The sequence below is a fragment of the Lissotriton vulgaris genome, chromosome 7 (genome assembly GCF_964263255.1).
Source record: "Lissotriton vulgaris chromosome 7, aLisVul1.2, whole genome shotgun sequence".
NCBI lineage: Eukaryota > Metazoa > Chordata > Amphibia > Caudata > Salamandridae > Lissotriton > Lissotriton vulgaris.
This window is the reverse complement of record NC_141695.1, coordinates 1766660130-1767236845: the sequence shown is the minus strand read 5'-3', so window position 1 is coordinate 1767236845 and position 576716 is coordinate 1766660130. Positions and strand designations below refer to the sequence as shown.

General features: G+C 47.0%; 1 protein-coding gene across 1 annotated transcript; it reads left to right on the top strand.

The window, feature by feature from the left end:
* The first annotated feature begins 93054 nt into the window (after positions 1–93054).
* LOC147706625 (cell adhesion molecule CEACAM1-like) lies at positions 93055–557482 on the top strand. The gene is made up of 6 exons (XM_086933115.1): positions 93055–93220; positions 141259–141612; positions 366969–367080; positions 459123–459166; positions 513617–513648; positions 556991–557482. Exons 1-6 carry the CDS (start codon positions 93148–93150, stop codon positions 556994–556996), a joined length of 621 nt encoding a protein of 206 aa, XP_086789241.1. The 5' UTR covers positions 93055–93147; the 3' UTR covers positions 556997–557482.
* The last annotated feature ends 19234 nt before the right edge of the window (positions 557483–576716 follow it).

Sequence of the window (576716 nt, the reverse complement as noted above, 5' to 3'; positions counted from 1 at the left end):
AATGTGCCGCTCAGAGGAAAAAAACAAAGTTAGAGAAACATCTCTACATGCCTGCCTATGTGAAGTGCACTACACATATAGATTCAAAGTTCACAAATTCACAAACGTTAGCTAACTCAAATCAAATCATATATCGTAGGACTTCGGCAAGCGTCCGAGGACTACCTTACCGATCACAAATCATAGGACTTCAGTAATCGTCCGAAGACTACCTTACCGAACACAAATCTTACCCAAATTCTCAAATGTCCAGATTCCAACTGCCAAGGTCTCGTGATCAAATCAGCCAAACGGCACTTTCCCAGCAACGCAGACGATCGAAAACTCAGTCGGCGACCGGCGCCACCTGGAAGGTCAGATCAGAAGGAAAGGAAGAAACACCGTGGGTGCCAAGACTCGGGTCACTCAGTGGCAGCGCGCGTCCATGGCGAGTTTCCAAGCCTTCGTCACGACCTCTCCTTCGGGCATCCGAGTCGCCGATGAGTCCCTTCATGGCGCCAATTTGAAGTAATCAGGGTTCCCAAGGCCTACATGCTCCGTAGATAACCCACTTACACTCAAGAACTGTTGGCACGGAAACTGTAAAAGTCACAGAACAAGTTTATTAAGACCCCATGGGGTGGTGGTACACTCATACAGCACCCTTCGGTAATGCAAGAGGTATCACACCGAACACCGGTGTGACCCCGATTTATATACAGTTTTGGGGCAATAAAAGATAGGCGGCACAAGTTAGAACACATTCATGTACATATATGGTCATGTTTTGGAACACAGCCAGCTCATTGGAGGGGGCACAACTCCGCTGGTCAGTTTGGTGCACATTCCTGAGGGGTAACTGGTCAGTGGGGACTGCGCATGTGCAAGCTTGACCAGTACTAAAAATAGCCTGTTGCTGGGCAGACTGAAGTGGTCAGTGGTACGGACAACGGACTAAAGGGCACGCCGGCCACGAGGCCGCTTATGATCTAAGATGGCCGTTGTAACATTCAAAATGGCGTTTTTCATATATAGCCAAATTTAAGGAGGAAAAACGTGTAGTTTCAGCTAATCGCTAACACGGCCATGCCAATTACGACACATGTACAAAGTCTAAAAGCATCAAGAGGCCTTCTGGCATGGAGTTCTTTGGCGCTTTTGGGTGCACCACACCCTCACCATATATTATTCCTCCTAAATAGAGTGAACACGCGAAAGTGCAAAAGTAAAAGTGCAGTAAGTGCAAGAAGTGCGAGTTTACAGCTTATGGTGGGCAGACGCTGCTCCACACCTGAGCTGACAGCAGCCTGTTTGCCTTTAGTAAACATTTGATGAAAGATGCCCTCCCTTGGGGGGTCTCCTTTCATGCAGGACAGTAGTGCGTGTTGGTTGACCATGTTCCGCAGCAGCATCTTACGTTCTATAAGTGGAACAGAACATATGGATAGGATATGAGTCGGGGGTCCTTCACGTTGATGCAAACTCGACACTTCTGTTGCAGGGATTCTGCTCACACAGAACTATGCGCAGGGTTATGGAACCGTAGTGTATAGGGACCGAGTCAAACTACCTCCTTGGTAACTATGAGGCCAGGACCGACTAGCTATAGTGTCTCTCCCTCTCCTACTCACTCACAGAGAAACAAGCGATTAGACACCCCAGAACACAACACTCCCGACTCTCTCAGGAATCGCGGTTGCAAGATACACCCTTTCACTCACACTCTCGTACTCGTCCACAATAAGATCTGACAGAGACATAAAAATAGTTTAAAATACCTACTTTAACTAATGTGCTGTAATATGCGGTATACATGCCACAATAGGCAGAAAATGCATAACACAAATACGGTCAGCATAGCAAGTAGTCCCTAAATCATAAAATGAGCTGTCATTGTAAAAGTCCGAATAGCCTAACCACCCTCCCCTTGTATAAAATCAGAATGATTATATATTAGAAGACCCCTGGGCGTTGTCTGCAGACCCTGTACCTCAGTCTATGGATGGTAGATCTACATCGTAGGTGCTGTCTCGCTCTTTTCCCTGAAATGGTCCCTCTCCAAATGTGTGCTACCTATCCATGTATTCCCAAAAGACCAAAGTACGTATTCCCAAACACCAGCTGCATTTGTATGTTTTGTCTGGTGCTAGGGCCTGACCAGAACAGAATAACAAGGTTCCTTCTTGTTCAACCTCGCTCACAATGTTCAGACTAAATCCCAGGAACCTGCAGAGAGTGAAAACATCAGTAGATTCTTGTGTGAAATTTTCAAAAGAGGCATTTGCTAAATAAACTTGTGTAGTAACATGAACAAAGCAGCGGACAGTCTGCAGCGTACTCATGCTAACTTAGAGAAGAGAACAATGTCCTCAAGGGCCATGTGACATTTGAAGGCCTCAGACGCCATATAGGGAGGTAGCCAATCATTGAGAACAGCTGAAATTGAAATGTAGCACCTAAGAGAAGCATTTAATTAGGGCTGTTAAACGGATGTTTACAGGTGTTAATGGATATCTATGCGCAACTTCTTTTGTTAAAAATGTGTTTGTCCCTACTCCATTAAAACCTCTTTCTTTGTTTATTGAAAGCTGTTTTGAAGGAGTTATGAGGCTCCCACATCTGTATTGTATTTAGGTCCTTTGGGGCCGGTTTAAAGGGCAGAGCCCACCTGTTTTATTGGGTCGAGCCTGCTCCATGGGGGATGCGGGTCCGGGTCCGGGTCCTGGGGGTGGTGGCAGTCTGGTTCGGTGGGTGTTGTGGCCCTGGTGGGGCTCCGAGCTGCATGATGAGTAGCTCCATGGCGTCGTTTGTTCTTCGGGCGTGGCTGTGTGTGGGACTCAGTTGCCTACTGCAGGTAGTCGTCCGTCTTTACACCTGCTTGAGGGAGGTGTTAAATACCTGCGGCTACCGCGGCTTATTGCCTCTTTTCGGTTCGCGGATCTGTCAGTTCATTGTGAAAGTGGTGTTGTTGTTTTTTCGTGTGTTTCTGCATGGGAACGCCTACTCTGCATCTCCTTATCGTTAGTTGGTGGTGTCCGCCGTGGTGTTAGGTTTTGGGACAGTTATCGCGGGAATTCTGACGATGTCTGCTGATAGCACCAGCTGGTGAATGGTGGGGTAAATTTATCACAACTTTGGCTGCGGTAAAGGGACATTAATTCGGTGTTAACTCCTTGTGAATATGCCCCTAAGTGTACAAAGACATTTGTGGTGTCTATTCTCAGGTCTGAGCAGACCCACTTGACCTGGATGCCAATGTCTTCTGAGGCCAGATTTACAGTTTGTTAAGCACAGAACTCTACCATGTTTATGGAGGAGCACCTTATCCTTCTAATCCATATCCCTCCAATCTATTCTGAGGGTTATTAGTATTTTGTTTTTCAAAAAACAAAGTCCTGCTTTGGAAGTTTGTTTCGAAAAACAAAAACATGTTGGGAGCGTCAGCCTAAAGCATTGCAGTTGCTTCCCAGACTTTCAGTTTCTTCATGGGAGCTGCCATGAGGCATCTCCTGTAAATGCACAGAGCTCACTGCAGGTCCAGCAGTGATGTCTAGACATGGTGGGTCGTAGACCATCAAGGAGGACGAACGCATTGTCCTCCGCCACCCTGACGGCAGCAGTGATCTCTAGAAATGACAGGTGGTAGACCATCAAGGAGGACGGACGCATTGTCCTCCGCCATCCTGCCGACAGCGGTGATGTCTAGAAATGGCAGGTTGTAGACCATCAAGGGCAGCCATTATGTCTAGACATTGTGGATGGTAAAACATCAAGGGTGATGGATGGAATGTCCTCAGTCATTCTGATGGGCAGCAGTGATGTCTAGACATAGCGGGTTGTTTTGTATCGATTTAGATTCTCTATGCATTTCCCGATTCATGCCCTTATATAGGTACAATTCACATTGCCCTTATATATGCATAGAAATCCAGTTCTTATTTAGGCATAGTCCATGCTACCCAAATACAGGCATGGCTACTTACATCTGTTCATCCTCGTCAAAATGAGTTCCTGGAAAACCAGACTCTTGAGCCTTTAGGACTTCCCCTTGCTTGAATATTGATTTCTCCAATAACTCATTTATTATGCATGAACATCTATTCCCTAGAGGTTCATTCATGACGTTCTTATGCCCGACTTTTACGTCTATACCAGCATTACTAAACACCTTCAAGGTATAAATATACCTTCACTTGCTATGGCAAGACACGGTGCGGTCCGACTACCTACTTGCACGGCGCGGCTCGCCATAGCAAGTCCCGAAAGAAGTCATCTCCCCAACTGACGCACTGACCAAACGTTGCCAACCTCCTCACAGAGAATCCAGCTCCATTGTTTCGGACTCCCCTTGCGGGGTGTTAGAGAATCGAGCCCTGGGAAAGAGATCCCAACCTCTCTCATTCTAAGGTATGGAGCAGCGTAGAACCTAGAGAAACCTTTGGCAATTCTTGGCACAACTAAACTAAACTAAACTTATTCTAAAACAGCACCTACTTCTTCACTCGTTCTAGACTTAGGTAAGGTACACTGGGGTAGGATTATTTTAGAAGCACCCGTTGAGTATTTTAGCCTGTGTTATTTATGTATGTATTTTTATATATGTCATAGCTACAGACCATGCTATTGCAGTATTATTTTATATTACTGTTTGCACTGTACGCATTATACTTCACATTCTGTCTTACGATTGTAGCACTTCATATCTCTTGCATGAGAAATAAGACTGTTCAATAAACCCCTTTTATTGAAACGCCCTGTCTATCTATTCCTCTGCAACTCTGTAGAAACGAAGCATGCACGATTGACTGAGTGAAATAGTTATCTATTTTTTCCACGACTCTGAAGATATTGTTCCGACTCTAAGGGCAACAAAGTTGTCATGTTTATGCGGTTGTCAGAGACTGCTCCCTTCTTGTTCCTTCGACAAAGTTTCTAGTGACCTCTGAGTTAGCTGGCACACACAAGTAATTAAGTTTAATGTACTTGATAGAGACATACTGAACTCAGTCCTATGTCAAAACAAAAGTGTATAATATTCCAATGCGCAGAGTCTATTAGGGATATAGGAACTACACTACAGGGCGGTAAACCATCAAGGGGGACGGATGTAATATCCTCCATCACCCTGACGACAGCGGTGACGCAATGTTCTCCGTCACCCTGACGGTGATGTCTAGACATGGCGGGTGGTAGACCATCAAGGGGGACAGATGTAATGTCCTTCGCCACCCTGACTGCCACCTGTGATGTCTAGAAATGGCGGATGGCAGCATAGATGTCTAGACATGGTGGGTATAAAACCATCAAGGGGGGGCGAACGTAATGTCCTCCGCTTCCGTGACAGGCAGCGGATCACCCACTCAACCATAACTCAGGACCAAAGTTCGAGTAGTAGTTTCTGCGAATGCACGGATAGGTGCCTAGTCTCCCTCTGGTGTGGAGAAGAAAAAAAATATAGCACAGTATGGGCCGGTGTGTGTAGGAGAAGGGAACCTTCTTTGTAATTGTTTAGGGTATAGTATATATGATGGTTCACAATGATGTGAGTGCTGGTGAAGAATATTTAGTTAACAGTAAACCTGGAGACCAGACATCATTTCTAACCCTAAAATGTTCAGTTTTCCATCTCTCTGGTCTGTCCTCTGCAGCCTGTCCCAGCTGGATCTTTTTCTCATAAAACTGAGCTACTACTCTAGGATTATAGTCACAAGCAGAGATCAGCTTAATACATGGATCAACTGATTGCTAAAGCCAGTTCTCATGATTGTGATGATAAAATGCATGACTTGGTGGTGCCTGCCTTCCAACTCCAAATATTTTACCTCCATGTTTGTTAAGAAACTTCATAATCAGGCAACTATTTACCTTATTCGAAGTGAGACTGCTACATGGATTGGCAGTCAACAGCAATTTGGGAAGGATATGCATAAAGTGTACTTTTTGTCCATGCAATACTGATATATTTTCTGTTGCGTGGGCTCCCGCTTGCATTAATGTGTGATTGGTAGACCTGACAGCCTGTATGGTCTACCTCCAGACGTTTTACCTCCACCCTTCCTGTTTTCTATATTAGTTTTTGTAGGTATCAGAACGCTATGCAGGTTACCAGTGATAATCAGTGCGAAAGTGCTTGTGCTCACTCCCCTAAATATGATAAACTTGGCGTACTCCTAATTAGCACATTTAATTTATCAATAAGTCCCTACTATATGGAACTACATATAAAAAGTAGCACATTTTATATATTTTTTATATATCCTGGTAGTGAAAAACTATTACGTTTATTTTTTACCACTGCAAGGCCTATTTAACCCAATGGGGCCTTTACTGTTGTGTGCGGGAGATGCTGTCTATCACCTTTTGTGTCTCAAGGGGAGAGAGCACCAGAAAAGCTCACCGGATGCAGTGATACCAGCGTGTCTATCCAATGCAAGAGTCTTGAATACCACAAGGGGTGAGCCGCCACGATGTGCAGCTGCTGGGGCCCTACAATGCCCACAATCCCCTGCTGGAACCACAGGTGTCAGCTATTCCTACTTAAGGGCTTCAGAATTCCCGCTACTCAGGACGCGCCCGTTTGCTCCCGATTGACGCGGCCCCCCACCTTTTGGCCTGGCTTTCTAGTGCTTGTTTAGTGTTTACTGTCCGGGTCCCGGCACTCTTGGGTCATGGGGAAAAGAAACAACACAGCAAGTTCTACGGCGGGGTCACCATACCTACTCTGGAATCCATTCTGGTATGTGCAGGAGCAGGGCACAAGTTGTAAACAAGCATTGGAAATGCAATAGGTCTCGCATTAGGAAAGTTTGAGCAATTGGTATTGTAAATGACACTTTTTTTATTTATGTGTAGGTTTTGAAAATAGCAAAAGTAATAGCTTTGTCAGTTACAATGTCAATAGTTTGAACTTTCGCAAATGTGACACCTATAGCATTTGTAATGTTATGTTATGTTATGTTAATTTTGATTTATATAGCGCCAAATCACCGACAGGTCTCTTAGCGCTTGCTTTGGGAACCCGCCCTGGCTTTCCCTGCGAGATAACCCCTAATGGGCATCCCCAAGGTGAAGACCAGGCATCCCATCGCGGTGGGCCGTAGTGGAGATTAAGCAAGCTATTGCCCAGAGTTGCAGAGTGTGAACCCATGATTCGAGTAGGCACCGAGGCGAGGGTGAGTGAGGGTGAGTAAGGGTGAGTGAGGGTGAGTGAGGGTGAGTGAGGGTGAGTGAGGGTGAGGGGTTGAGGGTGAGTGAGGGTGAGGGTGGGTGAGGGTGAGTGAGGGTGAGGGGTTGAGGGTAAGTGAGGGTGAGGGGTTGAGGGTGAGTGAGGGTGAGGGTGAGTGAGGGTGAGGGATTGAGGGTGAGGGGTTGAGGGTGAGTGAGGGTGAGGGTGAGTGAGGGTGAGGGTGAGTGAGGGTGAGGGGTTGAGGGTGAGTGAGGGAAATATTTTTCTCTCCTCCCCCCTTCTTCCCTTTTTTCCTACCCTTTCCTTGTTCTCTTTTCCCAACACATTTACATGCATTGTATTGCTTACTCACTTTTGAATTTAATCTATGTGTAATACATTTTGTGATTTCAATAAAATCCTCTTTAAACTAAAAAAAAAAATAGTTTGTGCACAATGGGGACAGAAACTTTCCAAACCCTCGTCTTCTGATCTGCCCCATACTGTGAAAGATCTTAGCTTCATGGTCCATGAACTAATCTCAGTATTAGTCGAGGGGCCATAAGAAGATGCGCTCGAGCTGCAATTCATTCATGGGAGTCAGAGCTGTATCTGCAGTCCTGGTGCTAGCAAGTTTTACAGGTGCAGTTTAGCTACATTACGAGTCGCTAAAATAATTCAAGCTAAAGTGCCAAAGAACGGCTTTTAGCAGCAGCGTCTTGCCTAGCGCCACCAACGTAAGTCATCATTATTTAAAGCATTAGGACCATACAGTGTGAGATGCATTAAAAAGATAAAGCTGTGTGCGCAATGATGACGGTATTAACAGCGTTGTGGTGGACCGGGCGTCACCTCGCTATTAGTCTCAGTGCCACGAAAAACATGCTTTTTTTATAACGAACTTTATTGAAGATTTCTGCGGCAAATCATATAGAGTCACATTTCAAGAATGTTCGGTGCACATGGGCAATATTACAGCAAGCCCAGTCATTCACATTGCAAAACATCACTGGGTCAAATCGGCAAACCATAGTAGCCACCATGTCCCCCATATTCGGCTACGCTTCTGGGGGCAGCCAAGATGCGCTCAAGCGAAAGTGCAGTCAGAAAGGTGCAAGCTGCACTCGCCATCCTGGCACTGGCAGATATTACCAATTCAGTTTGCCAAAACTATGTCTCATTGAATCATTCAAACTAAAGTGCAAAGGAAATATAGATAAAAGCTGTGCACTCATCAGGTTGCTTTGCACAGAAGTGCTCCAACATCATCATTCTGTCTCAGGGCTATAAATAGGAGTAAGTGCACGAAGAGAACCTGCTAGGGTGGAGGGGGGTTAGGGGGGAGCAGGGTATGCATTTATCTTTGTGATTTTCCATTGCGCGAACAGGGCGCCAGAGAGCTTTACAAAACAATCAGCGAACTCAAACCAATGCAATGACAAGAGAAACACCGAGCACGGCGTCAGTGTTGGCATTGCTGGGGGGTAGGGGGTAAGTGGTGATTTTAAAAAAAATGCGACACGGCGGGCAGGGGAGGGGGCGGAGCGGGGAGAGGGAACAGACGGAGGGAAGGCCAGATAAGGGAAGGGGGGAGGAGAAATGCGACACGGCGGGCAGGGGAGGGGGCGGAGCGGGGAGAGGGAACAGACGAAGGGAAGACAGATAAGGGGAGGGGGAGGAGAAATGCGACACGGCGGGCAGGGGAGGGGGCGAGGGGGGAGGAGAAATGCGACGTGCGGATGAGGGAACTGATGTGCACGCGCTTTTAAGCTCAATGCGCATGCGCATTGAGCTTAAAAGTCACGGGCACTGCAAGGAATCGCCACGATTCCTTGCAAGTTGGATAAAGAGTGGATAAGCCCCCATAGTCTCGCTTGCTCGATGCGCATGCGCATCGACAGGCGAGACCTAAAAAATAAGTGGGGGGACGCTGTCACCGGAAGTGACGTCACGACCGGAAGTGACGTCATGAAAGGTGGCTTGCACCATCAGGCTTGGATTTTTTATTCAGGAAAAAGTGCCCATTAGTGCCACAAATACAGGTTACATCAAACAGCCCGTAATCCAAATGGTACGTCAAGGAGGAGTTCAAAGCAAACACACAATGTTGATTGACACTTCCGGATATGTTACTTCCACCACACACGTAGGATGTACTCTGTATCTCCTGCAACAGTGGCGTCACTAGGGTTGGTGTCACCCAGTGCGGGTAACTCATGGTGTCACCCCCTTACGACTTACCCCATGAATCCATGATGCCCCCAGATACCCTTACACGGCCCCCCACATCTCCCTCAACAGAGCCGAGCGCTCAAGTTTACCAGTTCAACGTGTGTGCAGGTCATTCAGTCCAGGTGCATTCTGGTACTTGTAGTCACACGTTTATAACAGAATGAAGACTGCAAAAACAAGAGTGCCAAACAAAGCCCCGATTTGGGGGAATTCTCAGGTTTGCGTCAGATCGTACACACCCTAAGTAACCTGGGGAGAAGTGAACTTGCAGTTACAGAGACTAACGGCAGGGCCACTGGAATTATCTAATTTCTGTGTAAATATGGGTTTACCGCACTTGCCACATAATGCACTGCCGGATGCATTGAATGCATATTTCACCCAAAAATGTGCTTCTAGTTCACATGGATCAAACGTCACTACAGGAGAGTAACACACATACTGCTACACAGTGGGGGCTACATACAAAGGCGCACTGGTCTCCTTTTAGTTGCAAATTGCTCTGTTCATGTGCTAAACTGGTAATTTGGAGGTGAGACGCCTACGTGGCCGCACAGTGTGCGTCTCTCTAGGCCACTATTAGGCAAAATGTCCCTTTTCTTGCTACATAATTCAGTCGGCGTTCCTTTGGGGACAGAGGAGATTTCACGACAGGCAGCTGGGGCAGTGCCAGCCATGTCAGGCGTGACATGCGACCTCTTCTGCCCAGTCTCTGGCGGGCTGCCGGGGGGAACCATTCTGCTGGGAAGCCTCGCCGTTCCCCTGGCGTCACCAGGCCAGCCCCTGGTTCCATCTTCCAAGGCCCTGACGCGTCTCCCTACTTCTGAGGGGGTGCGTTAGGAGGTGCTGGTCGCTCCAGGGACCTCCGACGGGCCCATGGAGCCCTTCTAGCGCCCACTCGCAGGGGCTGTCTTGCCAAAGCTCTAGCACCAAACACTCTTTCCTTCCCCTCCCGTCTGCATCTTTCATTACCAATTGCTTCACTCTACTCTCCTCCTTTCTACTCCACTAAATCTTTCTCCCTTCGCTCTCCCTACTTCTCCATTTCATTTATTTTGCCTTTTCACTCCAGGTCTCTTTTACTTGCTTTGCCATCTACCCTCTCCTATGTTCAGTTTCTTTCTAACCCTTCTCTTCCGGTCTTCCTCATTGCTGGCTCTTCCTTTCCTTTCCATTTTCCCTTCCTCTTTCTTTTCTCCTTTCCCCTTTCTTTTCGTTCTCATCGCTGGATCTTCCTTTTCCTTTCTCCTTTCCTTTCCTTTCCTTCTCTCCCTCGTCGATCTTCTCCCCTTCCCCTCACCTCTATAGACTACTGTTGACATCAACTCTTTTTAAATACATTTTTGACCCCCACCCCCCCTGCCTGTTGCGCGCAGATGAAGGCTCTGCGCCAAGAAGTGACTTCTCATTACGAAATGCATAATTCAATTTAACTCTTTGTCGTCTCCTCCTGTGAGCTGATATTTCTAGGTATCTTGTCTTCCACGGGGACTCCAGGGTGTAGGGCCAGCAGTGCCTTCACACGCTCTCCTTCTCCAGGGAGGGGGGCAGAGACAGCAGGAGGGTCAGTCACCTATCTCGGAGCGGGGGGGGGGGGCACAGACATAAATAAACCCCTGCGTGGGCATGACGTGTGCCCGCAGACACCCATGCCCGTGGCCTGCAGCTCGCTCATCGCACTTCCGTTGTGGCTTCTGCCAGGGCCCGGGGGCACCGTCTGCATTATCAGCGCTCCCATCTATCAGCTGGGATCTGGACCCGCTCGCCTTCCCGGCAGGGTATAACACAAAACTAGCCCCCCCCCAAGTCAAACATCACATATCAAGATCAAAAGGGTAAATGCGGGGGACTGGCACAGGGCCCCCTGCGCAGCAGAGGCTCGAATATGTAAACATACAGAGACCATGTCTCTGGGAGGGCTACTGTGGTATGGGGGAAATGTAATTGGGCACTTCGGGTGGTTGAAGTTTTCGGGGTGCCCGGAAGGAGTAACACAGCTCGCATTTACAAGCTGCAGGCTGCAGAGAAAGACAAACGCCAAGATTATTTTCAACTCGGACCACGGTGTCACCCCATTTAATGGTGTCACCCGGTGCGGTCCGCACCCCCCGCACCCCCCTAGTGACGCCACTGTCCTGCAAATCGAGCAGCGTGTTGAAATTCAATGAAAGCTTTAAACAATGTGCTCACAATACAAACATCAAAAATAATTAGACTGTCCTTTATTCCCAGGGCCGGGGTTTGTTGTTGAACAACCACCGCCTGGAGTAAGGTACATTGATTTACAGGAAATTGCCCGCTCATACCCATATTAGTCATTATAAATACTACTGTTGCAGCCAATGAACCCTGACAAGCAGCGGTTATCCGAGCCGAGTGTGTCATCAGCGCGTCAGTGTCTGTTTACAAACAGCTCCCTTCCCTCTAACACTCTCTTTTCCCCCTCAGAATTCAGAAAAATATTTGCTTCGGATGGTCTCGTTTGAACCGCACGCAGCCTCCCTCGCGGCGCTTCTGCAACCTGCCTATGTCCTGTTAAAAAGGTTCAAAGAGGGCATCCGAACAGTCAAGTGGAGCGAGTAGATGAGTAAAGTGGTTTTCCTGGGAAAATCGTCTTCTTTAATTAAGAACAAAGAAGCATTTCTTTCTCTCTCCAGCTGTTTGGCAGGGGGGACGGCGTCCCCCTTACCAGCCCGGTAAAATAAGGGGGGATGCCGTCCACCCGCGTGGTACCCCGACTCGAGCCCTGTGCAGGAGGCGTATTAACAAAAAAAAATAGAGCTTACAGAGAGACGTTTAACACTGGAGGAGGTGAAGGATATTTTAACTCTAAATGTAAGTGGGGATGATCAACGGGAAGAGTGAAGCTGGGGGACTCTGTACAGCATCTTACCACCTCAGTGCTGGCTCATGACAAGCTGATATCCCCTCGCCTAGCGAACCCCCAGGAAAAAAGAACAAGCATTGCAAATGCAATAGGTCTCGCCTTTAATTAAGTTTGCTTTGCTAACGGTATTGTATAGCAAAGCAAATGGCTTTAACCTAATGAAAGGCGAGACCCATTGAATTTTTAATGCTTGTCTCAGGGTTCTGTAGCGTGTTGTTGTGCTACCTATTAGGCACTGCTGTGTTCCTACAAGCAATATAAAAGGAAACTGCGGTGTCCCGGAGGTATTTTATTTTTTATGAAACACTTAAAGCCTCAAAGTCAGAAGCGCAGGTGGTAGACCGGCATAGGATACCTTTTTGTGTTGTTTTGTAAACAATATACAAAACGGCATAAGTATGGCCATTGAAAAACAACAGCAAAAGATCTAGGTGACTGACAGCTGATGGCAAGCGTAGATTGATCAAAATATGCAAACATGTAAGGGTACGGTTCCATCAGTAACTAGCAGCCAGAAAGGAAATGCATAGGCACTATACACACCAAGTTACAAACATGCACGCAGACTAGGCATGGATAGAGGTATGGCCATGAAAGGATGTCCATACGGAAGTAGCCACAGCTCCAAACTCAAGTAATCAGTTCAACTGCAACCATGAGCCCCGCAACGAGAGGCCACCCTCATGAAATCAGTCCTGTGTGTTTGTAAACATACGGCCGAGACCAGAATCTGGACAGAAGAACCGGAGGCAAGAGGCAGGGAACACACTGAGAACCAGAGGAGAACCAGCGACAAGAGTCTGGGCAGGAGAACCAGGCAGAAGAACCAGACAGGAGAACCAGGCTGAAGAACCATACAGGAGAACCAGGCTGAAGAACCAGGCAGGAGGCCCAGATAGAAGAACCAGGCAGGAGGCCCGGACAGAAGAATCAGGCAGGAGAATCAGGCAGGAGAACCAGACAGAAGAATCAGGCAGGAGGCCCAGACAGAAGAACCAGACAGGAGAACCAGGCTGAAGAACCAGACAGGAGAACCAGGCTGAAGAACCAGGCAGGAGGCCCAGACAGAAGAACCATACAGGAGAACCAGGCTGAAGAACCAGGCAGGAGGCCCAGACAGAAGAACCAGGCAGGAGAACCAGGCTGAAGAACCAGGCAGGAGGCCCAGACAGAAGAACCAGACAGGAGAACCAGGCTGAAGAACCAGGCAGGAGGCCCAGACAGAAGAATCAGGCAGGAGAACCAGACAGAAGAATCAGGCAGGAGGCCCAGACAGAAGAATCAGGCAGGAGAACCAGGCTGAAGAACCAGGCAGGAGGCCCAGACAGAAGAATCAGGCAGGAGAACCAGGCTGAAGAACCAGGCAGGAGGCCCAGACAGAAGAATCAGGCAGGAGGCCTGGAGGGAGCGAAGAGTCTGAGCAGAGACCCACAGTGGATGACCCCGAAGGAGGATTGACCCAGAGATCCAGACACAAGAACTGTGTGTGAAGCTACCAGGAGAACACAAGAACCAGGCAAGAGAACCAGACGAGGGAGATGCACAGCTAGGAGGTGACAGGCACTCATGAGAGCTGGGCTGGAGAAATGGTGGCTCACACAAGAGAACCAGGCCTCTGACACCGGGAGCTGAGACTTTGAGGAGCTGTGACTTTGAGGGGCTTTGACACCGGGGAGCTGTGACACCGGGGAGCTGTGACCCCGAAGAGCTGTGACTTTGGGGAGCTGTGACACCGGGGAGCTGTGACATCGGGGAGCTGTGACACCGGGAGCTGTGACACCAGGGAGCTGTGACTCTGGGGAGCTGTGACATCGGGGAGCTGTGACATCGGGGAGCTGTGACACCGGGAGCTGTGACACCGGGGAGCTGTGACTCTGGGGAGCTGTGACATCGGGGAGCTGTGACATCGGGGAGCTGTGACATCGGGGAGCTGTGACCCCGAAGAGCTGTGACTTTGAGGAGCTGTGACTTTGAGGAGCTGTGACACCGGGGAGCTGTGACACCGGGGAGCTGTGACACCGGGGAGCTGTGACACAGGGAGCTGTGACACCGGGGAGCTGTGACACCGGGGAGCTGTGACACAGGGAGCTGTGACACAGGGAGCTGTGACACCGGGGAGCTGTGATATCGGGGAGCTGTGACATCGGGGAGCTGTGACATCGGGGAGCTGTGACATCGGGGAGCTGTGACCCTGAAGAGCTGTGACTTTGAGGAGCTGTGACTTTGAGGAGCTGTGACACCGGGGAGCTGTGACACCGGGGAGCTGTGACACCGGGGAGCTGTGACACAGGGAGCTGTGACACCGGGGAGCTGTGACACCGGGGAGCTGTGACACAGGGAGCTGTGACACAGGGAGCTGTGACACCGGGGAGCTGTGATATCGGGGAGCTGTGACATCGGGGAGCTGTGACATCGGGGAGCTGTGACATCGGGGAGCTGTGACCCCGAAGAGCTGTGACTTTGAGGAGCTGTGACTTTGAGGTGCTGTGACATCGGGGAGCTGTGACTCTGGGGAGCTGTGGCTCAGAGGAGCTGTGACTCTGAATAGCTCTGCATCTGAGGAGCTGTGGCACCGGGAGCCGGCCTCTGACACAGGTACAACTGCCCCCCTTTTGCTGTGTAAGCCCTCGGGCAGCAGGTGGCTGATACAGGGGGGGGTTATTTTTGGTTGCCCCTGGAGCCCCTGTGCGTCGGAGTGACCCCATCTCCACTCTGTGTATTGAGTATGGATCCTCTCTTCGAGGTGTGACTGAGACATCGAGGTGCTAGGCCAGGCGCCAAGTTTAACAGATTGGAGCAGACAGCGCTACAACCTGCGTGGGTCCGCTGTGGGGGTCCTCTGGGAGCGCACAACCTGCTCTGGTCCCTTCTGGGCCCGCACCGCATTCTTCAGGAGCCATGGGCCCCCCATCTCACCAAGGGCTTCGCCACAGACCCCACATGAGCCAGGAGGTGACCTGCCGAGACCTCGCCCTGGACTGACCTCTGACCCCAGGTCTAGGCACCCCCAGACCTCACCAGGAGCCGGCGTGACCTCTGACCCGGCCCCCATCACCACTCTGTGTCCATGGAGCTCTCGACCCCCAGACTGCTGGGGTGCCAGCTGGGTCCCTACAGCCTGGACACTGGGGGGGGTTTCTGCAGCCGCGGGGGCTGCCCCAGGCACCTTGAGATGCTCAGATTCTGGTGATCTTTGTGCCCCCTTCGCCCACCCCAAGGATGCAGCTGAACAGCCCACGGAGGATGGCACCGGCGAGCTGCCCCCCTGGTAGCCCCCCCAAGCACCAGGCCAGGCGCTTCCCCCACCCCGCCGCCGCACAGACACGGTAAGGCTGCCACGCTGCTTTATATTTAAATATTTATAATTAAGTGCTCAGCCCTATAAAGTGTAAGGGTCAATGTTCCCAGCCTCCTATTTCATGAAGGTATTCGCTTTATATTTTTAGACTAGCAGCCCGTCCCGTCGTTGTCCGGGTATGAAGTAGAATGTGTGTAATGTGTGTATTTGGCAAGGGCAATTTATTTTAAATTCTCGCGGTAGACAAAATTTTTTGTTTCATTAGAATAGGGACGGAGAAGGCCCAGCTGCAGCCCTGCTTGATGTTAGGAGGCGCGTGTAATTGGTGTAGTGATCCGCCGCATGAGCCCGGCTACAGAGTTATCAGCCGCGGGTAAATCCGTTTAATGAGAGAGTTGAGTGACAGTGAGTAGGAGAGGCTGCAATAATTGTCCCCGCAGACACGCTCATTTGCGTGTTCCCCCACTTGAGGCCCAGCTGCAGCCCTGGTTGATGTTATCAGGTGCGTGTAATTAGTGTACTGATCCGCCGCCTGAGCCCGGCTAGAGCCCTGGTTGATGGTAGCAGGCGCGTGTATTTTCGTTGAATGAGAGAGTTCAGTAACAACGCGCAGGAGAGGCTGCAGTAACGTTACTTACTAGGCCTCCAGGAGAGTTTGTCATGCCCCAGCACACAGCCACAGCAGACGATCTTCTGAGTAATGTACGACCCACATGGCATGAAGGGCGGAACGTAGCACACGCCCCCAGCATTTCTCACGCCTCCAGCGTGCCCCTTGATGCGGCGCAATTGCGATCACATGGCATGAAGGTCGTACACACGCCCCCAGCGTTTCTCACGCCCTCAGCGTGCCCCTTGATGCTGCGCAGCAACACAATTGGCGCTTGTATGTATGACTCACATGGCATGAAGGGCGGACACACGCCCCCAGCGTTTGTCACGCCCCCAGCGTTTGTCATGCCCCCAGCACACGCCCACAGCCCACGATGTGATGGCCTTACCACACGCCCCCAGCGTTAGCCATGCCCCCAGCCCACACCCACAGCACAACGCAGACATGCCCACAAGGGACTACTTTGCTGGCACGGTTCTTTTACCTTTTAAATGTATAGAGGAGTTAGCCTAACGTCTAAGGCGCTCGACCTCGGACCTGGGGATCTGGGCATGAGTCTTGGTAACGACGCCAAACATCCTGTGATTCTGGGCAAATCACTTAATCTCCCCGTGCCTAACAAAATGAATGTGTGTCCTCATGTAACGTAACTGGTGCTATGTAAAGCGCTCTGATACCTGATTCAGTTCGGGTCAAGTTCGCGCTATATAAAACTCTGCAAAAAAAATACAAAAAAAAAATATGCTGGCCGTCTGCATAGCCTATGTCCTTCTGCTGCAACTGCCCTTTCCAACACTGTATTGGGTGTTGTGATTGGTGCTGTGGTTACTGAGATTACCCGCCTCAAAGGTTTGGGCTCTCTCTTTATAATATTAGTATGGATAAGCTGAATTTTCCCGCTCTCTGCACGCGCTGCACAAACATTCATTTCTGATATTTAGGGAATTTGAATATTAAACAATCTCAGAGCAGTCACTGGCCTGTTTGTGGGTAATTAAGTGCAGGCTCAATATGATAACCGGTTCACGGGGTATTGAGCACAGATGGTTTTGGGAAGCAGCCAAGTTGTGGAAACTCGCAGAACTTTCTGTTCCAGGGACTTGGGGGAAGTTCAGTGGAGCGGCCTAGCGCCTCGCACTGCACGCGGCTCGCGGTTTAACTGCCCCGCCGAGGCCCGGATTGTCTTTAATTCTTCGCACTGTTTAGCAAGAGACTGGCACGCTCGCAAATCGTATAAGCTAAAGCCTTGCACAGTGGGGGCGATTGTCTGACACAGATTACAGGTGCAGAGACGTTAAACAAAGAAACAAGCTGTCGCCACGCCAATGCGCGCTGTGTTATAAGATGCCGAGAGTTCAACAATGTCCACAGTGTCCAGGGTGTAGGGAGGGAGGCGGAGACTGTCCGCATAGCGAGCCAGCGAGGATTACACGAAAAAGAGGGGGGAGAGAGCGAGAGGAAGAGGCAAAGAAGGGGAGGGAGAGATCGTGCTGGAGATTTCTTTATGGGGCCATATGTTTGAAACACATGGCCCCATAAAGATAAGTGACCTTTTGCGATGGGAGGAAGCCAGACGAACCCATCCAAGTGGGCCGTCTGACAAAGAAAAAAGTCAACGTCAGACAAACCTCTTTCCCAATGGCTGGCCACTGTTTAACATTAACGGTGACGCCAGCCAATGGGAAAGAGGGGCGGGGCTTAAAGCCCGTTAGTGAAAGCTCCTAAAAAGCATAAAATCTCGCCAGCGAGACTGCGCATGTGCGCAGCCCACGCAGGCGAGACCTAAAAAAGAGGGACCTCTGCCCAATAAACACGTTCTAGAACATAAGGAGGTCAAGGCAAGGCAGGACCGCCATGGATACTAAGGCTAAAATGTCTATGTATGTTACCCAGTGTACCACTAGCCATACCACAAATGTTTAGTTAGATTCTTCACGCTCTGCTAGCAATCCGTGTGGGCAGGATAAAGGGATTAGTGGGGTTCACTGCCCGCAATTAATCAGTCCTCATGACCCTGAGTTGAAGGGGGGTGAGGAATTAATGGGGGAGGACTTTGCCCCCATAGGTTTGTGTTTCTAGTGCTCTCATGGTTCCTAAACCCTGCACTCCTCACATCCCCAAATGTGAAATCAAGCAAGTAATCCCCCCCACTCTTGACCAAGGAAACTATCCTAAGTTGATAAATCAGCCAAACAAGCAGGACCCTAGGCGTGTTATCACACCTTAAGGGATTATCACAGGAGACTACAAACCCTACATCTACCCCCGGCTACATACTTCTATGTATTAATGCTAACCAATGTCCCAGAGCAGATGTTTACCCCAACAAGATTAAGTAAACAAAACAGCCACGTTTTATGCTGTTCCAAAAATCATTTCAGAAGATTCCACTCTCAAGTGGATCAGTAAGGAGTTCCAGATAGGAGAAAGATCAAGCTTTTTGGAGGGTGTTGAATTACTTTTATTTTAGGGAATCGGCAGACCCCTCAATTGATGGGCATATTCAGGACATGCTATTGGTTTAGGACCTTTCCATCATCTATTCAAGCCACTCGGGAACTACAGTGGGTGGCGCTCACTCAGAGAGAGGTGCTTTCCCAAACCTCTGGTATTTGACCTGGAGGAGGTGATGACAGGCCTAAGGGAATGTTGTAGAGGCAAGGACCCTGGACCAGATGGGTTCCTGTGGATATATATTTGGAATGTCAGGATTTGTGGAGGCCATTGATTACAAATATAACCAATTACAAATATTTTAAAAATATCAATATTGCAAGAAGGACCCATATAGAATCAGCTTTGCAAGTAATTCTTCAAAAGAGCTTTGTAAAATTGTAAAAGAATTTACCAACCCGACAATGTGTATGTTCACCATCCCTGTATCTCAGGCGATGATCTTGCAGCACAGTATGAGCAAAAGATTAATAATACTTATTAATCTCTATCAAATAATGTGGTATCGATAAGGCCAGCCCCACTAGAAATTGTGGCTACCCTCAGGCTACTACTCTGGAGTTTTTCAATCCTGCTCGTTGTGAACAAGTACTGGGCCTGCTTTAAAAGATCAAATCTAGATCTCCTGAAGATCACTTCCCCCCTCTCATTATCCTCACATTGGCTCCAATACTTCTTGCTCCCATTATGGACCTATGTAGCCTCTCTTTCAATTTGAAAGCCCTTCCTATTAAATGGAAAGCTGCTCGGATAAACCCCATTCTAAAAGAAATCTACTGCCGATCCTACAAACCTGGGAAGCTACAGACCAATATAATTGCTCCCTTTGTTCGGGAAGTCAAGATGGGGTGACTTGACTGCCTCTCACCAGGTTCTGTTCCCCAAAATCCTTGCAAACCTAAAAAAAATTCCAAAAAAACACATTTTCCTCATATTTCTGTGGTGCAAAGTACTTGAATCTGCGTGAATCCACAAAATTCCCCGCATTACCCAAAGTCTTCCAAGAAAAATGGTACCTCACTTGTGTGGGTAGGCCTCGTGCCCGCCACAGGAAACGGCCCAAAACACGTGTTCACACCACATTTTCACAGTGAAAACTGACCCTTTTTTTGCAAAGTGCCTAGCTGTAGATTTTGAACACTAGCTCTGCTGGTACCTAGGACAACCTAGCAAATCTATACTTATTTTAAAACTAGACACCCATGGGAATCCAGGATGTTGTGATTCGTCTGGCTCTCATCAGGTTCTGTTACCCAGAATCCCTTGCAAACCTCAAACTTTGTAAAAAAAAAACACATTTTCCTCACATTTCTGTGGTGGAAAGTTCTTGAATCTGAGTGGATCCACAAAAGTCCACACACACCGCATTCCCCTAAGTCTTTCGAGAAAAATTGTACTTCACTTGTGTGGGTAGGCCTAGTGCCCACGACAGGAAACAGCCCAAAACGCAACGTGGACACACCACATTTTCACAGTGAAAACTGACCTTTTTCCAAAGTGTGTAGCTGTAGATTTTGAACCCTAGCTCTGCCAGCACCAACGAAAACATGTACATTTTTGGAAACTAGACACCCAGGGGAATCCAGGATGGGGTGACTTGTCCAGCTCTCATCAGCTTCTGTTACCCAGATTCCCTTGCAAACCTCAAACGTTGGCTAAAAAAACACATTTCCCTCACATTTCTGTGGTGGAAAGTACTGGAATCTGCGTGGATCCACAAAATTTCCCACACCCCTCATTTCCCAAAGTCTTCCGAGAAAAATGGTACCTTATTTGTATAGGTAGGCCTAGTGCCAGGGACAGGAAACAACCCAAAAATCAATGTGGACACACCACATTTTCACTGTGAAAACTGACCCTTTTCTTGCAAAGTGCTGAGCTGTACATTTTGAACCCTAGCTCTGCCGGCACCTAGGGAAACCTAGCAAACCTATACATTTTTTAAAACAAGACACCCAGGGGAATCCAGGATAGGGTGACTTGTCTGGCTCTCACCAGGTTCTGCTACCTATAATCCCTTGCAAACATCCAACTTTGTAAAAAAAACAACACATTTTCCTCATATTTCTGTGGTGCAAAGTACTTGAATCTGCGTGAATCCACAAAATTCCCCGCATTACCCAAAGTCTTCCAAGAAAAATGGTACCTCACTTGTGTGGGTAGGCCTCGTGCCCGCCACAGGAAACGGCCCAAAACACGTGTTCACACCACATTTTCACAGTGAAAACTGACCCTTTTTTTGCAAAGTGCCTAGCTGTAGATTTTGAACACTAGCTCTGCTGGTACCTAGGACAACCTAGCAAATCTATACTTATTTTAAAACTAGACACCCATGGGAATCCAGGATGTTGTGATTCGTCTGGCTCTCATCAGGTTCTGTTACCCAGAATCCCTTGCAAACCTCAAACTTTGTAAAAAAAAAACACATTTTCCTCACATTTCTGTGGTGGAAAGTTCTTGAATCTGAGTGGATCCACAAAAGTCCACACACACCGCATTCCCCAAAGTCTTTCGAGAAAAATTGTACTTCACTTGTGTGGGTAGGCCTAGTGCCCACGACAGGAAACAGCCCAAAACGCAACGTGGACACACCACATTTTCACAGTGAAAACTGACCTTTTTTCCAAAGTGTGTAGCTGTAGATTTTGAACCCTAGCTCTGCCAGCACCAACGAAAACATGTACATTTTTGGAAACTAGACACCCAGGGGAATCCAGGATGGGGTGACTTGTCCAGCTCTCATCAGCTTCTGTTACCCAGATTCCCTTGCAAACCTCAAACGTTGGCTAAAAAAACACATTTCCCTCACATTTCTGTGGTGGAAAGTACTGGAATCTGCGTGGATACACAAAATTTCCCACACCCCTCATTTCCCAAAGTCTTCCGAGAAAAATGGTACCTTATTTGTATAGGTAGGCCTAGTGCCAGGGACAGGAAACAACCCAAAAATCAATGTGGACACACCACATTTTCACTGTGAAAACTGACCCTTTTCTTGCAAAGTGCTGAGCTGTACATTTTGAACCCTAGCTCTGCCGGCACCTAGGGAAACCTAGCAAACCTATACATTTTTTAAAACAAGACACCCAGGGGAATCCAGGATAGGGTGACTTGTCTGGCTCTCACCAGGTTCTGCTACCTATAATCCCTTGCAAACATCCAACTTTGTAAAAAAAACAACACATTTCCTCACATTTCTGTGGTGGAAAGTTCTGGAATCTGCGTGAATCCCAAAAATTCCACACACCCCACATTCCACAAAGTCTTCTGAGAACAATGGTACCTCACTTGTGTGGGTAGGCCCAGTGTCCGTCACAGGAAACGGCCCAAAACGCTACATGGACACACCACATTTTCACAGTGAAAATGTACAGTTTTTTTGTAAAGTGCTAGCTGTAGATTTTGAACCTTAGCTCTGCTGGCACCTAGGGAAACCTAGTAAACCTATACATTTTTTAAAACTAGACACCCAGAGGAATCAAGGATGGGGTGACTTGTCTGGCTCTCACCAGTTTCTGTTACCCAGAATTCCTTGCAAACCACACATTTGTTAAAACAATAACACATTTTCCTCACATTTCGGTGGTAGAAAGTTCTGTAATCTACGTGGGTCTACAAATTTACTATTTTATTATTATTATTATTTTTTATTTATGCGTTTTTATATAGCGCGGACTTTACCCGAAGACGTCAGAGCGCTTCACAATAGAAACAGTAATCTATACTACTATTATAAAGCGAAAACTGGGAACCTTTGAGGCGGGTAAACTCCAGAAGTACACCATCAATCACAACACCCAATACAGCGTTGGAAAGGGGAGGTTCAGGAGATGGACATAGGCTATACATTTCTACAACATATACATTACGAAGGGCAAACAACATTCGGGAGAAAGTATTTCCTTGTGGGCGTTGTTCTCATAGGCGTGTGAAACTAATGTGGGCGGTAACATTGGCAGAGGGGCATGTCCCAAAATATATCACATTCACTCCGTTACAGCAAACACAGCCCCTTCAAGCACTCAAGCACACACAAAACACAGCTTCTACAAGCACACACAAAGCACAGTGACTTCAGCAAGCAAGGTCTAAGTGGACACATAAACACCGTTTAATACACGTCGACTTCAGGAGCATTACGGTTCACAGTGGTGAAATAAACAGCGTTTTTCGTATCTGTGCAAATAAAGAAGTCGCTAACTTCGACCTGTGCAATGGGCAAAGTACTCACTGAATACGCGATACATTCATCACGGATCGGAGCCAACATAAACAAAGGGGCGCGGCAGGGGCGCGGCTTCGGGAGGAAAAGGACACTCTGGGCCGTGCCTTCCACAAACAACCAATGGCGAGACACGCATTAACCAAACAACCAATCACGCAACATTACATTCAACTAACACATTAAATCAAAAGAAACGTATGCAAAACCTTCTGCCATTCTTCAAACACGCACGTGATACATTAAAATAAACACTCCTACAATTATTGCTGTCGGAGCTACAAACGCGGTGAAAGAAGTGAGCAGTACAGGGAGAAACACATTGTCAGAGGGCAGGGGAAAAAATAACACGCTGAATTCCACAAGCCTCTTTAGCATTCCAGAACGAGGCATGATGTACGGATTTTGACGCCAATTTCCACATTAACAAACACACTTCAAAAGACACTTCTAACATGGTTGCAAGGGGCTGCACAGGGGGCGGCCAGGAAAGAAAAATACGGACAATTCAACAAGCCTCTTTTACATTACAGAAGGAGGCATTACACACACTAATTGACGGTGCTTTTCAGACATCCAACGTTGTTGCAGGGGCCAGGAAAAAGATATGCTAGGACCACATGCTGTCATTGGAAAAAGTACGGCCACATAGCGCTTTACACACGTGTAACATTGTTGCAGAGGAAAAGAAAAAGACGTGCTCGGAGCCCTCACTCTAATTAATAACATAACGCTGACACATATCAACTATCTCCAAAACATCACAGGTTCAACTAAGGCGACAGGCACTCAAAGGAAAACATCCACATTTCAGTAACACTCCTTAGATTTCAAGGAAGAGACACATTACATTACACATTACCACAGGGCCCGGACAGGACAACAAAAACAGGAGGAATTCAATAAGCCTCATTTACATTGAGAAAAGAGCCATGAAGTATATTAATTGACAAACATTTATTCAACATAATGGTTGGGGGCTGCCACTAACATGAAAAAAGGAACATTTTAAATAAGTCTACTTACACTTCAAATAACACACACACTACATTACACATTAGCACAGGGGCCGGGCAGGAAAACAAAAACAGGAGGAATTCAATAAGCCTCATTACATTGAGAAAAAAGGCATGATGTATACTAATTGACGCACATTTCACCAACTGGTGAGGACCGGCGGACAGGCGGGAGGAGCGGTAAGCAGCGAGGAGCGGCGGAGCGGTGAAATGAGGAGTGCAGGGGAGGAGCGGCGGGCTGAAGTAAGGCTCCGGGCAGGCGGGGGTCGGGGCAGGCGGGGGACCGGGCGGGCATGGGCCCGAGCTGCTTGACAATATCAGGGCGGGCGGGGGGCCGGGCTGCTGCACAACTTTGGGGAAGGCGGGGGTCCGGGAAGCCTGATTGCTCCCGGACAAGGTCGGGACGGGCTGCTAAGTGATACATGAGGAGAAAATTACAAGTGAGCAAATTACAGAAACAAACATTAAATTACTTGAGGTAAAAGTGACAATTGTGAGCAAACAAAATACATGAGGTAGCAAACGGTGCAATACAAGAGGAGAAAGTGACATGTGTGCAGGTTACAAGAGAAAACAAAGTACAGGTAGAGGTATAATACTGCAATATATGGCAGACACTCACGCGTAGGCAATGGTGGCACTTGTGCAAGTATCTAAAGCAAACAAAATGTGAGAGGTAGCAAACAGAGTATTACAAGAGAAAAGTGGCATGTGCATGTTACAAAAGAGTACCAAACACAGGTACAAGGATAATACTGCAATAAACGGCAAACACTCCAAACACAAGAACACTTCCATAGTCATGGAAGGCACTTCCATAGTCATGGAGAATAGAATTTCCTATAGTGCAGGGTCTTCCTTCAGATAATAGAGAGGGCGTGAATTAAATTTGGAAGTGTCTTTGGAGGAGGAGATCATTGAGGTCCGTTTTGAAGGCCTGGGAGTAGGAGGTGGTCCGGAGCTGAGGCGGAAGTGAGTTCCAGATTCTCTCTGCGTTGCCTGAAAAGGATTGAGCCATCGATCTTTCCTTCTTGAAAGTGGGAGGTTCAAGCAGTAGATTTTCCGCATTACGTGACGGTCTAGAGCCTCCAGAGAGTTTCAGTTTATTCCCCAGGTAGCGTGGAGAGGAGGAGTGCAAGGCTTTGTGGGTGATACAGGCAGTCTTGTAGATAGCTCTAGCCTCGATGGGAAGCCAGCGGAGGGAGGATAACATCGGTGTGATATGGTTGCTTCTTTTGGCCCCATAAATGAAACGAGCTGCTGCATGGAGAACAGATTTAAGGGGAGACATGTGTGATCTGGGGAGGCCAGTAAGAAGAGAATTGCAGTAGTCCAGTCTGGAGAGGACCGGCGATTGCACCAGCGTTTTAAGGGCTTGCTCCGGGAAAAGCGACGAATTCCTCAAAGAAGGCGCAGTTGGTATTGAGCAGACTTTGCAATGGAATTGATGTGGGAGATTAGATTGAGTTTTTTGTTGAGTATGACACCAAGGGATTTTGCGCTGTCGACAATGATGGGTTTATTGTTAAGTAGATTCATCTGATCCATCCATGATTGAACCGGGGGAGGAGAGAGTGATGAGGAGAGGAGGAGGAATTCAGTTTTGGAGGGATTCAGAATCAGTTGATGAGTTGGCATCCAGTTTTGAATGGAGTCGAGAGTGGAGCTTAGGATGGCGAGATCGTGAGTGGAGGCAACCTTGAGGTAGATTTGAGTGTCATCTGCATAGAGATGATAGTGGATCCCGGATTTACTTAGGAGATTTCCCAGTGGTTCTAAATAGAGATTGAACAATGTGGGTGCAAGTATAGAGCCTTGAGGAACACCTTGACCTACCGCCAAAGGCGATGAAAGACTGTTCGCTATTTTGATCATTTGGGATCTATCAGAGAGGAAGGAAGCAAACCATTTAAGCACGGTGCACTCCATGCCCATTCTCTGTTGCAGAGTGTTGAGGAGAGTATTGTGATTGACAGTGTCAAAGGCTGCAGAAAGGTCAAGCAGAATTAGAAGACAGAACCCCCCAAATCAAGTATCCTCAGCGCATCATCAACCACTTCCAGTAGGGCTGTTTCAGTGCTGCAGTTTTGGATGAAGCTGGACTGACAATTGTCAAAAAGATCATTGTCCTTGATATGGCGAGAGAGTTGTTTCACTACACATCTTTCTGTGATCTTCGCAAGAAAGGGTAGGTTAGCGATTTAAGCTTCTGAGCCACGCACATAAGGCCTTACACCAACGCGGTCCCAGAATACTTCGAAACAAAGTCCAATTCTACACCCCTACAAGGTGTCTGAGGTCATGCTATCTGGCACTGGCCAAGACAAAACGTATCAAGAAAGCTAGGGCGGGAGGCTGAACTTTTCACACCTGGCTGCAACCGATGGATTTATGTCTCACGGATGACTACATGGCATTCAGAAGGAAACTGAAAGCCCATCTGTTCCCTAAAGCCTAAGTGCTGGATAAAGTGGCAGCAACCATTATCTCATCTCAAACCTACCATGGGATCTCGCTTCTCTAGCGCTGTGATATCCTTTTGTGGATGAATGTTGCGCTTTATAAATAAATAAATAAGGGTCATATCTGTAAAATGGGGAGAATATGCAGGATGGTGCAAATGTGCAGGAATCAGCAAGGTTGATTTACAACACTGGCATATTGTTATATCCATAAGACTTTTCCAGCTAAAGGGACAGATAGAGTGTGTTGGTTGTCCAAAAACAAGCAATACCTAGAGCTAACACCAAAGCTCGGTTTACATTTTTTTTGTACTATGCCCTAGAATTTGAGTTTAGGAAGAGCAGTTATTTATACACTTCTTAATTTGGGGTTGCCCTTATATCATGGGATTCATTGCGTGGTTTGCAAAATGTGTTCTTTTGTCCACAATGACTTATATTTGAATGGAAAAAAATTATTACAATTAAACTATTACAAAAACCACCCAAACATCAGACAACTTACAAACACACCTCAAGCAAGTCAATACACATACTGGTTACCAGCCATCACCACACCACCAGCCCACACACACGACAAGCCAGATGTCAGTTCCGGCACAACATTCACTGTGCCTGGAAGTTGGTAGAATGTGTGGACTGGTGTTTCAGTGCTGGTGTGTGTGTGTAATGACTTGCTGCTGGCCACAACACACACACTGGCAGCCAAATGCCAGTCCACACACAAAGCCAGCTAAACTCAAATCCACACACACTGTCAGCCAAATGCCAGTCCACGCCACCAGCCAAGTACCAGTCTACACACAACAGCAGCCAAGCGCCAGTCTACACACTCCGCCAGTCAAGCACCAGCCCACACACATCGCCAGCCAAGCACCAATCCACACTCAGATTTATTTTTAACAAACAAGAAAATACAAACCAAGGTGAGGAAAAACCCACTATGACTACAAACACAACCGATCTAACTAAATACATCAAACAACCACCTACTGTGAAACTGAACTAAAAATATAAAATGATATAGACCAGTCAGTCCTCATTTACTCTCACAGTTGCTCCCAAAGCAAAAGTTACTTACCTTCAGTAAGAATATATCTGTAAGAAACATTATTTAGTTATAGATTCCTTACCTTAGAATTACCCCAGGCGTCAGACTGGATGCGGAAAGTTTTTTGTCAGCAGTACCTCTGCGCGTCAGAAGGTAGCATCGGTTGGCTCTGCGTCCGTCGTTGTGATCGACAAGATGACGTCGCGGCAGCAACTTAGACTCTGCCCTAGTGCGGTGACGTCAGTTTTGTACATGACTTTCTGCGCCAGAAACACAGAGCCATGCAAGACACTGACCTTTGGTGCACAAAACTAGGTCCTGAAAGGATGTCCTTAATCCTAGAAATCAGTTCACAGAAAGGGGAGGATGGGTGGGGCGGTAAGGAATCTATAACTAACTAATGTTTCTTACAGATATATCGTTACAGAAGGTAAGTAACTTGTGCATCTGAAAGAAACATGTTAGTTATAGATTCCTTACCCTAGAATAGATACCCCAGCAATACCAACCCCGGTAGAGGGTCTGCAAACCAAGATCACACCAGAAAATCCTGGAGAACAGACTGGCCAAAGAAGCCGTCTCTCCAGACTTGGCTGTCCAGCCAGTAGTGAGTGGTGAACGTGTGCAGTGATGCCCACATGGCTGACTGACAGAGATTATTCAGAGGCACTCCCCTTCCCAAGGCAGTAGTGGCTGCCTTTGCCCCAGTGAAATGAGCGCATAGCCCGACTCGAGGCTCCTTTTTAGCTAGAGAGTAACAAGCCTTAATACACAACACAACCCATCGTGAAATGGTGCGTTTGAGTACGGCCGACCTTTCTTTGCACCCACATAACCAACAAAAAGTTGATCATCCAGCCGGAACTGCTTTGTGCGATCCAGGTAGAAGGAGCGCACACATTTTGGGTCCAGACGGTGGAGCCTCTCTTCTTCCTTTGAAGGATGCGGAGGCGGAAAGAAGGTTGGCAAAGTAATGTTCTGCCCAATGTGGAAGGCAGCGACCACCTTAGGAAGAAAGGATGAACGGGTCCTGAGAACCACCTTGTCCGGATGAACAGACAGGAAAGGAGGTTTTGAAGAAAGAGCCTGGAGCTCACTCAACCTTCTAGCAGAAATGATGGCTACCAGGGAAGCAGTCTTAAGAGTCAAGAGACGTAATGGACAGTTGTGTAGCGGCTCAAAGGGAGCGCACATTAAATAAGTTAGCACAAGATTCAAGTCCCACTGAGGCACAACGAAAGGGATTGGAGGAAAAAGATGTGTTAAGCCTTTTAAGAAATGGTAACTACCGGGGACTTGAAAAGAGAAGGCTGATCGGGCAGCCGAAGGGAGGCAGATATGGCCGAAAGGTAGCGCTTGATAGTGCCCAGAGCAGAGCCTTACTGAGCTAAAGAGAGAAGGAACAAAAGTACTTCAGAGTGAGGGGCAGAAAGGGGATCCACAGCCTTTGCCTTTCACCATGCCACAAATTTGTTCCACCTGCAGGCGTATATCGTCTTTGTGGAGGGACGCCTGGCTGCCAAGATTACGTCACAGACTTCGGGAGGCAGGTCGAAAGATGTCAACTGCCACCGCTCAATGTCCACGCAAGGAGGTGGAAACTGGATAGGTTCGGGTGGAGGACCATCCCCTGCTGCCGCGACAGAAGATCCTCCTGAAGAGGCAGTCTGATCGGAGGATCGATGGCCATGTTGAGCAGCTCAGGATACCAGACTCTTCGTGCCCAATCCGGACCCTCAAGAATGACTTGGACCCGGTCGCACCTGATCTTCTTCAGTACTCTGGGCAGACGTGGTAAAGGCCGAAAGCCCACCTGTCCGAAGTGATGGTGCTTTCTTGAGTCCCCTCTCTCACCAGGGTTTCCCACTGGTGACATGCTTCATCATTGGGATCCTCTCAATCCGCTGCGGATTGAGGCGTGCTTCAACTTGCGAAATTATGTAGGAGCACTAATAGACAACTATGTGTAGTGCAATGTTAGTGGAGTCGGTGGAAATTCTAAAAATACCTGGCTAGTGGGCGAAACATTTTATTCTAGCTCCTAGTCGGTATATTAAAAACGGGGGTACTAGAGAACGATCTAACTATGAGTTAAAAGCCTCTAGTGTTGGTCAACATGTTTTTAGCCTCCCCACGGCTCTTCCTCAGGACCACACAGGACACAGGAGCCAACCCTGTGCGTTCCACTCCTACGTGACCTAAAAAGTAAATAATTAGTTATAGGTGATTTGTACACACCTACTGTGTGTGCACTATAATACATACGATTTTTAATTCAATGGATCGTAGTATTTGTAGGAGATAAAACAGAGCAATGTTAGCAATACATCTGCCTGCCAGGGCACTGGCAGGTGTTAAACTGCACGCAGTTCACAAAGCGTCTAGAACACCCTTAACATTGTCCGTTTTGCATGAAATAACATTGTTGTCTTCTACTCCATCGTGCCTTATCAGTGGAATTAAACGTGCGTATGTTGTCTCCTAAGGAGATCCTAAAATAATTATATGTGTTTAAAAGCACAGACATAGACACCACATGACAAAACACATATATAACCACAAAAAATCTTTGCATGTTGCGCAATTACATACTCCACATGAGGTTCAGATTTGCCCCCATGGTCTGGAGGGGTTGAGGGGCTCGTAGTCACACTCTGAAAGGATGGTTATGTATGGTCAGAGATTAGGACAGCAGAGACTCTCAGAAATTGTGAGAAAGCAAGCGCCGCGGTTGCCAGTTGTTGCCAAAAACGATCTGTGCCGGCTGTGCTGTTAGGGAGGAAAAACGGGACCCATACTTGAGTTGAGCACGCCTCAGCAGTGATTCACCTACTCATACCCCTGGAGACCGCATATTAACACGTCTCTCCACGGGTACCGGGTTAAATAGTGATACTTCCGCCTAGTCATCGGGTGGATACTAGAGTAGTGACTGTACCAAAAATGTCCGCCCAAGTGTGGAAAAAAGGCGGCCATGTTGGGGGAATTAAGTAGAAATTTTCTTTGTAATGTACAGAATTATCTAGGAAATGATTCTTTTGATTGGTGTGTACCCCTAGGGTCACAGTTACTTCCGTAAGTAGATGTTGCAGTACGTGATAATAGTGATACTTCCGCCTAGTCGTCGGGTTGATGCTAGAGCGGTGACTGTACCAAAAATGGCCACCCAGGAGCGGCAAAATGGCAGCCATGTTGGGGGATTGAAGTAGAAAATGTCCTCGCTATTTACAGAATTATCTTGGAAATTATTATTTTGAGTGGTGTGTACCCCTTAGGGTCACAGTTTCTTCCGTTAGTATGGTGTGGTTCATGTATTAAAGAGCCGCCCGAGGTTTGGCAGGGTTCGCAGCCATGTTGGGTGAATGAGGTTAGGCACTTTTGGTATTTACAGAGTTTAATCAGGAAAAAGGTTTCTTTTTGGTCATGTTAACCCCCTGAGGCGGCAGTGACTTCGGTAGGGGGCCTATTGTAATTGTAATTGTAATTGTAACGGTATTTGTAGAGCGCGATTGCTGCCCGTGGGCGTCCAAGCGCTGAGCTGACCAGAAAGTGACGGAGGAGGTGCTATGGTACAGTGGGTTTGTCAAACAGCCATGTTTTTAAGATTTTGCGGAATGAAAGAAGATTTGAGTTGGACCGGAGTGAAAGGGGAAGGTCGTTCCAGAGCCTGGCGGTATTCAGCGAGAACATTCTTCCCCCTGCTCTGGCTCGCTTTACTCTTGGAATGACGGCAAGGAAGGCCTCCTTTGATCGTAGGTTCCTGTTGGGATGGTAGGGGGTGACAAGGTTTCTGTTGATCGCTGGGCTTGTGTTCCAGAAGGTGCGGTGCGCCAGGCACAGTGCCTTGAAGGCTATCCTCTGCCTCACTGGCAACCAGTGGAGAGTTTTTAGAGCAGGTTTAGCAGACTGAGTGCGCGGAATTTCTAGCAAGGAACGAGCTGCACAGTTTTGAACAACCTGTAGTTTTCGAAGTGTAAACTCAGGTGCCCCCATGTATAGGGCATTGTTCGAGTCGAGGCGAGACTGGATTAGCCCTTGGACCGCAACCTTTTTGGCTTCTAGCGGCAGCAGCGGAAGAACCTTCCTCAAGGTTCTTAGAAGGCCGAAGCATGTGGCAGATAGTTTTGTGGCCTGGGTGGAGAAGGAGAGTTTGTTATCCAACCACACTCCCAGGCTCTTCACGCTTTCCTTTGGGGTGGGGGGGGGACCCAGTGCATTGGGCCACAGGGAGGTGAATGGTACTGGAGAGGGTGGGCCTAGGAGCATGAGCTCCGTCTTGTCTCCATTTAATTTAAGGGAGGAGTTGGTCATCCATCCCTTTATGTCCTCTAGGCAGTGTAGCAGATCGGCTGGGGAGCACTTGCTGTTCTCGGTGGCCAGCGAGACCACCAGCTGAGTGTCGTCGGCGTATGACACGATTTTAATGCCATGCGGTTCGACGACACTCGCCAGCGGCCTCATGTAGACGTTAAACAGCACAGGGCTCAGGGAGGAGCCCTGTGGTACTCCGCAGCTCAGGGGTTTGCTGGAGGATACTGTTACACCGTCGAAGATCTGGAACGACCTCCCAGACAGAAAGGATCCAAACCACCTTAAAGCGTCACCTGAAACTCCGATGTTATGGAGACGGTCTAGCACGGTCTATGGCACAGACTAAAAAACGTGTAATTAGGTACAACTAGAGATGGTCACGAAGGTGGCGCCATCTATGTGTATTCACATAATTCACGTTACTGTAATACTTATTTTGTGAATTGTTCCCAGGGAATATAGTCATTCAAACCCTGTGTGTCTTGACGTAGTTTAAACACCCAGCATTGTTCCTTTTCTATGAGTTTATGTTCCAGATTTTCAGTCGGTTTCATGTGTTCTAACACTACCCATTTGAGATCATTGGGGGTGTGTTGTCTTTCAATGAAATGTGTGGTTATTTTCGTGGTTGCCCGCCTGCACCTGATATTACTACGATGTTCAACTATCCTTGTGCTAACCTTCCTCGTGGTCATGCCTATGTAGTGGAGGTTGCATGTGCAGGTTATTAGATAGAACATCCCTGTGGTGTTACAATTAGTGAATTTACGCAGTTTACAGACCATGTTGTTGTTCAATGTCACACTCTAGTGGGTGATGTCAGGTGACATACACTGCAGTTGTTGCACGGGTAAGTCCTTTGGGTAATGGCTGTAAGACTCTTTGATTACCCCAGTTGTGAGTTGTAGTTTTAGGGCGTGTGTGCACAAGGATGTCTCTCAGATTTTCCCTTTCCTGTGGGAAAACATTGGTCTCGAAATGTCCAAACTTCCACTGTTCAAGATGCGCCAATGTTTCTTCACAATTTTGGCCACCTTGTCTGATGCTACATTAAACGTTGTAATGCAGATCGGTCTCTTGTCTGTCACAGGTTTTTCTTCTTGATGAGTTTCGAGAAGCGTTTCTCTGTGGTTGTTACCCGCTCTTGTCTTAGCTTGATTCACTAGATATGGGGGGCATTTCCTTGTGATCAGTTTTTTGGACAGTTCTCTATCTTGTAATCCTCTTTCTCTGTGCAGTTTCTCTGCAGGCGCAGGAACTGTCCAAATGGGAGGCTGTCCTTAAGTTGTCTGGGGTGAAAACTGTCGTACAACAGGAGACAGTTCTTCGCTGTTGGTTTAAAGCATGTGGTGGTTCTTAGTGAGTCTCCTGTTGCAAAAATGTTCAGATCCAGGAAGACTAGTTGTGACCTGCTCATAGTGTGGGTAAACTTGAGAAAAGGGTCCTGTAGGTTCAGCCAGGCCATGAAATCGGTGGCTTCAGACTCATTCCCTTCCCAAATGAGCAACCCATCGTTGATGTATCTCTTCCATAACAATATATGGTTGGTGAAAGGGTTCGTGTTGTTGGGTATCTTATGTTTTTCCAGGTGGTAGACATAGAGCCCTGCCACACTAGGGGTGAAAGTGCTCCCCATGCTGGTACCATGCTGTTGGCGGAATAGGGTCTCTTCAAAACGAAAGAAATTCTCTGTAAGAGCCATCCTGCAACATTCCGAGACAACATGTTCAGGGGTAGTGGTATCGCCATTCTTGTTCAAAAAGCATTTCCTCTATGATGTTAAGGATCTCTCTATGAGGTAAACTAGTATAGAGACTTTCTACATCCAGCCCAATGAGTATGCATGTCATGGGGTTGAAGTCGAGGTCCTGGAGAAGGCATAGTACCACCTTGGTATCTTGTAAGTAAGTTGCTGTACCTTGTATGAGTGGGCAAAGGAATGTGTCTGCAAACTTTGTAAGAGGTTCCAGGATGGACCCAATACCGGAAACTATTGGTCTTCCTGGTGGCTTTTCAAGGCTTATGTATTTTCGGTATCGTATAAAAATAGGGTGTTGTCAGGTTGGTGTTCTTCAGAAAGTCGCCTTCTTTCTTGGAAATCCAATCATTAGCCGTAGATTCTTCAACCAGGCTGGCGATTTCGATACGTCATCGTTCTGTTGGGTCTTCCCTTATTCGTATGTAATTCCTCTCATCTGTTAGGAGTCTTAGTCACTCTTGGCGGTATGCAGTGGTGTTCTGGAGGACAATTGCCCCTCCTTTGTCCGCTGGTTTTATTTTGATCAGGGTATCGTTAGCTAGCAGTTCGATCGCTTCTTGTTCCACCTTGCTTATGTTGTGGAAAATCTTGATAGTTCTGGGGTTAATCTCGCTCACTTCCTTGAGAACTGCCTTTTTGAAAGACAGTAGTTCCACTGGTAAATTGGCTGATGGAGGGGTGAACTGGGATTTCCGATTAAGTCCTGTTACGCCATCCTGGGTAGAAATAGGTTGTTTGTCCTTGAAAAAGACTTGCAGTTTGATCCTGCGAATACATTTTTTTATTTCGCAGCAGAGTCTGAATTTGTCCATTTTGGGAGTGGGAACCAATCTTAGACACTTTACCAACACAATTTGTTTAGTTGGTGTTAAGGTACCGTTAAGGTACCGTCTGATAGGTTCCCCACTAGACTGGTTGGTGGCTGGTTGAGGGGTTGCCTGGAGGGCTCATGCTCCTCGTGTTCATCCTAGTAGACTCCAGCGGTTGAGCCCACTGGACTTGTTGTCCTCTTCTGTTTTTGCTTCTTTGCAGTCCTTTCCTCTTACTAAAAAAGACTGTCCTTGATGTTCAGGTTGCAGTCCTTGTTGGAAGGGTTGTTGATGGGAATGTTGTGGATAGAAGAAAGGTGAAGGCATGTTTTATGGAGATGGCCCTTGAAGGGGTGGCCAGCCAGTTGCGGCGATTCCTGTTCATGTTGTTCCGGCTGTAGTTAGATTCCGAATTGTCAGAACCTGTATCAGAGCCGTCAGTGTCTGTGTTGTAGCCTGGGTTGCTGCCAGACTCGATATAGTCTTCCTTTATATAGGGGTAGACCTTTTCATGTGAAGAGGATTTCTGATCTTTCTTAAATTTTTGGTACTTCGTGTCCTTGAGGGTCACCTCAAAGTCTGTACTTGTTTTATTCAACTCTTCTAATCGCTTTTCCAGTTCTGTTACTGTCTGGTATGATTTCAGTTGTATTTCCAAAGTGTGTATTTCCTCTTTCATTTTATCGGACAGGCGTGCTGCAGCTTTTATGATTAGCACTAACCAGTCCCTGGTACAGTGCCACAAAATGAGTTACCAGTCCTTCTTGAAGGTTTTGTCCTGCAGGAAGATGAAAGGTTTGTTTCGTACTATCAACTCTCATGGGGCAGTGTTTACCCTTAGGTATTCAGTCATCATAATACCATGAGTCATAGTTTTTATTTGATTCCTTCTTAATTCTGTGTGTTTATCCAAACATTGTCCAGCTTCACTGGAGGTACTTTTTGATATTTCTGGTAGTGGTAGCATGGATGATATGATTCTTTCTACTTCTTCCTCGGAGAAGGTGAGACCCGTTACTTCAGTCATGTTTTTAGATGTATGTGGTTATCAGGTATGTGAAGTAACTGCCGCCCCAGAGGGTTAGTTAACATGACCAAAAAGAAACCTTTTTCCTGATTAAACTCTGTAAATAACAAAAGTGCCCAACCACATTCACCCAACATGGCCGCAAACCTTGCCAAAACTCGGGTGGCTCTTAAATACATGAACCACACTGTACTGTAACATCTACTTACGGAAGTAACTGTTACCCTAGGGGGTATACACCACTCAAAAGAATAATTTCCCCGATAATTCTGTAAATAACTAAGAAAATGTCTACTACATTCCCCCAACATGGCCTCTATTTTTCCACACTTGGGTGGTCATTTTTGGTACAGTCAACGCTCTATCATCAACCCGATGACTAGGAGGAAGTATCACTATTTAACCCAGTACCTGTAGAGAGACGTGTTAATATGCGGTCTCCAGGTGTACGAGTAGGTGAATCAGGCGTGCTCAACTCAAGTAAGTGTCCCTATTTTCCTCCCCAACAGCGCAGCCAGCACAGATCGTTTTTGGTGGTAAAAACGACAACAAAGGACAACCGCAGCTCTTGCTTTCTCACGATTGCAGAGAGTCTCTGCTGCCCTAATATCTAACCATACATTACCATCCTTTCAGAGTGTGAGTACGAGCCCCTCAACCCCTCCAGACCATGGGGCAAATCGGAACCTCATTTGAAGTATGTAATGGTGCAACGTGCAAAGACTTTTTTGTGGTTATATATGTGTTTTGTCATGTGGTGTCTATGTCTGTGTTTTTAAACACTTATAATTCATTTAGGTTCTCCCTAGGAGACAACATACGCACGTTTAATTCCACCGATAAGGCACAATGGAGTAGAAGACAATAATGTTATTTCATGCAAAACGGACGATGTTAAGTGTGTTCTAGACGCTTTGTGTTGCATGCAGTTTAACACCTGCCAGTGCCCTGGCAGACAGATGTATTGCTAGCATTGCTCTGTTTTATCTCCTACAGATACTACGATCCATTGAATTAAAAATTGCATGTATTATAGTGCACACACAGTATGTGTGTACACATAACTTATCTCTAATTATTGATTTACCTCACTGTTTAGGTCACATAGGAGTGGAACGCACAGGGTTGGCCCCTGTATGGCCCTGAGGAAGAGCCATGGGTAGGCTCAAAACATTTTGACCAACACTAGAGGCTTTTAACTCATTATAGCTACATTGTTCTCTAGTACCCCCATTTTTAATATACCGACTAGGAGCTAGAATAAAATGTTTCGCCCACTAGCCAGGTCTTTTTAGAATTTCCATCCACTCCACTGACACTGCACTACACATAGTCGTCTATTAGTGCTCCTACGTAATTTCGCAAGTTGAAACACACCTCAATCTGCAGCGGATTGAGAGGAACTCAATGATGATGCATGTCACCAGTGGGAAACCCTGGTGAGAGAGGGGACTCAAGAAAGCAATTGTTCTTTCTTGTCTAAAAACCGGACCTTCCAATTCAATTTAACTTGGGGTCTAATATCACCCTAGCTAGGTACTTTATCCGGTATTCCGTTTTTTCTGTGTATATGACTGATAGGAGGGTGGACCTAGCCTAACACCCTCTACCTCCCCCTGTTTTTTAAGTGTGCGAAGTGATGGTGTGCCAGTGGGGGAGGTGATGGTGAATCCTGCTGCTCAATGGCATTTGATGGGCCTGAAAGGACGGACTCGGAGGGTTTGGAGGCTGCTACAAGGGAGGTTGGTGGACTGGCCCGCCTGCTGGCCCCCAGAATCTCACCGGTTGTTTCGACATCCCTGGCCATGCGAAGACTGGGTAACTTGCTGCGGCCTGTGGCCCTGGTTTGGACATGGCGGGGCACCCCTTCCGTTGCCATGAAAGGGGCAAAAACCAGACTCCGCCAGACGGGAGGAGATGCCCAAGGTCTTGGCCGTAGCCCATGAGTCCTTGAAGCGCTCTAGGGCATTGTCTGCTCTGTCAGCAAAAAGGCAATGGCCATCAAACGGCATGTCCATCAGAGTGTTCTGGACATCCCCTGAAAAGCCAGTGGACCTCATCCAGGCTTAGCGGCAAAGCGCTACCAACATTGAAATGGTCCTGCGCAGATAGTCAGCGGTGTCCAGCCCACAATGGATCGTAAGCCTTGCTGCACCTCTGCCAGCGGCAACAGCCTGGGAGGGCCTCCTCCGGACACTGAGGCAACAATTGCTCCACCGTATCCCACCCAGAGTGCGAATAATGGCCCAAGAGACAAGCGGTGTTTACGGACCGCAGTCCTTAGCTGGTGGAAGAGAACATTTTCTTGCCTAGTTTGTCCAGCTTCTTGGATTCCCTTTCCGGCACTTTTGGAGGTGGAGGCTTGGACCACCAAGCTCTTCGGGATGGTGTGTTGGGAGAGGAAAGTAAGGTCGCCCGGAGCCGGGCAGTGGCGTCGGGCAATCATCCTGTCCGCAGGAACCCCTGTGTTGGGCCTGGAGATTAGTGAGGGCCTCATTAAACGGCAGCAGGGGCTCTGAAGAGCTTGCTGCCAGTTGAAGCACCTCATTTAAGAGGTTAGCCCTGACCGCCACCGTAGGAAGCTCGAGGTTGAGAGCCCCTGCCACCCTCCGCAACACCACAGCATATGATGCTCCCTCCTCCATAGCCACAGTAGGAGGAGACAACATGCCAAGGTTGGGTGTCAAGACCACTGGCATCCCCCAGTTCCTCTCTCTAGGCCTTCTCAGTCTCTAGCTGGTCAGTTAAAGGGTCACCTGACACCTCCCAGTCCTCCCCACCTTTCGCTGTATGCCAAACAAGCAAAAAGTACCCATCGGCATCGGATCCGGCATCGATCGACGCCTATCTGGCTTCATGTTCACGGTGGGATGAGGCCGGGGGCGCCGAACACGGTAGTAGTGCCGCTCCGTATCCAGGCCTGGATCCAAGGAGGGCCTGCGGTGAAGGGGCCGGAGCTTGCAGTGGCAAAGACCTAGGCCCCCCAGCCGAGTCAACGGGCCTGAAGGTGCGCCAGCGGGGTCAGTACGCCCAAAGATGGCATGTATCGCTTCGTAGAACATACAAAGATGGGTAGGAGTCGTTCCGGGCCCCAAAATGGAGGGAAGCTCAGAGTCGACCCATCGGGCTCCGCATGCGGAGCCACGGGAGGGGCACCACCTGTGTGCCTCGTCGGGTCAGCCGACTGACGAGGAGAAGTCAAAGAGCGGCAATGCTTCTTCGACTTCTTCCTATGCTTCGACTTACCCGACCCCGAGTGCGAAGACTTCAATAACTTGTCAGAATGGCGATGGCTCCATGACCGGTTCCTCGACCTCCGTCTTGACCAGGGCCTTGAATGGCGCGGAGCCAACTGTTGTCATTCAAGCAGCTTTTGGGACCGCTCCCGCAAAGCCTTGTGCGTCAACAACTGACAGTCGGAGCACAACTTGGGGCCGTGGTCGTGCTCCAGGCAAAAGAGGCATATGAGGTGCGGATCCGTCTCCGACATCAGTCAGTTACAGGAACTCCAGGCCTTAAAACCGGACATCCCTTGTGCACCTGTCCGGAGTCGAACACTTGAAACCCGAAGTCGACAAAAGTAGAGAAAAACGTAGTAAAAAAATGACAGAGGTACCGCTATTCCAGGATCTGCTCTGGCTGGAGCGAAAAAAGAAAGAACTGACGTCAGCGTGCGAGGGCCGCGTCTAAGTAGCTGCCACAACGTCATCCCGATGACCACGACACCAACGAAGGATGCTGAGCCAACCAACGCCACCTTCCGACACGCAGAGGTTCTGCTGATGAAAAAACTTTCTGGATCCAGTCTGACGCCTGGGGGTAATTCTAAGGTAAGGAATCTATAACTAGCGTGTTTCTTTCAGGTACTTGAGTTGCATGTGGTACGATTTAAAACATGCAGGCACACATAACCCAGGATTAGAAGGACACTCAGGACAGTACATGTGACTCTCTTTTTGCCCACCTCTTTGAACACAGACTCTACATCTCCTACAGAGAAAGTTTTTGGGGAATGTGAAATAAATATAATCAGGAAAGTGGCAATCTTTCAATCTAGCCACATCCTCCAACACTCTAACTCTAGGAACAATTGCAAGCATAGGCGTCCGCAGACATTTTTCCAGGGGGGGCAAAATGTTAACGTCATCACCATCCTCCGACATGATGTGTGCCAGGTGGGGCACAAGAAACACTGGGGTGCAGAACTGGGATAGACTCAATTAAATGCCAGGAATCCAGGACATGTGACTGACTCTGCCAGAGGCCAACAAACACCGCCTGTAGGGAAAACGCTAAACTTTCTGACAAGCTGCTTTCTCTCTGTCTCCTAGGTGTGCACACTTCTGGGTCCTCGTACCAACACCAATCAAGGCTGTCTTCAGCACCGAATACTTTAAAACAGCCTATGATTAAAGCACCAGATTAAATATACTGTATGCACAGTGTATGTTAGGGGTTATTTGTAGCACACATATTTACCAATATTGACTTCTTGGTGCTAGAATTCATGATAACTTTTACCCAAAGTTAAAGCACAACTTCAGTCAGTAATAAATAATGCAGCAATCACACACGCTAGTGATTCTCCAAGGGGTGCTCCCTTTACTAGAATTCCCCGGGCATTGCTGAATTTTATAAACATTCAATTAATTTATACAAAATAAAATGTATAGGTCCAAATGTTAGCAATATTTTTTAAAAGAAACCTAGAGTCCCTCTACTTGTAGTCAATGTCAAACTGACAACGTGTGCACGTTTAGGGATACAATAATGGCCAGCTCCCTTATACGGAAGCCCTGCACCGTAAATGTGTGGCACTGCGGAGCCCGCAGCAGCGGCACATCACAAGTCCAGGGATGCTGAGTCTTACACAGTGGTCGAAGTGGGGTAAAAAAAGTAGGAGAACAGTGGGTGGAGAAATAGAGGGCTGGAATAACCCAAGGATTGGATCTGTGGGAGGAGCCCCATTTTTTGTATTTGTTTGGTATTTCACTGCCCAGTTTAATCAACCAATGGATACACATGATTATTTAAGGTTATAATGAGTTATTGACATTAAAATATATTCACAAAGTATGTTTCTAATCACAGAATGTACCAAATACGATAAATTGTGGAAACAGAAGCCATTTGTCTCTGAGCCATGGAGTTTCTGTCATCAGCACTTCTCCCTTTTTCCACAACAGCAGTTCAAACAAGAAAGCAAAATATGAGGGGCGTGGCTAGCAGCCAAGCATGGCGGCCGCATAGTGTGAGAGCTCCCGAGGGCACTGCAGCCTTTCAACAAATCCGTCACATCCATCCGCCACCAAGCGCGCCTGAAGCGGCGGCGTTCGAGTCCGGGACCCAAGCGGTGTCACCGGTCCAAGTTTCGAGGAAATCGATACACCGGAGCCTGAGCTACATCGTGTGGCGAGTTGGGGCCTACAACTAAGGGTGAAGCACCGACCTTGCGTGAAATCCGGACCCCAGCGGAAGTGCAGCGGAGCCGGCCGGGGACAGTGATCGCACCCCGGTGCCTGACGGGAGATTCGGACCAAGCCTACAACTCCTGGCAGCGTCCTCCGGTGGCACACGGGCTGCCGCGAACACCGAGCAGGACCTGAACGGTGCAGAGGTCAGTGCAACCCCCGCCTGGGCCGCGCGGAACGGGGACAACACCCTGCAACAACCCCCCCCCCGCGAGAACCTAACTGGCGCCGCAACATTGCGGGGGGCAATATCAGTCACCGCATGGGAGCGGGGAAGCAGTGGGCCCGCACAGCAAGCCAGAACAGAAGCCAGTTCGACGGTGCCCCAGGGGGACGGCGCACCGCTGGACATAAACGCGGGAGCGCAGGGGGACCCCCAGGCCCGCCACCAGCAGCGTCGACATAACAGCAGTGACCCACCACGCGGCGGCCGGCCCAGTGCACGAGAGACGGTGCAGGGCAGAGGAGTGAGGGGGGGGATCGCAGTGACAGCTCCATCCCGGAGAGAGGCTACCGGGGGCAACGATACGAAACGCATCAGCGGCTCCTAGACTCCCACGCTAACGACCAGTGAGACCTAATACTATCTGGCTGATACCGCCTATCAGAGACTTCGATCGGCTCACAGGCCACGGTCACCTGGGGCATATCTCTGGCACTCACAGGCCCCAGCACCATGGCGGGAAAAGGCCTCAGGAGCGGATCCACGCAAGCCAAACTGGATAAATTCGCCTATGGACACCAGGGACAACAGCACACTACAGGGCGACCCTCCACAGGCCATGCCCAAGAAGCAGAAAAGACGACGAAAATAACGCTAGAGGACATCATGAAAACACTCTCAGAAGTGAAAACCACAGTGGGCGCCATCTCCTCAGAAGTATCTCTGCTGCGAGCGGACTTCCACAAAATGGCGGAGAGGGTGTCGCAGGTGGAAGTGGTCACGAAATCACTCGTGGAAGACACCTCAGAGCTCCAATTGGCCATGGAAAGGATGCAAAAAGTCACCAAACTCCTGCACGACAAGCTGGACGACCAGGAAGGGCGTTCACGCCGTAACAACGTCCGTATCCTTGAACTTCCAGAGTCGGAGGGGAAGGGGGCCATGGACCTCTATGTAGAAGACCTCATCAAGAACAAGCTCCAGCCCAAGGGCCTGTCGCACTTCTTTTCGGTGGAGAGAGCGCACAGAGTCCCGGGGGGCCCACCCAAGACGGGGGCGGCTCCAAGACCGGTGCTAGCCCGGCTCTTCAACTTCAGGGACAGGGACGCAATATTGCAGGCGGCGAGGACCTCACCACCAGTACGGATTCAAAATGCAACCTTAGCGTTCTTCCCAGACTACACGGCAGAGGTGGCCAGGCGGCGTAAGTCCTTCACGGAGGTTAAGAAAGCACTGCGCGACAGAGAACTGCCGTACTCCATGATGTTCCCTGCTAAGCTACGGATAGTGGCCGAGGGGAAGACCTGGTTTTTTGACACGCCGGAGGTGGCTCAAGAATGGCTGGAGGGCTGGCGACCAGCGGGAAGACGACACCGCTCACAGCGAGACCAGCCGCGACACCGTAATGACCAGACACCGCCCAGTCAGTCCTCCCACCGACCACACCAGGGAGGCGAGATAGAAATAGAATCCGACCTTGAGAAAGATCCGCTAGACTCGGGACAATTGGCTCCAGAGTAACATTTCACTGTATTGTTTTTCGAGACTGTGTGGGCCGCGGGACCGTGGCTCGGACGTAGCTGAGTAGGGTGGGCACAGGCAGTGCCCAGAGGGGACTCACCAACCCTACGAGCAAGTAAGATGTATAGGGGAGGGCTGAAGCACTCTGCACAGTTGGGGATGCGGGCGGGAGTTTGTCCGTGGAGCAGGGTAGCAGGGAGGGGGGATGGGATTGAAGTTTATTTGTTGAAATGTTTACTCTCGTTTGTAGTCATCGTTCACCACCTACATAGTAGTAGCACCCTGACATCAGCACGTCTCCTACACAGCACGACACTAGTCGACGCATGGGTTAAGCCGCAGCACACGCTGTGTGCAAGACTCCTTCATCAGCCTAATGGCCAGGCCACTTAATCACACGCCCGCCGAGGACCCCTCCACGGCCGGGAGGATTCCCCCACTGCGCATAGTGACATGGAATGTCCGGGGCCTGGGTGACAAAATCAAGAGAGGCTTGGTCCTCCAGGCCATAAAGCGGCAAAACCCAGATGTGGTCCTCCTACAGGAAACCCACCTCACGGGATCCACCTGCAAAGCCCTAGACAGACGGGGGTACACAATGGCGGTCCACGCCGACTTCACTACTGGCTCCAGGGGAACAGGCATACTGGTGAGAAGATCTTCCCCCCTTATGGTATCCCGCCGTGTGGCAGACGACCAGGGTCGCTTTGCCGCAATCCATGGCCAGTGGGAGGGCAGGGCCCTAAATGTGATTTCAGTATATATTCCCCCAGCCCTACACTCGGTGGCCCTACCAGCACTGGGCAAATTCCTTCTTGATCTCCCTGATGGCGACATGATTGTTGGGGGAGACTTTAACGCAGTCATGGATCCACTTAAGGACACTTTTCCCTCCAGAACCCGACCACGAGGTACTGCACCACTGTCAGACTTTGCGGAAGCCCTAGGCCTTGTAGACCTCGGGCGGCAACTACACGCAGAGACCACCCACTACACTTACTACTCAGCGGTACATAACAGCTTATCTCGCATAGACTACTTCATGACACTGGGTTTGGGACTTGACATGGTAGACAAAGTGGACACACTACCCAGGGGGGTCTCGGATCACTCTCCAATCGTCCTATCGCTAACCACCGGAGGGAAACGAAATGCTCGACTATATCCAATCTACCCCAATTTCCTGAAAGTCCCCAAGATTCGAAAGAAACTCAAACTGGCGACGTCGCTGTATTTTGCTGAAAACACGGGCACAGTAGAGTCGCCCTCCATCCTATGGGAGGCGTACAAAACTGTCCTCAGAGGGGCGGCCATTGCGGCGATTACGGGACACAAACGGGACTCACGAAAGGAACTCACAGACCTGGAACTTGCACTGGATACGGCCAATAACGCTCATTTTTTTTTTTTTTTTTTTTTTAAATATATTTTTATTGCAGGAATCAGTACAACAATACAGTAACGACCAGCATCATATTATAGCCAACTTTTACCAGATATAGCCCACCGACCCCCTTCCATAGCATTGCTATACAGCCAAGCAGCCCATATCCCAGGGGTTGGGCGGCGAATGTAGCTGGGGTCAGTAGGATGCGGGAGCTGGTCCGGATAATGCACTGTCCGTCCTCTGCTTTTCTAAACAAACCCCAACCCCCAAAAAGTACCCCCCCCTCAAACTTCCAGTCATTGTGAAACTCCCCCCTCCCCCCCCCCACCATCAGCGCCAGGGAGCTTATCACTTTAGGATCCACTGCTTGACCCACGGGGAAGGTAATAGTGCTGTTAATGCTAGTGTCTAACGGGACTCAGGTCTAGTTGCTTCTTCGCTTTCGGAGTCGCTGGGGGCACAATAATCCCTGAGGGCCTGCACCAGCGTTTCCCATTCTAACGCGGCCTCCTGCGCCTTCTCATTGCTTCGCCTCCAAGCCAGCTGATATCGCAGCGCGCTCTCCCCCGCCGCCCATTTCAAAAGTTCACCGTGCCATCTGCCGCCCGCAGGACCAGCACGTGCCTTCCAGTTCCTGGTCACCTCTCGTTTAGCAAGTAGGAGCCCCAGGTCGATAAATTTACTGGTGATTTTATTCCGGGGGGTATGGGGGAACCAGTGCAATAGCCCCACCGCCGCATCGAACGATAAGTGCCTCCCCGTCACCTCTTCCAAAGTGGCCGCCACCTCCTGCCAGTAGGACGTCAATCCTGGACAGGCCCATAACATGTGTAGGAGGTCCGCCTCCTGAGCCGGGCACCTAGGGCATTCCGCCGAAGCCGTGGCAAAATAACGCCTGATCTTAACCGGGGTCAGGTACGCCCTATGGAGAACATAATAGTGGACCAGTTGGAAACGGGCGCTACGTGTACCCTTCCATGCTCGCCTCACCAGCTGGGACCAGGTCGTCTCCGGGATCTCCCTACCGATGTCCTCTTCCCAGCGAGACTTCAGTGTGGCGAGAGGGACCAACCCCTCGGTAATCAGCCTGCCGTAAAGGCAAGTGACCGCCTTCACTGTGCCCGCCGACATCATTACATACTGGCACACCTGGGACAATTGAGGTTCCTCTAGTCCGTTTTGCCAGTGCGCCTGGATCACCCGCACAATGGCCGAGTGCAGCAAAAAGTCGCCCCGGGAGATCCCAAAGCGGTCAATGAGATCCTGAAAAGACAGGAGCACTCCGTCCTCATACAGGTCCCCGACGAGCTGTAAACCCGAATCCTCCCAGTCCGCCAGTCGTGACCAGTCTCCTCCATGGGGGAGGGCCGTCAGCATCCCCAATGGAATTTCAGGTGCATATGGGGTCCGCAGGTGACCTCTGTTATGAGCCCGATTCCAACAGAGTCGGATAGTCCGCTCCTCCATCGACAGGTCCCGAAGGACCAAACGCTGTCGCAGCGCGATAAAGGAGAGGACGTGCCTGGCCATACCCGTCCCTCTACCGTATTCCGGGCCTCTGAACTCCCTGGCTATCTCCTGGGTGTATGTCTGGAGCTGCGCCGCTAGGTAGTACTTCTCGAAGTCCGGCACAGCGAGCCCCCCCTCGTCCTTCGGCCTCATCAGGGTATTGAGGGCCACCCGCCGCCGGCCCGTGCCCCAAAGGAACCCGACCACCATGGAACGCAAGCGGCGAAACGTAGCCGGCGGGACCCAGATCGGCAAAGTCCGAAAGTAATACAATAATCGGGGGAGCGCCACCATTTTGAGCAGGGCGACGCGTCCTGCCACGGAGAGCGGCAACGTGGCCCAAAAGTCCATGCTGCCTCGGAGTGCTCGTATGCAACGGGCAATGTTTCCGTCTAGGAGGTCGGGCTGGTCGTGGTACACAAATACCCCAAGGTATTTAAAGCAGTCGGGCTCCCATCTGACCTCCTTACTTAGCGCCGGAGTGGGGACACCCCTACGCATCGGGAAGAGGCAGGTCTTAGACCAGTTCACACGTAGGCCTGAGACGTCTCCGAACTCCGTAAGCGCTAATTCCGCTCCCCGTAATGCGTCGACCGGATCCTCCAGAAAGAGCAACAGGTCGTCCGCATAGAGCGAGACGTAATGCGGGCCCGCCGCTGTCCGTAAGCCCGTATAGTGGGCTCCCGAGCGAAGATGCATTGCTAGTGGCTCCACCGCTAGTGCAAAGAGAAGCGGGGATAAGGAGCACCCTTGCCGCGTGCCACGCTCCACCGGATATCGCGATGAAATCAAAGGGCCCGATCTAACCCTGGCTGAAGCGGAAGCGTAGAGAACTGCTGTCCATTTGATAAATCCTTCCCCGAGGCCGAATTTCCGCAATACCGCGCTTAAGTAGTCCCACTCCAGGCTATCAAAAGCCTTCTCCAGGTCCACCGACAAAACTACCGGGGACGGGGCATCCACAAATGGTTCCCCAAGCAAGCGAAACAACCTTCGGATGTTCATGGTCGTGTTTCGCCGTGGGATGAAACCGGCCTGGTCCTCGTGTACTAGGGAGCTCATATGTCCTAACAGCCTCGAGGCCAAGATGCTGCTCAATATTTTGTAGTCCACCGTCAGCATTGAGAGGGGACGGTAGGACCCCGGGTCAGACGAGTCTCGGCCTGGCTTGAGGAGAGGAACCACCAACGCCTCACACATCGAGCCGGGGAGGCGACCCAGCCTCTTCGCCTCCCTGTAGACCACCAGTAAACGAGGGGCCAGGAGGTCAGCATAAGCTGCGTAGAACTCCACCGGCAGGCCATCTAGGCCCGGGGTCTTGTTCCTCGCCATCCGTTTGATGGCCCCGCGGATCTCCCCCAAGCCGATGTCAGATCCCAGGGCGTCTGCCACTTCTTGTTCCACTGTGCGGAGTTCCAGCGGGCTAAGATAGTTATCAAGCCGGTCTGGGTCACGCGCGGAGCGACTGCGGTATAAGCATTCGTAATAATGCCGGAAGCAATCAAGAATCTCCGGTTGGGTGCACACCTCAGTCCCATCCGCCCTACGCATCCCAGTCGTCGTGTGGGACTGGCGCGCAGGGTTGGCCAACCACGCCAGTAACGCGCTCGATCTGTCGCCCTCCGCTATAGATCGGACCGTGTAGGCCTTATAATCGAAACAGCGGAGCCGTTCGACCTCCACCGCCACCTTCTCCCTTGCCTCTACCGTTTGTGTTTGCAATTCCGGGTGTCCGGGTCGGCTAATTTCGAGCTCGCGGAGCGTTCGGTCCGCTGCGTCTAGATCAGCCAGGATAACTCGCCGCATGCCCACCTTCTTAGAAATACAGTACCCCCTCACCACCACCTTGAAAGCGTCCCATTCGAACGCCCTAGTACTCGCGGAGCCGCCGTTGGATGCAAAATAATCCGTGATTCTCTCCCCTAGGTCTGCCTTGAAGACACTGTCCTCGAGGATCTCGGGGCGCATCTTCCAGGTGGGTACCGCCGGCGTCCCAGGGAACCAGCGAATGTCCAGCAGGAGGGGGTTATGGTCCGAGATGGTCCTCGATAAATACTCCGATCGGGCCGCTGCCGAGACTAATTCGGACGAACCAAGAAAGCCATCCAGTCTGACATGCAGCTCATGAAGGCTCGAAAAGTACGAATAATCTCTAGACGCGGGGTGATGTGCCCTCCAGATGTCCGTCAAACCCCAGCGGGTCTGCCAATCTTGACGGCCCTTAGCCGTCCGCCGGACCGGGGAATCGGGGAGCGGGGGATGCGAGCGGTCCAAGTCTACATCTACCACGGAGTTAAAGTCTCCCCCCAGCAGGAGGGGACCGGCGAAAAAGTGAGCCAACGAGCCCGATAACCTGGAAAGGAAGGCAGTCTGGTCCACATTAGGGGCATACACACAACAAACATTCAAGTCCCTCCCTCCCAGCGTGCCTGATATGGCCACGAAACGCCCCTCTGGGTCCAACACTGTCCTCGTGACCTGGAAGGGGACTCCTGCCCTGATCCATATTAGCGCCCCCCTGGCATAAGCAGAGTACGCCGTGGAAAAGACCTGCCCTCGCCACCTACGCTGAAGCGCCGCCCCTTCCGCCTTGTTCAGATGCGTCTCCTGCAGCAGCGCCATTTGCACTCCCCTACGCACTAAATAAGCGTGGACCCTGTGACGCCTGGACATAGTGTGAAGCCCCCTCACGTTCCAAGTAATACATTTCAAGTTAGCAACATCAGCCATTGTCCCAGAGTGTTCGTGCACAGTCTCCCCGTCCGGGTCCCCACAAAAAAAGGACATCAATTCTCCCAGCGCTGACGGCGGCCATTTTCCCCAACCAGATCCAAACCCCCCAAAACCCAACGAAACCCCCTCCCAACCACCCCAGAACAGGACCCAAACTGCGCCATCTAGATCCCATCCAAACTTCTATGAAGAACAACCCCAAAAACCCCACTAGTCCCACGGTCGCCACCGTAGGAAGGCCTTATGGGCCAGGTGCGGGCTGAGCGGAGGCAGTGGGCCCTCGTCGCCCAGGCCACCAGGACTATAATAAGCCCCCCCCTGTGTCAAAATCTTTCGAGGCAAGAGCAGAAGCCTCCCAGCCCTCCCTCTCCCATTGTCAGCAATAAAGAACGGCAGCCGCCTCCCCCCTGCCGGGCCCCCACCCAAAACAAGGCAACCTATCCCATTACCCTTGTCCGTCCAAAAGGTCCTCCACCGATTTCGGTGTGATCACCGGTGTGTGGGTACTGTCTGCCACTGAGTCTTCCGAGTCCGATGGTGCCCCCTGAGCACCCGGGTTGTCTTCCTCCTCTTCGGTGTCTTCGCCCCTCACTCCCGACAGTTCCGACAGAACTTCCAACACTCCCCTCCGCTCAGAAGATGTCTCCGCTGTCGAGGGCCCTCCCGTGCGGCCGCGGCGGTTTCTGACCCTTTTAGAGCGCCTCCTTTGTTCCGGCTCCTCCGCCTGATGGGTCGAGGCATTATAACCATCCTTCCCCGTTCGGTACAGTTCGAGCCAGTCACAGACCTCCTCCGGGGTGTCGAAGAACTGGGTTTTGTCGTCGACAATGACTCGGAGCCTCGCGGGAAATAGGAGTGAATATTGGATGCCCTCACTCCTGAGTTCACGCTTAACCGCCAGGAAGGAGAACCGCTTGCGCTGCGTCTCGTAGGTATAGTCAGGGAAGATATTCACCTGACTGTTTGCAACCTGGAACGGGCCATTGTGTCTGGCGGCATTTAGGATCAGATCTCTGTCCCGGAAATGGAGCAACCGCGCCACCACCGGCCTCGGGGCTCGTCCTAGCTGTGGGGGCCGCGCTGGAACTCTGTGGGCCCGTTCTAGAGTGTAAAAGGAGGACAGGCCCTCCGGGACCACCGTGTCTCGGAGCCAGGTCTCCAAGTAGCGCACCATATCGCCTTCCTCGATCTTTTCCGGCAGGCCCACTACCCGAATGTTATTCCTCCTGTTTCGGCCTTCCGCATCCTCCGCCCTCCGTTCGAGGGTCTCGATTCGGGACATGGCGTCCTTGATCGTCGCAGCCAGGGTCCTCTGCGCCGGTTCGATAGTCTTCACCGTGCTCTCCACCTCCTTGACCCGGTCTGAGAGTTTACCATGGTCAGCCCTAAGGAGGCCCAGGCCAGTCGCCACCTGGGCAATGTCCTGTTGTAGAGCCGACCGAGTTGCCTCTATGGCTTCCAGTACACGGTCGAATTGTTGCTGGAGTGGTGCGCCACCAGGTCGTTTAGGATCTCCATGCTCTTCCTTGTCCTGGGCCTCAGAGTCCGAGGTGGCCTGGCTGGATCCCTTAGCTCCTTTGGGTTTCCCCATGCTGCCAGGGGCTCTCCGCAAAGGACCCGGAGTAGGCGTCTCCATGTGCAAGTGTCCAGCGCGACTTTCCCGGGATTTCGCCCTCCAGTCCGGAATGGGCGACCTCCTTCTCCAGAGCCTGTGGAGACTCCGCCGTTTCGGCTCACGCCACCGCCACGGCGTCCGAGGGCACCGATAAGGGGGCGGAGACACCCGTCTCCGAGTCGGGCAGGCCCGTTCCCCCACTACAGCTCTGGGGCAAGGGCTACCAACTCCCCCGGTTGTCCTGAGGCGCCCGAGTGTCGCGCCATCCATGTAGTCGGGGTGGCCAGGAACTCGCAGCTAGTTGCGGAGTCGCGGTGCGGACCACCGCCTGGACCTGAGGGCACCCGTGCCCGGCGCCCTCTAACGCGTGGGCACCCGCCCGGTCGTCCAATCGAGTATGGTCCCGCTGTGGAGGGTCCGAACCAACCAATGTCCAATGCCTAAAGCCACTGAGGCTGGTGAAGCCGGGTGCCGGGCGACATCCGCGAGACCTCCTCAACTCCGTTGGTCCGTTCAAGGGGACAAAGGGGTCCGGGCGCCATATTGGGTCGTCCTCCGCCACTCCGCAAACTTCGGCATTTCTTGAAAGCCACCCCCGTCCAAACTCCACCAGGGCCCTCGGCAGGGTGTCGTCGCCTCGCTCAACCGAATTCGGGGTCTGGGGTGCCCCTCAGCCACCGATGTTCAGGATAATTTCGGGCTTAGTCCCGGAGCCGAGCTCTCAGGCGACCATCGCCATCGGCGCCCAAGCCACGCCCCCCCACGGCCAATAACGCTCATATGACAGACCTCTCCCCGTCCACGACACACACACTCATGCTCCGGCAGCAACACTACCTAGCCCACCTCAAAACGACAGAGAAGGGATACATCGCAAACACTAGACATAAAATCTATGATGTGGGCGACAAAGCGGGACGTATGCTAGCGTGGCTGGACAGGAGAGGGAATGGAGTGAGAGGTATCCATAGACTCAACACGGAGGATGGGCGGACACTGGTACACCCGGAAGACATTGTAGGCGAATTAGCACGACACTATCAGGAAATCTATACACCGGAACGGAGGGTCACACGACAAATGGCGACGGCAACACTTGCAGACATTACCATCCCCAGCATTACACAAGAGGATAGTGACGCCCTAGAACTAGATCCGACGGGGGAGGAAATCCAGCTGGCGATCCAGGCGTTACAGTCGTGTAAAGCACTGGGCCCTAATGGGATACCGGTAGAGTGGTACAAGACCGTGGCTGCAGACCTCAGTGCCCCATTGCTGGCCATGTATTTAGAGAGTAGGGACAGACTAGAGCTGCCGCTGGATCAACGCACGGCAACGATTGTAGCAATACCCAAGCCCGGAAAACCACCAGCAGAATGCACCTCGTACCGCCCAATATCATTACTGAACATCGAGGCCAAAATACTAGCTAAACTTCTAGCTACCCGCTTGCTGCCCCATCTCAGTACCCTAATCCACCCTGACCAGTCGGGCTTTATGCCTCACCGGAGCACGGCGTTGAATCTCAGAAGAGTCCACGGAGTGTTGGCCTGTGCACACCTCCTCACGGAACAGGCGGTAATCCTCTCTCTCGACGCCAAAATGGCGTTCGACTTAGTAGAATGGGAATACCTCTTCGTGGTGCTGGAACGCATGGGATTTGGGCCAAAATACATAAGGTGGATACGGCTGCTATACACGAAACCCGTTGCACAAGTGGTGGCCAATGGCCACACGTCGCCAAGATTCCCACTGGGCAGGGGGACCAGGCAGGGCTGCCCCCTGTCCCCCCTGCTCTTCGCGCTGGTACTTGAACCCTTGGCCATCCAAATCAGATCAACACCACTGTTCGCGGGCATCAAATGGGAGGAGGGATGGGAGGACAAGGTCTCGCTATACGCAGACGATATGCTCATATACATGACCGCACCCGAGACCGGCATCCCAGCCCTATTAGACCTCTGTGACACGTATGGCCGCACATCGGGTTACACTCTCAACTGGTCGAAATCCACCATATACACATTAAAGGGCCCGGAGCCGAGACTGCAGGGGACCTGTCCTATGCTTAAGACATCGACCTCTTTCAAGTACCTAGGTATTGTCATTGCGAGCGGGGAAGCAGACTTTTTTGTGAACAACCTAAAACCACCCATAGATCGCCTGCGAGCGGATGTTAAGCACTGGGCGGCCCTCCCCCTGACCCTACTGGGCAGGGCGGCACTGTACAAGATGATGGCCCTCCCAAGACTCCTTTACGTACTGGAAAATACTCCACACCTGGTACCACAGCGTTATTTCCAACAGATTGTGGCACTGGTCACTGTCCTGCTCTGGCACACGGGCCCGGCGCGCATAGCATATGACAAGCTGGTAAAGAGCTGGTACGAGGGTGGCATAGCGCTCCCCAACATTCAGCTATATTACTGGGCGGCCCAACTCAAGATTATAAACTACTGGATCCACGCCCCGAAGGACGACCCGGCCTATCGGGCAGACTGGTCGCAACTTGGGACGGACTGTATGCTATCCGTGCTTTACAACAAGTCACAACTGAAGGCCCTGATCGGCCCGACCAAACACACGGCGGCGCTATGGCACGTGGCACAGGCCCGTCTGGGGTGGGCAGGCCGACTCACTAAAATGACGCCCTTGTGGGACACGAAAGCGTTGGGGAACCTGAGAGGCTGTAAGGGGTTTGAACGGTGGGACTCAATAGGCATCTCTACGATAGGAGACCTCTGGGACAATGATTCCATATTACCATTTCCACAGTTGCAACAGCAATACAACCTCGGACCCACAGAAACGTTTCGGTATGTCCAGATTAGGCATGCATTACTACAGGCAATCCCTGCCGGCACCACACTACCAGACTCCTCTCCTTTGGAAGATAGATTACTAACAGATTTCATGCTCCAAAGCGCCACCTCCCTTACATACAAAAAGCTGATCAACAATCTCAAAGACCCGACGCTAAAACTTAAGGGGAAATGGGAGGGGGAACTAGGTGAGACAGATGAATTTGAATGGAATGAGGCCCTGGCCTCCCCGAAAGAGGTGGGAATCTCTAGTAAGCTCAGACTGGTACAGCTTAAAATCTTACACCGCATCTATTACACCAGGACACTGCTGCACAAAATACAAAGAGCAACACACCCCTTCTGTTTGCGAGGCTGCGGGGAGGAAGGGACACTGCTCCACACGCTATGGGAATGCCCGCAAATACGCGAATTCTGGAGACAGGTGCTCCGTTCCATCTCCCAGGCCCTCAAACTCTCCATTTTACCCGAACCGCGTAAATGCCTTCTAAACATCTGGGACCCAAACGACCTGGGCAGATATGAACTGATTTGGGCGTCACTGGCATTGACAGTAGCTAAACGGGATATAGCACAGAAATGGGGGGCGCCGGAAGTGCCCACCGCCAGTAGGTGGGCTAAAAACATGGACATCCTAATGGTAACAGAGAGAGCGGTTTATGTGCTTCGAGCAGCGCCCCGGAAATGGAACAAAGTCTGGGCGGCATGGAACATGTACAGAGGGGAACTTTGTGAGCCCTTACCAGAGGAGTAACTGAACGGCTGCGGGGAGATGGCCTCCGAAATATGACAAGGGTACATGGGGGGCAATGACCTGGCCTTTTATTGCAATACGAATAGCGGCGCAGGCTGTTGCGAGCTGTGGGAGGCGTCAAAGTGCTACGATGACACATGGTTGGGGGGGCATGTTGGGAAATTTGTTCTTAATGGTTATATGGAAAGAGACGTGATCATCACTGAAGTTGGGGGGGGGTTATCAAGGGAATGCACTTTACGAAAAATATCTTACATTGGATGCATAGACGAAACCCTTGAAGCAGCAGACACTATGTCTTAATCACGAGAATGTAGCCCGTAATTTATTGCACAGATAAATTGTACGAAATGTAAGGATTACCGATTGGATGTATGTAATTGATTAACCACTATTCCTTCCTAACAATAAAGTTTAAAAAAAAAAAAAAAAAAAAAGAAAGCAAAATATCCTAGTTTGCAAATGTTTTCTCTAAAATTATGGCTCTGCCATATTTGCCTCATAATATAAGATCTGCTGCATGATCTGACCTTTAAACTAATAAATTGTTTGTAGCTCAAACATATCAAAAGTTAATAAAAAAGGTGACTTGTGTTGCTGCGGAGTGGATGACCTATTGCAAAGGTTGACTGGTCACCTTTCTCACTGCTGCGTTTGTATGTTACACTGGTACTAATAAGGCAACATCTTTCCAGAGACTGTTAGCATGTGCACACACGCCAAAATAATAAAATATCTGAAATATACTGCATTACGCTGCAGCCTTTTTTTAAAAGCATAATTTAGTCAACACTACAGCATACTTTTGTCATCCATTGCTGCATAATTAATTCCAGTAGCCCCACAGCAGGCAGCACATGTTAAAAGTGCTTATAAATGAAGCAGGGAGACTGTGAAGTTTGCTAACTTAGTTTGGTGTGCGTGGAAATCCTGCATTGCCAATCCCTGGTGAGTTGCAGCTACTACTGCTGAAACAAGGCCAATGGAGGTACCTATGGGTGAGGCAGACTGGCCTCAAGGGCAGGGTCGGCTTTATCGCTGGTGGTGTCCTGTGCATTAATGTTTGTTAGTGCCCCCCCAATGACCACCTCTGCCATGGATTCCTTCACTACCACCCTTTAACTGTGCCCCCCAAGTCTCCATAACCACTCTCTCTCAGATGCATTTAATTTGATTTACAGCATCACTCATACCATTGTAGGGTGTCAGAGCACTTTACATCACACATATTACACAGAGACAATCAATGTATACATGTGTAAATCACGGTATAAGAAATGTTACATAAGACTAAGGACTACCAGGTGTAGGAGTCACATGACAACCATACTAGTAGCCTGTATAGTTTTATAGTGATTGGTCTGGAGAAACACAATACCCGGAATTTAAAACGTAATACCATGGTTGGGGGTTCTACTTAATAATCAGAATTGATTTCTGTCCAAAAGAACACTTTTTGGGACAGTAGGATGATCAAAGACTGGGAGGGGGGGATATAACGCTCTAATTTATACCTTGCAGTTTGTATGCAGGTGTTAGATGACAGGTAATAGCTCACTGTTCTAAGTTAGGATTTTAACTTATAAACTGCAAGTAACAAAAGGATCTCTCTGACAAAATCAGTAGCCCACTGACCTATTTACATTATGTGCACTTTGTGATCTGCATGGCACATGTTTAGGCTGTTCGGAATTCGGTTAAAACCGAGTCTGCACGATAATACACTACCGACTGCAAATCAGCTGACCCGGTTGAAACCGAGTACCGCTGAATTTTTGACATTTGATTAACCACTTGGCCATTTGCACCTTTTGGCCACTTGAGGGAGCCGAAACAGTACAAACCCAGCATCCAAGCTAGGCATCGGTAATTCCATGAAACATTTCACCCCCCTCCCACTGTTCATGGCTCGCCGCCAGTGTCTGTGCCCTGAGGAGGAACTGGCTACATACAACACAGGAGGTGCCGAGGTGTGCGTTACACCCCTGTTGAGACACTTAACGAGGCTTTGTTATTCTTTCACCAGAGATTCGAAGGAGATTCAATAATAACACCTCGTCCGATTTTATTGCAGGGGTCACATATGCAGGAGGCCCGTCATATGTGTTAGTATTGGCAATTGCTATCGTTGCAGTGTATTGTTTGTGTTTGCAGCGCGCCCACCACATTTAGTAAAGAGCCCACAGCACTCCTGGCACTATGGCAAAGCTTTTTTTTAAATATAACTTTTTAGAAGAATGCGGCGTCCGCTTCAGGGGCACTGCGCATTCTTTCACCATTTTTTATTTTGTTTAAACTTGCATACTAAGTGCGGCGCACTACGCAGCCCTGCAACTCTGGGTTCGAGGCTGTGCAAATGAGGGATAAAGTTTCTTATTGTAGCACTAAGTCTGATGTGATTGTGGCAGATGGTGTAATGAAGGTGTTGCGCTGCCACTCACCACACTGACCGGGTCCTGGTGCTGCAGCTCTGGGTTCGGAGGCAGTGCAAATGAGGGGGAAGTTTCTTTTTGTAGATCTAATTCTGATGTGATTATGACGGCCACACCCAAGTACTTCACAGGTCTTTAAAAAGACCATTTACTTAACTAGACATTAATAAAGGAGTGGGCGCCGGGGGACAGGCACTGGAGAAAGAGGCAGCACACACGTTTCTTGCTTATTTTTTAAACGTGCCATGTGTTTGCTGTTATCTCCAAATTTCGATCTTCCATGACATATTCTGCCTATAAATAATGGAGACTAAAGAATTAGTGTAGGAGTTGTAAAACATCACAGTAGCCTCATTACCATGGAGTTAAAGTACTATTTAAAGAGACACCGAATATACAATGCTCGGATTCAGACTTAAACCCCCCTATTTGTGAGAGGAACCTTACCTGGACGCCGCCACTAGCAGACGAAGCATATTGGGAAATCGCCATCCAATCTTGCAGCCTCCCCGTGTCCCAGGAGGGATTGACCGCCATATCGCCGCTTAACAACTTGCAGCACCCGCTTTGCGGGTGCCGCTGTGTGGCGTTTGGTGTGGGGTCGAGGCAGCAGGAGCGCCGGAGAGCAACCGGGAGGAAGAGCGAACTGCGTGCGGTAACTGTGGGCGCGTGCTGCAGGGACTCCATAGACCAGGAGTCCCCGCGTTGCACAGGTGTGCACGGCCGCACCCCCAGCAAGACACGCCCCCGGCCGGCCAAGTCCTTCTTAAGAGCGAAGACGCCCTGAGAGCAGTGGGACCTATTTGTGAGAGAAACCTTACCTGGACGCCGCCACTAGCAGACGAAGCATATTGGGAAATCGCCATCCAATCTTGCAGCCTCCCCGTGTCCCAGGAGGGATTGACCGCCATATCGCCGCTTAACAACTTGCAGCACCCGCTTCGCGGGTGCCGCTGCGCGGCGTTTGGTGTGGGGTCGAGGCAGCAGGAGCGCCGGAGAGCAACCGGGAGGAAGAGCGAACTGCGTGAGGTAACTGTGGGCGCGTGCTGCAGGGACTCCATAGACCAGGAGTCCCCGCGTTGCACAGGTGTGCACGGCCGCGCCCCCAGCAAGACACGTCCCTGGCTGCAACGTCCCCTTTAAGAACAGCGCAACACCGCTTAGCGGGACGCCGAGCGAAGCCCGGGCAAAGGGCGGGCCCTCTGTGGCCCTCAGAGGCCAGAAGAGGCCGGGCTGGGCCACCCCCCTAAAGTCGCATACCGCATCTTGTATATCAGGCTATCATCTGGACTTACTCGTACTAGTCAAACCCATTCTCGCACTTGGTGTTGCAGACTATGAGGAAGACCGCCAAGAAGCCCAAGATGCCTACTCTAAGATCAAGCACAAAAACCAAAACGGACCCGCCCCTGCCTTTACCAACTCTAACCGCCATCGACAAAATGCTTAAACAAACCATAGGGGCGGTATCTAACGCCATCGCAAATACAGAAAGAAGAATGTCCCTACCACCCGTGACAATCATCCAGGAAACCCAGGAATCCCTTATAAACTTATCTGTGGCCTCCCGAGAGCTGGCAGAGGAACTTGATACTAGCCTGCCCCTCTCCCCCTCCTCTTTCGTTGACCTACCTTGTGCCCAGGCGTCTGCCGAAATTAGTAGCGAGAGATCTGGCGCACAAACAAATAATCATAATAATAACCCTTATAGTACAGAGAAAATCTTGCACAAGGATGGCCCCAAACGCGGGGGCAAAAAAGGATCATTAAAAACTAGAAACCACAACCTGGTAACGCCCATAAACCCATCTACACCGGGAATACCCTATTGGATCACCAATATGGTGGCTGACCTCAAAACGGACCTTGAGCATTCCATTACTGTGCTGCTAAAACCCCTTATAGCTAAAATAGACAGATTAACATCACTCGTAAATAACAGGGGGAACGGCCTAAAAACCCATCTAGCGCAAGAAGGTGGCCCAACAAAACAGAATGATGCCATATCCAAAAGCCTAACCAAAGATAAGGCCCCTACAATTCCTGACACGGCTGCAAAGACCTCCAACAGAGTCAACCAAAAAAGTATCAAAGATACGCAAAAGGCTGCTTCCACACCGAACACAGGTAAAAGCAATAAACAAACAACCACTGAAAATAATAAATTACCCCCGGGACCCTCCCAAACATTGGAAGGAAACAATGTTCAAACCCCCAAAGTGAATCCAAAGATCAACCCGACTCCCTCCACAACAACTACCAAAGAAAACAAAACAGCTACTCGCTTCAGGACAATTAACCTTCCGCCTGAAGCATTGCCCTTTGTAGTTGTTTTAACAGGAGTCCCACCTTTAAGGGAGGGCCAACGGGAATCACAAGTAGAACTGAAAAACAAATGTGTACAGTGGTTACAAATACATAGACCCCTGCCCCCTAATATTTATGGGGAAATCCTGTCTGTAAGAAGGGGGGAGTGGATTGGCAAAGGCACCAAGACCATAGCAGGGGACATAATCACGATAAACTTTAGAGATATGGCAGCAGTCAATTTTATCTGTAATGCCCCCCGAGCTATACCCGCTCACAAATTCATCCGGTTCATCTATCTTACTTTTACCCTTTCGCATTTCAAAGACCTAGGCAGAGCAATAGACCTCCATCGACCAATATACCCCACATGGGCCCTCAATATGGACCACCCCAATGGCAAAGACCAAACTTTGTCATGCCTAATTATGACTCCTCCCTAATGCAGTATGCACACTAGAACAGGTTCAGCACACTTGAAGAGGTTGACTGACAGGGACGGGATAATCAATCCCCTAAGATCGCAAGGTGGAAGGAGGCAAGCCCACCATCAACAGGAAGGAGAAAGGGGGTAGACAACGAACCAGAACTTGTGCCCGGTAAAGGAGGCAGTATCAAACCGCCAAACACAAGTCGGGGAAAAGGACAAATCCCCCAAAACATAGGACAATTAACAAACAGAGCAGACCAGTTGCCCTCAGCAGATTAGCTGCTCCCAGTAGTATACATCCCAGCCTTGTCACCTTAACGGAAGCGGGAAAACACGCAATGCTTCCATTAGGAGACCCAAAAGGAACCCCTAAGGAAATGACCCAAGTAAACTTACTAGTTGTATCCTGGAATATCGTAGGACTAGCGGCCAAATTCGAATCACAGGAATGGCTTAGCTACATAAAAAAAATTCCATATTATATGCCTGCAAGAAACCTGGGCTACCGAACTAAATGATTACAGCTTGGAAGGCTACAAAAGTTTCTTTGTTCCAGCTAAAAAAGTAACTTCCGGGAGAGCTAGTGGGGGACTCGCTATATACGTCAACTTAGACATTAAGGGCACCTGGTCCAACATCAAATGGGCCTCACACAATCTTCAAGTACTAAGGTTCACCTCACCAAGATTAACCTTTTTCCTAGTTAACTGGTATAATGCTCCTGCAACGACAGAGAAGGGAATAGCTGTAAATGAATTAGAAGAATGCCTAAGAAATTTGAACCTTTTATACAAGACACCAAACCTCCCAAGCTTAATATTAATGGGAGATTTTAACTGCCATTTATGTGACAAATTAAAACCCTTTAACAAAGACTGGTCAGGATGCACTTTAATGAAAGGCCCACATTTTGCACATTCAAAAGAGGGATGGGATTTAGAGAGACTAACGAAAAGGCATAACCTAACCCAAACGTTAGACCTTGTGGTACTGGGTGAAAAAGGAGAACTGACCCCAACATACAAAGGAAGAGGTTGCCATTCCTACATTGACTTTATTCTAGTCTCCCCCATTCTAAAAAGAAACATCAGCAACACTATAATCGAGGCCAGCAGCCTTAGTGATCACAACCCGGTCATTATCACAATCGAAGGTTTTGATTTTAACTCGTGCCCAAAGAGTTCTGACATCATGGAAAAAGCAGTGGACCAGGGAAGAAGAATTAAATGGGCCAAAATCGATGGGGACAGATTCTACAAAAAATTATTAACAGAGGCCTCAGTCGCAATAGACAAATGTCTAGACCCAAGTGTGTGTGGTGCTCGGGTGGTCAGGGCATTCGAAGAAATTGCGCACCACGTAAATAACTCCCTAAAGACCACTGGGTCTAACAAAACGTCCTCAAATCCCCGCTGGTTTGATTCGAACTGCACCAAGGCGCTCAAAAAATTGAAGGACAGCCTCCACTCTAAACCAAGGGACAAGATCATGGTGGCACAGAACAGAGCTGAATATAAAAAAGCTCTAAAGAAATGTAAGCAAAGCCTACAAAACCAGGCCTGGGAGGACCTAAGGGACGCTGCCGAAAGGAAAGACTCTGCAAGTTTCTGGAAAGTGATTAACTCCCCATGTTTCCAGGACCAAGGGGCACCAAAAATTATGAACATCATCTTGCCGGAACAATGGCAGACCCACTTCCAGAGTCTATACAACCACTCAAGTCACCTAACCCTGGGGGATGTACCGAGGGATCATCAGCCGGCCAAGTTGGACTTCTCCCTGAAAGAAGTCGAAATGGGAATAACTGGGCTCAGTAAAAACAAGGCTCCGGGTCCGGACGGAATTCCACCAGACCTATACCTAAGTAGACCCGATCTGTGGGCACCGTTGCTCACCAGGGTACTAAACGAGGCAGTGGTGGCAGGACTGCCTCAGTCCTGGTCAACGGCGACCATAGTTCCAATCTACAAGAAAGGGAACCGTGACGACCCCCAATGCTACCGACCCATTTCGCTCATAGATGTGACAGCAAAGGTACTAGGGCGAGTCATCCTACAGCGACTGCAAGACTGGGCCGAGGAGCATCAAGTCCTCTCGGAAATGCAATACGGCTTCAGGAAAGGTAGATCTACCACCGTTCAATGCCTAAACTTATACCTCCTGATAGCCAAATACACCATCGCCGGGAAGGGGTCCATTCATATGAAGTTTATGGACCTTTCAGCGACTTTCGACCGTGTAAACAGGAGAAAGCTCTGGTCCATGCTATTAGAATTAGGAGTGGATCAACCGTTAGTTGACACCCTGCAAAATCTCCACCGGAACACCACCGCAAGTGTGAGGTACAACCAAGAGGGTAAAAAGACCGACCCCTTCACTTGCACGAGTTGAGTAAGGCAGGGATGTATCCTCGCACCCTTTCTTTTTTCCATCTATATCAACTCGCTGGAAAAAGACCTCCTTAAACTCAAGGTGGATTCACCCCAAATCGGTCATCGTGCTGTACCTGTACTACTCTACGCCGATGACGCGGTTTTGCTTGCCAGAACCCCCCTAGGATTGCAAAAACTGATTGATGGGTTCGTCATGTTCATGGCCAAACTGGACCTGGCAACCAACTTTGAAAAAACTTACATCATGTCATCAGGGCAACCAACAAAAGGGTCTTTTACCTATCATATCGGGTCACACAAAATAGACCAGGTTAAGACCTTTTCATACCTGGGGGTACTATTTGACCAGCATCTCACTTTTAAACCTCTGGTAGAAAAGCATTCTATGAAACTGGCAGCCTCAGTAGGAGCCATCATGGGGTACGGGCAAAGACTAGGAAAATGGTCTCCGGAACAAATATTGAACTTGTATAGGTCAATCTGCTGTGCGAAAGTATCCTATGGTGCAGAAGTGTGGGGTTTCCTGGATAATAAAGTACAGCAGATCCAGACAGAAGAAAATAAATTCTTGAGGAGAATTCTGAAAGTCCCCCAGAGTGTATCGGCCCACATTATCCATGAAGAAGTAGGAGAAACCTTCATAGAAGACAGGATCAAAATTAAACCTCTCCTGGCATGGGTTAAAGTATGGACCAACCCAGAGGCGGCCCTAACAAGAAAAATCATAGGGGACTGCCTCAAAAGAGACAAAGGTGAAACCATCCACTGGCTGAAATATGTTAAGAAATCTCTAGTTGAAATCGATTGCACTAACTTCTTTACATCCCCAGACTCCATAACACCCGAGAGCAAGACCCTGGTGAAAAAACTCTTCTCAGCACAGCTTAAGTTGTCAAGGGCAGAAAAAGAAAACCATAAACCCACTAATCTTTCTTATAACGAACTTACAGTGAAGCATGGCATGGAACCTTATTTAAGGGTCATGTTCAACGCCCAGGATCGTTTCGTCATGACACGCTTCAGACTCAACATGCTTCATCACCTCCTCGCGGTCCCGGCTGGGTTTACTCACACAGTGGAGGAGAAGGGTACCTGCGGCTGCGACTACAGGTCTCCGCAGGATACCCTTCACTTTGTTTTACTGTGCCCCCCATTTTATACTATGCCAAGGCGCAAGTTCCTGGTGGGGATTTTGAAAGACCTAAAGTTTAAACATGCAAGATTGGCCTTGAGGTTTTTACAGGAAGCGGAGGATGCTTACACCCTTTTTTGCACCATAAACTTTATTCGAATGGCAATAAGACTGAGAAATACTAGAGAAACTGGCCCCTAACATCACTCGTCCCCTTGAACATTTAAATTTATGATCCCCTGGTCTCTTTAGAGTGTCAGATAATTTTAACATTTATACCTTTTTATGGAAAATTTATTGAAGTTTTTTAAATATTTTGTGTGTACTTTGTATTTGTGCTTTTATGGTGTCTTTTTAAGAACCGAATAAAGATTACAAATTGAAAATTGACTTAAACCCCCCATTCCCCCGCCCCCACACACACACAACAAGATTGACTGCTTTATTTCCAGCCTCGCTGAGAACTACCACGTTAAATGTCTAAAAAAATACCTTGTCTATCTGAAATGTTGTCAAGTGCAAACTGGCTTTTAATGCATCCGTTTTTCAAGCAACACATTCCCCGCAGTTATGTTATTACAGCATTTTTTCCCTCAGTGCAATTAATTTCTCTTCTCCCATTGACAGACTGACCTCGAGTCATAAAACCGCTTGCTTGCGCGCTCTTGGCCGTGTTTGTGTGAACACTATAAATGTTCACGTTCCGAGCTCGTTGGTTGAAACAATACCTGGGCTTTCAGCTTGGTGAGTATAAACAGCTATCTGACATCGCCCACGGTGAACACGAATTTGTTTGGACAATTAAATAACGCATTTTCATGATGGAAGTACGTTTATCATAATTGCATCATCATTTTAAATAACTGGGAAAAATATCTCTATATTTTGAGGGCGCGGCTGTGCAATCATGTTTTTCAGTAGGCCTGCTAATAATCCACAAAGAACACCTTGTATTGGATAGAGACATTTTATGGAGTTCAAATACGAAAACCCAAAAATTCATTTAAATATACAATTTCGCATTAAGAAGACCCCGGAAACTGTTTTCACATGCTACATCAAAGATGTGTACGTGAGTAAAGGGACTTCATGTGATTGTGTTAGACTTATTAATCATAAAAAGATGGTATTTAAAAAAATTAATACTTACCAAAAACGTTGTGATGAGCGAGGCAGCGTCCATCAGAGTACTGGATGGAAAGGGACTGTTTCTCAGATCGTCTCCCAATCACTTGTGGTGTCCCACAGGGTCCATCTCTTAGCCCTACTCTATTTAATATTTTTGTACGACAGCTTGCCAACATTGTCCAGGAATTTGGAATTTCAGCGGTGTCACATGTTGATGACACCCAGTTGGTAGTGTCTCTGGCAAATGGCCCGAACCAAGTAACCATCAGCTCATTCACTGTCTTCTTGGGAGGGTGGTAAATGAATGTCAAACATTTTTTGCAAGCCAAATGGTGAAAAGACGGATTTTATGATATTGGGAAACCTTGCCATTCACGCCCCCCTGATACAGTGGTGCTATAGCTTGGCCGACCCACCTATCCCTAACCCGGCCATACAAAACCTGGGAATATGGCTGGAGGACACACTCACAATGGACTGTCAATCTAAGAAACTATCAGAAATGTGCTTCTCGCTACTCAAAATTATCAGGAAGATTATTGAATTGATCCCTATTTTTTATTTAAAACGGTCAATCAGTCCCTTACAATTTCACGCCTGGATTTCAGCAACTCACTTTATGTGGGCTCGCCAAAATATGTAACAGAGACTCCGGGTGGTGCAAAATGCAGCAGCCCGACTTTTACCAAAAATTCCCAATCGCGGATCTATTAAAGAATCATTTAAACAGCTTCACTAGTTAATTTTTTTATTTATGCTTTATTTGATGAGTTTTATATAGCGCTGGCTAGACCCGGAGGTATCAGAGCGCTTTACACGAGGAACATTGAGTTACAAGATACAAATTACATCCGTTACAAGAGCATGTCTAACAGGCAAAAAACAATGTTACAGAAGTTCGTTGGAGGGAGGTGGAGGAAGGACACACAGCAGAGAGACAAGGAGAACTGTGCCCAATGTCCGGCTGGGTTAGTGACGACCACGGGGGAAAACCAGGGCTGATCTCTATAGCTGTATTGCAGCTCCAACGGGCATCAGCCAAGTTTCTCAGGTCTCCGAGGTCAGAGATGACAAGAATAACAGATTTGCATAGTTACATTTAGTTACAGTTGCACAGACAAACATATAAGGACAAGTCCCCAATGGAGGATGGATGGAAATGGGGAGGGAAGTAGAAATAGGGGGATGGGAGGGAAGCAGATCAGTTCTGGCAGACCGGCAGGGGAAGACAAGTAGCTTATTGGAGCCCAAAAAGATTAGAGTAAGGGGCCCAAACCCAGGTGGGGTCACATAGTCACTAAGTCCAGTGCCAAATGCAATCACCGCGTTGGGTCATCTCGGTAATTTGGGGGACCCCAAGGCGGGGTGAAAATAAGGGAGCCTCATTAGTGGCCATTAATGACTGGTTGCCTGTCGAAGCCAGAATCAAGTTCAGATCCCTCTGTATGCATACAGGGCCATTAACAAAAAAGGTCCACTAAAGCTCAGACAACTGATGTCCAGGTACACCGTGACGAGACATTTAAGATCTTCCCAGCAACATCTCCTCAAGACAACCGGAGCCAAAAGGGTAAGATGGGGACCTAGGTCATTTGCTCATCTGGTACCAAGGCTGAGGAATGCCCTTCCATTCGACATCAATGCCCTACCAAATGAAACCTCCTTAAAAAAAACGTAAAGACTCTGTTGTTTACTCGTTAAGTACATTTAGGATTATTGCTTTGCAAACAGCACTCACCAGCCCTGGGAGTCCTTTGAGCAGCCATTCGCTTTTCAAATTATAAACATAAAACATAAACTGCTTTGAAGAATTATTTTCATGTACCTGCCTTTCGACTGTACTCTGGGCAAACTATTCATCTTTTGACTGCACCACTTAAAAGAGCGAGAGGAGAATTTGCAGATTTCAACATAAGGAGGTTTTTGAATTGAAACTTGCACACAGTACCAAATGATGTGAATTTTGGGCCACGCACCTTTTTCCTTGTGTCTCATTCCTACTGTAATCTTGGGAGTCTCAAGGCAATTTAGGTCATAGAGTATACTAATTTAAATGAATTGCGTAAACAGTTTATGTGAGCAGCAGGCGCAAGAAACAAGCATTGGCATAGCCAATAGGTCTCGCCTTTGGGACCTTATAAGTGTTTAGCCGTGCAACAGTTGATGTTGTTGCACCAAGGATATTGTGCTGGATAACTAAACACTTATAAGGTCCCAAAGGCAAGACCTATTGGCTATGCCAGTGCTTGTTGATATATTGATGTTATGAGTGGAGAGCGACCTGTTTTGAAATTCCCTCTTATGCTCCTTATTGTGGATGACACAGTCTGTGATAACTGGAGCATGGTCTGTTACAACTGCTGGCACAGGCGCCCAGACACCGCTCTCTCAACAGATGGGCATTTTTTAGCAAAAGGGCTGGTAACCACGCTTCCACATTTATGTGGTAAGAGGATCAATGAGGTTGGAGTCTGTCAATAACACTAGGTGTCATTCCTTACTCTCCTAAAGCACCCTCATCTGCAGTTCGGATCCACGGACGGAAAGACCGTCCGCTGCTTTCCCACCGGTCGACAAGTCGACCGGCGGAAAACAAGGTTAATATGGCGGCGGTGTCTGCAAGATACCGCCATCCATATTACAATGTTTGTGGAGATGTGGTCTTTGCCTGCGTGGGCCCGTAGCAGGCCCCCAGGATGTTGGAGGGTACCCCCCTGCATTTGCATGCACAAGGTGGCAGGCACAGTGCGGTGCCTGTCACATTGTGCATGCAAATGCACAACGTGCATTCCTAGCATTGTGACGGGCGGTGCTGTGAGCACCACCCGCCACAATGCTGGGAATAGGGTTTGCCACTGCCACGGTGGCGGTGGCATCCTACTGTCAGGTGTGGGACCGCATCACTCCTTGAGGATGGTCCCGCATTCCATTACAGTCCACCCGCCATCGTAATAGGCCCCTAAGTGAGGGCTAGTAACAGTGTTGGATTGGGATCAAAAATAGGCCTGGGCACCTCCCAAAAAGTGGATCCTATTCTCGAATCTCATCCTTTCGCAAAACATTTGTTAGGCAGAGTCATGTGGTTAATTTTGAGAGATATTTAGGGCATATGATCAGTGTGATCAAGTGCCAAACGGTCAACTCACTGACCTATCTCTTCAGCATGCTGACAGACATTTTTATCACCAATAAGTGGGACACAGAATACAGTTTTAAAAAGTATTATTTTTAAAGAGCATTGCATGGGAGCTACTGATTTAAGTTGGATGGAAAAGGTAGGTAGGTTCTCTAAAATAAACGTGGCCAATGAAGTGTAGCTAAGAAACCTTTATAAGAGTTGCATCAATGTAAATATGGGTGTGGCATAAAATGTTAGCTCCAATCCTGTGATCTCAAAGTATGCTGCTTGACCAGTATTCGAAAGCCTATGCATGTGTTTTCTGTTATGGATTCCAAAAACATCATAGAAGGAACACAAGCACATAAAACACATCACACCATTTGACTCTACAAGTGGTTGTTACTATTCAACATCATATAAATAAGCATACAAAAACAGGGTGCGTGTTCTTTTCCTTCAACACCATTCATATTTTGACATCAGTAGTTGTGTACCAACTTCACGCCTTTTCACCTAAAATGGTAATTACGATTGACAACTATGTAACCACTGCTCAATGTGCTCAGCAGAGAGGCCGAGAATTGGATGAGCAACAATTGTATGACCTACTGACAGACACTATGAGAAACTCCTGTGATCTGTGAATTGTGCCCGTCATAGGAACTCACCCAGACATAGCTCAGTTCACAAGATGCGCTAGAGAAAGGGTCATAGGTTGCTTGAAAAACGAAACTGCAGATGTGCACCAGGAAAAACGAAGGAACTGAATGAACAAAACGTGGGAAATGTAACAAAGTCTGCCTCACTGACCTGGCAAACTAAGGGTTTTCGCGTTATGGAGGAAAAGATCCGTTTTTTGCAGTGTAAAGTTTAAGGCGTATAAATAGGGCACTGTACAGGCAGCTTTCAATGTTTTCAGTGCTGCTGCTTAGGACTGTCAGTGGCAGGACCCTCTTCCCATCCATAGAGATGCAATCAAGCAAGCATTAAAATAACCTCCGTCTTTGGGAAGCATTCAGGAATGTCCCGCCGAAACTGAGGGACTCCCCTGCCAAGAAAAGTGTGGTTACTCTCCTCTTCCCGGGGGCTCGTCTATCAGTCTTGTCCACCAGGGACAAAGAAGGAAACAAAACACCCGGGGCCTTGCATCACTTTTACGCCGCTGGTGCGTCACTTTTTGTGACGCACCAGCAGCATAAAAAATGTTCCTTGTTGCACCATATTTACAAAGTGACGCATCTAGGTAGATGCGTCACTTTCTAAACCCCTGCGCTACATTATACCTACACCAGGTATAATGTATGCAGGGTGGGGCGTTCTGACGCAAGAAAGGGTTGTAGAAGTGACGCAGTGAAATCCACCAGATTTCACTGCGCGACTTCCAGCACACAAATGAGTCAAAATCTGGCGCCTGCCTCACAGCAGGCGTAAGACTGACGCAGGCCCTTTCACATGGGGCTTGCCCCATGTGAAAAGACACATTGCTAGAATTGCGTCACTTTTGTGACACACTCCAGCAATGCGTTACTTTTGTGCTTACAGATGCGTCAGAAATACTGACGTACCTGTAACTCCTTGCGCAATGATGCGTCATACTGTAAATATGACTCATCATTGGTGTCGCAGGGAGGGCGCAATGAAAAGTGACGCATCGCTGTTTTCACGCAGCGATGCATCACTTTCATAAATGAGGCCCCCAGTCTGGTCACATGGGAGGGTGTGGTGACAAATACTCATGTGGTCGATGATTTTGGTCTTTGGCGTGGCTGCTCAACCTTCCCCACCCCCACATATGCTCATTGTGCCCACCCAGCAGGGGATGGAGAGGACACAAACCACGAGCAGTTCAATGCCACAGGAGGACTTGACCCGCACCCCCCCCTTTCCCTTAAGTGCAAGTCAGCCCTATATTGAGGGCCACTGGAATTATGCACTTGTGCGGTGCTGCGTTTTCTGAATAATTGTTGATTTGCTGCACTTGCCACATAATCCATCATCTGCTGCATAAACTGCAGTTCTTAACCACAAAAATATAGTTCTTGCTCGAACAGTTCAAATGTTCAAAAACATGGAAACACCTGTTGCCACACAGAGGAAGAGCCTTTGAAAACCTAACTGATCACTTTCTACTGCGTATTGCTATGTGAAGGTGTTCAACTGGTACTATTGATGTGCAACCAATGCCCAGTCACTATTGACAATATTAAAAAAAACATAATGAAGTAATACTGTCACAAAATATGTTGGGTTACACCGTATACATAGCTTTTTGTCCTGCACAATTTACTCAACCCTGCCACATAATTTGGCCCTCAACTGCTGTATAATTCCAGTGGCTGGTCTATACTACAATGGCCCGAGTCCACCAGATGGGCCTTTGGTTAAACCGCACACTGCAAAAGTGCACAGACATAGCTCAGCACACCATAGAAAACAAGCATTTGCAATGCAATAGGTCTCGCATTATTAAAGTTTGAGCTTTTGGCATTGCTAAATAACAATGCCTTTTATTTTGTTTTCTTTTTAAAAAACATTAATAAAAGGCATTGTAATTTACAATGTCAATTGCATAAACTTGCGTCACTGTGAAACCTATTGCATTGAAGGGCTGTGGTGAAAAGTGTAGGAAGGTGGGGTCTATATTCAACAGAGCCATTTTATGTTTAAATAAATGTGCAAAAGACTTAGCTGCAGCTTCCTCTTTGGTCTACAAAAATATTTGTGGATGAATATAAATAAAATAGATACCATGAGCAGACTGGATTATTTAATGCACTACTATTGGAATCTCCAAAATATTTAATTGGGAGATAACAAAGAATCCAGAATGTGGCAGCTAAGCTGGACTTGATGAGACCTCGCCAGTCTTCTGCCTCCAAGGCCCTAACGGAGCACCACTGGCTCCCTGTTTTGCAGAGGATTCATTTTAAGTCCCTCTGTGTCGTGTTTAAGGCATTGCATGGATTGGGGCCCTTACCGTTGCAGAAAAAATTCAGCTGGTATGCTCCTACCTGTTGTGTCCGGTCATCTTTGGCCAACTGGTTGAAGGTACCCCCGATTAAAAGAGCTAAACTGGGGGGACAAGTCTTCAGTGTTGCTGCAGCAAGGCTTTGGAACAACATACCCTCGGAGTTGCAGCGAATTAATGATCTGTTGCAGTTTAGAAGGAAAATAAAGACCTGGCTCTATCCCAGATTATCAGGCTAACTTACTTCCTTGTCAAAGGCCTCCCGTCTCACACCGCCAGTATACCTGCTATGTCGCAGTGCGCTATACAGGAAGTGCTTACATTACACAACGATAATAAAGAAAAAAAGATAATATATATCAATCAAAATGCAGCGTGCATAGTGTAAATATGATAAACCCCTCAACTTGCATAGTGTAACATCGGACCCCCACGATATATCTATAATGTGCACAGTACACATTTATATCTATATTGTGTCTTTCATAATCTATCAGAACCCCTGCCAAAATAATCCCATATGAATATGAAATGGCGCAAACATGTATAACAAAACACTTCAAAATCTTGGGTATACTGCGTGAGAGTGATAAATGAAAGATATGTGTCTTTAAGCAGCTACCTCATGGATTGAACATAGAGACCAAAAGAGGCCATGCCGGTAATTATCACTTATGATGGAGAGGGATAGCGTGATTATTAAATGCTGTGTTAATTACCTCTCAGCACTGGGCAACAAAGAGCTCACACCCAGTCAAGCGTATGCCTGACTGTGAAACTCTGCCTCATAGTGTGTATTTCAAAGAGCTCTAAGGCTGCCCCTTCATGCAGCAACCAACAGGACTACATATCCCATAAGCCCCCTCTCCCTCACATCCAAACTCCTGAACTGGCCCAAACGGCAGTCAATAGGCTTTGAAAATGTACATTGTAAGTTCAAATAGACATCTAAACCATAGCATGCACGATGAAACCGGCAGTCGGAAAGTTCAATGCATTACGAGAAAATAGTCAAACAAACAAGGTTTTACCATTGTACTTTAGGCCCCCGAGATTGATTTTCATTGTATAAACAAATGTGAGCTGAAACACATCCTTATGCTGCAGGTATCACATAGTCTCCATTATGAATGCACCATGAAGTCTATGAAAGTTAATCACTGTGCAGGGTCAGGAAGAACATTGCCTAAAAAATCCACATGCGAAGCAGACCTCACCATATCAGCGTTGGCTATGATGGTGTCCAGTCACCAGGTATCCACCGGATAAAAGCACAAGGCATTACGGGTTAGGGGAAAGCAAAGACCATGCGCTGAATGCCACAGAGACCTCCTTGCGTCGAGATCTCCACCTCCCACTCCGCAGTCATCCATTGTTCCTCTTACCTGCGGAATCCCTGGGGGCTAATCAGAAATGCACTACCATGCCACATACTCCAAGCTGCGGTCAGCTGAGAAGCCCAAGAACGACTGGTGGTGCGTGAACAGTGCCAACCGCCGGCCTTGATGAAATATCCAAACACATCCCTGCTCCATACGAAGAGGGCACGCACACAGAGTTGAAATAGCATGATATGAATCCTGCGCCATTGTGGTTCGTTTGAAAATGTAATCTGAGAGCCATGGGATCCTTGTTCTTATCGCACAACCATGCGAATATTGATGCGCAATATTGTAATGCACTCACCTCTATATACAGTTAATTTCTTTGGATTTTCGAGTGCTCATAGAACTATTAACCAGGTCCAAAATTCCCATACCATTTCGAATTCACTAATCGCACCATCTGTATATAGTAAAATAAATACAATAAAAAAATATCCTTGTTAGACAATTATTGCCTATTCAGCCAGACCGCTATAGTCTATCTTCTGTACGTTGCACCCCATTCTCACCTGTTTATGGGTAAAAAAACATATATAACAAACTGTTTCCTATCCTGGTTCAACCAACCACCGTCTTATTAGCCAAAGATACCCGTTCCATAAGCGTTATGCCCGCCAAAAACTGGAAATTACAGCAAGCATTTCCGGTTGGCTACACTATAACCAATCATCTCTCCCTTTCAGTATTGCGTGCACCCTGCTCCCTCTCCAGTCTACTATCCATGTAGAATAATCCTGCAATTTAGCACGGGGAACTCTGTCTTCACGCAATTATAGTGTCAACCGTATTGAAAAAACAGACGCCCTAAATGTATGAGCCACACGAAATCCGAGTGTGCTATCCATATCACTGACTCTTGCATACTAATTTTTACGATACACACATTTCATAAATACTATGCCCGCCCGAAACCGAAAGTTACAGCAAGTATGTCCAGTTGCTATATTTCGACCAATCATCTTTCCCTTTCATTGATGAATGTACCGGGCTTCCTGTTCTGTCCGCTACCCATCAGAATGATCTTTCAACTTGAACTCGGAAGCCCTTCATTACGACAATACAATACCAACCCCATGGAATATACCAAAGCCTCCATTGTACGAAACACTCGAAATCCGAGTGCGCTATCCTTTTACTGGCAAATTTACCTTCTACAACTTTTGTTTTGCGAGGCACTCTGCTCGTATAAAATAAAAAAATGCAAATTCATTACCCAGCAACTGTTCACACTTCAACCTCTCTAAGATCCTGTGTCCTTAAAGCTATCCCAACATCTCTCGAACTATATTAAAGTAAATCATTATTCTGCTAAACTGACGACCAGAAGTCTATAAAGGCACTTTCTTTAAGCCACCTACATGTTTGAACAAGAATGCCACCTTGAATATATCCATGTTAGTATTATTAATTCAAATGAATCCCATTCTCATGGAGACTTTTGCTATCTGCTTCGGATAAAAACCCTCCGACCATTCGTATTTGAGCAGAGTACTGTATGTTAACTAAAGTGGCTGATAGAAAGATCCCTATCCAAACTCAACGCTCCATGTAAAAATAACAATGTCCTACTACCAGCCGTTATATAGTAGTATTCAACATTCGTATATTCCTTCATTCCTGCGAATAATATTCCCGCGGCGACCCGGAAGCTCTTGGCCGGCCGGCGAATCAGGTCGCGGCCGACCGGATGTCCCGCCTCCCGAGGTCCGCGAGCCCGATTGAGAAGAGGAGACGAGCCGCGCCGCGCCGTGAGGAGCCCGCCGGAAGAGCGCAGTCGGTGAGTGGGGCCCAGGGCTGAAGTGAAGTGCGTGCGTGCCTGTGTGTATGCCTGGGAGGGGAGGGGGGGGAGTGTGTGTGTGCGCGCGTGCGTGACTGTGTGTGCGCATAGGTGACTGTGTGTGATTGAGCCTGTATGTGTGTCGTATGCCTGCGTGTGCATGCGCGCGCCTGTGTGTGTGTGTGTGTGCGCGCACGCGCGCCTGTGTATGCGTGCATGCAGAGGGGTGGGGGCTGGCTGTGTGCGAGCAGGGGCTGTGAGTTGATCTGCGCAAGCGCGGGTCAGACGCGCGCTCCCGCGGGGAAAACTGCAAGCTCGTAACAGATTGGTGTCCTCATTCCCCAGCATTCTCACTAACGGGCCACAATAGGTCTGAAGCAGACACCTTCAATGCTCACGCATTGAGGGTAGGTCTGCTCGACCTAAAAAGGGCCAGAAATGACCCTCATGCACTCACTGGCCCTTATCTCCCCGCGCGACTGCCTGCCTTTCGAACCCGAGCCTGCCTAGTAACTAGAATTATTCAACAGGCTCAAAGTCAAAAGTGGAACTTTAGGGCAATAATGAGAGAATATTGACCGCTGGTTTTGCAATCATTGATCAAGAAAGAATGTTTGTATGTTTAAAAATCACCCCTATTGGATAATATATACCTACTAGGTGTATGTGGATAATTGAGTCAATAATACAATTATATTTTAACTTTATTGATATAGTGTTAACTTTGGACCCTGATTAAAGGTTTGGAAGACGTTGCATGAGTCCTTCAGTAGTGGGCATTTAGCATATATATCCTACTTAACAACTGCGTGCCTATGTAGTTTGGTAAATTATCATTCAGTTGTTTCCCCTCCGAGACTGGAACAGATGCAGTTACCTTGAAAACCTTGGTCCCCAGACTCTCCCCTGTCTCTGTGTTCGCCAAAAGGACCCTAGAAACAAGGGTACAAAGAAACCAGTTCGTTTTCAAACTTTCAATCAATCAATCAATCAATCAGGGATTGTTAAAGCACGCTACTCACCCGTGAGGGTCTCAAGGCGCTGGGGGGAGGGAACAAAGAGTAGGCTACTCTGGTCAGTTGAAAAGCCAGGTCTTGAGAGCCCGTCTGAAGGTGTGCAGGGTTGGTGATTGTCTTATTTCTACTGGTAGAGTGTTCCATGCTGTGGCCGCGGTGTAGGAGAAGGCTCTCCCACCAGCCAAATGTTATCAAACATTGCCACAGCAGTACAAAATGATCAGGCTGTCGATATTTCCAAGATAAAAAATGTGCAGCAACCAAAACAGAGTTAATGTGTTTTGCAATTGGATGTCGGCGCTAAATGTTTGAACAAAAAAGACTGCAAAGAACGCGCCCTTGTTCAAGTGTCAGATGTAACACACTCAGCGAAGCCCCCAAATACCGTGGCATTGCTGAAATGCTTCTGGACAAAAACCACGAAAATATTATCCAACCATAAAAACAATGATCCCTTTGAACAATTCCCCCGAGCTATGAACGAATGAAACAAGACGCTACACATTTCTGCCTCGGGCTCGGCTAAATCGCTCAATCCGTCATGAGCGTAATTAAAAAGGGGCTGTGGCTTTAATTTTTCATTCACAGCCTGTGAAATGTTATATCTATCAAGTAGTAACTTTGAAATATAAAAGGTGTTACTCTATGAGTTGTGTGATGCACCAGTGCACGCTTGTCACCCCAGGCATAACGACTTAGTCGTGCTTTCAAATATCAACGCACGTGACTGACTTCTGAGGGTTTTTTTTTTTTTGGTTAGCAGGTATGGAAGCCCTCGAAACAAGTGTAATATATTTTAAATGCTTGCAGTGACTGGTGCTTTTCACTAGAGGGGTTCTTGGAACACAATTGAGGGTGTAGGTTCACTACTTTACTATCCACAGCCTAGGTCTCGTCACAAGAAAGGGGGCGGGGTGGGGAGGCAGGCACCCTACACTACATGCTACTGCTGATGCAATGTGTCATTCTGTTACTGTGCACAAGCGCTACGACAGATGAATGAGATACACATTGTAGGGCACTGAGTGGACGCTTTTCTCCGCCCTTTGACTCCTCCACAAACTATAACCAATTATATAAGTACATTTTTTCAGCCTGTAAATATTTTCGTCTGCGTCACAAATCATGGTTGCTTCGGTTTTGCTCTTCTGTGTGATTACTCATATCATCACTATTACATCACCTCTTAACTCAACCTAGAGTGTTGGGCTTTCTGGGTACGTTTACGTTTAAACCATGTAATTCCTAATGAGGTATCGCCTCGTCTCAGATTTCCCAGATTACAGCGCGTGCCCAGCAGGGGATTTCGGATTACAGTGCGAGTTCCTGGGTTCTCTTATCAGCACCTGCGGTGCAGACCTAATCTTCCCTAGGACAAGAAGATTGTACTCCCACACGTCAGTTTCATAATTTGCATACATCTCTGATTTACATTAGAACCTAGAAAAACATAATTTGACTCAAATGCTTAAATTAGTTTAGCCTTCTTATCCATTTCCTGATTTGTGTGTAATCCCAAATCTACCTTTGGTCTAAAGAAACATTGATTCTGGCGGTTCTAAAACTTTAAGCCTTGCAGCGTGGTCGCCCTGTGACTGCCTCAGCTGTGCATATTATATTCAGTTTTTTTCTCAGAGCCACTGTCTTTCCGCAGATGCAGTCGAGAGAAGTGTAATATATTGTCCCGACCGAGAGCCCGGTGATAATGTACCTAAGGGCTCACCACAAAACGTAGCGTTTTATTATTTCTTTTTGGTGCACCCCGTTTTTCCACTAGCGAGGTCTAGCATTCTCAGCAGTATTGGACGTCTTCCGGAGATGCCATTTTAGTTATGGCCACATGGGGGCAGGAGAGAACTTTTCTATGGGTAGTACGCAGCATACCATTCATATTATTCTAGTAGGATGCTGGCAGAAATTAGAGACGAGGCTGTGGGAGTCAGAAAGGAAGTGGCTTGGAAAGTTACAACTACTCTATGACTGAGACTTGGGGCACGTAACTCATTCGAATTCATAAAACTATGGGTAGCTAAGTAGAGTTTGGAGCTATTTTCACTTAAAAACAAGTGCGCGCTCCTCACGCGGCAGAAGGGGGAGGCGCGCGCGGCAGCAGGGGGGAAGAGGGGGCTGTGCGATTTACTTGCGGGAGCGATAATTGCTACCATATGGTGGCGCGCGCTCCTGCAAGTGAATCGCCCAAGTGCACGCTCTGCCATTGCAGGCAATGGAACACGTGCATGTGTTTGGCTGAAAAGCCGAAGCAATAGAAATAGGTCATTTTGCCTATGCAGCGCATGCGCGCTGCTAGGCGAGACCTAAAAACTAAACTCTCTGCTGCACAAGAAACAAACACTAGAGATTGGAACAATATTTAATGTGTATTAGCCAAGGTAAGTGCACATTCAGAGTGCTGATAAAGCACTCTCCTCGTTCTTGTTTAAACAGATACTCTGAGGCCTAGAAGAAACCACTGCAAATAACAGGGAGACCCCTTCTGTCCCAGCCTCTCCCGTCCTCCGGCTGGGCCTTTCGCAAGTTAATCACCTGGGACCTCTGGGATGGAGGGGTTAGAGCTGGTCACTGCACCGCGCTGCATTTATTTATGCTTTGATGCCAGCCTCTTCCTTCCTTTGGATTGGCCTCTTGGGGTTAAACGCCCGTGCCTATGGGATAGATTATAAAAGTAATTGCATTTATATAGATCTTTCTACCCCGGACGAAGCGTTAAATCGCTTTTTCGGCGAGTAGCACGCTACTCAGGAATCTAAAAAGGAATAGTGGTGAATTAGCATAGGGAGATATTAATTTAATTTGAGCAATGGACATGTAAGTTTGTTATTTGTATTGAAAAGGATAGTGGAGGGAGAGAAGAGGGAGGGATTTGCATTTATATAGCACTTGCTACCCCTGATGAGGTGTTGAAGCACATATCACTGGATAGCAGACTACTCCAGAACCCTCACAGGATTAGAGGGGAATTAGTATAGGGAAATTTGAACTATTCAGTTGCTAATTTCCTAACCCTTGGAGCAATGGGTCACTTAAAGGAAGCTGCAAACTGCAGCCTTTACAGCAGAAGTGACAAATATGTGCTCCCCCCCCCATCTCTGGCATTCTCTAGAAAAGCATCTTTCACTGCGGCCCCTGGTGTTGGAGCTCATTGATTGATAAATAAGTCATCCACTGAGGTGTTCTGTCTCCCCAGGCAGCATGGCAAGGCAGCAGGGGTCATACTCTCCAGGCTGGCTCAATGACATTCCTGCACAGGAAACAGCTCATAATAAAGCATCCAGGGTATTAATGATCCCTCTGAGCTGCATCCGGGGTATTAATGATCCCTCTGAGCTGCATCCGGGGTATTAATAATCCCTCTGAGCTGCATCCGGGGTATTACTAATCCCTCTGAGCTGCATCTGAGGTATTAATAATCTCTCTGAGCTGCATCCGAGGTATTAATGATTCCTCTGAGCTGCATCCGGGGTATTAATGATCCCTCTGAGCTGCATCCGGGGTATTAATGATCCCTATTAATAATCCCTCCGAGCTGCATACAGGGTATTAATAATCCCTCAGAGCTGGGGTATTGATAATCCCTCAGAGCTGCATCTGAGGTATTAATGATCCCTATTAATAATCCCTCTGAGCTGCATATGGGGTATTAATAATCCCTCAGAGCTGGGGTATTAATAATCCCTCAGAGGTGCATCCGAGGTATTAAGGATCCCTAATATTAATCCCTCTAAACTGTATACGGGGTATTAATAATCCCTCAAAGCTGGCGTATTAATAATCCCTCAGAGCTGCATCCAAGGTATTAATAATCCCTCAGAGCTGCATCCGAGGTATTAATGATCCCTATTAATAATCCCTCTGAGCTGCATACGGGGTATCAATGATCCCTCTGAGCTGCATCCGAGGTATTAATGATCCCTCCGAGCTGCATCTGAGGTATTAATGATCCCTCTGAGCTGCATCCGGGGTATTAATAATCCCTCTGAGCTGCATCCGGGGTATTAATAATCCCTCTGAGCTGCATCTGAGGTATTAATAATCTCTCTGAGCTGCATCCGAGGTATTAATGATTCCTCTGAGCTGCATCCGGGGTATTAATGATCCCTCTGAGCTGCATCCGGGGTATTAATGATCCCTATTAATAATCCCTCCGAGCTGCATACAGGGTATTAATAATCCCTCAGAGCTAGGGTATTGATAATCCCTCAGAGCTGCATCTGAGGTATTAATGATCCCTATTAATAATCCCTCTGAGCTGCATATGGGGTATTAATAATCCCTCAGAGCTGGGGTATTAATAATCCCTCAGAGGTGCATCCGAGGTATTAAGGATCCCTAATATTAATCCCTCTAAACTGTATACGGGGTATTAATAATCCCTCAAAGCTGGCGTATTAATAATCCCTCAGAGCTGCATCCAAGGTATTAATAATCCCTCAGAGCTGCATCCGAGGTATTAATGATCCCTATTAATAATCCCTCTGAGCTGCATACGGGGTATCAATGATCCCTCTGAGCTGCATCCGAGGTATTAATGATCCCTCCGAGCTGCATCTGAGGTATTAATGATCCCTCTGAGCTGCATCCGGGGTATTAATAATCCCTCTGAGCTGTATCCGGGGTATTAATAATCCCTCTGAGCTGCACCCGAGGTATTAATGATCCCTCTGAGCTGCATCCGAGGTATTAATGATCCCTCTGAGCTGCAATGCATCCGGGGTATTAATAAACCCCTCTGAGCTGCATCCGAGGTATTAATGATCCCTCTGAGCTGCATCCGGGGTATTAATAATCCCTCTGAGCTGCATCCAGTGTATTAATAAACCCCTCTGAGCTGCATCGAAGTATTAATGATCTCTCTGAGCTGCATCCGGGGTATTAATAATCCCTCTGAGCTTTACTATCGCGGGCTCCAGTGCAGTGCCCGCCTGCTGGGGACCACGGCCTGCCGCAGATGCCGATCACGGCCTCCATAAAAAGGGTCTCCGATGTCGGCCCCGCCTAATCAGCTGAGCCGAGTCACTCACCACACCATCTGCTGCTATTTATGCTGTCTTCCCTCAAGGGCTTCTGCCAGGTGGGTGTCCGGATTGCTGTTTGCTTTTCGTGATGGCCGCTTGTGTTCCTGTGCCCTCGGGGCCACGGGCAATTGGGCATGTGCCACCTCCGGAGCAGACCTCCTGAAGTTCTCTGCGCCGGGATCTGCTGGGTCCCTACTTTTGCTATCAGGGTGCCTTGCAGGATCACTTCTTTTTAGCGGATAATAACAGGATTACGGGGTCCTGCCTGACTCCAAAATGGCGCCTGCGGGGGACATAATGCCTCCTGATAACTTCAGACCATCTCAACAGCCAGTTAAGCATGAGCGAATTTTGCGGATTGGCAATCCGCGAATTTTGCGGATTTGCGGATTCGCAATCCGCAAAATCCGCGAATTCCCGCGAATTTGCGGATTTTTTTTTTTTTTGTGTTCGCCCGTGTTTCTGCCAGTTCGCGAGGGTTTTTACAATTTCGCAATTTGCGAACTTACCTGTCGGGTCGCAAGTTTTGCGAACTTGTTGTTTCTACGTGTCCAGCCTGTTTGGGACACTCTTCTTCATCACTGCCACTCTCTGTCACCACTGCCACTCTCTGACTACTCATGCCACCCTCTGGCCCACCCATGCCACCCTCTGTTTCATCACCACACCCTCTGGTTGTCCAGTGTACATTATTTTCGGCAAAGCAAAGCACACCTTCCCTGCCTCAAGTGACCTGAATTAATTTGGGGCTGATTAATGTGTCACAGAATATTTTTTTAGCTGGCACCTGCTTCCTTAGTGCGCCCTGATTAGTGATCTTTTGCACTTGCTAAGTGCTTTCATTGTTGCAAAATTAGTTACAACACCTGCCCTGCCCCAACTGACAATAATGAATTAGGGGCTGAATAATGGATTTTAACTTCCAGCCTGGCTCCTGCTTGTCTCCCTTAGCTGTAATTCAGGACCTTTGTGGCATATGTGTAACTATTCTGAGGTTCAGAGCAGGGTCACATAATAGTTTCAACTGGCAACTGAACTCTGGAGGGGCCCCTCAGGAAGCACTACAGGAAATGGCTACTAATGATGAGCCTGAACTTTTGAACCTGGTAAGTAGTTACTTTCAGTTTTGCTAAAATCGTATTTCTGCAATTTTGCACTTATTCGCGGGGCGCGAACTCACGCGAACAGTGCGAGCAGTGCGAGCAAAATCCGCTGCTTGCGGATTTGCGGATTTTGCGGGAGATTCGCGAATCTCGCGGATTGCGAATTTCCCGAAAATCCGCAAAATCCGCGAGCGGAACGGATTTTCCGCCCATGCTTACAGCCAGTCCCTCGCCAAGGAATCCTGTCCTATGCTGCGTCCCCCCTCTGACTCTACTCCATGGAATCCTGCTCTCTGTGTTCTTCTTCAGGATTCTTGACTTTCCTGACTTTTGTGCTTCCTGCCTGAGATGGTCTCCATCTATACCCACGATCCGGACCCGCCATTTTGTTTGACCTTTGTTCCGTTCCTTCTTCCCTCACGACTCCTCCTGATGACCCTTCATCATTTTTCTCTTTTTGCTGGGGGGCTTTAAATATATATGTAAATATGTATTATATAATTATCCATGCCTAATTGCTGTTAAAATGTAATCCTGTGTTAATTTTCTATTTGTATATATAGAACTCTAACCACTAGTATATGTAGTAGACTTTTGTACTTACTACTATTCCTGTGTGATTTTAGAGTTTATCTGTTGTATCTCTTCCTTGGTTGACGTTCAACTTGTACATGTGCAATTTTTTCATGTTTTTATCTCTTCCTTGAGTGACTTCACACCTAGTACATTTGCAATTTTTTTTCTGTTTGTGGCCTAGATGTATCATCGTTCCTATTTGCGATTTCTTAATAGCGATTTTTACCGAATCGCTATTAAGAAATCGCAAAATGGGATGTATGTTTTAAATCGGTATTTTTTTGTGATTCCTTATTATTCCTAATTTGCGAATTCGCAAGTTGAGAATTCGCAAATAAGGAATAATTTCCCATTCATTCCTATGGGCCAAGAGGCCCATAGGAATGATTGCGAAATAATTCTCAAATTGCGAATTCGCAATTTGCTAATCGCAATTTGAGAATTATTGCAAGGGTGCAGGGGTGTCTCATGGACACCCTGCTGCACCCCTGAAACTTACATGTGTGTGCATACGGCGGACATACATGCATATGGGCATGTATGTGAGCCACATGCCACCCTTAAAATTGCCAAATTTTGGTTTTTGAAAGGATTTCGCAAATTAACACGAACCTCAAGTTGGTGTTAATTTGCGATTCCTTAACCTGAATTCGCAAATTAAGAAAGCTTCATACATGGCATTTAAGGAATCGCAAAATTGCGATTCCTTAAATGCTTAAGTGAAATAAGGAATCGCAATTTTTTGCGATTCCTTATTTTGCTAATTTCACATGCATCCCAAAACATGCAAAATGTCAGTTTGCGATTCGTTAAGGCCGAACTTAACGAATCGCAAAATGCTTGATACATCTAGGCCTGTATCTCTTATGTAAGTCATGTAGTCCAAAGTCATTATGTAACGCAACTGGTTCTTTTGTAAAGAGCTCTGACACCTTCTGGTAATGTTCGCAAGGGCAGGTTTGGATGACAAAATGCAGAGTGCGCATGCGTGGAATAAGACACATGCGGACACAAGAGAAGGGCACTCAAACGGACGAGGAGCTTCGATCGACGGAACAGGGGCGCTCCGATACCGCACATGCGCACACAAGAGAAGAGCGCTCAAACTGACGGAGAGCTTCAGATACCGCGCATGCGCATTCTTTAGGCAGGCGCGGGCGCCCAAGGACGCTTGTTTCTGTCAGGGTGTCGAGGCGCGGGAGAGGCAGCAGAGCAGGGCGCACTCGGCCCGCACCCGCTCCGAGCCGCTCTCAGGCCCGCTCCGAGCCGCTCTCAAGCTTCTCTCCATGTGGTTCCCGTGCGCAGCTCGCGGGCCCCGCCCGCCGTGGGCTCACACCCCGAAGGCGCTGATCCTGACAGGTGAGGGGGCTCCAGAGGGAGATCTTTCCTGTCCGAGGGCGCAGAGTGTCAGAAGCGAGCCCGGGCCTCACGATATTCAAAGCACAGAGGCCTCATTTGTCCTCCCTGTCCGAGCTGACCTCAGGCCTCTCTCCCCCCCCGCCCCGCCCAAACACCACCTGTCCCCTTGTACTCCTGCCATTCAATGGAAAGAAAGCGAGGGGCCCTCCCTGGGCCTCTCAGGGATGGGAGGGGGCCCGTCCTGGACTGGGCCGCAGGGATGGGAGGGGGCTCTCCCTGGGACTCTCAGGGATGGAAGGGGGCCCTCCCTGGCCCTCTGGGATAGAAGGGGGCCCTTCCTGGACTGGGCCTCTCAGGGATGGAAGGGGGCCCTCCCTTGGCCTCTCAGGAATGGGAGGGGGCCCTTCCTGGACTGGGCCTCTTAGGGATAGAAGGGGGCCTCCCTGGGCCCCTCAGGGATGAGGCCCTCCCTGGGCCTCTCTTGAATGGGGCCCACGCTGGGCCTCTCAGGGATGGGGCCCTCCCATGGCCTCTCAGGGATGGTGTTCCAGTTGCAGGTTTGTCCTGCAGTGAGGCCTCCTTCCCGACTGCCATACAGAGACACTCCCTGCACCCCACAGGTTTAAGACTCAGCCCCTAAGCAATTCTCACACCTTCAGCGCAGAAAGGGCTGTTAAGAGGTGCTTGTAAGGTGGCAGAGTGGAGGAGCTGGCTGAGTGGAGGAGCTGTGGCCAGGAGAAGTCTGAACAAAGCAGCTTGTGGAGCCCTGTATATGTCACGTAAGTGAATTAAAAGAGCCTCGCACAATCCCTTTTGGCCCTGGACCCAAAAAATCCTTGAATCGTCCCTGGCAGACAGTATAGAAATGTGTCCTCACCAGAGGTGTTTACCTGAGGCGATGTCAGTGGTCTCACCTGAGTCTTTTACCTGAGGCACCATCAGTGGTCTCACCTGAGGCGTTTACCTGAGCCTGGCGGTGTCAGTGGTCTCACCTGAGGCAGCGTCAGTCGTCTCACCTGAGGCGGCGTCAGTGGTCTCACCTTAGGCTGCGTCAAGGCTCTCACCTGAGGCTGCGTCAGGGCTTTCACCTGAGGCTGCGCTAGGGCTCTCACCTTAGGTGGTGTCAGGGCTCTCACCTTAGGTGGTGTCAGTGGTCTCACCCGAGGCGGAGTCAGTGGTCTCACCCGAGGCGGCGTCAGTGGTCTCACCTGAGGCGGCGTCAGTGGTCTCACCTGAGGGGGTGTCAGTGCTCTCACCTGAGAGGGAGTCAGTGGTCTCACCTGAGGTGGTGTCAGTGGTCTCTCCTGAGGTGGTGTCAGTGGACTTACCTGAGGCGGCATCTGTGGTCTCACTGAGGCATTTACATGAGGTGGCGTCAGGGGTCTCACCTGAAGCAGTGTCCGGGGTTTCACGTGAGGCGTTTACCTGAGGTGGCGGCAGTGCTCTCACCTGAGGCGAAGTCAGTGCTCTCACCTGAGGCGGTGTCAGTGGGGAACAGCCTTTACAACGCGGGTATTACCACGCGCTACCATTACAACGCTGCTATTACAACGCAAGTCATTACAACGACTTGCGCTGGAGGGCGCTGTTGGATTGGGAGTAGTTTAATTTTCTATTCCAACACCTTCCTTACTGTAACGTGGGCTGGAGTAGGAAAAGAAAATTAAACTATTCCACTATCCATCGCTTACAGCGCAAGTCGTTGTAACGACTTGCGTTAAAAAAACAGCGTTGTAATGGCACGCGTGGTAAAAGCCCGCGTTGTAATGCCATACAACCGCGTCAGTGGTCTCACCTGAGGCATTTACCTAAGGTGGTGTCAGTGGTCTCATCTGAGGCAGTGTCAGTAGTCTCACCTGAGGCGTTCACCTGAGGCGGTGCCTGTGATCTCACCTGAGTCGGTGTCAGTGGTCTCACCTGAGGCGGCATCAGTGGTCTCACCTGGGGCATTTACCTGTGGCGGTGTCAGTGGTCTCACCTGAGGCAGTGTCAATAGTCTCACCTGAGGCGGTGCCTGTGATCTCACCTGAGTCGGTGTCAGTGGTCTCACCTGAGGCGGCATCAGTGGTCTCACCTGGGGCATTTACCTGAGACTGCGTTTGTGATCACACCTGAGGCGGCGTCAGAGGTCTTACCTGGGGCGTTTAACTGAGGCAGTGTTAGTGGTCTCACCTGATACTTTTACCTGAGGCAGTGTCAGTGGTCTCACCTGAGGCATTTACCCAAGGTGGTGTCAGTGGTCTCATCTGAGGCAGTCTCAGTAGTCTCATTTGAGGCGGTGTCAGTGCTCTCACCTGAGACGGCATCAGTGGTCTCCCCTGGGGTATTTACCTGGGGCGGTGTCAGTGGTCTCACCTGAGGCAGTGTCAATAGTCTCACCTGAGGCGTTTACCTGAGGCGGCGTCTGATCTCACCTGAGGCAGTCAGTGGTCTCACCTGAGGCGGCATCAGTGGTCTCACCTGGGGCGTTTACCTGAGGCTGCGTTTGTGATCACACCTGAGGCGGCGTCAGTGGTCTCACCTGGGGCGTTTAACTGAGGCAGTGTTAGTGGTCTCACCTGATACTTTTACCTGAGGCAGTGTCAGTGGTCTCACCTGACACGTTTACCTGAGCCAGTGTCATTGGTCTCAGCTGACACGTTTACCTGAGGCATTGTCAGTGGTCTCACCTGAGGCGGCATCAGTGGTCTCACCTGGGGCGTTTACCTGAGGTGTCGTTTGTGATCTCACTTGAGGCGGCGTCAGTGGTCTCACCTGGTGCGTTTAACTGAGGCAGTGTTAGTGGTCTCACCTGACGCTTTTACCTGAAGCAGTGTCAGTGGTCTCAGCTGACACGTTTACCTGAGGCATTGTCGGTGGTCTCACCTAAGGCGGCATCAGTGGTCTCACCTGGGGCGTTTACCTGAGGTGGCGTTTGTGATCTCACTTGAGGCGGTGTCAGTGGTCTCACCTGGTGCGTTTAACTGAGGCAGTGTTAGTGGTCTCACCTGACGCTTTTACCTGAAGCAGTGTCATTGGTCTCAGCTGACACGTTTACCTGAGGCATTGTCAGTGGTCTCACCTGAGGCGGCATCAGTGGTCTCACCTGGGGCGTTTACCTGAGGTGTCGTTTGTGATCTCACTTGAGGCGGCGTCAGTGGTCTCACCTGGTGCGTTTAACTGAGGCAGTGTTAGTGGTCTCACCTGACGCTTTTACCTGAAGCAGTGTCAGTGGTCTCAGCTGACACGTTTACCTGAGGCATTGTCAGTGGTCTCACCTAAGGCGGCATCAGTGGTCTCACCTGGGGCGTTTACCTGAGGTGGCGTTTGTGATCTCACTTGAGGCGGCGTCAGTGGTCTCACCTGGTGCGTTTAACTGAGGCAGTGTTAGTGGTCTCACCTGACGCTTTTACCTGAAGCAGTGTCAGTGGTCTCAGCTGACACGTTTACCTGAGGCAGTGTCAGTGGTCTCACCTGACGCGTTTACCTGAAGCGATGTCAGTGGTCTCACTGAGGCGTTTACCTGAGACGGCTTCAGTGGTCTCACCTGAGGCGGTGTTTGTAGTGTCACCTGAGTTGTTTACCTAAGGGGATGTCAGTTATCTCACCTTAAAGTGTTTACCTGAGGTGGTGTCAGTGGTCTCACTCAGGGCGTTTACCTGAGGTGGTGTCAGTGGTCTCACCTGAGGCAGTGTCAGTGGTCTCACCTGATGCGTTTACCTGAGGCGGTGTCAGTGGTCTCACTGAGGCGTTTACCTGAAGTGCTGTCAGGGGTCTCACCTGAAGCAGTGTCAGGGGTTTCACCTGAGGCATTTACCTGAGGCGTTCACCTGAGGCAGTGTCAGTGGTCTCACCTGACGCGTTTACCTGAGGCGGTGTCAGTGGTCTCACTGAGGCGTTTACCTGAAGTGCTGTCAGGGGTCTCACCTGAAGCAGTGTCAGCGGTTTCCCCTGAGGCTGTGTCAGTGGTCTCACCTGACGCTTTTACCTGAGGCGGCATCTGTGGTCTCAACTGTCACGTTTACCTGAGGCAGTGTCAGTGGACTCACCTGACACGTTTACTTGAGGCGGTGTCAGTGTTCTCACCTGACGCATTTACCTGAGATGGCGTTAGTGGTCTCACCTGACGCGTTTACCTGCGGCGGTGTCAGTGGTCTCACCTGACGCGTTTACCTGCGGCGGTGTCAGTGGTCTCACCTGACGCGTTTACTTGAGGCGGTGTCAGTGTTCTCACCTGACGCATTTACCAGAGATGTGGTTAGTGGTCTCACCTGATGCGTTTTCCTGCGGCGGTGTCAGTGGTCTCACCCGACGCATTTACCTGAGGCAGTAACAGTGGTCTCACTGAGGCGTTTACCTGAGGTGCTGTCAGGGGTCTCACCTGAAGCAGTGTCAGGGGTTTCACCTGAGGCGTTTACCTGAGGCAGTGTCAGTGGTCTCACCTGACGCGTTTACCTGAGGCGGTATCAGTGGTCTCACTGAGGCGTTTACCTGAGGCGGCATCAGTGGTCTCACCTGACGCGGTGTCAGTGGTCTCACCTGACTCATTTACCGGAAGCAGTGTCAGTGGGCTGTACTGAGGGCTGCACTGATGAATGTACTGAGTGCTGCACATGAGGGATGCAGTGAGGGCTGCGCCTGGGAGCTGCACTGATTGGTATATATGAGGGCAGCACTGAGGGCTGCACATGAGGACTGCACATAAGACCTGCACTGAGGGCTGCACATAAGACCTGCACCGAGGGATGCATATGAGGGCTGCATATGAGGGCTGCACATGAGGACTCCACTGCGTTCTGCACATAAGGGATGCAATGAGGACTGCACATGAGGGATGCACTGAGGGATGAAATGAGGTCTCCACGTAAGGACTCCACTAAAGGATGCATATGAGGGCTGCATATGAGGTATGCACATGAGGGCTGCATATGGGGGATGCACATGAGGGCGGCATTGAGGGCAGCATAGGAGGGCTGCACATGAGGGCTGTGAATGAGGGATGCAATGAGGACTGCATGTGAGGGCTACAGTGAGAGTGCATTGAGGGCTGCAATGAGTGATGCACTAAGGTTTCACATGAGGGCTGCACATGAGGGCTGCACTTGGGGCTGCGATGAGAGATGCAATGAGGCTGCACTGGGGCTGCGTTGAGGGATGCAATGAGTTCTGCACTGAGGGCTACAATGAAGGCTGTACATGAGGGCTCCACCTGAAGGCTGCATGTGAGTGCTGTACTGAGGGCTGCATATGAGGGCAGCACATGAGGGCTGCATATGACCGCTGCACTTAAGGCTGTAGTGAGGGATGCCATGAGGGCTGCATATGAGGGCCGCACATGAGAGCTGGAATTTGGGCTGCACTGAGGGCTGCAAAGAGTGATGCACTAAGGCTTCACATGAGAGCTGCACATGAGGGCTGCGATGAGGGATGTAATGAGGCTGCATATGAGGGCTGCATATGAGGACTGCACATGAGGACTGCATATGAGGGCTGCATATGAGTACTGCACTGAAGGCTGCATATGAGGGCTGCACTGAGGGCTGCAATGAAGGCTGTACATGAGGGCTCCACCTGAGGGCTGCACGTGAGTGCTGCACATGAGGGCTGCACATCAGGGTTGTACTGAGGGCTGCATAGGAGGGCAGCACATGAGGGCTGCACATGAGGGCTGCATATGACCGCTGCACTTAAGGCTGTACTGTGGACTGTAGTGAGGGTTGCATATGAGGGCCGCACATGAGAGCTGGAATTTGGGCTGCACTGAGGGCTGCTTATGAGGGTTGCTTATGAGGGCTGCAATGAGGTCTCCACAAGAGGGCTGCAATGAGGTCTCCACATGAGGTCTCCACATGAGGGCTGCATATGAGGGCTACAGGGAGGGCTGCAATGGGAGGGTTGCACTGAGGGCTGCCATGGGGGCTGCACATGAGGGCCAGTGTTCTAGAGATAAAAGAAAGAAAGTAAAGGTCATAGGGCACAAGAACAGACATTCACACACCTGGTAAAGCTGTCAATATAAATGTGCAAAACATGCAAGAGACTTTGAATATTTGTTGACAACAGTGATTTAAAATAAAACAAGAATGTAGTTAGTTCTGTTTTTTTATAGTGATTCACAGAAAATTAACAAGAATCATATATAAAAAGCAGACGTTCCTGAAGTTTGTAACTTTATTAAAAGTCACACTGTTACACATTGTGTGTCTACAACTTGTTTGGTATGAACAGTGGCGGTGACATCAACCTTTAAACACACCTGCTAGCTTTAACATTGCCACTATAATCACTCGCCTCACTGGTCACAATCCTGTTTGATCATTTTTGACTTTTCCGCAAACATTTCTGCTTGGAGTTCTAATGAAAGGTATTTGTTTAAAGTATCACAAGTCCAGTGTGATGGATTTTCCTGGATGTTGCACAGTTACCATGTGCCCTTTCATTTCACAACCCTCAGAGGATCGACAGCAAATCGAGTCTGTTTTTCGCTTTCACCTCTGCTTGACTTAGACAATGTCACCTTCATCAAAGACTGTTTCCTCAGCTCCCTGAAGCTGATAGGCATAGTTCTTTATTTTTTGTTTCCGAACATTGTCCATGACACAAAGTTGATCAGCATTCCGGGATCAGTTTGCTATCCACTGTCGTAGTATGGCTTTTATGGCTCTCCCAAACAGCAAGGTGGCAGGACTCTCATCAGTTGTGGAGTGAGGAGTTAAACGATAAGCTAGGCGAGCTTGACATAGGACCTGGTTCAACTCGATTCCCTCCCTCAATGCTCACTGAAGTACCTTTTGAGGGTAGCCATGAATCATTCCACATCACCATTGACTTTGGGCCACAGAGCTGTACTCTTTTGATGCTTGACATTTAGTATGACTTGTAACTCCCTGAATTCTTTGCTATTAAAAGGCAGACCACCTTCAGATTTGAGAATGATGGGGATACCCCACCCAGCAAAGATGCCGTTCATCCACTTGATGACCTTGTCATAGGTTGTTGAAGATAATTCCTGTATTTAAGGAAAGCGTGGATACTCATTAATGACTACCATGAGATGATGTCCATTTGCTAAGGGCCCAAAGAAATCAACTGCAATTCTCTCCCAGTCACATGCAGTAAGGCCTACATGGTTAGTGGATGTTGCACTATTGTTGTTTTATATCACATAGTTGCTATGAATGACCCTTGATTCTACAACCATTTGGAAGTAGCCCACGTGCTTACCTTTGTGTTTTTGTGGTTTAAGGTGTGACACAGGAGATAGGCTGTTACATTTTTTGACTGGCTTGATGTTAATCGACAACCACTGAAGGTTATGGAGCAACCGTTGACCTTTATTATAATCTTGGGGCAGTGTCCAAATGAATTTTGTTGTTTTGTTTTATTGTGTTCTATCTAGGACCCCGATCAATATTGTGACCTTATGCCCCTATACGGCTATAATCAATACATATCCCTATAATGGCATAAACGATCAGAGCCATATTTCAGTAACTCGTCTCTGCAGCTCATTACAGTACATGACACAGCAGAAGCCACTTCCTTAGATTCCTAGATAACACACCGAGTTCTTTCGACAGCTGGTGGCGCGCGCTCCCGCAAGTGAATCGCCCAAGTGCACGCTCTGCCATTGCAGGCAATGGAACACGTGCATGTGTTTGGCTGAAAAGCCGAAGCAATAGAAATAGGTCATTTTGCCTAAGAAGCGCATGCGCGCTGCTAGGCGAGACCTAAAAACTAAACTCTCTGCTGCACAAGAAACAAACACTAGAGATTGGAACAATATTTAATGTGTATTAGCCAAGGTAAGTGCACATTCAGAGTGCTGATAAAGCACTCTCCTCGTTCTTGTTTAAACAGATACTCTGAGGCCTAGAAGAAACCACTGCAAATAACAGGGAGACCCCTTCTGTCCCAGCCTCTCCCGTCCTCCGGCTGGGCCTTTCGCAAGTCAATCACCTGGGACCTCTGGGATGGAGGGGTTAGAGCTGGTCACTGCACCGCGCTGCATTTATTTATGCTTTGATGCCAGCCTCTTCCTTCCTTTGGATTGGCCTCTTGGGGTTAAACGCCCGTGCCTATGGGATAGATTATAAAAGTAATTGCATTTATATAGATCTTTCTACCCCGGACGAAGCGTTAAATCGCTTTTTCGGCGAGTAGCACGCTACTCAGGAATCTAGAAAAAGGAATAGTGGTGAATTAGCATAGGGAGATATTAATTTAATTTGAGCAATGGACATGTAAGTTTGTTATTTGTATTGAAAAGGATAGTGGAGGGAGAGAAGAGGGAGGGATTTGCATTTATATAGCACTTGCTACCCCTGATGAGGTGTTGAAGCACATATCACTGGATAGCAGACTACTCCAGAACCCTCACAGGATTAGAGGGGAATTAGTATAGGGAAATTTGAACTATTCAGTTGCTAATTTCCTAACCCTTGGAGCAATGGGTCACTTAAAGGAAGCTGCAAACTGCAGCCTTTACAGCAGAAGTGACAAATATGTGCTCCCCCCCCCCCATCTCTGGCATTCTCTAGAAAAGCATCTTTCACTGCGGCCCCTGGTGTTGGAGCTCATTGATTGATAAATAAGTCATCCACTGAGGTGTTCTGTGTCCCCAGGCAGCAGGGCAAGGCAGCAGGGGTCATACTCTCCAGGCTGGCTCAATGACATTCCTGCACAGGAAACAGCTCATAATAAAGCATCCAGGGTATTAATGATCCCTCTGAGCTGCATCCGGGGTATTAATAATCCCTCTGAGCTGCATCCGGGGTATTAATAATCCCTCTGAGCTGCATCTGAGGTATTAATAATCTCTCTGAGCTGCATCCGAGGTATTAATGATTCCTCTGAGCTGCATCCGGGGTATTAATGATCCCTATTAATAATCCCTCCGAGCTGCATACAGGGTATTAATAATCCCTCAGAGCTGGGGTATTGATAATCCCTCAGAGCTGCATCTGAGGTATTAATGATCCCTATTAATAATCCCTCTGAGCTGCATATGGGGTATTAATAATCCCTCAGAGCTGGGGTATTAATAATCCCTCAGAGGTGCATCCGAGGTATTAAGGATCCCTAATATTAATCCCTCTAAACTGTATACGGGGTATTAATAATCCCTCAAAGCTGGCGTATTAATAATCCCTCAGAGCTGCATCCAAGGTATTAATAATCCCTCAGAGCTGCATCCGAGGTATTAATGATCCCTATTAATAATCCCTCTGAGCTGCATACGGGGTATCAATGATCCCTCTGAGCTGCATCCGAGGTATTAATGATCCCTCCGAGCTGCATCTGAGGTATTAATGATCCCTCTGAGCTGCATCCGGGGTATTAATAATCCCTCTGAGCTGCATCCAGGGTATTAATAATCCCTCTGAGCTGCACCCGAGGTATTAATGATCCCTCTGAGCTGCATCCGAGGTATTATTAATCCCTCTGAGCTGCATCCGGGGTATTAATGATCCCTCTGAGCTGCAATGCATCCGGGGTATTAATAAACCCCTCTGAGCTGCATCCGAGGTATTAATGATCCCTCTGAGCTGCATCCGGGGTATTAATAATCCCTCTGAGCTGCATCCAGTGTATTAATAAACCCCTCTGAGCTGCATCGAAGTATTAATGATCTCTCTGAGCTGCATCCGGGGTATTAATAATCCCTCTGAGCTTTACTATCGCGGGCTCCAGTGCAGTGCCCGCCTGCTGGGGACCACGGCCTGCCGCAGATGCCGATCACGGCCTCCATAAAAAGGGTCTCCGATGTCGGCCCCGCCTAATCAGCCGAGCCGAGTCACTCACCACACCATCTGCTGCTATTTATGCTGTCTTCCCTCAAGGGCTTCTGCCAGGTGGGTGTCTGGATTGCTGTTTGCTTTTCGTGATGGCCGCTTGTGTTCCTGTGCCCTCTGGGCCACGGGCAATTGGGCATGTGCCACCTCCGGAGCAGACCTCCTGAAGTTCTCTGCGCCGGGATCTGCTGGGTCCCTACTTTTGCTATCAGGGTGCCTTGCAGGATCACTTCTTTTTAGCGGATAATAACAGGATTACGGGGTCCTGCCTGACTCCAAAATGGCGCCTGCGTGGGACATAATGCCTCCTGATAACTTCAGACCATCTCAACAGCCAGTCCCTCGCCAAGGAATCCTGTCCTATGCTGCATCCCCCCTCTGACTCTACTCCATGGAATCCTGCTCTCTGTGTTCTTCTTCAGGATTCTTGACTTTCCTGACTTTTGTGCTTCCTGCCTGAGATGGTCTCCATCTATACCCACGATCCCGACCCGCCATTTTGTTTGACCTTTGTTCCGTTCCTTCTTCCCTCACGACTCCTCCTGATGACCCTTCATCATTTTTCTCTTTTTGCTGGGGGGCTTTAAATATATATGTAAATATGTATTATATAATTATCCAAGCCTAATTGCTGTTAAAATGTAATCCTGTTTTAGCTTTCTATTTGTATATATAGAACTCTAACCACTAGTATATGTAGTAGACTTTTGTACTTACTACTATTCCTGTGTGATTTTAGAGTTTATCTGTTGTATCTCTTCCTTGGTTGACGTTCAACTTGTACATGTGCAATTTTTTCATGTTTTTATCTCTTCCTTGAGTGACTTCACACCTAGTACATTTGCAATTTTTTTTCTGTTTGTGGCCTAGATGTATCATCGTTCCTATTTGCGATTTCTTAATAGCGATTTTTACCGAATCGCTATTAAGAAATCGCAAAATGGGATGTATGTTTTAAATCGGTATTTTTTTGTGATTCCTTATTATTCCTAATTTGCGAATTCGCAAGTTGAGAATTCGCAAATAAGGAATAATTTCCCATTCATTCCTATGGGCCAAGAGGCCCATAGGAATGATTGCGAAATAATTCTCAAATTGCGAATTCGCAATTTGCTAATCACAATTTGAGAATTATTGCAAGGGTGCAGGGGTGTCTCATGGACACCCTGCTGCACCCCTGAAACTTACATGTGTGTGCATATGGCGTACATACATGCCCTATGGGCATGTATGTGAGCCACATGCCACCCTTAAAATGGCCAAATTTTGGTTTTTGAAAGGATTTCGCAAATTAACACGAACCTCAAGTTGGTGTTAATTTGCGATTCCTTAACCTGAATTCGCAAATTAAGAAAGCTTCATACATGGCATTTAAGGAATCGCAAAATTGCGATTCCTTAAATGCTTAAGTGAAATAAGGAATCGCAATTTTTTGCGATTCCTTATTTTGCTAATTTCACATGCATCCCAAAACATGCAAAATGTCAGTTTGCGATTCGTTAAGGCCGAACTTAACGAATCGCAAAATGCTTGATACATCTAGGCCTGTATCTCTTATGTAAGTCATGTAGTCCAAAGTCATTATGTAACGCAACTGGTTCTTTTGTAAAGAGCTCTGACACCTTCTGGTAATGTTCGCAAGGGCAGGTTTGGATGACAAAATGCAGAGTGCGCATGCGTGGAATAAGACACATGCGGACACAAGAGAAGGGCACTCAAACGGACGAGGAGCTTCGATCGACGGAACAGGGGCGCTCCGATACCGCACATGCGCACACAAGAGAAGAGCGCTCAAACTGACGGAGAGCTTCAGATACCGCGCATGCGCATTCTTTAGGCAGGCGCGGGCGCCCAAGGACGCTTGTTTCTGTCAGGGTGTCGAGGCGCGGGAGAGGCAGCAGAGCAGGGCGCACTCGGCCCGCACCCGCTCCGAGCCGCTCTCAAGCTTCTCTCCATGTGGTTCCCGTGCGCAGCTCGCGGGCCCCGCCCGCCGTGGGCTCACACCCCGAAGGCGCTGATCCTGACAGGTGAGGGGGCTCCAGAGGGAGATCTTTCCTGTCCGAGGGCGCAGAGTGTCAGAAGCGAGACCAGGCCTCACGATATTCAAAGCACAGAGGCCTCATTTGTCCTCCCTGTCCGAGCTGACCTCAGGCCTCTCTCCCCCGCCCCGCCCAAACACCACCTGTCCCCTTGTACTCCTGCCATTCAATGGAAAGAAAGCGAGGGGCCCTCCCTGGGCCTCTCAGGGATGGGAGGGGGCCCGTCCTGGACTGGGCCGCAGGGATGGGAGGGGGCTCTCCCTGGGACTCTCAGGGATGGAAGGGGGCCCTCCCTGGCCTTCTGGGATAGAAGGGGGCCCTTCCTGGACTGGGCCTCTCAGGGATGGAAGGGGGCCCTCCCTTGGCCTCTCAGGAATGGGAGGGGGCCCTTTCTGGACTGGGCCTCTTAGGGATAGAAGGGGGCCTCCCTGGGCCCCTCAGGGATGAGGCCCTCCCTGGGCCTCTCTTGAATGGGGCCCACGCTGGGCCTCTCAGGGATGGGGCCCTCCCATGGCCTCTCAGGGATGGTGTTCCAGTTGCAGGTTTGTCCTGCAGTGAGGCCTCCTTCCCGACTGCCATACAGAGACACTCCCTGCACCCCACAGGTTTAAGACTCAGCCCCTAAGCAATTCTCACACCTTCAGCGCAGAAAGGGCTGTTAAGAGGTGCTTGTAAGGTGGCCGAGTGGAGGAGCTGGCTGAGTGGAGGAGCTGTGGCCAGGAGAAGTCTGAACAAAGCAGCTTGTGGAGCCCTGTATATGTCACGTAAGTGAATTAAAAGAGCCTCGCACAATCCCTTTTGGCCCTGGACCCAAAAAATCCTTGAATCGTCCCTGGCAGACAGTATAGAAATGTGTCCTCACCAGAGGTGTTTACCTGAGGCGATGTCAGTGGTCTCACCTGAGGCTTTTACCTGAGGCACCATCAGTGGTCTCACCTGAGGCGTTTACCTGAGCCTGGCGGTGTCAGTGGTCTCACCTGAGGCAGCGTCAGTCGTCTCACCTGAGGCGGCGTCAGTGGTCTCACCTTAGGCTGCGTCAAGGCTCTCACCTGAGGCTGCGTCAGGGCTTTCACCTGAGGCTGCGCTAGGGCTCTCACCTTAGGTGGTGTCAGGGCTCTCACCTTAGGTGGTGTCAGTGGTCTCACCCGAGGCGGCGTCAGTGGTCTCACCTGAGGCGGCGTCAGTGGTCTCACCTGAGGGGGTGTCAGTGCTCTCACCTGAGAGGGAGTCAGTGGTCTCACCTGAGGTGGTGTCAGTGGTCTCTCCTGAGGTGGTGTCAGTGGACTTACCTGAGGCGGCATCTGTGGTCTCGCTGAGGCATTTACATGAGGTGGCGTCAGGGGTCTCACCTGAGGCAGTGTCCGGGGTTTCACGTGAGGCGTTTACCTGAGGTGGCGGCAGTGCTCTCACCTGAGGCGAAGTCAGTGCTCTCACCTGAGGCGATGTCAGTGGGGAACAGCCTTTACAACGCGGGTATTACCACGCGCTACCATTACAACGCTGCTATTACAACGCAAGTCGTTACAACGACTTGCGCTGGAGGGCGCTGTTGGATTGGGAGTAGTTTAATTTTCTATTCCAACACCTTCCTTACTGTAACGTGGGCTGGAGTAGGAAAAGAAAATTAAACTATTCCACTATCCATCGCTTACAGCGCAAGTCGTTGTAACGACTTGCGTTATAAAAACAGCGTTGTAATGGCACGCGTGGTAAAAGCCCGCGTTGTAATGCCATACAACCGCGTCATTGGTCTCACCTGAGGCATTTACCTAAGGTGGTGTCAGTGGTCTCATCTGAGGCAGTGTCAGTAGTCTCACCTGAGGCGTTCACCTGAGGCGGTGCCTGTGATCTCACCTGAGTCGGTGTCAGTGGTCTCACCTGAGGCGGCATCAGTGGTCTCACCTGGGGCATTTACCTGTGGCGGTGTCAGTGGTCTCACCTGAGGCAGTGTCAATAGTCTCACCTGAGGCGTTTACCTGAGGCGGTGCCTGTGATCTCACCTGAGTCGGTGTCAGTGGTCTCACCTGAGGCGGCATCAGTGGTCTCACCTGGGGCGTTTACCTGAGACTGCGTTTGTGATCACACCTGAGGCGGCGTCAGAGGTCTTACCTGGGGCGTTTAACTGAGGCAGTGTTAGTGGTCTCACCTGATACTTTTACCTGAGGCAGTGTCAGTGGTCTCACCTGAGGCATTTACCCAAGGTGGTGTCAGTGGTCTCATCTGAGGTAGTCTCAGTAGTCTCATTTGAGGCGGTGTCAGTGCTCTCACCTGAGACGGCATCAGTGGTCTCCCCTGGGGTATTTACCTGGGGCGGTGTCAGTGGTCTCACCTGAGGCAGTGTCAATAGTCTCACCTGAGGCGTTTACCTGAGGCGGCGTCTGATCTCACCTGAGGCAGTCAGTGGTCTCACCTGAGGCGGCATCAGTGGTCTCACCTGGGGCGTTTACCTGAGGCTGCGTTTGTGATCACACCTGAGGCGGCGTCAGTGGTCTCACCTGGGGCGTTTAACTGAGGCAGTGTTATTGGTCTCACCTGATACTTTTACCTGAGGCAGTGTCAGTGGTCTCACCTGACACGTTTACCTGAGGCAGTGTCATTGGTCTCAGCTGACACGTTTACCTGAGGCATTGTCAGTGGTCTCACCTGAGGCGGCATCAGTGGTCTCACCTGGGGCGTTTACCTGAGGTGTCGTTTGTGATCTCACTTGAGGCGGCGTCAGTGGTCTCACCTGGTGCGTTTAACTGAGGCAGTGTTAGTGGTCTCACCTGACGCTTTTACCTGAAGCAGTGTCAGTGGTCTCAGCTGACACGTTTACCTGAGGCATTGTCGGTGGTCTCACCTAAGGCGGCATCAGTGGTCTCACCTGGGGCGTTTATCTGAGGTGGCGTTTGTGATCTCACTTGAGGCGGTGTCAGTGGTCTCACCTGGTGCGTTTAACTGAGGCAGTGTTAGTGGTCTCACCTGACGCTTTTACCTGAAGCAGTGTCATTGGTCTCAGCTGACACGTTTACCTGAGGCATTGTCAGTGGTCTCACCTGTGGCGGCATCAGTGGTCTCACCTGGGGCGTTTACCTGAGGTGTCGTTTGTGATCTCACTTGAGGCGGCGTCAGTGGTCTCACCTGGTGCGTTTAACTGAGGCAGTGTTAGTGGTCTCACCTGACGCTTTTACCTGAAGCAGTGTCAGTGGTCTCAGCTGACACGTTTACCTGAGGCATTGTCAGTGGTCTCACCTAAGGCGGCATCAGTGGTCTCACCTGGGGCGTTTACCTGAGGTGGCGTTTGTGATCTCACTTGAGGCGGCGTCAGTGGTCTCACCTGGTGCGTTTAACTGAGGCAGTGTTAGTGGTCTCACCTGACGCTTTTACCTGAAGCAGTGTCAGTGGTCTCAGCTGACACGTTTACCTGAGGCTGTGTCAGTGGTCTCACCTGACGCGTTTACCTGAAGCGATGTCAGTGGTCTCACTGAGGCGTTTACCTGAGACGGCTTCAGTGGTCTCACCTGAGGCGGTGTTTGTAGTGTCACCTGAGTTGTTTACCTAAGGGGATGTCAGTTATCTCACCTTAAAGTGTTTACCTGAGGTGGTGTCAGTGGTCTCACCTAGGGCGTTTACCTGAGGTGGTGTCAGTGGTCTCACCTGAGGCAGTGTCAGTGGTCTCACCTGATGCGTTTAACTGAGGCAGTGTTAGTGGTCTCACCTGACGCTTTTACCTGAAGCAGTGTCAGTGGTCTCAGCTGACACGTTTACCTGAGGCTGTGTCAGTGGTCTCACCTGACGCGTTTACCTGAAGCGATGTCAGTGGTCTCACTGAGGCGTTTACCTGAGACGGCTTCAGTGGTCTCACCTGAGGCGGTGTTTGTAGTGTCACCTGAGTTGTTTACCTAAGGGGATGTCAGTTATCTCACCTTAAAGTGTTTACCTGAGGTGGTGTCAGTGGTCTCACCTAGGGCGTTTACCTGAGGTGGTGTCAGTGGTCTCACCTGAGGCAGTGTCAGTGGTCTCACCTGATGCGTTTACCTGAGGCGGTGTCAGTGGTCTTACCTGAAGCAGTGTCAGGGGTTTCACCTGAGGCATTTACCTGAGGCGTTTACCTGAGGCAGTGTCAGTGGTCTCACCTGACGCGTTTACCTGAGGCGGTGTCAGTGGTCTCACTGAGGCGTTTACCTGAAGTGCTGTCAGGGGTCTCACCTGAAGCAGCGTCAGCGGTTTCCCCTGAGGCTGTGTCAGTGGTCTCACCTGACGCTTTTACCTGAGGCGGCATCTGTGGTCTCACCTGTCACGTTTACCTGAGGCAGTGTCAGTGGACTCACCTGACACGTTTACTTGAGGCGGTGTCAGTGTTCTCACCTGACGCATTTACCTGAGATGGCGTTAGTGGTCTCACCTGACGCGTTTACCTGCGGCGGTGTCAGTGGTCTCACCTGACGCGTTTACTTGAGGCGGTGTCAGTGTTCTCACCTGACGCATTTACCAGAGATGTGGTTAGTGGTCTCACCTGATGCGTTTTCCTGCGGCGGTGTCAGTGGTCTCACCCGACGCATTTACCTGAGGCAGTAACAGTGGTCTCACTGAGGCGTTTACCTGAGGTGCTGTCAGGGGTCTCACCTGAAGCAGTGTCAGGGGTTTCACCTGAGGCGTTTACCTGAGGCAGTGTCAGTGGTCTCACCTGACGCGTTTACCTGAGGCGGTATCAGTGGTCTCACTGAGGCGTTTACCTGAGGCGGCATCAGTGGTCTCACCTGACGCGGTGTCAGTGGTCTCACCTGACTCATTTACCGGAAGCAGTGTCAGTGGGCTGTACTGAGGGCTGCACTGATGAATGTACTGAGTGCTGCACATGAGGGATGCAGTGAGGGCTGCGCCTGGGAGCTGCACTGATTGGTATATATGAGGGCAGCACTGAGGGCTGCACATGAGGACTGCACATAAGACCTGCACTGAGGGCTGCACATAAGACCTGCACCGAGGGATGCATATGAGGGCTGCATATGAGGGCTGCACATGAGGACTCCACTGCGTTCTGCACATAAGGGATGCAATGAGGACTGCACATGAGGGATGCACTGAGGGATGAAATGAGGTCTCCACGTAAGGACTCCACTAAAGGATGCATATGAGGGCTGCATATGAGGTATGCACATGAGGGCTGCATATGGGGGATGCACATGAGGGCGGCATTGAGGGCAGCATAGGAGGGCTGCACATGAGGGCTGCGAATGAGGGATGCAATGAGGACTGCATGTGAGGGCTACAGTGAGAGTGCATTGAGGGCTGCAATGAGTGATGCACTAAGGTTTCACATGAGGGCTGCACATGAGGGCTGCACTTGGGGCTGCGATGAGAGATGCAATGAGGCTGCGTTGAGGGATGCAATGAGTTCTGCACTGAGGGCTGCAATGAAGGCTGTACATGAGGGCTCCACCTGAAGGCTGCATGTGAGTGCTGTACTGAGGGCTGCATATGAGGGCAGCACATGAGGGCTGCATATGACCGCTGCACTTAAGGCTGTACTGTGGACTGTAGTGAGGGATGCCATGAGGGCTGCATATGAGGGCCGCACATGAGAGCTGGAATTTGGGCTGCACTGAGGGCTGCAAAGAGTGATGCACTAAGGCTTCACATGAGGGCTGCACATGAGGGCTGCGATGAGGGATGTAATGAGGCTGCATATGAGGGCTGCATATGAGGACTGCACATGAGGACTGCATATGAGGGCTGCACTGAGGGCTGCACTGAAGGCTGCATATGAGGGCTGCACTGAGGGCTGCAATGAAGGCTGTACATGAGGGCTCCACCTGAGGGCTGCACGTGAGTGCTGCACATGAGGGCTGCACATCAGGGTTGTACTGAGGGCTGCATAGGAGGGCAGCACATGAGGGCTGCACATGAGGGCTGCATATGACCGCTGCACTTAAGGCTGTACTGTGGACTGTAGTGAGGGTTGCATATGAGGGCCGCACATGAGAGCTGGAATTTGGGCTGCACTGAGGGCTGCTTATGAGGGTTGCTTATGAGGGCTGCAATGAGGTCTCCACAAGAGGGCTGCAATGAGGTCTCCACATGAGGTCTCCACATGAGGGCTGCATATGAGGGCTACAGGGAGGGCTGCAATGGGAGGGTTGCACTGAGGGCTGCCATGGGGGCTGCACATGAGGGCCAGTGTTCTAGAGATAAAAGAAAGAAAGTAAAGGTCATAGGGCACAAGAACAGACATTCACACACCTGGTAAAGCTGTCAATATAAATGTGCAAAACATGCAAGAGACTTTGAATATTTGTTGACAACAGTGATTTAAAATAAAACAAGAATGTAGTTAGTTCTGTTTTTTTATAGTGATTCACAGAAAATTAACAAGAATCATATATAAAAAGCAGACGTTCCTGAAGTTTGTAACTTTATTAAAAGTCACACTGTTACACATTGTGTGTCTACAACTTGTTTGGTATGAACAGTGGCGGTGACATCAACCTTTAAACACACCTGCTAGCTTTAACATTGCCACTATAATCACTCGCCTCACTGGTCACAATCCTGTTTGATCATTTTTGACTTTTCCGCAAACATTTCTGCTTGGAGTTCTAATGAAAGGTATTTGTTTAAAGTATCACAAGTCCAGTGTGATGGATTTTCCTGGATGTTGCACAGTTACCATGTGCCCTTTCATTTCACAACCCTCAGAGGATCGACAGCAAATCGAGTCTGTTTTTCGCTTTCACCTCTGCTTGACTAAGACAATGTCACCTTCATCAAAGACTGTTTCCTCAGCTCCCTATACCTGAGGCATAGTTCTTTATTTTTTGTTTCCGAACATTGTCCATGACACAAAGTTGATCAGCATTCCGGGATCAGTTTGCTATCCACTGTCGTAGTATGGCTTTTATGGCTCTCCCAAACAGCAAGGTGGCAGGACTCTCATCAGTTGTGGAGTGAGGAGTTAAACGATAAGCTAGGCGAGCTTGACATAGGACCTGGTTCAACTCGATTCCCTCCCTCAATGCTCACTGAAGTACCTTTTGAGGGTAGCCATGAATCATTCCACATCACCATTGACTTTGGGCCACAGAGCTGTACTCTTTTGATGCTTGACATTTAGTATGACTTGTAACTCCCTGAATTCTTTGCAATTAAAAGGCAGACCACCTTCAGATTTGAGAATGATGGGGATACCCCACCCAGCAAAGATGCCGTTCATCCACTTGATGACCTTGTCATAGGTTGTTGAAGATAATTCCTGTATTTAAGGAAAGCATGGATACTCATTAATGACTACCATGAGATGATGTCCATTTGCTAAGGGCCCAAAGAAATCAACTGCAATTCTCTCCCAGTCACATGCAGTAAGGCCTACATGGTTAGTGGATGTTGCACTATTGTTGTTTTATATCACATAGTTGCTATGAATGACCCTTGATTCTACAACCATTTGGAAGTAGCCCACGTGCTTACCTTTGTGTTTTTGTGGTTTAAGGTGTGACACAGGAGATAGGCTGTTACATTTTTTGACTGGCTTGATGTTAATCTACAACCACTGAAGGTTATGGAGCAACCGTTGACCTTTATTATAATCTTGGGGCAGTGTCCAAATGAATTTTGTTGTTTTGTTTTATTGTGTTCTATCTAGGACCCCGATCAATATTGTGACCTTATGCCCCTATACGGCTATAATCAATACATATCCCTATAATGGCATAAACGATCAGAGCCATATTTCAGTAACTCGTCTCTGCAGCTCATTACAGTACATGACACAGCAGAAGCCACTTCCTTAGATTCCTAGATAACACACCGAGTTCTTTCGACAGCTCAAACCCCCAGCAACCTGGGAAAGCCCCGCTTGCTTTGTTTTGATTCGTAATAGAACTCTTGCGAGCACTGTAAGAACGCCCAGTTCTTAGTGACATCTTTATTGACGTCTTATATCCAAAAACTTACGTCAAACTCGGCACCTTTCAGGTATAAATAATACCGACGTTGCCTTAAGCAAACACGACAGTGGTGGTGAATACTGGAGCAGAACAGCTGTCCTTTGCAGAGCCCAGCAGATGCGAGAAGCCCACGGACGCTGCCCCTCCTCCTCCTTGACGCGCTGAGAAAGACGCTGTCTTTTCTCCTGCTGAGAAAATCCAGCTCCGGCGTTTCCAGCCTACCCTTGCGGGTAACTGGAATATCGAGTCCTGAGAGGAGATACCAGACCTCCAACATTCTATTCCAGAGGTACGGTGCTGACTAAACCCTTAGAGAGAATTCTTGAAGCAAACCCTTGGCAAAACCAACTTAACTTAAACTGCTACTTACTTACTCTCTCCCATGTATTCGGCTTAGGTCAGGTACACCGGGGTAGGCGTAGTTAGAAGCACCAGTTGAGGACGTTAGCCAAATGTATATATGAATGTATATATTTTATTCATTTTAACTATCGTATGGCTAAGAAACCATATCAATGCTTTTACAGTATTATTTCGTAATACTTTTACTGTACGCACTTTTTATAATAACAAGTCTTGCAATTGTGGCAATTCATTTCTCTTGCATGAGAAGGAAGACTGCTCAATAAATAATATCTTTTATTGAAAACGCCCGTCTCTCTATTCTCTGCATACCGGTGAAAGTAATTCTGCACAACTGACTGAGTGAAATAGCTGTCTATTGTTTCACACGACTCTAGAGATTGACTCTTATTCTGAGGAGCAAAGTTGTCATGTTAATGCGGTTGTCGGAAGCTGAATCCCTTCTTGTCTGAGCCAGGGAAGGTGATCACTTCCTATTCAGTCAAGAAAGTTTCCAGTGACCTCTGAGCTAGCTGGCGCAAACCTAAATTAAGTCAGTAGAGACCTAAAAGACCGCAGTCCTACGTCTACACTGCTGTTTATGTTATTCCAATGCGCAGGGCCTATAGGGAAAATAGGAACTACTCTACAGTTTGATGCTTCATTTTTGTCTCTTGTCCCTTCTTGCAAGCAGCCAAACCTACATGTGAATGACGTTCTGTGGTTGATAACATCATTACACATCCATCTTCTTCACTTGTGCTTGATAGTGACATTGAAGAGCCTTTGTAGGATGAACTTGATGAAAATCAACTTTGTCTGGTTTCTACTTGTATTTGATGTTACTTTTTGGTCTTGTGGACGTGGAGATAATACTTCTGAATCTTCTGCCGTCCATCGTCTCCTCTTGCTGTGACGTAATTGGTTTCTCTCTTGTGTTGCACAACTGTTATGATGTGGTTTTCTTTTACGCAACCTTTGCATATGGCATATGTCTTATGGCTGGACATTTACTATCATGGAGAAATTAAAACCAACATCAGAAACAACTTTTTCTTTAGTGACATCGATTTGCGTGCATCTACCTTGTGTTTGCTTTTCATGACCAACACCGATTCACTCTTAGCTGTTCCAACTTACATATCGGCAGCTTATTGATTCATTGTTTCATTGGCTCTTGCAGCTATTAGTATTTTCTCTAAACAGAGCATTTCTCTCAACGTGCATCATCTGAACGAGTCTGAACGACAGCCATTGATAACTCAGAGGCATATGGCTTCCTCGTCTCTTTCAACAAACTCATCCATCATTTTACCAGCTTGCTCTCTTACTTTATTGAAAAGGTACCTTACATAGTTGATATTGGGGACTGGATTGAGCTTGATTCATAATGCTTCTTTGGTCTGATGGTGCGATATCAGTCTGAGATTTTCTGTATCACTTCTTACATTCTGTCACCAGCAAGGTTCTTTAAGTATTTAATGATTTTCTTATCTTCTAGTTCTAGGGCATCTGTGAAGTAATCGAATGTCTTGACCATGCCATCCACCTGGCCCCAGTGTTCCGCTTTGTGGCAGTAGTGGTTTAGACACGCGCTTGTAGTGCATTTTGCGCTACCTTTTGCCGCTATTGAGAGCATGTGATGTTTCGGCAGCTTTTACCCTACTTGGTAAAAACCTGCAAGTTCTGCAATGGGAGGCCTTGCCTTTGATTCACCACACACGATCTGAGGTCAAAACACACTGGATACCACTTGCTACTTTGCACTCATCGGCCAGGTCCGGGTCATAACATCCGATTCGACTTCATGTGGCACTTCCTTCGCTCGTGCCGGTAGGTGTGTTTATGCTTTCCCACCTGGTTATCGCTGCCTCTAGCTTTTAGTTTGCATGGAAGATGGCTCTGTGTTATACTACAACTCAGTGTCTCTTCTTTTAGCCTTACCCGTGGGTTCTGGTGGGCTTTCTGACTGTGCTCCTCCGGAAAGCCTTCAACTTCTTCTAAGACTGTGTAAGGGCTGGAGCAGGACTTCTAACTACATGCGCCAATTGCAGACTGCTTTGCATCAGTTCGGGGCGCAAGCTGTATTAACAAGCAGTTTGCTGTTTCATCACAAACTCTTAGGGAAAGCAGTCTTATTTCTTCAGTGAACTTATCCCCTGCTCATCGCCAGTTGTAACGTCCTCCCTAGCCCGGGAGCATGTAAATTAACACACCACGCACAGAGCTCTCTAACAGACATCTTTATTAATCAGCTAACAAACGCACACTACTTTCTCATTACATCATAAACGGTAATAACCACACATTAACACCTCCCAGCAAGTTACATAATTTCTCTATTGAGCTCGCTCAGGACCGCAAGGGTCTCAGCGCACATCGTCTTAAGACTATGTGCGCTTAGCAGTACCCCTGCGCGTCGGTAGGTGGCGTCGGTCAACAATGTGTCCGTCGTCGGTGTCGTGGTCACCGGGATGACGTGGTATCTACTTGGACGCCACCCCTGCGTGCGGATGTCAGTTCTTTCTTTTTCCGCGCCATCCAGCGCAGATCCGGAGAGAAGCTTGCCCCTTTTGTCACTTTTTTACAAAACTTTTTCGACTTTTGTTGACCTCTTTTAAGTCTACATCGACTCCTAGTGCGCGAGGGATGTCCCATTGCCCGGACATCAAGCAATGTCCCGCCTGTCATAAGTTGATGTCCGTTACCAATCTGTACCTCGTGTGCCTCTGGTGCCTGGAGCGTGACCATGACCTGAAGTTGTGCTTTGACTGCCGGGCCATGGCCCGAAGGCTTTGCTGTAGCCGGAGCGACCCCTGCCCAGCTCCGTCAGTTTTACGAAGCAATGCATGCCATCTGTGCTCAGCCCGACTCCGCCGGAGCGCCTTCGGACCCTGCAGACTCGGTTGGGGGACCTAGGCCTTTGACACCGGCAGCTCTGGACCCGATGACACAGGTTCCCCTTGGATCCATGCCTGTATCCGAATCAGCGTCGGTCGACCTCACTGGTCCTTCCCTGACGCCGATTTGACGACTCTGATGCCGGTTGTGTCCCCAGCTGGCTTCAACCCCAGACTCCCTCTCAACTCGAACGCAGTGCTGGACCGACACCGCTCGACGCCGGTTTCTGAGCCGGAGGGTAACTTTGTGCCCATGTTCTTTCCTGGTGTTCCCTTTTGCCGTGACTGGCTGCCTGTGGATGATGATTAGGAGGACGGAGAGGGGTCTGGTGACCCTCTAACAGACCAGCTGGAGGAGCCGGACTGGAGAGAGAAACTGGGTGATGCCAGTGGGCTGGTTACTTGCCCAGACCTTGGCATGCTTTCTCCCCTACCGTGGCTACGGAGGAGGGTGCGTCATATGCAGTGGTGTTGCATTGGGAGGCTGACGCCTTGGGCCTTGAGCATCCTACTGTGGCGGTCAGGACTAATCTCCTGACTGAGGTGTTTCAGCCAGCGGCATCCTCTTTGGAGCCCCCTTTGAAATTTAACAAAGCCATCACTAATGTCCTTTTGGGCTCCTGGTCCAAGCCCACCACAGGGGCTCCGGTGGCCAGAAAAATCGCCCGATCCACTTTTCCTCACCCAACACCCTACCCCCGAGAGCTTGGTGGTTCAAGCCTCGTCTTCCAAGGTTAGCACGTTCTCTACTGCTCCACAAGATAGGGTATCCAAGAATCTGGAGCTTCTTGGAAAGAAAATGTTTTCGTCCGCCAGCTTAGGACTGTGGTCAGTGAACACTGCATGTCTTTTGGGCCGGTACCAGCACTCTGTGTGGAACACGGTTGTGCAAGTGCTGCCACAATATCCGGAGGAGGTCCGGGCTCTCCTTACCCTTGCTGTTGCAGAGGGTTGAGATGCAGCAAAGTTCACCATCAGGTGTGGACTGGACACCGCTGACTCACTAGGCAGGATGGTTTCAACGTTGGTAGCACTCAGACGCTACACCTGGCTAAGAAAATCTGTTTTTTCCGGAGATGTCCAATCGAATCTTTTGGACATGTCCTCCATGGCCGTCGCCTGGTTGGTGTGGTGACAAAGCAAACAACGCACTTGAGCTTTTTAAGGACTCTAAAGCTATGGCCAGGACCTTAGGCCTTGCAGTGTCCTCTCATCCTTTGTAGTCTGCTATTCGCTTTTTTTGTGGCTTACGTAGGGGTGACCCTCCACATTCCAACCAAAGCCACAGGCAGGTGCAAACTAACCAGCCTCTGCACAGCCGGGGACGTGGGGCTCAGCGATGTAGGTCGGAGGCCAGAGGGCGGGCCAGTCCACCTCCGCCCCCTCTGCTGCAGCCTCCAAACATTCCTAGTCGGACCCTTCAGGGCCACCAAAGACCAGTGGGCGTCAGGATTCGCCATCACCTCCCCCATGGCCGGACTGGCCAGGGGGGCAAGCGGGCAATCCCCCGGAAGGCTGCAATCCCAGCGGCAACTTGAAAAAGTTGCTCTGGGTCTAGCGCGCATTAGCACATCTCCCCAAAATAATTTTTGCCAGGGCTGTTCTAAGTTCCCAGTCTGGCCCTGACCTCCCCCACTGGTCCACCATCCCTTCGGACAGGTGGGTTTTGCAAATAGTGCAAAGGGGCTACTCCCTCCCCTTCGAAACTTCCCCTCCATCCATGCCACTAACATTGAGACGCATGTCGGAGGATCACTTGGCCCTTCTCCATCAGAAAGTTACGGCTCTCTTGGCCACGGGAGCCATCAAACGTGTCTCTCTGCCAGAAGTAGGTCATGGCTGTTACTCCCACTACTTTCTGGAAGGAGAAGTTCAAAATGTTGAGTCTGGCTCAGATCTTGTCTGCCCTCGACCCTGGAGACTGGATGGTAGCGTTGGACTTGCAGGACGTCTAGTCCCACATCCTCGTCCTGCCTGCCCACTGTCGCTCGCTATGGTTCACAGTAGTCCATGAGCACTTTCAGTTCACTGTGCTCCCCTTTGGCCTTACCAGTGCCCCTCGGGTGTTCACAAAAGTCATGGCAGTTGTTGCAGCTAATCTGCCTAGATCAGGGGTTTCAGTCATCCCCTATCAGGACGACTGGTTGTTGGAGGCGAGCTCGCCCCAGGCTGTGATCTCCCACCTTCAGACTACAGCAGACCTCCTGCATTCTCTGGGATTCACTATCAACGTTCCGAAGTCCCAACGGATTCCCTCTCAGAAGCTCCTTTTCATCGGAGCGGTTCGGACACAGCTCAGTTTCGGACCTATCCTCCCAAGCAGCGAGTCCGGGATATTCGGGCTACGATACCGATGTTTCAGCCTTTATCAATCTTCTGGAGCTTTCGGCGATCCATCTTGCACTGAAGGCATTCCTTACTTCTGTCCGAGGAAAAGTAGTGCAGGTGTTCACGTACAACACCACCGCCATGTGGTACTGCAATAAACAGGGCGGGGTAGGGTTGTGGACCCTATGTCAAGAGACTCTCTGTCTCTGGACATGGCTGGAACATCAGGGCATGTCTCTGGTTGTTCAACACCTGGCAGCTTCTTTGAACATCAGGGCAGACAAACTCAGCCGCCGATGCATGATGGATCACGAATGGCGTATTCACTCAGAGGTGATACCAGGTCTCTTTCATCAGTGGGGAGAGCCTTAGTTAGATCTATTTGCCATCCTAAGAGAACACGCAATGTCAGCAGTTTTGCACGTTGGAATTTCCAAAGCGGCACTCGCTCGGCGACGCTTTTCATCCAGAGTGGAGTTGCAATCTTCTGTACGCTTTTCTGCCTATACCACTTCTTAAAAAGATCAAGCGTGACCGGGCCTTTGTCATTCTTGTGGCACCAGACTGGCCTCGGAGAGTCTAGTAGCGAGAGCTCTTACACATAGCCATCGATCCTCCGATCAGACTGCCTCTACGCGAGGATCTTCTGTCGCAGCAGCAGGAGAGGGTCCTTCACCTGAACTTGTCCAACCTCCACCTCCTTGCGTGGAGATTGAGCATGCGACAGTTGACAGCTTTCGACCATCCTCCCGAAGTCTGTAATGTAATCTTAGCAGCCAGGCGTCCCGCCACTAAAACGGTATACGCTTGTAGGGGGAACAAATTTGTGGCATGGTGTGCAGCAAAGTCTGTAGATCCCCTTTTCTGAGGTTCTCCTCTTCTTTCTTTGGCCCAGCAGGGCTCTGCTCTGGGCACTCTTAAAGGTTATATTTCGTCCATTTGTGCCTTTCTTCAGCTGCCTGATCAGCCTTCCCTTTTCAAGTCCCCTATTGTAAATCATTTTCTTAAAGGCATCACTCACCTCTTTCCTCCTGTTCCTTTCGTGATGCCCCACTGGGACTTGAATCTGGTCTGAACCTACCTTATGTGCGCTCCTTTCAATCGCTACATAACTGTCCTCTCAGGCTTTTAACTCTTAAAACAGTTTTTCTGGTTGCCGTCACCTCTGCTCGCAGGGTGAGTGAGCTCCAAGCTCTTTCATCTAAGCCTGCTTTCCTTTTTGGTCCATCCAGACAAGGTTGTGCTCCCCACAAGACCTTTGTTCCTCCCCAAAGTAGTTGCACCTTTCCACATAGGTCAGACCATCACTCTGCCCACCTTCTTTCCACCCCAGCATCCGTCCAAACAGAAGGAGAGACTCCACCATCTGGATCCAAAACATGTGTTATCGTTTTAGCTTGATCACACACGATAATTCCGGGTGGACGATCAACTCTTCATGGGCTATGAGAGTGCAAAGAAATGTTGGGTCGTGCAAAAACAAACCATCTTCTGCTGGGTTGTTCTTTGCATATTCCTTGGCAAAAAAGGAACCTCTGGTAGGCCTGCGCGCCCATTCCACCAGAGCAATGGCAGCCACTATCGCTTTTGGAAGGGAGTACCCCCTCAGTGACAACTGCCAGGCAGCCATGTGGGCATCACTGCACACGTTCACCAAGCATTACTGCCTAGATAGTCAAGTCAGGAGGGACGGCTTCTTTGGCCGTTTAGTACTCCAGGACTTTCTGGTGTGAACTTGGTATCTATTCTAAGGTAAGGAATCTATAACTAATTGTCTCTTTCAAATGAACAAGTTACTTACCTTCAGTAACAATATATCTGTAAAAGACATATATTAGTTTTAGATTCTTTCCCGTCCCACCCACCCACCTGTGAACTGACTTCTAGGGTAAGGGACTCACCTTCAAGGCCCTAGGTTTGTGCACCTGTTGTCAGTGTCTTGCATGGCTCTGCGCTTCTGGAGTGGAAAGTTGTGTACAAAGAACTAATGTCAGCGCGCTGGGGCAGCGTCTAAGTAGATACCACAACGTCATCCTGGCGACTATGACGACGGACTTGGAGGCGACCGACGCCACCTACAGACACACAGGGGTACTGCTAAAAAAAGAAAACATTCTCCAAATCCAGTCTGACGTCTGGGGGTAATTCTAAGGTAAGGAATCTATAACTAATATATGTTTCTTACAGATATATTGTTAGCGAAGGTAAGTTATATGAAATTCCTGGGCATCTTCTTGTGAATTTAAAAGTGACTTTTGCCACTTCAGTACACACATCTACTATGCTACGTCTACCTGTTGTGGTATGACACACTCAGTGACGTTGAGAGTGTCCTGCACAATTATTCCTCTTTGTTTTCTTCAATGTTTTGAGTGACTGAAGGTAACTGGAACTGAACATTGACAACCACATTACAATAACATTTAACACCAGATTTATTTGAAAATTGATAAACTAACATTGCATCTTCTACTTTTAGCTTTTTCTCTGCCTGCTGCTTTTTTGCAAATGTTTTACTCTGATTTTCTGCATAACTTTTGTCAAATTGATGCTTCCTATACATTCCACATTTTTTGCATCATAAGGTATAAATCCAGATGAAGAGTATACAGATCTCATAGTCGATTGTGCTCAATAACACAAGTTATCTGCATTTACTTTGCTCTCATCAAACTCACAAAGATACAACCCTGGAAGTGTCTTAACACACAACAATGGAACATACGGCACCTTATCTGAATCCTGTATGATGTATATTGACCATAGAAGCATCCAGTCTTACTCCTTGTGATTTATGAATTGCGGCATAGGCCAGAAATAGAGTAAAATGTTCTTTACACACAAAGTTTTAAGCAAGAGAAACCTAGCACTTCCTCTATCTATTTGATTAAGCTCCTGTACATGGTTAAATCTGACTTAATAGATACTCAATTTCAGTTTTAATGGGATATGTGATGAAGTCTACCACATTTCCCATCGCCCCATTCTCTAACTCTTCCTCAACATTCAAGTTACATCTTAACATTATGCTGCAGTTATTCCTGAGGCTTAGACTCTTCTCTGAAACCAGTTGTATGTGAAGCTGATTGTTCAAGTCCTTGAAGCTTCTTTACTTTCAAATCTTTTTAATTGAAAATCTATACTACTATAATAACGGAAGAACTTTCAGCCTTTGAGGCGGGTAAACTCGGGAACCACAGCGCCAATCCACACACCCGATACACCGTTGGAATCGTCAGGGTGTGTAGATAGTTATAGGCTATATAAATGTAAAAAAAAACGTTATTTAAAACATTTACAGTAAAAAAAAAGTAGTCCCTCCGAAGTAGCGCCAGCCGCGACGTGCGTGCTCACGTCAGAAGCGCGGGGAGGAGCGGCGTCCAGGAGCGCGACGAGGAGCGGCGGACATGGCGCGGGGGAGGAGCGGTGACGTGAGGAGCAGCGGACAGGCCAGCGGCGGTGCGAGCAGCAGACAGGCTGGAGGAGCGGCGGCTGAGGTAAGGGAGCGGCGGACATGGCGCTCGGGAGGAGCGGTGACGTGAGGAGCAGCGGACAGGCGGGAGGAGCGGCGGCTGAGGTAAGGGGACCCATGTCTGGGCAGGCGGGGGACGGGCTGGGCGGGGGCCCGGGCTGCAGGAGAAAAGAGAATGATCCTGTGTTTTTATGGTGAAACAGCAATCATTAACACACCTCTAGGCCAAAAAGATTAGCTATGATGTAAGCTTTCCCAGCCAATGTACACTCTGTAGAACGGTTTGGTCAGCTGTACACCTCTGCAAAGAAGAACAGACCTATTTAAAGCAGTATATCAGCAGCGGACAGGTGGGAGGAGCGGCGGCTGAAGTAAGGGGACCCATGTCGGGGCAGGCGGGGGTCGGGGCAGGCGAGGGACGGGCCGGGTGGGGGCCCAGGCTGCTGGACAATGTTGGCGCGGGCGGAGGTCGGGGAAGCCTGTTGCTCCCGGACAAGGTCGGGACGGGCTGCTAGTTGTAATATAAAAAGAAAAAAAGGAAAAAGAAAAAAAAGAAAATCAAAAGTTCATTCGGTCACAGCATTAATATCCAATATTAGCATTTGCTCTATGTCCACATTTCTCACTGTAGATAATTAGTAGGTACACTGTGTGTGGTCTGAATCTTTTAACCATGTGACTAGGCTGATCTATTGAATATATAAACAATACATTGTCTAAGTGGAAAGAAAGCCCGGAGAGCAGGGGGAAGAAGGGAAAAGGGATGGGAGACCACCTTGGTGTGGGTGTTGGGCGCAATGTACCAAGTCAGCTATGTGTGTCTTCTGCTCTAACCCCAAAGTTCCTCCGCGTAGGAGGTTATCCACAAAGAGGTGCAAGGTCCGGAGTTTTAGTGACTGGAAGCAGGCGTATTCTAATTTGGAGAAATAATCTACCAGTTGCTGCCACGTGTATGTAAATGTATTCTTACGGAGGGTTATCCGTGCTGGGAGAAGTTCCATCAATATGGTATGCCACAGATGGGTGAACCATAGGGCAACCAGGGGAGTGTCTGCCCTTTTCCAGTTCACCGCTAAGATCTGTTTGGCTGCTCTGAGCATATGTGATATTATGCTTTTAAGACCCAGAATAGTTACTGTTGGAGTCTCAGGTTTAGGGTAGCATGTTAACTTTTTAATATGACCATTAAGAAAATGGGGTAGCCCATAAGACATGGACCTGGGTATACATTAATATAAACAAACAGTGGTCCAGAGCCTATCGATTACAGCTGGTGATTCAATCAACACTGACTTATTTTCTTCTAGTGAGCAACAACGTCCAGTTTGCTCTATAGCACATCAATACTTATACAGTGAAAAAACCTAACACCACGGTTAAAGAAAAATATATGTATTTATTTTTTCATTCTTAGATTTGCATTTCTTATCATCATACCAATATATAGTATATTCTGAAGTGAGTAAAAACAGATAGGTTGCCCCAAATAGAGCGTGCAAGAGAAGAAAAGATGTGCTCAAAGGTTGAGATGAAATGAAAAGAAAAAACACAGTGGTGAACAAAAAAGAAGTATTCACATTATTTTTCAACCAATGTTGGACATATAATTTGCCACATTGAAAACCTGGCCAAGATAATACTTTCAAATTATAACATTGTGCTACATAAACCTATATGTCCTATATTTTGCACTAGCAACAATGTTATTAAACAACTGGTCCAAGGTTATGCGAGAAGGTGTCGACGTTTCGACTCGTCTTAGCCCAACGGTGATTTAGACCTGGGGATTGCGAGTCTTCATTAGGACTGTGGAAACAACTGGGACAACCAAGGTATTTTTATTTTACCCCTTGAGGTCAGAGTAAGCGCAGGAAGGAGATCCGAATCAACACTTCCCGCAAGACAAATTCTTATTCGAGTAGAAAAAGACGATACTTCATTTGGATAGGCAAGAGATCATACCTTGATGTGAGGTATGTGCCCAGATAAAACATCCATATTGATGATTTCCGTTTGCTTTTAATCCAAACTACCCCACAAGGGGGTTCTAATGTGCTTCTTAACAGGTATGCAGTCACCCAACAATGGTATCCTAATCGTTACCCGATCGCCGCCTGGTCTTAGTCGTGTATTCAAACCCAAATCTCTCAGTGCCTCCGGAAAAGGCCGTCTTTTCCGGAGGCACTGAGAGATTTGGGTTTGAATACACGACTAAGACCAGGCGGCGATCGGGTAACGATTAGGATACCATTGTTGGGTGACTGCATACCTGTTAAGAAGCACATTAGAACCCCCTTGTGGGGTAGTTTGGATTAAAAGCAAACGGAAATCATCAATATGGATGTTTTATCTGGGCACATACCTCACATCAAGGTATGATCTCTTGCCTATCCAAATGAAGTATCGTCTTTTTCTACTCGAATAAGAATTTGTCTTGCGGGAAGTGTTGATTCGGATCTCCTTCCTGCGCTTACTCTGACCTCAAGGGGTAAAATAAAAATACCTTGGTTGTCCCAGTTGTTTCCACAGTCCTGATGAAGACTCGCAATCCCCAGGTCTAAATCACCGTTGGGCTAAGACGAGTCGAAACGTCGACACCTTCTCGCGTAACCTTGGACCAGTTGTTTAATAACATTGTTGCTAGTGCAAAATATAGGACATATAGGTTTATGTAGCACAATGTTATAATTTGAAAGTATTATCTTGGCCAGGTTTTCAATGTGGCAAATTATATGTCCAACATTGGTTGAAAAATAATGTGAATACTTCTTTTTTGTTCACCACTGTGTTTTTTCTTCTCATTTCGTGTCAACCTTTGAGCACATCTTTTCTTCTCTTGCACTCTCTATTTGGGGCAACCTATCTGTTTTTACTCACTTCAGAATATACTATATATTGGTATGATGATAAGAAATGCAAATCTAAGAATGAAAAAATAAATACATATATTTTTCTTTAACCGTGGTGTTAGGTTTTTTCACTGTATAAGTATTGATGTACTATAGAGCAAACTGGACATTGTTGCTCACTAGAAGAAAATAAGTCAGTGTTGATTGAATCACCAGCTGTAATCGATAGGCTCTTGACCACTGTTTGTTTATATTAACTTTTTAATATGGCTAAGGATCTCTTTCCAATAGGTGGCCAACAACGGACAATGTCACCAAATGTGGAGGAAATCTCCACCTGCGCTCTTGCATCGCCAGCAAATGGGCGAGGTGTTAGAAAACATTTTGTGGAGCATTTGGGAGGTGTAATACCACTGTGTAATGACTTTATATGCGGTCTCCCTCTAGGGCATTCTTTTAAAGATCCTCAGTATGTCCCGCCAAAGTTGTTCCCATTGTTTAGGGTTGAGTTCATCTGTGCTAGTTGATTGCCAATGCAACTGATATGCATGGGGTGTGATCTGGAATGAGTGTTGGAGTACTTGGTATGTGCGGGATATCAATCCGCTGGATCTGTCATATGAGCAGACTAGGGCCTCAAATGGGGTTAAGGGTCGAGTTGCCCCCTGGATAGTGGATGGTGTCTGCAGCCAGTGTCTGAGTTGAAGATATTGCAATCGTGCTTTCTCTGGGATGTGAAATTCCCGTTTACACTGCTCAAAAGTCTTGAAGGATCCACCTTCAAAGAGATCCTGGATTGTCCGGCATTCACCTTCCGCCCATGCTAGGAAAGAGTGGGGCTGCATTGGTGGTGGGAAGTTCGGGCTATGTACTATAGGAATATTATGAGATGGAAAAGAGGTGAAGCCTTTGGATGTAGCAATTGTATCCCAAATTTCCAATACTGTTTTGGTGGGTTTGGCTATATATACACAACGCGGTCAGGCCCCTCTTGGAAGGCTTGCAAGGTCCCACAAGGGTCTACATGCCACTGCTCTGCCCATGTGGAACCAGGTTTTCTTGCTTTCTCGCACTACCCATTCTAAGATATAGCGTAAGTGTGATGCCCAATAGTACTCCAATAGGTTGGGACATGCCACCCTCCCCTATCACGTGGTAGCATGAGTGATTTATTGGAGAAGCGTGGTCTTTTCCCTCCCCATATAAAGGTATTTAGTTCATGTTGTAAGTGCGTAATTTGGCCTTGTGGTATTGATGTGGGTAGTGCTTGGAATATGTGTAGTATTATCGGCAACACTGACATCTTAACTGCGTTAAGACGTCCCAACCACAATATTGGCAGGGACTTCCATGTTTCTCAAATCTTCCATGGTTGCTTTTTTATATTCCTGCCAATTTGCCTGCGCCCATGTGTGTACCATAGAGGTTAAGTTGAGCTTGAGATATCTGATTGAGTGTTTAGACCATTGATATGGGACCAGGGATTGGATTGCCGGGATCTCTGTTGCGGGAATTGTAAGGTTTAGGGCCCAAGATTTAGTAGGGTTAATTTTAAGGCCCTATGCTACTTCCGATGTTTGTAATGGTGTGTGATGGGCTGCCAGTGAGGTGTTCGGTTTCGAAAAGGTGAGTAGGAGGTCATCCGCAAATAGAGCTATTTTGCGCTCCACTCCTCCAAGAGTGATGCCACTGATGTAATTTGACTGCCATATTGTTATGGTGAGTGGCTCCACTACAACCATGCCTATTGCCTCTATGTATGTTTATGGGGCTCGTGAGTTGACCATTTACCCTAACCTGGGTTTGAGGGAGGTGTATGATGCCATTATCCTAGAGGTCATCTTAGGCCCCAGCCCTATTTTCTGTAATACGGCCCTTAAGAATTCCCAGTCTACTCAATCAAATGCCCTTTCCAGGTCAAGTGACAGCAGACAGGCAGGAATGTCCCAGTGGTGTGCCTTTTCTGCCAGGTGTGCTATCCGTCGCACATTGTTGGCTCCCTGGCGGTGCCGGATGAAGCCAACTTGATCAAGGTCTATGAGCACTGGCATATGTAGCTCAGATGTTAAGCTAGGATTTTGGGGTATATCTTTAAACCTGTGTTGAGAAGTGCATATGGACAATATGATGAGCATAATGTGGGGTCTTTGCCTTTTTTTGGGGAAGGAGTGCTATTTCTGCAATAGCCATGGAGGCTGACAGACCAGTGGTACCAGTGAATGAATTGAAGAGGCGCAGCGAGCGGTCTTGTATTTGTGGGAGGAAGGTGCAGTAAATATAAACCAGTAGGCCATCTGGGCCCGAGGTTTTGCCTAGTGGCAGGTCTTTCAATGATCGTGTAAGTTCTTCTAGTGTGAGTGGCTCCTCGAGAAGCAGTGCATGTTACCCACCTATTGAAGTCTGTTTGCAGTCAACCAGCGCTGCCTGTATCTGGTGCGTGTGGGGATTCTCCTGCGCATAAAGGGTAGCGTAATAGTTATGGAAAGCTGCTGGTTTAGCTTTTTCAGTTGTGGCCCCGGTGTCATCAGTCGTTTTAATTTTCGCAATGTGGGCCTTCGCTGCCCTCCTCCGTAATCGGCGCTCTAGGATTGTTCCCACTTTATCCCTCCCATCATAGTACTTCTGCTGTAGTGCCAATAACGCTTGCTCTGCTTTGTTCGTTCTGTTTGCCCTTAGCTGGCCCAAGAGCATAGCCAAGTGTTGTTTTTTAACATCTGAGGGCATCTCTTGATCTTGCTTCTCCAGTATTTTTATGTCCTTAGTCAACTTGTCCTCGGCCAGATGGGCTTCCCGATTGCCCGCTATCGCTATGGATGTTATTAGACCCCTGATGGCAAGTTTAAAAGCGGCCCATACGACTGGGAATGGAGTTTCTGGGAGGTCATTAGATGCAAAATATGTTGTGATCACTTCTCTGATTTCGGTTACATGTACTGGGTTGCGCATAATATGTGGGCGGAGGCACCAGCGGGTGTACATTGTGAAGAATGCATATGGTTTTGCTACAGCAGCTCTAGGTGTGCATGGTCGAAGATTGAAATATCAGGCATGGCTGCCGAAAGTACATCTCCATTAGTGAATGAGAGATGAATAGATAGTCTATGCAAGAGTAAGAGTAGTGCACATGTGAATAGTATGATTAGTGTATCGGGGCAATGGGAGCAGCAGGCATCTATAAGCTCCAGATCACTGAGTGCTCTTTTAAAGGAGGCAGACATGGCCACAGTCCCCTGGAACGTATTGGAACTCCGATCTAGCGCTGCATCCCATGCTAAGTTGAGGTTACCTCCTAAGACAAGCTGGTGTTCAATTTGCGAAATCTGCTCTTTTAAAACGTCCCAGATGAAGATGTCTTGAGCTTGGTTAGGTGCATAGATGTTAAAAAGAGTAAGTGTTTGTGCCCCAAGTGTACTACAAGTTTTATGTATCTACCCTCTCTACTTTTTACAGATTGCGCGGCACCTTGAGTGATTCCTGCCCTACAGAGTATTGCCACCCCAGCCGTTTTTGTAGGCATGGATGCTCAGCATTGGAGTGGGTATTTAGGATGGGTCATGTGGTGGGTATCTTCCCTTAGATGGGGTGTCTCCTGTAAAAAGATAATGTCCGGGTCCTGTTGCAACAGGTAGCTCCAAATCTGACGGTGTTTGTTAGGGGCGTTAAGACCCTTCACATTAAGTGAGAGGATCTTCAAGCAGGGAACAGTGGTCATCGTGAATATCTTATGTATCCGTCTGCTTTATAGCGTTGGATTGTAGGAAATAGACAGCTGGCTCCATGCACAACCACAGGAAGCCACCTGTCAGGGATGATGATAAAAGATGGCGTCCCAACTCCCAACAGATAAATTGGAGTTGTCTTGCGCCCCAGTAGCCAGGACTAAGGAGCCAGCGCAGACTCAGTGTAATAACTCTCCCTTCCTCCAGCTGTGCAAAAGGAATGAGAATAAGAAGCAAGCATTTGCGATGGAATCAGTCTCGCCTTTTGGGCCATGAAAGTAATTAGCCATGCAGCAAATTGTCTGCAGCTGAAGGCCAGTAGCGGTTCCACCGGGATGCGGGTAAGAAAACAGTGTGTCTCCAATTGAGAAACAGTCGGAAAAATTGTAAATATTGAAGGATTGGTTAAATTAATAAGGTAACTAATTAATAAGAGGGCGTAGTTTAGTCACCCCGTGCCCCAGGAGGGCACAGTTCAGCCATCCTGTGCCCATGAGGGGAAGCAATTATTGGCAACATAGGATCTCGGAGTGAGTTGCAGCTAGGTGGCTGAGGAGAGTTTCTGTAAAGCCCCCCCTGTCCATTCTCCATACACAAGTAGATTGGAGTCAACATTTTAAATTAAATACATTGTTTTGTGGAGTCTACTTTCGATTATAGGAAATATGGATTTACCCATTAAAAGTTCAAATATAGTCTGCATGTACTATAATGGTCAAACTACAAATAGTTCAGTTTTCTTTACAGTCTTAGAGTGTTCTTCACAGGCAAATGTCAAGATCCTTTTTGCGGTAACGCTTTCCATTATGAATAATAAAAAGTGATATAGCCATATGTTTCATCAGATATAAAATGGAAATAATGTATTTTAAATAACTCTGTGTATTTGAGGTTCCATATGTTATCCAGACTCTCATGGTCAACAGGATAGTGAGCAATAAACGTTATGTAGTGTTTACAAAGTTATACAAACAAAATGCACGGCTAACAATTTGTGAAGCAGAAATCCCCATACGTATTCAGCAGCAAGGTTAAAAGGAGTTGCATAGCGTAGAGACAAAAGGAGGAGTAGAAGAGTGTGTCGGACCTGCGAAAAGTTAAAAGGAGTACACATTCACACATGAGATACATTGTCCAAACTCAAACAAAAAGCAAGTTAATCACAGCACCAGAGGTTGGACAAGGAAGACTGGCTAATTTACCCTCAAGCTTGTTATGCCTGTCCATGTGGATTATAACTTTACGTTTATTTTATGGCTTTAGCTTCTGAGGACTAAGGTCGGGAGAATAGGCACAAGCCGAGCAACCGTGCCAGAAAAATAAGCTTCTAGGAGCCAACATCTAAAATTGGCATTGTATTATAATATCAGCGAAAACAAACCAGTGCAAATAATGAAATAACACTATAATCAATGCAGCGACACATTAACAGGTGAAAGAGCCGACTAGTTATTTGAACAACTAATGTTCTGTGTAAACCATAAAGTGCCTGTTACCCTGTGTGTGTTGCTCTTGGATCTGCGCCAGCCATGGTGAGGTGTAATTTTCCGTATGTCGGTGCGTTGGCTTGTTCATTTTGTATCAGGGATGTCGCTTGGCACGTGCAGTGTTGACAGATGCCCAGGGCCCGCACTCACCATATCAAAATTGCTTCTCGGGTGTATATCTCTATTCATGCAGCTTGCTGCTCGTGCCCCCTCCCTCATCCGTTTGCTACTTGAAAGTAAGGTGTGTATCGGCCTTGCACCTCAAACTTTCAAGGGCATGGTAACTTTTCGTGGGGGGTGGGGTGGGGGTTAATCCATCAACAGCTCTGGAGGTGAGAGTTGGAGCAGTGCTTCAGTTGAAAATCGCTTGTAAGACTTAAGCACCTTTTTAGGTCTCGCACCTGTGAACGCATCGCGAAGCGATCGTCGCTGCGAGGCCTATTGTGATCAGTTCTGTTTACAAGGAGCCAAGGGAGACAAGAGATGTGCACGCGCCGCCTGCCGTAATCGGATCAGGTCACGCTCGCGTTCACCATCTCCTGTCTCCCTTAGCTCGTACAGCACACAGAGACACACGCACGTGCGCGCACGCACACACACAGACACTCGCGCACACATCCCCTCCCCCCCAGTCATCGGGCTCTTTTTACACACGCACGCATGCATACACACACACACGCACACACACAGACAGAGACACATACACACAGACACACTCGCACACACACGAGCGCACACATCCCCCCTCACACCCCACTCACCGGGTTCTTTTCACATGACCCTCTCTCCCTCGGCAGCCAGCGGGTCATTCTCGGCAGCAGGCCGGGCTCTCCACGAGCACGGGAGCCCTGCTAGCTGACACGCAAATCTTCCGGATGGCTTCACGCCGGGCACAGGAGCGCGGGGTAGGCTCCCGTCAGCTTCCTGTATTTGTGCGGCCCCGCCCCCGTCCCAACACAGGTTGCCTGGCTTCCTGTTCGAGCCGGGCTGCGGCGGGGAGTTTTTTTCAATACCTAACTTGTTTTTTGTCTTGCCTCGTCACAAGGATTTTAAAGCCAGTGTTGTGAGGCAGAATTCGGATGCATGGTTTGATAGGTGCCTCTGCCCTGTACACGTTAGAGAAAAAAGTTTCATACCATTACTGCAGTCACTCAGGGAGTAATTGACTTAGTGCTCCACGGTTAAACCGGCAGGAAATTGATTTCTGTCGCCTGAAAAGACGGGCCAGGGAGAGTGGTGAGTGAAAACAGAAGGTGGCCCTCTGCTCCTCCGGGGTGCCTCACATGCTGTGAGCACTGTGGGAGTCAGTGTGTGTGAAGGAGCCGGAGAGACTGAGCTCCCTGAAATGCCACAGGCAGGAAACAAGCATCAGAGAGATGAAAAGCGACACTAGACTGGCCGCCATAACACTGCTGGGAACACGCGTGAGACTGTTCTACCAGGAATGTTCAGTGTATGTTATGCTTATTTTAACATAGTATCTGGTGGGTATGTTAGACTGGTGGGGGGCCGTGGGTGAGTTACCAGCCTGGGGCGAATTCAGAATCTGTAGTGTGTACTTTGTGCTGCAAATACAAATCAGATGGCACAGTGGACTACTCCGCCGGGACCCGGGTAGCCCTGCTTAGGCCCTGGCAGCGAGCTTTACTGATCTATGGTCAGTGAGCTCCTGTCACTCATCCTAGTTCGGAGAGCCATCAGGCTCGATTGAGCAGCACCGAGCACGGATGCGGGACAGGGCCGAGGGCGAAGACACTTCTGGTCGGAGGAGGCTGAGCCCTCCCGCTTTCATCCTGGGAATGTACAAGATAAATAAATGAGCATTGCAGTACTATGGATATGTTTTATAGTGTATTCATTTTAGACGGGTTGGAACATTAAAACCTTTACCAGAGGCCCCATGGCATCAGTTATCAATCACTGTATAAGATAAATGTACATAACTAAACTTAATTGGAAGTTATTTACACAGTTAGCAGCTATGCAGACAGTCTAGCATCAGTGGAGAGGAGTTGGCCTAATGGCTAGGGCGGTGGACCTCGAATCTGGGGAACTGGGTTTGAGTCTCGGCAACAACGCTGAACATCCTGTGATTCTGGGCAAATCCCTTAATCTCCCTGTGCCTCACAAAAAATGAATGTGTCCTCATGTAATGCAACTGGTGCTATGTAAAGCGCTCTGATACCCAAATAAATAGATAAAAGAAAGGGTCACATATGGAAAAGAGAAAGGGTCATGGGAAACATTCTAAGGAAGCAAGCATGACTAGCGATCTTCCATTTGACACTGTGGCATTTCTAAAGAACAAAGGTTTTAACTCCAAATAAAAGCGTAAATGAGGCCCGAAAGAACTTCACTGCCATCAAAAGAAGAAGAATTATTTGGCAGCAGTTCCAAATCGCAAATTATTAAACTCAAAAGCTAACTAGAAACAAAGAAAGGAAACGTTGCACCAGAAGTCAGAACACAGTTGTTCTTACCAGAAGCTTTTCATAAGGCAGGTCCACGTGTATGGACAGGGGACGTGAAAATTGGAATTCTTCAGATTCGAACCCCCCTGTTTGTTTATAATTGGCATAAATCAGATTGTAGCATAGCTACAAGATGGTTTAAATGGCACGCCAAGCAGAGTGGGAATATGTTCACACACTCAGATTTCCCGGGTGAGCGAACACCATTTTTTCAGCAAGGGGGGTGGGACATCACGCTCCACCACCCTGGTACCCTTCCCTTCCCATACCCAACCCTATCAGCCGCACGCTTGGATTCCATCTCATCACCCCTCCAAGCACCCAACACCCGCCAAACCCCACCCCAGCTCACAGAGGTAGGTAGTAAACACGTGAGTTAATCCCCTCCAGAAAAGGGAATTCCGCCCGCTATAACTGGGTTCACTCGGATCCATTCCTGGGGGAGATTAACTCATATTTGTACAGTACTAGTGGGGTTTATTAAATCGTTTTTCAGACTTCTGTAGAGAGAACATGCGCATCCACAAATAAAGCAGGGACCAAATTCATGGCATTAAACCTACGTAGATCTTTCAAGTGCAGTGTGCGTTTGCAAAGGTTACTGCTCTCAACTATCCAGGGACCAGGGTGGGATCAGACACAAAAAGGTGTAAACAGATCTCCAGAATACTGTATTTATCTCATCTGCAGGTGCTACCTTATGATTTGCAGTAAGATGTAGAGGTTATTTGTCAAAATAGCAAGTACAACAAGCATTTGCAATGCAATAGGTCTCGCATTTACACGAGTTTAAGCTATTGGCATTGCAAATGACAATGCATTTTATTTATGTTTTAAAAACGAAAACAAAAATAAAAGGCATTGTCATTTGCAATGTCAATAGCTCAAACTCGCGTAAATGCGAGACCTATTGCATTGCAAATGCTTGTTTATGAGCTGTGTTTGTGCGTTCTAGGACTATTCTGAGGCCCGGAACACAAGCTGGAGGGTTAGACCCCAATACCCGTGCAGGCGGGAGATTTTGAAAGGACCAGAATTACGAGCCCCTCCCACCCCCAGGGTTTGGGAAGACCGGAACATCTGTGAAAGCTTATCGAGACACTACCTACCTGTGCAGGCTCAGTGAGTGCTCGAGCACTTCATTTTTGTTTGCACAGTAACACTGATCCACACGTGTAACATGACTAATTGCCTTGGTTCCTACAGGAAAAAAAAACAATTGCAATGCAATAGGACTCGCATTTGCTCTAAATAACACTTCCGTACAGTGTATAGCTCGAAGTAAAGGGGCCAATAGCCACTGAATGATACAAATGACGACATGGCATACAAAGGCCGGGCAAACAAGCCTCAATATGCAATGCCCATGCTGTACAGCATGAACAAAAGGCAGTGGCAGAGCCGTTCAGAAAACAGTTAAAAACCTTTTTATTCCAAAACTAGTGTAAATTTTATATACCCACTGTTTATGTGCTGGAAGGTTGCCAAAGGCGCGGAGATACTCCTTAGGGAGGTGATCCTAGCGCGTTATAAACCAACAAATAAATAATCTCAAAGGCGAGACCTAATGGCTTTGCCAATGCTTGTTTTCCCAGCCCCTTCTTCACTGATCAGCCTGAACTTTTCAGGAAGAAGCAGAGGTGGCTGAAAATCTTTTGGGGGAAAGTTTTGTAACGATCCATCAAATGGCACAAAAGTTATTAGTAAACCAAAAAAAATATTTTAAGGGAACACAGGCCTAACTATACCTACCCACTGGCAAACCACCAGTGGTTGGTGTGTATATTTGTGTATGTGTATATTTGTGTGTGTGTGTGTATATATATATATATATATATATATATAATATATATATAATTACCTACTGGCGATAGACCGTAGGTATATATAGTTAGGACCTAGCTACCATAGGAAATCCGCAACATTCTATTGGGAATAACTTTGGCGCCGGTTGAGGAATTTGCGTGTAATTTTCCAAAGGTTTGGCCAGCTCCGCTCCGCTCCTTCCCTGAAAGTTTCGGGGGGATTCGTGAAGTGGAGGCTGAGAAAAAAAGAGGGGTCCCAAAATGTGTTTTCCCCATGTTAATTTCCATAGGCCGTTCTGACACAGCTACAGCCCGAACCGCTGAACGGAATTACGCCAAACTTTGCAAAATTGTAGGGACTGGTACGCAGATGTGCCTTTGCTATATTTGGTGAAAATTGCTCCAGTGGTTTTTTCGAAAATTAACTTCAAAAACACATATATATCTGGGCGGAGCCTAACCACACATCTCATCGTGAGATCTGGTTGGCTGTCAGCACTTCATCCAAGAAGTGTTGGCAGCCATCTTGGGACCAATATACATGATAGCACCTCATTAAAAAACATTGTAGTTAATAGAGGGTTTTAGGACTTTAGTTACATTATAAATCATTTGTTGATGGTACCATACTCATTTTAGGAATTGTGGTGTGTTCTAAGGTGATTTTACCATGTGAAAAAGCCTTCTGCTGGGATATCATGAATCATGTTTGAAAGAAAACTATTATCTCATGCTTTTCCCACAGTGGTTTGGAAGGGGATCTATAAGCTAAACTGAAAGCATATTTTCTGTAAATTCACATTATCTTTTTCAGTCATGTGAGAATGAAGTCTGACATTCTCAGTAAAACATGTACATCCAACAATGACAGAGACTGTCAGTTGATTCCTTTGTGTTCTACTGCAGCCTCCTAGAGTGTTCTAAAGAACAACTAGAGCGCTAACAGTCCTACTTATTACAAAGGTATGGCACACCTGAAGCCATCTTGATTGGAATAAAGTGGTAACTCTTAAAACATTTAATTTAAAAAGGAACAAAATGAGGGGGTATATTTTGCCATAAAAAGTATGATTAGTGCTGCAGAAAGAAAAATTAGGGCACATCTTGAGTGACTTCTAGAAATCCTCTTCTATTTAATTAAAAACTTCTGACATGCAGTCTCCCAAGATGGCCACCAGAGACAAAAGAGCCCAAATGTAGCCCAAATATCACCCAGATGTAGCCCAAGTATAGCCCAATGACAGAATGTCCCAGAGTGTTCTAAAGAACAACTAGAGCGCTAACAGTCTTACTTATGACAAACGTATGGCACACCAGAAGCCATCTTGATTGGAATGAAGTGGTAAGTCTGAAAACATTTCATTTAAAAAGGAACAAAATGGGGGGGTTTATTTTGCCACAGAAAGTATGATTAGTGCTTCAGAAAGAAGAATTAGGGCACATTTTGAGTGACTTCTCAAATCCTCTTCTATTTCATTAAAAAATTCTGACATGCAATCTCCCAAGATGGCCACCAGAGACAAAAGAGCCCAAATGTAGCCCAAATATCACCCAGGTGTAGCCCAAGTATAGCCCAATGACAGAATGTCCCAGAGTGTTCTAAAGAACAACTAGAGCGCTAACAGTCTTACTTATGACAAACGTATGGCGCACCAGAAGCCATCTTGATTGGAATGAAGTGGTAAGTCTGAAAACATTTAATTAAAAAAGGAAAATGAGGGGGTTCTTTTGCCATAGAAAGTATGATTAGTGCTTCAGAAAGAAAAATTAGGGCACATTTTGAGTGACTTCTCAAATCCTCTTCTATTTCATTAACAAATTCTGACATGCAGTCTCCCAAGATGGCCACCAGAGACAAAAGAGCCCAAATGTAGCCCAAATATCACCCAGATGTAGCCCAAGTATAGCCCAATGACAGAATGTCCTAGAGTGTTCTAAAGAACCACTAGAGCTCTAACAGTCCTACTTATTAAAAAGGTATGGCACACCTGAAGCCATCTTGATTGGAAAAAGGTGGTAACTCTTAAAACATTTAATTTAAAAAGGAACAAAATGAGGGGGTATATTTTGCCATAGAAAGTATGATTAGTGCTGCAGAAAGAAAAATTAGGGCACATTTTGAGTGACTTCTCAAATCCTCTTCAATTTCATTAAAAACTTCTGACATGCAGTCTCCCAAGATGGCCACCAGAGACAAAAGAGCCCAAATGTAGCCCAAATATCACCCAGACGTAGCCCAAGTATAGCCCAATGACAGAATGTCCCAGAGTGTTCTAAAGAACAACTAGAACGCTAACAGTCGTACGTATGACAAAAGTATGGCACACCAGAAGCCATCTTGATTGGAATGAAGTGGTAAGTCTGAAAACATTTAATTTAAAAAGGAACAAAATGAGGGGGTTCATTTTGCCATAGAAAGTATGATTAGTGCTTCAGAAAGAAAAATTAGGGCACATTTTGAGTGACTTCTCAAATCCTCTTCTATTTCATTAAAAAATTCTGACATGCAGACTGAAACATGCACTTTGAATACCAGCAGCAGACTTCCCTGGTGAGCAGTAGCTTTACTACAGTGATCTAATGAGCAACTAGAGTGCTAACATTCAGAATTTATGGCAAATGTATGACACATCTGAATGCCTTCTTGATGGAACCAAAGTAAACAAGCATTGAAAATGCAATAGATCTCGCCCTCGTTTCAGTTAAAGCCATTCTGTTTGTAATGAGGTGGCTTTTTAGCTTTGCTTTTATTAGTTTTTTTAAAACTTTCATGTAAATAACATGCATATGTATGCATATATGTATATGTATGCATGCATTTATATTTGTATTTATGTAGATATGCAGATTATATATGTTTATATATTTATGTATATATATACACATACATATATATATAAATGCATATGCATACATATGCATATATATATGTGTATATGTGTGCGTGTAGAGAGAGAGAGAGAGGTAGAGGTAGAGAGGTAGAGACTAGTAGAGAGAGAAGTAGAGAGAGGTAGAGAGTGAGTAATAGAGTTGAGAGTGAGTAGTAGAGAGCAGTAGAGAGAGTAGCAGAGAGTGAGTAGTAGAGAGTAGTAGAGAGTGAGTAGTAGAGAGTAGTAGAAAGTAAGTAGTAGAGAGCAGTAGAGAGTGAGTAGTAGAGAGTAGTAAAGAGTGAGTAGTAGAGAGTAGTAGAGAGTGAGTAGCAGAGAGAGAATAGTAGAGAGTAGTAGAGAGTGAGTAGTAAAGAGTAGTAGAGTAGAGAGTAGTAGAGAGTGAGTGGTAGAGAGTGAGTAGTAGAGTGAGTAGTAGAGAGAGTAGTAGAGAGTGAGTAGCAGAGAGAGAGTAGTAGAGAGTGAGTAGTAGAGAGTGAGTAGTAGAGAGTAGTAGATAGTGAGTAGTAGGGAGTGAGTAGTAGAGAATGAGTAGTAGAGAGTGAGTATTAGAGAGTAGTGGAGTAGTAGAGAGTAAGTAGTAGAGAGTAGTGGAGAATATTCCAAAGTTTAGCACAGCACCACTTGCACAATACGTCCAATCAAATCATATCACTTAAGAGTCCTTATTGAAGCGCTGAATCTTGGTGTATATTCAAATGCTTTTATTTTCCTTAAGTTTATGTACCACAGCCAGCCGACGCGTTTCGTTCTGTACAACAGAACTTCTTCAGGGCGTTCTTATTTCCTTCAAGTTATGTTGGCATCCTGTTGTCATATAACTAGATATTTCTTTCAAATGTTAGACAAGACCTAAGTACATTCTTATTCAAAGTGACTAGGTATCAATTTTACCCACACAATTCGGGCAAACTTGAGTAATTTATAGCATCCTCAAAGTCAGTCTTTCAAAAATTCCAAAGCATAGGACATGATAATCCAAATCCAAATGTTTCTCAAGAAAAGTCATTTTCAATCGTTCAAAATATCGGCGTATGCAAGGGGAATTAGTCCCCCCTCTGCAAACGCGCCAGTGGCCTGCGTTGCAGAGAGGTGTAAAAAGGGGCATAGCCTCATTACACCTCTGTGAAATGCAGCCCCCTGGCTCATACTGGAGGTTCCAGGTGGGCTAGTTGGCCCCCAGGGACCCCTATTATGCAAGGGGAATTAGTTCCCCCTCTTCAAACATGCACGGGGGCTGCGTTGCAGAGAGGTGTAAAAAGGGTGTGGCCTCATTACACCTCTCTGCAATTCAGCCCCCTGGCGCATACTGGAGACTCTTGGTGGGCTAGTTGGCCCCCAGGGACCCCCAGTATGCAACGGGAATTAGTTCCCCCTCTGCAGACGCGCCAGGGGACTGCATTGCAGAGAGGTGTAACGAGGGGCATAGCCTCATTACACCTCTGCAATGCAGCCCCTGGTGCATACTGGAGGTTCCAGGTGGGCTAGTTGGCCCCCAGGAGCCCCCAGTATGCAAGGGGAATTAGTTTCCCCTCTTCAAACATGCACGGGGGCTGCGTTGCAGAGAGGTGTAAAAAGGGGCGTGGCTTCATTACACCTCTCTGCTATGCAGTCCCCTGGCGCATACTGGAGATTCCTGGTGACTTTCAGGTCTTATATAGTTAGGAATTAGCATTAAAAAAACCTTGCAAATTCTCTGAAAAAACCATAGGTTTCAGGCCTTATATAGTTAGGAATTAGCATTTAAAAAACCTTTAAAATTCACTCAAAGCACTATAAGTTTTAGGGGTGTTAGAGTTAGCTGGACATTTCACTCATACAAAACCATTGAAATTGCTCCTATATAGTTAGTTGTACTAACTATATTTCACGCACCCGCAATCCACTGCTGATGATGTCACATATTACATCATTCATGACATGGTCAGTGACATCACTGATGACATCTCAAATGGCATCACTGATGACATCACTGATGACATCATCCATGTGACAATCACATACACCTTTTCGTACACTAGTAAAATCTTTCATCACTCTTTGTAAAATACAGAGTATCATATTTGAATCCATTGTTACAGCAATACAAGTATCTAAAAACCCACTCAGTGATTCATAGATGTATACACACATCTAATCACTTACCTGTAGATTCACTCATACATGCTGTCAATGAACAATAGAACACTATCAAAAATACTTATACACCTAAATCGACATTACACACCAGCACACATCCTATTCACATATGAAGTCATCCTACTCACTTATGCAAACAATGGATCATACTTACATATTTACTTAGCTACACTTATACAAACACAACGTCATCTATTCATTTAGATAGTAAGTCATACTAAGTGAATTATAAAATCATTATTACAAGTATAACGTTATCCATACAGTCTCTCACACAATCATTGAGTCTTATGTATACTTATTTATATACAACTGACACATACACTGCCTTTTATTTTTCTAGTTTGTTGGACATGTAATTGAGAAATATATTTGCTCATCACCACACGCATAAAGATATTCACTCACTCAAACAACTGTTAGAAGATGTAGTTTTAACTTAATATATCTAGTGAATCAACTATTCACACATCTTTGGGCAGTCACACACCCCCCACCGAACCACACACACATTCACTCTCCCATACAAATACTCAGTTAATACTCACGACTGGCGGAGATAGGCATCCAGGACCAGGCACTGGGTTGGCTACAGTCGTATCTGACCCAGAGAACACAGAAGGGACCGTTTCTTCAACACCGAAGGCCCTCAGCTGCGGTGTCCCTCAGGGTTCGGCTCTTAGCCCACTTTTATTCAATATTTACCTGGCTCCACTCTTCACGCTGATTGCCAACTGGGGGGTCAAGGCAATTTCTTATGCCGACGACACCCAACTGGTGTTTCCATATTCAGAAGTATCGGAGGCGTCCTTTCTGAGCTTCAAGGGCTGTCTCCAAGATGTGGCTTGCTGGATGAACACACATAAACTAAAACTTAACGCTAACAAGACGGAAGTGATCTTCTTCGGCAAAAGCCCCCCTCCTCCATCTGAACTCTGGTGGCCGGCAGAGATGGGACAAGCCCCCTTGCCTAGCCATTCAGCGAAAAATCTGGGGGTGAGGTGGGATGACAGTCTGTCCTTTGCATCACATATCCAGCAAATAGCTGTCTGCTGTCTGTGTAAGCTGAGGAATCTCCGTAAGATTCTACGACTCTTACCAGCAAGTTGCCGAAAAACAGTAATCCATGCCACAGTGACATCTAGGCTGGATTACGCTAACGGCCTGTATCTGTGCCTACCAAAGTACCTTATACAGCGACTGCAACTGGTCCAAAACGCGGCTGCGAGACTATTAATGCGGATCCCCTTCAAGCATTCAGTCTCTCCGCATCTTCTCTGCCTTCATTGGCTACCAGTAGCAAGCAGAATAAAATTTAAGGCACTTACACTGGCCTTCAGATCTTTGTATGGCAACAGTCCAAACTATCTGAAAGCCCGACTACCAAGATACACCCAAGCTCGCTCCCTCCGATACAATAAACGTGTTCAGATTGCAGTTCCTAGAGCAAAAAGAGCTCGGCTGGGAGGACGAACTTTTTCGGCCAATGTGGCGACACTTTGGAACTTCTTGCCCCCTGCTCTTCAACAGGCCCCCTCCGAGTTATGCTTCAAGCGTTTGCTGAAGACCTGGCTTTTTGCCCAACCGTGCTAGACACCAACACCCCTAGCCCTCATGGTCAATAAACATCTTGTTCATATAGCTCCAGGACACCTCCTCGCGAGGTAGCTGTTCACGCTTTATAAAATTCCGTATTATTATTATTAACTAATCAATAACTACTATAGACTTTCACATAGCTAGTAACTAACTGGAGAACCAGTTTACACAGCAACTGACAAAGTGATACAGATATTCAAACAGTTTAGTCACTATCCACTATATTTAGTGAGACACTATAAATTGGTCAAGTAAACAGTCAATTACACTGCTACTAAATCCTCCATCCAAATATTTATTTTTATATATCCACTCATTCTTCAATGCAAATTGCTATATATATAATGCATATTTAAATAACGAGGCAAACCACATTCACTGGATGATGTCATCAGTGATGTCATTTGAGATGTCATCAGTGATGTCACTGACCATGTCATGAATGATGTTATATGTGACATCAACAGCAGTGGATTGCGGGTGCGCAAAATATAGTTAGTACAACGAACTATATAGGAGCAATTTCAATGGTTTTGTATGAGTGAAATGTCCAGCTAACTCTAACACCCCTAAAACTTGTAGTTTTTTGAGTGAATTTTAAAGGTTTTTTAAATGCTAAATCCTAACTATATAAGGCCTGAAACCTATGGTTTTTTCAGTGAATATATATATATTCCCTGAAAAAATAGGTTACAGGGACGTTAGGTTCAGTTTCACACCCACAACACCATAAAAATTCAGCAGTTTAATGAATTCCTTTACCATCTAAGGCCGAGAGAGCGAGTGGAGGTCAAGCAGTATTATTATCGGTGTCCTCTCCCTTGACCTTAAAGAAAACCCTTACAAACTCTCAGTATTACCAGTTCCTATTCTTCTATGTCAAAGGAAAGCAGAATATCGTAGGGATCAATAGCCATGTGGAGGTGGGCTGTGTGTGCCGCCTTCCCCAAAATACATTTTAATTTACCCCCCCGGATAATGGCCCACTCGGGCTCTCAACTAGAAACAAGGAAGGGAGACTGCGCTTTTTTCCCCAATATTCTGAAAATTTGCTGATCCACTGCGAAATTGCTGCAAAATGTAAAAAATAACAGCCTTTTTGTCCCTCACGGAGTCCCTAGGAGACCCCACCACCAGGGTTAGGGGGTCAGGGTATTCCTACCCTGCCCCCTTCTTGTTTGTTTTACCTTTTTGTTTGGGACTCTGCTGAGTCCAAGTCCCAAAACGCCTGCCAACACTTCCTGGTTGAACTGCTTATGGCCAAGCAGATCGCAGAATGAGATCTGTTGGATTCACAAAGGCTCCATGCCTCTAAATATGCAAATCCGTTTTTTTTCTCGAATATCTTGAAAAAACTGAATGGATTTACACAAAATCACAAACATCACTCTTTCTGTGCCAAGATCTAGCTTTCTGCCAAATATGGTGTTATCCATTCCGAGACATTTGGGCTGTAGTCATGTCTAAAATCCATATGGGAAATTGTGTGGGTGAAATGCATTTTGAGACCCCCCTTTTTTTCGACCTGCTTGAGGAATCACCCTTAAATTTTCCAGACAGCAGCTTAAGTGTCAATCAGTCAATTTCTTTATTCTCGATAAATTAATATCATATAAAGACAAAAACACAGTCATATAAACATACAAACAATTGCAACGAAATTAGATTAAAAAAATGTAGTCAATTACAATAAATTTCAATAGAATTAAAAATTCCATAAAAATAGAGCAATGTTTTTCTTAAAACTCATTTCATATCATATATATATAAAAAGGAAGTATACATAATCATGAGGTCTATTTATCACAAATATTCAAGAGCAATGGAAGTGTGACATTATGGCTGAGATACCCGCCACCCCCTCTCAACACAATCCCCAAGGATGGGAAACCGGAAACAGTTCTGAACTTTTGGAAGACGGGAGGGAGTGACCCTCCCGGCCGTATTTATTAAAATATGAAACAAAATGAAAACATTAAAATAACAGTTTCATATTATGTACAATTTCATTACCACATTGCGATGTTTGGCTAACCTTAACATATTCTCTAATACAAAGGTTCTCCTAGCCGAACTAACATCCTACAAAACATTTTACTTGAAATTTTGAAATTGTACATCCTAACGTTTAAGGGCCAACGGCAAGGTCGTAACCGGTGTCAAGATCCCTAAACCAGAAATATCCCCCTCACTTGTGAGGGGCGACCGCACAGAGGTGTACCTCGAGTGCAACTACCAATTTCCCTTGACTTGACGGGGGCCCCAATAAACTCGACGCCACTTAAAGGTCGTCCGAGGACTCGTGTAAGTTATCTAGAAGGTAGCGTAGACCCCCCCCCCAAACCCCACACAACTTACCGCATCTGCCGTCGCAGATGACCTGGCCCCGGGAAATTCTCCAGGAGGGGGCTGTAGCCCCTCCTACCCAGGAAGGGGCCTTGACCGCCTTTCCTTTCCTTTCGGCGGCCCATCCTTAGAAGGGACCGCCTACCCCGTTGAGGGGCCAATGGCCACCTCCCTCGAGCGCTCCCATCCGTAATGGGTGACGCCCACTCATAGGGATCTTCCAATTAGTGCTCACCGATCATGACCTTACCGCCCGACCAAAATAAATACGACAGTTCTAAACTAAATGACTAAATTACTTAAAAGACAGTTAAAAGCAACCACTTTATTAAAAGCATGCTACTGATCAACACTAGAGCAGGATTACTTTATTTGCAAAACATACCACAATTGACCATTTCTTTATTGCATATTCAAAGTTATCACGATAATAATCCGGTACCTGCAAAACAAAAGAGTTATCACATCAAACTTTATTCAAAACCACTTGCTGTCCTCAGGGGCTGGTGGGTGGGTCAAAATTGGCTCTTCGTTCCGTCTCGAGCTCACGTGCAGCGAGGTGGTGCAGCTTCAGAGCACAGGAACAAGAGGATGCTTCCTTGGCTTGTTGCTCCTTTTATCCGTCTTCAGGGCGGGCGTAAACCCGCCCCGGCCTGCCCCGAGGGCGTGGCCCGGCCTCGTCAGTGTCTAGGCCAGCCCACTCCAGGGCGGGAAAAGGCGCGCCCCGGCTACGCCGCTTCGGGCATACCAGCCGAGACTCGCCTCCCGCCCAAGATGGCTTCCCGGGGGGATCGTGGTACTCTGCCATACGTTCGGGGGGACCGAATGGTCGCCCCTTTCCATATGGCTGAGATACCCGCCACCCCCTCTCAACACAATCCCCAAGGATGGGAAACCGGAAACAGTTCTGAACTTTTGGAAGACGGGAGGGAGTGACCCTCCCGGCCGTATTTATTAAAATATGAAACAAAATGAAAACATTAAAATAACAGTTTCATATTATGTACAATTTCATTACCACATTGCGATGTTTGGCTAACCTTAACATATTCTCTAATACAAAGGTTCTCCTAGCCGAACTAACATCCTACAAAACATTTTACTTGAAATTTTGAAATTGTACATCCTAACGTTTAAGGGCCAACGGCAAGGTCGTAACCGGTGTCAAGATCCCTAAACCAGAAATATCCCCCTCACTTGTGAGGGGCGACCGCACAGAGGTGTACCTCGAGTGCAACTACCAATTTCCCTTGACTTGACGGGGGCCCCAATAAACTCGACGCCACTTAAAGGTCGTCCGAGGACTCGTGTGAGGTATCTAGAAGGTAGCGTAGACCCCCCCAAACCCCACACAACTTACCGCATCTGCCGTCGCAGATGACCTGGCCCCGGGAAATTCTCCAGGAGGGGGCTGTAGCCCCTCCTACCCAGGAAGGGGCCTTGACCGCCTTTCCTTTCCTTTCGGCGGCCCATCCTTAGAAGGGACCGCCTACCCCGTTGAGGGGCCAATGGCCACCTCCCTCGAGCGCTCCCATCCGTAATGGGTGACGCCCACTCATAGGGATCTTCCAATTAGTGCTCACCGATCATGACCTTACCGCCACAGGCCGGATAGTTGACCGGCTATCCGGACCCCCCACAACACTCCTACCTAAAGGTCATGTCTTAAAGTCTTTAGCCAAGCTATACAGTCCCCTATGAGTAACTCGTTCCCCACCCGGGACAAATGAACACCATCCCCCAAATACATACTGTCACCAGTAATACAACCATGCGAAATAGAATGCAGTGTATTGGAACGGAACAATCTACTCACTTTGTTATTAATTTTCCTTACTGAATGATTCAGAGCAGAAACAGAAATAGCCCCCCGCCATACTTTTCGCAGGATCATATGTGACCATGCAATCGTGCACCCTGGAACTCTCCTCGCCAACCAACTTACAGTGGAAAGCATCGCCTCAAGGAGAAGTCGTCTACCAGTGGTGACCAAATCATTGCCCCCAAGATGTACTATGATTATAGACGGCGGTGACCTCGTCCGCCCTAGCAAACCCTCAAAAAATGATTGAAACTGGTCAATACAGAGTCCGCCCTTTCCGTAGAAGGACACACTGTACCCGTATTCCCCAGCCACGTGAATCATGTCACCTGCTTTGAATACGTCCGCGGCACGCCTCACGTATGAGTGGCCCACGACCCACACCTCCTTTTTCACAGCCGGTGAAGTCTGACCGCTGGCCCGGTGTTGGGTCGACTGCATAGTCCGCCCCGCCTCGTAGGCTTGCGCAACTGAAACCAAACAAAAACAAGAAGCGTGAGTACATCATTACAGCTTCACAACATGTGCAACCGCACATACCTCTTATAACAATTGGAGGACCAACGCCCCACACGTTTAACTTGTTCGACATTCAGACCCCTGGCTGTAGCCTCTGTAGCAGCCCCTATCCGAAAGGAATGGGTCCCAAACTCGCCCGGGTTCAAGCCCGCAGCAGTAATCGACATCGCAAGCACCCGCTGAAACTGAAACCTCGTCAGTGGGGTGGTGTCAGCGTGTCTCAACAAGGTCCCCCCCCATGATGCCACCCTTTGTGCCAAATATTCCTCTACACAACTCACCGGGCACATGGAGGACCCGGGGATCCTTTGTATGATTATGCAATCACCCATCGCACCCTGATCGGTCTTGGACCTGACGAACGAGAGAGTCATCGTCTCCCCTCTGATCTGAACGTGCTCTCGGCACAGTCCCCCCATCACGTCCTGCTTGTTCCTCGCCACTAGTTCGCTTACTCGCATAGCCCCATGGAATGCCAGCGTAAAAGCGGCTCGGAATAACACCGTTTCATACTGGGATGAACATGTTGCAGGGAGTCTAGATAATAACAGGGCCAACCTATCCAAACCTATCGGGCGCCTTTCATCTACTCTGCGACCCTCAAGGCGTTGCCACCCACGTAGCGCTTTTTGCACAACGAAAGACGCTGTCGGGTCCTGGATCCCATGAGCCCTAGCCACAAAGGAAATGGCGGCCCGATGCCTCTGGGCCGTAGCCACTGATTTGCCTGCCTGACGTAAAGACAGCAGGAATTTCACTACCAACTCCTCCTGGCCCCAAAGCTCCCCTCTAGCCGCCCCCAAAAAGGCCCAATAGGAACGGAACGCCCCTTCATATGCCTTCCTCGTCCTGGGTGCTAAACTCTCTCCCACGAGGTTCTGTAGTTCTGGGCACCGAGAGACCAGAGAGCTTCGGGAAAGGGTGCTGCCACCGGGTCCGCTGTGGGCAGAAAACCCCAGAAGGCCTGCATATGAAAACGAGAAAGCGCATCAGCCGCCTGGTTCATCACCCCCGGGACATGTCTTGCCCTAAATAGTACATTCAATTGCATACACAATAACACAATTTCCTTGAGCAATCTCAGAATCCATTTGCATCGTGCTGCCTGGCTATTGATACACTCAACAACGGTCATGTTATCAGACCAGAATACCACAGAGTGATCTCTGAACCCCTCGGGCCAAGTTCTCAGGGCCACCAGTATGGGAAAAAGTTCTAGGAAAGCAATGTTGCTTGTCAGACCACTATCATGCCACCATGACGGCCATTTTTGTGCCGACCACTGAGTGCCGAATATGGCACCAAAACCAATGCTCCCTGCCGAATCTGTCCACAGCCCTAGCTCCTCAGAGGACACGGCCGGTTTGTTCCAGACAATTCGACCATTGAAATCCGCCAGAAATGCCAACCAAATGCGCATGTCCTGGCTAACCTCTGCCGAGAGCCTTGTGCGATGATGACCCTCCCTCAGGCCGACCATGGCTTGAGCGATCGAGCGAGAAAAGGGGCGAGCCATCGGTATAACTCTTAGGGCAAAATTCAACTGTCCCACCAATTGCTGTAATTGATGTAGCTTCACCTTAGACTCACTTATACACATTTGCAAGGATGCCCTGAATCTTAACACTTTGTCATTTGGTAAACGAAAACAACCTTCTTCGGAATCGAGCTCGATCCCCAGAAACTCAAGGCAAGTCGAGGGACCCACAGTCTTACCTGGTGCCAATGGCACGCCAAACTGATTCATCAAGACACAAAATGCAGTCAAAGTTTGTCCACATTCTGGATCCCCGGCTGCCCCCAGAAACAAAAAGTCATCGAGATAATGCATAACATGTTTAAACCCCGTCTTCCTTGTGAAGACCCATTGCAGGAAGCAACTGAACTGTTCGAAATAGGCACACGATATAGAGCACCCCATCGGCATACACCTATCCATGTAGTAGTAACCCTGAAACATGAAACCAAGGAGACGCTGATCGTCTGGATGTACCGGGAGCAACCGGAACGCTGACTCGATATCAGATTTTGCCATCAGCGCTCCGGGCCCCAGGCGATTCAATATGGCTACGGCCTCATCGAAGGATGCGTACCGCACCGAACACACTTCCGGGTCTATTGCCTCGTTTACGGAAAGACCACGTGGGGCTGATAAATTATGTATCAGCCGAAACTCACCCGGGTCCTTCTTGGGGACCACCCCTAAAGGGGAACAAACAAAGTTAGCAACTGGTGGCACATTAAATGGACCGGCGACTCGACCTCGAGCCACCTCTTTCCCGATCTTTTCCTGTACCACGGTCGTATGCTGTAAGACCGATATCTGGTTTTTACATTTTGCTATACCCTGAAACTCCCTCACTGGGATGCGGAAACCATACGAAAATCCGTCCCGTAACACCCCAGCGGAAGCGTGATCCGGGTATTCACTGAGCCAGGGAATCATTGCCATGGTATCAATCGGAGTAGGTAAAGGCGCCCCTCGGACTATGTCAGACCTGTTTGGCGCCTCCTCTACCCCCGTTATCACCCGTTTTGGCTCTGCACATGGACTCAGGATGGGATGATTGCCCGCACCCCCCACATTCGTGCCTAAATTTGCATGACCCCTGGGGCCTAGTACATTTCCCCCTGTTAAAGTTCCAACAAACCCCCCTTTTACCTGCGTTGCCGATTGGCCTCGAGTGATTGTCGTTACTCGTACCTGATCGAAAGGGCGTCCCCGCATATTGGCGGGAGGATTCACCCACGTTACTCCCTACCAATGGCACTTTCAACATACCAGAATCCTCCATTTTGGACCAGGACACAGAATCATAACAATCCCAAGTTAAGTTTTTATCATGCTCTTTTGCTTTTCTGAAAATATTGTCGTAACAAAACCAATGGTTGCCCTCGTGAGATACTGAATACCCCATGATCCGCGATTGATAAGTCGGCAATTCGGGCAGCAATTCGGGCCTACGTTCACCCAAGATGGATGTAAAAACCCCCCATGCTTTGCCCCAATTACCAATGTTTTCATTTACCTTAAAGGCGGCCATCTTTGCGCGCCAAACACTCGGATGCATGAGCTCCTTTTGACTCTTAACATGCTCCATCTCATAATGATCGGTAAGCAACGAGAAGATGTTTATATACTCCCCTGCCCATACCTTCTCCTTGATAGCCAGAGGGACATGTTGACCCAACTTTTCCCTTCGAGAGGGTGCCGACTCATCCCTCGCAATCGGCAATGGCCGCTTACCTGAACCGGAAGCTGTATCTGCGACTGGGCCTGACCCAGGGGGTTTCTCTACTGCCGCAGCCGGCGATGGTGCCTTCGTCGCTTCCCTTGTATCCCGCAGCTGTTTCATCAACACCTGCGCGTCGTCAGCCGTGGCGCCCTTGCTACCTTTACCCAACCACGCTGCTAATTGTGCTGCCAGCTCGGGCGGCATATCCTCCCCGGACACGGGGGTGACCACTACGGGAATCGGATTTCCTTCCTCCGGGACCGGAGTGGGTGCTTCGAGCGGGGTACAGGGAACTGGGACGTCTCCCCCAGCTGTTCCCCTCCTGGGCCTCTTGCCTTTTCCTCCTGGAGCTGTTCCCGCCAGAGGACGTTTCGGCCCCCCTTCCTCGTCTTTCTCCGCCATTCGCTTCTTTAGGTCGGTCACCTCTTTCATGAGAACACGCAGCATCTGCTCGGTAGTCATTCGCTTTCCCGCCTTCTTAGGCATTCTCCGACAGAGTATCTGCAAAACAAACAAGAAGATTATAACGCTCAAAATTGGCTCTTCGTTCCGTCTCGAGCTCACATGCAGCGAGGTGGTGCAGCTTCAGAGCACAGGAACAAGAGGATGCTTCCTTGGCTTGTTGCTCCTTTTATCCGTCTTCAGGGCGGGCGTAAACCCGCCCCGGCCTGCCCCGAGGGCGTGGCCCGGCCTCGTCAGTGTCTAGGCCAGCCCACTCCAGGGCGGGAAAAGGCGCGCCCCGGCTACGCCGCTTCGGGCATACCAGCCGAGACTCGCCTCCCGCCCAAGATGGCTTCCCGGGGGGATCGTGGTACTCTGCCATACGTTCGGGGGGACCGAATGGTCGCCCCTTTCCATTCTCCTCCTTATTCGATTTGCCGCAATTAAAAAACTGGCAACATGAAACATTATTTTTGGTGAACCAAGTTGTTTTAGGTACACTAATGCCGGTCTAGCTAAAGTGACTGGTAAACTAGTTTTGAAGATTTCATGAAGATTCGTCCAGGAGCACCAAACTGGAGACCGTTAGCTGGTAATATATCCACTGGAAAAAACAAATGTTACAGTGACGTTATAGTTAGAAAATAAATGTTAATAAACCTTAGAAATTCACTTAAACAACAAAGGTTACAAGGAAGTTATATTTAGGTTGAAAATTTACACAGACAAAGCCATAGAAATTGAGCAGTTATATTTATCTCAAGTAACAATAACTTGCACCCCCACGGTATTCTAATTGATAATTTCACTGCAAATGTTGCTGTGATATTATTAAAGATGTCATAGAAGATGTAAGGAGTGGTGTAATATGTTGGGTAATTAGCAGTTCAATTACACAACAGTAACATTCAGTGGGCAGTGTACCTAGATGAAATTGCTCTATCCTGATTAGATGATGACCACAGAGAATTCTAGGTGCAGCCAATTTTCCAGACAGAAAAAATGTCAGTGTTTAAATGTCTACCAGGTGGCAAAGCGCAGGGGCTTGATGGCCTACCAGGGGAGTTCCATAATGAATATGATGCAATCCTGGCTACACACATGCTGACAATATTTGAGGACACATACAAAAAGTGCGTCCGCTGCATCTTTGCCACTTAAAATTCCTCTTCTTATACTGGGCAATGACTTAGCACTGTGAATCATGCTATTCACGCTTGTACATTTATTAGGTGCTTATATTACTGGTGCAGCTGTCCTACCAGATGTGATAAAAGTGTTTGACTTCTTAGAATGGGAATTCGTACATACAATATTCAAAAGGAAGTTGATGCGCAATTATTCATTGATTGGATCATGTTATATGCTAACTCTACAGTGTGTGTGTGTGTTAGCAAAATAGTGTTCAACCCAATGAATATAATGGGAAATGTATTTTACCCCACATTTGAAATCACGCATGCCATTACAACACAGAAATTATAAAGACTGCGTTGTTACATCGCATGCCATTACAACGCAAGCCGTTACAACGACTTGCAGTAGGGGGCAGAAGTGTTGGATTTTAAATTTAACACCTTCCCTTCTGTTGCACGGACTGGAGTTGGCATAGTAAATAACACTATTCCAGCATCTAGCGCCCCCCTACAGCAAGTCGTTGTAATGACTTGCTTTGTAATGCTATCCGTAGTAACAACGTTGTTGTTGTACTGACCGCGTTGTAATGGCATGTGTTCTAAATGCATACGTTATAAAGTGGTCTGTTCGAATATAATGTGTGGCACCACACAATAGTGTACATTGCCACCTCTTCTATTTGGCATAGCGGTGGAGTCCCTAGCATGTCACCTTCGATAGCACCACTCACACTGTGCACTAAACTACACGCACTTCAAGATAATTACATTGCTGTCCGAGGATGATATGGTAGTTTGGTTTGAAGACTCACAGAATATCAACTTCGGTGATCTTTCATGCTTCTATCCATTGGAGTTAATAGGTAGATTTCTCTATCATGTCTGTAACGGATGAGTGCACACCCGCTTACCCACTAAAATGGTGTGTAGATTCAGTGACATATTAAATGGTTTATGTTGCTCGGAATATAGATACCATATTAAAATAAAATAATTGCGTACTCACATCCAGACTAGAGCCCCAGGTGGAAAGATGTTCTTCTTTTCCACTCTCCCATCCAAGCAGGAGTGGGTTGCTAAAAATGCCTATGCTACTGAATATTGCACGACCATTACCTAAGCATTTGTTTATTTCTCCCAGATCTTTAATGATAAAACTAGCCTGGGTGGGTAGGAATCGCAGAAGTAAGTGGGAAGATATTCCACTACCATAGGAGCGGGGTGTTTGCAGCACCTGATTTTGGGTTGTATGTTCTCTCAGGCTCAGCACATCCACCTCATATAGCTATGTAAAAAGACTATGATGCGCTAATGCTATTCCAGACCATGCAATGACATGATGCTACAGCTTCAAAAAGAAATCACTTTCTCTGCTTAGAAACTTGAGGCATTAATTATAATGGGGTATCTCAGTGACCCTGAGAACCTGGGTCCTAAAAATAAACAAAAATAGTGGTTCTGTCGGGTAAGGAGCAGAACCACTATTTTTGTTTATCATATAGAAACTTGAGGCTGCAGTGACAAGTGTACATCCAGGGACCAATGGACATTGAACTGAAGTAGGCTGGGTTTACTGCTGCAGGCACACAAGCTCCTTGTCCCCTAATAATAGAACATACATTATACCCTTTACATTCCTCCACAGGTGTGCTCAGCCTAAAGAATAGGTGTCTATGAGAGGATTGTCTTCGGTTCTAGATGTGGAAATACAGAGGGGACTTTTTTATCCTGGTTTGGTCATGTCTATCAAATTAACAACTTATGGCGGTGGGTAACAGCTACTTTATTTAGAATAAACTGGAACCCACCGGGCTTAGTCAGAAATGTACCTTCTAGTCAGCCAATAGTCATGGCGCTCGGCACTGGTGTACTGGAACGAGCTATACTATTGTTGCTTTCCTACTCCTCCCATCCTAAGGATATCGGGGGCCCTCTGAGAACGTATTTATTACATAACTTGGTTACCTAAGTTTTAAGTAAAGTGTAAATGCTATTTTGCTGGCAGTACACAAAGGGCATTGCTCGTTGCTGCACAACTTTATTCACTTGTTTTCCCTATGCTGTGATTGCACTGTGCAATGCTTTAGTTGTCAATGACTGTAGATATAACTTTGTGTATACTCAGTATACTCCGATTCCGCATCGAAATACCACATCCCTTTACATATGTTCTAACGGATCACTGTACTATTGTATGATCGATTACTGCATGTATATTTCGTCAATAAAAGCAAGTTAGTATTGTTGTTGCATTTTGCTTGCACCTTAAATCTCACACCTTAATTTCAGAACCTTGTCCCTACTGTGTGTTTCCTTCGTATTTCTTTCTTCTCTGCTTCTGTCTGGGCATGGGACTGTGCCAGGAGCACAGCTATCCTTTCTGGGAGGTTGTGAGTAGAGGTTCCTTAGTTACCTTGTACACTTTGTAGAGCTGTGGTACCTTGGGCTGCACTGATGTCTCTTGTGCTCCTCGACTGAAAGTGGGATAATATGGTTAGTATAGGGTTATCCCTGCGTTTGGTGGTACAGCTTGAAGAAGGAAAAACTATGTGTGACTAGTGATTTGTGCATCAAAGATCTGATTTCTCTCCTTCCCTTCCAGCCTGGCTTGGTATCTGGGTGCAGCAGACGGTGGGGAAGGAGCCCAAGTTGCAAAACGTCACTGCCATTGTGGGAGAGACGGCCACTCTCATTACCACGGAACCTAAAGATATATTCTCAGTTAACTGGTTCAAAGGGACAGAACCTAATAACATGCAACAGATTATCGTGTACCTCGCCTCAACTGGAAAACAGACCCGTGGTCCCAAGCACTCTGGCCGGGAGTCGGTACTACCGGATGGTTCATTACGGATCACAGACCTGCGAACAAGTGACACCGGTAACTACGTGGTGATTACAGTACTGATAAATGGGGTACAGATGACAGATCCCCCCTCGCTGTTGACGGTCTACGGTAAGTGGCAGAGATCTGTCTTACAGCAGACTGTGTACTTCTTCTGGGCTGGGTTCAGGAAAACTTGGACAGCATCCACATTTCCTGTACGTACATGTACTTTTTCTTAAGACCCACTGTCAGGTGTAACAATTACAATGTCACATGTTCAGAGTATCTTGAGTAGCCTTTAGAATTGATAGAAAACTTTTACTATTACAGGTTTTCAATACTTTTTCTAAAAGTTTCAAACTGCAGTCTGTCCATTGGGTCAATATTAATTTATATGTTATGTTTCAAAACTAATACAACTAGCACAAATGTCTCCTACTTGCACGTTCTGTAGAGAGAAGGACCTAATTGCAGAAGATGCACTCAATGCGTTAATGTAGGGGAGTGCTACCACATTAACAAAGTGGCGTGAAGGCGGGGCGTTAGAGTGCCCGAAGCAAGATGGCCGCACATTAGTGCAGCTTTGCTGGTCGGGCCATAATCCTGCAAATATTCTGCCTCTCTACGTGACATCCATTGAAAATTTGCTGCGGGTGTGACTACCTGTGAGCTGCTTGTTGATGTCCGGGCGGCGAAGATCGGTGGAAGATGAGCGCTCCAGGCGCCTGCCGGTGCTAGCTCGCGCTGCCTTCATGAAATGGTGGCCCGGGCTCCATGAGAACTGAGGCGGCTGTGTTGCTGAGCTCTAGCCGTGGCTGATATTGGGCGAAGAGCCTGTGATGAATATTGGCGCTGCGGAGCGGCACGGACGGTGAGGCGGACCCGCTTAGTGTAATTGCAGCTGAGGTGTGAGGGTCGGCGTTGGCCTCGCTGCCCGTGTACCTGCTGTCTGGAGCTGATGCTTTGTGATCAGAGGCCGCAGGAGGGAGAGCGGTAGGTGTGGAGTGCCTGGGTGGACTGTCGGAGCTGGCGCAGCGGGTGAGCGCCGGCTCACTGAAATCATCACTGTGGGCCGCCGCACATAGGTAGAGTTGCCCTGGGGATGATCTCAGCCTGCCATGTTATATAACGGACGGCGGATAATGGCGGAAGGCGCGCGAGTGCTGATGTGGACATAGAGGTGGGGAGCTCAGTAAGCGGCTGCACAGCACATCACCGCCTGACGCTTGAAGCCTCAGATATACCCAGTGAGTGTTGGCTTTGATTGTTAATGTGGATGATACTGAAGCGTGCTGGACTTGAACATTTTCTCAGGGAGACCCATATATGCGTGCCATTTTCACAGAGACTCTAAAAGTGGCACTGGAAGATAGTGGAGGGGGTTGCTGTTTGAAGCACGGAAGGGCGCACACTGACTGGGGGCTCGCCTGAACAGGACTAAAGTATACGCTGCCTGCAGCTTCCTGAATACCATTGGTGGAGTCAAGAGGAGTATGTGACTAGCGGGGAGCGTACCCATTATTCGCAGGTTCGGCAATAGTGTATTTGTCTGCCCCCTTGCTTAAAAGTAGTGACTGCTGGGCCTTGTCTGACTGTCTGCCGCTGGTATAAGCTTCTGCTCAATGTTGAATTCAGCATTCCTTCACCTTCTGTGCCTACTGGACTACATTGTGGGAAGGTTGAGTCCAGATTCAGCACAACGTGCGTTGCGAAGATGCTACTATGGGACTGACTGCAGCCGGAGGTGCTGAGCTCTGTGATGCCTGATCTAGATCGCCAGACATATGGCTGCGACTCACTGGTCTAGGGGCATAAGCGGAGTGTACTGGACGGTTAGCCTTGTGAACGGAGGTCTGCGTTTGCATTTGCTGGTGCTTTGGACCCCCATGCAGTCGAGATGGGCAAACCGGATAAACAAGTGCAACCCAAGTTAACTTTTGAATCATAGCGCCTCAAGAAAGTAGTGCCACAAGTAGCATCAGATACGGAAACGGACATGGAGGCTGGCGGCTCTAGTAAGCTGGATCGCATGTTAGTGTCTATGCAGCAGAGTTTACAGACCATTGATGGTAAAATAGACACTCTCAAACTTCGCATAAATAGCATGTCGTCCAAACTGGACAAGCAAGGAGTGTGCTTGGCAGAGGCAGAACAGCGGATTTCGAATGCTGAGGACAAAGTGGAGAGTACTGCTAAATCATGTGCACAAATGGAGAGGCTGCTGTCTGTGATAAACGCAAAGAATGAGGTCTTAGAAGCTAGGTCCAGGCGTAACAATCTACGCATTCTCGGCGTCCCGGAATCTACCAATGTTGGGAAGAGGGAGCTCTACATCGAGGACATGCTCAAAACACTCTTTGGTGCTGAGAGCTTCTCTGGAATGTTGGTGGTTGAGCGGGCGCACAGGTCTTTGGCGCCTCGACCCATTCCGGGGGTGACCCCTCACCCAATAATCGCAAGGTTGCTTAACTATTGCGACCGCGATGGGGCACTTCATCTGGCGAGGGAGATGGGCACTACCACATACCAGGGCGTGTAGGTGCAGCTGTTCCCGGATTTCACGGCGGCGGTGCAACATATGAGGCGGGAGTTCCAGACGGTTAAAAAATGGCTGCAAACCTTGGAGATAAAATACGCTATGTTATACCCAGCGCGATTTCGGATCCAACATGGTGGTAAGACCCGAATGTTCATGACCCCAAAAGACGCTATGCAATTCATCAAACAAATTGAGCGCAAAAGGACACGCAGAGCTGATGGGGATTTTCCAGGTACGCGCGGTCCAAATTGTATATTGTAATTCTTATGGCTGTTGACATGAGCGCAGGTGCGATTGTTATCTAGGATGTCTAAGGGAGGGAGATGGTACTGCTGCCCCGACCTCCCCTCATTACATTGAGGGGATCACTTGGCTTCTGGTGTCCTTCATGTGAGTGCAACCCAAGTTGATTTTTTTTTGGGGTATGGCTGCGTTGGGGCTTTTGTTACTCACGATGGATGGGACTGTATTTTGCTAAATGTTGTTTGTTCTTTATTGGGGATGTCCTCGGCATAGTTGGGCTGCTGGGGTGGGTGGGGGGTGTTTTCCAAAGGGTTGTTTACATGTGCAGCTGTGTAAACGGCGTTACTTCTCTATTGCTTCGGAAGTATGGTGTTGCAATGTATGATATTCTGTTTAATGTAATGCCTCAGCAATGCGGGTAATGGAAGAATCCGGGAAATTTACTAGGATTAAGTGGAATATCAGGGGATTAAACAATCCAAAAAAAACTAGGCAGGTACTGGCGTACTTAGACTGTCACAATGTTCAAGTTGCGCTACTACAAGAGACTCATCTCAGTAGGCATTCTGCTGTGGCCAAAAAATGAGCGGGTGCACGTTTCGCCTCTTCATACTCCTCGTATGCGCGGTGGTGATGGTGTTAGTTAAAAAAAAAATATCCCCTTTGAGAGTAGCTATGAAGAGGTTGGCGATAATGGTCGATATGTCATAGTGCAAGGTAGGCTGTGTGGCACTTTGATCACGATGGTGAATGTCTATAGACGATCCAGAGTTTTTTAAAATGCTGTGGAACAAAATATATATGTTTCCACCATCTGTCATCATATGTGGGGGGGGTTTTAATGTGGTGCTGAACCAAGAGATGGACCGTCACTCGCAAGTAAATTCCACTATTAAAATAGGCGGATCAGGATGGTATGTGCGACCTGGGACTTACTGATGTTTGGAGGCTGAGGCATCCTGGGTTGCGGAAGGGAATGTGCTATTTGTATACACATAACACATGGTCACGACTAGATTTGTGGCTTGCAACGCACAACATCAACACATGGGTTACCAGGGTGGTGCATCTGCCCCGCACCTTATCAGATCATGCACCTGTATTGCTCATCATACAGATGCCCGCATATGCTCCGGCCCCGTATCAATGGACACTGCAGTCCTCGGCACTGCTAGACCCAGTCTTTAATGAAGGGATACGAATGGCTATAGAAAATTATTTTAATGATAATCTCGGATCAGTGCAAAGTATGGGCATTGTATGGGAAGCATTTAAAGTGACTGTCCGCGGGGCATGTATAGGCTTGCAAGCTGGGGTGCTCAAATCTCTATGGGATTACATGAAAAGGGTAGAGAAAGACCTGCTGACAATGAAGCGACATTATCAGGAGGCACCAGCGAATGCTAACTTGGCTGCCTTACGCGCAAAGGTGACAGAATATAATGAGTTGGCGGACCAGGAAGTAAGGCATTTGTCGCAGCGTTGTAAAGCTAGATATTATGGTGAGGGTGACAGACCGGGGTGTGCATTAGCTGCTAGGATTGTGGAGCCATGGGCAAGACATTACACTGTGCAGGTGATCTCTGAGGGGGATACTTCCTATTCTGACACAGATCAGACGCCCCACAGAAGGTGGAGCCAGCATTGTGGAGGGAAGGCACAGCCTTTCCTCCACAAGGAGTCATGTCCACAACTCTGTAGACATGACTCCTTCTCTCCTTTCACAGTGCAGGGCAGAGACATCAGACGCACCACAGGAGGTGGAACCAGCATTGTGGAGGGAAGGCACAGCCCTATTCAGGTCCCAGGTGTAACTCCTTTCTCCCATCTAGATGCAGATCTCTTTATTCACCACTGGGCTGACTCGCGCTGTCTCCTGGAATCCCCCAGCCCCTGTCACTCAAACTCCAGACAAGGAATACACAACCTAGCACAGGCATGCTTGGATAGTTAGGCAAGAAAATACCCATTTTCCAAAAGTGGTATTTTCAAACACAGAATGTTAAAACCCACTTTACTAAAAGATGTATTTTATCATTCTGAGTTCAGGCATACCAAATTCGAATTTCCACCTAGTTCCTTGAGTCAGTTAGGATTATAAAATGTAATAATCTAACTGCCCATTCTGGCCTATGGGAAATAGGTAGCCTTGTAATAGTGAAAAACGAACATGGATGTAATTCACTATTAGGTCATGCCACACACACCAGGGCATGTCCTACCTAATACTTACAATGCACGCTGCCCTTGGACCTACCATAGGGGTGTCTGATATGAAGAAAAGGGAAGGTTTAGGGACTGGCAAGTGGGTGCACTTGCCAAGTGGACATGGCAGTCATAGACTGCACACAGGCCTTGCAATGGCAGGCCTGAGACACACTTTATAAGCTGCTTCTGTGGGTAGCACAATCAGTGCTGCAAGCCCACCACCAGCATCTGATTTACAAGCCCTGGGCACACATGGTGCACTGTACTAGGGTCTGACAAGTAAATCAAAAACCAAATCATGGAGTCACTAATCAGTACAATAATTTAACGTAGGGAGCACTTGCACTTTAGCACTGAATAGCAATGGCACAGTGCCCAAAGCATATAACCAGCAAAACATATCAAAAGCAGTGGAGACCATCAGTAAAAAATGGAAGGGAGACTCACGCCAATGATGCCAGGTCTAACACGTGTCCCCTCCAGCTGAAATGTGGGGACAACTACCCTTCCCATTGGGAGTTCTCTTCGCTCAGGCGGAAAAATCTGGACAGACCATCAGCGTTGGCGTGTTCTGTACCAGGGCGGTGTTCCACCGTAAAGTCCAGACCCTGTAAGGAAATGGACCACCTCAGCAAATATGGTCTCACCTTCTTCAGTGCCCAGACCACAGCAAATGCTTCACGCTCCATTGCACTCCACCTCTGTTCCCGTGGAAGTAACATCCTACTGATAAAGGCTACAGGTTGGTCTAGGCCCTCTTCATTAATCTGTGATAGAACAGCCCCCACACCATGCTCTGAAACGTCTGTTGGAACAATGAATTACTTGGAGAAGTTGGGCGCCTGACACATGGGTGTTGTGCACATGGCAGTCTTCAGGGTGTCAAAAGCCTTCTGACAGGTGTTAGTCCAGTAATTTCTTGGGCTGCTTCCTGGAAGTCAGCTCAGTCAAGGGTGCAACAATGTTGCCATACCCTTGACAAATCTCCTGTAGTACCCCATGAGTCCTAAAAAGGCTCTCACCTGTGTCTGAGTCTTTGGGGGTTCCCATGCCAGGATGGTATCAATCTTGGGTTGAAGGGGCAAAACCTGGCCGCTCCCTACCTGGTGCCACAAGTACACCACGGAACCCTGCCCGATCTGGCACTTACTCGCCTTGATTGTGAGGCCTGCCTTTCGCAGTGCCATCAGCACTTCCCAGAGGTGGCGCAGATGTTCTTCCCAACTGGCGCTGAACACTGCAATATCATTCAGGTAGGCAGCACTGAAATCTTCCAGTCCAGCCAACACCTGGTTGACCAACCTCTGAAAGGTAGCAGGGGCATTCTTCAATTCAAAAGGCATGACCCGGAATCAGTGGTGCCCATCTGGTGTGGAGAATGCTGACCACTCTGTAACCCCATCAGTCAAGGCGATCTGCCAGTAACCAGACATCAAATCAAACGTGCTGAGGTACTGTGCAGCCCCTAACCGATCAATGAGCTCATCAGCTCTGGGGATGGGGTGCGCGTCAGTCCTGGTGACTGAATTGAGTCCTCGGTAGTCCACACAGAACCGCAAGCCTGGTGTGGCACCAGGCGCAGCAGACTTTGGGACCAAAACCACTGGGCTCGCCCAAGGACTGCTAGAGGACTCAATCACCCCTAAGGCAAACATCGTGGAGATTTCCTCCTTAATGTAAGCTCTGACATTGTCAGTCACTCTCTAAGCCTTGTGCTTCACAGGAGGACTGTCCCCAGTGTCCAAGTCATGGGCCCACCACTCTGTGACACTAGGAATCAAGGAAAATAAATCAGAGAATTGCCCCAACAGTTGGCGACAATCTTGCTGCTGATCAAGGGTCAGTGTGCTAGAGAGGCTGACACCATCCATTGACCCATCTTGCTCTGTTGCAGAAAGGAGGTCAGGAAGAGGCTCGGTCTCCTCCTCCATTCCATCATCTGTCACTAGGAGCATGCCCACTTTGGACCTTTCTAAGTGGGGCTTCAGGCGGTTAACATGCAAGACCCGCAAAAGGTTTCTAGGAGACCGCAAGTTCACCAAATAGGTGACATCACTCTTGCGCACGGTCCACCTGTCCTGGAGCGCACAATGCTCTACAGGGGCCATGACCCAAACTTTCTATCCAGGTTGAAGCTCAATCAGAGTGGCATTCTGATCGTACCACTGCTTCATGTCCTCCTGGCTGGCTTCCAGATTCGCTTGAGCAAGTTGTGTGGATCGCTGAGTTTGGTTCCTGAAGGCCAGCATGTAACTGTATAAATCCTGGGGAGGTTTTCTATGAGATTGCTCCCTGCCTTCCTTGACCAGACTCAAAGGTTCTCTTACCGGGTGTCCATACAACAGTTGAAAGGGGCTGAACCCTAGTAACTTTTGTGGCACCTCATGGTAAGCAAAAAGAAGGCATGGCAAAAGGACGTCCCACTTACGCCTCATAGGTTCCTCTTGCCCTATAATCATGCCCTTGAGGGTCCAGTTGAATCTCTCACCCAGCCCATTACCTTGTGGGTGTTAAGGAGTGGTGAACATATAAGTAACACCACACTCCTCCCACAGAGACTTCATATAACTGGAAATGAAGTTTGTACCTAGGTCAGACACCACCTCTCTGGGGAACCCCACACGGCAGAAGATCCCCGTCAGTGCACATCCCACCACGGGGGCCGTCACTGTCCTGAGCGGAATGGCTTCTGGGTACCAGGTAGCAGAGTCCACCAAGACCAGGATAAACCTGTTGCCCATGGCTGTCTTGGGGTCCAGTGGCCCCACAATGTCAATGCCCACCCGATCAAAGGGGGTACTGACTACAGGGAAAGGTTGGATAGGAGCCCTGTGCTTCCTTCCACTTTTCCCTCTTGCCTGACAAGTTTGACTAGTCCTACAATGAGTATCTGAACTCTTCCGCATCTGGGGCCAATAAAAGTGGGTGACAAGCCTTTCAAAGGAATTGTCCTGCCCCAGATGTCCAGCTAAAGGTACATCATGAGCCAAACCCAAGGGGAAGGCTCTGAAGCGCTGGGTACCACCAGCACATGGGCTGACCCAGGCTCAGCAACCTTAGGCTTGCTATACAGGAGGTTGTTCTCCCAGTAGATCCAATGTGATCCAGACTGATCACCCGCTTCCTGGTTTGTGGCCTGTTGCCACAAACCCTCAAGAGAAGGGCACTTCCTCTGCTCTGCACAAAATTCCTCCTTGGAGGGGCCTCCTTGTTGCTGCCAATGGGTCAGATCAGGCAGGTCCCCCAGTTCAGCAATTTGCTCCCCTGTAGGTCCCGGGGCATCCCCCTCAAGGTCTGCCTCCCCCTGGACTCTGGGAACAATGGGGGCTGGTTTCCGGCGCCCCTTACCTCTTCTCTTTAATGCAGGCTCCTGGGCCATACTTTCAGGCTCCAGGATCTCTTGAACACCCTTGGCTGCCATAGACCGAGTGGTCACACACACCCACTCAGGCAGACCCACCATCTCCAAACGAGCATTCTTCTCCACCTTAACCCAAGGGGAGCGTTCCAAATCATTGCCCAACAGACAGTCAACAGGCATGGCAGTCACAGACTGCACACAGTCCTTGCAATGGCAGGCCTGAGACACACTTTACAAGCTGCTTCTGTGGGAGGCGCAACCAGTGCTGCAAGCCCACCAGCAGCATTTGATCTACAAGCTCTGGGCACACATGGTGCACTGTACTAGGGTCTGACAAGTAAATCAAATAACCAAATCATGGAGTCATTAATCAGTACAATAATTTAACATAGGGAGCACTTGTACTGTGGCACTCAATAGCAGTGGCACAGTGCCCAAAAGCATATAACCAGCAAAACATATCAAAAACACAGATCATCAGTAAAAATGCAAGGGAGGCTCACACCAATGATGCCAGGTCTAACACGCTCCCTCTTACCCTGTCCCCCCTGCTGCTGCAGAATTCCTCTCCCTCTCACCCAGTCCCCCCTGCTACTGCAGAATTCTTAATGCAAGGGTCTGAAACTGCCCAGTACCGCCAATCCTCTGTAAAGGGTTCCCACCCTAGTGATCTCAACCTAGGGTGGGAAGGTGGTGATCCACCCCTTCCTATCCACCGTACCCCCCCATCATCCACTATGCCGAATTTGGTGCTTACAACGTTTACGTTGTATGTGCAACAGTCTCTGTATGTAAAGACAAGTACCCACATACTGGTCCGATTGTAAACATGTTCATTGGAAACAGTCAATGTCTCAAATTGAGATTGTGATAAAGTCCCATATTTGCCACATTTTCCTCTGTTCTGTGGACGTTATGTACAGTACTAGATACCTTCTAAATACTGTACAATCCTAGAACAAGTGTATATTACAGTTGGCTTGACAAAGATCCCAGGGAATGTTGTAACAATTACAGATGTTAAATCTTAGACTTGTACAGCACCCTTTTTGCCTTAAAGCTCGCAGTTTTTAGCCAACAATTGGGTATTGTAACACCTATGAAAGTTCTGACTCCATATCCCAAGCATCAGCACTCTTCCTCAGTGAATTGGTATGTGGATAATTGGATACTGAGTCAGAATGTATGAACACACCAACGTGTCACATGCTGCACCCTTTCAAAGAACTAGCTGGCAGTGGTACCATGGTTCAACACACTGATGGGTTACATGAAATGTAATGTATGAATTTATCTGTGGCAGAACAAGCTTTGCTCCCCCTATTAACAAGCTGTACTCCCTTTGTCTCTATGTCGGAAAAGTCTTGTACGGTGTACATTGATACAGCTGGGCTCCTCCTGACACTCAGGCCAGTGAGTACTGACATGCCTGAGGTGGTAGCTTTCCCAATCCAAATCTCTCTGTTTGAACAAACTCTGCTCTTACACATGGGAAATAATAATAATAAAATCTTTATTCGGCTTATTCACAATGGAAAAACCATAAAAGAGACAAGTAATATCGTACGTTACAAAAATACACACATTGCATAGTATTTCGTATAACATTCATTTCATAGTTAAAAAGGAGTTAGTCAAAAATATGCAAGAAACCGCTCAAAGTGGGCTTGATGAGGATTTTTAGAGATTCTTTCTATGTTTCATGATGCATTTTAAAAAACTACTAACAAAATAACAGACATTTTCCGTTTCCAGCATTTGGAGTCTTAAGAGGGCGGGTCTGCATTGTCTCAACCCCCAAGTTCTTAATATCGGTAGTAGCCAGATCTTTCTGTGGGCTTGATGGAATTTACAAAGCAGGATCACATGCAGGTTGGACTGTGTTGATGAGCCATCACATGGGCAAGGCGGAAGTGTGGCATTCCAACAGTTTTGTAACGGAAAGGTGACATGGGTACCTCTGTGCCATGGTACCAGCGCACACAGTCTCTGTGGTATATTCTCCGAGAACTCCGTGATTACAGACCGACCCTGATCATTCATGTGCTTTCAGTAGTGGTTTTCGTATGAAGATAATTGCAACGGACAAGATCATGTCATAACCTTGTACATTGCTGTACAATTGCCATCGACAGTAACTGTAGTTACCAAAGTCTTATGGTCAGAAATGCCTCCATAAGAATTTCCATGTTGGAATATCAGTCAGCAATGAACAAATGTGTTGTCACACAATAGTAGTCATCCATGAGTACATACCTGAGTCAGATGTTGAGCCAGGATCTGACCCATGCCCATTTCATGAAAATTTCCTGCTCAATTTTTCAAAAGATTACACATCACATTGCCTGGATTGCAAGCCTTAGTTTTGTATTTTAACTTTGAAAAATGACAGCTAACCAAATGGCCACTGCCTGGTGTCTGTTCACAGACACTCGAAAAACAACAAACTCCGCCGGATATTGGCCACACGAGGAGGGCAGTCTCACATGCGGAAGCTGTACACTTTATATCACATTGGCGATTTTTGTCCCAATACAACACAGTTACCAATGCACTCCACTTGCCTCCTGACACTGTCGCAATCTACACCTCCTCAACTACAGCTGCTGTTTGCCATTTCTATGTGCCATCATGAGTCGTGCGGAAGGTGTGAGAGTCCCAGCCTTCTACCCAGATTAGCTGGAGAGATGGTGGAAAAGGTCCTCTCCCACTATCATGAACTGTACAGCTCATCAGACGAGCAGGTGAGTACCTCACATTCCTTCAACACTCTGATGCTCTGCACATCTTTGTGTATATCTGTTTTGAATGGTATTTTTGTGGCCATTATAAATCATGTGAAATATTAAGGGGGCCATGGAGGCATGCACTAGTACAGATATGTGATATATGGAATAGTTATGTTTACAAATGACCTTCATTATTCAGTTAAATCTCATTGAAACTACACGCCTTGTGGCATAGGTTGCACAGTACAATTATTGTGTACATGTATTTACACTCAAGTGATGTATATGTGTTCTGTATTCATTGTTGCAATCACATGAAACAGACATTTATTCGGAAGACAATGGCTGTAAAATGAATGTGCACGCACATACACCTACATACCTTTGTATGTACAGACTAATAGTGATTCATACACAAGGTTTGATCGTCCTGCTGCCTGGACCAAGTGTGTACTATTGAACACTGAACTGGGATTTGCTATATGCGTAGGTGACAAACATTTAAAGAAAACTGGAATGTTTCCATGCAAACATGAAACGACTGAGTTTCACTTTAATTCTAGGATGACTTGGAAGTTCTGTCTCACGATCAAGGCTGTCTGTGGTTAGTGGTTTCCCTTTACTTATGTTCTTTGAGTTCCATAAATGTAGCCTTGGTGTGCAAAAGTTAATTTCTGCACCTGAAAAACATGTTAGGGAGTTGCAGTAACAGTATAAGGGATTACATCAATTAAGCTTTGACACTCTGAACGCACTGAAGTCCATGCTGTTCAAAACAGTTATTGCCTCAACTTACACCAGAGAGCTGTTTGATTTTCAATTTTGAAGGTCTGCATGATCATAGATTGTGCATGTTGACAACCATGTCAAATGACATTGTCTGAGAGGCTGAGTATTCTGAAAATCTTCATATGTGTCTACATTTATACTGACTGTATTCAACATGTTCAGTTAGTGTAATCCTGCCATCACACATCTTGCAATATGCCTTTCTATGGAATTGAATGTAGTTTTCCACACAATAATTCTCTGCTATGACCTAACTTTGTTAACATGGTTCATACCCAGTCAACGATGTGGGTATTGGTGACATAGTCAATTACATTGTAAACTGAAAATGTGTGTACTGCAAGTGTCACAAGTTGATTCCTTTGTATTTTTATTCACTCTAGAACTGGTTGGGGTTAAGCAGGTACCAACTATTTTTGGATTTCTCTAGGGTCCCTTCATTTGTGAGTGCTATGATGGCAGTGGGTATGTGCCATGACGTGATTCACCACCTGTATTGATATATGTTTGCTTCTGTTGGTATGTGATATGTATGATTGGCCAACATCTGATTGCCACGTCTGAGTAGTGTCTGTAAGTGTGGCGCATATAAATGCACGCATTGTGCTTTCTCATGGTAGTGGTCAGTATGCACACCATTGTTAGGCTGTTGGAGGCATGTGTAAGTTGTCAGGTGAGTACAGGGTGTATGCTAACGTGTTCCACTGTCCTCCACTGCATGAAAAGCTATTATTGTGTGTTTTTCACATGTTAACCACAGCATGGTACAAAACTAAAGGACATGCATTCCATGTATTGGATAGGCTGTGTTAGCCAGTGCGTTACACCACAAGGGTGAAGTGTAAAGCAACTAGATTGTCTCTAGTTGGAGATGTATTTTACATTGTGTTGAGTACCTATGTTGTGTGGTGAGATTCCACATACATGTTCATACAGTTTCTCCCTTTTAACAATTATGAAGTTTGTAGATTGGACTTGTTGTTACAATCTCTTGCTTCATGTCTTCTGTGTGTACAGGTCAAGCCCATCAGAAGAAGGCTTTATGGAAAGCCATTGCCGTTAAAGTGCGGTCCCTGGAGATCTATCGCCTTTTCCCACTGCAAGAAACAATGGTAGGACATAAGACCCTGGACCCATAAGATCGCTCAAGTCCAGGTGGGGCAGTACTCCCCAGGTCCTGTAGGTGTGCGTCCGAAACATGGGCCGTATCCTGGCGGTGGCCTACCCAGAGGTCGTTGGGTTGTTGAAGGCCCAACAGCAGCTACAGGGGGGTAGGTTTTGTACAGTGTTTGACTGTGTGATTATACTATTGCCTCCTGTCACAGGCATTATTTTCCTTACTGCAGATGTAGGTGCATATACGTGTAGGGATGACTTGTATTTAAGCATGTATGGGTAGTGAAGCTTCAACCACACTGTTCTTACTAAACTTATGTCCAGGTTCCAGAAATGAGTGAAGTTAATTTACTTATTTTGAACCTGTAGTAATTCCTGGAAAAATGATGTTTTATGTCACAGACAGTAGGCAGACAAAATATCGATTTTTAAATATCAACATACAATAATGTCGATGTTTAAATATCGAAGGGACAGAATATAGAAGGTAAATAATATCGATATTTTTAATATCGATGGGACAGAATTTCGAAGGTAAGTTATATCGATTTTGTTAATATTGATTTTGTTAATATCGATGTTAGTAATATCGATGTTACTAATATCGATGTTACTAATATCGATGTTAGTAATATCGATGTTACTAATATCGATTTTTATATGAATTTTATGTAGATTATTATGTATTTAATATGTATTTTTTTTTTTAAAGTAATTTAAGTAAATCTTTTATTTTAGTACCAAAGCGGGTTGTGGGTTTATAGGGGAATAGGGTGGGAAGTAATTTAATTATACTAAATTAATTATTATTTTTAGGAATTATAAATGAATTTTAATGAATTGATAATTAATTTTTATTAATTGGTAATTAATTGAAATTAATTGATCATTATGTTCTGTAGCGGGTTATGGGTTTATAGGGGAATAGGGTGGGAAGTAATTTAAATGTAATTAAGTATTTTATTTTAATTAATTGTTTTTGTTAATTATATTATTGTTCATTATTAATTGGTAATTAATTTTTATTAATTGATTAATTGATAATTATGTTCTGTAGCGGGTTATGGGTTTATAGGGAAATAGGGTGGTAAGCAATTTAAATGTAATTAAGTAATAATTTATTTACATTTTTTTTGTAATTTATATTGTTAATTGATTATTAATTGGTAATTTTTATTAATTGATTAATTGATAATTATGTTCTGTACCGGGTTATGAGTTTATAGGGGAGTAGGGTGGAAAGTAATTTAAATGTAATTAAGTAATAATTTATTTTAATTAATTGTTTTGTTAATTATATTATTGGTGAGTAATTATTAATTGGTGATTAATTATTATTAATTGGTATTCATTTATTTTTACTTAATTATTCATTGGTAATTATGTTTCTAATAATTATGTATTGGTATTTGTAAATAGTTTAGATTTATTTAATAATTTCTTTAAAAAATATTTTAAAATATTAATTTATTTATAAGTATGTTATTATTAACTTCTAGGCTATCCATCACTTTCCCTACTGTTGCACTCTCTGGAGTGGGAATAGTCATTTTTACCATATGCTCTCCAACACTTTCCCTACTGTTGCACTCTCTGGAATTGGAATAGTAATTTTTACCCCTACGCTATCCAACACTTTCCCTACTGTTACACTCTCTGGAGTTGGAATAGTAATTTTTACCCCTACGTTATCCAACACTTTCCCTACTGTTGCACTCTCTGGAGTGGGAATAGTAATTTTTATCCCTACGCTATCCAACACTTTCCCTACTGTTGCAGTCTCTGGAGTGGAAATAGTAATTTTTACCCCTACGCTCTCCAACACTTTCCCTACTGTTGCACTCTCTGGAGTGGAAATAGTAATTTTTACCCTACGCTTTCCAACACTTTCCCTACTGTTGCATTCTCTGGAGTGGGAATAGTAATTTTGACCCCTACAATATCAAACACTTTCCCTAATGTTGCATTCTCTGGAGTTGGAATAGTAATTTTTACCCCTACGCTAGCCAACACTTTCCCTACTGTTGCACTCTTTGGAGTGGGAATAGTTATTTTTACCTCTACGCTATCCAACATTTTATTTTTGGAGTTATAATAGTATTTTATTCAGTCTGTTATTTAATATATTTTGTATAGTTTTAGCTAATGTAGTATATAATTCATTTTAAAAATATTAAAAGTAAATTTATGTTTTTTAATTTGTTTTTGCATAATTATTAAATTTTTTATTTGTTAATATTTTATGTGTATATATTAATTCGTAATTTATATTTGCAATGATTTATAACATATTAAAATAATGATTAAAACTGAATATTAAGTAAGTATATATTATATGTATATGTTTAATGAATTTTTTATTACATTATGTATATTACTTATTGATTTTAAATATTATAAAATATTTTTAGCTGTTTATTATATTTGTAAGTATTATCTAATTTAACATATTTTTTAATTTAAAAAACGATTTTTTTTAAACAATATTTTTGACATTGATATTTTTTTTCTGATATTTTTGTACTTACCTTGTTGTAGATAGGATGTCGATATTGTTGACATCCATATTAATGCTCCGATATTTTTGTACCTCGATATTATGTATTTCGATATTTTGTCAGACATTCGTCACAGACACATGTACGATGTGATGTCTGTATGATGTCCCACACACACCACGTATATTCTGATGTTTTACAATGTTGCTCACACAATACTGTGTATGTTTTTGGAGTAAATTTCTCACATGTGAGATTGCCTACATTGCACAATGGAATAAAGGTAGGACATGTAATTGGACAGCGGCTCTAATGTGAAGCTGCATACATGTGACCATGAGTATATAGTCGATTTGTACAAGAAACTGAGAGGATAGTGAACACATGCTTAAGTTATTCACGATGGATGATCTTATTTCTGCAAATCATGTTTTCTTGTACTTTGTGTAATGTGCAACTTACGTACCAGATGGATGACATGTTGATTTTCACACAAAGCAAAGTGAGTGGATATATCTTCGTTATTTGTGGATACATAGTCATAGAGATCTCCCTTCATGACAATGTCATGACTGTGTTGTTGAATGATGACGTTGTGGACTTTGTGTCTCAGACACTGGACCAGAATGTCCTTTGGTTTTAATGTGTGAAATATTTGTGGAGTTCATAGCTCCACTGTTGGTTGTGCTCTCATTGACTGATTACATGTGTGAGCGAAGTCTATGTATAATTTGGGCCTTTTTGTGGGCTCAGATCTTGAGTTATTCTCAATGGTCTAGCATTTTTAGTGGTGACCAAATTCATTATGTTTTGTGTGCTATGCACAGTGTTATGACCACATCTTGTATACATGGGACTCTGATGACCAAGCAAGGCATCCACGGTCAACTTAGGTTTGATACATACACTGCAGTGTTGGTGTGGACTGCCAGACCATTATAAATTGTGTATGTCCTTAGCTGTAGGTGGCATGTGTAGCCCTGTCAATATGTCCTGCTACTGGCCAGTTATGGTTTGACATTTTGTAAATGTAGAAGTTATTAACTTAGTTCACTGTGTCCTTTGGAGGATTTTGCAACTATGTAATGTTAGTGGATGAAATGTCTTCAGCGTCCTTACACCTATTTTAACTGTCTTTTCAGCATCAACAGAGGCAGGCAGAGGAGATATTGCTGGAGACGTAGAGGATACAGCTGGCCAGAGTGGCACTGCTCAGGGTACTGACAGTGACAGAGCCACTAGTACAGAGGGCGAGGAGCGTGCACAGGAGGAGCAAGTTTCAACCTCTTCATCAGATTCTCCCTCCAGTGTCCGCTCTGTGGAGGTGGTGGACAGCCCAGGACTTGAGACCACATCAACCTTGCCCTCCACCTCCACTCTCTTATCCACCCTCCCTGCTGGTCCCCACAAATTAGTCTGGCTCCGAAACCATAAGGTGCAGAATGTCTCCTTTGGCCAAGGCAACTAATCCCCTGCCCCGTGGCCCCAGCTGCCTTGAGTGAGAAGGCTATTGACGTCCTGAGACTCCTCTCTGATGGGCAGGATGTACTGCTGAAGGCCCTACAATGCCACTCCACTGTATTGGCCCAGATGCTGGAGTTCCTGGAGGGAATTCACAGAAGTATGTCTATACTATAGAGGTTGTTTCAGGCTGTGGCCTTCTTACTGATGCCATCCTTCCCCTCAGCCAAGTCTTCCTACTCACCTCCTGCCTCTTCCCAAAGCCAAAACCCTGTTCCTATACATTTTCATCCACACGCAAACATAAGCAGACATGCAGTCCAACATCCACATGCCCCACAACACCCTGCAAGTGCAAAACAACTGGCATACATGCATCCACTGACCAGGTCCAGCCCACACATACAGACTGAGCATGCACCAACAGACACAAGCCAGACACAAACAACATCAGACCCCCAGCCACTTGCACCAACCGCAGGCACACCCACAACAGTGATATTCAGTCCCTCAACCTCCCTGAGCCCACCAATTGCCACTCCACCTGCCCAGGATTATCTGTTTCAAGTAGCCTGGGTACATTCGTGGGAAGGTATTTTCCCTGAATTGTTTTACTAGGTTCGGTACGTTTTAGAGCATCCTCTTCTGTATTAGTTGTAGTGGTATTACTTGGGATGTGGTTGAGTTATGAATGTCGGTCATTATAGTGATGCTAATGGCTGTGTGCCCCCGGGTTATGTATAATATACATCAACTTTGAGAGTATAAGGATTGACATACTAGCTAATTTTGGTTAGTACGACTATGTAACATTGAGGTAATATAGGTGCCATTTTTGTCTATTTGGCTGAAACATTTGCACAGATTGATACTTATTGTTAAACTGCATTTTATGGCGTCTTGCTATTATCAGTAAAACATATTTCTCAATTTTACTTATTTTTCGTGTAAACTCGCTGCCATTAGTAAATAAGAATTTTTTAAGTTTTTAGACTTTCTGTGGTAAAACATATATATAAGGGAAATGTAATTAGAGGGTCATTGTGAGCTGTTTACATTATTGTGAGTAAATAGTTCTCATACATTAGGTGTTGGCCGTAAAATCGAATTCGCAATCTAAAAAATATATTTCGGCCATATTGGAATAGGTTAGGAATCTTACACCACATAGGTCATAGCTTTCCAAACTTTCCATGTTGGTGACACACCTTTTTGTGAAAAAAAATTTCCGGGACACGGTAACGCGAGCGAGCGCAGCTCGCGAGCACGAACCATCCAAGGGGGGTTTGGGGGGGTTCTCCCCCCAAGAAATTTTTGAAAAAGTAGTGGGCAAATGGTGCATTTCCAAGCAAATTTGAGAAAGCATGAAGGTTAATAAAGGAATTGTTAATCTGGTCTAACAAAGCCAGTGACTGACAAAACTGAGTGTAAGAAAGGTTAGGTTTGTGCATGAAGCAAGAATATAATAATGCACTTGTTGACTTATGCCCCAGTGGTATAAGGCAAAAAAAGGGCAGGTGCATGCCCTGCCAACCCTTTCAACCACGCACAAAGTCCACCTGTTGCCTTGCTGAATATGAGTTATACAAAAATCCATTCTGGAAGGGGGAATTGTGAGTGATAAAAGAATCATGCAACTTATCAACCGGACTCTGCGCATTGAACTCAGGTGGAACAGCTTTCCTCTGCGCAACCTACCAAATAAGACTACACGCATGTTTTCCATTCAGCACTTTGAGCTAAAATTAGCTGCATATGAGAGAGAAGGACAAATACATGTCATAGAAATTGTAAATATCAAAATGTATGGGGACACAACATATCGCACGAAAACTGTTCGTTGATTTTTAAAAACAATTTATGATTTGTAATATAACACATACATTTCCAAAACATGATGTCCTTTATGACTAACAATATGTAAATATGTGAAAGAATGAAAAACTTTGAATAAAAACAACAGCATTTACTATTTTATTGAGATTAATGAGGTGGATAAGATTAACACAGCTGGTCAATATTTGGTGGAATATTAGATAAAGACACTGATGCAATCATAGTCTTGGATTTCAGCATTTGGAAAGTGTCTCATAGCACAAGAATTACAACATGTGCATAAAAACAACAGCACTTGTCTTACTTTTTCAATGAGATAAATGAGGCTGAAATGATGAACACAGTTGGTCAATATGTGGTTGAATATTTGATAAAGACACTCGCATTTCATCATCAAGCATTTTTAAGCATCCACGTTTCAGTGTCTTTAAGTTTGTCATTGTTGAAAAGGATACTTCACAAATGTACGTAGTAGAAAACTGCAAGAGAATTTTTAACGCTTTTTTACCTAGGTTTGGATGCATTTTTTTAACACGAACCCAAAAGCTGTCTAAATCACCCTCTGAATGCATCAAGAGCATACTTCGATCATTTTTTATTTCAGCTAATTCTTCTTCAATAAGAGAGAAGTTCCCAGGTGCAGCTGAAAGGAATGGATTTCTGATCCAATCATAGTCTTTGATTGCAATATTTGGAAAGTAATGAGAAACCTTCTCTCCGAGCAATGTTAAATGGTCAACAATCAGTGGGCTGATATCGCATTTCATCTGGCACTCATCTGTTTTGGAAAACATTTCAAAACTACCTTCTTTCACTTTCCTTTCCTAAATTTTTATCTACTGCTGTTAAGATATTTTCTCCTTTTCCTTGCATACTGGTGTTAATTTTATTCAAATGTTCAAATACATCAGCAAGATTTGCCAATTTTGTGCACCAAAGTTTGTTTTGTATCAGACCACAGAATTTGTGCTGCTTATGGTCCTCAAAAAGTTTAAGCATCATGTCACGCAATTCGTATACATGACAAAGCACTCGACCTCTTGAGAGCCAACGAACGTCTGTATGCAGTAGGAGCTTTTGAAACCTTGCCCCCATTTGTTCGCAAATATGAGCAAATATTCTTGATTTAAGAGGCCGACTTTTAATGTAGTTCACCATTTGAATCACTTTGTCCATAACTTCCCTTAATTCATTCCCAATGGTTTGCGCGACTAGTGCCGCTCACAACTCGGATCTTGACATACCAGAGGATTAGCTCCTGAACTTTTGCTTGCAGCGCACTCCCTGAGGCAGAGTCGGCTGGTGGGAGCGCTACCGCATTCGGCGGCTAGATCATCCGCTCTCAGCGCGACCGCGCCCAGGTAGTAGTGTTTTGGAAAGGGTGTCTCCCTGAAGAGCCTACCGGGGGACTGCGAGGCCCAGAAACCACCACACCTTGCAGCTGGCGCCTCTTCCCCCGGCGGCCACGCCCACCTAATTGGCCTCACCTTATTACCTTTCGCGACACCCGCTGCGCGGGTGCCGCTCACAACTCGGATCTTGACATACCAGAGGATTAGCTCCTGAACTTTTGCTTGCAGCGCACTCCCTGAGGCAGAGTCGGCTGGTGGGAGCGCTACCGCATTCGGCGGCTAGATCATCCGCTCTCAGCGCGACCGCGCCCAGGTAGTAGCGTTTTGGAAAGGGTGTCTCCCTGAAGAGCCTACCGGGGGACTGCGAGGCACAGAAACCACCACACCTTGCAGCTGGCGCCTCTTCCCCCGGCGGCCACGCCCACCTAATTGGCCTCACCTTATTACCTTTCGGGACACCCGCAGCGCGGGTGCCGCTCACAACTCGGATCTTGACATACCAGAGGATTAGCTCCTGAACTTTTGCTTGCAGCGCACTCCCTGAGGCAGAGTCGGCTGGTGGGAGCGCTACCGCTTTCGGCGGCTAGATCATCTGCTCTCAGCGCGACCGCGCCCAGGTAGTAGTGTTGTGGAAAGGGTGTCTCCCTGAAGAGCCTACCGGGGGACTGCGAGGCCCAGAAACCACCACACCTTGTAGCTGGCGCCTCTTCCCCCGGCGGCCACGCCCACCTAATTGGCCTCACCCTATTACCTTTCGCGACACCCGCTGCGCGGGTGCCGCTCACAACTCGGATCTTGACATACCGGAGGATTAGCTCCTGAACTTTTGCTTGCAGCGCACTCCCTGAGGCAGAGTCGGCTGGTGGGAGCGCTACCGCATTCGGCGGCTAGATCATCCGCTCTCAGCGCGACCGCGCCCAGGTAGTAGTGTTTTGGAAAGGGTGTCTCCCTGAAGAGCCTACCGGGGGACTGCGAGGCCCAGAAACCACCACACCTTGCAGCTGGCGCCTCTTCCCCCGGCGGCCACGCCCACCTAATTGGCCTCACCTTATTACCTTTCGCGACACCCGCTGCGCGGGTGCCGCTCACAACTCGGATCTTGACATACCAGAGGATTAGCTCCTGAACTTTTGCTTGCAGCGCACTCCCTGAGGCAGAGTCGGCTGGTGGGAGCGCTACCGCATTCGGCGGCTAGATCATCCGCTCTCAGCGCGACCGCGCCCAGGTAGCAGCGTTTTGGAAAGGGTGTCTCCCTGAAGAGCCTACCGGGGGACTGCGAGGCACAGAAACCACCACACCTTGCAGCTGGCGCCTCTTCCCCCGGCGGCCACTCCCACCTAATTGGCCTCACCTTATTACCTTTCGCGACACCCGCAGCGCGGGTGCCGCTCACAACTCGGATCTTGACATACCAGAGGATTAGCTCCTGAACTTTTGCTTGCAGCGCACTCCCTGAGGCAGAGTCGGCTGGTGGGAGCGCTACCGCATTCGGCGGCTAGATCATCCGCTCTCAGCGCGACCGCGCCCAGGTAGTAGTGTTGTGGAAAGGGTGTCTCCCTGAAGAGCCTACCGGGGGACTGCGAGGCCCAGAAACCACCACACCTTGCAGCTGGCGCCTCTTCCCCCGGCGGCCACGCCCACCTAATTGGCCTCACCTTATTACCTTTCGCGACACCCGCTGCGCGGGTGCCGCTCACAACTCGGATCTTGACATACCGGAGGATTAGCTCCTGAACTTTTGCTTGCAGCGCACTCCCTGAGGCAGAGTCGGCTGGTGGGAGCGCTACCGCATTCGGCGGCTAGATCATCCGCTCTCAGCGCGACCGCGCCCAGGTAGTAGTGTTTTGGAAAGGGTGTCTCCCTGAAGAGCCTACCGGGGGACTGCGAGGCCCAGAAACCACCACACCTTGCAGCTGGGGCCTCTTCCCCCGGCGGCCACGCCCCCAGAACTATCCCATTTAAACAATACATACTCCTCCGGGACGCGCGCGGGTCGGAGCCCGGGGCGAAGACCGGGCAAAGAGCGGGCCGTTTGAGGCCGTTCGAGGACGTAAGAGACTGGACTGGGCCACTATTCTGTCATCCCCATCTGGCTACACCCCCTTCCTTAGCATTAACACTAGAATCATACCCTAACAAAAATGGTTCTTACCAGAGGATCCAAAACCAAAGCCCCGAGCTCTGTGGGTAAATTGCTTGGTCCTATGGACGACTTTCTCACGAAGGCTAACACGTTCATAGACCAAAGCATTTCACTGATGGAAGAAAGGGTCTCCCTGGACCTGGCATTTGCCAAAAGATCCTCACTAGGGATCCTGGCGAACGCTAGATCCCCAGCCACAGGAGTTCCAAACGCTGAGGTAATTCCAACACGAGAGAGATGCAGTTTACCTAATATAGTGGATTTATCAGTGTCCCAACTCGCTGACTCACAGCTTAGTTTCGATTTAGAAAAAACACAGGATCTAGTCCCGCAAACCTCCCCACAAATCTCTTCCATAGATAAAATGATAGAAAGGGGTAGGAGGGAGGGAGCGATAAGTAAGAAAAGGGTGGCCCCTAATCCTCCAACACTAAACAACCCGACTCAGCCACCTAGCGCTCCACAAGACCGACAGGATAGAGTAGAACAAATAGAAGTCTCAGTGTTAGTCAATCATCTAGAGAAGGAAACACTCATCCCGAGAATTCTGGACCCCCCTACTATCACACATGAGGGCTCGAGCGATATGGAGGTTCCCGAATTAACATTGACCAAGATAGCCAATATATTTAAACAAGCACTACAACCTTTAGAACAGCGATTAACGCACTTGGAGATACAAATCTCAAAACTTGTAAAAACTCAACAACCCAACCACCTGTTAGGACCACAAAAAGCAGGGGGAAATAACATTAAAAAATCACTTATTACAAAAACTGCAAATGCAAATTCAACCTCGCTTAACCTCCAACAGAAGCCACTTCAGATAACAACGCCCAGTGCCCCCATCACCAACAATACACCAATCTTAGCTAGGACATCACAAATAACAACTACCCCGAGTATCCCTAACAATCCAAAACACACTATCTCATTGACTTCTCCCGGAGCGCCAATTACACCAGCCCCAAACCTCGAGGCATCTAATAAAACCGCGAACAAAACTCTCGGTAAAAATACAAATAAACCACCTATTAAAACGCCGGTCCCTCAGGTCCCAGCTTCAAAAAACCCCTCGGACAGGCCCAAGAGAAATACTGCCAAGAATTTAGGCCATCCAAGACTTCCAGCAGATTTTCCTCCTGAGGCTTCACCGTATGTGGTGGTTATGGCCGGCGTTCCTAAGTTAACTGACCTTAGCTCGGAACCTGGCTGGTCCTTAAAAAATAAGGCACAGCATTGGCTGCAGACCAACCGCCCGATTCCATCTACCTGGCGTGGAAGGATTAGATCTGTTGCCAGGGTTCCATGGGTGGGTAATACCAGAAAAACGATCCCCGGGGACTGTATAGTGATCACTTTTGAGGACCCACGCATAGCAGATTACATCTGCGCTTGGGAAGATATTGCCTCAAACGGAGGTATTAAGATCAAGTCACTTTCCTTTTTCTACCCTTTTAGGCAACTAGACGGATTCATCCAGGAACAAGAGCCTCCCTGGACCGTTCCATTTCCCAGACAGGAGGACTTACCGAACCCCAGATATCATGGTCCCCCTAGCTCACATGATCCAGATTATTCCTGGCACACAGTGAGACCACGCCATCAGGGGGGACGCTGGGAAGATAGAAGACCCTACACACAATGGCCGATAATTAGAGACCAATCCCGGTGGGACCCATGGCATAACATCCCGTTGTACAACAGGTATAGTGGCCTTGAAATGGTCGACTGACCACTAAAAGAAAGTCTACCCAATAACCTGCATGTACCCTTTTCCCCGCAGACCTCGAATATTCCCTCAGGACCCATGAATGTTGAAGCTGTAGCTTTAACAGAACAACTAAAAGACGAGCCCTCGCCGATTTCCATACTTTATTGGAACATTGCAGGCCTTCGCTCTAAAATCGAGGACGGGACTGCGCAAAACTTTTTAAAACCTTACCAAATAATCAGTCTCCAAGAGACCTGGTCAACAGAAGAACTACACTTTCAAGGCTATAAAACCTATCTTGTACCAGCATTAAGCAGTATAATGGGAAGACCCAAAGGTGCGCTAGTAACTTATATAGCGAACACCCTAACCCTCATAAAAGTGGTCACAGTTTCCCAGGATTCTAATCATCAAATTCTTTCACTAACCTTTCCTAACAAAGAGACTATTTTTCTGACCAACTTATATAATAACCTCCCGGAAGAAAACTTTATAAATCTTCTCATGAGTATACATGAGAAATTAAAACAATCTTATCAATGGAGAACTGGTAAAGGGGCAACCCATTTAATCTGGGGAGGAGATTTCAACCTCCATCCATGTCCATTGACTAATCCACTTTGTTGTGGGATGGCGGATGAATTCGGTGCCCTGTTAGCGCACTTAGCACATAATAAAGTGGGGAATATTCTAAATGCTGTCCTTTCGGACTTGGACCTGCATATTGTTAACCATCAAGATGCAGACCCTAACCTATTCAGCCCGACTTACGTGGGTAGAGGCCATCAAACAACAGTCAATTTCATATTTCTTTCCCCTGGCCTGACAAATACAGCTAAGGATTTCGGGGTCATTGATAACCCGCTTAGCGATAATTCAGCCTTAAGGATTAAGCTATATATGTCTGTACCCATTACCCATAACTCGGACATAGCAACCACCCTCGCACAGAATAAACTAGAGGTTGGTAAACACAATGGATTCACAATCAAATGGGCAAAAATCAATCCCACTGAAACCACAAAAAAACTGATAATCCAGGCATATCCACATATCCTAAAATGTCTGGACCTCTCATCAAGCCATAAGGAAGTCCTAATGAACTTAAAACAAATTCTGGACCTCATTAAGGACTTACTTACGTCAAACCCCAAAGCAAATCATACTGTAAAACAGAAATGGTTCAATCATAACTGCACAGCTGCACTAACAAAACTAAAATCAGCACTTCATAATAAACCGCGAGACGCAGCCCAAATCCAACTCCTAAGGCGCCAATACATAGGGGAACGAAAATTGAGAACTGCTCAACTAAAGCAGAAACTTTGGGACGACCTCCATAAGGGTGCCGTCTCAAAAAACAGTGAGCTTTTCTGGCGCACAGTCAGAACTCCATACCTCTCGGAAACTGGCATCCCTAAAATAGAAGTTGCCATTGATGAGAACACTTGGGTTACACATTTCTCGGAGATTTTTAAAAATAGCTCATCCACAGACCCATTGCCTTTAAAAGTCCAGTACCCCATCCCGCTTCTTTTTGATATTCCTGACCTCTTGGAGGCATTGCAGCAAAGCAAACCAGGTAAAGCTCCAGGCCCCGACGGGGTCCCAGTGGACTTTTTAAAAAATAACCTAGATCTCTGGGCACCCATTCTAACGAGAGTCTGCACAGCGGCTGCGAATGAGGGAGTCCTAAGTTCTTGGACTAAATCAATAACGGTCCCCATTTTTAAAAAAGGGGATCGCCAAGACGTGAAGTGTTATCGGCCAATCTCACTGCTGGACTCGCTAGGGAAAGTAGTGGGGAGAGTTATCCTGGAGCGTCTCCAGCAGTGGAGTGAGGACCGAGGCATTATTTCTGATATTCAATTTGGTTTCCGTGAGGGCTTCGGTACAGTAGAGCAGGTCCTCAATCTTACCCTAATAATGGGAAAATATATACAGGCCTACTCAACTAAGATCTATATGGTCTTTGTCGACCTATCCGCAGCGTTTGACTGCGTCTCGCACGCAAAGCTGTGGACAGTCCTAGCCCAAATGGGAGTAGAGCTCCCTCTTCTGGACTTTCTAAGAGAGCTCTATACCGGTGCATCGGCCAGAGTGCGTTTTGGCCTAAACGGAGAGCTGACGTCCCCGTTTAGCGTAGGGCGTGGAGTCAGGCAGGGATGTGTCCTGGCCCCCTTCCTCTTCTCACTCTACACAAATGGTCTGGAGGGGGAGATGTTGAGGGGGGCTCAGGACCTCCCACGCATAAATCGGCGCCTGATTCCCGCCCTGCTCTATGCGGATGACGCCGTTATCCTTGCACGAACTCCCCGTGAGCTCCAGCAATCATTGAACAGGTACACGACCTTTATGGGCAACCTTGATTTGAGAGTGAACGTGAAGAAAACGTTCGTTATGACGGCAGGCAGGGGGCAAAAAAGAATAAAACCCATTCACCTCGATAATCAAAAGCTTGAGGTCACCTCTCAATACCCATATCTGGGTGTCATGATAGATGATCAACTGACCTGGAAGCCAGCAGTTAACACAAGGGCTCATCTATTCAAGAGATCAATAGCCGCTCTAACGAGCTTTTCTCAGAGACTAGGAAAAAGGCCCCCAGTGGAGTTACTAAAAATTTACAATGCCAAATGCCAGGCTATCGCCTTATACGGTGCGGGAGTCTGGGGTTACACTGATACTAGCTCCATTCAGAAGGCGGAAAACGTCCTTCTGAGATTTTTATTAGCTACTCCGAAAGGCACTTCAACATATGCAATGCATCTTGAATTAGGAACACCCTACATAGAGGATCTAATCAAAATAGAACCAGTGATGTTGTGGCGCCGTATCTGGTCATCCGACAAAAACACGCTGACTCAGTCCATTATTGCTGATTCAATGAATCTTGACAAATCATCGAAAATAAAGTGGCTTCTTTATGTAAGAAATTTTCTTAAAGATCTAGGGCTTGAGAACTATTATTTGGAACCAGAATCTATAACAGACATTTCAAAAAGAGATCTTAAACAATCAGCACTAAGACATTTGGAATCTCTAAGACTTGCATCTAATTCAACAAAAATGGCAGTAGTACATGCTAACATGATCCAAATAGCCTATGGCATTCATCTGTACCTGACACTACAAATACCAAGTTACGAGAAAATGTTAATAACAAGATTTAGGCTAAATACTTTTTTTAGATTGGTCACGTTTCCATTGAAAAACTGTTGGAAAGCTACCCTTCCGCCTTGCCCGTGTGATGGCTCATCAACACAATCCAACTTGCATGTGATCATGCTCTGCAAATTCCATCAAGCCCACAGAAAGATTTGGTTACTACCAATATTAAGGACTTGGGGGTTGAGACAATGCAGACCCGCTCTCTTAAGACTCCAAATGCTGGAAACTGAAAATGTCTGTTATTTTGTCAGCAATTTTTTAAAATGCATTATGAAACACAGGAAAAACCTGTAAAACGCCCTCATTAAGGTCACTTCGAGCGGATTCCTATATTTTAACTAATTCTTTTTTAACCTATCAGTTATTCCCATATGAAATGTCATGAAATGCGTGTTCTTTTTAATTATGCAAAAATGCAATGTATGGTATTAACTGTCTCTTTTATGGTTTTTCCATTGTGAATAAGCCGAATAAAGATCTTTATTATTATTATTAGTGCCTCGCGATGTAAAAAGCAATGAGTAAACATGATACTTTCATTTTCTTTCTTTGCTAAAGCTATAAAACCTTTTGTTGAGCCAACCATTGATGGTGCGCCATCCGTGCATATCCCAACACAATTTAACCAGCGCAAATTATTTTCCTTCATGAAGTAATCTAAAGTTTGAAATATATCCTCACCTCTAGTTCTCAATGGAAGTTCTAGGCAACACAGGAATTGCTCAATAATTGTGTCAATATGAATGAAACGTATAAAAAACAGTAATTGAGCTAACCCACTGACATCTGTTGATTCATCTAGTTGCAATGCAAAGATCATATTGTCATCTTGAAAAATATCCTTCATTTGCAGCTTAACATTAGCAGACATATCTTGAATCCGTCTTCCAATTGTGTTATCTGCCAAAGGGATTTTATTAACCTCAGTCTCAAATTCTGGCCCAAACATTGTCCGAACAATAGCACAGCAAGATTGCCTAATGGTGGTTTCGGCAACAGTGTGCGGTTCCTTGTTTTTGGCAATTATTTGAGCAACCAAGTAACTTGCCTTTTGAGCTTTCTCTGATGTCTTCATTCTCTTTGTGAAGGATGCAGACTGCTTCCTTATAGATTTTGCAAGCTCAATAAAGTATTCCACTGGTTTTTTTGACAAATGGCTGTGTTTTGTGGTCAAATGGCGTTTTAATTTATTTGGCACCATACTTTCATTTGCCAGTATTTCCCCACAAACTAAACATTGGGGACAAGGATGGTTTTCATTACCAGAAAATGTGAACCCCAGTTCCATATAAGCTTTCTTATATAAACGGGGATTGGCGATTTTCCCTTTACACTTCTTATGCACCGAGAAAGATTGTTCAGTTGATTCTTGGGTGCTCTGCTCAATAGCTGCTACATTTTGTTCTTCGCAAACGTCATCGTCACCAGCTTTTCGCTTCCGAATTAGAAACGTATCCATTTTGAGTTCCTGTTTGCCTTCCGGGAAAATGAAATGTGGTAATCTAGAGATAGGAAGAACATGAGATACGAAGTTTAAAAATCTTACGCCTCGCCTACAGTCTGGATTCTCTCCAGTAACATTTCAGGATTTGAGTAGTAGATAATCATGTGAAATCAGAGCTCAAATGGTATTCAATATGCTCACTAAAAACAAGCACAACAAAGGTTCAAGCTGGGGCCAGTGCAACTAAGCGCAAAAGGTCTTTGGCATGGGGTGGACATGAAAACTGACCATGGGCAGAACACAGAAAAACATGGTTGTTAATGCTCTGCTGTGCAAGCCAAGCAGGGCATGAGTGGAGGGGTACATTAACGCTATTGGCATACAATTAATTTGCCGCCAATCTCAGAGGTGTAGTTTGTATCCCATGGTGCTAAGTTAGTTAACTAGTATGGCGCCAATCTCGGAGATGTGGTTACAACTAGGTGCTCCTTGTGTCAATTAGAATGCCAATCAGAGTGGGGTCTCATTTAGTATAATATGCCTCTTTTAACTAGGGATGAACCTGTCTTGTGGAATCTCATTACAAAGTTACCAAGTTATTCTAGTTTTGCTGTACAGACAGTTCAGTCTTGGTCCATAATTTATATATTCGTCCTGCGCCAGTGCTGTGTCACACATTTTTCTATAATAGATCAAGGAGTGCAGAGATATCATGCTACCACTGATCCATGAGTTCATGCTTTGCACTGGCAAGAGAAGTGTTTAGGCATGCTATCTGAACTAAGGTGTCATAGGATATAATTCAATTACAGCCCTGTCAAGTTTCCCGGGTTATTGCATGATGTGCGCCTCCAGTCCAAGTTTCTTCTTTGAATTCCAAGTCTTGTAGTTTTGTTTATTCCATTGCAAAACTGGACTACAAGTCCCAGGTTTCAAGAAAAAAAAACCTGGCCTGAAGCAGCACATCAGACAAAGATCTTGGAAGTTATGCATGCACTTGTAATGAGGCAGATGAGATGTTGGCCATGTTTGTGACCTACGACTTGTTCCTGTTCTAAGGGTCTTACTGCACTGAACAGGGCGTTTTAGGTCTCCTTTTTTGCAGTTTGTACCCAAAAGTTGACGTTCAGTGAGTGACATAATTTTCTGGCTAGCAAGCATTACTTTTATGTTCCTTCCCGGTGTGTCAAACTCTTTCTTGGACCCAAATGCACAAGCTTCAAGCATCCACAAGCATCAGACATCCACAAGCATCAGACATCCACAAGCATCAGGCATCCACAAGCATCAGGCATCCACAAGCATCAGACATCCACAAGCATCAGGCATCCACAAGCATCAGACATCCACAAGCATCAGACATCCACAAGCATCAGACATCCACAAGCATCAGGCATCCACAAGCATCAGGCATCCACAAGCATCAGGCATCCACAAGCAACAGGCATCCACAAGCAACAGACATCCACAAGCAACAGACTCCACAAGCATCAGACATCCACAAGCATCAGGCATCAGACATCCACAAGCATCAGACGTCCACAAGCAACAGACTCCACAAGCATCAGGCATCAGACATCCACAAGCATCAGGCATCAGACATCCACAAGCATCAGGCATCCACAAGCATCAGGCATCCACAAGCAACAGACTTCACAAGCATCAGACATCCACAAGCATCAGGCATCCACAAGCATCAGGCATCCACAAGCATCAGACATCCACAAGCATCAGACATTCACAAGCATCAGACATCCACAAGCGTCAGACATCCACAAGCGTCAGACATCCACAAGCGTCAGACATCCACAAGCGTCAGACACCCACAAGCGTCAGACATCCACAAGCGTCAGACATCCACAAGCATCAGGCATCAGACATCCACAAGCGTCAGACATCCACAAGCAACAGACATCCACAAGCAACAGACATCCACAAGCAACAGACATCCACAAGCAACAGACATCCACAAGCATCAGGCATCCACAAGCAACAGACTCCACAAGCATCAGGCATCAGACATCCACAAGCATCAGGCATCAGACATCCACAAGCATCAGGCATCAGACATCCACAAGCATCAGGCATCCATAAGCAACAGACTCCACAAGCATCAGGCATCAGACATCCACAAGCATCAGGCATCCACAAACATCAGACATCCACAAACATCAGACATCCACAAGCATCAGACATCCACAAGCATCAGGCATCAGACATTCACAAGCATCAGACATCCACAAGCATCAGACATCCACAAGCATCCGGCATCAGACATTCACAAGCATCAGACATCCACAAGCGTCAGACATCCACAAGCGTCAGACATCCACAAGCGTCAGGTTCAAATAGGTTATCTCAATGTTTCAAGCTTTATTACAAATGTCACAAAAATATGTTAATATTTCACTTCTGTTCTTGGATTTTCGTCACAATAAAATACACTGAACATAATCTTTACAAAAGTTATTTACAAAAGTTTAAGCTATTGCCATTATAAATAACAATAACTTTTAAGTATTAATTATTTTAAAAAATTAAAAGCCATTGTTATTTGTAATATCAATACATCTAAGTCACGTTCAAGTGCATGTTGATCCAGTCCTAACTCCGCATGTATGCACTTGTTTTGTGAGTTGGGATACAGAAGGAGTTTTTGACTGAAACGCAGTGCTGAGCCTCGGAGCATCACTGGATAGAACACCAGTGGGAAGTACTGATGTGGGTGGCCCCACACAATTTACCTTGATCGAAGTGAGAGGGAGTGCTTGGCCTGCGTCAGAGGACTGACAAATTAATCTGCTATGGGGGCGATCCTAGAGGCAAAGGCTCAGCTGGAGAGAGGCAGAGCAGATTACGGGGACTGAAAGCCTGGGAGGCAGGACTGGTGATGCCTCTGCAGTACAACACAGCCAAAAAGGTACTAGCATTGCTCGAGCTGGCAGAAGTCAATGACAGACAACAGAATGGGAAAACCCAGGACAACAAAGAGCCCTACTGGATAACAAAAATGCACCTGCAGCAGAGGATAGGGTGGGGGTGAATGACTGACAGGCTCGACCTTATCCTGGTGGCCATCTAGGACAATGGAACTATGATAGGCCATCCTTAAAGTGTTTCGTTATGAGGGCCGAGAATTGACAGTAACTGTTTCTAAACATGAATTATGACATTTCTGTGAGTCAACAAAGACAAAGGTTTTTCACGTGGCCTACACATAGCCAAAGTAGCAATATTTGTAACGAAAGTATTACCCGATAAACCATATATAAATGGATCTGTTAGTTTGTATAGCGCACATCCTGAACTGAGTTACTCCAAGGGGCTTTCAGATTGGTCGCTCAAAGAAAATAAAATAAAGAAAGTTAACTAGGATCACACAATTTATTCAAGTGAGGAAGCTGGAATTTGAGACCATGTTTCTTTGTTATACATTGTGCAATTTAGCCTATGGGTTTATTTGTCTTCAATTTCCCATTTACAAGCAAATGGCATTGTTTGTCTTAATTTCCTTAATGAGCACGTTGTTCAGTAAATACATATCTCATGGTAAATCAGTTTAATGCTAGACATGAAATTATTAATTCCGATAAATACATCATGTGGGGGCATATTAACAAGGGCATTAGGGCAAATGGATGCAATGGCAATCTAATTCACTGAGGACAGACTAAAAGAAAACGATGGACATAGTAGCAGAGGCTAAACTGAAGCTCATCAATGTAGAACTGAATTCTTGATACTTGACCAGTAACAAAATAAACACACACGAGAGAATCCGTTTCACAGAGTTCTCTGCCGAAGAGTAAGAAGGGATTGTCAGGTGGGACTTCTGAAGAGCACAGAGGGGCTAAATTTGAGATGTTCCAACAGCACAGCCTGAGGAACATAGAGGCGCAATGATAATTACAAACATTTCTGAGTAAGTCCACAGAAATCCTGCTGACATGGCAAAGGAAACGAACATGAAGACAAACAGATTGTATTTCAGCTGTCCTGGGTGAGCTGCCAGAGCACTGCAGAGGCCTTCACAGTAATTCACCCCACTTCCAGATGAACTATTAGTGTCACGGCGAAAATAGCTTCTCGATTACCCTCCTGAACAAAGCTAGTGAAAATGCTTTTTGTACGAGGCCCTTTGCACAGGATTATTGAACTGGAAATAAAAACAGATGGCCTTGCATAATATAAACAATTTCCGGAATGAACGTCCACTGGTTGTATATAATTATTTCCCGTACCGTTATTTTACCTTTTTTATTTTGTGTGCGTGTGTGCATGGAGGCAAGCTTACCTGCTGTATAATCCGAGAGTCAAGATCACGAGGCTCCGCTCCACAGCTGCTCTGCCCTTTGCCCTTCGCCTTCCGCCTTGTTGCGTGCACGTCGAAATCCTTTGTGAGAGGGCTCAAGTCGCATTCCCCGGCCTAATATCGGCCGGCCTGTCTACGTCATCGAGGCGCATCACGCGACACACCTACGTGTGGGGCGCGACACAGTAACGTGTCGCGCCACACAGTTTGGAAGGCACTGACATAGGTCATAGAACGTAGATAGTCCTACTTTTACTCTGATGACTCCTTGGTTTGACACAGGAAGTCTGAGTTTTTGAACCGGACATCCGTCGGGCTACCGGGTTCCCGCGTTTCAAACATGTATTTAAATGAGACTTGGTTTGTTTGGCGGGTTTCAGGCCGATAGGCTGCCGGAGGCTGACATACGGGATGCGTGTATCCTGATTATTCAGGTAAATATAAGTGCGGGCTCTGATTTGGGGCTAGATGTAGTGTTAATCTCACTCTGATGCTAATGGAAGTTCGCCTTCTGACGTTTTTTAGGTGGTATCCGACCATAATATATGAAGTAACCATCCTACTGTTGCAATATATCGCTGTTTATGAGTGTGACTGACGAAGAGCTAGCTCTGTGGAGAGCTTTTTTACGCTACCGTGTGTCATTGACGGACATTATGAAAATGCATAGATGCGAGTATATGACTGTACTCCCTAAAATTACTATTGCGTTCTAGGAGGTCTTACCCCTTACGCATGGGATTCTTTACTTATATTATTTTATTATATATATTTTTTTCAGTTTAACTGCATACACGCATGAGTCCACTGCGGGAGTACCTGAGAGATTGTCCAGGTTTATATTACACTGCTGATACAAGCACTGAGCAAGGTGGGTCTGCTCCGCAGTTAGGCGTTTGTAAAGTTTGGTTAAAATGGACATAACGGACTTATGGTGAATACGTACTTCATGTTTTTATGTACTTACTTTCTAAATATATAGATTGCCGGTGACAAGGAGCCTTTATCTCGCAGGACGAGAGTTGCTTTTATATAGGAGGTATTTACCCCGAGAAGTTATGTCTAGAAAGTAGTTCTTAAGGTATGTGTGCACTAACACGTTGACTCTAAATAGTTTTAGATATGGTGTTCATGTTGCTCCCCTTAGCGGACTTTCTACCAGGATGAAGGTTCTATATCTCATCTCTACTTCTTGTGTTGTTGTGCAGGCGGTTATTTTGCCTCCACGATGAATTATTTCTTTTAGCTTATTTCTAGGCATTTATGTTCAACTTTAAATGGTATATTATACAAATAAGCTTATGTGTGTAATGAAAGCACTACAAAATATGCCTTTTTTAACTAGGAACATTGTTGTATTCATGCTGTCATTATGTTGTGTCTTATATTTATTACTTGGACAATGTTTTTAGGTCTGTTAAATGTCATAAAATTTGTAGTTTGTGGTATATTCCTATGTTGTCTTTTTAATACTGTCCAACAATACTGGTGGCAATGTGATAATGTAATTATGAGATGTGCTGTGCAGGGTTTTCACTGTATACATATTGAAGAGCTTTTTTTTTTTAATATTTTTTTAAAATTTCAGAAATCTTCTGGGAAGACATTACATTGTATTCCTGATGAAGGTGGTGTAACTAGGTGATCCACCGAAACGTGTCGCATAAGAGAAAGGAGGATTGTTTCATAAATATACTGGAGAATAATTCTGACGTTTTGCTGAATTAATTCTTTCTGTCTATACATCCTTTTTACAAATAGGAACCTATTGTTTCCTTATTTTTAATGTCTATTTCCTTTTTTTAAATTAATTTTAATGGAAATATCTTTTTTGTATTGTATTGTGTGATGAATAAACTGTTCAGTATTTTTCATAATTTTGTATGTGTTTACATTTTGCCTCACTAGTACAGTATTTTGTTTAGTGTCTATTTTTGTTATTGTGTCTTTGAGAATATCTGTTTCAATAATAAGGTGTCCCAAAGGGAATATTTGCTTGACTAAAAGTCCCATGGATGACCCTCCTGTACCTGGTGACGTTCTTTCTGGGCCAACCACTGCCCCACCTATCTTTGACAAACCAACCTCACCCAATTACAACCTCATTTCTCCCTAGTTTGTTGTTTTGAGGTGCCTGGCCTGCCTGCTAGATGCCCCTTCTTGAGGAGATTCCTCAAGCAGTGTCATGTTTGGCAAGTACTTTGATGCAGCAATGTGCTCATGCACTTTGGAACATTGGATTGTCTATTGGCCTTAAAACATGGTTAACGTCAATAAAAGAGTGTTTTTTCTCTCGCATCCTGTCTTTTACGGAGTTGTAGGTGTATCTAGTACCTGTATTATATAATTGAACTCTGATGTAATTTTGATGAGTTTTGAGATGCCCCCGGGTGAGTCCTGTGCTATAGCAAATTATATTAAAATAACATAACATTTGAGGTTCCTTGGTAAGTGGTATTTGTAATGTGACCTTTGTACATGTTGTGTAGTTCCACTAAATCGTAGAACATGTTCATGGTATGGTCTAGTGTCCTGTAGACCAACTGATTGTGTCCTAGCAGTGTGTGTATTTGCTTTTGTTTGTTTGTTTATTTTTTTTGATGGTCAGCAAGAATTATCTTGCCCTGCTCCCATTGATATAAGTTGCGTATGTTTAAGTATTTTGTGTACTCACAGGGCTCGAAAAATCCGCTTGCATGCTCGCATTAGCGAGCGGGATTTAATAAGGCCAAGTAATTTTTTGGTCCTACTTGCCAAGTGGGAAGACAAACTGACTTTGGACCACCGTCTCTGAAAGCAGAGCAAATGTGACAAGATAGCAAGATTTAAAGACATCTTTATTGCTCACAAAGTGAATGAGGAATAAAATTGCCTTTAAATCTTGTTAACTTGTCACATTTGCAGGTCTAGCACCAATTTTATGATTTTTCGAGCCCTGACTGAATGGGGCAGATTCTGATTCGGTAAAATCCCCTACAATTCGCCGTACGGAGCGTTTTTCCCCTACGATTCGTACACCTACAACGTCCCCGTACGTACGATGAAGTGCGATCCTAACCCAAAGCATATCTACGTACGAATCGTACCAAATACCATACGACCAAAAAATACATACGATTCATAGCCGGGTCACGCAGTACGAGCCGTCAGTACGTAAACAGGCAGCAGTTTCCTGCCCAGCAAGTACGATCCTTGTCGATGATACTCCGTACGACCCTATTGCTACGGGAGCAGAAAAAGTCCGTAAAAGCAGAGTCCGGCCCGACGAGCACCCCGGTACGCGACAGACACGCCATGAACCCCATCGGCCGAGTCATCCCAGTCCTGTACACCTACAACCTGGTGCACAGAAACCGACGACTGTGAATACGGTGAGAACAACATACCGCAACAAAGGAAGTGTACTTGTTCAGTACGTCACACTCTCGCGTATGGCACCATTGCAATAGTGCTACGAGCCGCACACACGCCATTAATGTTGGGGTACGGTGCTTCACACACTCGCGTATATCACCATTGCAATAGTGCTACGAGCCGCACACACGCCATTAATGTTGGGGTACGGTGCGTCACACGCTCGTGTATATCACCATTGCAATAGTGCTACGAGCCGCACACACGCCATTAATTTTGGGGTACGGTGCGTGACATCTGAGAGGTGGGTGCACAGGACATCTAGCAGTGCCCAGACATAAGAGGAGTGGGTGCAGAGGACTCCCAGCAGTGCCCAGACATAAGAGTGGTGGGTGCAGAGGACTCCCAGCAGTGCCCAGACATAAGAGTGGTGGGTGCAGAGGACTTCCAGCAGTGCCCAGACATAAGAGGGGTGTGTGGATTTGACTCCCAGCAGTGCCCAGACATATGAGGGGTGGGTGGATATGACTCCCAGCAGTGCCCAGGCATATGAGAGGTGGGTGGATATGACTCCCAGCAGTGCCCAGACATAAGAGTGGTGGGTGCAGAGGACACCCAGCAGTGCCCAGACATATGAGGGGTGGGTGCAGAGGACACCCAGCAGTGCCCAGACATAAGAGGGGTGGGTGCAGAAGACTCCCAGCAGTGCCCAGACATAGGCGGGGTGGGTGCACAGGACTCCCAGCAGTGCCCAGACATAAGAGGGGTGGGTGCAGAGGACTCCCAGTAGTGCCCAGACATAAGAGGGGTGGGTGCAGAGGACTCCCAGCAGTGCCCAGACATAAGAGTGGTGGGTGCAGAGGACTCCCAGCAGTGCCCAGACATATGAGCGGTGGGTGGATATGACTCCCAGCAGTGCTCAGTTATGGGGGGGGACATTATCATCAGCATACCACAACTACATGGGGGTATGTTTACATCCCTAACCTGTGAGAGTCCTGATAGTGCAATAGCAACACATCACTTACGGAGGATAGATTTCTGTCACACACTGCGTGACCCACCACATCTGGGTGTGATGTCGGATCCCACATGCATACCCACCCATGGAGGTTGCAGGAAACCTGAACAAAAAAGAAGTGAGAGGAGCACTCTAAAATCAACACTATTTTGAACTAGATTAACTTATATATTAAGGGTGCACACTGCTAACTGTGTTGGCTACACAGCGTGTGAAAAGCTCTAGGGAAATGTAAGCAGGGCCTACATGCAGGATGCACTGTTCCTAGAGAAAATAATTCTCAACAGCTTCGTACAGTCACTTATCCTAAATAATATGTAATCAGTAAGTTCTTCTTTGAAAAAACAAATTTATTAGCATTAGAATATTTTCAAAAGTAATACCATTATATTCAATTGATGTAATTGAATGAAAAAAGTATGAATGCCTATATCTCACTGTACATTAAATTTCTTAAGTGGATACAAAAACTAATAGTATTCATATACGTATCATTATGGGTACATTGTACATGGTTTCATTTCTCAATAACTAAACTTGCGAAGAAGCATCGCCCTATGCATTTCGGGAAGCCTTGTTACCTTCTTCAGGGGCGAGTATCTGTAAAGAAACATAACATGAATGCATCATATAACTGTGTCGAATACATCTGATGTCATTGTTATATATACATAGGAGGGATACTGATTTTATGGGTTAACAATAAGAAACACAGCCAGCTCTTCCTTGCAGTTTTGAGGTACCTGATTATAGACAACAATGGAAACTAACTCAACTGAGGAATAACACAACAGGCTTACTAAAGATAATGCCATTAGGGGGAAAAAAGCATGTTAACTAATGAGAAGCCTGAAAAAAAACATAAACAGTATTCTTCTTACTCATGGAATTATCATTCTCTTCCAGGGGATCCTCATCAAAGTCATAAGCATTAGAATATTCCCGCCCATGCGCGGGACCCCGGAAACATATTATATGTGCCCCACATATATATAGACATGTATATATATATATATATATAAAAATAAGCAATTGCAGCCAAATAAAACAGTAGAGCTGGAATATGCTGTGAAGAATTTCCACCATACATGTGTATTCGCATTAGAAACATGAGAAACAACACCAATGCTTGTTTAGAAACTGTTTTAATGCTTAGAAAGCAGTAGAAATTCTTATAACACACTGTAAGCATATACAGCTCCCAGGTTGCATTGCAAATACCCAGTCTAAAAAGACTGAAAAGCTAACCTGTAGCTGAATGTACTAAAACTGACGCTGTGCCTTTAAGGCTCCTCTGCCCCTAGCCTCCCATCATGCCTCAGGGGTTACAGTTAGGTCAGTTGTTCTTTCCGGCTCCTTCAGGAAGGACCCTGGATTCACAGCTCCACACTTTTCTGCCTTTTTCAGTCAGAAAATCTTCTAAAGAACAATTTTTTGATTTACTTTGACTTTTAACAACAGTGTCAAGTAAATACCTGCTTAGCAGTCGATTTTTTGTGAGGTTTTCCTGTCAGGATGCCCACACTATTTGATAATTGCCCTTCTTGTGGCCACAAGAAGGCAAAAACAGACTCTCATGAGGTCTGTATTTTATGCTTGCCAGAGGATCATGATCCTAAAGACTGTTCACATTGTAGAAATCTGTCTGACAGGACTCTTAAAGACAGAGAGAGGAACAGGCTCTATGGTCTGGCCCAGAGATCTACAGAGAGGAAGAGTTCAAAGAGACCCAGAACTCCCTCCAAAGGCAAGTCAGAGCGTCCATCAACCTCAGCGCCGGGCTCGGCGCTGAAAAAACAACATCTGATGGACAGTTCTAGAGAAAAAACTCCGTCGACGTCGGGACCGGCTTCGATGAAGAAATCGTCGTCGAAAAGAAGTTCACCAACGACGAAGAAAGCTCCGCCGTCGTCAACTAGGCGACGATCGGCGTCGAGGGAAGCCACGAGATCACCGTCGACGAGAAGATCGGCGTCAAGACATAAGTCAACTCCGCCGTCGTCAACCAGGCGACGAACGGCGTCGAGAGACAGATCACACTCGCCGTCGTCTCAACGTCGACAGGCTTCGAAGAGTGTGACACCTCCGCCGACGTTTCCACAGAGGCGCTCGGCGTCGAGGAGCAGGAGCCCCCTCGGTCGCTCGCCGTCGAGGAAGGGATCATCGTCGTCGGCGCTCGACGTCGAGGATGTCTAATCCTCCGCCGTCGCCACGTGTCCGGTCGACGTCGAGGGCATCGTCGATGACAGGACAACGTCGATTGCCATCTCCGTCGCCGGCAGACCAACGTCGGTCGACGTCGAGACCTCCGTCGACGGCAGGACAACGCTGTTCGACGTCGAGACCTCCGTCGACGGCAGGGCAACGCTGTTCGACGTCGAGACCTCCGTCGAAGGCAGGGCAACGCCGTTCGACGTCGAGGGAGAAGACTCCGTCGTCGGCTCAACATCGCCGGTCGACGCCGAGGTACCACGGGTCATCGTCGAGGCGTTCGACGTCGAAGGTTATCACTCCGTCGACGCCGCAGAGGCGTTGGACGTCGAGGGAAAGACTTTTGAAACGTCCTCCAACACCGGTGAGACGAAGATCTCCTTCAGTGCCTTCAACTGTTCTGGTGACACAATCGGCTTCTCACCATTCCTCCTTAAGTACCTCTGGCTCATCGAGGTCCTCTTCTAGGAGTAGGAGTACGTTGCCCCAGCAAAGGTATGTCACACAGACAAGACTCTCGCCAAGATGGAATGCTCCGTTGAGCCAGTGGAAGGATTCTGGAGCAACGGAGAGGCTACGAAGATATGTAAGCCCACTCCACAGGTCACCTCTTCAGAGACTGATAGAAGAGGCAGACAGACAGAGTCCTATCAGGCATCGATCACGCTCTCTGGAGAGGAGAGCGGAAAGGTCGCATACCCCCAGAGTCTCCTGATCACCACGGAGGGAGCAGCCCAGATCTCGAACACCGAGAATGGAGGAAAGGGTGGAGAGGTCGAGATCTCCCCGAAGGGAGCATCAGAGAGAATCACGTTCTCCTCGAAGGGAAGAACGACCGAGAAGATCACCTGTGAGGAAGGAGAAATCTCACCACAGGAGAAGGAGAACTCCATCATCCTCTTCTTCATCTTCATCTAGATCTTCTAAAGGGGATTACTCTCCAACGCTGGCAGACAGCCCTCGCTCCAGAGCCTCCCCGCTTGACGACGTCAACACGTATCTGGACGTCTTGCAAAGGGGGGCTCACAAACTTAATATAGAGATGGCTGTTCCAGAAGTGTCCACTACTGTGATTTTTGAGACCCTTCGCCACAAATCATATACCCGGCCTTTACTCCCATTGGTTCCAGGGATAATGGACCCAATAAAAGAGGTTTTCCTCACGCCAGCTACGATCAGGGCGGTACCGGCACGTATCCAGAAGAAATATAGGCCGGCCGACTCAGATCCTATCTTTGTTAAGGGAGAGCCTGCGGCGGACTCAGTCATAGTAGCCTCAGCTAAAAAGAATCACACAGTCGCTCCTTCTTCTTCGGTCCCTCCGGACAAAGACAGCAAGACACAAGATTCATGGGGACGCAGGGTATGCAGCACAGCACCTTCATCCCTGAAGGTCTCTAGTGCATCAGCCCTTCTGGGAAGGTACAATAGAGCACTATGGGACTCCATGGAACGATTCAAGGAGAAATTGCCCAAGGAGGACCAGAAGGACTTTGAGGAGACAGTGACGGAGGGCTGTTTGGTGGCGAACCAAATGATTAGTTCATCAGCAGATAACGCCCTTCTAGCAGGACATGCCTACTCACATGGGGTATGTGCGAGGAGATCATCTTGGCTGCGTTTAACTGGTCTCAAACCAGATGCCCAGCAGCGCATCCTCAATCTACCTTTTTCCGGATCTTCACTCTTCGGGGAGCATGCCGATCAGGAAATGACCCGCATGAAGACAGAGTTGGACACAGTGAAGGCGGTTGGTCTGGAGAAAAAGAAAGAGCCGTTCAAACGACGCTTCAAGACCAACAAGAACCGGGGAGGCCAACAGAGGGTTCAAACCCCTCAATGGTCTCAAAACAACCACAAGGGAAGGCGCAATACAGAGGAGGAAAATCGGGCAGAGGCAGAGGCGGACATCATCAGTCCTCTACCACGCCTAGAGGAGGCAAGGCCTGAGCAGTGGCTTCCTCTGGCGCCGTTACCCACTCCAGTGGGAGGAAGTGCTTCGCAACACCTGGCAGAGTGGGTCAGCATCACAAAAGATCGGTGGGTGCTGAATATACTGCGCAATGGATATGCGCTACGTTTCCGGAAGAGACCACAACCGATTCCTCCAAAAAAGACTCGCTCGTACCATCTAAAACTCCTCAAAAGGGAGGTGGACGTCCTCTTAAAGAAAAACGCAATCGAAGAGGTACCCCCATCCCAAAGGGGGAGAGGAGTGTATTCAAGATATTTTCTAGTCCCCAAAAGAGACCAAGAGGACAAGTTCAGACCGATTTTGGATCTTCGAACCCTCAACAAGGTAGTGGTCAAAGAGAAGTTTCGCATGCTGGCACTTCATCAGATATGTCCTCATCTACAAATGGGAGATTGGATGTGTTCGGTGGATTTACAAGACGCGTACTTCCACATTCCTATAACACCAGGTCATCGGAAGTACTTGAGATTCCTGGTAGGGAACAAGCATTACCAGTACAAAGTGCTTCCCTTCAGACTCAAATCCGCTCCAAGGGTATTCACCAAATGCATGGCAGTGGTAGCGGCATGTCTACACAAAAAATGTCTCTTTGTGTACCCATATCTAGACGACTGGCTCTTGAAGAGTCCGTCCCCTCGTCAAGCCACCAAAGACTGTCACCTGTGTCTCCAACAACTACACAGGCTCGGCCTCCACGTGAACACAGAAAAGTCGGTCCTGCAGCCCACACAAACTATCCACTATCTGGGAGCAGTTCTAGACACAAAGTTAGGAAGAGCGTTTCCTTCGCAGGAGAGACTATCTTCCATGGGGCAGAAATGCAAAAAGTTACTTCAGTTTCCTCGTCCAAAGGTGCGATAAGCAGCATCTCTACTGGGCTCCATGGCGTCCTGCATCTTCCTAATACCGAACGCCAGGTTGAGAATGCGGCCTCTCCAAGAGTCTGTGGAAGATCAGTGGGACCAAGCGACAGGAGATTGGGAGGATCGAATCATTCTGTCTCAAGCAGCATTGACCTCCATACAGTGGTGGACTCGCCCTCGGAATGTCCTGCAGGGAGTCCCTTTTCAGCAACCTCTTCCTTCGCTGTCTGTGGTAACGGACGCATCTCTAGAAGGCTGGGGTGCTCACATGGGTCATCTTCAGATTCAAGGTCGTTGGTCGACCAACCTCCAGACATACCACATCAATATGCTGGAGCTTCGAGCAGTTCATCTGGCGCTCAAAGCGTTCCTTCCAGCAATAACAACGGACAAGATCCTGGTTCAGACGGACAACACTACAACTATGTTCTATCTGAACAAGCAGGGAGGAACTCGATCTCGCCCTCTGTCTCTGGAGGCCCAGACAATCTGGCACTGGCTTCTGGCTCGGGGACTGTCGGGGGTGGCAGTGCACCTCCCAGGCGAGCTAAACACAAAAGCGGACGCACTCAGCAGGCACTTCGAAGATCAACCAGACTGGGTGCTAAACGACGAAGTAGTCGAAGAACTCTTCCGTTGCTGGGGTCGTCCAGACATAGACTTATTTGCGGACGACGAAAACGCCAAATGCCACGCCTTCGCGTCCAGGTTCCACCGGCCAGGGACGCAAGGGAACGCTCTCCTGCTGGAGTGGACAGGAATGTTCGCCTATGCGTTTCCTCCTCTGGCACTGATTCCGAAGGTGGTGGCCAAGCTCATCAGATCGAGCATGGACATGATCCTCATTGCTCCGGATTGGCCGCGACAATGGTGGTATCCAGACCTGTTACATCTGTCGCTGTGTCCACACAGACGCCTGCCGTGCAGGCCAGACCTGTTGAGCAAAATGAACGGGAGGATCCTGCATCCCAACCTCCCGTCGCTGAACCTGACTGCATGGCTCCTGAGGTCTTGCAATATGGACACTTAAATCTGCCTTCGGAATGTATGCATATTTTAAGAGAGGCAAAGAGACCTTCCACAAGGGCGTCTTATGCGTTCAAGTGGAAAATATTTTTTCATTTGGTGTAAGGACCATGGCTTTGATCCCACCAAAGGACAAGAAGAGGTAGTCCTTCCATACCTCCTTTACCTGGCTACATCAGGGTTGAAATACGCTTCTATTAGGGTTCATCTATCCGCCATAGTAGCGTACAGGAAATCACCTACACAAACATCGTTTTTTCAAGTCCCAGTGGTTAAGGATTTCCTTCAGGGGTTAAAGAAGGTCTCTCCCCCTGTGAGAAATCCTTCTCCTCCCTGGGAGTTGAACTTGGTTCTCTCCAGGCTGATGTCTACACCGTTTGAGCCTATACACAAGGCCTCCTTGCAGCATCTCACTTGGAAGGCGGCCTTCTTGGTTGCAATAACCTCTGCTCGCAGGGTTAGCGAGATACAAGCACTCTGCACCAAGGAACCTTACACTGTGTTTCACCACAACAGAGTGGTAATGAGAGCTCATCCATCTTTCCTTCCAAAGGTGGTCTCGGATTTTCATATAAATTAAACGATTACCCTTCCTTCGTTCTTTCCTAACCCATCGACCCCAGCTGAGAGGTCGTTGCACTCGTTAGATCTTAAACGGGTACTAAAGTTTTACCTAGAAAAGACGAAGGACACCAGAAAGACAGACCAACTCTTTGTCAATTATGGTTCAATGAGGACGGGGTTTGCAGCAAACAAAAGATCCATCTCCAGATGGATTGTCTCCTGTATCAAACTAGCATACCAACTGGCTGGCAAACCTTTGTTACAATCACCCAAAGCTCATTCCACTAGAGGAAAAGCAGCCACAATAGCGTTTTTACATGACATTCCTATGTCAGAAATATGCAAGGCTGCAACATGGAAATCAGTCCATACCTTTACAAGGCATTATTGCCTAGAGTCTGATTCCAGAGCGGAGTCTCAAGTAGGGCAAGCCTCCTTGAGAAACCTATTTGGGTAGAATAAGGCCTACTGTTTGGGCCTACGAATATGAATGTTATCTGTTGATTCCTTTGCCCGCAGGGATGAGGTGAGGCTCGCTACTCTATTCTAATGCTTATGACTATTGATGAGGATCCCCTGGAAGAGAAGGATTAGTTACTTACCTGTAATCCTAGTTCTCTTCCAGGGGTATCCTCATCAAAGTCATAAGCAACCCTCCCGCCTCCTCGGGCAAAGGACTTTGATTATTAAGTAGGAGATGTTTTAACCTGTTATTACCATGGTTTGGTTTTCAGTCTCCGAAAAGAACAACTGACCTAACTGTAACCCCGAGGCATGATGGGAGGCTAGGGGCAGAGGTGCCTTAAAGGCACAGCGTCAGTTTTAGTACATTCAGCTACAGGTTAGCTTTTCAGTCTTTTTAGACTGGGTATTTGCAATGCAACCTGGGAGCTGTATATGCTTACAGTGTGTTATAAGAATTTCTACTGCTTTCTAAGCATTAAAACAGTTACTAAACAAGCATTGGTGTTGTTTCTCATGTTTCTAATGCGAATATCATGTATGGTGGAAATTCTTCACAGCATATTCCAGCTCTACTGTTTTATTTGGCTGCAATTGCTTATTTTTATATATATATATACTTATATATATATGTCTATATATATGTGGGGCACATATAATATATTGTTTCCGGGGTCCCGCGCATGGGCGGGAATATTCTAATGCTTATGACTTTGATGAGGATACCCCTGGAAGAGAACTAGGATTACAGGTAAGTAACTAATCCATACTCACACATATTGAACTTTTGTGGGATCCTAATGATACCCATATAGTGGGAAATGTGACAAAATTAATGAAAATAAACACGAAAAACGTTCTCAAGAATAACGCTTAACAAACCAGCTTACCTGTCGAACGAGTGTCAGACCTTATCAATGGATACACTAACGAAATTCTATGAATAAAACAAACAACTCTTAAGTGTGTAGAATATCATCTGAACTTGACAACATTTTGTATAGTGTTATTGCATACCTTTGAACTCAGTACTAAAAGCTGTATATACGCAATGTTCATCAAGTCCGTTATAGAGACTAAATGCTCGGGATGGTGAGACAGGAGTAATTCTGCGAATAAAAAACGCTCATAAACTGGCTGTCCAAAAAATGAATCTACCAACCTAGAAAGTATCACGACGTACTGAACTTTAAGGTAGATTAATAACCTGCTGTATATGCGTACACTGTTTATACACAATCTGTATATATTGTCAATTCGACGGCGACTTCTACAAAATAACTACTGTAGGAAACAATGTCCTCACTTCAATATTAAAAGAAACAACATGTGAGTCTGTTGCCTATATACTCGGCACTGGTGATATAAGTGCACAGTAATCAAAAAAAGGCCTTGTATTTATTAGATGTATGTGAGAAAAAAAATTTTTGTGGATAATACGCTAAATACAGAAGCTCTGAAAAACACATTTCAACACTTGAGACAATTGCTGATAGAGAATATTTACCTAGCGACTCAACACTGGAGCCAAAATATACCTGAATCCAGCATTTGCAGCAACAGTACGTGGGGAAATTCTAAAGTGAACAAAAACATACTAAGCCACTATTCGTGCACTATGTAAATAACTGTGGTACGACATAAATAGCCGTACATGCGTACCTTAGTACTTGTGGTGTTAAACGGGATTAGCTCTGTAATTATAGTGCTGTTCTAAGCCTCTCTTCGACGGCGGATATCTGCAGACACAGTAAGTAAATAATGTGTTAACTCTAGAATCAAGACCAAAATACTTGACTTATAAACACTAAGAAACTTGCATACCGGCTTCTAGTCTGTGACTACACCAACGCTCAGTTCGAAGAACCGCGGAAGGATACCATACCAGCTTTAAATGGTGCCTGTGTGAAAGCGATACACTTGACATAAATTTGGAATTCTGGGGCGTGTAGTGCGTTTACGCAATTATCCTTTATATACGTGACCCAAAGCTCTCCTTTAGACCGTAATGGATGAATAAAACGCGGACGTAAAGATAGGTAACTAAATAAAGATTTTCACGAAGGAACGGTGACCCAACGTGGAAGAATAGAGTAACTAACTAATCACCCGTCCGTATGTGCTAGTGTACCAATATTGATAGCAAGACGTGGGACCTTAATCCTATATACAAACGAAACAGGTCTCATAAATTTGTATGTAACGGAACGGATGACAATGTCCATTATGCCTACGGCCGTATGTGCTAGTGTACCAATATTGATAGCAAGATGTGGGACCTTAATCCTATATACAAACCAAACAGGTCTCAAAAATTTGTATGTAACGGTACGGATGACAATGTCCATTATGCCTCAATGTGTAATATTCATGTTACAATATATCGTTAGCTCAACCTCTTATTACATGTGTGTAACATCATAATTTCAACATAACCCTCTGCATAAAGTAGTCACAATCTTCAAAACGGTTGATAACCATTGGAGTAAGTTATGAGATCAAATGTAATCTAGAGTTATCTGTAGGATCGTACTGACATCCAAAGTCATGTTCATAAATGTACATGATGTTACACCTTGTGATGTAACTCAAAAATTCTATAACTACCAAAATCAGTGAGAAAATACAAAGTTATCTGCATAAATCTAGTCACTGCCACAGCAGATTCCCTATATGATAACAGATTCTGTCCCAACTAATCTGCATTCATTTGCCTAGTAAACCACATAATATAATTTATAGACTGATGTGCACGTGACATAGTTGAATAAAAGTTCTCAGCTTACTACTATACAATGAAATATAACCTCTACCTGTGGTAGTCACAATCTAATGGACCTAGTATATAAAAATATTGGTATATGTTTCCGTATCTGTCATGCCTGTTTCCATCACCTTTAGACTATAGGTTGATCCTCACCCCACATGTGAAGAATAATAAATCTACCTAAGTTAATAAGTCACATTGTCTCTTATGCGTCCCCAGGAAAATAACAATATTAATGAAAATACAAACCTACACACCCTACCATCATGACACAATAGTGTATAGTCATGTAAAAGCCCATCAAACAAATAGAGCAAAAGGGAACACACACACTGTCATGTACATCCCTGGCCTGATATGAATTTCCAGGTGGTGGTCAGACCACCAACATGTACTCTCTCATGGAAGGAATAGGGTTGAAACCCCTTAGAAACAAAGCACAAAATTGTGAGTCTTGTGCACAAATACCCTGCATAGCAAATCCAAACATAAGGGTAAGGCTGTGAATATACATCTGCATAGTGGGGGAAAAAGGTGAATGTGTCCAAGTAGGCATTTCTACATACTAAAAACACAAGTACAGTGAGTAGCATGGATGGCACAGACTAATGAGCAGTACACATCTGTGAGCAGGCATGGCCATTGCTGAAGGGAACGTTCAACAAAATAGGAAATCTGCAGTCTTGTCAGCACAACAATTGTGCAACTGTCTGTAGTGAAGATCTCATGTGTCACTGAGGAAGGGGCACTCTTTGGGACAATGTCTGTATGGAAACTGAACACACACAAACAATTAGAGTAATTGCTGCAACATTGTGATGGCACATAGGTACCATGGTCCACCTCATCACCATCATAAAATAGACATCTTTCACAATCCCAAAACATTACCATGACACCAACTCCTAGGCACACAGCACCTAAAGCAAGTACCTGAAATGCAATAGTTCTGAATGAAAAATAAAATGCTTTGTTCAGCTCCAATGGAAAATGATTTACAAAATGAGTCCGGGCTCAAACAAGGCCAATGGCCAGTCCACATAAAAGTCTGGTTGGGGGACGTTGGAGAGGTTGTCGACCCTAAACTTGCCTGCACATGATGGAGCTAAAGGGTTGTTGACCCGTAGTGGGCATCATCTGGGTCAGGGACCAGCACCACAGGGACAGTAGAGGGAAGGGTAGGTGTTGTGGGTGTAGGGGGGGGGAATCCTCCTCAGTGGCTTGTGCAGAGCCAAAGGTGGAAATATATTCAGCGCCGCACACTGCTGCATGTTCAGCCAGACCACCACCTGCACCCGGGGACACAATGGGAGTGGAGGTAGAGGGCTGTGAGTCTTGTGGACTTTGTCTGTGTCTGCGTGCTTGCCGTCTGACCCCAGTCCCTGTGGGTGTGCCTGCATCCCCCTCCGATTGCGTGCCAGGAGATCTGCGCTTACACCTTTGTGGTGGTGTGCTGGTTGTGTCTGATGGTGTGCCTGATCTTGTGTGTCTGCGTGTGCTCTGGACAGGTATGGGAGAGGGGGGTGTGGATGGGCCCGAAGGAGGGGGGGGGGAGGGACCGCTGCAGGAGGGCAACTGTGGACGATAGACTCTGACGTTGATCAGACATGTTAGCTGACATGCCCTCCATGAATGACAACAACTGTGTCAGTATTGTAGTGTGGCCATGGAGGACAGTCAGCATTGATGTCTGACCAACATAAATCTGCCGGAGTAGGTCCACAGACTCGGCACTGAGGGCAGCAGGGGAGACAGGGGCAGGGGCTGCGGTGCCGGGGACGAAGGAGACAAGAGGGGCAGCACGGACAGAAGGGACTCTAGCACCTGGGAGGGTGGAGATGGGTCTGGAGGAGGTAGGGACAGACACAGTGATGGAAGATGGTGTTGCCGCATATTCCTCCTCCTCCTGGGAGTCAGAAGCCGAGCCGTCCGCATGGTAAGAAGTGTCGCCTTCCAAAGGTCCGACTGCCCGACTCCCCTCACCCTCCGTGCCACTGGCTCTCTCCGACTCCTCAACGCTGGTGGCACTGCGGCTGGGTCCCTCCTCCTGGTCCGTGCTCATGTCTCCTCCTGTGTTGGTTGATGATGCTGTGGGCAAGGAGAAGAAACAAAAATGCATCAGTCACCTGTACACATCTGACACATGAGCACAAAATCAGTTGGTCACACTGCAAATCATGGCATGCATCATGAGTAACAGCCAGATAGTTCAGCACATATGTGAGACTATTACTGCCCAGTTCGTATAGACACAATGCTACTTGGACACAAGGATCCAAAGAACCGACCAGGCCATAACTTGAATGAGAGTCACACTGAGGAGCTTCTGTTTGTTTACAGGAGAGCCGATCTATACAATGAAGTGAAGCCACCTCAAGTTCACAAAGAAATAAACAGTTGTGTTGCCCATCAGGGCAAACTAACACACCACACTCCCCAAGGTGACACCACACTCCGAGCCCTGTAAGTACATTTTGGTGAAAACTAATGTCATGAATTGTTGGCATCTTGGGACTCACCATACTTCACATCTTCAACATGTATTGAATGTGTAAACTAGCCATCTTGTGAAGATAACACTTATGTGCCTGCATGAAAGATCTCTCACAAGGAAATGCACACCAAAAACATAGACACATTCATTGAAACAGCTGGTACACTTTAAGATGGAACACTGTTAGAAACAAATGGGTGGGCCTTATACCATATACATGGTCCAACGGAGGTCTTGATGACTTGAGACACATTCGTTTGTACAATTGACAACAAAGGAGTCTCAAGCACTCAACACCGCTGTGGGGACATGTATATGGAGATCCAGGCACTACATTATTCACTAACACTGGCCTCCTTCAAAAGCTGATTGCTTTTCCAAAAAATTGCAAATGTTGTTTTGTGTGCACTACCTTGTGAGAAAACTATAATGCAGGCACATAAGTGTAACCTACACATTTTGGCATATGAACACATTCAAAACATAAACAACTCTTAACAAGTGTTGGGAGTGCCAAGGTACATTCATCAATGTGAGACAACTTCAAATGTGTCAGTCCGCACAGGGTCATCTATTACCTGACCATACAGTTGCTAGCACATAAGACCCACTGGCTGTCATGTGAAGTGGCCCACATGTCCCAAATCAGGACAATGCTCAAGCCAATGGACCTGCAATTGTGAATAGCAAAATATTTGCTGCATTGTGAACACACCATGATCCTCATGCAAAATGTCAACACAGAAGTGTGCACAATAAGACAAAACAGCGTTGCACCAGAACTACATATATGTGGCAAAAATGAATTAGGCACAATCATGTCTGGAAACAAATGACATAGGCTGTCAAGCCCAAAATGAAAGCAGTGTCCACCATCACAGGGGAAGTGCATGGTGAAACATGGACCAGCCAATTCTCACACACAGATCACAACTGCCAAGGCCAAATCAGGCAGACCCATTGGACCTCTCCTGGTGTGAGAGAGTCCACCCACGGATACAATTTGTATGTTCTGTCTTACTTGGGGAGACCAAGCTTTAGTGAAATTGCCCCCCATTTCTTCTTGTCCTGATGAAGACTCGCACGGCCGAGGTTTAACTTACCCGTCAGGCCACTAGACGAGTCGAACCGTCGACGCCCACTCCTTGACCTCACCTAGACCTTTGCTGATCTTTGATTGACGTGCCCAACTAGGCATTTATGTCCTATTTTTGTATTTGAATGACTACATACTCAATTATTACTGTGGCCAGGTGGATGTTTTGGACGGTGATTTTAATACCGATCCTAACTTTTGCTTAAAGATTGTAATTATCTCTTTGACACCTTTTCCAGATTTCTTTTTCTGTTTTTTTGAAGCACCAATCACACTTCTGATCACTTCTACCTTTGCACTTCCCTCTTTGGGGCAAATTCACCTACGAATGTAATACGTGTACTAACGTGAATCATTGATAATTTTTCTATTTGAAATCATGAATTGATATGGTGAATAACGAACAAGAACTCCTTGATAGGCAATGAAATAAATTGCTTGGTAAGAATTAAATTCGGTCTGTTGCTGCTTCTCTTTCTATGAATGAGCTGGCGAATTATAGTTACATGCTCTAAATATTTCTGGATCTATTGACTACGTACTGACTATTGCAGCATACAAATTGAGGTCTAGGACCACTGTTTTCCCTAATGACTTACACCCAGGTCCATGACCATTTGGGTTACCCCATTTTTTTTTTTTTTTTTTTTTAAATTTTTAAAACCTTTATTGTAAGAAAGCACACAGCTATTCAGCCTAACATCCCGGAGGCAAGGCAGCATGGTATCAGAATGGGTAGTGTGCAAAGCGATTCATATCAGAACAGTGCAGGTTGTTTTTTATTTTATATACAAACATAAACATAAACAGAGGCGCCTATGGGCGCAGAAAAGGCAATGGAAAGGAAGAAATGGCTATGAGTCAGTAGGAGGCGTCAGAGGTCAGAGAAGATTTAGGAGAACTTAAGTAGGATGTAGAAAAAAGGGGGGGGGGAAGGAGGAACAGGAGAATCAGAACATGAGTAGCATAGCTGATGTCAGCGGCTATGGTGACAGATGCTCATCGCGGGGCAACGGCTCTGGTGGCAGGCACAAATCACCTCTGTAAGCGTTCCAGGCCCCCCATACCTTATTCCATGTCTGAGGCCGCCCCCTGGCAGTATACACAGTCTTTTCACGCAACATACACCAATCCATGTTGGCCTTCCATTGTACCACCAGGGGGGCCACGTTGGATCCCCATTTCTGCGCTATGTCCCGCTTAGCGACCATGTTGCCCAGTGTAGCCCATCGGGTCTGCGCCACGTTATAATCATTCGGCTCCCAAACGTTGAGGAGGCACCTACGCGCCTCCGCAGCCAACTCCACTCCAGTCACCTCCCTCATCACTCGATGTACCCTCTCCCAGTAAGGGGCAATAACGGGGCATTCCCATAATATATGCATAAAAGTGGCAAGGGCTCCGCAGCCACGATGACAAAAGCCATCTGGCGAGAAGCCCATACGCACAAGCCGGGGGCCAGTAACGTGCACCCGGTGGAGGATTTTAAACTGGACCAGCCGCAGACGCGAGGAGATGGCGACCTCCTTAGGGGAGGACACAGCGCTCTGCCAGTCCTCGTCGTCCAGTTCCAGACCGTCGGCCACCCACTGCTCCCGCAAGCGCTGGAGGAGGTCGACTTGTACATTAATCAGCTTCTTGTAGGACAGAGAGATGGCGCTATCCGGCATATGCCCGTCCAGTACTCTGTCCTCCAAGGGAGAACTCTCGGGGATGTCACCCTCCTCCGGTCTGGCGGCGGCTATTGCGTGCTTAAGTTGGGCATAACGGAAGAACTCTGTTCCACTCAGTTGGTATTCCGCCTGTAACTGCGGGAATGTCTTAACTTCCCCCCTGGCCAGCACGTCTTCAACCCTCGAAATACCTATGAGGTCCCACTTGTCGAAACCCTTGGTATGCCAGAGCTTGCCTAAAATATCGGAATCAAATAGAGGGGTGAATTTCGTCAGTCTGCCCTGCCAGCCCTGTACCTTATTGACCGTTCGCCACGTGTGGACCGCCGCCTTGGTCGGACCTGTGAGGCTCCGATCGAAGGATCTGGAATAGAGGGCGCGGTAGTAATTGCCCCCTTGCAAAAGCCATCTATCCATTGCATAGCCCGGGCTGTCCACAGGACCGTAAAAACCATGGTTAATAGCGGTAAGTTGAGAGGCCCAATAGTACCTCCGCACATCGGGTAACGCAATGCCCCCATCGTACCATGGCATGGTAAGCTTCTGGACAGCGACTCGAGGCCGACCATCCCAAAGCAGGGCACGCTGCAGGCACTCAACCTCCCTAAAGTAACGAGCCGGAACAAGGTCCTGAGTATTCTGCAAGGCATATAGGAACCTGGGCAGGGACATCATTTTAAATAATGCCGCCCGGCCCAGGAGAGAGAGAGGGAGCTTACGCCAACTCTCCACATCCCTTCGCAACCGATGGAGCGGGGGGAGCAAGTTGTGATCATACCTCGCCTTAGGGTTATTCGAGATGTAGATCCCCAAGTACTTGAAGCCTTGCCCGGCCAGTTGTATGTTGCAACCTCTGGGGAGGCGCGGCGTGTCACCCTTGAGGATGTAAAGGGAGGATTTGGCCCAGTTAATAATCAGGCCAGAGTAGCGCCCAAACAACCTGAGCACGTCACACGCCACAATAAGCGATTTGCAAGGGGAGGTGAGGTAGAGCAGGATGTCGTCCGCGTACAGGGAGACCCTGTCCTCGAAGCCCGGGGACCAGGAGATCCCATGCAAGTCAGGGTGCGAGCGCAACATAGCCGCGAGTGGCTCCAGGGCCAGCGCAAACAGGAGCGGAGACAAGGGGCAGCCCTGTCTGGTGCCGCGATGGAGCGCAAAGGGAGCAGACAAGCGGCCGTTAACCGTGACAGCAGCCAGAGGGCTAGCATAAAGAAGTTGCACCCAGCCCAGGAAACCCGGTCCAAACCCAAGTTTTGTCAGTACCGCCCATAAATAGCTCCATTCCAGGGAATCAAAGGCCATTGTGGCATCGAGGGAGGCAAGTACCGCAGGTTCCGTAAGTGCGTGAGCTCTGGCCATAACCCCGTGCAAGCGTCGCAGGTTGAGGGCAGTATTGCGTCGGGGAATAAAACCGGATTGGTCCGGGTGCACCAAGTCGCTTATAACCCCGACCAACCGATTGGCCAGCAGTTTGGCCAGGATCTTGGGCTCAGCATTGAGGAGAGAAATGGGGCGATAGGACCTACAAACATCCCGCGGCTTGCCTTCTTTATGGATAACCACTATGGTGGCTAGTCGCTGGTCCAAGGGAAGGACACCCTCCTCCCGGGCACGAAGGAACATACCTTTCAAATAAGGAGAGATCACATCCGGCCGGATCTTGTACAGTTCAACCGGTATGCCATTGGGTCCGGTTGCCTTGCCCGCACGCAGGGCACGGATCGCCAAAGCAATCTCGTCCGTGGTGATGTCCCGGTCCATATCGGCCCTGTCTTCCTCCGAAAGACAAGGAAGGTCAATCGCCGAGAGGAATTCAGACGAGCCGGCCTCAGAGCGGTCCGAGCCGGAAGTATAAACACTCCGAAAATAGTCCGCAAAAGACTCGGCAATGGCACTCGGATCAGTGACCACCACTCCGTCCTCACCCAGGATTTACGGGACCACCCGGCTTGCCATCTCCCGCCTGTCCAACCAGGCCAGCAGTTTACCAGCCTTATCCCCGACATCATAAATGCGGCCCTGCTGCTCCTTTGCCAAAACCAGGGCAGCATTCGTGGCGAGATCATGATACTCCGACTGCTTCAGGGAGAGTTCGTGTAGGAGAGAAGGGTCGGGCTCAGGCCCCAAGCGAGACTCGAGGTCCAAGACCTCCTCCTCCACATGCAGAAGATCAGCATCACGAGCTCGCTTAGCCTCTGCAATGAGAGCTAGGGCTTCACCCCGCAACACAGTCTTGAATGCTTCCCACAGGGTGACCGCAGAGCCGACGGAGCCCACATTTTCGGTGAAATATAGGTCGATGGCCTTAGCCAGGAGTGCTCGCGTGTTATGGTTGCGGAAATACCAGGGATTCACCGCAGTCGGGCGGCTGGACAGAACGACACCGAAATCAAAGGAGATCCACAAAGGCGAGTGGTCGGAGACGCCCCTCGCCAGAAAGCGTGCCTCGGAAATGGCAGGCGACTGCGCCGCCAGGGCGAGGACATAATCTAAGCGGGACAGGCTCCCATGGGCACTGGAGAGAAACGAAAACTGGCGGAGCGCAGGATGCAGTAACCGCCAACAATCCACCAAACCAAAAGAATCAAGGAAGGTCGGCAGCCACGTCTGGGAACCCAGGAGGTCTCGCGGTGGCTGGCGATCGAGAGTGCCAGAGCAGACTGAGTTGAAATCGCCCCCTAGGATCAATAAGCCCGCAGGCAGGGACAAGATGGCGCTACCAAGGTCCTTGAAGGTGCTATATTGGAGGCCATGGGGAACATAAACCGAAAGCAGAGCCAAGGAACGCCCCTCCCATCTCCCCGCCACAGCTGCGTAGCGTCCTCTATCATCAAGTAGAGTGACGTCAATTTCAAGGGGAAGGGACGCACGCACAAGGATGCCCGCCCCCCGGGAACCCGAGGAGAACCCAGAGTGGGCAACCATTTTGTATCCCTTACGATTCAGGGCCCTACAGGAGTTTCCCACCAAGTGCGTCTCTTGCAAAAGCACCACATCAGGCATGTGTCTCTTTATCAGTTGGATCACTACCCCTCTCTTAACTCGGTCCCCTAATCCATTGACATTCCAGCTAAGCACTTTCAACTTCCTACCCCCCATCACCCAACAGTCCGCCCCACCCGACTCCAACCAACTCAATCGTCAATTGCACATTAAAACACACAGTCCATTGCCTCAAGGAAGAAAAAGAGATAGAACAATCAAACAACAAAACTTGCATAGTTGCACCCCCCACCCTGCACCCCTGCATGTGACTAAAAAGCCCCCCCAACCAGCAGTGTGCCTGTCGCCCCATAACTACTCTACAAGAAGACACCCAGAGGAGTGAGGAATCTCCGCGAACACCCCCCGCCACCCTCCATGTACCAGCAGAAAAGATAATACGGCATCTCAAAGCTACATTCGATAGTCCACTGAGGCAAGTAAGATATACGAGGAATCACCCACTATAGAGCCAAGTCTCATAGGTCCGGACCACCAGCAGCGCCACCTTCATGATCCTCCTGTGCTTCTCGGTGCGTCGATAAAGTGTCCAGCCAGTCACTAACGTTCTCAGCAAAGTCAAAGAATAGGGCACGACCTTCGTGCTCGATCCGGAGCTTGGCAGGGAACATCATGGAATACTTGAATCCCAGGTCCCGCAGTCTTCGCTTCACCCCTGCATAGCTCTGGCGCTGGCGCTGAACCGTCCTGGTGAAATCCGGATAGAAATGGACATCGGCATTCTGGAATTTAAGCGGTCCATGCCGTCTGGAAGCCTGCAGGACAGCGTCTCTGTCTCGGAAATTGAGCAGCCGGGCTACGATGGGTCTGGGTGCCACGCCCGACTTCGGCGGGCCACCCGGCACTCGGTGGGCACGCTCCACCGAGAAAAAGTTGCTGAGGCCAGGCGGAGCCAGATGAGTCTTGATCAGGTCTTCAACGAGGAGGTCCGTCGCCGCCTCCTCCGAACCCTCCGGTACTCCGACAATGCGGACGTTCTGCCGCCTGGCACGGCTTTCAAAGTCATCCAGCCGCCTTGCAAATTGCTCCGCTGTCCTCTGCAGGTTCCGGACTTCAGTTTGTAAGTCCGAAACGTCTCCCGTCAGACTGGACGTCTTGATGTCCAAATTCTTGACTCGATCATTAGTTTTACCCAAGTCGGCTCTAATGAGAGTCAGATCAACGGCCATGCCATCCACCTTGTGCGTAAGGACTTCATGCTGTTGCTGCATGTCCGCCCGGACGCTTGTAATGGCTCCCAAAATGTCGCTCAGTGTGGGCTCAGAGCCGCCCGGCGAGCCCGAGTGCGGGATGTCCTTGGCAGAGGGCCCAATAACAGGCGGCGTCTTCGGTTGAATATAGCGCTCAATCCTATTCTGTTGCTGTTGAGATTTGCCGCGGACGCCTCTGTTCGATGTCTTGTCGGGGTCCCCCTTGCCCGCCATATTAGGTCCAAGAGAACAAAGGGCTATGCCAGGCAAGTCCAAGTCCAGGGAGTCGGAGATTTGCCCGGGAGGACGGTAGAATGTCGTCACAGGTTCGCTCCGCTGTCCGGGTAGCTCCGCTGTCCAGTACACCTCGCCGCTGGTGAAGGCAGGTAGGCACTCCGCAGATCGGCAGTGCGTAGCGGCGGAGTCCGCAGAGACAATGGCACTGAACTGGCACGGAGTCCCACTCGACGTAGCTCAGCGTAGGAGACACCGATTCGGGATCTGAAAACGGTTCTCGCCTCAGTGGGCCATCAGCAACGAGTATCCACTCGCGTGGATCAGGATTACGGGCAGGATGATTGCGAAGGATCGGAAGGTCCGCGGAGCTCCGAGCTTACGCGGCCATCTTGGTTGCCCGCGAAGCTCCTCCTCCGGGTTACCCCATTTTTGATAATGGTTAACTTTGCAAGTCAGGCACACACCACTGCTTACTAGTCACATCAGATGGCTATAGCTGCTCAAACGCCAAGCATCTGTGGTGCAACACTTCACATACACACTCACCCAGATGACAAGGAAAATGCACACACTGCAATGTCCATGAGATTAAACACATCATTTGTACAATATCACCACAGGTCCCCACAAGCCATACACAGCTGTGAGTACAGTCAGCTGTCACTCTGGGGGGAACACTGTTACACCTCAGGACATTTAGGAATAAAGCCACCAAGGTCTTGCACGCCTGAATGTGTCACGCACTATGCACTGAATGTCACAGTAAGCACAATGCAAGTGAGGAGTGAACACACATTAACTACATCATGCTCTGCATGAGAGACACCACCATGTACACCCCCTGGGACATTCTCAAGGCCACATTGCATCTCTGTCCCACCAATACACAATGCCTGTTGTGACACTCACACAACAGGTGCACAGTCATAGGTACTGCAGTCAGCACCCACCTGCTCCCCTGGTCTCCCATACAGCTTTCTGTACTGTGGTAGGAGGGCATCCAGCAGGGCCTGGTTTTCCTCCTCAGTGAATGCTGGTGCCCTCTCCATGGTAAGCAAAATCAGAGTCCAGGGAATGCAGAGACAGCAGCAGTGTGGTCCACTCCAATGTTGTGCAGGCAAGTGCCCTCTCACAGCCACATGCAGCCTTAAATCAGTGCTGCTGAGGGGCTTTCAGTCTCAGGAGTACAGTGTGATAGGCCAGATTACTTTGCATTCTACTTTTAATCCAAGCACTTTAAACATAAGGCCCTGACACACATTTGCATGGTTCAAAATTTGAGCTTCAGCTCCACAACAATTTTGCAACATTGTATAGTTTTGCCCAACTGACTTTTGCAGGACACCTGTAGCACACACTCAAATCTCATTATCCATGACAACCAGCCTGCATTCTGGGCCTACTACTCATCCCCTAGGTGTCCCCTAAGTATTTTTTCGGATCCACACACGTGTACGGTGCGTTTCACATCGCGTATGGCACCTTTTTAATAGTGAGACGCGCACTCGCACGTAATGTGGGGTACGGTTCGCTCGCATATGGCACGATTACAATTGTGAAACGAGGCGCACACGCACGTAATGTCGGGGTACGGTTCGCTTGCGTATGGCACGATTACAATTGTGAAACGAGGTGCACGTACGTAATGTCGGGGTGCGGTTCGTTCGCGTATGGCACGATTACAATTGTGAAACGAGGCGCACACACGCACGTAATGTCGGGGTTCGGTTCATTTCACACACTGTAGTGAATGTAGGGGTACGGTGCATCTTACACGGTGCATTTCACATGCTGTAGTGAATGCAGGGGTACGGTGCGTCTTACACGGTGCGTTTCACATGCTGTAGTGAATGCAGGGGTACGTTGCGTTTTACACGGTGCATTTCACACACTGTAGTGTAGGCAGGGGTACGGTGCGTCTTACACGGTGCGTTTCACACGCTGATGTCAAAGCAGGGGGACGGTACGTTTCACACGCTAACGTATGGCACCATTACAATAGTGATACGAGGCGCACACATGGCAGGGATGTAAGGGTACGGTTAAAACAAGGATGTCTATCAAGTTTCTGTCATTGCATACTTACAGGAGCAGGCCCTAGGTGTGGCAGGCAGTGATGTAGCACAGGGCATCTGATCTTGTTGCACAATCGATGTGTGATGACCTGTTGACCCATGTCATGTGTGATGGTGCACTATGTGGTACAAATCACCTTTACACGTGTCCCATATGTATAATCATGCACATGTTGTCATGCACATCAACACTGGGATGGCACAGTCATTCACTACGGGCACCTGTCTCATTATGCCAGTGACCCGGGCACTTGTTCACTTCACAATTTGACGCTCAGCAGGACCCTATGTGACAATGTCATGTGTGTATCATGTTAAAGATTGAGCTTGCTGTTTGTGTTCTGTGGATCTATGACAGAATTTCGACAGACAGAATTTCGACCTACACAAATATCGGCGTAATTATATCGATAGCAAAAATATCGACGCCCTATGTACAACATGGTAAGTACCAAAATATCGAAAAATTAATATCGATGTTAAAAATATCGTTGTTAAATATATCGATTTTTTTAAAATTTAAAATAACATTAAAAAAAGGTAAATAATACTTATTAATTACTTAAACATATTTAAATATATGTAATAATTGTTAAAAAAAATAATACATATTTAATAAAAAAATAAAATGATAAATCATATATAATATATAATTACTTAACAATAATTACTATTCCCACTCCAGTGGGTGCAACAGTAGGAAAAACTGACCCTGAACACTAAAAATACCCCTTTACCCAAAAACCTAAAACTGACCCTGAACCCTAAAAATACCCCATTTACCCATAAACTGAAAACTGACCCTGAACCCTAAAAATACCCCTTTACCAAAGAACTGAAAACTGACCCTGAACCCTAAAAATACCCCTTTACCAAAGAACTGAAAACTGACCCTGAACCCAAAAAATACCCCTTTACCCAAAAACTGAAAACTGACCCTGAACACTAAAAATACCCCTTTACCCAAAAACTGAAGACTGACCCTGAACCCTAAAAATACCCCTTTACCCAAAAACTGAAAACTGACCCTGAACCCTAAAAATACCCCTTTACCCAAAAACTGAAAACTGACCCTGAACCCTAAAAATACCCCTTTACCAAAGAACTGAAAACTGACCCTGAACCCTAAAAATACCCCTTTACCCAAAAACTGAAAACTGACCCTGAACCCTAAAAATACCCCTTTACCCAAGAACTGAAAACTGACCCTGAACCCTAAAAATACCCCTTTACCCAAAAACTGAAAACTGACCCTGAACCCTAAAAATACCCCTTTACCCAAAAACTGAAAACTGACCCTGAACCCTAAAAATACCCCTTTACCCAAAAACTGAAAACTGACCCTGAACCCTAAAAATACCCCTTTACCCAAAATTAATTAATATTACAAATAAATTACTTCCCACCCTATTCCCCTATAAACCCACAACCCGCTCCAGTAGTAAAACATATAATTTAGTTAAAAATATACATAAATTATCAATTAATTAATCAATTAATCAATTAAAATAAATCATTGCCAATTAATATTTAATTGCAAAATAAATTAATCATTGAAAAATAATTATTTAATTACAAATAAATTACTTCCCACCCTATTCCCCTATAAACCCACAACCCGCTGTGGTAGTAAAACATATAATTTAGTTAAAAATATACATAAATTATCAATTAATTAATCAATTAATCAATTAAAATAAATCATTGCCAATTAATATTTAATTGCAAAATAAATTAATCATTGAAAAATAATTATTTAATTACAAATAAATTACTTCCCACCCTATTCCCCTATAAACCACAACCCGCTGTGGTAGTAAAACATATTATTTACTTTTATATATTTTTAAATTATAAAAACATATTAAACACATATTATAACAATTAATTTAAATACTTAACTAATATTTCTAACACATATTAGTAAATCGAAATTACTTACATCGATATATATGCTATCGATATTAGTAATTTCGATATTACTTACCTTAGGGTCGATATTCTGGCCATCGATATTCTGGACATCGATATTCTGTCCCATCGATATTAGCAACTCGATATAAGTGTAGGTCGAAATTAAGAACTCGATATTTTGACTGTTTACCGTGTTCTGTTAACTGCATCTGCTATTGGTGCATGTATAATGGGTATGTGTTGTGATTGAAATGGTTTAACATGTACGCACACCATGCCACATGTGCATTTCCATGGTTTTTGTGTCTGATGGCATCATACATCATTTATCCCCAGGCATACATGTCTGCATCGTGACAACGGCTGTGGTGTTGTGCTGTCAGATGCACAGCTTATTAGCAATTTGTCTGATATGTACAATAGATATACCATGTGACCTGGGTGTGTGCCTTGCACCCAACTGTCTGGATGGGATGACAACCTTCTAATGCAGGTCTGGTGACGTGTGTCACTCCAGTGATATCACGGGCTGTTCATTCAGACCAGCCTAGCAGCTCTTTTGTGTGCATGTAATGTTCATTTCACAAAAGACCGGTGTATCTGGGTTTTTGTTGGAGTGCCAGCAAGCTGGCATATGTGTCCTGGATGTATTACACACGCCAGACCCCATAGTGACTTCATGTGTAGTAGCAGTGTTGCATGTGCTATGTACATTGGTATTGTAGTTGGCTGACAGTTGTTCTCCATTCTTCCCAAATATGTCCTGCAGGGTACCGACTCTACCAAGGCCTTTTCCAGACTTGGAGACCATGAGGGAACGTGATTGCATCCGAGGTTACAGATTAACTCGGGAGTTGATTCTGACTTTTGACTTTTGACTTTGATTCAGGACTTGACGGACAGGCTGGAACCACATCTCCAACCGCGACACAGGTATCCGACTGCGCTGACACCAAAGCTGAAGGTGATGGCAGCCCTATATTTTTTTGCAACAGGTACGTTTCAATTTACCATTGCTGATGTGGGGGGTATGTCACAAACCATGTTCAGCCATGTACTACGTGATGTTTAGCTGTGATGTTGGAGCACATTGATGAATTCATCAAATTTCATACTCCTGAAGAGTTGACAGATGTAAAGGGTTAATTCTATGCCCTGGTAGGGATGCCGCATGTCATTGGGTCCATTGATGGAACACATGTGGCTTTGGTGCCACCACAGGCCCAGGAGCAGGCCTACCGCAACAGGAAACATTACCACTCAATAAATGCCCTGGTGGTGGTTCTTGCTAACATGCTGATTTCACATGTTTGTGCTCGTTTTCCAGGATCGTGCCATGATGCATTCATCATGAGGCGTAGCAGGGTACCACAGATGATGCTGCAGCTGCGCAATGATCGGGCATGTCTTGTTGGTGGGTAAACTCTGTCCTGTATGTCTTGTTTGTTTTTTGCTCTGACGGCATCTCATTACACACTTATTTACATGATGTATATTTGTAGGAGACGCAGGATATCCCAACATGCCGTGGCTCATGACACCGCTCCGCAACCCAAGAACAGCTGCAGACCAGCGGTACAATAATGCACATGGACAGACCAGGCGAGTGATAGAGCGGACGTTTGGACTCCTGAAGAGCTGATTCCGGTGCCTCGATAAGACTGGCGGATCCCTCCCATACGCCTCGGTCAAGGTGTGTCACATCTTCATCGTGTGCTGCATGCTGCACAACATGGCAGTTGAGAAGGCCGTGCCACTCATCCTGGATCATGAGGAGCTGGAACATCCACCCATTGAGGAAGAAGGGCTTGGCCACGATGAAAGTGATGAGGAGGAGGAGGATGATATCCGGAGTCAGCTCATACACAACTTCTTCTCTTAATGGTGAGTCACTGGGAATTAGTGTGCAAGCTTGTGGCATAGAGTGGCATGTGTTGCATACTGTGTGTCAATCTGACTGTATGCAAAGTCACTTTGATGTTTGTTGTGATGTCACACAAGTGATGATGTCATGCCACACACATGCGCTGTACTACATTGTTAGTGTTTTTTACATGATCATGTCTGTAGGGAAATATTTTGAACGTGACCCTTGTGTGCCTGTCATTCCCAGGTTGCTCTGCCTGTTGTCTGTTCGTGTCATCTTCGTCCTCCTGCTATTCCTCATGATGATTGCAACATGTGCCGATTAGCGTTCCATGCACGGACATGTGGAAATGTCAGTTCGGGTAAGAAATCCAAACAGGCTGTTTTGGGTTGTTATTTTTTGGGAATCTGTGTGAACTGTTTCTGTGCATGTTGTAGAACCGTACATACATGTCTCATTACCATTAACCAAATTGCATGTTGCACCACTCCCATGACAGGTCAGTCACCCTTCTTGACAGTCATCTGTTGTGGAGTTTTGACTCTGGTGAATGCATCAATGTGTGTAAACCTTGACCTTGACACATTTTGGATAACACCGGTTGACATTGTGTGGGACATCGCAACCACAGGCTCAGTGTGGAATTGCAGCCTCACTGTGTGCAGCAGGATGTGTCAGGCTCATCCCCTTAATCTTGTGGGCCAGTACAGTTTGATTTCCAAACAACCATGTTGTGAAGGTGTGGGCCAGTGTATGTCCCACATGTTCAGTCAACTGTCCTGTGAGTCTGTTTGTATGGATGCCTTGCCCCTTGTGTCAGTATGTCATGTCACTGTCACGACGCTACATCAGTGCCGGTGGAGAACACTGCTTTGCAATCCTTCTCTGTAAGTTGAGCTTAACTTTCTATTCCCATGATGCCAGGAATGTTGCACTGATGACGTCCCAACGTTGTGCTGTGGCAAATGTAAACACTTCTGTGACACCAGTCGAGTGACGTTAATCCCAGGATTCTCTTGTGCGGTGCTGCATATCCTGGTCAGGGTAGGGGTGGTTTAGTGGATTTGTTCCTCATTACTCTCTGCTGAGTTTTGGTCCTACCTGCTTGTCATGTTTGGCATTGTAAGGCACAGTTTGAATAGCCAATGACTGGCTCTTGTGGGGATTCCTTGTGTTTAGATATTTCCATTCCTCGTTGGATGAGCTTGTTACAGCTCTTGCGTGTGATGTGTAATTTACCTTCATGACCCTCACGGATTCCCAGGGCTAACTATGGTTTGTTTGCTTTGTGTGAGTAGCACTGCTACACATTCAATTAAATGTAATTTGGAGCCTCATTCATACACTGTGACTTAGTTGATGACCGCATGGATCTAATTGCATTGAAGCAGCCTGGTGTGCGTTACATACCCTTCATTTAGGTGACAAACTCTGCTACCTTTTATGTGTCCGTGTTCAATCCTCAGATCTAGTATAATTTCAAAATGTGTGATCCCAAATAGGATACAGTGGCTGTGGTTAAACTTCACAGGTGTTACTGTTACAGTGTAGGTCATGAGGTATTTGCTGATTCAGTGACAAGAAGTGTTGAATCCTTATGCTTGTTTACCTTTGTTTCAGATCTCCCTCCCTGCTGTTCCCATCCTCTCCTTCCCTCGCCTGATCACCCTTTTGAGTCTGTCATTTATACTCAGACCAAGGGGCTATATGGAGATGGACCCCTGTCATCATCGTACGACTCTGAGGATCAAAGGTACCAACAGTCCCTGGCAGTCGTGTGGAGATTGTTTTACCAGAATTACAGGTAACATCATTGCATGACTGTTATTTTCTTCAGAGCAATGCCACTGGCCATGTACATTGGCTAAAGCAGCATGGCCTCAAAACAAACTTGATCCATTTGTGTAGAAAATGGGTTCCCAACAGTACATTGTGCCTCATTACTGTCACCGCAGATCTCTTGCCAGTCTGCATGTGTCATCTATGGCATATTTTACAATGATTGTGCATATGTGGTTATGTGTACTGTGGCAACATGCATGCTGTTTGTAATGGCTAATGGTCCATATTGTGCATGACGTACATGGTTGTGTATGTATTGTTTTAGCTTGATACCCACAACAGGCAGGGAACACCTGCTGATGCTGTGTGTCCTGTGCCCCGCTTGGCCTTTTGGTGCCTGTGAGAAGTTGGCCTGATATGTAGTGTTTCCAATTCTGGAACCACTTGGTATCAGTCCAAACAAACCCCAAAGATGTCAGGTTGTAAGTCAACCTTGTAGACAAGCTATCCTAATGGTAGCATGGACTAAGCAGCCTTAAAGGCTTAACTTAAGAGGTCGTGTTAAGCGAGCTGTTTTACCACATACAATCCTGTAATCAAATGAAAGGACACCACACAAGTATATATTGTAAAAATATATGTATTTATTTCTAAATTACTCCCCAGTACTCTTTATGAGGAAAGGGGCACAAGCGTTAAATCAAAAGCACAGTAAAACATATAAAGTTGCACAATTATGGATGAGGGCGGGTGGCCACTCAAACCATATACTAAAAAAATGGTATAAGGAACACTTATCGAACAATGGTTAGGCCTAGGGCCTAGAGATTCGCTGGGAGCAGTCTGGACTAGCAATGCTGAAGTCGGGAGTAGCCCACAGGAGACGGGTGCAGCACGGAAAGTGCGGCTCGCACCAATGCAAAGTCAATGGTGCGTAAAAGTTGGATAAAGTGAATTAAAAGATACTTCCGCTGAACCTAGGAACACAAAACTTTAGACACAGACCCTAGAGGTGTGTACCAGTGTAAGGACACCGGCGTTGCAAAGTTACCTCACCCACAGGCCGTGGGTGCACAGGGTCGAAGTGGCGTCGGGTTCTGTCACGCAGGTTCTTGGTGCTTGAAGCTGTTGCAGCTGCAGGCGCTGTGAAGCAGAAGTGTCCGGTGGATCCAAGGGTGGATCTGAAGTGGTGAAGACCTGAAAGCAGAGGGGACAATGTTCAAAGTCACTGACCAGTGACCACCGTGGAACCAGATTGGAACCAGGCAAAGTCGGGTGCAAACAGGTGATCAGGGGTTGCTTCTCTCTGCAGCTGCGTAGACACGAAGAAGTCAAGGACGTCCAGGAGTCGTTCACGAGCTGTCCCTCGAAGGCTCTAGCTGATGGCGGTGTCGGCAACTCGATTGAAGCAAACAAGCCTTGGCTAATGCAAGCCACGGGGAAAGTGAAAAAGGCTTATTACTCGGACCAGCAAGGTCAGAGTGGTTACTCCTTTCTACAGGAGTGAGGGCAGGTCTGGAGCAACCAGACCCACAGTGTAAATCGTAGGTTTCGTCGCCAAGATGGCCGCTGACCACGTGACAAGCTGACGGGATGGCGAGTCGAGTGGCACAAAACAAAAGGGCCCCACGCAGATCGTGGAGATGCTGGAGGGCTGATCTTTGGTGCAAATGCTGCTCGGTTATGGGGCTTCTCAAACCCCAAAGCACAGAGTCGAGGGTGCCTCAGGTGCTGCGCAGTCAGCGTCTCGGGGGTCTTTCAAGATGGCCGCTCCCACGTCTCTCGGTGCCTCCACGGGTCCCTTCTTTGCAGGGACTGTGGATCGGGCTGGGAGAAGTCTAGGAAGCTGTGTCTTGTCAGGCTCTGCACTCGGGCTCCGGCGGGAGGCGGCGGCAAAGCAGACGTCGAGGTGCTGGGTGATGCCTGTGTTCACAGGGTGGCCCCTCCTAGGCCACAAGGGAGATGCTCTTCAGTCTTCTGTCATCAGAATGTCGAAGTCCAGTCGTCTTCTTAGTTTAAAGTTGATTTCAGGATGATCTGAGTTGCATTGGCACTGCTCCCCCTCTTATTCGAATCTGAGGGGTGGATCTCCTGCTAGGTCCCTCCCCTATGGGTGGGACCAGGAAGGGGGGTGGTTACACCCCCTTTCCTTTGTCCAGGTCTCACTGGAGCTGGGGCTGGGCTGCCCCAGAACCGGTTTGACCGGATTATGCAAGGGGAAGCCTTGTGCTCCCCAGGCACTGTCTGGTTTCATTCAAACCTCCCTGCTACAATCCACTATCTCCTGTCTGGGGTGGTGTCACACCTCCCTGTGACAGGAAATCCTTTGTCCAGGTCTCCTCTGCTGAGTTTCGGTCAGCAGCAGGAGGTCAGACATGTGTCTGTGGCAGAAGCATCCATTTTGTGGATCTGAGGCTCTTTTAAAAATCAACCGCGTTTTAGCAAAAGTAACATGTCGTCCCCTCTAGAGGGGTGGAATGCTACCCCCGTCGCCAGGACTGGCGAGGGGGTAGTATTCCAAATCGTATGACACCTTACACGACATGTTTTGATAAAGCCAAACCAAAGTTGACATATAACCGCGAGGATTATAATGCACTTAATAGTATATGGTTTGGCATTATCCCGGAACAGCTAAGGGAATTGGTCCCGACAGCTGCAGACAGGCTCAGCTCATGCTAGAGCACCATCTCACATTAAACCACGCACTCTGCCTTCAGGATTGTTAAGGCCTGCCATAGGAGTGGCTCACAGGTTTATATGTGTCCAGATAGGTTTAGATATAGGCATACTATATCTAAGCAAGGGGTGATTACACCACCTTGCCCCAGCTGAGTGATCAGCCAGTTGTGTCAATTTTAGATAGCCAGCCAGGGGTGGCAAAAGATATGCTGCAGCCCCTGGTAGGCCTTGGATGCACCTATGCCCTGGGCACCTATAGTGCTCTGTACAGGGGCTGATAAGGTGACCCAAGCCAATCTAGTTATGCACCTAGGGTACATGGAATCCATTTTTCAGAGAGAGCAGATAGCCTGGGGCCCTGATTAGCAGGGAACCAGGCCAACTAAGTCGAAAACCAGCTAAACACAAGGCAAAAAATCTGGGGTAACCATAGTCAGGTAGCCACCTTCCTACATAACCCCCCCCCCCAAACGAAAGGAGATAAGGCTATCCTTGGCCAGGTAAGCCTTTATTGCCTGAGTGGCCATATAAGGAAGTACCTGCACTAGCATGGGTACCCCCTGTCTCATGGTCCACTAAGCAGTCCCTCACCCTAGGGGTATTAGAGGGTCTCCACCATAGGGAATCACTACCTTGGGTGTGTTTATGCAAAGTTAAAGGCTGGTTTGGATATGGAGCATTGAAGTGAGGCTCCACTATTTTTGGGCTCAACTTCCTCCAATTATCTTCCACCATGTGTGCCTTTCTTTCTTCAACTGAGTTGCACTGAGCTCTCAGGGTCAACCTCTGGCTACCTAAAGCTGGAGGCTGGGTCCCTCTGTTTGGCTTGCTGGAGGGACAGTTCAGGTTTGGGCCCTTTGGGTCCCAGGTTTGGCTGTGCCCAACAGAATCCATCTGTGGGAGGTCCCTAACTGTTTTTAAGGGGGCTCCCTCAGGAGTTTTTAAAGTTTTCACCTTACTAGGCCTACTAGTTTTGGTGCCCCTAATCTGTTGATGGGGGTGCTTTATTTGACAGGGGGCCCTCTGGGTCTCACTGTCCTTCTTGTCCTCTGCAGCCCTGGGCTGACTGAGGCAAGGTAGAGAGGGGCAGGTTACCTGCTCCAGACTGGATCCCACCTGAGAAGGGTCCACTGCCATCAGAGGCTCTGCCAGGCCAGGCCTAACAACCTCTGGGGCAGTTCCTTCATCAGGGGTAAGATCAGTTCCCTGAGGAGGCTGATCCTGTCCTACAGTCTGGTGAGGGGGAGATTTCTCTTCCTCCTCCATGCTCTCAGTTTGGGTGGAGTGATCCATCATTTCAGGCTTCACAACACACATATCTGTTTGAGTTTGGGCTGTGGCCATCACAGCCCCACCAACCTTTTCAGGAGGAGACTCAGTTTGAGTTTCTGCTGTTATCATAACAGCTTTGCTATTCTGTTTTGGAAGAGCTTCTGGTAAAGATGGGGCAGAGAGTTGCTCAGCCCTACCAACCCTTCCAGGAAGGACATCTTGAATTGGGGCTATAGCAAGTACAGCCCCACTAACCTTTCCATTAGAGTTTACCATTCTAGAATGGATTTCCTGTTCAACCTCAGCCCAGGCTGAGATTTCTAAATCATTGCCCAGTAGGCAGTCTACAGGCAAGTTTGGTGACACTGCCACTCTCTTTGGGCCAGTGACACCTCCCCAGCTGAGACTTACTACTGCCATGGGATGATTTGTTTGGATACCAGCAATGTTTGTTACCTGGTATGTGGCACCTGGTAAAAGTTGCTTAGAGGGGACTATACAGTCAGCCACCATGGTGATGCTAGCCCCTGTGTCTCTAAAAGCTTCAACTTTCAAACCATTGATGATGGGTTCTTGTTTATATTTGCTCAAGGTATTTGGGCAAACAGAGAAGTTGGCAAACCCCATGCCAGTCTCATAAACAAGATCATTTGGGGATGGGGACCTGGATAGGCCAGGGTCCCCTTGGGCTCCAAAAGTAAACCCACCCAGATTCCTGGGTGTGCTCCCACTTCCTGGGGGATTACTGCTGACAGTAACAGGAGGTGTTGGAGCTGGCTTTGGAGGTATGTTTTCTTTATTGCCATTCTTGGGACAACAGCTGTCTGTTTTGTAATGCCCAACCTGTTTACAGGCATGACAATATGGTTTTTTCTCAGTTGATGAAGTGTCTTGGGACCCACCCCCCTTCTTGGAGTTTTGGGGCCCTGGGGAAGTGTTTTCTTTACTTTTATCCCCACCCTTATCTTGAGGCTTGATAGACTCCTTCTGGTTATTGTCCTGATTCTTAGGCCTAATCCTGGTTCTGACCCATTTATCTGCCCTCTTTCCCAATTCTTGGGGAGAGGTCAAATCTGAGTCCACCAGGTGCTGGTGTAAGAGCTGGTTCTGACAATTACTTAGGATCTGCTCCCTCATAATCAAATTATACAATCCTGTGAAGTCATGTACTTTGCTGCCATTTAGCCAACCCTCCAGAGCCTTAGTTGCACAATCAACAAAATCAGTCCAGTCCTGAGTCTGTGTCTTCTGGGTATCTCTGAACTTTAACCTGTACTGTTCAGTGGTTAAGCCAAACCCATCTATTAGGACACTCTTCAGGACTTTGTAATTGCTGGCATCCTCATGTCTGACAGTGAGGAGCCTATCTCTCCCTTTCTCTGAAAAGGAGTACCATAAGATTGCTGCCCACTGTTCCTCAGGAACCTGCTGTACCATGCAGGCTCTCTCCAGAGCAGTCATCCATTTGTGGATGTCATCCCCTTCCTGATAGGGGGGCACAATCTTTGTCAGGTTTCTACTATCATAGGACCTGGGTTTCTCTTTAGGAATTTTGCTGCCACCAGTGGCATCTAAGCCACACAATTTTCTTTCTCTTGCTAAAGCAAGTTTAGCTTGAGCCAAGGCTACCTCTTCCCTTTCTATTTGGAGTTGGACAGCCCTCATCCTGGCCCTATGCTCTTTTCTCTGGGAGGGAGTCATCCCTCTTTGAGATTCTCTTGAGGCACTAGAAAGATGAGAGTCCCTTGATTGAGATCTCACCCTCCTGTTACCTGGGAGAATTTGGTTATGAGATCTGGAGTGGTGCTGGCCCTCTCCATTCTCATGTAGGTCCAGGTTGGCCTGGTTAAGCCTGGCAACCTGTACCTGGTTTCCCCTCTGATCCTGATCTTCAGGCTCTTCTAAATCAGAGCCTTCCTCTTCCTCTTCCTCCTCCTCCTCTACTTCATCTTCAGGAAGATCCTCATTCTCAGGGGAGTGTATCCCTTCACCTGTTTCTAAGGGAGCCTGACTCACCTTATCTAAGTCATCCTTTTCTAGGAGAGCTACTAGGGAAGGAATGGTAGGGCCTCTGCCCTTTTTTAGCCCCCTGGCTGTGCACAAGGCACTCAGGTCTTTGTGGCTAAGGTTGTCATATCTGGATGTTGTCCCTATAGGATCAACTATTACAGGAGCAGAGCCTGAGGCTCTACCTGTATCAGACATGACTGCTAGTGAGGTGTAAGTGATGCACTTACCTACACTAAGTGTTTTCCTACTGTACCTTGCTAGTGAGTTGTAGTCAGGGTGTGCTAATCCCTTTAGTCTACAACTACTAAGTTCAGTAGAACTTAATATGCTAAGCTTTTGATTTATATGTACCTAAGGTACTTGATGTGATCTTTCAATTTGATGTAAAGATTGCAATGGTAAAACAAACAGCAAGCTCAAATCCGCACCGCTGCACACCAATGTGAGAAGTTGGCCTGATATGTAGTGTTTCCAATTCTGGAACCACTTGGTATCAGTCCAAACAAACCCCAAAGATGTCAGGTTGTAAGTCAACCTTGTAGACAAGCTATCCTAATGGTAGCATGGACTAAGCAGCCTTAAAGGCTTAACTTAAGAGGTCGTGTTAAGCGAGCTGTTTTACCACATACAATCCTGTAATCAAATGAAAGGACACCACACAAGTATATATTGTAAAAATATATGTATTTATTTCTAAATTACTCCCCAGTACTCTTTATGAGGAAAGGGGCACAAGCGTTAAATCAAAAGCACAGTAAAACATATAAAGTTGCACAATTATGGATGAGGGCGGGTGGCCACTCAAACCATATACTAAAAAAATGGTATAAGGAACACTTATCGAACAATGGTTAGGCCTAGGGCCTAGAGATTCGCTGGGAGCAGTCTGGACTAGCAATGCTGAAGTCAGGAGTAGCCCACAGGAGACGGGTGCAGCATGGAAAGTGCGGCTCGCACCAATGCAAAGTCAATGGTGCGTAAAAGTTGGATAAAGTGAATTAAAAGATACTTCCGCTGAACCTAGGAACACAAAACTTTAGACACAGACCCTAGAGGTGTGTACCAGTGTAAGGACACCGGCGTTGCAAAGTTACCTCACCCACAGGCCGTGGGTGCACAGGGTCGAAGTGGCGTCGGGTTCTGTCACGCAGGTTCTTGGTGCTTGAAGCTGTTGCAGCTGCAGGCGCTGTGAAGCAGAAGTGTCCGGTGGATCCAAGGGTGGATCTGAAGTGGTGAAGACCTGAAAGCAGAGGGGACAATGTTCAAAGTCACTGACCAGTGACCACCGTGGAACCAGATTGGAACCAGGCAAAGTCGGGTGCAAACAGGTGATCAGGGGTTGCTTCTCTCTGCAGCTGCGTAGACACGAAGAAGTCAAGGACGTCCAGGAGTCGTTCACGAGCTGTCCCTCGAAGGCTCTAGCTGATGGCGGTGTCGGCAACTCGATTGAAGCAAACAAGCCTTGGCTAATGCAAGCCACGGGGAAAGTGAAAAAGGCTTATTACTCGGACCAGCAAGGTCAGAGTGGTTACTCCTTTCTACAGGAGTGAGGGCAGGTCTGGAGCAACCAGACCCACAGTGTAAATCGTAGGTTTCGTCGCCAAGATGGCCGCTGACCACGTGACAAGCTGACGGGATGGCGAGTCGAGTGGCACAAAACAAAAGGGCCCCACGCAGATCGTGGAGATGCTGGAGGGCTGATCTTTGGTGCAAATGCTGCTCGGTTATGGGGCTTCTCAAACCCCAAAGCACAGAGTCGAGGGTGCCTCAGGTGCTGCGCAGTCAGCGTCTCGGGGGTCTTTCAAGATGGCCGCTCCCACGTCTCTCGGTGCCTCCACGGGTCCCTTCTTTGCAGGGACTGTGGATCGGGCTGGGAGAAGTCTAGGAAGCTGTGTCTTGTCAGGCTCTGCACTCGGGCTCCGGCGGGAGGCGGCGGCAAAGCAGACGTCGAGGTGCTGGGTGATGCCTGTGTTCACAGGGTGGCCCCTCCTAGGCCACAAGGGAGATGCTCTTCAGTCTTCTGTCATCAGAATGTCGAAGTCCAGTCGTCTTCTTAGTTTAAAGTTGATTTCAGGATGATCTGAGTTGCATTGGCACTGCTCCCCCTCTTATTCGAATCTGAGGGGTGGATCTCCTGCTAGGTCCCTCCCCTATGGGTGGGACCAGGAAGGGGGGTGGTTACACCCCCTTTCCTTTGTCCAGGTCTCACTGGAGCTGGGGCTGGGCTGCCCCAGAACCGGTTTGACCGGATTATGCAAGGGGAAGCCTTGTGCTCCCCAGGCACTGTCTGGTTTCATTCAAACCTCCCTGCTACAATCCACTATCTCCTGTCTGGGGTGGTGTCACACCTCCCTGTGACAGGAAATCCTTTGTCCAGGTCTCCTCTGCTGAGTTTCGGTCAGCAGCAGGAGGTCAGACATGTGTCTGTGGCAGAAGCATCCATTTTGTGGATCTGAGGCTCTTTTAAAAATCAACCGCGTTTTAGCAAAAGTAACATGTCGTCCCCTCTAGAGGGGTGGAATGCTACCCCCGTCGCCAGGACTGGCGAGGGGGTAGTATTCCAAATCGTATGACACCTTACACGACATGTTTTGATAAAGCCAAACCAAAGTTGACATATAACCGCGAGGATTATAATGCACTTAATAGTATATGGTTTGGCATTATCCCGGAACAGCTAAGGGAATTGGTCCCGACAGCTGCAGACAGGCTCAGCTCATGCTAGAGCACCATCTCACATTAAACCACGCACTCTGCCTTCAGGATTGTTAAGGCCTGCCATAGGAGTGGCTCACAGGTTTATATGTGTCCAGATAGGTTTAGATATAGGCATACTATATCTAAGCAAGGGGTGATTACACCACCTTGCCCCAGCTGAGTGATCAGCCAGTTGTGTCAATTTTAGATAGCCAGCCAGGGGTGGCAAAAGATATGCTGCAGCCCCTGGTAGGCCTTGGATGCACCTATGCCCTGGGCACCTATAGTGCTCTGTACAGGGGCTGATAAGGTGACCCAAGCCAATCTAGTTATGCACCTAGGGTACATGGAATCCATTTTTCAGAGAGAGCAGATAGCCTGGGGCCCTGATTAGCAGGGAACCAGGCCAACTAAGTCGAAAACCAGCTAAACACAAGGCAAAAAATCTGGGGTAACCATAGTCAGGTAGCCACCTTCCTACAGTGCCCGTCATATTTTGTGATTGTAAACCCATTTTCGTGCAGTGACCCATGAGTAACCAGACACACCTTCCTTTCCATACACATGTTACATAGTGCCTTGCATAAATCTTTTTTTGTGTGTGCTTGTTTTGCATGGTGTCTCACCCCTTCTGCCGTCATGTGTTCACTCATTCGTGCTGCTGCCTCCCCAGCGACACCGCAACACCGAGTGCCCTGATTCTACAACACACACGCCTCCAAGATGCTCCTCCAACCATCCATCCATCCATTCTTAAGGCAGGCCGCAGCTTGTCAGTGCCACTGTTACATCACCTCCATGCCAAGGCAGGACCGTCACCGCCTACAAAATGCACAGTGCAAGACCCTCTGGTCATTCCATGACGCAGGTAACACAACAGAGTCATGCTCCTGCCACCCTCCACACAGTGAACACCAGACAATCGTCCACCTGGTATCAGGCAACCCTTAAGCTCAACCATGATAGCTTTTCAGGCTGTGTGTGCAACTCATACTGCCACCACAGCGCTGCCCCACATAACAGTGCATGTCCGTACAACCAGGTCATGTGCCTCGTACTGCATACACGCTACTTCCACCAGTACCCCATTGGACTCTGTTACCTCATCAACACAACAGCAACACACATCGCCTTCATTACAGTAACCTGGTTGTACGCAACATCAGCACACTACTTCTACATTGCCATCACAGGCGGATGCAATATCCCCCCAGAGGGACCAACACCAACAATCCAGGAGTATGATTAGCAATACTTTATGAGGTACACCCTCAGCTCAGAGTCACATACAACACCAAGGGCACACTCAGCATTGTCAAACATATGCACTTCAGGTTTCACACCTACACCCTGACCACCCTCAGTGTAACTATCATCTACAGATCTCCAAGCCTACACACACAATTCTGCTAAGCTATCTACAATTATATTATTATGCAATTATTGGGCGCACATTTAACACAACGGGGTGTTCCAGTGCTGTAGTGGGCCGAAATGGAGGCAGCATATGGAGGAGCAAGTAATCAAGCAGGCAAAATGACCAGGTTTCAAGGGCTTGGCAAGACTCACATTCAGACAGAATTATATGCAGAGGAAGAGGTGGCTTAGTCCAACATTGGCTGGTTTCTACCTGTAAGGGTTCATCTCCTGATCTTTGTTCGTCAAACCAAGGATCAATGAGCAAGTGCTTGTCATTAAATGTAAATTAAATGTAAATTGATACTTGTATACCGCACTACTCACCGCAAGGGTCTCAAGGCGCTTGTACGAATACCGCTGTGGAACCCATCCTGGCTTTCCCTGTGAGGTGTCCACTCCTGGGCACCCCCAAGGTGGAGGCCAGGCATCCTTAGCGTTGCGTAGCGTTGTGGGGGCCGTTGTGGAGATTAAGCAAGCTATTGCCCAGAGTTGCAGAGTGGGACTCCATGATTGGAATAGGCACTGAGGCGAGAATTATCAGGTCCGTGGAATTTTGAGCCCAAGACCCGCCGAGGCGGGGAATTGAACCCTGGTCCCGGGCTAGACCTCTGCATCAGGGTCTGCCGCTCTAACCATTGAGCCACACTTCTCCACGTGGAACGTAGAGATCGTAATTGACAATAGGGACCGAGGCTCCTCCTTAGGTAGACAGGACAACAGCCTTGTCCTGCCCTGAAGGCTTGTGTCAGCGCATAGAAATCTTGTTGTGTTGCCATGGTCAGCCCATGGACTAGTTGAAGAAATGGGTAGATATGTTGTCAAACTGAGACTCCACATGTCAGGCGGTCAGCTGCATTTTTGAGCGTCTGCCGTATACATAGCAAGCCTAATGTGAGACATGCGGATGGGCATTTTGCGTAGTCAAAATGGGAGGTGATCAGTGCGTGAACCACCGTTTTCTGGGGTACATTGTGCAGATAGCTAATAGATCTGTAGATTATTAAAATGTTGCCTACAGAAGCAGCACCCGCCTCTTGTACCTGTGTGGGAAGGGATAGCTGATTGTCCCATCTGACTCAGAGATCCCTGACCAAGTACTCGTGTGCCGAAGCAATGGCCAGTTACTCTGGCCACCAAAGTTTGGAAGAGAGGGCAGAAGGTTGGTATAAGAGTATAGGACCTAGGTGTTATCTGGATTAAGTTTCAAGAAAATGTGGTCCATCTAGGCCGCACTTTTTAGACAATTTTGGAGAGGGTCAAAATTTGCAGCTCAGACAGAATTTTAGGTGATTAGAAGCTGAAGATCATCAGCATATGATATTATTTTTACTGCAGACATGGCAATCGATTCAGCCAGCGGGGTTAAGTAAATATTCAAATTCAGCTGGCTCAGAGCAGAGCCCAGCGGCACGCCCCACTTCAGTGGTTTGACTGGGGAGAAGAATGGTTAGGTGCGGACCTGCTGTGTGTGGTCAGATAGTTAGGACAATATCCAGTTCAGCACTGAGTCGCCCACACCTAAGGTCTTCATGCGTTTCAGAAGAATGGGATGGTCAACGGTGTCAAAAGATGTAGACATGCCTAACAGCACCAACGCCGCCTTGGAACCTCCGTCGACCCCCCAGCGTATTGAGTCTGCCATTTCTATGAGGGCCGACTGCGTACTATTGCCGGGATGGAAGCTGGATTTAGAGTCGTGAAGGAGGCTATTATCTTCAACAAAGGGCATCAGTTGCTGCCAGGAAATTTTCTCTTAAATCTTGGCTGGAACTGATGAATCGAGTTCGGTGTATGATTGGAAGGATATTCAGGAACTGCGTTGCCTTTACTTCAGATGGGCAGGAGGAGCGTGTGTCTCCACGCATCCGGATTAGAGATCAATCTGAGCTAAAGGTTCCAAATGGCGTTCAAATGGCGATTGTGAATCTTAGCAAGGATGTTGTATTGCTTGGCGGCCAAGGGGTCAGTAGGGGAAGTGGATTAACACATCTGCTAATCGAGCAGAGAGGCTTCCCCATAAATTGTGTCAATATCTGAGACCACTGAGCTGGGACACTACTTTATTGATTGCTCCTCAGACATTGGACTACTACATCAGCACACAGGCCCACACCTACACAGAATACATGGGTCAGGGGTAGAGCAAATCCTGGCTGGAGGACAAGCACACCACCATCCTGCATTGGTACATAAACGTTTGCATCCAGTTCTCCAAGTCAACAACATCACTACCTCATACTGCAAGTCCCTCCACATGCTGGAAATGATCTTCAGATAGATCCACTCCTAGTCAAGACAGACAACCTCCCAGGTCCACGACACCAGCCGGCTCAACTACGGCAACAACCTCTACCCAGGAACAAGAGCCAGACTCCAGGAGCACTTGTGCACATCCAGGGTGCATTCGCATACCTCATCCTCAAAATCCCCTGCCACATCCATATGACCGTCCACCTGAGATACCTACAATAGTCCCACTGTCAACTGCAGGATCACCTTCATACTCCTCAGCCACATTCAGTAGGCACTCCACAACCACAGCCGAAAAACGAATATGGACGGATCCCATCCAACACCCCGTTGCCCAAAGTCCGTCCAGCCACCCTTGCCCTGGGCAGCATTCATCACATCCACAGTACAACTGCATGTGGGTGATAGTTCTCCCACCTCAACAAACAGACCTGGTACTCCCTCCCTGGACACCTACACATTACCCATGAGACTCTTCTGTAACTGTCTGTCAGAGCAGTATGGCAAGCCACCCCCCCCCCCTTCAGCAGATAGTAACCATCATGGGTGAGTATTGCCCTCCATGTATGTAGTTGATGATACATTGTGACCTATGTGTGTCCTCAACCGGACTCAGATCCCAGTGTATGGATGGCTTGAGTTTGTTCCACACTTATGTTGTTGACTCTGGGAAAAAGACTTCAACATCAATACTTATTGTGTTTGTTATATTTATTTATCCATCTTGTGCGTGAAATGTGAGTAGGTGGTAGGTGCTGTACAGAAATTGCTGGGAATCCAAAGTTCACAGAGGGAGATGTGATGCCTTGCAGTTTGAGTCAACAGAGTCAAGACCACAGTGCTTGGCATCATTGGTCACACTGCGGTCAGCAAGTCCACCTGGGAGAGTCAGACAGTCAATAGGGTGATGCTGTTGCACACAAAGGCAAGATGCCAGACCAGGTGACCTGGGAGATGCGCATGGCCCACTGCCTCTCAACGTCTTCTCGACGACCCACCTTCCTTGGGGGACCCTCATATGCAGGCCTTGACGATGCCTGGGACGCTCCGTCGGACAATTCTACATCCTCCTCCCTGTGCCTGTTGGCAGTCTTTGCCTCGATGTTTCTGGCCTGGTGACACAGGGAGGGTGCTGCATGTTGTCAGCAATCCGACCGAGTGAATTGCTTATGTCCCTCTGCACCGCCAAGAGCTCAGCCAGTCTTGCCTCCATCTGTCCTTGGTGTCGTTGTTGACTGGCGTGTTGCTCGGCTTGCTGGTTTTTTAAATCGATAAGGGCCCCCACTCCCTGGCTGAACTCCCTGGTGTCCCACTGGTATACCACCATGATGTTCCTCAGTTCAGATATACCGGACCCTGCAGCTTGCTGGTCAGGTTCTCGCCTCCGCCTTGTGCCACTCCCACCACCCCTGCTCACACGAGCCTGGCCTGCTGTTGTGGGCACATCGGGTCGACGGGACCCCTGAGGGTTAACAGTGGTGGTGCTGTCTGGTGCTGTCTGCCACCTCCTGGGTGCCCGGCGAACCTTGTCCCTCATTGTCAGACTGGCTCAGTTGTGGATTGTGGGCAGGGCTCCGAGCTGTATGCTGGGATGTGGCAGGAATGGGTGTGGTGGTTGGCGCAGATGTCCTTGATCCAGCTGCTGTATGGGTTTGGGATCCAGAGAGGTCAGGTTGGTCGGGGTCATCCATGGAGTGGTGAGAGGCGTCGCTGTTGGTGGGATCAGGGTCCTGCAGAGCCTGAGACTGTGATCCATCTCCCCCCTGGTTGGGGGTATGTTCCGCACGATGCCTTGTGGGTGTGGGAGTCAAACGATGTTAATGCCATTTAAAGCAACATCCACTTTTCATATACATTGTCGTTGTCACTGTTCCACCTGCTTTGGATTTGTCTCAATGTTCACTTGTGGATGGTATTTTGTGGGGTCAGATAGATCTGTGCTCCGGAGTCATTGACATGTGAGGGTCTATTTATAATGACTTGCACAGCCAGGCTTATCAGCAGGGATTTGTCAGTCATTGAGCACCACAGCTATGCCAGCATGGATGCAACACATTTACACTGTGGATCACCATGGTGGGAAAACATAACAGCTGCGTCCCGCATCTGTGCCATGGAAGTGGCACATTGCTGGAGTTGTGTCGCTGGTGCAACGCAGATCCAGCAATGCTCTGTGTAGCCCTATCTGCACAATGCTATGTCAATCCTTACGTCTGCTTCAAGCATGCACAGGGTTTTGAGGCAGCATAAAAGTGACTGAGTGAAGTGTTTAAGAGTTCACTCAGCCACTTTTGGGAGGTATTGCTGTGCCGTGACGGGCAGCCACTGCCCACCACACCATAACCAGCACACCGACCTCTGGGGCAGGGCTTTAGAACGTGGCACATCTCCCAGATGCGTCACCTTGTCAATACCCAGCACCATGGCGCAAATTTTGTGCGCCCGTTGCGTCGCAAAGGTGAAGCTACGGCGTCGTGATATAAGCACAAGGGACTTGTGAATCCGCACCATGCATTTTTTGCTTGGATGCTTCATCAGATCTATATTTGTTGTGTTACATGACAATTGTTACAGTGGGGCACTCGATTGCCTGTCCCAGGTGGCTATGTTTAGGTAAGGGGTGTGTGTGACAGGCCGTGCTGGTAGTTTGAGTCTGATTTGCAACTGGGCGTCCCTAGTGGTGTGGCTGTCCCCCCATGTGCTTGCTGCCATGACAGTGGTAATGAGTTCCTGTGCAAGATATCTGACCTTGTTGTCCTGGTGTCAGTGTTTGCACTGGTCACAGGAGGGCCTTGTGCTGCATACACCAGGGCCCAGTGTCAGTTATGTTGTCAGTACTTTCACACACCATGTATATTGAGCATGGTGCATGGGTGTGTACCTGGGCCATATGGGATGACTGCAATTGGGCATGTGCACACACAGCATTGATGATAGGGGTGGCCAAATTTTTAGGTTCTTCACCATCCCCCTTGCATCCTCCTACCCTCCCCCTTGCACCCTTTGGGTCCTCCCCCTTGCAACCTTCTAGCCCTACCCCTTGCACCCACCCCCATACTGTTGGCCACTGCTAGGAGTCATATCCACCCACCCCTCTTATGTCAGGGCACTGCTGGGAGTCATATCCACCCACCCCTCATATGTCTGGGCACTGCTGGGAGTCCTGTGCACCCACCCCTCTTATGTCTGGGCACTGCTGGGAGTCATATCCACCCACCCCTCTTATGTATGGGCACTGCTGGGAGTCATGTGCACCCACCCCTCTTATGTCTGGGAACTGCTGGGAGTCCTATCCACCCACCCCTCTTCTGTCTGGGCACTGCTGGGAGTCCTCTGCACCCACCCTCATGTCTGGACACTGCTGGGAGTCCTCTGCACACACCCCTCTTATGTCTGGGCACTGCTGGGAGTCATGTGCACCCACCCCTCTTCTGTCTGGGCACTGCTGGGAGTCCTCTGCACACACCCCTCTTATGTCTGGGCACTGCTGGGAGTCATGTGCACCCACCCCTCTTACGTCTGGGCACTGCTGGGAGTTCTCTGCACCCACCCCTCTTATGCCTGGGCACTGCTGGGAGTCATGTGCACCCACCCCTCTTATGTCTGGGCACTGCTTGGAGTCATATCCACCCACCCCGCTTAGGTCTGGGCACTGCTGGGAGTCATATCCACCCACCCCTCTTATGTCTGGGCACTGCTGGGAGTCCTCTGCACCCACCCCTCCTATGTCTGGGCACTGCTGGGAGTCATGTGCACCCACCCCTCTTATGTCTTGCCACTACTGGGAGTAATATCCACCTACCCCTCTTATGTCTGGGCACTGCTGGGAGTCATATCCACCTACCACTCGTATGTCTTGGCACTGCTGTGAGTCCTCTGTACCCACCACTCTTATGTCTGAACTCTGCTGGGAGTCATATCCACCCACCCCTCTTATGTCTGGGCACTGCTGGGAGTCATATCCACCCACCTCTCTTATGTCTGGGCACTGCTGGGAGTCCTCTGCACCCACCCCTCTTATGTCTGGGCACTGCTGGGAGCTCTCTGCACCCACACCTCTTATGTCTGGGCACTGCTGGGAGTCATATCCACCCACCACTCTTATGTCTGGGCACTGCTGGGAGTCCTGTACACCCACCCCTCTTATGTCTGGGCACTGCTGGGAGTCCTCTGTACCCACCCCTCATATGTCTGGGCACTGCTGGGAGTCCTGTGCACCCACCCTTCTTATGTCTGGGCACTGCTGGGAGTCCTCTGCACCCACCCTCTTATGTCTGGGCACTGCTGGGAGTCCTCTGCACCCACCACTCTTATGTCTGGGCACTGCTGGGAGTCATATCCACCTACCACTCTTATGTCTGGGCACTGCTGGGAGTCCTCTGCACCCATCACTCTTATGTCTGGGTACTGCTGGGAGTCATATCCACCCACCCCTCTTATGTCTGGGCACTGCGGGGAGTCATATTCACACACCCCTCTTATGTCTGGGCACCTGTGGGAGTCCTCTGCACCCACCCCTCTTATGTCTGGGCACTGCTGGAAGTCATATCCACCCACCCCTCTTATGTCTGGGCACTGCTGGGAGTCCTGTGCACCCACCCCTCTTATGTCTGGACACTGCTGGGAGTCCTCTACACCCACCCCTCATATGTCTGGGCACTGATGGGAGTCATGTGCACCCACCCCTCTTATGTCTGGGCACTGCTGGGAGTCCTCTGTCTGCACCCACCCCATTCTGTTGGGCAGTGCTGGAAGTCCTCTGCACCCACCCCTATTATGTGTGGGCACTGCTGGGGGTCCTCTGCACCCACCACTGTTATGTCGGGGCACTGCTGGGAGTCATATCCACCCACCCCTCTTATGTCTGGCCACTGCTGGGAGTCCCCCCATGTGACATGAGTTGTTTGTATACTCACCAGGCTCCACGACTCCTTCAATTCCATGTACTCCCACCGGTGGTAGAAGGGCCATGACCTTCTCCTCCCAGGGCTGGTACTGTACTGGTCTGCGGGGACCACCACCTCCAGTGTACTGGCTCAGGGCGTAGTCCTCATTCATCTTCCGCTTCACCATCCTCCGCAGAACGTACCACCTGTTCTGGCAATCCCTCCTGGTGCGCCTGATGGGTGCAACAGCATTAAACCTATTGACGATCCTCTCCCACAGCCGTGTTTTGTCAGCTATCCTGGTCTGTCTGACCAAGGCGCCAAACAGCTGTGGCTCAACTCTGATGACTTCATCTGCAAGGATCTCCATCTCCTGGTTTGTGAACTTTGGATTCTTTGGTGCAGACATGTTGTGGGGTGAATGTGATTGGGGGGGTGACGGTGTGTTTGGATGGGGGTGTGGGTCTGAATGTGAAGGGGGTGTGTGGGTCTGAATATGATTGGGGTATGTGTGAAGGTGGATGTGTGCAGTTGTTGGTGTGTTGTCAGTCTCTGTAGGTAAATGGGTATGTTGCAAAGGATGCTGGTTTGTGTGTGTGAGCCATTTTTATTGGTCCATTTATGGGTGTGGCTTAGTTTGAATTTTTGGTGGGTGTGTTGTAAGGGGTGGTTCTGAGTTGGGCACTCTGTTTGCCAGTTTGGATCTGGCCAGGACATTGCTTTGCAATGGTTTGTACACAGGAGACATGTTTTGTGGTGTTGTGCATCGTTTGCACCCTCCTTGTGCTGTTTTAGGGGTATGTGTGTGCTTCGTTGAGGGGGGTTGTTTTGTTATTTATTGTGTAGCTTTCTCATACGCGACGTTTTTACGGGATACACGCGCGCTTCGTTAAGGGGGGGTTTGTTTCGTAATTTATTGTGTAGCTCTCTCATACGCGACATTTTTCCGGGGTACGCGCGCGCTTCGTTGAGGGGGGTTCGTTTAGTAATTTATTGTGTAGCTCTCTCATGCGTGAAGTTTTTCCGGGGTACGCGCGCGCTTCGTTTAGGGGGGTTCATTTCGTAATTTATTGTGTAGCTCTCATACGCGACGTTTTTACGGGGTACGCGTGCGCTTCGTTGAGGGGGGTTTCGTTTCGTAATTTATTGTGTAGCTCTCTCATACGCGACGTTTTTACGGGGTACGCGTGCGCTTTGTTGAGGGGGTTCGTATTGTATTAGATTGTGTGGCTCGCTCGTAGGCGATGTTTTTCGTACAAATCACAGTTCATACGCGACGACGTTTTCCCGTACGAATCGCGTTCTCTGTCCGGATCGTATTTGGCGGGTCGTACGGCATGTTTACAAATCGTATGGTTCACTTACCGAGTCCGTATCATACGGATCTTCGCTTGTTTTTCGTACGGTTCAAAAACTTTCAGACGTATTATTTGGAAACGGATCGTACTACGTGATTCGGACGGGTTTGTACGATTCGTATGGCGTTGCTTACATTTGTGTGGATCTGCATGTAAATGTGTGAAATGGGCAGTGTGTGCTTTTAGGCTACTTACAATTGATGTCTGACAGATGCTGTGTTTGCTATCTTTTGGGCGGCTTTGTACTTTCCAAAATCCTACACGTTTTCAGCTTATTTTTGTATAAACTTTCTAAAAGCCACATCTGTGATTTCTATGGGCCAGGGCTTGTTTGTCAGTGCATGTTGTAGTTGTTTTGTTGGGCCACTGGCTTGGCATGTTTTGTTTCCCTGATGATGTCATTAGTATCATGTGGGTTAAATTTCGGATATGTTTCCCACTGCTTGACCACTGTGGCATTGTATGACTTGCCTTTTGACGTGAGCTATGTGTGTGAGTTTACTTCAACATTGTGACAAGGAACTTTTTTTTTTTTTGAGTCATTACTACTGATGTGTCATTAAAATTACAAAGTGAGTTTTAATGTGTGCATTGTAATGGGGTCATTTTAAGGGATGCCTCTTATTCTGAGTAAGATTAACAAGGCTTCATGGTAGTTCTCATTTCCCAGAGAGACATTAGATTATTTGGATTATGTTGCTGTGGACGAATGGAGCGGAAAGGTGGTATTGTGTCTGTGAACAAAGTTAGTTTCCCCGTTGTTTGTAAGATATATTGGGGTGCATATTTACAGGTGAGGTTATTACGTATCATGGAAAATGCCAACATTACTTTCACTTTTGTGGGACTGGCACGTGTTCGGTGTAGACTGTGTGTGTGTGTTGTTCATATGTTTGTGTCTTCGTGTGCACATTACGGAATGTACCACACAATTTTGAATGAGTGCTATGTGAAATGTGCACCTGTGACATTGTTAAATGCAGTTAAAGGAAAACTCTTTTGTTTGTTTGCTGATGATGCATTCATTTAGCATGGGTCACAATGGATACATGGAGTGACGAGACTTACCAGCGACATCTTCTTCAATGGGCTCTTCTTTGGAGGTGATCAATGAAGTAGAGCTACAGCATTACAGGCAGGTTAGCCTCCAAGTAGGCACAGGACGTGTGGATGTCCATAGAGCCTTTCTGCCGCTTCTTGCCTGTAGGTGTGACCGCCGTACTTCCGTCAGCTGAGATGCAACTCATAATGGGAAGGGAGGTAGGAGTGCGGACGGAGCCTCATTGGCCCTCAAAGCTGGCCGGGCGGTCTGAGATAGCCTGCGATGTCATCGGAGTAACGGCAATCCGCAGCAAGCCTTTGGTTGTAATTCGTAATAGGGTGGTCGGGACTGCCGGCTAAACCGCCACTGCCTCTCTGTTGCCTTGGCGGTTCCTGGACCTCCAACCTAGTAATAGGCCCCATTGTGATGATACAGTGAGGGATCCCACAACCCCTTTTATCCTCGCAGATTCTTTTTTCATTTATCTTTGGTAATTTTTGGTTTACGGATAAAGATTTTGTGCTTGCTTCTCCTGAGTGCCTTTAAAGTAAAAGCAGCATATGAAGAGTAATACATCCCACTATTAAAATGTTTCTGCTAGAGATTTGGTGGTGCTGTTCTTACCTAGGATTAGAGGAGGACCTGCCATTGTGATTAAGTCCCTCTTTTTCCCTGATCACCCCCATTTTTATGCTGACTACTTTTCTGCAGGTCTTGAACTCTGTATACCGGGGCACTGCTGTTAAGTCTCCACTTTACATGTTCTGACTCCTAAAAGAGGGTAAAATTGGTTAAGCCTCAGTTGACCTAGTTACTCCAGTATTGGAGCTTTCATAGATTCACAAGCCTGAATCATTTCCCGTCGTCGAGTCATTTCCCTTTTGCAACCCATAACCTTTGTTATGTGAAAGAGACCAAACATGTCCCTGAACAAATCAGAGCTCCTCACCCTCTAGAACACTCCTGAGAGAATCTTTTGCCCCTCAGATTTTCTGCTGCACGTTGTGCTATGGAGTCTCCTTTGAGCTCTGCTCAAATTCTGCAGCTTTCTACTTAAAGTTAGATTGGATTTGATAGTTTCTTCAACTGATTTAGTAAGTTTGATTACTGCCTACTTGTTCACCAACAATAGCTGCTAAGGAGAAAAAAGGTTTACTTAGAGCCTGTGCCACCTGTTCAAAGAAAAGGCTCTACACAGATGACCCTCATAAGGATTGCATCTACTGTCTTTATCCGGACCATCGGGCAAAAGACTGTAAGGTATGTCCTACCTTTTCAAATAAAACACTGAGGGATCGTGAAGAGAGGCTTTTAATATGGCTTCATAAACTAAAAGCCAGGAAAGAAGTCACGTCCAGTGACAGCGATGGGGCTTCTTTTACTTCTAGGAGATCTCAGAAAAGAAGCAGATCTCCTCAGACTCATGCCTCAGAGGAACGTCCTGAGAAGGCCCTAAAGGAGACCACACAAGGGTCTTCTGGGCGCAGTCCCTCTAAATCTCCTCCAAGCAGAGAAAAGGAGTGCAAGGGTCATGCTTCGGGGGTAAAACATTCTAATCACCCCCTAAGGTCAAACATTCATTCAAGAAGCCTGCCTCTACTCCTCTTGAGGTAAAAGCGGAAAAATCTGCATCGTCAACAGGAGCGTCGACAAAGAAAATGGCGGCGGCGTAAATGAAAACTGAGGTAAAACTTGCTTCTAAGGCTATCTCTCCGTCGACCGTTGCTCCGTCGACAGCATTGTTGACGCCGAGATCTTTGGCAACGACGGCATTGACGAGGACTGTTACAACAGCCATGACCATTTCGTCGACAGGATCGTCGACAGCAACAACAGGATCGTTGACGAAGATGACAGTAACAGCAGCATCGGCGAAGGAGACAACGTTGACAATGATGTAGACGACCGCATCGACGACGATAGTTTAATCAGCGGTTTAGACGGCGATCTCGTCGGCGGGCTCGTCGACGAGAGAAAAATCTCCAGAATAACGGCTATTGCCAGGAAGAGGAGAATTACCTCAGAACTCACCTCTCCAAGTAGTGTGACACCTTTGATACCATCCCATCTTTTAGAGGAGGAAGATTCAGAGGATGAAGAGGATGATGACGGCCCTTTTGGTTACGCCAGTAGCCCGTCACAGCTGCATGTAAAGTGCCAAGAAGATGACTTTGAGGACGAATATGAAGGGTATCAGGATCGTCCCCAACAACACTATTGCCAGGAATATCAGGAGGAGATGGTTAGCGTTCCGTCTATGTTACTAACAGATCTGCAGTTTATGCTGGCGGATTATAAAAAGAGGCATCCTATACCTCATACCTCTCAAGAGATACCGGTGGCTACGCCTCACCCACGCTCTATCCCAAGTACTCCAGTGCGAAGCCGAGAGATTTTACCGGAGCCCTTGCCTAGATCACCAAAACCAAGGTCTCAGCATGAACCAGTGACCACTGATGATGAACAGGAACGGGGAGAGATAACAGACCCTAACAAAGAGTGAGATGATTATCTTATTCCATCCCCTTCATCTCCTTCATCGGTGCCTATAGACTCTCCGCCGGAGAACATCGGTGGGTTTTATAATTTAATGAAGAGAGCTACAAGAGATTTGCGCTCACCATGTGATCTGACAAGACGGAGTGTTTCTTGTACTATTTCAAGGAGCCATACCGCAAGGATGTTCGGTCTCTCCCAATTGTTAGTCATGTATGGGAAGAGGGCCTAAAGGTCATGGAGACAGGCAACAGTGACTCCAGTACTCGCCAGGCTGGACAAGAAATATAAAGCGCCTTTGGATGCTCCAGCTTGTCTACAAGGCCACCCCAAGCCAGACTCAGGTATAACCCAGGCGGCACAGCAGAAATCGAGGAATCCATCAGCTCCTGTTAAGTCGCCTCCCGACAGAGAGGGTAGGCGCTTTGACAATGCAGGAAAGAGGTTTCCTTCCATCTCTGCCCTTCTATTTAAGGCGGCGAATGCCCTAGCCATTCTGGGCAGGTACGATAGGCAGATGTGGTGTGACCTCTCGCCTTACATAGACCCCGTTCCAGAGGCTGATAGACAGGAGACCAAAAACTTTCTTCAATAAGGAAAAAGGACTTCGGCTGAAGTCATTGATTGCGCGATTAACATCGCCACCACAGCCTTCAAATCACTGGGAGGAGTGGCAGTCCTACGCCGGCAAGGATGGCTGAGAGCAACAGTGTTTAGTCCGGAAGTCCAGAATAAAATTTTGAACCTTCCCTTCAATGGAGAGGATTTGTTCGGAAAACATATCGACGAGGTACTCCAAAGTATCAAGAAGGATACTGACACCGCAAAATCACTAGGAACACTACAGTATTGGAAGGTTCCTTTTCGAGGCTCTAGAGGTAGAGGCCAATCATCGTATAGGGGAGGTTACCAGCAGGACAGATACACTTCTTACTCCACCTCGTCCCAGCCCTACCATCAACAGTATACAGACGACAAACAGGAGGCTACACGAAATCTGCTCCTAGAGGAAGAGAAGGTCGTCAGGGGAAGGACAATTCCAGACAACAATGACAAACTTCAGGATCCGGCTACACCTATCCCTTTTCCGTCACATGTTCCCCTGGGTGGAAAAATATCATCTCCAGTATTGCCAGCAAATAACTACGGACCAATGGGTCCTCAACATAATACAATTCGGACACACTCTAGAGCTTCTGCAAACGCCCCCTTGTACACCGCCAAAACATCAAGAGGTCAAGCACTTACATCAGATGCGTCGGGTGATTCGGACAATGCTCGGAAAGGGAGCAATAGAACCAGTAACGAACTATCAGAGTGCTTGTCATTAAATGTAAATTAAATGTAAATTGATACTTGTATACCGCACTACTCACAGCAAGGGTCTCAAGGCGCTTGTACGAATACCGCTGTGGAACCCATCCTGGCTTTCCCTGTGAGGTGTCCACTCCTGGGCACCCCCAAGGTGGAGGCCAGGCATCCTTAGCGTTGCGTAGCGTTGTGGGGGCCGTTGTGGAGATTAAGCAAGCTATTGCCCAGAGTTGCAGAGTGGGACTCCATGATTGGAATAGGCACTGAGGCGAGAATTATCAGGTCCGTGGAATTTTGAGCCCAAGACCCGCCGAGGCGGGGAATTGAACCCTGGTCCCGGGCTAGACCTCTGCATCAGGGTCTGCCGCTCTAACCATTGAGCCACACTTCTCCACGTGGAACGTAGAGATCGTAATTGACAATAGGGACCGAGGCTCCTCCTTAGGTAGACAGGACAACAGCCTTGTCCTGCCCTGAAGGCTTGTGTCAGCGCATAGAAATCTTGTTGTGTTGCCATGGTCAGCCCATGGACTAGTTGAAGAAATGGGTAGATATGTTGTCAAACTGAGACTCCACATGTCAGGCGGTCAGCTGCATTTTTGAGCGTCTGCCGTATACATAGCAAGCCTAATGTGAGACATGCGGATGGGCATTTTGCGTAGTCAAAATGGGAGGTGATCAGTGCGTGAACCACCGTTTTCTGGGGTACATTGTGCAGATAGCTAATAGATCTGTAGATTATTAAAATGTTGCCTACAGAAGCAGCACCCGCCTCTTGTACCTGTGTGGGAAGGGATAGCTGATTGTCCCATCTGACTCAGAGATCCCTGACCAAGTACTCGTGTGCCGGAGCAATGGCCAGTTACTCTGGCCACCAAAGTTTGGAAGAGAGGGCAGAAGGTTGGTATAAGAGTATAGGACCTAGGTGTTATCTGGATTAAGTTTCAAGAAAATGTGGTCCATCTAGGCCGCAATTTTTAGACAATTTTGGAGAGGGTCAAAATTTGCAGCTCAGACAGAATTTTAGGTGATTAGAAGCTGAAGATCATCAGCATATGATATTATTTTTACTGCAGACATGGCAATCGATTCAGCCAGCGGGGTTAAGTAAATATTCAAATTCAGCTGGCTCAGAGCAGAGCCCAGCGGCACGCCCCACTTCAGTGGTTTGACTGGGGAGAAGAATGGTTAGGTGCGGACCTGCTGTGTGTGGTCAGATAGTTAGGACAATATCCAGTTCAGCACTGAGTCGCCCACACCTAAGGTCTTCATGCGGTTCAGAAGAATGGGATGGTCAACGGTGTCAAAAGATGTAGACATGCCTAACAGCACCAACGCCGCCTTGGAACCTCCGTCGACCCCCCAGCGTATTGAGTCTGCCATTTCTATGAGGGCCGACTGCGTACTATTGCCGGGATGGAAGCTGGATTTAGAGTCGTGAAGGAGGCTATTATCTTCAACAAAGGGCATCAGTTGCTGCCAGGAAATTTTCTCTTAAATCTTGGCTGGAACTGATGAATCGAGTTCGGTGTATGATTGGAAGGATATTCAGGAACTGCGTTGCCTTTACTTCAGATGGGCAGGAGGAACGTGTGTCTCCACGCATCCGGATTAGAGATCAATCTGAGCTAAAGGTTCCAAATGGCGTTCAAATGGCGATTGTGAATCTTAGCAAGGATGTTGTATTGCTTGGCGGCCAAGGGGTCAGTAGGGGAAGTGGATTAACACATCTGCTAATCGAGCAGAGAGGCTTCCCCATAAATTGTGTCAATATCTGAGACCACTGAGCTGGGACACTACTTTATTGATTGCTCCTCAGACATTGGACTACTACATCAGCACACAGGCCCACACCTACACAGAATACATGGGTCAGGGGTAGAGCAAATCCTGGCTGGAGGACAAGCACACCACCATCCTGCATTGGTACATAAACGTTTGCATCCAGTTCTCCAAGTCAACAACATCACTACCTCATACTGCAAGTCCCTCCACATGCTGGAAATGATCTTCAGATAGATCCACTCCTAGTCAAGACAGACAACCTCCCAGGTCCACGACACCAGCCGGCTCAACTACGGCAACAACCTCTACCCAGGAACAAGAGCCAGACTCCAGGAGCACTTGTGCACATCCAGGGTGCATTCGCATACCTCATCCTCAAAATCCCCTGCCACATCCATATGACCGTCCACCTGAGATACCTACAATAGTCCCACTGTCAACTGCAGGATCACCTTCATACTCCTCAGCCACATTCAGTAGGCACTCCACAACCACAGCCGAAAAACGAATATGGACGGATCCCATCCAACACCCCGTTGCCCAAAGTCCGTCCAGCCACCCTTGCCCTGGGCAGCATTCATCACATCCACAGTACAACTGCATGTGGGTGATAGTTCTCCCACCTCAACAAACAGACCTGGTACTCCCTCCCTGGACACCTACACATTACCCATGAGACTCTTCTGTAACTGTCTGTCAGAGCAGTATGGCAAGCCACCCCCCCCTTCAGCAGATAGTAACCATCATGGGTGAGTATTGCCCTCCATGTATGTAGTTGATGATACATTGTGACCTATGTGTGTCCTCAACCGGACTCAGATCCCAGTGTATGGATGGCTTGAGTTTGTTCCACACTTATGTTGTTGACTCTGGGAAAAAGACTTCAACATCAATACTTATTGTGTTTGTTATATTTATTTATCCATCTTGTGCGTGAAATGTGAGTAGGTGGTAGGTGCTGTACAGAAATTGCTGGGAATCCAAAGTTCACAGAGGGAGATGTGATGCCTTGCAGTTTGAGTCAACAGAGTCAAGACCACAGTGCTTGGCATCATTGGTCACACTGCGGTCAGCAAGTCCACCTGGGAGAGTCAGACAGTCAATAGGGTGATGCTGTTGCACACAAAGGCAAGATGCCAGACCAGGTGACCTGGGAGATGCGCATGGCCCACTGCCTCTCAACGTCTTCTCGACGACCCACCTTCCTTGGGGGACCCTCATATGCAGGCCTTGACGATGCCTGGGACGCTCCGTCGGACAATTCTACATCCTCCTCCCTGTGCCTGTTGGCAGTCTTTGCCTCGATGTTTCTGGCCTGGTGACACAGGGAGGGTGCTGCATGTTGTCAGCAATCCGACCGAGTGAATTGCTTATGTCCCTCTGCACCGCCAAGAGCTCAGCCAGTCTTGCCTCCATCTGTCCTTGGTGTCGTTGTTGACTGGCGTGTTGCTCGGCTTGCTGGTTTTTTAAATCGATAAGGGCCCCCACTCCCTGGCTGAACTCCCTGGTGTCCCACTGGTATACCACCATGATGTTCCTCAGTTCAGATATACCGGACCCTGCAGCTTGCTGGTCAGGTTCTCGCCTCCGCCTTGTGCCACTCCCACCACCCCTGCTCACACGAGCCTGGCCTGCTGTTGTGGGCACATCGGGTCGACGGGACCCCTGAGGGTTAACAGTGGTGGTGCTGTCTGGTGCTGTCTGCCACCTCCTGGGTGCCCGGCGAACCTTGTCCCTCATTGTCAGACTGGCTCAGTTGTGGATTGTGGGCAGGGCTCCGAGCTGTATGCTGGGATGTGGCAGGAATGGGTGTGGTGGTTGGCGCAGATGTCCTTGATCCAGCTGCTGTATGGGTTTGGGATCCAGAGAGGTCAGGTTGGTCGGGGTCATCCATGGAGTGGTGAGAGGCGTCGCTGTTGGTGGGATCAGGGTCCTGCAGAGCCTGAGACTGTGATCCATCTCCCCCCTGGTTGGGGGTATGTTCCGCACGATGCCTTGTGGGTGTGGGAGTCAAACGATGTTAATGCCATTTAAAGCAACATCCACTTTTCATATACATTGTCGTTGTCACTGTTCCACCTGCTTTGGATTTGTCTCAATGTTCACTTGTGGATGGTATTTTGTGGGGTCAGATAGATCTGTGCTCCGGAGTCATTGACATGTGAGGGTCTATTTATAATGACTTGCACAGCCAGGCTTATCAGCAGGGATTTGTCAGTCATTGAGCACCACAGCTATGCCAGCATGGATGCAACACATTTACACTGTGGATCACCATGGTGGGAAAACATAACAGCTGCGTCCCGCATCTGTGCCATGGAAGTGGCACATTGCTGGAGTTGTGTCGCTGGTGCAACGCAGATCCAGCAATGCTCTGTGTGGCCCTATCTGCACAATGCTATGTCAATCCTTACGTCTGCTTCAAGCATGCACAGGGTTTTGAGGCAGCATAAAAGTGACTGAGTGAAGTGTTTAAGAGTTCACTCAGCCACTTTTGGGAGGTATTGCTGTGCCGTGACGGGCAGCCACCGCCCACCACACCATAACCAGCACACCGACCTCTGGGGCAGGGCTTTAGAACGTGGCACATCTCCCAGATGTGTCACCTTGTCAATACCCAGCACCATGGCGCAAATTTTGTGCGCCCGTTGCGTCGCAAAGGTGAAGCTACGGCGTCGTGATATAAGCACAAGGGACTTGTGAATCCGCACCATGCATTTTTTGCTTGGATGCTTCATCAGATCTATATTTGTTGTGTTACATGACAATTGTTACAGTGGGGCGCTCGATTGCCTGTCCCAGGTGGCTATGTTTAGGTAAGGGGTGTGTGTGACAGGCCGTGCTGGTAGTTTGAGTCTGATTTGCAACTGGGCGTCCCTAGTGGTGTGGCTGTCCCCCCATGTGCATGCTGCCATGACAGTGGTAATGAGTTCCTGTGCAAGATATCTGACCTTGTTGTCCTGGTGTCAGTGTTTGCACTGGTCACAGGAGGGCCTTGTGCTGCATACACCAGGGCCCAGTGTCAGTTATGTTGTCAGTACTTTCACACACCATGTATATTGAGCATGGTGCATGGGTGTGTACCTGGGCCATATGGGATGACTGCAATTGGGCATGTGCACACACAGCATTGATGATAGGGGTGGCCAAATTTTTAGGTTCTTCACCATCCCCCTTGCATCCTCCTACCCTCCCCCTTGCACCCTTTGGGTCCTCCCCCTTGCAACCTTCTAGCCCTACCCCTTGCACCCACCCCCATACTGTTGGCCACTGCTAGGAGTCATATCCACCCACCCCTCTTATGTCAGGGCACTGCTGGGAGTCATATCCACCCACCCCTCATATGTCTGGGCACTGCTGGGAGTCCTGTGCACCCACCCCTCTTATGTCTGGGCACTGCTGGGAGTCATATCCACCCACCCCTCTTATGTATGGGCACTGCTGGGAGTCATGTGCACCCACCCCTCTTATGTCTGGGAACTGCTGGGAGTCCTATCCACCCACCCTCTTCTGTCTGGGCACTGCTGGGAGTCCTCTGCACCCACCCTCATGTCTGGACACTGCTGGGAGTCCTCTGCACCCACCCCTCTTATGTCTGGGCACTGCTGGGAGTCATGTGCACCCACCCCTCTTAAGTCTGGGCACTGCTGGGAGTTCTCTGCACCCACCCCTCTTATGCCTGGGCACTGCTGGGAGTCATGTGCACCCACCCCTCTTATGTCTGGGCACTGCTTGGAGTCATATCCACACACCCCGCTTAGGTCTGGGCACTGCTGGGAGTCATATCCACCCACCCCTCTTATGTCTGGGCACTGCTGGGAGTCCTCTGCACCCACCCCTCCTATGTCTGGGCACTGCTGGGAGTCATGTGCACCCACCCCTCTTATGTCTTGCCACTACTGGGAGTCATATCCACCTACCCCTCTTATGTCTGGGCACTGCTGGGAGTCATATCCACCTACCACTCATATGTCTTGGCACTGCTGTGAGTCCTCTGTACCCACCACTCTTATGTCTGAACTCTGCTGGGAGTCATATCCACCCACCCCTCTTATGTCTGGGCACTGCTGGGAGTCATATCCACCCACCTCTCTTATGTCTGGGCACTGCTGGGAGTCCTCTGCACCCACCCCTCTTATGTCTGGGCACTGCTGGGAGCTCTCTGCACCCACACCTCTTATGTCTGGGCACTGCTGGGAGTCATATCCACCCACCACTCTTATGTCTGGGCACTGCTGGGAGTCCTGTACACCCACCCCTCTTATGTCTGGGCACTGCTGGGAGTCCTCTGTACCCACCCCTCAGATGTCTGGGCACTGCTGGGAGTCCTGTGCACCCACCCTTCTTATGTCTGGGCACTGCTGGGAGTCCTCTGCACCCACCCTCTTATGTCTGGGCACTGCTGGGAGTCCTCTGCACCCACCACTCTTATGTCTGGGCACTGCTGGGAGTCATATCCACCTACCACTCTTATGTCTGGGCACTGCTGGGAGTCCTCTGCACCCATCACTCTTATGTCTGGGTACTGCTGGGAGTCATATCCACCCACCCCTCTTATGTCTGGGCACTGCGGGGAGTCATATTCACACACCCCTCTTATGTCTGGGCACCTGTGGGAGTCCTCTGCACCCACCCCTCTTATGTCTGGGCACTGCTGGAAGTCATATTCACCCACCCCTCTTATGTCTGGGTACTGCTGGGAGTCCTGTGCACCCACCCCTCTTATGTCTGGACACTGCTGGGAGTCCTCTACACCCACCCCTCATATGTCTGGGCACTGATGGGAGTCATGTGCACCCACCCCTCTTATGTCTGGGCACTGCTGGGAGTCCTCTGTCTGCACCCACCCCATTCTGTTGGGCAGTGCTGGAAGTCCTCTGCACCCACCCCTCTTATGTGTGGGCACTGCTGGGAGTCCTCTGCACCCACCACTGTTATGTCGGGGCACTGCTGGGAGTCATATCCACCCACCCCTCTTATTTCTGGCCACTGCTGGGAGTCCCCCCATGTGACATGAGTTGTTTGTATACTCACCAGGCTCCACGACTCCTTCAATTCCATGTACTCCCACCGGTGGTAGAAGGGCCATGACCTTCTCCTCCCAGGGCTGGTACTGTACTGGTCTGCGGGGACCACCACCTCCAGTGTACTGGCTCAGGGCGTAGTCCTCATTCATCTTCAGCTTCACCATCCTCCGCAGAACGTACCACCTGTTCTGGCAATCCCTCCTGGTGCGCCTGATGGGTGCAACAGCATTAAACCTATTGACGATCCTCTCCCACAGCCGTGTTTTGTCAGCTATCCTGGTCTGTCTGACCAAGGCGCCAAACAGCTGTGGCTCAACTCTGATGACTTCATCTGCAAGGATCTCCATCTCCTGGTTTGTGAACTTTGGATTCTTTGGTGCAGACATGTTGTGGGGTGAATGTGATTGGGGGGGTGACGGTGTGTTTGGATGGGGGTGTGGGTCTGAATGTGAAGGGGGTGTGTGGGTCTGAATATGATTGGGGTATGTGTGAAGGTGGATGTGTGCAGTTGTTGGTGTGTTGTCAGTCTCTGTAGGTAAATGGGTATGTTGCAAAGGATGCTGGTTTGTGTGTGTGAGCCATTTTTATTGGTCCATTTATGGGTGTGGCTTAGTTTGAATTTTTGGTGGGTGTGTTGTAAGGGGTGGTTCTGAGTTGGGCACTCTGTTTGCCAGTTTGGATCTGGCCAGGACATTGCTTTGCAATGGTTTGTACACAGGAGACATGTTTTGTGGTGTTGTGCATCGTTTGCACCCTCCTTGTGCTGTTTTAGGGGTATGTGTGTGCTTCGTTGAGGGGGGTTGTTTTGTTATTTATTGTGTAGCTTTCTCATACGCGACGTTTTTACGGGATACACGCGCGCTTCGTTAAGGGGGGGTTTGTTTCGTAATTTATTGTGTAGCTCTCTCATACGCGACATTTTTCCGGGGTACGCGCGCGCTTCGTTGAGGGGGGTTCGTTTAGTAATTTGTTGTGTAGCTCTCTCATGCGTGACGTTTTTCCGGGGTACGCGCGCGCTTCGTTTAGGGGGGTTCGTTTCGTAATTTATTGTGTAGCTCTCATACGCGACGTTTTTACGGGGTACGCGTGCGCTTCGTTGAGGGGGGTTTCGTTTCGTAATTTATTGTGTAGCTCTCTCATACGCGACGTTTTTACGGGGTACGCGTGCGCTTTGTTGAGGGGGTTCGTATTGTATTAGATTGTGTGGCTCGCTCGTAGGCGATGTTTTTCGTACAAATCACAGTTCATACGCGACGACGTTTTCCCGTACGAATCGCGTTCTCTGTCCGGATCGTATTTGGCGGGTCGTACGGCATGTTTACAAATCGTATGGTTCACTTACCGAGTCCGTATCATACGGATCTTCGCTTGTTTTTCGTACGGTTCAAAAACTTTCAGACGTATTATTTGGAAACGGATCGTACTACGTGATTCGGACGGGTTTGTACGATTCGTATGGCGTTGCTTACATTTGTGTGGATCTGCATGTAAATGTGTGAAATGGGCAGTGTGTGCTTTTAGGCTACTTACAATTGATGTCTGACAGATGCTGTGTTTGCTATCTTTTGGGCGGCTTTGTACTTTCCAAAATCCTACACGTTTTCAGCTTATTTTTGTATAAACTTTCTAAAAGCCACATCTGTGATTTCTATGGGCCAGCGCTTGTTTGTCAGTGCATGTTGTAGTTGTTTTGTTGGGCCACTGGCTTGGCATGTTTTGTTTCCCTGATGATGTCATTAGTATCATGTGGGTTAAATTTCGGATATGTTTCCCACTGCTTGACCACTGTGGCATTGTATGACTTGCCTTTTGACGTGAGCTATGTGTGTGAGTTTACTTCAACATTGTGACAAGGAACTTTTTTTTTTTTGAGTCATTACTACTGATGTGTCATTAAAATTACAAAGTGAGTTTTAATGTGTGCATTGTAATGGGGTCATTTTAAGGGATGCCTCTTATTCTGAGTAAGATTAACAAGGCTTCATGGTAGTTCTCATTTCCCAGAGAGACATTAGATTATTTGGATTATGTTGCTGTGGACGAATGGAGCGGAAAGGTGGTATTGTGTCTGTGAACAAAGTTAGTTTCCCCGTTGTTTGTAAGATATATTGGGGTGCATATTTACAGGTGAGGTTATTACGTATCATGGAAAATGCCAACATTACTTTCACTTTTGTGGGACTGGCACGTGTTCGGTGTAGACTGTGTGTGTGTGTTGTTCATATGTTTGTGTCTTCGTGTGCACATTACGGAATGTACCACACAATTTTGAATGAGTGCTATGTGAAATGTGCACCTGTGACATTGTTAAATGCAGTTAAAGGAAAACTCTTTTGTTTGTTTGCTGATGATGCATTCATTTAGCATGGGTCACAATGGATACATGGAGTGACGAGACTTACCAGCGACATCTTCTTCAATGGGCTCTTCTTTGGAGGTGATCAATGAAGTAGAGCTACAGCATTACAGGCAGGTTAGCCTCCAAGTAGGCACAGGACGTGTGGATGTCCATAGAGCCTTTCTGCCGCTTCTTGCCTGTAGGTGTGACCGCCGTACTTCCGTCAGCTGAGATGCAACTCATAATGGGAAGGGAGGTAGGAGTGCGGACGGAGCCTCATTGGCCCTCAAAGCTGGCCGGGCGGTCTGAGATAGCCTGCGATGTCATCGGAGTAACGGCAATCCGCAGCAAGCCTTTGGTTGTAATTCGTAATAGGGTGGTCGGGACTGCTGGCTAAACCGCCACTGCCTCTCTGTTGCCTTGGCGGTTCCTGGACCTCCAACCTAGTAATAGGCCCCATTGTGATGATACAGTGAGGGATCCCACAACCCCTTTTATCCTCGCAGATTCTTTTTTCATTTATCTTTGGTAATTTTTGGTTTATGGATAAAGATTTTGTGCTTGCTTCTCCTGAGTGCCTTTAAAGTAAAAGCAGCATATGAAGAGTAAGACATCCCACTATTAAAATGTTTCTGCTAGAGATTTGGTGGTGCTGTTCTTACCTAGGATTAGAGGAGGACCTGCCATTGTGATTAAGTCCCTCTTTTTCCCTGATCACCCCCATTTTTATGCTGACTACTTTTCTGCAGGTCTTGAACTCTGTATACCGGGGCACTGCTGTTAAGTCTCCACTTTACATGTTCTGACTCCTAAAAGAGGGTAAAATTGGTTAAGCCTCAGTTGACCTAGTTACTCCAGTATTGGAGCTTTCATAGATTCACAAGCCTGAATCATTTCCCGTCGTCGAGTCATTTCCCTTTTGCAACCCATAACCTTTGTTATGTGAAAGAGACCAAACATGTCCCTGAACAAATCAGAGCTCCTCACCCTCTAGAACACTCCTGAGAGAATCTTTTGCCCCTCAGATTTTCTGCTGCACGTTGTGCTATGGAGTCTCCTTTGAGCTCTGCTCAAATTCTGCAGCTTTCTACTTAAAGTTAGATTGGATTTGATAGTTTATCCAGTATTGGGGTATCTTTCATAGATTCACATGCCTGAATCATTCCCCGTCGTCGAGGCGGGAGTCCCACGGTAAATTATATATATATAGCAGTGCCTAAAAACCATTAGTAGTAGGCTAAAAAAGGATATAGGCCCAACTAGGCCCAAAACTTAGCAGCCTATCTACCTCATTATGTAAAAAGAACTGAAAATGTAGCCTCAGCCAATCAGCTAACCTCACCCTCTAGAACCTTCCCAGCCCAGGCAGTTCTCCTCAGATTTTCACCGCACTTCGTGTGTAAGGGAGTCTCCCTAGTGCCTACTCAGTTTTCTTCAGAAATTTCTTCAATTCTTTCAAGATGTCGGAAAAGAAGGCTTTATTCAAGGCCTGTGCTTCATGCTTCAAGAAGAGAGTTCATGTGGACGACGAGCACTCGGACTGTATTTATTGTTTGCATCCTTCACATGTTGTGAAGGATTGCAGGATATGTCGAACCTTCCCTCCTAAGACCAAAAGGGATAGAGAGGCGAGAGTTCTTTTGTGGCTGAAGTCGTCTGTCAGAGATGACGAGGACAGAGCCTCTACTTCAAGTAAGAGAGCCAGTTCCAAAGAGAGGTGTTCCCCTGAGAGATTGAAAAAACCTAAGTTCTCTCATAAACCCTCTGAATCCACAAGGAGTGCTGTGTCAACAGAGTCTTCTACTGTGAGTACAGTCCGCACTAAAGCTGTCACTTTAGTGTCTTCTCTCACTGTTACCACTTATTCTACGTCTTCTACTTCTTCAAATACTGTTACCACCTCAGCAATTACTTCTCCTGTGATGTCCGTCATGGCTTCTTCTTCTGAGACAAGATCGTCAAAGAAAAGCGTGTCGTCGACGAGTCTACCGTCGACGACCAAATCACCATCTTTGAAGCGTTCGTCATCGCTTCCGTCGACGCTCTCGTTGACGGCTCCCCCGTCGACGAAGACTTCCACTATCCCGTCGACGAAGACCCAGTCGACGAAGATCCCGTCGACGAAGATCCCGTCGACGAAGACCCCGTCGACGGAGGGCCCGTCGACGAAGGGCCCGTCGACGAAAGGCTCGTCGACGAAGACCCCGTCGACGACAGGCCCGTCGACGACAAACACGTCGACGAAGGTTACAGCTCCGTCGACGACTAGCTCGACGACGAGGAGTCCGTCGACGGATCCGTCTACTAGGACGCCTTCCAAGAAGTCTTCATCCATGATTACAATACCTGTGACGATACCGTCGACGACAATATCGGCAACTCACACATCTGTCTCACTTTTTCCATCGACAGCAGCGCTGGCATCTTTGAATGTGCCGTCTATGCATTTATTGCCCACATCTCCGGTTAGGGTGCAGTATACCCATTTTCAGATGAAATCTTTTCAGAGACAGAGTTACTCTCATTTGTCTCCCCTCTTGCCTTCGCATATCTTGGAAAATTACGTGGAGGCAGATTCGGATAATGAAGAGGATGATGATGATGATCCTTTTGGAGTGGCCCATCACCCTTCCCAGTTGCACATAAAATATCAAGAGGATGAGGATGATGATGAGGTTCATTACTATCAGGAAAATTTAGCTACTCCTTATCATCAGGAGCAACAACACACAGAAGGAACGACTCATCTTCCGTCTGTTCTAGTACAGGATTTGCAGGCCATGCTGGCCGATTATCGTCAGAGGTTTCCACCAACTCTGCCTACTCCAAATACTGTGCCAGAGGGCATGCCAGTAAATCCACCGCCACATCCTTCACACTCTCCAAGGCAGGATGTTGACCCCGGGACTGGAGGTCAGGATGTTGACATCTCATCTCCAGATGAGGATGAAAGGGAGGATGGGGAACTTCCGGATTCCACGCCTACGGAAGCTTGGAATGATTACGTCATTCCTATGCCCTCTCCTAATCTGCCAAAACCTTCAGATTCTCCGCCAGAAGACATAGGAGGTTTTCATAACATCATGCACCGGGCAGCTGCTCGATTTGCAATCACAGTTTCGGTTGAACAAACCGACTGTTTTCTTCATGATTTCAAAGAAGGGTATAGAAGGGTGTCCAGATCTATCCCTATCATTGACTATATCTGGAAAGAAGGGATTGATATTATGAAGACGCCAGCTTCCATCCCGGCGGTTCTTCCAAGAGTCGACAAGAAGTACCGAGCACCACCGGACACTCCTTCATGTTTGATTGGTCATCCGCGTCCTGACTCAGTGATTTCACAAGCGGCTCAACAACGATCCAAAAATCCGGTTGCACCACTTTCAACGCCTCCAGACAAAGAGGGCAGGAGATTGGATGCAATTGGGAAGAAGTTCTCGGCTAATGCCGCTGCTACTGTCAAGATTGCTAATTCTTTGGCAATTTTAGCACGGTACGACAGACAAATGTGGTCAGATCTGTCGGAGTTCATCAATTTGGTTCCCGATGACCGTGTTGAAGAGGTCAGGAAGGTTGTCTTGGAAGGCGAGCGGGCAGCTTCTGAGATTATCGATTGCGCCCTCGATGTATCTAATACAGCCTTTAGACAATTGGCCGGAGCGGCAGTTCTCAGACGGCAAGGATGGCTCAAGGCGACTTCTTTCAGACCTGAGGTCCAGACCAAAATACTGGACATGGCCTATAATGGCGAGTTATTGTTTGGCAAGCACATAGATGAAGCATTGCTTGCGATAAAAACGGATACTGATACGGCCAAATCGCTTGGTGCACTACAGTATAAGCGAGGTTTTTTCAGAGGAGCAAGAGGCCGTGGGTTTTCATCAAGAGGACATTATCAAAATCAACAAAACCGCCAGTATCAACCTCAAAATAAGCCGTACTACCAGCAGTCCTATCGGCAGTCATCGTCAGCGGGTTTCTCTCGTCAAGGAGGGAAACGACGTTCTAACTACCAGGGACGTGATTCAAATAAACGCCAGTGAGTTTTGCCGGACACCATCCTCCCTTCCCTCCCTCCCCGTGGGCGCCAAGATTTCCGCCTTTTATCAACAGTGGCGGAAGATAACTTCAGATCAGTGGGTTCTGGACATAGTCAAACACGGACACACTCTGGAGTTCTTGCAGAAACCTCCAACATTACCGCCCAGGGGTCCCTCCCCTCCTCGTCTTCATTTGTTATACATGGAAGCCATGAAAATGCTGCACAAAAATGCGATAGAGAAAGTCCCAACATCCCAGAAAAATCAGGGGTTTTATTCTCGCTTCTTCCTTGTGGAAAAGGTTTCAGGAGAGTGGCGTCCAATTCTGGATCTACGAAACTTAAACAAATATCTGAAAAAGCAGAGTTTCCGCATGGTGACACTCACGGATGTCCTCAATTGCCTCATGGAGGGAGATTTCATGGCTTCCCTGGATATGGAAGACGCTTACTTCCACATTCCAATTCATCCAAACCACCGCAAGTATCTGAGATTCACAGTGGCTGGTGTCCATTTTCAATTCAAGGTGCTCCCTTTCGGCCTGAAGTCTGCACCAAGAATCTTTACCAAGACTCTAGTCCCAGTTGCAGCTGCGTTGAGGTCACAGGGAATCCAAGTGTTCCCGTACCTCGACGATTGGTTAATAAAGAGTCCGACGAGGACTTCAACAAGGCAATCGGTCAAGAGTGCTCTGTCAATGTTCTCGAATCTGGGTTTGACCCTCAACGCCAAAAAATCTCAACTTCAACCCAAACAAATTCTGACGTTCCTGGGAGCAGTACTAGACACTTCTCAGTGCAAGGCCTTCTTAACCCAAATTCGTCAGGACAAGATCACAAAGCTGGCAAGTCAAATACGGTCAAAAAAGTCTCTTTCGGTCCGACAGTTTGTTTCCCTGCTAGGGATGTGTTCCTCCGCACTCCATCTAGTTCCACTGGCTCGACTCAGAATGAGGCCTCTCCAGGAGGAATTGCATCGACAGTGGCGGCAGATAGACGGATCTTTCGAGGACCGTATCAAGGTCACACCCAAGATAAAACAAGCTCTTCTGTGGTGGGCGACAAAGAACAATTTGTCTCCGGGGCTCACTTTTCTTCAGACTCTACCGGAATTTACTCTAACGACAGATGCCTCCATGGAGGGTTGGGGAGGTCATCTCCAGGACCTTCAGGTGCAGGGACGGTGGTCCCATCAGTACAAGCACAAACACATCAACTGCCTCGAGTTGAGGGCAATTTTCCTGTCCTTGCGAGCCTTCCTGCCAAGAATTGCAGGCTCTGCAGTACTGGTGCGCACGGACAACACCACCAGCATGTTTTACGTAAACAAGCAAGGGGGCACAAAATCTCTGGCCCTGTCTCTTCAAGCGCAGGAAATGTGGGAATGGTTACTCCACCACAAAATTTCCCTCAGAGCGGAACATGTTCAGGGAATTCAGAATTCTCTGGCCGACGATCTCAGCAGATCGTTCACAGGATGTCACGAGTGGGAACTCGAACAACGCCAAGTGGAAACAATTTTCCAGCTCTGGGGCACACCAACGCTGGACCTGTTTGCCACGCAACAGAACAGCAAATGCATATACTTTGCCAGCAGGTTCCACCAGCAAGGATCGAGAGGAAATGCCCTGTTGATGAGGTGGACCGGAATCTTTGCATATGCCTTCCCACCGATTCCTCTCATCCCAAAGGTTCTACAGAAAATGAAGAGAGAGCGTTGCTCTCTAATCCTAATTGCTCCTCGCTGGCCGAGACAGTATTGGTTCCAGGAGCTTCTGATACTCTCCCATCACCCTCCACTGCGCCTCAAACCGACGCTTTCAATGCTAACAAGAGAGGAAGGACAAATACTTCATCCAGATCCTCAGTCGCTACACTTGCACGCCTGGCTCCTGATTTCTTAGAGTTTAAGGACCTAGAGATTTCTCCAGACTGTAGAGCTGTTCTATCTCAGGCTCGTGCACAGTCTACCATCAGAACCTATCGCTTCAAATGGAAGAGATTCTGTTTATGGTGCGGAGAGCATGACGTCCATCCACTACAGGCTCCTCCAGAGAAGATTCTGCCTTATCTGCTGTCTCTAGCCAGATCAGGTCTCGCTTTTTCTTCTATCAAAGTTCACCTTGCTGCCATATCCAGATTCAGGAAGAGTTACAACAAACCATCTTTGTGCTCTTCTTCTTTAATTAAACAGTTCCTTAAAGGATTGTTTCGAGTTTTCCCTCCAGTGCGGCCTCCTCCTCCTGAGTGGGATCTCAATATTGTGTTATCTCAGTTGCTGAAAAGGCCTTTTGAACCAATTCATAAATCGGAACTTAAATTCTTGACTTGGAAAGTGGCTATTCTGTTAGCCCTCACTTCAACCCGGAGAGTAAGTGAGATACAAGCGTTCACTATATCAGAACCTTTCCTACATTTTTCAAAAGATTGTGTGACACTTAGAACTCATCCTAAGTTTATTCCAAAAGTTCCGACCCAGTTTCACATCAACCAACCGGTGAAACTCAAGACTTTCTTTCCAGACCCCAAGACTCCAGCTGAAAGGATGCTGCATTCCTTGGATGTCCAAAGATGCCTCAAATTCTATTTACAAAAGACAAAAGATTTACGCAAATCTACCCAACTGTTTGTGGCTTATGGACAAGCTACACGTGGTCAGGCAGTGACGAAGGCAACTATAGCCAGATGGCTTTCCTCTGTCATCGTCTTCTGTCATGAGAAAGCGAACAAGCCCCTGACAAGAACGGTTAAGGCGCATTCCACCAGGATGATGTCAGCGTCTACAGCCCTATTTGCAGGGGTGTCCCTGGAAAACATCTGCCGTGCTGCTACATGGAAAAGTGTGCATACTTTTACGAAGCACTATTGCCTGCAGCCGGTACTACATGGAGATACGTCAGTGGGAGAAGCAGTGTTGCAGCATCTTCTTCACTGAGGTCAGACTGTTATGGTTTTTCTTTTTCTATTGCTACATGTTTACTAATATACTGTTTTAATGTTCTATATATAGATACATATTATATGAAGGTATTGTCATGATTTTGCATATGTATTGAGATATGTTATTGCTCTAGTACCTTCCAGGTTGTGTGGGGATATATGGTTTGGATTGTCTCCCACCTTCCTCTACCGACAGTTATGGTTGTTACTGCTTGCTACTCTGATTCAGGCATGTGAATCTATGAAAGATACATGACAACAAAAAGAGTAGACCAAGTCAGAAGGGGGTGTGTGTGTCCGAGCAGGCGAAAGTGAAACAATTGGAAAATAGGTGAGACCAAGGACTGTTAAGTTACAGAAGTTTGAATAAATCCCATCAGACCACCCATTTGGCGGAGTTTCATCATTTGGGAATTGATAATTATTCAAACAATCTCCCGGCCAATTAGTACCAGGGTAACATAGAAACTCTATGTACATTGTTCCTCAATGTTATAAAGTTGAAAATGTGCAGTGCTCAAAAAATAATAAGGGTGAATAAAATTGACTACTCAGACTCAAGAATTTTTCAAAGTATAGAGGTCTAGGTGTCAAGGGTTTAAAAACACGCCAGGTGATTTGATACTACCCTGTGGCGCTAAGCAAGATGGTCGACATGTTTCAGCCTGTGGGGGAATTACCCCGGCTTTCTTCAGGACCTTACGTATAACCATGCTACTGCAACTAACAGAAATTGGTGATATGAGGAACAGTAAAAATAGTGCTTGTGAGAAGTCACATATCTACCAGGAACTTTTGTACTTCAATGTTCGCTGGACGAAGGGAGTCAAGACTTCTTCCTATCGTGAAACAAAAGATAACACAATCAAACAGGTCAAGGTCACATACAGATATCCAGCTACACCACAAACACCTCTCAGAACAACACACATGCGAGAACAATATATATTCCGCTTTGCTAAGACAAAAAGCATACTAGCTACATCACACAGAGGCATTTCCTCAACGTGATACTCACCCAGCTTTGTGTGGGTGATGACCCCACCTCACCCGGCAACCGCTCGGGAGAATGAGGCCCCGCTCTATAGTGTAGAAAAAGGGCATGGTAAGTGGACGTCATCTTCCATGCCTAGCCAAATTGCTCTACACAAAACCCAACAAACGTGTGACGGAAACCCAATTGTCAGACCAACAGGTTATCTACACAGAGGTTATCAGTGGGAAATTAGGGGCTCCAGATACCAAATTAGTTTCAAAATCTTTCAAGAAAAGCCCAGTAGGTGCTCCTAAGTATCTCTAGATTATCATTTGTCAAGACACAGTGGGGGCATATCGTTAGATGACACCAGGGTCAAGATGTGGAAATGATCATAGTTTAAAAACCACACTTTTAAACGGTTTATAACCAATATTAAGCCCTAATAGTCTAGAAACGCCCCTCATTTTTGAGTGCATATCAGGTATCCCAGACTAGGGTGTGAGGGTAGTTAATGCTGGTCACAATAATGGTAAACTACCAAGTTTGGCACAGCAGACGCAATCTGCTTCTTACCTGTCCGTCGGTACCCCTATTGTGAAGCGAGCGGAAGTGGAGGTATTTCTCCTACCGCCCGCCTTCTCTTTATAGGGGAATTGTGATTGGTTGGTTTCTCATGTGGGAGCTGATTTCGCGCTAGAACCTGCAAACTTGTACCATTGAGGATTGGTCCTGGGGAGAGTGTTTAGAGCGAACGCCGCTGCGCTGAGTCAGGAGACCCGTACAACTGCGCATGCGCTCAGCGGTAACCGCTGTACACAAGCGTCTGCGCACTGGCCAAGGGACCGCGATCCCAGAGAACCCCGCATAATTAAAAAGCCCCTGTTACCTAAAGAAGGGGCGCTGTCCTTAAAGTCGCAAAAAATGAGCGCTACTTAAGGAAAACAGACAGGCATTTTTAAATGCGTTTTATAACAAGTGAGACGCAATGGTTAGTCTCGCTAGCACTGGCGCCGGGCACGCTAGCCCGGATCAGAAGACAGTGTTCGATCGATGTAAGAAGATAAACACACAATTAGTGGGGAAACCCTAACTGGAGTGCACTAACAATGATGTAATCTCAGGGGCAAGGACAGTTACTTAGGACTGAACGTGTCTAAATCACTGTGTAATAACACTAGGTGAGACTAGTATAGGTGCACATGTCACTCTATAATAGGTGTGAATAATAGATGACTGTCAAGATATTTTGTCAGTTACGTGGTAGATGTACTCGAAGGTAACTGAAAAGGGTAGTACTGGGTCTGCGTAGGGTACTTGTCACAATTGAGTTGGGTGAGCTACAGATGTATACGGAAGTGCGTACACATAATACAATGACCCGCAGCACGAAGCTGCACTGAACAATCAAAAAACAAAAGGTACGGAGGGTCGAGGGGGTTGTTTAATGACCTGACTACTCACTCCCCACAATTAGAATACATGACAACAAAAAGAGTAGACCAAGTCAGAAGGGGGTGTGTGTGTCCGAGCAGGCGAAAGTGAAACAATTGGAAAATAGGTGAGACCAAGGACTGTTAAGTTACAGAAGTTTGAATAAATCCCATCAGACCACCCATTTGGCGGAGTTTCATCATTTGGGAATTGATAATTATTCAAACAATCTCCCGGCCAATTAGTACCAGGGTAACATAGAAACTCTATGTACATTGTTCCTCAATGTTATAAAGTTGAAAATGTGCAGTGCTCAAAAAATAATAAGGGTGAATAAAATTGACTACTCAGACTCAAGAATTTTTCAAAGTATAGAGGTCTAGGTGTCAAGGGTTTAAAAACACGCCAGGTGATTTGATACTACCCTGTGGCGCTAAGCAAGATGGTCGACATGTTTCAGCCTGTGGGGGAATTACCCCGGCTTTCTTCAGGACCTTACGTATAACCATGCTACTGCAACTAACAGAAATTGGTGATATGAGGAACAGTAAAAATAGTGCTTGTGAGAAGTCACATATCTACCAGGAACTTTTGTACTTCAATGTTCGCTGGACGAAGGGAGTCAAGACTTCTTCCTATCGTGAAACAAAAGATAACACAATCAAACAGGTCAAGGTCACCTACAGATATCCAGCTACACCACAAACACCTCTCAGAACAACACACATGCGAGAACAATATATATTCCGCTTTGCTAAGACAAAAAGCATACTAGCTACATCACACAGAGGCATTTCCTCAACGTGATACTCACCCAGCTTTGTGAAAGATACCCCAATACTGGATAAGAAAACAAGTTACTTACCTGTAACTACAGTTATCCAGTATTGTTATCTTTCATAGATTCACATGCACCCACCCTCCTCCCCGGCTAGGCAGTTCTTATATAGGATACTACTTCTCACTTGTGCTGGGAAAATCTGAGGAGAACTGCCTGGGCTGGGAAGGTTCTAGAGGGTGAGGTTAGCTGATTGGCTGAGGCTACATTTTCAGTTCTTTTTACATAATGAGGTAGATAGGCTGCTAAGTTTTGGGCCTAGTTGGGCCTATATCCTTTTTTAGCCTACTACTAATGGTTTTTAGGCACTGCTATATATATATAATTTACCGTGGGACTCCCGCCTCGACGACGGGGAATGATTCAGGCATGTGAATCTATGAAAGATACCAATACTGGATAACTGGATAACTGTAGTTACAGGTAAGTAACTTGTTTTCTTCTTCAACTGATTTAGTAAGTTTGATTACTGCCTACTTGTTCACCAACAATAGCTGACAAGGAGAAAAAAGGTTTACTTAGAGCCTGTGCCACCTGTTCAAAGAAAAGGCTCTACACAGATGACCCTCATAAGGATTGCATCTACTGTCTTTATCCGGACCATCGGGCAAAAGACTGTAAGGTATGTCGTACCTTTTCAAATAAAACACTGAGGGATCGTGAAGAGAGGCTTTTAATATGGCTTCATAAACTAAAAGCCAGGAAAGAAGTCACGTCCAGTGACAGCGATGGGGCTTCTTTTACTTCTAGGAGATCTCAGAAAAGAAGCAGATCTCCTCAGACTCATGCCTCAGAGGAACGTCCTGAGAAGGCCCTAAAGGAGACCACACAAGGGTCTTCTGGGCGCAGTCCCTCTAAATCTCCTCCAAGCAGAGAAAAGAAGTGCAAGGGTCATGCTTCGGGGGTAAAACATTCTAATCACCCCCTAAGGTCAAACATTCATTCAAGAAGCCTGCCTCTACTCCTCTTGAGGTAAAAGCGGAAAAATCTGCATCGTCAACAGGAGCGTCGACAAAGAAAATGGCGGCGGCGTAAATGAAAACTGAGGTAAAACTTGCTTCTAGGGCTATCTCTCCGTCGACCGTTGCTCCGTCGACAGCATTGTTGACGCCGAGATCTTTGGCAACGACGGCATTGACGAGGACTGTTACAACAGCCATGACCATTTCGTCGACAGGATCGTCGACAGCAACAACAGGATCGTTGACGAAGATGACAGTAACAGCAGCATCGGCGAAGGAGACAACGTTGACAATGATGTAGACGACCGCATCGACGACGATAGTTTAATCAGCGGTTTAGACGGCGATCTCGTCGGCGGGCTCGTCGACGAGAGAAAAATCTCCAGAATAACGGGAATTGCCAGGAAGAGGAGAATTACCTCAGAACTCACCTCTCCAAGTAGGGTGACACCTTTGATACCATCCTATCTTTTAGAGGAGGAAGATTCAGAGGATGAAGAGGATGATGACGGCCCTTTTGGTTACGCCAGTAGCCCGTCACAGCTGCATGTAAAGTGCCAAGAAGATGACTTTGAGGACGAATATGAAGGGTATCAGGATCGTCCCCAACAACACTATTGCCAGGAATATCAGGAGGAGATGGTTAGCGTTCCGTCTATGTTACTAACAGATCTGCAGTTTATGCTGGCGGATTATAAAAAGAGGCATCCTATACCTCATACCTCTCAAGAGATACCGGTGGCTACGCCTCACCCACGCTCTATCCCAAGTACTCCAGTGCGAAGCCGAGAGATTTTACCGGAGCCCTTGCCTAGATCACCAAAACCAAGGTCTCAGCATGAACCAGTGACCACTGATGATGAACAGGAACGGGGAGAGATAACAGACCCTAACAAAGAGTGGGATGATTATCTTATTCCATCCCCTTCATCTCCTTCATCGGTGCCTATAGACTCTCCGCCGGAGAACATCGGTGGGTTTTATAATTTAATGAAGAGAGCTACAAGAGATTTGCGCTCACCATGTGATCTGACAAGACGGAGTGTTTCTTGTACTATTTCAAGGAGCCATACCGCAAGGATGTTCGGTCTCTCCCAATTGTTAGTCATGTATGGGAAGAGGGCCTAAAGGTCATGGAGACAGGCAACAGTGACTCCAGTACTCGCCAGGCTGGACAAGAAATATAAAGCGCCTTTGGATGCTCCAGCTTGTCTACAAGGCCACCCCAAGCCAGACTCAGGTATAACCCAGGCGGCACAGCAGAAATCGAGGAATCCATCAGCTCCTATTAAGTCGCCTCCCGACAGAGAGGGTAGGCGCTTTGACAATGCAGGAAAGAGGTTTCCTTCCATCTCTGCCCTTCTATTTAAGGCGGCGAATGCCCTAGCCATTCTGGGCAGGTACGATAGGCAGATGTGGTGTGACCTCTCGCCTTACATAGACCCCGTTCCAGAGGCTGATAGACAGGAGACCAAAAACTTTCTTCAATAAGGAAAAAGGACTTCGGCTGAAGTCATTGATTGCGCGATTAACATCGCCACCACAGCCTTCAAATCACTGGGAGGAGTGGCAGTCCTACGCCGGCAAGGATGGCTGAGAGCAACAGTGTTTAGTCCGGAAGTCCAGAATAAAATTTTGAACCTTCCCTTCAATGGAGAGGATTTGTTCGGAAAACATATCGACGAGGTACTCCAAAGTATCAAGAAGGATACTGACACCGCAAAATCACTAGGAACACTACAGTATTGGAAGGTTCCTTTTCGAGGCTCTAGAGGTAGAGGCCAATCATCTTATAGGGGAGGTTACCAGCAGGACAGATACACTTCTTACTCCACCTCGTCCCAGCCCTACCATCAACAGTATACAGACGACAAACAGGAGGCTACACGAAATCTGCTCCTAGAGGAAGAGAAGGTCGTCAGGGGAAGGACAATTCCAGACAACAATGACAAACTTCAGGATCCGGCTACACCTATCCCTTTTCCGTCACATGTTCCCCTGGGTGGAAAAATATCATCTCCAGTATTGCCAGCAAATAACTACGGACCAATGGGTCCTCAACATAATACAATTCGGACACACTCTAGAGCTTCTGCAAACGCCCCCTTGTACACCGCCAAAACATCAAGAGGTCAAGCACTTACATCAGATGCGTCGGGTGATTCGGACAATGCTCGGAAAGGGAGCAATAGAACCAGTAACGAACTATCAGAGGGGAAGGGGATTTTATTCCCGGTTTTTCCTAGTCAAGAAAAACGTCCTCCAATGGCTTTCTATTCTGGACCTCAGGTCCCTAAACGCCTACCTTAAGAAGCAATCTTTCAGGATGATTTCTCTCCAAGACATTCTGCTGCTCTTAGACCCAGGAGATCATATGACCACATTAGACCTACAGGATGTGTACTTTCAAATCCCCATCCATCCTTCCCACAGGCAGTATCTTCGGTTCATGGTAGCCGGAGACCATTACCAATTCAAGGTACTGCTGTCCGACCTGAAATCAGCCCCAAAAATGTTTACAAAATGCCTGGCTCCAGTGGCAGCTGTTCTAAAGAAACAGAAGCACCAGGTTTTGCCTTACCTCGACGACTGGTTGGTCAAAGCGCCATCAGCAGCATCGGCCCGGTCGTCAACCGCGGCTTTCGAGGAGTTGTTTGCCAGGCTAGGTCTGACTTTAAACACAGAAAAGTCATCCCTTCGGCCTACACGAAGCATCACCGTCATGGGAGCAATACTAGACAGAGAGATAAACAAAGCTTTTCCCTCCAAGGAGAGACACTTGAGAATAATATCTCTATCCCAGGAGTTTACAAAAAAAAGTGTCTTTCAGTACGCAAGTACAAATCATTGCTGGGAACAATGTCATCTTGCATTCCCCTCATACCTTTCTGCAGGTTAAGGATGCGTTGGTTGCAGGAACAACTGGATCAACAATGGCATCAAGCGGAGGCATCTTTCGACGACATAGTCAAGGTAATGCCGGCCACGGTCCAAGCGGCAACATGTTGGACCCAAAAGCGGAACGTCTCGCAGGGTCTTTCGTTCCTTACCGAGCCAGCCCCACTGGTGATTACTACAGATGCGTCCCTGGAAGGCTGGGAAGCGTTCCTTCAGGACCTCCAAGTCAGCAATCGCTGGAAGTTGCACGAACAGCAAATACACATCAACTTGTTGGAACTCAGAGCCGTCCGTTTAGCATTGATGGCGTTCCTACCAAGGATACAAGGATCAGCTGTACTAATAAGAACAGACAACACAACAGCGATGCACTACTTAAACAAACAGGCAAGTACTCGATCACTCTCCCTGTCTCAGGAAGCCCAGAAGATATGGGAATGGGCGCTGCAACACAAAATATCCATAACAGCGGAACATCTCAAAGGGGACCAGAACGTCAAATCAGATACTCTCAGCAGGCTCTAATCCACCTGCCATGAGTGGGAGATCAACCAGGGGATTCTAGACAGCATCTTCCAAAGATGGGGAGAACCGACAGCAGATTTCTTTGCAACGGCAGAGAACAGAAAATGCTGGTTCTTTGCAAGTTGGCTTCCCCAACGAGGATCTTGGGGGAATGCGTCAGGCATCATTGTCTACCCCTTTCCTCCAATTCCCCTCCTGCCACGCATTCTTACGAATATCAAGAAGGAACCGTGCAAGGTAATCCTGATAGCCCCATGGTAGCCCAGGCAACACTGGTTTACGGAGCTTCTGCTACTGTCGGAGGTCCACCCGATTCGCCTCCAACCAATACCTTCACTTCTAACGATGTCCCGGTGACAAGTGCTCCATCCAGACCCGAGACCGCTACACTTAGCGGCCTGGCTCCTGAACACTGCGAATTTCAACATCTGAACATTTCAACGGAATGCAGAGAGATCTTATCGACGGCCAGAGCGGATAGTAGGAACAAAACATATAGTATGAAGTGGAAGAGATTCTGTTAATGGTGCAAAAGATGTAAGATTCATCAAAAGGAGTGTTCTAGAGTGTGAGGAGCTCTGATTGGTTCAGGGACAAGTTTGGTTTCTTTTACATAACAAAGGTTATGGGTTGCAAAAGGGAAAAAGGCCGAGGCGTCTTTTCAGTTTGCTATACTACTAAGCATTGCTTTTTTATGTACCGGAGACTCCCGTCTCGACGACGGGGAATGATTCAGGCATATGAATCTATGAAAGCTTCCAATGCTGGAGAACTACAGTTACAGGTAAGTAATGTGTTTTCTTAACTGCCCTGTAATTCCATAACATATCATTCAGTAAAATACATCAATGGTGTGAGAAGTTGGCCCGATATGCAGCGTTCGCTATTCTAGCGACCGCTATGTATCGTTCCAAACGACCCTTATGGTGATTGGTTGTAAGTCAACCTTATAGACCAGCTATCCTAGTAGCGTGGATACGAGCAGTCTAAGGCTAAAGACTCGAGATGGCGTGTTAAGCCAGCTGTTATACCACATATACCCCTTGAACACCAAGTGAAAGGACACCACACAAGTGTTATGAAAATAAACAGTTATTTATTAAAGATCACAACAGCCCTGTACTCTTTATGAGGACAGGGTACTAAGCACAAACCAAATCTCTCAGGAAAATACTTTAAGTGCACAATTAACACAAGTGTCCGAGGACACGGAAAGTTTAGTGGTCTCGGGCGGACCCGATAAGGCAAGTCGGAAGCGAGGGACTCGGGACCCTAGAGTAAAGAGGCTATGCAGGCACCGAAATGCCGAGTTACCTAGCCACGAGGGCTGCGGCTGCACAAGTCTTACAGGCGTCGGGGTCTTCGCTGACGAGCCAGGAGCCGGAAGAAAAGGAGTTGCTGGCCGGCGACCAGTGATGAATAGTTCGTAGAGATCCAAGCCTGGATCAGAGATCGTTGACACCTGAAAGCAGAGGGGACCAAGTTCGTACTACTAGCCAGTAGTCAGAGGGTACCAGGAGGGCACCGGTTGGCCGTCACCTCGACCAGGTGAGTGGGCGACGCTAGGCTCTGCAGTCTCACGGACCAGGAGGCGTTGTCGGCGACCAGGATGGAGGCGCGAGCTGTCCCACGAAGGATGATGCTGTCGGCGTCGCTGGGCCCAGGATTGGGGCAACAAGCCTTGGCAGGTTTCAGGGCCACGTGGTGGGCCTAAAATGGCGTCTTGAGTGGACCAGGAGGGTCCGGGGTGCTTCTCTCAAAGATGGAAGCAAAGGCCAGTCTGGAGCAACCAGACCAGCAGTGTTGGTTGTCGGATGTCGTCACAGAAGGGCACAAGCCAGCGGCTAGTGATCGGACAACGTGCTGAGCAGCGAGCAGAAGGGCCCCACGCAGATCGTGGAGATGCTGGGAGGCTGCGCTTCGGTGCTGGAGCGGCTCAGGATCGGGGCTTCTCGGACCCCAGAGCACTCACCAGAGAATTACTTCGATGGTCGTGCTGGTTAAGAAAGCGTGCAGGTTTGGATGATGGCCGGTCCCTCGAGGTCTCGTCGCACCCACAGATCACAGCTGAGCTGATGACGTGGGTAGAGGTCAGAGGTACCAGGGAAGTCGGTTCTCGTCGAGCTGGGCCGTCGGATTCCTGAGGAAGGACTTGCAGCAAACCGCAGAGTTCTTAGATGGTGCCCGCTGGTGCAGGGTGACTACTCCTTAGCCACAAGGGAGAAATCTTTAGAAGAGTCTCGAAGTCCTTTCGTAGAAAGTATTCTTGATTCAAAGATGATCTAATTTGAACAGGGGGCCCGCTCCCATCTTTATACTAAAAAAGGGGGCTGACCCGGTGACTAGGTCCTGCCTATGGGTGGGACTAGGAGGGGGGTGGTTACACCCCTCTGCCATGCCGGACTTCCCCCAGGCCAGGGGCTGGTGTGCCCCTGGAACTGGTTCAGACCGGCCTATGCGTAGTGAGCACCGGGGTGCCACTCAGCAGTCACCTTCCTGAAAAGCCCTGCCTACCCAGGATACACAAAACCATGTCTGGGACGGTGCTAGCACCGCCCCTGACAGGAAACCCTTTGTCCAGGCTCCCCTCGCTGGAAGGACTCCCAGCTGCAGGGGGTCAGACTCGGGTCTGTGGTGGCAGCATCCATTTTGTGGAGCTGAGGCTTCGTTTAACTTTAACCGGGGTTCACAGTTACCTACATGTCGTGTCCCTCTAGAAGGGTGGAATGCTAACCCCGTCGCCAGAATTGGCGAGGGGTTAGTATTCCAATTCGTATGACACCTTACTCGACATGTTTTGATAAAGCAATACCAAAGTTAGCATTTAACCGCGAGGATTATAATGCACTTAAGAGTATATGGTATGCGATATCATGGAACAGCTATTAGAACTTGGTTCCGCAAGCTGCAGACAGGCTCAGCTCATGCCAGAGCACCATCTCACACGATTCCAAGCACTCTGCCTTCAGGATTGTCTAGGCCTGCCATAGGAGTGACTGATAGGAATCTGTGTGTCCATTTTAGGGTTAGGTATAGGTATACTACACCTACAGCAAAGCGTGTTTACACGACTTTGCCCCAGCTGTCATGCAGCCAGTTGCGTCAAATTTAAGAGGCCAGCCAGGGGTGGCATAATACATGCTGCAGCCCCTGGCAGCCCTGGGTACACCTTGGCCCTGAGTTACAGGGTCTGATAAGGTGGTCCAGTACCAATTGGAAATGTACCTAGGGTACATGGAATCCATTTTAAAGAGAGAGCAGTAGGCCTGGGGTCCTGATTGGCAGGGCCCCAGGTTGACTATGTCAAAAACCAGCTAAAACACAGGGCAAAAAGTTGGGGGCAACCATAGTCAGGATGTACCTTCCTACACAACCCCCCCCCCCCCAAAACGAAAGGAGATAAGGCTATCCTTGTCCAGGTAAGCCTCTATTACCTAAGTGGCCATATAAGGAAGGACCAGCTCTGGCTTTGTTTCCCCCTGTGTCATGGTCCACTAGGCAACCCCTCACCCTAAGGGTATCTGAGGGTCTCCACCATAGGGAATCTCTGTCTCTGGTGTGTCTTGGGAAAGAAGAAGGCTGATGCTGGGATGGAGTACTGAAGTGAGGCTCTTCTACCTTTGGGCTCAACTTCCTCCAATCACCATTCATCATGTGTGCCTTCCTTTCTTTAGCTGAGATGCACTGAGCTCTCAGGGTCAGCCTCTGGCTACCTAAAGCTGGAGGCTGAGTCCCTCTGTTTGGCTTACTGGAGGGACAGGTCAGGTCTGGGGTTTTTAGGCCCCATGTTTGGCTGTGCCCAACAGTGTCCAGCTGGGGGAGTTCCCTAACTACTTTTAAGGGGGATCCCTCAGGAGTCTGTTCTATTTTCACTTGGCTATGTTTACCAGCTTCAGTGATCCTAATCTGCTGATTAAGGGGTTCTTTTGGACAGGGGGCCCTTTGGGGTCCACCACTGGCCTCCCTGGTCTCTTCAGCCCTGGGCTGACTGAGGCAGGGTGAGAGGTGCAGGTTACCTGCTCCAGACTGGGTCCCACCTGGGAAGGGTCCACTGCCATCAGGGGCTCTGCCAGGCTAGGCCTGACTACCTCTGGGGCAGTTCCTTCAACAGGGGTAGAGTCAGTTCCCTGAGGAGGCTGGCTCTCACCTAGTGTCTGGGAGGGGGAAGACTCTTCTTCCTCCTCAATGCTCTCTGTTTGAGTGGAGTGATCCATTGTTTCAGGCTTCACAACCTCACTATCTGTCTGAGTAGAGGCTGAGACCATTTCAACCTTGCCAACCTTTTCAGGAGGGCACTCAGTTTGTGTTTGGGCTGTGACTGTCACAGCCCTCCTATCCTGCTCTGGAAAGTCTGTCTGAGCCTGGGCAGTGGCTACCACTGCCCTTCCAACCTTTTCAGGGAGGAATGGTGCTTGGACTGGGGCTGTAGCTATTACTGCCCCACTAACCTGTCTGGATAGGCCTATCATTCTGGAGTGAGTTTCTTGCTCCACCTCAGCCCATGCTGAGAGTTCCAGGTCATTCCCCAGTAAGCAATCTACAGGTAGGTTATCTGTCACTGCCACTCTCATGGGCCCTGTGACATTACCCCAGCTGAGATTGACTACTGCCATGGGATGCCTTCTCTTCACTCCATGAATGTCTGTCACCTGATAAGTAAAACCAGGGGTCAGTTGAGCAGAGGGGACCAGATGGTCACTCACCATGGTGAGGCTGGCCCCTGTGTCTCTGAATGCCTCAACTTTCTGACCATTCACTAAAACTTCTTGTCGATACTTTCCCAAAATGTGGGGTCCAGTAGTGAAGTTGGCAAACCCCATGCCAGTCTCACAGACAAGAGTGTGGTCAGGGAACCTGGCTAGGCCATAGTCCTCCTGTTGGCCCAGAGTAATGCCCACCACATTCTTGGGGGCACTCCCACCACCTGGGGGATTACCACTAGTGTTAACAGGAGGTTTAGGAGTATTACCTGGGGATATATTTCCCTTATTACCATTTTTAGGGCAACTGGCATCACTTTTGTAATGACCCACCTGTTTACAGGTATGGCAATAAGGTTTCTTCTGTTCTGAAGGAGTGTTCTGGGACCCACCACCCTTGTTGGAGTTTTGGGGCCCTTGGGAAGTCTTCTCTGTGGATTTATCCCCACCCTTCTCTTGAGGCTTGGTTGATTCCTTTTTCCGGTCACCACCCTGGTTTTTAGGCCTAACCCTGGTTCTGACCCATTTGTCTGCCCTCTTACCCAATTCTTGTGGAGAGGTCAGATCAGAGTCTACCAGGTGCTGGTGTAATAACTGGTTCTGACAATTATTTAAGATTTGCTCCCTCATAATTAGATTATACAATCCTTTAAAATCAGTAACCTTACTACCCAATAGCCAGCCTTCAAAAGCCTTAGTGGCACAATCAACAAAGTCAGTCCAATCTTGAGACTGAGTTTTCTGGGTGTCTCTGAACAGCATCCTGTATTGTTCAGTGGTTAAACCAAACCCATCAACCAGTGTATTCTTCAAGATTTTGTAATTGTTAGCATCCTCCACCCTTGTGGTGAGGAGCTTATCTCTACCTTTACCATCAAAGGAGAGCCACAAGATAGCTGCCCACTGACTTTGGGGAACACCCTGCACAGTGCAGGCTCTCTCCAAAGCAGTAATCCATTTGTGGATGTCATCCCCTTCTTTAAAGGGGGGCACTATCTTATTCAGGTGCTTTGTATCAAAACTCCTTTCCCTATTGCTAGGTTTATTGCTGCCACCAGTGGGCTGTAGCCCACATAATTCTTGCTCTCTAGCAAGGGCAAGTCTCTCTTTGGCCAGGGCAAGTTCTTCCCTTTCAATCCTCAGTTTGATTGCCCTTTCTTCAGCTTCATACACTCTCCTCTTAGGGGAAGACATCCCTCTGTGAGAAGAGTTGAGAGAGCCATTGGTTCGAAGGGATCTGTTAGAGCCTCTTGATAGAGACCTAACTCGTCCATTCCCAATGTTAAGCTGACCTGAGAGTGGGCCCAGGAGTCCCCTAGTACCAAGTTCATGCCTGCTTAAGTTGGACCTGGTTAGTCTATTGACTTCTACCTGTCCCTTATCTGCCTCATCCCCTGACAACTGGTCCTCATCCTCATCCTCAGCATCATCTGCTTCCTGGAGGGGATGGTCCTGGCTATCAAAGGGTCCCTGTAAGGAGGGCAAACTTCCTTCTGGATTAGAAGGGTCTGGGTTACCAGCCCTACTGGCATCATAAGCCTCTAAGAGACCAATCAGAAAGGAAGTGGTGGGGTTAGACCCCTGTTTTAGTTTCCTGAGAGTACACACTTGTCTCATATCATAGAAGCTAAGAGCAGCATATTTTGAAGTAAGGACCTGTGGAGGGTCCACTGACACAAGGGGATACTCAGAGTTTCCTCCTTTGTCTGACATGCTGATTCTAGTGTGGTGTAAGTGATGCACCTACCTACACTATGTGTTTACCTACTGATCCCTTGCTAAGAGTTGCAGCCAAGGTGTGCTAAGCCTTGAGGAGCTGCAACAGCTGGTTCAGTAGAACTCAGAGTATTCTAAGCTTAGTTATATGTGCTAACAGTACTTATGTGATCTTTCAACAAGATATTCTTAGGATACGTGTGGTAAAACAACAGCAAGCTCAAATCCCAACCGCTGCTCACCAACGTGAGAAGTTGGCCCGATATGCAGCGTTCGCTATTCTAGCGACCGCTATGTATCGTTCCAAACGACCCTTATGGTGATTGGTTGTAAGTCAACCTTATAGACCAGCTATCCTAGTAGCGTGGATACGAGCAGTCTAAGGCTAAAGACTCGAGAGGGCGTGTTAAGCCAGCTGTTATACCACATATACCCCTTGAACACCAAGTGAAAGGACACCACACAAGTGTTATGAAAATAAACAGTTATTTATTAAAGATCACAACAGCCCTGTACTCTTTATGAGGACAGGGTACTAAGCACAAACCAAATCTCTCAGGAAAATACTTTAAGTGCACAATTAACACAAGTGTCCGAGGACACGGAAAGTTTAGTGGTCTCGGGCGGACCCGATAAGGCAAGTCGGAAGCGAGGGACTCGGGACCCTAGAGTAAAGAGGCTATGCAGGCACCGAAATGCCGAGTTACCTAGCCACGAGGGCTGCGGCTGCACAAGTCTTACAGGCGTCGGGGTCTTCGCTGACGAGCCAGGAGCCGGAAGAAAAGGAGTTGCTGGCCGGCGACCAGTGATGAATAGTTCGTAGAGATCCAAGCCTGGATCAGAGATCGTTGACACCTGAAAGCAGAGGGGACCAAGTTCGTACTACTAGCCAGTAGTCAGAGGGTACCAGGAGGGCACCGGTTGGCTGTCACCTCGACCAGGTGAGTGGGCGACGCTAGGCTCTGCAGTCTCACGGACCAGGAGGCGTTGTCGGCGACCAGGATGGAGGTGCGAGCTGTCCCACGAAGGATGATGCTGTCGGCGTCGCTGGGCCCAGGATTGGGGCAACAAGCCTTGGCAGGTTTCAGGGCCACGTGGTGGGCCTAAAATGGCGTCTTGAGTGGACCAGGAGGGTCCGGGGTGCTTCTCTCAAAGATGGAAGCAAAGGCCAGTCTGGAGCAACCAGACCAGCAGTGTTGGTTGTCGGATGTCGTCACAGAAGGGCACAAGCCAGCGGCTAGTGATCGGACAACGTGCTGAGCAGCGAGCAGAAGGGCCCCACGCAGATCGTGGAGATGCTGGGAGGCTGCGCTTCGGTGCTGGAGCGGCTCAGGGTCGGGGCTTCTCGGACCCCAGAGCACTCACCAGAGAATTACTTCGATGGTCGTGCTGGTTAAGAAAGCGTGCAGGTTTGGATGATGGCCGGTCCCTCGAGGTCTCGTCGCACCCACAGATCACAGCTGAGCTGATGACGTGGGTAGAGGTCAGAGGTACCAGGGAAGTCGGTTCTCGTCGAGCTGGGAAGTCGGATTCCTGAGGAAGGACTTGCAGCAAACCGCAGAGTTCTTAGATGGTGCCCGCTGGTGCAGGGTGACTACTCCTTAGCCACAAGGGAGAAATCTTGAGAAGAGTCTCGAAGTCCTTTCGTAGAAAGTATTCTTGATTCAAAGATGATCTAATTTGAACAGGGGGCCCGCTCCCATCTTTATACTAAAAAAGGGGGCTGACCCGGTGACTAGGTCCTGCCTATGGGTGGGACTAGGAGGGGGGTGGTTACACCCCTCTGCCATGCCGGACTTCCCCCAGGCCAGGGGCTGGTGTGCCCCTGGAACTGGTTCAGACCGGCCTATGCGTAGTGAGCACCGGGGTGCCACTCAGCAGTCACCTTCCTGAAAAGCCCTGCCTACCCAGGATACACAAAACCATGTCTGGGACGGTGCTAGCACCGCCCCTGACAGGAAACTCTTTGTCCAGGCTCCCCTCGCTGGAAAGACTCCCAGCTGCAGGGGGTCAGACTCGTGTCTGTGGTGGCAGCATCCATTTTGTGGAGCTGAGGCTTCGTTTAACTTTAACCGGGGTTCACAGTTACCTACATGTTGTGTCCCTCTAGAAGGGTGGAATGCTAACCCCGTCGCCAGAATTGGCGAGGGGTTAGTATTCCAATTCGTATGACACCTTACTCGACATGTTTTGATAAAGCAATACCAAAGTTAGCATTTAACCGCGAGGATTATAATGCACTTAAGAGTATATGGTATGCGATATCATGGAACAGCTATTAGGACTTGGTTCCGCAAGCTGCAGACAGGCTCAGCTCATGCCAGAGCACCATCTCACACGATTCCAAGCACTCTGCCTTCAGGATTGTCAAGGCCTGCCATAGGAGTGACTGATAGGAATCTGTGTGTCCATTTTAGGGTTAGGTATAGGTATACTACACCTACAGCAAAGCGTGTTTACACGACTTTGCCCCAGCTGTCATGCAGCCAGTTGCGTCAAATTTAAGAGGCCAGCCAGGGGTGGCATAATACATGCTGCAGCCCCTGGCAGCCCTGGGTACACCTAGGCCCTGAGTTACAGGGTCTGATAAGGTGGTCCAGTACCAATTGGAAATGTACCTAGGGTACATGGAATCCATTTTAAAGAGAGAGCAGTAGGCCTGGGGTCCTGATTGGCAGGGCCCCAGGTTGACTATGTCAAAAACCAGCTAAAACACAGGGCAAAAAGTTGGGGGCAACCATAGTCAGGATGTACCTTCCTACAAAACCCCCCCCCCCCAAACGAAAGGAGATAAGGCTATCCTTGTCCAGGTAAGCCTCTATTACCTAAGTGGCCATATAAGGAAGGACCAGCTCTGGCTTTGTTTCCCCCTGTGTCATGGTCCACTAGGCAACCCCTCACCCTAAGGGTATCTGAGGGTCTCCACCATAGGGAATCTCTGTCTCTGGTGTGTCTTGGGAAAGAAGAAGGCTGATGCTGGGATGGAGTACTGAAGTGAGGCTCTTCTACCTTTGGGCTCAACTTCCTCCAATCACCATTCATCATGTGTGCCTTCCTTTCTTTAGCTGAGATGCACTGAGCTCTCAGGGTCAGCCTCTGGCTACCTAAAGCTGGAGGCTGAGTCCCTCTGTTTGGCTTACTGGAGGGACAGGTCAGGTCTGGGGTTTTTAGGCCCCATGTTTGGCTGTGCCCAACAGTGTCCAGCTGGGGGAGTTCCCTAACTACTTTTAAGGGGGATCCCTCAGGAGTCTGTTCTATTTTCACTTGGCTATGTTTACCAGCTTCAGTGATCCTAATCTGCTGATTAAGGGGTTCTTTTGGACAGGGGGCCCTTTGGGGTCCACCACTGGCCTCCCTGGTCTCTTCAGCCCTGGGCTGACTGAGGCAGGGTAAGAGGTGCAGGTTACCTGCTCCAGACTGGGTCCCACCTGGGAAGGGTCCACTGCCATCAGGGGCTCTGCCAGGCTAGGCCTGACTACCTCTGGGGCAGTTCCTTCAACAGGGGTAGAGTCAGTTCCCTGAGGAGGCTGGCTCTCACCTAGTGTCTGGGAGGGGGAAGACTCTTCTTCCTCCTCAATGCTCTCTGTTTGAGTGGAGTGATCCATTGTTTCAGGCTTCACAACCTCACTATCTGTCTGAGTAGAGGCTGAGACCATTTCAACCTTGCCAACCTTTTCAGGAGGGCACTCAGTTTGTGTTTGGGCTGTGACTGTCACAGCCCTCCTATCCTGCTCTGGAAAGTCTGTCTGAGCCTGGGCAGTGGCTACCACTGCCCTTCCAACCTTTTCAGGGAGGAATGGTGCTTGGACTGGGGCTGTAGCTATTACTGCCCCACTAACTTGTCTGGATAGGCCTATCATTCTGGAGTGAGTTTCTTGCTCCACCTCAGCCCATGCTGAGAGTTCCAGGTCATTCCCCAGTAAGCAATCTACAGGTAGGTTATCTGTCACTGCCACTCTCATGGGCCCTGTGACATTACCCCAGCTGAGATTGACTACTGCCATGGGATGCCTTCTCTTCACTCCATGAATGTCTGTCACCTGATAAGTAAAACCAGGGGTCAGTTGAGCAGAGGGGACCAGATGGTCACTCACCATGGTGAGGCTGGCCCCTGTGTCTCTGAATGCCTCAACTTTCTGACCATTCACTAAAACTTCTTGTCGATACTTTCCCAAAATGTGGGGTCCAGTAGTGAAGTTGGCAAACCCCATGCCAGTCTCACAGACAAGAGTGTGGTCAGGGAACCTGGCTAGGCCATAGTCCTCCTGTTGGCCCAGAGTAATGCCCATCACATTCTTGGGGGCACTCCCACCACCTGGGGGATTACCACTAGTGTTAACAGGAGGTTTAGGAGTATTACCTGGGGATATATTTCCCTTATTACCATTTTTAGGGCAACTGGCATCACTTTTGTAATGACCCACCTGTTTACAGGTATGGCAATAAGGTTTCTTCTGTTCTGAAGGAGTGTTCTGGGACCCACCACCCTTGTTTGAGTTTTGGGGCCCTTGGGAAGTCTTCTCTGTGGATTTATCCCCACCCTTCTCTTGAGGCTTGGTTGATTCCTTTTTCCGGTCACCACCCTGGTTTTTAGGCCTAACCCTGGTTCTGACCCATTTGTCTGCCCTCTTACCCAATTCTTGTGGAGAGGTCAGATCAGAGTCTACCAGGTGCTGGTGTAATAACTGGTTCTGACAATTATTTAAGATTTGCTCCCTCATAATTAGATTATACAATCCTTTAAAATCAGTAACCTTACTACCCAATAGCCAGCCTTCAAAAGCCTTAGTGGCACAATCAACAAAGTCAGTCCAATCTTGAGACTGAGTTTTCTGGGTGTCTCTGAACAGCATCCTGTATTGTTCAGTGGTTAAACCAAACCCATCAACCAGTGTATTCTTCAAGATTTTGTAATTGTTAGCATCCTCCACCCTTGTGGTGAGGAGCTTATCTCTACCTTTACCATCAAAGGAGAGCCACAAGATAGCTGCCCACTGACTTTGGGGAACACCCTGCACAGTGCAGGCTCTCTCCAAAGCAGTAATCCATTTGTGGATGTCATCCCCTTCTTTAAAGGGGGGCACTATCTTATTCAGGTGCTTTGTATCAAAACTCCTTTCCCTATTGCTAGGTTTATTGCTGCCACCAGTGGGCTGTAGCCCACATAATTCTTGCTCTCTAGCAAGGGCAAGTCTCTCTTTGGCCAGGGCAAGTTCTTCCCTTTCAATCCTCAGTTTGATTGCCCTTTCTTCAGCTTCATACACTCTCCTCTTAGGGGAAGACATCCCTCTGTGAGAAGAGTTGAGAGAGCCATTGGTTCGAAGGGATCTGTTAGAGCCTCTTGATAGAGACCTAACTCGTCCATTCCCAATGTTAAGCTGACCTGAGAGTGGGCCCAGGAGTCCCCTAGTACCAAGTTCATGCCTGCTTAAGTTGGACCTGGTTAGTCTATTGACTTCTACCTGTCCCTTATCTGCCTCATCCCCTGACAACTGGTCCTCATCCTCATCCTCAGCATCATCTGCTTCCTGGAGGGGATGGTCCTGGCTATCAAAGGGTCCCTGTAAGGAGGGCAAACTTCCTTCTGGATTAGAAGGGTCTGGGTTACCAGCCCTACTGGCATCATAAGCCTCTAAGAGACCAATCAGAAAGGAAGTGGTGGGGTTAGACCCCTGTTTTAGTTTCCTGAGAGTACACACTTGTCTCATATCATGGAAGCTAAGAGCAGCATATTTTGAAGTAAGGACCTGTGGAGGGTCCACTGACACAAGGGGATACTCAGAGTTTCCTCCTTTGTCTGACATGCTGATTCTAGTGTGGTGTAAGTGATGCACCTACCTACACTATGTGTTTACCTACTGATCCCTTGCTAAGAGTTGCAGCCAAGGTGTGCTAAGCCTTGAGGAGCTGCAACAGCTGGTTCAGTAGAACTCAGAGTATTCTAAGCTTAGTTATATGTGCTAACAGTACTTATGTGATCTTTCAACAAGATATTCTTAGGATACGTGTGGTAAAACAACAGCAAGCTCAAATCCCAACCGCTGCTCACCAACGTGAGAAGTTGGCCCGATATGCAGCGTTCGCTATTCTAGCGACCGCTATGTATCGTTCCAAACGACCCTTATGGTGATTGGTTGTAAGTCAACCTTATAGACCAGCTATCCTAGTAGCGTGGATACGAGCAGTCTAAGGCTAAAGACTCGAGAGGGCGTGTTAAGCCAGCTGTTATACCACATATACCCCTTGAACACCAAGTGAAAGGACACCACACAAGTGTTATGAAAATAAACAGTTATTTATTAAAGATCACAACAGCCCTGTACTCTTTATGAGGACAGGGTACTAAGCACAAACCAAATCTCTCAGGAAAATACTTTAAGTGCACAATTAACACAAGTGTCCGAGGACACGGAAAGTTTAGTGGTCTCGGGCGGACCCGATAAGGCAAGTCGGAAGCGAGGGACTCGGGACCCTAGAGTAAAGAGGCTATGCAGGCACCGAAATGCCGAGTTACCTAGCCACGAGGGCTGCGGCTGCACAAGTCTTACAGGCGTCGGGGTCTTCGCTGACGAGCCAGGAGCCGGAAGAAAAGGAGTTGCTGGCCGGCGACCAGTGATGAATAGTTCGTAGAGATCCAAGCCTGGATCAGAGATCGTTGACACCTGAAAGCAGAGGGGACCAAGTTCGTACTACTAGCCAGTAGTCAGAGGGTACCAGGAGGGCACCGGTTGGCTGTCACCTCGACCAGGTGAGTGGGCGACGCTAGGCTCTGCAGTCTCACGGACCAGGAGGCGTTGTCGGCGACCAGGATGGAGGTGCGAGCTGTCCCACGAAGGATGATGCTGTCGGCGTCGCTGGGCCCAGGATTGGGGCAACAAGCCTTGGCAGGTTTCAGGGCCACGTGGTGGGCCTAAAATGGCGTCTTGAGTGGACCAGGAGGGTCTGGGGTGCTTCTCTCAAAGATGGAAGCAAAGGCCAGTCTGGAGCAACCAGGCCAGCAGTGTTGGTTGTCGGATGTCGTCACAGAAGGGCACAAGCCAGCGGCTAGTGATCGGACAACGTGCTGAGCAGCGAGCAGAAGGGCCCCACGCAGATCGTGGAGATGCTGGGAGGCTGCGCTTCGGTGCTGGAGCGGCTCAGGGTCGGGGCTTCTCGGACCCCAGAGCACTCACCAGAGAATTACTTCGATGGTCGTGCTGGTTAAGAAAGCGTGCAGGTTTGGATGATGGCCGGTCCCTCGAGGTCTCGTCGCACCCACAGATCACAGCTGAGCTGATGACGTGGGTAGAGGTCAGAGGTACCAGGGAAGTCGGTTCTCGTCGAGCTGGGAAGTCGGATTCCTGAGGAAGGACTTGCAGCAAACCGCAGAGTTCTTAGATGGTGCCCGCTGGTGCAGGGTGACTACTCCTTAGCCACAAGGGAGAAATCTTGAGAAGAGTCTCGAAGTCCTTTCGTAGAAAGTATTCTTGATTCAAAGATGATCTAATTTGAACAGGGGGCCCGCTCCCATCTTTATACTAAAAAAGGGGGCTGACCCGGTGACTAGGTCCTGCCTATGGGTGGGACTAGGAGGGGGGTGGTTACACCCCTCTGCCATGCCGGACTTCCCCCAGGCCAGGGGCTGGTGTGCCCCTGGAACTGGTTCAGACCGGCCTATGCGTAGTGAGCACCGGGGTGCCACTCAGCAGTCACCTTCCTGAAAAGCCCTGCCTACCCAGGATACACAAAACCATGTCTGGGACGGTGCTAGCACCGCCCCTGACAGGAAACCCTTTGTCCAGGCTCCCCTCGCTGGAAGGACTCCCAGCTGCAGGGGGTCAGACTCGTGTCTGTGGTGGCAGCATCCATTTTGTGGAGCTGAGGCTTCGTTTAACTTTAACCGGGGTTCACAGTTACCTACATGTTGTGTCCCTCTAGAAGGGTGGAATGCTAACCCCGTCGCCAGAATTGGCGAGGGGTTAGTATTCCAATTCGTATGACACCTTACTCGACATGTTTTGATAAAGCAATACCAAAGTTAGCATTTAACCGCGAGGATTATAATGCACTTAAGAGTATATGGTATGCGATATCATGGAACAGCTATTAGGACTTGGTTCCGCAAGCTGCAGACAGGCTCAGCTCATGCCAGAGCACCATCTCACACGATTCCAAGCACTCTGCCTTCAGGATTGTCAAGGCCTGCCATAGGAGTGACTGATAGGAATCTGTGTGTCCATTTTAGGGTTAGGTATAGGTATACTACACCTACAGCAAAGCGTGTTTACACGACTTTGCCCCAGCTGTCATGCAGCCAGTTGCGTCAAATTTAAGAGGCCAGCCAGGGGTGGCATAATACATGCTGCAGCCCCTGGCAGCCCTGGGTACACCTAGGCCCTGAGTTACAGGGTCTGATAAGGTGGTCCAGTACCAATTGGAAATGTACCTAGGGTACATGGAATCCATTTTAAAGAGAGAGCAGTAGGCCTGGGGTCCTGATTGGCAGGGCCCCAGGTTGACTATGTCAAAAACCAGCTAAAACACAGGGCAAAAAGTTGGGGGCAACCATAGTCAGGATGTACCTTCCTACACAACCCCCCCCCCCCCCCCCCCAAACGAAAGGAGATAAGGCTATCCTTGTCCAGGTAAGCCTCTATTACCTAAGTGGCCATATAAGGAAGGACCAGCTCTGGCTTTGTTTCCCCCTGTGTCATGGTCCACTAGGCAACCCCTCACCCTAAGGGTATCTGAGGGTCTCCACCATAGGGAATCTCTGCCTCTGGTGTGTCTTGGGAAAGAAGAAGGCTGATGCTGGGATGGAGTACTGAAGTGAGGCTCTTCTACCTTTGGGCTTAACTTCCTCCAATCACCATTCATCATGTGTGCCTTCCTTTCTTTAGCTGAGATGCACTGAGCTCTCAGGGTCAGCCTCTGGCTACCTAAAGCTGGAGGCTGAGTCCCTCTGTTTGGCTTCCTGGAGGGACAGGTCAGGTCTGGGGTTTTTAGGCCCCATGTTTGGCTGTGCCCAACAGTGTCCAGCTGGGGGAGTTCCCTAACTACTTTTAAGGGGGATCCCTCAGGAGTCTGTTCTATTTTCACTTGGCTATGTTTACCAGCTTCAGTGATCCTAATCTGCTGATTAAGGGGTTCTTTTGGACAGGGGGCCCTTTGGGGTCCACCACTGGCCTCCCTGGTCTCTTCAGCCCTGGGCTGACTGAGGCAGGGTGAGAGGTGCAGGTTACCTGCTCCAGACTGGGTCCCACCTGGGAAGGGTCCACTGCCATCAGGGGCTCTGCCAGGCTAGGCCTGACTACCTCTGGGGCAGTTCCTTCAACAGGGGTAGAGTCAGTTCCCTGAGGAGGCTGGCTCTCACCTAGTGTCTGGGAGGGGGAAGACTCTTCTTCCTCCTCAATGCTCTCTGTTTGAGTGGAGTGATCCATTGTTTCAGGCTTCACAACCTCACTATCTGTCTGAGTAGAGGCTGAGACCATTTCAACCTTGCCAACCTTTTCAGGAGGGCACTCAGTTTGTGTTTGGGCTGTGACTGTCACAGCCCTCCTATCCTGCTCTGGAAAGTCTGTCTGAGCCTGGGCAGTGGCTACCACTGCCCTTCCAACCTTTTCAGGGAGGAATGGTGCTTGGACTGGGGCTGTAGCTATTACTGCCCCACTAACCTGTCTGGATAGGCCTATCATTCTGGAGTGAGTTTCTTGCTCCACCTCAGCCCATGCTGAGAGTTCCAGGTCATTCCCCAGTAAGCAATCTACAGGTAGGTTATCTGTCACTGCCACTCTCATGGGCCCTGTGACATTACCCCAGCTGAGATTGACTACTGCCATGGGATGCCTTCTCTTCACTCCATGAATGTCTGTCACCTGATAAGTAAAACCAGGGGTCAGTTGAGCAGAGGGGACCAGATGGTCACTCACCATGGTGAGGCTGGCCCCTGTGTCTCTGAATGCCTCAACTTTCTGACCATTCACTAAAACTTCTTGTCCATACTTTCCCAAAATGTGGGGTCCAGTAGTGAAGTTGGCAAACCCCATGCCAGTCTCACAGACAAGAGTGTGGTCAGGGAACCTGGCTAGGCCATAGTCCTCCTGTTGGCCCAGAGTAATGCCCACCACATTCTTGGGGGCACTCCCACCACCTGGGGGATTACCACTAGTGTTAACAGGAGGTTTAGGAGTATTACCTGGGGATATATTTCCCTTATTACCATTTTTAGGGCAACTGGCATCACTTTTGTAATGACCCACCTGTTTACAGGTATGGCAATAAGGTTTCTTCTGTTCTGAAGGAGTGTTCTGGGACCCACCACCCTTGTTGGAGTTTTGGGGCCCTTGGGAAGTCTTCTCTGTGGATTTATCCCCACCCTTCTCTTGAGGCTTGGTTGATTCCTTTTTCCGGTCACCACCCTGGTTTTTAGGCCTAACCCTGGTTCTGACCCATTTGTCTGCCCTCTTACCCAATTCTTGTGGAGAGGTCAGATCAGAGTCTACCAGGTGCTGGTGTAATAACTGGTTCTGACAATTATTTAAGATTTGCTCCCTCATAATTAGATTATACAATCCTTTAAAATCAGTAACCTTACTACCCAATAGCCAGCCTTCAAAAGCCTTAGTGGCACAATCAACAAAGTCAGTCCAATCTTGAGACTGAGTTTTCTGGGTGTCTCTGAACAGCATCCTGTATTGTTCAGTGGTTAAACCAAACCCATCAACCAGTGTATTCTTCAAGATTTTGTAATTGTTAGCATCCTCCACCCTTGTGGTGAGGAGCTTATCTCTACCTTTACCATCAAAGGAGAGCCACAAGATAGCTGCCCACTGACTTTGGGGAACACCCTGCACAGTGCAGGCTCTCTCCAAAGCAGTAATCCATTTGTGGATGTCATCCCCTTCTTTAAAGGGGGGCACTATCTTATTCAGGTGCTTTGTATCAAAACTCCTTTCCCTATTGCTAGGTTTATTGCTGCCACCAGTGGGCTGTAGCCCACAAAATTCTTGCTCTCTAGCAAGGGCAAGTCTCTCTTTGGCCAGGGCAAGTTCTTCCCTTTCAATCCTCAGTTTGATTGCCCTTTCTTCAGCTTCATACACTCTCCTCTTAGGGGAAGACATCCCTCTGTGAGAAGAGTTGAGAGAGCCATTGGTTCGAAGGGATCTGTTAGAGCCTCTTGATAGAGACCTAACTCGTCCATTCCCAATGTTAAGCTGACCTGAGAGTGGGCCCAGGAGTCCCCTAGTACCAAGTTCATGCCTGCTTAAGTTGGACCTGGTTAGTCTATTGACTTCTACCTGTCCCTTATCTGCCTCATCCCCTGACAACTGGTCCTCATCCTCATCCTCAGCATCATCTGCTTCCTGGAGGGGATGGTCCTGGCTATCAAAGGGTCCCTGTAAGGAGGGCAAACTTCCTTCTGGATTAGAAGGGTCTGGGTTACCAGCCCTACTGGCATCATAAGCCTCTAAGAGACCAATCAGAAAGGAAGTGGTGGGGTTAGACCCCTGTTTTAGTTTCCTGAGAGTACACACTTGTCTCATATCATGGAAGCTAAGAGCAGCATATTTTGAAGTAAGGACCTGTGGAGGGTCCACTGACACAAGGGGATACTCAGAGTTTCCTCCTTTGTCTGACATGCTGATTCTAGTGTGGTGTAAGTGATGCACCTACCTACACTATGTGTTTACCTACTGATCCCTTGCTAAGAGTTGCAGCCAAGGTGTGCTAAGCCTTGAGGAGCTGCAACAGCTGGTTCAGTAGAACTCAGAGTATTCTAAGCTTAGTTATATGTGCTAACAGTACTTATGTGATCTTTCAACAAGATATTCTTAGGATACGTGTGGTAAAACAACAGCAAGCTCAAATCCCAACCGCTGCTCACCAACGTGAGAAGTTGGCCCGATATGCAGCGTTCGCTATTCTAGCGACCGCTATGTATCGTTCCAAACGACCCTTATGGTGATTGGTTGTAAGTCAACCTTATAGACCAGCTATCCTAGTAGCGTGGATACGAGCAGTCTAAGGCTAAAGACTCAAGAGGGCGTGTTAAGCCAGCTGTTATACCACATATACCCCTTGAACACCAAGTGAAAGGACACCACACAAGTGTTATGAAAATAAACAGTTATTTATTAAAGATCACAACAGCCCTGTACTCTTTATGAGGACAGGGTACTAAGCACAAACCAAATCTCTCAGGAAAATACTTTAAGTGCACAATTAACACAAGTGTCCGAGGACACGGAAAGTTTAGTGGTCTCGGGCGGACCCGATAAGGCAAGTCGGAAGCGAGGGACTCGGGACCCTAGAGTAAAGAGGCTATGCAGGCACCGAAATGCCGAGTTACCTAGCCACGAGGGCTGCGGCTGCACAAGTCTTACAGGCGTCGGGGTCTTCGCTGACGAGCCAGGAGCCGGAAGAAAAGGAGTTGCTGGCCGGCGACCAGTGATGAATAGTTCGTAGAGATCCAAGCCTGGATCAGAGATCGTTGACACCTGAAAGCAGAGGGGACCAAGTTCGTACTACTAGCCAGTAGTCAGAGGGTACCAGGAGGGCACCGGTTGGCTGTCACCTCGACCAGGTGAGTGGGCGACGCTAGGCTCTGCAGTCTCACGGACCAGGAGGCGTTGTCGGCGACCAGGATGGAGGTGCGAGCTGTCCCACGAAGGATGATGCTGTCGGCGTCGCTGGGCCCAGGATTGGGGCAACAAGCCTTGGCAGGTTTCAGGGCCACGTGGTGGGCCTAAAATGGCGTCTTGAGTGGACCAGGAGGGTCCGGGGTGCTTCTCTCAAAGATGGAAGCAAAGGCCAGTCGGGAGCAACCAGACCAGCAGTGTTGGTTGTCGGATGTCGTCACAGAAGGGCACAAGCCAGCGGCTAGTGATCGGACAACGTGCTGAGCAGCGAGCAGAAGGGCCCCACGCAGATCGTGGAGATGCTGGGAGGCTGCGCTTCGGTGCTGGAGCGGCTCAGGGTCGGGGCTTCTCGGACCCCAGAGCACTCACCAGAGAATTACTTCGATGGTCGTGCTGGTTAAGAAAGCGTGCAGGTTTGGATGATGGCCGGTCCCTCGAGGTCTCGTCGCACCCACAGATCACAGCTGAGCTGATGACGTGGGTAGAGGTCAGAGGTACCAGGGAAGTCGGTTCTCGTCGAGCTGGGAAGTCGGATTCCTGAGGAAGGACTTGCAGCAAACCGCAGAGTTCTTAGATGGTGCCCGCTGGTGCAGGGTGACTACTCCTTAGCCACAAGGGAGAAATCTTGAGAAGAGTCTCGAAGTCCTTTCGTAGAAAGTATTCTTGATTCAAAGATGATCTAATTTGAACAGGGGGCCCGCTCCCATCTTTATACTAAAAAAGGGGGCTGACCCGGTGACTAGGTCCTGCCTATGGGTGGGACTAGGAGGGGGGTGGTTACACCCCTCTGCCATGCCGGACTTCCCCCAGGCCAGGGGCTGGTGTGCCCCTGGAACTGGTTCAGACCGGCCTATGCGTAGTGAGCACCGGGGTGCCACTCAGCAGTCACCTTCCTGAAAAGCCCTGCCTACCCAGGATACACAAAACCATGTCTGGGACGGTGCTAGCACCGCCCCTGACAGGAAACCCTTTGTCCAGGCTCCCCTCGCTGGAAGGACTCCCAGCTGCAGGGGGTCAGACTCGTGTCTGTGGTGGCAGCATCCATTTTGTGGAGCTGAGGCTTCGTTTAACTTTAACCGGGGTTCACAGTTACCTACATGTTGTGTCCCTCTAGAAGGGTGGAATGCTAACCCCGTCGCCAGAATTGGCGAGGGGTTAGTATTCCAATTCGTATGACACCTTACTCGACATGTTTTGATAAAGCAATACCAAAGTTAGCATTTAACCGCGAGGATTATAATGCACTTAAGAGTATATGGTATGCGATATCATGGAACAGCTATTAGGACGTGGTTCCGCAAGCTGCAGACAGGCTCAGCTCATGCCAGAGCACCATCTCACACGATTCCAAGCACTCTGCCTTCAGGATTGTCAAGGCCTGCCATAGGAGTGACTGATAGGAATCTGTGTGTCCATTTTAGGGTTAGGTATAGGTATACTACACCTACAGCAAAGCGTGTTTACACGACTTTGCCCCAGCTGTCATGCAGCCAGTTGCGTCAAATTTAAGAGGCCAGCCAGGGGTGGCATAATACATGCTGCAGCCCCTGGCAGCCCTGGGTACACCTAGGCCCTGAGTTACAGGGTCTGATAAGGTGGTCCAGTACCAATTGGAAATGTACCTAGGGTACATGGAATCCATTTTAAAGAGAGAGCAGTAGGCCTGGGGTCCTGATTGGCAGGGCCCCAGGTTGACTATGTCAAAAACCAGCTAAAACACAGGGCAAAAAGTTGGGGGCAACCATAGTCAGGATGTACCTTCCTACACAACCCCCCCCCCCCCCCAAACGAAAGGAGATAAGGCTATCCTTGTCCAGGTAAGCCTCTATTACCTAAGTGGCCATATAAGGAAGGACCAGCTCTGGCTTTGTTTCCCCCTGTGTCATGGTCCACTAGGCAACCCCTCACCCTAAGGGTATCTGAGGGTCTCCACCATAGGGAATCTCTGCCTCTGGTGTGTCTTGGGAAAGAAGAAGGCTGATGCTGGGATGGAGTACTGAAGTGAGGCTCTTCTACCTTTGGGCTCAACTTCCTCCAATCACCATTCATCATGTGTGCCTTCCTTTCTTTAGCTGAGATGCACTGAGCTCTCAGGGTCAGCCTCTGGCTACCTAAAGCTGGAGGCTGAGTCCCTCTGTTTGGCTTACTGGAGGGACAGGTCAGGTCTGGGGTTTTTAGGCCCCATGTTTGGCTGTGCCCAACAGTGTCCAGCTGGGGGAGTTCCCTAACTACTTTTAAGGGGGATCCCTCAGGAGTCTGTTCTATTTTCACTTGGCTATGTTTACCAGCTTCAGTGATCCTAATCTGCTGATTAAGGGGTTCTTTTGGACAGGGGGCCCTTTGGGGTCCACCACTGGCCTCCCTGGTCTCTTCAGCCCTGGGCTGACTGAGGCAGGGTGAGAGGTGCAGGTTACCTGCTCCAGACTGGGTCCCACCTGGGAAGGGTCCACTGCCATCAGGGGCTCTGCCAGGCTAGGCCTGACTACCTCTGGGGCAGTTCCTTCAACAGGGGTAGAGTCAGTTCCCTGAGGAGGCTGGCTCTCACCTAGTGTCTGGGAGGGGGAAGACTCTTCTTCCTCCTCAATGCTCTCTGTTTGAGTGGAGTGATCCATTGTTTCAGGCTTCACAACCTCACTATCTGTCTGAGTAGAGGCTGAGACCATTTCAACCTTGCCAACCTTTTCAGGAGGGCACTCAGTTTGTGTTTGGGCTGTGACTGTCACAGCCCTCCTATCCTGCTCTGGAAAGTCTGTCTGAGCCTGGGCAGTGGCTACCACTGCCCTTCCAACCTTTTCAGGGAGGAATGGAGGAGTAGAGGCTGAGACCATTTCAACCTTGCCAACCTTTTCAGGAGGGCACTCAGTTTGTGTTTGGGCTGTGACTGTCACAGCCCTCCTATCCTGCTCTGGAAAGTCTGTCTGAGCCTGGGCAGTGGCTACCACTGCCCTTCCAACCTTTTCAGGGAGGAATGGTGCTTGGACTGGGGCTGTAGCTATTACTGCCCCACTAACCTGTCTGGATAGGCCTATCATTCTGGAGTGAGTTTCTTGCTCCACCTCAGCCCATGCTGAGAGTTCCAGGTCATTCCCCAGTAAGCAATCTACAGGTAGGTTATCTGTCACTACCACTCTCATGGGCCCTGTGACATTACCCCAGCTGAGATTGACTACTGCCATGGGATGCCTTCTCTTCACTCCATGAATGTCTGTCACCTGATAAGTAAAACCAGGGGTCAGTTGAGCAGAGGGGACCAGATGGTCACTCACCATGGTGAGGCTGGCCCCTGTGTCTCTGAATGCCTCAACTTTCTGACCATTCACTAAAACTTCTTGTCGATACTTTCCCAAAATGTGGGGTCCAGTAGTGAAGTTGGCAAACCCCATGCCAGTCTCACAGACAAGAGTGTGGTCAGGGAACCTGGCTAGGCCATAGTCCTCCTGTTGGCCCAGAGTAATGCCCACCACATTCTTGGGGGCACTCCCACCACCTGGGGGATTACCACAAGTGTTAACAGGAGGTTTAGGAGTATTACCTGGGGATATATTTCCCTTATTACCATATTTAGGGCAACTGGCATCACTTTTGTAATGACCCACCTGTTTACAGGTATGGCAATAAGGTTTCTTCTGTTCTGAAGGAGTGTTCTGGGACCCACCACCCTTGTTGGAGTTTTGGGGCCCTTGGGAAGTCTTCTCTGTGGATTTATCCCCACCCTTCTCTTGAGCCTTGGTTGATTCCTTTTTCCGGTCACCACCCTGGTTTTTAGGCCTAACCCTGGTTCTGACCCATTTGTCTGCCCTCTTACCCAATTCTTGTGGAGAGGTCAGATCAGAGTCTACCAGGTGCTGGTGTAATAACTGGTTCTGACAATTATTTAAGATTTGCTCCCTCATAATTAGATTATACAATCCTTTAAAATCAGTAACCTTACTACCCAATAGCCAGCCTTCAAAAGCCTTAGTGGCACAATCAACAAAGTCAGTCCAATCTTGAGACTGAGTTTTCTGGGTGTCTCTGAACAGCATCCTGTATTGTTCAGTGGTTAAACCAAACCCATCAACCAGTGTATTCTTCAAGATTTTGTAATTGTTAGCATCCTCCACCCTTGTGGTGAGGAGCTTATCTCTACCTTTACCATCAAAGGAGAGCCACAAGATAGCTGCCCACTGACTTTGGGGAACACCCTGCACAGTGCAGGCTCTCTCCAAAGCAGTAATCCATTTGTGGATGTCATCCCCTTCTTTAAAGGGGGGCACTATCGTATTCAGGTGCTTTGTATCAAAACTCCTTTCCCTATTGCTAGGTTTATTGCTGCCACCAGTGGGCTGTAGCCCACATAATTCTTGCTCTCTAGCAAGGGCAAGTCTCTCTTTGGCCAGGGCAAGTTCTTCCCTTTCAATCCTCAGTTTGATTGCCCTTTCTTCAGCTTCATACACTCTCCTCTTAGGGGAAGACATCCCTCTGTGAGAAGAGTTGAGAGAGCCATTGGTTCGAAGGGATCTGTTAGAGCCTCTTGATAGAGACCTAACTCGTCCATTCCCAATGTTAAGCTGACCTGAGAGTGGGCCCAGGAGTCCCCTAGTACCAAGTTCATGCCTGCTTAAGTTGGACCTGGTTAGTCTATTGACTTCTACCTGTCCCTTATCTGCCTCATCCCCTGACAACTGGTCCTCATCCTCATCCTCAGCATCATCTGCTTCCTGGAGGGAATGGTCCTGGCTATCAAAGGGTCCCTGTAAGGAGGGCAAACTTCCTTCTGGATTAGAAGGGTCTGGGTTACCAGCCCTACTGGCATCATAAGCCTCTAAGAGACCAATCAGAAAGGAAGTGGTGGGGTTAGACCCCTGTTTTAGTTTCCTGAGAGTACACACTTGTCTCATATCATGGAAGCTAAGAGCAGCATATTTTGAAGTAAGGACCTGTGGAGGGTCCACTGACACAAGGGGATACTCAGAGTTTCCTCCTTTGTCTGACATGCTGATTCTAGTGTGGTGTAAGTGATGCACCTACCTACACTATGTGTTTACCTACTGATCCCTTGCTAAGAGTTGCAGCCAAGGTGTGCTAAGCCTTGAGGAGCTGCAACAGCTGGTTCAGTAGAACTCAGAGTATTCTAAGCTTAGTTATATGTGCTAACAGTACTTATGTGATCTTTCAACAAGATATTCTTAGGATACGTGTGGTAAAACAACAGCAAGCTCAAATCCCAACCGCTGCTCACCAACGTGAGAAGTTGGCCCGATATGCAGCGTTCGCTATTCTAGCGACCGCTATGTATCGTTCCAAACGACCCTTATGGTGATTGGTTGTAAGTCAACCTTATAGACCAGCTATCCTAGTAGCGTGGATACGAGCAGTCTAAGGCTAAAGACTCGAGAGGGCGTGTTAAGCCAGCTGTTATACCACATATACCCCTTGAACACCAAGTGAAAGGACACCACACAAGTGTTATGAAAATAAACAGTTATTTATTAAAGATCACAACAGCCCTGTACTCTTTATGAGGACAGGGTACTAAGCACAAACCAAATCTCTCAGGAAAATACTTTAAGTGCACAATTAACACAAGTGTCCGAGGACACGGAAAGTTTAGTGGTCTCGGGCGGACCCGATAAGGCAAGTCGGAAGCGAGGGACTCGGGACCCTAGAGTAAAGAGGCTATGCAGGCACCGAAATGCCGAGTTACCTAGCCACGAGGGCTGCGGCTGCACAAGTCTTACAGGCGTCGGGGTCTTCGCTGACGAGCCAGGAGCCGGAAGAAAAGGAGTTGCTGGCCGGCGACCAGTGATGAATAGTTCGTAGAGATCCAAGCCTGGATCAGAGATCGTTGACACCTGAAAGCAGAGGGGACCAAGTTCGTACTACTAGCCAGTAGTCAGAGGGTACCAGGAGGGCACCGGTTGGCTGTCACCTCGACCAGGTGAGTGGGCGACGCTAGGCTCTGCAGTCTCACGGACCAGGAGGCGTTGTCGGCGACCAGGATGGAGGTGCGAGCTGTCCCACGAAGGATGATGCTGTCGGCGTCGCTGGGCCCAGGATTGGGGCAACAAGCCTTGGCAGGTTTCAGGGCCACGTGGTGGGCCTAAAATGGCGTCTTGAGTGGACCAGGAGGGTCCGGGGTGCTTCTCTCAAAGATGGAAGCAAAGGCCAGTCGGGAGCAACCAGACCAGCAGTGTTGGTTGTCGGATGTCGTCACAGAAGGGCACAAGCCAGCGGCTAGTGATCGGACAACGTGCTGAGCAGCGAGCAGAAGGGCCCCACGCAGATCGTGGAGATGCTGGGAGGCTGCGCTTCGGTGCTGGAGCGGCTCAGGGTCGGGGCTTCTCGGACCCCAGAGCACTCACCAGAGAATTACTTCGATGGTCGTGCTGGTTAAGAAAGCGTGCAGGTTTGGATGATGGCCGGTCCCTCGAGGTCTCGTCGCACCCACAGATCACAGCTGAGCTGATGACGTGGGTAGAGGTCAGAGGTACCAGGGAAGTCGGTTCTCGTCGAGCTGGGAAGTCGGATTCCTGAGGAAGGACTTGCAGCAAACCGCAGAGTTCTTAGATGGTGCCCGCTGGTGCAGGGTGACTACTCCTTAGCCACAAGGGAGAAATCTTGAGAAGAGTCTCGAAGTCCTTTCGTAGAAAGTATTCTTGATTCAAAGATGATCTAATTTGAACAGGGGGCCCGCTCCCATCTTTATACTAAAAAAGGGGGCTGACCCGGTGACTAGGTCCTGCCTATGGGTGGGACTAGGAGGGGGGTGGTTACACCCCTCTGCCATGCCGGACTTCCCCCAGGCCAGGGGCTGGTGTGCCCCTGGAACTGGTTCAGACCGGCCTATGCGTAGTGAGCACCGGGGTGCCACTCAGCAGTCACCTTCCTGAAAAGCCCTGCCTACCCAGGATACACAAAACCATGTCTGGGACGGTGCTAGCACCGCCCCTGACAGGAAACCCTTTGTCCAGGCTCCCCTCGCTGGAAGGACTCCCAGCTGCAGGGGGTCAGACTCGTGTCTGTGGTGGCAGCATCCATTTTGTGGAGCTGAGGCTTCGTTTAACTTTAACCGGGGTTCACAGTTACCTACATGTTGTGTCCCTCTAGAAGGGTGGAATGCTAACCCCGTCGCCAGAATTGGCGAGGGGTTAGTATTCCAATTCGTATGACACCTTACTCGACATGTTTTGATAAAGCAATACCAAAGTTAGCATTTAACCGCGAGGATTATAATGCACTTAAGAGTATATGGTATGCGATATCATGGAACAGCTATTAGGACTTGGTTCCGCAAGCTGCAGACAGGCTCAGCTCATGCCAGAGCACCATCTCACACGATTCCAAGCACTCTGCCTTCAGGATTGTCAAGGCCTGCCATAGGAGTGACTGATAGGAATCTGTGTGTCCATTTTAGGGTTAGGTATAGGTATACTACACCTACAGCAAAGCGTGTTTACACGACTTTGCCCCAGCTGTCATGCAGCCAGTTGTGACAAATTTAAGAGGCCAGCCAGGGGTGGCATAATACATGCTGCAGCCCCTGGCAGCCCTGGGTACACCTAGGCCCTGAGTTACAGGGTCTGATAAGGTGGTCCAGTACCAATTGGAAATGTACCTAGGGTACATGGAATCCATTTTACAGAGAGAGCAGTAGGCCTGGGGTCCTGATTGGCAGGGCCCCAGGTCGACTATGTCAAAAACCAGCTAAAACACAGGGCAAAAAGTTGGGGGCAACCATAGTCAGGATGTACCTTCCTACAAATGGCATGGAAAGTTAAACGTCAGCTGTAGACTGCAGCTCATATTATGATATTTCACTAGGGTGACAAAGAAAACGTAGCATCAGACCTAAATGTGTAGTCTGACCGCTACAGCTTTTAAATCTGCAAGTGGACCTGTTGAAATGACCATTATTGACAGAAGAGAACTGTACTTTTAAATATTAAATAGGCCATCCCTAAGTTGGCCTTGTAGCCCGCACATCAGGGTGTATAGTATTTAAAAGTGGCACATGCAAGACTTTATTATTGCCATCTTCCTAAAGTGACAAGCCTCCAAAAGCTGTTTTCACTGTACAGAGCTGTAACTAATCCTTTGAGGAAAACCAAAAGTGCAATTTTGGCTTCGGATAAACTTCAGAAATGATTAACAACTGATGTGTTTATCTAAACTTCAATTCAGGGGTGTCATTGGATTTCTGATAAATATACAGGGAAGGTAGTTTTTAAAATTTTAGCCTGCCTACTCGGCCTGGACAGAATTTTCAATTCCACTTACGAAATCGGAGGAATTTTGTTAATTCCATCTCACTCTTGTTAAGCAGAATTATTGATAAATAAAAACTCTCCAATCTTGCCAGTGAATTCAAAAATTATGCAGTGGTTTCTAAAGTTAGAAACCGCTGCATGCCACTCAGTACCCTTGCATACTCTGCGGTAATTAAAACTTTTAATTACTGCAGAGTATGTAAGGGTGCTGAGTGATATACAGTGGTTTTTAAACTTCAGAAACCACTGTATACCACTCGGCACCCTTACATACTCTGCAGTGTTTAAAAGTAGTATTCACTGCAGAGTATTCAAGGGTCCAGATGGTATTTGGCTGCACTATTTTCTTAGCACAAAATGCATCCTTGCTTGCCTCCATCTTTTGTATGCAAGGGTGCATTTTAAGCTAAGCAAGTAGTACCAAATGCCCACTCCGCCCCATTGCCGAATCTGGTGTAATTTTTAATGTAATCCTGTGTGATTCTGCAGGATCAAACTCTGCGAATTCTGCACAGCCTTACTGCCTACCTGAAGCTCCAGTAAACAAATTAGCATTAGTTTACCAGCAGCTTCCTCCTGTCAGTATTTTTCCCTTTGATTTGTAAAAAAACTGCTTCCAAAGACAAATGCTTAGGCCTGTTGGCTGTAAGACCTTGTGAGAGTTTATTTGACTCTACGTAGCTCAGGAAAGTCAGTTAGAGAGGATTTGGGAACTTAATTAACTTGAAAGGAGGCAGGGTGAGGGTGCCCATTTATAGTTAATTGTAAAGAGAGAGTGGGGGAAGAGAAACCCTTTGACCCCAGGGTACAGTGTATCCAGATTGGTACCTTCTAACAGGTCAGCCAGAACCAGTTTTACCAGAACCAGTTGATAAGCAGGGTCCTGCTCATTTTCCTAGACTCACCCTGGCTGGAACATGAGCCCCCTTCAAGAGGAGAAGGGTCTGCCATGTTGGTTTTAACTCAAAATAGTGTACATTGGGAATGTTTGCAGAACTGCAAACAGGATGTACTGCACAAGAGGGAGGGGTTGCCCCTAGGAAGTCTGTGGACATTAATTGGAAGTGTCCAGTAGTCTTCCTCACCCTCTCGCTATTAATTTGCACAGAAGTTGTACCTCACCCACAGTTTCCTCTATTGTTAGAAATTGGTTGTGAGATTCTTATTATATTGTGATTTGATAAAGGAATTGTTTTGGTACTGACTGCTGAATACTTTACACACTGTTTCTTAAGTTAAGCCTGTCTGCTTTGTGCCATAAGCACCATGGGTGGAGTCTAGGATTATTTATTGAACTTTTGCGTTGGACCTGACAGTATTTTGAATATGTTACAATCATTTTTGACATCTTCCCAAAGGTGGATATGGAAATTTTTCAAAGGCTGTAGGATTAAATATGACCAGCGTTCTGCATCAGATAGAGTTTTATGTCAAGTGATTTGGAATCTAAGGGCCTGATCTAGATCACAGCGGATGGGTTACTCTGTTACAACGGTGACGGATCTCCCGTCCGCAGAACTATTAATCCCATTTTATCCTATGGGATTTATATTTCGGCAGATAGGATATCCGTCACCATTATGACGGAGTAACCTGCCCACCGAGATCTAAATCAGGCCCTAAGTTCTCTAGTTTCTATAGGATCATAATTACGGATCTTTGTATGGTCTCATAGAGGCTAACCTTTTTATCTGGGGCCCCAAGACATATTTATATGAATGTAGAAGAACCACCTCAATGAGAAACTCAATGATTGTTATGGATAAGTCAATATCAATTCTGAATATAGACCTAGTATATCCTCAGGTGTCTGACATTAAGTTCACCCTCTTTACTGCCTGTGACATTTACTCCCATGCAGTTTCCATGAGAGCACCTTTTCCTTTTTATTATTTACTCAGTTACACAATCACACTGTCCAAACTATAAATAAAACAACTTACATATTAACCTCTTCCATGCTGATGACGAGATCAGCTCGTCATGCAGCACGGTGGCTCTGTGCTGATGACGAGCTGAGCTCGTCTTGGCCTCCGCGGAACGCCCACACGGGGATAATTCCCCCCCTGTGTTGGGCGTTTCATTGAGCGGGCGGGGCCATGACTAGCTCAGCTCGTCATCAGCACAGCGCCACCGTGCTGCATGATGAGCCGAGCTCGTCATCAGGACCGGGCACGCGGCCCCCCTCCTCTCTGCACCGCGGGGGAATTAGCCCTGCGGCGATGGGGTTAAATATACCTTAGTGTTTGTGTTTTAATTGAACAAGGTTGTGTAAACATCAAATAATATTTTTGTATTACAATAATGTTATTTCATTTTTCATTTCAAATAATCAGCAGCATTTACAAATAGCATTAGGGTAATTACCTAATAAATGCATTTGATGTTGTGGGTAGATGAAAGAAGCAAAGGTAAGACAAACTAAAGTTGGGAAAGCAAATGTGTTGGGAAATAAAGGTTTGGGAAAGAAAAATAGTAATACTAATGACACCCAGCAGTTTCCTAGTATTCAAAATAAAAATAATTTAGAAATAATTACTTCTGTTTGAGGAGGTTCTAGTTTCCTAGAGTGGTATTTTCAACCTGCAGAAACTTGACTTTGCGAAGTTCAACAAAGGAGAGAACTTTGGAAAGTGAATACGTGCTACTGAGACTGGAAATTAATGTGTGTTCGGTGACTCTCTTGGCCTCAATGGTGCTGGAGTAGAGATTCATGATTCATGATGATTGCCGGGACCCTATTGCCTCCATGGAGGATAGGATTACCAAAACCTGCTGTACACATTTTGATTGTGTGTATCTAAATTTAAAGGGCCATTCTTCAACTCGTTATGATTGCATTCCAAGATGGCCGAACTGCTGATAAATCCGTACACTTTGTGCAGATGAGACCTCTGTTGAACCTGGTGTTCAAAGGATGCTATACAGTTTTCTGTGTCATGAGATCCATCACGTTATGGGAGTGTTGAAGATAAATGTACTCGCTAACATAGATTAGCACCATTGATTATTATACGTGTTAATTACTTCTCCAGGTTGCTAGTTGTACTTAAGCACTTGCGTTGTGTGGTAGGAGAGGGGAAGAGCTCAAAACTTACCTGTCTTACCCTTCTATGACCACAGGGTCTTACTGTGGAGAGAATGGGCTTTCTGACAAAGAAAGCGGGTGATATCAGTATTGTAGCTATTATTAGACCAGCGGGCGTTGTAGCACCAAGGCCCGGGGGGGATGAGCCGCAACTGTACACTAGTTATGCCAGTGGCGTAACAGGAATTATGCTTCCCCTGCAGAGTGTGGTGAGGGGCCCTGAGTTTCCTATATCTCACAGATATTCATTGGTCTTAAACTGAATGGACCGCTGAAGAGTTGAGGGCTCTTGAAAGGTTAGGGGCTCCACAGGGGACTGCATCACACCATGAATTATGCATATCTTTTACTACCCACAAGGAGGTCCAGAGTACCCATGCTTATTGTTTGCCTCAGTATCTGTGGCTCCATTGCTTGCCTTGCATTGGATATTGGTCCTTTGCTGCAGGCAGGGTGTGGTAATAAGACATTATCACCTTCTGTTCTGGGTGATGTGTGCAAGTTTGTCTTCAGGAAGGAGGCTGCTGCAGTTTTTTGCATGGGGTGGGGTCTTGTCTATCTTACACATGCGCCGTACTCTAAAATCAGAACATCTGCTTGAGACATCTAGCTGCAGATTCCTTACCTTTGAACTTCCCAGGTGTCAGGCTGGATCCAGAAACATTTGCTGAGAAATACCCCTTGCCTGCTCCGTTGGTGTCAGGGATTGTCCGGGACTATATCAGGAACACAGTTAGTGACTTGGGCAAGGACTGGGAATGGGGTAGAAAATGTACACAGAGAGGAGTACAGCGCTGCCCATGATCACACAGAAAGTCAGAAGAGGAAAAGGGATCCAAAGGGGAAGCCTGTACAATTGAACAAGATGGCTAAGACTCAGAAAGGAAGGGCACTCACAAGGCAATTTAGCATTCAGACTAACTACACCCAGGATGGACGCTCAGGACATATATATAATACAACATACCAATAAAGGGGAGTGTGGGGTAAAGCACTCAGGAGCTCCACACAGTAGGACTGAAGCTCAGTAAGTTTCTCACCCACAATTGCTGTTACAGATACTGACTGCAAATACCTACATGTAGGATATGCATGCAAAGGCAGGGTCTGTGGAGCTTATACCTATGGCGATGTTATAAATGTAACTCAAAGACAATACTCACAGTGAACCAGAAACACCACCTAGGTAGTCAGCTGTGCCCACGGATCCTGGCGATCAAACAGGAGCACCCAATGCAGTAACAGCAAGAGGGTAGAACTAAACACAAGCACAATAGACAAGGAGCAAGCAAGGAGGAGTGCTTAACAGGAAAGGAAGGAAATCACAGGGCACACTTGGCAGAAAGCAGGTAACAAACATACAAGGCAACAGTAGAAAGACCGCAAACTAGGAAATGGAACGGCAGGGACTGGAAAGGGTTATACAGAAGGGGATGCTACAAGGGTATACTAGAATAGTGCAGGGTAAGGAATCAAGAAAACAAAGTAGCATAGAAGGCAGTGCTGGGGCAGGAACCAGAATTGAGCTAAAGCTCAGGAGTCTAGGTACACTGCAGGCAGTGCTGGTTCAGGAACAGGGAATTACTATAGTTAAGGAGTCAAGGTAGCACTGCAGGTAGTGCTAGTACAGGAATAGGGAATAACTAAAGCTTTACGAGTCAAAGTAGCACTGCAGGCAGTGCTAGTTCAGGAACAGGGAATTAGCTACAGCTCAGGAAACAAGGAGTCAAGAGAGCACTGCAAGCAATGCAAATCAGGAACAAGAAATAGCTGAAGCCCAGGAACAGGAACAAAGAATAACTATAGCTCAGAAACTCAGGAATCAAGAGCACTGCAGGCAGTGCTAATTCAGGTACAAGGAATAGCTAAAGCTCAGGAACTCCTGAAACAAGATAGCACTGCAAGCAGTGCTATTTCAGGAGAAGGGAAACTCCTGCAGTTCAGGAACAAGGAATACTACGGCTCAGGGATCAAGGTAGCACCTCAGGCAGTGCTAATTCAGGAACAAGGAAAACAGCAGCAGGTCAGGAACAAGGTGTAACTAAAGCTCAGGAAACACTGGAAACAAGAATAGCAAAAGCTCAGGGAGCACTGGAAACAAGGATCGGTCTCACCGATAAACAGCTACAATGACCAACCCTAGGCTGAAGAGAGATGGGGCTTAAAAGAGCTCTCATGCATCAGGTGTGAGCAGGCTAGCAGCAGCCAGCCACAGGTGAGCTGAATTCCTCCACCAATCCTTGGCCTGCAGGGGTGGAGACAAAGCAGTGAGCAGGGAATTCTGGGTAATGGAGTTTCAGGCATGAGTAGGCTAGTTTCAAGTATAAGCAGGCTGGCTTTCACAAAACCTGGCATAGATTGGGAATGGATGTCAATTCCAAATAAGTGTCCATATGGCTGGAAGTCAGGATATGCATGCAGGGGAGGGTATGGAAGCTTATTAGAAGACTGGAGAGTCCTACAGTTCAGCCCCCTGGTGGTGGACACAAGAACACGGAGCGAATCGTGACAGTTGGGTGGCTCCATTTCGATCTGCGTGATGTTGGTAGCGTCGGTTATGACATTGTGGTACCTATAAAGGCACCACCCAGCAGCGCGGACATCAGTTCTTTCTTTCTGCACCAGTTAACCGACGATCCAGAAAGAGCTACCATTCTGTCGCTTTTTGGCAGGCCTTTTCTCGACTTTTTTGCCAAATTCAAGACTTTTTTCATCGTGTGCGAGAATGTCTTCAAGGAAGGCGGGGTTCAAGTTGTTCGGAGACAGGGCCCAGCATGATGTCTGTTACCAATCCCCACCTCTTTTGCCTATGGTGCCTTGAGCACGACCACGATCCAAAGTCATTCTCGGACTTTCAGGCCATGGCTTAGAAGACCTTGCGAGAGCGGGCTTTGAAGCTCCTTCCGGCCCGGCAGTCAACACAGTCCAGCGAGACTTAGTGGAGATCCCGATCGAAAAAGAGGCGGTCGCGGGACCACTCCTGGAGCCTCAAGTCCTCTTAGTCTCAGTCGAGGTCCTCGGGACACTTGGGGAAGAGGCACAAGAAGAAGAAGTCCAAGCGGACTTTGTCTTCACTTTGGATGTTGTCCGTCGATGAAGGAGGTAAGGATTACCAATGCTCTAGGCACAGATGCGCAGAGGCGAAGTCAGGGTCGACTTCGTGCCTCCCTGTCTTCCCTGGAGCCACAGCGACCCCTACTCAGATTAAAGTATTTTACGAGGCCATGCGCTGCGTATTTGAGCGGGCCGACCCCTATGGCGAGCCCTCTGGCCCCGTGGGGCCGGAAGGGGCCCCATCGGATTCGACGACATCAGCTACGGCCAAGGTGCCGGTGGGGCCTCAAAGATTCAATCAAGGATGTTGGTTGATGCCAGTTGTACTAAACAGAATGGGGTTATAAGCTGTGCACTGCTGGTTATAATCCACACTTTTTATGGTATACCGTGCTCCTGGGTTACTCCCCGCTCAGGAGTAAGACAAAACAAAAATGGATAGCACTGGCGCAAGCATGCGTGAGCGACTCCCAGGTCACTGGTGATTGGCTGAATTCTTCAGCAAAGTTTGTCAATAAAGTTTTGTACCATCACAATTTCAACAAAAATGATGACATGTTCTTTTGTCTTTCTTTCTAGATTCATTTATTTATACTTTCAATTTTTTCTGTCTCTGTGTTATATTTCCTTCATTATTCAATCATGAAGTGAAGTTTTTTTTAACAATCCATATCATTTTCACACATCAAATCGGTTTCCAATGCATTTCGCCCCATGGGCTTCATCAGGGAAATCTACAACACGAAAAATACATCACCCATTAGTCCTATAGCAATAGCGTGTATAGGCATTTCTTTATGTTAATCGCAAATGAATATGCAAATAAACTAACATCAAACTCATAATAAACATGAGGGTTACACCATAGTCACGATGTGGTTCATAACTGTCTCCGTTGTAAGTCTACATCAATGGCCGTTCTTTCCTGCTATCACCTCTCCGTATATGAGGCAACTAACTGACGGGGGTTCACATACTGCTGTGTTTTTACGCGCTAAGGTTCACCGCTATGAAATAATTAAACCACCAGCCGGTGGGAAATGCTTTCCGGCAGTCAAAAGACTTTAAGCGCATTGTGCCCCTAATTTTATGTCTAAACGGCAATCTCTCTTACCCGGGAAGTGGCTAAGGTGCACGCATATCTCCTCTGCGGCTCGGTTTCTGAAACGCTCAGCCTGTGGCGTGTGACGTGTAACCCGGAAGCGGGCTGGTTTTCATATATTTAAAGGGACAACTACGTTCGTATATTTCCCGAAGGGGTGCGTGTGTTTACAAGACATGTGGTGTCAACCTGTGTACTGCACAAATATAATAACGGGTAAACACAAATATAAAACAGCAAAAATAACCAGCAATAATAAACAAACATTAAAGAAACTATAATCGTGAAATTATATGGATGCATGCAACAGCGCAAGTCTTTCTTCTATTCAGCATTATGTTATAGGTAACAGCTATATTCAACCCTCTCATTGATTCCATGTGGGGTCAAACTTTGTAGAAAAAAAATCCAATGATTTTCTCGCATGAGCAGGGTCTTTTTATTGTCTTTGTCCTCTTTTCTGTCAACAATTTCTAAAATGCAGGCTTTTATTTGATTCACTTGGTGCCTTTGTTCCAAAAAATGAGTAGCTACTGCTGATTTCATGACTTTAGTGCGGATGTTACTCTTATGTTCTGTGAGTCTTGTTTTGAGTTTACGCTCAGTTTGGCCAACATATGCTTTCCCACAAGGGCATTTGATGAGATAGATGATGTTTTTGGTGTCACAAGTGCCTGTAACATTCAATTTTATTTTATTACCTTTCATGGGATGCGTGATGGTATTGCCTTCCATGATGTTGTGACAGTTACTGCAATTTCTGCAAGGGATTGTTCCTTTGTAATTTTTTCTGGCCTCAATGATATTCGGACGCTTAATGAGTTCTCCCAAATTCTTGGCTCGCGAGTATGCGAAAATAGGTTCCTCCTTAAAGATATTTTGGAAATCTGCTTCAGCTTGTAACATTGGCCAATGTTTTTTAATAGCTTTTTTCACTAAGTGACTCACTGTGGAGAATTTGCTGACACAAGTGATTTTAGCCTCTTTTTTGTTGAATTTGGACTTTAACAACATTTCTCTAGTTTTCGTTTGGGTCCTTTCCATGGAAGCTTTCAGTATGTTTTCAGGGTATCCTCGCTTTTTAAAGCGTTGGAGCATGTTTTGAGTTTGCGTCAATGACTCCTGTGGGTTTGAGACGATTCTCTTGACTCTCAGTAATTGGGAAAAGGGTAGGTGTTGTTTCAAAGAGCTAGGGTGGAAACTCTGGTATGTCAAAAGATTATTCCTGTCTGTTTTTTTGGTATGTAACGTGGTTTCTAGATGATCATTCCTTTTGATGATGGTCACGTCCAAATAGTTGATTTGGCTCTGATGAATTTCTGACGTGAATTGGATGCGAGGATCTATGGTATTTAATTTGCTGATGTTTTCAATTAAATTTTCTTTTTCTCCTTTCCATAGTATGAATATGTCGTCAATATATCTGACATACATCCGTAATCCCTGTTTCCATTGGTCTTTTTGTAAAATGTGTTTTTCCTCGTATTGGTGCATAAAGATATTCGCGTAGGCTGGGGCAGCTGGATTGCCCATGGATGTCCCCGACTTCTGTAGGTACCATCGCTTGTCATATTCAAAATAACTATGCATCAAAATGAAATTCAACATTTCCATTAAAAAAATTTTTATAGACTCATCATACTCCATGGTTAGTAATGCTTTTTCTACTGCTTCCAAACCCAAAAGGTGTGGGATGGAAGTGTACAATGCTTGTACATCAATCGTACATAGAGTGATTTCTTCTTCTGGTGTTAGTTTGATGGATCCCAATTTTAACAAAAAGTCAGTTGTGTCTTTCACAAACGAATCCATTGTGATTACAAATGGCTGCAAATATTTGTCAATCCATTTACCTACTGGTTCATGCACACTACCACATGTAGACACGATTGGTCGGCAGGGTGGTCTAATCAGGTCTTTATGGATTTTAGGCGTGAGATATAGTTTAGGAGTCTTAGGGTACTCAGTAGTTAGATATTTTTTGACTTTTTCATCAATGCATCCTCTCAACACCCCTTCTCGGATAAGGTTTTCTAGGACACTTTCGCATACTCTACAGAAGAAACCACCAAAATCTATGCCCTTATCCAAGAGGAAACGGGTGAATACACCACATCGAAATCTAAAGAACAACAAGTTAAACAACTACTATATCTATCACGGAAAATCATCAACCAAAGGTTGCATGCCAGCACAATGTTAAGGTACCATAAAGCGTCAAGAATTCCACGGGGTTTGAGAATCTTATTGAAACCTTCGTTATGTAAAAACTCCAAAAAATTTACGGACAAATGGTACGCCATTCTCAATAAGTGTTCGCTTGATTTGATCTTACTGATAATTGAGGAACTATCGCAAATATTGGAAGAACTGGATAAAGACATCAATCAAATAAAAGAGGAATTAAGTAAAGGCATGACTTCAGAAGAACTGGACACTATACTGGAGGATATTAAATCACAGTTAAGTAAACATACAGAAGAAGTGAACGAGAGGAAATTGCGGAAATACCGCAGAGATACCATTGATTACAAGTTGGGCGAAGTCTATAACTGGGCAGAAGTCTATGCAAGAAAGCGACAAAACCGTCCTTATACCCAACAGACAGACACATCATCTACTGACACAGACACCACATCGGAAAGTAACAGAAGAGAACCCACCACAAGAGAACCGAGAGTAAACATCCCAAAAACCACACAGCCTTTTTTAGAGGCAGGCCCCAGCGGCGGGGACGACCCAGGAGGTCAAAGAGAACAAGTAACGACAGAAAAAGAACAGGAACCGCCACAAACACGTCAAATAACCACGAAGAAGGACAAGAAAAGGAATCAGAAATAGATAATCTAGTAATCAACATCTCTAAAATGCATCTTAATACCACTCAGATCAAGACGTTACAAAAAGGGACGTCTTTTGTGCCCACAACACGCACCAACCAATTGGAAATAAATGTCAGTTTCTATAAACTTATGAGAAAATTAAGACTCCGACACTTTTTCTCGAACATTGTTACAGAAACACAAGAACCAAGTGACGACCCTCTCAAGGGCCTTCATAAAAGCAGCAAGTATATCCCTCCAATCAGCCACAAGACGTTGGATTTATATGAACAGATGGTCAAACAGGATTTGAACAAAATCAATTGCCATAAACAGATGAAACATCGGAACCTCACACAAAAAGAATATGCCACCTTAAGAACCATAGCAAACAACTCCAATATTGTATGTCAAAAGGCGGATAAGGGAGGTGCCCTGGTAATCATGGATAAAGACTATTATGATTCCCAAATCGCAGTACATCTGCAAGACACTAATACGTATATGGAACTCAATGCCAACCCCACGAAAGAGATACAAATGGTCCTAGAAAACCTTATCCGAGAAGGGGTGTTGAGAGGATGCATTGATGAAAAAGTCAAAAAATATCTAACTACTGGGTACCCTAAGACTCCTAAACTATATCTCACGCCTAAAATCCATAAAGACCTGATTAGACCACCCTGCCGACCAATCGTGTCTACATGTGGTAGTGTGCATGAACCAGTAGGTAAATGGATTGACAAATATTTGCAGCCATTTGTAATCACAATGGATTCGTTTGTGAAAGACACAACTGACTTTTTGTTAAAATTGGGATCCATCAAACTAACACCAGAAGAAGAAATCACTCTATGTACGATTGATGTACAAGCATTGTACACTTCCATCCCACACCTTTTGGGTTTGGAAGCAGTAGAAAAAGCATTACTAACCATGGAGTATGATGAGTCTATAAAAATTTTTTTAATGGAAATGTTGAATTTCATTTTGATGCATAGTTATTTTGAATGTGACAAGCGATGGTACCTACAGAAGTCGGGGACATCCATGGGCAATCCAGCTGCCCCAGCCTACGCGAATATCTTTATGCACCAATACGAGGAAAAACACATTTTACAAAAAGACCAATGGAAACAGGGATTACGGATGTATGTCAGATATATTGACGACATATTCATACTATGGAAAGGAGAAAAAGAAAATTTAATTGAAAACATCAGCAAATTAAATACCATAGATCCTCGCATCCAATTCACGTCAGAAATTCATCAGAGCCAAATCAACTATTTGGACGTGACCATCATCAAAAGGAATGATCATCTAGAAACCACGTTACATACCAAAAAAACAGACAGGAATAATCTTTTGACATACCAGAGTTTCCACCCTAGCTCTTTGAAACAACACCTACCCTTTTCCCAATTACTGAGAGTCAAGAGAATCGTCTCAAACCCACAGGAGTCATTGACGCAAACTCAAAACATGCTCCAACGCTTTAAAAAGCGAGGATACCCTGAAAACATACTGAAAGCTTCCATGGAAAGGACCCAAACGAAAACTAGAGAAATGTTGTTAAAGTCCAAATTCAACAAAAAAGAGGCTAAAATCACTTGTGTCAGCAAATTCTCCACAGTGAGTCACTTAGTGAAAAAAGCTATTAAAAAACATTGGCCAATGTTACAAGCTGAAGCAGATTTCCAAAATATCTTTAAGGAGGAACCTATTTTCGCATACTCGCGAGCCAAGAATTTGGGAGAACTCATTAAGCGTCCGAATATCATTGAGGCCAGAAAAAATTACAAAGGAACAATCCCTTGCAGAAATTGCAGTAACTGTCACAACATCATGGAAGGCAATACCATCACGCATCCCATGAAAGGTAATAAAATAAAATTGAATGTTACAGGCACTTGTGACACCAAAAACATCATCTATCTCATCAAATGCCCTTGTGGGAAAGCATATGTTGGCCAAACTGAGCGTAAACTCAAAACAAGACTCACAGAACATAAGAGTAACATCCGCACTAAAGTCATGAAATCAGCAGTAGCTACTCATTTTTTGGAACAAAGGCACCAAGTGAATCAAATAAAAGCCTGCATTTTAGAAATTGTTGACAGAAAAGAGGACAAAGACAATAAAAAGACCCTGCTCATGCGAGAAAATCATTGGATTTTTTTTCTACAAAGTTTGACCCCACATGGAATCAATGAGAGGGTTGAATATAGCTGTTACCTATAACATAATGCTGAATAGAAGAAAGACTTGCGCTGTTGCATGCATCCATATAATTTCACGATTATAGTTTCTTTAATGTTTGTTTATTATTGCTGGTTATTTTTGCTGTTTTATATTTGTGTTTACCCGTTATTATATTTGTGCAGTACACAGGTTGACACCACATGTCTTGTAAACACACGCACCCCTTCGGGAAATATACGAACGTAGTTGTCCCTTTAAATATATGAAAACCAGCCCGCTTCCGGGTTACACGTCACACGCCACAGGCTGAGCGTTTCAGAAACCGAGCCGCAGAGGAGATATGCGTGCACCTTAGCCACTTCCCGGGTAAGAGAGATTGCCGTTTAGACATAAAATTAGGGGCACAATGCGCTTAAAGTCTTTTGACTGCCGGAAAGCATTTCCCACCGGCTGGTGGTTTAATTATTTCATAGCGGTGAACCTTAGCGCGTAAAAACACAGCAGTATGTGAACCCCCGTCAGTTAGTTGCCTCATATACGGAGAGGTGATAGCAGGAAAGAACGGCCATTGATGTAGACTTACAACGGAGACAGTTATGAACCACATCGTGACTATGGTGTAACCCTCATGTTTATTATGAGTTTGATGTTAGTTTATTTGCATATTCATTTGCGATTAACATAAAGAAATGCCTATACACGCTATTGCTATAGGACTAATGGGTGATGTATTTTTCGTGTTGTAGATTTCCCTGATGAAGCCCATGGGGCGAAATGCATTGGAAACCGATTTGATGTGTGAAAATGATATGGATTGTTAAAAAAAACTTCACTTCATGATTGAATAATGAAGGAAATATAACACAGAGACAGAAAAAATTGAAAGTATAAATAAATGAATCTAGAAAGAAAGACAAAAGAACATGTCATCATTTTTGTTGAAATTGTGATGGTACAAAACTTTATTGACAAACTTTGCTGAAGAATTCAGCCAATCACCAGTGACCTGGGAGTCGCTCACGCATGCTTGCGCCAGTGCTATCCATTTTTGATGCCAGTTGTGCCACCGCAACCCCACCTGGCGTCGGACCCGAAGTCAGTGCTGCCATTGCCCGTCAGCTGCACCAGCCCCATCCTTATCCACAACGACACGGAGCCAGAACGGCGTAACTCGATTCTGATTCCGACGTCGATTGAACCCAGGAGTTCTATATTGTCACATGAATACTTTGAGGATGTATTAGGCTCAGGAGAGGAATGGGAGGGGTCGATGGACGTTTTGGAATGCCAGGATGACCCTGTAAAGCATTTGGACTGTTATGGAGAGCTTAGGGAGGCCAGTGGACTGGCTACTTCTCCAGATACTGGCATGGTCTCTCCGCCAAACGCAGCTAGGGAAGAGGGGGCATCTCATGCCATGGTGGTCAAGATGGCAGCTGAAGTTCTTGGACTGGAGTTTCCCTCCATGGAGGTTTTGACTAATCTCCTTTCCAAAGTGCTTCAGCCTGGGGCTTCCACCACAGATCCTCTTTTGCCTTTTAATGAAGCAGTATTAGATGTCCTTCTAGGCACGTTGCCCAAGCCTAGTACAGGTGCTTGTGTGAATAGGACAATTGTGCACCGCCATCGCCCAGCTCCGGGCGACCCAAAGTTCCTCACCCAACACCCCACTCCTGAAAGTTTGGTGGTGCAGGCATCTACATCTCAGGGCGCGTTCCTTACCACCCTTCCAGATAAGGAATCTAAGAGGCTTAATTAATTTGGTATGAAGTTGTTTCTTCCTCCAGCCTGGCATTGCGGTTGGTGAATACCGTATGCTTATTGGGCTGTTTCTCCCATTCTCTTCTGGAGACAGTTGCACAGGTGCTACCACAAGTCCTGGAGGAGGCCCGTGCTTTGCTCGCTCATGCAGGCAAGGACAAGAGAGATGCAGCAAAATTCATCATAAGGTGTGGCATTGATATGACAGATTCAATGGGCAGATTAATTCCCACGACGGTGGCCTTAAGGCGCCACACCTGGCTTAGGACAACTGGCTTCTCAGGAGATGTCCAGGCTAATTTGATGGACATGCCCTTGATGCAACCCACCTTTTTTGGGAAAAGGCAGATTTGACTCTAGTTAGGTTAAAGGACTCTCAAGCTACGACCAGATTCTTGGGCCTCTCTTCTACTCCTTGTTGCCAGTCTACCTTTCTCCCCTTTCGTGGCAACAGAAGGGTTTCCAGCCGCGTCAGTCCTATCCCAGCCACTGACCTAGGTGCAGGCTTTACAAGCTGTACGTGAACGTGGATGTGGTTCATTCCAGCCTAGGAATGGAAGCAAGAAGTCGTCGGCCACCTTGCAGTCGACAGCCTCCAACTACTCCTAGTCTGATTCTGCAAGACCACGCTACTCCAGTTTGCTGGAAAATGCATCATCATCTCCCCACTGAAGGTCCATAACATCTGACAAGTGGGTCTTGCAGAACATTCAGGTGGGCTATTCTCTTCCTTTTCTTTCTTCACCTCCTTCTATTCTGCCAAATCAGGAACTGCTGACGGAGGATCATTTAAAATTGCTTCAGGAGGAAGTTACAGCTCTTTTGGCCAAGGGAGCTAAAGAAAGTGTCCCGGATTCAGAAGTTATCAGTTGCTGTTATTCCTGCTACTTTCTGATTCCAAAGCAGAACAAAGGGTTGGGGCCCATTTTTGATCTTCAGACCATCTATCTCTTCCTCAAAAAGGAGAAATACAAGATGCTCACTCTGGCTCAGATCTGTCCTGCCCTAGATCGGGAAGACTGGATGGTGGTAGCTTCGGACCTGCAGGATGTGTATTTCCCTATCCCCAACCTGCCGGGCCACTGGCGTTATCTGTGGTTCAAGGTAGGCCAAGAGCACTTTTAAGTTCACCATGCTCCCCTGTGGCCTTACCAGTGCCCCTGAGGTTCTGTAATTCTCGAGTCTGACTCCATTTTGTTCTGTGCCACCATTTTGTGTTGCCCTCACGAGGCCTGTAAAGGTAGCTTGGCGAACAAAGTGGCCTGGCCTTCTTAGTTCATGTATACAGTCAAAAAATACTTTATTCGGTTCAATACGTAAACCACAAAAGTATACAAAAACATGCAAAAGAGGTCCAAAGGCAATAATATACACAGTTACATATAAAAAACCTCGGGTTTGGGTGTAGACAAAACTCAAAACCTTATTAGGAGATTACAATAAATATACAATTACATCCAATCCGATTTAAAAATACATATAGGCTTGTAAAGGTAACTTGTCGAACAAAGTGGCCTGGCCTTCTTAGTTCATGTATACATTAACTAGGTTTCTTTTTGACTCTGAAATGAACTGTAAGAAACTGACCTCTTCACCTGAAACTGACCTCGCAAAGCCAATTTCCCTAATCGATCTTTGTCTGAGATTGCCAATCAATGTTCAGGACATCGTTAACTTTTTAGTTTCCTTGCACATGCCTTATCTTGTTCAGCATCTGTTACTGTTTCTTTTTTTTATGTTTCTTCATTACATGGGTTATGCTTTCAATTATAGGTTTGTCCGGCTTGTGGAGATTGAATTTGGGACATTCCTAATAATTAACTTTTGGGTTGGGATACTGTAAATTGAGTTTTTGCTATGTGATACTTTGTTTGAAAATGTATCTTATTGGCTGGAATTTTGTGCAGTGGGTGTACATTTATAATGTGAATATTGGGTATAAAAGGAGACGTCTCGCCTTAGTAAAATGAGCAGTCTTCTGAGAATTTACACCGTGATGTATTTCTAGGATCACTGTTACTAGCTGCAGCTAATAAACTTGGTCTCTGACGCCATCCAGAAGTATTCCGTGTCTTTGAATACCAAGACAGGTGAACTCGAAGATCCTAGGCGTGTCCCTGATGCCGCTGGGTTAAACCCCGGTTCTTCAACTGGCGCCCAACGCCGGGCGACTTCAGCGGTACTGGTCCAAGCCCGAAGATTGTGAGGAGCCCTGTGAGGAAGTTCTGGAGGACAGCCGCCACTTCATTGACCCCTGCATGTCGACGTGGACCCAAGGTTTTTTTTCTGCGATGCTTACCCTTTCCGACGGCTATGAAGGACTGCTGCCCTGATTGTCGCCCTGTCTTGGACCCTCTTGTGATGATTTGTAAGGCGAGACGTTAGACGGTCTTCTGGTGGCGTGACAGACATTTTGGTTAAGTATAAGTGGGTCGCTCCCACGACTTTGTTTTGTTTCTTGGTTTTGATTCGGCCATTGCAATAGTCGAAGCCGTAGGGTTCGTATATTTACGAGTATATCATTTTTGATAACCCCTTGAAGTTTGAAGCAAGACTAGTGAGCTAAAGATGCCTGGTTTTGGCAAAATTAGGAAATGGTTTTGTTGGAGTTGTAATAAGGATTCCTGAATGGAGGACTTGTGTCCGATTCCTCTGGTTGGAACTCCAACTTATGAGCTCTATTCAAAGCATGGTGTGGGTCCCATTACCTTTAATGAAGTATGGGTCCGTTATACAAGGAAAGATGGTGTTTTACGATGGCCCCAACATGGTAGTTTTGAATCAGATGTTTTAGATAACCTAGAAGTTGCGCTATTTAAGAAGAAAGCCCGGCCGGCGATGTTTGACTCTTTCCGCCTTTGGCGTAAGGAAGCCAAACAGCGAGAAATTAAGAAAGCTAAGAGAGATAGGAAGGAAAGGAATATATCGGTAATGCCAGCTGCTAGGCAGTTTAAGGAAGATGAAGAAGATCGTGCGATTGAAGTGTCAGATAGACAACATTGCATGGCCATTGACAAATGTTACCCGGCTTTGCCACCTCCCCTTTCAAATGTGACTGAAGACCCTGAAAAGGATCATTTGATGTCACATTTACTGAGATTACCACCCCCTTATGTGCAGGGTGCTACTGCACCTCCATTACCTCCAGTTGTTGCACCCCTTGTTGTCGTTCAACCCCTGTTGTTGTTCAGCCACCTGTTGCTTCACAGGTGGTTCTTCCTCCCGTGGCGCAGCCTCCTCCAGGGCCGCCAGCTTTGCCACCAGCCTTTCCTCAAACTCTTTTGCCTTACACTGCTTTATCTTCGACTTCTCTTATTTCTGTCCCTACGTCTCTCTTGCCTCAAAACACTTTGTCTCCTGTCCTCATGTCAACTTCTCCTTCTGCTCGGCAACAAATGACTGAGACTGTCACTAGTCTTTTGTCTCCTTTCTTTGGGTCACTGAATATGACCCCTCTTTCTGAACGTAAGCAGAGACGTAGTCAGCTGCCTGGTCCTGAAGAGCGGGCAGTGTTAGATCTCCTTGCTCGTAGATGGGTTTCGAATGCCTCCAAGTACGGTCCACAAGTGGTTATGGATATCTTCCTACAGTGGGAGGCACCAAAACAAAGGTATGTTTTTGATGTCATGTGTACCTTCCTTCGTCAGGAGTGGGAAGATAATGAGTTGGGTTCATCCACTGGAATTGCTTAATGTTCAGTCTGAATTTGCTAAAGGAACGATAGTGGGTTCCGATGTTGAGGAAGCAGTAGAGACACTACTCCCTTTTAGGTCTAGACTTCTACCTCAGTCATTGTTCGAACCTGACCCTTCTGTTAGGAGAAAAGTGAAGCAGTATCCTATGAGAGAGGTTCCCCCTGTATGGAGAGAGGCAGTTGTGGCTGATGCCGCTCATGGTATTGCGGCTGCACCAGCTCATTTTCAGCGAGTGTGGGTGCATGTCCCTTGGACGAGAGCTGAGGTCCTGGCTCTTAAGCAGACCTTGCCTGACCCCCGTAAAAAATCCTGCTGGTTAATACAAGGAGTTGTCTCAGACAGTTGATGCATGTGTTATGAATTTAGCTGACATAGATATGTTGATGGGTAATGTAGTTCCTCAACCCTTGTGGGCGAAGATCCGTCATGAGAATCACACGCCAGAGTTAGGAGATACGTGGGTTAATATTACTGCTGCAGATGGTCGGTAGGTAGGAGGTGCCACACCTGAATCCTTAGTTGCAGAACTACATGGTAGGATTGTTAATTTAATGAAAACTATGAGGCCTCCTTTGCGGGTGAATTGGGACAAGTTAGCATCATGCAAACAAAAGAAAGATGAGTGTGTCTGATTTCTTCACTAGGTTTGAGGAAACATTCATAGATCATAGTGGTCAGGACATGAGTACAGAAGGTGGTCAGAGGTTGTTTGTAGATACGTTTTTGTTTTTAATTTACTTCCTGAAATTTCTAATAAGTTAAAGGACTCTGAGAGTTCATGGGCTGTTTCTTCTTTGGCCCAGATATTGGCTACTGCACAATACTATGAGAATAGAGATAAAGATGAGAAGGATTAAGTAGAGAAGAAGACTAGAGAATTAAAAACGAAAGTTCTTCTGCAGCAGGCTTATCCGCCTCGCCCTAATCAGCGTCAGTTTCAGCAACCCCCACAGTTTCAGAAACTGTTGCAGAAGCCTGAGTCTTTTGCTTCACGACTAGTTGCCCGATCTTGCTACAGCGTGGGAATGGTATGTCTGGTCTGAGAGGTCGTGGTGGTTTCCAAAAAGTACCTAGGGGTAGGGGACGTGGTACGTTTCCCCAGAATGAACGTTCCTTTTCCCCTCAGAATTCTATAAATTATTTTGACCAACAGAATGTTCCGACCGTCCAGTCCGCTCAGTACTACACTGATGATTATTATGTTGGAAGTGAGAGTGCTGGTTTAATTATAGTTAGGACAGCTATGGACAAAGGGAGGGAGTAGTGTCAGTTCCAGTAGACCAGAGTGGACCTTATGTTGAAGTGATTATATTAGGTGTGGCAGAACCTTTTCTTTTGGATACTGGTGCAGCAAAGAGTTCTATCATGCACTCTAAACTCCCTGGCGCACCCTTGTCTGGCTTGACTAAAGTTTCAGTAGGATTTTCTGGCGCCCCAGTTCGTAACCCGGTTTCTTGTCCTTTGCCCCTTTCTATTGGTCCTTGGGAATTGGAGGCTCCCCTTATTCTAACGACTGGCTGTGGCGAGAATTTGTTGGGTTAGGACTTGTTGAAAAGATTGAATGCGACATTACATTGTTCTCCTTTGGGAGTACATCTTACGGTGGGTAAGAAAGTGATTTCTCCGATGTATCTGTCTAAGGATCGCCTTCCAATGGAACTGCGTTCTCTCCCTGATACACTTTGGGCTACAGGTCCTAATGATGTTGGTCTCTTGCAGATTCCACCCTATGTTGGTACCCTTAAGTCGAATGCTAAATTACCTCGCATTCCTTAGTACAAAATTTCCAGTGATGGCGAAAGAGCTCTTTTAGCGATTATCTATGATTTGGTTGGGAAAGGTGTGGTTGAAGAAATGAGAGGTAATGTGTGTAATAGTCCTGTTCTGCCTGTCCTTAAGCGTACTGACTCTTCTCAGCCACCTGTGTATCGGTTTGTGATCGGCCTTCGAGAGGTCAATAAGATTGTTGTGCCACAGTTTCCTGTTGTCCCAGACATTACTGCTTTATTAACTGTGATCCCTGCCTCAGCTTTTTTTCAGCAGGTTTTCTGTTATTGATCTGAAGAACGCTTTCTTCAGTATTCCGATTGCTGAGGAAAGTAGGGATATTTTTGGCTTCTCCTTAGGAGGCCGCAGTTTCCGGTTTAAACGCACTCCTCAAGGTTATTGTGAGAGTCCCTCCATTTATATTCAGGCTTTGAAAACTCAGCTTTATCTTATCTTAAGAGGGACTTGTATAGCGCTCTGTCACCATAGGTTTCCTGGCGCTGGGTGGTACTGAGAGATGTAGAGAGTGGGAGCTAGCCAGACTGTGTAAAAAGATTGGTTTTAAGAAGTTTTCTGAATTCCAGCAGAGACATGGAGGATTTGAAAGATAACGGCAACTGGTTCCAGAGTTTGGGAGCCAGATGAGCAAATCTGCAACCACCATATTTTTTGAGTTTGATTGGGACTGCGGTCAGAAGTTGACGGTGGGAGGACCGAAGGTTGCGTGCCGGACGGTAAGGAGTCACTAGGGACTTCAGAAAGACGGGGGACGTACCAGTCACAGCTTTGTAGGTCAGGCAGCCGATCTTAAATGCAGCTCTCTGTTCGACCGGCAACCAGTGGAGTTTACAGAGTAGTGGTTTTGCAGACTGCCACTTCGGGGTCTAAAAGGCTAGTCGGGCCACCTGATTCTGCACGACTTGCAGCCTATGTAGCAGGTATTTCGGTAGGCCATGATACAAGGAGTTGGAAAAATCCAGGCGGGAGAGCACAAGGGCGATTAAAACTTGTATCAGGGCTTCAGGCGAGAGTAGGTGGGAAACTTTCCTGATTCTCCGAAGCTGAAACATACACGAGGATACAACTGCACCAACCTGAGGCTTGAGGGAGAGCTCTGAGTCTATGATAACACCCAGGCTCTTTGCCGATTTAGCCGGGATGGGCGGGGAGCCCAGCTCTGTAGACCAAAACTGTGGGCCCCAGTGAGTGGAGCTACTGCCAGGGAGAATTAGCTCAGTATTCCCTGGGTTCAGCTTGAGCTGATTAAGGTTCATCCATTGCTGGATATGTAACATGACCGCCTGACAGTCGAGAGCTGCGTTAGGGGTGTTAAGAGGGAAGATGATTTGCAGGTCGTCTGCATAATTGAAGACAGTAATGTCCCAGCTCTTCAGGGAATGGATGAGCGGGCGAAGATAAAGATTAAAAAGCAGGGGAGACAGAGAGGAACCCTGAGGCACTCCACAGATGAATGGTTCCCTAGTAGCCGTGAAAGGACCCATGTGAACAGCCTGGGTTCTGCCTGTCAAGAAGGATTTAATCCAGACCAGAGCCGAGCCCCGGACACCGGCTTGCTCGACACGGTGGAGAAGGATGTTATGGTCCACCGTGTCGAACGCTGCCGACAAGTCCAGAAGGATCAGGGCCTGAGGAGATCCTTTGTCGGCGTTGCTCCTGAGAGAGTCCATAACCGCTAAGATCACAGCCTCAGTAGAGTGGGCAGGTCTGAAGCCAGCTTGGTTAGGCTCAAGGTAGCCGGAGGACTCGATGAACTGAGAGAGGCAGCAGGTGACATGTGCCTCCAAGATCTTAGAAAAATAAGGCAGGAGAGAAATAGGCCGATAGTTGGCAAGGTCCTCTGGGTCGGCTCTGGGTTTTTTCAGCAATGTGAGGTTCCGTGACAATCATAATGGTGTTTTCGACTCGTTCGAATATGGACGAGTTTGGTATCTATGAACCGCAAATGACGAGTTTAGTGGGTGTACGCGTTTTTCGCTACACTGGCCTGAACCGTTCATCTTATTCGTGGGTTTCTTTATCTGAACCCACGGGTTCCATTTTAGATACGGCATCCATCCGCTTCGTGACCCTGGGATTCCCAAGCTCTTGCGGAAGACACGTGTTCCTTTGAGGGTGTCTTTATGACGAGGGGGATGACATAGCAAAGGCAGATGGCCCCGCTCGAGGCTCATCTTGCCGTGCCGGTCTATTGTTTCAGCCGTGCATACATTAGGCACAAATCTTTTGATCCTGCAATCGTGCTTCCGATATTGCCCCCCACACTCTTTTGCAATCTGTTGTCTATCTCTGTCTTCCTTCCACCTGTTTCTGTCTTTTCTCTTAACTCGTTTACAGCCAGAACAGAATGTACCTTATGGTGGGATAACGTACTTTTACAGTTGGGAACCGGCGATGCTACTGTAATTATGTTCCGGGCTCTTGAAGACATGAAAGAGACCCTTTTTAAGTTTATTGTGGGAACTGAATTGTAACCTTTTGTTCACCATGTTGTGCTATGACTAAAATCTGTATAAAAGGAGCGATCCATTGTAGCAATTTGAAGCAGTCTCCTAGAACCTACACATGCTGTACTTCTTGTGACTTCTGTGTTCCCTGCAGTAAATAAACCTCGATCTTTGACGCCGAAGGAAGTGTCCCGTGTCTCTGTGATTTGTACGCCGGAACAGGTAACCCACGAAGGTTTCAGGTGTTGTCCCCTGGCACCGCTGGGCCTTAGAATAGCCCAGTCCTTCAGTTGGCGTCCAACGTGGGGCGACATCAGTGGTACCGGTCCAAAGCCCGACGATCGTGAGGAACTTCGTGTGAAATCTCCAAGGGAAGGTGCACCCCGCTTCATCGATCCTGTTGTCGAAATAAGTGGTCCGAAGACTTTTCCCGCGAAGATCCCCGCCTCCTGATGGCTGCGACGGACTGATGCCCTGACTGTCGACCTGTTTTTGGCGCCTGGCATAGTCCTTTGTACAGCGAGACGATAGACGGGCCTTCCTGGTGACGCCATTGCTCTTTCAGTTAAGTATTTGTGGGTCGCTCCCAGAGTCCTTGGTTGTTGTTGAAAATTGGTTGTTTGCATGGTTCCATTGCATTTGTGGTTCTTAGTTATTGGTCCTTAGTTGTTGGGTTTTATTTGACGATTGCAATTGCCAGAAACCGAGGGTCTTGCATTTTTGCGAGGACATCGTAATTCGATAACCCTTGAAGTTTGTAAACTCGGTTAGTGTGCACGATGCCTGGCCGTAATACTTTGTTTGGTTGCTTTAAATGTTGCGGTACGGATTCCCGATTGGAGGACTCATGTCCGATACCTCCAGTTGGAACTCCGATTTATGAGCTCTATAGTCGCCACGGAGTGGGTCCTATCGTGTATAATGATTATTGGATCCGCTACACTAAAGATGACGGTATCCTTAGTTGGCCACCTCATGGTAGTTTCAAAACCGCAATTTTGGATAATCTCGAAGCAAAATTGTTCAAAAAGAAATCTAGGCCGGCCATGTTTGATTCCTTTCGTTTATGGCGCAAAGAGGCCAAGCAGAAAGAAATCAAACAGCTTAAGAAAAATAAGAGGGAAGGTATTGTTACGGTGATGAGAAATGCAGAGCAGTTCCAGCGAGACAAAGAAGAGAAGGAAAAGGAAGTTTTTGCTAGACTGCAACACATGGCGGTGGATAAGTGTTATCCTGTTTTACCGTCGAGTACTGATAAGAAGGGAGAGGAAGCGGTAGAGGACCCTTTGTTGTCCTACCTACTGAAATCACCACCTCCATACGCACAGGATACTATAGCCCCTGTGGTTCCTCCTGTTCCTCAACCTGTTGTTCCGGCAGCTGCTGGTCAGCCTGTCGTTGATCCTGTCCTTCCGAATTCCCTTGTTCCTCAAGTTGTCTCTGTTCCCTTACCTGCCCCTCTTCCTACTGCTCCACTGCCTATATCTTCTCAGTCTGCTCTTCCTGCTACTTCTGCTGTCTTAGCTACTCCTACTGCTCCTACTGCTCCTACGTTCAGCCCTCATGTTGTTGCCCCTGTACTTCTCTCCTCTTCTCCGTCTGTTCGTAGTCGCATACCGAATGCTGTTGCTAATCTTTACTCTCCATTTGGACCGATTCTTGGGTCCGATGTTTCTGATGTCCCTCAAAGACGTAGTCAAATTCCTGGTGGTAGGGAGAGCGATACGTTAATAAAAATGTCACATAATTGGATTAGGTATCCCATTAAACACACCCCGCGCCTGGTTTATGTGACGTTTTCTCAATTTAATGAGCCCACGCAGAGATTTGTGTTTGAGGAAATGTGTAAATGTTTACGTGAGGTATGGGATACCGATGAGGTAGACAATGTGCCGCCCGAAGTGACTGAACTCCAGCATCAGTTTTCGAGTGGTATGATTGTGGGTAGTAATGTTCGACGTGCTGTGGAGCGTCTCCTATCCTTCCGATCTACAGTACTACCTCGAGCGTTGTTTAAAGATGAAACTGAGGAATGGATGGCAACACCTGGTCAGTATCCTATGCGAGAAGTCCCCCCAGTGTGGATGCCAGGTGATCCTGCTGCTAATCCCGCTATTCCGCCACACTTCCAGAGAGTTTGGATACACCTCCCATGGAAGCGGTCGGAAGTTTTGCAGGTGAAGCAAACTTTGCCTGACCCCCGCAAAAATCCGGCAGGTTATTATAAGGAGTTATCCCAATTAGTGGATGCTACTGTCATGAACCTTGCCGATATCGACATGTTGTTCGGTAATGTAGTACCCCAACCAATTTGGGCAAAAATCCGTCAAGAGAATCACGTAGCTGAGTTAGGCGGTGATTGGGCTGCTCTTGCGGCGGACGACGGAGGACAAGTTGGTGGGGCTAAGCCTGAACAGATTATTGAGAATCTGCCCCAGAGGATAATTACACTTATGAAGACGCTTATGCCAGCAATGAGAGTCAATTGAGATAAACTGTCTGCGTGCAAGCAAAAGAAGGACGAGAGTGTCTCCGATTTTGTTACGAGATTTGAGGAGGCATTCATTGATCATAGTGGTCAGGATATGAGCACTGAGGGAGGCCAGCGATTATTTGTAGATAAATTTGTATCGAATTTGTTGCCTGAACTCAGCAACAAATTGAAAAATTCCAAAAGTTTGTGGGCTGTTTCTACCTCTGCTCAGATATTAGCGACGGCTCAATATTACTAAAATAGGGAGAAGGAGGAAAATGATCATGCGGATAAGAAAACTAAGGATCTTAAAACTAAAGTTCTGTTACAGCAAGCGTATCCTCCGCGCTCGAATCAAAATGACGCACAGCAGCAAAATAGATCGCAATCGCAGTCTTCTAGGTTGCAGTCGCGTAATGACTCCTCTACACCGAGATCTATGCTTGGCTATAATCAATGCGCATACTGTAGGGGTGAGGGCCATTTGAAATTTAATTGTCCAGTTTTGCGTGACCGAAACAATGGTGTTTCGGCTCGAGGAGGTCGTAGTGGTCCTCAACAGTCTTCACGTGGTAAAGGTCGCGATGTCGCTCAAAATCAGAATGAGCGTTCTACCACTTCGTCAGATTCGAATAATTGCTTTGATCAGCGCGGTTCATCGTCTGGTAGATCTGCACAGTATCATGTAGACGACTATTACGTCGAGCATGATATCGATATTGACGGTAATTACTAGGACAGCCACAGACAAAGAGAGGGAGTAGTATCAGTTCCGGTTGATCAGAGAGGGCCTTACGTCGCAGTTGCCACATCGGGCGTAGTTGAGCCCTTTCTGTTGGACACTGGTGCAGCGAAAAGTTCCATCATGCATTCGAAACTCCCTGGCACACCTTTGTCTGGATTAACGAATGTTTCCGTTGGATTCTCTGGCGCCCCCGTTAGCAATCCGGTTTCTAGCCCTTTGCCCCTCACAATTGGGCCTCGTGAGCTGGAAGCTCCTTTGATTTTGACTACTGGTTGTGGTGAGAATCTTTTGGGCCTGGATTTGCTGAAACGGTTATATGCGACCTTGTACTGCTCTCCTTCGGGAGTGGAGCTTACATTGGGTCAGAGAGTGATCTCTCCTATGTACTTGTCAACTGATAAGCTCCCACCGGAATTGAGTTCTCTTCCTAAGTCTTTGTGGGCAACAGGTCCCAATGATGTGGGCCTGCTGGACATATCACCTTAAGTTGTCCAATTGAATTCGAATGTGCGATTGCCACGCATTCCCCAGTACCGTATCTCTCTTGATGGTGAACGAGCGCTGTTAGCGATTATCTATGACTTGATCGAGAAGGATGTCATCGAAGAAACTCGGGGAAATGTTTGTAATAGTCCTGTGTTACCTATTTTGAAACAAACTGATCCATCTAAGCCTCCTGTGTACCGTTTTGTCATTGATTTACGAGAGGTAAATAAAATTGTGATTCCACAATTTCCTGTGGTGCCTGACATTACGGCTTTACTGACTCTGATTCCAGCCTCTGCCTCTTGGTTCTCAGTGATCGATCTGAAGAATGCTTTCTTTAGCATTCCGATTGCTGAGGAAAGCAGAGATCTATTCGGCTTCTCATTAGGTGGTCGCAGCTTTAGGTTTAAACGCGCTCCTCAGGGCTACTGTGAGAGTCCATCGATCTACAGCCAAGCCCTGAAGAGTCAACTTGATGCGTTTGTGTTACCGGCTGGTGCGGCCTTGATTCAGTACGTTGATGACTTATTAGTGGCTGCTGACACTAAAGAGATCTGCAGAACTGCTACAGTATCGCTGTTACAGCATCTTTGTGACTTACATCACAAGGTGTCACCTTCTAAACTGCAATATTGTTGTCAAGAAGTTACCTATTTGACCCTGGGATTCCCAAGCTCTTGCGGAAGACACGTGTTCCTTTGAGGGTGTCTTTATGACGAGGGGGATGACATAGCAAAGGCAGATAGCCCCGCTCGAGGCTCATCTTGCCGTGCCGGTCTATTGTTTCAGCCGTGCATACATTAGGCACGAATCTTTTGATCCTGCAATCGTGCTTCCGATATTGCCCCCCACACTCTTTTGCAATCTGTTGTCTATCTCTGTCTTCCTTCCACCTGTTTCTGTCTTTTCTCTTAACTCGATTACAGCCAGAACAGAATGTACTTTATGGTGGGATAACGTACTTTTACAGTTGGGAACCGGCGATGCTACTGTAATTATGTTCCGGGCTCTTGAAGACATGAAAGCGACCCTTTTGAAGTTTATTGTGGGAACTGAATTGTAACCTTTTGTTCACCATGTTGTGCTATGACTAAAATCTGTATAAAAGGAGCGATCCACTGTAGCAATTTGAAGCAGTCTCCTAGAACCTACACATGCTGTACTTCTTGTGACTTCTGTGTTCCCTGCAGTAAATAAACCTTGATCTTTGACGCCGAAGGAAGTGTCCCGTGTCTCTGTGATTTGTACGCCGGAACAGGTAACCCACGAAGGTTTCAGGTGTTGTCCCCTGGCACCGCTGGGCCTTAGAATAGCCCAGTCCTAAAAATGGTACCAAGGCAGCTTCCTTGAACGAGTCGGGTACGATGCCGGCCTCAAGAGAGGTGTTTAGTAGAGGCAAGATGCAGTTGGGCAGAGCCAAGCAGATGTCCCTGAAGACAGAGGGCGGGCAGCAATCATTGGGGGAGCCAGATTTGACTCGGGAGGCAAGTTTGGCGAGGGAAGGAGAGTCGAGGAGGGGAAAGTGTGACAGTGAACATGGGTTACCAAGGGAGGGGACAAGTGGAGCAGCAGGGGGGGCGGGGGGATAGTGTTCTTGATCTTAATGATCTTTTCAGTGAAAAAGCTATTTAGAGCATCACAGGATTGTTGGGTGGGGACCTGGGAGGGGAGAGTTCTGGCATCAGACTCAACTCGCCCATAATTCTGAATATTTCCTTGGACTTATTGGGGGCGACAGAGATTCTTTCGGAGAAGTATGAAGATTTCGCAGCTATAATTGCACTTTTGTATATTTTTCATGCCTCAACGTAATGCTTTTGCATTGCCTTCTGGTGCTACTCTTATCCAGTATGTTGATGATCTGTTGGTTGCTGCTGATGATGAAGAGATTTGTAAAGAAGTTACTCTTTCTTTGTTGCGACACCTGTCTGACCTTCATCATAAAGTGTCACCTTCGAAGTTGCAGTATTGCCGACAAGAAGTGACCTACTTAGGTCATCTCTTGTCGAAGGAGGGAAGACGATTGACCCCAGAGCGTATTCAAGCGATTGCCTAAATGACTGTGCCATGCACACAGAAAGAGGTGCGTGCCTTCTTAGGTATCACCTTGTATTGGATTTTTCTTTGCTAGCGAAACCTTTGTTGGCACTTGCTCTTAAGGACACACCACACCCTCTTCCTTGGTCTGACGAATGTCAGAAGCATTTTTCTGAATTGCGTGATGCATTGTGTTCTGCTCCAGTGTTGGGTACCCCCGACTACAGTAAACCTTTTACACTTTATGTACACGAGAGAGAAGGTTGGGCGTTGTCAGTGTTGACGCAACAATTTGGCGACAAGCAGCGCCCATGTGCGTATTTTTCAGCTGCTTTAGATCCGGTAGCTAGGGCGTTACCTAGTTGTCTAAGAGCTACATCGGCAGCGGCTGTTTCTATCCGACAGTCTGCTGGTTTGTTATTGGATAATACATTGATTGTGATGGTCCCACATGCAGTGGATACCCTATTGAATAGAACAAAGACTCAACATCTTACCAGTGCACGTTTGTCAGGTTATGAGTTGACGCTTTTGGCTAGCCATGTGCACATCAAGCGGTGCAACACATTGAATCCAGCTACATTGTTGCCAATTTTTATAGAGACAGATGCTCAGGAACAGCATGACTGTTTTCTCCGGACAGAGGAGGAAACGAAGGGTAGAGTTGATCTGAAAGATATTCCTCTTTTGAATCCTGATGGTACTCTATGTGAGATGGTTCGTGCTTTAAGCTTCCGAATGGAGAGACGACTGCAGCATATGCTGTCACAACTTTGCACACGATTGTTGAAACAGCACGTATTGCGCAGAATTCAGCGCAGGCAGCGGAGTTGATAGCATTGACTAGAGCGTGTGTGTTGTCAAAAGGAAAGAGAGTGAATGTTTTTACTGATAGCCAATACGCATTTGGCGTGGCTCACAGTTTTAGTCTTTTGTGGAAAGAGAGAGGATTTCTTACTTCCCATGGTACGAAAATTCAGCATGGACAATTAGTGAGTGAACTTCTTGAATCACTTACTTTGCCGACCCAAATTGCGATGGTAAAGTGTAGTGCGCATAAGAAGGTTACGGATGATGTGGGTCGAGGGAATGCGTTTGCAGATGAAGTAGCGAGAGAAACAGCGAAAGATGTGACGAGTCGGATGTATGTTGCAGGTCCTGCCAGATGGGTTGTGGAAGGAGGAATGTGTGAAGATACAACAGAAAGTGTGAAGATGATTCAGGCAGAAGCTACTGAGAAAGAATTGAGTATGTAGAGAGAGAGTAAGGGAATGTTGGATTCGACAGGCTGTTGGGTTGAGTTGTCAGAGCACCGGCGATGATTGTTGCCGGATGCATATGTGCTTCCGGTGGTTACTATGGCTCATGGGCTGGCTCACATTAGTTCAAAAGGGATATGTAAGTTATTGGCTCCGGTATGGCAGAATGGTGGAATTCCTAAGTGTGCTGAGAATTTGGTTAAACACTGCATGATTTGCTTGATGCATAATCCTGGAAAGGGAACCCCAAATCCAGCGGGTGATTTTGCTCCTCCAACGTATCCGTTCGAGGTGCTGCAGATAGACTACATTCATATGGAAAGATGCAATAACTTGAAGTATGTCCTTGTGGTTGTTTGTGCCTTTTCCAGATGGATAGAGGCCTACCCCCTAAAGGATAATACTGCCTTGTCTACAGCCAAGGTTTTGCTCAAATAATTATTTCCCAGATATGGCTTGCCGAGGATGGTATGGAGTGATAATGGAAGTGAATTTGTGGGTCAGATTATGAAGAAAGTATGTGGGGGTCTGGGTATCAAACAGAAATTTCACGCTGCGATTCACCCCCAGTCAGCAGGCCTGGTCGAGTGCTATAATGGCACTCTGAAGCTGAAGTTGGGCAAGCTGCAAGTGAGCTCTGGTCTTACATGGCCCGATGCCTTACCATTAGCACTTTTGTCCACGAGAACAACAGTACATTCTCGCGTGGGACTTAGCCCATACGAGATTGTTTTTGGACGCCCGGTGAATGTCTGGGGTGTGCCGAGGCCTAAGAAGTACAGTGATATCAAGTACCCTATGTTGGTTAACTACTTACATGATTTGACTGCTAAATTGCGTGTTCTTCACTAACAGGTCCATGACACTTTGCCTTCAGTTTCTGTAGACGCAGGCCACACGATTCAACCTGGCGACTGGATTCTAACCAGGAATTTCTAGAGATCAAAGAATTTGGAACCAAGATGGACCGGTCCATACCAAGTCCTGTTATCAACTCGGACTGCTATTAAGGTGTTCGGCAAGAAAAACTGGGTACATGGTACCCATTGCAAGAAGATACCTTTGCCCTTACCGTACGATAAGTGGGTCCGGGAAGGTGTTGCCGATTCCGAGAGTGAAAGGGTTCCAAGATTTGTACCTTTTAGCGATGCACATCTGGAAGGGACTCAGTCAGAACGTGCGGATAATGAAGTCTTGCAAGAAGCTGTGCCGCTGTGTTTGAGATTTGATACTACGCATCCAGAGACACTCTTTCAGGATCAAACTGTGCCTGGTAAAGAACGCTACAACTTAAGGTCTAAAAAGGACAAATAAAATCTGAATTTTTATGTGAATTACACTCTTTCAGACAAGAGACTATTTTTTTTTCTTTTTCTTGTTTGAGCCACCATCCGGGTTCAGCTGCAGGGTCGCGGTATAAGACTTAAGGGGTGGCCCGCGTATTGACGAAAGGTCTGCGGTTCTAGGGACGTCTAGGACGCCTGGATGCACACTTGAGTGAAGAAGGAAAATTACCGCGAGCAGCACGTTAGAGGATGGAGTCTGTTGTAACTGAAAGAGATGTTGGGAGAATAGATCGTAAGACAAGATTTTGTACATGGATACATAGCAAATGTTTTATAATATTGTGTTTTTTGATGTTTTTAAGTATCACATTAGCTTGTGTGGGTTGGATTGTCTATGTTGCACAACAGACATCTGCACCCACCTCCCAACCTATGCTTTCTTTCACTACTGTTTCTTTGCACCAGTTTTATACGTTGCCTGAACATGAACAAACAAGGAGATTAGAATTTGTCAACAACTCGTTCATACAGTTGTTGCATCAGCATCAATTAGTAGTAAATACCACTAATTGTTGGGTTTGTGGTCTTATGCCTCATACGACAGATAAAGGTATGCCATATTTGGTTTTGCCTTTTTCTTTTAATGGGTCTGTGTGGGCTTTTCAGACCATGTTTATCTATGCAAATGAGGTACGCCCCTTACGCTCCCTTAAAGATAACTCCAGCAATAGTGCCTTGATAAGGGGAATAGTAGCTATGATCCGAGATATTGATGCATATAATGCTATCCCTAAGGATGACGTGCAGGCTTTTGTTGGTTGGAACGTGACTGGATATAGTACCAGCTTGACAGAGAAGGAGAGACGAAAAAGGTCTCCCCCTATTTGGATTGTACCCCGCCAAGGCCATTTTTGTTTGCAAGGTACTGGTCGGAATCCGAAAGCTCAGCTAGGTAAGAGTGTGTGTGCTCAAACCTATGTCTATTCATCCCGGACTTCTCCACCGTTTGTGCCAGCTAAAGGCACATATTTTGTTTGTCATGACAGAGCCTACACATGGTTGCCACCTGACTTTTCCGGAACATGTTATGTGGCGTTTTTGCTTCCCCCTACATACACTACTGCTTCAGACTATCATAAAATGAGATATGGTAGAGGTGTCTTCAATCAGGAAGATACTACAGCACATGAAGTAGGGGATTTCTTCAAGGGCTTCCTGCCCTTTTGGGGTCCTATGATCAATAGTAGGCATATTCGACAGCTTGTCGGCATTGTTGAAGCTACTATTAATGAGACAGCAGGTGTTCTTAGTAATGTTACAGCTGAGCTTCAAGCGGACCGCCTTATGACTTTGCAGAACCGTATGGTATCAGACATCATACTTGCAGATCGAGGAGGAGTATGTAAATTGATTGGATCCAGTTGCTGTGTTTACATACCAGATAATGCCCCTACAGTGTACCAAGCCATCTCTAGGTTGCATAAGATTTCTGAGTCTATCCATGTAGACGAAGGAGACTGGTCATTGATGGGATGGTATTGGGGACTGCTGTCCAAATGGGGATGGAAGATTCTGACATTCCTTGGTATGGTTTTAGCCATCCTTTTCTCTTGTTGTCTTTGCATCCAGTGTAGTCTTTGTGCTACTATGTGTGTTCGGAGACCTGTCCCGAGGGAAGTAGAGAATAATAAAATGATGCTACAGCAACACTTTGATGACCTAATGAATATCGATATAGACCTAGATTCAGATTAACATGAGTCTTAGGTTATTGCCTATGTAATGGCAAAAGGAGGGGCAGAGGTTCTGTAATTCTTGAGTCTGACTCCATTTTGTTCTGTGCCACCATTTTGTGTTGCCCTCACATAGGCCTGTAAAGGTAACTTGTCGAACAAAGTGGCCTGGCCTTCTTAGTTCATGTATACATTAACTAGGTTTCTTTTTGACTCTGAAATGAACTGTAAGAAACTGACCTCTTCACCTGAAACTGACCTAGCAAAGCCAATTTCCCTTATCAATCTTTGAGATTGCCAATCAATGTTCAGGACATCGTTAACATTTTAGTTTCCTTGCACATGCCTTATCTTGTTCAGCATCTGTTTCTTTTTTTTATGTTTCTTCATTACATGGGTTATGCTTTCAATTATAGGTTTGTCCGGCTTGTGGAGATTGAATTTGGGACATTCCTAATAATTAGCTTTTGGGTTGGGATACTGTAAATTGAGTTTTTGCTATGTGATACTTTGTTTGAAAATGTATCCTATTGGCTAGAATTTTGTGCAGTGGGTGTTCATTTATAATGTGAATATTGGGTATAAAAGGAGACGTCTCGCCTTAGTAAAATGAGCAGTCTCCTGAGAATTTACACCGTGATGTATTTCTAAGATCACTGTTACTAGCTGCAGCTCATAAACTTGGTCTCTGACGCCATCCAGAAGTATTCCGTGTCTTTCAATACCAAGACAGGTGAACTCGAAGATCTTAGGCATGTCCCTGACGCCGCTGGGTTAAACCCCGTTCTTCACCCCTTAGGTGTTCGCCAAGGTAATGGCTGTGGTCACAGCTCATTTGCGCATTGTAGGGTGTCAGTCTTTCCCCACCTCGATGACTGGTTGTTGAAGGTGTCCTAACCCCAAGCTGTCGCCTACCACCTAAAGACTACGGCAGACCTCCTGCATTCTCTGGGGTTCTCTATAAATGTGCCAGAGTCACACCTGACTTCTTGTCAGACGCTCCCTTTCATCGGAGCTGTTCTGGACACAGTGCAGTTTCGGGCCTATCCTCCCGAGCTGTGGGTCCAGAATATTCAGGTTATGATTGGGATGTTTCAGCCTCTATCCTGGATATCAGTGAGACTGACTCTTAGGCTCTTGGGCCTCATTTCCTTCTTCATCCTGTTAGTACAGCACGTCAGGTGGCGTATGCTGGCTCTGCAGTGGTGGTTAATGAATCACGATTGGGTCAACGGCACACCCCTCTCCCTTTCCCAACCAGATCTCACAGTTGTGACAGATACGTCACTTTTGGGACGGGGCAGCCACCTGGGAGAGGTGGAGATCAGGAACACTGGTCTCCGGCAGAATTGGGGCTCCACATAAATTTGTTGAAGCTACGATCAATTTGGTTGGCATTGAAAGCATTTCTTCCCGCTGTCAAGGGGAAGTTAGTGCAGGTGTTCACAGACAACACCACTGCCATGTGGTACTGCAGCAAGCAAGGTGGGGTGGGGTCCTGGACCCTGTGTCAAGAGGCCCTGTGTCTCTGGACATGGCTTGAACAGCAGGGCTTAACCCTGGTATTTCAACACCTGGCAGGTTCACTGAATGCCTGGGCGGACGCACTCAGCCCTCAAGGCCTAGCGGAGCACAAATGGCGTCTCCAATCTGAGGTGGCGCAAGGTCGCTTTCACCAGTGGGGAGAACCTTGGTTGGATTTGTTTGCCTCCGAAGAGAATGCACAGTGTCAGCAATACTGCACGCTGGAGTTTCTAAGGCGGTTATCGCTCGGCGAATCCTTTTGTCGTAATAGGACCTCAGGCTGCTGTTCGCCTTTCCGCCCATACCACTCCTGCCCATGGTTCTGAAGAAGATCAGAAGCGACCGGCCAAGTCATCCTTGTGGCTGTGGACTGGGTGAGGAGAGTCTGGTATCCAGAGCTTCTCAAGATGAGCATCTATCCTCCGATCAGGCTGCCCCTTCGGGAGGAATAGCAGAGGAGGGTCCTCCACCCGAACCTGTCAACCCTGCGCCTCCATGTGTGGAGATTGAGTGGCGGCAGATGATGGCTTCTAACGTTCTTCCTAAAATATGTGTCATTATTTTGTCAGCCAGGCGGCCCTACAGTAAGATGGTATATGCCTGCAGTTGGTAGAAATTTGTATTATACTGTACAGAAAGGTCTATTGACCCTCGTTCTGCTTCTCTTTCCACTGTATTTTTTATTTATTCTAACCCTTGCCCAGAAGAGCTCTGCTTTGGGAACTCTCATGGATTACCTTTCTGCTCTGTCTGCTTTTTTTGTCGCTGCCAGACCAGCCCTCTCTCTTTAAGTCTCCAACTATGCATAGGTTTCTAAAAGCGCTGGCTCACTTGTTTCCACCCACGCCCTTTGCTATGCCACAGTGGGACCTTCATTTGGTCCTCACCTATCTAATGTGTGCTCCCTTTGAGCCTTTACATGCCTGTCCCCCCCCGCTGCTGACTATTTAGACAGCCTTTCGAGTGGCGATTACATCTGCCCGGAGGGTGAGTGAGTTGCAGGCATTATGTTGCACTCCTCCCTACCTGAGGAGCGTCTCAACCGATGGGACCCGAAAAGAGTGTTGTCGTTCTACCTTGACCGCACAAAAGAGTTCCGGGTGGACGATCAACTCTTTGTTGGGTACCTGGGAGCTAAGAAGGGAAGGGAAGGGCAGGGCAGAACAGGACAATCTCTCACTGGGGTCGTTCTCTGCATTAAGATCTCCTATGCTCTGACAAAGAAGCAGGCCCCTGAGGGATTAAGGGCCCATTCCACCAGGGGAAAGGCTGCAGCTATGGCCTTGTCTGAGGGTATCCCAGTTGTGGACATCTGTCAGGCAGCAAAGTCGGCATCTTTGCACACTTTTCCAAGCACTACTGCCTTGACACTCAGGTCCGTAAGGACTGGCATTTTGCCAGTTCGGTCCTGCAGGACTTCCTAGTTTGAGGTATTGCTCCACACCCATCGCCGGGGTAGTATGGTTGGGTATCAAATTCAAAGGAAAGAAATCTGCAGCTAGAAATCTCTATCAGCTGAACAAGTTACTTTCCTATGGTAATGCATTATCTTGTAGGGAGTCTATCTAGCTGCAGATTCATTACAGCCCCACCCATGCCTCCCTAGGGTTGCGGACTAATAGTGTACGGCCAGGGTAACTCCCCCTTTCTGGGCCCTAGTTTTGCACACAACTACATCTGTTACTTTGTGGTTCTGCGCTTGTGGCATGGAAAAAAACTAAAAATACTGACGTCCGTTCATGGGGTGACGCCTATAGAGGTACCGCAACGTCATATCTGAAGCAACCAACGTCACGTGGAGCCGAGTGGAGCCGTCCGACGGCCTGCACAAGGGGTATTGCTCAGCAAAAGTTTCCAGATCCTGCCTGACGCCTCGGAAATTCAAAGGTAATACATCTGCAGCTAGCGAGTCTCTACCAGATAATGTGTTACTGAAGGTAAGTAACTTTTTTCACCACCATCACTGGCATAGGCTCTAACACATAAAATAGGGAATTAAATCCTGTGGTCATTTCCATATTAGTAGTAGTCCAGTCTGTGTGCTCTCACTTACATGGAGGGCCATACATTTTTAAACGTGAGTTCCAAGTTTTTAAGACTTGATCTTTTAGAAGAGAAGGTGGGGGATCAAAGAGCATAAACTTTATAGCCTCATTCATATGGCAGGCCATACAACGCCATGCATACACAAACATACACATTTATAATGACAATAAATACATGATTTACAGAATCGACTGGGCCAAGCAGAGGAGGACTTAGTGAGGACTATACAACAGGGGGTGATGTGGAAGATTCACATGCAAAGATAGCAGATCCTCCATTATGGAAATAATAGCTGCAGATGCTGCAGATAAACTTATGATCTGAATAGAGAAGGCATAGAAGTGCAGTGAGCAAATTGGGCGTCACTTGTCAATAAGAGCAAGACAAAAAACAAAGCAAAACTTAATACAAGAGATCCAGGATACCACACTGGGAATAGTAACAGACCCAGATAGTATACCAAACACATTTTATATGTACTATCAGACGTTATATCAAGATGATGTACAAGGGGATACAATTGAAGTTAATGATTATCTGGACTCAATTCCTGGAGAACACTTTTCTGTAGAAGACCAACAATTGTTGGATGATCTCCCACAGTGGATTGAGATATTATTATGCCCCAATGACCTACCTAACGGTAAGGGGACAGGATTGAATAGTATTCCCACCGAATTCTACAAAAAATTCTCAGAGAAACTCAAAGAATGTATGACCCAACTGTTTGTCCAAGTTTTCAAGGGGAGAAGACCTCCAAACTCTTGGTCTTCCGCTAAAATAGTAATCTTCCTTAAAAAGAATGAACCGGCAGTTCCGCCCAGCTCATACCTTCCAATAACATTGATTAACAGCGACAGTAAAATATATTCGAAAGTACAAACAGCTTGTCTGACGTCAATCACACAAGGTAATTTCAAATTTGTCAGCATGGATTTATTCCAGGGCTTGGGACGATTGACCACATAAGGAGGGTTATTACACTCCTGGCTGCCTCAACAGTATCCAAGGACCCCGTGGCTTTAATTCTATTGGACACGGAAAAAGCCTTTGACATGGTCGAGAAGCACTTTTTATGGGAGGCCCTGTCAAGTGTCGGAATTAAGGGTGGGCTATTACAAGCCATCAAAATGCTTTATTATGACCTAACAGCCAGGGTTTTTGTTAATGGCGCTATTTCTGATCCATTTGTAATAATTAGGGGGACCCGTCATGGTTGCCCGAGCTCACCCTTGTTGTTTGTGGTATATATTGACCCCTTCATACGTCAATTAGAAAATAATAGTCCCATCCAACCTATAATGACACATGGCAGGGAAACAAAAGTGTTGGCATACGCTAACAACATTGTCCTTGTGACCCCTGCCCCTACTCTCTCTCTCTACAGGAAATAGAAGAAGAAGCAGAAAGCTTTGGGAAGATTTCCGGATATACACTTATTCGTGGTAAAACACAATCATGGTCAATGGGAATTCAGCGATAAATTACGCCAGAGTAGTTAAGAATGCGACATATGTAGGGGTTAAAATCTCTGCAAACATGGAGCATATTGTTTAAGACAATATGTTATGTTATACAGGGTTTTATATCGCGCTCAAATACTCTAGAGTGTCCTGGTACGTGCGATACAGTGAGAGAGTGGGCAGAAAAACTTACTTAACCATTTTGAAGAGATGAGTTTTTAGAGTTTTTTTTTTAAACAGCTCGAAGTCCTGAGTAAGCTGTAGCTCCACAGGGAGAGCGTCCCAGGCAGCAGCTGCTTTCACAGAGATGGACTGGCCAATTAAGCGCGTCCTGTGAAACCGTGGAATGACCAGCTGGCACTGAATGGCAGATCGCAACGGGCGGTTTGGCGTATACCGGACAAAACATCTCCTCAGATACGCAGGCCCATGACCATAAATGGCCCTGTGAGATAGAATGAGGGCCTTAAATTGCACCCGCTGGGCCACTGGTAGCCAATGCAGATCACGCAAATGTTGCCGGACACTAGTTCTCCGCGAGATGTTAAACAGGAGTCTAGCCACGGCGTTCTGTATGATCTGGAGTTTCTTAACCAGATAGGCCGAAAATGCCAATGAACGGAGCATTGGCATAATCGAGGCAGTGGTGTAACGAAACATGAGGGGGCCCCCCTGCAAACTACATGGAGGGGGCCCCCCTCCCATTCTCGGGGCCAGTCTAGAGCTCTCAGGCCAGCGACCCACCATACTGCAGGGGATGCCGGGCGATTGTTATGCCACTGTCACCAATACAGCCGTTATAAGTAACACTGGATGGTGGAGTCAAAGATTGGGCTTAGTCTGCCCCCAGGCTATCATAGGTGGTGGTTCATTCATTACAGGGTCCCTGCCATGAGTAGGCTGGGAAAGTTTGCCCAATTTTAGGTGGGTTTCCTGATGCAGACTCCTGTCATGATATACAACATCGGGCCCACTCATCGTTTAGTTTTGACAAAAGTGCATCCACTGCTCCTTCTCGTTTCCGTTTTAAGACATTGGACAAAGCTTCAATGCAGTATTTCAAAAGCAGATGTAACCACAAAGAGCATATTTTGATAGTACATTTTTATCAGTAGACAATAGCAATCTTAAGAGGCATTGCATAGCTTCATACACACTTTGACCCCAATTCCATCACAGTCTCTCTCTCTCTCTCTGTCAGTCAGTATCTCTCTTTCAGTCAGTCAGTCTATCTCTCTCTGTCATTCAGTCTCTCTTAGTCAGTTACTCTCTCTGTCAGTCAGTCAGTCTCTCTCTCTCTCTCTCTCTCTCTGTCAATCTGTCAGCCAGTCAGTCTCTCTTTGTCAGTCAGTCTCTCTTTCTGTCAGTCAGTCTATCACTCGCTGTCATTCAGTCTCTCTCAGTCAGTCAGTCTCTCGCTCTCTCTCTGTCAGTCAGTCTCTCTCTGTCAGTCTCTCTGTCAGTCTCTCTTAGTCAGTCTCTCTCTCTGTCAGTCAGTCTCTCTCTCTGTCAGAGTCTCAGTCTCTCTCTCTGTCAGTCAGTCTCTCTGTGAGTCTCTCTATCAGTCAGCCTCTGTCAGTCAGTCTCTCTCTCTCTCTGTTGGTCAGTCTCTCTTTCTCTGTCAGTCTCTCAGTCTCTTTCTCTCTCTGTCAGTCTCTGTCAGTCAGTGTCTCTCTCAGTCAGTCTCTCTCTCTCCCAGTCAGTCTCTCTCTCTCCCAGTCAGTCAGTCTCTCTCAGTCAGTCATTCTCTCTCTACCCCAGTCAGTCAGTCTCTCTCTCTCTGTCAGTCTCTCTCTCTGCCAGTCTCTCACTCAGTCAGTCTCTCTCTCTGTCAGTCTCTCTCCGAGTCAGTCTCTCTCTCAATCTGTCTCTCTCTCGGTCAGTCTCTCAGTCAGTCTCTCTCTCAGTCAGTCTCTCTCAGGCAGTCTCTCTCAGTCAGTCAGTCTCTATCACAGTCAATCAGTCTATCTCTCTGTCAGTCAGTCACTGCCTCTCTCTCTCAGTCTCTCTCTCAGTCAGTTTCTCTCTACCTCAGCCAGTCTCTGTCAGTCAGTCTCACTCTCAATCAGTCTCTCTCTCTCTGTCAGTCAGACACTCTCTCTCTCAGTCAGTTTCTCAGTCAGTCAGTCTCTCGGTCAGTCAGTATTCAGTCTCTGAGTCAGTCAGTCAGTTTCTACTCTCTCTCCACTCACTCTCTCTCCACTGTCTCTCTCTCCACTGTCTCTCTCTCCACTGTCTCTCTCTACTCTCCATTCTCTCTCCACTCTCCACTCTCTCTCCACTCTTTCTCTCTCTTTCCACTCTCTCTCTCTCCACTCTTTCTCTCTCTCCACTCTCTCTCTCCACTCTCTCTCTCCACTCTCTCTCTCTCTACTCGCTCTCTCTACTCGCTCTCTCCACTCGCTCTCTCCACTCTCTCTCTCTCTCCACTCTCTCTCTTTCCACTCTATCTCTCTCTCCACTCTATCTCTCTCTCCACTCTCTCTCTCCACTCTCTCTCTCTCCACTCTTTCTCTCTCCACTCTCTCTCTCTCTCCACTCTCTCTCTCTCCACTCTCTCCAGTGTCTCTCCATGCTCTCTCCACTCTCTCTCCACTCTCGGTCTCTCCACTGTCTATCTCCACTCTCTCTCCACTCTCTCTCTCCACTCTCTCTCTCTCCACTCTCTCCAGTGTCTCTCCATGCTCACTCCACTCTCTCTCCACTCTCGGTCTCTCCTCTGTCTATCTCCACTCTCTCTCCACTGTCTACTCTGTCTCCACTGTCTCTCTCCACTCTCTCTCTCTCTAGCCACTCTCTCTCTCCACTGTTTCTCTCCACTGTTTCTCTCCACTCTCTCTCTCTCCACTCTCTCCCACTCCCCCTCACAAAGTAGTGTGCGTTCCATGGGTGTCCGCAGAAATGTTTCCAGGGGGGGCACATTTTTAACTTCATCACCATCCCCCTTGCACCCTTCTCCCCTCCCCCTTTCACCCTTCTCCCCTTCCCCTTGTACCCTAGTCCACCTCCGCCTTGCACCCTTTTCTACCTTGCACCATTCTCCCTCTGCCTTGCACCCTTCTTCCCTCTGCCTTGCACCCTTCTCCTCTCTGTCTTGCACCCTATTTCACCCCGCCTTGCACCCTTCTCTAACTTTCACCCTTCTCCTTTCTGCCTTGCACCCCTTCCCCCCTTCGCCTTCCACCCTTCTCTACCTTGCACCCTTCTCCTCTCTTCCTTGCACCATTCTCCCCTCTGCCTTGCACCCTATTCCCCTCTGCCTTGCACCCTTCTCCCCCTCCGCCTTGCACCCTTCTCCCCCGCCGCCTTGCACCCTTCTCTACCTTGCATCCTTCTCCTCTCTGCCTTGCACCCTTCTCCCTCTCCGCCTTGCACCCTTCTCCCCTCTGCCTTGCACCCTTTTCCCCTCTCTCTCTCCACTGTTTCTCTCCACTGTTTCTCTCCACTCTCTCTCTCTCCACTCTCTCCCACTCCCCCTCACAAAGTAGTGTGCGTTCCATGGGTGTCCGCAGAAATGTTTCCAGGGGGGGCACATTTTTAACTTCATCACCATCCCCCTTGCACCCTTCTCCCCTCCCCCTTTCACCCTTCTCCCCTTCCCCTTGTACCCTAGTCCACCTCCGCCTTGCACCCTTTTCTACCTTGCACCATTCTCCCTCTGCCTTGCACCCTTCTTCCCTCTGCCTTGCACCCTTCTCCTCTCTGTCTTGCACCCTATTTCACCCCGCCTTGCACCCTTCTCTAACTTTCACCCTTCTCCTTTCTGCCTTGCACCCCTTCCCCCCTTCGCCTTCCACCCTTCTCTACCTTGCACCCTTCTCCTCTCTTCCTTGCACCATTCTCCCCTCTGCCTTGCACCCTATTCCCCTCTGCCTTGCACCCTTCTCCCCCTCCGCCTTGCACCCTTCTCCCCCGCCGCCTTGCACCCTTCTCTACCTTGCATCCTTCTCCTCTCTGCCTTGCACCCTTCTCCCTCTCCGCCTTGCACCCTTCTCCCCTCTGCCTTGCACCCTTTTCCCCTCTGCCTTGCACCCTTCTCCCCTTTGCCTTATACCCTTCTCCCCTTTGCCTTGCACCCTTCTCCCCTTTGCCTTGCACCCTTCTCCTCTCTGCCTTGCACCCTTCTCACCTCTGCCATGCACCCTTCTCACCTCTGCCTTGCACCCTTCTCCCCCTCTGCCTTGCACCCTTCTCTACCTTGCACCCTTCTCCTCTCTTCCTTGCAACCTTCTCCCCTCTGCCTTTCACCCTTCTCCCATCTGCCATGCACCCTTCTCCCCCTCTGCCTTGCACCCTTCTCTACCTTGCACCCTTCTCCTCTCTGCCTTGCACCCTTCTCCTCTCTGCCTTGCACCCTTCTCCCCTCTGTCTTGCACCCTTCTCCCCTCCGCCTTACACCCTTCTCCCCTCCACCTTGCACCCTTCTCCTCTCTGTCTTGCACCCTTCTCCCCTCTACCTTGCACCCTTCTCCCCCTCCGTCTTGCACCCTTCTCCTCTCTGCCTTGCACCCTTCTCCCCCTCCGCCTTGCACCCTTCTCTACCTTCCACCCTTCTCCTCTCTTCCTTCCACCCTTCTCCTCTTTGCCTTGCACCCTACTCCTCTTTGCCTTGCACCCTTCTCTTCTCTGCCTTGCACACTTCTCCCCTATGCCTTGCACCCTTCTCCCCTCTGCCTTGCACCCTTCTCCCCTCTGCCTTGCACCCTTCTCCCCTCTACCTTGCACCCTTCTCCCCTCTGCCTTTCACCCTTCTCCCATCTGCCATGCACCCTTCTCCCCCTCCGCCTTGCACCCTTCTCTACCCTGCACCCTTCTCCTCTCTTCCTTGCACCCTTCTCCTCTCTGCCTTGCACCCTTCTCCCCTCTGCCTTGCACCCTTCTCCCCTCTGCCTTGCACGCTTCTCCCCTCTGCCTTGCACCCTTCTCCCCTCCACCTTGCACCCTTCTCCCCTCCACCTTGCACCCTTCTCCCCTCCGCCTTGCACCCTTCTCCCCTCTGCCTTGCACCCTTCTCCCCTCTACCTTGCACCCTTCTCCCCCTCCGCCTTGCACCCTTCTCTACCTTGCACCCTTCTCCTCTCTTCCTTGCACCCTTCTCCTCTTTGCCTTGCACCCTTCTCTTCTTTGCCTTGCACCCTTCTCTTCTTTGCCTGGCACCCTTCTCTTCTCTGCCTGGCACCCCTTCTCCCCTCTGCCTTGCACCCTTCTCCCCTCTGCCTTGCACCCTTCTCCCCTCTACCTTGCACACTTCTCCCCCTCCGCCTTGCACCCTTCTCTACCTTGCACCCTTCTCCCCTCTACCTCGCACCCTTCTCCCCCTCCGCCTTGCACCCTTCTCTACCTTGCACCCTTCTCCTCTCTTCCTTGCACCCTTCTCCTCTTTGCCTTGCACCCTTCTCTTCTCTGCCTTGCACACTTCCCCCCTCTGCCTTGCACCCTTCTTCCCCTCCACCTTGCACCCTTCTTCCCTCTGCCTTGCACCCTTCTCCCCTATGCCTTGCACCCTTCTCCCCTCCGCCTTCCACCCTTCTCTTCTCTGCCTTGCACACTTCTCCCCTCTGCCTTGCACCCTTCTTCCCCTCCACCTTGCACCCTTCTTCCCTCTGCCTTGCACCCTTCTCCCCTCTGCCTTGCACCCTTCTCCCCTCTGCCTTGCACCCTTCTCCCCTCCGCCTTGCACCCTTCTCTACCTTGCATCCTTCTCCCCCTCTGCCTTACACCCTTCTCCCCCTCTGCCTTGCACCCTTCTCGGCCCCCCTTTCCCTCTCCCTGCGGACGCTCATGGTGTGTTCTAACAAGAGTGCTTACCTGAGGGCACCATTTTGCTGCCTCGTCCCTTCTCATGTGAGCTTTGCCCTGGAGAATACTCTGTCTGGGGGCCCCCACTCCCACCCTTGTCAGGGTCCCGAGCACTGCTCTGTGCTGTCTCTTGCTCTTGCTCTCTGAGGCCCCCACCCCATCCTTGTCCCTGTCTCTTCTCTTCTCTTGTGGGGTGGGCCCCCCACCCCATCCTTGTCCCTGTCTCTTCTCTTCTCTTGTGGGGTGGAGCCCCCACCCCATCCTTGTCCCACCCCATCCTTGTCCCTGTCTCTTCTCTTCTCTTGTGGGGTGGGCCCCCCACCCCATCCTTGTCCCTGTCTCTTCTCTTCTCTTGTGGGGTGGGCCCCTCACCCCATCCTTGTCCCTGTCTCTTCTCGGATGGGGGCCTGTCCCTGTCTCTTCTCTTCTCTTGTGGGGGTGCCCCCCCCCCACCCCATCCTTGTCCCTGTCTCTTCTCTTCTCTTGTGGGGTGGGGCCCCCACCCCATCCTTGTCCCTGTCTCTGCTCTTCTCTTGTGGGGTGGAGCCCCCACCCAATCCTTGTCCCTGTCTCTTCTCTTCTCTTGTGGGGTGGGCCCCCACCGCATCCTTGTCCCTGTCTCTTCTCGGATGGGGGCCTGTCCCTGTCTCTTCTCTTCTCTTGTGGGGTGGGCCCCCCCACCCCATCCTTGTCCCTGTCTCTTCTCTTCTCTTGTGGGGTGGGGCCCCCACCCCATCCTTGTCCCTGTCTCTGCTCTTCTCTTGTGGGGTGGAGCCCCCACCCCATCCTTGTCCCTGTCTCTTATCTTCTCTTCTCTTCTCTTGTGGGGTGGGGCCCCCTCCCCACCCCACCCCATCCTTGTCCCTGTCTCTTCTCTTCTCTTGTGGGGTGGGCCTCCCACCCCATCCTTGTCCCTGTCTTTTCTCTTCTCTTGTGGGGTGGGCCCCCCACCCCATCCTTGTCCCTGTCTCTTCTCTTTTCTTGTGTTTATCGAGAGGAGAGAGTGGGGGCCGGGCTCTGTGCTGCCCCAGAGGAGCAGTGGAGACTGCTCCTCTGGTCTGAGAGAGGTCTTCAGCGCAGACCTCTCTCACAGCTCTCAGAAGAGCTGAGGGGGCCGTGGCCCCCTGGGGCCCCCTTCATTAACTGTAGAGAGTGAGGCCCCCCCCGCACTGCGGGGGTGTTTGTTACGCCCCTGAATCGAGGCGGGAAAGGATAGGGGCGCTACCATTTCTTTAGCCTCTCTCGGAAGCAGAGGAAAGAATCTTCGAAGGGCCTTGAGGATACCAAAGCAAACTCCTGTGAGTTATATATAATATAGAACCTCTCTTAGTTAAAACTAAACAGGATTTATTTAGGCTAAACAATTTACTCTGTCCATCATTGGCAGACACAATATAGTCAAAATGCTATTCTTTCCTAATATACTATAGTTTTTTTCAGGCAATCCCATTAGAATTTTCAAATGATTGTCTGAAAAAACTAGAAGATTTAATTTCTCGATTTATCTGGGCATATGCCAAACCGCGAAGGGCTTTTAAATATCTTACTTTTCCCTGGGAAAGATGGGGTTGGGCTTTAACTAATCTCAGACTTTAGTATTGGGCCACTACACGTCTGCATAACCTGGTACTGCTACAAGAAAAACTGTCTGAAAGACATATTGAGGAGGTCCCACCCCCCCAGAATTTATAATGGGGGAAGAGGCCTGGGGATGGTTATGACGCTACTTAAATGATAAACACTGGGCTGAGATCACCAGAGTGCCTGCCTGTACAGACCCTACAGACCCGAAGAGGGCTCCATCGACGGGGGGAGACCCCCTGGGCTCTCCAGCTGTCCCAACACTCATCGGCGTAATGGGGGCTATAAACGGGTCCAGGAATCAGTGGGCCAAAAGATGGAGGTCTTGGACAACAAATTGGACGCTGTTAAGATTACGGTCAACTTGCTACGGGCAGATCTAACAAAGACAAGTGAGAAAGTAAAGTCGCTTGACCAGGTGTGTGGAATTTAAAAAAAAATCGACTTGTCCAAGGGACAAAATTATATAGAAATCTACTTGTCCTGCATAAAAAACTACTTGTCTTACCTCTTTACTGAATCAATAAGATAGACCGGCAAAAGTGTAAATTAGGTTGTAGACTGTGCGTTTTAGACATTCAATACATTGAAGCTTCAATTTGGGAGAACAGTGTCAACAAAGGTTGCATATTCGAATCAGAAATTCCCAGTATAATGTACACCATGGTAATGTGTAAGTCATTATTACATATTTACAGGATAACATTTTTGCATGAGGTATTTACAAACAATATAAAACGCAGTCACATATCGGCTAGAACCAAGCTGCTACCCACAATGCATTTAAGATTCATGCAATAGTCAGGGGTGGATATGAATGTGATCTGTGATTATGTCTAGATTAGGGTGTCCTGCTCAGGAAAGCATGACATTTCTAGCTGTCCTGGGAAGGGTAGGAGACAATTCCTTTTTTCCAAAGGAAAGGCTCTAAGTGGGGATTTCAGCCCCACTTAGATCAAAACATCATCTCTGAAAGTGTGTAAGGTTTTCATTTAGATGACTCAATCTTTGACACTGTGATACATAGTGGGAAGTTTTGGTTGGGGAGGCACACTTAGACCTATGCCGTAGAAGTCTTACCAACATTACACAGTCAGTCCTAGAAGCATTATTAGGGAATGAAGTGCCCTTTGCAGCTGCATGTGAAATAAATCACTAAGCTTGAATCTTTACTGCACCAGGGATGTCTATCTAAGCATCCCAAAGAAAGAATATGCAGCAGCTCGAAAGTCCACTTCAATACTGGTTTGCTGGTCAGTATTATCTTCCACCAAGCCCAAGACTCAATTTGTTATACAGGCTCATAAAACAGTGGCAGACACTCCTTAAGGACACCATAAACTAACAGTTGAGGTAAGGGGCGAATTACCCTGCCCCAGCTTGCTATTTGGAACCAATACAAGGGCAGTTCATATACTGAACTGCACATGATCTAAAATAACAAGTCAGGTGACTTGCTTTTTCAATAAAGTATACAGTGGTGTAAGAGGAAACCCAGGAAAAACATGAGGAACGTATCTTGCAGTTCAAATCTCCTAGCAAAAAGAACCAGGGGCCTATTAAAAAAAAGCCAGAAGTAAAAACTGTTTTGTTTTCAAAACATTCCCAGTTCAGCTGTAGACTAGAGACTGATCTATCAAACTGTGGGGGCATTTTGAGAGGGTATGGGTGCAGACATCGTAGAGGTGACCATCCACAATAGTTTGTGAATCGTTTTTACTTTCAGAATGGAGAGCAGTAGGGAAGGGAAGTGGGGGGATGGTGGTTTTACATCAGGGGTTTGAGAGGTGACAGAGCTGAGCATCCAACTGGGAGCAAAAGAAAGAAGAGTTGATGTTGTCTAGAGATGTTTGAGGATTTAGATCCAAAAGGAAGAGAATGACGGTGACTTAGATGGGGAAAGATATATAACATGAGGTTTAGACTGGGCACAAGACCAATGGCAGAAGGTTGAGACAGCAAGACAAAGACAAGTTGGACATGGAATTCAAAAAATGACAGCGTGCTGAGATAGTAAACAAGTTGATGTGGTTGGTGTGTTAAGTAGGGAAGGTTCTGTTGTTGGCATTTTGTGATTTCTGATATAAACTAAAGCACACAGCATAAGAATAATTTCACTTTCTTCAGCTGCATCTCCGGAGAGGTTTGTAACGTTAGCCCGTTCTGAGTTTCGCAAGCTTTTAACGGGACATTCTACATGTAGTCTATTCACTTGCTTTGCATGTGATTACTTTCCAATAATATAAAAAACAATCCTTCCTCACTGCCTTCGGGTTCAGACCTTATCTCTGTAGTGCCATTTCAAGCACTGCTCCCTTGCAAGATGTAGCTGTAATATAGAATCCAGGGCATAGGCTAGAGAAAGCCAGCACAACACAGAGGACAGACTTCTAGGCCCAGAGAGGCATTTACAGCCTGAAAGCCACAAGTCTTGCTGTTGTGAAGCAACAAAGGGCCTCACCAACCTATCTACTCAAAGCAGGAATTATTTGGACACATTTACGTTACTATGTCTGCTTTACTCTGTACACTTTTAAGAAGTCCATTTCTATGTACTGCATAAACACACTATCCAGCCATACATGCTTGTTTGTTTATTTACTCCTCCCTGTACATTAGAGGTAACCTTATCTTAGCGTGCAGTGCACCAGCTTCTTGTGGCTTATCAGCTTCCAAATGAGAGTGCTGAGCCTCTAACCTAGACTCACCCCCACTTAGCTACATTGTGTGGTCCTGGGCAAGTGTTTTATTTTTCTGGTCCTCCATTTCCTAATCTTGCAAGATTAGCAGTGTTAACATAAAGGTTAACTCATTTTAATAAGAGCTACCTAAAACTACAGTAAATTGCTAGACAGCAACGGAGCACTGTTTTTAACCCTAACTTTAAAAGTGTTTGCATGGGCTAGTAGGGACAAAGAGAGCTTTCAGAGACTTGCCTGTTATTGTTGTAAATTAGGTAAAATGTGGGATATTGGAATGCATGCGCGCACACCTTTTGTCAGTCAAACCAGAGTTATAGTCAGGGCCACTGGAATTATGCAGCAAGAGAGGACAAAATTATGTGGCAGGCTTGAGTATAATATGCAGAAAGAAAAGGCAAAGTATGTGACATAATTCGGCACATTTTGTAATAGTATTAGTTTATTATTTCATCATTTTCAAACTTGGTAACACCCTGTGGGCATTGGTTGCAACTCATTAGTATGAGGTGAACATCCATATACAGCAATAATCAACAGAAAGGTGACCAGTCCAGCTTTACAAAGAGGCTTCCACTGCGCAGCAAAAAGGAAAGTCGCATTTTTAGTAACTTTTTAATCGTTTGAGCTAGAAACAAATTGTGCAGCAGATGATGGATTATGTGGCAAATACTGCGGACGTTCGATCACAAAACCAGTGGCCCTGGCTATAGTCAGAGTGAGGGCCTGAGGTCGCATCATGTAGCAGATGCTAATGGATGGCATTTCTACTGAGTAAAAGAAATCACCCCTAGTCTAGCACCCCAGTGCTGCTTTAAAATCATGCTTGGCGCTGCACAGAACAGCATATAAAGCCTCTCAGCTTCAGGTGCAAGATTTTGGTGACATTGTATCACAGACAGTAAGGTATGGGCTTTTAGTTTGTGGTAAACATATCACTGCAAACCTGCCTTCTGGCAAACTCTGCCTTGCCCCTTCTGTTTTCTTTTTCTGGCCTCCAATTCCTGTGTTCTGGTGAAGGAAAAAATGCAGAGCCATAGGGGAAAGAAAAGAGCATAGTGCAGACACTGGTTTACAAATTAGAGGTTCGTGAAAATGAAAGCAACAGGGGTGGCCTGTGGGCTGCACGAGAGCCCCACAGGGAAAGTAAGGTGCTTTAATGTACATTTGGTTGACACTAAAGAGGCTGAGACTTCAAGCACAGACAGCAAGCAATGTGCGAAGAGAGGGGCCCAAGAATTGCATGACAAAAGAAATCCAAGCACTTTAATGCAAGCCTCGGATGCGAGGGGAGGAGAGAGGAGGGGAGGGGAGGGGAGAAGAGGTGAGAGGAGAGGAGGGGAGGGGAGCGGAGGAGAGCGACCTGGGTTCAGCACAGAGGCCCAAGGGTGCAGCCAAGATAGGGCAGCATCAGAAGGGTGAATTGAATTTTTAAAAAAGTCGGGTAAAAGCAAGGAGAAAAGAAGCTTGTCTCCTACCTGCCATTGCTGGAAGTGTTCTCCAGCTGCAAAAGCTCCATGTGGAAAATTCCGTGCTACACAAAGTTCATGCTGTGCTTTACTCTCTCGACTGCCCAGGCAGGCTATATAATCAAAAATAGGCTCCTCTGCATCCGGCTATAAATTGAGTCATGACTCGTGTGCCTGGGTTAGGTGATTACACTGAGGACGAGACACAGACTGCTAATTTGAAGAGGTCAGAGGATGGTTTGATCTCAGTCCATAATATACAGTCTACTTGCCCTTCGGACAAAACAGTAATTAAAACTTCTTGCCCTTGCAATAAATCTTAATGTCTCGGGCGTCGGGCGATACAAATTACCCATCCCTGCTTGATATTAAAACCACCAGCCTGATCGATGATGTTGCATTGCTGCAACAGGAGGTACGTGATCTCAAGACCTTGCGGGACCTGACAGATTGGAAGCTCGAGGAATATGAGGGAAGGGCTAGACGTAACAACATACACATCCTTGGGGTGCCTGAAAAATCGAAGGGCCCTGCACCGGATCTCTTTGTGGAGGACGTAGTCCTTAATCATCTGAAGCTCAAAGGACTTAGTAACTTTTTTACAATCGAGCGCACCCACAAGGTGCCGGGGGAAGTCCCAGGCCTGGGGCACCCCCTCACCCGATGATTGCGAGAGTATTGAACTTCCGAGATAGGGATGTGATTTTACAGGCGGCGTGTGCAGGGCCTCCTTTGCGAAATGAAAATGCAACGCTCTCCTTTTTCCCGGATTTCACCCAGATGGTGCAGAAGCAGCGACAATGTTTTCTTCCGGTGAAGAACAAACTCAGGCACAAGGGACTAAAGTATACCATGATGGTCCCGGCTCGTTTGAGGGTGGAATCAGATGGGAAGGCTTGGTTCTTTGACAACCTTGAAGTGGCGTCAGACTGGTTGGATAGCAGACATTCAAATGGACCTGAAGGGCGGGACCAAGGTGGAGGAGATGATTTGCAAGAGCAGGAATGAAGAAGGCCATAAGAACTTACATGCAGTTTTGAATTGGCAGGTGGTGGGGCGGTTCTGCAGCTAATTCTTTGACTGGATTCAGTGCCTGTACTATTTCTGTGGACGACCCTGGAACTGGGGGATTTGTTTAGGAAGGTTGGAAGGGGGGCGGGCTGTTGGACTTCCTCCACATTACTAACTTTAGTTAGTTAGTAGGTTAGATGTTGGGCTACAGTCACACTGCTAGTTGGGGATGGGCGACAGCCATATGCAGGGGTGCAGGGAGGGGTGACGAGGTCTGGGGCGGGTGGGGATTTTTGAGTTCGACAACATATTGTGTGCAGAGTTGTTTGAGCTTTGCTGTTGCTTGTTTTTTCCTTTTTTAACATCAGGAGATGAAGCTATGATTGTATTGCATCCAAACCTTTTAAATGTCAAGTGCTAGAAGGGGATTGGGGATGACTGTGATTAGTTTGAATGTGAACGGCCTTGGGGCCAAAATTAAGAGGGGAATGGTGAGCCAGTTAATGAGGCGGCACTCCCCGGATGTTGTGCTATTGCAGGAGACTCATCTTATCAGTAATCTCTGCATGGCCCTGCACAGAGGGGGTTATAAGTTGGTAGCACAAGCTGGTTTTACCGCAGGGTCTAGGGGAGTTGGTATTTTGGTGAAAAACTCTTTTTCCCTCCGCATTCAGGCCACATGGTCAGACCAGAGAGGTCGCTACATTGGCATATCGGGGCAATGGGAGGGACAGACAGTCACTTTTATGTCCATCTATGTCCCGCCTGGCCTTCAATCTGACACCTTTAGAGACCTAGGCACAATTTTCCTGACACTGCCATTGGGCCTTCTTGTGATGGGGGGGACTTTAATACAGTAGTGCATGGGGAGGTTGACAGACCTCCGGCCCAAACATTGCGGCCGGCACAGAGGTGGCTCCCCGAATTCTTGGACACAACAGGACTGGTCGATGGCTGGAGGATACGTAATCCGAGTGGGGTACATTACACGCATGTATCCGCCGCACACCATAGCCTGTCTAGAATAGATTATGTGTTGTTTCCGGCAGCCCAGGCTGCGATGATTCGGGAGGTGCGACACCGGGGAAGGGGAATTTCCGACCACTCTTCGCTCTGGCTCCAGTTGGAAGCCGGCCAATGTGATGCAGGCAGGTTATCCCCAATTAACGCATGGCATTTGAAGTACCGCACCACCAAGAAGGAAGTTATTAATATCACCGAAAGGTACTTCCAAGAAAATAGGGACTCGGTTGATTCGGTGCAGACCCTGTGGGAGGCATATAAAATTGTTATTCGGGGAGAGGTCTTGTCCCTAGTCGCAGGGAAAAAGAAGAAACGGCACGCGGAAATGGAGAGAGTGGAGGCGGAGGTAACAAGATGGGAATTAGAGGTATCCAGGGCAGCAACTCCAGACGGTGTGCACCAATTAAAGCTGTGCCAGGACGAATATAGGGGCCTAGCTAGAGATAGGGCCAAGGCAAAGAATGATGAGACTCAAAGAAGGATTTACGAGCATGGCGATGAAGGCGGCAAACTGATTGCGTGGCTTGAAAAGGGAGATTGGGCGTTGCAGCTGGTCCCAGAGTTACAGGGAGGGAACTCCACCACGCTTATGGACTCGCAAGACGTAGCGGATGAATTCTCAGAATACTATCGGAGGTATACACCTCAACAGGGACCTATTAGGAAGCAGACAATGTAGCAATGATCAAAGATATTCAGATGCCCTCACTATCAGACGACAACCAAGACTATTTAGAGTCCCCATTTACAAACGATGAGGTGGCACAGGGCATTAGAGGAATACACTCCAGGAAAGCCATGGGCCCGAACGGAATTGCCATTGAACTCTATAAGCTGAATGCTAACAAACTTGCTACATTTGTCCGATTCATGTTTGTAGAGAGTAGAGAGAGGGGCTAGCTCCCATACGGCCAGCAGGTGGCAAATATTGTAGTCATCCACAAAGCAGGTAAGCCCAAGATGATCTGCTCCTCGTATAGACCTATCTCGTTGCTGAACAGTGAAACTAAGGTCCTGGCTAAACTGTTAGCGACAAGACTCGTCAAAGTTAGCAATACCTTGATACATCCGGATCAATCTGGCTTCATGCTGCACTGGAACACTGCTCTCAACCTGCGAAGACTACATGGGGTACTGGGCAGGACCCCAACGATCCAGGAACCGGCGGCACTGGTGTCGTTAGACGCCAGTATGGCAATTGATAGGGTTGAGTGGCCCTACCTGTTTGCTGTATTGGGGAAGATGGGCTTTGGCCCGGAGTTCACTACCTGGGTGCGCCTAATGTATGCTAATCCCCTTGCCAGAGTGGTGGTAAATAACCGAAAGTCCGCTGACTTTCTCCTTGGAAGGGGCACGAGACAGGGGTTCCACTTGACCCCACTCCTGTTTGCTCTGGCGTTAGAGCCCTTGGCGGCGTGGGTTTGATGGGATCGGTCAATACGCGGGCTGCGATGGACGTTGGATTGGGAGGACAAAATCTCATTATACGCTGATGATATCCTACTCTACCTCACCAATCCAAGGGGATCCCTGATATGTTTTCTGGACGTGCTTGCTATATTCGGGAGGTATTCCGGGTTTGCAATAAACTGGTCAAAGTCAGTGCTCTTTGTACTTAGAGGCGATTCGCCGGTGATCCCGAAACCTGCCTGATACAAATTGAACCTCGGTATCTATGTCACGCTTGACCCGAAGCTACGATATGCTAAAAACCTGGGCCCTCCTATGGCTCGATTTAGGGGTGACGTGACGCGTTGGCAGGCACTTCCGCTTCTTTGTAGGGCTTTTCAAGATGATGGCCCTTCCCCGGTTCTTATATGCACTCCAGAACGCGATGGACCCTGTAACGGCGTCCTATTTGAGGGAAATAGAGGCCCTCCAGAGGCAACTTCTTTGGGAGGGTAAGCCCTGCATTGCTGTCTCCAAGCTCACTCTCCCCTGGTATGATGGAGCAACAGGGTTGCCAGACCTTCGGAAATATTATTGGGCCTCCCAGCTAGTTGCGGTGAACCACGTCACATAGGCCCCCTAGACCCAGGATATGCGATGGACCACTGGCAGGTGCTGGGGGGGTGACTTCACAAGGGCACTCTACGCTAGACCTGGTTGATTTCCCCTTGCGGGGCCTATGGCTCACGCGGCGCAGGTATGACACGTGGCCAACAGACATCTTAAGTGGGAAGGGAGGCTCACACTTGCCACTCCATTATGGAATTCGGAGAGACTGGAAAGCCTATGGAAATCCAAGGGATTTGATAAGTATATCGGGATCACGCAGATCAAAGATATCTGGGGAAAGGACACAGTTCACACATTCAACTCCCTCAAGCATCTATACCACCTCCACAACAGGGAACACTTCAGTTACCTTCAAATCATACATGCTCTGCTCACACACATCTCCAGGGGCACGACACTTCCTGACGCTTACCCTCTTGAGGACCGGGTGCTAACGGTCACCTCCCAGAGACCATCTCATTAATATACAAAAAACGTATCAATAATATGGAGGATCCGCTGGTACTTTGCAGGACACAATGGAGTGCAGATGGGATAGAGCTAGATGATGAAGACTGGCAGGAGGCGGTCTCCTCTCCGCGGGTGGTGACTATACAGATGAGGCTCCGGTTAGTGCAGCTAAAGATTCTCCATAGATCGTACGTCATGGGGCCTCAACAGGTTTGAATGGATAGAGCAGAACATGGGGAGCGCCGCAGTGGGTGCGGGGAGCTAGCAACTTTCATGAATATTTTGTGGCACTGTACAGAGGTGCAGGAGTTTTGGGGCAAAGATCCATGACAGCCTGAGAGAAGTCCTGGAGACGGCTCTAAGGCGAGAGACCCGCAGATGTGTTTTAAATGTGTGGGAACCCACAGATTTGTATGTCTATAAGAAGCAATGAGTAACGTTTGCGTGTATGGTAGCCAAACGTAATATTACACAGTTATGGGGAGCCCGACAGCCACCCCGGGTTTTCAAATGGGCAGAAGACATGGATTGGTGTATGTTTAGAGAGAGGTCAGTCTACGTAGCTAGGGGTTGTCCCCAAAAGTGGGGTACGGTCTGGGAGGATTGGAATCAGTACGGCGGAGACATCTTTGCACCCCCTAGGCACCCGGAAGAAGCGGAGACACCTGGGTCCCTGTGAGTCCCTGTGATCAGCTGCAGTCACCTGATGTCTTCTGTTGTTGTTTTGTTAAACAATAAAAAGATTTTTTTTTTAAATGATAAGCACTACAAGAAGGTTTTCTTCAAAACATTAGTGGGAGGGTTTAAAGTCTGTAAAGCAGTTTGAAGATCCATTGGCATTGGTAGGCTTAATTACTATACACCCCTAAAAGATAACCCAAACCTTCCAGAGAAAGTTTTCAAGGACTATACAATTAAGTCATGGGGGGATTCTGGTCTAACTAAATTGGGGTGCATTTTTTCTGTAGAGGGCTTATTCTCTTTTGAAGATCTTAAAGAGAAGTTTGGGATAGACTGGAGAGACTTATTTAAATATCTTCAAATAAGGGACTTTTTTTATTTAAGAAGGGTGGCGGACCAATTTGTTTTTCTAGAAATACCATAGTTGAAAAATTGGTAAAGAATAAGGACCTTTCCATTCTGGTTGTCTATAATCTTTTCAACTCCCTGATGAAGGATGATATGGAACTATGGCCATCAAAATGGAAGAGAATTGACATATCGGAATATACATTCCAGCAGTCATTTAAAATGGTACAGTACAGAACATTCTAATCCCGGCTCGGCTACAGGCACAATATTATAAGACCTGCTTCTCATTTTTTACACTCCACATAGGATAGCCAAATGGGGGAGTGGGAAGGGAACATATTGCCCTCAGTGCACTATATTTCAGGCAGATCTTGTTCATATGTTTGCTCCCTGTAGTGTACTTTCAAAGGTCAAACAAGATAGCATCACATTTTTTAATGAAACCTTGGGAATAGAATGCTCCCCTTCACCAAGTCTATTTGTTCTGGGGTGGGGAAAAAAGAACTGGGCAATGAAGGTCCAGAGTTGGTGTTTATTGGGATAGCGGTATTTCGATTATGTATTGCCTCTGCTTGGTTGGATCCCAATCCCCGGGATTTCAACAGTAGCTCTCCCGATTTCTGGCTACGTACAATCTAGAAAAAGCTGCTTATGCAAGAAGAGAGATTCAAGTGCAAATGAAAGGTTTAAGAATCTGGGCGTCATTCTTGTAATGGGTAGAGGAAAATCAATAGATTAGGTGTGATGTCATATTGCAATGTATTTGGCTTGTAATGAAGAAATCTATATGAAATATTTGATGTTTGTGAATTTTTGTTGTAGATGTGTGCAAACATATTGGGCCTCATTTATGAGAAATGACGGATCGCTGCTTGAAAGCAGCGATGCGTCACTTCTCAATGCGCACTCCTTGCGACATTCCTGATGCGTCATATTTAATGTATGACGCATCATGTCGTAAGGAGTTACAGATAAGTCAGTATTTCTGACGTATCTGTAAGCGCAAAAGTGACACATTGCTGTAGTGTGTCACAAAAGGGACGCAACTCCAGCAATGTGTCCTTTCACATGGGGCAAGCCCCATGTGAAAGGGCCTGCGTCAGTCTTACGCCTGCTGTGAAGCAGGCACAAGATTTTGACGCAACGGCGTCCTAAAAGTGACGCAGTGAAATCTCATAGATTTCACTGCGTCACTTCTACGACCCTTCCTTGCGTCAATACGCCCCACTTGCATACATTATACCTGGCGCAGGTATAATGTGGTGCAGGGGTTTACAAAGTGACGCATCTACCTAGATGCGTCACTTTGTAAATATGGCACAACAAGGCGCATTTTTTACGCCACTGGTACGTCACAAAAAGTGACGCACCAGCAGCGTAAAAGTGAAGAACAGCCTCATAAATGAGGCCCCTTGAAACCATGACTCTTACCAGCCCCGGGGGTGGGTTGAAAATTGAAAAAGTGCACAATTAACTCAAAGATGAATTCATAACATGTATTTATATGTGTATAACATTGTGCAATAAAAATGTATTGAAATATATATATATATCATGTCAGCATATGCAATGTTATACTTCCACTTATGTGGAGCGACACAGTGTGTGGCCTTACACACACACACACATGTTTACAAGGCAGAGTCTGCAGTCTTTGTACTCCCACTCATGTGGAGGGCCACAGGGCTCAGCGTATACACTCTCACCAGTATACAAAGGAGAGTAAGCAGTCTTTTCACTCCCACCCATGTGGAGCCTTACAGGGCTCAGCGCATTCACTCTCACCGGAATACAAGGGACAGTATGCAGTCTTTGTGCTCCCACCCATGTGGAACGCCACATGGCTCAGCGGAGACACTCTCACCAGTATACAAGGGAGAGTATGCAGTCTTTGTACTTCCACCCATGTGGAGCGCAATAGGGCTCAGCTCATACACTGTCACCAGTATACAAGGACAGAGTATGCAGTCTTTGTACTCTCACCCATTTGGAGCACCAAAGGGCTCAGCACATACACTCTCATAAGTACACAAGGGAGAGAGTGCAGTCTTTGTACTCCACTCCCCTACACTCTGTGTCGCACTAATGGTTATGTGACAGTAGGTGTTGATAATGTGGGCAAAAAGTATGAAGTAGTGGTCCCACGTCAGAGTCGTGAAGCCCCCATACATTCAAGGATGGTGTGTACAGAGCTCCCTGACACAAACATATGTTAAAAAATAGCAATATATGACTTCTCTTCCAGGAAATCCTCATCAATAGTCATAAGCACTGAATATTCCCGCCCATGTGCAGGACCCCGGAAACAATATAAAAATATATATGTAAAAACACATATATCTCGCTCCCTATATATGTACGTACATATATTATTTTTCTCACACCAATGCAGCCCCAAAAACAAGGCTAGACAATCTAAACACACACACACACACACATATATATATATATATATCTCCACACGTTTTCTCATCAAACAGCGCCGAAGTATCATATCACACCAACGCCATCAGAAAACAGCAGACCCAAGGGTTTCCGTGAGTAAGTTTAGTTTATTCTGCAACACACGGACAGCATAACGTTTCGGCCTCCCAGAGGCCTTGGTCACATGATATATATATATATTCACTGAAAAAACCATAGGTTATAGACCATATATAGTTAGGGATTAGCATTTACAAAACCTTATTTTACTCACACAAAACCATTGAAATTCGCATATATAGTTAGTTGCACTAACTATATATCGCGCACCCGCAATCCACTGCTGATGATGTCACCTATTACATCATTCATGACATGGTCAGTGACATCACTGATGACATCACTGATGACATCTCAAAGGACATCACTGATGACATCACTGATGACATCTCAAATGACGTCACTGATGACAACATCCAGTGACTGAATGTTTCTGTAAAGTTAAAATATGTCTCACATATTGGAGAATGAGTGAATGTATAAGTGTCTAGATGAAGGATTTAGTAGGTGCATGACTGACTGTATGAGTGAGTGATTAAATGTGTCTCACTGAGTGCATGGGTTAGTGACTAAACTGTCTTAATTTGTGCATCTTTATATCTGTTGTTCTGTAAAACTGCTGCAGTAGCTATATGAGTAACTATATGGATTATTGATTGGTTGCCCAAGTATTTGTATGGGAGACTGAGTGTGTGTGTGGGTGGCTTGGAGGTGTATGACTCTGTGCATAGATGTGTGAGCAGTTGATTCACTAGATGTATGGGTTCAAAAGTGAATTTGGAAACAGCTGTATGGGCGGTTGACTGTGTGCATGAGTGTATTGGTGATTGAATGGATATCTCAGTGCTACATGTCAAAGTAAGTACATATGTAAAACACAGTACATGTGAGAGTTGACATATATTAATAACTGGGCATAAGAGCCAGTAAATGTGTGAGTGGCTGTATGGATCATTGTTAACTTGTATCAGGGATTGTATAAGAGAGTAAATATGTGTTAGTATATATTTGAATAAGTAAGGTGTGTATAACTGTATAGTTGAGGAAATGGAGGTGTGATTGATTCTTTGCATGACTGACTAGGTGTGTGAGTAACTCCATGGATGAGTGACAGTCTGTAAGTGTCTGTTTACACTGATTGTATCTAAGGTTACATTAGAGTCTGAAGAGGTTCATTGTATTATCACATAGATGATATCATCAGTGATGTGATCAGTAATGTCAAATGAAATGTCATCAGTGATGTCATTTGAGATGTCATCAGTGATGTCATCAGTGATGTCACTGACCATGTCATAAATGATGTAATATGTGACATCAGCAGTGAATTGCGGGTGCGCGATATATAGTTAGTGCAACTAACTATATATGCGAATTTCAATGGTTTTGTGTGAGTAAAATAAGGTTTTGTAAATGCTAACCCCTAACTATATATGGTCTATAACCTATGGTTTTTTCAGTGAATTTTCAAGATTTTGTAAATGCTAATTCCTAACTATATATGGTCTATAACCTATGGTTTTTTCAGTGAATTTCAATGGTTTTTTAATAGCAAATATCAAAAGCTGTAAAATGTATTCTTTTAAATGAAAAATATATTTTATATGTTTTTATTATAATTGTTTTATGCATCTGCCAAACCCTTACCTCTTAATAGTGCACTGTGGTGGAAATGATTTTGTGACTATGACTGGGGTTGGTCTGGAAATGCTTTTAAAGTACACCTTTCATCAATTGATGACACTTTCTCCCCAAACTGCCTTGGTATATTCCAATATATGCCAAAGACAGAAATGGAACTGGTCCAACCAATTTTGTCCACAATTTGAGAAAGCACGGAAACATGTGAATAAATCTCTTTCTGCTTACATGAGAGACTTTAGAATGGGTTCAATATACAACAATAACTTGCGTTACAACATGCAAGACATCTACAGAGGAGATGGTGTGCACTTCTCAGATGAGGGGAATAGAATTTTCCTCCTGAATTTAAAACTGTGCATTGGAACCTACTTGTAGGTACCTAATCAGCCACAGAACCCAATAGCTCTTTTCAGAGCTACCCTACCTCCGATCATTCTAAGCGTTTATCTTTTTCTAACTTTTTTCACTATTTTTCACCAAAGTACGCTCCCCGGTTCGCTTACCGGTGCGCGTACTGGACGCTCCCCCGCGAAATTTTTAAATTTCTTATTTTTTATTTTTGCATATATCAGCGTCCCAAGCCCCCCTCAGAAAACCTAGAGGGTCACAAAGTGTCTACTATGCCCCCTTCTACCCATTCCGAACATTGTTTCCCCTCCATCTTGTGTCTAAATTCTACCGATACACAAAATGGAGGACTCCCGTAACGCTGCTGGTACGCGTACCGGGGCGCGCACCGGTGAGCGCTCGCTAAAAAAAGGTGGGAAAGTAATCTACAGAAAAACCACTGGAGACACTTTCATCAAATATAGAATAGGCCCTACTACATAGCAGTCCCTACCATTTACCCAAATTTGATGGAATTCCATTGAGAAAATTATGCTGTAGGACTGACTAAATATCCTGAGGTAAATTACATGACAGAAACACATATGAAGTGTTAGAATTGACAACCAATTAAAATGTTACTTTCATTTTCTACTATTATTTCAAGACATTTGATTGGTTATGTACCTGAATATATATAAAGAAAGAGAGAGAAACACAGCCATTTTGACTACTACTTCCTGAAGTACATTTCAAGAGCATTTTGACTGTGAACTTTAACTTCTTTTTCAAAGGTAAGATATAATTTTAAAAATTTGAAAGGAGAACTATGTTATGCACTTTAAATTAAATAAGGAAAACGTTTTCAGATAGTTACATACTGTTCCTCTATAAGAGTTAGTCATTGAGAAAGACTTAATTATTTAAATTATTGATTGAGTTAGGCTTCTGTGGTATAATTATGAATTTACTTAGGCTTCATCACAGACACTTTTTAATAGTTTTACTTCCTGCCTGAAACCATGCTCTGCCCAAAGATTACTTCACTGTTAAAAACTCACAAGCACCTGTCTGAACTTAAACGCAACAGTGCCCCATCTCCACTGATATACTTTTTTTACGCAATTTACAGCAAGAAAATGGAAGCACAGCCAAAAGAAAATACAATTTCATTTGAAATTAAGATTGAAAGCAATCCAAACCAAGAAAAAGAACTAGACTTTATGGATGAATCAGTAGACCAAGAATTATTAAAATGTGCTGAAGAATGTGAATGTGATTCTTGGAATGAAAAGGAGGACATTCCTGATGATTTAATGTTACAAATTCTCTTAGATTTTGAAAAATCAGAACAATAAATTTAAATTTTAAAAGTTAAAATTGTTTGAGACATTATTGTTTTTAATATGAAAATTATGAAATAGTACCCAAAAAGATAAAATATAAACTGAGACTTAAAATATACTGTGCAACTTTTTTTGTGTTACATAGTAAGTTTGCTCATAGTTACTTCCTTTCTCCCACTATATTATCTCCAATGTGTATTTAACATCTCTTTATCATCTCCTGCCTCCATGTTTTTTCTGCTTTCCTCACAGACTATGCTATGAATTCCATATACCACAATAACTTCTGAAACAACATGCAAGATATCTACAAAGAAAACGGTGTATATTTATGTTTAGACTCTGCATTGGTACCTACATGTTGCTACTTAAATAAAAATACATAAAAAAAATACAACAAAAAGAACAATCAATAAACATACAATATTTGAACATTCTTTCATTCTTTTTTCCGTATATTACGCTCCCCGGACCGCTTCCCGGTGCGCGTACCGGGCGCTCCCCCCTAAAAAAAAAACGATAATACATTTATTTATTTTTTGCCCCGCGGGGCCCTTTTAAAGCCCCCTCATCAAACCTAGGGGGCTCAGGGAGGATGTACTCTGCCCCCTTATGCTCATTTCCCACTTTGTTTTTTCCACCTCTTGTGTCTCGATCCTACCGAGACACAAGATGCCGGCCGCTCCGGACTGTTTAGAATGTTGACAGTCACCGGGGAGCCAATCCGCTTCTCCTCGCGAAGTTCCGTTACGCGTCAGGTACGCGAACCGGGGACCTAACCGGGACGCTGTCACAGATATATCTGTTTTTTAAAATGTTAATTTCTCAAAATCCACTGGAGCACATATATTGAGACATAGCAAAGGCACGTCGGGCAAACCAAATCTACAATTTTGCCAAGTAAAACATATGGAATAGGGGTGACATCGTATGCAGATGACACCCAGTTGGTACTGGCCATCCATAACAACGGAGGAACAGTTGCGGCTAATTTTCAGGAAGGTATGATGGCTATCAGTACCTGGATGGATCACAATTGTTTGAAATTAAAATCTGACAAGACGGAGGTCATGGTCTTTGGAAAACTGACCCCGTCTTGGTCCCCAGTATGGTGGCCATCAGACCTAGGAGCTCCCCCACTGCCTGTTACCAAAGTCAGGAATCTGGGGGTACTATTTGACAACAAGCTATCATTTCTGAACCACGCTAATGCAGTAGTCTCCTCATCCTTTTACACCCTGAGGATGATCAAGAAACTACTACCTTTTCTTCCTTCTGGTGCAGGTAAAATCCTAATGTGCACTTTAGTACTCTCTAAAATTGATTACTGCAATGGCTTGCTATTAAATGCCCAAGAACAAGTTTTGAATAAAATGCAGTTAATCCAAAATGCGGCTGCCCGAATTTTAACAGGCACATCAAAATTTTCTTCCATCACCCCTATTGTACGCCAACTCCATTGATCCCGGTCAGGAGTCGCATCAAGTTTAAAGCGCTTTGTATTACTTATAAAGCTGTGAATAATACTGGCCCAGAATTTAAAAAAAAAGCTTTATGCACCTACTTGCCCAAAAGAACGCTACGGTCATCTGCAGCTTCTCTGCTCTCAGTTCCGAGAACAAAAAGAGTGAACTGGGGTGATAGACGATTCATAGTATTTGCATCTAGACTTTGGAACTCTATCCCTCTATATATAAAAATCAGTCCATCTTTAATGATCTTTCGGAAACTACTAAAAACATGGCTTTTCAGTCAATAATTAAATTAGTACCCATCCTGAGCCTTAGATCCAGCAGCGCCGAGACACCTTAGGGTATTTGCGCGCTATACAAGTTGTATAAATAAATAAAAATAAATAAAAATTTTGTATAAATCTATTCAGCCGTTCGAGCTAAAAGTGATTCCAACCGCCCTATGGAAAAATGAATAGGAAAAACGCGTTTTGGGAGCCCCCTTTTTTCTCAGGCCCCCCTTGACGAAACCCCCCCAAATTTTCAGGGGCTGCTCAGAAACAAAATGTTCCATTTTCCTGAACATTTCAGCCAATTCCGTCCTCAAACGCCAAAGTTATTCGACATAGAATTTTCAGAAATCCCATAGAAAAAAAATCCTAACTATATATACCTACTGGCGACCGCCAGTAGGTAATATATATATATATTCACTGAAAAAACCATAGGTTATAGACCATATATAGTTAGGGATTAGCATTTATAAAACCTTATTTTACTCACACAAAACCATTGAAATTCGCATATATAGTTAGTTGCACTAACTATATATCGCGCACCCGCAATCCACTGCTGATGATGTCACATATTACATCATTCATGACATGGTCAGTGACATCACTGATGACATCACTGATGACAACTCAAATGACATCACTGATGGCAACATCCAGTGACTGTATGTTTCTGTAAAGTTAAAATATATTTTACATATTGAATAATGAGTGGATGTGTAAGTGTCTGGATGAAGGATTTAGTAGGTGCATGACTGACTGTATGAGTGAGTGATTAAATGTGTCTCACTGAGTCCATGGGTTAGTGACTAAACTGTCTTAATTTGTGCATCATTATGTCTGTTGTTCTGTAAACTGCTGCATGTGTTGATCAGTAGTTATAGGAGTAACTATATGGGTTATTGATTGGTTGCCCAATTATTTGTATGGGAGACTGAGTGTGTGTGTGTGGGTGGCTGGGAGGTGTGTGACTCTGTGCATAGATGTGTGAGCAGTTGATTCACTAGATGTATGGGTTCAAAAGTGCATGTAGAATCAGCTGTATGGGCGGTTGACTGTGTGCATGAGTGTATTGGTGAGTGAATGGATATCTCAGTGCTACATGTCAAAGTAAGAACATATGTAAAACACAGTACATGTGAGAGTTGACATATATAAATACTGTGCATAAGAGTCAGTGAATGTGTGAGTGGCTGTATGGATCATTGTAAACTTGTATCAGGGATTGTATAAGAGAGTAAATATGTGTTAGTATATGTTTGAATAAGTAAGGTGTGTATAACTGTATAGTTGAGGAAATGGAGGTGTGATTGAATTTTTGCATGACTGACTAGGTGTGTGAGTAACTCCATGGATGAGTGACAGTCTGTGAGTGTCTGTTTACACTGATTGTATTCAAGGTTATATTAGAATCAGAAGAGGTTCATCGTATTATCACATGAATGATATCAGTGATGTGATGAGTAATGTCAAATGAGATGTCATCAGTGATGTCATTTGAGATGTCATCAGTGATGTCATCAGTGATGTCATTTGAGTTGTCATCAGTGATGTCATCAGTGATGTCACTGACCATGTCATGAATGATGTAATATGTGACATCATCAGCAGTGGATTGCGGGTGCGCGATATATAGTTAGTGGAACTAACTATATATGCGAATTTCAATAGTTTTGTGTGAGTAAAATAAGGTTTTGAAAATGCTATTCCCTAACTATATATGGTCTATAACCTATGGTTTTTTCAGTGAATTTTCAAGGTTTTGTAAATGCTACTTCCTAACTATATTAGGTCTATAACCTATGGTTTTTTCAGTAAATTTCAATGTTTTTTTTATTGCAAATACCAAAAACTGTTAAATGTATTATTCTTTTGAATGAAAAATATATTTTATATGTTTGTAATATAATTTTTTTATGCATCTGCCAAACCCTAACCTCTTAATAGTGCACTGTGGTGGAATTGATTTTGGGACTATGACTGGGCTTGGTCTGGAAATGCTTTTAAAGGACACCTTTCATCAATTGATGACACTTTTTCCCCAAACTGCCTTGGTATATTCAAATATATGCCAAAGACAGAAATGGAAGTGGTCCAACCAATTTTTTCCACAATTTGAGAAAGCACGGAAACATGTGAATAAATCTGTTTCTGCTTACATGAGAGAATTTACAATGGGTTTAATATACAACAATAACTTGCGTTACAACATGCAAGACATCTACAGAGGAGATGGTGTGCACTTCTCCGATGAGGGGAATAGAATATTCCTCCTGAATTTAAAACTGTGCTTTGGAACCTACTTGTAAGTACCTTAATTAGCCACAGAACCCAATAGCTCTTTTCATTGCTTCCCTACCTCTGATCATTCAAAACGTTTATCTTTCTAACTTTTTTTTTCACCAAAGTACGCTCCCCGGTTCGCTTACCGTTGCGCGTACCGGGCGTTCCCCCGTGAAATTTTTCACATTTTTATTTTTTTATTTTTGCATATATCAGCATCCTAAGCCCCCCTCAGAAACCTAGAGGGTCACAAAGTGTCTACCATGCCCCCTTCTACCCATTCCGAACATTGTTTGTCCTCCATCTTGTGTCTCAATTCTACGATACACAAAATGGAGGACTACCGTAACGCTGCCGTTCGATTACCGGGGCGCGCACCGGTGAGCGCTCGCTAAAAAAAGGTGGGAAAGTAATTTACAGAAAAACCACTAGAGACACTTTCATCAAATATAGAATAGGCCCTACTACATAGCAGTTATGTTATGTTATGTTATGTGGTTTTTATTTGGCGCACAGATGCTCCAGCTAAGGAGCGTCCTGGCGCCCGACAAGGCAGCTACACAACACAACTAAATAAAACAACACAAGCAAATAGCTAAGGGAATAAAAACGTTTTCAAAGCGCGACGAAAAGAAAGCAAGTCGCTCATAGCGCGAATTGCCGGGGGTAAGGAGTTCCACAAAGCAGCGGCCCGCACTCGGAATGAGCGTCCACCGGCCCTGCTTCGCTTAAAGCGCGGCACCACGGCCAATTCGAGGTCTGCCGATCTCAAGGGTCGTGCAGGGATGTAATTGGCCATGAGGGTCGTAAGGATCGTTGCCGGGGACCCCTTCAAGATCTTATAGGCGACGCAGAGGACCTTAAACTGAATCCGCTGAGCCACCGGAAGCCAGTGCAGCGCTCGTATGGTGCTGGAGGTAGGACAGAATCTTGGGAGGCCTACCACCGCTCTCGCTGCGGCGTTCTGGATCCTTTGCAGGCGCCCGATCTCAGCTACGTTCAACCCGGCCAGCAGGGAACTCGCATAATCCAGCCTGGAGATGACAGTAGCTTGGATCATGAGTTACCGAGTGGGGGCATCGAAGAACTTTAGCACAGGACGGAGCCCACGTAAGATGCCAAAGCAACATGCAGCCGTGCGTTTAGTGTGGCATGCAAACGTAAGGGAAGGGTCCAGCCAGACCCCGAGGTTCTTAAGCTCGGCGACTGGGATGGGAGCAGAACCCAACTCCTCCGGCCACCATCTCTCTCCCCACAGTTCCGGCCGTCTACCAAATACCATGACCTCGGTCTTACTAGCGTTTAGCTGTAGACAATTACACGTCATCCAGCTGGCGACCGCCCTCAGTCCTTGTTGAAACCTGGGAGCGTCGACTTCGGCATCCCCGCTGATCGTGACCGCTAGCTGGGTGTCATCGGCATATGACACCATGGTCATACCCCATTGTTTGACAACCTCAGCTAGCGGCCTTACGTAAAGATTAAACAGCGTAGGACTCAGCGAGGAGCCTCGGGGGACGCCCAGGTTCAACGGGTGGAATTTGGACTGATAAGGCGGGAGGGACGGTCACGCTAAAGGCCCGGTTGGTGGCAGTCCCTACCATTTTCCCAAATTTGATGGAATTCCATCGAGAAAATTATGCTGTAGGCCTGACTAAATATCCTGAGGTAAATTACCTAACAAAACACTTATGAAGTGTTAGAATTGACAACCAATTAAAATGCTACTTTCATTATCTTCTATTATTTCATGACATTTGATTGGTTATGTACCTGAATATATATAAAGAAAGAGAGAGAAACAGCCATTTTGACTACTACTTCCTGAAGTACATTTCAAGTGCATTTCAACTGAGAACTTAAACTTCTTTTTCAAAGGTAAGATGTTATTTTAAAAACTGAAGTATGTTGTGCACTTTAAGTTAATTAGGAAAACATTTTCTGATAGATATATACTATCCCTCTGTAATAGTTATAGAATACAATAGATTTTTCTGTTATAGTTATGGATGGAGTTAGGCTTGTCTTGTATAATTATGAATTCACTTAGGCTTTATCACATACACTTTTTTATATTTCTACTTCCAGTCTGATACCATACACTGCCCAAAGATAAAATCACTGTTAAAAAAACCAAACTACCTGTCTGAACTTAAACCCAACAGTGCCCTATCTCTACTGATATATTTTTTTAAAATTCAAATTACAGTACAAAAATGGAAGGAGAGCAAAAAAATACCATCAAAATTGTTCTGGAAAGCAACAAAGATACAGATATTGAACACAATGACTCTGAATTCTTTGATGAATCACGGGACTATGAACTTCTTCAATGTGTAGAATCAGTAGATTTCCTGATTGAAAATGAGGACATTTCTGACAATCAAATATTAGAAGTTCTTTTAAATTTTGAAAACGAATCTGAGAAATAAATTTATATTTCATAATTCAAAAATTGTTTGAGACATTATTCATTTTTATATGTATTTTTTAAACTGGTACCAAATTGATTATAATGTAAAGTCAGACTTTAAATATACTGTGCAACTTTTTTGTGTAACATAGTAAGTTTGCTCATAGTTACTTCCTTTCTCCCACTATTTTATCTCCATTGTATATTTAACATCTCTTTTTCATCTCCTGCCTCCATATTCTTTCTGCTTTCCTCACATACTATGCTATGAATTCCATATACCACAATAACTTCTGAAACAACATGCAAGATATCTACAAAGGAAACGGTGTATTTTTATTTTTAGACTCTGCATTGGTACGTACATGTTGGTACTTAAATATTTTTTTTTTTTTTAAAATACAACAAAAAGAACAATCAATATACATACATTATTTGAACATTCTTTCATTCTATTTTCCCTATATTACGCTCCCCGGACCGCTTCCCGGTGCGCGTACCGAGTGCTCCCCCCGCAAAAAAAACGATAATAAAAATTATTATTTTTTGCCCCGCGGGGCCCTTTTAAAGCCCCCTCATCAAACATAGGGGGTCAGGGAGGATGTACTCTGCCCCCTTATGCTCATTTCCCCCTTTGTTTTGGCCACATCTTGTGTCTCGATCCTACCGAGACACAAGATGGCGGCCGCTCCGGACTGTTTAGAACGTTGACAGTCACCGGGGAGCCAATCCGCTTCTCCTCGCGAAGTTCCGTTACGCGTCAGGTATAGCCCTGGGCGGAGTTGGCGGAGTGGGGCTTTGCGGAGCTACGCGAAGTGGGCGAGAAACTACACCCACCTCCGCACTCCGCGTAGCCCCACTCCGCAAAACCACTGGCCGCCAGCCCCGCCACCCGCCTCCCTCCCGCCCTCCCTAAATACTTTCAAATAAAGGAATGAAATAATTTAAAAAGCACTTACCTTGCCGCCGCTGCCCGCCGCCTCCCCGGGGCTCGCTATCTTCCGTCTTCTTTAGTAATGCGCATGCGGGGGCGGCCGCGCATGCGCATTTTCTCGTGAAAATGCGCATGCGCGGCCGCCCGCGCATGCGCATTACTAAAGAAGACGGAAGACGGAAGATAACGAGCCCCGGGGACGCGGCGGGCAGCGGCGGCAAGGTAAGTGCTTTTTAAATTATTGCATTCCTTTATTTGAAAGTATTTAGGGAGGGCGGGAGGGAGGCGGGTGGCGGCCAGCTACGCTCCGTCTGCGGAGCGTGCGTAGTGCCGCCTGGCTCCGCCAGCTCCGCAAAATGCGGAGTAGGCGGCACTACGCACACTCCGTGCACGGAGCGTAGCTGGCCGCCCACCCCTAGTCAGATACGCGAACCGGGTCGCTAACCGGGACGCTGTCACAGATATATCATTTTTTTAAAACGTTAATTTCTCAAAATCCACTGGAGCACATATTTTAAGACATAGCAAAGGCACGTCGGGCAAACCAAATCTACAATTTTGCCATGTAAAACATATGGAATAGGGGTGACATCATATGCAGATGACACCCAGTTGGTACTGGCCATCCATAACAACGGAGGAACAGTTGCGGCTAATTTTCAGGAAGGTATGATGGCTATCAGTTCCTGGATGGATCACAATTCTTTGAAAATAAAATCTGACAAGACGGAGGTCATGGTGTTTGGAAAACTGATCCCGTCTTCGTCCCCAGTATGGTGGCCATCAGACCTAGGAGCTCCCCCACTGCCTGTTACCAAAGTCAGGAATCTGGGGTTACTATTTGACAACAAGCTATCATTTCTGAACCACGCTAATGCAGTAGTCTCCTCATCCTTTTACACCCTGAGGATGATCAAGAAACTACTACCTTTTCTTCCTTCTGGTGCAGGTAAAATCCTAATGTGCACTATAGTACTCTCTAAAATTGATTACTGCAATGGCTTGCTATTACATGCCCAAGAACAAGTTTTGAATAAAATGCAGTTAATCCAAAATGCGGCTGCCCGAATTTTAACAGGCACATCAAAATTCTCTTCCATCACCCCTATTGTACGCAAACTCCATTGGCTCCCGGTCAGGAGTCGCATCAAGTTTAAAGCGCTTTGTATTACTTATAAAGCTGTGAATAATACTGGCCCAGAATTTAAAAAAAAAGTTTTATGCACCTACTTGCCCTAAAGAACGCTACGGTCATCTGCAGCTTCTCTGCTCTCAGTTCCGAGAACAAAAAGAGTGAACTGGGGTGATAGACGATTCATAGTATCTGCATCTAGACTTTGGAACTCTATCCCTCTATATATAAAAATCAGTCCATCTTTAATGATCTTTCGGAAACTACTAAAAACATGGCTTTTCAGTCAATAATTAAATTAGTACCCATCCTGAGCCTTAGATCCAGCAGCGCCGAGACACCTTAGGGTATTTGCGCGCTATACAAGTTGTATAAATAAATAAAAATAAATAAAAATTTCGTATAAATCTATTCAGCCGTTCGAGCTAAAAGTGATTCCAACCGCCCTATGGAAAAATGAATAGGAAAAACGCGTTTTGGGAGCCCCCTTTTTTCTCGGCCCCCCTTGACGAAACCCCCCCAAATTTTCAGGGGCTGCTCAGACACAAGATGTTCCATTTTCCTGAAAATTTCAGCCAATTCCGTCCTCAAACGCCAAAGTTATTCGACATAGAATTTTCAGAAATCCCATAGGAAAAAAATCCTAACTATATATACCTACTGGCGACCGCCAGTAGGTAATATATATATATATATTCACTGAAAAAAACATAGGTTATAGACCATATATAGTTAGGGATTAGCATTTACAAAACCTTATTTTACTCACACAAAACCATTGAAATTCGCATATATAGTTAGTTGCACTAACTATATATCGCGCACCCGCAATCCACTGCTGATGATGTCACATATTACATCATTCATGACATGGTCAGTGACATCACTGATGACATCACTGATGACAACTCAAATGACATCACTGATGGCAACATCCAGTGACTGTATGTTTCTGTAAAGTTAAAATATATTTTACATATTGAATAATGAGTGGATGTGTAAGTGTCTGGATGAAGGATTTAGTAGGTGCATGACTGACTGTATGAGTGAGTGATTAAATGCGTCTCACTGAGTGCATGGGTTAGTGACTAAACTGTCTTAATTTGTGCATCATTATGTCTGTTGTTCTGTAAACTGCTGCATGTGTTGCAGTGGGGCCTAACTGTACTTGGTGAAAAACCACACACACGCTATCTGCTGGTTAGGGCCAAAGACCACGAGCGGTCTTCCGGCCATTTATTTATACCCAGGGGCTACCCCGCCCCTGAGGCGTATGCGTGCGTGTGTGCGTACGTGAACGGGCCGGGTGGCTCCGTTACTACATCCCTCCAACCTTACAGATCAATAGTCCCGGCCATGAATTGTTTCTTGATTAGTTCATAGTCCATGCATAGTCCTTCAGTCTTTGACTAGGAGTTGGGTTTGGTCGCAGGTGGTATCTTTGGCTTCGGTGATTTTCCATGCCCTCCATCTCCACTGGTCGCTCGGGACGGTGTTGAGTCTCACTTGATGTGTTTCCTGGACTGGTGGTGTTGTCCGGCTCAAGTCTCAGTGGAGTTGGTCTTTCCTCTTCTCGTGGGGCCGTAGATGACTCATCTTGCACTGGCTCATGGTCTCCGTCTTCAGCACCCTCGGGTGCAGAGTCGGTGTTTCAGCTTTCACGAGAGACACGTTTGAACCACGACACGTTCCTGGTCACGGCTCTTGTGCCCCTAGATGCAGATACCATGGTGCCATGTACGTTCACAATCTCCCACACCTCCGGTTCAAATGCCGGGTCGTATTTTGAATGTCGGTGTCTGTTCTTGAGGACTACTTTGTCGCCGACTACCAACGATCTGGTTTGTGCTCTTCTGGTCCGACTGGCTTTGTCGTTCGTGCGCCTTCGTCGTTCTTGAGTGGCTTCCTGGTTCATCTCTTGAGGGCACCATGCAGGTGTGGCTGGCACGCAGTCTCTTGGCACCCTCTTGAACACCAGGTGTGCCGGGGCGCAGCGTGTGGTTGAGTGGGGCGTCTGTCTGTATGCGCTCAGGAACCGTGACAGGCATTCTTCTGCGTCCTCCTTCCTTTCCACTCCAATCTGTAGCGCGCGGTTCAGGGTCCTCATAAACCTCTCGACTTCCCTGTTCGCCTGGGGCCATTGCGGAGTGATTTTCCGGTGGTGGATGCCTCGGGCGGCTAGGTATGTTTGGAAATCCCTTCCCTGGAAGGGAGGACCATTGTCTGACCTCATCTGTTCTGGCAGGCCCATCATGGCGAACACCTTTTCTAGGGCTTTTTTCACGTGAGCGAATGCTGTGGAGGGTACTACTTCCACGATGGGGAAACGGGAGTAAGAGTCAATTAGGACGAGGGTGTGCCGCCCGTCCGGGAAGGAACCGAAGTCCACACTGACTTTTGACCATGGTTCTTGACATGGGTCCTCGGTGATCACGGGGTGGGGAGCTGGGTCTTGGCTCGTTATGGTGCACGAATGACAGTTGCCGACCTCTTTCTCAACTGCTGCGTCTATGCCGGGGAACCATACTTTGCTGCGCAGCCGTCCTTTTGTCTTCGACACGCCTTGGTGTCCTTGGTGGGCTAACCGTACAACCTCTCCCTGTAGCCTCGGGGGTATCACTATCGCTGTTCCTTGGAGGACCACTCCATGGGGCCCGACACTCAGCTCGCTCTGAGCTCTCCATAACTGTTGTCGTGATAACTGTTCTTGAGGTGTGAGGGCGCTAACTCCGTCCAAGAAGTGTTTCCAGTTCCGATTTGACAGCGTGGCTTTTACTTTGAGGAGACACTCGTCGTCATCCGTGGCCTTGCCAATGTCTTCCAGTGTCAAGGCTACTGGGCAGGCCTCTTGGGAGATCATCCTCACGTACTCCTCGACGTCCTCTATGTCGCCCGCTGCTTGGGCCGAGGCGGCGGAGCCAGGATGACGTGATAGGAAATCCGCGGGGTTGTCGGCTCCAGGCCGATATATGACTTTGAAACGGTATGCTTGAAGTTGGACGGCCCACCTCTCGATCCGGGGGGGAGCAAGCCTGGCTGTTCCAGCGAACAGAGGTACGAGGGGTTTGTGATCGGATACCACTTTGAACTCGTGTCCATATAGGTAGAGGTGAAAATGCTGGCAGGCCCATTTGATGGCCAACGCTTCACGTTCGATTTGAGCATACCGCATCTCTGTCGCAGTCAAAGCTCTGCTGGCGTATGCTGTTGGTACCCATTCGTGTGCTTCAGTTTCTTGCATAAGGACAGCCCCAGACCAACAGGACTTGCGTCCACAACAACTTCTGTGCGCCGGTGTGGTCTGAAGTAGGCCATAACCTTGTCGTCAATTAGAGCGGCTTTGATCGCCGCAAAGGCTTCGTCTTCCTTGGCGGTCCACACCCACGGCTGGCCCGACTTAGTAAGGACACGTAGTGGCTCGGAGAGGGATGCCAATCCAGGGATGAAACGGCCGCAATAAGTGGCCATCCCTAGGAAGCTTCTAACTTCCGTGGCCGACGTGGGTTTGGGAGCAGTTCGGATAGCTTCCGCTTTTTTCGGATCGACCTGAAGTCCCTCCCTGGAAAAGATATAGCCGAAGAAATCCACGGATTCTCTGTAAAAGGAGCATTTGTCCCTGTGTAGAGTGAGGCCGTGATCGGTGAGGCGTTGCAAAGTAGATCGGAGGTGGACGTGGTGTTCTTCCAGGGTCTTGGAGAAGACGAGGATATCGTCGCTCAGGTTTATAACTCCTGGTAATCCTGAGAGTGTCTCTCTGATGGCGTTTTGAAAAACTTCGGCAGCCGACGACACACCGAAGCTCAGACGTTTATACCTCCGGAGTCCGACATGGGTGGAAAAAGTAGTGATGTTGCGACTGTCCGGGTGGAGTTCAAGCTGGTGATACCGGGCGTTGAGGTCCAGCTTTGAGAACCAGCGGGCGCCGTTGAGGTCTGCCACGATGTCGTCCATAGTTGGCGTCAGGTGCCTTTCCCTTTTCACCGCCTTGTTCGGGAGACGCATATCCACGCACAGGCGTATAGCGCCTGGCTGTTTCGGTTTCGGTGCGATCACCAGAGGCGACACCCATGGTGTCGAGCACCAAAACCTTCTCGATTACCCTCAGTTCCTCGAGTTTTCGCAGTTCTTCCTCCACCTGCGGCCGCAGGTGAAACGGGACTCGTCGGTGCCTGAGGGCCGTAGGTTGGATCGTTGGGTCCACATGTAGTTTGAATATTTTTCCTTTTAGGCAGCCAAGTCCTTTAAATAGGGCTGGGAAGTCTCGCAGCATTGCATCTGCATGCAGCTCATGTACCTGTCGTGCGAAGAATACCAATTGTAAGTCCTCAGCTGTTTGGCAGCTCAGAAGCGTGCCACGCCTGCCTCCGGTGACATGGAACTTGGTCTTGACTTGGTGATTGTTGCAAGCAGCGACCACCTCAATCACACCTCTCAGGGGAAGTGGGTCGTCACTGTCGTAGGTGTAGATCTTGGCCTTTGATGGTGACAGTGGTGGGCGTGGTGGCAGTAGCTCGTATTGCGTGCTGTCCATCACATTTACCGATGCTCCGGTGTCAATGAGTGCCTGTACGGGTGAGCTGGCGATGGAGATCTCGCACATCGGCGGAGGTCTTCTTCTGGAGCCCTCTCTCCCGACAAAGGAGACAAAGAAGACGTCGTCCTCATCGTCGTCGAGGCGGAATGCCGATCTGGAGGCATCGCTGCATGGGCCCGGATCATCCAGGGAGAGTCGTCGTACAGCCTGTGCAGGACATTTCCCGCTCGAACTGGGGCGGCGGTTTCCGCTGCTGCGGCACACCTTTGCGAAGTGGTTCATCTTCCCACAGTTGGAGCAGACTTTTCCTCTCGCGAAGCATTTTCCACTGGCGGGGTGCTCCATCCCGCAGTTGCCACAGGAGGATCGGGAAGAGGCATGTGAGGACCCCCTCTGGGGTTGCGGCCGGCACCGAACGGCGTCTACGTGTTCTTCCTTGATTTGAGGGATCTTTGTGGGCGCACCAGGTCGGTCGAGGGCTGCCTGCATCTCATCAGCTCCTGCATCTCATCAGCTCTGGCATTAGACAGCTCATGCGAGCGCGCGAGGACGAGGATCTCATCCAGGGTGATCCGCGGCTGTCTGAGGATGAGACGTCTGAGTTGCACCGAACGGCACCCTTGGATCAGTTGCGCACGTATCTCCTGACGCTGGTCCGGGAGCTCGCAGGCCAGGGCCAACTTCCGCAGCCGTGCATAGAACGAGTCAATTGATTCCGTCTCGCCTTGTCTTGCCTGGCGTAGCTTAAACCACTCGTAGTCAAGGTTCACCCTGGGGTCGAAGTACAGGTTCAAAGCTCTGACCGCGGCGTCGTAGTCTTGATCACCACCCCGATCCGGTAGAGTTTCGAAGAGTTCATAGAGTTCGTCACCCCCATAGCACATGAGTAGGGAGCGCTTAACTTTGCCATCGGTCTCCCGGACGCCGACAAAGTAGTGTTCCAACCTCCCAATCCATAGACTCCATCTTGCCGCAGCTGTGGAAGGGTCCGCAAGCTCACTAAACGGAGGAAGTGGCACAGCGAGGCCATGGCCAGGGGGAGCCGGAGTGGCGGCCGCCGCAGTACCTGGAGCTGGACCGGCCGCTGCAGCCCCTGGAGCTGGACCAGCGACTTGGGGCGGCACAGTGGCAGGAGAGCCAGTGGGGGCCGGTGTCTGGTTTTGCGCGGGAGTCCCAGCTGTGGCGCCACCAGTGGTAGGCAGTTGGCTCATGGTCGACGGCGCCGGAGCACGTGGAGGGGCTCGAGAGGCAAGACCAGGGTAGGCCTGGAGGAGCAGGCGCAGCAATGAGCAGGTGTTGCGAGGCAGCGGAGGAGGTGCCGGGTATCTGGTCCGTGGGGCACCGGCAGGTGTGGTCCCAGTGTATCGGGAACGTTGCCCTGGTGACTGTGGCAGCAGAACGAGGTCCGTGGTATGTAGGGTGGCAGACGTGGTCTACGGCGTGCAGGAATAGCGGGGATACCGAGGGCCGAGCACGCCCCCCGAAAGGTATCTGCCGCCCGCCCGATGCGTGAGCAAACGCGGGGCACTTCACAGCGCCCGTCCGCCTAAAGCGTGAGACGAGACAGGGCCTGCGTGAACCGCTGTGGTGTGCGCATGCGCGAGCTGAGGCTCCCAGCGCGGCCGCGAGGAACCAAGCGCGAGGGCCGAGAACCACCCCCCGATGCGCTGGCGGCAGGGAAGAGTGCTCACCGAGGCAGCAGGTAACTGCACGCCGTGCAAGAGCGTGGGTGCCGGCGTGAGCGATGGCGGGCCTCGGGAGGTACCAGGCAGAGCGTAGGGTCGCAGGCCGCGGCCTCGGGGGGACGCGGGCTCACCTGGTGCACCACGGCCTGGTGCAGGATAGCAGTTGTGCGCACGTGGCAGCGCCACCGCCGGGGGCCCGTCCGAGCAGGGCCCGGCTGTACGCGAGGTGCAGGATGGCAGGCACCGACGCGCGGCGAGGCGTGGGTAACAGAAACCGCCTCGTCGCCAATGGAGTGTCCGGAGACACGGGGGAAAGGAATGCCTAGGCCTCGAAGTGGGGCCTAACTGTACTGGGTGAAAAACTACACACACGCTATCTGCTGGTTAGGGCCAAAGACCACGAGCGGTCTTCTGGCCATTTATTTATACCCAGGGGCTACCTCGCCCCTGAGGCGTATGCGTGCGTGTGTGCGTACGTGAACGGGCCGGGTGGCTCCGTTACTACACTCACTATTTAAAAAGCGCTATGGGTATTATTATTAGCGAGATTGTGCAAGTGGAGGAGCAATTGGCAGCCGCCAAGACGGCTTTAGATGCTGCCCAAAGGGAGGCCAAGTCTGTGATGGAAGAGCATGACCGCAGGAATGTTTCCAGCCTCCGTACTGGAGCCTTGGACCAGAGTTATGGTATCATCATAAATAATATTCCGAGTAATACTAAGACTGATCACACTGTCAAATTATGCTCCTGTGTATCAACAACTCCTCTTAAAATCACAACAGTTTCGGACTCACTTGATTCGGACTCTCCTCCTGCAAAAACATGTAAATGAAACATAGTAACAAGGAGGACTAGCCCTCCCTGCAAGAATCACTCAAGCAAAGGGAAAACCTACCAAATTGGTTGGCAATGGTCTAGGGTCCCAATCTGCAGAGACATCATATGATAAACATGCTATAGATATCCTTTTCGAAAAATTGCACGGGATAATCAACACTATTGAAAGGCGGGTCTTGAGCGAAATAAAAACTGTACAAAATGACATTTCAAAATTATTGGACCTGGTTACAGCTCTATGGCCACTTAATGTATCTAATACACTACAGAATGCTATATCAAATAATACATCGGATAAGAATGTACTCATTGGCTCAAGCAATACCCATGTACTAGAAACGGATAATATTTCACAACCATCCGTTAAATATAGAAAGGAAGCACATGGTCCATCCCTACAAAATCCTGCGGAAATTGTAGTGAATGTCAAAAGGAAAACTGAATGCCAGGTTCAATATGGGAGGCAGCGGGAGGTTTCTTTTAGTCTGCCCCCACAAGCTACACCTTATGTGATTGTTTTAAAAAATGTTCCTAAACTGACAGATAATTATAAAGAAACTTGGGACTCATTGAAAAACAGGGTTGTTTACTGGTTTCTGTAAATACTTCTTGTAGCACCAGGCTCCTATCCCAAGAAATAATTATGGTAAGAGTGAGCTGGGTGGGAAAAAACAGAAATAGCATGTGATGGGGATTGTGTAGTTGTAAATTTTCGCCGCCCCCATGTGGTGGGCTCCTTATTAGAAGAAGCTGCAGCAAATCAGTATTGGAAATACCAAAGTAATGAAGACATTATCACTGCGCTACCTCTTGGATACTTTTATAGACCCAGAATGGAGCAGCTCCATTCATTTGGAAGAGCACAACTTAGCACCAGTAATCAAATTACACAAATGATACCATCTATGTCAAATAGGTTCGCACCATTAAGGAGCTGTAGTGAGGTGGACTGCCTGGGACAAAAAAGAGTATCCAAAAGTAGTAGATCAGAATGATAGTGATCACATTATATTCCAGCCTAGTATCCGGGTAGAAGTAGCCTGTGCAGACCAGGCACATAATTATAAAGGCAACCAAACGATACCCTCCCCTATTGGTATTGATGGTACCTCCGTAGAAGCCGAGATACAATGTCACAGAACTAATACCACCCCGCCTACAAGCCTGGCTGACTGTAATCTTATCAGCCATACATTGCAGGATTCATTATATATTATGACATGGAATGTCGCGGGGTTAAGCACAAATGGCATGATATAACATGGCTTAAAAGTATCCAAAACTGCAACCTAGTTTTAATACACGAAACATGGCTTAAAAAAATCTTTTTTATTAATAGTTTTAAAACAATTTTCACTAAAGCAAACCCATCAAAGGCTGGGAGAGCGGGCGGTGGTTTAGCAGTACTAATATCAGTATCTTCTCCTTTGACTTTAAAGAGAACTTTTAATAAAGCACATCATTTCCAGTTTCTACTTTTTTCAGTAAAAGGAAAACAGGATATTATAGTTATTAACTTTTATAATAATATTTTCAACTCCTCAAGATATGAGATTATTTCATCAATGGAGGAAGAGCTGGATAATTTCTTGAAGAGCACAGGCGCCGATTATATTTTAATCTAGATGGGGAATTTCAATATTGAATCATGTAAACTTGCACCAGGGACCCAATGTGGGTATCAGGATGCACTAGGTGATAATCCTTCACATTTTCCACACAATAATTATGGCGAAATAATTAATTATGTTATACATAAACATAACTTGGAAATTATGGAGCTGGATGATCGAATTATACATTTGAGGGAGCTAGGTCATCTTCATGCATTGACCATTTTTTAACTTCACGGAACTGTAGGCCCCTTGTATACAAATGTAGTGTGCAGCCTAGTTTACTTAGTGATCACCATCCTCTGTAACACAACTATCAATGGGATGATACCTGCAACTTGGGCTGAGAGTGTGATTGTCCCTATTTTTAAAAAAGGTGACAGAGGCAGCGCGAGCTGCTACCATCCAATATCTCTTCTCGACTCAACATCCAAAGTAATGGGCAGAATGATGCTGGCCAGATTGGAACGCTGGGTAAAGGAAAAATTATCTTGTCTGTAGCCCAGTTCGGTTTTATGTTTAAAGTATTTTATTAGAAAGGTACAGCTCATATGGAAAGCAACTTACAAACATGCAGTGGGTACTGCGAGAGGCAACCCAAGATCAGAAATGCTAATGACCCAGCCTCAGGGCTGTTCCAATGTCTTGCTCTGCGCGCGGAGGCGTATACAGGGAGAAAAAAAAGAGAACAAGAAGAAAACATTGCCCTATGGGCTTGTACCTCTATTAAGTAGAACAACAGTCCCCAACAAACTTCCCCCTCCCCACCCTCCCCGTCCAGTGCAGCGTAGCATGAAAGCAATCAATCATCCATCTTCCCACCCATCCCGTAGACGCCCGTGAGTCCCTGGCAATTCACTCCGACCGAAACAATGCCTCACAAAGGGGGTGTAAGCCTCAGTAGCCTGAGGTACCTCGGGCATGTGATTTCCGTAAATTCTGAAGCCAGCAGTGAGTGAAAGGGTTGCCACAGTTCCTCAAAACCAGTCACATCTCCCGCAAACGTGATGGACATTTTCTCCATCCCCAGAACATGCCACAACCTGTGCAGCCAACCAGTGCGTGCGGGAGTGGTAGTTGTGCGCCAATGTATCAGTATGTTTTGTACCGCAGAACCCAGCATAATGGCAATCTGCCTTCCCCTTTTAGATTTTAGTGGATACATTAAGTCATTTGGGAGACCCAGTAGGGTATACGCTGGGAATCGAGGCAGTTCAATCTCGAAGCATTTATCAATCTCATCTATCACTGTCGACCAGTAGGCTTGTAGTACTGGGCAGTCCCAGAGGATGTGTGTTAGTGTGCCAACCTGCCCGCACTCCCGCCAGCATCTGTCGCTAAGAAGCCTGTTCATTTCGTGTAGTCTTTCTGGGGTGTGATACCAGTAGGTGGAGATTTTAGTGAAGGTTTCTGTGAGGCCCACGTGATAGGCCGAGTGTCGTGCTCTGTATGAAATACGTTCCCATTCCTTAAGGCTGAGCGTTCTCCCCAGTTCTCTATTCCATCGTTCCCTACCGGGAATGTAGAAGTGGGAAGACGGGAGTTGAAGCAGTTTATATAGGTCAGTAATAAATTTGGAGTCTGAAGCGCGGGTGATTAGCCATCGCTCATACGGGAGGAGCCTCCTGTCCGCAGATTCCCTCACACTCGGCTGTAAGGCCCAGTGTCGTACCTGCCAGTATCTCATGCGGTCAGATTCAGTCAACTGATAAGTATCTTTAAAGCTGTGAAAGGGGATAATTCCATCAGTCGCGTACATATGGAAGAGCGCCCTACAACCCCTGTCCCTCCAATGTGAGAAGGCCCCCTGTTCCATCCCTGGTGTGAAGTCGGGATTGTCTACAATCGGTGTGAAAGGCGAGGGAAACGTGGTGAGGTCAAATGTGCGATTCGTGGCATCCCATACTTTCAGCGGAACCCGCGTTATGTAAGAAGCATAGAGATTCGTGGGCGATGTGGGCGGCGAAGAAAGGGTATTTCCTGTAAAGGGCGTCCGGCTACCGCTTGATCCTGGAAGAGCCAGTGTTTATCGGACTCCCACCTGCTCCATTCCACCAGATATCTTAGTTGGGCTGCCTGGAAGTATTTGCGAAGGTCGGGAACTCCCAATCCTCCGGATTCCGGTGTCAAGGTCGTGAGAGTGCGGCGCATTCGGGGTTTACGGCCTTGCCACACAAATCGGGACACGTCAGTTTGCATTTGTGGAATCCAGCCCTTAGGTGGTTGTAAGGGCAATGCCCAGAATAAGTACAGAATTTGGGGTAAAACTGTAATTTTAATCGCTGCCACTCTACCAAGCCAGGAAAGCGTTCCTTTGTTCCATCTCCCTAGTTCGTCTCTCACCTTTTTGCCAACTGCCTCATAGTTAATAGAAACCATGGCCTGCAACGTTGGAGCTAACGTAATCCCTAGATATAGCACCTGATCTTTCGACCACCGTAATGGAAAGAGCCGTTGTAGTTCGGCCTTCGTTGTCAAAGTCAAGGAAAGGTCCAAGGCAGTGGACTTCTCCACATTCATCCGAAAGCCAGCTACCTTCTCAAAAGCTTTGAGTTCTGCCATGCAGGCGGGTAGGGCCTGCCTCGGGCTTTCCAACGCGAAAATAACGTCGTCTGCGTAAAGGCTTATTGCATGGGTGAAACCCCCCATTCGTACTCCTGTTACGGCCATGTTCTGCCGCACTCGTTGGGCAAAGGGCTCCATGTAGAGCGCGAAGAGAAGGGGGAAGAGGGGACAACCCTGTCACGTTCCGCGTTCGATATCAAACCGTCGAGAGCCACAGCCATTCACGCGTACTGCGGCCGAGGGGGATTTATAGCAATTAAAGACCATGGTTCGGAACTTTTCCCCCATTCCCAGCTTCGCCATAACTCGTTCGAGGTAGGGCCAGTGTACCCGGTCGAACGCCTTTTCTGCATCGACCGAGAGCAGCATACGTTCCCCTGGAATACGTGAGGCCTTTTCCAAGACGTGAACTATTCGTTTAGTGTTGTCCACAGTCTGCCGCCCAGGCACGAAACCGGCTTGGTCCGGCTCAATGAGGCCAGGGAGGTATTGCGCCAATCTCGCCACAAGGATTCCGGTGTAGAGCTTCAGGTCTAAATTTAGCAAGGAGATCGGTCTGTACGAGCCGCACTGCTTCCTGTCTTTCCCTGGTTTGGGGATGACAGACACTGTCGCTTGTAGCAGATCCGGAGAGATAGCTCCAGGATCAGAAAAGGAGTTAAATAGTGCGGTCAAGATAGGGGCTAGCGTCCCGCAGAACGTTCTATAGAAGAGGGCTGTGTAGCTATCTGGGCCAGGGGCCTTTCCTAGCTTGAGCCTAGAAATCGCTGCAATCACCTCCTCGATCTTAATCTCTCTCTCTAGATAAGCTGTCTGCTCTTGGGTCAGAGATGGCAGGGTCACCGAATCCAGATAACCCTCCGCGTCCTCCATATTGGTGGCGTCCGCTCTATATAGATCAGCATAGAAGCGACAAAAGGTCTCAGCAATTTCGGCGTCACCCGTGACCCCCTGCCCTGCATTTCCTGTCAGTTCCTTCACCTGGCGACTCTGATGGGCCACCCTCAGCTTGGCTGCCAACAGGCGGCCACAACGATCCCCCCAGTATAATATGCGTGTTTGAGGCGCAACGCTACATATTCCGCCCTATCAAGGTCCAATGTGGACAAGAGTTTCCTAGTCGCCTTCAACTGTTTCCAGACTCTCGGGGGCCCCAGTGCGATGGTGTACTGTCTCCAATTCCTTGACTTTCTGGGTGAGTTCGTCCCGTTTCCGTTTCCTATCACGGTTATCCGCAGCCGAGACCGCAATAAATTCTCCCCGTAGCACTGCCTTGAGAGCCCCCCACTGAGTCGACAGGGAAGTATCAGCGTTAGAGTTGTGCAGCTGATAGTCCTTGATCGAATCAGTAATGCTTTGCACCACTTCTTTCCTATGTAGGAGGGTGTCTCGAAGTCTCCAAACCCCCCTCCGGGCAGAGCTCGGCTGGAGATGTAGGGTCCCCGAAACCGGTGCATGGTCCGACAGAGAGATAACACCCATTTCTGAGGCCGTGGCAAGGCTACGAACAGGTCCAGAGACCAGTAGATAATCAAGTCTGGCATAAGTTTTGTGTGCATGCGAATAGTAAGAGAAGTCTGTGTCAGTCGGGTGGAGTTCGCGCCAGAGATCATGCAGGTCGGATTCAACCATCTGGGCCTTAACTGCCTGTGAGAGTTCCCCAGTCTGTGGATAGCGCTGCGCCGATCTATCTTTTGAGGAGTCAAAGACCAAATTAATGTCTCCCCCTAGTACTATATGTGTGTCCGGTGAAGCCGTGACCTCCTCTAGAGCCCCGCGTAGAAATCTATCTTGCTGTTCATTCGGGGCGTAAACGGTGCCTACAGTAAACGTTAGAGCCCCCACCTTAAGTCTATAATTCTACAAATTTGTGCAACACCTCACCCTTAAACGCTTTGGACAGAAGAATAGCCACCCCAGCTGTTTTAGTCTTATTGGAGGAAAAGAACTGAGTAGGGAAATGGAGGGACCTCATTCTGTGACAATCATTGGCTAACAAGTGGGTCTCCTGGAGCAGACAGATGTCCGCCCAAGAGTTTTCTAATAAGGATAGAATTGCCCTTCTCTTCGTGGGATTGTTCAACCCCTTAACATTCAGGGTCACTATCTTCAGGTCAGCCATGAATGGATCGGATTACTCTGCCTGTGTGTGCGAACCAGAGTGTGTGAGAACAGGACGACTGCCAAGCAAATACGAGCGTCTACACTAGTATTCTCAGATACCGTAGAAGCACTGGACAAGGTTACTTCCAACTATCCCTATCCCCAACCCGGAACAAACCTCCCCCCCCATATCTCTCAACACCCACCACAACGCCTCCCGTTCCCCGCTCACCGCCCTCAGCATCAACCCCCGGGTCATGCTTCCCCCCACACCCGTGCACCCAAAACTTCTTGAAATAGTCCCGGACAAGCCCAAACGGACCAGTCCGTAGAATGTTACCTTAATGGACGTCCAGCCACACGTGGTCAAACCTTCACCCCCCCCCATCGACCTCCCAAGCCCGCCATGGAAATATTGCTACTGTGAGTTCCCCCCGGAGCGTAGTTAAGCGGTCAGTGCCACCTCCTCTGGACCTTCAAGCACCGTGGATGCTGTCCGGACAGCGGCTTCTTGTTCCGCTCTAATCGTTGGAGACCCCGGCCTCCGTGCCGTTTCCGCCGTCCTTCTTCTCCTGCTCGTAGCTCGATGCCAGCCATCGTCAGTTGTGCGCCTCCGTCTAGGCGTATGGGAGTCCTCCTCCTCTGTGGTGATGCTCAAGATTCCGCAGGCGTCCTGGAGGTTCCGGACATGGTGTGTCTCTCCCTGCCACTTAAAGATAATACGAAAGGGGTGCCCCCACGAGTAGGGTGTCTCATGCTGTCTGAGGAAGTCCGTCACAATCTTGAACGACTTGCGCCTCTGAAGCGTGATTGTAGACAGGTCTTGGTATAAGGCCACTGGGTGATCCCGGAAAGTAAGAGAACGTACCTTGCGGGCCTCCGCCATGATTTTTTCTTTCAGCGGGAAATCCGGGAGGAACGCCAGGATGTCCGGAGGGGGACCATTAGATCTTCTGGTGGGACCCACCCTGTGCGCTCTGTCGATTCTAATGGGGAAGTCATCTCCTTCTCCCAGGACCATGCGGAAGAGTTCTTGCAGGTACTGAACAATGTCCGGGTTCTCTTCCGAGGACGGCACACCCCGGACCCTAATGTTATTCCTTCGTGACCTGTTTTCTAAGTCTTCGTTGTGCAATTGGAGGTCCAGGTGTTGTTCTCGAAGGATTAGAACTTCCTGCTGGAGAAGAGTGATCTCTTCAGCTTGCCTGTGCGCGGAGGTCTCCACAGTGTCCACTCTCTCTCCTAGGCCCTCCACCTCCCTACGGACCTCACGCACCTCACCCGCCACTTCCTGTTTGAGGGCTTGGAAGTCTTCTCTCAGCGTGCCAAAGAGAGATTCCAAAAAGGATCTGGTTACCGGGGGTTCCGCTGCTGCGCTAGACTGCGAGCTCCCTGCTGCTCCAGGTGAAGAAGAGGCTCTGTCTCCCTTGATCTGCTGTCTGTTAAGCATCTCCGGGAGCGTGCGGTCGGTGCAATCGTTGCGTTTTCCTCCCCTTTGGCCCGCCATGATTCAGGCCTCCCCACCAGTCTGCTCCTTCCTGCACGTAGAATCCGGGCCTCAAGGAACCTGCTCCCAGCTCAGGGCGGATGACGATTCGCTTCCGCTCAGAAGATCACCACCGGTCCAGGTCAGAAGCCCCCCCTCAGGTTGAAGAGGGGGGGGTTGCCGTGGTTGTCCCCAAGGAGAACCTGTAGCTGCTGCTCTGGCTCAGGAGGGGCCGTTCTTGACCTCAGTCGCGACGTCCAGTTGATACTGTGGGTCGCCTTGTCAAGTCCTCCTTCTGGCCAGTCTAGGCGTCCACGCGGCCTGTGGCCCCTCTTGGGGAGTCCCACCGCATATAGCGCGTCTCAGGGGGTGCAGCCGGAGCACTCTGGGCTTCACGGGTGTTCCGTTGTATGTGTAGAATGGTGCCCAGGCAGCGGGGGTGCTACTCGACTGGTGGGTGACTGTGTCCTGCCGGCAGTAGGCCGCCTCTGTTACGGAACCACACCGTCAAGCGCTGCGGTAGGACCCACACGTGGCCCCGCCGGGCCTCCAATCCGGGCGCTTGCGTAGCTCTCCTCTCTGTCCAGCCAGTACTGCGATGTGCGGCGGACCCCGGGACCCAGCCGGCGAGGCGATCGCTCCAGGCGCCCCATGCGGTCTACAGCCCCTCCGGGCTGCTCCACCGCCCACAGTGTGCTTCAGGGTACGCAGTCCGGGCACCACGGGCCATGTGGGTGCCACTACATGTGTGCAGAGTGCTGCCGGCGGTTCTGGGGAGCCCCTCGCCCGGGGGGTGTCTGTGTCTATTCGGATGCAGACCGCTTCCGCTAGGGGGCCGCGCCGCTAAGCGCTGCGTACTGTCTCCCTCGCCGCCCGGTTAGGCCCCTAAGCCGGGCGTTCGCGTAGGTCCTTCCCCAGTCCAGCCAGCACCTCGGATGTGGAGACCTCCAGGACCTTGCTGGTGAAGCGTCAGTCCCAGGTGCACTGCTTACCGCACTGACGGTGGTGGCCGCTGGGTAGTGGGGGTATTCCGCCCTGGTTATCGGGCTCCCTGTGCAGTTTGCGGACCTCCAGCCGGTCCGGGCGGGGGACCCTCCACTCAATTCGCCGCCATCTTAGAACGGTGGAAGGCAGCGGACTCGTCCCAGACACCTCACCGCTCCGCTCCGCGGCGCTCAGCTGTGCCGCCCGCCGGGGCCAGAGAGCCTCACCCCCAGCGGCGGCGTGTCCACACCGTGCCTTCTAGCCGTCCGGCGTCCCGCTATCCTGTCCGGGCCGGGGCACTGCTTCCGCCTTGGTTCACGCCGGCTCCGAGCACGGCACCGGGAACTCGGTGAATTTAGCACGCAGTCGCGCGCTGGAAGCGACAGTCAGGCCGTCGCTAGCTCCCCGATCCGCGGAGCCAGTCTGCGTATCTTCGGGGGGAAAATGCAGCTGAGTTTAGGGCTCGGGGCCTCCGATGGGGTCGGGAGCTCTAGCCGACACGTCCTTCTACCCCGCCATCTTGGCCACGCCCCCCCCAGTTCAGTTTTAGAAGTGGTATTGGAAGGCTCCCTCCACCTTTTTTTGTTGATTTATCCAGTGCGTTTGATTTTGTAAATCATTCTAAGTTATGGCAGACGCTCGAAGGGATGGGTGCCCCACAGGATATTATTAGCTTTTTATCGCAAATATTCGCTCATTTAACCTCAAAGATACGTTTTGGGTGAATGGGGAATGCACAAAGAACTTTAGAATTACTCATGGGATTAGACAAGGTTGTACCCTTGCCCCCATTTTAATCTCACTTAATATTAACGGTGTTGACTCGTTATAACAGACCTGATGCTCCTAAAGTTGGTAAGTGCTTTACCCCAGTTTTATTATATGCCGACAGGGCAGTCCTAATTTCCAGGACAGCAAATGGCATGCAACTACTGATGGATAACTTCACAACCTTCATTACTGAAAAACACCTGAAAATTAATTTGAGTAAAACCCTAGTCATGACTTGCAGGAAAAAGAAAACTAGGATTAGAACACACTATATTGATGAAGCATCTATAGAAAGGACTTTTACATTTTCTTATCTGGAAATACTTAATAATAGTAAGGGTTTATGGAGTTCACACATTCAATTATGTAAATGAAAAATTCTGAGATCCGTCAAGGCTATTTTTAGATTTTCGCACAAAATTGGTAATACACCAGTACGGGAAATTTTCAAATTATATGGGTCGAAGTGTATTACTGAGGTTTGTTACGAAGTAGCCTTGTGAGGTATGGCAGATACCTCCTCACTACAAACTCTGGAAAATCATTTTTTAGGAAGGTTGTTATCGGTACCAAATTCTATAGCCCCATGTATAGTCCACAGGGAGACAGATACACCGTATGTAAACGATCTGATCAGTATAGCTGCCTTAACTTTGTGGCATCGAATTTGGTCCAGGTAGGAGACACATTTTATGAGGGATATAATTCTGGACTGCCTCACCCTGGATCATTGTAAAAAAAAATAACATGGCTAAACTATATTTGTGGTCTATTAATTGAATGTAATTTGGCTGTGAATCTTAAGACCCCTGAGGATATTCAAAATTTTAGTAAAAAAGAACGAAAAAAGAGGCTCCTTAATGTCAGGGCTTCATCGAGGGATGTTGTTTTGAGTACTAAATTGTGTATAAGCTCCTACATTGAAGGACCCTTATTGTTGGGTATTCAGGTGTATCTTATTTTTATAACTATTATACAATATAGGTTTTATTTAACTAGATTAAGGCTGAATACGCACCACTACCAGGTTGCATTCCCAAAGATGGGTAAGTGGAGCTCTAATTTACCAAAGTGCTGTGTGATGGTAGATCTTTTCAGACTACTCTCCATTTTCTACTTTTTTGTAATTTTTACAAAGTTTTTAGAAAATCTATTTTATGACCCCTTTTTATTGTTAATAGTCTGTATTATTTTACGACTGCTTTTAATCAAATTCGTAATTTGGAAAATGTATCAACTTGTAATGCGGTAATTTGCTTTATATTGACGGCCATTAAACGAAGAAAGGATCTTGCTTAGCTGGAAAACTTGAATTATGAAACTGATTAAATCACATTTTGTTAAGCTGTATTTTTTTATGCAAAAAAAATTCGAGTATAAATGCCTTTTATGAGTAAGTTGTAAAAAGAATGTACATAAATGTATATTTTGAATGATGTATTGTTTTTATATTACAGTATGCTTTTATGGTAATTTCGAATAAAGCTAGATTTGATTGCTTTGATCTAACTTTCTGACCCTTCCCTCTCTCTTTGTTTTTCAGAAAAAGCCCGTTCTCCAACTATTAGCCCTAGTAGCCCTAATAGCAGTCCAGTTCTCTCAGTTGGATATATCGTTGGCATTGCGATTGGCGTGCTAGCGGTGTTCATCATTGTGTAAGTGTGCACAGAGACTCGTGCAAAGATATCTCCATCTGTGGCGTCAGTCCACCTGTGTTTCCCAGCTGTTTCTCAGTGTTTCCTTTGTAGGGTTAACCCCCTCGCACCTTCATCTTCAGGGTCTGCCTGTAGTCCTTCCTCAGTGTTTCCCTTCTGGGGTTAGCCCCCCCTCTCTCTTCATCTTCAGGGTCTGCCTCTAGCCCTTCCTCATTGTTTCCTTTCTTGGATTAACCCCACTCTCCCTTCATCTTAAGGGTCTGTCTCCAGTCCTTCCTTAAAGTTTTTTCTCCAGGTATTAATCCAACCCCCCTCCCCCCCCCCTTCATCTTCAGGCTCTGTGTCTAACTCTTCCTCAGTGTTTCCTTTCTGGGATTAATACCCCTATCCCTTCATCCTCATTGTCTGCCTCTAGTCCTTCCTTAGTATTTCCTTCCAGGGATTAATGCCTACCTCCCTTCCTCTTCGGGGTATGTCTCAAGTTCTTCCTCCTAAACCATCCAGTGTTCATTTCCCTTTAATATCTGCCTCTGCCACTCTCCTCTGACTCCCTAATTCATGCATATCTCTCATCCTTTGAAGCTATCACTAGGGTTACCCTGCTATAAACTTACTCTCACCAAGTAGGTTTATCTTTTAAGCTGCAGGGTGCAAGTGCCTTAATTCATATGACCTCTTTGCTTTGTTTTCACAAGAAGGTGCCTGTTCTCTCTTAGGGATTTGATCCTTTGTGTCTGATGTTAGCAGTGATTGTGCAGGATAGGCTGAGGCACAGAATAAAAATGTGAAATACATTTCAAACGACTAAGGCTCATTTAGAATCAGCAGAAGAGTGATGGTGACATCTATATTCATTGAACCATCATATGAGTAGGTTAAGATTTTAGAGATATCTTGGTCTGGAAGACAAAATCACAAAATAAAATGAGGTATAGAGTGATGGAACTTTTCAAACACTCACCCCCAGTCACAGATCTGGGTTTAATCCATTGGTACTTTGCTCAGCTCGTTACCCCAGTATGGACCCAGCCATTGCAACTCAGTCTTGAGCCTGCTCCCTATTGGAACAGTCCAGCCCAAACTGCCAGGTCCTCTCTGGGCTGGAAGCAAGCATCCTGGGACTGGTTTTGGAGTATCACCCCTCATCAGTCATGTATGGATGACATCAATGTCCCTGGCAGGCAATGACTAAGGAGAGTTTTGGTTCTTCTTCAATCTGACACCAGGACACAGCCTTGGACTTCTTGAATAAAGCATACTCTGTAGCTTGGCTAAGGCTGAGGTCAACCAACCGCTTCCGCATAGCAAAGACTGAGGTTCTACAACAAGAGCAGATCTCAAGAGTGTCTCCTCAGTATGGGGTGTGAGGTCAAAGGCACCGGGGCTCCTGAGAAAGTCAAAATTGGGGCCTTTTCCAGACTCTGTCACAAGGACTCCGCTGTGTGCGGAAATACCTACCCAGCATGCCTTGCGATGCTGTACACACAGAGCCATCAGTGACCATCTGCACATGAATCCACTTGAGTCCCCCGTGGTATGAGTTCATAATCCCACCTGTCCCCCAATGAATGTATGGAAAACTAGTAAAATTTTTATCATTACTGGTACATATTCCACCTTCGCCGCCAAACCCTGGAATGGCCTTCCGCTCCGCCTTTGGACAGCACCCTCTCTGGTGTAATTCAGGAACAGACTCAAGACCTGACTCTTTGACTGAGACTAACAAAATAGCGCCAGGATACCCTCACGGGTGAATAACAGCCCTGTTCAAATACCGATCAATTGATTTATTGACCACAAGTTATTCCTGATTGATGAGCTGAAACCCTGACTCTGGGGCTAACCCTGCACGTCTGCAGTGAGGTACTGTGGTTACCCAGTGAAGGCACAACTCCTGGTGTCCCACAGCTCTCCGCAAGCAGTTGACTGCCATGGATGTAAAGTATATCAGAGGTTTGGTTAGGATAGTGTAAGTTCCTTCAATCACTGTCAACCAGCCTGAGATGCCATCAAAAGGAACCATGCCTGAAATGGGGTTAACGTATTACAGATCTGTATTAAATATACTTAACAAACCTTTTCTTAGTGTTTGATGTGCCCTTTTCTCAGAAAAATCGTCTCTTTTCAATGATTTCAGATGGGAACTCAGCACTAATGTCCAGTGTGATATTTCAGGCCCCTCACTGGCGCCAAAACAATCTCTTTGGCAGTATATCTGTCACGAGCCACCTGGGTCATGTCCGAATACCAAGGGTAAAAATATCGCCCTCCAAGAATATCGCGATAAGTGTAGATTTACTACTGTTAACTCAACATCTGCTCATCTTCACAACATAGTGATAGTTGATGCTCTGCCATTTACAATCACTTGGGAGCATTAACACTGGATACTCTCATGGAACAATGCACCTGTTCCTCCTAGAAATTGTAATTTGAGGGCGCTTTTCAAAAAAATATATTGGATTTGTCTTTTTTTGTTTAATATAATGTGAACTAGCCCCGAAGGTATCAGAGCGCTTTACATCAGCACCAGTTGCATTACAGACACATTAATTTTTGTAAGGCACGGAGAGATGAAGTGATTTGTCAGAACTCACAAGAAGTTAAGCATCCTTGCTGAGACTCGAACCCAGTTACCCAGCTTCGAGGACGACCTCCCTAGGTGTTAGACCACACATGCGATTTCCATCTTTGTGAAACTCTGGCGCTACCACTTCAGCATTATTTCCATTACCTTCTCGATGATTGAGGCGGCGGTGGCTCGTGCTCTGGATTCCAGGGTTCCTGCCAAGCGCAAGTCTTCTCGTCCTGCGGTGGGTCCGGTGGACTCTCCCTCTGAGGACTCGTCTTCTTCAGGCGCTGCCATTCCCTCTACCTCTTCCGGGAAGTTTGTGCGTAGTGAGGAGGTTCCTGCGATTCTCCAGCACATTAGGGAGAACTTGGGGTTTTCTCCCTTTTCTGCGCCTGAGGGGTCAGATGACATATTTCCTCCGTATGTTAAACCCCCCATTCTCGCAATGCCATTTCATGGGCGCATCGAGGACTTGATTTCGGGGGAATGGCGCGATCTGGAGCGCTCCTCGGTCCTCGCTTTTTGCAGAAGCTGTACTCCTTGGAGGAGAGGGAGGTTTCTCTTCCTCACTCTGGTTAAGTCTTGTAAACACCGGGCTGGAACAGCTCTGGGGATCCTCCTTAGACCATAAAACCTTCAACAAACTGGTTAAGAAATCTATCAAACACCAGTCGTGGGTACAAGACAAAACAGTTTTTGCAAAAAGAACGCATGCTTGGATGATTTTGAATTCTTACTCGGCAAAAGCTCCTAAGAACTATTTGGGCTTGGGCTATGCAAAAAAGACAAAAATGTGCTTCTTAAAATACAGATTTGGGCTGCTGCCCTGCATCCAGCATTTCCCGCACTGGTTAAAAAAGAAAGCAGGTTTGTCATGCCGGCTATGCGGTCATAGAGAAGAAGACATGATTCACTTACTATGCTCTTGCGAGAAATTGCTGGATGAGAGGAAATTCCTTTTAAAACAACACTTTATTCGGCTTGGGATACGTACACGAAGGAGCGCAGTACTAACATGCTTTTCATCTCAGGACCCTCAATTGAGCTGCAGCCTGGTAACATTTTTGAAGGCTGTGGGGGACAAAATGCCAGGTCCAGAATATTGAATTGACTTGGTTCCAACTTGTCTTGTAACACAAATCATACTTAATATCAAATACTGAGAGATAACTGAATGGCTGATATGATTTTAAAATTACTAAGAAAAGAACATAAATGTTCATACAATGATGGTTTTAAACATGTGTGATTTTACATTGTGCTTCAATTTTTATGTTTTGTATTGCATTGCATTGGTTTTAATTAACTGTGCAAATAAAATTACTTACTTACTCACTCTGTCAAAGTGGATGCCATGTTGGCCACCCTGATTGGTTGTACGGCGATTAATCCTGAGGATTGTTCTCCGGCTGATGCTACTGATAAAAAGATGGATGGGGCGCTGAAGAAGGCCTTCTCTGCTTGTAACTAGTCCATGCGTGCTGGCATTTATTCTGCTTTTGCGGCTCAGTCGTTGGTGTCTGACTTTGGGAAACTGGCCGCGGCTATCCAGGAGGAGTCGGATTGCTCTGACTTGCTTGTCCACATGGAACAACAGGCCAAGCTCTTGGCTGACGTCTCTTCGGATGTGCTTCGTTCTTCTGCCATGGCTTCTGGTTCTTTAGTCCTGGCTCGGAGGAACCTGTGGATGTGGGACTGGAAGGCGGATTCTTCGGAGAAGTCCTCTCTCCTTAAGATCCCCTTTGATGGCAAGAAGCTTTTTGGTGAGCTGCTGGACAGTATGATCACGAAACCTTTTAAGGACAGTAATAATGCTCTGCCTTACAAGGGCAAGCCGTCTGCATCTCGCTCTTGCCGCTTCTGGAATCCGGCTCCTTCCTCAGCCTCTTCTTTCCAGTCTTCCCGGCAGTCCTCAAAGGCCTTTTCAGACCGTCGGCGTAAGTTCCAGCCCAAAAAGGCGGCTTCTGTGGCTGGTCCCACGGGTCCGTTGGATGCCTTCAAGCGGAAGTCCTGACAACGACAGCGTGGCAGCATTGGGACCTGTGGGCAGGAGACTGTTGTTTTTCATGGAGGCTTGGAATCTGGATGTGAAGGATCGCTGGGCATTGAGTGTTATCAGGAGAGGTTATCCTATTGACTTTGTCGCTATTCCTCCCGGCTGGGGCACCATCCTTACTCCTGTCCCCAAGTACCGGACAAAGCGAATGGCTCTTCTGAATGGGGTTCGGGATCTTCTGGAGAAGAAGGTGATCGTCCCAGTCCTCCTGGCTCAATGAGGTCAGGGTTGTTATTCCATTTTGTTTCTGGTCCAGAAGGTGTCAGGGGGGTTCCAACCGGTTCTGGACCTCAAGAGGGTGAATGGTTGGGTTCGGATCGTTCGCTTCAAGATGGTGACCTTGCATTCCATCATTCCTTTGGTGGGAGTCCGAGACTTCATGACTTCTATCGATCTGCAGGATGCCTATCTTCATGTTCCTGTGGCTCGGGGGCATCAGAAGTTTTTGCGTTTTGCGATCGGCGACTCTCACTTCCAGTTTGCGGTTTTGCCATTCGGGCTGAAGTCTGCTCCGCAGGTCTTCACCAAGCTTCTGGCTCCTTTGGTCGTTTTGGTCCACGCCCAAGGGATATTTCTCCATCCTTACCTGAACGATTGGTTGGTCCATGCTCCCTCATTCCGGTTGGCTCTCAGTCACACGGAGGTGGTCCTGGCTGTTTTGAGGGGGCACGGCTTTCTTATCAATGTGGGGAAATCCTTCCTTGTTCCGTCCCAGGATTGTCTCTTCATTGGGGCTCGGCTTTGGACGGATTTGGGGGTGGTCACTCTGCTCGAGGCTCGGGTGGACAAGATTCAATCACACATCCTGTCTCTTCTGTCCGGTCCGGTTCAGGTGGCGGGTCGTTGGCTCCACGGTCTTTCTGGTTACATGGTCCCGGTTTCATTTGCACACTCTGATGGCTCATGTTCTGATGCATTGGTCTCTCCATTGCCTTTCCCTCTCTCTCGATTCCGATGTCTCCTCTGATCAGGTCGGCTCTGGGTTGGTGGTTGGTACGTGATCATCTGCTGAAGGGGGTCTCTCTCTCTCCTCTGGCTCCAGTAGTGGTCACGACGGATGCCAGCCTCTCGGGGTGGGGGGCCTGGCTGGGGGTTCATCGGTCCAGGGGCTTCTGGTCCCCCTCTCAGGGCAGGAGGTCTTCGAATTGGAGGGAGTTGGAGGCAGTCCGTCTGGCTCTGTTGGCCTTCTTCCGGTTTCTGCAGGGTTCAGTTGTTCTAGTTCAGACGGACAACGTCACTGCTATGGCTTACGTGAACAGACAGGGGGGACCAGGTCCTAGTCTCTGGCTATGGTGACGTCTCAGTTCGGTTGGGCGGAGTATCATCTTGTGGCTCTCTTGGGTATTCCCATTCGGGGGGGGGGTCCAATTCCCTAGCGGTTGCTCTCAGCAGAGCCACCTGTCCTCTGTGGATTCCTGCCTACGTCAGGAGTTGTTTGTGGATCTGACGGTGCGTTGGGGTGTTCCGGTGGTGGACCTCTTTGCTTGTCGGGGTAATGCTAAGGTGGCCCGGTTTGTGCCCCGCAGTCGGGCGAGTTCGGCCTGGGTGGTGGATGCTCTCTCTTGTCCCTGACCTCGCGGGCTTCTATATACCTTTCCTCCCTTCCCTCTTCTTCTCCGCTTCCTTCTTCGGGTCCATTTCTTGGGGGCTCCTGTGATTTTGGTGGCTCCGGCTTGGCCTCGTGCCTCCTGGTTTCCTCTCCTGGTGGAGATGAGATCGGAGGTGGAATGGCTGCTGCCTCTGTCTCCGTCCCCTTTGGTGTTCCCGGTGTTGCAACAGGATGTTCTGGCCATGATGCGCTTGATGGCTTGGAGGTTGCACGCTTAGGTTTGCTGAGTAATGGTTTTCCAGCTGGCTTGACCTCTACTCTGCAGGCGGCTAGGCGCCCATCAACCAACAAGTCTTAACCGAGACACTGGCGTTCTTTCAGTCGGTGGAGTCGTGGCAGGCTTTTGGACCCTGCTTCCTCTTCTTTGTTTGAGGTGATGCTGTTTCTCCAAGAGGGTACTGCTTTGGGCTTGAAGGTTTCTTCCCTTCGTTTACATTGGGCTGCGATTAGGGCGTTTTGGAGCTCTTGGGGCAATCTCTCAGATCCTGATGGGTTGGTTGGTCGCCTTTCAAGGGTTTGGGTAATGTTCTTCCTGCCCCTCTGCGGCATTTTCCCACTTGGGATCTGTCTCTGGTCTTGGACGCTTTGATGTCCCCTCCCTTTGAGCCCTTGCTTTCTGTGGATCTGCGCTATTTGTCCTTCAAGACCTTCTTTTTGGTGGCCATTTCCTATGCTCGCCACCTGGATGAGCTGGGTGCTCTCTCTTCCAAACATCCTTTTTGTCGGATTTTTGAGGACCCGATTGTTTTGAGACCTGTCCTTTCCTTTTGTCCTAAGGTGGATTCTCAGTTCCACAGGAATCAGGAGTTGGTTCTTCCTTCCTTTTTTGATTCTCCGGTGTCGGAGTCTGAGGTGCGGCTGCACTCTTTGGATGTTCAGCGGGCTCTCCTGGTCTATTTGGAACGGGTTGCTCCTTTCCGTTTGTCTGATTCACTTTTTGTTAATTTTGGGCCTGTGAATCGGGGTTTGCGTCCTTCTACTCCTTTCTTGAGTCATTGGGTTTGAACTCTGATATCTTTGGCCTACAAGGCGGCAGGGTACCTTTCTCCTTTTGGGGTTCCGGGTCGTTCCACTTGGTCCATGGCAGCATCTCGGCGGAAGTCCAAGGGGCTTCCATTTCGGAGATTTGTCGGGCTGCCGTTGACCTTTGCCTCTCATTACCGGATTGGCCAGGAGGTTGACCGCGCTGATGTTTTTGGATACAGGGTTCTTTCCACTATGGTTCCTGAATTGTGTTTTTTTCCCTGTTGTCTGTGTTTTTCAATAAACCTGTTATTTGCATACCTTCTTTGGTTGTTCTGTTTGGCTTTGTACTTCTCGACTACGTAAGGAATGGAAGTGATGGAGGGACGAGGAGGTAATGTCTCAATTACTTACCGGTAATTGCATTACTCTGAGTCCTACCCCCTCGCTTCCATTACTTACATCCCTCCCTCCCTTCCTGGTAGTCCGGGCCAACCATTTGGTATGGTTTTTGTCTCTGTGGTAATACAGGAGGTTTGAGGGGGTGGGGGCTACTTATGGTACGGGTGTCTGGTGAGGCAGGGTTGCTTCGACTACGTAAGTAATGGAAGCGAGGGAGTAGGACTCAGAGTATTGCAATTACCGGTAAGTAATTGAGACATTGCCAATCACTGCTGCATGTCAGCATCCAGTATTAAATGTATAGGTGGTTCCAAAGGGAGTGCTCCTCTACTGAAGATATTTTCTCTCCCCAACAACTTTCATTCTTGGTGGCTTTGAAGTTCAGCTGCGGACAATCCCTGGAGAAGGGCGCTCATTTGATTCCTAGGTCACTTCTCCAAGATCACACATTTTGATTTGTTCAACATTTTCCCACACACTGCTCAGATCTTTCCCTGTCATTGCAGTGTGAAACTAGTCTGATGTATTCATTTGTCAGACTCAGTTGTGTCATCGCTTCCACTCTTACATGTGCTGTGCAAGGGTATTTGAATTGTACTCAGTCCAGGTCACAGCTGCTTCTGGAGGTTCTCTCTTGTCCCGTTTCCTGGTTGTGGAGTTTCCATAGGCACCCCAATGACAACCAGGTGACTACCAAGTGTGACATCTCTGTGGAGCATTTGCTGTGGAGGATTCGAGTCCTCAGTGCATCCCAAGGTTCGAGCATTGCAAGGGGACTGGATAAAAAGTGTCTATGGGAATGGAGATCTCATTAGAGGCCCTGTGCGCTGAAAGAGGCAGGGAAGAAAAGGTATTGGGAGAGAGGAGAAGTGTTGCATAGCTGAGGTAAGGGTACACCATTGTCACATGACTGCAGTAAGTATACACAATCGTCACACGGCTGAGGTAAGAGTGCACCATCAGCACAAGGCTCAGGTAAGGGTACTTATGAACACAAAAAGGGAGACCCAAGAAGCTATATGAAGGTCCAGTGTCCAGGCTCCCAAACCAATATCTCAACAACAAAGAGGACACTGTACCTAGACGTAAGATGCAAAAAGTCATCTGAAACGTCAGGGTGCAAAAAGTCACCCATTCAGTCTAAAGTAAAGGAAAAAGAGGTTCAAGAGAGGAAGAAAAGACTAGGTGTGAAAAGAGACAATATTGTCCATAGTAGCCCTCACACACCCATAGGATGTCATGCTTCATCATTGGGCCATTTTGCTCCACGTAGGGCCGGCGCTGCAATTCCCTACGAGCCCCATACAGGGACACTTTGGCGGAGATCTTTTAGGACAGCCGGATGGTGCATGCGGGTGTGCGGGGTATAGTAGATAGAGGGAAAGTGCGTGCCAAGTGAAAGTAGGAATAGTAAAAAGGTACATATGCAACAGTTTGTCATATAGGTGTACCTATAGCTGTGATGGCTTGTTTTTGTAGGCATGTTAACCCCAAAGTATCATACGTCGACATGTTTCACGCCTTAATCGCCAAGGTGGTCGTTGGCGTTTCATCAGGACCAAAAAGCTTAAAGCAACATGTGCACGTGAAATGTGTTAAAACCCTCTTGATTTGGCATGGCGGGCAAAAAGATTATATACCTTGAAGCAGGCTATATCTTCAATAAGTGTCCCGCTTCTGTACAACACCTAGAAAAGAAGACAGACACAGATATATGTATATTTGTATATGTGCACCAGTAACTACTTGATGCCATACAGTGTGCCACCTTAGCGTGCACATTATCAACACAAAAAAGATAAAAACAGGAACTAAGCACGCGAGATACCACAAACACAGTTTGTAAAGAATAAAGTAAGGGCGCCCTATACTAAGGACAAAGTCTTAACGACTCGTTAGTAGAATGGCCTGTTGGGGTCCTAAATGTCAAATGCAAGTAAAATTGTCCCCTAGAACACATAGTAGTAACAATATTCAGGGACCAGAAAGAATGCTCGTTATTTGTGGGACCAAATTGAGTGCTCGCCATACTGAAATGATGGTATGCTCACCTCGTTCTTGAGGAGTGACCCTGCTGGCAAGGACAATGCGCGCCCACACCATACCGAAGTTAAGATCACTGAGCAAAAAAAGGGGGGGGGGGAAGAAGAGAGGCGAAAGTAAGCAGCTGAGTGGAACCTGTAACTCGCGCCGGAATAGTCCTAGAGTTACAGGACACAGAAATCCTCCAGGGGGCCTAATAAACACTTACGTTTTTGAGGGTGCTTCCAAGGGAGCACCTGCACGTTCCGAGGCCAGTGAAGAATATGCCCGGAACTCAGTGTTTGTTAAATAGAGCAGGAATGCACCCAGAACGCGGCATATTGCCAGAAAGCTTCCGGTGACTGCAAGATCGGCGTCTGCGCGAGAGACACGAGTTAGGTGCGCAGGCGCACAAAGCGTATAACTAATCCTCCGCATATGCGTAGAGTGTTAGTATCACAGGAGCAAAAAGCCGGGAGACACTGTGTTGATCCCTGGGCTAGGTGGATAGCTTCCTGTTCCATACGTGCTCTCAACTTAATGTTTAATCATATGATAAACGCAGACCCCGTCTTGCAGTCCAGGTGAGAGCCTACGAAATATGCAGGCCCCCAATAAATCAAAAACATGTGTAGTGTAATTAGCTGCTAGTAGACTACTCAAAATACGAAAATATTAATGTATTATAAGGAAAGGACCCAGACATGGGGCAGTATTTCAAAATACCTAAAGGGTTCCTTAACGAACGGTGGTGGTACTAGAAGTTTAAGTACCACTCACAATGTTGGCCAAAGGTAGGTCCAATTGTGTAAAATTAAGGGGTATCTCGCGTGCCTGCTCCAGAGGAGGAAAAAAGAAAGTTGGTTCTTCCTTCCTTTTTTGATTCTCCGGTGTCGGAGTCTGAGGTGCGGCTGCACTCTTTGGATGTTCAGCGGGCTCTCCTGGTCTATTTGGAACGGGTTGCTCCTTTCCGTTTGTCTGATTCACTTTTTGTTAATTTTGGGCCTGTGAATCGGGGTTTGCGTCCTTCTACTCCTTCCTTGAGTCGTTGGGTTTGAACTCTGATATCTTTGGCGTACAAGGCGGCAGGGTACCTTTCTCCTTTTGGGGTTCCGGGTCGTTCCACTCGGTCCATGGCAGCATCCTGTGCGGAAGTCCAAGGGGCTTCCATTTCGGAGATTTGTCGGGCTGCCGTTGACCTTTGCCTCTCATTACCGGATTGGCCAGGAGGTTGACCGTGCTGATGTTTTTGGATACAGGGTTCTTTCCACTATGGTTCCTGAATTGTGTTTTTTTCCCTGTTGTCTGTGTTTTTCAATAAACCTGTTATTTGCATACCTTCTTTGGTTGTTCTGTTTGGCTTTGTACTTCTCGACTACGTAAGGAATGGAAGTGAGGGAGGGACGAGGAGGTAATGTCTCAATTACTTACCGGTAATTGCATTACTCTGAGTCCTACCCCCTCGCTTCCATTACTTACATCCCTCCCTCCCTTCCTGGTAGTCCGGGCCAACCATTTGGTATGGTTTTTGTCTCTGTGGTAATACAGGAGGTTTGAGGGGGTGGGGGCTACTTATAGCCCCCGCGTGATAAATCACGTGGTACAGGTGTCTGGTGAGGCAGGGTTGCTTCGACTACGTAAGTAATGGAAGCGAGGGAGTAGGACTCAGAGTATTGCAATTACCGGTAAGTAATTGAGACATTGCCAATCACTGCTGCATGTCAGCATCCAGTATTAAATGTATAGGTGGTTCCAAAGGGAGTGCTCCTCTACTGAAGATATTTTCTCTCCCCAACAACTTTCATTCTTGGTGGCTTTAATGTTCAGCTGCGGACAATCCCTGGAGAAGGGCGCTCATTTGATTCCTAGGTCACTTCTCCAAGATCACACATTTTGATTTGTTCAACATTTTCCCACACACTGCTCAGATCTTTCCCTGTCATTGCAGTGTGAAACTAGTCTGATGTATTCATTTGTCAGACTCAGTTGTGTCATCGCTTCCACTCTTACATGTGCTGTGCAAGGGTATTTGAATTGTACTCAGTCCAGGTCACAGCTGCTTCTGGAGGTTCTCTCTTGTCCCTTTTCCTGGTTGTGGAGTTTCCATAGGCACCCCAATGACAACCAGGTGACTACCAAGTGTGACATCTCTGTGGAGCATTTGCTGTGGAGGATTCGAGCCCTCAGTGCATCCCAAGGTTCGAGCATTGCAAGGGGACTGGATAAAAAGTGTCTATGGGAATGGAGATCTCATTAGAGACCCTGTGCGCTGAAAGAGGCAGGGAAGAAAAGGTATTGGGAGAGAGGAGAAGTGTTGCATAGCTGAGGTAAGGGTACACCATTGTCACATGACTGCAGTAAGTATACACAATCGTCACACGGCTGAGGTAAGAGTGCACCATCAGCACAAGGCTCAGGTAAGGGTACACCATCATCAGATGGCTGCAGGAAGGATACACCATCGTCACATGGCTGAGGTAAAAGTCCACCATCAACACACGGCTGATGTAAGGGTACACCACCGTCACATGGCTGAGGTATGGGTACACCATCATCACACGGCTGAGGTAATAGAACACCATCATCACACAGCTGAGGTAAAGGTACACCATAGTTACACAGCTGACATAAGAGTTCACCATCGTCACACGGCTGGGGTAAGGGTACACTATCGTTACGTGGCTGAGGTAAGGGAACACCATTTTTTTTAATTCACAAAAAGAGAGAAGGACTAATAAAAATAGGGCCATGGATGTTAACCCATTTTGAATTAGAAAGTTCCTGTCCTCTCCACTACTTGGGAATAGTTAATTAGTGAGAACCAGAGGAAGAAGGAAAATCAAAAGATTTTATAATAATGCCCTCACCCACTGTACAGTGGCATGCTTCATCCTAGGGCCACTGCAAACATCCAGGTGCAGACCAACGCACTGGGCAGAGTGCTGTTTTTTTTAGGGGTGATGGAGAAAAGAAAAGAGAAGGACGTTTATGACAGGGAAGAATATTCCCACAAGAAGGGATCTTTAGTGCAGAAAAGTAATAGAATAAAACTGTCAAAGGAGATACCTTTGTAATACCTTTATTCTTGGTTTCCATTGACAGGGTTAAAAGTAATGCTATTTGGGGATATGCAGGAGGAGTAACTGCCCCTAAATCACCACTGCAAGTACCATCATGTTTGGGCCTTCCACTCTAGCCCCCCATGGGTCAAAAAGGCCTTCTTCAGAGTGTAGATACCTTGGATTGTAGGGTCTTGACCCAAAATTTGGTCTTTGTGAAAAATATATATTTTTTTAATTTAAAAGATATATATATGATGCACCTTCTACTTTATCCATAGAGTATTCATTTTCTGTGAGGGGGACAAAACATACAAAGTCCTGTTCGCTCCCCTTAAAAACAAAATCATCATTCAGTTTCAAGTTCCCATCTCCAATACACCTCTATAATGTGCCCTGTTTCTCACTCATAAAAAATGAAAGCATAGTCATGCCATTACAAGTACTCAGACACCTGTGAAATTTTGTAGACACTATAATTCCGAACCCCTTTAAAAAGGTCTCTTTTTCCTCTAAAACCCATTTTTCGAAGTAAAAAGGGAAAAGAAACCCAAACAAGTTTTAAACTTAGGAGGTCCCGTCCCTGAACCCCCTGTTATTTCAAGCATGCGGGTATTGTGATATTAATGGCACCAAAAGGAGAGTCCTTTCCTCTCCTCTGCATCAAGCCCACTGCTGAGAGATACAACCCGGCTCCCTCCTCCTCAGCCGCGGCCGGTAGTGGGAGTACCTGCCGGGCGGTGATGTGGGGAGGGGGAGGGTCAGGGTGGGGGGTAGTAATGTATGGATTATGGACCTTAACAGGTAAGTAAACATGCGAAACCATTTCTCGAAACGAAGAAGTGAGGCCACAAGCGGGGAAACTGATGGAGACACCTTTATTTCAGCAGAGTAGAACCCTCGTTGGTGGCGAATGCATTTCGGCGTCTGTGTCGCCTTCCTCAGCGCCAGGGGTATGTTCAGGGCTCAGGCATCTGTTGCGATTTAAATGTCCTGCCTGATCCTTTGGCTGGATAGCAGGCTCCACCCCCAAGGTAAGTGTCAATCACTTTTGTTCATGCTGGCTGCCTGTGGAACAATGCCTGCAAGTCCCAGAATGCAATATTTCTGGCTGGTTGGATATGGCGGGAGTGGGTCACGTATCAGCAAGATAATGAGTCCCCAAGTGAAGGTATACATCCTGCCGATTTCAAGCTGTCTCCTCGCGTCCCCTGACCGCAGCAACCCTCAAGTAAGTAAACATATAAATAAATAAAACGAATTTCGCTGCGTGCACTGCATTACCAAATGCGATGCAGTGCGCTCAACTAAATTTGTTTTATTTATTTATTTATATGTTTACTTACCTGTTAAGGTCCGTAACCCATATATTACTAACCCCACCCTGCCCCTCCCCCTTCCCCTCCCCACGTCACCGCCCGGCAGGTACTCCCACTTCCGGCCGCAGCTGCTCCTCCTTCCCAGCTAACTTTATCGCCGTTCGTCCTCTTTCCCCACTTGGGTCCTCCGAAGATTCTGTGTTCCAGTCAGAGCTGCCTTTTACTTTGTTTCCCCCCACGTCCCATGACCCTAACCGGATCTGGACATACACCTGGAAACAGCTAAACTATTAGACCGTCAGAAACTATGGTGGCCATATTGAAATTCCCTCAATAGTTATACTTTGTTCCTGGAATCTGAATATACAAAGTAATAGTGGTCATAAGAAGAACCTTATTCTCTAACGGTCACGTCTTTATATATACAGGGTTCTATTCTCAAAAACAAAGTCTTATAAATCTTATTTTGGGATCTCGGGGAGTTACGTTTTATTGATTGAATGCCATCCTGTTCTAGTTGAATGTATACTACAGAAAATTATCTGTCAACTATGGTGGCCATATTAGAATTCCTGTGATAGTTATACTTTGTTTCTAAATTCTAAATATACAAAGTGATAGCAGTCATATTTAGAACCCTATTTATTAAGGGCCTAATCTTTCTATATACAAAGCACATTTCTCAAAAACAGAGTTTTGTAAATCTTATTTTGGGATCTCGAGGAGTCAGTTTTTGATTGGGTACCAGACAATGTTTATTGTATGTATCCTATAGATAATACATTATTATCTACCCCTCTCTACTTTCTGATTACGATCTCTCTTTCTCTTGTTTTAGGTATTCATTATCCCATATAGTTGGCACCAGGGGATAGAACCATTTAAACCTTGGCTGCTACTATTTAATCTGTTTACCCACCTCTGCTCTCTAACAAAGAGAAAATTTGTAGTGTCAGTGGTAGTTGGTGGAACGTATGGTCTATCAATCACTGAAAACACCGCTCCGTCCAGTGCGTTGGTCTCGCCCGGCCGTCTGCAGGGCCCTATGATGAAGCATGCCACTGCTTAGTGCACAGTGGGTGAGGGCAGTATTATAAAATCGTTTGATTTTCCTTCTTCCACTGGTGCTCACTAATTAACTATTCCCACGTAGTGGAGGGGACAGGAACTATGTAATTCAAATTGGGTTGACATCCCTGGCTCTGTTTTTATTAGTCCTTCTCTCTTTTTGTGAGTTTAAGATATTGAAAGGGGAGTCAGAGAAGGCTCATTCCCTAGTCTCTTTTTTGTGATTTTGAGGGGAACACCATTGTCACATGGCTGAGGTAAGGGTACACCATTGTTACACGGCTGAGGTAAGGGTACACCATTGTCACACAGCTGAGGTAAGGGTACACTATCATCACACGGCTGAGGTAAGGGTACACCATCGTTATGCGGCTGAGATAAGGGAACACCATCATCACATGGCTGAGGTAAGGGTACACCATTGTCCACAGCTGAGGTAAGAGTGCACCATCGTCACACAGCTGAGGTATGGGTACACTATTGTCACACGCTGAGGTAAGGGTACACTATCATCACACGGCTGAGGTAAGGGTACACCATCATTATGCAGCTGAGATAAGGGAACACCATCATCACATGGCTGAGGTAAGGGTACACCATTGTCACACGGCTGAGGTAAGGGTACACCAGCATCACATGACTGTGGTAAGGGTACACCATCGTCACACAGCTGAGGTAATGGTACACCATCGGTATGCGGCTGAGGTAAGGGAACACCATCTTACTCCAGTATTGGAACTTTCATAGATTCCCATAGCTTGTATCATTCCCCGTCGCCGGAATGGGAGCCTCTGTAATAATATATATATATAGATATATATACATAGGTAGATAAACCAAAAGAGGTACAAAACAGGAACAATTAGGCCTAGGCCTTATACTATTTTGTAGCCTATAGGTGTCCTTTTGTAAAAAGACCCAAATATAGAGCACCAACCAATCAGATCAGCCTCACCCTGGGGAAGCTTCCTGAGAAAGCTCAGAGCCTCAGATTTTCTACTGCACGTTGGTGATAGGGTGTCTCCATAGAGCTCTGCTCTAGTTTTCTTTTGAGGTACTGTTTCTTCAAAATCTTGGGAGAGGAAAAGCCTGTTCAGGCCTTGTGTCACATGTTCTAAAAACGACTTTTTGCTGAGGATAAGCACAAGGATCGTATATATTGCTTATACCCAGATCATAAGGTGGCAGACTGTAAGATCTGCAGAACCTTTTCGACTAAGACCCTACGTGACCGTGAGGGGCATCTGCTGACTTGGTTACAGAAGATGAAGACAAGGGATAGGATTATTTCTAGTAATGAAGAGGATGCTGCTTCATCTACTTCTTCTAAAAGGTCACAGAAGAGGGGTAGGTCATCTGCTTCAGTTTCTTCAGAACCTCCCTCGAAGGCTGTGCGTGGGACCTCTGACAGGTCTGGCAAGCCTGGGCTTAGCGAATCTCCTCACGGAAGTGAAAAGGAGAGGGAGAGGCCAGTACCTCAGGTACCAAAGTTAAAGAAAGATGATGTCTCGGCTGGGCCATCCCATCAGGCTGATGGTTCTAAATCTTTCAAGAAGCCAGCTGTGGAGGTTCCTTCAGCTGCCAAGAGTAAAGAATCAAAGACTTCGTCGACAACATCGTCGTCGAGTTTACCACCGACGACGTCATCTCCTTTGCCATCGATGAAGAAGAAGCTCCCGTCGACGAAGGTAACATCGTCGACGACAACGATGAGAACAACACCGTCGACAACAACAGCGCCGACGAAGACGACGACCGGGATGACAATCCCGTCGACGATGTCAATCCCGTCGACGATGAATTCGACGACGACAATGCCAATTCAGTCGTCGACGACCTCGACGACGCCACCGTCAACGATGGAAGGGTCGACGTTAGTGAGGGCTGAGAACCCTAGGAAAAGACGTATTACACTGGATATGACCGCTGAGGAAGGTAGCTCCGTTACCTCCGCCCTTATTGTTTGACGAAGAAGAGTACTCGGATGAGGAAGATGGTGACTTTGGGGATGCGTATAGTCCATCACAATTGCACCTAAAGTTTCATGACTCTGAGCCAGAGAATTAATATTTTTATCATTAGCAACAACAGCAGCAGCAGGATCGTGTAGCATACCAGGAAGTCCCGGATGAGCAGGGTATGGTCTCAATGCCGATTACTCTGCTTACGGACTTACGAGCTATGTTGGAAGAATATCGCAGCAGGCAAGCTTTGCGTCCAGTGCAAGGACAGGCGCAGGAGCAACCACATTTGTCGGCTACTTGCTCTTCACTGCCCCCGCATGTAGAGGAGGCTGTAGAGGTTCTTCAGCGGGTAGAGTCTACCCGTGTTGACACTTCAGAGGATGATGAAGGAGATAATGAGGCTCAAGATCCTGATGTTGAATGGGATCAATATGTTATTCCAGATCCGGCATCCCCAATACCGGACCCGATAGACTCGCCTCCGGTGGACGTGGGAGGTTTTCACAACTTGATGGATAGAGCCACGGCATGTTATAAACTCACCATGCCTTCAACTTCCACGGATTGTTTTTTATATGATTTCAAGGAGTCATATGGCAAGGCTGTCCGCTCCATTCTCCTCGTGGACCACATATGGGAAGAGGGAAAGAAAGTGATGCAGGCGCCGGCTACGGTCATTCCAGTCCTCCCGCGCTTGGAAAAGAAATATAAGGAGCCGGATAACAGTCCAGCTTGCTTTATTAGCCAACCAAGACCGGATTCGGTGATATCGCAAGCAGCTCAACGAAAGTCACGCAATCCATCTGCTCCTCTAACAGCTCCACCGGACAGGGAAGGAAGACGATTAGATAACGCAGGGAAGCGTTTTTCGTCTATTGCTAGTTTGCTGGTCAGGGCTTCCAATGGCCTAGCAATCCTAGCACGGTACGACCGTCAGATGTGGAGTGACGTATCGCCATACCTGGACCAACTCCCTGACGATCCTAAGGCTGAGGCCCCGAAACTCCTGGAGGAGGGACAACGTTCCTCATTGGAAATAATAGACTGCGCGATGGACATCGCTACCACCGCTTTCCGCGCTCTAGGTGGAGCAGCTGTTCTTAGATGGCAGGGTTGATTGCGAGCGACTTGGTTTCGTCCAGAAGTCCAGAATAAAATCCTGGACTTACCCTTTGACGGAGACATGCTGTTTGGGAAACATGTTGATGATGCTCTACAGGGGATAAAGAAGGACACAGAGACGGTCCTTGGGCTCCCTGCAATATAGGAAGACACCTTTCCGTGGGGCAAGAGGAAGAGGCTTCACATCGACAAGAGGTGGTTACCAACAACAACGCTATTCTCAACAATCGCAATCGTACAGGCCTCAGTACGGTAATCAGTACTATCAGCGTCAATCGCAATCGCAATCTTTCTCTCGCCAAAGCTCACGTGGGCGACAGGGTCGTCAAGGCAGGGATGCCTCCAAGTGCCAATAGCGGCCTCCTGACTCCGCGGACTGTTCCTCCGCCCCATGTGTCACCAGTGGGCGGCAGGATCTCTCAACATCTGAGCAGCTGGGAACAGATAACATCGGATCAGTGGGTATTGAACATCATCCGTCAGGGGCAAACATTAGAGTTCCAGGATTTTCCACCGTACAGAGCTCCCCACGCCACCAATACGAAACACCTAAGCCTTCTGCAATTGGAAGTTCAACAAATGCTTCAGAAAGGGGCGATCCAAAGTGTCCCTCTATCGCAAAGAGGCAAAAGCTTCTATTCCAGGTTTTTCCTGATTCGAAAAATAAAGGACAAGTGGCGTCCGATCCTGGACTTAAGGGAGCTCAACACCTATCTCGTGAAACTTTCATTTCGGATGATCTCACTCCAGGACATCTTGCGCCTCCTGAATCCAGGCGACTTTATGGCTACGTTAGACCTGGAAGAAGCCTACTTCCATATCCCGATCCACCCAGCTCACAGGCGTTTCCTTCGCTTCACAGTGGGCAAGAGTCACTTCCAATTCATGGTGCTCCAGTTTGGGTTGAGATCAGCGCCGAGGATATTTACAAAGGTGCTGGCCCCAGTGGTAGCTTTTTTGAGAAGGCAGTCGCTAGAAGTTTTCTTGTACTTGGACGACTGGCTGCTGAAGGCACCAAGTTACCAATCGGCCGCAGGAGCAGTAGAGACATGTTTGCGTCTCTTCGATCAACTAGCCTTCCAGCTCAACAGAGAGAAATCGGTCCTTCGGCCGGCCAATTCAATGAAATTCCTGGGCGCTTTTATCGACGCGCAGGTTTGCAAAGCTTTCCCATCAGAAGAAAGACAAGCAAGACTCATTTCTTCGGCCACTCGACTGCGAAAGAAGCAGTCAGTGTCAGTCAGGGCGTACAAGTCTGTTCTAGGGTCGATTTCATCTTGTATTCAATTGATTCCGCACTGCAGGCTGCGAATGCGTCCCTTACAAGAGCAACTAGACCTTCAGTGGAGGCAAGTGGACGGTTCTTTCAACGACAAAGTCAAGGTCACCCTACAGATGAAGCAGGCGGCTGCCTGGTGGATAGACAGTTCTCACCTCTCGGTGGGTCTCAGTCTCAGAATGCCTCCGGCTCCTCGCATCATTACAACAGATGCCTCCCTTCAAGGATGGGGAGCGGTCATGGAAGACCTCCAAGTCAGTGGGCATTGGACGCCGGTGGAACGTCGTCTACATATAAATGTTCTGGAGCTGAGAGCCATTCGGTTGGCTCTTTTAGCTTTCCTCCCAAGAATAATGAACTCATCCATCCTAGTGCGTACGGACAACACCACGGCCATGCACAATGCCAACAAGCAGGGAGGCACAAGATCGTCACAGCTGTCCAAGAAAGCTCAGCTGCTGTGGGAATGGGCGATTTCGCAGAACATCACGCTTGTGGCAGAGCATCTGCCAGGTGTAGACAACACAAAGGTGGATACTCTAAGTCACCTAAGAGCAATTTCTCACGAATGGGAATTGGACGATTCAGTGGTCAAGGAGATCTTCGCCCACTGGGGGACACCAGCGATCGACCTGTTTGCCACGCCGGCAAACAAGAAATGCCGGTATTATGCAAACAGGGAACACCATTGGGGATCGCTGGGGAATGCGCTTTTGATGTCTTGGTCCGGCGCATTTGTTTACGCCTTTCCTCCGTTTCCCCTAATTCCTTGAGTCCTCAGGAAACTCAAGATGGACCGATGCAAAATGATTCTGATAGCTCCCGCCTGGGCTCGCCAGTTATGGTTCACGGAACTCCTCCTTCTGTCTCAAGACCATCCCATGCATCTCCGACCCAGCCAGTCTCTTCTGTCAATGTCCAACAGCCAAGTTCTCCACCCAAACCCGAACTCCCTTCAATTGGCAGCATGGCTCCTGAGCACAGAGAGTTCCGAGATCTAGACATTTCTGACGAACGCAGAAACACCTTGGCTCAGGCACGAGCTCCTAGCACGAATAGGACGTATAGAGCAAAGTGGAAACGTTTCTACATATGGTGCCAGCGAGAAGGAGTGCACCCTTTTTTGTCTGCTCCGCATCAACTCTTGCCATATATCCTGTCATTGGCTCATGCAGGTCTTGCCCATTCTTCCATCAAGGTCCACTTGGCGGCAATCTCCAGATACAGAAGGACAAGGTCGGGTCCTTCTCTTTTGTCGACAAGAGTCATTAAGCAATTCTTGAAAGGACTGTTTAGAGTGTTTCCACCAATCCGGCCTCCACCTCCTGTATGGCATCTAAATGTGGTCCTGGCCCAACTAATGAGGCCCCCGTTTGAACCAATTCATAAGTCTGACTTGAAATTCTTGTCATGGAAGGTGGCTCTTCTCCTCGCTCTCACCTCTGCGAGGAGGGTGGGAGAACTACAGGCTCTGACCATCAAAGAGCCCTTCTTACAGTTCAAGAAAGATACCTTGATCCTCAGAATGAACCCCAAGTTTATTCCTAAGGTTCCTACGGACTTTCATCTGAATGAACCGGTTGTTCTGAATTCATTTTTTCCTCGGCCTTCCACTCCGGCCTAAGGGCACTTCATTCCCTAGACATCCAGAGATGTTTAAAATCCTATCTTCAACGCACGGCTGGGTTTAGGAAATCACCTCAGCTGTTTGTGGCTTTTGAGGCCCCTCGAAAGGGGTTTCCGTTATCAAAGCAAGGGATCTCCAGATGGATATCTAGTGCAATCCGTTTCTGCCACCAGGTGGCGGGGAAGCCCCTGGAAGGACAGGTTAAAGCACACTCCACGAGATCTATCTCATCTTCAACGGCGCTGTTTGCAGGAGTATTGATTAAGGACATCTGCAGAGCAGCCACTTGGAGCAGTACTCATTCCTTCTCAAGGCACTACTGCTTGGACTCCTCTGCTAAAGGGGATGAGGCTGTTGGTCAAGCGGTCCTGAGAAATCTCTTCCAGTGAGCGGTGAGCTTTCCTTTCTACCCTCCTTCCTTTCTTTCACATTTCGTTATTTATACTGTTGTTTAACTGTAATATGATGTTATGCTGAATTCATGACATATTATGTGAGGTTATTGAGACTTTATACACGAAATGTGCTAAGCATACTACTGCTATCTATTCTGATACAAGCGATGTGAATCTATGAAAGTTCCAATACTGGAGTAAGAAACAAGTTACTTACCTGTAACTTTAGTTCTCCAGTATTGGTAACTTTCATAGATTCCCATGCACCCACCCACCTCCCCTGGGAAAGCTCACCCTTTTTGGCATATGTCATTAGGGCTATACAACGGCTACGAAAATCTGAGGCTCTGAGCTTTCTCAGGAAGGTTCCACAGGGTGAGGCTGATCTGATTGGTTGGTTCTCTATAATTGGGTCTTTTTACATAAGGACACCTATAGGCTACAAAATAGTATAAGGCCTAGGCCTAATTTTTCCTCTTTTGTACCTCTTTTGGTTTATCTACCTATGTATATACATATATATATATATATATATTTTATTCCCGAGGCTCCCATTCCGACGACGGGGAATGATACAAGCTATGGAAATCTATGAACGTTACCAATACTGGAGAACTAAAGTTACAGGTAAGTAACTTGTTTCATCACACAGCTGAGGTAAGAGTGCACAATCGTCACACAGCTGAGGTAAGTGTACACTGTAGGAGAGTAGGGTCTGCTTCCTATGGTCACCCCCACTTTTTGCTGTGATTTTCTGGTTTTTCGACTTTAGTGTGGCTGTGGGCCTGCTAATCAGACCCACAGCCCAGCTGTTCTCTCTCTAAATTCATACCATGTACTTTAGGTACATACCAGATTGGGTACTGGGTCAACTTTGTGAGCCCCTGTATAGTGTACCATAGGTACCCAGGGCATAGGTGCATCCAAGGCCTACCAGGGGTTGCAGCATGTATTATGCCACCCCTGGCTGGCCCTCCAAACTGACACCACAGGCTGATCACTCAGCTTGGCTAAGGTAGTGTAATCACCCCTTACTGTGGTATAGTGTACCTATATCTACCTATACATATAGACACATATACACCTATAAGTCATTCAGTCAGACAAAAGCAATGTTTATTTAGACCTTAGTCTTTAAACTGCAATACCCAACAATATAAACATTAAAACAGAGATAAATACGTATTCAGTTACAAACAATAAGAAACAAGAAATTCATCAATACATTCTTATTCCTGGATATGCTTTTTGATGACCAAATTCAATCTGGGACTCACAAAGTAGATACAAAACGTACTTACTCATTAAAATTCTACCCGTATAACAGGGAAAGAAAAATTTAGTTCATATTAAGTTAAAATGTATAAATACTCATCATAAAATCACTAAAATCCAATATAATTCTAAAAATATTACAAACTTGCTAAGAGCTTTTTACAGACTTCATATAATTTCCGATTGCAATTGCAATCTCGAGGTTAGGCATTTCTGTGAGTAGGTCAACGGCCTAAACACGAGACCTTATTTCATATTTTACAAAAACAGGTCTCAAATGCAATTTACGCTGAGGTATAAGCGCCATACAATCTAACAAAATATGCAGCATATCACTCTTATTGCCTAGCAAACATTTACAATTCAATAAGTCAGTCCTATGGTAGGCCTCAACAATCCTGGAGGCAGAGTGCTTGGTTTTATGTGAGAGGGTGCCCTAGCATGAGCTGAGCCCCTCTGCAGCTTTCGGAACATCTCCTTATAGCTGTTCTATGATATACCCATACCATATACTCAAGTGCATTATAATCCTTGCGGTTAATGCTAACTTTGGATTGCCTTTATCGAAACATGTCGTGTAATGGTGTCAAACACTTTGGAATACGACCCCCCATCAGTTCTGGTGGCGGGGGTAGCATTCCACCCTTCTAGAGGAAGAAGACATGTAGGTACTGGTTTACCCGGTTAAAGTTAAACAGAACCCCAGAATCACAAAATGGATGCTGCTGCCACAGACACAAGTCTGACCTCCTGCTGCTGGACGAAACTCCGGCAGGGGAGGCCTGGACAATAGGTTTCCTGTCCAGGGAGGTGCCAGCACCACCCCGGACAGGCTGATGTGTGTTGGGACAGGGAGGGCTGCATCAGCAGATGGTTTTTGGACACTGCCTGGGGCACACAAGGTGCTCCATGCATAACCTGGTTCGAACCAGTTGCTGGGGCACTCCAGCCCCACTCTGGGGCCAAACTGGACAAAGGGAAAGGGGTGTAACCACCCCCTTCCCAGGTCCACCCATAGGAGGGACCTAGCAGGTAATACAGCCCCTTAGCTTAGTATAAGTATAGGAGCTGTGTCCCCAGGACTTTAGATTATCCTGGAACAAAACTTTGATACAGAACTCTTGGACCTTCGACATTCTATTCTGACTAGAAGACGGTAGACATCTCTCTTGTGGTCAAGGAGTGACCACCCGTGCAACAGGCACCACCAGTAACTTGCTGGTCTGCTTTGTCGACGCTCCCGCCGGAACCCGGAGACTTAGCAACACAGGAACTAGACTTCCAGACTTCTCTGACTCCGACCCACGTCCACAGCAAAGCTGAGACCCGTGGCGGACATGAGAGACGTGCGACCGGACACACTGGACATCCTGCATTTTGCTAACTGCATCGACTTCTGAGGTAACTTGCAGTTGTGCATTGGGGTACGAGAAGCCCCAGACCCGAGAACCATTTGCACTGAAGCTCAGCCCTCCACACTTCACGAGTGCCGCATGGGGCCTGCTCTTGCATTTCAGCTTGGCGCGTCTTCCCGGTTCCTTGCCCGTTGGCTAGTGAGCCCCCTGAAGACAATCCTGTAAAACCAAACTGCTTTCCTGTTTGCTCCATGTTTGCTCCAGCTACCCTGCAAGAAGCTCCTCAGACCTTGCTGGTCTGAACCGAAGCCCATCTTCACGGATACTGACACCGCAGTCAACTAGATCCTTTGTGGGACAGCTCGAATCTAGCTCCTGCTCTTCGTCGACACCTTCTGGTCCTCGTGGCTGCAGAGACAAGCTTCACCTTTTCACCTGAGATCATCGCAACATCGCCTGGTACCTTCCTGGTCACTGGCTAGTGACCCAGACTCTGTTCCCTCTGCTTTCAGGTTCTTCAGATCTTCGATCCACCTTTGGATCCACCCGGGCACTTTTCCTCTGGTCGCCTGCAGCACTTCTTTGCAGATCTCCATAGAAAACATCGACAAAACCCGACACCAAAAGGCACCTATGCACCCGGCTTCCCTGGGTGAGGTAACACGAGTACTTCGGTGCTCCCGTGGGTCTTGACTCTCGAAGTGTCCTAGTCTAAAGGGGTTTTGTCATAGTCCATTCGGAAGTGCCCTTAAACAGTAACTTTGTAACTTCTTTGTTTCCCATTATAAGTCAATGGTAACTCGCGACTGTGTTTAGACACTGCACGCGTCTCCCGTGGGCCTCCTACTTCCTAACCTTTGGTTGGTTAGTGTAGCCCCAGCGATTCCCCAGGCCCTAGGCCTACTCACTGTTTCAGACGTGGTTCTTATACCACTTTCTTAGTATATGGTTTATGAGGCCCCTAGGGCATAACTGTATTTGTGCAACTTATCGTATGCTAATTGAGTAACTTGTGATGTACTTTTCCCTCTGACCTCATAAAGAGTGCAGAGGGGTTCTGTTAGAAATAAATACATATATATTTGATATATACCTTGTGTGGTGTCCTTTCATTTGGTATTCAAGGGATTATAATTGGTAAAACAGCTTGCTTCACATGCTCTCTGAAGACTTAGCCTATGACTGCTGGTCCATGCTACCACTAGGATAGCTTGTCTATAAGGTTGACTTTACAACCACCATCAATAAGGGTCGTTTAGACTGGTGCAAGGTGCCCACTAGAATAGTCGACATCATATGCCAGGCTAACTTCTCACATACTGATTTTCTAGCATCAGAGGAGACTGTTAGTACAGTGGGAAAATAGAGTGCACGTGTTCAGAGAGAACTAAAAGGACCCTCAGGCCCCAGCTGAAAGCTGGTAGCCAGTTGTCTTCATTGGGTCCCCGTTAGTTACAGAGAAAATGAAAAGTGCATTAAAAAGAGTATGGACTACTCCTCAAAACTATTTTAATGAGAGGGTAGCTCTAACTCTGTTAAAACCAGTGTGAAAAAGAGTTTTTTCAGGACTGCTAAGTGGTTGTGTAAGTTTGAACCAGTAAGTCCTATTAGTAGTGTAAGAAAGAATAGTGATAAAATGTGGTCAACATGTTTCTGCTAATCGAGCAATCAATCAGCTCAGCATTCGTCAGGACCAGAAAGAACACACACTTCTACTCACTAGTGAACACCCCCTAAAGTGTCCAGACCTGTGAAGTAGAAAAGAGAACTAATACGACCTGATTTGTCGAAGTTCTTTATGGAAACTTCATCCCAATGTAACTCCTCATTGTGGGAGACTCAAAAAAATATGATATTGTGGTGTAGTGGTCACCATGGGCTTGGCGGCAGGAGGAAATCTTCACGCTCAGAATTGTTTCTTTCTGAACGGCTCCCCGCTCGAGAACCTACAGCAGCCACATCCGCCGCCCGTATCTAGCCGTAGATACGGGCGGCGGATGTGGCTGCTGTAGGTTCTCGAGCGGGGAGCCGTTCAGAAAGAAACAATTCTGAGCGTGAAGATTTCCTCCTGTCGCCAAGGCCATGGTGACCACTACACCACGATATCATATTTTTTTGAGTCTCCCACAATGAGGAGTTACATTGGGATGAAGTTTCCATAAAGAACTTCGACAAATCAGGTCGTATTAGTTCTCTTTTCTACTTCACAGGTCTGGACACTTTAGGGGGTGTCCACTAGTGGGTAGAAGTGTGTGTTCTTTCTGGTCCTGACGAATGCTGAGCTGATTGATTGCTCGATTAGCAGAAACATGTTGACCACATTTTATCACTATTCTTTCTTACACTACTAATAGGACTTACTGGTTCAAACTTACACAACTACTTAGCAGTCCTGAAAAAACTCTTTTTCACACTGGTTTTAACAGAGTTAGAGCTACCCTCTCATTAAAATAGTTTTGAGGAGTAGTCCATACTCTTTTTAATGCACTTTTCATTTTCTCTGTAACTAACGGGGACCCAATGAAGACAACTGGCTACCAGCTTTCAGCTGGGGCCTGAGGGTCCTTTTAGTTCTCTCTGAACACGTGCACTCTATTTTCCCACTGTACTAACAGTCTCCTCTGATGCTAGAAATTCTATAATTTCTCCCAATTTTTTTTTTACTGTAGCATCTGATTCCTGCATTTAGTGACACTCTTTTGTTGATTGATATATGTATCTATAAGGGGTATGAGAGTGTTCTTTCGACCCTTTCTCTCCTGTTGTTTAAATTATTAACTTCTCACATACACCATCATCACACAGCTTCGGTATGGGTGTACCATCGTCACATAGCTGAGGAAAGGGTAGACCGACATCACATGGCTGAGGTAAGGGTACACCAACGTCACACGGGTGAGGTAAGAGTGCACAATCGTCACATAGCTGAGGTAAGAGTACACCATTACCGCACAGCTGAGGTAATGGTACACCATTGTTATGCAGCTGAGGTAAGGGAACACCATTATTACATGGCTCAGGTAAGGGTACACCATCCTCACACGGCTGATGTAAGAGTGCACCATCATCACATAGATGAGGTAAGGGCACACCAACGTTGGATGGCTGAAGTAAGGGTACACCAACGTCACACAGATGCTGTAAGGGTACAACATCATCACACGGCTGAGGTAAGAGTGCACAATCATCACACAGCTGAGATAAAGGTACACCATCGTCACACAGTTGAGGTAAGAGTGCACCATTGTTATACAGCAGAGGTAAAGGCGCACCAGTGTCACACAGTTGAGGTAAGAGTGCACCATTGTCCCCCAGCTGAGATAAGGGTACACCATGTGGCACACAGCTGAGTAAAGGGTACACCATTGCCACAGGGCTGAGGTAATTTTACACCATAGCCACACAGCTGAGGTAAGGGTACACCATCATCTCATTGCTTAGGTAAGGGTACACCATTGTCACGCAGCTCAAGTGAAGGTACACGATCGTCACACTGTTCAAGTAAGGGTACGCCATTATCAAACAGTTGAGGTAAGGGTACACCATCATCACACAGTGGAGGTAAGGGTACACCATTGTCACACTGCTGAGGTAACAGTACACCATTGTTTTACAGCTGAGGTAAGGGTACCCCATCATCACACAGCTGAGGTAAGGGTACACAATTGCCATATTGGCTGAGGTATGGGTAGACCGTCATCACACTGGTGAGGTAAGGGTATGCCATCATCACACTAATGAGGTAAGGGTACACCATTGCCACACGGCTAAGGTAAGGGCACACCATGGTCACATGGCTGAGGTAAGAGAACACTATTGTCACACGGGTGAGGTAAGGGTAAACCATTGTCACATGGCTGAGGTAAGGGTACAAATTGCAAAAAACACAGTTGATGGACAGAATGTAGAACAATGTCATACATTCACCCCAGTACAAGGATCTGGGCCTAAATCCATCGTTTCTTTGTACTCCACACCACCCTGTGTTAGACACTGGCTATATGCAAATCAGCTCTGACCCTGTGCCTCATGGGAACAGTCCAGTCCGAACTACCAAGCCATGTCTTTCCCAGACCGGAATCAAGCATCCAAGGACCGGTTTCTGGCTATCAGCCTTCATTCAGCCTGGATAGCTTGACTCCAGTGGTGTGGAAAGCCTGGGACTCACGCCTGAGCATACCCAGCCCACTGGGGGTGAAACTTGCAAAAAACACAGTTGATGGACAGAATGCAGAACAATGTCATACATTCACCCCAGTACAAGGATCTGGTCCTAAATCCATCGGTTTTTTGCACTCCACACCACCCTGAGATAGACACTGGCTATATGCAAATAAGCTCTGACCCTGTGCCTCATGGGAACAGTCCAGTCTGAACTACCAAGCCATGTCTTTCCCAGACCGGAATCAAGCATCCAAGGACCGGTTTCTGGCTATCAGTCTTCATTCAGCCTGGATAGCTTGACTCCAGTGGTGTGGAAAGCCTGGGACTCACGTCTGAGCATACTCAGCCAAATCAGGGTGAAAATTGCAAAAAACACAGTTGATGGACAGAATGTAGAACAATGTCATACATTCACCCCAGTACAAGGATCTGGGCCTAAATCCATCGTTTTTTTGCACTCCACACCACCCTGGGTTAGACACTAGCTATATGCAAATCAGCTCTGACCCTGTGCCTCATGGGAACAGTCCAGTCCGAACTACCAAGCCATGTCTTTCCCAGACCGGAATCAAGCATCCAAGGACCGGTTTCTGGCTATCAGCCTTCATTCAGCCTGGATAGCTTGACTCCAGTGGTGTGGAAAGCCTGGGACTCACGTCTGAGCATACCCAGCCCACTCGGGTGAAAATTGCAAAAAACACAGTTGATGGACAGAATGTAGAACAATGTAATACATTCACCCCAGTACAAGGATCTGGGCCTAAATCCATCGTTTTTTTCACTCCACACCACCCTGGGTTAGACACTGGCTATATGCAAATCAGCTCTGACCCTGTGCCTCATGGGGACAGTCCAGTCCGAACTACCAAGCCATGTCTTTCCCAGACCGGAATCAAGCATCCAAGGACCGGTTTCTGGCTATCAGCCTTCATTCAGCCTGGATAGCTTGACTCCAGTGGTGTGGAAAGCCTGGGACTCACGTCTGAGCATACCCAGCCCACTCGGGGTGAAAACTGCAAAAAACACAGTTGATGGACAGAATGTAGAACATTGTCATACATTCACCCCAGTACAAGGATCTGGGCCTAAATCCATTGTTTTTTTGCACTCCACACCACCCTGGGTTAGACACTGGCTATATGCAAATCAGCTCTGACCCTGTGCCTCATGGGAACAGTCCAGTCCGAACTAGGAAGCCATGTCTTTCCCAGACCGGTATCAAGCATCCAAGGACCGGTTTCTGGCTATCAGCCTTCATTCAGCCTGGATAGCTTGACTCAAGTGGTGTGGAAAGCCTGGGACTCACGTCTGAGCATACCCAGCCCACTCGGAGTGAAAATTGCAAAAAACACAGTTGATGGACAGAATGTAGAACAATGTCATACATTCACCCCAGTACAAGGATCTGGGCCTAAATCCATCGTTTTTTTGCACTCCACATGTCAGGATTGAGAGTAGCGCAAGAGTACGCAAGCGCCACTAACCTTACACGGATGGCCCGCAGAGACGATAGACGATAGTCCTTCCAACTCCGCTCCGCACAAACCCCTACAATGGAATATACCCACTGTTTGAGCCTGTACGAATAGGGGCCGGGAGGTAGAGGGACATCGGGGAATGGCACGTCAGGTATCGTCTGGTCTGTTACCATGAGGTGACTGGTACCGGGACACTGCAGGCAGGGGAGACAGAGAATAAAGGATTATTTCCGCAGTAAGACTTACAGGAACCCAGGATCCCTTCCCTCTTATCTTTACTCACCAGTTTCTCCACCCCATGTATCCTTAAAGGAATCCTCAAAAATAGAACCCTAATAAATAGGTGACCAGAAGGACAGAGGAGTTAACGGCACTCCGCTGTCTCTCAGTTAGTAATCTCAAATAAGCCTTTGAAATACACACTAACAAAACGTGGAATCACCACGTAATAACCCCACGGTTTCTTTGTGGTTACAATTATAACATAATCAGAAAGTGTCAGTAGCCACTGACAACAAGCACCAAGGTTTTCCCCGGAATGTAAACAAGAAATGGCGGCGGTAGAGACGCCGTTCGAAATAGGAACAATACACAAAATAAAGAGGAGGCGAGCCCGCGCTCCTCTTGGTACTTGCACTACTGGAAATGGCTGTGGACCAACGGTTCTCCACCAGGATATCTGACCACGCTGGCTGTTGCTCGGCGTCGTGCAGACTAGGATATCTGACCACGCTGGCTGTTGCTCGGCGTCGTGCAGACTAGGATCACTGACCACGCTGGCTTTTGATCGGCGCTGTTCTTCGGGATCTTGACTTGAAGCAAGGAAGGCTCATCCACAATGAGCGAGTACAGAACACGATTGACAAGCCCCGTTGTGTTCCGGAGGTGGAGCTTATATAATGTCCTCCCACTGAGCCAACCCCCAGCGCCGGATGGCCTTCTGGGACTTGTAGTGTTTCCGCCATGGACAGGATATACGAAATCCTTTACCTTGTACCTTGCTGATGGTAGCGATCGCTACAGAACCCCCTCTCGTGGACCGCCGTCCCGGCGGACGTCCCGGCTTCCCTGGAAATCTTTCATGGAATTGTTCCACCAAGTCGGGACAATGCAGATGGTCCAAGGGTTCCCAGGTCCTGTCCTCTGGACCAAACCCTTTCCAATCCACCAAGTACTGTATCCGACCTCGGACCAAACGAGAGTCCAGAACAGAACTCACTTCATACTCTTCGTGGCCCTCAATTTCCACTGGAAGAGGACGATCAGGCAATCTCACACTCGGAAGGCACGGACGCAGGAGTGACACATGAAAAACAGGATGAATAGACCATGAGGCAGGCAATGAGAGCTTCATGGCCACAGCGTTGATCCTCTCACAGATGCTATAGGGACCCACATACTTTGGTTTCAGTTTCGTAAGACCTTTGATATGTAGATTACGCGTCGAAAGCCATACCTTGTCTCCCACCTTATATTCAGGCTCAGGAGTACGTCTCCTATCTGCGTAGGTTTTCTGGGAGTCTTGGGCATGTTCGAGATTGTTCCGTGCCTCAATCAGTATAGCTCGAAGATGAGCATGGTGTTCATGAATGGCAGGAACCAAAGATTCAGCAGGCCATTCAAAAGGGAGCATGTTAGGATGGAATCCATAGAGGCAAAAGAATGGGGAACATCCCAAGGTGGTATGTACCGCGTTATTGTAGGCGAACTCTGCCAACCACAAGAGAATGGTCCAATCATTGGCGTTTTGTAGCGAGAAACACCGCAGGTATTGCTCCAACGTCTAATTCAGACGTTCCGTTTTGCCATCTGTTTGCGGATGAAAGCTCGACGAGAGTCGCGCATCAATCTGTAATATGGCACATAGAGCCTTCCAGAAACGGGAAGTGAATTGTGTCCCCCTATCTGTGATCAGTACTTTCGGTAATCCGTGTGGACGGACGATGTGTTGGAGGAAGACTTTGGCTAATTCACTGGAGGAAGGTAGTCCAGGCAAGGGAATGAAGTGTCCCATTTTCGTGAGGTGGTCCACTACTACCAGTATCACAGTTTGTTTCTCACACGGGGGCATCTCAACGATAAAGTCCATGGACAATGTGTGCCAAGGTTTGGGTGGAATGGGCAACGGTTGTAGCAGTCCCGGAGGTTTGATGTGACTGGCTTTCCCCTGTGCACAGATAGCACAGTTCTTCACGTATTCCTTGGTATCCATTCTGACCCCAGGCCACCAAAAAGAGCGTTCCACATTGGCGATAGTCTTAAAGACGCCCATATGTCCCCCTAGAACAGAATCGTGAGACCATTCCAGGACCTTGCGTTGTAATGCAGGGGTGGGGACATATAAGGCATGAAAATGATAGGCCAATTGATCTTTTTCACATCGTTTATCGGGCTCTTTTTGTACCCAAGCAGTAATATCTTGGTCCGTTAGGGCAACCCGAACGTCGTCCAGGAAATCTTCGGAGGTGATCAAGGCGATAGCTCTATCCGAGGAATCGGCTCCTTGCAATATAAAAGGGGGGTCCGTACAGGTAGTTGTGTCTTCTTCACCCAACCTGGATAGCGCATCTGCTTTCCCGTTACGGGTTCCCGGTCTATATTTGATCACAAAATCAAAGTCTGAAAAGAAGAGTGTCCACCTCAATTGTCGAGGAGTCAAGGCCTTCGCCGTCTTTAGGAACAGAAGATTGCGGTGGTCTGTGATGATTTCCACCGTATGTAACGCTCCCAAAAGGTAATGCCTCCATTCTTCGCATGCTCTTTTGATGGCCAAAAGCTCTTTGTCGGTGATTGAGTAATTTATTTCACACGGAGAGAGTTTCTTCGAGTAGTAGGCCACCGGGTGGAGTTGACCAGAGGTAGGATGGCGTTGAGAAAGGACTCCCCCTAGAGCAAACTGAGATGCATCAGTTTCCAGGACAAACGGAATCGTGGGGTCTGGATGTCGAAGGATAGGGGCTTGTGTGAACTTCTCCTTTAGGAGTTGGAAGGAGGAATCGGCTTCCTCTCCCCATTTGAAGGGAGCATTCTTTCGCAAGAGGGCTGTGATGGGATGGATGATCCTGGAGAAATCTTGTATGAAACGCCGATAGTAATTGGCAAATCCGAGAAAGCTTTGCACCGATTTAACGTTCCGTGGCGTTTTCCATGTAATGATAGCATCCACCTTACTCATGTCCATACGAAATCCGTGAGCGTCAATAACATACCCCAAGAAGGCTACTTGCTGGACATGGAAAAGGCATTTCTCCAGTTTGGCGTACAGGGAGTTCTGTTGGAGCCTTTCCAGTACGATTTTCACATGGGTGATGTGATCAGCTAGAGACACGGAATAGATCAAAATGTCGTCAATATAGACCACACAAAATGTCTCCAAACACCCCCTTAACACTTCATCCATAAAAAACTGGAAGGCGGCGGGGGCGTTGTAGAGGCCAAAGGGCATCACGCGGTATTCGTAGAGACCGAACTTTGTTCGAAACACGGTCTTCCACTCGTCGCCTTTCATCACGCGGACTAGATGATAAGCCCCACGGAGATCAAGTTTTGTAAAATAGCGCGCCCCTTTCAGCTGATCCATCAACACCGGAATTAAGGGGAGAGGATAGCGATTCTTTATGGTCACCCTGTTAATGGCGCGGTAGTCTATACATGGCCTCAGTTCATCGCAATCCTTCTTTGGTATGAAGAACATGGGTGACGAGGCCGGGGAGGTGGAGTGTCTGATGTACCCAGATGCGATATTGTCCTCCAGATAGGTTTTGAGGTACAACGTTTCCTTTTCCGTTAGGGCATACACCCTACTACAGGGGATATCGGCGCCTGGAACGAGATCAATCCGACAATCGTATGTACGATGTGGAGGTAATTGGGTAGCGGTCTGCTTATCGAACAAGGCCTGAAAGGATATGTACTCTTCAGGAAGAGTGCTGGCACAACAATAGGCATCCACCACACATTCATGAGCCAAGAAGGTCGCGATCGACGGAACAAGGGGAAGGTCGGGATGCATTCCTTCTCGACAATGTTCCTTACAATACTCGGAGGTCATGCTCACGGTACGGGAAGCCCAACTCACCACCGGATCATGTAGTGTCAACCAGGGCATGCCTAGAATGAGCCGGAACTGAGGGGCATCGATCAAGTCGAACTGAATATATTCACAGTGATCCTCACCAAACCTCATTAAGAGGGCCAACGTATGGAAAGTTACTGGGCCTGACGTTAGTATGGTACCATCCACCGTTTTAACCGTTTCAGGTATCGATTTCTTCTCACAGGGGATGCCCATACGAAAGGCATAGGTCTGGTCTATGTAATTTCCTGTCGCCTCCGAATCCAACAAGGCATCTACCTTTACAGGTTTCTGGTTGGCAACCCATAGAGCGACATTCACATTCATATGGGCGACTGCAGGGTGTAAGGTATTGGCTACAAAAGGAGAGACCAGATCATGAGGTCGTCTCAAACCAGAGGTCTCTACCTGATTCAAGACCGACAGTTTTCCGCCGGTTCATCAGAACTAAGAACAGCCTGCCCTCGGGGAAGGGAATTTTTTCCAGGGACATAATTCCTAGCCCGGCAGTCATGATGAAATGCCCCCCTTTACCACAGTAGAGGCAGAGTTTCAGCCTCCTTCTCCTATCTCTTTCCTCCCTGGAAAGGGGCCCACGTATTCCCCCTATTTGCATGGGTTCTGGTCCTTCTGGTGTCTTAGCTTTGTCATCTACCCCCTGACGGGATTTAAATAAAGGATAGGAGGGTCGGTAATCTCCCCCTCTTCTATCCCCCTTTCGTTCCAACAGTCGGTGATCTAGTTGGACAGTCAGGTCTATTAACTCCTCACAGGTAGTTGGTAATTGTACCACCTGGGCTAAGACATCTTTTAGTTCCCCCCGGAGTCCTTGGTAGAACAGGGAGATCCGTTTCTGGGCCGGCCAGTCTGTTTCCACAATGAGACGGTTAAATGTCGTGATGTAAGACAACAGATCTTGGGACCCTTGTCTCAAGGTCATCAATTCATGATCCAAGGACAACATGTGAGACTTCCTATCAAACAATTTCCTGAGTTCTACGCAAAAGGCAGCAAAATCATGTAGAACGGGATCGTCTTTTTCTAATAAAGGAATAGTCCAGCTGGACGCGTTCCCCCCCATATAGGACATCAGAAAAGCCGTTTTGGATGCTTCGTCCTGGAAGACCATAGGTTTGCATAAAAAATGCAAACGGCATTGGTTCAAAAAGGTTTCAAATTTTCGTGGGTCCCCATAAAACCTTTCGGGTGGAGCCAGGGGTATACCATGGTTTTGGATGATATGTACAGTCGGTGTGGCCTCCGCAGAAGTGGAAGGGGCTGCTAGTGAACCCCCAGTTTGGAGGGAAGGGGGAGGCTGCAGAGTGGCCGGCCGAATCAATGGTTTCGCCACCGGCTCTCTCATGGCTAGATCTGATACGTCTTTACGTAGTTCAGATATCTCTTTATACAAGGCCTGGTTCTCTAACCGGGAATTCTGGACTTCCTGTTGAAGGCTTGTAAAGCTCTCCAACAGTGCGGTGAGAGTGGCATTCGTATCCATCGTCTAGGCGGGGCTGTATTCTTGGGCTTGTCAATCTGTCAGGATTGAGAGTAGCGCAAGAGTACGCAAGCGCCACTAACCTTACACGGATGGCCCGCAGAGACGATAGACGATAGTCCTTCCAACTCCGCTCCGCACAAACCCCTACAATGGAATATACCCACTGTTTGAGCCTGTACGAATAGGGGCCGGGAGGTAGAGGGACATCGGGGAATGGCACGTCAGGTATCGTCTGGTCTGTTACCATGAGGTGACTGGTACCGGGACACTGCAGGCAGGGGAGACAGAGAATAAAGGATTATTTCCGCAGTAAGACTTACAGGAACCCAGGATCCCTTGCCTCTTATCTTTACTCACCAGTTTCTCCACCCCATGTATCCTTAAAGGAATCCTCAAAAATAGAACCCTAATAAATAGGTGACCAGAAGGACAGAGGAGTTAACGGCCCTCCGCTGTCTCTCAGTTAGTAATCTCAAATAAGCCTTTGAAATACACACTAACAAAACGTGGAATCACCATGTAATAACCCCACGGTTTCTTTGTGGTTACAATTATAACATAATCAGAAAGTGTCAGTAGCCACTGACAACAAGCACCAAGGTTTTCCCCGGAATGTAAACAAGAAATGGCGGCGGTAGAGACGCCGTTCGAAATAGGAACAATACACAAAATAAAGAGGAGGCGAGCCCGCGCTCCTCTTGGTACTTGCACTACTGGAAATGGCTGTGGACCAACGGTTCTCCACCAGGATATCTGACCACGCTGGCTGTTGCTCGGCGTCGTGCAGACTAGGATATCTGACCACGCTGGCTGTTGCTCGGCGTCGTGCAGACTAGGATCACTGACCACGCTGGCTTTTGATCGGCGCTGTTCTTCGGGATCTTGACTTGAAGCAAGGAAGGCTCATCCACAATGAGCGAGTACAGAACACGATTGACAAGCCCTGTTGTGTTCCGGAGGTGGAGCTTATATAATGTCCTCCCACTGAGCCAACCCCCAGCGCCGGATGGCCTTCTGGGACTTGTAGTGTTTCCGCCATGGACAGGATATACAAAATCCTTTACCTTGTACCTTGCTGATGGTAGCGATCGCTACACCACACCACCCTGGGTTAGACACTGGCTATATGCAAATCAGCTCTGACCCTGTGCCTCATGGGAACAGTCCAGTCCGAACTACCAAGCCATGTCTTTCCCAGACCGGAATCAAGCATCCAAGGACCGGTTTCTGGCTATCAGCCTTCATTCAGCCTGGATAGCTTGACTCCAGTGGTGTGGAAAGCCTGGGACTCACGTCTGAGCATACCCAGCACACTGGGGGTGAAAATTGCAAAAAACACAGTTGATGGACAGAATGCAGAACAATGTCATACATTCACCCCAGTACAAGGATCTGGGCCTAAAGCCATCGTTTTTTTGCACTCCACACCACCCTGGGTTAGACACTGGCTGTAGGCAAATCAGCTCTGATCCTGTGCCTCCTGGGAACAGTCCATTCCGAACTACCAAGCCATGTCTTTCCCAGACCGGAATCAAGCATCCAAGGACCGGTTTCTGGCTATCAGCCTTCATTCAGCCTGGATAGCTTGACTCCAGTGGTGTGGAAAGCCTGGGACTCACGTCTGAGCATACCCAGCCCACTCGGGGTGAAAATTGCAAAAAACACAGTTGATGGACAGAATGCAGAACAATGTCATACATTCACCCCAGTACAAGGATCTGGGCCTAAATCCATCGTTTTTTTGCCCTCCACACCACCCTGGGTTAGACACTGGCTGTATGCAAATCAGCTCTGATCCTGTGCCTCCTGGGAACAGTCCATTCCGAACTACCAAGCCATGTCTTTCCCAGACCGGAATCAAGCATCCAAGGTCCGGTTTCTGGCTATCAGCATTCATTCAGCCTGGATAGCTTAACTCCAGTGGTGTGGAAAGCCTGGGACTCACGTCTGAGCATACGCAGCCCACTCAGGGTGAAAATTGCAAAAAACACAGTTGATGGACAGAATGTAGAACAATGTCATACATTCACCCCAGTACAAGGATCTGGTCCTAAATCCATCGTTTATTTGCACTCCACACCACCCTGGGTTAGACACTGGCTATATGCAAATCAGCTCTGACCCTGTGCCTCATGGGAACAGTCCAGTCCGAACTACCAAGCCATGTCTTTCCCAGACCAGAATCAAGCATCCAAGGACGGGTTTTTGGCTATCAGCCTTCATTCAGCCTGGATAGCTTGACTCCAGTGGTGTGGAAAGCCTGGGACTCACGTCTGAGCACACCCAGCCCACTCGGGGTGAAAATTGCAAAAAACACAGTTGATGGACAGAATGTAGAACAATGTCATACATTCACCCCAGTACAAGGATCTGGGCCTAAATCCATCGTTTTTTTTGCACTCCACACCACCCTGGGTTAGACACTGGCTATATGCAAATCAGCTCTGACCCTGTGCCTCATGGGAACAGTCCAGTCCGAACTACCAAGCCATTTCTTTCCCAGACCGGAATCAAGCATCCAAGGACCGGTTTCTGGCTATCAGCCTTCATTCAGCCTGGATAGCTTGACTCCAGTGGTGTGGAAAGCCTGGGACTCACGTCTGAGCATACCCAGCCCACTCGGGGTGAAAATTGCACCATCATCACATGGCTGAGATAAGGATACACCTTTGTCACATGGCTGAGGTAAGGGTACACTATCGTCAGATGGCTGACATAAGGGTACACCATCAGCACATGGCTGACATAAGGGTACACCATTGTTACATGGCTGAGGTAAGCTTACACCATAATCACATGCATGAGGAATGGGTACCGTATTGTGACATGGTTTAAGTAAGGGTACAACGTTGTCACACGGTTGCCATAAGGGTACCCTAATGTCATATGGCTCAAGTAAGGGTACATCATCGTCACATAGCTGAGGAAGGGTGCATCATTGTCATACTGCTCAGGTAAGGGTGAACAATCATTCTCTTCCAGGGGATCCTCATCAATAGACTTAAGCACATGAATATTCCAGCCCATGTGCTGGACCCCGGAAACATTTATCATATATATGTAGCTCTACATATATGTATATATACTTATATAAAAACATACAATGCAGTCCTCTCTGGAAAAGCTGAACAATGCTGCAATAGAAGACTTTGCATATAAAACATTCCAATAAAAGCAGGGAGAAAGAAAAAACCTTTGAAAAACGCTTTATTATACAGTAAAAAGGTACTCCTGCAAGGAAAATGAAAGCATTGTCAGCATCTAGGCTGCATTGTATAAGAAACCATAGAGTAGAAAGCTGAAAGACTAACTCACATAAACAGTAACAGAAAACTGGCACCGTGCCTTTAAGGCAGCCATGACCCCTAGCTCCCATCATGCCTCAGGGGTGACAGTTAGGTCAGTTGTTCTTTCCGGCTCCTTCTGACAGGACCCTGGTCTCTGCAGCTCTACTGTTTTCTGATTTTTTGTCAAAAAAATACTATTTTTTTGGTGATAAAACCTGTTTCATTCGACAAGAACTAATCCAAAAAGAGTTCCCAGTACCCAGGACTATAGTTAGTAATTACCTAACGGGCATGAGACCCTCTTCCGCTAAAATTCTCAATTCGTAGAATTGCGGAAAACACCCGATACTATTTCTATATTTAGATGTTCATTGTCTCTAATGCCCTACTGTCCGTGAACAGACACTCTAATCTGTCAGTTTTGCTGATTATGGGGGATTCAAAGTGTTTTTCAACTCGGCGCAACCAGAAAAAGTGTCAGCCCTACCTAGGACCATACACACACCCACACATACACAAAAATAATCCGGAAAAAAATGTGTGGCGGTGTGTACGGCGGAATTAAAAAGGCTGGTAGCTTAAAGTCGCATACCAATACCTTGGTTACAGGTATTGGTATGCGACTTTAAGCTACCAGCCTTTTTATTTCAGCCGTACACACCTGAGTCATTAATAAAAGAAGTCCAAGAGGTGTGACTGTTGATTTTACTCTTCACTCTGTTTTCTGTATGTCTAAGGAGTCATGCTCTAAGCTCCTTGCATTGCACCGTTTCTTTATCTTTTGCTTTCTTTCACGTATTCACCAATTCTGGAATAGGAATGGTCACCTATGATGAGAAAGGGGCCAAGTTTCTGGTAAACATCTGACCAAATCGCCCCGAGGGTGTTCGCCCATGAGGAGCCTTCCTCTCCTCACATAGTATGGAGGCAGAGAACAATGTGGGTTGCAACCACTGCAATTTCGCCTTCCACACTGGGGAGGTCCTAAGCAGATATCAACACACCCTGGTATGTGGCTTGCTGAACGTACGCTCCCTACGTAAACACTGTCTTGACGTCCATGATCTCCTTAGCGGACAGCACTGGGATCTGCTCTTCCTTACCGAAACTTGGTTAGACCAAGACTCTATGCCGGAGATTATTGAAGCCATCCCAGAGGGCTACTGTCTGCAGAGATTGGATAGACCACTAGGGAGAGGGGGCGGCATAGCTATTGCTGTTAAACAGGATTATCAATGTCAGCTACAACGCACCACCATTGAGGGCAGTGAAGCCGGTGCTTTTTCTGTTTCCATAAACGGCAATTTCACCCTTAAAGGCCTTCTGATCTATCGCCCACCTGGTTCCTCTACAGCCTTCATCGAGAAGCTAGTCGAAGGCGTCACAGAGGCCGCACTAAGCACTGATAAATATCTAGTCTTAGGTGACCTAAACTTACACTTAGATACTCCCGCTGACAAGGTGGCAGGTGAATTTTGTCAAACTATGGCAGGTTTGCAGTTTGATCAGAAAGTACAGCACCCCACCCACAAGATGGGCCATCTTCTTGACCCGGTTTTCGCAAACTGGAGCCAAGTGGAAGCTCAGACTCCGGTCCCCATCCCATGGTCCGACCATCATCTTATCCCATTCACCATTAAGATGCAGGGTGCAAGCCCAACCGAACCTCCTGCTGATAAACACCCTAGGCGGAGATGGGCGGCGTTCTCCCAAGCTAAATTCAATCAAGCGCTAACTGCGAAGGGTCATCCTGGGGGTGATGGGGTGGAAGAAATCAACTCCAACCTCTCCCAACGCATTACGGAGGCCTTGGACCTGGTGGCTCCACTTGGTGTGGCAAAAACGGGGGGCCGAGCCCAGAGATCGGCTCCATGGTACGACGAGGACATGCGGGCGGCCAAAGCAGCGTGTAAACGTGCTGAAAGGCAATGGAGGATTGCCTACTCGTCCCATGCCAAAGCAGAATACACTGAATGTAGGCGCAATTATCATAAACTGATAAGAAAGGGTAAATCTCTGTACTACTGCAATAAGATTGAAGAAGCTGAACAGTCCACCAAGGAACTCTTCTCAATCTACAAATCTATTGCGGTAGGGAAGCCTGCGGTGGTGCCCAAAAAACTCTGCACCACGGAGGGTTGCGACCGGATTGCAGAGTTCTTTGCAAATAAGGTCACCAACATATACAATTCCTTCCCTCAGAAGGCAGATAATAGTCCTCTACATCAGGAGACCACTACAATCCAAGGGGAACAGCGATTAACCATCTTCGTCACCCCTCCTACGGAGGAACTCCTCCGCATCTGTGGGTCAATAAAATCTGGTTCCCCTAGAGACCCGACAACTCCTAGTCGGCTGAAGGGTAGCCTGCAAGTACTTGAACCCTATGTTCGCCACCTATTAGATACCTCCTTCAAATCCCAGCGTGTTCCCAATGCCTGGAAGCAGGCAGTTGTACTTCCCCTGCAAAGAAAGCAAATGTCAGTTTCGAAAAACTTGACAATTTGCGCCCTATCTCCCTCCTGCCCTATATGGCCAAAGTGGCGGAAAAAATAGCCAATTCACAACTGATGCAGTTCGTGGAGGTAGCCTCGCTACTCCTTGACTCACAATTTGGCTTCCGCCCCCGTCACTCGACAGAATCGGCGCTTCTGGTGGCGGTCGAAGTACTACGCCAGGGCGCAGATGAGGGCCAAACTATGGCTTTGATCTTGCTCGATCTAAGCGCAGCATTCGACACTGTAGCACATTCCACCTTGCTGCAGTGTCTGAATGAAGGCGGGGTCACTGGAGAAGCGCTCGGCTGGATCGGGTCCTTCCTATCCGACAGGCGTTTTCAGGTTCGCTTGAGTGAAAGCTACTCGAAGGAGATTGAGTTGGGCCAGGGCGTGCCTCAGGGCTCGTCCCTGAGCCCAACCCTATTCAATATCTACGTCTCCCCCCTAGCAGCCATCGTGGAGGGCCACGGTCTTCGCCTGGTATCCTACGCTGATGACACGCAGCTGGTCATGTAGTGTAGTTCCAAGTTTCCCACTAGGCCCTGCGCATTGGAATAACATAAACAGTAGTATCGACGTGGAACTGCGGATATTCCAGGCCTCCACTGACTATGCTAAACTTAATTGGGTGTGTTACCAACTAGCTCAGAGGTCACTGGAAACTTTCTTCTCTGCATGGGAAGTGATCAGCTTCCCTGGCACAGACAAGAAGGGATTCAGCTTTCCAACAACCGTGCAACATGACAACTTTGCTCCTCAGATCAAGAGTCAATCTCTAGGGTCGTGTGAAACTATAGACAGGTATTTCACTCAGTCAGGTTAGTGCAGTTTACTTTCACGATATGTAGAGAATAGAGAGACGGGCGTTTGTCAATAAAGGATTAACATTTATTGAACAGTCTTTCTTCTCGTACAAGAGAAATGTATTGCCACAATTGCAAGACTTGTTATTATAAAAAGTACGTACAGTAAGATAAGGATTGCGAAATAGAACTGTAAAAGCATTGATATGGTTTCTTAGCCATACAATGGTTTAAAAGTAATAAAACATATGTACAGTCATATATACATTAGGCTAAAATACTCAACTGGTGCTTCTAACTAAGCCTACCCCAGTGTGCCTGACCTAAGCCTAACACGTGGAAGGGGAGTAAGTAAGTAGCTTTAAGTTAAGTTGGTTTTGCCAAGGTTTGCTTCAAGAATTCTCATCTAAGGGTTTAGTCAACACCATACCTCTGAATAGAATGATGGAAGTCTGGTATTTCCTTCAGGGGGCACTCAATATCCCAGTCACCCGCGAGGGCAGACCGGAAACGCTGGAGCTGGATTTCTCTGCAGGAGAAAGGCAGCGGCTCTCTTCAGCGCGTCAGGAGGAGGAGGCGGGGGACAGCGTCCGCGGCAGCTGGAATCTGCTGGATGTCTTCGCAGAGGGACGGCTGTTCAGCTCCTAAGCATACTGCACCATCGTTCGCGCTTTAGCAGCGATAATGGTATCAGTAGCTTCACCACCAAGGGACAGCAGCAGCAGCGTACTGCCTGCAGCAGCAAAGGGATGCACAACAGGGTGCACGGCAGCACAACAGCTTGCACAACAGCTTATTGCTTAAGGCAACGTTGGTAATATTTATACCTGACAGGTGCCGGGTTTGACGCAAGTTTTCTGGACATAAGACGTCAATTAAAGATGTCACTAGGAAGTGATAGTTATCAGTTGCCCATTAGAGTTCCATTACTAATCAAAACACAGCAAGCGGGGATTTCCAGGTTTGCTGAGTTTTTATCTTGTTGAAGAACTCGGAGTGTTAATCTAGGAATATCAGATAGTGACTTCTGCTCTGTCATTGCACTAATTGGTTGCAAAGGAAGTGGCAGAGAACTATGCTGGAATGCGGCTCTGTTCGTGTGAGGCCAGAGATGACTTTCTGAAAATCGCACTTGAACGGTTATGCCAATATAGGGAATAAATGGATTTATAGCCGAATAGGGGCATAAGGTCACAGTATCGATCAGGAACCTAGATAAACACGCAACACCCACTCCACGTATTCATGTCCATCAAATTACTAAAACTGGAGCAATTAGATGCATGTGTAACATTGCCCACCCCAAAATACATAAATGCATTCAAAATAGGCGTATTTGTAATACATGAAATTTAGGTACTGTACGTTTTTTGAAGCATAGAAATCATTCAAACAATTATTGCATATGAAATCAATGAACGATTATAAAAAGAATTACACATGAAGTATCTCTGACAGAAGAAGGGCGAGATAAATCATCACATATAAATGCATTGCAATAACATGTGCTAGAGGCTGATGTAATGTTGTTATGTCTCTAGATGTGTTTAGAAATAGAAGTGTGAAGCTTCTGTTCTCTAAGAATAGTTTTTACGTTAAGCAAAGAATTGTTCGTGCCAAAAAAAGGGTGAATATTAAAAATGTCCAATTCAAAAAAATTAATGCTTGAACGGGGAAATAGAGTTCCAAAGCTTTTTGCAGTTTTTGTTGATCAAAACTGAAGGCCGAATTCAGAGTTCATGGGAAAGCTGTGTGTCGGAAAGCTTCTCCAAAAGTTATTGTTTCTGTACGGGTGAGAACATCGTATCAGACAGGCTCTCAAAGAATTGGTCTACAAATTCAGGTGACAGTTCAACCAAATTCGATAGCGCTGTAACTTGGCAGGTGTGAGAATGATTGCTGTCATCGTAGTCAGGAGCAGCAATGCTCACAGAAGGTCGTACCTGGGTGATGTTGCTTTTGTCGCTTGCTCCACTGTTACCACCTAGTCGTAGCACAGGAGTCTCAACGAATGCCGTCATCAGGATTGGTAGCCGCTGGGGACAACACAATGCGTGAGCCGTTATTGGACTGAGCAAAGTATCGACGTCCATTGGTACTGCTGATGAAAGTGAAAGACAGATGTCCAACACGCACTCATCTCCGCATAGCATACATCGAAGTACCGGTAAGATACAGTTCTGCCATATAGGTCTGAATGAAAGGAACCAGGTCATGTTTAGATCTCTCAGCCTGGCCAATCCAAGGACGTTAGTTATTCTGTCCCGGTAGCGCATTGCTAGGATTGTCTCTTCCATTCCCATGGGAGCTATGTCTGAGTTTCGGCTTGCCATAACGAAGCAGGAGGGTCAAAAATAAAATCCCTGCTACAAGTCCCAAAAATAATGGTATGCCGCCAAAAACAGAGTGTACAAAATTAGGAACGATTCCCAAAATTGCCTGGAAGGGTGTTAGTAGTCCCGTAAAGACTGTCTTAAATATGCCTGGGATGCTTGTGGCACTAGACATGTTAAGGAGTTGGTCGAGCATTTGTACGAAATGCACGGGGCAATTTGTTGATAAAAGGTCATGAACTTCAGTAGCTGTCCTTGCAACTAGAAGATCATACGTCTCTTTTGATGACGTTATAGGCACTGATGTCTGTAAGAGTACAGATTTCATTTTGCTTAATGTATCAATTCGTATAGAATAGAGATTCAGACGAGGCCAGATGGGAATCACTGTGTCTGCAGGCCTACTCGGAAACAATGCTTGCATACAGCATTTGACCATGGATGTTACGCTTACTAGATAACTTTTCCCTGGCACAAGGCCACAACATCTGTGATCCGTTCTAAGAATGTAACTCCTGTTTGCGAGTTGCATAAAGAAGGGCTCCATCTGAGTTGCAGGTGTGACTAGCTGGTGGCATGAAAGGTTGTTAGAATTTCCATCACATGCTCCGTGTAAATTAATACCCTGAGACAAAAGTATACCGCTTAGTGAATGTTTACAGTTGTCACCACTAAGAAATACATTTTTGTCGCTGTCACTATAGCAAGAATGTGTGTATGGTAATTTCCATTCAGATTTTACATATCCTTTACCCAATTGTTCATACTGGCCAGTAGGTATGTATTCAAGGCACTTTTTAAATTGGAAAGTTGTTATCGGAATGGTGATAATTCCGTGTATTATCCATTCAATGACAGGACTCTCTGACATTGTCAATGGTAATCTCTCAAGTTTTTCGATGCTCAGGATTGTATAGTCTGCTCCTTTCTGTGCCAAACTGATCTGTTTATCAGTAAGGTTAAAAATGGAAAATAATGACGTTGTGTTGATTAAACGCCAAGGCACATAGCCTGAACGAAGATTTTGCAGCGTCCAGCCTAATTCTATAATAGAACGTAATTGAGATTGGCCATGTTGTAACATTAGCAAGTCTCTGTCTATCACATCAAAGGCAGATGATACAATATTGTCCAACGAATATATTCTGGAAGACAGAGTCATTAACCCATTGTCTACTACAGAAAGTGATTTCTCCAAATTAATACAATCAATTTCTCGTATTTTTTCAGCTGTTTCAATTTGTTTGACTTTCCAAGCCTCGTTGTACGCAGCATAGATACTGGTCGCTATGAAACGCTTTTGACGCTGTTTGCGTGGTCCAAGAATGAAATCGCGCAAATCAGCACCGTCTTTTAGTAAAGACAAGTGTTGCTTAATTTCAGCCAGTGTGGATGTTGTTAGCCATTCAAGGCAGAGTTTCCCTACACTGTATGTTGTTATTATCCCTGGATGTTGTCTCTGGGAATATCTCGAGTCTAATCTGGTCATTTTTAACCCCTGTGTTTTATTCAGGAATCTATCTTGACAGCTGTTTGTGTCAGTAGGCCAGATTAACCACTTTTTCCACTCAGGATGTGTTCTGTTAAAATGTAAAATTTTTGATACGTCTAACTCAATATCTGCAGTTACATTTTCTGGTATTGGGTTTGGTATAGACGGTGTTTTAAGGTCTTTGATCTTAGCTAGGCCAAGACCAGATGTTTGGTGTATTGTGTCATTTAAAAACAACATTTGTTCTGGTATCATGCAGGTTCTAAATAGTGCTTCAATGCCTTGCACCTGCCAATCTTTTGTACCCCAAATTGTTTTCGTTTCAATATTATTTTTCCAATAATCAAAACCAAATGTCATCATTTTGTCATAAAATGCTTCTGAATATATCAATTTAGAATTTGTCAGCATTGTTTTCATTCCTGTTTTATCTAACAGTTTGTAATAAAACGTTTCTGCATCACTGGTGTTAAACCCTGAGAAGTATTTGAATTTCTCAAAAAATGCTTTAGAACTGCTTTTAGGTGGTGTAGAACAATGTTCCCATTGATTATACATAAAAACATTTCTAGGCTGTGCAGATTTATGCAAGTAATGATCACCATAGTGTGTGTAACAGAATAACTGCTCATAACTAGATGAACCTTGTAAATAATCATGATCTGTGAATCTAGCTGACATTACTAAATCAGACATCATGTCATTAATACTGTTAAAGTCCCAATCATCAGAGAATGTACTAGGTGTTACAAAGTCACTTAAGGAAACCTTTAGTTGATGAGGATACTTCAGGATTTCGACCGGACCATATATCTCATAGTCTGTTTTCTCCCATACTACCCCACCAGATATTGGAATTGCTGTGACATTTACTGTTGACAGTTCTCTTTTCTTCACGTGGGATGATGTGTGTGGTTTCAGGACTAGGTTGATGTTCTGACTTGCTGTGTCCATCGTAATATACTTTCCCTCAATGAATTTTCCCAAACACACTACCACGATGAGCCAAAGCAGGAGGAAAAATACACCTAGACCGAACCAGAACTCTAGCAAAGGGGAAATAAGGTAGATTTCCTTCAGTTGATGAAAGAGTTCTGTTGCTTTTTCTTTAAAAGTCTTTTTTGATTCTGGCATCACTTCGGGGTCGTTTTGATCTTCAGAGAAGTTGTTGAAGTTGATGAAATAACCAAAGGCAGTTCTGTCAATTGATGGGATTGTTCTTTCAATCTGTCTCTCGGTAGCATTTTCTGATGCCACATCAGTGTAGACTGGTGTTGTTTCTTGACGAACTGTTTCAATCTGTGTTTCAAGAGGCACGAGTTCCATGGCATTATTGCATAGTCCTTCATTGTGCACTGCAGGCTGATCGAATGTGATGAGTCTTTCAGTTTGAACCTCTTGGATTGTTGCAAGTTTGGGTATTCTGTTGTTTCTTGGGAGTCCACTGGGCCTACTGTTGATTATAGGCCACATGCTTGTGGTTTTACCAGGTCGATAGACACAACTCTGTTCTCCTTTTTTCCAGCAAGGGGCGGTAGCACAACTGATCTTGTTCCGGTGACTGCCAAGACAGGTACTGCTTTTCTGTAAGAAGGCCCAAATTCCTTCTTAACCGCGATCTTTTCTCTGACTAGATCCCCAATCTTTGGAATCCAGACAGGCCTTGCTGGGGCTGTTGCTGGTGGTGCCTCGTCAGTGGTACTTGGCTGTTGCTTTAACTTTATGTTGCTTAAGGATTTTCTTGTTTCATTCAGTTCCTGTAAAACAGCCAAACGATCCTTTACATCAAAGTGCGTTGTTTCTTCTTGTACCACTGACATCTGACTATCGAGGTCCTGAATACGCATTCAAATTCCGAACAATAGTTCGTATGGGCTGAAACCTTTTAGAGAATTTCTTGGCATGTTGTTAAGACTAGTCTGGACACTTATTAAATGTTTGACCCACCCAGCGCCTGAACCTAATACCTTCGCTGTTATAGATTGCTTTATGTCACGGTTTTTTCTTTCTACCACACTGTTCCCTTTCGGGGTGCGACGGACAAGAATACCGCAACCCAATTCCCATGCTAGCCATGGCCTCCTTATAAGCTCGAGAGCTGAAAGCAGGACCCTGGTCAGAATGGAACGTGGTAATTGCGTATGTGCCGATAAAGACTCGCAAATCTTTTATAACCGTTCTAGCGTCAGCCGAGCGCTGGAGGCCTCATTTTTTAAGTGTGTTTAGCCTTAACTGTGTACAATGGGACGCGCTTCTCTTCTTTGATTGCGCAGATAGACCGCCTTATGCTGTCTAGAAGGGATCCTGAAACTACACTGGCCTGTTCATTACTGCGATCTCTGTTGCAGTCTTCAAAATTTTGAGCAAAACATTGAATATCTATACTCATTCCTGGCCACCAGTACTCTGATTGTAATTCTTTCAGAGAGGCTTTGATTGTTTGGTGTCTCAGACCCAACCCCATGTGTGCTTCCAGTAAGAGGAAGCCCCTCCTGCTCCTGTTTGGAATTACTCTGTCCCCCACTCCAGGGATTCGAGCAAAAGGAACAGAGTTTGCATCGATTACGTATTATTGAGTCGATAGTTCACGGGTAGTGCTGCACAGTCGCCTTTTACGGTCGTTTTTACTGCCAGCATAGTTTTCCCGTATATGTATTTATCTGTACGCTTTTTTGTGGCTACGGAAGCCGGTTTAGTTGCTTCCGCTGTGGCTGTGTTAGCCAATGAATTCCCTGCAACGTGAACGCCATCACGTTGAAGACTCTGTGCGTGAATCACGTGAGTCTTTTGTAGTTCTTTGTGTAAAAGAGTTACCTGTTTCCATAGCAATTTATGCTTTATTGTGGCACCTGTGTAATCTTTGTAGTCGTTTTCGATCCAACTCTGCAGCTTATTGTTGTAAGAGTTGACGCAAAAATGAGAATCGCACACTATAAGTGTCGGGAATTCACGTTCTGCATTTTCGAGCGCCATCTTTAAAGATCTGATTTCAGTTCTCTGAACCGAACAGTTTCTTAGAGATTCAGTTTTTGTTACTTTCGGTCTGAATTTACCGCACAGCCAAAGACCTTTAATGATCGCACATGCTGCATTGTAGGATTTTCTCTCTATGTTAAAATGCTGTACAAAACTATCTGTATAGATTATACAGGCGTATTGTGGGAGAGGCAGAATTTCGATTGGCAGAGGATATTCTTCTTCATATTCTAAATCATTCAGTTCTTCAAATTGCGGGGCGAAATAGTATTTCACGTCTTCCGCTCCTAGAGAATCTATACACTGTATCCATTTCGGATCCATTGACACCGTAGGCAGGTTTACTGGGCTGAATAGCGCTTCGAAGGCGGATTCCGCTGTAAGGATATTAATCCGTTTGCCGTGTGCTAGTTCTCGCTCATTTGCTAATGCGATTTGCACTGCTTTCACAGTTCTTTCTGTGTGACTGAATGTTTTTTCTGCTTGTGTGTACAAGTGAGATTTAATTGAAATAGGTACCTTTTCTCCCTCATTAGAGGTCAGGTACGTGAATCCGCATCTTCCTGGGATGACTCGGATTACAAGATCACGTGTGTTGTCACGTGTATGTAATTTTGTTTTCGCTAACATGTCTGTTTGCAGTGATCTCAAAATTTCTGTGTGTTTTTGAGTCCAATTGATTTGTTTAAAATCAGGTTTTATTAGTTCGTAGAGAGGTTTAACCCTCTCTGCGTAATTTAGGATGTAAGTTCTTCCGAAATTCAGAAAACCTAGTATGGATTGTAAATTCTTCAGCGTTTTTGGAGCTTGGAGTACAGCGCACTTCTCTAAGAAGTTGTCCGCTAGGCTTTTCCCTTCACTTGATAATTCGTACCCTAAGAATAGTACTGTCAGATGGGCAATTCGGGACTTTTTAAAGTTGAATTTGTAACCCTCTGCTGCGAACCCAAGTATTATGGTGTTCACTCTTTTCAAGTGAGTATCCAAGTCGTCGTCTGTGAGATAGATATCATCTACGTAAGATAATGCCTCATCATCATAGATTTGTAGTAACTCTGTTACCCTAGCTGAGAATAGTCCTGGGCTGTTCTTGAACCCCTGTGGGAGTCGACAGAATTTTTTCTGTGACCCAAATGCAGAGAAAGCGGTCAAATATCTGCTTTCTGGTGCAATGTTTTGACAAAAGAAACCATTAGATATGTCTAATGTCGTTTTATAGTTTTTCCTAACTATGTTATTCATTAGGGCTGCACTATGCGAGTTTTGTAATGCAAAAGTTTTGCAACATGTATTAAGATGTCTGTAGTCCAAAACTAGACGATATGAATTGTCTGGCTTGGAGACAGGAAACAAAGGATTGTTCATTTGAGAGGTGCATGTTTCAATCACCCCCTGGTACTCAAGTTGATCTAAGATCTCCCTGACTTGTTTTTTAGCTTCTTGCTTTATGGGATACTGCTGTTGGGCAGTTGGTTCACTTTTTAATTGGATTTTGTGAGGAGGTGAATCCTCATCCCATCCTACATGATTTTTATACAATGCAGGTGCCTGGGCTACTGCCCATTTCCTTGCATAGGTATATTTTTTGTGAATCGGAATGTGATTCGAGAAGGCAGGCATAATCACTTCTTCGCCACAAGGGCACTCCCTGACAAATTCTGGGGGCCAATCTTTTTCAGCTAACAGAATATCATAGCCTTTTGAGAGTTTATCCCAAAATAGACCCTTTATTTTCCTAGTCTTATCACTCTCTATACGCAATGTTATTTCGTATATTTTATGGGGCTCGCTAAGTCTGGTGTCGGTAGTTTCAACCTGAATGTATTCATTCGTGTCCACTGTCTCCAGATGACTCATCAAGATCTTGCGCGCTATACTGATTTCTGCTGCACTGTCCAACATTGTCAATGCCCACTCCCCGTTTTTCAACTGTGTCCTCAGTATTCTCGGCATGGTTGATTACTCTAATACTGGCTACCTTCTTTTTCTGAAATTGAGATTTTTTACTCTGAGCAGGTTCCTTGTCTTTGGACTTGGTGTGCTCTCCTGGGTCTGACCGTCCTCTTCTTTCCGAATTCTGTGGAAAAGATCGAGAGGGACGTGTATCAATACTTTGATATCTATCAGGTTTTTTCAGATTATCCCTATTTCTAAGGTTATATCTTTTCTCAGAGGGCTCCCTCTGGGCAGACTGGCGTTCTCGAGTCGGAATTCTTTCCCTCCGTCGAGGAGACCTTCCTCTGGACTGGAAAACTTTTTCCTTGGGAGTGGATTGTTTATTTCCATCCCAGCTCTTTTTAGGAGTGTTTGAATTATTTTTAATAAATAATTTTACTAACTCTCTATAAGCCTTTGGTAATTCTCCTATGTTAAATAAGAGTTCTTCTTTTGACATTTTTGCAATGTCAGGATGTGGTGTGTAGTGGAGTTCTGGACTTTTTGGTTCCGTCCAGAGGTGTCAGGGATAACACCCGAAGACCCCGGAGTTCTACCTGTCTCGGTGCACAAATAAACAGAAACACGGGCTTCTCGATGGTGGCGTCAAAGACCAAAGGTTTATTACTGCAGGGACACAGAAGTCACAGAAACTACACACGGGCAGAATCTAGGAGCCTGTTCGATTTGTACAAAGAGGGTTGCTCCTTATATACTAAAAATTGGGCTTGAGGCAAATTCTTTACATGTTAGTACATTCCCAAACCTTTGTGTCCTAAACAATAAATATTTGGCGTTGCACAGGAATCGTCAACAATATCTGATGTCAAAACATTACGAACGAGGGGTTCATAATCCCATGTGAACTTTTCATTCAAGACCCGGACCGCCTCATCGTAAATTTCGTTACCTCCCCCTAATAAAGGCCCAGAAGGAAAGGAGCAGAGCCAGGTGCAGAAGATAGAAAGGCAGGATAAGAGATGTTTGTGGGTCGTAAATGGGCAAGGCTACCAGCTTCGGCTGCCTAATCATGATCAGGCCAACGAACACGAGAACCAGTATAGCAGGACTGGCCTCGGGCTGGGGAGGCAGCTTCTGCTGTGTCATGCAGCCATGGCGTGTTCTGTTCTAAGGTGCACGTGTCACTAGCAAGGTGAATCTCCGGCTAAAGCTTACGTGTCCTTAGGTGAAAGGGGTCACTGCGTGTCCATTGTCTACGTGAGGGCAAGAAACACAAAATGGTTTCCCTGATCTAAGATGGATGCCATGGGTAGATCAGTATGTGTCTATAACAAGAGTGCTCTTGCTCGTAGCATAGCGAAAACACCAGGATATGCTAAATGGATCATTTGCGGTTCACTGATATCAAAATTATGTATTTACGACAATGTTGAAAACACGGGTTCAAATTGTCACGGAACCTCAGTAGCTGGCTAGAACCGGCCACGTTGCTCCTGGTCTACCTAGTGGACCGAGCCTGGTAATGTGATCATTGTGTTTTAGGGCGCCATTAAACCAGAGCAGGTGCTCTTGACATTTAAGTGGAATTTCAATCTCCTCGAAAGGAGCGTACTCTTCTGGAGGTTTCTCTATTTTGTAATAGTGAAACTCTTTTGTTATAGCGTTTACCGCTGGAAAGTTTATCCATGAATAGAATACCTCTGTCTGCCGATACTCGTGAGCCTCTATCACGAAAATTACTGTACCTCCTTGTGGTGTCAGTCCGTTCTCTATAAGTTTTAAAGTTATAGATTTTCTTAAATGTGCCGGGATGATTATTGCACCCGGTACCATATCGTCGGAATCCTGCTGAGTCGCATTTACTGCGGCCCCAGTGGTTCCGTTTTCTCCTGGCATTGTAAAAATGCAAGGTTTGCAGAGTAGGTCTCCAAGGAGACAAAGATTAGGTGCACAATATTTTGGAACACTGTATCCTTCAACGTTGAATAAACCAGAGCTTTACATAGGAATCTTTTCCTACTAAGGTCGGGCGGATTTTAACCTTTCACCCACTCCAGACGTCTATTGGAGTATTTACGGGAGAAAGGGGTGTGAAATATGCACGAATGAGTTACTCTAACGTCTTGCGTTAGTTTATCGCCTTACCAAACGTTTGGGCGCCATGCAGTGTAGTTCCTAGTTTCCCACTAGGCCCTGCGCATTGGAATAACATAAACAGTAGTATCGACGTGGAACTGCGGATATTCCAGGCCTCCACTGACTATGCTAAACTTAATTGGGTGTGTTACCAACTAGCTCAGAGGTCACTGGAAACTTTCTTCTCTGCATGGGAAGTGATCAGCTTCCCTGGCACAGACAAGAAGGGATTCAGCTTTCCAACAACCGTGCAACATGACAACTTTGCTCCTCAGATCAAGAGTCAATCTCTAGGGTCGTGTGAAACAATAGACAGGTATTTCACTCAGTCAGGTTAGTGCAGTTTACTTTCACGATATGTAGAGAATAGATAGACGGGCGTTTGTCAATAAAGGATTAACATTTATTGAACAGTCTTTCTTCTCGTACAAGAGAAATGTATTGCCACAATTGCAAGACTTGTTATTATAAAAAGTAGGTACAGTAAGATAAGGATTGCGAAATAGAACTGTAAAAGCATTGATATGGTTTCTTAGCCATACAATGGTTTAAAAGTAATAAAACATATATACAGTCATATATACATTAGGCTAAAATACTCAACTGGTCCTTCTAACCAAGCCTACCCCAGTGTGCCTGACCTAAGCCTAACACGTGGAAGGGGAGTAAGTAAGTAGCTTTAAGTTAAGTTGGTTTTGCCAAGGTTTGCTTCAAGAATTCTCGTCTAAGGGTTTAGTCAACACCATACCTCTGAATAGAATGATGGAAGTCTGGTATTTCCTTCAGGGGGCACTCAATATCCCAGTCACCCGCGAGGGCAGACCGGAAACGCTGGAGCTGGATTTCTCTGCAGGAGAAAGGCAGCGGCTCTCTTCAGCGCGTCGGGAGGAGGAGGCGGGGGACAGCGTCCGCGGCAGCTGGAATCTGCTGGATGTCTTCGCTGAGGGACGGCTGTTCAGCTCCTAAGCATACTGCACCATCGTTCGCGCTTTAGCAGCGATAATGGTATCAGTAGCTTCACCACCAAGGGACAGCAGCAGCAGCGTACTGCCTGCAGCAGCAAAGGGATGCACAGCAGGGTGCACGGCAGCACGACAGCTTGCACAACAGCTTATTGCTTAAGGCAACGTGGTAATATTTATACCTGACAGGTGCCGGGTTTGACGCAAGTTTGCTGGACATAAGACGTCAATTATAGATGTCACTAGGAAGTGATAGTTATCAGTTGCTCATTAGAGTTCCATTACTAATCAAAACACAGCAAGCAGGATTTCCAGGTTTGCTGAGTTTTTATCTTGTTGAAGAACTCGGAGTGTTAATCTAGGAATATCAGATAGTGACTTCTGCTCTGTCATTGCACTAATTGGTTGCAAAGGAAGTGGCAGAGAACTATGCTGGAATGTGGCTCTGTTCGTGTGAGGCCAGAGATGACTTTCTGAAAATCGCACTTGAACGGTTATGCCAATATAGGGAATAAATGGATTTATAGCCGAATAGGGGCATAAGGTCACAGTATCGATCAGGAACCTAGATAAACACGCAACAGTCATCTCCCTATCGCGTGCTCCCGGCCTTGCAGCGGACATCTTCAGGAATTGCATGCAAGACCTAGCAATCTGGATGTCCGCAAACTGTTTAAAGCTGAACGGTAGCAAGACTGAGGTGCTCGTGGTGGGGGGAGGTCCGTCTGCGTGGTCGTCGGCGTGGCGGCCACCCTGCCTGGGTGAGGTCCCCGTTCCCTGCCATGAGGCCAGGAACCTCGGCGTGTGGCTGGATAAGGACCTTGCCTTTGGCCCCCAGATCAGCCGGGTGACGGGGGTGTGTTTCGGTGTTCTGAGAGCCTTAAGGAAAGTTTTAGATCTTCTTCCTATTTCTGCTCGAAGGACGCTGGTGCACGCCCTGGTCACATCGCGGCTTGATTATGGGAACCTGTTATATCTGGGGGCCGCGAAAAAGGTCCTGGGACGCCTGCAAGTGCTCCGGAATGCCGCTGCACGGCTTGTACTCAGGCTCCCTAGGAGGTCACCCTCCAAACCAGCTTTACTAGCCCTCCACTGGCTCCCCGTGGAGAAGAGGATAGAGTTCAAAGCCCTCTCCACATGCCACCGCAGGTATACACCTGTTACAACGCAACTTTTACAACTACCTACTATTACAACGCAACTTTTACAACGCATACCATTACAACGCATTGCGCTGGGGGGCGCTCTAGGATAGGGAATAAGTATAATTTACTATCCAACACCTTCCCTAGTGTCCACGGGGACTGGAGTTGGAATAGTAAATTATACTTACCACTATCCAGCACCTCTAAGCGCTATGCGTTGTAATGGTATGCGTTGTAATGGTCGCGTTGTAATGGTAGGTAGTTGTAATGGTATGCGTTGTAACGTGGTACATCCACCACCACATTCTGAGCGGTAAAGCCCCCGCTCCGCTCCAGAGTTTGGTGACCCACTATGAGCCCACACGTAGTCTACGGTCCTCACAAACGGGACTGCTAAAGATCCCCAGAGTCAGGAAGGCGCGTATGGGAGGAAGATCTTTTAGACACCTCGCTCCCAGATGCTGGAATGCCTTACCGTCAGAACTGCGACTTGAACCATCTGAAGTCCTGTTTAGGAAAAAGCTTAAAACCCACCTTTTCAGCAAGTAGTCTTCGGTGGGAGGCGGGGACAGCCACCTCACTTACTACAGCGCGGGGACACGCCAGTGGCGTAACCAGGCGCTCTACAAATGTCCAAAACTAAACTAAACTAAACTAAACATTTGGCAGCCATTACGGCTTACCGTAAATCTCCTAACCAGCCTTCTTTTTTCCAGCTGCAGGTGGTAAAGGACTTCCTTCAGGGGCTAAAGAAGGTTTACCCCCTGTTAGACCTCCTTCCCCTCCTTGGGAGTTGAACCTAGTATTGTCTAAACTAATGGGGCCTCCCTTTGAACCCATCCATATGGCCTCGTTGCAACATCTTACGTGGAAGGTGGCATTTCTGGTAGCAATCACTTCTGCTCGCAGAGTGAGCGAAATTCAGGCGCTATCCTCCAAAGAGCCCTACACCGTCTTCCATCATAATAGGGTGGTTATGCGAACCTACCCTTCTTCTCTGCCAAAGGTGGTGTCGGAGTTCCATGTAAATCAGGCGATTTCTTTACCCTCTTTCTTTCCAAACCCTACGACTCCAGCTGAGAGGTCTCTGCATTCGCTGGATCTCAAAAGGGTTCTCAAATTTTACATGGGAGCTTCAAAGGCTTTAAGAAAGTCTAACCAAGTGTTTGTGAATTATGGCTCTGTTAGAACCGGTTTTGCTACTTTTAAAAGAACCATCTCAAGATGGATAGTATCTTGTATAAAGTCATCTTACCAGTTGGCAAACAAACCTTTGATCGCTTCTCCTAAAGCTCACTCGACTAGGGGTATAGCGGCAACAGTGGCTTTCCTGCACCATGTTCCGATGGCCGAGATTTGCAAAGCTGCAACTTGGAAATCGGTACACACATTTACCAGGCATTACTGCTTAGATTCAGACTCCAGAGCCGATACCCAAGTGGGCCAGGCTTCCTTGCGGAATCTGTTCCAGTGCTGATAATTACGGAGTCTATGTTCGCCTTATGGTGGTTTTCTAATGTCTGGATTTTCTATGTATACTTGCCCGCAGGATGAGGGGCTAATGACTATTGATGAGGATCCCCTGGAAGAGAAGGATCAGTTACTTACCTGTAATCCTAGTTCTCTTCCAGGGGTATCCTCATCAAAGTCATAAGCAACCCTCCCGCCTCCCCGGGCAAGTAATCATGTGGAATGTATATATTTGTTTTTTGAAATGGTCTGCGGTTATACGCAAAGAACAACTGACCTAATTGTCACCCCTGAGGCATGATGGAAGCTAGGAGTCATGGCTGCCTTAAAGGCACGGTGCAGTTTCTGTTACTGTTTATGTGAGTTAGCTTTTCAACTTTCTACACTATGGTTTCTTATACAATGCAGCCTAGATGCTGACAATGCTTTCATTTTCCTTGCAGGAGTACCTTTTACTGTATAATAAAGCAGTTTTCAAAGGTTTTTTCCTTCTCACTGCTTTCATTGGAATGTTTTATATGCAAAGTCTTCTATTGCAGCCTTGTTCAGCTTTTCCAGAGAGGACTGCATTGTATGTTTTTATATATGTATATGTATGTATGTATGTATGTGATCAAGGCTCTGTGCCGAAACGTTATGGCGACAGCTGAATAAATCTAACCAGCATCTGAAATTTTGGTCCGTGTCTGTGTCCACAGCGTGATCATGGTGAGAGCAATTGCGGGAGGAGACGGTGGTTGTGATTATATATACATATATGTAGAGCTACATATATATGATATATGTTTACGGGGTCCTGCACATTTGTGGGAATATTCATGTACTTATGACTTTGATGAGGATACCCCTGGAAGAGAACTAGGATTACAGGTAAGTAACTAATCCTTACATCACTTGAGTAAGTGTACACCATTGTCACACGGCTGAGGAAAGGGTATGCAATCATCACACAAATGAGATAAGGATACACCATTGTCCCACATCTGAGATAAGGGTACACCATCGTCACACTGCTGAGATAGGTGTACACCATCGTCACCCAGCTGTGCTACGAGTACACTATTGTCACACGGCTGAGGTAAGCGTACACCATCATCACATGGATGAGGCGAGCGTACCCCAATGTCACATGGCCCAAGTAGAGGTACATCATTGTCACACAACTGAGGTAGGGGTACATCATTGTCACATGGGTGAAGTAAGGGTACACCATCGTCATACGGCTGAGGTAAGGGTATGCAATCATCACATGACTGAGGTAAGTGTACACCATTGTCACACAGCTGAGGTAAGGTTATGCAATCATCACACGGCTGAGGTAATGGTACACTATTGTCAAACGGCTGATATAAGGGTACACCATTGCTACATGGCTGGGGTAAGGGTACATCATCATCTCATGGATGACATAAGGGTATCCTAATGTCACATTGCTGAGGTAAGGTTACACCATCGTCACACGGCTCAGGTAAGGGTACACCATCGCCACATGGCTGAGGTAAGGGTACACCATTGTCACGGCTGAAGAAAGGATACACCATCGCCACACAGCTGAGTTAAGGGTACACCATCATCACACGGCTGATATAAGGGTACATTCTCTTCCATGGGATCCTCATCAATAGTCATAAGCACATGAATATTCCCGCCCATGTGCGGGGTCCCCAGAATAAATAAAAAATTATATATGGGAAAATATATATACAACTATATATATATATATATATATATATATATATATATATATATATATATATATATATATATATATATATATATATACACTACTCCAATCCTGCTTCACTAAAAGACAGGTCTGACACATGCTCAGGTTACCAACAGTGATTTTATTCCACCGCTGCACATTTACCAAGCTTTGCGATGTCCACAAATATCAGCATCCAGCAGACGCATTTCGGCGTGTGCCTCATCAGTGCCGGGTAGTTTCTGACTGTGCCAAGGTGAGTTTGACGCAGAGCTGCTGTTTAAATACCACCCGAGTGTTCTCATTGGCTGGGAGTCGTTCTCAGGGGAAGAGGACAGGGAAAGTTCCTCCAATGGTAAATGTCGCTATGCTCCCAACCAAGAGGCCTCGGACACAGTGCACCAAGTCCCGCAATGAGGAACTCACAAGTAGTCAGATTAAGGTACAATGTCCCATCCTCGCGCATGATAATGCCGTTGTTGCTTTGCTGGCTCCTTTAAAATTTGCGGGAAAACATAGGTTGGCTTACATCACTGTTGAGCGATCCTTTAATATATATATATATATATATATATATATATATATATATATATATATATATATATATATATATATATATATATATATATATATATATATATATATATATATATATATATATATATATATATACCTACTGGCGATAGCCAGTAGGTATATATAGTTAGGATTTTTTCTCTATGGAACTTTTGAAAATTCTATGCCTAATAACTTTGGCGTTTGTGGACGGAATCGGCTGAAATTTTCAGGAAAATGGCACATTTTGTTTCAAAGCAGCTCCTTGAAATTTGGGGGGGGTTCGTCAAGGGGGGCCGAGAAAAAAGGGGGGTCCCAAAACGCGTTTTTCCCATGTTAATTTCCATAGGGCGGTTGGCCTCACTTTTAGCCCGAACGGCTGAATGGATTTCCACGAAACTTGGCAAAATTGTAGGGACTGTTAGCCCGATGTGCCTTTGCTAGGTCTCAATATATGTGCTTCAGTGGATTTTGAGAAATTAACGTTTAAAACAAGATATATATCTGTAACAGCGCTCCGGGCTGCGCTCCGGTTCGCGTACTTTTCGCGTATCGGAACTTTGCGAAGCGAAGCTGATTGGCTCTCCAGTGTCTGTCAACATTCTAAACAGTCCGGAGCGGCCGCCATCTTGTCTCTCGGTAGGATCGAGAGACAAGAGGAGGCCAAAACAAAGGGGGAAATGAAGGAAAGGGGGCAAGGTAGACCCCTTCTGACCCCCTAGGATTGATGAGGGGGATATTATAGAGCCACGCGGGGCCCCAAAAAAAAAAAAATCCGATTTTTTCGCCGTAGAGACGCGTCTTGGTACGCGAACCGGGCAGCTAACCGGGCCGCTAACCGGGAAGCTAACCGGCAGTGTAACGGGAGTCTGAGGAGTAGCTGATTGGCTGTCAACATTGTAAACAGTCCGGAGCGGCCGCCATCTTGTCTCTCGGTAGGATCGAGAGACAAGAGGTGGAAAAAAAAAAGGTGTAAATGAATGAAAGGGGTAAGGCAGACCCCTCCTGAACCCCTAGGATTGATGAGGGGGCTATTAAAGTTCCCTGCGGGGCATAAGAAAAAAAATTGCGATTTTTCGCGGTAAAGGTGCTTCCTGGTACGTTAACCGGGCAGCTAACCGGCAGCGTAACGGGAGTCCGACATATTGTGTTTTTTGAACGTTTGTGATATGTGCACGTGTGGATTTTGTCTAATTAAGGTTAAAAAAAATATATATATATCTTTAAGCGTGTTCTGGCGCGCTTACGTTTTGGGTTTGGTTTGCGCTGCAGAGACGATACGTCACGGTTATGCGATGCATCATAAGGCGTCTCACGGGCTACGTGATACGTCACTTAATAAAGAATATATTTTACAGCTATAGATATTAGCTTTTAAAAAACCAATGAAATTCACAGAAAAAACCATAGGTTATAGACCATATATAGTTAGGAATTTGCATTTACAAAACCTTGAAAATTCACTGAAAAAACCATAGGTTATAGACCATATATAGTTAGGGATTAGCATTTAAAAAACCTTATTTTATTTGCACAAAACCATTGAAATTCCATATATAGTTAGTTGCACTAACTATATATCGCGGACCCGCAATCCACTGCTAATGATGTCACATATTACATCATTCATGACATGGTCAGTGACATCACTGATGACATCACTGATGACATCTCAAATGACATCACTGATGACATCACTGATGACATCTCAAATGACATCACTGATGACATCACTGACATCTCATTTGACATTACTGATTACATCACTGATGATATCATTTATGTGATAATACATCTTCAGACTCTAATATAACCTTAGATACACTCAGTGTAAACAGGCACTCACAGACTGTCACACACCCATGGAGTTACTCACACACCTAGTCAGTCATGCAAAGAATCAATCACATCTCCATTTCCTCAACTATACAGTTATACACACCTTACTTATTCAAACATATAGTAACACATATTTACTCTCTTATACAATCCTTGATACAAGTTCACAATGATTCATACAGCCACTCACACATTCACTGGCTCTTATGTTCAGTTATTTATATATGTCAACTCTCACATGGAGTGTGTTTTACATATGTACTTACTTTGACATGTAGCACTGAGATATCCATTCACTCACCAATATACTCATGCACACAGTCAACTGTCCATACAGCTGTTTCTACATGCACTTTTGAACCCATACACCTAGGGAATCAACTGCTCACACATCTATGCACAGAGTTATACACCTCCCAGCCACCCACACACATACTCAGTCTCCCATACAAATACTTGGGCAACCATTCAATAACCCATATAGTTACTGATATAGCTACTGATTTAAACATGCAGCAGTTTACAGAACAACATAAATAATGATTGCCAAATTAAGACACTTTAATCACTAACCCATACACTCAGTGAGACACATTTAATCATTCTCTCATACAGTCAGTCATGCACCTACTAAATCCTTCATCCAGACACTTATACATCCACTCATTCTTCAATATGTAAGACATATTTTAACTTTACAGAAACATACAGTCACTGGGTGTTGTCATCAATGATGTCATCAGTGATGTCATTTGAGATGTCATCAGTGATGTCATCAGTGATGTCACTGACCATGTCATGAATGATGTAATATGTGACATCATTAGCAGTGGATTGCAGGTCCGCGATATATAGTTAGTGCAACTAACTATTTATGGAATTTCAATGGTTTTGTGCAAATAAAATAAGGTTTTATAAATGCTAATCCCTAACTATATATGGTCTATAACCTATGGTTTTTTCAGTGAATTTTCAAGGTTTTGTAAATGCAAATTCCTAACTATATATGGTCTATAACCTATGGTTTTTTCTGTGAATATATATATATATATATATATATATATATATATATATATATATATATATATATATATATATACAAACATATATATATTTTTCTCCTACCAATGCAGCCCTCATCTAGGAGGCTAAACAATGTAATAAAAACACATAAATTGCTTTTGCAAACATACATAATATATGTATAAAAAACACATGTGGGCAAGAAGCACTTGAACTCTTTTTAATGAGTAAACCGCAAAAGAAAGGCAGGCAATGTTAGCCTACCTGCTGCATTGTAAACCAACATAGAAAATGAAAGCAATCTTCCATAAATACTGGTACCATGCCTTTAAGGAAGCCATGACCCCTAGCTTCCCATCATGCCTCAGGGGTGACAGGAGGTCAGTTGTTCTTCCCGGCTCATTCTGTCAGGACCCTGGATTCACAGCTCTCTCTCTTTTTTTGGCTTTTCTGTCAAAAATATCTTGTTTTGTGTGAGTTTTATACCTTCACTCGACATCTTTTGATATCAGATTAAGGTTTAAACCATTTTTTTGTGGCAGAAAGATTATTTTTTTGTCAAAAATGCCTTCTTTGTTTGACTCTTGCCCAGCCTGTGACAAAAAGAAGGCCAAGTCAGACACATATGAAGTATGTCTTCTCTGCCTCTCTGAGTCTCACTCTCCTGCCTCTTGTCAACACTGCAGGAAACTGTCTAGAAGAACCATCAAAGACAGAGAGAGAATCCGTCTGTATGGCCCCTCAGAAAGAGGTAGGTCTCCTGTAGGGAGAAAGAAGAGAACAGGTTCGATGTCAAGGAGCAAGGCCCCAATATGTTCCCCTTCAGCGTCGGGCTCGACGTCGAAGGTACCGGCGGCGGAGTCGTCATCGAGGACCTTGGCGCAGGAGTGTCATCCTTCAACTTCGAGGGCCAAGTCTCCTTTGACGTTAGAGAAGCGCCCGGTGTCGAGACAAGATCCTCCGCCGTCGACATTTCAGCAACGATCGACGTCAAGACAGCGATCATCGACATCAAGGTGTAAGTCTCCATCTTCGACGTCAAGACCGAAGTCACCATTGGCGTTTCAACGCAGATCAAATTCCAAGCACAGGTCGGCAGATGTTCACTCGTTGACGTTGAGACAGAAGCTTCTATTGACGTCAGCAAGACACTCGACATCGAGGCAGGTGTCTCTGTCGGTTTCACAACCGGCGTCGAGACAAAGTCCTCAGTCGAAGGAAAGGCGTTCGACATTGAGACAGAGCCCTCCGTGGAAGAAGAGAAGATCGACCTCAAGACAGGAGTCTCCGTCGAAGAGAAGATCGACATCGAGACAGGAGTCTCCGTTGCTGCGCCGCTCGACGTCGAGGCAGAGTCCTCCGTCGAAGCGACGGAGATCGACGTCGAGGCACAGGTCTCCGTTGAGGCAGTTGTCATCGAGGCAGAGGTCTCCGCCGGGAACGACACGGTCACGTTGAGACAAAGATCTCTGTCACAGCCGACGTCGAGACAGAGATCTCCGTCGGTATTGGTCCCTGTAAGAACGTGGCTCTATATATACTAGACCAAAGTAAGGTACAGTGTGTATAGAGTCCCCAGTCTCCAGAGATAATGCAGAGGTTAAAGTTAGATATAACCTTACTCTCTAAAGTGATAGCTTGGTCGAGCAGTAAGGCAGTATCAGAGGACAGTGTAAAGCATCTGTTGTACACACTCAGTCAGCAAATGGTCTCACACACTCAAGAACTGAACTCTAGGCCAATTGTTTTATATCAAATGATATAGTTGGTTTTTTTTTAGAACCAACAGGTATCAAAATATACTTTTCTCAATATGAGTGACTTTAGGTAATTACTTTGCAAAAAGGTAATAGACTTTTGTAAGTACAATAGCTACAGTGGTTGCAATAGGCAACACAGTTTCAAACACAATTTAACATTGAGCTCAATGGGTTTTGCTAGATAAATGCAGTTGATTACTTTATGGATTACTTTTCTAACCCCAGGACTGGATCCTAGATTCAGTCCCGGGACATGTACTGTAAACAGTTAAGTAAAAGCGTTTTGGTTACAGTAGCGATTTTTAAAGAATATAAATGTATTCTCAAAGTTGACTGAAACTTTTCTGTGAAAACCAAGCAATGTTATCCTATAGGAGAAACTTCAAGTCACAGGTAAAGTACGTTCTCGTTACTTTTGTAATCCAGTACTGGACTCCTAAGTTCAGCACTGGGATCTCTACCTAAGACAGGTAAGTAATTACATTTTAGTAGTTGGTACGATTTTTAAGGAATATTTGTAGTTTGCAAAAAGCGACCCAGAAGGAATTTCACAGAAAAACAGTCAACGGTTTCCTATGGAAGAAAATTCAGGTTACTGGTAAGTACAGTTATAGTTACTTTTGCGGTTCAGTACTGCGCTACAATGTACAGTACTGGCTTCTCTCCTGATCACAGGTGAGTAATTGGGAATTCGTTATTCGGCTGATTTTAGATGAATATTTTAAAGTTTCAAAACTCCACACTTAGAAGTCAATGTTAACCTATGGAAGGAAAATTAGTTTTAGGTAAGTACTCGACTGGTGGAGTTAAGGTTCTGGGCATAGACTCAAGGGTCTCCCAGGGTCGGAAAGGTACAGTTGTTACACCCTCAGCGGCACAGGGGCTTCTGGGTGCAGAGAGAGTAGGCCCAATGCAATCCAATAGAGGGTATGGGGCCTTTGGTTGGTGGCTGCAAGCAAGCAGGCCACGTGGCTGTGGGAGCTGAGCTCCTGGTCACTTACTCAGGGCAAGTGGTGAAGTAAAGTAGAGTAGTAGTTGCACTTCCAGCGGCACTCGGGGGGCTGGGTGCAGGGTGCTTTTGAGCCGTCGGGTGCTCAATGTTATCCAACGGGAAACTTAAAAAGTGGACAAAGGCTGCAGACTCGGGACGGAGATTCTTCAGGTGCGACCACCGATTCGAGAGGTAAGTTGGGATCTTGGAGAAGAGGTAGGTTCCCCAAAGGAAGGCACAGGGAGCCGCTGGGTGCAGGGTCGTCTTTTGGTGTCGGGAAATCCTACCCTCAGTTGGTCGCGGTTGGAGGGGTCCCTGGTTCTGAGGCTGCAGGCGTAGTCTGGTTCGTTGAGGAACGTCTTTGGGCATTGGACTCTGGGTGACAGTCACCGGGGGGACGTCTTCGTGGTCTTGGATCACTCAGGCACAGGCCGAGCTTGGAGGGTGCAGAGTGCTCAGGATTTGTGGTTCCTGGCTGGCACCAGGGGTATTGTTGTTTGAGCAGAACCACTGCTTGTGGGAGTCCCAGTCTTTTGGAAGGTTGAAGGCAGGCTAGTCCTCGGGGGTTTTTGTGGTTGGTGTCTGCAGGAGACGCTGGTGTTTCGCAGGAGCGGGTTCAAGGATCAACAGGCCTGTAGGGTTCTGGGGCCAAGTCAGTGGGCTTCGTCCTTTTGTTAGAAGCTGCACGGCAGGTCTGCTTGTTTCTTGTTCTTCTTCTTGTTGCAATCGGGATCTGAGGAAGGAAGGTTCAGGGTGCCCCTAAATACTCAATTTAGGGGCGTTACAGGTAGGGCAAGGGCAGGGACCAATGGGTCCCTGTCCTGGGCTATGTACACCCCCTAGCCTGCTCCTCTCCCGTGGGAGGGGGGCAGGAGCCTAGCTGTGAATAGGCAGGGCTCCCCATCTTTAAGATGGGTGGAGCCCGGAGTGGTGCTTCACCATGCCTCTCCCACCTGAGAGGTGGGGTTGGCATAGGCTGGCACACCCCCTTTCCTCACTTAGGATTTCCTGCCGTTCTTCCCATCCAGAGTGGGGGTCAGAACCGGTGGGGGCCAGTTGCTGAGTGCAGCAAGTGGCCTGGAGAAGCTCACAAAGGCTGTATGCCTTTGAAGCTTCCCCTGCCCATCCTGGGGGAGGAGGCTTGGCACCTCTTCCCAGGATGTGCATTGTTTCAGGCCCCCGATGTGAATAGGCAGGGCTCCCCGATGTGAATAGGCAGGGCTCCCCATCTTTAAGATGGGTGGAGCCCGGAGTGGTGCTTCACCTCGCCTCTCCCACCTGAGAGGTGGGTTTGGCATAGGCTGGCACACCCCCTTTCCTCACTTAGGATTTCCTGCCGTTCTTCCCATCCAGAGTGAGGGTCAGAACCGGTGGGGGCCAGTTGCTGAGTGCAGCAAGTGGCCTGGAGAAGCTCACAAAGGCTGTATGCCTTTGAAGCTTCCCCTGCCCATCCTGGGGGAGGAGGCTTGGCACCTCGTCCCAGGATGTGCATTGTTTCAGGCCCCCTCGAGCCAGGGGTCCAGAAACATGTCTGGTGGTGGCAGCCTCGGTAGCCACACAGTCAGGACACTGGGGGTTGGTTGGGTTTCAGGGGGCATCTCTAAGATGCCCTCTGTTGTGCATTTTACATTAAATCCCACACTGGCATCAGTGCGGGTTTAATGTGCTGAGAAGTTTGATATCAAACTTCTCAGTCTGCAGTGAAGCCATCATGGTGCGGTGGAGTTCGTAATGACAACCTACCAGCACCATATACTCTTAATGGCAGCACTGCACTTACAGTGCCCAGGAATGGCCATGGGTTCTGTAGGGGCAAAGGGCTCATGCACCTGTGCCCACACCACTGGCATAGGGCACTCAGATAGAGGGGTGACTGATGGATGCCAGGGCAGTGAGCTTGTGGGCATGGCACACAGGGATGTGTGCCATGTTGACTCTCTGTTTAGTTCTATACTTAGACACTCAGCCTGCAAAGGCAGTGTGTGGGTGTCAGGGTACAGGGCCCCTAATGGTGGCACAAAAGTGCTGCAGCCCTTAGGGGTCTTCTCTGATCACCATACCCTGGGTACCTAGGGTACCATTCACTAGGGGCTGACATGTGGCCAGAGATGCCATTTGGGTTTTAGTTTCAACACAGTTTTAGGGAAGGAAGACAGGCCCTGGGCACCTGGTTGGCAGGAGCCCAGGGCACACTCAGTCAAAGCACATCAGCAATTCAGCAAAAAGTGGGGGCATACCATACATGAAAGATGGCACTTTCTCACAGTCCCTGTAAGCTTCTCTCCGTCTCACTCATCGACGTCGAGAGCAGGCTCCCATCATTCCATCGCCAGGTCTGGTTCCCCAGAGGTGATTATTTCATCCTCAAGTAGCCAGGACTCTCCCTCTGAACGTCAATTGGTAGAGTCTCATCAGGGAGGACGGAAGTCTCCCTCCACACGGCGTTCTCCTGTTAGGGAGAACACTCCATCCGTTCACCTCTCTCCCAGATGGATGTGACCACTACACCACTGGGCTGAGCCCACGCAGGACATTGGGCGGGGTCCGAGTCCTGATCACAGGTCCCCTCTGGTTTGCCTAGCGCAAGATGCTATCCTATCTTCTCCTCCAGCAAGCACGTCTCCTTCAGTCACTCCACCGTACTCAATTGGACAGACCACAGCTGCGTCCATTTCAGCTTCGCAAAGAACACGGTCCACCACCACCCGAAGCAGGTTCCCCAAAGGAACTGGAGCAAGATCACCGCCGACCAGCTCGCCACCTCCCTCAGCCAGAACCCACCCGTCAGAACAACGGACCCTAACACAGCAGCCTGCAACCTCATGCAGTGGCTGACCACAAGTGCTGACGACCTCGCCCCACTGAAGGACCCACTCACCAGACCCAGAAGCAAGAAGGCTACCTGGTTCACAGACGAACTCAAGGACTCCAAGAAGGCCTGCCGCACCCTCGAGAAGACCTGGCTCCTCAACAAGACCACCGACAACATGACCGCCCTCAAACTCGCCACCCGCAGACATCACCAGCTTATCCGCACCACAAAGAAGAAATCTCTGAAGGAACGACTGGACAAGAACGCCCATGACAGCAAGGAGCTCTTCAACATCGTCAAGGAATTCTCCAACCCCAGCACCGGCAACAACGACATCACCCCCTCACAGGACCTCTGCGACTCCCTTGCCTCGTGCTTCCACCGCAAGATCTCCAACATCCACAACAGTTTCAGCGCTGAACCCCCGCACCCACCGGTTGAACCTACGCACCCAGCCGCCATCCTCCAGACATGGACCGAGGTGACCCCCGAAGACACGACAAGCATGATGAACACCACCCACTCCGGATCGCCGACCGACCCGTGCCCCCACCACATCTTCAACAAAGCGGCCCCCACCATCGCACCCCATCTCCGAGACATCATCAACACCTCCTTCAACACAGCCACCTTCCCTGAGAGCTGGAAGCACGCCGAGCTCAGCGCACTACTGAAGAAACCAACAGCGGACCCGACCGACCTCAAGAACTTCCGCCCCATCTCGCTCCTTCCCTTCCCGGCCAAAGTCATCGAAAAGGTCGTCAACAAGCAACTGGCCGCCTTCCTCAAGACGAACGGATCCCTCGACCCATCGCAGTCCGGATTCAGAGCCAATCACAGCACCGAGACCGCCCTCATCGCAGCCACTGACGACATCCGAGCCCTGCTCGACAACGGTGAAACAGCGGCACTCTTCCTCCTTGACCTCTCCGCTGCATTCGATACTGTTTGCCACCGCACCCTAGTCCAATGACTCAACAACACCGGCATCCAGGGGAAGGCCCTGGACTGGATCACCTCATTCCTCTCCGGAAGAACACAGAGAGTACGCCTCCCGCCGTTCCGCTCGGAGGCCACCGAAGTCATCTGCGGCGTCCCGCAAGGATCTTCGCTCAGCCCCACTCTCTTCAACATCTACATGAAACCACTAGCTGCCATCGCTCGCAACCACAACCTGAACATCATTTCCTACGCCGATGACACCCAGCTGATCCTCTCCCTCACCAAAGACCCCGACACGCCAAAGCGAACCTTCACGAAGGGATGAAAGACGTCGCCGAATGGATGAACAGCAGCCGCCTAAAGTTGAACACGGACAAGACAGAAGTCCTCATCCTGGGAACATCCCCCTCCGCATGGAACGACTCCTGGTGGCCCTAGGCACCGCACCCAAGCCAACAGACCACGCACGCAACTTGGGCATCATCCTGGACTCCTCCCTATCGATGACCAGGCAAGTAAACGCCGTCTCCTCATCTTGCTTCCACACACTCCGCATGCTCTACAAGATCTTCCAATGGATTCCCACCGAGACAAGGAAGACGGTCACCCAGGCCCTCATCACCAGCAGACTGGACTATGGAAACACCCTCTACGCCGGAACAACAGCCAAGCTTCAGAAGAGACTCCAGCGCATCCAGAACGCCTCCGCCCGACTCATCCTGGACGTCCCCCGATGCAGCCACATCTCGAGCCACCTGAGAGACCTACACTGGCTCCCTGTCAACAAGAGGATCACGTTCAGACTCCTCACCCACGCACACAAATCCCTCCACGACCTGGGCCCTAGGTACCTCAACGACCGCCTGACCTTCTACACGCCCACCCGCCAGCTGCGATAGACGAACCTCGCCCTCGCCCTCGCCGTCGTGCCTCTCATCCAGAGAGCCACCGCCGGAGGAAGATCCTTCTCCTCCTTGCGGCCAAGACATGGAACTCCCTGCCCGTCCACCTGCGACTGACCCAGGACCACCTCGCCTTCAGGAAACAGCTCAAGACCTGGTTGTTCGAGCAGTAGCAGACCCCCCCTCCCCACGAGCCTTGAGACCCTTCCGGGTGAGTAGTGCGCAATATAAATGCCATGATTGATTGATTGATTGATGCAGATCTTGTTCCGCCAAGAGGTAGAGCTCGTACTCGCTCTCCTGTACCACCTTCCAGGAGGAGATCAAGATCACGCAGCAGAGGGAGGAGACGCAGATCTCCAACGCCTTTCACCTCATCAACATCCTCAACAAGCATTTGCAATGCAATAGGTCTCGCATTAGAAAAGTTTGAGCTTTTAGTATTGTAAATGGCAATGTTTTTTTTTATGCAGTAGTTAAGTTTTGTTTGTATAAAAATGAGCACCTTGAAAGAGTGAAGGATTTCAAACTAATAATAAAAGCATATAAAGACAATAACTAACACACACAAATGGGGAACGGTGCTGTCAGGAGACTGCAGGTAATTTATATACATGCCTTGCAGGGGCACCTTCAGGATGCTTTAACTTCAGTGCTCCCAGGCCCCACGCAGCTTTAGCGTGCTCATTAGGAGGTTATGCCTATTTCTTGGTGCATTTCCACAGAGCACTTTGGTATTCCCCCGCAGCCCTACAGGCCTGTATGCTGCCCCAGGTTGTCTCGTTTTAATTGTCTCACCTTGGCTGCCCCTCCCTCTGACCCAACCTCAGTAGGGGAGCCCCCCACTTTATGACACCTCCAGCTTCACATTGGTCACTTACTTCTGGCTCTATCAGCCCTCATACCGGTCCCTCTCTCATCAAAACAGCCTTTCACGTGAGGATCAGAGCCGCTTGGTAGATTATGGAGGTGCTCCAAGGGCCTGCATGGATACTCATACTGTAGCGTTACTGGCATTATTCGTTTACCAAGCATATATACAGTCTGTACTAAGAATGTAAGTGCGGATTAAGTATGTATACATAAATGTATGAAAGTGTACTAAACGAGTAATAAGCGTTTACGTCTACACAGACATTCCTTTTACTACACACGCGCATAGGGGCTTGTAGCGCGATATATTTGATAAACATATACAAAGTACATAATAAGTGCTTCTGCACTATAAATGTTTCATTGTTATAACAGACAAAATGTCCATCTGGACTTGTCTTGAGAACCAGTCATTAAATATGAATCTAGGCAGCGCTTAATGTCTTTTTAGTCCGCTAACGGCAAAAGATGTAGGCACGCACACAAACTATATTCATGCGAACACGTTTACCTCACACGCACACACCTGTGTGGTAAGAGAAGGTAGTGTGCCTATATATATTTTATTCTGATCTAGGTTCTGTTTTCCCCTTTCTGTGCTACAGCAAACTGTACTTTCCTTTAAAAAGAAGAGCAGGCGAATATCTTAAGAAATCGAATTATTTGATTATAAATCAAGCCCGGTTTCATTGTTCGCCAGGTATTCCCGGTGCTCAGCCTGTGACTGAGGATCAGCCCCCACTGCCCCCGAACGAACAAAACACCTAGACCTCCGAATCGGGCATGCAACCTTTGTAATGGTCCACACTAGCGTAGACTCCAGTCCAAACCACCCCATACCCCTCTCAGAAACATGATCGCCGAGGCAGGTTAATACTTAAAAGCAGATGATATGAAGGACCGCTGTTAGCGCCAAGCGGCTCTAGTCGGAGCGCTTGGGAAGCACAGCTGAAAGGGGCCCTACTTACGGAAGAGAAGGGCAATCCCGCTGAAACCGGGTATATAAATGTGTGAATTTATATGATAAATGTTATGGAGGTTAGCAAAATAAATAAAAAAGGTCGGTCTTATTATGGGTTCCATGATGCTCACGTATATCAACTTGCATTGTAGTCGTAATGTGTTTTGTAAACCATGGACAACATTAGCAAACAAACAAAACATAATAGTGTATCAAAACTTAACATACTTTAACCCCTAGAGTATGTTATCTAACATATCGCATGCTCCAGACCCATCAGATCCTATCTTTTCACAAAGCTATAGCATGGGCATCTTCCTTGCTAAGACCAGGTGCTGCGATTACCCATTTTGATGGTACACAGTGGTACCTGCGACATAACCGAACTTCACAACACTAAAAGAGCGTGCCATAAAGTGGGTTGAGATACATCATCAGACAAAAAACAGTGCAACTTAACAATACTAAATATATTGTAAAAAAAACACAATTCGCTCGATTTCAAAGTGCTGTTGTATCAGCTGCTGTACTGTTATTATTGTTGATATTAGCTTAAGAATCGGATAATAAACGACTAGCGACCAAGTAAAACGGTCAAAAGGAAAACATTGAACAACAAATGTAAAAAAAAAAAGAAAAAAAAGGACAGTAATACACAGTCACCTACCAATAGAAAAGGTCCTGTTAAATGAAGTGACCGAGGCTGATAGATGGCATGAAATGGCCCGGAAATTTTGGCAGCTTGACTACCTTCGAAAACTAAATAAATAAGACAAGCCTAATTTAATTGTTGGTTTTAACGGTAGAAAAATTGTTACGAAAATCAAATAAGATAAAAGAATTAGTGAAATCCGGTTTGTGCTACAAAAATAAAAACCTGACCCAACCTCAGTAGGGGAGCCCCCCACTTTACGACACCTCCAGCTTCACATTGGTCACTTACTTCTGCCTCTATCAGCCCTCATACCGGTCCCTCTCTCATCAAAACAGCCTTTCACGTGAGGATCAGAGCCGCTTGGTAGACTATGGCGGTGCTCCAAGCGCCTGCATGAGACCCCGCAGACGGGACTCTGGGGTGTGCATTGAGGGGCCAAGGTGGGAAAGGGACATCCCTGCATAGTGCTGCACAGTACAGGCAGCGCGATGGTGCGGGCCTGAGCCCGGTACAAACTGAACATCGCCGCCGGCCTGCAACCAGGAAGTCAGGCAGGCCGGGCGGGACAACCGGAAACAGGAAGTAGGAGGGCCGGAGCCTACCCCGCCTCCCACGGAAGAGCCGCGGCTGTTTGGAGCACCGGAGCAGGCAGGAGCCTACCCTGCGCCCCGGTGCCGAAGGAGGGAGGAAGAGTCCTGCTGCCGGGCCCTGCAGCTGCCTAGTTGCTGAGCTGCGAGGGTGGGGGGGGCATGAGTGTGTGTGTGAGCGTGCATGTGTGTATGTGTCTTGGACTCTGTGTGTATGCGTGTGTGTCTGTGGGGGGGGGGTGTGTAGGTGCGGCGGCGACGGGGAGGGGGGGGTGTGCCTGTGTATGCGTGTGCCTGTGTATGCGTGTGGCTGTGTATGCGTGTGGCTGTGAGCATGCGCGAATGTGGGTGCGCGTGCACGCAGTTAAATCCAGCCGGAGAGAAGCGCGTGGCACTTTCTTGTCCTTCATTCCCCCGTGTCAGCTAGCTATAGTTCTCCACTTGGACGCATCCTTCGGATGCTAATTCCAGGCTCGACCTAAAAAGGGACTACTCGCCCACCCTTACCGACAGTCCACCGTCGAGAATCTCTCCTGTGGACCACGTGAGCACATTCCAGGACGTGCTTTCCAGGGGGCCTAGCAAGCTGAGCATTCCTATGCCAATTCAGCAGAGAACTTCTTTGGTTATTTTTTGAAACCTTGAACCAGAAGACGTCTTCTCAACCATTACTTCCATTGATACTGGGGCTACTTAAACTGGTCATGGACATCTTCCTTACGCCGGCCACTCTCAAGACTGCGCCGGCGAGAATTCTAAAGAAGTACCCTCCTTCCTGAAGTCTGATCCACCACCGAACTCTGTGATTGTGGCTGCGGCTAGAAAGACCCACTCAGTGGCCTCCTCGTCTACAGTACCACCAGACAAGGAGAGCAAGACGCAAGATTCATGGGGTAGAAAAGTATGCAGCACTTTTGCATCCATGCTTAAAGTCTCCAGTGAATCAGCTCTATTGGGGCGCTACGATAGGGCCTTGTGGGACTCTCCCCAACGTTTTACAGAAAAACTGCCCAATGAAGACCGTAAGGACTTCAAGGAGGTTTTACAGGAGGGCAGCTTGGTGGCAAACCAAGTGATTAGTGCTGCGGCGGATCAAGCTACACTTTCAGCCCACTCCTACGCCCACAGAATTTGTGCCATAAGATCTTCCTGGCTTCGCCTTACAGCACTGAAGCGATAAGCACAGGCCCAGATTCTCAACCTTCCATTTTATGGTTCACTGTTGTTCGGCTCACAAACAGATGACGAGAGGGCACGGATGAAGACCAAGCTAGATACCCTGAAAGCGGTGGGGCTCGAAAAGAAAAAATAGTTTTTTCGCTGTTACGGCAATACTGATCGCCGGTCCTTCCAGCAGAGGGTTCAAAACCCTCATTGGCAAAAGAACCAAAACCAACAAGGTCAGCAGAAGTCACAGTATCAAGGCCGTCGATCCAACAGGGGAAGAGGAGCCAACCGTCAGTCCTCTACCTCTCCTAAAACTCCAGTCAAACAATGAGTGACCACTTCCTCCATCACCGTTCACCACTCCAGTAGGAGGAAGTGTTGCGAATCATCTTCAATATTGGCAGGCTATCACGAAGGACCGGGGGTGTTAGCTACGCTGCAGTATGGGTACTCTCTATGTTTTTGACGTCGCCCTCCCTCGATCCCTCTGGTACCGTCATCAGGCTACCAGGTCAACATGCTGCAGAGGGAAGTGGGCATCCTTCTCCAAAAATCAGCCATAGAGAAGGTTCCATGATCCCAAAGAGTTTTAGGGGTTTACTCCAGATATTTCCTGGTAAAGAAAAGAGGTCAGAAATCGGAGTACAGGCCCATTCTTGATCTGCGAGCACTCAACAAGTCCATCAAACGAGAAAGATTTCGCATGTTGGCTCTCCACCAAATATATCCTCACCTCACAGATTTTAAAAAGCAACCTGTCTCCGGTGCGTCAGATCGTCTCCCTGCTAGGATTGATGGCAACCTGCATTTTTCTGGTTCCCAATGCCAGATTGAAAATGTGTCCTCTACAGTAGTATCTGGAGGACAAATGGGATCAGCGGTCTTCTCGCTGGGAAGACGCAACCAGAGCATCCATTCCGTGGTGGATGAAGAAGGACAACCTGAAAGTAGGAGTTACGTTCCATCAAACTCCCCCCTCTCAAATTCTGATCACAGATGCATCCCTCCAAGGATGGGGAGCCCACAGGGGGTCTCTCCAAATGCAAGGCCTATGGTCCTCGAAAGGAAAGTTGTACCATATAAACATACTAGAACTAAGGGCTGTTCATCTTGCTCTCAAGGCTTTCCTCCCTTCGATTCAGGCGTGTTTCATCCTAGTGAAGACGGACAATACCTCCACAATGTACTATCTGAACAAGCAGGGGGGAACTGGACCGAGGACTCTATCTTTAGAGGTGCAGTCCCTTTGGCACTGGCTACTGGCGAGGAATCTATCCATCACAGCAGTTCACCTGCCAGAAGAGCAGAATTCTCAAGCGGATGCCCTCAGTCGCCACTTCGAGGAACAGCAGGACTGGGTTCTCAAAGACAAAGTGGGCGACAACATCTTCCAGGCTTGGGGACGTCCAAGCATAGATCTGTTCGCGGACATCACGAACACAAAATGCTGAAGGTTCGCCTCAAGGTACTACCGACCTGGATCGAAGGGGAATGTCCTTTTGATCAACTGGTCAGGGGCATTTGTGTACGCCTTTCCATCCCTGCCTCTCATCCCGAAGGTGGTGACCAAGCTATCACACTCGGACACTACGATGATACTGATTGCTCCGGACTGGCCGAGGCAGTGGTGGTACCTGGACCTTCTGCATATGTCAGTGTGTCCACACAAGAGGTTGCCGTGCAGACCGGGCCTGCTCTCCAAGATGAACAGGAGGATTCATCACCCCAACCTTCCATCACTGAACTGGGCAGCATGGCTCCTGAGGTCCTCCAGTATGGGCATCTAGTTCTACCTCAAGACTGCATGACCATATTGAAAGAGGCAAGGAGACCACTCTTATGCTTGTAAATTGAAGCGTTTTTCCATATGGTGTGTGCAAAATAATTATAGTCCCACCAAGGGGCAGGCGGAAGTTGTCTTGCCCTATTTGCTTCACCTAGCCAGAGCAGGTTTAAATTCTCGTCCATTAAGGTGCACCTGGCTGCCAATACGGCGTACAGACGTTCTCCTTCTCAGCCCTCGTTCTTTCAGTTACAGCAGGTGGTGAAGGATTTCCTGCAGGGTATTAAGGAGGTCTACCCTCCTGTCCGACGTCCTTCACCTCCATGGGAGCCGAACTTTGTACCTATGAGCCTATCCACAAAGCAACCTCATAACACCTTACATGGAAGGTATCTTTCTTAGTGGCTATCACCTCAGCTCATAAGGTGAGTGAGATACAGGCCCTCTGTTCAAAAGACCCCTATTTGGTCTTCCATCTCAATAGGGTAGTACTCAGAACACATCCTTCCTTCCTTCCGAAGGTGGTGTCCGATTTTCATGTAAATCAAACTATTTATTTTCCGACCTTTTTTCCCAATCCCTCCACTCCGGCTGGGAGGGCTCTACATTCATTAGACCTTAAAAGGGTTGTGAAGTTTTATCTTGACAGGTCAAAGCAATTGAGAAAGTCTGCTCACCTATTTATTAATTATGGTTCCTTCAGAACAGGCTTTCCAGCATCAAAGCGTTCCATCACTAGATGGATAGTCTCCTGTATCAAATTGGCTTACCAGCTAGCACGGAGGCCTCTTTTGTCTGCTCCCAAAGCTCATTCCACGAGAGGAAAATCCTCTACGACAGCAGCCACTTGGAGATCAGGGCATACATTTACAAGACACTACTGTCTTGACTCAGATAGAGCGGACACTCAAGTAGGTCAAGCCTCCTTGAGGAATCTGTTCAACACCTGATTTTTCGGTTGTTGTTAATTGAGTCACTTTTTAATCATTTGCCTGCAGGTGGTTGATGGGCTTGCTATTCTGTTTAGTGCTTATGACTATTGATGAGGATCCCCTGGAAGAGAAGGATAAGTTACTTACCTGTAATCCTAGTTCTCTTCCAGGGGTATCCTCATCAAAGTAATAAACAACCCACCCGCCTCCCCAGGCAAATGAGATTATTTGATTGTTAAATATTATCTTGGTGCCCTGATCGTCAGGGTTACACAAAGAACAACTGACCTAACTGTCACCCCTGAGGCATGATGTGGAGCTAGGGGTCATGGCTGCCTTAAAGGCACGGTGACAGTTTTTATGGAAGATTGCTTTCATTTTCTATGTTAGTTTACAATGCAGCCTGTAGGCTAACAATGTGAAGTGAAGGGTGCAGGAAAGTGAATCCAGGAAGCAGTAATCTTGGTTGAAGGTATTTAATGTAGCGTCTTAACAAGAGACCTCATCCTTCAGCAAACAGGTTAAACTGACATCCAGTTCAAGTAACAACATTCTAAGCAAGCAGTATTCTAATAGAGAACATCTTGGAGGGAGCATATCTTTGGTAACAAGGGAGAATGACAAGGGGTAGGATAAGAACACTACATCACCTCCCTCTTTTCATAAACAGAAATGAAGAGAGAAGTATATGGGAATCAATCACAATAGGCCAAACATACTATACACAATCTTGAAAACGAAGAGGAACCTTCCTCAACCTGCACGGTCTCTTTTCATTAGACTGCGAGGGAGTAGCAGAAATACTAGAGGAATCTTCCTCAGAACACTTTGAAGAACATTTGGCAATTCTGTTGAGGTTCCACACTTTATGGTCTTGGGGTCTGACTGCATTCCCCAAATGTTTGATAACTTTGATTGGTTGACCAAACTTGCACTTACCAACTCTTCTGTCAGGGAGTTTTACCCTGACCCAGTCACCAACTTGTTACCACAGTTCTTTTCACTGCATTTCTTGTATCAAACACACTTTTCCTCTTGATCATTTTCTCTAACTCACGATCCTTCCAACCTACTGTACTATCAACCACACCACGTACTACCATCCTTCTTGAAGTCACCCAAAGGGGATTCACATGCGTACTAGCCACCCTTCCTTTAAACAAAGTAAAAGGTGTAACACCTGTAGAGGAATGGGGTGTGAACCTATATTCGCATTCTTTCGTGTTAATTGCCCCTTCCCAGTTGCAGCTAGACACTACGGCTAGTTGCATAGCTTCTTTGAGAACCCTAACAAACCCCTCAACTACCCCATTGCATTCTGGGTGACATAAAGCTGGACTCTTATGTGTAATACCTCTCTCACTCAAAAATTCCTTCACTGCTCCAGAGGTAAATTGCACACCATTGTCCATCAAAATTGAACTTGGCAAACCTTCATTTGCAAAGAGATCATTAAGAACATTTATCACAGAAGAGGAATCAACACAATTGACTATTTTTATGACTGGCCACCTGGAGAACATATCAATACAAACTAAAACATAGCGATCTTGAGACTTGACTTTAACTCGACCCAGGATATCCGGAGCAATGTCCACCCAAGGACCAGTAGCTTGCTTTCTGATAACCATAGGTTGAGTTTTACACTTAAAAATCTTATCACTGTTAGAACATTGAGAACAACAACGCACTAACCTTTCAATCTGGGTGTCCATTGCAGGCCACCAATAGGCTTCTCTAATTCCTTCTTTTGTCTTAGCGATGCCCATGTGACTAGCGTGTGCATTTTCAATCAGCTTATGACGTAGAACCAAAGCAACAACAATTGTGAATGGACAATTCTTCTTTTATACACCAGAATCTTCTGATCTCTTCATCACACTCACGTTTTTCGCACCACCCTTCACGTACAAAACACGCAACTCATAAAACTGAATCGTATCTCAGACTAGCAATCCATTCTTCCTCTGTGACCACTCCCTCAGTAACTACACACACTTTAAAATCCTCAGCAGAGTCTTCGCCAATAACAGAGTCATCTTCACTAGAATCAGAAACTGCTGCACCACCAAGCCTAGACAAACAATCCGCAAGGATGTTGTTGGTTCCTGGTAAGTAAGAAGCAAGAAATTCAAAGTCTTGCAGTGCAACCACCCATTTCCTTATTCTATGCGAGACACAATCAATTCCTTTCTTCTCAAACACTTCTTTTAACGGCATATGGTCAGAAACCACAGAAAAACGCTTGCCCCACAAGAATTTCTTAAGCTTTCGAACAGCCCAATAGACAGCTAAAGCCTCTTTCTCAACTACCGAGTAGTTATACACCGGCTCCTCTAAGTGGTCTTGAGATGAACAAAATGGTATTATCAACTTTTTTACCACTTTGTCAAAGTACAGCACCAAGTCCTTTGCAACTAGCATTTGTCATAATATAAGACTCTTTAGTAGCGTCGGAACTAGAAAGATTTGGTGCTTTGTTTAAACAATCTTTGATCAAGTGAAATTCTTCACTGCAAGGTTTGTCCCAAACAAACTCATTTCCTTTTTATAACAAAGCCCTGATGTTTTCTGTTTTTTGAGCAATTCCAGGAACAAATTTATTATACAATTCCGCCATCCCTAAAATGTTGATGAGTTCATCTTTATTCTCAGGATAATTGAGATTGGTGATGGCCTCAACCAAGGAAGGTTTTGGTTTGATACCTGATCCAGAAACCAAATGGCCAAGATACTCAATTTCTTTGACATCAATCTTACACTTGTCTAACCTGAGAGTAAGACCTGGATCTTGCAACTTGGATAACACTTCATTTACCCTCATATCATGTTCTTGTTGACTCACACCATGAACGAGGACATCGTCCTGGTACACTTTGATGCCATCAATACCAACCGAGATGTTTTCCATTACTCTCTGAAATACCGAAGCAGCTGAAATTAAGCCAAATGGCATTTTGAGAAATTTGTAAGTGCCAAATGGCATGATAAAAGCTGTCAAATCTTGGCACGAGGGATGGAATCTGACCTGATGATAGGCCGAGGATAAATCTAATGTTGAAAAGTGGGTGGCACCATTTAATGATGACAACATTTCTGCTATATTCGGGAGAGGGTAACGGTCAACCACCACTGCTTTATTCAGTTCTCTCATATCAATGCATAATCTTGCCTCTCCATTGGCTTTTCAGGCTATAACGACCGGAGAGACCCACTCCGTGGCTACAACCTCTTGGATGACCCCATTATCCAAAAGTTTGTTCAACTCATCTTTCATTTTATCTCTAACCAACAGAGGTACATTTCTGACTTTGGCTTCCTTGGGTACAGAACCTTTTTAGGTTTCGACCTGGCGAGGGGCACGAAGTGCCCCTCCCAATTTGAAAACTTTTGTTTTCAGTAGGGATCTTCAGACCGCCTCTGTTTCCAATTGGCTAGCTCCATAAATGGAGGCTAGCCATTGGGAGACAGAGGCTGTCAATCGCGCTTTCTCTTGAAAACGCGATTCGGGGGCGTTTCTGGGTCTTTTTTAAGCCCCGCCCCTTTTTCCGTGTGTCCTGGGCCGCGCTGTGATTGGCTGCAGGCCCGGGACACACCTGTGACATCATTTCCCGGGCCGCGCTGTGATTGGCTGCCGGCCCGGGACACCCCCGTGACGTCAGCCAATCACAGCACGGCCCGGGACCTTACTTGTTTCTTATTGTAACTATGCGGCGGTGGGCGGAGTTGTTTTTGTTTTTTTCGGCGCCATGTTGCTCTCATTCTGCGGCCGACCGACGTTGGAGGAAGTCCAGGTGGGTGAGTGCTTGTTTTATTGGTCTTTAATATAACAAAAAAAAACTATCGTGGCCCTGTTGGTCAAATACTGTTCACTTGACTTCAACCGCTGCTCTAATGATACTTACGCCTCTGTCACGCCTCCTAGTGCTTGCTTCCGCCCTCCTATAATTTTGGGCTGGCAGGAAGAAGGGTGGATCGGGGAGATGACTGACCTATAGGCGGCCAACTGAGCTGACTGACTCCATCTGCCAGGACCTCTCCTGAGCGCTGATAAGGGCTGCTGCCTCCTCTCACCCCGACGTGCGCAAGGAGGACGAGGTCATCTGCGAACAGACGCAAGAGAGGGGAAGGACGCCTTCCGTTCCCAGCCAGTACTTTGTCGTTTTAACCTTGATTCGGACATTCCCAAAAAGCACTGCGTCTGTTCAGGAGACCGAGGTAAGCGACGCCAGGCCAGGAGGGGACAGAGAGGGAGGTCAGGGGCATGAGGGCGTAAAGGTTGCCGTTTACGTTGGTCCTGTATGAATGATGTCGAGGTCTGACTTATCTTTACTTTCTTGTTCGCTTCTTCTCTCCAATAGACTAAAGCCCTCGATGAAAACACACAATCTCTAAAGTAAATAGTTTGCTCTTCGTATATTCTCCCTCGAGCACCAGTGAGAGATACAACTGCTCAGGGACAGGATTGCCACCTGGCCAGTTTTACCCCAGCATGTCCGGTATTTTAATGTACTCGACAGAGCAAAATGAGAAAAAACACCCAAAGCAGGAATGTTGTCCATTTGCCTGTACATATCTTAAACAGTATATGTTAGGAGACAAGCCTTTAAAATATGCTCTACAGCCGCTGTAATAGCGATTTACAACCAAAGCGCAATATAGGCACTTTTGTAAAAAAAAAAAAAAATCGCACGATTTTTACAAAAGTGTCGCAAAATTAAAATGTCCTTTTTGTACATCGCAGACTCGAACCGAAGGTATTGTGGCACTTTACTTGAGCATCAGCTAAATTACACACGGGCACATTCATGTCTATTTTAGACAGGGGGTGATTATGTGATTTGCATAGAATCAGATGATGGTTGAGCTGACGCTGAGACTCAAACCTGGTTCCTTAGCTCTTAAGTCTGCAACTCTTGCGGTTAGGCCGCATCATTTTCTGCTAAGTGAGACAGAGCCGTTCAAATTGCACCAGCAGCTGAACGTGTATTAGTGCAAGGGGCCTTTGCTAGGGAGAGCCAGGAGGAGACGACTGCAGCTCATGCTGAGCGCATGCAAGGTGGGGCTAATTAGAATTATACACGTGACTGCCATGTTGTCGCTATCTGATGTTCTGTACTGTTGGTCCACCTCGTTATGCTCCATTTTGCTCATGTATGTGGTGCTTTGATTCGGTGCAAGAATGTAACCGGTCTATGCATTTTGGTTAATAAAGGTTTTTGAGATTAAAAAAAAAAAAGTATACAAGTGTCTCGGCTCCTGTCATGGTTGGACTGGGATAAAAAATAAGGCCCGGGCACCTTAAAAAGAGTGGCCCACATTTGTGGAATGCACCTTTTAGCAAAACAATGCTTAATGTTTTAAGTCTTATGAAAAGGAGGGTGTTTATCTAAAAGAGGCTAAGTTTCTTAACTTCACTGAGATAAAAAAAAAAAACATGCAAATGTTGCCAGGAGCCCAGGACTCTCTGTGCACGGATTAGTTCACAATGATGAACCACACTTAAAAAATAAGTGACACCACTTCTGCTTAGGCCCCCTCCATCAATCTGCATACATTAATGGGCCAGCACAGGGAGAGACTGGGAATGCCATGGTTAAATGGAGGTAATATATGCCCATCTGCCTCTGGAAAGGACGCTCAGGCTCCCATTGGGCCGCTGGCGGCATCTGAACAGCAGAGACACAGCTCAAATTGGCCACCACGCTGGCCACAGGTGCAACTCATACACCGGCTTGTTGCCTGAGTGCTCGTTTTACCAATTCGACCCTGGCTCCTGTGCCAGTGCATAGAGACTTCTGGCTGGACCCAGGCATTGACAAGGAACCAGCGGCAGAGTGGAGCTCGCTTCAGCAACCTGGTGTTAAACGAGGGTAAATGCAAGAATCTTTTAAAATGAAATTGGCATCAGCAGAATGTTTCCAGAGCAAGGCGCTATTGTCTGCGAAATATTTCATTGCCCCAATGTTTATTAAACCTTTCAGACTCTTACAGAGCGACATGGGTAAGAAGTCCAAAATAAAATGCACTCCTGCTCACTTTTCAGATCCCCTTCCCGCCATTCCTCTCTTCCCAGCTTCTTCACTTCGCTGTCCTCCATTTTCCACCTGTATGTATCCTAGCCTTCCTTCTTTCTGCCTTTTTGCTAGTTTTCTCCTTTCCACTATCTGTGCCTCTCACTTCCCCTCTTTAGTTCTGTCCGTAAAGTCCATACTTTTTGCCCATCGGCCTTCTCCCTCTGTCATCCCTTCTCTACTAGCCTCAGGCTTCCAAGACAACAGACGCTGCCCCATTGATAGCCTCACAGCCACCACGGTCCTGGTTATCATTTGACTACCAACTCTCATTGAAATGTGCAAAAGGGCTATATTCTCTGGTAAATCCACGTTTGTTTTTCGAGTAATTTCAGATCGCTCCCTGTCCATAAAGACTGAGGGCATTGATATTGGTATAAGTTGCGTTAATGGACATTAATGTTTGGGGCCGGTCATGCTTATTAAAGCACAGAAGCTTAAATACTCCTTTCTATAAAGGGACATTGATGCTAAGTAAGTCTATTGACATTAGAGGATTTGGTTTGGAACCCCAACATCAATACTATTCACTGAAAAAAGTTATTTCTTAAAAGTGGCTTAAGGTTGATGCAAGGTGAATAGTCGCCACAAATGAAAGTTTCAAAAGATAACATGTACCAGGTATTATATTCAGCTTAACTCTTACCCTGGTCCAGTCATACTAAATGTCCAAGTTTTAGGACACTTGCAGTTTCCACTACATCAGCTATCAGTTCAATAATATGACTAATGTTTACAAATCAACAGATACTGCAGTGATAGTGTTTAAAGCCTTGCATAGGTTGGGGCCAGTGTCTATGCAGAGAAAGTTTGAGTGGTATGCTCCTGCGAGATGCCTCCACTGTTATTTAGCAAGACTTGTGATAATTCCCAGAGTTAGGAAAGTCAGGGCAGGGTGTTGAACCTTTGGGTACGCTGCTGCCAAACCTTGGAATCAACTCCCTCTGGAGCCAAGACAAGTTAGTGATCTGTGTGTCCTTAGAAGGAGACTCAAACCCGGGTTGTTCCTAAAACCTAGTCGGATGTCGGCTCCGGTTCATCTTCTTGTCCTTTCTTATCTTCAGTCAACAGCCACAGGATGCCTTTTTGGTGATAGTGCGCTTTAAGTTAAATAAATAAATTTGACTAGTATGCTTGGGATGATACATGACCAGCATACAACGGATGCTCATCTCATTAACTTGAGACACTTTGAGTAGATAATAATAGGTATTCAGAATAAAAAAATACAGTTTTGCAATTACCAATTGCATTTTTCTCTCTCCCCTATCATTCAAAGTCTTGCACACTGAGTGGCACTCTCACTAAGTCTTCTATGGCCATATGCTTGCTCTGTTTCACCCTTGATAATGGGTTAGGTGTTGATTTGAACTTGCTATTCTAATCAGACTCTTTCCTTTTTTGGCTAGATAATGGAGGGTTTTACATGAGCACCAGTTGCATTGCAAGAGGGCACATTCGTTTCGTTTTTAGGCATGGGGTGATTAAATGATTTACTGAGAATCACAGGATATTTATTCAGCTGATGCCGAGAATCAAACCTGGTTCTCCAGTTCCAAAGTCAGCAGCTCTGGTTGTTATACTACATTCTCTCCTCGTGCTTGGGTCCTTTCCGCTGCTTTATACAATATTCAGTGCATTCGATTGTTATACATGTACGCCATCTCCGTTCAATAGTTAAGTTCTAGGATTCCGAACATTTTATATCTTTAGATGTACCAGTAAATTCAGCGTTTATTGGACCCTCACCGACATGTCTCAAGGCTGTTCTGTCCCTCCTTGGGGGAGAGCTGGTCTCTTCTTCAATATCCCATTTTGAAGAAAAACAAGCATTTGCAATGCATGGTCTCACATTAGTTACATTTAGAGCTATTGGCTTTACAAATAAGAATGATTTTTAGATTTTTTTTTGTCCAAAAATATCCTTGCAGTAGCATAGCTACAAAAGTTAATAAATATTAAAAAATGTTGTGTGTTCGCTGTTCTATTTATTTACTTTTGTAGCAATCGCAGTATGTTGCGCTTTAGCTTAAGATGTTTAAAAGTAAAGCGCGGCATGCCACAATTGGTACAAAAGTAAATACATGGAAAAGAAATGTGGCATCCGCCCTCCTTTGTTTTTCAATTTCTTGAATTTTGTAGCAATGGCGACACGCCGCGCTTTAGTGTTAAAAGTTTAAAGCGAAAGCCCGGCTTGCCACAATTATTAAAAAAATCAATAAATAAAAGAGAAAAAAGTTGTGCGGCCGCCGTATTTTTAGGTTTCGACCTGGCCGTAGCACTGCAAAGCAGTGCTACTCCCAGGCGAAAACGTTTGTTTACAGTATGGGGGACTTGAATCCGCCCCTTCTTCCATTGGCTAGCTCCATAAATGGAGGCTAGCCATTGGAAGACATGGTTGTCCATCACTGATTCCCCCGTCACGACGCGATTCGGGGGCGTTTCCTTGTCTTTTTTTAAGTCCCGCCCCCACACCCTCCCTCTCGCCGTCCCGTTGTCTGTGCCTTCTCTAAGTTCTCCCTCCCGCCCACCCACTGTCCGTGCCTCCTCCCTCCCGCCCGCCCACTGTCCGTGTTCGATGCTGTCCCTCGTCTTGTTTATCCCCCGCCCTCCCTCCCGTTGTCCGTGCCTTCTCCCTTCCGCCCGCCCGCCATTCTACGTTGTTTTTCACTTATAGCAAATGTTATGCAGGTATTCTGTTTACTTGCAATTAATTTGAACGGCTGGCATCGACGTCTCAGTTTTTATACCTGCCCATATTAAGTGTCAAGAAAACTGGGTGTGTTATTGATCTGGAAATCCAACAGTCACCGGTTGCCTATGGCGGCCGCCGAGGGCCCGTCCATGCGCGAGGGCGCGCGTGTGGCGTTGCTCTGCCTGCTCTGGTACAGGCTGAGCGCCGGCGGCAACGTGGTGAACAAGGTGCTGCTCACCTCCTTCCCTACCTGGTCACCGTCTCCCTCTTCCACATCATGGCCATCTGCACCCTGCTGCCGCCGCTGCTGCGGGCCTGGGCCCTGCCCGCCGCCGAGCTGGCGCCGCGTCTCTACCGCTGGAGCATCCTGCCGCTGGCCTTCGGCAAGTACTTCAGCTCAGTTTCCGCGCACTTCAGCATCTGGAGGGTGCCCGTCAGCTAAGCGCACACCGGTGAGGGCCTGGGGGATAGGGATGGTCTGAGGGAGATGGGGGGCAGAAGTCCTGAAGGTCGGGACGGGAGGGCCCCTGTGAGTAAAGAGGAGGAACCGAGAGAGATCAAGGGCAACACTTTAGATGGTGCCCGTCAGACACCCAGAGGAAAACTTTAGCAACTGGAGGGTACTGGTGAGATAACACTTAAGCAACTGGAGGGTACTAGTGAGATAACACTTAAGCAACTGGAGGGTACTGGTGAGATAACACTTAAGCAACTGCAGGAGTACTGGTGAGATACCACTTAAGCAACTGGACTTAAGCAACTGGAGGGGTACTGGTGAGAACACTTAAGCAACTGGAGGGGTACTGGTGAGATATGCGTACACCATTGGGGTGGATGTAAACCTGTAGAAAGAAAGCTTTTAAATGTATGTTCTAAATAAACGAGGCATTGAAATCTTTCTTGACACACTTCAACATTCAAAGATGTGGCAGATATTGGCCTTACTGCAAAAAAGCAACCCCAGTGCTTGTTGAACCCCCTTGACGTGTTCCCTCGACCTTAGTACCAGTAATTGCCACCTGACCGCCCATTGAACTTCTCCCCCTGTAGATGCTGTAAATACTTACATGCCCATCAAGCGCACTTGTGCGTACCTATTACATTAGTACATTGAGTTCTATGAAAGTATGGTTACACTTTATGCATGTAAATCATTTCACAACATACTTAAAATGCACATACAAGCCTATGTAAACACCCTCCAGCTTCACATATAACCAGGGTGTTTATAAACACAGCATTAATCTCCATTAGTGTATTTGGTGCATGTTTATCTACCCTTTCGTTAACTGATTCAGAAGGGCATCGGAGGTGGTGGTCTGCCGAATTAATGTGTCTACGGTTACTGTAACTCTTCAGTATCCACTCCGCCTTGTAATATTTACATACTGTTGAGAGCCGGAGAGCAGAGGCAGCACATAGGGGGTGCTTTTGAGCCATACACACATGCTAAAGAGAAAATTAGAACTGGGGCAGCATCTGCGTGTTATCTCTGTGCTACGTGGACATATCTGTGAACGCCTGGCTATGGCTGCATGGGGAGGGAAGTGGAATGAGAAGGAACAGGTGAACAGGATACAGCACCTGGGTGGAGGGCTCAGCGAATGAAGCGGGAGGAGAATTTCATTTTTGTGCTTTGAAAACATATCTTGTATGTTTGTGGTATTCGTATATGCCAATCTTAACCCACCGGCGGTAGGGCACAGTGCAGGGTAAATTGCGATTGAAATTGAGCAAGCTTGGTTCTGAGAGTGTGGGTTTACTATTACTTCGTGATGTAGTGTACTTTTTGAGAATGCCTTTTTTTGTTTTTGTTTTTGTTTTGCTTTTCTCTGTCTCTAGGCTCTGACTGGGAGTTTATAATTCAGATCGACATGTTTACCAGTCAGGTGTTTGGATGGTGGGAATCTGTCTGGTCCGAATGAGAAGCCGGCAGCATTTAAGGCATTCGAGTAGGGGAGAATTTAATGGAGACCTTTGTGTCATCAGCAAACTGCTGGATTTTGATGTTTTCAGTGAGTAGAGCCTCAAGAGGCTCCACGTAAAAGATAATGGAGGACAGAATGGAATCCTGGGGTGGTCGGCATGGTATGGGGATTTTCTATCTGGATGTGCTCATCTGAGCAAACTGGTATTGGTCCAATGGGTAGGAGGAGAACCACTGAAGGATGTTGCCAGTGAATCTTGTAGCAAGTACAGGTCCTGTTGGGAGGCAAATATAGAGTTCAGAACTTGAGGAAACTAGTGAAATGTGACCTTCGTGAGTTTAAGATTCTTGGGAATGAGTGCATGACTTCTCTAATGCTATCACACCTGAAAATATTAATTGAAAAGACTTTAAAAAATGTTAGGTCGAAGCCACCCAGACAGCACAGCTGGCTGGTTTGCTAATGACAACTTGGGGACATTCAGAAAGCTTCTCTGGGAATGCATTCTGCAAGTTGCTTGCCGGCTCTATGGTTTGTAATTCACATTTGCTTGCTCTCTGTTCGCGGACTCAATTTGTTTAGTCTGTCCAGTTTGAGTTCATCCCTTCTTTTGACCAACCCTTATTTACTGTATTCTTCCACCAGTGCTGGATTTCTGTAAACAGACCTTTAAATCTTGTTCTTATCTTATCACATTTGCTGTGCAATTATGCTGGCTACCAGTGGGGTGGGTTTGAAACTTTCGAGTTCGTATATTCCTCCTGTAATATACCTTTTGCTACCTCGTGGATTTTGTTTGCTCACAATTGTCACTTTTGCCTCATGTAACTTAACGTCTGCTTTTGTAATTTTTTCCCTCGTAATCTTCTCATGTATCATTTCTGTTTCTATTGTGAAGCGCTGGATTTAGCAGTGTCACTGTTGTGTTATAGAACTCGTCTGCAAGTAATTGCTGTCTGCTGAGCTCGTCCAGTAGGGTACAATAGGTCTCACATTTGCGAGAGATTAAACTATTGGCAATGTAAATGACATTGTCATTTATCTGTTTTCAAAACCAACACATAAATAAAAATTTTGTCATTTACAATGCCAATAGCTCTAACTTTTGCAAAGGCGAAACCGTTGCATTGTAAATGCTTGTTTAATTTGATAAGGTGTAGGTATTTCTTAAAACAACCTAGTTTTTTTTCAAAGACTTTGGGAAATTTTCTATTCCAGCCACCATGCTCTGAAACTGAAGCAACGGTAGGAAGATCCCTTAAGTGTACAGAGGGAAACTCATTAGGATCCAGATAAACACCCAGATCACCTTGATGAGCCCAACTACTCAGAGAATCTCCCTTCATTGACACATATATTTTCCCCACAGTGATCCTCCCTTTAAAATCTTTTGTACCCATAAAATATCCCATCAGATTTATAATTTGATCACCATAACCTCTGGGTACAATGTCAGGTTTAAGAAGCTTGACTTTTTTGAACAATTGTTTTTCATGGAAAACGTTCGGTACTAATGTAATTTTAGCTGCTGAGTCGAACAACATATCAACGTAGTTATCATTAATTAGAACCTTTTCCATTGGCCCTTCAAGTGTTTCATCATTAACTTGACAGACAACAAAATCTTCATCATTTTGTTCGTAAATTTTCTTCTGATCCCTGTTGGATCTACAACACTTCGAGAAGTGACCTTTCCTTTTACAAATTGAACAAATAGCTTTCCACTCAGGACAGTCTTTAGATTTGGCTACATGTCCTGCATTTTCACAACTGAAGCACTTAACAGTAGAAGATTTTGCGTTAAAACTAGAACGCGTTGGTTTCGAGGAAACTGAGGTATTTCGTTGAGGAAATTTAGTTGACTTGTCTGAGCCGGTAGCTTTTATCTCTTTCACATTAGTGGTATAACTTTTGAGATTGTCAGCATCCTTGCGTATAGTTTCAACAAACGCTTTGGAGTGCTCGTGCATTTTTAAGGTGGTGATTACATCTTGAAGCAACAGATTGTCTTTTTGCCATAGAGTATCTTTAGCTTTGCCTATAGAAGAACCTAACATGAACTGATCCCTAAGTCTCTCATCTAAACTTCCAGCAAATGAGCAAGTTGAGGCAAGCTTACATAAGGTTGTGACATATTGTTCAATCGTTTCATCCTGTCTCTGTACTCTCTTCCCAAAATAATAACGTTCCAATATCATGACATTTTAGGAAGCTAGTGTAGATCCATTTTCTTAATACAAATTTCATACTCATTGAGTGAGTCACCCTCAACATCAGGTAAATCGGGGAGGTGCTCAAATACTTCCTGTCCTTCCAAACCTAAGCAATGCATGAACAGGGAGGACTTTCTTTTTGCACTTAGGGACATTCCACAAACTCTCGCGTAATTAGTAAATACTTTTTTCAATTTCAACCAAGGTATGGTAGGTTCCCCAGGAGCAGGAAGGAAGAAGGGAGGAGGAGTGATGTTCTGCATGGTGATGAAGTGAGAACAGCAAAAAGTATAAAAATGTGTCCTAATAAACGAACATAACAGAGAGTGCAAGGAAAAGCAACCAGTTAAGACAGTATTATGCCTTTTACACCTGTGAATAAAATGTTAAGTCATCACAAAAGAAACGAGTAGATAGAAGCATAAAAGCAATTAGCTGTGCGAATTAGTAATAAGTGCAAAACCTGGAAAAAGAAAAACACACATACATATTTTGAGATACAAGTGGTCATTACATCTAATCTCATGTGCTGACAAGTGTAGAGAGTATGCAACACATAAATAGGGATAGCAAATGAGGTTGTTCAGGTCAGCGTTGAACAGTTAGTATTGACCTATTAACCTGCAGGTTTCTGAATCACCATAGGAGGATGCTGTGCAGATCAGCGTGTAATGAAAACAAAAGGAATCTGCTAGTGAAGGCGTGCAGGTCAGCGTCGAACAGTTAAGATTGTTACTGAAGAAACGAGGATGCTCTGTAGATCAGCGTGGACAAAAGTGTCATAGAAATCAGTGCACATGAGAGGTAATTAAATAAAAGAGGGAGACCTGCAAAGCGTTGTGCAGATCAGCGTGGTTAGAGAAAATGTACCTCAAATATGAAGGACGACCAGGAGGACAAGAACGGACTAGTCCCTGCTGAATCAGGAAGAACTTCATCAAAAACAATTCAAATTGGTGGTAGCGACGTAACGTGATGACGTTAGAGTCACGCTACGTGGAGGTGCAGCGAGAAGATATCGCGGTGGGAGTGCCGAGCCCAGACGTGAAGAGGAACGATGATGTTGATGTCGTCAAGCCAACAAGAATGGGGGACGAGAAGGTCAGGCAAAGTCAGGAAGCTGGGGTTGCTAAACAACTGCTCACGACGAGACGACAGGCCCCGGCATCAAGGCCTTCGATCGAAAGGCCAACTCTCTCCAAAGTGGCAGGCCGCAGAGTGTCCAAAGTGGGCTCTGACTCCACATCCAAGACGCGCGGCTCCTGAAGGTAAAGACGAGGCGTGAAAGTGAGTAGGTAGGATGAGCGCGGCGAATAGACCCACACTTGTCCTAGTTACGGTGGCGATTAAAGGTGCAAGGCAAAGCCAATCATGAATAGTGCTTCGCACAAGGATTTAGGGCGCCTCACAATAACTCCCAAGTACAGCCCAGCGTCACTCTTGGCCCAATGCCAATGAGAATGGGAGAGAAGAACTCGATGATCCGTCCTCATCCACGAAGCAGGAATCCTCAAGGTCCAGTTATTTGAAGGTTGGATGAGTAAAAGTATAAAAAAGCCATTTTCAGCAAGTACACCTTACTTGAAAAATGCGTTGATGTCAGTAATCAGAGAATTATGCTTCTTGAAGTAGATTGTAAAATCTGTAGAAAAGTTGAGTTGAGGTTCTTGTAATAGATGGGTAGGTTTCCACTCATCGCCAAAATGAAGTGAAGGATGCAGGAAAGTGAATCCAGGAAGCAGTAGTCTTGGTTGAAGGTCTTTAATGTAGCTTCTTAACAAGAGACCTCATCCTTCAGCAAAAAGGTTAAACTGACATTCAGTTCAAGTAACAACATTCTAAGCAAGCAGTATTCTAATAGAGAACTTCATGGAGGGATCATATCTAAGGTAACAAGGGAGAATGACAAGGGGAGGATAAGAACACTACACAATGCCTGCTTTTCTTTTGCAGTTTACTCATGAGATTTACTCAAGTGCTTCTTGCCCTCATGTGTTTTTTATACATATATTATGTATGTTTGCAAAAGCAGTTTATGTGTTTTTATTACATCGTTTAGCCTCCTAGATGAGGGCTGCATTGGTATGAGAAAAAATTACATATGTTTGTATATATATATATATATATATATATATATATATATATATATATATATATATGTTTTTTCATACATCATTTTTTATTTATTCCGGGGTCCCCGGAAATGGGTGGGAATATTCAGTGCATATGACTTTGATGAGGATACCCCTGGAAGAGAACTAGGATTACAGGTAAGTAACTTATCCTCATCGTCACATGGCAGAGGAAAGGGTACACCATTGCCATACGGCTTAGGTAAGGGTACACCATTAACACACAGCTGAGGTAAAGGTATACCATCGTCACATGGCAGAGGTAAGGATAAAGCATCATAGTATTTTGGGGGCATTCAACTCTAGATTATTATTGTTGCCTTAAATAATGTTACCAGAGAAGGAAAAAGCTACTAGAAATACTCAAAGTGAATGGCTAAGAATTTCATCGACATTAGCCACTTGTTTATCCTCTCAAATGAGCGGTGTAAGCCCTCTAGTAAGAGCATCTGTCTAGAGGTGAATGGGAGAAAGATGTCCAGGGCTGCTGCTGCTACCCTGAGGGGCCATGCCAGTCCAGTCCAGTCTAGGTACTGCCAGAGAAGGCTCCTCACACCCAGTGGGACGTCATCTCTTTAGAACATCTGGAGTACTGGAGAAGCATCTTCCGTGTTGTGTGAAATTCACGTGGATCCGTTTGAACTTGTTACTTTTGGCACCTTTAATCAGTGTTATGTAATTTCCATTCATCTATATAGAGCTGACTGAAGTCTCAGGGGAATGTCCTGCTCATTTCAGGACTTTTCCTCAAATTATCTTTGCTACTGGAACTGGTGGACATTTCTGGGAAGCCCTCTTCCTACTTTATTCACGTTATTTGCATTGTGAGTTTAAGAGCATTTAATGTCTTTTATCAATGTTTTTGATTTTTTTTATAATTTTTAGATCTTTTGAGTACATTATCTTTGTTTTTGTGATAATTTGTCAAAATATATTCTTGACTTTGTACTTAACTTTGTCCGGACTATGAAGGTATTTTATTTCTTAACTGTATGGCCTTCTCGGTAGCTGTTAAACTTCTACTTTGCTGCGTGTGCCCCACTATGAACGTTAAACAAGAGGTTCGTCCCAGGATCCAATGTCCACAGCTCTCTGTAAGGCTGTGTCCTCTCTCCACCACATTCTAACACATGAGGCTTACCCTTCGTATTGACGTCCATCTCTCGCAGTAATGTCCAGTGATGATTATCTCTTGTCTCTCTTCCTTTAGGGCCGCAACTGCAGGGGATTCTCCTGAGATGGCACTCAACAACAGTAAGTACAGAAATTGAACAAAGTAAAAAAAATGGGGCCTCTTCAGATTCTGAACAGGGAGCTCCAAGAGCTCAGATATGTTTTCAGAAAGGACAGTCCTTCTGCTTAAGCTTTGTCTCCTTAGGGTCTGAAACAGGAACCAAAATCTGGCCATACAAAGCTATGTTTAGAGCTTGTGGTCTAACTTCAATACAATATTAATCCTAGAATCTTCCCATGGGAGGTTAGTGTCAAAGTGTCTTCATTGTCAGCAGAACAGAAGTAACTGTGATGACATTTGTATATTGCTTCAACCTTTAGAGCGGCATTAAAGCACATCATGATCTGGGTGCTACAATATAGCGTTAACAAGTGCATGGCGTGTTGGATGTTGTGTTTGCAGAGTAGTAGAGCTCCGTGGGTGCAGAGGTCAATGTTTGAAGACTGTTGTCTACTCTTTTGCTGAAGCGAATAGTGAGCCATGTAATTCGAGTCTGTAACTTCCCAACAGTCCAACACCCACCTTCTCAGCCAAAATCCATACATCAAAAGCTTCACTAAGCACAGATATTCCAGCCATCACTTTTCCGTATATTTTTATTTTTATGAAACACCCTAAGAAAGAGTGATGACAGTCACAATCCAGAAGGACAAGGTGTACTAGGAGAGATGAAACATAGACTGGGGCCTCGTGATGGTGCCTGGATAGACTTTCTTCCCCTGACCCACTCACCCCTGACTCACTCAGTTTCCCACTCTCTGGCCAGCATACATGTTTGCTGTTCAAAAAGTGAATGTATTGCTTGATCCTCATCTACTGCAACAAAGTCTCCATGAGTTGCTAGAATCACTGTAAGGCACTCCAGAGTTGAGCACAACCAAAAATGAGTGCATAATTCTCAAAGAAAGAGGAGTGAGATGGCCATGCCATTATCAAATAGGCACAATCGGCCAGATAGCACGCTTAGTTACCTGTCAGAAGATGAAACCCTATCCTTACTCCGGGTATATGAGCCTACAGAACAAAGTAGAGGGGAGGAAATTAGAACAGTCCCTATCGGTGCTAATACAACATCCAGACATAAGGAAAGGAAACCCAAACTTAACAACTTACAACAAATCCAGCTAACCACCAACTTACTTGAGCGGGACCCTAGTAGCTCAAGGAAACCTCTGAAATGCCTACTGCTCAACTGTCGGTCCGCAGTAAAACATGCGTCAGACATCGCTGCCCTTATCATTAGCCAGGAAATTGACCTGGCAATCCTGACAGAAACATTGCTCTCGGAATCCTCATCTCCATTCATGGATCTGTTAGTGCCCCCTCAATATAACATTGTGAGATTAGATAGACTAAAAAAGATAGGAGGCCTGCATCCACCGATCGGATATAGAGATCAACCAAATATAATCCGACCCACTCGAATCCTGTGAATACCTAGGTCTTAATATACGATCAATAGACAATCAAAGGTGCAACCTGCATGCCCTGTACCATCCTCCAGGAAATAATGCTACTTTCATAGACCAGTTAATGGAGATCATCACGTATAATTTTAACACTCACGCTAACAACATATTTCTGGGCTGTTGGACCTGGGATTACCAGTCCACATCGGGTAGCTTGGCACAGAGTAGATAGAACTATTTTCAGAGCCAATTCGTGTAATGGTTGCGTCACACTCCCACAATAATCCAGCGCCATCCATAAAATATGACACTACACCAGTTTAGAAAAATACGAATGATTTTATAAAAAGATCTTTAGATTCTCTTAGTCTGTCAGCAGTGTAGAACCTTAGCACAGGAAATATTTCTACATTTGATTTTTCATGGCATTCATAAAGTTTTACATTACTTCAATTGATTTCATTTTCTCCACAATGGAAATGTTTCCACACCTACCCTGTCACCTTAACTTATCAGCAAAAATATAGCAGTTTAAATTAGGTAATCATCCAGAATAACACACTCCTGTGAAGAAGCCAGATTGTACGTTACCCTGAAGTACTCATAGGCAACAGTAGCTGGAAATTACAGGTGTTCAATTAATGGTTCCCTCAATGGTACACTTGTAAAATGTTGTTAAGTGGCGGTTTATCTAAAAGAAGATGAGACAGGAAGGTCAATTCATCACATCACATAACCCACATAGCATACTCTTTTCTCTGGGATGGTCTGGATATTTCGGTAACACCATTCAGACCTCAACGATTTGCACTACGTTATTCCCCAAATACTGATACTTGTGCTCGAAAACTCCCCCTCATAAATCACCCTAATGAAAAGCAGTCTTTAGGAGGAACAAGTCTGGTGCTTGAAGGACACTGTTCAAATATTAGGAAAATTACAAACACGGCAACATTCAAGAAGGAAGCTAAGATCTTCCTAATGAGTAAGTTCCTTACATAGGCAAGAAAGGAATCACAGCCACTGCGACATAGATGTTTCCAAAACTGAACAACAAGAAAAGAGAAAGTCACCAGCTATACTGGAGATAACCTAGCGGTGCTATACCTACCCAGAATTTGGATGAAGAATGCACAGGAGAAAGACAAATATATGTCAGGACCGGAGGCTTCAGATTATGCTTTTGTACCTTCTTCGCTGTTTTATTGCAAAAGTCACAGCAGCCAAAAACAAACCAAATAACAACAGCCCTACCTTAGAACAAAGGATATGGGCAAACAGAAAAACAATGTCCATCGACTACAACTCCCATGAGTATTACTAGGCAGTCCATATTATAGTCCCTTCTCAGTCTCCACTGCAGTTAGACAGGACGTCCCCTTCATGACCACTCCCTCTTTCTTCGCTGCTTCGCAGCCAGTTAAGTGGTTTTCTGCCCTCTCTCCTCATTTCTGTTGTATTTGGGGTTTGTTGGGACTTTGTTTGGTTGTTATCGTGTGTTGCTATATTGTGGGGCTTTGCTGTGTGCTCCGTTTCCTTTACATAGCCCATTTTGGTCGCGGGAGCCTTTTTTCTGCTCCTACGCAACTTTGCCATTATTTCGGCCGCCTCCGGCCACTAGAGGGTGCTGTTGCGTCTCGTTCTCCTCAGCGCAGTTTTCCTGTCGGGGAATCGCGCTAAGGAGAACGTTTCTGTCAAGTGCTCCCTGTCGCCTCACCCTACGCTTGGCTAAGCCTGTATTGCCCCACAAGTAATTTCAACGCCCCGGTGGGGGTCTCTATAGCGGCGTGACCGCGTTGCCGCCTGCGGGCGTTCAAAGGCACTCATTATTGGTTCTGCTTCCATTTCACGAGCCGAGCGCGCTCGGAGGTGACTAAGGCCCGGTCCTTTCAGGAGGGCCTGTGCGCTAGTGGGGTGAGTGCGAGTGCCCCCCAGAATTCCCGGTTCCACTGGGCACCAACTTTAGGCAGCATCGCTCTGCCCACATATTTGTTCTGGTTCTAACTAGCGGCCCTATTCCCCAGGTTGACCCTTGCCCGTTTTTTTCCTTCTTAAAGGTCCTAAGGTTGGTGCTGGTCAGCTAGGGGTGATGGGGGACGAGTACTACGAAGAGGAGGAGTCGCAGGGCTACCTCAATGACGACGAGTTTTACCAGGCTGTAGATAGCTCGATTTATAGATGTGTCTCTGAAATTGTGGGTCCTATGGAGGAACGCCTATCAACTCGTATTATTCAGGAGTGCGAGAGGGTGACCCAGGCGCACCTAGGGGTTTCTGCTGGTTCTTCCACCCCGATGGGGTCTACTCCCCCGGCCCCTAAGAAACCCTGTAAGGATGTGGTGTCGGGTGGTTTGCATGGTGTGGACAGGGACGCCTTTGAGAGGTTGCGTGACGCATTCCTAGCTAAGGCAATGGATCCCGCCCCTGCGTCTTCCCCGGCCCCAGGCCCCTCGGGATCCGCTGGTCCAGCTACTTTGTCTCCTGTACCTACCTCCCCGGCGGATACTGATGATGAGGATGGGTCGGAGCGTTCTTGGCGCCCTTCGGGCTCCGCCGCCGAGCTCCCTCGGGACACCTCAGGGATGTTGGACCCGGATGAAATCATGCATCTGCGGTCCGCTGCCTGGGCACCCGGGGAGAAGGTGGCGAAGTTCGTCGCGGGCCGCCTCCGCAAGCCCCTGGAAAAGAAGGCAAGGAGCTGTTTGCGCGGGGAATGCCCTATGCCTACGCTAGAGGGAAAGGTGGCCCTGACCCCGGAATTAGACCCAAAAATGCCCACGTTTTTGGCTAAATTTGTTAAGGATCCCCGCAAAGGCATTGACCGTTCCTGGCGGTCTTGCCAAGATAAGCTCTTGGATGCCATAGGCCCCATTACGAACATTCTAGACATGGCGGAGGAGGCCAAGGAGTCCGGGGCGGCCATCTCCGCTGAGGTCCTCTCTAACTGGGCGCAAAGAGTAGTGGTTTTTCTGGGGAACGCGAATTGCGCGTTGTCTACTGAACGTAGAAGGTCCCTCTTAATTAAATTGGATCCTAAGTTGGGTGACCTAGCCTCTTCTGAAGCGGGAGCAGTGGCCCAGGGTGGTCTCTTTGGAGAACCATTTATAAAAGAACTGGGGAAGTTTGTAAATACCTTCACGTCCCTGGATAGGGCCCAGTCGAATAGCAAAAAGGTCTTCCACCAACGTTTCTCCAGGGGGGGCGGTCGCCGAGGGGGCCACGCGACCGGCCGTGGTGGTCAACAGGCGACCAACAGGAATTAAGGCTCCGGATGAGGACAGTATAACTTCTCTCAGAACTACAATACCTTCTACCCCACCAGAGGACAACGTTTCCGTGGCCGTGGTGGATTCAAGAATGCTGCCGGAAACACCTCTAACGGTGAGTGTCATTTCCGCTGACAAGGTCCGCGTGGGGGGACGATTGGCTTTGTTTCCAGATGCCTGGGCCACACTCACAGTGGACGCTTGGGTTTTGCAAACAATACGGGGTTTCCATGTACGACCAGCCCCACCAAGACAGTCCTCCACCCCCTATCGTTTTCTCTTGTGCGGACGCACTTCTGGTAGACGAGGAGGTGTCGGACCTGCTGCGCAAAGGCGCCATTTGCCCTTCAGTTCGACACCCAGCAGGGTTTTTGAGCAATTTGTTCCTGGTGGACAAAGCAGACGGGGGGAAGCGTCCGGTGATCAACCTCAAAGAGTTCAACGGTTGGTTGATCCACCGGCATTTCAAGATGGAGGGTATCCATCTTCTGAGGGACGTCTTGCTTCCAAACAATTGGATGGTGCGTTTGGACCTCAAGGATGCTTACTTGGTGGTTCCCATTCATCCCCCGCACCGGCGCTTTCTGCAGTTCCGGTGGGGGGGTCAGGTGTTCGAGTTTACCGCCCTTCCTTTCAGACTTTCTTCTGCCCCTTGGTGTTTCACCAAGCTCCTCCGGCCGGCGGTGGAATTTTTGTGGAGCCAGGGTAACCGGATGATAGTCTATTTGGACCACATCCTGGTGATGGCGCAGTGCCCAGTACAGTTGGACCTTTAGTCCGCCAGACGATTTCCTTACTCCAGGATCTGGGGTTTGTAATCAAAAGCGAGAAGTCTGTTCTGGTTCCGTCTACCCTGAGTCTCCCTTCCAAGAAATTGGGGAAAATCCGGCACATCCTCCGCCAGACGGTCTTGCGATCGCACACCTCTCTCCGTCAGATTGCCCGGGTGGTGGGCCTACTATTGTCCTCCATCCAGGCAATCTTTACGGGGCCCCTGCATTATAGTGCCCTGCGGCGCCTCAAGGCGCACCATATCCGGAGAGGCCTGACGTACGATCAGGTGGTTCCCCTGTCGGACGAAGTGAAGGAGGAGATGCGCCGGTGGCTTGCTCACATGGAGGCCTGGAATGGCCGAGCGATTTTCGGGCCTGTTCCCGACTTGGTGATAGAGTCCGACGCCAGCTGGGCCGGCTGGGGCGCCCGCTGTGGAGAGTTTTCCACAGGCGGCACCTGGTCATCCGGGGAGCAGGAGCTCCATATCAATTGTCTGGAACTAATGGCCTGGTCTTTTGCGGTTCGTTGCTGGACCAAGGACACGGTTCGTTCCTGCGTCTTATTGCGCATGGACAATATCTCGGCGGTGCGCTACGTCAATCATCTGGGGGGTCCTCGTTCCAAGGCCCTTTCGGACTTGGCGAAGGACTTCTGGAATTACTGCCTGGCGCATCAAGTGTCAGTGACGGCCGAATACCTGCCGAGTCAAGACAATCAGGTTGCGGATTGGCATTCCCGGTACCTGCGGGACTCCAGTCAGTGGAAACTGGACCCTCAGGTGTTCAAATGCCTGAATACCGCCTGGGGCCCGTTCTCGGTGGACCTCTTTGCGTCTCGTCTGGATTTCCAGCTCCTGCGTTTCTTCAGCTGGAGGCCGGACCCTCTAGCGGAGGCCACGGACGCTTTCCTCCAGGACTGGAGCGGGGAGAAGTCTTACGGCTTTCCTCCGTTCTCAATGATACTGAGGGCGGCTGCCCACCTTCGCCGCCAGCAGGCGGACGTAGTCCTGGTGACTCCATGGTGGAGGTCTCAAGTTTGGTTTCCGGTTCTACTGGAACTTTCTTGGGATTCTCCAATCCTACTCCCCCGATTTCCACGGCTTCTTCTGAACGCGGATGGAGAGCCCCATCATCTGCTCACTCAGAGCTCCCTTCACCTCATGGCGTGGAGGCTTTCGGGCGACGTCGGTCGCTCCCGGGCCTTTCGAGACCGGCTGAGAGTTTCCTCTCGAAGGCCTGGGCAGGCAACACCGCAAAACGTTATCGCTCTGCCTGGAATAAATGGTCACGTTGGTGTCTTCGACGGGACTTGGATCCCGTGGTCGCAGGTGTCGTTCCGGCTTTGAACTATTTGGCAGAATCGGCTTCGGCCAGGCTAGCCTACCGTACTATCAATGCGATGCGGTCAGCGATCTCGGCGGGCCACCAGCCGATTGCGGGTGTGCCGCTGGGGGAGCACCCTTTTGTGTGTCGCCTCCTACGGGGAATTCGCCTTTCCCTGCCCCCAGAACTGCGTTATTCGGTTCTTTGGGATGTCAATCTCGTTCTGAACCTTTTTTTGTCATGGCCTCAAAATAGGTATCTGTCGTTGAAGGAGCTTTCAGCGAAATTTGCGATGCTTCTATGTCTGGTGTCGTGCAGACGAGTGTCAGATGTACGCGCCCTGGATGTCGCGGCAAGAGTTTTTTCCCCTGATGGGGTGGTTTTCACGCTGGGGCGTCGCACAAAGTGTGGCTCGCGTACGATTTCCAACCGATGCTTTGCGGACATACCCAAATTGTGTGTAGTCCAGTGTTTGAAGGCTTATGAGGACTTTACCTTGGAACTTCGCCCTCCGGGCGAAAGACAGTTGCTAATCGCGCTGCGAAAGCCGCACAAGGCTGTCTCTTCTCCCACCATCGCCAGATGGGTACGGTGGGTAATGCAGGAAGCAGGTATTGACACAAAGCAGTTTGGTGCTCATTCGGCTAGAGGGGCCATGGCCTGGAAGGCGTTCTCTTTAGGAGCTCGATTGGAGGATTTGATGCGAGCAGCAGATTGGTCTTCGGACTCCACGTTTAAGAGGTTTTACTTTAAACCTGTGATTGACATTGCTCATTTGGTGGTGAGTAAGCTTTAAACTAGCATAATCTGAAGCCTCCGGTCCTGACATAGAATCGAAATTTGCCTAGCAGTGTAACGGTAAGTTTCAATTCTATTAAGGACACGGAGGCGAGGATTATCCCTCCCGGTTTCCTGCGGAGATTACCCGCCCTTACTGCAGTAAGTACTCAGGTTTTCCAGTCTTATGCTGATGTAACTTGACAGTGTTGCATTGTGTGTGCTTTGGATGCCCTTTCACTGCTGACGCTGTGGCATTTCTTCTTGATAGGAAATGATGGTGCCAAGCAGGATCAGTAATGACATAGCGTGCCTCGCGCGAAGAAAGAGGAAGTGGTCATGAAGGGAACGTCCTGTCTAACTGCAGTGGAGACTGAGAAGGGACTATAATATGGACTGCCTAGTAATACTCATGGGAGTTGTAGTCGATGGACATTGTTTTTCTGTTTGCCCATATCCTTTGTTCTAAGGTAGGGCTGTTGTTATTTGGTTTGTTTTTGGCTGCTGTGACTTTTGTAATAAAACAGCGAAGAAGGTACAAAAGCATAATCCTCGCCTCCGTGTCCTTAATAGAATTGAAACTTACCGTTACACTGCTAGGCAAATTTCGATTCAGAACTATTGTTACTGGAGTACAGTATACAGTACAGTAGGCAAGTGGAATAACTTTTATGGTAACTTTGAAGATAGACATAGACAGGAATTATATAGATATATGTAAATTCAGATGTCATGTAGTAGCCTAAATATACCACATCATTGTACTTATTTTATGCTAATACTTTATAGATGTATACCTAACCTACCTCCTATCATTGTGAAACGTTTACTATATAGCTCTATACCTAACCTACCTTATTCACTGAATGGTTATGCTATGCAAGATGTACCTCTAACCTACCTCATGTATCTGTGAAGCGCTCTGATACCCAAGGGTCACGTTCGCGCTATATAAAACTTTCTAAATAAATAAATAATAAATAAATAAATAAATATCCTCCTCCCCCGGGCTCCAAGCCCCTTATATCCCATCCTCTTACAACACTTGCAACTTGCACCAGCAGGGAAGGTAACATGTTTGTTCAGCCACCATCCTTTTTTACCTCATTCACACCCTCACTAAGACAAGCACGACTGGTTTACATTGCCAGAGAAAGGAGGAGCCAATGTTTACATAGAAGCTGTTACTCTGAGTCAAGTCCATTCATAAGGTGCCTAAACCCCAAAGTATTCAGGCTCTGGTACAGTTTCCAATCTCAAATCTCACTAGAACAGAAAAGCTTTACGTTTTTCTGGAGCCCTTTATATATATATATATTTTTTTAATTTATTGTAATTTAATTTACACCATGTACACAGCATTTGGCCTACAACCCTGGGGCCGGCCGCAATACGATAATCAAATAAATCTTTAGAACACAACCATTTCGCTGACAACCCGGGGGTCCAGCGGCAGATCAAAGGATTCAATATATGTACCCTCCAGCAGTATGCAACAATACAGTGTATATCCCACAGTGTGATAATTTGAACCCACTAACTTTACTAAAAAGCAATAACTACCCCCCTTTGCCATGTCACTAAAGGAACTTGCATCCAGTGCCCCTACCCACTCCTGCCTCACAGTCCATCTGAAAGTCATGCACCCAGCAATTCCCATTGCCCTACAAGACTACACTACAACTTAAATATAATCAGCTATACCCACACATACAGGAAACATCATGGCAGTTCAATCCCGATCAACCCAATCAATGCTTAGGTCCGATCCCCCCTGAGCTAGCCAGTTCATGAATGGCCCCCAAATATCTAAGGGTCTAGATCTCGTTGGCATTGATCCAGCGGCCCTATAGTAATTCTGTCTCATCAACACTACCCAACTCCACAATACTCACCATTAAACATAAACACTCTCAAGGCCCATAGGAAACTGAGACAGGTTTTAGGCAACTGAATCATGTGACCTAATTAATCAAACCCTATTTTTAAACAAATTACACTTTATATACAACTGCAGTATAACATCATCATATCCAGGAAATATAACGGAAAGCATTTAATTAAGTCACTTAGGCCGAAAGATTAACTGATGGTAACTGAGCTAAAATAAAACAAGACCAGCGTGTTATTTTATAATCTATTTTATTTTTCAAAGAATGAGCATTTTATTTAGTAACTTTATTTTATTAGCAAATAGCAGTTAAGCAACTTTTATTAAGTGAGGCACATTGCACTGACATTTCAAAATTATCACAGAAGCATGAATATTTATTCCCTAAATCTATTTCTCTAACTGACTCACTTCACCAAGGAGGGGAAAATGTAAAGTCCATAGACCCTATTAATTCTTACGTGAATAAGAAGTTCATCAGCATGTCACGTCACACAGGAATCGGAAAGTGAGGATCACTGTCTTGTCATGGGGCCAGTTTTTACACCTTTTCTAACTAACTAAGTAACTAAATTCTAAATGACACCAAAAATCCAGCTTCTTTATTGGCTGAGCCATGTCAGTCCACCAACGTTGTCACTCATTCGTGACCGAGTCCGGGGCACATCATAAGCCCTTATTGTTCTTAGATTCCATCCTTCTAGCTTCCTTAAAGTTGCAACATTAAACTGGGCCCAAGAACTTTTCGTTTCCTTAACTTGGCAAGCAAAACAGGCTCTCTGTCCTTGGAGCACTCCAAGAACACGTAGACTCAACCGACAACAGTTCCGCACATTATTTCGTAAAGGCAGGAAACATTCTTTTTTCTGCACGTTAGTGAAGGCTTCACTCTGGGCAAGTCTCGTTCTTAACAGTTCTGCCAGCCAGCCATTTTTCAAGGAAAAGGCCCACACGGAAGCTAATATTTAAACAAACACAAGACAGTAATTAATTAGGGAATTGAGACCCATTCTGTTACCCACCCATTACTAATAATAACCCATTAGTTTATGTTATCTAGCATGAAGCACAATTAAAGCAACGCTTTTATCTACCATTCTTCTTTTAGACCAGCAGGATTCTCCACATGCCTGTGCAAAAAAAAAAAGACACAACATAGACAAAAGCACATATAAAATAAGCACGTGCCATTAATTAAACAGCCGCAATTAATTTCGACAAAACATTAGACAAACAAACAAGGTTAGTTAATTACTTATCAACGAACTTGCAAATGCAACATAGAGACCATAATGTTAGACCCTTGTGTCGTGTAAGCATTTTACTCTAGGTTGGTTAATTAAAATCATGCACAAACACATTAATACTATTAATAATTATGGAAGTATAACTTCACGAGTCAATTAATTTCTGAAACTCGCTCCATCAGCATCAACTCCCAATAGTTTGACAACTGATCTTTGCAATATATGACCGCATTAACCCAACCTGCTATAGCAGTCGGACTGTTTTTTTTCCAGTGAATTGCCACTTGACGTTTCGCAAACAGCAACAATATGGCCCCTAGCTTTCGAGAATGTTTAGGAACATCAAACACAAATCCCAATAGTGCCATCAATGGACTAGTCGGCAAGTCACCGGCAAGTCACTGTTAACAATATTACTAATGTGCTTAAAAATCTCTATCCAGTATGGCGTAATTGGCCTGCAGTACCAGGAAAGATGAGCAAATATGGCGTCCGGTTCCCCACATCTCCAGCAAAATTCTAGTCTGTGCGCAAACCCATGTGATTTATTTGTAGTGGTGTCCGATATACCTTATGCAAAAAATTAAGTGTATAAGTCGTAACCTATAATTAGGCGAGAGTTGCTCCAACTGTGTGCAGCAAAAACGCCATTGATTGTCAGTGATTGAGATTTCCAACTTCTTCTCCCAATCCGCCCTAGATGTATTAGCGATTACCCCAGTATTGGAACTTTCATAGATTCCCATGCTTTGTATCATTCCCCGTCGTCGGAATGGGAGTCTCGGTAACAAAAATACCATAGCTGTAGGTACAAAAGACAATGGAAAAAGGCCTAGGCCTCATTACCTTTTGTAGCATATCACCCTCTTTGTGTAAAAGAGACCAAACTTTTGGCCTCAGCCAATCAGAAGTGCCTCACCACTTAGAACCTTCCTGAAGGAACCTCAGAGCCTCAGATTTTCTACCGCACGTTGTGCTAGGGAGTCTCCATTGAGCTCTGCTCAACTTCTACACTTCTACAGGATTTCATCAGGTTTTTTCTCAGTTTTTTCTTCAGGATCTTTTGGATTCTTCTCAGGATTGTTGCTGCCTGCCAGTATGTCGGAGATTGTGAAGAAAAAAAGCGCTTTTCAAGCCTTGTTCCTCCTGTGGCAAGAAAAGGCTGTTTGTGGAGGACAAGCATGAGGACTGCATCTATTGCCTCTATCCTGACCATCTGGTGGATAAATGTGCAATCTGTCGCTCTTTTTCTGCCAAGACCCTCCGGGACCGTGAGGGTAGGCTCCTGACATGGCTGCAAAAGCTTAAATCGAGGAAGGATACTGTCTCCAGTGACAGTGAAGATGCTGGATCGATGACTTCTACTAGAAGGTCAGTGAAAAGGGGTAGGGGTTCCCCTTCTTCTTCTGTCAATCGATCTTCTAAGGCCTCAAAAAAGACCCCCAGTGAGTCTGAGAGCCAAGGTCCCAGCAAATCTCCTCACGGAAGTGTAAAGGAGAGGGATGGACCTTCTACGCACTCTACTGGCGCGAAGACTTCCACAGCCTTCAAAACGCCTCAAAGCCAGTCTTCTGAGAGGACTTCTAGGTCCTCGACGACGAAGACGTCGACAGCGGGAGACCCGTCGACTAAGTCATCTAAGGCTCCGTCAACTGGAGGTCCGTCGGCGACGAGACCGTCGACGGCGGAGAAGGCGCCGTCGACGAAGGCACCGGCTACACAAGTGTCGACGAAGGAGCCGTCGACGAAGGAGCCGTCGACGAAGGAGCCGTCGACGAAGGAGCCGTCGACGAGAGCCCCGTCGACGCCCAAGATCCAGTCGACGACGAAGGCCCCGTCGACGAAGACCCCGTCGACGAAGGCCCCGTCGACGAAGAACCCGTCGACGAAGAACCCGTCGACGATGATACCAACGAGGGCGACGACGACAGTGTCGACGACGAGAGTCCCGTCGACGACAATGACGACGGTGTCGTCGACGATGGTCTCGTCGACGAGAGCGTCGACGACCACTACGATGACTATGACGACGGCTGGTGTGTCCACAGTCTCGTCGACGACAACGTCCACGACGCCTATCTCGACGGCGTATGTCCAACCGTCGACGACGGAACCCACGATCTTGGCCACGGAAAAGCGTATCACCATTTCTGTGACGCGGATTACACCGGAGATGACTTCTCCAAGGGCAGTGTCCCCTCTGCTACCAACAATGCTCTTGCAAGAGGGTCAATCAGAGGAAGATGACCAAGATGCATTTAGTTATGCCAATAGTCCTTCGCAACTATTTGTCAAATGCCAGGACACCGACTCAGAGGGCGAATACACCCACGGGGAGCATGATCATGGTCATGGTCAACATCAACAACGGCACTCGGACCAGGGAATGGTTTCAGTGCCAACATCTTTCCTACAGGATCTACATAGGATGCTGCAGGACTATAAGTCTAAAGCCAGTGGACCTTTGCCAACTACGTCAACACCTGCTACGCCTTCCACGACTCAGGCGTCAGTGGTGCCACCTACGCTCTCGGCTCCAACCTCTCCGCAGCCTCAAACAGCCGTCCCTCAGGATTCCTTTGGGGTACCAAGATCGCATGAGGTTGATGAATCCTCGGATGAGGATCAACATTCGGATCACGTCTCTATTCCTGACACGGAATATGATGAGTACATTATTGACAATCCCGCATCGCCAAATCCGGACCCGGCGGACTCCCCGCCGGTGGATATTGGAGGTTTCCATCAGCTAATGGAGAGGGCGGCGGCAAGATTTAAGTTAGCAATGCCTAAAGTCACCACGGATTGCTTCTTATATGACTTTAAGGAACCTTTCCAGAAAAATGCCAGATCTATTCCGATTGTGGATCATGTATGGAAAGAGGGCCTAAAGACCATGACACACCCGGCGACGGTGGTGCTGGTGCTACCGCGTCTGGAAAAGAAATATAGAGCAACCGATGATGCCCCAGCGGCCTTGACAGGTCATCCGAAACCAGACTCTGTAATCTCACAGGCAGCGCAGAGGAAATTGCGCAACCCTTCAGCACCGCTGACAACTCCTCCGGACAAGGAAGGACGGAGGCTAGATAATGTGGGGAAAAGATTCTCAGCGATGGCGAGTTTGCTGGTGAGAGCGGCTAATGCCTTAGCCATCCTGGGAAGGTACGACCGTCAACTCTGGTGCGATGTCTCCCCGTACCTTGACCAGTTACCTCCTGAATCAATGTCGGAGGCAAAGAAAGTTTTGAAAGAGGGGGAAGCGACGTCGATGGAAATAATCGATTGTGCAATGGATATTGCGACTACGGCATTTCGTTCACTAGCTGGAGCGGCAGTGCTCCGTCGCCAAGGGTGGCTTAAAGCTACTTGGTTCCGACCAGAGGTCCAGAACAAAGTGTTGGATCTTCCCTTTGATGGTGAGGCTCTATTCGGCAAACTTATTGACGACACCCTTCAAGATATTAAAAAGGACACAGAGACCGCTAGGTCTTTAGGAACACTTCAGTACAGGAAGTCCCCCTTCAAGGGAGCCAGAGGCAGGGGTGGTACGTATAGAGGATCCTTCCAACACCAACGGTATTCCAACACAGGATCCGGTTCCCAACAGCACCGCCAATCTTACCAACAGCGGCAAGGCCAGTCTACCAACTACTCCAGGCCTTACAGTAAAGGAAAGCAAGGTGCGCGAGGACGGGACTCGTCCAAGCGCCAATAGCGGCCTCCTGGCTCTTCCTACTGGACCCTCCTCCAGGAAATCAGCAGTTGGAGGCAGGGTCAACAAATACCTTCACAACTGGTCCCTCATAACATCGGACCGTTGGGTGCTCAACATCATTCGGAAAGGGCATACCTTAGAGTTCACTCAAGTGCCGCCACCCAAGCCCCGGGCAGCCACTCCTTCAAAACACCAGCGTCTCCTTCGGCTCGAGGTTCAACAAATGCTCCGAAAAGGGGCGATAGAGCCAGTTCCATCGAACCAGAGAAACCAGGGATTTTATTCCAGGTTCTTCCTGGTGAGGAAAACGCTCGACAAGTGGCGTCCCATTTTAGACCTCAGGGGGCTAAACACCTATATCATCTCTCTATCCTTCAGGATGGTGTCCCTCCAGGACATCTTGAAACTAATCAACCCGGGAGATTACATGGCCACACTCGATCTCGAAGATGCCTATTTTCATGTTCCGATTCACCCAGCACACAGAAGGTTTCTGCGATTCACAGTAGCCAAGAGCCATTACCAATTCAGGGTTTTACCCTTTGGACTCCGTTCAGCCCCAAGGATATTCACGAAAGTGCTGGCTCCAGTAGCGGCTTTCCTGCGGAGGCACAAGTTTCAAGTCTTCCCCTATCTGGACGACTGGCTGCTGAAGGCTCCGTCCAGAGAGGCAGCACTACAGGCGGTTCAAGCGTGTACCAATTTATTCCGAAACCTGGGTCTCACTCTAAACGACGAGAAATCTTGCCAGATCCCGTCCAGAAGAGCCCGGTTTCTGGGAGCCATCTTGGACTCAAAGCTTTCACGAGCTTTTCCCACTCTGGAAAGGAGGCACAAGTTACAGACGATGGCCCAAGACTTACAATCAAAAAAGTCTCTTTCAGTTCGCCGCTACAAGTCTCTGCTGGGAGTAATATCGTCGTGCATTCCGCTGGTTCCCCATTGCAGACTGAGGATGCGTCCCTTGCAGGAACAACTGGACAATCAATGGCGGCAAGTCCACGGTTCCTTCGACGACACAGTGGCGATCACTCCGGAAATGAAGAATGCGGCCCTATGGTGGACAGACCTAGACAACTTGTCCCAAGGCCTATCCTTCGCAAGCGACCCGTCTCCACAAGTGATAACGACGGATGCGTCGTTGGAAGGCTGGGGAGCAGTGCTGCAGGACCTTCATGTCAGTGGTCATTGGTCACCCCAGGAGAAATGCCTCCACATCAACCTGTTAGAACTCAGGGCGATACGTCTGGCTCTGCAATCGTTTCTTCCTCTCCTGGAGGGTTCACAAGTGCTTATCAGGACGGACAACACCACGGCCATGCACTATGTGAACAAGGAAGGGGGGACCAGATCGCGCCCATTGTCACAAGAAGCCCAGCAGATTTGGGAATGGGCTATTCGACACAACATGTCTCTGATGGCGGAACACTTGCCGGGCGTCCTCAACGAAAACGCCGACAAACTGAGCAGGTCATCCTCGGTCACCCACGAATGGGAGTTGAATCAAGACATTTTGGAACAAATCTTCAGCCGGTGGGGAAAACCGGACATCGACCTGTTTGCCACCCCGACCAACAACAAATGCCGGTCTTACGCAAGCAGGCTTCCCCATCCAAATTCTCTGGGAAATGCCCTTTTGATACCCTGGTCGAAGACATTTGTCTACGCTTTTCCTCCCATTCCTCTAATACCACGACTAATCAAGAAATTCAAGATGGAACCGTGCAGGATGATCCTGATAGCCCCGGCTTGGCCGAGGCAGTTCTGGTTCACGGAGCTCCATCTGCTGTCGATCGCTCCTCCTGTACCTCTCCAAATTCTGCCGGACCTTCTCACGATGTCCGAAGGACAGATTCTACATCCAGACCCTCAGTCGTTACACCTGACTGCATGGCTTCTGAGCAGCGAGAATTTATGAACCTGCCATTGTCTAAGGAAGTTAGGGAGGTTTTGTCCCAAGCAAGGGCCCCTTCCACTAACAAAACTTACTGCCTTAAGTGGAAAAGATTCTGTTGTTGGTGTCGACAGCAACACATTGATCCATTCAATTCCAAACCTCATCAGGTCCTCCCATACCTACTGTCCTTGGCCAAGTCTGGTCTGGCCCACTCATCAATTAAAGTCCATTTGGCTGCTTTGTCACGATTCAGGAGGACGGAACAGTTTCTTAAAGGTCTGTTCAGGGTCTATCCACCGGTGAGACCACCTCCACCAACGTGGCATTTAAATCTGGTCCTTTCTCAACTCATGAAGGGCCCATTCGAACCAGTCCATCGTTCTGACATCAAATACCTTTCGTGGAAATTGGCTCTTCTCCTCGCTCTCACGTCGGCTCGGCGTGTAGGGGAGTTACAGGCCTTGACCATTCAGGAACCTTTCCTTCAATTCAAAAGGAACACTGTCATCATGAGGACTAACCCTAGGTTCATGCCAAAGGTCCCCTCGGACTTCCATTTGAATGAACCGGTCATTCTGAAAACGTTTTTTCCTCAGCCTTCCACACCGGCGGAAAAAGCCTTGCATTCACTGGATGTACAGCGATGCTTGAAGTTTTACTTACAGCGTACTAAGGATTTTCGGAAATCTACCCAACTGTTTGTGGCCTTCGGGGGACCAAGTAAAGGCCTTCCACTCTCCATACAGGGTGTTTCAAGGTGGATCACAAGTGCTATATTACATTGTCACAAGGCTGCTGGTAAGCCTCTGACTGGAAAGATACGAGCGCATTCCACAAGATCTGTGGCTTCCTCCACAGCACTCTTCGCAGGGGTGCAAATTAAGGACATCTGCAGAGCTGCAACCTGGAGCAGCGTCCACACTTTTACCAAGCACTACTGCTTGGAATCTCTGCAGCAGGAGGATGCAGCAGTTGGACAGGCTGTCCTGAGGAACCTCTTCCACTAATGGTGAGCTTTCCTATCTTCCCACCTTCCATTTTTTCACATTTTGTATCTAATGTCATGTTGTCTACTGCTATTATTTATGATGCAAAATGTGATTATCTTGCTACTGCTTGCTACTCTGATACAAAGCATGGGAATCTATGAAAGTTCCAATACTGGGATAAGAAAACAAGTTACTTACCTGTAACTTTAGTTCCCCAGTATTGGTAACTTTCATAGATTCCCATGCGCCCACCCACCTCCCCGGGGAAAGCTCAGCCTACAGCACAGATGGTGTCTCAGTACACAACGGCTACGAAAATCTGAGGCTCTGAGGTTCCTTCAGGAAGGTTCTAAGTGGTGAGGCACTTCTGATTGGCTGAGGCCAAAAGTTTGGTCTCTTTTACACAAAGAGGGTGATATGCTACAAAAGGTAATGAGGCCTAGGCCTTTTTCCATTGTCTTTTGTACCTACAGCTATGGTATTTTTGTTACCGAGACTCCCATTCCGACGACGGGGAATGATACAAAGCATGGGAATCTATGAAAGTTACCAATACTGGGGAACTAAAGTTACAGGTAAGTAACTTGTTTTCTTATGGGGGACATTCCTTGCGTTCTATTATATATCCTCGTAATTAACTTACTCGAGGATATGTTTGACAGTTTATTTTCCAGGGCCGGAAGTGGTTCCGGGGCAGCCGGAAACCCTGTATAATGTGCCCGACATGCCGCCCTTAGCTGATAGTATAATAACATGTCTGAGGCTGTAGGTGGGAGCGGGTCACACATCATCTGCAGAGTTAGAAAAGTGTCATCTGGGTATAGATCTCGGCCTGTTACTAAATTATGTTTCCTAGCTCCTTCAGTGGTTGCCCTGTCCATCAATGGCCCCAGGAGTGGGTTCCCTCCCAACGGCATGGACGGCGCAAGCAATTCCTTGTGGCCTGCTCTCTTCGCAATGCGAGTCCAGGCCCATTTCAATATTTCCACCGTGTTAATCTCCAAATGCGGTCGCTTATGAGGATGATATACCGCTACCTCCAAAGGGGTGGGCGCAGTCCTGTCAATTTCTATGGTCACATGCGGCTGATACGGCGTTTGGTGCTGCCAATAATGGAGATACTGTGCATGCGCACTATAAGCATACAATTCTTTATCTGGGGCCGCCAGCCCTCCTTGAGAAAACGGCAGTGTCAACAAATTCCAAGACACCTTAGGCTGTCTACCCGCCCACACCAACTCCAGAAGAATCTTGCGCAAGCGTTTAAAAAAGTGAGTATTTAGTGGCATAGGTATATTGATAAACATGTATAACAATTTGGGGAGGATCACCATCTTGGCTATTGCAGCGCGACCCGTAAGGGACAAGGGGAGCTGCCTCCATCTCTGCACCCTCCCTTCTAACCAATCCACTACTCTCCCATAATTTGACAACCATATCTCTTGTGTAGACCAACTGATCCATATCCCCAAATATCGTGTTGCCTCCGTTGCCCATTGGATGGGTAACTCGGTATCACATTGTTCAGTGGTGTCCGTGAAATCATCAACACTGACTTTACCCAATATATCTGAATCCCCGTTAACCACCCATAGCGTAAGAATTCTCTCATAACAGTATCAAAGTTTTCCTTTGGATTAACTAGATAAATCGTCATATCGTCCGCAAACATGGATATCAACTGCCCCCTGGATGTAAAACCTATACTATGCTGAGTATGGTGTTGTCTCAATCTAGCCGCTAGCGGCTCGGTCGCAATGGCGAACAGCAGGGGCGACAGAGGACAGCCCTGTCTTGTACTCTCGTAATGGCAGACAAATCTGATTTTTGACCATTTACCTTTACTATAGCCCGGGGGTTATTATATATTACCTGAATCTGTTTGATGAAAATGGGGCTCAGACCCATCCTGGTGAATAAGGCAAACAGGAACTTCCATTCCAATGTAGCGTCGAGCAGAGCCTCTACTGCCTGTACATGTGGTGCCAAGTAATGTAATAGACCGAATATAACCCTACGATTATGAGCTGTTGACCTCCCTGGCACAAAACCTGACTGGTCCGATAGTACTATCTGCGGAATCATGGGCCTCAACCTATTGGCAAGGAGCTTGGCATAAATGTTAGCGTCCAAATTAATCAATGAGAGCGGACAATATGAATCCGGCTTGGTAGGATCCTTATCTGGTTTTAATAGCATGATGATTGTGGCTTCTCTAAGAGTGGGGGGAAGCTCCCCTGTCTCCATCGCCTCCTGAAATACCTGTTACAGACGGGGGCAATAATGTCAACATATTCCTTATAAAGGGCCGCTGTTAGGCCATCCGCCCCCGGGGCTTTCTCCGCAGGCATTCCCGAAATCACTTGTCTCACATCCTCCACCTTGATGGGCATTTCCATGTATTGTCTCGCCCCATCATTAAACCATGCCAACGCAAATGTATCTAAATAGTCGGAAATGTCCGTCTGCGATGGGTTAACATGAGAGGTGTATAGTGATTTATAAAAGTGACTCATGGTCTGTAGGATCGCCTGCAGTGTCCTGGATATTTCCCCATCTTCAGTGTGAAGTTTGGTGATATATTCTGATCCCTTAGGAGGAAGGAGCATGTTAGCCAGTGTTCTCTCAGCTCGATCACCCTCACCATATCTACGGGCCTGAGTATATTTTTTCAGAAATGCCGTTTCTCGCTCTGCCTCCTCCTGAAATTTCATTAATTTGGACCTCAACTCAGCCTTAAACACTGGGGAGGGGTTATCACGGATGGTTGATTCTAATTGTTGAATGTCATTTTCTAATGTTTGAAGGGTAGTGCGTATGTCCCTCTACACTCCTGCCTTCAGTGCCATACAATGTCCCCTAGCAACCACTTTAAAGGCCTCCCATAATGTACCAGGAGAATCCACTGTGCCCTCGTTCAGCTCAAAAAATTCGACAATTTTCTATCTAAGCTCTTCCCGAAAGACCAAATCTAACAAGGCTTGTGATGGAAACCTCCAGCTGAACGGCTGTATATAAGGTAGTGGAACCTGTAGCGTTAATAAGACTGGCGGGTGGTCAGAAAAGGTGCGCGAGTAATGTGAAGCCGCCAAGACCCATACATGCAAATCTCGAGATGTCAACCGGTAATCTAATCTTGACCATGCATTCCAGTGGTGTGTCACGCAGGTTCCCTCCCTAGCTGCCGGGTGTAATGTTCTCCATGTATCCACCAATTGTAAATTATTATTATTATTGTTATTATTAATAACATTTTTAGAGCGCGAACAATGGCCCGTGGGCGTCTCGGTGCTAGGATATCTGCAAAATTTAACCAATGAGGGGAACAGTGGGTCTACTGATTAAAAAGCCAGGTCTTGAGTTGTTTGCGGAAAGACCAAAGTGAACGGCTTGATTTGATCGAGGAGAGTATTCCATAGTTTGGGGGCTGACACAAGAAATCTTCTATCTCCCCATAAAACAGATTTGCTGCGAGGAACCACAAGATCATTTAGACTGGAGGAACGTAAGGTTCTAGAAGGACAGTAAGGAATCAAATTTTGAAGCAGGTCCCATATTGTGCAAGGCCTTGTACACTATACAGAGAGCTTTGAATGTTATCCTATCCCTGATAGGTAGCCAGTGTAATTCTCTAATGGTTGCAGAAGCAGATTGGTATTTGGGGATTCTGCCCAGAAGCCTGGCTGCTGAGTTTTGGATTATTTGCATTTTATTCAAGACTCTTTCTTGTGCATTCAAGAACAGAGCGTTGCAATAATCTATCTATAATCCCCAATAACATCTCAGCAGCCCTAGGATAGTGTTCTCAATCCGCACCCCGCCAGTCCGCAGCAGGCGACAAAACAACATTGAAGTCCCCCCCGCAACTCTTCCCAATGATTGAATCCCATGCCACACTGTTTGAAAAAATTCCGGACAATCTGTATTGGGACCATAAGTATTAACAATCACTGTCGGTGTATTAAACAGTGTGCCTTGGAGCAATACATATCTATCCTCCTTATCTATCACCGTATAATGTGTCTTCCATGGCAATCCTTTGCGTATTACTATTGCTACCCCTCTAAAGTAATTGGAATAAGTAGCCTCCACTACTACACCCCATCTTGCATGCTTAAGTGTGTTTGTGGCTGGTGAAGCGAGATGAGTTTCTTGTAACAAACATATATCCACCCTGTGCCTACTCAGATAGGAGTGAATAAGTCTAGCTTTCCTTCTGTCATTTAAGCCTCTTATGTTCCATGAAATACATTTACCAGTAGTCATAGCCACTAGTTGTTAACCACAAAATTACAAACATCGTCAGCATCCAGAAAGAAATTAAGCCTGAAAAACCAACAAAGAGTGTGTAGCTGCATATCATCAAACAGTCCCAAATAAACCGCTGCTGTGTAAGAAGGCGGACCCGGCCCAGGCAACAATGTGACTAAAACATGTGACATGGCAAAAATAACTTTGACACAACTCTCCCGTCCCCCCACCTCACACTGCAACCCCCCAATTAGGTTGAGTCCCATCCTCCCCTGACCCTCCCCGACCAAAACTCACATTCCCCAAAACAAGCAAAAGGGAATCATCCCATGGGGCACATGAGGTTGCCAGCATACTGCCCCATACTTTTGGTATGGTGGCCGAGGCCGTACCATGTAATACACCCAAGTACCTTGTCCAAAGTGCATCTGTATAGCCGACCGTGCAACACAGCCTCACCCAACAGTAGTGGGGGAAATGTTGAATTGAAGAACATATAATATCAACTATAACACATAGTACACTCACATCTGAACATAGCACATTCAACACAGTTACACTTATCTGCGTCTTCAGCGATCAGTCGCGTTGCTTCAGTCATTATCACTCAAAGGCCTTTCAGACTGAGAGTCAATTTGTACAGCCAGTTGCTTATGTTCTTTCCCCATCTGTTTGGCATATGCGAGGGCCGCCTTTGCGTCCGTGAAGAAAATGGGCCTCCCATGGCCCTGGACTCTCAACTTGGCCGGGTAGATCAACGCATATCTGGTCCCGATCTGCTGTCATATTTTCTTTGCAGGAAGGAACTCACGACGAGCCAGCTGTACCTGGAGCGTGAGGTCCGGATATAGCGCTATATTGTTTCCTTTGTATTGGATATCTCCCTTTTCCCTAGCAAGCCGAAGAATCGTATCCCTGTCTCTGTAGTTCAACACTCATGCCAGGATGGGTCTTGCCGGTGCTCCCGGCTTAGGTCTAGGGCCCAACGTACGATGCGCACGCTCCATCAGGAACATGGTCGATAGATCTGACCCAAACAGATCACGCATCATTTCTTCTATGTATTTTTCCTTGTTCTGAATGTCCGTGGATTCAGCGACTCCCGTAATGCGAACATTATTTCTCCTCCATCTTGCCTCCAAATCCTCATTCTTCTGTTTAATGAGCTGCAAGTCCCCGTCCATACCCCACAGCTTTCTGTCCATTTCTGTTTGACCCTCTTCCGTTTCCGTGATTCTCATCTCCATAACGCTCAAGCGGCCATCGTGTTTTTCTACTCGTTGCGTGAATCTGTCCAATCTTTCTGCCAACGAGTCCATTTTCGTATCTATCCTCTGTACACTGGTTTTCAGTTCCTTAAACATGGAGCGAATATCATCCTCAGGTGGTGCAGCCGCTGTGTTATCATCCGTCTGGTCCTGACGGTCCACATCGGCATCCGTGGATTTCTTGGATTTTTTGTGAAGGTAATTTTCGGCTGTCGAGTCTCTGGCTTCCCCATTTCGGCACCTTTGGCCTGCAGATTTCGTACTTCGGACTATGGGCCAGGCAGCTCGGGCACTATTATAATCTCCTCTTCCGTGTATCTGATGGTGCTCGATCAATCACAATATGCCACAGGGCACCTATGGCACCATGCAGTGGGATATTGACTCTCACAATCCCTTTACTGAGCTCTCGCCTTTGTTTCCACCACACACCGCAAGCAGCGTTAGGGTATCCACAAAGACCACTGATTCACTGCCCCAGTTCACCTCAATTAGCTACGCAATCAGCACACACCGGCACGGCCACTTTATTGTCTCTGGCTCCACATCTATGTTCGTACTTACGAGATGTGTCACTTGTCACTTTGAAAGCTTCAGCACTATTAACCATAATCCACCTACTCCACTGGTCATTCACTCGGGACCGCATATATGGTGCATCCTCCTACTCACTAGCAACTTCCAGTACATATATGTCTCCGAAATATAGTTGGAGGGGTAAGGATGGCCGTTCCCACACGCTTCCCAGGAACCAAAAGGAATGTCGCCCTCGTGCTGTCCCAGACAGTGCCACTGCGTAATACCCTGGAGCCTTTCACTGGAGTCTGTGCACAAGTTCAGGTGCCCCCGTGCCCCTTAGCCGACATTGCGCTCTAGGGCTCACGTCGGATGTTATCCACCTCTGTTATTGCCCAGTAGGAATTTGCATACAACTTGCACCCATGCAATGGGACTAATGCATCCAGGCGCCCTTCTCAAAATGGCGGTCGCGCCGTTACATATTGAGCCGCCTCACCGTGCTGAATCCTTGCCGATAATACCACTGCCGTCAGGGCCGATCAGAAACTCGCAGCCACCAAGCTCCAGCTCCAGCTCCGACCTCTCTCCTCCTAACGCAGCGGTTTCGCACTACACCCGCATGTAGCGTTCGCATCCATCGGCAGCCCCGGCACTTCCGGCTGTGTCCCTGTGTCACGTGACAGTCCAGCCGACACCTCCACAGTAAGCAGTCTGGTCCCCAGGCTCTCCGGTCCTCCACAACTTCTCCACTTTTCTGGCGGCCCGAACTTCCGGCTGCAGTAAACCGGCAGTCTGGCTCCCGCGATCGCCGTATCTCCAACTCCACGTCCCGGCTCCTGCTCTACCAAAGCAGAGGTAGGCTTCTTCCCCGATGTCAGTGGGATTTCCTCCAGCACGTCTTTCGTCAGACTATATCTCGCCAGCAGGCGAGGTCACATAGCCGGTCACAGTATTTTTGCAGTTTTTCGCCACAGTACTGGTTTAATACGGATAACTGCTGGATTATTCGGCCTCAGCCGGTGGAGCCGCTCTAGCAAGCGGCCATTCCGCAGCTAAGTGAAGCCACGCCCCTCTTCTGGAGCCCTTAGATGAGACATTCCTTAATTCCAATTTTAGGCCATTCCACCATGTCACCTGTGCTCCCTGTAGGCACCTGCCAGCCAGCTCTGTCTACTTAAATTTGTAGGAAACCAGAAGAACCTAAATGTAGGGTCATAGGTGCCTCATTGGAGCTTAAATTTGAGTCTAAAGGCCAGTTATCTGGACTACTTTGATAAACAGCTTTTTGGAGTGTCATTGGGGCACAATATTTCATCCTGTCCACAATCAGTAGCCAGTGTACTTTATGAAGTCTTAAAGTTATGTGCTCCCATAGTCTGACACAAGAAGCCACCCTCAAGGTGGCATTTTGAATTTTCTCAAGCGTGCTCTTGTACTTCTAGGGGAATTCTCCTTTTTAGTCTGCCTGTAGCTTACACAAACCACTGCTAAGAGTGTTTGCCTGATCTTCCATGTTAAGGTAATTATCTAAGACCACTCCTAGGGACTTTACCCATTTCTTCAGTCTAAATTCAGAATCCCCTGCTGTCATAAAGATGTAGACAGCAAACGGTTTGCCCACTGCAACCCTCAGATTCACTGGCAGTATTTCAGTTTTGATAGAGCTGAAGGTTAGTCCTCTGTGTTTCATCCATTTGCTGGCATCAGCAGTCAAAACTGTTGTGAACACTCTGACAGTTCATGTTCAGACTTTTCCATTTCCATCATTTTGTCCCCACAGACTCTACTAATTCCAAACCCTGTGTTATTCTGACTCTTGGATTTCTTTTCATAGAAAGTGGGAACTTTTCAATCATGAGTAGAAACACTAGAAATGTCAGCACCCCATGCACCTGCTTTTATCATTACAATAACCAAGTGAACCCCTTTGTCACCATGGTTGTTTTGTCTTTTTGTTGGAATAGTGTCTGCTTGTCCCACATTGTTTTTAAAAATTAAGATACAATTGATAATCAGATCCTATAAAAAGCCAGGTATCGGACTGCATAGTTAAGAGAGGAACTTTGTGCCAGTGTTGTCGAGACTGGAGTCACACCAGCTTGCAGCATCAACTTTAGACGGCCGCGCCAGCAAGAAGATGTGGCCTTCAGACAGTTGCTGTTTATGTTCACTCTGTGAACAAGCTGCAATCTGAAATATCTGCCTTGCCATTTCATAATGAGATGACACGTATGCAGCACTGTGGGAGCCAACGCTTAAAGTCGAAAAGAGACTTGCTGTTTATTGCTTCTGATAAAACATATCTGTAGAAATTTCCAAAAATAGGGAGTCTTGACAGAAGGTAAGATGGAAGCTTCTTTATTCTAGTCATCCGCTCTCCTCAACTCACAATCATCAACATTCTATTCTGAACTCTCATGGAACGTTCCAACAGGGGAGCAAGGTGAATGGGTGTAGGAAGGTACCATGTTGTAGTAATAGGAGAGAAGGGAGAAATAGGGTAAAGGGGATGCAGGGAAGCTAATACAGTATGATTACAACACATCTCCTTACTTGGGAGAGACACAAAATGTAAGATATGTCAACCAGTATATCCCCACTCCATGTCTGTCCATTTTCTAAGCGGACCACATTTTTGCTGACCTTTTCCACAATAAAGGAGGTTGGTACTTACTTAAACCCGGTTGTACATGGGTGGGTTTCCCTACTGTTACAGGAGTTTCAACTGTGTAGTCATGGTATTTGACCCCTTGTTTCTGGTCATACCAGCTCTTGTATTTTTGTTGGGGTTGTTACATTTTCAGTTTGTTCTGCTCTTGATCAGGCACTATCTTTCTGCCACCATCCAGCCAGTGGGGATTCATCTTGTTGCTGGGTTCTCTCCGTCTCAGGGTCACGAAAGGGGATACACCCGTGACTAGGTTGGGTGTGGTGTGGTATGCCCAGATACAATCCCTTAGAGAGTCTTCAACTTTGAGTCCATTGGTGATGAGCAGTTTAATGTGATTTTTCACCATGCGATATGCCCTTTCTACTAGTCCGTTGGCTTTTGGACTATAGAGTGCAGTTTTCTTGTGCTTTATATTTAACTCTAGAAATTCTCTCATCGTCTCGGAAGTGAACTGCACTCCATTATCTGTCACCAATGTCGCTGGTATGCCTTCGTATAAAAAAAATACACCTTTCAAGAAGGAGATGAGATTATTTGTTGTGGTAGAGGATGTAAATTTGATGTTGATCCAATAAGATGTGTAGTCTATGAGGACAAAGATGAATCTTTTTTGGGATCCCAAAACATCCATGGGACCGATAATGTCCATGACATGGTACCTTTGGGACTTCGACTGGAGATAGGGGAACTTTCCTTAAGATTTTACTTTTGTCACTTTTGTCACAGCTATTGCATTCTTTGACTTTAACTTCCACCATCGAGTCCATCTTGGGGAACCAGAAGCAGCTCCTGAATTTGTTTTTTGTAAGGCTTCTGCCTAAGTGTCCTTCGTGGGATAGGTCGATTATTTAATTCCTGAGGTCCCTGGGTGGAACTATCTTCCCATTGCGATGTATTCTACCTGCCAAAAGGGTCAGCTCATAACGTACTTCCCAAAAGTCTTTAATGGTCTGAGGAACTTCAGACCGATTCTCAGGCCAGCCATTGACGATAAGGACTTTGAGGACACTCATATCGTGTCGACACACTCTCTTCCCATTCTTCTTTAGTGAACCCCTTCGCTGCTAGGCCTTTTCGCCCCCTGTGCTAAGTCTTTTTTTGGCTATTTGGGATAATGCGCGCTTAGGCCCCTGTAACTTTTTGACCACATAAGGTATCCACGCCAATTTTGCGTCCTTTTCTTTGAACATCATGGGGATTCTAAAGGTACCCAGGGTATGTAGATTCCCTTGGAGAGGTCGCAGAAATTAGCCAAAATACAGCAAAATGTAGTTTTTTTCAGGAAAAATTGGAAAAATGGGCTACAAATGAAAGCGTCTGGGTTTTTCCATGCAAATGTTATCAAAAAAGGGGTTGTGGGGCTGAAATTACCCTTTTACTAGCTTTTAGGGAATTACAGACTTTTGTCAGAAAACCAACATGTTTTACACAGTTTTGGCATTTTTCAGGGACGTAGTCTATTTTTGCTATTTTTTGTGCTTTGAACCTCCTTCCAGTTAATGGTAAAAATGAGTGTGAAAGCAATAATGGATCCTGGAAAGCTATACATTTTAGTAAAGTAGACAAAATTCTGAATTCAGCAGAGGGTCATTTGTGTAGATCCATCAAGGTTTCCTTATAGAAACTAACAGTTAAATATTGGAAAAATTGAAAATGTGTTGAAAAAATAGCCTTTTGTGTCAACGTTTTCACCTGTAACTTCTTGTAATTATGTCAGATTTTTTAAAGCAATATACTGTTACATCCACTAAAGCTTCCTGGTTGGGGAGATATATAGGACTTGTAGGTTCACCAAGAACCAGACGAACCCAGAGTCAAAAACTGAGTAGCAATTTGCAATGGCTTTTTATTATGTAGCAGGTATATTGCAATTATTATGTGAAAATGTATACATGGAAAAATCGGTATGAAAGACACCTATGTATTTCTGAAATGGGAACAAATTATAGAGTTTAGAAATAGTACATATTTGCACATTTTCAAAATTGGGAATACTCATACTAGATATGAGAATTATTGGTCATTTTTCAAAATGACTTCTTTTTTACACAATGTCTTTCATTTGGAAGGCAGAAATGCATCAAAAATCAATAGGTAATAACAGTTGCTTTACATATCTGAATTACGCTAAGTCTCTCGATAAAAATGGTACCTCATTTGTGTGGGTAGGCATGGTGTCCATGACCGCAAAGGGCACAAAACCCAAGGTGATCACACCACATTTTCAGAATGAAAATGTACCCTTTTTTTGCGAAGTGTGTAGTTGTCGTTTTTGAACCCTTGCTCTGCCGGCACCTAGGAAACCTAGCAAACCTATACATGTTTGAAAATTAGACACCCAGAAAAATCCAGGATGGGGTGACTTGACTGCCTCCCACCAGGTTCTGTTACCCAGAATCCCTTGCAAACCTAAAAAATGGTAAAGAAAACACATTTTCCCCACATTTCAAGAAAGTTTTTGAATCTGTGTGGATCCACAATTTTCCACCCACCCCGCGTTCCCTAAAGTCTTATGAGAAAAATGGTACCTCACTTGTGTGGGTCGGCCTGGTGCCCGCGAAAGGAAACGGCGCAAAATGCAACGTGGTCACACCTCAATTTTACAGTGAAAAATGACCCTTTTTTGGCAAGGTGCCTAGCTGTATTTTTTAAACTCTAGCTCTGCCCGCACCTAGGGAAACCTAGTAAACCTATACGTTTTTGAAAAGTAGACACCCAGGGAAATCCAGGATGGGGTGACTTGACTGCCTCCCACCAGGTTCTGTTACCCAGAATCCATTGCAAACCTAAAAAATTGACCCAAGAAACACATTTTCCCCACATTTCTGTGGTGGAAAGTTCTGGAATCTGCGTGGATCTACAAATTCCCACCCACCCCACGTTTCCCGAAGTCTTATGAGAAAAATGGTACCTCACTTGTGTGGGTCGGCCTAGTGCCTGCGACAAGAAACGGCTCAAAACGCAACGTGGCCACACTTCAATTTCGCAGTGAAAAAAGTGCCTAGATGCCGTTTTTGAACCCTAGATCTGCCGGCACCTAGGGAAATCTAGCAAACCTATACATTTTCTAAAAGTAGATACCCAGGGTAATCCAGGCTGGGGTGACTTGACTGCCTCACACCAGGTTCTGTTACCCAGAACCCCTTGCAAACCTAAATAATTATAAAAAAGCGACATTTCCCACACATTTCTGTGGTGGATAGTTCTGGAATCTGCGTGGGTCCAGAAATGTCCACCCACCCCGTGTTCCCTAAAGTCTTACGAGAAAAATGGTACCTCACTTGGGTTGGTCAGCCTAGTGCCCGCGACAGGAAACTGCAAAATGCAACTTGGTCATACCTCAATTTTGCAGTGAAAAATTACCCTTTTTTGGCAAAGTGCCTAGCTGTAGTTTGTGAACCCTAGCTCTTCCGGAACCTAGGGAAACCTACCAAACATATACATTTCTGGAAAGTAGACACCTGGGGGCTTCTAAGGAGGTATGACTTGCATGGATTCCCTAACGTTTCCTTACCCAGAATCCCTTGCAAACCCTATTTTTAGCTGAAAGAAATCAGTTTTTTCACACATTTTTGTGTTGGAAAGTGTGGCATCACCGGGCTCACACAAATTTCCTACCACCCAGTGTTTCCCCAGGTCTCCTGATAAAAATGGGGCCTCACTAGTGTGGGAGGCCCAAGTACCCGCGACAGGCAAGGGCCCAAAACGTAGTGAGGCGACATCAAAATTGCCTATCGCAAAACCACCTGCTTTTGCAAGAGGGTTACCTGGGTTTTTGGCCCCGTGCTCGGCAGCCATCTAGGGAAACTTACCAAACCCACACATTTCTGAAAAATAGACACCTGGGGGCTTCTGAAGAGGTATGGCTTGCATGGATCCCCCAACGTTTCCTTACCCAGAATTGCTTGCAAACCTCAATTTTAGCTGAAAAAAATAATTTTTTTCACACATTTTTGTGTGGGAAAAGGTGGCATCACCGGGTTCACACAAACTTCCTACCACCCAGCATTACCCCAGGTCCCCCGATAAAAATGGTTCCTCACTTGTGTGGGAGGCCCAAGTACCCGCGACAGGCAAGGGACCAAAACATAGTGAAGTAACATCAAAATTGCCCATCTCAAAACCACCTGCTTTTGTTAGGGGGTCACTTGGGTTTTTTTGAAAACTAGACACCCTGGGGCTTCCAAGGTGGTATGGCTTGCGTGGATCCCCCAACGTTTCCTTACCCAGAATCCCTTGCAACCCTCAATTTTAGCTGAACAAAAGCAGTTTTTTCACACTTTTGTGTGGGAAAGTGTGGCACCAACAGGCTCACACAAATTTCCTACGACCCAGCGTTCCTCCAGGTCTCCCGATAAAAATGGTGCCTCAATTGTGTGGGAGGCCCAAGTACCCGCGACAGGCAAGGGCCCAAAACGTAGTGAGACGACATCAAAATTGCCTATCTCAAAACCATATGCTTTTGCAAGGGGGTCACCTGGGTTTTTGGCCCCCTGCTCGGCGGCCATCTAGAGAAACCTACCAAACTCACACATTTATGAAAACTAGACACCCGGGGGCTTCAAAGCAGGTATGGCTTGTGTGGATCCCCCAACGTTTCCTTACCCAGAATCCCTTGCAAACCTCAATTTTAGCTGAAAAAAAAAGCAGGCACACACAGCCCAGGGTTAGAAGGACACCCAGGGCAGAAAAGACGAGTCGCCTTCCGCAAACCTCTTCGCCAACAGACTATACTTCTTCTAGTGGGAAAGTCTTTTGAAGATGTTGGAGGAATGTAATCAGGAAAGTGGCGATCTTTCAATCGAGCCAAATCCTCCACCACTCCAAATCTAGGAACACTTACCTGTTCCACAACAAGGCTATCTATCACAGAGTGCTGAAACTGAAGAAATGTCAACTTTGATGCAGAAGAACACTCTTTGAACACAATAAAAGCATTGAAAGTTGCTAAGTTGAAGAAATGAATGGCCAACTTCTTATATCAAACATAAGCCTTCTGAATAGCAGTGTAAGGTTCCAACCTCTGATCTACTCTGTCAACACTACCCATGTGCTTATTGTAGTCTAGAATGCACACAAGTTTGCGCACTCCAGCAACCTGACCCCAAACAGGCATAGGTAAAGTACTCTCATCATGGATGGTAGTCAGCATGTACACATCCCTCCTGTCCACAAATTTTACCGCTAGTAGTTCATCACTATACAAGGAACTGCACTGACCCCTCTGAAGTTTTTTGCAAACAAGCTCTTTCAGATAACCTTTGCGGTTAGAGCGGATTGTGCCACATGCAAAAGTGTCCACTTGAAACAATTCCTTAAATAATTGCGCAGCAGTGCAGAAGTTATCAAGGTACAAATGGTGGCCTCTGTTAAACAGTCGTCCAGCAAGATCCCACACAATTTTCTCAGAAACTCCAAAAGTGGACGGACAACCTGGGGGGTCAATAGTGGAATCTCTACCAGTATGCACACGAAAATTAAAAACATATCCTGTCCTACTCTCAGACAACATATACAGCTTAATTCCATAGCGTGCCCTCTTGCTAGGGATGTACTGCGTAAAACCCAAACGACCCTTGAACAAAACCAAGGACTCAACAATAGATATTTCTTTCCCTGGAGTATAGATCTCTGAAAATCGGTCTACAAAGTGATCTAGAACAGGCCGAATCTTAAAAAGATGGTCACAGTAAGGGTGAATACGTGGCAACGCCAAAGAATTATCAACAAAATGCAGCATGCGTAGCAAATGTAAATACCAATCACGAGTCATAACTGCAGGAAATATGGCTGTTGCTATCAAGGGGCTGGTAGACCAATATGAAGCCAGGTTCGACTTCCTTAGCAAACCCATCAATAAGGTCAAACCCAAAAACTTCTTAATCTCTTCCAGATTTGTGGGAGTCCACCGAGTAGCTCTAGAGTGGGGCCTAAGTTTGTCACTGTTGTCCCTCAAAAACTGTTCAGCATACAAATTAGTCTGCTCAACAATCTCACCCAAAAATACATCATCCATAAATAACTGAAAATACTGTAGAGGCAAAAAAAATCAAATTCCACTCCCCACCCTGCATCACCATTAAAGGCAGGCAACACTGGCTGCACCATGTTTGGATCAACCCAGAGTCCAGCACTTCCAGTAGGAAACCTAGCAGCCTCAGGCTGCTAACCAGATGCCTCTTGCACCATTGGCACAGCAGTATCCTCCTCTAAAACAGACCCTTCATCTGCACTGAGAGTACCTTCATCATCCGATGATTCCATGTGGAGAGAAAACTCCCTGCCAGAATCTTCCCCTCCCTCCCCTCCCTCAGACGCACTGTCAGTGTCATAATCCAGCTCAGAGGAAGATTCAAGAAGCATACCAACCACCTGCTGAGCAGTCATTCTACGGCTAGCCACATTTGATTGCTAATAAAGGTAACTTGTCAAACAAGTCAACAACAACAAACACTTTGTAAAATAAGTAATAAACAAAATGCACCTTTATCAAAATTACGTATACACTCCAAAACAATACCACTCACTTGCCAGAGGCAGCTAAACTCACCACCACGTACTCTGCACAGACACAGTATGGATCAACAATATCCCACTAGAAAAGAAAATTACTCATAAGACAATGCAAAACACATCACAAAGATTTTCATGCTCAAAACACTAACAAAATATGCTGCCACTATGACACCTCTTACAAAAAAATGAATTCATACATTACAATATTACTCATTTGGAGTACTTACAATAAAAAACATTTTTTTACCACTATCAAAACCGCAAACGGGAATCAAAAGCTTTACACTAGATTTAAAAGGCGAAAAAAAATTACAATCACATATGCAAATAATGCACCAGTCCACCTGCCAAGCTAAGGGGTAGGGGGGGCCTAACAGTATAAATTCAATATTCACCCCTATAAAAGGGGAGCATCCCTTGCCCTTGAGGCCACCCCCCAAAACAAAAATTTAAAAATCTGGTGTCTAGTGGCTTTTGCCCCCTTGGGGGCAGATGGGCCTAAACACATACTGCTTCTCTGCCACCCAAAGAGGGCAGAAATGGCCACAATCATCCTTCCATATAGGGGAGCGACCCATGTCCAAGGGGAGGCTCCTCAACATAAAAATAAACCCTCGTGCCCTAGTGGCCCTACAAAAAAAAAGAAAAAACAGCCAAACTGCCCCTCAAAGTGATACCAAAGAGGATGATGGACGGAGCGCTTGAGCAAATCTAACACTCACCCTCGTCAAGTGATCTTGGTTTAATCCATCATCATTGTGTAGCTCACTCCACCACCCCAGTTCAGTCATGGACATATGCAATTTAGTCTGACCCTGTGCGCTTTGATTGCCCTAAGTTGGCAGGGTATGCCCAGATGTTGGACTCTTGCTCCCTATGCCACTGGACTCAAGCAAGCCTGGCTGAATTTAGCTGATTAGCCAGAAACCGGTCCCAGGATGGTTGTTTCCGGGCCTGGGAAGATATGGCTTGGCAGTTCAGGCTGGACTGTTCCCATGAGGCACAGGGTCATACTAATGTGCATATGGCCATGTCTGAACAGGGGTGGTGGAGTGAGCTAAAGCATGATGATGGATTAAAGCATGATGATGGATTAAACCAATCAAAACCTAACATCATGGGCATACTAAAATGGCCCCCAAAGGAGAGTGACCCTTGCCCAAGGGGCCATTCCCCAGTACAATTATTACATTAGCCCAGTGAGACGATTTTTTAAATAAAATTAAAACTGCCCCCCCCCCAGGGGGCAGACAAAGGCAAAATATATGCCCCAAAAAGGGTAGTGACCCTTGCCCAAGGGGCCGCTCCCCACTACTTTTAATCAATTGGCCCAGTGGCCCGAATACATTTTTTGAAATTTTAATCTGCCCCCCCAGGGGGGCAAACAAAGCAAAAATGATTGCCCCTAAAAGGGGGAGTGACCCTTGCCCAAGGGGCCGCTCCCCTAACCAACAAACACTGGCCAAATACAAAAAAATGAAATCCCTGGTGCTAGTGGGCATTCCTGCTGCACGATCGCACGATCGTTCAGCGGGAATGCACAAAAGAGGCATCGAGGGAGCCTCTTTCGGTTAAATCCCCTCCTCCCCAGCCCCAAAACTCACCACTTAGTTCGCCGACGCGCAGGAAGCAAATGTCTTCCAGCGTGTCGTAAACACAGGGGAACCTCCAATGATGTCAGCGTGCCTTGCGCGCTGATGTCATTTATGATGCGGGGGAGGCAGGGAAAGGTATTCCCCTGGCTTCCCCGGTGCAAACAGGACGATCGACTGCCCACGGGCGGAGTCCAAGCACTTCCCCCGTGCGTGGTAAATTAAATTTACCGTATCATTTTTCCATATAATTATCAATAAAAGACAGCTCATTCAAATGAGAGGCAGAGTCCGTGGGATCAGAGTCATACGGGCTTTAATGGAAAATCCTCGAGGATTGGACATCATGTTCCATCACCACTAAGGTTCAGGAAGGGACATTCAACTTTTTATTAACAGTACACATTATATATAGTAAAATGGTACAACTGAAACCAATACAGTAGGCGTAACAGGTGAAAAGAGAGAGATAAGAACACATGTACGTAACAGGAGGCGTGTAAGAAGGCGTACACATGGGCGTGCACTTGACATGTCAGAGTACCGTAACATGAAACGTCACAAGTAGGTGGATGCTTAGTGAAAGTTTGCAGAGTCGGCAGAAACTTCTAACCTATATGCGCGCGCAGCTGAGCATGACGTGTAACTGGGGAGAACTGGGGGCTTTGACATTTGCACGAGTGGAGGAGACTGATGTCTGGGGTGTCAGAACGACCTGCACCTATAGCATATCTGGTATCTCATGTTTGGAGGATGTAGTGTCTGAAGTAAAAGGTTTCTCGGGCAGAGGCTGTTCATCACTGAATGCTAGTGCGTGCAAAGGGATCTTCATGTAGAGTGCGGGGGCCATGGGCCTACCATGGTAACGGGAGCAGTAAATTACTTGCATGGAGACAGGAAGGCAGGGCCCTTTGCTCTGCAGCCGGGAATATGTTTACCTATTTCACTAGACTGGAATGTGTTTTCGCGGAGGCTGAACAGATAACTGTAGGCAAAATAACGTTTTGGCAGGCAAGCAGGCCGAGCCGGGCACCGCTCGTCTGTGCAGGATGTAAGGTAGAGGTCAGGGATGCATACAGCTTTCAGAGACAGGAGAGATGAGGCTCGGGGCCTCGTTTAAGGGCCTAGCTCGACTGGGCCAGGAAACATGGAGAAAACGTGTGCTGAATTCAAAAGTGCACCATGTAAAGACGTTGGCACCATAGGTTTAGAAACTTAATGAACAGGATATTCATGCATGACTGGATAGCTAACATGTTAAGGGTGAAGGCAAATCCATATGCGTCTTTCTAGCATGAACAGAACAGAAGTTACACGACATACAAGGAACATGGGTGCATGGATAGGGTGCGAGTGGGGGACACATTGGCTACCTGAAATTTCTATTACCTCACGTGGGTGGGTGTCATGACGAGCTGAGCTCGTCATGAGCACTCGGCGACTGTGTGCCATGACGAGCTCAGCTCGTCATGAGCACAGAAGGGGTTAAGGAGGGGAGGTGGATTTCTAAAATAGGAACATCAAGCTGGTCCTCACAATGGCAGATGTTGAGAGGGGACCTCAACAAGTAGTCCGAAACTACATTCTCTGGACCAGGTAGATATTCCACCCTAAAGCCATAATTTTCCAAACCCAGCACCCATTTGGCTATGCGTGGGGATTTGTTTTGGATGTTTTTAGACAAGAAAATGAATGTCAAAGACTTGTGATTTGTGTGTATATTGAATTTTATTCCTTACAGAAAAAAACTTAAAGTGATTCACAGCTCAGAAGCATCCTAACGCTTCCCTCTCGATGACAGATTAGTTGCGTTCAGAGGGGCTGAGGGACTGGGAAGCAAACGCTATTTTGGTTTCACCATCCTCTCCTTTTTGAGACAGTGTTGCTCCTAACCCCTTGCTGGATGCATCAGTGGTTAGCGTCTGTTTTTTGGAGGGGTCGAAGGACCCTAGAGCAGGGGACTCTAGGATGCGTTTCTTCACCATGTCCACCAATTTGTTGTGTTTGTCCTCCCAAGTAAATTCTTTGCTTTTTTAGGAGGTCATGCAAGCCATCACACAGATCTGAATAAATCTTTACATACTTGCCCATATATTCAATCAACCCTAAAAAGGATTTCAGTTCTTCCTTGTTGGTTTGTTATGGAGCGTCCATGACTGCATGTGTTAAACTGTACTTGGGTCTAAAACCTTCTTGGGAAAAAGTGTGCCCCAGGTAGTCTACAGAAATTACCTTGATCTTGCACTTGTCTAACTTAACGGTTAACCCTGCTTCCGCAACCTTTATACCTTCTTCCCCGCCCACTGTTAAGCTTCTTAACTTGAACTGCCATTCTCTGGTCAAGCACTTCACTGAAGTATGTGACCTTATCCTGGATGAGGCTCCGGATATTCTCTTCCTCATGGAGACATGGCTCACTGTCAGCACGGAGGCTGAACCTGGTCTGGTCCTTCCCCAAGGTCACAGTATTGAAACTCTTAATGGAGGGGCCTGGGCGGCGGCATTGCAATTATCTTTAAAACTGGTTACACTTGCATCTTAATTAAAGTGGGTTGCGAATGTGCACGTTCTAAATTTCCCTCAACACCAATTTTACACTGTCTGGGCTCCTGATCTACCGTCCCCCAGGGCCCTAAGGGAGGCCCTTATCGCTGTATCTGGCATATTAGCCACTAGATCGCCTAATTTCAGCATTATTGGTGACCTCAACCTGCATTTAGAAGCGAGTCAAGACAGTGAAATTGGCAATTATTTTGCAGATCTCGCTGCCTTGCAACTCATGCAGCACGTCCCAAGTTGTACACATTTGGCTGGGCATTTGTTGGATCCTAATATTTATCTACCTGCTCTTACAGTCAATCGACCCTATCCTATGAGCTGGTCCGACCACTATCTGGAATCCATGTCATTACAGGGTGCAGGGCCTCTCAAGGATGTTACTCGTAAATGTCTTAAAGCGCCCCTGGCATACACTTGATGCTGACCACTTCCGTGCCCTCCTCCTCAACCAAATACCCAACCTTCCAGAAACCCCTGACAGGGCAGATAGCATCCTTTCTGATTGGCTTACGCTTTCCCTTGATACCCTCATCCCGCCAGGTGGCCTCAGAGTCTCAGAACCCAGTTGAGCCTGTGGGACAATGACAACCTGGCCTTGGCCCAAAAAACTTGTTAAACCCTGGAACAGGCATGGGGATGGCACTATGATCCTGCTTTGAAAGTACAATATCGAGTGGCAATAAGAATTATCATTAGTTCATCAAGAAGGAAAGAGCTGTCTATTTTGCAGATAAAATAAGAAACAGCAGTATCCCTGCAATATGTATTATTGCCTTGCTTAAAATGTTAAATCCTTAGGGCAATCTAAGGCATCCCCTCCTTCCTCTAATCAGCAATGCTTGATCCTTGCCGCTTTTTTCATTAAGAAGATTGAGGACATTCACAGTACTTTCCCCCACACTGCAATTATTACAGGCCTCTCTCTCCTGCCCAGTGGCGCTCCCACACTCTCTGCCTTTCTGGCACTCTCCCAAGAAGTGATGTGCCCCATTTGCAATAAACCCAAATCAGGATCCTCAGCAGACCCCTTAAACCAGATCAATTTCAGAAATTTCTACCCCAGCTTCTCTCTCCTTTTTGTGATCTCATTAATCCGTCTTTGTCCTCTGCTGGAGTCCCCTTTTCCTGGAAACAGGCCAAGTTGGTTCCTTTACTCAAAAAACCTATGCTGGATGTCTCTAAGCCAGAGAATTGTCATCCTATTTCTCTTCTCTCTCTGGTATCTAAGATTACAGAAGCCTACATTAATTCCATTCTCACCACATTCATCGAAGATAACAACTTGTTGGACCCCTCTCAAAATGGCTTCAGCCCTCGTCACAGCAATGAAACTGCCCTTCTGGCTGTAACGGAGCATCTGAGGAGCTCTCTAGATATAGGACGTACTTCACCTCTCATCCTTCAGGACATAAGCGCTGCATTCGATACAGTGTCCCATCAGATCCTACTGCAGCACTTCGAGGATATCGGTATTGACGGCCTGGCCCTGGGCTGGTTCACCTCCTTTTCATCTGAGAGATCCTTCCAAGTGCCTGTCCCCTCACCTTCAGCTCTCAGGCGTATGCTGTATATCAAGGGGTTCCTCAGGGCTCCGCCCTGAGTCCTAGTCTATTTAACATCTACATTCAACCCCTGGCACCAGTAGCCAGGAACAGAGGACTAAGTGTGGTAACCTGTGCAGATGACACACAGCTGGTGGTTGCTTTATCTGAAACCTCTGCCCAGGACGTGCGCAAATTCAATGACGATTTAACAGCTATCGCAGATTGGATGACCTCTAACTGTCTTCATCTGAATGCCGGTAAATCTGATATTTTGCTAATGGGTAAAGATACTCATCTGTGGAGTGAGCATTGGTGGCCATCCACTCTGGGCCTTCTGCCTTTCCTGAAGCAGACAGTGAAAAATCTTGGAGTATGGGTTAACACTGCTTTGAGCTTTCAGGCTCAAACAAAAGCGGTAGTCGGTGTCAGCTTTGGGCTTTTATGTGGTCTCAAACCCCTGCTGGGGTTCTTTGACCCTATCATCCGTCAGGTGATCATTCAGGCCACTGTACTATCCATGCTGGATTATGCTAGCTCCCTGTATCCAGGGGCAAACAGAGCAGAGATTAATCACCTACAAAGGGCACAAAATGCTGCTGTCCGGATGCTCCTCAGTCTGCCAAAAAACTGCTCTACCTCCTATTCCATCTTCAGACTACATTGGCTTCCATTGGAGAAGCGTATTCAATACAAAGCTCTCTGTATTTCCCATAGAATCAGAATCTCCAATCTCCAGACATTCTAGCTAATCTTCTTACGCCCTATATACCTACCCGACAGCTGCGTTCTATCAGTCAACACCTGGCGGTCGTACCCCGGTTCTAGAGAGCACGGGCAGGAGGGAGCTCCTTCCGTGCTCTCGCTCCTAAACTCTGGAATTCCCTTCTTGTGAGTATCAGAAGTATTCAAAATCACCAGTCATTCTGTAAAGCCATAAAACCGAATCTTTTTCCTACATAATCTGCTCTTCTGTGCGTAACTTTGTATGCCCTATGACAGTTTGCGATGAGCGCTGGGACGCCCCTTTGCAGGGGCAGCTGTGCGCTCTATAAAACTTATAACATAACATAACATTTGTCAGGTTAATACTTTCTCCAAGATCTTTGCTAAAAATGGAGCTCCGGAATAAGCCTTTTTCTGCCCCGGTCCTTGGTATATAAGGAGGTTTTTTTTATCAGCAGAGTAACACAAGATTTTGCGAATAATCTGGAATATGACCCTCTGCAAGGGCCTTATTAGAGCCTAGTTAGACACTAAAACTAGAGATAATTCCTTGACCAAGAAAGAAGAGCAGTTTCAGCTGGATACTGAAGTGATATTCATGGCACTAATAATGAGCTCTATTTCAGCTGAGGTCAAAGTAACTAGTGAGAATGGCCAGATCGCAGATGCTTCAATTGTCAAAATGGTGAAAATGATTTTTCCTATTAGTGTGGCCAGTATCCTCAAAAACCCACCTGAATTTCTCCAGAACTTGGTTCTGGATGTTGAGTGCAGATGGCATTTTGTTAGTAGATTTGTTAGGCTCATAGGAGGGTGGACCATGGAGGCTTCGCCAGAGATCTCAGATGCATCTTCTGGCAGATTCAACTCTAGTGTTGTACTTGGTAGACGTGGCCACTTTTGTAATACTTATACACAAGTACTCAAGAGACTAGCTCTGGGATGTTGGATCATTATCATGAGTTAAAAAAGCCTCCCAAAGGTGCTTGGACTTCATATACTTCCTCCAGGTACGCATTGTACATTTGCATCCTCTCCTCGGTTTTAGTTGGACAAGAACGCGTCATTGTTCCATTAACAGATGTGTTAAAGCTAATAGAAAAAGCTTTTATCTATTGCGTTTTAGGACAAAACTTATCAATTTTAAAAGGCACTGTCAGGTGATCAATGGCTGTTCGATCCATGACTAAAAATAGTTGAATATTAGTAGGACAAAGATTTCAGTAAGCCAGATATCAGTCATTTGTGTGCCCTTTATTTGAGTGTGGGGGCTGTGCATTTCATGATATGTTATGCTATTTTACCAGTTATTTCTATAGCACATGTATGCTCAACTTTTATGACACTCGATAACTGAAACCTAACATGAGCTACAAAAGCCAGATCTGTTATCTGTTCAGCAAAACCGTTTTCGCAGCTTTCTGAACTGATTAAGTGTAGTTTTTTTTCGAAGAAATAACAGAAGAGAGTTCCAGGTCTTAGCTGCTGCAACGGAGAAGGCATGTTCACCAGAACAAGCTGCTCTAATTCTGGGGACTTCCAGAGGTCCAAAGACTCCTAGCTGGCTTCTGCTACCCGAATGCGGCAGCCATAAATTCAGGATATGCCTAGTTCATTGCTCTATGAACCTTGACTATAGGCTTGAAGATTACGTTGCTCCTGATAGGAGGCCAGTGGAGGTGTTTTAATTGGTGCACAGTCAAAATATCGAGTTGTAAATATCGACCTACCAAAATATCGTGTTATAAATTTCGAAGGTATAGAATATCGACGTCAAGAATATCGTTGGAGAGAATATCGACCCTAAGGTAAGTAATATCGAAATTATTTATATCGATGTAAGTAATATCGAAGTTAGTAACACCGATAGCATATATATCGATGTCACTAATTTCGATGACACTAATATCGATATTTGTATGATTTTTTTGTTTTTTATTATGTATGTGTTATATGTGTTACTTAAGTATTTAAAATAAATATTATTATATGTGTATTAATTTTATATATTAATACATTTATTTATAAGCAAATTATATGTTTTAGTACCGGAGCGGGTAGTGGGTTTATAGGGGTATAGGGTGGGAAGTAATTTAATTATGTTCAGTTAATTATTAATTAGTAGGAGGTATAAAATAATTTTAATTAATTGATAATTAATTTTTATTAATTGGAAATTAATTGTAATTAATTGATAAATATGTTCTGTAGTGGGTTGTGGGTTTATAGGGGAATAGGGTGGGAAGTAATTTAATTATGTTTAAATAATTATTAATTAGTAGGAGTTATAAGTTAATTTTCATTAATTGCTAATTAATTTTAATTAATTGGAAATTAATTTTAATAAATTGATTAATTGATAAATATGTTTTGTGGCGGGTTGTGGGTTTATGGGGGAATAGGGTGGGAAGTAATTTAATTATGTTTAATTAATTATTAATTAGTGGGAGTTATAATTTTTTTAAATAATTGCTAATTACATTTGAATATTTGGAAATTATTTGTAATTCATTGATAAATATGTTCTGTAGCGGGTTGTGGGTTTATAGGGGAATAGGGTGGGAAGTAATTTAATTATGTTTAATTAATTATTAATTAGTAGGAGTTATAAAATAATTTTAATTAATTGATAATTAATTTTTATTAATAGGAAATTATTTTAATTAGTTGATAAATATGTTCTGTAGCGGGTTGTGGGTTTATAGGGGAATAGGGTCGGAAGTAATTTAATTATGTTTAATTATGTATTAATTAGTTGGAATTATAAATTAATTTTAATTAATTGATAATTAATTTTTATTAATAGGAAATTATTTTAATTAGTTGATAAATGTGTTCTGCTGCGGGTAGTGGGTTAATAGGGGAATATGGTGGGAAGTAATTTAAATGTAATTAAGTAATAATGTATTAAAATTAATTGTTTTGTTAATAATATAATTGATAATTAATTATTAATTGGTCATTAAATAATATACATTGGTATTATTTAATATTTAATATAATAAAATATAATTTGATAATCATGTATTTAATAATTATGTATAGGCATTGTGTATGGTTTATATTTATTTAATAGTTTACATTTTTATTACTAAAACATTTTATTATTTATAAGTATGTTATTTTAACCCCTACCCTTCTACAACACTTTCCCTACTGTTGCACTCTCTGGTGTGGGAATAGTAATTGTACCCCTACGCTATCCAACGCTTTCCCTACTATTGCACTCTCTGGAGTGGGAATAGTAATTTATACTCCTATGCTATCCAACACTTTCCCTACTGTTGCACTCTCTGGAGTGGGAATAGTAATTTTTACTCCTACGCTATCCAATGCTTTCCCTACTGTTGCACTCTCTGGAGTGGGAATAGTAATTTTTACTCCTACGCTATCCAACGCTTTCCCTACTGTTGCACTCTCTTGAGTGGGAATAGTAATTTTTACCCCTACGCTATCCAACTCTTTCCCTACTGTTGCACTCTCTGGAGTGGGAATAGTAATTTTAACCCCTACGCTATCCAACGCTTTCCCTACTGTTGCACTCTCTGGAGTGGGAGTAGTAATTTTTACTCCTACACTATCCAACACTTTCCCTACTGTTGAACTCTCTGGAGTGGGAATAGTAACTTTTACCCCTACGCTATCCAACGCTTTCCCTACTGTTGCACTCTCTGGAGTGGGAATAGTAATTTTTACCCCTACGCTGTCCAATGCTTTCCCAACTGTTGCACTCTCTGGAGTTGGAATACTAATTGTTAACCCCTACGCTATCCAACGCTTTCCCTACTGTTGCACTCTCTGGAGTGGGAATAGTAAATTGTACCCCTACGCTATCCAACGTTTTCCCTACTGTTGCACTCTCTGGAGTGGGAATACTAATTTATACTCCTACGCTATCCAACGCTTTCCCTACTGTTGCATTCTCTGGAGTGGGAATAGTAATTTTTACCCCTATGCTATCCAAAGCTTTCCCTACTGTTGCACTCTCTGGAGTGGGAATAGTAATTTTTACCCCTATGCTATCCAAAGCTTTCCCTACTGTTGCACTCTCTGGAGTGGGAATAGTAATTTTTACCCCTACGCTATCCAACGCTTTCCCTACTGTTGCACTCTCTGGAGTTGGAATAGTAATTGTTACCCCTACGCTATCCAATGCTTTCCCTACTTTTGCACTCTCTAGATTGGGAATAGTAAATTGTAACCCTACGCTATCCAACGCTTTCCCTGCTGTTGCACTCTCTGGAGTGGGAATAGTAATTTATACTCCTACGCTATCCAGCGCTTTCCCGACTGTTGCACTCTGTGTAGTGGGAATAGTAATTTATACTTCTACGCTATCCAAAGCTTTCCCTACTGTTGCACTCTCTGGAGTGGGAATAGTTATTTTTACTCATACGCTATCCAACGCTTTCCCTACTGTTGCACTCCCTGGAGTGGGAATAGTAATTTTAACCCCTACGCTATCCAAAGCTTTCCCTACTGTTGCACTCTCTGGAGTGGGAATAGTAATTTTTACCCCTACGCTATCCAACGCTTTCCCTACTGTTGCACTCTGTGAAGTGGGAATAGTAATTTATACTCCTACGCTATCCAAAGTTTTCCCTACTGTTGCACTCTCTGGAGTGGGAATAGTTATTTTTACCGCTATGCTATCCAACGCTATCCCTACTGTTGCACTCTCTGGAGTGGGAATAGTAAGTTTTACCCCTATGCTATCCAATGCTTTCCCTACTGTTGCACTCTCTGGAGTGGGAATAGTAATTTTTACCCCTACGCTATCTAACGCTTTCCCTACTGTTGCACTCTCTGGAGTGGGAATAGTACATTGTACCCCTACGCTATCCAACGCTTTCCCTACTGTTGCACTCTCTGGATGTGGAATAGTAATTGTTACCCCTACGCTATCCAACGCTTTCCCTACTGTTGCACTCTCCGGAGTGGGAATATTAAATTGTACCTCTACGCTATCCAACGCTTTCCCTACTGTTGCACTCTCTGGAGTGGGAATAGTAATTTATACTCCTACGCTAGCCAACGCTTTCCCTACTGTTGCACTCTGTGTAGTGGGAATAGTAATTTTTACTCCTACGCTATCCAAAGCTTTCCCTACTGTGGCACTCTCTGGAGTGGGAATAGTTATTTTTACCCCTATGCTATCCAACGCTTTCCCTACTGTTGCACTCTCTGGAGTGGGAATAGTAATTTTTACTCATACGCTATCCAACGCTTTCCCTACTGTTGCACTCTCTGGAGTGGGAATAGTAATTTTAACCCCTACGCTATTCAAAGCTTTCCCTACTGTTGCACTCTCTGAAGTGGGAATAGTAATTTTTAGCCCTACGCTATCCAACGCTTTCCCTACTGTTGCACTCTGTGGAGTGGGAATAGTAATTGATACTCCTACGCTATCTATAGCTTTCCCTACTGTTGCACTGTCTGGAGTGGGAATAGGTATTTTTACCCCTATGCTATCCAACGCTTTCCCTACTGTTGCACTCTCTGGAGTGGGAATAGTAATTGTTACTCATACGCTATACAACGCATTCCCTACTGTTGCACTCTCTAGAGTGTGAATAGTAATTTTTACCCTTACACAATCCAAATTTTTATATAATTAATTGTAAAAAAATTAAAATTATATTTAATTTTGTATGTTTTTTACATTTTATTTATGTTATTATTTTATGTTTGTAAATGTATTTGTAATTTAGAATATATTTTATTATTTTATAAATTACTAAAATAAATATTACAACTTATTGTTCAGTACATTTATATTATATATTTACTGTATATATTTAAATAATGTTTTATTATTATATATGTATTATTTATTAATTGTAAACATTATTAGATACTTTTAACTTTGTAGAATTTATTTATTAGTGTTATTTACTTTATTTTACATTTATATGTAAAAAAAAACAATATTTTTAACATCGATATTTTTAACATCTATATTATTTTTTCGATATTTTTGTACTTACCATGTTGTAGCTAGGATGTCGATATTCTTGCCCGCGATATTTTTTACTCGATATTCTTGTTGGTCGATATTTTGGAGGTCGAAATTGTGTCAGTGATTCGTTTTAATTCTGAGGTGAGGTGTTGGCACTTTGGTGCACTTTTGATGAGTTGGGCTGCTGCATTGTGGCTCACGTGAGGCTGAGTTTTTGCTCTTTGAGAGGTAGATAGATACATCACATTTTCATCGTCCAGTCAAGCCTGGACAAGAGCACTGACAATAGAGACACTGAAAGTCTTGTCTGTATAAGGAAGAATTCGGCACATTGTCTTCATTTGGAGAAAGCAAGTGCTGCAGCTTTGGAAATCTGTGTCTCTAGCGATAGATTGTCACCAGTCCACCTCCCAAGATTGTGAATGATTTAAGAGGGGGTGGACAAGGCCCCATAGCTTCTGGCCTCTGTAATAATTCAGATGTTATGCTACCTGCCGAAGTAACTGGCCGCTCTGGGTTCAAATGGTTCAGTTTCATGTAACTCAATGACTTCCACCAATGTGTCCAAGAAAGGCTGAGGGACATTGAGGATTTTTGTGGAAGTATTCACAAATCACACCAAAGACAGTTGATTGTAGAAGAGTTGGTTTATTGGCCACCATCTCAACAGCCTCCGGTCTCCACCTGATCTAAACAGAATCTTCCCTAGGTTATCTTTCACCTTGCATTCCACACTCTTTAGCAATGGAGCATAGAATGTGGAATGCAGCCTGAAAGACTCATCACCACAATGGTTCAGTGTTTGCGAGAAAATCCCCAACTGAACAGGGTGTCATCCGCATATTGGCAATACCTTCCCTGCCGTTGCTTCATGAGGAGGGTGAAGAGAAGCGTATAGATTGTAAATATTAAACGGTCAGAAAACACCCTAAAAACGTTTAATTTTCTGGGCCTGGGTTCAAAAAGGATGCAGGGCTCAACTAGCTGAAAAGAGGTGAGTCCACTTACAAGAGAGCCGGAAAAGCCAACCTTTCTTCATCGGTGAGCAGGATTTCATGGTTGAGCGATCCATAAGGATGACGCTGCCCTTACCTCACCTCTATCCACTTATCTGAGAAGGTCATTGAGGACAGAGACCATTACTATTCCTGTACTTCTTCCAGCCCGAGTCTTGCCTGAGATGACTTTGGACTGGGGTTATCCTCCCGCTGAGTAAATAGCGCTTTTCCTGAACTTACACCAGCATGGTAATATTAAAATAGGTCTAAAGGAAGGATTTAGACTTATTTCATTTAGTGTCGCTCTATGCTGACAGCTTCTAGATGTTTCATACAAGATGAGACTCTGTCATGTCCCCATAACTGGTTCACAAGTTAGAAAGCAAGTACCATTATTAATAGGGCGTGGTTAAAATCAATGACATAATTCTCAAATGATATACTGCTCTGTTGAAATTATACAGGAATCAATGTAGGTTAAATTGTAGATTTAATCTCCAGCACAGCATTTACAACTCTTCTGCTTCAGGTCCAGATAGAAACTGCCCTTAAGCCCTTTACACCTTCTAGAATACAGAATCATATTAGAATCATAACATGGTGTGGAGGCAGGCATCTGAAGAACCTCATGATGTCATGCAAGCAGAAATAAAGAAATATATATGAGACAAGATACAGAATGTAACATATCCCCCTTTTTCATAAAACAAACATAAAAATTCAAACTAAGGGGCATATTACCAAGCAATAGCGATAATTATCGCTATTGCTTGGTTAGAGACAAAAATTTACAGCTGAGCTGCGGCGATTTTTACCGCAAATAAACCTTGGTATTACCAAGGTTTATTACAAATGCGATAAAAATCACCGCAATGCATGAATATTGCTGAAAAGTCAGCGATATTCATGCATTAGCGAGCTAATGCTCTTAGCCATGTTATCCACCTCCCATTGGATAACATGGCTAAGAACTGCTCAGGGCAGGTGTTGCTTTTGGAGATATTCGCGCTTAGCGCGAATATCTCCAAAAGTTGGTAATAGGAGATAGCGATGTTAGCGACTGTTTTCAGTCGCTAACATCTTGGCACGCCCACTTTGCATCTCATTAGTGATAAATATCACTGACATGCAAAGTGGGGCCCAAGATGGTCGCTATCTCCTACTAGCTGTCGCTAACTGGTGTTAGCGACAGCTAGGTAATAGGGAGATAATTTTATCTCTGCTTTCTTGGCTTTTAAAGCCAAAAAAGCGGAGATAAACCCCCTTGATAATATGCCCCATAGTCTCTAAATCTGGTTGGTCTATTTTTAACACAGATGTTTTGTTTGATCCTTGAGGCAACAGTGTCAAAAGCATTCTGTCCTGAAATATCAGAATTAGATTTATATCTAGAACTATCATCATGGAGAAAATTATTACACTTAGCGATTTTCCTTACATTCCACAATTTTCCATCTTGGGTAATTACAGAATACTAAAGACTTTTTTGATTTGAATAGGTCTACCAAACGTACATGAGCCATTAGTCATCAAACCTGGTCTCCTAATTCTCACCCAATCCCCTTCAACAAAATTGTGCGTTTTGACCTTCCATTTCCTATTGTACCAACACATGGTTTTATTTTGTTTCTCTTCAACTCTTCTAGCAGTATCATGTACACATTCCTTAGTATCCAATTTATCTTGACATTTATTCTTAAACCACCATGGACAAATTTTAGACGCAGGATCTCTTCCCTTTAGTAACTTGAAAGGGCTAAGTTCAGTTGTCGAATGAGGCATAATCCGATAAACCCACAATCTTTCTCTTAACTCATTCATCCATTCTCCACGTATATTAGTAACATCCGTAATATAAGACTTGAACACCCTATTAAACCGTTGTACCTGTCCGTTTTCGTGTGGTTCGTACAGTGATGTACACTTGTGTATAATACCATGTTCCTTTAAGAAATTCTCCATCTCTATTGATTTCAATTGGACGCCATTATCTGTAACCAAAACAGAAGGACAACCCTCACGAGCAAAAGTTTCTTTAAAAAAAATGATTACCGCATTGGTGGTGGCACTAGATACAAACTTTACTTCTGGACATTTTGAGTGGAAATCAATCAACACTAATGAATACTGTGAATTCTCTGGTAAGTTCTTAAATGGCCCCGAAATATCTAAGGCCAACTTTTGCCACAGTACTTCTGGCCACTTTACCACCTTTAAAGGTGGAACATTGGTCCTAAGTATCTTTTCACTTGACACACATTCTGCACACTCCCTTACTGTTCTATCAATGTACGCATCCATCCCTGGCCACCAAAAGAAACTCCTAATCAACCTCTTCATAGAAGATATACCCGAATGTGTCCTATGAGCTAACTTAGAATAACGTCGTGTATTCCTTGTGGTGGAACACATTTGCCTGACTTAAACAAAAAATCATTCTCTAATTCCAATTCATCTGCTACCTTAGCAAACGGCAAAAGCTCTTCTCTAATTAGACTTTTTTTTGGCCATCCTTCCATCACATATTTTTTAAGGGTGCTCCACTTATCATCTTCACCAATACAACTGTCCCACTTCTCCTCTGTGATTTCTTGAAACTGATCACCTAACACATCAGCTATCGTTAGAGCAAACTCTTCCTCTTTAATCACATCCACTTTATCCTGTACACACGGTAATCGAGAAAGAAAATCAGCTGTGACGTTTTTCTTCCCTGGCACATACTCCGTACTAAAATTGTACTCCTGCAATCTGGATGACAATCTCACAATCCTGGCTGTGGAAAGCCAACCACCACCTGTAGACAAGATATAAACTAGTGGTTTATGATCTGTTCTCAGAACAAACATACAACCCCAGACATACAATCTAAAATGTTCAACCGCCCACACACACGCGAGTAACTCCCTCTCAATCACAGCATATTTCCTCTCACAATCATTCAAGGTGCGTGAAGCGAAGGCTACATTCCCCTCTTCTTTTCCTCCCCTTTGAGACAACACTCCACCTAATCCGTATAAACTAGCATCAACTGTGATAATACACTCCTTCTTCATCCTGAAGGGTTTCAATGTGGGAGCATTGACAATATCATTCTTTATCAACCTCAAAAGCTTCCTGTTGTTCCTTTGACCATACGTACTTTACATTCTGCCTTAATAAAACCCGCAGAGGTACCATTTTGGTCGCGAATCCTTCAACGAATTTACTGTAGTACTCACACATACCTGTGAAAGATAACAATTGATCCCTATTGACTGGTGATGGCGCTTTAACTATGGCATCAACATTATTCTTTTTAGGGATTATACCATCTCCAGAAAGAGTGTGTCCTAAATATCCTACAGTACGTTGGAAAAGTTTGCATTTATGAGCTTTTAATGTAAGACCATGACTCTCTAATCTCTTGCATACCTCATACAAATGACCTACATGTTCATTTTTATTCCTTGAGAAAATCAAAATGTCATCCTGAAAGCATTTGACATATTCGTCCAAATCTCTAAAAATTAAAAACATAACTCTTTGAAAAACTGACGCTGCTGACGCCAGGCCAAAAGGCATCCTTGTATACTGATATAAACCAAAAGACGTGATAAATGGCAAAAGTTTTTTAGATTCCTCCTTAAGTTCTATTTGATGATATGCCGAACGTAAATCCAGGGTAGAAAAGATTTTGGCTCCTTCAAACATTGACACCACCTCATTAATATTTGGCAACGGGTGACAATCTATGACTATATTGGAGTTGAGAGCCCTGAGATCAACACACACCCTTAATTTTTGATCAGGTTTGCGGACCAAAACTATGGGAGACACCCACTCAGCTGATTCAATGGTTTCAATGATACCCTCATCTGATCATTCCTTCAACATATCTTTCAGTTCTTGCCTTACACTAATAGGTACACCTCTTATTTTCTGTTTTACTGGCATGGCATTTTCTTTTAGAACAATTTTGTGTGAAAAACTCTTCAGTTTTCCTAACTTGTCACAAAAAACATTTTTGAAAGAGTTTATGAGTTTCTGTTCCTCACCAATATTCTTGACATCATCATCAACAGTAGCAACTTGACAATATAATGCATCATCACATAACATAACTGGTTCTTTAGCTCTAGGATTTAATATAATGCCTAACTTATATAGGTCACGCCCTCCTAGTACATTAACACCTTTTTTTGCAATGTACAATTTAATGTCAGCGCCTCTGTGCTTGAAATGAATGGAAACTTGAAAAAATCCTTCAACCTCAATTTGATTCACTTCAAAACTAACAGCCTTAATATCAGATTGTAGTAAATTACTTAAACACAACTGTTTGTTCAACTTCTCTAGAAAATATTGTTGAATAATAATGGTCCAAGGCGAACCTGAATCGACCATCAAAGTTATATTGACCTGAAAAATTTCAAAATCACTATTGGGTGATTTTTTAATGTGATCTGGAACTGCATCAATTATAGAAGCAACAAAACCCTTATCAACAATGTCAGTATCATGTAGAGTATTACTGTGTGCAGTTTCATTACAAGCAAGACAATAAACTGCTCCTCTAGAGGGTGTCACACTGCGTTTGAGGTCCTTACAAACACTAGTGAAATGTCCTATTCTACCACAGTTCCTACCTTCTTTGTTAAGTGCAGGACAACCAGGAAACGATGCTAAGTGTGATCTATTAACACATCTATAACAAACAGTCATACTACTTGAAGTTCCTTGAGAATTTCTATACAATCCTCCTCTGTAATTATGTTGAAAACGTGAAGGCTGTATTTGATGCGTATGATTATCACTTTTGGGCCTAATATTACAAACCTCCTCCTCCGTTATTTTTTTTGCTGAATTATCCTTAACAACTTCCATCCATTTCTCTGACTGTTCTAAAGCTTTAGCTTCTGAAATTGCTTCAGATAAAGTAGGATTACCTAAAACCCATAATATTTCTTGTATTTTTTTTGTTTTTGACGTGTACTATAATTTGATCTCTAATCATTTCATCTGTTAGTAATCCAAAATTACAATGTAGTGACAAAGACCTTAAACCTGTGAGAAAATCATCAACATTTTCTTCATCCTTTTGTGCTCTGGTATAGAATTTAAACCGATTGAAAGCAATACTAGTAACAGGCTTGAATCTTTTTTCAATACGTAACAAAGCTTCATTATAGACATTTAAATTATCACCACTTCCATCGTTCTGTAAAGAAATTTGAGGTAAGGATCTAAAGATAACTTGTCCTTCTGATCCTAAACAGTGAAGAAAAATACTTTTTTTTCTTTCGGCCCCCATGCGTTCCCCATCTATAGCTTTCATATAGGTAATAAATTCTTCCTTTCATCTCGCCCATGGCATGGGAGGATCACCCTTTGTTTGTAAAAATTTAGCTGGGGGTCAAACTGCATGTTTGCACAAGAGAATAAAAGATTAAAAATGATAATAGAACTAAATATATAAATAAACGTATATGTATATACAGCTACATTCTAGAATATGGTTAATTGAGTGTTATTCCACAACATAAGCTTAATGCTTGAAGACAGTCTTGTAAAATACAAATAAAGTAAACATAAATCAGAAAACGATGTAGTTTGTGGTGATATTATAGAGATAAAGTTAAATACCACAATTAATTTGTTGAAATGAAGACTGGGGTGCAGTATGTAATTAATGCGCAAATTCGTTGTCAGCAAACACAATTAGTGTAAACACGTAGCTCCGGTATCGGCAAAATGTTTCCAGTAGTTGCCGTGGTGATAAGATGGCCGCCAATGATGTAATGCGTCGCGTTGAGCGTGATGATGAAACAACGTGAATGACGCTTGTAAACAAAGAGGCAGAAGAGACGGATCCGCTCGCAGCAAAGGATCGAAGCAGTGACGTAAATGGAGCAGCTTCGCGTGAGTGAACTTTGAAAGATGCAATTTAAGATAAAAATAATTTGAAGCACTGCAACTGTTTGAGTTTCACAGGAAACACAGCAAAATCAATTGAAAATGTTATCGTGAGAAAACGAGTCAAGTTGTACTGTAACGAGAGTACCAATATTCCTTTTAGTATGCTTGAAATACGATCAAATCCATAGAAAACAGAGGTTTTTTTCCAGGGTAATAAGTAATTAAATCAGCCGCAGGTGCCATCAGTGCACATTCATCATAAATTTAAAGAGTTACTGCCGCTGGTGCTATCAAGGCACAAAAAAAAAAAAAAGCTTTTTATATAAATCTTCAAGCACTCCGTACCTGTGCTGGTGAATGACAGGAGTGTAGATTGGTTCTTTCCCTCGTCGCCAAAATATGTTGAAATTATACAGGAATCAATGTAGGTTAAATTGTAGATTTAATCTCCAGCACAGCATTTACAACTCTTCTGCTTCAGGTCCAGATAGAAACTGCCCTTAAGCCCTTTACACCTTCTAGAATACAGAATCATATTAGAATCATAACATGGTGTGGAGGCAGGCATCTGAAGAACCTCATGATGTCATGCAAGCAGAAATAAATAAATATATATGAGACAAGATACAGAATGTAACATGCTCCCATGGGGACAGATTTACCATTTTTTCAAGCCATGCTGTGTGAAAGGGAGACATCAGAAATATGCCGTATCTACTAAGATATTACGTGTTTCTGCTGTCACCTAGTACTGGTGCATTGTGTGCTAACCAATGCCAATGTTCAATCAATCAATCAATCAAGAATTTGTAGAGCGCACTACTTACCCGTGAGGGTCTCAAGTCGCTGGGGGGAAAAAAAGGGGGGTGGGGGCGCTGCTGGTCAAACAGCGAGGTCTTGAGTAGCCTCTTGAAGGTCAGCAGGTGTTGGGTCTGTCGTAGCCTCAGTGGGAGGGTCTTCAGGTCTTGGCGGCGAGGTGGGAGAAGGATCTGCCACAGGTGGTTGCTCTTCGGATGAGAGGGTCGGTGGCGAGGGTGAGGTCGGCGGAACGGAGCTGGCGGTTGGGGATGTAGAAGAAGAGTCGTCTGTTGAGGTAGGCTGGGCCGGTCTTGTGGAGTGCCTTGTGTGCGTGGAGGAGGAGCTTGAAGGAAATCCTCTCATTGACGGGGAGCCAATGCAGGGTTCTCAGGTGGGGGGGCGATGTGGCTGTGGCGTGGTACGTCGAGGATCAGGCATGCAGAGGCGTTTTGAATGCGTTGCAGTCGTTTGATGAGGTTGTCCGGGGCTCCCGCGCAGAGGGCGTTTCCATAGTCGAGTCTGCTACTGACGAGGGCCTGGGTGACTGTTCTTCTTGTATCTGTCGGGATCCACCTGTAGATCTTGCCGAGCATGCAGAGGGCGTTGAAGTAGGAGGAGGAGACTGCGTTGACTTGCTTGGTCATGGAGAGTGTTGAGTCGAGGATGACTCCCAGGTTGCGTGCGTGGTCGGTGGGTGTCAAGGCTGCTCCCAGTGCTGTAGGCCACCAGGAGTTGTCCTAGGCTGAAGGGTTGGAGCCGAGGATGAGGACCTCCGTCTTGTCCGCGTTCAGCTTCAGTCAGCTGATCTTCATCCAGTTGGAGACGGCCTTCATTCCTTCGTGGAGGTTGGATTTGGCGGTGAGGGGGTCCTTAGTGAGGGAGAGGATCAGTTGAGTGTCGTCGGCGTAGGAGTTTATGTTGAGGTCGCTGAAGACTTACCACACCCGTAAATGACGGTGTTTGGACTGTGCAGCTAGGACCATGCTAGACATTGAGACACAAAGATTTACCAAGCCATATATACACCAAGGGGCCCCAAGTTCTAGGCAGCTTTCAGTCATAGGATAGTGTTTAGGGGACCTAGCTGGCAAGAGCACGCACGCACGTCGGCTCTGTGCGACAATGCGACCTCTTTAGGAACCTGGGGCCTTATAGAGATAAGTCGAGCACCTGTTTTGCGTCATGTGTATCTAAAGTTCACACATATAACTCTGCATTTCTCCTTCTTGATGCAATGAGTTTAAACAACATGTCTAGGACGGAGATCCAATCTCTGCTTGCTGCTTCTTGTCTTGATCTGTTTAAAGTTAGGCATTATTTGGAGGAGTTTTTAAGCTTTAGACACCTTGAGGGCAGCAAAACAGGCTCTCGGCTGATCATGATACGGCATCCCACTACTCTTAGGTGACGAATACATGGACGCTGAGCTCCTGGCTTGTGTGTTGTCATGGCTTTGGTGGAGGAGACTGGAAGAGGCAAGGGACAAGGGGGAGGGTTGGCTGGTTTAAACTGATGCAGCAGCCTACCAGTTGAGTCCCCAATTAGGACCTTGTCTTTGAGTGAAGGAAACAGCTATAAGATACCATTTTGTACTCCTATGATGTTATGCCAGTAGGTCCAGAATTTAGTTGGGGACCAGTATGACTTCACATCTATGCAGAATTATGTCCCAGTCCCTCCTTTACTTTTAGCATTCTCTTATGCTGCTTTTACACTTCAAATATTATTTTCATCATATCTTTACTCTCGGTACTGATCTGGGTTTAGGTCTGAAATGTCACATCCTGTAAATGTGTCTCACAAACGGTATGCTGTATGAAAATATGTACTTTTGTGTCCAAGTAACTATTTATGTTGGTAAATTCTTGTTAATCTTTCTTTTCAGAAGAATTCTCCGCCATTCCAAAGGGCAATCGGGTAAGACAGATTTGTGAACTATTGCATGGTTCTGTCACCTTAGATAAAGCAAAACCTTCCCCCACCACTTCGCACACACTCAAACTCAGTTGTTCACTCTGATGCTCACCTTTCACAAGCACTTTTACACTGAGTCAATGGCATTGGTGGCCGGCATGGACAGGGGATGGTGGGGCTGGAAGGCAGGAGGGGTGGGGGTAAACAAAAAATAACATTGAAACTTACGTCCTTGCCGGGTCCTCCTCACGCGTCCTCCTCGTCGCGTTTTTCCTCGAAGTGGAATGGATCAGGACGCAGCCAGCCTCCCCTGAGCCAATCACAATGCTGCAATGCAGCATTGAAATTGATCTGAGGGCCATAGTTCGGCGCTCAGATGGGGGCTGGGATCCTGTGCATGTTTTCCACCCAGGCTGCAATGCAGGAGAATATACTAAGTGCTTACGAATGTTTGTTTGGCCCGAGACGGCCGGTCAAACATTCATGCGCACTTAAGGAGTGAAAACCACTCCTTACCTCCCCTGCTCTGTCAGAAGAGCGTTTTAAGAAAAAGATTGCCAGCAAGGGGTTTGTTTGAGGATCTAAGTTAGACAGTATAATGCAGTCTGTGTTAATTAGACTTAATAGCTGAATGAAACAGCGACTGTTAAAAATCTTAAGAATCTGTCAGTCAGATACTATAGAAACTACCACACTAGCCCCATAGAAATGTAATGATTTGGACAGATTCAACAACAAACTTGTGTTATCTGGCAGTGAATACAGGTTAAACACAAGAGTACAAGTGAAGCAACACGAAAGGATTAGTTTTTGAAAAAATTATTTTTATATTGAAATAAATCATCAATGTAAATCAAGGGTGTACAGTTGTAAACAATTGCATGTGTTTCTAATGTAAATGGAGCTGAAGAAAACAATCCATAAATACAAAAGAAGACAATCCAGTCAAGAATACATTAAATTAAATTGGCTTCTTTCCAAGATGGTAAATTGGAAGCCAGGTGTAAAACAAGAAGAGAGACTTGGATTGAAGAGTCGACGTTTCGGTCTCAGTGGAATAATCCAGAGACCATCATCAGGACAAAAGAATGATGCAATAAGAATGACCCCTATAAAAAACATATTTAAAATTAGCAATAGGTCCTAGAACGTGTTGCTGTCATATAAGGACAATTATGAAACATATATTTACATATATAACATTTATGCACATTTAAGTGAGTTGCATGCAAAAAGTGCAGTCTAGCAAATTGGTCAGTGTGGTGACCACAAAGGTGACTGACAGGCATGTGTAGTTGCATTAAACACATTGTGCAATTTAAGATAATTATTTACAAGGCTCAAACCAGTAAGTATGGGAGCAAAAAAGTTGACTCACAAGGCTTGTTTCAAAAGATACACAGGTAGATACATTTACTTATTTCATTAATGAAACAAAGCTGTAGTTGGAATCATGTAGAGTATGAACACATCATTGTCTGTGGAGAGTGGAAGGATACCACAAATAAGCTACAGCAATTATTGAGGAGGTTATTAATTAATTGTAGTGGGTTTCAGCAGAGGTAAGGAAACCTATTTACCTTAGGGAAGCTATAGGTCTGCCCCGAAGCAAAATCCAAATAGTCAAGCCAGGAGCGATTTAGAACTTTAATGAACCTGTGGTTTCAATCTCAATGTTCAAGATGGCTGTAAAGAATATAACATCAAGGATTTAATATCAAGTGTGAAAACTTAGTGAGAAATCATATATGTTGCTACAGCTGTTAATATGTGAGGGCTCAATGATGCCTCAAGCATATTATGTGGATACTTAATGGTACCTCAATCGTATTTTGAGGCGATACCCAAAGCAGTGCAAATAAAAGGCAGTGCAAATAAAAACGTGCATACAGACGTTTAAGTGACACGATGGCTGCAAGAAAGTTGTAGGTGACCATCCGTGTCTTTATGAGGTGACTGAAGGAAATACTAGACGAGTATTTCAGCACAGAAAACATACATTCGCCTTATGTAACAGTTGGTAAAAGACGCGTTTTGAGGTCAGAAAGAGCGTCAAACGCGAGATAAGGATGATGTTGGAAAACATGTTGCCTTCCAAGGGTTTAAATTTACAGCAAGTTATTGCCGTGGACAAAGAGGTTGCCTAGCGTGTAGCAGTGAGCTGTGTTGAAAAAACACCATCTGTTACACGTTGCGCCTAACGCTGCCAAGTTAGAGAGATAGCCGTGGGTACACATTAAAAGATCGAAAAAACGGCATCCAGAAAAAGAAAGTCAATGTTAATGACTTATTTCGCAGACAGAATTACACAACACGCTATGCTCTTTAGAAAGTCGTCTTTCAAAATCCTAGGGAAAGTGATACTGGCAAGGATTGACGAGTGGGCTGGCAGCAATAACATCTTATCAAATGCCCAATACGGGTTTCGAAAGGGAAGAGGGACGGAGGACCAGTGCCTCAACTTACATCTGATCCTAGGCAAGTACACTATGGCAGCCAGCGGATCAATCTACCTAGGGTTCATGGACCTGTCCACAGCCTTCGACCTAGTGAATAGGTCCAGGCTGTGGGACATCCTCCTGGAACTGGGGATGGACCCTACCTTGGTTCATTTTCTGGCTGAGGCCCATCGGGACCTAGAAGCATCCATCAGGATGACGCAGGAAGGAGCCTGCACAGCAGGATTCAAGTCTACCAGAGGGGTGCGACAGGGGTGTATTCTCGCCCCAATGTTATTTACACTCTATATTAATCACCTTGAATCTACACTGGAGCTGGCAACACTCGACGTCCCGCGTTTTGGCGGACTGTCCACCCCGGTCCTCCTTTACGCGGATGACGCGGTGCTCGTGGCACGTACCTCCCTTGGGCTACAAAGACTATTGACATCCTTCGATGCTTTTATGACCTCCCTTGGTCTAAAAATCAATTCAGACAAGTCCCATGTTATGGCTGTAGGCGGCAGAAAAAATAAGGATTTGAAGACTTTCTACTGTGCTAACACTTCTATTTCCAAAGTGAGAACTTTTACCTACCTGGGGGTAGTATACGACGACAAGGGTACGTGGACACCCCAAATATCCGTCAAAACCAATGCCATGAAAAGAACAGCAGCAGCCATAGTCGGCTTCTCAAAACGTCTGGGTGGTAAGCCCACGGAAGCAATGCTGGCACTCTACAGAGCGAAATCAATATCAGTAGTAAGGTACGGGGCTTCCATCTGGGGTTACTCGAACAACATAGAAGCAATACAGATGGAAGAGAACAGATTTTTTCGTATGCTTTTAGGATTACCTCAATCAACAGCCACTTTCTCTGTCCATATGGAACTAGGCCAGGGGTACATCAGTGACATCATCAAACAATCCCCTATCTTGATGTGGTTAAAAACATGGCTGAACTCCAACTTAACTCTGAACCACACAATCATGAGAGACTGCCTACTCCTGGACAATATGAAAAATATCCCGTGGCTAGCATATATTAATAAAACACTAACTTCCCTGGGCCGCCCAGACCTCTTCCACACACCAGATGGCATCGTTAAGAATGACCTGGAATGGTTCAAATCGACTTTTTTAAAAGTGAGAGAAATGGAGCGGGAGAGCTGTGAGCTTGCGAAACCCACAGTGAAGGAGCACTATATTTCTAAAACTACACCGGCCATTGAACCTTATTTAACAGTAGTGTCTATTCCATTACATCGCTGGTTATTAACCAAACTAAGACTTAACCAGATTCACTTTCTGTTAAATGACTCTAAGGTATGGGCCAAGCCAGAGGACTTAGCGGCCTGCAAATGTGACGGTTTTTCTCTGCAGGACACTGCTCATTTTATGTTCTTCTGTGGTATATATGATCTGCCCAGGAAAAAGTATATTGTCCCATTGCTTAAGAACAAGGGGTTCGTCCAAATCAAGCCTGCCCTATTTTACTTAAAAAAGTTAGACTCACCACTAAATATGTTTAATGTCGCTAACTTCTTGGTAGCTGCTTTCCGCATTAAAAAACGTTCTGGAAATAGATAATTTAATAGTCTTGACAACACCCTATGGAATTACTGAAAAATTGCTGCTTTTTTTAAAAACATTTTGTAAATATTTTAACTGCTCTATTTTAACTGTGACTGCAACCCGACTTCATTCTTGATTGCCTCAAAATACCCCTATGTGAAAACTTTTTCTTGTTTGAGAAAACCTACTATCAACAACTCAAGGGGGTGGCGATGGGGGCTATTTTTGCCCCAGACATTGCCAATATTTACGTCGCTGACTTTGAAAAGAAATTCATCTATCACTCATTGAACCCCTACCTGGCCAATATTTCATGTTGGCTTAGGTACATAGACGACGTCTTTTTAATCTGGAAAGGTAGCAAAGATCTCCTATTGAGTTTTCACACCTGGCTGAATGACCGAAATTCCAACCTCTCATTCACCCTTGAGAGTAACAACCTACAGATGAACTTCCTGGACATTACTGTGAAAGTGGGTGATAACAACACGCTTTACACCACACTATACACGAAACCTACGTCCAGGAACACCCTCCTTAAATACAATAGTCACCATCCGAAGGCCCTAAGGGATGGCCTTCCATTTGGGCAATTCCTTCGCCTAAGAAGAAATTGCACCAAAAAAACAGACTACTTCCTGGAGGCAAAGATTCTGAAAAACAAACTTCTCGCCAGGGGCTATCCTAACAAACTTCTCAAGCAATCATTAAAGAGAGCATGGTACAACAACCGAGACATGCTACTCACTAATCGTACAAAAAACGACAACAACCCTTTGGTCTGTGTCACGACCTTTGGTACCCAGAGTAATCAACTTAAAAAGGTCATATTAAAACACTGGCCACTACTATCTGAGCTACCAGAACTCACTGATAAACCTTTGTTCTCATTTAAACGTGGTCGCAATTTGCGGGACAGATTGGTGCACGCATATGAGTACGACAAACAAAACTTAGTTGAAAACATGAGACAACTGACCCCGCTAACTGGCCACTATAAATGCAACAAGTGCACTGCCTGCTGTACGACCGATAACATCAAAACATTCAATTTGAATGGTAAGACATATCAAATAAGAAACTTTTCCAACTGTCGCACGAAAAATGTGGTCTACTGTATAGAGTGCCCGTGTGGCATGATATACATTGGAAAAACTACGCAAATGATTAAACAAAGGATTTTACAACATCAATCCAGAGTCAGGTGCAAAACAGAGAATGCACCTCTGGTTGAACACTTTGTTCAACTCAAACACAGTGAGGTTGACATCAAGTGGTGGGTCATTGAAGTAGTCAAATCCACCATCAGGCAAACTAATGTCGATAGACTGCTGACCCACAAGGAGAACCAATGGATAGAGCTCGCAAATAGCGTAAAAAATGGTTTGAATTCATCCACTGAGTGGCACACTTTAGCGTGTCTCACCTGATGTACTGGTATACTCAATAGTATGTGAGCGCTCCATGTGACAGAATGACTTTCTGCATTTTTTCTCTATGTACCTTTTGGCTCCATGCACCTTATGTTGTCAATTACTGTTCGGCATCAATGTAACATGTCTATATAAATAAGACCTTTGTAGTTTGCCTTTTATGTACCCTATGTTGTGAATCATCAGTTGACACCAAAGTAACATATCCTCATGATTAAGGACTTTCAAGTTTGCAATGTTTATATATGATTGTGTTCAATAGAATGTGCGCGCATATAAGGCGACAGGGGCCAATGGTTTGCCATCTATCCTAATCAATGCCCTCCTCCGCATGTGAAAACCTATTGACCCATTAATCCATCCATGATCAATAACCTACACGGTATTTTAACTTGGTTTCAAACATGTTAAAATTAACTGACCCATAAGTCAATTCATGATTAATAACCTTTTTGGTATTCAAATTCGTTTCCAAATAAACACTAATAACTCCTTCCCTTTGCCTAATGTGCAAATTAACCAAACCGATTGTCCTACATTGCATCAAACCACTATGTGGGTTTATATTGAGGCATAAGTCGATGTGCAAATTAACTGACCTACATCATTCCAAACCGATTGTCCTACATTGCACCAAACCACTACGTGGGTTTATATTGAGGCATAAATCGATATAGCCACTATAAGATGGCGACCATTTCGGCTCATTTTCTTAGCTTTCAAGCCGTCCCACACCACGTGATCAGGCCACCCAATTAACCACTACTATATATTTGCTCGTGTGGCCGCGTTGTTTAGCTCCCCTCTGATTGGATACAGAAGAGACGCTTGGTTCCTGCAACTCGCTACAGAAGTAAGTCCCAACTCCGCCTCGTCAATTTCATTTTTAACTTCACACCGCTTTGACTTTCTAAAGAGCATAGCGTGTTGTGTAATTCTGTCTGCGAAATAAGTCATTAACATTGACTTTCTTTTTCTGGATGCCGTTTTTTCGATCTTTTAATGTGTACCCACGGCTATCTCTCTAACTTGGCAGCGTTAGGCGCAACGTGTAACAGATGGTGTTTTTTCAACACAGCTCACTGCTACACGCTAGGCGACCTCTTTGTCCACGGCAATAACTTGCTGTAAATTTAAACCCTTGGAAGGCAACATGTTTTCCAACATCATCCTTATCTCGCGTTTGACGCTCTTTCTGACCTCAAAACGCGTCTTTTACCAACTGTTACATAAGGCGAATGTTTGTTTTCTGTGCTGAAATACTCGTCGAGTATTTCCTTCAGTCACCTCATAAAGACACGGATGGTCCCCTACAACTTTCTTGCAGCCATCGTGTCACTTAAACGTCTGTATGCACGTTTTTATTTGCACTGCCTTTTATTTGCACTGCAATGGGTATCGCCTCAAAATACAATTGAGGTACCATTAAGTATCCACATAATATGCTTGAGGCATCATTGAGCCCTCACATATTAACAGCTGTAGCAACATATATGATTTCTCACTAAGTTTTCACACTTGATATTAAATCCTTGATGTTATATTCTTTACAGCCATCTTGAACATTGAGATTGAAACCACAGGTTCATTAAAGTTCTAAATCGCTCCTGGCTTGACTATTTGGATTTTGCTTCGGGGCAGACCTATAGCTTCCCTAAGGTAAATAGGTTTCCTTACCTCTGCTGAAACCCACTACAATTAATTAATAACCTCCTCAATAATTGCTGTAGCTTATTTGTGGTATCCTTCCACTCTCCACAGACAATGATGTGTTCATACTCTACATGATTCCAACTACAGCTTTGTTTCATTAATGAAATAAGTAAGTGTATCTACCTGTGTATCTTTTGAAACAAGCCTTGTGAGTCAACTTGTTTGCTCCCATACTTACTGGTTTAAGCCTTGTAAATAATTATCTTAAATTGCACAATGTGTTTAATGCAACTACACATGCCTTAGTGAAGTAGTGTGGCTCACTGGTTAGAGGCGGCAGACCCGAGAGCAGAGGACGGCCCGGGACCAGGGTTCGATTCCCGGCGCGGCAGGTTTCTGGACCAGGGTCAGCGGACTCGATAATTCTCTCGCCTCGGTGCCCACTCTGATCAGCGATCACACTCGGCAACTCTGGGCATTAGCTTGCCTCATCTTCACTAACGGCCCCACCAGACCGCCGGCGATGCCTGGTCTCACCCTGGAGATACCCATTAAGGGACCATCTCTCAGGGAAGCCAGGAAGGGTTTCGCAGCGGTCGAAGCGCCTTGGGACCCTACGGGTAAGTAGTGCGCTATATAAATGCCAATACATTTACATTTACATGCCTGTCAGTCACCTTTGTGGTCACCACACTGACCAATTTGCTAGACTGCACTTTTTGCATGCAACTCACTTAAATGTGCATAAATGTTATATATGTAAATATATGTTTCATAATTGTCCTTATATGACAGCAACACGTTCTAGGACCTATTGCTAATTTTAAATATGTTTTTTATAGGGGTCATTCTTATTGCATCATTCTTTTGTCCTGATGATGGTCTCTGGATTATTCCACTGAGACCGAAACGTCGACTCTTCAATCCAAGTCTCTCTTCTTGTTTTACACCTGGCTTCCAATTTACCATCTTGGAAAGAAGCCAATTTAATTTAATGTATTCTTGACTGGATTGTCTTCTTTTGTATTTATGGATTCTTTTCTTCAGCTCCATTTACATTAGAAACACATGCAATTGTTTACAACTGTACACCCTTGATTTACATTGATGATTTATTTCAATATAAAAATAATTTTTTCAAAAACTAATCCTTTCGTGTTGCTTCACTTGTACTCTTGTGTTTAACCTGTATTCACTGCCAGATAACACAAGTTTGTTGTTGAATCTGTCCAAATCATTACATTTCTATGGGGCTAGTGTGGTAGTTTCTATAGTATCTGACTGACAGATTCTTAAGATTTTTAACAGTCGCTGTTTCATTCAGCTGTTAAGTCTAATTAACACAGACTGCATTATACTGTCTAACTTAGATCCTCAAACAAACCCCTTGCTGGCAATCTTTTTCTTAAAACAATTTTACTGCCCAAGCCCGCAAGGGTATATTGGGTTACCCACCCCTATTTCTAGTCTGTCAGAAGAGCAGCCTGCCCCGCCTGGCAAAGCTGCTGCGCCCGTAACATGAAAAAATGAAATGATAATAACATTGAGTACTATCTTTTTATATTTCCTTACACTGCTGAAAAGCAGTGGGGCAAAGCTACTTGCCAATGGCAGTTGCTCATCTGCGCTACTCAGGCCCCTGCTCACACCCATGATTTTCTCTTGAGGTCACTGATGAAGTCCTTTGCACTGTGTAAATCTTGGTGCAAACTTGGGTATAGAATGAGCTCTGCGAATAATCTTTAGTTACGAGCGACACCACTCATCAAAATCAGCACAGTGCAGTAATGTGAAGCACAATAGGCTCCACATAAAGGACAGAGAATATTGGATTTGCAAAGTATGAAGGTTTATTAAAAGATTAGCAACGTTGCAATTTCAAATCATCAAATTAACTGGAATTCAATAGTACATACGTGCGATAGTAAGCAGACAGCTTTGATACTTGCTGCATGCGCCAAGAAGCTGCTTATTACACCTTTTTAAAACTGTTGGAAATCTGTTTTAAACTGCACTGTTTTTAGAATTAGGCTTATAGTATTAAAAGTACTAACCTTAGAACAGCAAACTGCCTCTTCCTGGTCCACCGCGGGATCATCCCGTTTGTTTTTTTTTTTTTTGGGGTTCAACCTGCTTTATTGGAGTAAACAGAGTATGGTACACAGCTTGGTCCGCCTACAACCCGGAGGCTGGCAGCAAGAGTTACGAACAGTACACAGCCCAGAAGCCGGCATCCCGGGGGCCCGGCGGCGTATAGAAAAACATACATGATGCTGGTTCCGCAGCTCGGGGAGTAGGACAAGCAAGGATGAGCAGCAGTTGAACAGGGTTTTTTCAGTCGAGAGACGACATCCCTCTCCTTTATTTTTTTTTTTCCCAAACAGGTACCCAGAACTTCCCAACTCAGGTAATAACTACGAGGCCGTATGTGACTGTACTAAAGTGCAAATGAAGAGTGGTGCAGCAAGGTGGGTCAGGCAGGCCGCTGCCCATGGCGGAACTGACGTCCAGGACTGCTATCCCAGTGTGGCAGAAGTCTGCAGAGGTGTGTCCTATAGATGCAGAAAATAAAACGGGGTGTCACCCAGCAGGAGTGTGAAGCGTGCTGTGGATGCAGAAAAAAAAGAAACATTCACGCCCAAAGAGGAGGGGGGGGGCGGGTCAGGCCTAGACTAGGTCATTCAGGACGGTGCAGGGCATGAGAGCGTGTGGGGCCGAGGAGAGTCAGATGTCGCAGGGGGTATCGATGGGCTGCGATCCGGGAGGGATGCCAGCGCGTTGAGGAGGGGGAGGCAGGTCGCCCGATCGTGCATCGTCATCCGGGCGCGTGAGCAGGTAGTGCATTAGTGGTTCCCAAATATCTCTGGGTCTGCAAGAGAGGGGTATCAATTCGGCAAAAGTGGTGTGTTGGTCTTGGCAATATGTCAAATCTGTAAGCCAGTCCTTAAACTTGGGCTCTCTTCCTCTGCCCCAGCGGCAAGCAACACGTCGCTTGGCAAAGAGCAATGTGGTGTCAACAAACTTCCGGCACCCTTTAGGCATTTGCATCGTGTATCCGAGGATGGTGACCAAGGGGTCTGCGGGCACCGCCTCACCCACCATCTCCGCAACAGCCTCTACAACCAGCTGCCAGTAATGAGCAACCTGAGGACAGTCCCATGCCAGGTGCAGGAAATCAGCATGGTCAGCACGGCAGCGTTCACAGCGGTTGCTGTCAGCCAAACCGAATCTATATTTCCGAGTCGGAGTATAGTATATCTGCTGAAGGAATTTGTAGTGAATAATTTTCAATCTGCTGCTAGCAGAGATGCGAGAGGTGAGCGTGCAACAGTATTTCCACTGCTCATCGGTGATGTCGATGGCGAGTTCAGCAGACCAGCGCAACCGAGCACTAGAGACCGGCTCCGGAGCAGCATTGCGGATTTGGCGGTAAAGGCCAGAGACCAAGTGGGACCCGTCTTGTGATCCCAGCAGGAAGTGCAGTGGCGCTAGGGTCTCAGGTTCAGTGGGATAATCAGGTAAGATGTCCCGCATCCCCGCACGCAGCCGAATGTAGTAAAAGAGTTCGAGGGAGGTGTACGCTTGTGCTTTAAAGAACAGTTCCTTAGTCTTGAAACTACTCTCATGGAACAGGTCGCCCCAACAGGCGATGAGTAATTTATCACATAGTTGACGGAAACCTCGTTCCGACAAGAGAGATAGTTGTGGGTGGTAAGAAAGTGGTAATTTAGGAGAGTAGGGTAACGGGCATGACAGGTGTCTAGCAATGCGGCGCCATGCGTCTAATGTGCAGGAAACTGAGGTGTTCGCGGTGGTGACGGACGTCTCGGGACAGTGCAGCAGACCGTTGAGTGGTATAGGGTGTACGATCCAGTCCTCTACCGCTATGTGCGGCATGAAAGGAGTTGGAGCCATCCAATGGTAGGCAAAGTGTGCCTGTGCACATTGGTAATAAGTTTCAAAATCAGGGGCGTCAAAGCCACCTCTATCGTAGGGGAGGGTCAGCGTCGACCATTTTAAGCGGGAGGATTTGCCACCCCAGAAAAGCCTGCGCAGCTCCGTGCGGAGCGTCCTGAAGAAAAAAGCGCCAGGGTAATAGGGGATATTAAGGAAAAGATATAGGAAGCGAGGTAAGATCACCATTTTAATGAGTGAGGCTCTACCCGCCATGGAGAGCGGCAACGTGATCCATCTGTCCACTGAAGCAGTGAGCTTGGTCATGGCTACTCCATAATTGGCACGTAGCGTCCCCTCTCTATCGCGAGAGATACGAATCCCCAGATATTTAAGATCATCGCTACACCACTCTAGTGGGTAATCGAGAGGGAAGACATGCACTGCATCCGTGAGGGGAAAAAACTGCGACTTTGCCCAATTGATGTGGACACCCGATACCCCTCCGAACATTATGAATTCTCGAAGCAGGGGATTGAGATGTGTCTCGGGATGTTTAACGTATAATGTGATATCATCAGCATATAGGGACACATCTATTTGCCGCTGCAGACATTGCACTGCTCCCTCTCGGTGTAGCTGCCGTAAACGACAGGCGAGTGGTTCGACCGCGATGGCAAAAAGTAGGGGAGAGAGCGGGCATCCCTGCCAGGTGCCTCTAGTAAGTGCAATGGGTCGCAGTGGGGTCCGTATACAAAAGTCGAACCCAAGAGAGAAACAATTTGGGGAAACCCATGCTGGCTAAAACCGAAAACAGGTAAGGCCATTCGATCGAGTCGAATGCCTTAGTGGCATCAAGGAACACGGCTGCGACAGGGATGTCGGGGTGAACCGTGCGAAGCAAGGCAAAGAGGGTGCGAAGATTATGGGACGTAGACCTTCCCGCCACAAAGCCAGACTGATCAGGTAGGACAAGCCTGGTCATGAGCAGCGACAGTCGGGTGGCTAAGACCTTGGCTAGAATCTTGACATCGCAGTTTAGGAGGGACAGTGGTCGGTATGAATCACAGGTGGTGGGGTTTTTATCCGGTTTCAGAAGGGAGATGATGACCACCTCACGCATAGAGCGGGGAAGTATCCCATCGGCTAGGGATTCCGTGAAGACCTCGCGGAGCACCGGTGCCATTATGTTGACGTAGGTTTTATAAAATTCGGCCGGTAAGCCATCGAGCCCCGGCGCCTTGCCATTCCGAAGGGACATGATGGCTTCACGAACTTCGTCTAGCTCGAAAGGAGCCGCAAGAAACTCCCTGTCCCCATCGCTGAGCCAGCACAATGCCACCTCGTTAAGGTAGTCAGCGTATGAGGTGTTTTCCTCTGCCGTAGAAGTATAAAGTGAAGAGTAGTGTGTTGTGAAGGTGGACAGTATCTCTGCCGGGTCCCTGACTACAGTGCCGGTGTCGTCAGTAAGCTCAAGTATAGTGTTGTGCACCCGTGATGGTCGTGTGATTGCAGCGAGCACTTTTCCAGGCCTATCTCCCTCACAATATTTCCGGGCCACCCAGTGTTTGCCCCGATATTTCGCCTCCCTGGCTGCCTCCTCTTCAAACTTCGATAGTGTCTCCCTAAAGGTGGCGTGTAGGTGTGGGTCAGAATTTGTGATCATGCGGTGTTCCAGAGCCCGCAGGTCGCGCTCCAGTGCAGCTATGGACTGTAGGATATCACGCAGCACCCCGTGACTTTTGGAGATGCAGAAGCCCCTAATGGTGACCTTAAAAGCCTCCCAGATGTGTTCAACTGACTCTACCGAGCCTTTATTTCTTGGGAAAAAATCTGCTATCTCCTCACCCAGCTCAGTGCAGAAGACATTGTCCAAAAGCACATCAGGACGCAGTCTCCACTGAGGACGTGGGTCGTCCCACCCATGAATGCTGAATTGCATAGACACAGGGCTGTGATCGGAAAAGGTTCTAGGCAGGTGCTCTACCCTTACCAACTCTGCAGTAACCTCTCTGTTAACTAGAAAATAGTCGAGACTCGCCCATGTCCCGGTGTGTGAGGTAAAGTGTGTCCCTTCCCGCCCCTGGGAATGCAGGTGGCTCCAGGCATCCAGGAGTCCACCCTCCTCCATGATTCCCTCCAACGTCTCCCTAGACTTGGGTTTGTAGGAGCTGACACCATCCGCCCTATCCATGGGGGGCACTAGTGCGAGGTTGAAATCTCCGCCCCACACAACATGTCTTGCCCCAACAGCTACAATCTTCCCCCACAATGTGGAATAAAAGGCAGGGGTATCAACATTCGGTGCGTACATAGATACAAATACATAGACATCGCGGCCAACTCTTCCCCACAGTAAAGCATAACGCCCTTCTTTGTCCACCGCCTCTCCGAGACGATGAAAAGGCACTCCACGGGCAATGAGCACCGCAACCCCCCTTGCATATGTCGAGTATGAGGATAAAACACGGGCACTAGCCCATGTTGTCGCAAATGTGGCATCGCCCTGAGCAGTCAGGTGCGTCTCCTGCAACATAACAACTTGCACATGATGTCTGTTCAGATAGGCAATTACATTTCTGCATTTCTTAGCATTGTTTAGACCCCTGACATTCCACGATATGCATGTCAATCTCGCACTTGCATTCGACACCGCCATGGATACAGCAAGTCTATACATGAAAGCACCCGAGGGGCCCTAGTGATATAGCCACAGCCATCCCGCCCATACCCAAAGAAACACCATATCAGCAGATAAAGATACAGTCTGAGCAACAAAAGCCTCGTAAAATCCAACCTCCCCCCACCCACCCCAGCATCCCAAACATGCCAGTAGCCATGGATCCCCCCCTCGTAGTCCCGCCCCAACCTCCCTTTCAACCGCAACAGCAGCAACGAAAAACATAACCATGTAATGGGGAGCACCCAATAGGGGTAAAGCATAGAGTGCGTACTGCCACCACCTGGTCCTTAGCTCCAGTACTGTACTACCCTCGGTGGAGACTAAGGCCAAGGGAGTGGTCCTTGGCGTACATTACCACTGGGGTGCAGTGTCCATGCATGTCCATCATTCTCTCATCACTCCAGCCACCAAAGTTCCATACGCTGTTTGAGAGACAGCAGGCGTGGCCGGCGCTGTGCATATACCCTGCAAGTACAGTTAGTCATCTCGTTATTCAGGGGGTAAATCAGCATTCTCCAGGTCCTCTGCAGGCACATTCCCGCCCATGCGCGCTGCACGCACAGATTTCAAAAAATCTTCTGCTTTCTGCGGGTTAGTAAAGAAACGCTGCCTACCCTGATGGGTAACTCGCAGTTTCGCCGGATACAGGAGGGCGTAGTCAATTTGAGCCTCCCGCAGCTTTTTCTTTACGGGCAGAAACTTGCGCCTTTCATCCTGGACCATCGGTGTGAAATCAGGATATATTGAAAAAGTGACCCCATTATACTGCAGTGATTTCTGAGTTCGGGCCGCCCGGAGGGCCGTGTCGCGATCCCGATAGTCCAATAGCCGTGCTATTATAGGCCTAGGAGGTAAGCCAGGCTGGGGCATTGGTGCCAGTGATCGGTGGGCCCTCTCCACTATAAACTGAGGAGAAAAAGCGTCCTCTCCAATGGAACCCCTAAGCAACTTTTCCACGTATAGCTCCATTCTGCCTGTGGCTGTGGATTCCGGCACATTCGTTATGCGTATGTTGTTGCGGCGGCTTCGCGCCTCCAAATCTTCGTTCTTCGCCGCTATGACGCGTAGCAAATTGTCCATCCTTGCCAATTGCGATGTATGGGTCGCGGTGGTGTCTGTGTTGTCGGATATCCGCTGCTCCGCAGTCGTAATGCGTTCCTCATGGCGGTCAACCTTGTGCACAAGGGCATCCAATCGAGCCGTTACCCCATCCACTTTTCCACGACAGTGGCAAAGCCCTGTCGCATCTCTTGGATCAGACTCGTGAGATCCGCCTCAGGGGCCGGGGGTGTGGGTTGCGGAGAAGAAGTGCTAGGTCCTGGGTTCATCTGCGTCAATTTAGCGCTTCTGCGAGCATTGTCGAAGCTCAGTTTGGGCTGGCGGTGTTCAGGTCGCCCCATGGCAGCTCCCAGTGACAGTCCACAAACCCGGATGGGCAGTAGCAGGGCAGTTCAATGGTCTTGAGAAGGAGTGGTCAGTTGGGAGGAGGCAGGAGGGCCCCACCGCAGTGTATTTTGGTAGAGTAGAACAGCAGAGACGTCGTTGAGCCCCGTCGGTTTGCGCCCCCCCAGGCTCCAGAGAAGTGTCAGTGGATGTATGAGCAAAGATGCGCAAAGCACTTAGAGGACACTAGCGGCGTAGGGCTGATCGAGACAAAACCCAGGCCCCAGGGCCCGTGGCAGTTCCAGTTCAATAGGATCCAGGCCAGCAGGATAGGCAGCGTCGGCCAGCAGCGAGGAAGAGTGCCCCCCGGGGGATCGCCACACAGGGGGCAATCCAGGGCCCCCACGCAGGACGGAGACACTGCAAGCCCCCGACCCGACAGTAACTTCTGGTGTGGCCACGGTGTAGGGGTCCGCCGGCAGGGAGCACAGTGCAGGGGTAAGTCCCAGCGCGGTGGGGTCAGGCCTCAGACCCTGCAGGTACGTCAAGACTCGTTGTGCCGGCCAGTTGGGATAGCGAGGCGGGAAGCAGTCCGGGCAGGCCGCAGCTCCGTCTAGTATGGGAGGAGCAGCCCCCCCTAGCACCAACAGCAAGGGTCTAACAGCGATGGAAGGGGGGGGGACTTAGCTCGAAGGCAGGGCAGCCAGATGTCTCCTACCTTCGCGGCGATCACCGCACACCTTCCCAGCAGGGCCGCAGGCTGTGGCGGCGAGGTGCGGCCTGTAGTCTCGTGGCGATCCCCAGGGTCGCGTGGATACAGCAGCCGGCCCGGCGCCTGCCCGAGCTCCAGTGGCAGAGTCGGTCAAACTGCCACCGTCCGTATCTCCGGTTCTGGGGCACGTTGAGCCGCCAAACTTGGACAGAGTGCGGGGAACAATGCAGGACTCAGGATCTGAACTTTTTGGGGTGATTTAGCACCCCGTGGCGCAGGATCGGTGAAGGATTATGTGCCAAGGAACGGGAGCTGCGTGTCTAGGCAGCCATTCCGTAAGCGCGCCCTCTAGCGCCCCCGGGGATCATCCCGTTTGTTTGTGGAGGGAATGGGACAACTTCCGGTTTCGAGGGAGGTTGCCTCCTCGATAAAACTGGATGCTTCACAGGACGTGCAGTGGGTGTGCCGCTGGTGCAAAGGCAAGCCCGTCTCCGCACGTCCGTGCCAGACCGGGCCCAGGGGCCAGGCCCCATGTAGGTCTGAAATACCAGACGAGAATTGAATATTCAAGGGAAGATTTAATTACGCTATAGAAAGTTCTTGATACTTGGTGATTTGAACATGCACTTCGATAATAAAGAGAATAAGGAAGCCTAATCCCTATGTATGAATCTTATGGCAATGAACCTTATTCAACAGGTGAAAACAGCAACTCACCATAAGGGCCATATTCTTGATCCCATATTTACTAACCAAGAGGAAATAGAAGTGGAAACACGATGGCCTATCCGTTGGATAGACCACTACCTAATCCCATTCTCAATATCTATGCCCAGCTCTAGGATAGAAGGACCTAGCCCAAAAGCGAAACACAGGAAATGGGCCGGGTTTAATCCTAGTTCCTTTTTACAGGCACTCGAAAAAAATAAACCAATACTAGGAACAGATATAAACATTGCCAATGCTCAATTTGAGGAATGGATAACAGGTGCCGTTGATGAGATAGCGCCATAGAGTACTAGGAGTCCCAAGAGACAGAAGGCTTCAGCACCATGGTACAATGAAACTCTTGCTAGAAAGAAAAAAGAGTGTAAGAAGTTAGAGCAGAATTGGCGCAAACATTTTTGCAACAAGGCCAGGGACTGTTATAAAAAAGAACTAAAAAAGTATCATACATTAATTAAGGAAACAAGGTGCGAGTTCTACACGGGAAAAATAGAAAGAGCGAGGAGCTCCTCCAAAGAAATGTTTTCCATATTGAAGTCACTTTTGCCCAGATGCATCAAACTTCTTTTTTGCGAATCCTAATTTGCGAAAATTACCGAATCGCAAATTAGGATTCGCAAAATGGTATGCATCATTATTTTCGCATTTTTTTTGCAATTCGGTAAAAATCGCAATTTTTACCGAATCGCAAAAAAAATGCGATTTGGAAAATGCGCATTCGCAATTCCCATTCATTCCTATGGGCTGAAATGCCCATAGGAATGAATGGGAATTGCGAATTCGCAATTTCAAATCGCAATTCACCAAAGCATTTCAAGGGTGGAGAGGGGGTTCCAAATGACCCCCCCCTGCACCCATGAAATGCACTTTTAGCTATAAGTTACATACACACATGTCCTAAGGACATGTGTGTCTGTAACTTAACAGTTTAAAAAATGCATTTTTGTGCATTATTAAACATTTTTGCAAATTACCACGAGGTTCAAACTCGTGGTAATTTGCACTTGCTATTTTGAAATTCGCAAATTTTTTAAACAATGATGCATTGCATTTAAGGAATCGCAAAATTGCGATTCCTTAAATGCAATCGCATTTTAGAAATTCGCAAAATTAGCGATTTTGGACAAAATCTAATGATGCATATCAACAAGCATTTTTGGAGTCGCAAACGGCCGATTTTAAGGAATCGCACCGTTTGCGATTCCAAAAATGGTTGATGCATCTGGGCATTAAATCCTATGAAAATCACAAGGATGAAGAAACACCCTCAGTAGAAAACTGCAATAAAATTGCTGAATACTTTGAATGGAAGGTGGCTAAAATATATAGTCTTTTCCCAGCAGAAGCACATCAGGGGAGCAGCTTAGAACCTATGAAGGAGAAGAAATTTTTAGGAGAAAGGTTCAATGAATTTAAAATGTTAGAACTTAACAAATTTAAAACAATCGCCAAAGGAATTAAATCTGGATCCCCACAAGATCCTGCACGACCGGAACAACTATTGATGGCAGCAGATCTTATCATGCCTTACATCTCTGAGCTAATTACAACCTCCTTCCAGAAGGGGGAAGTACCTACTAGATGGAAACAAGCGATAGTCCGTCCGTTGAAAAAAAAAACATTCATAGACCAAGCAGTTTTAGAAAACTTACACCCAATCTTGTTGTTGTTACCATTAGACTTCCCAATTAGATTATGGGAACGTACTGTATCTGGGAGTGCCAAAGAAGGGGCTAGTCAAATTACAGGTGGTGCAAAATGCGGAGCCCTGTTGGTATTGAGTCTTCCCAAAAGAGCTTCTGCAAAAAAAGCCCTGGAGGACTTAAATTGGCTGCCGCTGGAAAAAAAGAGTCCAATTCAAGTCAATGTGTTACTGCCATAAAATTCTTGCAAAAAAAGGTCCGCGATACCTGCCCTCTCTAATAACACATTATGGGGCACATGCATCATTGTAGGATTTTGCATTTCCTAAATAGCGAAAATTAAGGAATCGCTATTTAGGAAATGCAAAATGCTATGCATCATTTTTTTCGGTATTTCTTTGTGATTCGGTAAAAATCGAATTTTTTACCGAATCCCAAAGAAATACCGAATTCTTAAGTTAATTTTCGCAATTTCCATTGATTCCTATGGGCCAAAAGGCCCATAGGAGTCAATGCAAATTGCGAGTGGCACTTAGAAAATTTCATGGGTGCAGGGGGGGGTCCAAAGGACCCCCCCATGCACCCCTGAAATGTATTTTTCGCATCATGTTGCACACACACATGTCCTAAGGACATGTGTGTCCGTAACATGAATGTTGAAAAAATAACATTTTAAGCATTTTAAACACTTTTTCCAAATTTACCGAGTGGTTCAACCACTCGGTAAATTTGGAACCCTAAGTGCGAATTTTCACTTGTCAAAAGTGATGATGCATTGCTTTTAAGAAGTCGCACATCTGCGACTTCTTAAAAGCACCCGCAATTTTAGAACTCGCAACAATGTTGCAAATTCTAAAATTGCTTCATGCATCCCAAAAAGCACTTTTGCATTCGCAAACGGCCGATTTTAAGGAATCGCACCGTTTGCGAATGAAAAAGTGCTTGATGCATGTGGGCCTATATTCCTGGCCACAATTTGCGATCGGAAGGAAGGGCATTAGTAAAGGTCCCAAGAATACAGACCACAAGAATGGGCGCAGGGTCATTCAGATATCTTGCTGTAAAATCTTGGAACAAGCTCCCGGAAACCCTAAGAATAGAACCGTGCGAAACTACATTTAGGAAAAAAGTTAAAACATGGTTATTTTCCTCTGCATCCTAAAGTTAACGAAGGCGGTAGTAATGTGCCTGTATGTAACTCTGGGATGTTTTTATGACCGTTCTCTTACTAGTGAGTCTACTTAGCGCGATGACACACCAGTGGCGTAACCAACGCTTTAGAAATGTATAAATAAATAAACATACATGCCTTAGTCAATATATTTCAAAGCAATGCAAAATCATAAATGCAAAGGCAAACAGTTATAAAGTTGTCTCAAATAAATCAGATAAAAAACACTTTTCCATGAAGAGAATGCTATGCACTGCTATGCTAGCAGAAGGTCTGGAAACTAGGGAGAAATCAGAAGGAAGGTGTCAGCACGAGAGCCTATGAAAGACAGGTAAAACATCTTCTTACAAGAACGAAAGGGCATCATAAGCAATAGGAAAGAGAATGAATTCTCTCTAAGAGACCGGCAAAGCTTCTTCTGGCAAAGAACAAGGGCATCTGATCTTGTCTCTACACTGCAGGAGTTTAAATCAGTTTTTGTACAATTTTGCTACAAATACAGATGACTTCCACGAGGGGAACCAATGTGGTTTCAGGAACAAAAAGATAAATCATTGTTATCAGTTACACAAGCATAAGCACAATGCTGGCTTTCTAAATGTTCTTCAGACTCCAGTTATCTGCATCATAATGAGACATATTTGGCTCAGAACTCTGCTCTTTAACATATACTATAATGAGTGCGTAAAATGAACATTTATGTGGAAAAGAAGAAACAAATGATATAATCTTCAAATTTGCTGGTACAGCTTTTCCCCTGAAATAAAAATAAAGAAAATACATGGACAGAAAAAATATGGCAGCCTAACGTCCATCTTAAAATACGGCCTATGTCAGATAAACATCAATAACGCACAGTAAATACATTTGTGTGTTGCATGTTAATATTCTTGTGTTCAAATCATTTAACTATAAAAACTCTCTATCATCAATGCCTGAGAGGTGAATGAAGTGGAAACGGTAAATTCACACGTGTGCTCTCTTCTCTCTGTAGACTGCGCCAGAGATTCAGTAGAGTTCGGTCATGTGGTGCCGCATCACGGGGGCAGGGACCACTTAGGCCGCAGAGTGGGGCCTAACCTTTACTTTTAAAATGAAGCACGCTGACACCGGCTAGCAGTAAGGGCCAAAGACCTCGAGAGGTCTCGTGCCCATTTATTTATATCCCTCAGGCGAGCCCGCCCTCGGGGTGCACAGGTGCGTGCGTGCTGGTGTACGTGTGTGCGTGCATGCAAGTGTGGAAGGGCTGGGTGGCTCCGTCGGTACATCCCTCCAAACTCATAGATACAGAGTCCACCTCACGGGGGCACTTGTATCGGACCAAGTGTCCAGGCATAGTCCTTCAGTCTTTTGCTGGGAGTCGGGTTGGGTCGGAGGTTATATCTCTGGCTCCGCTGACTCTCAGTACCTCCCGTCTCCCGAGCACACTCCAAAGGGCTTCTGGGTGCTCCTGGCGTACTTTCACCGTTGGCGGCTGTCTCAGGTTCCGATCGCGACAAAGACGCCTCTTCCCTGGGTTGGCTTGGCGGTGTCTCGTTGTTGGCCTGATCTTCCTCTCCGCTGTCCGCATCCGCAGACGCGGGCCCACCGGTCTCTCGACCTCTCCTGACTCGTTTGAACAAAGACATGTTCCACGTCACGGCTCTGGTGCCTCGGCCCGCTGACACCATGGTGCCCTGAATGTTGACGATCTCCCACACCTCCGGTTAGTACGCTGTAAGGTACTTCCAGTTGGGGTGTCGATTCTTCAGGATCACCTTGTCACCGACTACCAGGGACCTGGGTCGAGCTCTCCATGACTGGCTGGCTCTTTCATTGGTGCGTTGTCTCCTCTGCTGGGTAGCGTTCTGGTCCAGTTCTGGAGGTTGCCATGAGGGTCCTGTTGGCACGCAGTCTCTTGGAACTTTCCTGAAAAGTAGATGCGCTGGTGCGCACTTGGTGGTACAATGGGGCGTCTGTCGATATGCTCTCAGGAACTGAGATAGGCAATCTTCCGCTGCCTCTCCTCTCTCGACTCCGATCTGAAGGGCCTTGTTTAGCGTCCGCATAAATCACTCGACCTTTCTATTCGCCTGTGGCCATTGAGGCGTGATCTTCCTGTGACGAATGCCCCGTGCCGCTAAATAAGCCTGAAACTCTTTACCTTGGAATGGTGCCCGTTGTCTGATCGTACTTCGGTGGGTAGGCCCATCATTGCAAATGTTCGGTCTAGTGCTAGCTTGACATGGGTGAATGCGGAGGAAGGCACTATTTCTACCACGGGGAAACGTGAGTGAGAGTCAATGACCACCAACGCGTGTCTCCCGTCTGGGGAGGATCCAAAGTCTATACTTAGTTTCGTCCATGGTTCCGTGCATGGTTCTTCTGTGATGAACGGATGTGGCATAGGGTCTTGGCCTGTGATACTGCATGAGTGGCAGTTGCACACCTCTTCCTCCACGGCGAGGTCCATGCCCGGGAACCACACCTTGCTGCGCAGCCGCGCTTTGGTTTTCGACACCCCTTGGTGTCCCTGGTGTGCCAGGCGCACCACCTCCTTCTGTAAACTCGAGGGGATCACGATGGCCGCGCCGCGCAGGACAATTCCGTGGGGTCCTCCGCTGAGCTCACTTTGAGCTCTCCAGATCTGCTGTCGGAACGACTTTCCTCAGGCGTGAGGGCACTTGCGCCATCCAGGAAATGCTTCCAGCTCCGGTCCACTAGTGTTGCTTTGGCTCGACTGAGGCACTCATCCTCCTGTGTGGCCTTCCCAATGTCCTTGAGCGTCAGGGCCGCGGGACACGCCTCCTGCGACAGCATCCTCACGAACTCCTCCCCCTCCTCTGTGTCATCTTGGTCCGTGGCAGGAGAGACACCCTTTGGGTGCCGAGACAGGAAGTCCGCCGGATTGTCGGCCCCTGGCCGGAAGATGACTTCAAAGCGATATGTCTGTAGTTGGACGGCCCATCTCTCAATCCGCGGAGGGGCGAGTCTGGCTGTCCCCGCGAATAGAGGCACCAACGGTTTGTGGACCGTTATGACTTTGAATTCGTGGCCATACAGATACAAGTGAAAATGATGGCAGGCCCACTTGATGGCTAGGGCCTCACGTTCGATCTGCGCGTAGCGCATTTTGGTGGCTGTTAGGGCGCGACTGACCTTGGCAGTGGGAACCCATTCGTGAGCCTCGGTCTCCTGTATGAGCACGGCGCCAAGCCCGGCGGGTCTAGCGTCAACCACAACCTCCGTGCGACGATGAGGACGGAAATGGAAATAGGCCATGACTTTGTCGTCTATCAGTGTATCTTTGACGGCCGTGAACGCATTGTCTTCCAGTGCCCTTCATACCCAGGGCTGACCAGCCATGGTCAGTGCACGCAGGGGTTTCGAAAGGGAGGCTAGGTTGGGGATGAAACGGCCACAATACGTCGCCATCCCGAGGAAACTCCTGACTTCCCTAGCCGTGGTGGGTCTGGGTGCTGAGCGAATGGCTTCCGCCTTCTTCGGGTCGACACGTAGTCCATCTCTGGAGAAAACATATCCAAAGAACCCCACTGACTCCTGGTAGAAGGAGCATTTGGCGCGGTGCAAGGTAAGGCCGTGGTCCGCCAGGCGCTGCAGGGTGGCTCTGAGATGGGCGTGGTGTTCCTCCAGAGTCTTGGAAAATACCAGGATTTCGTCACTTAGATTAATGACACCGGGTAGTCCAGAAAGGGTTTCCTTTATCGCATTCTGGAACACTTCAGCGGCTGAGGAGACACCGAAACTCAACCGCTTGTAACGCCATAGGCCAACATGTGTCGAGAAGGTAGTTATGTTGCGACTGTCTGGGTGGAGCTCCAGCTGGTGGTATCCCGCATTCAGATCCAGCTTCGAGAACCAGCGGGCTCCGTTCAGGTCTGCGACTATGTCGTCCATCGTGGGGTGAGGTGCCTTTCCCTTTTGACAGCCTTATTCGGGAGACGCATGTCCACACATAGACGAATAGCGCCGGGTTGCTTGGGCTTTAGGGCGACCACAAGGGGGGATACCCAGGGCATCGGGCCGGATACCTTCTCAATAACTCCGAGTTCCTCGAGTTTCTGTAATTCTTCTTCTACTTGTGGCCGCAGGTGGAAAGGCACCCTTCTGTGTCTCAGCGCTGTTGGTCGAACTGTGCGATCTATGTGTAGTTTGAAAGTCTTGCCTTTGAGGCGCCCTAGGCCTCGGAAGAGGGTGGGAAAATACTTGAGCATCATGTCTGCGTGCAGCTTGTGCACCTGGCGTGCGAAGAACACCAGTTGGAGGGCCTCGGCGGTGTGACAGCTGAGTAGCGTGCCACGTTTTCCTCCGGTCATATGGAATTTCGTTTTAACCTCATGTCCGTTGCTGGCTACCACCACGTCGATCACCCCGCGCAGGGGCAACGGATCGTCGCTGTCATAGGTGTAGATTTTGGCTTTGGACGGTGAGAGAGGCGGACGAGGAGAGAGGCTTTCATACTGTATGCTGTCCATAACGTTCACTGACGCCCCTGTATCAATCAGGGCTTGCACCTGAGACCCTGCGATCTGTATGTCGCACATCGGTGGCGGCCGCCTCCGGGCGCCGTCCCTGCCGACGAAGGACACAAATTATACATCGTCATCATCGTCTTCCAAGTTGAACGCCGCATGGGACGCATCACTGCAAGGGCCCGGGTCTTCAAGCGTCAACTGTCGCACGCCTTGGACAGGCCCTCTCGCGCTGGGGTTGGTCGACCGTCGACTTCCGCCGCTACGGCAGACCTTCGCAAAGTGGTTCTGTTTTCCGCATTTCGAGCATGTCTTGCCCTTAGCGAAACATCTACCTCCCGCTGGGTGATCCATCCCGCAGTTTCCACAGGGGGCGTGTGGCGCCGCTCTCGTGTTCCCTCTTGAAGTCTGCTGTCGTCGGTGTATCACTTCAAGGTGTTCTTCCTTGATCACCGGAGTGCGAGCCGCAGTTCCGGGCCGGTGCAGAGCGGCCTCCATTTTGTCCGCGCGGTCGTTGGACAGCTTGTGCGACCGAGCCAGCACGAGGATCTCGATTAGCAAGATGCGTGGCTGACTAAGGATAAGGCGCCGGAGTTGGACGGACCTGCACCCCCGGATGAGTTGTGCCCGAAGCTCCGCTCTTTGATCTGGTAGTTCACAGGCAGTCGCAAGTTTTCGGAGTCACGCATAGTATGTGTCGATAGATTAGGTTTCGCCTTGGCGCGCCTGACGCAGTTTGAACCATTCATAATCTGGGTTGACCCGTGGGTCAAAGTAACGATTCAGTGCGTTGACTGCGGCCGTGTAGTCGTTGTCGTCGCCTCTGTCGGGCAGCGTTTCAAAGAGCTCATACAGTTCGTCGCCGCCATAACACATCAGTACTGAGCGCTTGACCTTCCCGTCTGTTTCTCTGATGCCCACAAAGTAATGATCCAGACGGCCAATCCGCAGTCGCCATCGCGCCGCTGCGGTGAAAGGATCAGAAAGTTTGCTGAAAGGTGGTAGGGGAGCGGCGACTCCATGGCCTGGGTGCGCAGGCATGGTGGCAGCAACAGGTCCTTGGACACGCACGCCACCCGGCGGCGCTGCAGCGTTCTGGGGGGCTGCGGCCTGCTGGACTTGCGCAGCAGGGGCTTCTGCTCCATCATTGGCGGCGGCCTGGTTCATTTCCTGAGCAGGCGTGGGCCTGATGGCCGACTGTGGGTGTCAGTATCACTATGCCCTTCCCTTTAGGATTCACTTTCCTTGCGATGCTGCTGGGAGCGCAGTAGAGGAAGGTCATGTTGTCGCGCTGCGGCGGAGGCCAAGGACAGGAGGGCCGCACCACGACGTGTGTCCCCACCAGGGTGTAGAGCGTTGGGAATGGCAGGGTGTTCGTGGCAGGCCACGGATGTGGCGTGAGCAGCTCGAGGGGCGGGCGCCATGTGACTGAATCGGCCACCCACTCCCGTAGCACCTGGGTCAGCACAGCGGGGAGCGCCGTCGTGCTAAAGGCCTCTCACAGGCCGGGAAGGGCTGTTGCGTTCGCCGGCTGGGGCAGCGACACCTCCCGCGTGGGAGGGCTCACCTGTGCGCCTCGCTGGGCGCGAAGACAGCGTCGCAGGTGCTGGGCTGGCCAAGGAGTAGGTCCGGGCAGCAGGTGTACTTGAACGAGCCGCGATCGCCGAGGCTCGAACGCCGGAGCGTGAGCACGGCCAATAGTGCGGGCGAAGCACCAGGTGATCGCGGGCGAGGCGTGGGGAGACCCGCCTCGTCGTCAATGTGGTGCCACAGCACGGGGGCAGGGACCACCTAGGCCGCAGAGTGGGGCCTAACCTTTACTTTTAAAATGAAGCACGCTGACACTGGCTAGCAGTAAGGGCCGAAGACCTCGAGCAGTCTTGCGCCCGTTTATTTATACCCCTCGGGCGAGCCCGTCCTCGGGGTGCATGGGTGCGTGCGTGCTGGTGTACGTGTGTGCATGCATGCGAGTGTGGACGGGCCGGGTGGCTCCGTCAGTACAGTTCAGTTTTGTGCCTGAGTGAGGAACTCCAGTAAAGTCAGTATCCCCCAAAAATGCTGTATATTCTGAAGTCAGGCGGTAATGAGGCCACAGGGGACCCTCATAGTATATTCAAAACCTTCATTATGAATTCATGGATGAACCATGGTGGCCCATGTTTATAATTGGTCGCGTTTCAACAGCTAACGTTAACCCTGTCTGCCCACTTGATGTACTGGGGTACAGTCTGTGCGTATGTTCTGCTGGTATTTCTTTCAACCCCTTACGCCGTGGTGTTTGGCTTCAGAAGTCTCCATGGCCTATGCAATGCTATCAGCCCCCTACTAGTTAATTGTTTTTATATTTATCTGGAGAATGGCTGTTTCTGATTGGATGTCATTTCTTTATATACAAGAATCAACATATGAAATCAATTATGCTGCAATGCAAGGTCTTATCAAGACACAACTATATAAATCCTGCACCTGGAGTGGCACGGTGAGGCTATAGCTTGTACAAAGGATAGAAGTTTAGACAAAGAGCTGGGAAGGGTGAGGGTGTGGGGGTCAAGGAAATTGTTTTTAGTGCCTCTGCACCTGTGAGTGTGGATTTGATGGAAACTACTGGACTCCAGAAATCAGGGTAAGTGAAGCCGGATATGACATGTGACATTCATGTGACATTTATAGATTGGGAGCCTGCATCCTAGTGCCCACGCTCGAATGTATGGAAGGCTAACTTAGATCTTCTCTTCCAGGGGATACTCATCAAAGTCATAAGCACTGAATAGTCCCGCCCACGTGTGGGGACCCCAGAGCAATACCCATATATATATAGATAATATGCATATATATATATAGCAGCCTCCAAGGACTGGACCTTGAACATGACCCCAGCAGCCTGAAAAGCGGCATGCGGGGATTCCGTGAAACAAACATTGCAGCATTATGAACACGGCATCACCCATTGTATGGGAAACATTCGCGAAGAGAACAGCGTACTACGAAGACCAGCAGGCTCAGAGAGACAGCCAGCCTTTCGAGGCGACCACCAGAGGGCAAAACTCTCAAAAGGAGCAACCTTGTTGGGGAAGCTGTTTCACCTGCTAATGCCATGGTGTCCTCCTCCTTTGAGAAAGGTCAATGATGACCGAAATGTATTAGGAAATGCCAGCGCTGCAACAAGTAAATAAATGCTTTTAAATCCACGGAAAGTGTGCGACTCAAATCCTTCTCAAGTAGAGAGACTTGTTTTGATATATATATATATATATATACATACATACAAATGCAGCCTGAAACGTGTTATGCATTGTAAATCTTTTACATTTGAAAAAATAAAAGACATATAAGTCATCATATACTTATGATACATACAAAGAAAACTGCTTTGAGTTATCTTTGAAACACACACCCTTTATTTTCAAAGGTAAAAAGGCAAGATCATAGAGGCAGATTAGCCTAAAAAGGCTGCATATAGAAACAATTGGAAAATTGGCGCTGTGCCTTTAAGACCTCCAGGAACCCCCAGGCTCCCATCATGCGCCACAAGTGACAATTAGGTCAGTTCTTTTTTCCGGCTCCTTATGTGAGGATCCTGGAGCATTGTGCTCACCAGTTAGTGATTTTTTTATCACTTTTTTCTGGTTTAAAGTGAACTTTCTTAGTTTCACTTGACGTCTTTTGTACTTAGCTTACTAATTCTACAGTTTTTCTGACTTTTGACTATTTTTACCTGTCAAAATGCCGGCCTTATTTAATAAGTGCCCGGCCTGTGGAAAAAAGATGGCTAAGTCAGACCCTCACTCGGTATTGCTTGTCTACCTTCATCTCACAAGCCAGACCAGTGTTACCACTGCAGCAAGTTTTCAAAAAGAACCCTTAGGGAAAGGGAGAAGATTACGCTGCATTCCATGCAGGAGAGAGGAAAAGAAACAGCAATTGGGCAAGAAGAACATCCCTCAAGGAAGCCCTCCTGTCAACCAAGGTTGGAGCGCAAAGAGAAAGGTAAGAAAAGGACACATATGTCTCATACGCCATTGAGGGACAGATTAATATCAAAAATACCTTTGTGCTCTGAGTCGGCATTGAAATCGACGTCGAGGCGTCCTTCGCCGTCGAAACAACTGACATCAGGTGAGAAGACCCATAAGACGAATTCGACACCAACGCGTAGGCAGTCCAAGTCTGGCTCCCCTACGACATCAAGAGGCTGCGGCTCGACGTCGACCCATTAACGTCAAGGCCTGCCACCAAGAGGGACCGTGGTGACGTCAAGATCACCTCAGACGTCAAGGGGTCCACTTGCACTGACGTCGAGCCAAACACCGAGGGGTTCAATGGCGGTCGGGCACAGGCATTCGCCGTCGAGATGCATAACGTTGACGCATCCGTCGCCAAGGAGGTCGACGTCGAGGAGGTCGCCATCGAGGAGATTGACGTCGAGATCTCGAAAAACACCTTCTGTATCTAGGAGGCCAAAAAGATGGACTTCTAGGTCGACGTCGAGGAGGTCGACGTAGAGGAGATCACACTTCAATCGCGGGTCTCCTCCTGCAAAGAGACCTAGGGCGACGTTGAGGGACCACGCAACGCGGGAGGCCCAGGTGGTAACTTCAAGGAGTGTCTCTTCCTCCCTAGGACTTAAGATAGTGCAAGTCACTCCTGAGTCCTGAACCCTCTGTATATATATCAAAACAAAACAAGGGAGGTACCCTATGGACCAATGTGGGACAGGGTGAACAAATATTAAAAAGAAAAAGAGTCCCTAGAGTTAAGGATATCCCTTATGTCATGGTGTTCCTGGCTTTAGGTAATAAAGACACCACCTGACCTAAAGAATAGCCCTATAGCCAAATTACAACAATATAGCTCAGCTTGCAACCTAGGCTGAGCGTCAGTTTCTTTGGGTACTCAGTCTTGCCTAAAAGTCCTATGGCATTCCAACAAACTATATACAAAAGTGATAAAAACAGAGATTTATTAAAAAAGTTTTTCTTTACAGTACATAGTATCAATATTACATAATTATACTACACACAATTACAGTAACAACCAAAAGTCGACGCGGCGTTTCGGTGTCTTTCGTGTATAGGTACACCTTCTTCAGGACGTTTTTTTTAAAAGCCCTAGGAGAAAAGTGCCACAATTAAAAACAGACTCTCGAAAGGTATTATAAATTTTTTTTCCGTTTTTGGACTCTAACAGAGACATGTACCGGTCTTCTAATTTATCAGCATTTAAACAACTCATGTATTTCTGTCTATCCCTAGAAAACTGTATATGAATAGTTTAACCATACGGTGGTCACCCCAGGTACAGTGAATACATCCATCACATATAAACATTGGTCAAAACTCAAATGTATCCAACATGGAAAATGAATTGATTGATGTAACACTGTGTCCCAATGGAATAAGAGCAGAGGGGCTATACTATCCTTGGTCGGAGGCTATCTGGAGAATTAACTATGATCACGGTATAAGTTTACATAACGTATTATTTCCTCCTGGAGTAGACCAAAACTATGGTATAATGTGGTCAAAATTCTCATGTAAACAATATTTTTTTTTGTCAGGTATGAATTGGGACTCTGTCGAAAGTCTGTTTTTAATTGTGGCATTTTTCTCCTAGTGCTTTTAAAAAAAACGTCCTGAAGAAGGTGTACCTATACACGAAAGACACCGAAACGCCGCGTCGACTTTTGGTTTTTACTGTAATTGTGTGTTGTATAATTATGTAATATTGATACTATGTACTGTAAAGAAAAACCTTTTTAATAAATCTCTGTTTTTATCACTTTCGTATATAGTTTGTTTGGAATGCTATAGGACTTTTAGGCAAGATTGAGTACCCAATGAAACTGACGCTCAGCCTAGGTTGCAAGCTGAGCTATATTGTTGTAATTTGGCTATAGGGCTATTCTTCAGGTCAGGTGGTGTCTTTATTACCTAAAGCCAGGAACACAGCGACATAAGGGATATCCTTACCTCTAGGGTCTCTTTTTCTTTTTAATACTCCTGAACCCTCACCATTGCTGACTCCAACCCCTCTAACTAATATCTCCCCGAGATGGCTAGGGGACATAAGGGAGTGGAAGATCTGCAGGATTACAAGACTGCCACGTTCCTCTACAAGACCCAGATCGCCTATAATTCAGTACACTCATCTGAAAGACATGAGCGACATATCACTCCGCAAAGGTCCCCATCTTTGAGAAGGCGATCATCACGTTCTCCTAGGAGTCGGGCATCCAGATCTCGCCACCACTCTCCTAGAAGACGAAGCCATAGATATTCTTCGTGGTCTTCAGACTCCAAGGCTGATTACTCTCCTACTCTTTCTTCCTCTCCTCCGAGTAGATTATCTCCCATTGATGATATCCTGACCTTCAATGAGGTTCTTGTTGAGGGGTTGAGAAGCTTCAGATTGAAATGCCTTTTTCCACCACCAAAACCTCACTCATCTTTGAAACACTACACCAAAGGTCTTCCTCTAGACCATTGCTTCCCCTGGTGCCTGGCCTGCTAGAGCCTGCTCTACAAAAATTCCTTACTCCAGCACCTGTGGGGGCAGCCCCATCTCGAATCACAAAAAAGTGTAAGGCTCCTGAGACGGACCCCTTTTTTCTGAGGGCTGACTCTCCACCTGACTCAGTTATTGTTTCAGCGGCACGTAAGAATCAGACGGGGGCAGCATCGTCTGCGGTACCCCCAGATAGAGACACTAAGGCCATGGGTTCTGTCGGTAAGAGAAAGTGCACCACCTCAACATCTTACATGAAGGTAAGCCAGCGCCTCGGCCTTACTGGGTCGGTATGACAGCTCTTTGTGGGACTCTCTTTTGTGCTTCACTGAGAAGCTCCCAAAAGAAGACAAGCAAGATTTCCTGGAAATCCTTCATGAAGGTGGCTTGGTGGCCAATCAAGTCATCAGTGCAGCGGCTGATGCCTCTGACTTAGCTGCCCATGGTTATGCACATGGGATTTAGGCCCTTCGCTCTGCCTGGCTGAGATTGACGGGCTTGAAGCCAGAGGCGCATTATCGAATTCTCAATCTCCCCTTCAATGGCACATCGCTCTTTCGATCTCATGCTGATGACCAAATGTCCAGGATGAAGACTGAACTGGATACGATGAAATCGGTTGGTCTCGAGAAGAGGAAGGACCTCAGGCGACACTACCGCCCTTACGATCTGCGCCAATACCAGCACAGGGTTCAAACCCCTCAATGGTCCTCCCAGCAAAATCAAGGAAGATCACAGCATCATCCTGGTAGAGGTCGAGGAGGGAACTCCAGACAGTCCACTCCTGCTTCCAAGCAACAACAGAAGCCGTGAGTGCTTGCTTCCACTAACTCCGTTACCCACTCCGGTGGGGGGGAAGTGTCCATTTCTACCTGGAAGAGTGGAACAAAATCACACTAGACAAGTGGGTGCTCAATATTGTGAGGAATGGGTAGTCCATCAGGCCAAGTCCCCGCCACCTTCTATTCCTCCTCAAAAGACTGTAATCCATTGCATAAATCTTCTGAGAGAAGAGGTGTCCGCTCTACTCCTAAAGGAGGTCATCGAGAAGGTGCCATGGCATCAATGTCGACAGGGGATCTACTCCGATATTTTTTGGTTCCAAAGAAAGGTCTAAAGAAGGAGTTCAGGACTATACTAGATTGCAGGCTTCTCAACAAGTTCATTCGGAGAGAGAGGTTCAGAATGCTGGCATTACATCAAATAATCCTGCATCTACATCAAAGGGACTGGATGTGTTCCGTAGATCTTCAAGATGCCTATTTCCACATTCCAATCTCTCCAAAGCATTGAAAGTTTCTAAGGTTTTGCATCCTGTCACACCACTTCCAGTTCACTGTCCTGCTCTTCGGTCTGAAGTCGGCTCCTCGCACATTCTCAAAGTGCATGGCAGTAGTTGCTGCTTTCTTGAGGAAGAAGCAAATTTTCGTCTACCCTTACCTAGACGACTGGCTTCTCAAGAGTGTGTCTCCTACTCTTCTACAGCAGTGCCTCGCGTACTGCATTCAACAACCACATCAGCTGGGTCTACACATACATTTTAAAAAATCCATCCTCAATCCAACACAGAGGATACCTTACCTGGGTGCAGCTTTGGAAACAGTAAACGCAATAGCGTATCCTTCAGAGAAGAGACTATCATCCATTCTCCACAATTGTCAGACTCTCCTGAGGATACCTCAGCCCACAACCAGGCAGATCTCATCTCTGCTGTGTTTGATGGCCTCGTGCATTTTTCTAGTTACAAACACCAGGCTTCACATGAAACCTCTAAAGCAGACTCTAGAGGATCAGTGGTCCCAAATCTCCAATCGTTGGGAGGACACTTTAACCCGTTGGATGCTTGCGTCGGCCATTGCCCGACTCAAGCTCTACCTCTGGGATGCTGCGCACGACCAATGGCTGACGCAGCCCTACCCACTCCGTGGAACACCCGCACTGCGGCAGAATGTCCGCCGCAGTAAACGAGTTAACTCTGCCTCTGTCTTTCCGGCTCTCCATCAGATGGTAGATGCGACAGACTCATCTCATCATAGTCCCCTTTCAACAGGAGCTGCCCAAGCAGACTCTGGTGACGGATGCGTCCCTTCAGGGATGGGGCGCCCATATGGGGCCACTACAGCTCCAAGGAATGTGGTCAGAGAAAGAGCAACTATACCACATAAACATGCTGGAGCTCAGAGCGGTGCATCTGGCTCTCAAGGCGTTTTTTTCCTTCCATCAAATCGATTGCTCGGCTTGTTCAGATGGCCAATACAACAACGATGTATTACCTGGACAAGCAGGAGGGGGGCACCAGGTCCAGACCCCTGTCACTGGAAGCACAGGCGATTTGGAAGTGGCTTCTGGCACGAGACATGAAAATCTCCTCAATTCACTTACCAGGCGTCCTCAGCGTCCAATCGGATGGCCTAAGCAGCCATTTCGCAGAAGCACACGACTGGGTGCTAAAACAAGAAGTGGCGCAAGACATCTTTCACAAATGGGGAACACCAGATATCGAGCTCTTCGCGGACGCAGACAGCGCAAAATGCAGAATCTTCACCTCCAGGTACCCGCAACCAGGATCCAAGGGGAATACACTGTTGATAGACTGGTCAGAGACATTACTCTACGCCTTTCCCCCAATTCCCCTCATTCCCATGGTGATCAGGAAACTGTACTAATCCATGACAGAGATGATCCTGGTTGATTCAGAGTGGCCTCGCCAGTGGTGGTACCCGGACCTTCTTCATCTGTCCAAAGTACCACAAAGGAGGTTGCCATGTCATCCGAATCTGCTGACCAGGGCGGGTGGCAAAGTGTCCCATCCCAACCTGCTGTTCCTGAGGTTAGCATAATGGCTCCTGAGTTCATCCAATATGGACATTTAGGTCTCTCTCAAGACTGCATGCAGATCTTGAAGAAGGCTAAGAGACCTTCAACGAGGAAGTCTTACACTTTTAAGTGGAAGCGTTTTTACATATGATGTACTACTGAGAGTCGTGATCCTATTCAAGGTCAGGAATGGGTACTATTACCATACTTACCATATTTGGCCAAAGCAGGTTTGTGATACTCCTCCATAAAGGTTCACCTGGCAGTGATAACAGCATATTGAAAGTCTCCCACTCAGGCTTCTTTCTTTCAAATGCCAGTTGTTAAGGATTTCCTGGAGGGTCTAAAAAAGTCTATTCACCTGTTAAGTCTCCATCTCCTACCTCGGAGCTTATTGTGGTCCTCTCTAAGCTTCTGGGTCCCCCATTCGAACCCATTCACAAAGCTTCCCTTCAGCATCTTTCATGGAAGACTGCTTTTCTCATGGAAATCACATCTGCCTGCAGGGTGAGCGAGATACAAGCCTCATGCTCAACAGAGCCATATCTCGTTTTCACGCAAACAGAGGGGTGTTACGTTCACACCTGAGGTTCCTTCCTATGGTGTTCTCGGAGTATCACATCAACCAGTAGGTTACTCTTCCTACTTTCTTCGCAAACCCTGTCACTCCTGCGGAGAGATCTAAAAAGGGTGTTAAAATTCTATCTTGATAAAACAAAAAGTGTACGAAAGTCTGACCAACTGTTTGTGTATTATGGTCCGTTGAATACTGGTTTCCCTGCCTCAAAAAAGGTCAATTTCAAGATTAATAGTGTCATGTAACATGTTATCTTATCAACTGGCACATAAGCAGCTCCTGGACAAGCAGAGGGCGCATTTTACAAGAGGCAAACTGCTACGATAGCGATGCTTAGGAATGTACCTATTCAAGAAATTTGTAAAGCAGCCACATGGCGTTCCGTCCATACTTTCGCACGCCATTACTGCCTTGATTTGGACACTCAAGCAGATGCTCAATTTGGTGAAGCATCCTTGAGAAATTTGTTTGGGTAATATATGTTTGGGTAAAATGGTTTTGATATGCTGGTATTCGTCCTCAGGGTACGGGGATGGGCTTGCTACTCTATTCAGCACTTATGACTACTGATGAGTATCCCCTGAAAGAGAAGGATACGTTATTTAACAGTAATCCTAGTTCTCTTCCAGGGGTATACTCATCAAAGTCATAAGCAACCCACCCTCCTCCCCGGACGAATACCATGGCCATATATATGTATCTGCTACCCATACTGTGATTACACTGTTGTACACCGTCCAAAAGAACTGACCTAACTGTCACCTGTGGTGCATGATGAGGGCCTGGGGGTTCCTGGAGGTCTTAAAGGCACAGCGCCAATTTTCCAATTGTTTCTTTATGCAGCCTCTCTAGGCTAATCTGCCTCTATGATCTTGCCTTTTTACCTTTGAAAATAAAGGTTGTGTGTTTCAAAGCAAACTCAAAGCAGTTTTCTTTATATGTATCATAAGTATATGATGACTTATATGTCTTTATTTTTTCAAATGTAAAAGATTTACAATGCAATTGTGGCAATTTTGAGCCACGTTTCAGGCTACATATCTATATATATGCATATATATATATATATATATATATATATATATATATATATATATATATATATGCATATTATCTATATATACCTATATATATACATATACATATATATATATATACATATACATATATATATATATATATATATATATATATATATATATATATATATATATATATATATATATATATATATATATGCATATTATTGGCTAATGCTCCGGGGTCACCGCACGTGGGTGGGACTGTTCAGTGCTTATGACTTTGATGAGTATACCCCTGGAAGAGAACTAGCATTACACGTAAGTCATTTATCCTTTCTTGTAAACCCAGACCTAAAGGAGGTCTAAAATTTTAAACTAAAATATTACTTATTGATGGCTGGATGGGACGGTAGCTCAGCATCTTCGAGTGTGAGCGTGGCCTTGTTGCGCTGCAGCTGTGCAGGATGCTGTACGCTGCAATTCCCTATGATCAACGTTAGCTTACAGGCTACCCAAGAGATGGACAAGGCTAGAGGGAGGTGTAGAGATCCAACAAGGTTGTGATAGTGCTTCCTGTTAATTCTGCAAAATTTAACACATTTATTAAATATGACTAGGTAAATCTGTGGGACATCAGGTCTTGCATTGCAGCTGAATGGTCATGAAATCATGAAACCAAAGCAGAAGAGGTTGCAGTGGTTCCGCTTGAGGGAATTGTAGTGCACAAAAGGGACAATGTCATTGAATGTAAGGTAGTGGGAAGCCCCCTGCAAGGATTATGGAAGGCTGGAGGGGGTATATGACTACCACAGGACAGCAATTTATCTCAAACCTGCTGCCTGTTGCTGTATATTGTATTCTCTCACAGCTGGTCCTGTGTAATTCAGACACAGAAGTGTGTTACCCAAGACTTGCGGGGGAGAGTGTTGAAATAGTCTTTGGGGCTTATTTACAAGCCCCTTGCGCTGCTGGTCTGTCACTCTTTATATGGGAAAAGGTGAAATAGCAGCGGCAAAATGGGCTTGTAAATACGTCCTTAGGTTTGTACTGCTGTGTAGGCCATAAGCCCTTTGAGGCTCAGCTGTGCAATATGCTGCTCCCAACCTCTCCCTGAAATCCTCTATTTTCTACTCCCTGTTAAAATATTCATTCACTTGGTTCTAGATTTAGGCTCCAAAACCAATCTAAGAACGTTGTGCATTCAAGTTAGAGGGATTGGGGCACTGTTCTCACTCACCCAAGTTCAGACTTTCTTCCCTTCCTCGTGCCACTCTTTAACACCTTCGCCACTGGGGTAATTCCCCCATGGTGAGGGGGGCAGGGGGAGCACGGTGCCACGGTGCTTGTGACAAGCCCAGCTTGTCATGAGGCACAGTAGAGATGTGCTCATGATGAGCTGGGCTCGTCACAACCACGCCCACTGATTGATTCTCCCGCACAGACGGGGAATAAATCGCAGGTGAGCGGGCCGCGGCCGTTATGACGAGCCCAGCTCGTCATGAGCACAGCTCCACTGTGCCTCATGACGAGCTGGGCTCGTAATAAGCATGGAAGATGTTAACAATGGGCAGAAAACCTGCCTAGAACCAAGAAGGAAGAGAAGTAGGAATAAACTAACTGCACTGTAGAGAGAATGTCTAACTTATGAAATGAGGCAGCTGGGAGTTAGAGGTGACATGGATCACACCTGGGAGCGAGAGGTGACATAGATCACACCTGGGAGCAAGCGGTGACATAGATCAGACCTGGGAGTGAGCCGTGACATCGATCAGACCAGGGAGCAAGGAGTGAAATAGAACAGACCTGGGAGCGAGTGGTGACATAGATCAGACCTGGGAGCGAGCAGCGACATAGATCAGTCCTGGGAGCGACCAGCGACATAGATCAGCCCTGGGACCAAGCAGTGACATAGATCAGACCTGGGAGAAAGCAGTGATGTAGATCAGACCTGGGAACGAGTGGTGACATAGATCAGACCTGGGAGCGAGTGGTGACATACATCAGACCTGGGAGCGAGTGGTGACATAGATCAGACTTGGGAGCGAGGGGTGACACAGATCAGACCTGGGAGCGAGCAGTGACATAGATCAGACTTGGGAGCGAGCAGTGACATAGATCAGACTTGGGAGCGAGCGGTGACACAGATCAGACCTGGGAGCGAGCGGTGACACAGATCAGACCTGGGAGCGAGTGGTGACATAGATCAGACTTGGGAGCGAGGGGGGACACAGATCAGACCTGGGAGCGAGCAGTGACATAGATCAGACTTGGGAGCGAGCGGTGACACAGATCAGACCTGGGAGCGAGCGGTGACACAAATCAGACCTGGGAGCGAGCAGTGACATAGATCAGACTTGGGAGCGAGCGGCGACATAGATCAGTCCTGGGAGCGACCAGCGACATAGATCAGCCCTGGGACCAAGCAGTGACATAGATCAGACCTGGGAGAAAGCAGTGATGTAGATCAGACCTGGGAACGAGTGGTGACATAGATCAGACCTGGGAGCGAGTGGTGACATACATCAGACCTGGGAGCGAGTGGTGACATAGATCAGACTTGGGAGCGAGGGGTGACACAGATCAGACCTGGGAGCGAGCAGTGACATAGATCAGACTTGGGAGCGAGCAGTGACATAGATCAGACTTGGGAGCGAGCAGTGACACAGATCAGACCTGGGAGCGAGTGGTGACATACATCAGACCTGGGAGTGAGTGGTGACATAGATCAGACTTGGGAGCGAGGGGTGACATAGATCAGACTTGGGAGCGAGCGGTGACACAGATCAGACCTGGGAGCGAGCGGTGACACAGATCAGACCTGGGAGCGAGCAGTGACATAGATCAGACTTGGGAGCGAGCGGCGACATAGATCATTCCTGTGAGCGACCAGCGACATAGATCAGCCCTGGGACCAAGCAGTGACATAGATCAGACCTGGGAGAAAGCAGTGATGTAGATCAGACCTGGGAATGAGTGGTGACATAGATCAGACCTGGGAGCGAGTGGTGACATACATCAGACCTGGGAGCGAGTGGTGACATAGATCAGACTTGGGAGCGAGGGGTGACACAGATCAGACCTGGGAGCGAGCAGTGACATAGATCAGACTTGGGAGCGAGCAGTGACATAGATCAGACTTGGGAGCGAGCGGTGACACAGATCAGACCTGGGAGCGAGCGGTGACACAGATCAGACCTGGGAGCGAGTGGTGACATAGATCAGACTTGGGAGCGAGGGGTGACACAGATCAGACCTGGGAGCGAGCAGTGACATAGATCAGACTTGGGAGCGGGCGGTGACACAGATCAGACCTGGGAGCGAGCGGTGACACAGATCAGACCTGGGAGCGAGCAGTGACATAGATCAGACTTGGGAGCGAGCGGCGACATAGATCAGTCCTGGGAGCGACCAGCGACATAGATCAGCCCTGGGACCAAGCAGTGACATAGATCAGACCTGGGAGAAAGCAGTGATGTAGATCAGACCTGGGAACGAGTGGTGACATAGATCAGACCTGGGAGCGAGTGGTGACATACATCAGACCTGGGAGCGAGTGGTGACATAGATCAGACCTGGGAGCGAGTGGTGACATAGATCAGACTTGGGAGCGAGGGGTGACACAGATCAGACCTGGGAGCGAGCAGTGACATAGATCAGACTTGGGAGCGAGCAGTGACATAGATCAGACTTGGGAGCGAGCGGTGACACAGATCAGACCTGGGAGCGAGCGGTGACACAGATCAGACCTGGGAGCGAGTGGTGACATAGATCAGACTTGGGAGCGAGGGGTGACACAGATCAGACCTGGGAGCGAGCAGTGACATAGATCAGACTTGGGAGCGAGCGGTGACACAGATCAGACCTGGGAGCGAGCGGTGACACAGATCAGACCTGGGAGCGAGCAGTGACATAGATCAGACTTGGGAGCGAGCGGCGACATAGATCATTCCTGTGAGCGATCAGCGACATAGATCAGCCCTGGGACCAAGCAGTGACATAGATCAGACCTGGGAACGAGCGGTGATATAGATCAGACTCTGGAGAGAGCTGTGACGAGGATTGGACCAATGAGCGAGTAATGACTTAAAAAGCAGCTGGGAGCGAGATAGAACCTGGACGAGAGTGAGGTATGAGGTACATACATATCTCAGAATGAGACAGGTCCTGGACGAGAGTGCAGTATGAGGTACATACATAGCTCGGAGTGAGATAGCAATTGAGTAAGAGTGAGGTATGAGGTACATGCACAGCTTGGAGAGAGATAGGTTTGGATGTTAGTGAGGTCTGGTGTGTATGTGAAGCGGTGAGTGAGCTTTGATGTAGATGCAACCGTACTATGATGTGTATAGAGCTGGAGTGTGCTATGATGTAGACGATAGCAGGTTTTTTTCTTTGATATACATAAGGGCTAGCCAATGGTGATGCTGGAGGCACTTGGAGCAGGTTTGAGAAGGGCTGAGGCCGGCGTATACACAATATTAATAAAGTGACCCTCTCTGGCACCCAAACATTGCAGATCCTGTGGGTTTCAGCTTTTACTCACCCAAGCTCAAGTTTTGGGGTAGAGAACAAGGAGTCACCTAGTGTTACAGTGAGCTTGAAGCCACCCTGAGGTTGGTGGAGGAAGCGGAAGGTTAACACTTCATATGTCACACAATGGGAGTGAAACAAGAATCTCTGCATCACCCCTGCCCTCCAGAGAGGCCTCATGGCCTCTCAGCCATGACACTCCTACAACCTCTCAGAGACGGTGAAGGCCCGACGTCAGCAGAGCAGACTCATCTCAGCCTGTTTCCTTCGCCAAAGATTGGTTTATGATCTGTGCGAAACATGTATGACCTTCGCTCTCCCATGACTTAATCCTTCATTTTAGGTCCATGAATGAGATAAACCTCAGCAACCTCTGTGGCTGTGACCTCTGCTGGTCTCAGAGTAACAGACCTCTGGGCCTGCCCCGGCCTAGGGCTAGGGGGCTTTTCTTTGCACTGTGGCAACTCCCTGGCTCTGGGGTACCGGAGGACTTCACCTATGGGTGGGGGTGCAGACTTCACCTATGGTGGCCTCAGAGTGACAGAGTCCACCGGACCTGCTGTAGCCTGAGGCTGACAGGTCTTTCATAGCATTGTGGCACCTACCTGCTTCTGGGGTACAGCTCAACATCACCTGTGGTTGGTGGTGGAGGCTTTGCCTGTGGTGCTCTCAGAGTGACGAAGTGCACCGGGCCTGCTCTAGCCTGAGGCTAGAAGGGCTTTCATCGCATTGTGGCACTTACCTGGCTCTGTGGTACAGGTCAACCTCACCTGTGGGTCGAGGTGAGGTCGGGGGCCCCAGCCATTTCAGTGTTATAGGAAGTGAATGCAACCCTTCAGTGTGCTCCTCACTGCTTGGGAAGTATTGAAACTCCACCCAGCACTTCTCCCCTCCTCTGGCAAACCACCAGCTTCCAGTCTCGTCCCAGGGCTCTGCCTCAGAGATGACAGAGGTTGTTATGATATCTGAATAGATCACTACGAAGCTGAACGCTTGTCTCAAGCTACTGTCTTTTCACAGTCACCCCCTGACACTCTGTTTTGTCTTTCATGTAATTTCATGAAAATGTTCAGAAATGTTATGTTATTACACAGATACAGATTTTGCATTTTTCGCTTGCTTGTTCTAGATTCCCTGGGCCAGAGTTACAAAGATTTGATGCAGAGCATAGCAGCAAGACAAGTTGCTGTGCTGCGTCCTGTGTAGAGGGCAGAAATTTGCCATATCGACTAAGATGCGCTGGTGCACTGTGTGCTCCCTAGCACCAACACAGGCACCCTTGCGCCATGGTGCAAGGGTGCCTGCTTTGCAGGGGCATAGCGACATTAAATTTCAAGGGGGGGCGTGAACAACTTTGTGAACTTTCCAGCGACCCTGTACAAATCTCCCATTGTGTGAGGCTGCACGCCCAATAAACAGTGCCTGATAATTCCAATATCCCTAAGCATCTCTGGCAAGAAGGTTTTGGGCTCGACTATCTACCTAAAAGCAGATCCTATGATAACTTAAGGGGTGTTTGACATTCCTGACTACCTGAAGGTTGGCTTTATGATGCTTGAAGGCTCAGAAATGTTGCAGGGAATCTCTAGCCTCTATTCAACCACTACACTGCCAGGGCCTGGCTCTCAGAATATATAGGGGAGTGAGTACCGAATAGGCAGTTAATGGCAGTCCCCGGACTTAAAAATCTAAGACAAATAGTGCAAATACTATGTAATTTTTTGTACAAAAGGTGGAACCCCTGCAGGTGGACATTTTACATGCATTAATATCCCAAAAACCAGCTAACTCTACCACCACCCATGGTTGACTTTGAGCTTGTCTTTGATCCTGTACAGTATCGCAATACCTTTTGACTGGGTTCTTTCTAAAGAAATACCACATACATACATAAATACATATATACAGGAAGACTAGTGCCATGAGAAAGAGTGATAGCAAAACAATTGGTCAAAAGAAGTTGAGTGATTCTGCCAATCAAAAAGGAGTATTTTCCCATTTTCCAGCTCTCAGACCTTATATTTGAATTTGCCCTGTGTGTGTTTGGGGTCTTTCTGATCACTTTCTAGGGGAACCGACCAAGAAAAAGGGTGGCTGTGGGCACTGCCTACCCACCCTGTATTATCTGCAGCCTGTGGAATCCTCTGCTGACGTTCCATTATCATTGGTAACAGCAGCCTTTAACACCACACTGCGAACAAAAATCAACACAAAAATGTTCAGGTCGGACCCAAAATACAGGAGGCTGAGAGATGAAAGGCCCCAACGGGGCACTGTTTGGGAGGCAGTAAGCTTAATTTGTAAAAGAGTAATTGCAGGTAACCCAATCTTTTTTTCTTTTTAACAGAAGCTTGCATGTATCATTGCCAAATGCCATGCAGACGCTCGCATGTATCATTGGCGAATGCTGAGGTTGTTGAATAACAAGGCGGTCTCTCTTGATTTCAGCTCCTAGCTCGTTCATCCACCAACATGCTCTCCCTGCATATTATGGCACTCTTGCAGGTTCTTTCTGATATTTTCTTTCTCCCTTTTCACTATTTTCCATATTTCCCTTCCTCCTTCTGCCCACACCCCTTCATGCCTTTCTCTCTTTTGTTCAGTTTTACTGCCTGATGATTTAAACCCTGTACCAATCTCTAAAAAGGAATGCAGTTTGGTCCCGCCTGCAGCCACCAGCTTAAATTAAGCATCCTTGGCTTGCAGCCCATAAAGGAAATGCCAGAGAGGCAAGTCTGGCCCCTTACGCTTTTTATCTCCTACCTGAAGAGCAGAAACACCCTTTCTCTCCTAATGCAAGACACAAGGGGGCATATTATCAAGGGGGTTTATCTCTGCTTTTTTGGCTTTAAAGCCAAGAAAGCGGAGATAAAATTATCTCCCTATTACCTAGCTGCCGCTAACACCAGTTAGCAACAGCTAGTAGGAGATAGCGACCATCTTGGGCCCCACTTTGCATGTCAGTGATATTTATCACTAATGAGATGCAAAGTGGGCGTGCCAAGATGTTAGCGACTGAAAACAGTCGCTAACATCGCTATCTCCTATTACCAACTTTTGGAGATATTCGCGCTAAGCGGGAATATCTCCAAAAGCTAACACCTGCCCTGAGCAGTTCTTAGGCATGTAATCCAATGGGAGGTGGATAACATGGCTAAGAGCATTAGCTCGCTAATGCATGAATATCGCTGACTTTTCAGCGATATTCATGCTTTGCGCGATTTTTACCGCATTTGCGTTAAACCTTGGTAATACCAAGGTTTATTTGCGGTAAAAATCGCCGCAGCGCTGCGGTAAATTTTTGTCTCTAACCAAGCAATAGCGATAATTATCGCTATTGCTTGGTAATATGCTCCAAGGACCCCAGCCTTCTCCCTTCCAGATGACGTAGCACAGAAACATTACATGGGACCAGAAATAAGAGCCACAGGGTCAACCTCATCTCAGAGTCCCTGCCCCCTTTCTACCCAAAACAGTTTGCGAAGTTAGCTGTGCTTACAGCACAACTGACTCTGGTATTAGTCCGAGTCCATTTTAATGCATCTTTTCCAATCCTTGTTATCTCTACTGGGGTATTTACATTACTATTTCCATCAAAGTGAATGCTGTTTCAGAGCATCACCAGCTACCAGTCTCTTGTCTGTAATTTTCAGTGGGTTCCACCACTAAAGAATGCTTGCCAACTGCACTGTGTAGAGCTTCTACTGTTTCTCATTCATGCCTCTCCACACATAGCCTCCCTCAGATTACGCAAGAATTGATGCTTGAGCCTTTTGCCATCATATTTACTTTGATGGTATTTATAAAGTACACACATATTTGAAAGACAGTGGAGTGCTGTACAGGATCAAAGGCAGAGATCCAACCAGAAAGTGAATCTGGGTGGGATGTCCTGGGTTCTGTGATGGGAGGTTAACTAGTTACTGTGTTGTGATGTAGTGTTCTTAAAAGACATCTTCTGCTCCTTCCTACCTTCGCGCATCGTTATAGGGCTACTGATGGATACAGGGTTTTAGTGACCGGGGAGGCCTGTTTCCTTGCACGTCTTGAATAAAGGTTTCTGAATATGTCCCCGACTGGCCCGTTGATAATTTTGCATTGTGTTTTTTTAGATGTGACCTGCATGACTGGGCCCAATTCTGCAGCCAAGGCTTCACCAGTGATGTGTAGAGAACGTACAACTGTCTGCTGAGTTTGCACCCCGACATGCAACCCAGAAGTATTCATACTGGCTCCACATTGTTGACAATTGATTGCCGCAGATTGCATTGTTTGAGAGCCATCATCCCTCTGTCATCCTGGACCAAGACTCATGCCTAGAGCCGTTGCACTCCTAGCTGCCAATTGGCCACATGTCAAATGTAGGCCCTTCAGTCAGTTCTGGTATTTTGGCCCACTGTACTTTGCATGCCTGGGTTTCAAAGTCCACGCCTATTGCAGAAAAGATAAAACTACAAATACCAGAATGCAAAGGGCTGCTGGCTAAGTAGCCAGGACTGTTTGATGACCTCATCTATGATTCTTGTGCACTTGGAGCTTTAAATATTAAAGTCACTCTGCTGAAAGCCTAATTTGTACAGGTCAATAAAAGCATAGTTTTTTCTTGAAAGCCTACTTGTGTGTTCCTAATTCAAGAAGACCCACGGATGTCACAGACAAACACAAAGAGACAGCGCAGAGGGCATGTGGTGCTAAAGCACTTGGCACACATTTTATTAAGTATTTCAAGAAGATGCCCTAGCATGCCTGGGAATTCTAAAGGTGAACGGGGCACCAACTAGTGCAGTGGGGTCATAAGGACCACTCACATTTCAAATGTTGGTGCAATACTGTGAGTAAATTACTTGCACTTGCTGTGAATCACAAACACGCACAAGTGGCCTAAGTGGAAAAATTAAGTTTTAAAATGGGAACATTGGCAAGCCATTAATGGTACAGACTTGATAATGGAGCAAATTGGTTTACACTTGGCACAACTGCAAAAAGGACCCTCATATTTCTATTCGGGTTTGGGACATCACACATCAAAAATTATTATAACATTGCACGTGCCAACAACCGAGCTGTCTCTAGGTGCTAATCCTCCCACTCAGTGGTACTCATTTCATCAACATGGGAAAGTAAAGGCTGAGTTATCCACACTGAGGTTCAAACCAATGACGTCCATATTTCAAGGCATTAGCTCAGCCCACTTCTTATTCCTTTCATTTGATATCCTTCTTTTCTTTATTGTGTGACCTCTCTGTGAACAATATGACCTCCCTGAAGTCACCATATAAGGCTTCAACTCTCTATGACTGTGTTATCTGGTTGTGCAACACAACCCAGAAGATCAGTCACATCACAGACAATTGGCATCGTTACAAAGGGCAATAATGCTGTAACATAGCTATTAACTTGCCACTTCATGAGTGCGGCTTTAAACTTAGTTCTATAAGAGAATACACAGGACTGGCTGAAAGTCACCATCATGGCATAAGGACTAGTATAGAATGTATTTTAGGGATGCAGAATTGTGGAACTATGTCAACCTTTGTTTGTAGGTTATATTGGGAAGACATAGTGTCAATGAAGTTTTTTTAAACGTTTTATATATTTGTATTGAGTAGGAAAAAAGAAAAACCCTCCCGCATTTTTTAAATAAATCCACGTGGCCGCACTCCCCCACACCGTTACCGCTGTTTGTCCTAAAAATCTTCCACGTGGGTTTATTTATATATCTCTAGTTTCTTACTCATATAATGTCAGGAGTATAAATAAATGCATTTCCCTTATACAATACAAAATCTTTAATCACATTTCAATTCATAAGGCGATTACCTTGAGATGCATTTTTTAGCGGCCACTTCAAATTGTCAGGGTGCAGTCAGCACTAATTGCCTTCAAGCCTATCTGATAATACCTTAATTAACAATCATCCATCAAGTGCAAGTGCATACAATGTTATCTTCTTTTTAACAGTCCATTAATAAAGTGCAAAGATTTTAAAATGCTTACATGGAGTCTCTATACCTTTAGGTATTATGAAAAGGAATCTCAATGCTGCCATATTATATATCTCTAGTTTATACTCATACAATATCATGGAGTATAGATAAAATACATTTCCCTTATACAATACGAAATCTTCTAACATATTTCATTTGAGGATTCAATTAACTTAAGGTGCATTTTATAGCAGCAACTCCAAGTTGTCAAAGTGCAATCGAAACAAATGGCCTTCAAAGCCAAATCCTGTAATACCTCAGTCATCAACCATCCATAAATTGCCTGTGCATACATTGTTATCTTTTCTTTCTTAAACCCATTAATAAAGTGCAAAAAATGTAAAGTGCATACATGAGATATCTATGACTTAGGTATCATGAAAAAAGGTTCTCAATTCTGTCATACAAAGCAATAGAGGCCGTTCTCATGGCATGTATGAAATTACCGATTAAGTTGTTTCCTCCAATTGGTAAAATATTGCCAACTTTCTGACCCTTTCTTTTTAACCTTAAACCCCGCTGCTTATATATAGTTTTTTCAAGATTATACATGCTCAATAGGTGAGCTAGCCATTGATGAAATGCAGGGGGAGTAGCATTCTGCCATGCTAAGGCTATACAAATTATGTATACAGCCATTGCAATGCAAACAAAAGCCCCTCCTTCTTTCCTTTCCAAATTAGATCTACCAAGCATAATTAACAGGGGTTACATTCACTTGTAGTAGCAACTTCTCCTGCAAGAATACCTCTATTTCTTTCATAAGTGGACCAAGCTCATTACAAGTATCAAACATATGTATTAGGTCTGCCTTGTAAACTGCACACCGCGGACAGTACACCCCCTCCCACTCCCCCCATTGGTTAATCCACTACAGGGTGTAGGGTAGCTCAAAGCATGTTTTATAAAACTGTTCTTGGAGGCTCGCTGGCATTAACATTGATAAGATGTTTATATAGGAGTTTTGAAAATCTGCATCTGAAATACCTAACGTCCTATGCCACTTGGTTGAGCATTTTCCCAAATTGTATGTCATATAATCGTTCAGTAGTTCATATAGTGACCCGATCCTTGGAGCCACAGGCTGCTTTATTCTATAGGTAGTTGCCAGTGTGATAGTTAGTTTGTAATCCATTCCAATAAAGAAGGGTCATCGACACTGCTACCATAAAGGGATTATATTGTAAAATTAGGGAAGCCTAAGGCTCTGCAGCAGGCAAAAACCCAATGCCCGGCTGTATCAGCCCAAACTAGGGGAAACTAAATGGCCTTATTACGGGCTAAGATTGCTACCCCCATGTACATGTACTTTGGGTTGTAGCTCCTACAACACTATATCCTAGGTTTTTTATTAGATCTTTTTGACTACATTCTACATGGTTCTCTTGTAGACGGACTATATCTGCCTGTAATATTTTCAGCCCTTGGGATACCATCTGCCTTTTCTTTAAATCATTCAGACCACATATATAGACCGTGCGATCCTTATTCTACTAATCTTTAAACTCTTCAGTTTTACACCACACTAGAGGTTTCTTTACTCCATAATAACCTCCATGCATTCCCTGTGCAGCATTCTGGATATAAAAACCACACTGTGCAATACCTATAATCCCACCCCTCCCAAAGACTGTGCCCCCCTCACCCACCCTCCCCCAAAAATGTGGGCAATCAGGCATAGCCTGAATGATATCCCTCTCACAAACTGCCCCACCATCCCCCTTGATATAAAAAATACAATATCATTAGCGACTGCCCATCATTATTTTCCCAACATAACCTCTTATAGCTCTACAGAGTATACCATGTTCACTTAGAGGCTTTCCCTCATTTTTCTTTCCTTGTTCTTTCTTCAAGGAAGCCTTGCGCTTGAATCTTAGAGAGAAAGGTACAAGAAGTTCCTTTATATTTAATTGTAAGCCTGGCTGGGTTCTGGAGATAGACCTCTGCCCCTATTTTCTGAAAGGGAGATATGAACTGTCTTAGCCACCAGCGCCACTCCACAATTGCATGGGCAAAATCTGGCTCAACAAAAAAAGAAATCCCATTGCAGGTTTTTGGAGATTTAGGTCGGGCTTGATCTAACACCAATTGCCTCAGCAGGAAATTTCCGGAAAATACCAATATAGCCCTAGGTTTTTCTTGGGGCTATTTCTTCATTAAGAGTACACAATGGGCACGTTGGATCTCGCTGTCCCAGTCCAACTTCACTTGCTCTGGGAAGGTGTTTTTCAAGAGATTAACTATATACAGTCTAGGGTTGCTACCTTCCACCCCCTCCAGGAATCCCAAAAAGTACATGTTGTTTCTACGCTGTCTGTTTTCCTGCTCCTCCAGCTTGAGCATTACATCAGACAAAGCATCTCCCTGGGCAGTATTCTGCACTTTCAGGGTTCCATTTCGACTTCGAGAGTCTCTGTCCGCGTTTCCACAGATATCAATCTCTCAGCAATATCTCCACATTATTTATTATGCGGATTCCAGCTTATACTTTTTTGTTTGCCACTGTGGTAAATAATATATTACCCTGTCTTAATTTCTATACATTAATAAGGATTGCTCATAAAATGAGAGGCAGAGTCCGTGGTGTCCGATTCAGAAGGGCTTTAATACTATAGCTCGAGCTACAGGAGAATCGGGTTCCATCACCACTAAGGTTCAGGAAGGGTCGGCATCTGATTCTTTATTCACAGAGTACAATATATATAGTTAAACCATACATTGAATTCAATAAAGAAGGTGGAGCGCTCCAGGCGGAGCAAGAGAGAGATAAGAGCACATGGGCGTGACAGAGGCGTGACAGGAGGTGTTCACTTGATGAGTCATAGGTATGTCATAGGTGGGTGGATGCATAGAGGGGGTCTGCATGGGCAACTGGAACCTTTACCCTACTTGTGCGCGCAAAACTGTTCATGACGTGACATTGACGTGTAACTGGGGAGAGCTGGGGGGAGCTGACTTTAGCACTAGTAAGAGAGTCTGGGATGTCAGAACAACCTGTACCTTTGGCATTATCTGGTATTTTATGTTTGGAGGACGTATTGCCTGACTTAAAGGCCGCCGGGGCAAAGGCTGCTCATCACTAAAGGCTGGTGTATGCATGTATTTCTTCATGTATTGCGTGGGGCCATGGGTCTTCTATGGAAACTGGTTCAGTAAATCACTTGCATGGAGACAGAAAGGCTGGGCTCTATCTTCTGCGGGCAGAATATGTTTATCCCTTTCGTTAGTTAGGAATGTGGTTCCGCGGAGCTGAACAGATAACTGTAGGCAAAATACTGTCTTGGTAGGCAGGCCAGGCCGGGCACCTCTCGGCTGAGCAGGAAGTAAGGGAGAGGTCAGGGATACATAACTAAACTGCAGCTTTCAGAGTATCGAGAGGAGGCTCGGAGCCTGAATTCGGGTCCTGGCTCGGCTGGGCCATGAAAACGTGTGCATCTTGAGTTTTAAACGTGCACGTGCACCATGTAAATACATTGGCAACATAGGCCTCAAAGCAGGATTATCGTTTCTTTCATGGAGGACTGGATAACTGACATGCTAACGTTGGACGCAAATGCAAATGCGTCTTCATTACGGCCATAGAGGGAAAATGCATGGATGTCATGCACATATACTACACATTGGGGTACACGCAGGGGACACATAGGCCATATAAAATTCCATTTTCCTCATTCCCTCCTTGTCCCCTACGTTCTCTTCAAGAAACATCTATATTCATGAGACCATCTATTTGTTCATACAGCATCATTTGTTCGTCCTTTGTCATTTGCGGACGTGAACGTGGACGGGGAATACAGGCAGTGGCGCACAAACCGCAAATCGCTGGGCCACATTGTAGACAGAGACAGCAACTGAATATGACCAGTAGTATTACTCCTAGGAATGACAGTACTTTCCATCCCCAGGCTGATATTACACTCCAGAGCCAACCGGACCAAGTCCATGTGCCTGGATTTTGATGTATCTCGTGAGCTATCTTATGAAGTCTTGTTATTGCTGCATACACGGATGGTGCGTTATTAGGAATAAACACACAACAACTGGAGCCGATCACTCTACAGGCTCCACCCCTATCGGCCAGGATGACGTCAAGAACAAGGCGGTTCTGAAGAACAACAAGTCTCATAGCAGACTGTTCCTCGGTCAAGTTTCCTAGAGCAGAAGTAGTCTCATTCACTACTGCTTCCAAAGTTCTTGTTAACCTACGTATTAGTTTACTGTTTTGGACGGGACCTATGAACCAGAAAATCTTTATATTGTTCCCACGCTGTCTCAGTCTGATCGACAACTAGAGATTCGGTCTCCCTCTTATGTCTGATATGTACTAGTCTGGAATCTCGATGATAATGGGATGGGGCTAGGAAAACAGGTGGCAACAGGAATGCTATATAACACGTCCCACCCCAGTCTAAGGGCAGACGTACATAGGCCGTCTAACCGCAAATGAAATAGGAATGGCGGGAAGCTTTGAAAGTAGACTTTCCTTTATCATTGAACTCGATCACAGTATTACAATCACTGTGTCCTAAATGTACTGATCCTTGTTTTCTAATGCATAATTCACCCTTTACTGGTAGGACTGATATGAATGGTGGACCTGTGGTTTTCTCGGACTGGACATTTAAAATCATAAAGTTAAGGGAAGCATTTCCTTGTTCGTACACCTCATTTTCTAGATCTGTTCCTTTCCTCTGGGGAAAACCATCTGTGTCTGGGTAACATGCTTCATTCATTACTTTATTCAGGTTTCCATATATCCATTCATCCTTGTTAACTATGGAATTTCTGTCTAAAGATGTCATTAAAGCAAACCATGCTCCGCACGAACCATTGTGCGAAAACGGGAAAGGAAAGAGAGGCAGAACTCCCTTCGTTTTCTGATAAGATGGGAGTCGGCCACATACCCAGCAATTCGTTACATTGCTGGTCTGATGAGAATGGTGTAACATACGAATAAAAGTATTATTGCGCAGTGCTAGTCGATATGACAATTCATGGGGTGACAGGTCACTGAATGTGTGCTCTACAGTGTCATTGAAGGGAGAATGTATGTGTGAACCAAGAGGAGGAAAGAAAACATGTAGCGTCAAGCTTATACATATAATCGATATACTTAAAAAAAACATTATGATTAGAGTTACTATGCATCTACTGCGTAAGTATTTACAGTATTTTTCTTGTTTGGTTCTCTGTCTATCTCTCTGTCTATTTGGGTCTACGATCTTATACATGTCAGGAACCTGTCTAACCGCTTCACCCGAGGGGGACTTAAACAATTAAACGCTGTCTGACTTACTAGACCGTAACTTAGTTTTATACTCCTGTTGCGGAGTTTTTTCTAGCAAAGGGAGCTTTGAGTCAATGATTTCGGGGCAGTCCTTAGTGTCTTTTACTGGTTCAAGTCCATGGAAGCGTTTCACGTGGTGGGCATGGAGCCAGCCCTTTCTTCCCTCGATCTTGATGGCGGTTCTCGTTGTTAACAACACCAGCTTCGGCGCGCGCCAGCGGGGCTCGAGAGGACTTGAGCGGTCCAAATTTCGGACAAACACCAGGTCTCCCGGGACAATTGAATGAGTCTTCACCTGGGTGTTGTCGCGGAAGGCAGCTGCAACCTGTGAACAACAAGAAAGGAGTGCAGACATCAAGGAAGCCAGGTTATCTGTCAGCATATTACTGTCGACATCAGTTATACGTTTAGGCATGGGCGTACCCCACATATTCGGAGGTCTCCCAAAAATAACCTCATAAGGGGACAATCCTGTTCTGGAATGAGCAACCATTCGCATGTAAAAGAGGGCAACCGGCAAGGCTACCATCCAATCCACGCCTTTTTCTGCAGAGACTTTCGCTAACTTGGTTTTGAGTGTCTGATTGTGTCTCTCCACGAGACCTGCTGCCTCTGGGTGTCGTACGCAATGGAACTTCCATTGGTACCCTAACAGAAGGGATACTTGTTTCATCAGTTCAGAAGAGAATGGCTGACCGTTATCTGAGTACACGACACGGGGCAAGCCGTATCGCGGAAAGAATTCTCGGACCAACTGCTTGGCAGTGGTCACAGCAGTATAATCTGGGACTGGGTACGCTTCTGTCCATCTGGATAGTGCACATACTACTACGAGGACGTACTTGTATCCTCGACATCTGTCCATCTGAATATAATCCATCTAGAGGACTTCGAAAGGGTGGTCAGGAGGATGAAATCCACCTTGTTCCACGGGAATACCTTTGCCTGGATTGAACTGGCAACAGATCATGCAGGTACGCACTTTCTGTTTTGCTGCTGCACGCAGATGCTCGTTAAACCAGATGTTCTGTAAACTGTCTAACATGGCTTTTTCTCCTAAATGTGCTGGACTATGTGCTGTATTTATGATGACTTGAACCATGGAGTCAGGAAGAAACCATGTAGCTTTGCCTTTTGTCATCCACCCCTGGTCAGTCTGGACCCCTCCTTGTTCAGTCCATTTCTTTATTTCGTCTGAAGTGGCATGTGCCTGAATGTCGAGTACGTCTTGTGAGGGATCCCTGACTGTCAAGCAATTTGTCAGTGGTGGTACTTCAGTCTTTGTCGTGTCAGTTGGAATGTCTGTTTGAGTCTGAGCTGTAAGTTTAGCTGTTCGATCTGCCAGTTCGTTACCCTGGGAAATAGTGTCTGTGACTTTCGTATGTGCTTTGCACTTCATGATGGCTATGGCTGTAGGCAAGTGTATTGCATCTAACAGGGCTTGAATGAGGGGACCATGCTGAATCTTGGCCCCATGAGAGATCAGAAAACCTCTCTCTTGCCAAAGGACTCCAAAGTTGTGTACGACTCCGAATGCATACTGTGAATCTGTGTATATGTTTACTTTCATGTTCTTGGCTCGTATGCATGCTTGTGTCAGAGCGATGAGCTCTGCTGCTTGGGCTGACAGGGTGTCAATTCGATGTGTCTCTATGACTTCAGTATCGGTGGTCACTGCATATGCGGCCACTAACTCTCCTGTGCTTGTTCTCATGCATGAACCGTCTACATAAAGTGTCGCGTCTGAGTCTGGTAGTGCAATGTCTGTCAGGTCTTGTCTTGGCTTGGTGACGGTATTAACTACTTCCACACAGTCATGTGGTGCAGGGTCTGCTGTGCTTGAGGGCAAGAGTGTAGCAGGATTCAGGGTATTGCATCGTCTGATCTCTATGTGTGGCTGGAATAAAGTCAATTCATATCCTGTCAGTCTGGCTATAGTCAGGTGTTGAGTCTGTGTTCTGTTCAAGAGGACTTCCACCGAGTGTGGAACCTGTACTGTCAGGGGATGGCCTAACACTATAGAATCACTCTGTCTGATTGCTAGGGCTGTTGCTGCAACTGATTTCAGGCACGCAGGCAGAGCCTGGGCCACTGGATCCAATGTACTAGAAAAATAAGCACAAGGCTTGTGTTTTCCTGCTTGATCTTGTGTAAGGACAGATAATGCTGTACCTTTGCGTTCAGTGACAAAAAGAGTAAAAGGCTTGCTGTAACATGGAGTCGCTAAAACTGGTGCTGGACATAGAGCTTTTTTCAATTCGTCAAATGCAAGGGTATGTTCTTGAGTCCAGGGGAGGACAGTCGAAGTCGCTGCCTCCTGTGTTGTCAAATGTATGAGTGGTTTAGCTAGATATGCATACTGGGGAATCCATTGTCTGCAGTAAGAAGTGAGGACAATAAAGGCCCGTACCTCCTTTTGTGTCTTGGGCTGTGGAAGGTTTGCAATTAACTGAATGCGGTCTGGTGTCAGCTGTCTACCCCACTTGGACAGCAAGTGTCCAAGGTAAACCACTTGCTGGACACAGAATTGTAACTTCGAAGGGGACACCTTGTGCCCCTTGTCTGTCAGAAAGTATAGGACTGTCAGTGATGCACGTTCACAACCTTTTTCTGTTCGTGCAGTGATTAAGATATCGTCAACGTATTGGAGCAGCGCAGTGTCAGTAGGCATGTGAATACTGTCTAGTTGTCTCTTTAATGCTTGACTGTAAATACTAGGACTTTCTGTGAATCCTTGAGGAGCTCTCGTAAATTTGAAGCTGCGTCCATTTAAACAGAATCCGAATAGGTACTGACTTTCTGGATGTATTGGGACACTAAAGAAGGTGTTCTTGAGATCAATTACAGTAAAGAACGTCGCTTCAGAATCAATTGCAGTTAGTAATGAAGAAATGTCTGGGACCACTGGGTACTGTGATATTATGCACTTGTTCAATTCTCGAAGGTCAATCACTAATCTGTAGACTGGAGGTGCATTTGGGTCAGTTCATTTAAGAATAGGGATGATAGGTGAATTACATACATTGGAGTCAGTTTCTACAACCACTCCCTGTGCAATAAGCTCGTCAACAATTTTCAGTAATGCTACTACGGCATCAGGTGGTAACTTGTTTTGTCGGATTTGTGGCAGTACAACTCCTTGTCTGAGAGTGACACGGTGTGGCGTGATGTGCATGTATTATATTCTAATCAAAAGAGGGGAGGTGGAAAACGGATCCATTCATTTTCCAGGTAGATATCAACTAATCAAAGGGGAAGGATCACTTGTCCTGCTCAACCTTGAGTGTACAGGACTAGCAAAGGGTGTCCCAGTAAAAAGACCCTCATGCACGTGATGGGTAAGGTGGGTTTCAGAGCGGTATATCTTGGTTCTCCGCTTTTATGTCACGTGAGTGCATAATCATAAGGTCTAGTTTCGTTATGCAGCCTCCACCCGGAGGTATTGTACCCAAGGTTGGTGCAGTAGTGAGCCAGAAATAAAAAAATTGGTTAAAAAAACCAAAAACTCAGCAAAAGGAAATTTTATTCAGTCTGGTTTATGGTCTGGTAAACTCTCTAGTAGTGCAGCTTGTTAACTTGATGATGAGTTATAGTTGCACTAAGAGTCATACAAATAGAAAAAAGGGGGGGGGGGGAAGTGACTACAAATAGGTCGACATGTTTCTGCCTTGGCTGCCTGCTGAAGCAAATACCCTTCAAACTAGGACCTTTTTCAAAACCACTGCGAAAAACAGTCTTTTGTCCTTTAAAAGCTTTCACCCAAGACCTTTACGAGAGAACTGACCCTACAGCCAGTTTCTCAGGTTACGGCGTAACTGCAGCAATATCTCAGAATATAAATCACAGGCTAACGATCTTTGCAAGAAACTGGAAGCCCGAGATTACCCAAGAAAGATCATATCCAACTGTAAGAAACGGGCAAGAAACCAGAATAGAGAGGCACTTCTGGACAGCATCCCAAAAACTCCACAAGAGGAAACCCTCACATGTGTAACCACATACAGCCCGATGACAAACAATATCAAAAAGATTGTCAATAGTAACTGGCGCATACTGACATCAGGTAACTTAACCTGGCCGAAGCCTAGATTTGCGAACAAGAGGAGCAGAAACTTAAAAGATATGCTAGTCCACACAAGACCACCGGCAAAAATACCAAGAGACAATGTTTCTTTGTGGGGTAATCCAAGAGTGACAGGCCACTATCCATGTGGCTCGTGCTCTGTCTGTGATCTCACAAGACCAACAAAAGAAATTCAACTCCTACCTCACTTCAAATGGACATTGAACAACCATACCAATTGCAACACGTCGCATGTTGTATATATGATCACATGCCCTTGCAAACTTAAGTACATAGGGATGACGTGCAGGAAAGCAAAACAAAGAATTGGTGAACACAGGAGCAACGTGAAATGTAAAAAAAGCACAACAAAAATGGCTTCACACTATCTAGAGAAGGGCCACACTGTTCATGACCTACAATGGGTGATTCTGGAAACCCTATCAAATAAAGACCATAATGCGGAGAAAATCCTATTCGAAAGAGAACAGAGATGGGTACATAGACTCAAGACAGACAGTGAAGGACTGAATGATAATATGCCCTGGCTGTCTTTAGTAAAAAGGTGATTACTCGGCATTAAGACTAGACCAACCACCAACAACAAGCAATATAACTAATATCATTTCTGTTCTTGAGAAATTACACTGCGTCCCAATGAGACACTCACACCCACGAAAGGAAGAAGCAATACATATATACCCTCACTGTATCTATTTCCAGCCTCCCCAATTCGAAAAAACGATACGAACATGAGGATTTGTAGAATACAGCACCCAAACTAAAACCGAAGCGCAACACCGTGATTGATACAACCTGGTTACCATAGTTGCGTAAACACAGGGCTGGGACCAATAGGAAACCTCCCAACCGATCATTTCACGCCCATTAATACGACCCGGAAGCGATACCAACTGCTTCCGGTTCGGTAAGAGCAGCACAGCGCATACAGAGGGAAGCTGAAGAACGGGCGCAATAGGTATCGTGCATCTCCGAGAGAACGCCTCCACCAGAAAACCGCAAGTACAAAACTGTGCCCCTTCTAACTTTCGGACCCCTCTCTCTTCTTCCCGTAGCCCTTTCTAAGAGCTCTACCACCGAAGGGAGTGTGCATATTTTATGCGCGAGGTAAAGAAAGGATGTGATACACGTTGACGGTCACTTTGCCGCCGACCTCCCCACACGCATGTGAACCCAATACTTTGCACTGCGCTGTATATTCCTCAATTAGTACTGTGTTTCACCTAGAAAATACGCACTACCAAGGAATATGTCACCCACAAAGTGATTTATGTATACTCCACAGTGGAATGAGTGAAAAATAGAAACCACCACAATTAGTAGCAGTTTATATGCGCACAATATTGCTACACAAATTGAGTGAAACCCACAAGATATGCATGTTGATTCACCTAGAAGCATGCTATAGCCGACTGTATGAGACAGGAAAGCACGAGAGAGAGTTGACATTGCCGCAAACAATAACCGGTCATGTAAAGTATTGTCATTTTATAGTTGTTTTATAGCTTACCAATTGGTAAACATGAGAAGCAATTTTGCTTAACGAGTGTCCCCCAACCCCTTTCCCTGTATGAGTGTTGCAAACTTGTGTTTACTCGTTACAGGTACCATAAGACCTCCAAACATAGGAACAGGTCAATAACCTTTTTCCTTTTTACACCTTTGAGCACTTTAACTACTTAATCCTTCACTCCACTCACTATTGGTCCTGATGAATGCCCGTAAGTCCTAGCACCCAGGCAGCCAAGGCAGAAACATGTCGACCTATTTGTAGTCACTTTCCCCCCCCTTTTTTCTATTTGTATGACTCTTAGTGCAACTATAACTCATCATCAAGTTAACAAGCTGCACTACTAGAGAGTTTACCAGACCATAAACCAGACTGAATAAAATTTCCTTTTGCTGAGTTTTTGGTTTTTTTAACCAATTTTTTTATTTCTGGCTCACTACTGCACCAACCTTGGGTACAATACCTCCGGGTGGAGGCTGCATAACGAAACTAGACCTTATGATTATGCACTCACGTGACATAAAAGCGGAGAACCAAGATATACCGCTCTGAAACCCACCTTACCCATCACGTGCATGAGGGTCTTTTTACTGGGACACCCCTTGCTAGTCCTGTACACTCAAGGTTGAGCAGGACAAGTGATCCTTCCCCTTTGATTAGGTGATGTGCATGTAACCTACATCAGTCGGACCTTGCGCCCATAAATGCTGTGGTACATTCTGGAGTCTGGGATCAAAATCTCTCAACACATAATGTCCTTTAAAATCACGTAAAAACAATCTCACTCCTTCCGGAGAACAACAAATCACTGCTCCTAGTTCTTTCAATGTCTTTATACCAAGCAAGTTCTCTGGGCATGACTTAGTAAGTAACAAGTCTGTAGTACGGGACAATGGACCGGCTTCTAGGGAAACTGGCTTTGACACTTCGTTAACAATAGGCTTTCCTGAGAAACCCAGGGCAATATTCTGTGAGCCTGAGAGGGGCGCCCCTGGAACCTCGTCATGACTGATGGTAGTTCTGCTCGCCCCTGTGTCAATTAGAAATTTACTGTCTTTTCCCAATACACGACTATGTACATAGGGACCCTCTTGATCTACAGGAACCTCAATAAGGGGCAAGCCAACCTCCCTCTCTAGGCTATTTCATGAGTACTGTTGGTATTCTGGATAGTCTGACTGTGCGTACTGGTACATTTGTTGAGTGACGTGTTGTGTGGCAGCTATCGGTTGAGGTACTGCTACTGTCTGTTGTGAGTTCTGTGGCTGTTGGGTGTTCTGTGTGATGTTACCCTGTCTAGGAGGACGCGGTCTTTCCTTTGTCTTGCCTGTAGCTATGTTATGTTTCAGGACTGCACACTCATTCACATAGTGACCTGGCTGCTTGCAGTAGTTACAGTTTCCCTTAGCAGGTGCCGTGCCCTTTTTATGGCCATCAGCTGGTACCGATTGAGCAACTAGTACTTTCATTTTCGTATCTTTCATGCGTCTCTTTTCGTGTTCCTGTTCCTCTCTAATTCTGTTCTGGTGGTACTGCAACATTTGCAACATTTGGGAAGGGCTATTTGCTTGCCAAGTACTCTCAACCTTCAGTACTCTATTCTTGATCGGGGGTAAGGAATTCTCTACTAATTTGCTTACGAAAAGATGTGGGTACGATTCACTATTTGTCTTCAGGCCACTATTAATAAGAAAACATTTTTCAAATCTTGAATAAAAATCACTAGTGTCTTCATCTGGCTTCTGTTTACAGGCTGAAATAGCATCCCAATCTTCCTTTTTAGTAACTAATAATCTCGGTAAGACCTGTATCAATAATTCAGGTAGTGCTTTAGCTTTTTCCCCAAGACCAACACCAGGGAGCCGTGTTCTATCCTCGTCTTCCAATTCTGTCCAATTTATCTTTTTCTCTCCCACCTCCCATTCCTTTTTCTTTAAGCTTTTCATAAATGCCTGCTGGCAACAGAACTTTCAATAACTTAATGATGTCAGCGTACGTGTAATCCCCTATGCGGAGGATATCTTTTAATTCACGGTGGAACCCCCCTGGGTCTTTATCATGACAGGGCAGCATCTTTTTCATTTCTAATATTTCTAATTTCGTCAAGGGTGTGTAAACATATACTCGTTGGAGCTCATTGGTTGCATTTTTAACGGGATGTACCTCTCGTAGGGGGTTCTGTCTGTCTATGTGAAAGGTCTTTCTGATGCGGTGTGGGGCAGGAATCGTGCGTGTGGTCAGGAAAGTCAAGTACTTGGTCTAGAATGACATTAATTAATTCGGTACCTAGGCCTCTCCATCTCTCTAGGAGTAAATCATCCAGTAATTTATGTAAGGGACCGGGATCAGAATGCTGGCTCTCGTACAATGTAATCAGATGCTGAACCATGTAAATACCAGCTAAGCGCTGTTCTTCCGGAGGAAGACTTAAAAAGGTTTGTGCCACTACGTCATCATTATATATGTTAGAATTACAAGCCCATTGAACGGCTGACCGGGCTAGTTCCTGTTCATGCATAGTATGAGGTCTATCGTGCTCTACTCGTCTTTTCAGTGCTTTCTCAGTAGCTTGGAATAGGTGTTCAAGAGAATATCTTTCTGGTATGGGAGGGCCATGTTTACTGTAATCGAGGCCTGTAGGCCTGTCAAACTGTCTTGCTCTACCTACGTAGTTCAATTTATCCACGCTCTCTGTTTCTGGCTCATCCTCTTCAGAGGCTGAGTCGTCCTCTTTCTCGGCTTGTTTCTCGGCTTGTTCTTTCTTGTGTATCTCAAGAATTTCCTTACATATTTTTCTATACATGCATTCTATTCTGTTCTGTGTGTCATGTTTACCAACACCTATATTGTCACTCCAAGCCCTCATTCCTTTAGTTACCTCTTTATCTGGCTGGTCTCGTTCCCTGATCAAACAATTAATCAAAAACTTTAAAAGCATGCTTTGAATCTCCACCTTTCTATTTGCCATGGTCTCATGTATACTTTCTGGTCCCTCCCCCGTTCTGATGAAGTGTTATATTTTGTCTAAATGTTCTTTCATGTCTGGTAAGGTGATCAGATAGTCTGCAACGCGTCTTAAACGTACCGAGTATATGAGCATTATGCCCTCACCTGGTACTGGATCATATATGCAATCGGAAAGTGACTGTCTAAGAGATGCTGGCGTCGTGGGCTTTGGCGTGCGTTGTAGTGCTATGTCTCATAATGTTCGCTTTACTTGTGGGGGGGTGTGCGGTGTGTCTCCAGAGGGCCCCCCTCCCGATGCCCCTAGACTTGAGTCGTCTCGCACTGTCGGTGCTGCTGTTAATGCGGGTTGATCTTGTGCTACGGATTGCTGGCGAAAAGGATTGGTAGGGATATTGACAGGAGCATTGATCGGGTTGGGAGGAGGAGGAAGGGCTTCATTTACATACTCTGGAGCAGCGTCGTCTAAATAGGAGGAAAGAAAAACGTCCGCTGCTGTCTGTTTATGACTACGGAGTTTAATCGGGATCAGTGGTGGCGGCAAGTTACTGGGTACTTCCGGGGTCACTTTAGGTAGGCCCTCGGCGAGGACGGGATACATGCCTTTAATAAGGGCATTTCTTTGTCTATCCACTTGTTCTACCTTAACCCGTTCACCTTCTTCCTTTAGCTCTTTTTCTCTAGCTTTTTCTGATGCTTCTCTACTTCTCTCTGCTTTGTTGATTTCTTTCTCGGATCTCCTATGCGCTTCTTTACGCCATAACTCTATGGCATCCTTCTGGGACTGTCTGGCTTTCTTTTTCCACAATGCTTCCTCTATTCTCATAATGCATTCAGAATCCCATGTTCCTGAAACAGGCCATCTATACTTTTCTTCCAGATCTTTTGTGTAGTCCACCCATAAATCTAAAAACAGTATGGCATCCAGCCCATACTTTTGGTACATAAAATGGCCAGGAGTGTCTCTGGGCGGGACGGGGACTGCCTCTTCGAGTATCCCTTTCCTGGTCCCTATCTGTCGTAATTTCGAAAACAGTGGCATGTTGGAACTAACTCGAGCGAACACAATATACACAAGAATAGACTGGGAACAACCATTCACACTACAACATTAAAACATTAAAAACAGATACATCCTAACTAGTACATAGAAAAATACACTCCTTGAAAAACTTGTTTTACTTTATGCACTGCAAAAACAGTACAGCCATACCGGTCTCGTAAGGAGACACGTCTTTACCACATCCACCTAAATGGACGCGTCTTTACCGGATCTGTGTACCCAGACCCGTCTTTACCGGGCTCAAATAAATGAACCTGTCTCTATGCGTTCCCAATAACGGTACTCACCGGGAAGCAAAACTGAAGGCCTCGGAAACTCGATACTGGACTGGACTGCTACGACGTCTGATGCTGCGCATGCGCCTCGGATCAGGTGGGCCTCGGGATACCTCGGACCTTGCTCTCTCTCTGCTTGGGCTCTGGTCGGGATGGTCCGCAATCCTCACCGCCTCGTGTGGATGCCTGGTCGCAGTCTCCGTGTCCTCTGTGGGCCTGAGGGAGTAGGCAGGAAATCCCGCTATTGTGTACACTTGGAGTCCGTCACGGCTGTTGAAGGGGTCAGGGGGCTGCACCTACATCGCCGGCGCGTGGGGAAGGGGACTGGTCCCTGTTCGGGTACCAGATTAATGTGGTAAATAATATATTACCCTGTCTTAATTTCAATACATTAATAAGGATTGCTCATAAAATGAGAGGCAGAGTCCGTGGTGTCCGATTCAGAAGGGCTTTAATACTATAGCTCGAGCTACAGGAGAATCGGGTTCCATCACCACTAAGGTTCAGGAAGGGTCGACATCTGATTCTTTATTCACAGAGTACAATATATATATAGTTAAACCATACATTGAATTCAATAAAGAAGGCGGAGCGCTCCAGGCGGAGCAAGAGAGAGATAAGAGCACATGGGCGTGACAGAGGCGTGAAAGGAGGTGTTCACTTGATGAGTCATAGGTATGTCATAGGTGGGTGGATGCATAGAGGGGGTCTGCATGGGCAACTGGAACCTTTACCCTACTTGTGCGCGCAAAACTGTTCATGACGTGACATTGACGTGTAACTGGGGAGAGCTGGGGGGAGCTGACTTTAGCACTAGTAAGAGAGTCTGGGATGTCAGAACGACCTGTACCTTTGGCATTATCTGGTATCTTATGTTTGGAGGACGTATTGCCTGACTTAAAGGCCGCCGGGGCAAAGGCTGCTCATCACTAAAGGCTGGTGTATGCATGTATTTCTTCATGTATTGCGTGGGGCCATGGGTCTTCTATGGAAACTGGTTCAGTAAATCACTTGCATGGAGACAGAAAGGCTGGGCTCTATCTTCTGCGGGCAGAATATGTTTATCCCTTTCGTTAGTTAGGAATGTGGTTGCGCGGAGCTGAACAGATAACTGTAGGCAAAATACTGTCTTGGCAGGCAGGCCAGGCCGGGCACCTCTCGGCTGAGCAGGAAGTAAGGGAGAGGTCAGGGATACATAACTAAACTGCAGCTTTCAGAGTATCGAGAGGAGGCTCGGAGCCTGAATTCGGGTCCTGGCTCGGCTGGGCCATGAAAACGTGTGCATCTTGAGTTTTAAACGTGCACCATGTAAATACATTGGCAACATAGGCCTCAAAGCAGGATTATCGTTTCTTTCATGGAGGACTGGATAACTGACATGCTAACGTTGGACGCAAATGCAAATGCGTCTTCATTACGGCCAATGAGGGAAAATGCATGGATGTCATGCACATATACTACACGTTGGGGTACACGCAGGGGACACATAGGCCATATAAAATTCCATTTTCCTCACCACTCTGGCTCTGTGACCATCCAACCTCACTTCCTCCTGCATCTGTTTAATGGACCGAAAAATTGTAGGTTCTTTTTCTTGTGTAGCCATTTTTAACTCTTCATTTGGGGGTTCTTCCCGTCCTTCTTGGTGTACAGGCCATGTGCCAGAGTAGGCCCATCTTAGCTGCTTGCCAACATGCCACTTCTGACTATCTTTCCATTTTTTCCCCCTGTAAGCTTCTTCCTTTGTGTTGTTTGAGTCTTATCCCCTGAGGAGGAACTGTCAGATTCCAAGAATCCCTCACTACTACATGAGGTATCTTCCTGCACGCAGGGATCCAATACATCAGTTAGCAAGAAAAAACCCTCGCCTACTACATCAGGCAATAGCTCTCTCCCACATCGTTGTGCCATACTGGGAAGCCCTTCCCCTGCCAGGTTTACAAGTTCAGCCCTCCCTATATTTTCCTTGGCCTGGCCGGGTGTCTCTACTGCCAGGCTTGGTGCTTCAGCCGCCTCCGTGCCCATCGGGTTCTTTTCCATTCTTTCCTCTTTTTCTCCTAATGACTCTGCATAGTGGACCAATGATTCAGAGGGGCTAGCAGTTTCTATTGGCCTCTCACTGGATACTGTATCCCTTGCCCCCTCCCCAAGACCTGAGGTTTCGTCTATCCAACTGGGGATTGTGCTTTCATCTTGCTTTTATGCTGGTCAGAGGCAGATGGATTAGAGAATAATGCCATACGAGTAGGCTGCCCTGGGTCCCCCTCTGTCTGTTTTGCTGGCTTTAACACCATCTTCTTTTTCTCAGGCTATCTCTTTCCTTTTCCTGCCTTGCCGGCACGTTGTGTACCTTCTACCGAGGCTTCATTAGCGCCCATTAAATTAGCACCTACTGGTAGTATGGGACCTCCTCCAGCAGATCCAGCAGCCCATGCAGCCAAGGGCTGAAGCAAAATTCATGGGAGGCAGCGTACACCCTTGTCGTGTGCCCCTTCTTAGTTTGAAGATGCAGAAGGTGTAACCGTGTACCCGCACCCTAGCTTGCAGCACTTCATAAAGTAGACAAACCCAGGAGCAGAAGTTAGGGCTGGATCCCAGCCTGGGCAATTCTGCAAAGATGTAGTTCCACTCCACACTGTTGAAAGCCATTCAGGCATCGAGGGAC

Excerpts from the sequence above, each read along its gene's own strand:
- LOC147706625 (XM_086933115.1), top strand. The coding sequence starts at position 93,148 with ATGTGGTTCCCGTGCGCAGCTCGCGGGCCCCGCCCGCCGTGGGCTCAC. Across the intron at positions 93,221-141,258 it reads GAAGGCGCTGATCCTGACAG|CCTGGCTTGGTATCTGGGTG; the intron begins GTGAGGGGGCTC and ends CTTCCCTTCCAG. Across the intron at positions 141,613-366,968 it reads CTCGCTGTTGACGGTCTACG|AAAAAGCCCGTTCTCCAACT; the intron begins GTAAGTGGCAGA and ends TTTGTTTTTCAG.